At 40.7% G+C, this 513,320-nt stretch overlaps 5 protein-coding genes, 1 non-coding gene and 1 pseudogene across 16 annotated transcripts; 2 read left to right on the plus strand and 5 right to left on the minus strand.

Annotated features, from left to right (window-relative positions):
• Nucleotides 1-16,980: 16,980 nt before the first annotated feature.
• On the minus strand, nucleotides 16,981-42,270 carry HRH4 (histamine receptor H4). 2 transcript variants are annotated; one of them, XM_044243252.1, is made up of 3 exons: nucleotides 41,962-42,270; nucleotides 24,434-24,597; nucleotides 16,981-18,729 (listed from the first exon to the last, which is right to left on the minus strand). In XM_044243252.1, the coding sequence occupies exons 2-3, from the start codon at nucleotides 24,593-24,595 to the stop codon at nucleotides 17,899-17,901; spliced, it is 993 nt and encodes a 330-aa protein (XP_044099187.1). In that variant the 5' UTR covers nucleotides 24,596-24,597; nucleotides 41,962-42,270; the 3' UTR covers nucleotides 16,981-17,898. The 2 variants fall into 2 exon arrangements, with proteins under 2 accessions (XP_044099187.1, XP_044099186.1); XM_044243251.1 differs by lacking the exon at nucleotides 41,962-42,270 and adding an exon at nucleotides 32,109-32,304.
• Nucleotides 42,271-45,923: 3,653 nt separating this feature from the next.
• IMPACT (impact RWD domain protein) lies at nucleotides 45,924-75,106 on the minus strand. 2 transcript variants are annotated; one of them, XM_044243254.1, is made up of 11 exons: nucleotides 74,995-75,106; nucleotides 73,772-73,900; nucleotides 72,528-72,580; nucleotides 70,722-70,784; nucleotides 62,136-62,221; nucleotides 59,095-59,217; nucleotides 56,623-56,675; nucleotides 54,455-54,528; nucleotides 51,268-51,358; nucleotides 49,479-49,613; nucleotides 45,924-48,510 (listed from the first exon to the last, which is right to left on the minus strand). In XM_044243254.1, the coding sequence occupies exons 1-11, from the start codon at nucleotides 75,028-75,030 to the stop codon at nucleotides 48,442-48,444; spliced, it is 912 nt and encodes a 303-aa protein (XP_044099189.1). In that variant the 5' UTR covers nucleotides 75,031-75,106; the 3' UTR covers nucleotides 45,924-48,441. The 2 variants fall into 2 exon arrangements, with proteins under 2 accessions (XP_044099189.1, XP_044099188.1); XM_044243253.1 differs by having other exon boundaries at nucleotides 56,623-56,720; nucleotides 74,995-75,105.
• Nucleotides 75,107-95,149: 20,043 nt separating this feature from the next.
• Nucleotides 95,150-337,294, plus strand: OSBPL1A (oxysterol binding protein like 1A). Of its 5 annotated transcripts, XM_044243255.1 has the most exons (28): nucleotides 95,150-95,255; nucleotides 116,087-116,209; nucleotides 122,055-122,140; nucleotides 123,223-123,297; nucleotides 148,023-148,134; nucleotides 159,740-159,825; nucleotides 160,963-161,107; nucleotides 176,825-176,886; nucleotides 176,989-177,033; nucleotides 178,426-178,499; nucleotides 178,611-178,674; nucleotides 189,267-189,365; nucleotides 190,396-190,518; nucleotides 196,602-196,683; nucleotides 207,478-207,584; nucleotides 239,063-239,225; nucleotides 262,440-262,596; nucleotides 305,308-305,383; nucleotides 320,297-320,431; nucleotides 321,414-321,511; nucleotides 322,241-322,423; nucleotides 326,997-327,104; nucleotides 327,956-328,045; nucleotides 328,282-328,408; nucleotides 330,217-330,333; nucleotides 330,897-331,020; nucleotides 332,257-332,347; nucleotides 336,101-337,294. In XM_044243255.1, exons 2-28 carry the CDS (start codon nucleotides 116,089-116,091, stop codon nucleotides 336,201-336,203), a joined length of 2,853 nt encoding a protein of 950 aa, XP_044099190.1. In that variant the 5' UTR covers nucleotides 95,150-95,255; nucleotides 116,087-116,088; the 3' UTR covers nucleotides 336,204-337,294. The 5 variants fall into 5 exon arrangements, with proteins under 5 accessions (XP_044099190.1, XP_044099191.1, XP_044099192.1 ...); XM_044243256.1 differs by lacking the exon at nucleotides 123,223-123,297 and having other exon boundaries at nucleotides 95,151-95,255; XM_044243257.1 differs by lacking the exons at nucleotides 95,150-95,255; nucleotides 116,087-116,209; nucleotides 122,055-122,140; ... (10 more) ...; nucleotides 196,602-196,683; nucleotides 207,478-207,584 and adding an exon at nucleotides 214,223-214,371.
• Nucleotides 182,721-182,868, plus strand: LOC122903761. The gene has a single exon (XR_006383998.1). It is a non-coding gene; the product is annotated as a U4 spliceosomal RNA (small nuclear RNA).
• A 274-nt stretch (nucleotides 337,295-337,568) lies between the features above and the next one.
• CABYR (calcium binding tyrosine phosphorylation regulated) lies at nucleotides 337,569-356,864 on the minus strand. 5 transcript variants are annotated; one of them, XM_044243264.1, is made up of 6 exons: nucleotides 356,668-356,864; nucleotides 354,073-354,245; nucleotides 353,920-353,973; nucleotides 342,630-342,980; nucleotides 339,060-339,663; nucleotides 337,569-337,657 (listed from the first exon to the last, which is right to left on the minus strand). In XM_044243264.1, the coding sequence occupies exons 2-5, from the start codon at nucleotides 354,218-354,220 to the stop codon at nucleotides 339,065-339,067; spliced, it is 1,152 nt and encodes a 383-aa protein (XP_044099199.1). In that variant the 5' UTR covers nucleotides 354,221-354,245; nucleotides 356,668-356,864; the 3' UTR covers nucleotides 337,569-337,657; nucleotides 339,060-339,064. The 5 variants fall into 5 exon arrangements, with proteins under 5 accessions (XP_044099199.1, XP_044099195.1, XP_044099196.1 ...); XM_044243260.1 differs by having other exon boundaries at nucleotides 341,724-342,980; XM_044243261.1 differs by having other exon boundaries at nucleotides 341,724-342,980; nucleotides 356,619-356,864.
• A 2,906-nt stretch (nucleotides 356,865-359,770) lies between these two features.
• TTC39C (tetratricopeptide repeat domain 39C) lies at nucleotides 359,771-464,208 on the minus strand. The gene is made up of 14 exons (XM_044243266.1): nucleotides 463,949-464,208; nucleotides 420,012-420,060; nucleotides 417,616-417,744; nucleotides 415,253-415,367; nucleotides 405,914-406,268; nucleotides 404,023-404,191; nucleotides 379,402-379,495; nucleotides 376,163-376,270; nucleotides 371,612-371,721; nucleotides 370,459-370,582; nucleotides 365,700-365,797; nucleotides 364,542-364,646; nucleotides 363,206-363,244; nucleotides 359,771-362,166 (listed from the first exon to the last, which is right to left on the minus strand). Exons 1-14 carry the CDS (start codon nucleotides 464,113-464,115, stop codon nucleotides 362,077-362,079), a joined length of 1,752 nt encoding a protein of 583 aa, XP_044099201.1. The 5' UTR covers nucleotides 464,116-464,208; the 3' UTR covers nucleotides 359,771-362,076.
• Nucleotides 464,209-487,700: 23,492 nt separating this feature from the next.
• LOC122901946 lies at nucleotides 487,701-488,894 on the minus strand (annotated as a pseudogene).
• Between the last annotated feature and the right edge of the window lie 24,426 nt (nucleotides 488,895-513,320).

Here is a 513,320-nt window from a genome sequence, read left to right on the forward strand (position 1 = left end):
ACCCTCAGAAGTCTAGGACTGTTATGCACCCCACGGTTGGTCAAGAAGCACTAAGTCGATAAACACTGGAATCCTCTGTTGAGAGAAACACTGGCCTCATTGCAGTGGTCTGGCTCAGACCAACAGATGACGGTGTATAGTCTGATAAAACAGGTACTGTGCAGAGGAGTTGGGGGGCTATGCTGGGCATTGACTTCCCAAAAGGCAAGACTCAGGGGCTGGCTCACATAAGGCTACACAGTACATTTTCCCATTTGTTTCCAGATATACAAACTATTCCCCAACCCCAAACATGCTGCTGTGATGTATGGGTTGACCCAGTCTTTGTCTACCTTATATTTTGGTCCTCAAGCCCTGAGGACTCTGCTTGCTTAGAATTAACATCCTTCCCAGAACACTGTAATTTGCAGATAGAGAAAAAGTACTTCTTACAGATCAACCAAGAGCATTCCATCCTTCCTCCATATGACTCCCACCCCAAAGTATACGAACAATTCAGGAACAGACATAATGGCTGGGAAGTCAAACAAAACCAGATGGTTTTCCAGTCCTGGCTATCTAAATACCATGTCATCTGTGTTACATAATTCTTAGAGAAAGCACGCCGCTTTAATTGTGCGGCACAGATCATGACAGATTGCTCAGTTTTTTGACATCATTTTCTTTGGTGTTTTCTCTGCTCCGAGCGCAGGGAAACTAATTATGTCCAGGTGGGGTCCAGGTGCAGGTATGTGTGCGAACTCCGGAGGGCCTGCTTATATATGAAATGGTTTCGTTGGAATGTTCTAGCTTTGAAAACTTGCTCTCTTGGCCCTTTTTAATACGTGCTCATTTCTCTCTAAATATTCCCCCATCCCCATGCTGACTAATGACTAATTGAGGTTCTACAGGAGTGGAATGGGCTCTGGGAAGGAAGAGAGGCTCCGTTGCAGACTGTGCGCTGCCATGCTTTACGGTGTCTCCGGAAACTTATCTATCTTTACAGCACATGGCCTCGTTCCTGAAATTAGCATCATTATGTACAGTGCTAAGATGACTTAGCCTCACTTCATATTTAGAATAGAAAAATATACTTGTTATGAAGATGTATTTCCTGTTATCAACAGGGACTGGATTTCTGAAGAGGGATAGATGGGAGTCTACAGAGCAAGGCGAACATACCTAATATCACTGAACCGTACACTTGAAGATAGTTAAAATGCTAAATCCTACGTGGTGTATATCTTGTCACAAGGAAAAATAGTAATTGGTACTGTCCATAACTTCAGGAGATGGGCTCAATAACAATGAGAGCAATATGTCTACTTCTGATAAGTGCCATTTAGAGAATCCTTCCATTCTATTGGTTACTTCAGAGACTTATCACCTTACATTGGCATAGAATTGCTCTATGGTGTGCAAAGCACTCCCATATACCCAATCCCACTTGACCTTCCTTGTGTATACAAGACAAGCGGGTTGATCCCCATATTGCGAATGAAGATTGTTGCTGTTACCTTTGCTAAATAACAAATAAGTGGCTTAAGAAGAGCACTCATTTATGCTACTCACCCGTCCATTATGGGCAGTGCGTGGTGGAGATGGCTATCCCTGCTCCACGCACCATCACTTTGAGTGGCTCACTGAGGACTAGAGGAACCAGCCCCAAGGATAGTTCTTTCACATGGCAGGCAAGGTGGGGTTAGCTGTCAGCTGGTGGCTCTGCTGGGGATGTCAGCTCAGGGTTATTCTCCACATGGGTTTCTTCACAAGGTTGCTTGGACTTCCTCGAGCATGATCACTAGGTTTCAAAAATGAGCATCCCAAAAGATGGGAAATGGCAGCTCCCAGTCTCTTAAGACTTGGGTCCAGAAATGGGTACATCTTCACTTGAGCTATACTCTGTTGGTCAGAGTGGTCACAGAGCTCACCCATATTCAAGGGGAGCAGACATGGACCCAACTCCTTGAACGAAAGAACAAAAAAAACCCATTTGTGGCCATCTTTAATCTGCCACAAAATGTCAAGGCTAAGTCTGAATTGGTCATGGTTACTCAGGTAGTAAGTGAGAGTTGACCACTGGGCTTTCTCCACTAAACTATTCTGAATTGGTATGATGGTTATTACACCAAAATCCATCTAAGCCACTTGAAATTTCTTTCCCATGAAGCCAGTGGATAATCATGCTTAAACCACATTTCCTTCTTTAAGTTAGAGTATAGAAGTGAATTCTTAAAAGTTACTTTTTAGGGGTGCCTGGGGGGCTCAATTGGTTGAACATCCAACTCTTGATTTCAGCTCAGGTCATTATCTCAGGGTAGTGAGATCGAGCCCTGAACTGGGCTCCACACTCAGCATGGAGTCTGCTTGTCCCTCTCCCTCTGCTCCTCCCCTTCCTCTGCTCCTCCCTGCAGCGCTCTGTCTCTGTCTTCTCTCTCTCTCTCTCTTTTAAGTAAATAAATAAAATCTTCCCCAAAAAAGTTACTTTGAAAATATAAAATGCTTTGAAACATATCTCTTCCAGGTCTGCATTCTAAGTATTCACATGAAATCCTTAATTTGGTTCCTGCCCATAATTTAAACACTACCTCCCATAATATCTACCACCACCCGAATGCATACAAATGCAGTATCATGAGTCCTGCCTCTAAACACTTTTAATATCAAAAACATCATGCTTATCAAATTACTTTGAGTAGCAAGAGAATTTATTTTATGTCACCTAAAAAACTCAAAGATTAAAAATGTTCTACTGTGGTTGAGATGTCCATTTCATGTTATGAAGTTCCCATTTCAGGGTGAAGCTCTACAGGTGAAATAACAAGCTTGCTTTGAACAATCTTATCTTGCGGCCAAATTGGCTGGAAATAAACTATTCCACCAAGTGGGAGATATTAACCTATGAGTGCTTCATGTTGACAAATGAGGTCGTTAAGCCATGGAGACTTGGGAAAATGTCCTTTTCAATGGAGATATCTGGCTGCCACCACCTTATCCAAGTGATCAAAATCCACATCCTCATCACTAATAGTGGGACAATCTGCCATTAAATGCCTCTCAGCATGACACAGTGGGACCTGCACAGCACCACTTAAAAAATATTCTTGCCAAAAATGTTTAACTCGATGCTCCTCAGCCTCAACACCTGACTTTCAGGACACCTTCCTGAAAACATGCTTCAACTGAACCAGAGATCATAGAAAATGAGTTGAGTAATGATTTAATTTTCCCAACGAAACACAACTGGTACCATTCTATCTGCATGGGTAGAAGTTAATTCTTGACATAAAATGGGTGCCTTAGGACATTACAGCTCAGTTCTCATGGATCTCATGGATCTGCAGTTGCAAAGGATCAACTTAAAGGAGGAAATGATCAGAGAAATCCAGAATATGAGACAATCTACAGAACAACTCACCTGGTCTCTTCAAAAAGAAAATGCCATGAAACATGCTGTTTGTCAATTAAAGGAAACTAATCACCTGTCACAAAAGATGATTTTTGTGTATTTTTTACCTCTATATAGGAGGATCATATATACTCTCCTTGTATCAAGCTGTTATTGCTCAAGATAATGTCCAAGATTCACCCAAGCTACTGCATGATTCAGTATTGCTCTCCTTTTTTACTGCTGTGTCATATTCCTCTGCACAAATACACCAGCATTTATTTATCTGTTTTATTGGTGATGGGCATGCGGGATAGTTCCAGTTTGGAGAAATAATGAGCAAATAATGAGCTGCTTGCACAGGTCTCTCCGTGGCATATTCAATCATTTCTCATGAGTATATACAGAGGAATGGCATTACTGGGTCATAGAGTCAGTACAACCTGAAATTTATTAGATTCTGGCAAACAATTTTCCTAAAATTGTGACTGAACCAATTTACACTCTCAGCCAAAAGCTCTCAGAACTCCAGATCCTCACCCCTTCTGGGATATGGAGTGGAAGAGATATGGATAAGGAAAAGCTGTGAGAAAACTTTCCAGGGTGATAAAAATATCCTATTTGTCAATCTGGCTAGTGCTTACGTAGGAGATTCATCAGGCCTAAAACTGCTCTTAAAAATAAAATCAAGGGGTACCTGGGTGGCTCAGTCATTAAGCATCTGCCTTTGGCTCAGGTCATGATTCCAGGGTCCTGGGATGGAGTCCTGGGATCAAGCCCGCCTCAGGCTCCCTGTTCCTCCCTGCTTTTCCCTCTCCCACTCCCCCTGCTTGTGTTCCCTCTCTCACAGTCTCTCTCTGTCAAATAAATAAATGAAATCTTAAAAAAATAAATAAATGAAAACAAAATCAGTTGTTTAAAAATTCACCAAGGTACACAGTTAAGATCTGTACGCTTTGTACGGAGTTTCTACTTTGAAGAAGGAAGAGAGGCCAAGAGACTAAAAACACTTAACCAAATTTATGAGTGAGTCTTGATTGGTTCCTGGATCAAAACAAAAACCAGTTATAAAAGATCATTTGGAGTCAGCTGGAGAAGTTTTAATACGGACCGAATGTTAAATGTTGTTAGGGAGTCGTTTTCCAGTTTCCTAGGTGTGATCATCACATCATGTAGCTGGATAGGTGGATGTCCTTATTAGGAAATGCAGCTGGACCACTTAGGGATGAAGCATCACAACGTCTGTAACCTAAGTTCAAAGGGTTCAACAAATAGGCCTGTGTGGAGAGGGGTTTAGAATGTATACACCCAGATACAGAGATAAATTAAAGGTAAAACAAATATGGGAGAACTGTTAACAACGGTTGAACTGAGGTAGTGGGTACAAGGGTGTTTTTTCCATTCTTTTCTCAACTTTTCCGTGTAATTTTGAATTTCCATAATAAAAAAATTGTGTTTGGGGGCAGATCTAGAAACCCGAAGCGACCAGCTGACAAAGACAAAGTATCTAAGAAGACCCTAGAATAAAATCAAGGCACCTTGACTCCTAATTCCGTACCATCCAATGCACTGGTGCTTCCTGGTGCCACAAACCGATTGTTTGGATTTGAATACACTTTTTAAATTAATTACTTTCTGCAACGTACCCCCAACTGTCTAAGCAGATAACACAGAGACCCTCCAGATTTATCTTATAAATAAATCCAACTTGCATTCTGTCTGCAAACACACTTCCCTCTGCAAATGTCTCTCTCCTTCCTTCTCCCCTCTCCCTCCCTCTCTCTTTCTTTCTGTCTCTGCCAGTCTCTCCCTCTCTCTCTCTCTCTCTCTGTGCACCTGTCTCAGGTCACACAGCCACTTTCAAAACCTTTCCACAACCACTTTACCCACGTCCAAATTCCCTTCTTCTAATGCAAAGGCTGAGTTGAAAGCTGAGTGGCCCCCGCAGCACACAAAGCCCCCACGATCCCCGTCTCCCCCCAGGGCAGGAGGGGGACACCATAAAATGCAGCATTCTGTTTGAGGTTCACGGGCCCAGCTGCAGGGCTCGGCGGATCTTCTCAGGTGGCTGGGCCGCTTTGAAGGTTTACTTTCAATTAAAAAAAAAAAAAAATAAGAAGAAGAAAAGAAGCCAAATCAGCAGCTGTCAGGGAGGCAAGGAAGATTTATTCAGGGTGGTCAAAGGGGAGTGTGGCCAGCAGTAAAGGCCTGAAGGTAGATGGGAAGGAAATTCAAGCTGGAGAAAGAAATTCCTCCTGGCAAGGTCAGGCCAGCACGGGGCGGGTCCCTCTGGGTAGGAAGGCCAGGAGTCCTACAGTGTGAGGGGGTTCTGTCACCAGGGGGAAGAGGGTCCCGTCTGCAGATGCTCCGAGGGTGGGCTTGGTGAGGAGGAGAGCTCTCCAGGGGAGGGAAACGGATGGGGCCTCGCACGCATAGCTTATTAATCAGATGAAACCAGGCCTGCGGGATCCAAACAGGACTGATTTTAAAATTGCTTCCTGATTCAAAAGCTGGTGTTGCCCACCTCGAAATGTGAGGAGGGGTGAGGAGGCCAGGTCCCCGGGCAGTTTTGCAGGCACAGAGCCTCCATTGAAGTCGGCCTGTGTGTGGACGCCACGCAGCTGTGCCGAGAATGGCGGCGACCGGGGCCTGTGGTTTTTGTCACCTTTCATTTCCTGTCTCTGTTCTTCTATGGCTTTAGACGTCTGACACGCTATTGTGAAAACTAATGTGTGCTTTTCAGATGGAAGGAGCCAAGTCCCCAGTTAACCCTGATCAATGTCCAAGAAACTTCTGGAAGTCAACAGTGAAGCTGCAGACAGGAGTTTGAAGACAATTCTCCTCAGCCCCTCTCCCCATGTTTATCCTCCTTCCCCTTACCACCCAACTTGGATGCAGTGACGATAGAGAAGCTACTGCGGGTTCTGTGCCCTACTCCTTTCCCCCAGAGGTGGTGATTCTCCAATGACACCTGCCCACATTGCACCATGGGTAGCAAAGGTCACCATTGAAGCTGCTGGTGGTACGAGTGGATGTTGCCCAAATATCCCAGACCTCATTAGCCTGTGACTACTTTAAACATACCATATATGTGATTATATCATAATTTTATCATAATATACAGAGAAAAAGAAGTGCTTAATTTTTAGAGAAATTATGACAGATGAAACCTGCACCTGTCTGATTCCTAGACATGGGCCTTTCTGTCCTGTCCTGTCCTTTTTTTTTTTAGTCTAATATAATCTTTTAATTTTTTTATTTTGTTATTAACATATAATGTATTATTAGCCGCAGGGGTACAGGTCTGTGAATCACCAGGTTTACACACTTCACAGCACTCACCATAGCACATACCTTCCCCAATGTCCATAACCCCTGTCCTGTCCTATTTGCTGTCAGCTGCAGTCAACATGAGGCAACCACCATTTTTTTGTTTCCCCATTTCTGGCTCTCCTGTCTCCTTTCCCGCCACATGTGAAGCCTCCTGCCTGAGGAAGGCTCAGTACTGCCAGTGCCCGTCAGGAGAATCCAGTGGTCATACTGAACTCCAAATGATATGGAGGCCGAATTCTCACAACAGTGACAGGTTCCTGGCAGTGTGGAGAAGAGCAGCCTCCTTCCTTGCTCTGCGTCACATTTTGACATCTGGTCTCCGAGGCAGTTCTGTTAGACCAAGAGAATCACAAATTCTCTCTTGGTATTTTTTATCAACTTCTGGATCACCCCTTGCCTGGAAGGAAGTCCTCAAGTAAAATAATTCTATCAACTTCCGGTCCTCATTCCTCACTCCAGAGGAGTTCAACTATAAACCAGGAAGACGAATAAACATTATTATCCACTCCTTTCTTTCTTGCCGTTTTTCTTCCCCCAAAATAAATTTCTTTCTCTTTCCCAAACTGCAAAACAAAACTTCACAGGGTTTTAATAAATGACATGGATCTTGACTGATAGAGATGGAATGAAAGTATAATCTGCAGCAGTAACATCTGAAACTTTCCTTAGTCAAAATTGCATGTAAATCTAAAAAAAAAAAAACAGTCATTACTGCGGGATTCCCCCAATTAAATGGTATGGAAAACTGGGGCCAAGATAAATATTTTAAATGTGGCTTAGACTCATGGAACACAGTGTAGCATTAAATAGAAATTATTTTGTAATTAAAACAATTTTTCTTTTTACCTCCTATTAATACAAGGTTTAGGGGATTGGACATTAACCAGACCTACACTGCAATACCAAATTTTCCAGTAGGTGGTGCTTTCTCAAAAGGAGAAAACAAAGCTGAAAACTTGTTCTTATGAAGATCTTTGAAGTTAGAGGATCATGAGTTCACAGCTGCCTCCAGCTGTTAAAGTTTTGGATATTTTGGCATACCAATCTTCCAATGAGAAATAGATACTTTGGGGGATCACTGAGAAATATAAAGAATAGATGAAAAAGAAATGCTAATAAAATAATGGTTTCAGAAACACGGGCTTAGGCTAGTGTATCTGTAAGGTAAGAAGAGAATTACTGTTTTTCAATGAATTCTGGAGAAGAAAAAATTTTCTAATTTTACTGATAATAATTAACATATATCACTGTACAGACTTAAGGTGTCGAGCATGATGTTTTGATTTATACATATGGTGAAAAATTGCCATGGTAGACTCAGCTAACATCCATCTTTTCATACAGATAGAAGAGAAAGAAAAGAATGAAAGGGAGAAAATGTTCTTTATTAAGAACTCTTAGGATTTATTCTCTTACTCACTTTCCTCTGTATCATACAGCCACGCGGGCTATAGTCATCATATTGTACAATATATTGTAGTACTTACTTATCTTACAACAGAAGCCTGTACATTTTGACCCCCTTCCTCCAATCCCCACTGCCACTCTCCACCTCTGGTAACCACCAATCTGGTCTCTGTGAGTTTGTTGGCTTTTTTGTTTGTTTGTTGTGGGTATTTTTTTGTTTAGATTCCACATAGAAATGAGATAATATAGTATTTGTCTTTCTCTGTCTGACTTATTTCACTTAGCATAATGCCTTCAGCTGAGGTCCATGTCATCACAAATGGTAGGATTTCCTTGGTTTTTTAATGGCTGAGTAATATTCCATTGTACATATATACCACATCTTCATCCATCATCCATCAATGGACACTTGGGTTGTTTCCTTGTCTTAATTATTGTAAATGCTGCGGCTATGAACATGGGAGTACAGATATCCTGTATGACCTTTAGATATATTCCCAGAAGGGGAATTGCTGAATCATATTTAGTTCTATTTTTAATTTTTTGATAATCCTTCATCATGATTTCCACTGTGGCTACACCAACTCTGTCTCACCAATAGTGCACAAGGGTTCCCTTTCTCCCACATCCACGGGGGCATTTGTTATCTCTTGTCTTTTTGATAATGGCCTTTCTAACAGGCGTGATGTGATCTTCCCCCTGTGGTTTTAGTTTGCATTTCCCTAAGGGCTGGTGATGTGAAACATCCTTTCAAGTACTTGTGTTTGGCCTTTCCTGCATCGTCTTTGGAAACAATGTCTATCCAGATCCATTGCCCATTTTTTAAATGGGTTATTTGGGAGGTTTGCTGTTGAGTTATGAGAGTTGTTTATGCGTTTTGGGTATTGACCCCTTATGAGATGCATGGTTTGCAAGTTATTTTTCCCATTCTATGGTTTGTCTTTTCACTTTGTTGATGGTTTCTTTTTGCAGAAGCTCTTTTTGGGAAGAAAGATTTTTTTATAGGAGTTGGAGGTCCTGTCATGCAGTGATTTTTTTAAAAGACAGTAATTTGTAATGTTTTTACAAAAAAGATTAGCAAATGATAGTAATGAAATAGGCACAGAAAAACTTTTCTTTTCTCTTAAGAGATTTTTAAAAGATTCCTTGAAAAAAGATTCCTGGGGCGCCTGGGTGGCTCAGTGGGTTAAGACCTCTCCCTTCAGCTCCGGTCATGATCCCAGGGTCCTGGGATGGAGCCCCACATCAGGCTCCCTGCTCAACAGGTAGTCTGCTCCCCGCCGCCCCACCCCCGCCTGCCTCCCTGCCTACTTGTGATCTCTCCCTGTCAAATAAATAAATAAAATCTTAAAAAAAAAAATTCCTGTTGGAATGTGTGTATCTATGTATGTGTGTGTTGACATATGTGTCTATATATCTTTGTGGCCATGGAGGGGAGTAGATGTGTGTGGGTGTAGAGACGTGTGTGTGGGTTGCTGTGGGTGTGTGGATGTGTGGATGCGGGTGGATGCGGGAGGATGTGTGAGATGAGGGGAATGTGTGGGGGTGGAGGGAGGTGTATGTATGTGCACACTGGTGCCCTTATGTGAGTGCCTTGGGGCAGTCATACCTTCTCACAGGAAGAAAAGGGTCATTGTGCTGTTTTTAACAGAGTTTATATAGCCTTCCCTGATTTTATGAGTTAATTCAATTTAAAATATTGACAAGTGAGATGGCTGTTATCAGATTTCTTTAAATTGTAACACAATTAAATTGTAATATTAGCCGTGTATTTATTCAGTGGCTGCCCAAACGGAACTACTCGGGAGCAAAACTATGTGGAATTACTGCCATCTTGTGGAGAAAACAGGCACTGCTGTTGTGAAGGTCGGGAAAGACCATGAGATATTGTTGGTTCATTTGGATTTGTTTTGTTTTTATTTGCTCTGATGGGGGGTTTTGTTGAGTTTTTTTTTACTTTCACTTCATTGCAGAGCTCTGACTCACTAATGTCCCGTGTGGGAGGAAGAAGCAGAGATCTGATAAGTGGTGAGAGGCCACGTGGCATGGGGTTCATACAGCTGGGCTCAAGGGACAGACTCCCTGAGTTCAAGTTTGGCTTCATCACCTCCTGATTGTACCACTGGGGCAAGTCATCTACTCTCTGTCTTCTTCAGTTTCCTTGTCCATGGAATAAGAATAACAATGGCATCCTTTTACACAGGAGTTCTTTTTTTTTTTTTTTTCCAATTTATTTATTTTCAGAAAAACATTATTCATTATTTTTTCACCACACCCAGTGCTCCATGCAAGCCGTGCCCTCTCTAATACCCACCACCTGGTACCCCAACCTCCCACCCCCCCGCCACTTCAAACCCCTCAGATTGTTTTTCAGAGTCCATAGTCTCTCATGGTTCACCTCCCCTTCCAATTTACCCAAAAGCACATACCCTCCCCAATGTCCATAACCCTACTCCCCTTCTCCCAACCCCCCTCCCCCCTTACACAGGAGTTCTAAGGAAACAGGTGATTAATCCCGCCTGGCATGTAGGTAAGTTTCCACGTTACCATTGTCCACGCAAATCCTATTCTAGCCTTTTCCAGTCACAAGTCTGTCTATGCTGGTCAGGAAGAGGAACTACGTGGTCTTGCCATGGAGGGACTGGGTTGCTTGGAGAGATGCAGTTGAGCAGGCAAGGTCGGCTACGGAAACAGCTGTAGGGGCCCTACTCCCTCCTGCATCCCTACAAACATCCTTGTAAAAGAAACAATTCATCACTGCCCTGTCACTTCACAGCCGCACACATCTGCATGCAGGTCCGTGTTGATTCTAAGCCAGCTGACATGTAACCCTTACAGGCAAGGATGGACTCCACGTAACCTGCCCCCCCGGTCCCCATTACGTGGTACGAACCCCATGGAGCTAATACCTCAAAGCAGCAGACATTTTCCTCAGTCCAGACAACGTGTAGAAGAGTGTGACCTCCACAAGTCCAGGCCATCCTCTTCTGGGTCTCATGAATGCCAGAGAGGGAGGAATACTGAGGAGGAGACCCTGGCGTCCAACCCCATCCCAGGACGACAGCAGCCCCTTGAGAGCTATTCGTAACTCAGTAGTAGTAATGAACTTGAGCCCAGCCTGAGCCACGTGAAGCCAGAGGAACAAAACCCCCAAATAAGCGTTGAACTCAAAACAGTTGTATTCCAGAAACAGAAAACTAGCCAAGACAGAACATCCAACCCATTGCTTAACTGCCGCTTTGACCAGGACCCAGATACTTCCAACTTGGGGGCAAGAGCACGGGAAGGATGGAGGAATCATTTTAAACCATTTGTCTTCCATGTTCTAAGAAGGACCTGATAAAAGCCTCTCTTTTGAGGACCAAGTATATCTTTTATGTCGTTAACGTGACTATGAAAATTTTAGATTTTTTTGAACATCAGAAAAATGTTTCAACAGTTCCCTGAACTTTTCTTACAACTTCCATGGCTCTGCTGACATTGGCCATCTGTCCTCACATGCTGTCTGTTTCCTCCATTAGAACCCTTAGCGTGTTCATCATCGTTATTTTAAATTCCTGATCTGATAATTCCAGCGTCCCTGCCACGTCTGGTTCTGGCGTTTGCTCCGTCTATTCAAATGGTGTTTTCCGCCTTTTGGTGTGCCTCATCATGTTTTCTGACAGCCAGGCAGGAAGTACTCAGTAAAGGGAACGACTGTAAATAAATCTGCCTTGTGATGCGGTAGTGAGGTGTGGGGGGAGGGGACATGTTCTTCAGTCCTGTGATGAGGTCTGGGTCTTTCAGTGAGCCCTGGACTCTGGATTGTGACCTTCACGAGGGCTTCTGGATTTTTTTCCTCCAGTTCAACAGATCAGGATGGCCACAGCCAGTTGGATACTTCCTCCCCCCACCCACCTCCACCCCCGGTCAGTCAGGCTCTGTAACCCCTCAGGAGGGAAACTAACCCGCTCTATCTGGTTAACTTCTTCAGGCTCTGGTTAACGAACAGTTACCTCAACTTTTCCTGCAGGATGTTTCCTTTTATGGTCCTCTCCTTGGGACCTGTGGCAAGAATAGAAAAAGGAATCATGGAAATCCGAAGGAGGGATCAGTTCAGCTTCTGCCACTGATCGTCAGAGTGACGCAGCGCTAACCAGACTGGCTGGTTCCGTTGACAGTCTTCACCCTCCTTCCTCTTCTTTCCTAGTAGAAGTTTATGCCTAGAAAGATATGCCTACAGGCATGAACAAGGAGAAAAAGCATCCTAAAAAGTCACAGACTATTTAGTACAAACCCCATAACCAGTCTTTAGGTCACAGTATCTGACTTAAGATAGAAACTTGAAGAAATTGAAGGAGGCAATTCAGAGCGAGATGTTCACAGCTAAAAACAGCTTGTGGGAACTTACGTTGATGAGCAAGCTATTCCATCCCCACAGTGAAACTTTACCCTCAGGGGTGCATCTACCCTGCTATTGTTTTGTTGTGTTGTTTAAGATGTTGCAAAATCAGTTATCCTTGCTATAAGGTCATTTTGCAATAACTGGGTTTCCCGGGCAGTAGGTGTGGCCTTAAAAAAAAGTCTGTCCAAAAAAAAAAAAAAAACTGTACTGTTATGTAATAATTTTTATGTCTCTGGTTTCAGTTCCCCAAAAAGAATGAGGCATGTAAATATCTACATCTCTCTTGAAATCAACACGGGGGGGAAGGCACTTGCCATGTCCATTAGGTATTGCTGAATACAAATCACTCCCCAAATGCAGTGTCTTGCCATGGCTCAGGAGTCTCCAGATAAGCTGAGTGGTTCTTCTGGTCTGGGCCACGGGAGCCTTCTTTCAGCCAGCCTTGGTTAGCCTGCATTTGCCCATGCATCTCCAATAGGCTCTTGAGTCAGCCGTTGCGGGGCAGGGGGAGGAGCAGCTGCTCTAAGATGAGTTCATCTTAGAGCACAGCTTGATTCTGTCTCTCATCCTTCATTAGTCTACCTGGGTGTGTGCACCTGGCAGCTGAGCAAAGTTCCAAGAACTAGAAGAGATGTGCATGGGCCACTTGAGACCCAGGCTTGACACTGACATGGCATCACTTCCGCTGCCTGTTAGCAGCAGTTTATTGGCCACTCCAAGTCCCTCTGGATGCAAAGAGCTACAACGTCACGTGGCAAAGGGTGAGGCTCCTGGAAGGGATAGAAAATTGTGTCCATTTAGGCAGGCTTGCACAATGTGTAGGGAAGACAACCTAATCTTCACGACATCCCCAATTTTTGAATAGCCCTTGGGGTAGATTTTTATGATTACTACCCTCTTCTTTGGGTGACCATACTTCTCTTCATTTAAGGAAACTCTTTCTCCCTCCCAAGACTACATGGTTTGAATGAGCTGAGCCTACCTCCCTGCCACAGTGATTAGTCTGAAGGCATAACTGACCCAAGAGACAGTACTAGAATCTACTCTCCACTGCAGGGATTCGTCCTAAGTTATCAACACAAGATAACCACTGGCACTCAATATTTTCCCAGATTATTTTTTCTCATTGTTGCTAGGAGAGGCCCTTTCCCTATCTGATCAAAAACATGAGCATTTATTACCCCAGCTTGTGGAGAAGCCACGATATAAAATGAAGTTGACACAGAGTCACTGGACTATCTCCCACCATTGTCTTTCTGCTCTTTGGCAACAGAAACCAGGATGCTCACTTCAGTCCAGGTGATTCAATTGTGTTTCTGGCACTTGTAACCTAAGGTAATCCTTACAGAAAGAGCCCTCCAGAACATAAGACTTCAAACAGAAAAGGCCATGTTCGTACTTTCTGGGGTACTCACTAAACTAGTTTCATGAATCACTCTTCCTTTTTACTTGTAGAACAGGAGTTGCAGTTCCCATGCCTGGGGAGAACCACAGGTAAATGGAGATGATGAAGGAAGGTAAGTAACCTGCCCCACCCCCATGAACTCTGCACCAGCTGGCCCTACCCCTTTGGCCCTCCAAGCCTTAACTGTTGGCCATGAGGCACCAGTCAGAGCTCCAAGCTTTGGTCCTCTGGGATCCCAGATTCTCTTTGATTCTCTCTCATTTCTGTAGTTGCTCATTTAAGTTATTAGGCCCAGACTCCGTCAACATCTGCTTCCTGCTCATTTGGCTTTCCAATACTTACCCACTTCTGTGTATTAAATTCCTTCTCTCTGAAATAATTAGCATGGCTTCTGTTTTCTTGACTCAACCCAGACTGGTAACAAACATTAGAACCAAAAGTTTACTTTGTATGCTAGAGTTTCTTTTTCTGAAATTATAATGTGAAAAATAATTTCTTCGGGGCGCCTGGGTGGCTCAGTGGGTTAAGCCTCTGCCTTCAGCTCAGGTCATGGTCCCAGGGTCCTGGGATCGAGCCCCGCATCGGGCTCTCTGCTCAGCAGGGAGCCTGCTTTCTCCTCTCTCTCTCTGCCTGCCTCTCTGCCTACTTGTGATCTCTCTGTCAAATAAATAAATAAAATCTTAAAAAAAAAAAAGAAAAAGAATTTCTTCAAATGCCAAGATCCTTACTATAAGAAAGTAGTTATCAAGCAGCCACAGAAAGCTCTTCTGTAAAATAGTTTTGATTGTTCTGTTACTTAGATCAAAGCCCTCATGATTCATAAAAAGACTAGACCTGGGGGCTCCTGGGTGGCTCATTTGGTTAAGCGTCTGCTTTCATCTCAGGTCATGATCCTGGGGTCCTGGGATGGAGCCCCACATCAGTCTCCTTGCTCAGCAGAAAGCCTGCTTCTCCCTTTCCCTCTGCTGCTCCCCCTGCTTGTGCTCACTTGCTCTCTCTCACTCTCTCTGCCGAATAAATAATATAAATTTTTTTAAAGTAAAAGACTATCATAAGTGGCATTTATATCCCTAAATCTGTCCTCATTCTACTTGAATCTATTTCTAAATGGGCCACCTGAAGTCAACCCTTAGGAACTGAAATTTTAAGGAATGTTCTGACAATTATACCAGCAGCTTGGGTCTGGATTTAAAATGAGCTAGTAAGTATTTTAAATATTTTTAAACATGCATTTAAAAATGCTAAAATAAAAAAATAAAAACAAAAATACTTAAATATTAAGTATTGAAGTATTTTAAATCAATTGGAAATTAATTATTTTTCATTTAAAATTTAATAAATATTTCTAAGCTAACTCCATTTGTGAGAAGGAGACAATAATTCATCATACTACAATAGGAGCTTTCATTTTAGGGCAAAATTCACCTGAGGAGATTGTGAGAAGTTTAGATATACAAACACTTGTTTCTAAAAAGTGGAATTACATTCTTTTTCGCCCTAGAAACATCTAGACCAAATAATAATTCTGTCTGTTTCTTGGGTATAGAAATTACTTTATTACAGTTTTTTTCTTTTTATGATTAGTACATATTACTTTTCTTATAATGAAAAACGTATTTTAAAATTCCTCCAAGGCAAATTTAAAAGACTTGGATTTTAAAGCGAGGATTTATATTTTGGTTTTAAGGAAAATACCTAATGCATGCCTTTTCCATTACTATCTACTGAGCACCTATGGGGTGCCTAGCATCATGGTAAGAGAACCCCAGAGTAAAATTCCTATCCCAAGGAAACTAAATCAGCAAGGTTCCTAGGCATCTTTACAGTATACTAGTAGCTAACACATGATAGACCCCTAATACACATTTGTTGAATGAATATATGAATGTTCCATCAAAAGTATTTATTTATTCCAACTCTCATTTCACAGAGGATTAGCTTGTTCTATTCATTCATCATAAACGTATCGTACTTTCTCTTCCAAGATACTTATCACTCACCTTTCAACAACTCTGAAATCAGAATGGGACTTCCTAGCAATGTGATTTTTGAAAGTATCATTTCATAGACAGTTTGCAGCATTTTCTTTTATAGTGATAAATAAAATAACAGTATGTTATACACTGATGACATCTTTGAATGAAAAACAATTTTATATTATATTTTATATATTTTAGAAGATACATATGCATATTTAGGCATGTTTCTGCTAGGGTTCAATCAGAAAAAGTTTCCATGGAGCCACACCATTCAATGGACCTTCAAGCCTCCAGTAATCATACAAAATACACAACTACTAATTTATGGATGCCAAAAACAATAGCTAACAAGTAACTTTATAAAAAGTTGCATATTTATGAGGACTTATTTCCTGAATTTTTGAGATTACTATTGAATGTTAAACGTGTATCTCCTATTTTGGACTTAATGCAAGGCATGAGTATATATAAAAATTAGGGGCATATCTAATCATTGATGTACTTGAAGGATTTTCATATTTTAGTGTTTGAATTTTTTTTTTTAAAGATTTTATTTATTTATCAGAGAGAGAGAGGGAGAGAGAGTGAGCACAGGCAGACAGAATGGCAGGCAGAGGCAGAGGGAGAAGCAGGCTCCCTGCTGAGCAAGGAGCCCGATGTGGGACTCGATCCCAGGACGCTGGGATCATGACCTGAGCTGAAGGCAGCTGCTTAACCAACTGAGCCACCCAGGCGTCCCTAGTGTTTGAATTTAACCAAGATTTCAAGGGTCTAAGAAATATGAAAATGATTAAATTGTATAGGAACTCTGAGAAGTGACAAAAGAAACAGGAGTAAAACCTTAGAGGAGAGATGAAATCAACCAAAATCAAAATGAAATGTTATGACAAAGACAGGCAAAGAACACAAGAAGGAGGAGGAGGAGAAGGAAGAGGAGAAGGGGGAGAACAAGGAGAGGAGGAGGAGGAAGAAGAAAAATTAATAATAACAAAAAGAACAAAATGTCACCAGCCTAAGAAAATGTGACTCATCAGTAAGTATGACCTATACTCACTGCATATAAAGGAATCGTTCTGAGCACTGCACACAAGTTAAAGACATCAAATAAAAACAGAAGTATATTTTATTAATAATTATTGACATCCACTAGTCCTGTGAATGTTATACCAGGTACATCAGGTTTAAGCACACAGTCCTTTTGTTAATCTCTTAGCCTTTCCCTTTCTTCCATATTTTCTCACAGAGGTTTTAGCCAACATGAAATTTGGAAGAAAAGGGCAGGAAGGAAAGAAGGAAAGTCATCCTTTCAACCAGATGGTGAGCTTGTCTGTAACTTACTTCTCAGCCTGTGTTTGCTGGGCCTCCCAGATAATGGCACAAAGGACATCTAAGAGCTACAACTACCTACTCTTCCCTCCCCACACTTCCTTCTTTTCTGGGATCAGGAACATAGAGTCTGGAAGTACACATGCCTTCCACTTTTCCATCTGGGCCCACCCTCGCTCCCTGCCTCTCAACTCAAGCCCCAACACACCTGCCCACTGATCATAGCAGAGTTGCCCACCTCCAACAAAAAGGGAATATAGCCCCCTTTTCTATTGCATATCTTAGGTAAAACATCTTCAAAACTTGAGAATTCTTCATCACTATAAAATAAAAAGGGAAATTCACTTAGGCTATAGCAAACCCTGAATGTAGAAAGAAAACAAGAACTCTTAATTTTCACCATCAGTGCTATATCGAGATCTAAAAGACAAAGAGGAGGCAATGAGAAAGAAAGGTACAGTGATTTGTGGCTATGAGTTTACAAAAACATTGTCATCTAAATCTAACTGTACTATTATTCACCAGGATCATTTTCCCTTGACTTCCAGGCTCCAATCTTTTTTTTTTTTTTTTTAAGTTTTCAAGTGTTACAATTTTATGGACTTTCCTAGTAGAGTGGAAAGAGCAAAATGAAAGTCACATCAAATTCATGCAGGTGAGATTAAGACTAAAATTTTTATAAAGGATAAAATTACCTTTAAGAGGACATTGACCGAGTCTGTGATGATATGGACTGCTTTTTCATAGGAAATAGTTTCAAGAAAGCCTTCTGGAAATGCTTATGACACAAGGGATACAGAAAAGGATTGACAAAGGAATTGAGCCATTGAAGCCAAAATGTGATTTCATACCCAACTATGTGAGGACGCTGGTGTAGTGGGTAAATTGAACGAATGATTGTAAACAGTGAATAGGGAGCCCAACAAATGGCAAAAACGCCTAAGAGAATGGACAGTGACTTGGCTAATTTCCTGGCTCTGAGCAGTTCAATATGTTCCCTTTGGTGAGGACAGAGTGAATCAGAATGGGTGAGGGAAGCCATTTTGGAAGCAATTATACTGCTATTCATCTGGGCTCTTAAAGAAAACAAGAGGCTGCTCTTTCTTTCATGTCTTTTCAGAGGAGCAGACGGTGCTGTTTCCTTCGGTTCCGGAAGAGATGTTCTTCGAAACAGTCTACCCGTGAGTGAGGACCCACAGTTACTGGGAGAGACAGGAGAAGTAAGTGTGGGCTGGCTTTGCCATCGACTGAGATTGCTACGTTTCCACAGGCTCCAGTAAATGTACACGTTGAAATAGGCCACGGCAAAGACTGGGACCAGGAATTCAAAGAATGACGAGATGGCGAGGATGTACCATAGGGTAAAGAATCCAGGTTCACAATCCTTCTCCAAGATCCTCAAGCTGGAATTCTTCCAAGACTCTGAAATTAGAATTATTGGCCCATGCACTAAGAAGGCCAGCACCCAGACAGCCACCATCAGAGCCACGATCTTCAAGTTCCCGGTGTGCTGAGCTCTGTAAGATACCTAAAAGACACCAAATAAATTGTTTCAATATAATGAACATGTATTGGTTGCAGAAGGCCTGTCATAGGCCTTCAGGAGTTTCAGGGCTATGCAAGAGGTAGTCAAGCTCCCTGGCCCTGGGTAACATGATATGGGCCAGGAGAGAGGGTTTAGTTCCAGAGGCAAACTTTCTTAGGGACCTTCCAGAGGAAATCTGTAACCCTCAAGATTAAGCCTCTGAAATTCTAGAAAACGTTAAGATCAATATCTAAAATAAAAACGTGATGTTTGGGGCACCTGGGTGGCTCAGTGGATTAAGCTTCTGCCTTTGTCTCAGGTCATGATCTCAGGGTCCTGGGATTGAGCCCCGCATCGGGCTCTCTGCTAAGCAGGGAGCCTGCTTCCCCCTCTATCTCTGCCTGCTGCTCTTTCTACTTGTGATCTCTCTCTCTCTCTCTGTGTCAAATAAATAAAATCTTTTTAAAAGTAACAAATAAAAAAATAAAATATGATGTTTCCAACTCCGTAGACACTAAAGTGAACGGACAAACTACTGAAACTATGTGCCCCCTTTCACAGTGTTTCACAATCTGCCAGCTGGGTCACAAGCAGCATTTTTATTTTAATGAAAGAGAGCACTCAGTGTCAGAATGCCTCACGATTGCGAGGGTCTGTATTGTTTGATGATGCTTTGGTTTGGGGAATGTAGACCTACAGAGAGAGAGAGAAGCATGTGTACCGAACCCCAGTATCAAATGCGTTTCTCCCAGTGGTCACAGTCAAGACTGAAAGCCACTGGCTTTTTTGATTCTAATATTCAGGAAGAATCTACTCTCTAGTTTATCCTCAGACGTCAAGGTGGTGTCAAGGAGAGAGAATTCTTACATCACCCCCAAGAAGGTGACCCCACCCCAAAAAAAGTCTAAACCTACTATAGAGACATAGTGTAATATGACTGAGCATTACCAAATCATTTCCTTCTATAAACATTTCCACTCAGCAAAAATGGTGCCAAAGCTGTGCTGGCCAACCACTTTGAGAGACACGACCAAGGCAAGCACCAAGGTCTTTTTTTAAAAGGTAGAGAATGTTTTAGATCTGCTTGGTCACAAAGACTGACTTCTATAAGGGAAAATGAGATTCTATGAGTAAGGATTGCTCTGTTCTCAGGACCCATGATCTTTGATAGATCTTGATATCTTCAAAAATATCTTCTATAAGAAACCTAGAAGTTTGGGGCACCTGAGTGGCTCAGTCCTTAAGCTTCTGCCTTCAGCTCAGGTCATGATCCCAGGGTCCTGGGATCGAGCCCCACATCAGGCTCCTTGCTCAGCAGGAAGCCTGCTTCTCCCTCTCCCTCTGCTGCTCCCCTGCTTGTGTTCCCTCTCTTGCTGTGTCTCTGTCAATTACATAAATAAAATATTTTTTAAAAAAGGAAGAAATCTAGAAGTTCATCCACCCTACATGAGGGATAAACACACAAACCAAGACTTTTTTTAAGGGGACCTGGGACAGACAACCTTCCTGACTTCTTTTAGATCAGGAAGTATCCTTCCAGCTCCTATGTTCCATATTTCTTTGATTTCCTCACTTAAGGGAAAGGAAATGATTTCCTCATGAAACTGGAACATGCCTCTCTTTCCCCCACTGTTCATGTACTATTTTCTCTGTGAGTTCCTAATCTCGTGCTACAGTGTTTTCTCATTTTTATGAAAAAGGCATAACAGTGCCCAGCATTGTCTGTCTGTGATGGATTGTGCAGGCTGGGAAGGGCTCACACCCAGCTGGCTGGAGGTAAGAGGAAGCAGTCTTTAAAAAAAAAAAAAGTTATTTTTAAAAACTGCAGGGAAGTGGTTTTTTTTTTTTTCCAAATTACTGATATTTCTGAGGCTAAGCTAAAATGCATATGGTGCTGACCACAAGTTCCCAAGTACAATACGCTTTTTTGCCTTCTGCTTCTCATGCCACTAATTAATACATCTCTTGCACTAAATCTAATGATTATGAAGATGGTAACAATACCCAGATGGTCATAAAACTGCATTTAGTTTTTTAATTGCTCTGTTCAGCCTTTGTAATGGTGTGATGCAATATGCTGGAAAGCGATCTCTTTTCTATTATGCATAAGGTCAAATGGGATAATGGACATCTAAGGGAATTGAAAAGATGATGCCCACCTCTTCATCTCTGGGTAGCATTTTTGAAAAAGAGCTCAAACATTGCTTGAATCCAGGCCCCAGCCAGTTGGAGTGGCCTTCCTGACATCAATCAGTGGCCCAGTCCTCCACCCATGACAGAAAATGTTCGTTATTCAGGAGATTGCCTCTTATCCTGCTTCCTTTCCTGCCCCAGTAAGATATCCAAACACTCTGTCAATCAGGTTTCTTTTATAAGGCAGAGTAGCCCCCAGGACTTGCTGAAGTTAATGAGTTGGCATTGCACGGCCATCCCAAGTGCCTGTTGCAGGTTGAATTGTGTCCTCCAAAGAGAGAGGTTGAAGTCGTAAGACCTGGTACCTGTGGGCATGACTTCATTTGCCAACAGGTTCTTTGCAGACATGATCACATTAAGATAAGGTCCTAATTCAATTAGGGTGAGCCCTAATCCGGTATGACTGGTGTCCTTATAAGAAAGACACAGACACACAAGGAGAATACCATTTGTCAATGGATGCAGAGACTAAAGTGACACATCTACAAGCCAACAACCATGAAGGAATGCCAAGGATGGCTGGTAATATTAGAAGCTAAGAGAAAGGCATGTAACAGGCAGGCCTAGAGGCCTCAGAGAGAGCACTGCCCTGCCTCCACCTTGATTTGGGACCTTGGGTCTCCAAACATGAAATGCATTCCAGAGAAGAAGTTTCTGTGGTCTTAAGCCACCTGATGTGCAGTACTTAACTGCAGTAGTCCTAGGAAACTAGCGAGTCCCCAGCAACCATATTTTCCATGGTCTCGATTTTACTCTCAAGCTTCCTTCTTCATCTTCAGGTCAAAAAAAAAAAGAAAGAAAGAAAGCACTCTCTCCACTCACTGCCTTAATTCTGCATACATTTGAATTCCTACTCCTTCCAACTACACTATTCTTCCCCCACCCACTCCTGTTTCAGCCCCACGGAAATCTGCCCCTCCAGAGAATGGGTCTGATAATGGTAATCATGCACTGCCATCTGCATAGGGCCTACCTTTTCCATATTACGGTCAGATTTCCATTTCCCAGGCCCAGCCCATGACTCTGCCTTATCATACGGTCTCCTCCACTTCGAACTACAGCAAGAGCTCAGCTTCGCCACAACCACTTCCTCCGAGCTTCAGCGGTGTTTGAGGGATTCCTGGCTCACACTGCTGCATTTCAACTCTTCACCAGCAGAGGCACAAGAGCTCCCTGAGCGCCCCCTGCAGCCACCATGCACTGGGGTGTGGGGCTCTTGCTGGTCACTTAACTCCATGCTGTGTACTAAGGATCTTGGTTCCAGCCAAGCCAGCCCTCACCAAATTTATAGGCTGTGTGGCCAGGGGGGAATCCTCAGGTCAAGACTAGGAAACAAACCCACTCGTTTTTCTCTGTGGACATCAGTCCTCATGTCTTTGTGACTTCTACACACTTTTCTAACTGTACAAACTGTCCCTTACCTTTGCATCCACCTGAGATAGACCCAAGGGCTCGGATATCCAGCAAAGGGATGTCCTATAAGGAACATCCAGTGAAGACTAAAAAGAAATACTAACCCAGAAAATAAAAGGAAATGCTTCAGCACAAATGGGAAAGGTTATGAATTAGAGCACTCTTTTTCGAACATTTTGACGGACTCGAACTAAGAAATACGTTTTATATTATCACTAAGTTCTCAGACAGAAGTACTCATAAAAAATATATTTATTATGCACAAGATACTCTTTATATTTTATACTCTATTTTTATTCTGTTTATGGTTTTTTTCTGTATTTTTCCACTGGAAAAAAAAAAGTGGTCACAACCCACCGAACTGACTTCATGCCTCAATAATGGGTCACAAGTTGCAATTTGAAAACCATGAGCTTATAGGCATCTGAACTGTTCATCCAAGCTCATCACCGCTCTCTCTGTAGTTTATCTAGTACCAACTGCAGCGGACTCTGGTGTCAATGATGTACCCAAGGCCAAGGGTCTGGATGTCCCAACACATTCATTCTCCCCTTCTTCCTGACAATATGGCAGCTCAGCTAGAAACCACATTTCCCAGGCTTGTTGCAAGGAGATGGGAGACCATGTGACTAAATGTCACCGATAAACTGTGAGTGGAAATGATTGTATGATTCTGCACTACTTGGTTAAAAGAAAATCCCTTGCCCTGGACTTCAGCCTTTTCCCCATCCTTTCTAGATCCTGGAGTGACAGCAACCTAACCTTGAACATGAGGAGAATAACGACCTAGTGCAAGGGTCAGCAAACTACTGTTCATGAAACAAATATGGCCCACCACATGTTTGGATAAATAAATTTTTATTGGAACACAATGAATGAATCATTTTTTTTAACATATTATGTATGGCTGTTTTTGTGTCATAATGGAAGATTTGAGCAGTTGCTATGGAGACCATATGTCCCTTTATAGCAAAAGTTTGCTGAGCCCTGCCCTAGAAGGTTCAGAGTCACCCTGTTAACCTAGGTCCCTGGATGAGTTCCTGAAGCCAAGGCTTTCCTGGAATGTTCTGTGAGAGAAAAATAAATTTCTCTCTTGTTTGAGCCTCATCTTTGTCCCTACCGTTGATCCTTGCCTTGTGCAATATACCCTCCCAACCTTGTCTGCTACAAGCTGCACAGCCCTCCCAAGTCACCATCCTCTCAACACCTCCAACACCACACCTAGTCCACTGTACCAAACCCACCTGTTTCTGGATCCTTCTCCACATGAGCCTATTATGCTCCTCAAAAGTAGAGACTAAGGTTTCATTTCTATATCCTAGCATTTAGCAAAATCCCTTGCACACAGTCATATCCCCCAGAGATGTGGGTCCTGGGACCCAAGAGTGAAGGAGGTTTCCCTTCTAGGCCTCAAAGACTTCAGATTACTGCCCCATATTTCTATACCCCTGACACCCTCTGTCTCTACTTGCATCTGCCTTATTTTTCCCCTTGTTCTATTGCTTATAAAGTTAGCTTGCTTAAGAACTGTCACTAACTTGTTGACGAGCCTATTCCAAATCTTGGATTAGTAAGGATTTTCTTGGCATGGCTCCTACACTGGCACTGGGATTTGACCTCCCAGGCTGGTCCCACTATCTAAACGATAGCTTCTCTGTATACTGTTTTTTTCCTTTGGCCATTCGAGATTGATTTTCTCAAGACATTCAAAAGTCTGGGCATCTTTCTACTCACCCATCAGGAAAATATTCAGGTCTTAGTTTGTGTAAGGAATGGACTTGATAAATCTACTGGGACTCCTACGTCTATCCAATCCACTGTGGACTCAGTATACCGCTTCCAACAACTTTTCTTGGGTTTTCTCTGATGGCCTTCCCATACTAGCAGCACAAAGGGGAGTGAGTGACTTAGCCAAATCACACACAGAAATTGTTCACTAAGGACCAATGAAAACTTAGCGCCAAATAACAGAAGGATTATCAGGCTCCTCTAAGGTTTGCCAACTAAACAAAAAATTACATTTAAAACAATTTCTGCTTGGGGACCCAAAATGTACAAGTATGTCCTCTTCTAAAGAAGGTAAATGAATGTTTGGACTTACAGCATTCGAGACTGACTGGTATCGATCATAGCTGATGAGAACAATGTTATACACAGACGCTGTACACAAAAGGTAGTCAACAATGAGCCAAAAAGTACAGAGTCTACTTCCAAACTCCCAATCAAACAGCGTGTGAGGGATGTACAAAGGAATGGAGATCATACCTGTATAGGGGAAAAAAAAATAAGGTCAAAAAAAAGCGCATATCAATAAATACAGAGAGACATAGGCATACAACGCAATGACATATCTGAATTGACCAAAAGGGGGTTGATTATAATTTAGAAATTCAGGGTGTTTCATTAGCAAAACTCAGGACTGATTTCCTACACATTCTTTAAATACCATTCTTACAATGGCTGTCATTAAGTATCATACGTTTCCTTATTACTTTCCAAATTAGGCTCAGGCCCCTACCTACATTTTCAGCCATATAGAGAACAAGTTATCCTTTTTTTTTTTTCTTTCTTTCTTTTTATTTAAATTCAATTAGCCTACATATAATGTGTCATTATTTTTTCATGTAGGGTTCAATGATTCATTAGTTGCATATGACACCAAGTGCACAACACATCACGTGCCCTCCTTAATACCCATCACCCGGTTACCCCGTCCCCCGACCCTCCTCCCTTCTGCAACCCTCAGTTTGTTTCCCCCAGTCAAGAGTCTCTCATGGTTTGTCTCCCTCTCTGATTACTTCCCATTCAGTTTTCCCTCTCTTTCTCTATGATCCTCTGCACTATTCCTTACACTCCACATATGAGTGAAAACATATGATAATTTTCTTTCCCTGATCGAACAAGTCACCTTTATGTTCATAATCCAACCCAGACAGGATGGGCCAGCCTTCCCCCAAACACAGCCCACAGTTTCACATGTCCTTTGCCAATAGCATTCTTTCTTCCTGGAATGGCCTCCTCTCTTCTACTGAGAAGTCTAATTACTTCCTCCTCATTCTTCTTTCACTTCACAAAAAGGACTTCTCTTTGTCATCTTTCTTGGAACTTCCTCGGCAGAAGTGACCCCTCTGTCATCTGCATGGTGCTGACACTTTGCTCTTCCCTCCCTCTCTCATGTACAAACACTTTCTTTTTTTTTTTTTATTTTTTTTTAATTTCTTTTCAGTGTTCCAGCATTCATTGTTTATGCACCACACCCCGTGCTCCATGCAATCGGTGCCCTCCGTAATACCCACCACCAGGCTCACGCAACCTCCACCCCACGTCCCCTCCAAAACCCTCAGTTTGTTTCTCAGAGTTCACAGTCTCTCATGGTTCGCCTCCCCCTCCGAGTTCCCCCAACTCACTTTTCCTCTCCATCTCCCCATGTCCTCCGTGTTATTCCTTATGCTCCACAAGTAAGTGAAACCATATGATAATTGACTCTCTCTGCTTGATTATTTCACTCAGCATAATCTCTTCCAGTCCTGTCCATGTTGATATAAACGCTGGGTATTCATCCTTTCTGGTGGCTGAGTAATATTCTATTGTATATATGGACCACATCTTCTTTATCCATTCATCCATTGAAATGCATCTTGATTCTCCCACAATTTGGTGATTGTGGCCATTGCTGCTATGAACATTGGGTACAGATGGCCCTTCTTTTCACTAAATCTGTATCTTTGGGGTAAATGCCCAGTAGTACAATTGCAGGGGCATAGGGTAGCTCTATTTTTAATTTCTTAAGGAATTTCCACACTGTTTTCCAAAGTGGCTGCATCATCACTAGCCATCAGGGAGATACAAACACATTCTACTTTGCCTTTCTTTCATCTTTTCACTTGTTTCTCCTGAGGGTTAGAACCAGGTTGCAAGTTGATCTTTGTATTTTTCACAACATTGAGAGTTGACCAGTGGCTCCCACATTTAGCTTAAATAAATTAGTAACAGCTGATATGTATTATGAAGTTACCACATGCCACACACTGTGCTCTGTCTGCTGCATGTATCATCTCATTTAATGTTCATAGACACTGTCTGAGATAGAAACCATGCTGACTTGGGGCACCTGGGTGGCTCAGTGGGTTAAGCCTCTCCCCTCGGCTCAGGGCATGATCTCAGGGTCCTAGGATCGAGCCCCACATGGGGCTCTCTGCTCAGCGGGGAGCCTGCTTCTCCCTCACTCTCTGCCTGCCTCTCTGCCTGCGTGTTATCTATCTCTCTCTCTCTCTCTCTCAAATAAATAAATAAATAATCTTTAAAAAAAAAAAGAAAGAAAGAAAGAAAGAAACCATGCTGACTTAGCCGATGAAGAACCTATAGCTCAAGATGGAGATGTAATTGCCCAAGGTCCACTCAGCTAGTAAGTGGAAGATTGGCTTTATTTTTTTAAGATTTTATTTATTTATTTGACAGAGATCATGACCTGAGCGGAAGGCAGAGGCTTTAACCCACTAAGTTACCCAGGCTTTGAAACCTCGTTGACTTTGAAACCAGGCAGTGTGATTTCGGGACTCCTGACTTGAACCACTACCTTTTACTGAGTGAACAGGTATGCAAATGGTTGGGCTCCTCTAGCTTCGCTCGAGTTTTTCATTGTATTAACTTTTCAGACAGGTGACACTGCTCACTGAGTATGTAACCTATTAAGAGGAAGCTCAGTGAGAATTTTCCTATTTTCTCAGGCACTTGGCAAGATTTCCTGTTTTCCTACGAAAATCAAGTTAGCCTCTCTTGAAGAACAGTAGTAAAAGCAAAAGAAAGGAGAAGGAAACCCTGAATTCTCCCAAAACCAGATGATCCGAGGATATAACCAGTGGGGTGTGGTTTCAGCACCAGTGAACAGGAACACGGAATTGAGTGTTCTCTACCTAAGTTCACATACAGGCATCATCGAGATGGAAGAGTTGTGTGGTCAGTTCTTATATGTAGTTCAAATTGCCTGCTGGTTTCACGTTTGGATTATATTTTTAATGATAACCAAGTTTCCTTATGGGGACTTCCATCTCAAAGAGGCGCCTGTGTGCTTGCGCATGCATGAACACACCTGTGATATAAAATAGGTATAAACAGATAAGATAAAGTACCTGAGATAAATCAAAGTATCTTCAAAACAGAGATGTGTAGCATGTTTTGGCCCAGAGTTGTGGCTTCCATCTGAGATTTCCAACATGAGTGTTACACACACACACACACACACACACACATGCATGCACGCACACACTCATCCCTGGACACATCTCACAGCCTCATTTCCTCCACAGAATGACAAAAGGCTCAAGGCCAGTAGTCATCTGCATTACAGACACCACAGTCTATTTAAACATTAAAGATTGGGGGTGAGTTCAACAATCTTGTCCACACATTTTCTGAATTAGATGAAGGAGGAAGGGTGTGTCTGGGTGTGTTCAAATCTTTAGTGGCTGCTTCACAGAGCAGTTTAAAACAGGCTGTAGTCCTATTCCTTCAATGTGTTTTTTTTCCTCAGGATTTTATTTCTTTATCTGAGGGGTGGGGGGTGGGTCAGCAGATGCCCGGCTGCGCAGGGAACCCCATGCGGGCCCAGGGATGCCAACCTGAGCAGAAGGCACACGTCACCACCACTTCACCAAGTGAGCCACCCAGGCACCCCCACCACCACCACCATTCCTTTGGCTTTACTGGAACTGTAAACTGGCTTTGCTGTCACCTCATGTTCTACATGATGTTTAGCACAAATATCACGCTCAGCTCTTCTGTCTTGCTGAGTGGAAATGTTTGTGGCTTATTCCAAAGGAATTGCAAAAACTGAATCAGAAATATTCTAGGATACACCCACTCTGCAATGTTTCCATAACTTCCACTCTGGAATCAGGCTTCTGGGTCAAACGGACTTGAGAAGTGAAACTAAGAGCTAGTTTCTTGAAAAGAGCAATAGGCCTTGGGCATGACAGAGTAAGGGGGTTGGGAGTGGAGAGTAAAAGAAAACAAACTGTAGTAAGAGAAGGCAGTGAAGAAATAAGAACAAGGAGGTAAAGGAACAGGGGGAGGAGAAAAGACCTGTGGGTCGGGGAGGAGGGAAGCCTGTGAGAACCCAGGCCACTTGCTCACCCCAGCCTATACCCCACCCCTACCCCGTCACCATTCCTGTCTCACTTCCCACTACTCTCTCTGCCCGGCCTCAAATACACCACACATACACCCCTCAGATCGTCGCACTTTCCTCAGCATGAAATGCCCTTCCCTCAGAGAGCTTCTTCTAGTCACTCTGATGTGTCCTGACCAATGAGCCCTACCCCTAACATTTAAATGGCAACCTCCCTCTCCAGCACCCTTTCTTTCCCTCATCCCTGCTGTTTTTCTCACTAGCAATGACTACCCTCTAAAATACTATGTAATTGTATTCACTTGTTTATATTTATCATGTTTCTCCCCACTTCCCCTCTGCCAAGTAGAAATAGAAGCACCATCCCCACCACCTCAAAGAGTGCCTGCTTCAAAACAAACCAATATTGGATGAATGAATAGATGAGAATGGGAAAGCCCAGTTTGCTTGAAAATTATCACCAATCTGGTATTACCCCTTCTTTCCAAAGCCAGCTAAGAAGCTACATCTTCCACAGGAAAATGACAATCAAAAGTTGGAGGGAGCTAAAAGCCCCAGTGAATTCTTTGGGCCAAGAGTGGAATGTGTGGATAATGGTGAATGCATAGAGGGTGTTATGGACTGAATGTTCATGTCCCCCCAAAATTCATATGTTGAAGCTCTACCACCCAGGATGGCTGCACTTGGAGATAGGGCATACAAGGAGATAAAGTTAAATGGGTCATTGGGATGGAGCCCTAGCCCAACAGGATTAGTGTCCTTATAAGAAGAAACACTGGAGAGCTAGCTTGCTCACTCCATACACACTCAGAGGAAAGGCCAGAGGACAACATATGGAGAAGGAAGCCACCTACAAATCAGGAAGAGAGTCCTCACCAGGAACCAAATCTGCTGGCACCTTGATCTGGGACTTCTCAGCCTCCAGAACCATGAGAAAGTCAATTGCTGTTAAGTCATGGTATTTTGTTACGGCAGCCCAAGCTAACATTAGTCATATGATACCAATTTTATAGATATCCATATATATCTTTTTTTCCCTGGAATAGTGTGCAGATGAGATATATTTATATCAATGTAGCTGGTACTGGAATTTTTCCTCAATATATCTTTGCTTCCCAACACTACATTCAGCCTGGGATGTTACTCATGTGCCACAAATTTTTGATTTTTGATTAGAGGCCAGTTCTAAAACCTGTGAGAAGAGGGCATTCATCCCAAAGTCCACATAATACCTAGCACATGCCACGTTCTGGGCCACTGCCACATGCTTCTGGAGCTCGCAATCTCCTGACCAAAAATATGAAGAAATGCTGCCTTGTAACTACAGAGAAACCCTCATGACTTCTGCCCTGGCCCAGCACTACTGTCACAAGCCTACAGGCTCAGAGCCAAAAAGCCCACTTCTGAGCATGGCTAAGGAAAGAGAAGAGCCTCAACACAAAACTCTGAACTTGTTTTAGAAAGTTCTCAGAGGCTGCCCTAATTCTAAGAGCATCGTGGCAAATACTGTTAAGTAAGTTTACGTCTGGATGAAGCTGGCAGGGGGCATGGGAAATGCGAAGGATGAAGTGATTCTGGCTTGTGTCTGATTGCTCTCATCAGCAGCAAAGCCATTTATTTTTCCATCCACATGCCAATGGTGGGGGCCCCCCAGAACCACTGGATAACCACATCTGCAGGGACATTTCTCCAACACCCACCACATCTTCATACTGTGGTGCCCAAATCCAAGTAGGTAGGGCTGTCCTAGTCCTTCCACTGGGCCACAAAAGGAAATGCTCTGTTCTTATCTAATACCATCTTTGTTCAAATTCTTCAGGCCTCAGGCTCTTCCCGTTGGGTAGCGTTGTACCCCATCCCTTCCTACCACCACTCCCTTTGAGTTAGTCAAAACACATAATCGACGGTAAGTGCTAAGTATTATCTAAAAGTTATACAGTTCTGTGAAGAAGGCAAAGAGAGATAAATATATTTAGAGCAGAATATTCTCTCTGTTCGCATAAATAGAGTCATATAGTTATGTCTATTTCTGTGATTGTAGAGAATGATGTAGAAGGATCTACCTCAAGTGGTTAATGTGAGTTACCTGGAGGGTCAGAATTGAGGAGAGGAATGGGGAGATTGTTGCCTTTTTTCAATACTTCTATTTTGGTTCTCCAACTTCATCTCTAACTCAGTCATATCTGTGCTATGACTCCTAAACCCATCTCTCCAGCTAGAAGGTTCCTCCAGAAAGTTTATCAGCACAATACCAGAAGTATCCACTGCCCTCCCAAATGCCCCCATTCCTATTAATTGTGCCATATTTTTCTTGTAGCCAGAAATTAATCTTTATTTCATTTTTCTCTTTCTCCTGCCCAACCCCATCTTTGAGCTCCACCTCCCTCCCCAACTTCCTTTCCACCCTCCCCACAGTAGCTCGGAGCCTTAACATATGACTTGGGCCTAGACTGCTGTAGGAATGTTTTTGAAGCCAAGCTGCCACCTGCTCCAGCTTCTCCCATCTGCTACGTGTCTGCTAATCCCTCTAAGGTGAAGCTTCAAGCCATCAGATCTCTCACCTGCTTTAAAAATCCAGATCTCCCCATTACCTGTTGAGCAACTGCCAGTCCAGACACACTAGTATTCAAGAGTCTTCATTACATAGATTCCAACTACTCCAACTTCATCCCCTACTGATCTCATACAGCCAGCCTGGGGCTCACACTTAGGAAGATGTACACAATGATTTTCCCACCAGCAGGTCTTTGCTGATTCTTGGAATACTCCTTTTCCATCTCTGCTTTTGGAAGTTCTACCCATCCTTTGAAGTTCATTTCAGATGCTGCTACCCACTAACCAAACAGGCCCTCTCCCTTCTCTGAGTTCCCAATAGCACTTGGAAGGTCTCGTGGTTCTCATGTCATACTCTATACTTTTACAGTCACTTGTGAGTTTCTCTAATCCACCCTCCTACATTGAAACCTTAACCAAAGCAAGAGACTAACGTAGTCTTCCATAAATCTCATTATCTATTCATACTTGGGTACTTAACTGTCCTTACACATGATAGGTAATCTACTACCGTATGTGACCTTGGTCTGAGTTGACACCTATCTGCAGAGAAATCAAAAGGGAAGAGGACTAACACTGTTGAGCAACCCTACATTCCAGGCGATAAAGTAAGTATTTTTTGAGTTTTGTTTCACCGTAAAATAAATGAAAGCATTTATGAAGTTATAGACAATGACAAGTTAAATTATACTAGAAACTCCTATAAAGCAATATCATCAACTGACATTTCTACATATATTTATAAACCTAAACATACAAGGAAAATAATTCCAGAAACATGTAACTCTTGGACTAGAGCAATTTTAGAACTATTCTGGACTTATTTTTATTCTGCAAAAAGCAAACTGTTGTCAAATGAAAACTCTCCTACAAACTTGATTCATACATATATACTCTTCCCCTAAAATGCCATATAGCCTCCCCAGAACTTTAATTTTTAAACTTTACGTTTCTAACATCCCCAAATCTATAAAATCCCTTGAAATAACAAAAGCTTATTAAAAAAAAAAGAAGAAGAAGAAGAAAGCTAGTTTTAAGGTTTTAAAAGTAAATTATAATTAGAAAAGATTATCTGAAATAAAGATATGTAACTTACCAACGAAGAAGTCAGCAATGGCCAAGTTAAGGAAGAAGTAATTACTTCGATGTCTAAGCTTTTTGTCCACCACAAAAGCTAGGATAACCACAGCATTTCCTAGCATTATAGCAAAAGCTAGTAAGCCCATTAAAAATGCTAGAGTAACGCGAGTACTTAGTGGTAAAGTAGTTGCATTCATGCCGTTAGAAGTTAGTATCACATTAAATGATAAAGAAGCTCAATAGAAAAAAAATAAAAATAAAAATAAAAAAAAGAAGCTCAATAGAGCAAATTAATGCAGCAAGACAATTCTGACAAGTCTGTTCTCCAATCCAATACCTAATATATATAGTCTCCTACTCACAACAATATTTTTCAAAATCTAATGCTGATCTCACTGTACTTCCTGATTCTTGATAAGGTAATCTTGTGATAACAGTTTCCCTTTAACTGACACTGAAAAAGTCTTTTCCAGAAGAGAATGAAATATTTTCTTGTACAAATCTGAATATGATTTAGCCACCTCCCCTTAACAGAGCAATATTACATACTATGTGTGAAATATAATTGATTCAGTGTATAGGTAAGAAATGGAGCTCCAATGAGATTTCTTTTTCCAGCTGTTAGAGATCTAGTTCAAGATTCCCTTCTGACCACAAAGGAAGACCATGGGCTGAATTCACCATCCCATCTGACACAAACAAAAGAAACTGGACAGAATATATGTCAAGAATGGTTTTCAAGGCACTGGACATCAGGCAGTGAAGGACAGTGATCCCTGAGAAAAGGTGAGAAAACGAGGTCAGCTCTGCAGTTGTCCCCGCTTACAGTCTTCCGTGAGTTTCCAGGCACAGAGCAGAGAGGGGACATCTAGGAGGAGCCCCTACCAGATTGCCTGCAATGGGGAGATGAAGCTGTGAGTCAGGGAGTACCAGACAGGACTCTGCTACAGAACAGCTATGTAATATGTGTATTTTAACTGCACATGAGCCAGAAGTCTTGTGTGTAAGAGGGTGCTTGTGATTGATTTAAAAATGTAGCTGATAAAAATAAAATACACATTATGTCGAGATTTGACTTAAGGTTGATTGGACTATTTTTCATTCATGGCATGCAAATTAATGAAAGTGATCTTTTTTAAAAACTCCAGATGATTTTCCCCGTTTGTCCCTCTCCTTCATCTTTATTCTTCTTCACTTTCACTCATTATTCATTCACTAACAAAAGGCATTAGGAATTTTTACATTCTTCCAGTTACAAAGTCTCTTTCCAAACTAGCCAGTTTTTATGTTTAGTCAACTTTGAAGGCCTTTCTATTAAAAAAGCCGGGCAACACTAGTTTAATATAATTTCTTAATTCCAGTCTCTAAACTGGAGGCTCTAGAGAGCATTCAGTGTGAAAGGGGAAGGAAAGAAAGGCTGATAGGCTAACGGGGTCTGTGGTAGAAGATAAGGTTCAAAAGTAAACAAGATGACAGTAAGCAGGACAGATAAAATTGTGAAGGGGCACTGAGTGAGCTGGCCCAGAAGGCCAAGAGGATTTATCTTATGGACAGAGAATGGTAATCTGGACTATTATTTTGCAACTTCATGTGGGAAGAGAAAGCAATCCAACAGACTTGGAGAGCTTGCCTTGTGGCCTTAGGTTGTGGGGAACTGCCTTCACAGAAGAAGACTGCCAGGTAGGTAACATTTGAGAAAAAGAAGAATGACAAATCATGTTGGGCTACATTTCATTCTCTTTTTTTTCCCATTTATTTATTTATTTATTTGACAGAGGGATCACAGGTAGGCAGAGAGGCAGGCAGAGAGAGGGGGATGCAGGCTCCCTGCTAAGGGGAGAGCCCGATGTGGGGCTCGATCCCAGGACCCTGAGATCCTGACCTGAGCCAAAAGGCAGAGGCTTAACCCACTGAGCCACCCAGGCACCCCTACATTTCATGCTCTTAACTTGTGTGAACAGAGTGGACTAGGTGTGTAGCTCAGAATTCTACTGTAGATACTCTATTTGAATTTATTTAAATTTAATGGTGTCAATTTGCTATAATTTATGTGGCAAGACGCTTCCTTTTCTATCACTCCTGATGTATGTCTAACTATTCTTTTTTACGTATTTATGGTACTTTAAAAATCCAAGTTCTATAAATAAAAATAAATTAAAAAAAAAATACATCATGGGGCACCTGAATGGCTCATTAAGTGACCAATTCTTGGTTTTGGCCCAGGTTATAATCTCGGGGTCATGAGATCAAGCCCTGTGTCAAACCCCACATCGGGTTCCAAGCAGAGTCTGCTTGGGACTCTGTCTCCTTCTCATTCTGCCCCTATCCCCCTGCTTCTTTGCATGCTCTAGCTTTCTCTGTCTCTCTCAAATAAATAAATAAATCTTTAAAAAAATTAAAAAAATAAATCCTGTCAACTGTCTATTATCAGTAGTCTTCATAGGCATTCAGGTAGAAGTTATTCACAAAGATTGTTTTATATCATGGACTTTAACATTCAAAAAGTCATGATTAAGACCTTTTAATCAAGATTGTTAAACATCTAGAGGCTTTTATATATCAATTAGCAATTTGCTATTAATTAACTTAAATAATTTATTTTATTGGACTGTGACCAGTGATTTGGCATTATTTAGATCTTTTAACTTAATCCATTAATTATGCTTATACAATTAAGAACAGAAATAAATATCACCCTGCCTCATCTAGTGACTGTAAAGACATGTACATATAAGGCAACTGAATGATAAATTACAGATTCATCTTGCGAATGTCAAGAGAGACACAGCAAGAATCTTAACCTTACCCATAGGAACTCTGTACCCAGATTCCCAAAATGTTGCATCTCCTTTAACAAACAAGTGGCTAAAACCATCACCATGCAGAGTTTTTCTAGCAGGTCTGCATTTAGGGATGAAGAGGAAGTAGAAGGACCAGGCTCTTTTCTTCCTGAAGCTATTCTGCATTTTCAACGGGGTGGTCTGCTGTTGAGTTTTAAGACTTCTTCATATATTCTAGATACTAGACCCTTATCGTATACAATTTGCAAATATTTACTCCCATTTGTGTGTTGTTTTTACTTTCTAAATAATGTCCTTTGAAACACACAAGTTTTTAATTTTGATGAATTCCAATTTATTATTTTTAATTGCTTATGCTTTTGGTGTCACATATAAGAAATACTATCTAATCCAAAGTCATGAAGATTTACTAGTATGTTTTCTTCTATAAATTTTATAATTTTAGCTCTTACATTTAGGTCTTTGTTACATTTGAGCTTATTTTCTTTCTTTCTTTCTACCTTTCTTTCTTTCTTAAAAAGCAAGACATGTCAAATATACTTCAAAAAAGGTACCCTGAGGAGCGAGAGCTTGATCCAGTGTGGAGAGACAGACCTCTGGATGAGTCTGTCCTGGTTACTATGGTGTTGCTAGCATAGGTGGCCAATGAGTATTTGTTGAATGACAAAATCCCAAAGAATTTTCATGAATGGAGAGCAAGTTCCACTATTTTTGCCTTGACCCAGAAATTCAGCCCATCAACCAGCTTTGCAGGGTTTTGAGTTTAGTATAAGTGTATTCTGGAGGCTTTGAGCTAATTTTCATATATGGTGTGAGGTAAGGGTGCAACTTCATTGTTTTGCATGCGGATATCAAGTTGTCACTACTTGTTGGAAAGGCTACTTTCTACCCATTGAACTGCCTTGGAATCCTTATAGAAAATCCACTGACCATAAATGTATGGGTTTATTTCTTGATTCTCAACTCTAGTTCATTGATCTTTATGTCTGTTCTTAAGCAAGTACCATAGTCTTCTGTATTTTCTATCCAATTTAACAATATTTTTCTATCTTAAATATCATATAAAGTCTATTTCAAGCTTGTGAAATAGAAATTTAAGGTTTAATATATAAAATCATTTAAATTTAAGACATGAAATCATTAGGGAAGCCAATATTAAAAAGAAAACTCACCAGCACTTAGATCAATATGAAATCACATTTTAGCATTCAAATAATGTAGATTCATTTAAGCTCTCATAAAAATTTTATTAAAAAAGCACAATGGCATAGTTGACAGATGACAGAGCTGAATACAGTCTTAAGTGAAGGATTTCATTTAAAATCTGGTCATTATGATTATATTTAAACAAGTTAGATAACATGCAAACATGGTCTTGGATCTTCTGATTCCACATATAAGGAGCTTAGAATTCACTACTCTACTCTACCCTACTAAATAAAAATCTGAACAGACTGAAAAACCAACTCTTCAGAGGGATGGACACAGGGCAAATGGCTGTCCTCAAGATTGGGAAGACAAACAAGCAAATACACAGAATTACGAGTTATCAGAGCAGGAAGTCTGAAAACAGAAAACACTAAGGAACTAGTGCCAGAGTAAGAAAACCTCAACTGTAATTGACAAATTGCTAGAGGACCAGTGCAGACAACTCAGAGTTAAAATTCCAAGGGGTTCCAGTCAGAGGGAGAGCCCCACAATACTGTGAGATTTATTTCCAAGCATTTGACCAACTTCCCAGGGCAAATATCAGGAAAATCCCCTCATACTTCCAGCAAGGGGAGGGGAAAAGGAACCATTTTGAAAAATGCCAGAGCACTCTGTTCTTAATGAGGCTTGCCCTCAGGGGAAACTAATTAAGCAGAGCTTAACCTGTTGGGGTTAGATCAGAGCCTAACAGTTCTAGGGGAACAGAAACACCCAACTCCATCCCACTCTAGCCATCTTGTCCCACCTAAAGGAAGAGAGTAAGAAATATTTGTGCAGTTCACAGTCCAGAGACATGGGCTTACTAAAAGACTGAGATGTAATCATAGGACTATAGAATGCTTCCCATCTCCTGACATCTCATTCCACATCACTGAAGGCATATTCACAGCAGTTCTTTATCCAATACATCATAACTGGTTATCAAGAAAAAAAATTAGAAGACATACCAAAAGGCAAAAAAACACTTGGAGAGATGGAGCAGGCATCAGAACCAAACATGGCAGGGATGCTAGAATTATCAGATGGGGAATTTAAAACAACTATGATGAATATGCTAAGGGTTCTAATGGATAACATAAGCAGCATGCAAGAACAGATGAACAAACACCAACTTGAAAGGATTTATGCTCCTCTGTGTTCATTGCAGCATTATTTACAATATTGAAGATATGGAAAAAACCTGGGTGTCCACCGATGGAGGAATGATAAAGAAAATGTAGTGTATATACATACATATATGTATATGTATATACATACATACAATGGAACATCATTCAGCCATAAAAAGAATGAAATCTTGCCATTTGTGACACCATGGATGGACCTTGAGGGCATTAAGTTAAGTGAAATAAACCAGACACAAAAAGACAAATAGTAAATGGTCTCACACGTATGTGGAATCTAAAAATTAAAACAATAATAACAATAACAACAACAAAGCACATAGATACAGAGAACAGATAGGTGGCTGCCAGAGGTGGAATGAGAGGGGAGTATAGCCAAAATGGATAAAAGGGGTCAAAAGTTACAATCTTCTAGTTATGTAAGTCATGGGGATGTAATGTACAGCATGGTGACTATATTTAATAATATTTGAAAGTTGCTAAGAGAGTGAATCATGAAAGTTGTCACAAGAAAAAAAGTTATGTAATTACTTATGGTAATATATATTAACTAGACTTACTGTAGTGATCATTTTGCAATATGTACAAATCTCAAAGCATTATGTTGTACACCTGAAACTAACATAATGTTATATGTCATTTATACCCCAGTTTAAAAAAAAAAGAAAAAGAAAAAGAGAATGAAAGAAAAGAACAAATGGTCAATATAAACAGAGAGGTGCAAATCCTAAGAAAGAATAACAACAAGAACAAATGCTAGAGATAAAAAACAAAAAACAAAAAACCACTGTAACAAAAATGAAGAATGCCATTGCTGGGCTTATTAGCAAATTGGAAATAACTGAAAAAAAAAGAATGTTTGAGCTCAAGGGCCTGGAAATAGAATCCTGGAAAACCAAAAAGCAAAAAGAACAAAGACTGAAAGAAAAGAATATCCAAGGACTGTGGGATGACTCCAAATGTGTAACATATGCATAATGAGAATACCAGAAGGTGAAGGCACAGAGAAAGGAACAGAAGAAAATTTGAAACATCAATGACTGAGAATTTCCCCAAATGTCAGACACTAAACCATAGATCCGGGAACCTTAGAGAACACCAAGCTGGATAAATACCCAAAAAACTACACCTAGACATATTATCTCAAACTTACAGAAAATGAAAGATAAAGTCCTGATACAATTTCAGAGGAAAAAAAAAAAACACCTTACCCATAAAAGAACAAAGTCAAGAATTACATGAATGCCAACACATGCCAGCAAGATGAGAGTAGAGTGAAATATTGTTTAAGTGCTGAGAGAAAAATCCAGCAACCCAGAATCCAGCATCCTGCAAAGTTGTCCTTCAAACCTGAAGGAGAAATAGACTTCCTCAGAAAAACAAAAGTTAAGGGAATTTTTGGCTACTAGACCCGCCTTGCAAGAAATGTTAAAAGATTTTTAGAGAGAAAGAAAATACTATTGGTCAGAAACTTGGATCTACATAAGCTAAGGAGAACTTTGAAGAAAGAATAAATGAAGGTAAATTCTTTTATTTTTCTAATTCTTAATTGATCTCACAGATAACTGTTTAAAATAACAATGCCAATAATATATTTGGTTATGTATGCTTATGTAGATATCATATATATGCTTATAGATAAATGAAATGAATGACAGCAATGACACAAGGGACAGAAAGGGGGGAATTAGGATTTTTTTTTGCTATTATAGCATATTCACACTACTTATGGTTACATGAAATAGTACAGTGTTATTTTAAAGTGGACTTGCAGTAGCTGTAAATATATATTGTAAACACAGTTTTAAGACTTCACTCAGTTTCAACAATGTGTCATAGATTCCGTCATCAGTAGATAGGTGCCAAACAGTCATATTAGCAAAGCCAAATTTAGTTTTTTCAGTCCATTCTAATAAAAGCCAAAAGGAAATTCAAATCATTAAGAATCAAAATAAACAAAACCCATGCTTTCTCCAGTTATTTTTTTTCATCCTAATTAGAATATGTGACTAATTTGCAAACTCATAAGCCAAATGAAACAAAATTAAAGTAAAAAATAACTTTTAAAAATTGGCATACACCAATGAAGTTCTGTGATATTCCAGTTTGGAAACGATGGCACCCATCTGTCATCCCTATGTTGAGGGATGGCAAACAAGTGTATTTCAGGCAACTCACAAAAGCCTAGGAATAGGAAGACCAAGGAAACCCTCAGAAAATGAAGAAATTTTAACAGATATATTTATGAGAGTAACAGAATATGCATCTGTGCTAGTGGCTCATTCTGTACCCAATCCATCACCAGATTCTAAATTTGCTTCCTAAATGTCTTTCAAATTCATCTACATAGCTTCATCTCCATTGCCATTATCCTAATCCAAACTACCAGTAACTCTTTTTCACTGCAATGGCTTAAGTTATTCCCATTAATCACTCTTGTTCATTTTCAATCTATTTTCTGCCAAGCAGCTAGAGTTCTTCTCCTAAAAGACAAATCTGATTGTGTCATTCTTCTGCTTAAAACACTTCTGTCTTTTCACATTGCTCTTTTTAAGATCTTATCAGGGTCTACAAGATCTTACCTGACTGACTCATTGTCTACTTCTGTTTCATTTCACAAGATTCTTTCTCTAGCCCACTGGCACTCTGGCATCAAGCAAAAGTTCTCAATAAATTTAAAGTAAAATAATGAACTATAAGCAGTAGGTCCTTCCACCAATGCAATTCTAAGTCACTCATTTCAGCTGGGGATTTTTCTTCTCACACTGATCAGACTCATCCAATGCCTTTAGACAACTTCCATCAGTTACTCCCTCTGGAACTTTCTTCCCTTCCTGCCACATCACCTTACAACAGTTAGAACAAAGCCAAGGCTACCCTACATCATATAGGGTCTTGTAAATTTTTTTAATTGTAGCAAAAGACACATAACTTAAGATTTACTAACTAAACCATTTTTTAAGTGTGCCATTCAGTAGTGGTGAGTATACTTACATTGTGAGACAACCAGTCTCCAGAACTCTTCATCTTGCAGTACTGAAGCTCTACCACACCCATTACCAACAATTTTCCATTTTCCTCTCTTCTCAGTCCCTGGTTACCACCATTCTACTTTCTGTCTCTATGAATTCAATGACCCCAAGTACCTCATGTAAGAAGAATTATACGGTATTTGTCCTTTTGTGACTGGCTTATTTCACTTAGCATAATATCCTCAAGGATGATCCATTCTGTAGCAGTTGTCAGTACTGGCTTCCTTTCTAAGGATAAATAATATCCCACTGAATGTATATAACACATTTTGTGTATCTATTCAACTGCTGATGGACACTTGGTTTGATTTTACCTTTTGGCTTTTGTGAATAATTCTGCTATGAACACAGATGTACAAATATATCTTCAAGACCCTGCTTTCAATTCCTTGGGTTATATACCCAAAATTGGAATTGCTGTTATCATATGGTTATTCTCCATTTAATTTTTGGAGGAATCCCCATACTGTTTTCCCTAGTGACTGTACCACTTTACATTCCTACCAGCAGTGCACAAGGGCTGCAATATCTCCACGCTTTGGCCAACAGTTGTTATTTGGGGTTTTTTCATAGTAGCTATCTTAATAGTTATGATGTGATTTCTCATTATGGTTTTGATTTGCATTTCCCTGAAGATTGATGATGTTGGCATTGGTTCATGTGCCATTTGTATATAGTCTATGGATAAATACCTATTCAAGTACTTTGCCCAATTTTATATTGGGTGTTTTGTTTTTTTTGGGGGGTGGGGGTTGAATTTTAGGAGTTCTCTATATTCTGGATATCAACTCCTTTACCAGGTACATGATTTGCAAATATTTTCTCCCATTCCATGGGTTACCTTTTCACTCTGTTGATTGTGTTCTTTGATGCAAAGAAGTAGTCTGATTTATCTTAGTTTTACTTTCCTTGCCTGTGCTTTTGGTGTCAGATTCAGTGATTCCTATTAGTTTTTAAGCATTGTTACTACAGAATCAGACACAGACAAAACAAAAAAATGGAAAATAGTGGGCCTAAAGGAAGAAAAAGTTTCTCCAAAGAGTCAACATTGATGCCTACTTTAACTATACTATTGTCTTAGTTCTCTAAATGTTTCATAAACCTACAGGCATTTTTCTTTAATATATTCTACAGTCTTACCTCAACAAATTGTTCAGTCCTATATCTGTTTTTGACCACTTAAACCTATTTTTCCATTTTAAATCTAAATTACCCCTTTGCTTTAGGCTGTGCTGCTGTACTTGACTCTACAGAGGAGTTTCTTGTTGAAAAGAAAAATGCTTTTGAGACTTCTGATCCACACCCTTCTACACTTCCCACTCACTGAGACCTACAGTTGAACACAAGCTAGCATTCTTCCTTCCTGCATTCCGCTGCTGGTTTCCTGATTCACTCTCCTGTCTGAGCTCCAAAGAGCATCTCCACTTTGATTTGAGATCATCCCATACCCCTGAGCTCTTGGTGAAGACTCCTTGTAATAAAAAACAGATTAACAAAAGAAAAACAAGCAGAAGTTTATTAATGTTTGTGCCTCGTGTATATGTGGGAGATATCCAGGAAAAATAAATAAAACTCCCAAGATGGTCCAAGCTACTACCTTAAATAGCATCTCCAGCTGAAGACAAAAGGTATTGTGGGGTGGAGGTAATCTACGGGAAGATGAGAGGAGGAAATGATTGGTAAGCAAAGGCTGCCTGCCCTACCTTGCAGATAAGACTCTCAAGTGAAAAAGTTGTATCTGGCAATCACTCTCTTGCTGGTGCATGCTTCATTTCTAATGTAGATTTCCATTACCAAAAGGTAACTTTTACTCAGTTTTCGGATCTTCTGCTATGTCTGCAGTTTCTTGAAATAATCAGCTCAAGATAATCCTGAGGCGGAAGAGGCAGATTTCAGGGTGGCATATTCAGCACCAGTATCATTGATTTCAGACTGATCTGATTTCTCTGCTTTTAGAAGAAACATGCCGACCTTCATCTAGCAAGCTCCTGCGATGTGAGAAACTTTAGACTAACAACATTTCACATAGATCTCATTTCATTCCACCCTCCAAAAGCCCTGTGAGGAAGGATTATTAGCCTCATTTTACAGAAGAGAAAAATAAGGCTCAAAGAAGTTAAGTAACTTGTCCAAAATAGCTTCCATGTCCAAAACATGGAACCAAAATTTAAATCCAACTCTGATTTGCAAATCTAATTCTTGTTAATCACACATAGTTGTGGTTTATCTCTTGCCTGTCAAATGACAATAATACAATTTGGTAATGAGTTTCATGTCCTTTATTCAAGGGAAAACAATGCACAGATTAAGGGAGTATAGCGCTCCACAAACAGTAGAGCATTCTTCCCAAGGGATTTTGGGCAAGAGTGAGTTTTAGAAAGCATTAGGAGAGGTGAGTGGAAACAGGGCATGGTTGGCCAGGAACTCAGAGATTCCTGAAAAGGCTACAAGGTCTTACTTTTTAGAGTAGGGTAAGCTAGCTAAAGCTGAGTTGGAGGACTGTGATTTATTTAAGTTGGGTTTCCTCGAGACGCAATTCCCACAAGTGTAGGCTGACCTATGTTTAGATTTATAACACAGGTCGTGATACTAGGGCAGCCCCCATTTCTGGCGGTCCTGATATAGGAATTAACTTTATCATGCCCCTAAACAGTACATATAACTCAAAACCAGGACTAATGGAAAACAAAACAAAACAACACAAAACACTCTTCCCTAGGTTCAGAAACCAAAATCCATCTGTAAGCTTTATAATTTTTGACTTGCCTTTCTTTTTCTACCTGGTCTACACAGGGACGGGGGGGAGGGAGTTGCAAATGATGGTTCACAGACCATAGTTCGAGCTAAGAATGGTTTTTACATGTTGTGATACTTTGATTTATAATTTATTATATATTTGGTCTTTATCCCTCTTTATGGCCTAGAAGACCCAGAACCCTAGGAATTTCCTAAGTGATAAGAGCATCTTTAATATATACAGTATTTGGCTATTTACTGAGAAAGTTCGTCAGGCTTGGTCCTTAGCTAGATTGAGAGTCTTCTATTGCATCTCCCTAACTAAGCAGTCCTTCCATATCAGCCCATGGCTTGATTAGCTCTTAATAAACTTTTCAAAACTGAATGCAGAGAAATTACATAACTTGCTCAAACTAGAGCAAGCTAGCTAGCAAAAAGCAGACACAGGATTCAAACCCGACAGGCTCCAGAGAGCCATCTCAAAGCTGCTATACTCCACTGCCTCCCCAAAGGGATGGCAGAACTTCATCACCTCAAGGTCAACTTAAAATTCTAAGGACTGTCAGAATCCTCAACAATAGACTGTCTTAAGTAAGAGGACAGTTCTCCCCTAAATAGGGAGGGAAAGATAATACTTATCTAATGGCTTTATCAGATGCTTATCACATACTAAGCACCATGGAAGGTATCTCATTGAATACCCATAGTATCCCAGACATGGAGGAATCATAATCCACATTTTTACAAATTAAGAAACTACAAGCAAAAAAAAAAAAAAAAAAAAGATTCAGTTTCCTGATAAATTCACAGAGAATATACCAGCGGGGGCAGTGACCGAGTATTATAATTTACAAACTAGGTACTCTGATATGCAAAATTGTAAACTTAGTTCTCTACATCTGAACCAAGTTGGTAACAAGCCCCAATATTTCCATTCCTGGAAGGGGGGAAATGTGTCATTATATGATTACTCAGTCAGCTCAGGTATAAACTGCAGTAACCAAAGGTATTCATTAGTCATCAGGGGAATGCAGATTAAGCCCACAAAGTGAAACCCCTACACACCACACAGCAGAATTAGATTCAAAGGCAGGTAATACCAAATGTTGATATGCAGCAACTAGAACTTTGTTCACTACACTACAGGTAGGAGTGCAAATTGGTGTAACTGCTTGGAAAGACTAATCTGTCAGTACGAGCAATGTGTGCTGGAGCTCACAAAGCGATTATTGGGTGTTCACGAAGTTTGCCACTGGTAAATTTCACACGAGTGGCTCAGAATTGGGACAGAATGGGAGTATTTACACCACAGGAACTGACACATGTTACTAACCAGCAACCACTCCAGATTCAGTTGTTAAAAATTCACAAGCACACCCTGGGGCAGCGTACTCTAAAGTCAATGTATGCATATCCTGACTCCACAAAGCCACTGCTTTAGAAATGCATACATATGTGGACTAAAAACCATATACAAGAATATCTGTAACAGCACTGAATATAATAGCCTCAGACTGGAGACCCATATATCCATAAACAGAACTGATAAATTGCCGTGTTCATTCGATGGAATATTACGCAGTGGGAAGAATAAAAGTACAGCTACATACAGCAATCCAGAAGAATCTCACAAAATGTTGGAACAAAAGAAGCCTGAGCAAGGACTGTGATTCCACTTATGTGAGAGTCAAAACAGACCCAATTAATCTCTGGTGTCAGAAATCAGGGAGGAAGGTGGTTACTTGGCAAAGGGGGAGAGCAGCTAATGTAGGATAAGACATAAGGGGGGAGGTCTGTGGTACTGGTACTGTCCTTTCTTCCAACTGAAGTGCTGGTTATATAACTGTTTACTTTGTGAAAATTCATCAGTAAGAAGTTTAATTTAAAAAATCAATCACATCTATAATCAGATATCCATGTGCACAAAAATTAACTGCAAATTAAAGCTTATATCTAATTAAAAATTAACTAAAAATGTGTAATAGATCTAAATGAAAAACAAAACAAAACAAAAAAACCTCTTAAACTTTAAAAAGAGGAAGGAGAAAATCTTCATGGCCTGGGGGTAGGTAACTTCTTTAGCCGTAACACCAGAAACATGATTAACAACAAAAAAAAGGTGGATTACATCTCTTCAAAATTAAACACTTTTACTCTTTGAAAAACACTGTCAGGGAATGAATAAAAAGACAAAAAAAGAGAGAGAGAGAGAAATAAAAGACAAGCAACAAAATGCGAGAGGATTATTTGCAAATCACATACCCAATAAAGAACTTGCAGGCAGAATATATTTCTTGGTTTTGATAAACACACTATAGTTACGTTAGATGTTACTAGCAGGGAAAGCAGAGTATTTTTACAACTTCTAGTGAAATCTATAATTATTTCAAAACAAAAAAAAGATCAATTTGAAAAAAGATAGTGGTAGTTTTATTTGCCAGAATCCCTATTTTCCCATATCTCCCATATCCCAAGAATCTTCTAACACAACGCTAATGGCGGTACCTTTTTTGGAGAGCAGTTTGGCCAAACCAATCAAGCTATTAGAATGTATAAATGGGGAGCCTGGATGGCTCAGATGGTTAAGCATCTGCCTCAGGTCCTGATCCTGGGATCCTGGGGTTGAGTCTTGCTCAGTGGGGAGCCTGCTTCTCCCTCTGCATCTCTCTCTGTCTCTCATGATTAAATAAATAAAACCTTAAAAAAAAACAAAACGGAATGTGTAAATGTTTGATCAGAAAATTCCATTTCTAGGAATTTTTCCTAAGAAAATAATCAGAGATAAATACCAAAAAAATCTGCACATGATTTAGTTTTTCAGTTAGTTAAGTGAAAATTTTGAAAAAACTTAAAAATTGGAAACATGAGGGGACTAGTTAGTATATCATGATATACCCAGAAGAGAGAATACAATGTAGCCATAAGAAACTAAGCCATAGAAGAATATTTATTGACATGGGAAAATGTTAACAATATACTTCTATATGAAATATGCAGGATACAAAACAGTATATACAGTTTAATACCATTTTATGGAAAGAAAAATAGCTATATATACAAAATCATGCGTAGGAAAAAAATAGAAGGATGTACATAGCAAATGTTAATAATGGTTATCTCTAGAGAGTAGAATTAGAAGTGATTATACAATTTTTCCAGTAAATTTCACCTGCCCTCCAAACAGTATCTGCTTCATGCTAGTCTTTCTTAGGTGTGATTAGCTTGATATAATTCTTTTCAAATATATCCTGTCTCATGATACATACCTCCAAATCATACTGCTTTTCCCATTTAAAAAGTAGATGCTACTTGCTCTTACATACTGGCATATGGAGAATATTTTTAACTAATACTATATATTATAAAATATGCCATAGCATAGATCTGGCTATAGAAAATTATTGTTTGGAGAATCTGAAAATCCTCTAATAGAGAGAAATTTTAAACAGAGAAAAGATGCTATCATTAGTTGGGGGTCCTTAATGGTTGAATACAAATATAAGTAACTCAGATTTCAGAATTGGAGACTTCGGGATCTCTCCCTACTAGCTAACTGCCTTTGGGCAAAGGATATTAGGTTTTTTAAACAGGAAAATGTGACTAATAATTTTGTAGAAAGAAGCAAAAATAAGGCTTTTTTTTAAATAACGGCAAATGAGATCACAGATATAAGGTCTTCTATCTAAAGACCTAAATAACTGTGAGATGAAACAGCAAGAAAGAAATTCAAATTTGGTGTTTGGAAAAATTAACTCAATTTTTCAGCAGCACCAAATTCTTCCTATTTCACATCTTCTTTCACAGGTCAGACATGCTGTGCTCGCTTCGGCAGCACATACACAGGTCAGACATGCCAAAATTGTAAAGTTAATGTTAATTAATGGATTTCAACTTCTTAACAGGAGCTACTTAATTTTTCGTGGAATCTTAGGTAAGTGTTCTAAATATACCTAGGACATCCTCTGATAACTACTAATCACTGGCAACATTAGACATATTTACAACAAATATGATTTGGATTTTATTTCTGAATCCATCCTAGTATAAAGCCATTTACTAGATTTTTGTTAAAAATACCAAATAAGGATGTTGGGCCTTTCAAAGGCAAGACAGCAAGGGAACAGAAAAAGAATATCTGTCCGCTCTTCTGTGATGCTCTCCATGATGCAAGCACCATTCCAAGTTGCCTCCGAACTTCCGTTCCCTGCCCTTGGAAGAGAATCCCAGACAAATCTGCAATCAATTAATAACTTTCAATAACTGTTTGCAGTCATATCTCAAGGTGGAACAGCTAATAGCTTACTGCTATATCTCAAAGATAACTGTATTGTCTAGATGCGTAGAGGTACAGGGCATAACTCACAGATGAAAGGAGGAACATAAAACACTGATATAAAGGGAGATCTGGTAATAACGAAAAAAAAGAGGGATTTTCTTTTTTCCAGTCAAAACATTTGTTCCTTTTCTCCGCAAAGTCATGGAGTTGAGAAAGATGGCTGGAATGTAGAAGAAATCATGCGTCACACTTACATAACCACCGGACGACGTGCCACCCACACCAGTGTGGCTTTCCCCACCTCTATCCCCTTCTATAAACGCCCCATTAACTGCGGCAGAGCTTGTAGCATCGTCCTAATTCCTCAATGAAGATCATGAGAAAGGTACTTCCAGGATGTTAAAAAAAAAAACAGAAACAGAATAATACACTAACACATTTCAGGGACGGGAGAAAACTACTGACACTCCCTATCTACTGCTTTACATTACAAGAATTAAACAAAAGACGTAGAGGTTAGAAAAGTCACATTTCGAAATTTCACAATCACCAATATGCAACAGAAATGGAAGCATAACACTTATGCAAACAAATCTGGCAGTTGAATTACTACTTCAGCACATAACTACAGATGGATACTCCTGGATTTTTGCTTAATCATTACTCAATGATGAACACTATAAAATGAAAGGTGACTTACTGTGAACCAAAATCACAAGAAGAAACTCTCCAAGATCAATCTGCCATGAGCTCCTATTCCAATAAGCCATAAACAGCAGTCAAAGGCAATATTCATTTAACATAATGAGAATCCCGACGACAAGATACCAGGTATTTATACTCCTCTCGAAACATTTCTTCCCCACCTAACAAAGGCACTTGACAAGCACTGAAATGGACAGTTAATTCAGGTACTGCCCTGGGCAACTGTTACCTTCCTCAATTAGATGAAGTGGCAATTAAGTTCAAATTAATTCTTCTGAATCAGCCTGAAATACACATAAATATATCACAAGACCTCTATTTTTGGCAGATGATATAACCAAAGAAGAAAAGATAGCGCTGGTGTCCACAATGAGCAGTTCAAGATCCTCTCTGCACAATATTCCTTGGTGACTGTGGAATTTGTGAACAGTGATAGGCATATTAACCTGTCGTATAATTTTAGGTATTAATGTTCACTCCTCTTCTTGTCTTTTCTTACTTTTTTGTTCTTTCCCAAAGCCTTAGATGATTCCTCCTAAAAAAGACATAAATATCAATGTAGTATCTCCCCATTTATATGAAGAGACTGGCTTAGGAAACTTTAGTCTAATCATATAGAATATGTATAAGAATGAAAGTATTATTACTTCCATTTGTATCATCTTCCTGTTTTATAGGGCACTTTCACTTGTATTCTATTTTAATATTTCCAAAATAAACAAGGGTAGTCAAGGAAAACACTCACTTATCTAACAGATTTACATTTGAATAATTTGGATGTTATTTAATCCATTGTTCCTTTTCCAAAGGAATGCAACAAACTTAAAATAAACTTCCTTATAAAATACAAAACAAAAAAAATTCAAAGTATAAAGGCAGGCCTTCCAATGCATGCCAGGGGAGAGGGAAAGTGCTCTGACACTAACAGGGAATATCAGAATTTTACACACTGTTAAAGAACATCTAGTTCATTGTAGCATGAGCTACACAACCTCTCCCGGCCTCAATTTTAGAGCGTGAAAATTGGTCTTTAAGGGTTTTATAAAACTCTGTATGAATCTGTGAAATTAAGGCTCTAAGAGATGAAGTGATCTGCCCAAGTTCACACAACTAATAGGCTAGTCACACTGTTCTGAATAGAACCTAAGCCCACAATTTCCTAGTTCAAAGGTTTTTGCAATGCACCACAAACATTCTTTCTTTTCTTTTTTTTTTTTAAAGATTTTATTCATTTATTAGAGAGCGAGAAAGAACATGCATGTGCATGGGAGGGTGTTGGGGCAGAGGGAGAGGGAGAAGCAGACTCCCTGCTGAGCAGGCAGCCTGACATGGGGCTCCATCCCAGGACCCTGGCTGGGATCATGACCTAAGCTGAAGGCAGACGCTTACCAACTGAGCCACGCAGGCATCCTTCAAACATTTTGATTCATTCTTAATTTTTTCTTTTTTTTTTTTCATAGGCAGTGGTCAGAAACTCTCTATATAATCTCAATAACTACTCACCGGTGAATTTGTGTAGTTCCTCTCCACTAGTATGTTTCTGGCACAGTTGTTGATATGTTTAAAGCGATCTGGTCCTAGTAGGATTCCTCCATACCAGCGTGATACTACCACCATGACATTTCTCACATTCAAAATCTGTTATTTTCAAAAGCATAATTAGATCCACACGTAGATACATATGAATTCAAGTTTTAAAGGAGAATGAAATGACCTGCATACAAAATTGCACATAACATTTCCCCATGACTTTAATGGCAAAACCCCGTAAGTGAGCAGAGTGAGATTCCTAACATTCAGGTCACAGAATGTTAGAATAAGAAGGGAATTTAGAAAGCAAACACTGCTCCACAGTGTCCTCGAATTCCAAATTTGGGAGCAACCTGGTAGAGTGAAGGGGAGATCATGTAGGTAGCATTCTAGTTCTTCATGAATTCAACCAGAATAGCTCAGTGTAAGCAGCCTCTTGTCCCTAAGCCAAACAACCACCAAAACCTGCTTCTGAACAAACCACTTGAAGGGTTGCATGAATAATTGCTGGTGCCCACCAGCAAGGTCTTCCTCAATTTGACACCTGTCAATGCTGCTCTTAACTTGAAGCCCACCAATCTATAGGCCTGACCACACAAGGGAGTACCTTCCTATCAAGGGAGTGGCCTTTTTTTTTTTTTTTTAAGATTTTATTTATTAGAGAGAGAGAGCACAAGTAAGCAGAGCAGCAGGCAAAAGGAGAGGGAGAAGCAGACTCCCCGCTAAGGAGAGAGCCTGATGCGGGGCTTGATCCCAGGATGCTGAGATCATAAACTGAGCCAAAGGCAGACACTTAACTGACTGACCACCCAGGTGCCCTGAATGGCCTGTCTAGAAAACAAACCTCCATATACAGTAACAGAAGAAACTTAGCAACTACCTTAAGAAAAAAACCAAATCTATTCTTAAAAATAACAGAGAATCAATGACTACCATAGAGATAAAGAAAGTCCAGCAGCATGAAAGAGAAATGACAAGATAAACTAAACTGGATCAGGAAAAATTTAAGGGAGAGAACATCTTAAAAAAAAAAAAGAAACTCTAGCATACTCAGAAAAATTTTAGAAGATACTGTATCCATACGGTCAAAACACTACACTATAAAAAAAGAAAAATAGAGATGAATTCTTATTTCTTAGTTTTTTTTAATGTTTATTTATTTATAAGTAATCTCTACACCCAACATGGGGCTCAAACCCATGACCCTAAAGTCAAGAGTCACATGCTTTTCTGACTGAGCCAACCAGGCACCCCAAGAAGAAAGAATTCTTAAAACTTAAATACATGACTGCTAAACATTTTTAAAAATTCAATGGAAATCTTGGACGACAGGTAAGAAAATGTCTTAAAACATAAGGTAGTGAGATGGACAACTTAATAAAAAAGCATTCTGGGTCTATCTGGACGGTCAAATAACACCCAACTAACAGGAACTGCACAGAGACAGATGAGAGAAAACAGGAAGGATACTGTTGAGAAACAAAAAGAAGATACTTCTCTAGAGCTGAAGATAATCTTCTATTGTCTATGACTGACAGGGCTTCAAAGCACAGCACTTGTTACTAACGCTGTGCTTTCTGCCCGTTATCAAGCGGTTAAAAGTTTCTCTCAATCGGTATTTAAAAATTAACTACAAATTCACCCAAATAAATTTCACGTTACACAGCCTAACTGATTTACTGATTCCCTTTATGGAGTTCTGTTTCATCGAAAAGTTTTATGGTGCGGAGAACAGTACTAACAGGGTTTAACTTACACTTACCTCCATGAGATGCAGAAGACGCCCACCAGCTGCTGTCTCCCCATCATCTTCACAGTCCTGTAAGAAGGTCTGTTTATCCTCACAATATATTCTAGAAATACATAAAACAGTGTTACACTTTGAAATCCCAAAATACTGCACTAAGAGTTACACCGTCATACTTATTGCAATCAATTTACTTCCAAAAGCAGCATACTTGTCAAAAAAATTCATCTATAAATTAGACATATTTTCACTGATTATTCATTATCTGGTATATTTCATTGTTTGTATCTGGGAAGGCTAGGAATCAAGATGCCTCCTTTAAACGAGAAATGCTGATTATGGGAAAGTGAGTTTACACATCGACACTTCATTTAACCTTGAAGCTATAAGGTTACAGAGAGCAGTTACTGAGAAACATTTACTAAGAACTTATTGTATAGAAGCCTTATACATAGTAGGCACTATGAAATGATACAGAAGAGATAAATAGCTTAGAGATAAATAGCTCCTGTCTTCAAAGAGCCTAAGAGCTAGTGAGACAAAAAGGATATAAAAAAGACAGAGGTGACAAAATCAACATAAATGAACATTTTATACCTTTCTCACATCTTATTCTGGCCATCAAACATTTCTCTAACCTCCCTATTCTAAGAATTATAAGATTTATTCTCTCTGTAACTTTTCCCCTGGTTGGTTATCAGTATCAGAGATAAATCATGGTATTTTTACTTATTTAAATTATCTAGAAAATTCGCGTCTGGAATAATAACGTAGGGCTACACTGCAGCAGAATAAGCATGGTAAGTAAGTGTGAGATATAAAAAGAAAACGGTGCCAGTTAAGATGGAATTCTTAGGCCCCTACGAAATAATACCATCTAGGACAAGGCAAATGCACCAACAATACCTTATCAGCTGTCGCTATAAAAGGCCAGGTACTACCATATCTATATACCTAGGTCAATTACAGCAAACATATTCATTTATTTATTATATATTCATATTTATTATAGCAATCATGTTCATTCATTCACTCGTTCATCCTTCAACCTATCTTTCCATTCATTCACTCAATAAATATTTATTGCCCACCTACTATGACCAGGCTCTGTTATTATTTAGAGTTCCAAGAAAACACAGTACTACTAGACAACATTTTACATGGCAAATATAAAGCAAAAAGGAGTCAGCAGTTGGTTTATATTAGGACTGTAATTATAATATCACACTGTAATTTTATGGAACGAGTGAAGAAAATTGAAGTTATAAGTCATAACTTATGAAGTTATAAACTGTTAGGTTTTTAAAAAATGAAATCCCATGGACATTTTCGCTTTTTTCCTCACATGCCAGAAAGAATGATGCCGTATCCCACAGTTGTGTGTGCCAGCACTAGCGCTAGCAGCCTGAAGAGTGCCCCTTAACTCCAAAGCAGGAACACAGCCCCAGAGCCCCAGAACCAGGAAGTCACCTTAAAAGGATCCTAAAAATTCAAAATACACAACGCAAAGTCCATGTACCAAATAAAGGTACTTTATTTTATTTCCAGTGGGGTCCTTTAAGCCTCCACTTTGTGCCTCTTTACTCTTGGGCGACACACAATTCTGACAAGCTCAGCTTTCATTCCCAAGTGTCACAAAGGAGCGAGCTGGAGGGGCTACTGCACGTAGTCATGCTGAAATTTGTGAGAAGTGATAGCTCACCATCTATTAATATGCAAAACTATAAAAATACTCACAGGAAATTAAAAACCCCACACTGTGGGGACTGAAATAGAATATCCAGCATATTATCTAACTTTTTGATAATTTAAGACCAACATTATGGCCAGCTATTGTTGAAGGTGCAGCCACACAGCTGCGTAGGCATAAACTAGAGAAATGAAATCAGTTTCTCAGACTCAGGTCTACCCCTTAACAACCATGTGATCTTGAAAAAGTAAAGCTTTCTGCAGGGGCAGAGTTGCTAAAATAGTCAGAATTAACTTCTGTAAAGCATTTGGCATATAGTAGGCACTCAATAAACAAATGGCATGAATGAATGAATGGCTATTAATACCTCCACAGCATATTCTAATCACTGAGAGCAATCACATTCTAATCACTCATTTCTATACTGATGACCCTAACCCAGAAAGAAAACATCAAAATTCTGTCCACCAATACTCCAGTAAGTAGGGAATTGTATAACAACTAGTCTTTTCTAAGTTTTGGCACGTAAACTAATGTGACTTAGTAATATTAAAAACTCACCTATCCAAAGTGAAAGATTTTTTTTTTTTAGTTTCCTGAGTTTCAGATAGCCTAGATCTTACCAATATTCTTGATCACATTTTAAATTTGCACTGTCTCTATGTTTATATTCTGATTCTTTTCAGTTCTGAATTCTGTTCTTGTAAGTCTATATTAATCTGCATATTTAGAAATATGCCTTTCCTCTCTTTACTAACATACCAGCAAAGATTTGTATAAAATCTTAGTATTCAAAACTAAAAGGCATATAGTAAAAAGAAGCACACTTGATTCACTGCTAATGGGAGTATAAATTGGTTTAAAAGAAAAAAAAAATTGGCAGTATGTATCAAGCGTTTCAAAAACACTCATATTTTTTGATAATTATACTTCTAAGAATCCATTCTTTCTTCTTTTTAAATTATGTGCCCATTTCATTTCAAAATAGAATCTGAAGTAACAAACCAGAACCTATCTTGAATATCTAAAATGAATAAAAAAGGTGTTCACGGGACTATTTTCCATAACAGCAAAAAATATGAAAAACTGAACAAAAAGTAAATGATTAAATAAATAATGGTATAGAGCCTCAAAGAAATACTACACAGCCATTATAATAATGTTTATAAAGCAATTTTAACAACATGGAAAAATGGTTTTGTTAAGAAAGAAAAAGGATAGTAGGGTAATGCACTGAAAAAAACTTTGCATAGAAGACAGAAAGAAAATGTAACAATATATCATCAAAATATATCAAATTATTATCAGTTACATTTAATGGCAGAAAATGGCTGATTTCCCCTCCAATTCTTTTTTTTCTCTTCTGTAGCTTCCAAATATTCTACATATGATCATTAGCTTTATAAAGGAAAAAAAAAATCCCCCAAAGTAGTTGTTATTTTTAAAAATCATGCATCAGTTTCCCCCATTTTTTACAAATGGAACATTCCTAATATTGTGATGATCACTCACCGGTACGCATAGATGTTGTGGGTGGCACTAGCTATTTTCTTATTCTCATACAATTTGGCAAGAACCATTTTCACCTTAAAAACAGCAGTAATATAAATAAACTACTGTATACTTTTTATTTGGTTTACAAATATATGCTAGAAAAGTATCTTACAGTATATTGATATAAATACTCTTGTACTGAAACAGTGATTTAAAGAATCCACTATGCTCTGAAAAAGCCATTTCCAAAGCTTTCTCCTCATTTTAGAGGCAGAAACTGGTACTCTTAACTGGTATAAAAATTATAGACCTGGTATTTTTTTTTCCTTCAAAACAACAGGCAAAGCTTTACTGGAGCTGATGGAGAGGGGTCAGGCTGGCCTCTAGACCCGGTATGTTTTAGCACCAAATATCAATAAATATTTGAGCACTAACCATGTCATAGGTACTTATATATGAAAATTTTTACCCATGTAAAGAATTTTAAAAGTAAATATGACCATTTTTTAAAAATGAGCTCTGAAAATTTACCGGGTTTAATGTATCCAATGTGACAGATAAAAAATAATGATATGTCCCAAATATAAAACCAAAATGCTCTCTGGGAGTCATCTAAGGTTTATAGAGGCAGTGACACGAGCCAGGTCCTGAAAGATGAGAGCAATCTCTTTTGCATCAAAAGAGAAGAAGGGGTAGGGCAGGAAGAAGCCATTCCATTCAGAGGACACGGTGTGTGCAAATCTATCAGATCTAGCAAATAAAACATAAAGGATGCTCAGTTAGATTGGAATTTCAGGTAAACCACAAATAATTTTATTATTAGTAGTATGTCCTGTACAGTAATGTTTATCTGAAATTCCAATTTAAAGGTATCCTATATTTTATCTGGTAACCCTACCAGGGACAGAAAAGAGAACGGTTCTGGAAGTGACCAATATCTTTATGTAGAAACTGTTTAGAGTATGAATGAGACTAAGGAAGACATTGTTATCACTGATAAAGCTAGGATCCTATACTAAAGGGCCTCATATAATAAGTTCAGGTTTTTCCTTTTAGACAAGGAAATACTCAAAGACTCGGGGTTGGGGATAGTGACATGTGGCCAGACCTTTCAGAAAGGTAATGGGCCAAGAATACAGAAGAAATCCTGGAGGCAGGGAAAACTGAGCTGCAGCTACAGACATCAATTTGAGTCAGAAACTGTGCAGTCTTCTGTTTATCGTTTTTTAGTATTTTAGGTTCTCAGATTCCTGATCAATAAAGTAGAGAATGACATCTAAGATTTATTTAAGCTCTCACAAATTATAATCCAGTAAGTCCAAGTCATTATAATCAGAGAAAGAAAGAGGATCCAGGATGAACAGATTCAGAACAAAATGTCTAATGAGGACCCTAGCAACAAGATTTTGGGCAACAGCCCAGGACAAAATAGAGTTGCTGAGACAAAGAGCCAGAAGCCTGCACCAAAAGCTGTTATCTTGACCACTAGTTAATGCAGAGAAGAATTTCCTCTTCTAGAGACCAGAAGAGAGTGAAAGTGAGGCCTGGTACAAAGAACTATATCCCTGGAGGTCGGGGCTTAGAAAAGCTTACAGTAGAGGAGCTACTAGAGACCAAAGGGAAGAGACTAATGATTAAAACCTATGTTAATTAATGACACTTTTGTTGTTAATTTAACTTTATAGGTTGTTACAGTTTGTGACTGAAAAGTCTCCCATTTGATATCCTTGGGTGGGAGCCAGGTCACCTAAGGTCAGGAGGCAGAAAGGAAAAGGAAAAGGAATTCATGTTAGAAAGACTCTGATCAGCCAGTCTGTCCACTGTCCCCTTCCCTGGGCATCAATGGAACCCACGCGGTTTTGCAGAACTCCCACACAATAGAACAAATAATTCTTTTTAACAAGACATTAAGCATCATAATTTTCCACCCAATGGGTTTTTCTTGTTTGAAAATCCATGATAGGGTTAAGCCCGAATTAGAATTTGGGTACAATTTTGAAAGTGGTGACAAACAGAAACAAATCTTCCATGATTCCCAGTAACTTGGGGGTAGGAAAATGAGCAAAAAATTTTTACCTTACATGAAAACTAAAAGCAATAGCAAAAATAAGGATATTATTGCAAAACCATTACTTGAATTACTTTGGTAAAACAACATCAAAGTGAGCTGGACACAGTAACTTTACCTGTTTGGGACAAACTACTGGAGCCAAGTGCGCCTGAAAAGTACTTCTTCGGTCTGTAATAGGAATGCCATGATCAATCGGAGGTAATTCTTCTATTTCTATAAATTTAAAGAATTGTATTTTATCTTTAAAATTCTCACATTCAAATACTGAAAAATTGACAATGGTATGGGCAGAGGGTGGGGAAGGGAGCTGGGGAAGAGATATAAATTATATGGCAAATCAACCCCTATAACCATTAATAGTTGTCTATTATAATTAAATTATAATTTTAAGCAAAAAGTTTCTAAATAATTATAAATAAGATTAGACTACTTGACTTAAAAATGATTTTCACCTGCCAAGGTCACCCAGAGGTGGGTTAGGACTGAAATCCTGGGCTATTACAGTAGCATAAATTGTTGGAAAACCTAGGACTTTATTTTGCATAGCTGTAATGTAACATCTTTTACTAATAAAGCTGTTCCTACTTCATAGGATTGACTATATCAAGAATATACCAAATTGCTATTGCAGGGAGTATCATGATTTCGAGTTACTCTGCTTCTTAAATAAGTTGAAGAACCACTAATTTAGGGGCACCTGGTTGGCTCAGTGGGTTAAAGTCTCTGCCTTCGGCTCAGGTCATGAGCCCAGGGTCCTGGGATCAAGCCCCACATCGGGCTCTCTGCATGGCAGGGAGCCTGCTTCTCTTCCTCTCTCTCTCTGCCTGCCTCTCTACCTACTGTCTGTCAAATAAATAAATAAAATCTTTAAAAAAAAAAAAAAAAGAACCACTAATCCACTCTTCACTCTATTGAGAAACTTACCATCCTGGCTGCTACATCTGCCTCATTTAGGATCTAAAGTTATTCAGGAAAAAGAACTGAAGTTATTTTCTATTTCTATTCACTGATCTGTTGAATCTTACGTAGTCAGCTTGCCTTACAATTAATGAACTACTTCAACTAACACATGTACAAATATTTCTTCACAGCTTTAAACAGCTTGTCCAACCTCACTACACTGGTTTGTGACAGGACTAGGACAAGAAACCAAGTTTATGCAGGACTTTTGCCTTTCTTCTGAGAGCGTCCTCTTCTTGAACGAACTGTGACCACTGTACTAGAGCAGTACTGAGGAACCAGATACTGCTTATCATGATTATGATTTTTACTCTTTTTATTTTAATACTGGATCCTGTTTCCCAAAAGAAATCTCATGCCAAATCCACAAATACATCAATGAATAAAATGTGAGACTAAAGCAGGAGTGGGAGTCCTGGGTCTTCTCCCCCACTCTTTCTCTTCCTGTGTATCCCCTTGCTAGTGCTGAAATATCATGCAAGAACTTTAAAATCTCATAGTATTATTTAAAAGCTCCTGTGTAGGGGTGCCTGGGTGGCTCACCAGCTGATGTCAGAGTTTTAGGATGGAGTGAGCCCTCTATTGGGCTCCCTGTTTCTCTGCTTGCTCTCTCTCCCTCTGTTTCACGGGGAGTCTACTTCTCCATTCTGCCCCTCCCCCTGCTCATGCTCTCTTTTTCTCAAATAAATAAATAAAATCTTTTTAAAAATAGAAAATTAATTAGTTAAATAAGTAAAACCTACTGTATAATGCATAGGAAACACCTTACCTTCAATGAGAATGAATGTTTCCTCTGATCTATCATGTTTTTGTAAAAGACTTGAGAAAACTGATGCTATTATTCAAAATTTTAAGATACTAAAATGTAAGATACCTTCTGATCACAACATAGAGCTGATTTATCACATCAATCTATTCATAAGCTGACTACTACTAGATTATGGAACAAATTTGCTTAAGCAAAAACTAAAATCTTAAAGGCATTTTATTAGCTTTAATTCAGTGGTTGCACTTTCAATTATTACATTTATATTTGTGAGCACAGACTAAAAATTAACTCTGTGACATCAGGAGACAGCTGAAAATTTCAAAACAGAAATATAAAAACAGGATGTGAATTGAAAACATTAACACAGCTTTTCTTAGTTTCAGTTTCTCCCATCATTAATTCAAAATGCTAGAAAGTCACAAAAAGAAAAAGGGTGGAGGGAAGGAGAAATTTCTTTCTTTCTCAACATTCTGACAGACCCAGCAAACACCAAAATGGCTGGCAGGCAGGAAAAAAATAACTCAATTCTCCACAAATTAGAAACTATTTCTTTTTTTTTTTTTTTTTAAGATTTTATTTATTGACAGAGAGAGATCACAAGTAGGTAGATAGGCAGGCAGAGAGAGAGAGGAGAAAGCAGGCTCCCTGGCAAGGAGAGAGCCCAACGCGGGACTCGATCCCAAGACCCTGAGATCATGACCTGAGCCGAAGGCAGAGGCTTAACCCACTGAGCCACCCAGGCGCCCGAAACTATTTCTTAACATGTTAGAGTTTACTATATTTCTACACCATTTCAAAAACAATACATAATACTGCTATCCGACTCTTTTCTAAAGAAACTAGTTAGTAACATTATACCTGTTTGATTTTCACTGATATCAAAATCCAATGCTTTAGCAGGAGTTTCTGGCTGACATGCTAAAATGAGATCATCTTCACATTCTACATCTTCCTCTTCAGTTTTCTTCTTTACATCAGGGCCTATGTAGATATTATCAGTGAGATATTATCAAGTGAACTCTGAGAGTAAGGAATTCTACTTAAAAACTTGTTGGTCTTGATCTCTAAACACCATTCTTCAATAGAAGGAATCAGGACTTTTATGAGAAGTAGCTGACACCAAGGTTGGAGCAAGGAAAAGAAAAGATGAGCCTGGAATATCTTATGATTGCAGAGAGTTAAAAAAAAAAAAAAAAAGGAGAGATGAGCTTATAAACTTATAAAAAGAATACAAGAGTTTACCTGAAGGAGATACTAAAGGTGAAACCTAAAATAATTTGAGCAACAAAATAATGATAGTATGGAATTTTACCCCATGGAATAAAATAATATACATGCATTCATATTGATATAAATAAGTAATCAAAAAGAGACATCTCTTCCTCACAACATAATTCCAATTCAATGAAGAAGTAAAGAAGAAAATGTGACTCATCATTAGGCAAACACCACAGTAATAAATATTGTTGACAAGACACACTAACAGATACTAAAATTAGTGTGTGAAAGTTTAAGGAGGAATAGGATATTATTAGCATAGTCTCAAAGTATCTCCTTCAAGGTCCTTAGAGGAAAGATGGTAACTGTGATGGTTAATTTTATATGTCAACTTGGCTAGGCCACAGTACCCAGTATTTATTTGCTCAAACACTATTCTAGATGCTTCTATAAAGGTATTTCTTGGATGCAATTCACATTCAAAATCTGTTAACTTTGAGTAAAGCAGACTGCCTCATCCAGTTAAGGTCTTAACAGAAACAGAACTAATCTCCCCAGAGGAAGAGGGAATTCTGCCAGCAGACAGCCAGCCTTCAGACTTGAGCTGCAATATGAGTTCTTCCCTAGGTCTCCAGCCTGCCCAACTACCTTGCAGATTGCCCCCACAATCTCATGAGTCAATTCCTTAAAATAAACCAATCTCTCTCTCCTCTCGTCCTAATTTCTCCCTCCCCCTCTTGCATCCCTCCCTCCCTGTCTTTATGAACACACACACACACACACACACCCTATAGGTTCTCTGGAGAGCCCTGATTAATACCATAACTTTACGGAAACATTTGGCAGATACCACCCTAACCAAAGAATCAAGGTAAACATCACCAATAATAAAGCATATTGATACCATGAGTTCCTCGATATATGCACTGTGAAGGACACAATGTCATTTTGTGGTATTCTTGCCAAAATGCCCAATCTTGCTCCAGCTAAGAGAAAACAATGGACAGACCCAAACTAAGGGACATTCTACAAAATAATCAATATTCTTCACAAGTGTCACGTCATAAGAAGTCATAAAAGTCAAGGAAATACTGATAAACTATTTATAGACCAGAAGAGAGTAAGGAGAAAAAACAGCTAAATGCAATGTAGAATCCTGGACAGCATCCTATAACAGCAGAAAGGACATTAGCAGAAAAATCAGTGAAACCCAAATAAGCTCTTTAGTTTGGTTAATATTATAGCAATGTTAGTATCCTATTCTTGGAAATGATACTGTGGTTATGTAAAATGTTACTAAGGGAAGCAGTGTGAGGGATAGAAAAGAGTCCTTTGTACTATTTCTGCAATTTGTCTCTAAAATAAGTTCAGAATTTTTAAAAATTATAAACAGTTGTATTTAATCTTTTAAAATTTAGTATTTCTATAGTAGAAAGAAACTATGAAATAGTAAATACGTACTGAAGATTAACAGTAAAATCGAAATAAATTACGTGTCAAGTGGGTGCCCTGGAGCGGAAAATTCTCATGAGATACCTTGATCACTAGCTTGCAGCCTTTTTAGTTCTTCAGAACTAAAAAACCTTCCATTTTAGTATGAAGTCTACAAAAACAATTTTGATAAGCAAAATTCTAAACAAAATTTCTAAGCAGTCTAATTATAAATTACACAACAAAAATCAGTAACTCTAAAATTTGGAGAGTGGTTAACCTATATTGTAGATATAGATGGAAAAGAGAAAAATATCCTTTTAAGATCTATAATTTTTAAAATTTCCTGAGAGTTGTGTGATCCCAAACTTTCTGGGAGTCCTAAATTTTTACTGGTATACATTCCATATTTGCAATTATCCTACCCTCTAGAATGGTAGATTGGCCAAAATCAATTCTGTTTTGAGACTACTTTTCCTATCAGTGCCCTAAAATGCTACAAAATCAGAACATGAATCACGAAAGTTAAAGAAAATACTTCAAAATAAACTATCACATGGACAGACCATCTTATCTCTTAGATGTTAATGGAAGCAGTAAAAAATAGTAAAATTTTCTGAAAAAGTATATACTACTATCAACTTTAAGTGTATACTGATTTTGCTAAGAGAGTCCTAAATAATTGGTTTGTTTTTTAAAAATCTCTTTCTCAGATTGAAAACAATTCTATCAGTGGTGACAATGAAATATGAAATAGTTTCACATTGTCATATAAGGATTCAATAAAAGAATAATAGAGCAAATCAAAATCTCAATTTCAAAATATATTTTCAAAGTAAATTTTTATATTCTAAATGTCAGTTCAGTGAATTTTCCCAAGTTCTTTTTCTATGAACACTTCACTCATTTGAAGTTACTATCTAATTGATATACTCCAATAATTCATGAAGAATGTTACACGGTTCACACTACCTTAAAAGCCGAAGAAAGCATAAATTTTAGACCCAAGTTCCTTAACCATAAAATCTACGTCTGTAAGGGTATAAGATGAAACCAAAGAGGCTAAAACCATATAGAAAGAAATAACCATAATTACATAAGTAAATGAACTTTACAGAGAAACTTGTATTTTATCACATAAAAACCATAAAACAGAATAGATTTTCATTAAAAATTTCATTTAGAATATCTAAATGGAGGTTTAGTTACTATTAAGTTAAAAGAGCATTAATAGCATGTTTCAGTCCTACCTGGTTCTGTCATCTGAGATTTTTGTATTAGAACATCTCTTATTTTCTCCACCCACAGGTAAAGAATGCTTTCACCAATATTCTGTCTAAACAAAATTCAGGGGGAAAATTTGTTATTTAAGAAAATTCCTTCTCAAATTCAAGAAAATACAGACATATTTACAATCTAAGAAATTTTATGCAATTTTAAAAAGAGCTTGTAAGAACAGGTTTACTAACATTTGTTGGGTGAGTATTTAATAGAGATTATTCCTATCAATAACATTAAAAATTCCAACTGGCTCCAAAATTAACATTGCTTACTTAAAAACAAGCTGGAGAGTTGTAACCAAAGAAAGAAAAGAAAATTTCTGAACTTGAATTGGATCAAGTAGATAGACGTAAATGTGATTTAGTTTCTGTCAGCAGATATCTACAGCACTGATGTCACTGCTCACTTTTTTAAACTTTTTAAACAATTTTAAACCACTTATCTGGGAAATTTATCACTTGGTATAATTATTTCCACAAAGAAGAATGCAAAGCATTGGAGGAACTGCCTCAGAGAACAAATGTAAAAGACTTAAAAGACGATTAACAATGTTATATTCACTTTTTGTTTTTGACAAAATATTCTGTTGCCCAAATTGATTCATTTGGGTTCCAAATGAATGGAACCTATCTTGGATAAATTAAATCCACCTCAAATGGTCATTGAGAAAAAGAACATGTCGTGGCTCATGTCCATAGAGTCATGTTAAATTATGACAACAGCAATAGAGGTCCCAGGTGTCTACTCTTTAAGGAATGACACTAATTTAGGTAAGTGTCTGTTATGTGTCTTTACACAATCACCATACTACTTCATAACAACACCTTACCTTCTTCCTCTGAAAGTTCCCCTTGAAACCACTATCTCTCTTCATCATGCTACTCATCAGTACCCACCAAAGGAAACTTTCAAAACAAGCATACAGAAGAAAACAATATTGTCCTCAAGTAATTCTGTACCCCCAAATCCTCCTCATCTCACCCGTAACTCCTCAGCACTAAACAATCCCCCATGTGCTATGGTAACCTAAGATTCTTAGAGAGAGGAAAAGTCAGCTGGAAAGGTTGTAAAAAATCTGAAAATTTAGCCAAATTTCTTTTAAACAATTCCCACTTCCATCCTCTCTTCTCAATAAGAGATATAGAGTACACAGACAGAGAAAAGTAAAATGTATTGAGTACATACAAAGCACAAATTTAATTATACGTGTGAACACATTTTATGCTCATGATTATCTAATGAAGCAGGTATTATTTCCCCATTGCACAATTGAGAAAACAGATCTGGAGAGATCAATTAACTTATTTAAGACAATCTTAGAAGCAGTTAAGAAGCCCAGAGCCAGATGTGAATGCAGACTTACTCCAATGCTCAGCTTGCCCACTGCATCTTACTCTCCTATCCAGCAGCTGTGACCTTCGGCAAGCCAGCCACTTGAACTCTGAGTCTGTTTCCTCATCTATAAAATAGAGACTTAGAGTATCTCATGTTACTTTACAGAGGCAGTTTCTTTTCAAGGAAATCTTAATCCACTCAACATAACTTCAAGGGCCTCATCTCCACACCAGCCCTGTGGGTATGGTAGTCAATGAGAAACCTCGGTCCCTCAGCTTGGTGTTTGTGATTGTTATCCTTATAAATTTATGTTTTCATATGTAGTTCTCTCCATTTCCTAACCTCATTCTATTGAATTCTGCCCACCGCCATCACCAAAAATAGTAATACTAGTACCTACTGTTTACCTAGTTCGAGTATCTACTATACAGAAGTGGAACACACTTTGTTATCTCACTTAATCCTCAACCCATCCTTTAAGGCAGGAAAATCACCCCTCTGTGAATATACATTCAAATTCAGATTTATTGTTGGAGGGGTTGTAAAAACACCTTGGAAGAAATTTCACAAGTAATTTGTAAAGTAACTTTTCCAAATAATAAAGAAGACATTAAACCTCAACTGCAAATCTCCTCTCCACTGGCCCATGCCTTCCCGCAGAAGACTGTATAATAGCACTTCTGCCCAACGTCAGTTACTGAATGTTTCGTTCTTCCCTAGCATTTGACAAGACTTACTGAAATCCAGTGGAAGGAAATTGCAGTGGGTATGAAAGTTTCTGAGGAAAATGAAAATTACTTTTTCCCTTGGAATCCCCAAATCTATCACTAATGGTGGTTTTTTTGCTTTGTTTTATTTTACTTGATGTTACTATTATTGCCATATTTGTGTTTTCTCTTATGAGGAGAAACTGTGTTTTCTCTTCGTTCTGAGATTTTAACTATCCACTAGGATTTGGTGGTTTTCAAACTTTTGCCATTGCTGTAATGAAATCTCTCACAAAATCAGAAACAACCTAAAACAGACAAAAGCTGAAAGTCCTTCTTCCTGTGCCTATCTGCCTCTCACCCCACTCCCAACTGGTCCTGGAAGAAGTTTGCTGAAACCTAAGGACACTGGCACAAAATTTTTAAAAAACTCATTACAGAGTGTGATGTTAAGCTTTTATTTATGAAATTAAATTATAGTAAAATAGCTAAATAGAAAGTGTCTGGAACAAAATTTGTGTCAAATTAAATGAAAGATCAACTTGGATTAAAAACTGATTTTCATAGAGCTATTTTGTGAGTAACTATACTTAAATGACTATTACCCAATCCAGAATAATCAAAACAAAGTCAAGCTACTAATGACTCTGCCTTTACTTATGGCTCTGTTTTATCTTTAATTTTCTAATATTTATACTTGTTGATTGAAGGATAAAGCTACTCACTAAAATACATACTAAGTTGTGTGACCTTAGACAAATCATTCAATCTGTCTGAGTTCTCATCATCCCATTTTCAAATGACAATATTGGAAGAGTTGATTCTTTTAATAACAATAAAAACAGGAGTTGCTGTTATATGGTGCTAATGTACATTACACGGATTATTTCATTTAAACCTCACAACATTATTCTATCATCCTCATTTTACAGATGAGAAAACAGATTCAAAGAGGTCATATTATTTCAAAAACTGATTCTGGAAGCCTGACCAAGCCAGCCTTGGCTGGCAAAACTTAGCTTGGCAAAACTAAGCTTGGCCAAACTTAGATTGGTAGAACTTCCTGACTTTAGGCCCTGACTTCCCCTTTCTTAGTACACGTTCTTTAGAAAACGTGTCATCATAAATTCTTTTGTTGCACCTTTGGAATATATGGATGTCTTTTTAGAAGATTCTTGCCAGTTTTACAACCCAAGAATGTCTTTCTCAAGGACCTGGGAACGATCCTTCTGAATTATAATCATCAAGGAAGACAGCATCCCTTCTCCCAGTCTCTGTGGGATTGGAGAAGCCTAACTTCTGATGAGTAACAATTAGCAAACACAGATGGCCTCACAGAGAAACACATTTGCAAACTCAAGAAATAACTTACTGTGCTTATACAGCTCATTGATAAACCTTCCCTCAGTATCCTCATACTAGCCCTTACAAATTCTTCTGTTGGGAATACAAACTGGTGCAGCCACTGTGCAAAACAGTATGGAGGTTCCTCAAAAAACTACAAATAAAACTACCTATAATCCACAAATCACACTACTGGGTATTTACCCAAAGAACATGAGAACATTAATTTGAAAGGATATATGCATCCCTATGTTTATTGCAGCATCATTTACAAAAGCCAAACTATGGAAGTGACAGAATTGTCCATTAGTAGATGAATGGATAAAGGAAATGTGGCTTACATATACAATGGAATATTCAGCTATAAAAAAAAGAATGAAATCTTGCCATTTGCAACAACATGAATGGATCTAGGTAGTATAATGCTAAGCAAAAGAAGCCAGTTAGAGAAACATAAATAACGTATGATTTCACTCATACATGGAATTTAAGAAACAAAATAAATAAACAAGGTGAAAAAAAAGAGAAATCAAAAAAGAGTTTCAAATGCAGAGAACAAACAGATGGTTATTAGAGAGGAGGAGGGTGGAGGGATGGATGAAATAGGTGAGGGGGGTTAAGAGTACACTTCATGAACACTGAGTAATATATGGAACTTTGAATCATTATATTGTACGTCTGAAACTAATAGAACATTTTATGTTAACCACACTGGAATTAAAATTTTAAAAATTCCTCTGGCAAGGGAAAGAAAAGTAAAAATAAACTACTGGAACTACATCAAAACAAAAAGCTTCTGGAGAGCAGAAAAAACAGTCAACAAAACTAAAAGGCAACCTATGGTATGGGAAAAAATATTTGCAAATGACACATCTGATAAAGGGTTAGTATCCAAAATATATAAAGAACTTATAAAACTCGGGGTGCCTGGGTGGCTCAGTTGGTTAAGTAAGCATCTGTCTTCAGCTCAGATCATGATATCAGGGTCCTGGGATCGAGCCTTGCATTTCCGTCTCCACTCCCACTGCTGTGCTGTCTCTCTCTGTCTAATAAATAAATAAAATCTTAAAAAAAAAATGAAAAGAAACATGAAACTCAACATTCCCAAAGTAAATAATCTAACTTAAATATTGGCAGAAGACATGAACAGACATTTCTCCAAAGACATCCAGATGGCCAACAGACACATGAAAAATGCTCAACATCGCTCAGCATCAGGGAAATGCAAATCAAAACTACAATGAGATTATTACCTCACAAGTCAGAATGGCTAAAATCAACAATACAAGAAACAAGTGTTGGTGAGGGTGTGGAGAAAAAGGAAGCCTCCTGCAATGCTGGTGGGAATGCAAACTGATGTAGGCACTGTGGAAAACAGTACAGAGGTTCCTTAAGTAGTTAAAAATAGAACTAACCTATTTACCCAAAAAATACAAAACACGAATTCAGAGGAATATATGCACTCCTATGTTTATAGGAGCATTATTTACAACAGCCAAACTATGGAAGCAGCCCACGTGACCACTGAGAGAAAATGGATAAAGAAAACGTGATAGACAGACAAGTATTCCCCACTTACCCAAAGTCTGTATTACGCCCTTGCACTTTTACAAAAGACCTATGTTAGAAGCTGTTTTCACTAACCAAACGAAACCTGAAGAGGATTTTCACTTTTATGAGAACAGTCATTACTATACCAAGTGCAGGTCTTTCATAGCAGTGAAGTGCTGTAACTTGAACATTCAGAAAGTGAGGGATACTCTTTCCTTTATGCCATTTTGGCATTTGAAAAGGTTTGAAGGAATACTCCACTTTTAGATAGTGGAGAAAATCTGTACTACAAAAAAAAAAAAAAAAGTTAACCCCTTTCCCTTTCTCTTAAACAACAGCAATTATTATGATGTTCTAGGTATTTTAAAATCTGTCATTTACCTTTTCCTTTATTAACATAATTATTTTCATATATTCAAAATATCCATATAATATACATCATTAAAATAAGGTATGATAAGCCAATTAATCTACATGTAATCAATTGACCAAATCCTAGCTTATAGTCTTTGGTTTTTCCTTACCAGACCATTTTTCTCCATCCACCTTCTTGTACCTTCATAAAAAGACCTCCACCATCTCTCTTCTGAGTTACTGACTGCTCTTCCTGCGGTGGCCCTTCCTTCAAAACTCCTCACAGCCCATCTCCTACATGGCCACACAAATCTGATTACATCATGCCCCTGTGTAAAACCCCTAGAGCCTACAAGATAATGCCCAAACTTCTTTCCCAGCTTGTAGATTCTTTCTTCTTGTCCCTACCTAATTTATACAGCTGGCATCTTAAACTATTTGCTAAACTCTGAAGATGCCAGGTTGCTTCACACCCACATGATTTTGCCCATGCAATTCCTTCTACCAGAAAACCTCTCCTCATTCAATTACCTGGCAAATACCATGTGAAGGTCTCCTTCACAATGGAACCCTCCTTTCCAACCTCATCCACATGCCCAGAGATAGTTCGTTGCTAAAACCTCTAAAAAATGCTACTACAGCACTTGGTTCAAACCTCTCAATAATTATGTCATTATAGTGTATTGATACACAATTGTCTTTATTTTTAAATCTCAAACTCCTGACACAGTGTCAGCATATAGGAGATACTCAACAAATTCTTACTGGAAAAACTGTAAGTTTCCTGACTTCTTCCTTTTCCTAAAAGGAAACAAGCCATAGTTCATCTGCTTGACTAGGCAAAAATCAAATGTGGCATATAAAATGATGCTAATATGAAAGTCTCGATAGTATTACAATATTTAAAATATAATGAAACTATAAACGTTAAGAACTATATTCATATATTAACCTCATTTAATTTTCAAAGACCAATAATAATTTTCAATTTGCTGCCCCCTACTGGATTTATGGAGAAAATATTAAAGCTGTCACACAAAACTTTTTTAAAAAGAGTGTTTATTTAGGGCACCTAGGAGGCTCAGTCTGTTAAGTGAGGTCAAGATCTCAGGGTCCAGGGTCGAGTCCTGAATCAGGCTCCCTGCTCATCAGGGAGTCTAATTCTGCCTCTGCCCTTCACACTACTCATGTTCTCTCTCTCAAATAAAATCTTTAAAAATAAATACATAAACACAATAAATAAATATAAGAAGAGTGTTTATCTGTGTGCGAAAATAATGCCATTGGACAGGGGTTATTCAAGTACTTTTAATAAGCAAGACAGTATAAACCATATTCTTCTGTAGAACAAAGTGTAATTTCTGACCTTTCCTAACACTCAAATAGCTCAACTGAACCTGTTACGTAAAATAGTAAGCTTGCTATGTCCTATGGGAAGGTATCTCTTGGTAAAAGGGGGCTTTTCAGATTAAAAAAAAAAAAAAAAAGGCAGATCAGAAACCATTTCTGAGTATATGACGTTGTGCATAAGTAGGAGAAAAATCTAACTGATGAATATGATTAACATGATAGAAACCCAAATAAGGGCAGATTTTCAAGAAAGAGGAACTTCAACACCAGCAAAAGTTTCAGAGGTCAAGTAAGATAAGAACTGAAAAATGACCATAAGATGTATAATTACGACATCACTGGTGAACAAAGTTACAATATATTTACCCTATTCTACTTTAAGGGGGGAGATAAATTGGTAAATAAGCATAAATAAAGGATTAGAGGAAGAAGTGTGTTGGGGGTATAAAAGCTGGAGTGACCATTAAGTTAGAGAAAGTTATCAGAAAACATTTAATTGAAGAAATAAATAATATTTATATGTGTAGGAATCTCTAAATGGGGTCATCCTTTATTGATACATCCAGCTCTTGGTTACCTTTAGAGTCAAGTATGAAACTGGGGACTCAAAGAAGACCACAATTCTTCCAGGAGGGAATAAACAGAATAAATTCCATAAAGACCATATTTTAATTAACTATTTTGGGAGCAAAAGAAACCTGGCTGAGATCCCAGGGGTATAAAGGGGGTACTCTCACTGTAACAAATGGGGTGGGCACTTTGAACATATAAGATAATCTTTACCAGTTCCTGGTAAACTGTTATTTCAGAACATTATTTATTTTACTAAATTAATTTATCTCACTATAATTAATTCAAATCGCAGTCATCTTCTCTTGACTACTGCATTAACCCCCTAACCAATTCCCCACATATCCAATCAGTTCATCACATAAAAAGGGAATGTTTTCAAAATGAGAATATTATCACAGTGTCAGGCCACTTAAAAACCTCTGCTTCCCGTGGGTCTTAGGACAAAGACAACCATCCTTAACATGGTCTACAAGACTGCGCATGACTGCCCCTGTTCACGTCACCTGTTCATTTCCTCACCGTGCTCCCTTCTCTCCCCTCTTCTTCCTACTTTATACTGTCAGGCTTCGTGTCTTTAAATGAGCGAAGCTCCTTGATATAGAGCCTTTGCACATGGTGTCACTTTCACCAGAGTTATCTTCACCTCACTAACCCAGCTCTAAAGTCAAACAAGACATCCCTGACTTCCTCGACTAGGTCAGGTATGTGAAACTCAATTTCAAATTCAATTCAACTCAGTTCAAACTCAATTCAAACTCAGTTTCAAACTCAATTAGTACTGCCTACTTACACCCTTTCTTTTATAGAACTAATCAGGGCTGCAATTTTACATTCATTTTACAATGTTATGAGTAATCTCTCTCCCATCACCAAGTTCTAAATGCCATGAAACAGGGACCATTTCTGTTTTTGCTAACTATGTGTACCTAGGACCCAGTACAGTGCCTGCCATGTAGTATTTGTTGATTGAAAGAGTGAAAAATACAGGGTATCAATAGACTCTCATTCTTACACAAGGTTCTCCTATGACCAGTTTCATTCAACATAGCCTGTGAAAATATCAAAACTTGAGCAGAATCTCTGCATTAACTTTCACAATCTGGTGTTTTTATAGCTATTAGTTATGAATTATTACTATATTTTTGTATCTAAGTAGAAGTCATATCAAATGCCTACATAAAATTATATAAGCAAACTTTCAAGGACTCTCAAAACGCATCTTTTTTGGTAATGGAAAAGTGGTTTAACAAAAAGTTTACGAAGGACTTAACATATTATAGTTCCAACAAAAGCCCACAATAAAATCACAAATAGGATTTGTTTAAATCGCCTGTTACTTACATATATATTTCCTCAAGGCTATTCGATAAATCTGCACGTTCTTGCCCTTTAAGCCAAGGAGCACTAAGATTAAATAAAACACAATGAAGAAGACTATTCAAGGATTATGTTTATATCTCAAACAGAAATTACTGATTAAATTATAAATTATTTAACTTTTAAAAATTATCTGTTGTCACTAAAAATAGATAATTAGTTATATTGTACAAATCTATACAGTTCCAGCATGCTTCCAACATGCTTTCATTGGCATGAACTCATTTTGTCCTTCCGGGAAACATGATGAAGATAACCCCAATATTATTCAATTAAAATATGGTTTAAAAAACAGGTGTGAGTTCATTGGATATTATAAGCTTGTCCAGATTTACAGAAGTGGCAGAATAAGTTCCAGAAACCAAATTTCCAGATTCACAATATTTGCTACACTATCAGGAGTTCCCAATTTTTTCTTAATAGTGTCTCAAGGGGTGCCTGAGTGGCTGAACCAGTTAACCGTCTGCCTTCGGCTCATGTCATGATCCCAGGGTCCTGGGACTGAGTCCTACATTGGGCTCCCTGCTCAGTAGGAAGTCTGCTTCTCCCTCTGCTTGCTGCTCCCCCTGCTTGTGTTCTCTCACTCTCTCATTCTGACAAATAATTAATTTAATAATCTTAAAAAAATATCATCTCAAAAACTTCAACATATACAGTGGCTGCCACATGACTGTAAAAATATATGTATTTTTAAAAGCAATAAAATTTGCTATTAATAATGGTTCTGTAATTTTTTATTTTTATTTTTAAGATTTTATGTATTTATCTGACAGAGAGAGACAAGCAGAGAGGGAACACAAGCAGGGGGAGTGGGAAAGGGAGAAGCAGGCTTCCCACGTAGCAGGGAGCCCGATGTGGGGCTCGATCCCAGAACCCTGGGATCATGACCTGAGCCGAGGGCCGATGCTTAATGACTGAGCAACCCAGGGGCCCTTATTGCTGTTTTAAAACACAAGAAATTATCCCACTGATAGGTAAAGATTTCAATAATTGAGATTTAATGGAATTCTGTTCACACATGTTTATACATCTTAATAGGACAAGTGGCCAAAGCCGATCAAAGATTACTTGCAATCAGTAAGTCATGACTCATTAAGATTAAGCCTGGGCTGCTAAGAAGATGGTTCTTCCAAAACAAGGGGCAGGGAGAAGAACCAAGGGTAATTCCCACAAGGCAAGCAGTCTTAGGCAGAGGCATGCCCAGGAACTGTGGCTAGATCAGCAGAACTGGATTAGGAGAAACTCTAGATTACCAGGCTGTCTGAAGATTTCTCTCCCTATCTCTAAAGTCAATTCAATAGCTATATTATTCCTATGAACCCTGTGATTCTTTCTTATCTTAACCCTGTGATACTAAGTACATGCTGCAATGTGTTTTTATATAGTTTAAATTTTTATTTAAATGCTCTATACCTACCAAGTCCTGAAGGTGTTCTTAATTTCTATACGTATTTTGATAAGAAAGGTATTTTATATAAGCACAATGTACATCATAGAGAAATAATCTTTAAAAAGACAATCTTTTGGGGCGTCTGAGTGGCTCAGTGGGTTAAAGCCTCTGCCTTCGGCTCAGGTCATGATCCCAGGGTCCTGGGATCGAGCCCCGCATCAGGTCTCTGCTCAGCAGGGAGCCTGCCTCCCCCTCTCTCTCTGCCTGCCTCTCTGCCTATTTGTGATCTCTGTCTGTCAAATAAATTTAAAAAATACTAATAATAAAAAAATAAAAAGACAATCTTTTAATAGAAATATAAATGTAAAAATATAGCTTACTTCAATTGATAAACAGGTGGAGCTGTTCCTGGGTACTCATTTGGCAGCATCACCTGTAAAGCAGTTTAAAAACAAATCTGTTTATACTTCATCAAGGCTCAAAAATAACACTTATTAAGCTAGTCACTGGACCAATTTGTTACTTGTCAAACTAAAAAGAAAAAAAAAAAAACCGTTGTTTTGTTCAATCTCAGGAAAGAATGCCCTCCTCATATTTATACCTAGACATTAAATATGTTATTAATGATGTCAACTTTTTAAGAAAGAGCACACTATTTACAGAGAAAGCATAATAGCAATGAAAGTTAGGAAATAAGGATGGGGAGGAAAAAGATGAAAGGAAAAGAAAACAGAAAGTGGGACCTTATACCCTAACCCCAAATGAGTAGAATGGCATTAGAGCATGTTCCTGGTATTCTTCTGAAGAAATACTCCCCCAAATCCTATTAAATACTGTTAAACACATTAAATAGATTAACACTTTATAGAGCCCCATATACATTTGTTCCCAAATCAGTATTATTATAAAAACAGTGACAGAAACTTTTATGTTGAAAGTATATGCAGTCATCACAGAATAAACATTAATACAGAAAGCCACACTCATTTTGTCACTTATTTATCTTAACCACAACTGATTCTCAGTTAATAAAGAAATAAATAACCTACATTATGAAGCCTTTCAAATTACTAACCTATTCTTCTTAAGTGTTAGCCATCTCTCCAGGTTTAGACCCTCTCCTATTAAAAGGACAGGACAATGAAAGGAAATGAAACTCAAGCCTGTCACTGGTACATTAAGAATACTTAATTAGGGGCACCTGGGTGGCTCAGGTAGTTGAGCCACTGCCTTCAGCTTGGGTTGTGGTCCTGGAGTCCTGGAATCAAGTCCCATATGGTATACTTCCCCTGCTCTGCAGGGAGCCTGCTTCTCCCTCTCCCTCTGCCTGCCACTCCCCTGACTTGTGCTCTCTCTCTGTCAGGTGAATAAATAAAATCTTTAAAAAAAAAAAAATACTTAATTAAAATAACTGGGATAGGAAAGATTGAGACTATCAACTGAAGCGTGTCTTGGGAGTGATCAGAGACTTAATTACCCTTATGTTTAGACAATCAACCATTAACAAAAGCCAACAACAAAAAAAGACAATTTAGAAATTGCAATAGTCACTTAGAGGAATACAGTATTAGTCAACTGTGTAGAGTCAATGGAAAATGGCTATAGAGAAGGGGAAAAATAATACCTGCAAGCAAAGTGTCCACTTGGGGTCATCTATATCGTCGCTAATTCTAATACAAAATATTTTGGCACAGTCATCAATGACACACCATTCCTCGCCATAGATAGCTGCCATTGCTTCAATTTCCTCATTCTGAAAGAAGTTGATGGGAAGACAAGTCAATGAATGTACATGCCCTGAAAGCCCGAGTTTTCCTTCCTCCTTTACAAAGTATTCACACCTAACATTATGCAGCCTGGATGAAGGATCCCTGAAAAAAAAAACACTGCCAAAAAGTCTTAGGAGCAGGTCACCGTGTTCTACTCTATCGGTGGTGGCCAGATATTACTGCAACGACTGTTACCAGCCCTGCTACTCCATCACTGTGCTTTGGGCCACCACTGAGCCAATTATATATGGACTGCCATATTCTATAGCAGGACTTACAAGTGGAAAGACATATTCTCTGCTTCACCTCTTCTAGCAGGGAATCCTCACTCCCACTCCCCAGTAGCGTTGCTACATACTAGCCCTAGGTTCCCACTCTGTTATCTTCTTCACTGTTTTTTTTTTGTTTTGGACTGGGGCACAGGACTGGGTAGTTGTTTTGTTGGTTTTTTCCGTAATCAAACCCTAAAAACATTCCAAAAGTCATTCTTTTGGTTTGGGGTCAAAAAATAAAATAAAATAATAGCATCTAAAGGTGAAAATGGAAAACAAAGTATGCAACGCTGTGTCATCTCATTTTGTCCTCACAGCGCAGTAGGAAAAGCTTTAAGAGTCCTACGTGAGCCACGCGCTGGGAAAAGCTTAGTATCAAGACGAGAAGATCTATGGGGCCCTTAAGGAATTCCAGGGTCTGTGTTATCATTGCCCATTTTGCAAAAGCAGAAACCCGGGATAAGTCGCTTGTCCAAGGTGACCCGGCGGCGACAGGGCAGAGAGCAGAACCCGGATTTCTGTTTCCGGCCCGGTGCTGCTCAGTCGCGTGCTGATGGTTGACGATGACACCGTCCGAGGTAGGCCGAGCCTGCCGAAGCCTCAGGAGAGGCCGGCCGGAGGGCGACCGGCGAACAAGCGCAGATAAAATGAAACGCGGTGCAGGAAACCGAGCGCCTGGCGGCCCGGACGGTGCCGGCGGGAACCGGGAGGCGGCCCCGGACAGAGGGCCCCTCAGTGGAGGCGGCCCCGGGCGGCAGGGCGAGGCCGAGCCCAGCCTGGAGGTCGGCGCCCCGCCGGGCCCTCACCTGCCTCTGGTCGCTCCCTGCGTCCCCCTCAGCCATGTGGCCCCGGGAGCGGCCAAGCGGCCACCGCCTGCCCAGGTCCGGAGCGTGGGGGCGGGGCGCTGCGGCGGCGAGCGGAGCCCAGGCTGCGGCGCGGTGCGACCCGGAACCGCAACCGGGCCGGGTCGCGCAGCCGGCATCTGCTTCCGGGTTGCAGGCCAGGTGATGAGGGGCCACCTAGGCACTCGGGGCTCCCCCGCCCTGGTCTTGCGCGGGTACTCAGTCAGCACCACGGCGGCGCCCGGGGAGGGCGTTCCGCGATAGAACCGGCAGGAAGTCTTCAGGGCTGCGTGTGCTGGGAACTCTGGGGCTGGGGGCTTCAGCTCGCCCACTGTGGCCGCGGTATCCCGGAGTCCCCGGGAGACGTTGGGGAGCCGGCTTACCGCCACGTCCTAGGGAGGAGCTCGACCGCAGCCTACAGCCCAGACTCGTGTTTGCGTTTCAAGGCAGGGTTTTTTGTTTTGTTTTGTTTTTTGGGTTTTTAAAAACGTGTTTTAAGGGATTTTGTCAAGTCTGGGCAAGGATGGGTTTGATTTACCAAAAACAAAGCTGGAGAGAACAGGCGGCATTTTGAAAGCATGCGGGAAAACTTACCACTCACTGTTGTGATAGTTTGGGGGTTTGTTTCCGGGTGGGGGGGTTCTTTCTCTTTTTTCTTTTATTTTTTTTTCTTTCCTTTTCTTTTTTAGGGTTCTTGGACATTTTGCCTGAAAGCAACTTTTGTACAAACGAAACGGAGACACATGTCATTGTTTCATTATCCAGAAAATTTGAATGCGTTTGCAGCAGTTACTCTTCACTCAGCCCCCAAACACAGTCCAGTACACTGGTCGTGAATCACGTGGATGCCTTAATCAAGCCGCTTAATCTCCTGCTGCCTCACTTTCTTCACACACACAAGCAGGAACTCAAAGTATTACATCTTGCCTCTCTTTTGTCTTCCTTAACCATGGGCATGTTTTAATTCCCCTATAAAACTTACAGTACCCTGTTGAAATACCTGTGAGGAATTCTGCCCAAATTACTTTGAGGGGATCTTAGTAAGCCTTGTGGATTTATTAATTCAACAGACATGTGTTAGGTTTTCAGATGCATTTGGAGATGCATTTTCAGACATCGTGCATTGCCTTGGAGGAGCTAAGATGTGGAACAGCTAAAGTAAATCAAGATTATAATGAACTGGAATTGTGTCCTGTTATGTTGGCATAAAGAAAGACTGTCCATCCAAATTATACTGGGCTCCTCGTTCCAGAAAATGCTTGAACTGAGTTATAGAAGAATAGGTAACAGTTAGCTAATTGAAGAAGGGGGAGGATAGTTGTTCCAGATGGTGAGAAAAATATTGGCAGAAAAGTTGTGGCCCATTTAAGGAAGCCCCTGCAGTTCATTGCCTCTGACATGAGAGCGGTTAACAACCTCTTGTCACATGGCTTGCATAACACCTTTCTGATTGTCTCCATAAATCTGGGCATAGGCATTCATTTTGGTTCCAAGAGAGGGTTCTCTGTGATGTTAATCACATTTCCTACAGTTACTTGGTTTGGACAGTGTTTTTCTTCATCTTGAGCTAAAACAGTTTCAAGCCCCTCCTTCCAACCAAGTTGGGCCCCAAAGTCCGTGATGGAGCCAGTCTATCGTTGTATTTCTCTACTAGGCAAGGAATTTGCCTGTAAGTGCTAAGGGGTTTGACCACCATGCATCTCCAGGTTGCCTGAAACTCTGCAGTTAGCCTCCTAATACTACCTAGATTGTTAAACAGCTTCCTTCCTTTGCTCTAAACTCTTCCTTTATTGACCTCTTCATATTTCTTACATTTTCTATTGCATAAAATAGTGGTTTTCACAGTTTAAAAAAAAAGCCACAGAATCCTTTCTTCAATGAAAGTTTATGTAAAACAAGTTAGGTTATTATGGCTAAAATAGTGGTGATGAGCCTGAAGTCCCAATTACCCACCAACCCTTCTTCCCTTCCTGTAGCATCTCAAAGACATTAAGCCCAAATTTGAAAATTACACAAATATAACCAAAAACAAGTGCACAATACAGCTTAACCTTCTCAACAAAGCACACTATATCCAGTTTATTACACATAGTACCTCTTTTCCACCAAATATCACAGAAACCCAATTTATTTTAGCTTCTACAGATTACACCCATGATTTTCTACAACAGTTGATCCTTGTACAACACAGTTTGAACTTCAGGGGTCTACTTACATATGGACGTTTTTTGATACAGTATAGTGATGCAATTTTTTTCTTATGATTTTCTTAGTATTTTCTCTAGCTTTATTTGTAAGGATATGATACATAATGCATATACAAAATATATTGATTGACTGTTGATCTTATCAGTAGGGCTTCCAGTCAATAGTAGGCTACTAGTAGTTAGGTTTTGGGGGAGTTAAAAGTTAAACATTGATTTTTGACTGTGCAGGGGCTGTGTCCCTAACCCCCACGTTTAAGGATCAACTGTAATTCCATTTCTTCTTAGCTTGAGCCTTTAATTTTTCTTATGAGCTCAGATTCTGATCAGAAAATATTCTTTCTGCCAAAAGGAACAAAACAAAAACCTCCCTATTTCTCTGAATGTTTAAGCATGTGTCCAATACAGAGAACCCTAAACTTAGATATGCAAAGAGCACTTTGGAAGAGAAGGAAAGAAGTAGTTACTGAAGTTAACAAGTATAGCAGACAACCCACACTATGTACAACACATTGGAAAAAAGCAAAACTTTATTTTGCTTCATGTGAACTTTGAACAGTTGCCTAAGCAGAGGCTGAAAATGGTCTGCAAACAGTAACACAGGCTTGGATACAAGAGGGTCTCTAAGCCAAATTCTTCTGATTTCCACATCAGTTTACCCAAATTTTTGGTTACTAGAAGTCTCCCTCTAGCTCAGTATGTTCAAAACTGAACTCTTTCTCCCTAAACCTCTTCCCCCTCCTGTTTCCCCCAGTTCAGGAATTGGCAACCCCTGCACCCCTGCATTAAAAATTGCCCAAGCATGAGATCTGGTAGACTTGTACTCTCCCTCTCTTTTTCTTCCTTCACACCCAAACATCGAATTCAGATGATCCTGAATCCTATATCCCTTAATGTTCTTTGTATCCTCCTTCCTTGCCTTCCTGACTCCATCTAGACCCTCTTCAAGTTCTCCTCTCATCTGCCACAGTACTCATTGACAATGTTAGAGTCTGATCGTGTCTTTTTCTTCCTCAAAATCCTTTACTTGCTCCCTAAAGCTTTCATGATAATGCTTCAGCAACTTAAAACACAAGGTATGTTCCTGGTGACCTCCCTGTATTCCACTTTTCAACTGAGACGAAGCTAATTTATTTAAGTTTTCTTTGATGAAAGAATTCTATGGCTTAAAAAAAAAATGTGAGAACTGCTGTTTTACACAATAAACACTGTGTATAGAATTAGAATTAAAGAGGTCAGTGACTGGAATGAAGGAAGAGAACAGATGTGTTTAGCAATAAATGGACAGGTATATGGTATTAGGGTGAAAACTGCAGAAGGCTTCAGGTGACCTAGAGGAGATGCATATGACCAGGTCCCACAGGACTCTCAGAAGAGCTGGGGTGACTGGCTGAACCACAGCTCTATGTAGGATTGACTTTATAGTGCAGCAGTTTGGTAGGAGAAATTTGCTTGAAATTTTTTGCTTAAGATTAAGAAACAAATTGTCTGAATCACATAATTGGAAGGGAGAAGAGATGTCATTGAGGTCACAAAGGGTCAAAGCCCTCCCTTGGTACCAAAAATGAATGCATATATAAGTGTAGATATCATGCAAATGATATAGAGATGGTTCTTAGCAGGTTTTGCAAGCAGGGTGACAAGATGAGATTGACAGCTGTGATACTAGAGGCAAGAAGAATGAGTTATGTAAATGAGAAAAAATTTTTTTAAAAACCCTAACCTGGGAGTGTATACATCTGACAACATCAGAGATGGCTGCCACAGTAGGTGAGGAATTCAGCCTGTGAAGGCTTCTTCATAAACATACTTAGATGGTTTGTATAGGGCTCTTACAAACATTCTCTAGGAACTTGCTAGTCAAAGTGAGGTCTGTAGAGCAACAGCATCAAATTTCCCGAGAACTTGTTAGAAGTATAGAAACTTAGGTCCCACCCAGACCTATTGACTCGGCATTTTAGTAAGCTTCCTGGGTAATTTGTATGTACATTACATTTTGAGAATCTTGTGTGGCATCCGGGAGAAAGTGCCTCTTAGATCCTGGAAAGCAGGGAGAGTAATTGACTGAGGGCTCCAGGTACTGTGCTCTGAGATCCATTACTTCATGGGCACTGAGGCTTTGCTTCCCGTGGGCTGCTTTCAGCAAACCACAAACTAGAGTCGCTCAAACTGGCCCATTCTCAGGAGACAAGAGTGGAATCTCCTGTGGAATCTGGGCTCCAGGGTTCCCTCCCAACATCTTGCTGAACTTTCCTAGAATTATTGCCAAATGACTTTCCTCTGTTCTTCCTTCCATGTCCCCATTCACTTAGGGTCAGATGTGTATCCATTTGATGACTCTCTGAGCCTCTTCAGGCTCCCTTTCTATTTTCTCCCACAGGTATTTCTCCCAATAAATTTCCTGCACATTCAACCTCATTTTGGGGTCTGCCTTGCCAGGACCCAGACCAGCACAAGGTGCTTTAGGATACACTGTAACACAGGTGAATTCTGCCAATGTAGAATTGACCTATAGTAATACCTGTTTCTGAGCATTTTTTCTTAGGAAAATACGTCCTTGAAACATTTAAGAAACAAAACACAAACCACCGTGGCACAGTGTTAATAATGAATCTCTCCTTTATTCTCTGTGCTTATCTTATGCTCCCAACTATTGAAAGCCAGTGTGGTGGACTACAGGCCAATAAATGCTGAGGTTGTAGATCCTTTGTGTGCCATTTATTTGTGTTCTGCCAACAGTTTGACCAAATATGGCCAAGAAAAGCAGCAAAGGTCCAAAGGAAGATAAAAAAAGGCTGGATATTAAAATGTAAGTTACATTTTTTTTGTCAGTCAAGTTTTGTCAGTCAAGGAAGCAGAGTCAAGATTGGCAAGCAATGGGGGAAAGGAAGAAATCCTTAAACATAATGTCACCATAAGTAACACTGCAGCCTTGCAAGATTAGCTGGCAGTGGTGCAGTCACCAGGAAACGGTGGTGCCAGGCATTTCTTGACTTCAGGAGATTTGAAGGGAATGCAAGTGTTATGCATAATGTGCAATGCTGGAGTCCATCCATGGCAGAACCGTGCTGGAAGGATCCCGTCGGCACCAATCCAGGCAGCACTCCCATTTCTGAAATAGGAAGCCCCATCTTCTGACAAGGTGTGCAACCACTTCAATGACCCTAGGGCAGTAGCAGCATGTATGTGTATGCCTCAGAAATTAATCCCTCAGTATCAAGTGGTCAAGGGGAGAAGGTGTTGTGTGGTCAATTCAAGTTTATCATCACTGTGCCAAACACACTTCATCTGATAATTTTATGTTAGATTTTTCAGAGCCCGTTATATTTTTCTTTTTCTTTTTTTTTTTAAGATTTTTATGTATTTATTTGACAGAGGGAGACAGGGAGAGAGGGAACACAAGCAGGGGGAGTGGGAGAGGGAGAAGCAGCCTTCCCACTGAACAGGGAGCCCGACACGGGGCTCGATTCCAGGACCCTGGGATCTTGACCTGAGCTGAAGGCAGCTGCTTAACCAACTGAGCCACTGAGGCACCCCTAGCCCTTTATATTCTAACGTGTAATATAAATCTTTGGGAGAGGACAGTAGTAGTCAGCTTTCCACAAAGAATTGGTCTACGGAATCCTTCCTTACCTCTCCCTCCCAACTCCCTAAAATGTTGGAGCAGTAGCATTACTACACCACTCTTTGCTAAGCACTACTCCCATTTGCATATTCCATCCTGGTGATAGCAGTTCAAAGCCACCATTATACCTACTTCTGTTCTGGTATTAGGAAGGACCTCAATTCCTACTTGTCAAATACATTAACTCTAACCTTTTGAATATTTTCTTTTCAAGAAGCCTCTTCTTCTTCTTCTTCTTCTTTTTAAGATTTTATTTATTTGACAGAGAGAGAGAGAGATCACAAGTGGGCAGAGAGGCAGGCAGAGAGAGAGGGGGAAGCAGGCTCCCTGCTGAGCAGAGAGCCTGATGCGGGGCTTGATCCCAGGACCCTGAGATCATGACCTGAGCCAAAGGCAGAGGCTTTAACCCACTGAGCCACCCAGGCGCCCCAAGAAGAACTTCTTAATGAACGTATTTCTAGGAAGGATGGCTACCAGTTCTATTGACTTGTATAGTAAAGCCTTAGGAAGGATTGAGTTATAAGCACAGAGGGTCCCAGAATAGGAGTAAGCCCAGTAAGCCCAAGAAAGCCTTCCTCAGCATTGTGCACGCAGACACTGCCTTAGCGCACGCCATCTCCACGTTCTACTTTCTCGCCTCTTTACGTGACACCTCAGATTTCTTTTCCTCTAAAAGCTTTTCTTGATTAGAAGCAGAAAATGAGAATAGGATTAGCTCCCTCATCCCAAAATCAGTGTTCAAAGGAGATGATGTACTTGAATATTAAAAATGTTTAAAAATGTAAGCGTTCTGTTTTTTCCCTCTGATGGGAATGTTTTTTCCCTAATCTTCAAATGATTATCTATCCCCTTACCTTTTGGTTCTCAATACAACAACTCCATTTCATCAACTATTTCCCTCACCATCCTAACCAAAGAATTGTCACCTCTCCTTCTTGGTAATGCCTATTAGTCAAAGACCATGTGGAACACACAGTAATCTGACAAAGCTGGGCTCTTAGATGCTCCTGCCAGCAAGGAAGCAAGAGATTGCACATTGTGGCAAACATGGGGCATTCTCAGAAAGTCCACAATGGGGCTTGTTAAGGGCTTGGGCTTGCATTCAAGGGAATGGGATTTCTTCTGGGTTGGGGGCTGTTAGGAAAGGGGAGTCATTCTATGATCAGGTATCTTCATGAATTTTATTTTGGAGGCAGGAGGAGCAGAGTGGGGCTGAAGTTGCAGCTTCACTCGTGGTGGCTGGGAGAGGGGCTGTTTGTTCATGTTAGTCCTTTGCCTGGTGTGTTTGGTTTTTGTCTATGCTTAGACATGGTTCTAGAGTAGTCTTGTTGTTGTTGTTGTTGTCTCATTACAAGGACAGAGTGACTTTATCTTATGTCAGTGTGCCATGAAATTTTTACATTCCATGGGAGAACACCACCGTCAGCCTCTGAGTGCCTGACCAGCTCCCACCAGACTGGTGAGCTTTTTCTTTCCCACTATCTTTTGTAATCTTCTTCCCCATATGAGTCAGTGCCCAACGATTATAGAACTTAACATGTTTTTATTGTGTGTGTGACCTATCTTTATATATTTATGTATATATGTAAGCTCTGCGAGGGCATGGCATCCTCTTATCATTCATCACGTGTCTCCAACATCAAAAATAGCCCCCACCCAGCATATGGTCTATACTCAGTAAATATTAGTTGAACGGATGCATAAATTAGGTGCTTGGGGAAAAGGCTCATATGGAAGTGGAGAGAGCGGATCACAAAGGGAGGTGAGATAGTGTGTATGCCTGATGCTTCAGCCATTTCAAGTCCCCTCTGCCACTGGTACCAGCCTAGCACCCCCTCACTGGGAGGCCTGACTTGGGAGGCTGGGGAACTGCTAACTCTAGAATGAACGGCCTTTTGAATACTAACTAAAGAATCCTGCGTGACTGCAAAATGGTCAAATCTGATTCCATCTGTCCAGATGGGTACAAAAGATAGTCTAGTCCTTGCCAGTTTGAATTGTTATTAACTTCAGGAAATGGAACCTAAAGAGACACGGTCTTTCAATCACCTTCATACAGGGGCCCCCATCAAGTATCTTACCAGAACTTTTGTTTTAAAGTCCAGGCCCAAGCTTGCCGTACATATGAAAAGAATGTCAATGAATATAGTCCTTTAAGGCTCTTTAAAATACTGTGATATATTTGGAAATCACTCTAAAGCTTTCAAAGAAAGCATTCCAGGTAAATACTGGGTCTCCAGTATTTACCGCAGTTAAAGCCTTAAAGACTGTTAGTGACCATTTTAAATGGTAGTCTTAAAAATATTCATTGATAGGCGCCTGGCTGGCTCAGTTGTTAAGTGACTGCCTTCGGCTCAGGTCATGATCCCAGGGTGGTGGGATCAAGGCCCACGTCTGGCTCCCTGCTCAGCGGGAAGCCTACTTCCCCCTCTCCCACTCCCTCTACTTGTGTTCTCTCTGTGTCTCTCCTTGCCGAATAAATTTTTAAAAATATATATTCATTGACTCATTTCCCCAAAGCTAGCAAACATTTGTATCTAGGAGACAATAATGATGATTTATGTTTATATCGACTATTTACATATTTTACTACCGCTGTTTGCTTGTTTGTTTTTAATGCCTTCTGATACTTTTTCCTACAGAGTTGCTGAAAACTTACTAGTTTGGTTAAATTCAATAAATATTAAATGTCTATTTTGTGCTGTATACAAAGCACTATGCAATTCGTTTCCAAGAAGGCTAAGAAAGAATTAAGGAAATGATATAACTGTGCCCCTCCACCATGTGTGGCACACTAAATTATCCTAACTGATTTGTGCTGAAGAGATTCAAAATTATTAGCATTAGCCTGGCCATGTTTAGCATATCATGTGAAGTTGATAGATACTTGAGCTGCAATTGGTACATACCTTCTTTATGTACTTTGAAAGGACTCCAGAGCCAGAACGCTTAGGTACAAATACTGACTTTGCCAATGACTTAGCTGAGTGACTTAACTTCTCTTTGCCTCAGTTTCCTTGTTCATAAATGCGCGGATGACAATGATAGTATCTATTTCATAGGAGTATTATGAAAATTAAATGGTCTAATCTATGTAAAGAGCTTAGGGTATTGCCTGGCAAATAGTAAACACTCAAAAACATTATTTGTATTATAAGTTACATTATAATATGTTGCTATCATATCTTATTATATCTTATCATAGAGTTTAAAGAGCTGTGTAATAAACATTTTTAGTAAACATCTCTGCAGTGTTTCATACAGAGAACAGTATGAAGTTTCTTTGTTGTTGTTTTTTTTTTAAAGATTTTAATGTTTTTATTTGACAGAGAGAGAGAGACAGCGAGAGAAGGAACACAAGCAGGAGGAGTGGGAGAGGGAGAAGCAGGCTTCCTGCCGAGCAGAGAGCCTGACATGGGGCTCAATCCCAGGACTCCGGGATCATGACCTGAGCCCAAGGCAGACTCTTAACAACTGAGCCACCCAGGTGCCCCTGAAGTTTCATTCTCCACCTTAGTATTTTTTGCTGCTTGCTGTATGAAAGGTTCATTAAGGTTCCTGGAGATATGAGTATTAGTAAGACTCAGATCTTGCCATTGAGATACTCCCATCTAAAAACTCAACAAAACTCTGCTGTGTGTTTAGTGCAAAACTCTAGACTTCTCACCTACTTTTTCTAAATGTATATGGTATACCAGTTTTTCCTCTCTCCCATATCTTGCCACTTAGATTGGTTGTCTAAAGTGATTCTTACCAGCACTGTGTAGCTCCATTAACCATGATCTTTGTACAATGCCAAGCAAATTTCTCTGTTAACTATGCCTTTATATACCCATGCCCTCTCTCCTTCCCACTGCTGCCATGCTCTCAGTACACAGAGCAGAGTAGAGAAGGGCATAAAACCTCCAGTACCATCCGCTATGCTCTGGAGTTCGTGCATGGACCGTGGTGATATTCACAATGGAAGAAATGTGGGTCTCTGAATGACGGTTCAGAGCAGAGCTCCATGCTGACCACGCCGCACCGAGGCTTCAGAACTGCTTGTTTCCGATGCCAAATAGTGGTCGAGGGCTCAGGGGCATGAAGCACACAGATGACTCCCTAATGTGCCTCCCTCCAGGTTTCCTCTCTCAAATGAGCTTCTGAGCACTTCCTCTTTCTGTAAGACATTTACTTATACTACTTATAACCTGTATAAGTGAATATTTTAGATGTCATCCTAAACTTGGAATTTCACAGCCAAATTCAAAACTTTCCCCAAACTCTCGTTTTCATATATATACACTAGTCCCCGTTATCTGCAGTTTTGTTTTTCACCAATTCATTTACCCGCAGTCAGCTGTACTACAGAAGCCGATGATCCCCCTTCTGACATAGCCTCAGAACGTCAATACTTTAGTAGCCTAATGCTAGGCCAGAGTGCCTACATCAGTCCCCTGACTTCACCACATCACATAGGCATTTTACCATGTTCCATCATCACAAGAAGAATGGTAAGTACAACAAGTAAGGCATTTTGAGAGAGAGAGGCCACATGCGCATAACTTTTATTACAGTGCATTAGAATTATTATTAGATACTGTCATTCATCTCTTCCTGTGCCGAATTTATAAATTAAACTTTATCATGGGTATGCAGGTACAGGAAAAAACATAGTATACATAGGGTTGGGTGCTATCTGTGGTTTCAGGCATCCACTGGGGGTCTTGGAATCTGTGTATCCTTGCACAGATAAGGGGGGACCACTGTACCCTGTCCCTTCAAGTTATTTATTCATGGAGCGGGTCATTTCAAAATATTTGGTGAGCCTGAATCTATGCCATAATCTGGGCCATATAAAGATAGAAAAATAAATAAGACATGCTTTAAGTCTATAGTCTGAAGGAGGTCAACCTGTAAACAGGTAAATGAAAATGTGTCCCGTGTCTGTAGTCAGTTGCTTTCTTGCCTTAACGCCACACAGTAGAGGAATCAAGCCCGTCCTATCCCTCCTCACTTTCTCAGAGGGTTTATTTGAATGATCACCATGGGACAATTTCCTTGCTGCCTCTGTCCTTTCTTTCCTCATTCAAGTCCTGTTTACGCCTATCCACATTCTAGATCTGTTATTATCCCTTAAATGCTACTTTGTTCAGGAATATTTTAAAGTTTTATCTTTTCCTCCTTAATCAAGTCTTAGTTCTTCAGCCTGGCTTTCAGAGACAGTCAGATCAGTCTCTGATCATGCAGTTTATATCACTCTACCCACCTTGTTTGTTCTTTCCTTGGCTCCAAATCCGTGACTGATTGCTCTGGCCTATCCATTCGAGTGCTCAGTCCCTTCTGCACCCTTCTCTTCTCTGCTCTCTGTAAGGTACTGCTGGGGTGTGCCTCATAACTGCCAAGCCCTGCCTCTTGTGATGCCCCCTTCCCTTCTACCCCCGCTGCTCACCCTAGTTCAGGCCCTCTCATCTCACCCCAGACTACGGCAGACGCTTCTGAGATGTCTTCCTGACTCCAGATGCTTCCTCTACCCGTCCACCTTCCTGCAGACAGAACTCTGCCCTCACAGCCTCCCAGGGATCATGTTGGTCCTCTGCTCCAAAGCTTTCCCATCGTCTGCCTTGCCTGTCTCAGTAAGGGCACCTCTGTATGCCAACTTCCTGTGCCAGACACCTGCCACCTGCACTCTTCCTTGTCCTTCCCTGTCCCATGCGGTCAGTTGCCCTGCTCTTCCTGCACTGTCCTCTAAATCTCCCCTCAATCAGCTCATGGCTTCTCTTCTTCATCCTCGAAAGTTCAGGCCACTGTGATCTCTTGACTGGACCACAGCCACAGCCTCCTAGCTGGTATTCTTGCCTCCAACGTCACTTTCTCTCAACCCGTCCTCCACCTCATCACCAGACTTGTCTCTTTCTGTGATAGACATCTAATACTGAGACTCTCCTTTTAGGTTTTGACTCCATAGTTTTTGTCTGTTTGTTTGTTTTTGTTTTGTTTTGTTTTGTTTTTTTAAAGATTTTATTTATTTATTTGACAGACAGAGATCACAAGTAGGCAGAGAGGCAGGCAGAGAGAGAGGAGGAATCAGGCTCTCTGCGGAGCAGAGAACCCAATGTGGGGCTCAATCCCAGGACCCTGGGATCATGACCTGAGCAGAAGGCAGAGGCTTTATCCCACTGAGCCACCCAGGCGCTCCTTGACTCCACGGTTTTGAGGTTGAATCTCAGACTAGTATACCACATAAAGGACCTCGATGATGTGGCTTCCCGTTCCCTCTCCTGTCTCGTCTCTTCATCCTGACTCTGTCCAGCGGCATGGTTAGTGTCTTAGACACAGCCTCACTGAACCACTTTCACTTCCCTTAGTGAGCCACAGCATTGCTTACCTGCAATCCTGATGCTTGTTACTCCTTCTCCGTGGAATGCTCTTTCCTTCTCCCTCCCTCCTACCACACAGTTTTGGACTTTGTCTTCTTCTTTTCTTTTTAAGATTTTATTTATTTATTTGAGGGAGATTGCTCAAATAGACAGAGTGGTAGACAGAGGGAGAGGGAGAAAGCAGGCTCTCTGCTGAGCAGGGAGCCCGATGCAGGGCTCGATCCCAGGACCCTGAGATCATGACCAAAGCTGAAGGCAGCTGCCTAACCAACTGAGCCACCCAGACACCCCTGGACCTTGCTTTCTGGATGACAGCAACTATGCTTTTCTTTATCCTTACATTGCCACAGCTAGTCCAGTGCCTGGCATCTGGTGGGCTCTCTATTCAGAGAAGTTACATGAATTGTTCATGGTCAGACGCCTGGTTAAGTGGCAGAGGGCTAGGATTCAATCGGTTTTCTAATTCTAAATTTTGTATATATTCTGTGTCATTATACCACCTCCCACCTTGGGTAAAACATCTTTAAAGTCCAGTTTATTCATTGATTCAACAAATATTTATTAATTTCCTAATATGTGCTATCCGCTGTGTAAGATAAAAGGAATAAAGTGGTAAACAAGACATTTCCTGCCTTCAGCATACTTCTAGTCTGATGAAAGATATAGCTAAATAAGGGGGCCTCTTGTAGCACAGTGTGATAAATGTCGACAGAGGTGTAAGTACATGGTAAATGAGAAAACTTATAGGAGGGGCACATAATCCAGTCACAGGGAGTCCGGAAAGGTCCTTAGAGAGAAGTGATTTCTAGGCTCAGACTGCATGAAGAGTAAGCCTCAGCAGTATGAGGTAGCTGGGAGAGTTCAAAGCACAAAAAACACATGGGCAAAGGTCTGAAAGCGTCAGACACTGTGTCAACATAGGGAACCGAAAGTTATTCACAATTGCTGAAGTGTAAAATACCACAGTGAGAATGAGACATGAATCAGGACATTGCAGGGTTTTATGATGCTAAGGAGTTCGGACTACACCCCAAAGCCATTGCAAGGCAGAGAGGAATTTCCAAGTAAAAGAATTATTTGATCAGATTAAAATCTGGACATGTCCTTTGACTACAAAGTATACCTTAGGGTTGGGTATGGCAGGGGAGAGGAAAAGTTAGGAAGAAGAGAATGGAGGGAAAGAGACAAAAGTGTGTGCCACTTGAGAAAGAATGAATATTAGGTGTGAGAGCAGGCTTTAGGGCAGGGGGTGGGGGAAGGAGAAATTGCCCTGTTAGTTGTACTGAGTTTGATGAATTGGTGTGTGAATCAGAAGCTCAGGAGTGGTGCTGGGACACCAGTTACAGGTTTGAGCATGAGCATACAGAAGGTTAGTAAGCCATGGGAACACACAACCTCACCCAAGCGGGGTCAGAGGAGAGGGACAGTTTAGGGCAGGACTTGCAACCTTTAAGGGAAAGGCCAAGGATACGAAGTTCAGGGAAACTAAGAAAAGAGAGCATTCTCGGGAGGAAGGAAAGGGTCACTGGTATCAAATGCTGCCAAAGATTGAATAAAGTTAGGCGTAGTAAGAGTCCATTGCGTTTTGCAATCAGGAGGCCTTTGGTGTCCTTGGTGGGAACCTGCTTGGTGGAGTAGTGGGAGCTTAAGCTGGAGTGCAGAGTAGCGGAGAGAGCAAGAGGAAATGGAGAGCATCAGTACAGACCTCTGTCAAGGAGTTTCATTTGAACTGTGAAGGAGGAAAGAGAGAAATGGTACTACTCTCTGGCTGGTGGATTTGCAAAAGACGGTGCAGGCTAGAGATGCCCCCTGCAGCAGGTACACTGCGAGAGCATAGGAAAGTCCAGGAGAAAGGGAATGGATAGAATGAGGTGCTGAGGAGCGGAGAAGGAGGGACCACGAACACAGGTGCAGGCTCTGGCCTTAGACATGTTAGCAGAAAAGGAAATGTAAGAAAGGGGGTAGGTGCAGGTAAGCTTGTTGCCTCAGCAATAAGAAGTCTAGGGGGTTCTTTTTTTTTTTTTAAGAGACTCTTTTTTTTTCCTTTTTAAAGATTTTATTTATTCATTTGACAGATAGAGACCACAAGTAGGCAGAGAGGCAGGCAGAGAGAGAGGGAGGGAAGCAGGCTTCCTGCTGAGCAGAGAGCCCGATGTGGGACTCGATCCCAGGACCCTGAGATCATGACCTGAGCTGAAGGCAGAGGCTTTTAACCCACTGAGCCACACAGGTGCCCCAGTCTAGGGGGTTCTCATCCAATGGCATTTGTTTCTTTGGTAGCACAGGAGATGAAGTCATCCGCTGAGAGTGCTGGGGCACTGGTGGGTAAGGGATGTGAGGAAGGGCAGGACACAAATTCAGCCCTCGCCCCCTTTATTCTCACTCTGTTCTTGCTCACCAGGCCTTCTCCTGCAAGCCCCCTGGCTTCAAGTGGCCTCTGCACAGATGAACACAGGTCGGTAGCTTTAGCCCAAGCCTCACCTCTGAGCTTTCAGCCATCCTCCTGTTGCCTATACTTGAGCATCTCCAAGCTTCCTTCTCTGCCCTGTCCGTCCAGTTTCAGCTCAGAGCTGCCAGTAGATGACAGGAGGCTGTTAGGCAGAGCCAAGAAGTCCATCCATGTTTAATCTCACGCACTTGCAGCATGACCTCCTATGTGCAAGGCCCTATGCTAGTTTGTATGCCACCCCCCAGTTTTTTCAGATGATCTCATCTGCCTAATGGGCCTTTCCGCCATCCATTCCCAGAGTTTTAAATCCTAGCCATTGACTTAACTTCAAAAGCCATCTCTTTGTAAAGCATTCACTGATAGCCCCAGGAGGAAAAAAAACTTTCCTCCTCCTATTCCTCCTTTATCTAAACTTTTCTTACTATTCTTATTCTCCTTCTGATACACCTGCTGATTCACAAGTATTACAGTGTTTTATTTCCATGACTAGGTTCTTAAGTTCTTAAAGTCAAGGCTGTTGTCAGAGGCATCTTTTCTTTCTCAGCCTAGAACACGTATCCATTCACAAAATCATGCTATTTACTAAGGCAACATGTTATTTACTGACTAATGAATGAATGAGTTAATCCATGATGAATGACACATTCTCTGCTCTAGTGAGTCTTTACATGTCATTATCCCAATCTTCTTTCCAAGGGTAATCCTGTGCCACGTCATGGATATTTGTGGGTAATTCATAAATCCGCTTCTAGCCCTAAACTCTTGTCCAAAAGAAGCTGCTGATTTTTCAGTTTCTTGCTGCATCTTTCATATCTACTAAGCAGAATGTGCTCATTTCCTACTTCCTGGTGTTCGCTGTCTAAAGCTCAGGCTGAGTGTCAATGCCACTTCCAAATGTCTTCCCTATTCTAGTCCTTACTGATCTACTCTTCCCAAATCCTCGGGAGTGTTACTGTGGCTTGTCTTTTTTTTCTTAGTTTTCATTGTATACTTTGTCTCCAAAATTATATTGTAAACTTCAGGAGGCCAAGAATTGGTATATAAATGTATCACGTTTATGCTGTACTCCTTCTCCTCCTCCCCCAGCCTCCTTCTGCAATCTGTCTCTTCTCTCCAATTCTCTATTAGTTGAGAAAACACTAGCTACCACTAGAGAGCAGTAGAGAGCAGAGAGAATAAAGGTGGGAGAAAAGGCCATATAATAGAACTTGACTAAGATTTCTCTACTCTTATTTAGCTTCATAGATGTAGAAGTGATTTGCGTCTTTCTAGGCACTAAATTTTAAAAGAAAAGCACAAACTGTGTATCACAATGCCACGACCAGCTGGAACATGAGGACAGGCTGAAGCATCTGGGAATGGAAGCCTGGAAAAGAAAATGAAGGCAGTTCACGCTAGTGTCTTTAAATTTCTAGAAAAATAGCCTGTGAAAGGATAATTAAACCTAAGAGGTGTGAGCAGTGTGGAGACAGCGTTTGCCTCAAGAAGCAATTCTAAGAGTAAGCGTGTTGGGGTGGCCTCCCAGATGCCAGATAGACTTCTAACGGTAATCCTGTTGGTGGGCGCCTGACAATTGTTTGAACTGCACTGGGAAACAGGAATCTGCCGAATTAGGAATTTCCCAGCCTGAGGCTGGGAAAATACCTCTTCAGAATGTGGTTGAGGATGATGTGGCTTTGGGTTAGAGATGTTTGGACTAAATGATTTCTGATGGCTCTTCCAAATCTAAGATCCAGAAGTGTGTGATTTTATCTACACTTCCAATTCAGGCCTAGAGATTGGTCTGTCAAATGCCCGTGCTGGGAGCTTTGTGACTTTAGTAAATGAACCAATACTTCATACTACGACAACTCGTCAAGAGTAGGGCGTTTGGGGGCACCTGGGTGGCTCAGTGGGTTAAGATCTCTGCCTTTGGCTCAGGTCATGATCCCAGGGTCCCGGGATCGAGTCCCACATCGGGCTCTCTGCTCAGCGGGGAGCCTGCTTCCTCCTCTCTCTCTGCCTGCCTCTCTGTCTACCTGTGATCTCTGTCAAGTAAATAAATAAAAATCTTAAAAAAAAAAAAAGAGTAGGGCCTTTGACCTGTATGTAGCAGGTACTGAAAGGCGACTCAGTGGTCTGGCGATAGTGGAGGTTAGTGAGATTCTGGAAAGGAGATGGGTTTTTAGAATGCTCAGAAGATTAGGGGGGCAGTAGAGACCCTAAAAAAAGATGTGGCTATTGAAAAGAAAGGCTGTATTGACAGGGTTGTTTGTTAGAGATTAGAACAAGAGAGAAGAATGCAGGAAAGGCGGGTAGTGGTGACATATGAGGCTCTTTCTGGGTTCAAGGGATAGAGTAGTGCTCAGGTTTCATCAGGTAAAGAGAAGGGTTTGTTGCAGCAAAATAAAAAAGTTAAAAGCAGAAACATCTGTGTTGCTCTGAAAGCTTGATGAAGAAAGGAAGGCAGCCACCACTTAGTCCCCTCTCACCAGGGAGCTTCACCCTTGGCTCCCTACTCCCAGCTTCCCACACTCTCTCCACTTTTGCTTCTACTTCTAATCATTTTTCTACTCTCCTTCTTGCTATCCCATGGTTGGTTTGTTCTCTGTCTTCACTGGACTCTGTGTCTTTCTGCATCTACCCCGGCTAAAGACTGTACTTTGTATACTTCACAGTCAGATAAACCCAGAGAGAATTCCAGATGGTTTAATGCTACTCAGTAGAGAGCTTTTCTGTTGGGCAGAGAGTATCTACCAGATCTTTGGTAAGCCTGCTAGAAAGGTACCATTCAGGAAGGCCCCGACCCTGCGCCTTCCGCTGAGCCAAGATTAGCAGGTTGTGTAAGGAAGTTCTCAAAACGGCTGTGGGTGGGGCAGACTCTCTGAGACTTCTAAGAAGGGGTACTGTAATTGTTAGGCTCACTGGATGAAAAAGCAGGGTGTATTCATGGTGAGTAGAGCTAAGAGTTAAAAGTGGAGCTGGAAATATTTGCCCGAGGAGTCTAATGGGAAAAGCTATGAAGGAGAAGGGCTTGATGGAAAAACAAAAAAGAGACTGAATGGGCATATCTGTGATGGTGGCTGTCTATCAACTATTGCCTCTTTTTCTGGTCCTAGCACTGCACCAGGACGCGTGTGTGTGTGTGTGTGTGTGTGTGTGTGTAGGTGGGGAGATACTTCTTCTATGGAAGGTAATCTTGTGGGATTGTCAGACAAGGTGCCCTGCCCTATAAGCCCAAAGTCAGTCTCTTCTTCTCTTTCTTAATTTTGTCTCTTCTGAGGATAGTATAGGAAAATAAAAATAATCAGAACTTATTCTTACTCCTTGGAAAAGCTATTGACTAGCTTCTCCTGGTCTAATCCCTGGAAATCCAGGCCAGATTTTTCAGGTCTTTCTTTGATACTGCAATCAATTCCCTATTTGCTTCAGTTAGCCAATGTCAGTACTTAGTTGCTTGCAACCAGGAAACTTTTCAAAAAAGAGAAATTTCTCAGCTTTTTGGGTGGGGACCCAGCACAATCAATCATTGGTAGACATTCGGTTGCTTAAGGGGGACAGGCACAGAATTAAATCTAGCTAAAAAAAATTTAATATCTGAAAGTATGCCAGCTCACTTATTTTAGCTGGGTGTAATGGCACAAATGACAAAAAAATTTTTGAGACAGTCAGCTTTCAAGAAAGAAAAACCTCCAATGACCTCATAGCATTTATGGCCTGCAGTTAATAACTACAAAGTGCTTAATATGTAGGTATAGGGTATGGTTCATTTCCCCCAACTCAACAATTTATCCGGATTTTCCTGATGACATCTGACCTACTTTCCAGCATTCCAGGCAGTAATTACCCAAAGCCCTCCCCAAAGTCTCAGTCTATAAAATCTTCCTCTTAATAAGATTTAACAAGCCTTTAGTGTGCTCCTACAGCACTTCAAAGTCACACTGGCACCAGAGGAGTGTTTTTAAAACATACAATGCATAAAGGGCATTCTGGTGCTTTTTGGGCTTAAGATAAAACTGCAGAGACACAAACATCAGGTACCGTGAGCTGCAGGGAATCGAGATGCAGGGAGGAGAACAGTGGTAGAAAGCTGTGGGGTCCTAAGTTTATTAAATCAAGCAAACAAACGAATACCAGGTGGACCTAGTCTGCACCAGGCAATGGGCAATTCTGAAGTGCTTTATGGTCTGAAGACCTGATTAATTTTCCAGTTGGGTTGGGCAATCATGGGAATGGCAAGGCAAAGGCTTAGTTACTCCCAATGCCCCTCTCCATACATCTAGAGCTCCCACTTCTATTCCTATTTACGTGCATTGTGGATAGGGATGACATAGTTACTTTAACGTGCTCCATCTGCAAAAGTAAAATATCTACCTTCTCATAAGCTCAGAAAAGAGTTTGGAGAAAATATTTATTAACTGCTTCTGGAGGTTTTGAGAGGTTCTCTCTCAAAAGACAGTTTGACATGATTGGGGGAAATACAGTAGTTTCTTTGTTGTTCTAGAACAGCACTGACCAATAGGGTAGCTGCTAGCCTTTTGTGACTATTAAAATTGAGCACAATGACCAAGTGGCCTATAAGAGGTTCTCAATACATATTTCCAAAACTGAATTGACAGAAAAACTACGGTTCCTTAGAAATGATACCTATTTATTTTTCATTACAAAAAGTTCATTAAACACATCGGAAAATACAAAAAAAAGCTCAAAAAATTTTCATATGCTCACAATTTCATCTTTTTTAGTTATGCATAATATTTTTAAAGTTGCAATGATACTTCATTTTGTACGCTGTGTAATTATGTTCTCTGGTTAGACCTGTTGTGCAGCTAGTCTAAGGAGGTGCTCTTTCTGAAAGATTATTTGATGGGGAAGGAGGTGAAGGAACTTTTCTAAATCCTCTTTAAGCATCCTTCACTGGTACCCTATCTTATAACAGTTACACCTGAATGGCATTTTAAGACCATCCTTTGATACGTGAAAAGAAGAAGGAGTGTAGCTAATTTGCACTGCCAATTAAGTCCCCACGGGTAAAATCGCAACTAAAGCAGAAAAGAAAAAATACGGGCAGCTGGTGATGTATTTGCAAATTTCCAGAACATTAAACCGAAGAAGCATGTGCTTCGGCCTGGCGGGCTTCCTCTCCCCGCCACAGCGCCCAAGTGTCAGGTACACTTCTGAGTCGTGGTGTGGTGGCAGGAGCACCATGCTTCGGCCCTTACGACGGATGTTGGCGAAGCCTGGAACCCGCGCCTGTGGTCCAGGCTGGAAGGGAGCGGGCGGGGGCGGGGCGTGCCGGGCGGAGGCGGGGCCCAGGGGCGCCAAGCGTACGCCTGGAGGCCCGCACGCCGGTCACGTGCCGCACGGGCCGGGCACCAATTAATGGAGCAACCAGCTCAGAGGGGCGGCGCCATCTCGCGGACCCGCGCTACCTCGCGTAGCCCTGCCTGGCCGCCTCGCGCTCCGCCCAGTTCCCGGCGCTGGGACCCCGCAGACGGTCCTTCCGCAGGGCCTCAAGTCTCCGGTAGTGGTAGCCAGAGCCGGTGCCGGCCGTTTCATCGCCGTGGCCCCCCACCCCGGGACCTCTGGGAGCCCGGGTGACCGCGTAGGTCAGTTTCCGTGGCCGGTTCCTGTGTGAGTGGGTTGTCCCTCCCCCCCCCCCCCGACCCTTTCCCGGCCTGATGCGCGGGGAAGATCTGTCAGCCCCTGGCGGGGGGTGCGCGCGTCGCCGGGGCCGGTCAGAGTCGTGCGGTGGCGATGCTGGGCTCCCAGCCCGAGTTCGGTTTCCCCGCGGCCGCTGGCTCTCCAGCGCTGCAGCGAAGTTAGTTGTTTTAAAAGTCGTAAGATGTTGGCGTTTGTAGCGCTTCCACTCCCCGTGCTGCGACTTCGTGCTGGTGCCACATGCATTCCCTACCCAGTCTTCAGCTGCGTTGCTAGCGCGGTACTTGGATGGGCGCCTCGTAACTTTTTTAGTATCCCACTACCGTGAGGGGACGATTGATTCTCCGTGGAAGTCACGAGCTGCCCATGTGACCGTCTCACAGGGTGCCTCGTGGTTAATTCGACAAGCGTGGAGAACTATCAAAGGGATTCAGAAACAGTATAAAAGATTGCAGCTGCACAGCAGGAACAACGATTCATTTACCCGGGGGCCCTACTGATGGGCAGAAGGCCTTGGGAGAGTCTTTCTGATTTAGTTAATACTCCTTTTTCGTTGTCCAACTCGTTGCTTTATGCAGACTGGGTTGTGAAGTTGAGCTGTTGGCATTGTGCTATTAAGTTAAACAAGGCTGCTCCAATGTAGCAAACTTAGCTATGCTCTTGTGGAGTTGATACCATAATTAGCTTTAACTTCAGTGATGCGTTTTCCCTGACAGCTTCAGCCAGCATTGTCGTTAATGCATTCTGGATAGAGTTCGGAATATCCTCACCTCTTTGCGAAGTTTAGAAGAGAGTTTGTTGACTTACTTTGAGGGCTGGCGATGTTCGCGTACTAACCCCGAGAACAACGAATTTTACGCAGCCAGTATTGGAGGGATAATTTCTGAATCCTCCAGTTGAAATTTTCAAGATCTGTGCGTCGATTACAGGGTGGTTACAAGATCCACCCTCTTCTCATCTCCTAGTTCTACAGGAGGGGGAGAATAAAGGAGAAAGCATTTAGTAACAGTTTTAAAATTTATCCCCTTTTTGTTTTCTCGCTGGCAGTACTGAACATTTGATATTGAAAATAGGAGTTAACTGCCGCCAAGTCGAGTAGATTTATCTGGAGCAGTTGTTTTAACGCTGTGTAGGCTTCTGCCAAGTTCTTTTTATCAGGTGACACTAAACATCTCAGCGGAAATCTTATCAGCAGAAATTTGGGGTGGGTGGCTAATCCTTGTCCCTGAAGGCCTCTCAGTCTTGGAGGTATTATTCAAGCAGGACTTATACCTGTAAATCGGAGCACCTAGAAGTTTTTTTTAACTTCACTCCCTCCACTCTTCCCTTAGGACAGAGGGAAGGACTTGTTTCGAATCAACAAGTAGGAGGGTACAGCGGATTTTTTGTTGTTGTTTTTGTCTTTTTATGGATAACGTGATGCAGTGCCTGTTAAAATTTTCTACTCGTGGTTTTATTTTACAGGTACATCTGTATATTTAATCTTTTCAAGTTGGAACTCCGTAGCTCTTTCTTACCTCTTCACATTACTAAAGCTGAGGTTTTGTGCTTTCTGGGTAATCACTGAGAAAAGTAGTAGAAAGTAGAAATCAGTTTAACAAATAATCTGTGAAGTAGAGAACGAGCTAGCAAGCGCACATGAGAAATTTGAAGTGGTTAGGAACCGTGTCAGTTCTTTCAAGCCAAGTCTGGTGGTAATCAGAACTTTATTCATGACCAGTAAATTCTTCCCAGTTCCTAGAAAGAAGGCAGGTGTGAGCCACTTAGGCACCCAATTATACCAGTCTTGCCAGAATTCATTAATGAAGTGTTAGAAAAGATACCATCAGGTACTCTATACAATTTATATTGATGATCATGGTGTCATATAAGTATCTTATAGGATGCTCTTGATCCCTAGAAATGTTGGATTTTCCCTCACTTATCTGAATTAAGCCACTACAAGGTGGCCAAGTATAAATAGTTCCAAAGCTTTTTCACTGAAGTATAGCTGACATACAGTATTATTAGTTTCAGGTGTACATCCCAGTTATTGCACAGCTGTGTACATTAAGCTATGCTTACCATGATAAATGTAGTTACTCTCGGTCACCATACACAGTTTTAACACTTTTAGTAAGAGGAATTCCCAAGTCACTTGCTTTGAGTTCTTGTATTAGCCAGCAAATAGGAATTTCTGTGTAGTGAAAACTGCCTTTAACTGTCCATTTTCCTATCATGTGACAATGGAAAGTAACCACATGTTTTCACTTTGTGAAAGCTTTTCTTTAAAGAGAAGCTTCTGATGGTGTGGTAGATAACAGGTCAGTATTAGTGTATACCTAATTTGATTAAGTTTGGAAGGTAATTTTCAAATGTGAAATAATCAAAATGGAAAACATTTAAATACCTTTTATCTAAAATTTAAGGAATTTTATTGTTAAAAGCTAACAAGCTCCTTGTTAGAGTGTTTTTACTATTTAGAACTGGATTTATCAAATACGTGGACTTCTCTGCCCTTTGCTCCTATAGATCCAAACTGCTTGAAACAGTAGTTACTAGTTTTCAAAATCTGTCAAGTTCAAATCCAAATCAAGGTTGCATCTAAGAGTTCTTGGTTAATGCAGCACCTAAAATGTATAGCAACCTAAGGTTACTTCAAACAATTTCCAAAGCAGGGCCAATAAGCTTACATAATTTTCACAAATTTAGATTAATACTTACAACCAAATAACGTTAAATACACAGCAAGTAGGATTATTCTTTTACTATGTTTGTAGGGCATCCAGGTCCATGTGAGTACATAACAAATATGAGGAAGAGAAAATAGTGTAAGTATGTCAAATATAAAAGTAATAATCTGGAATAAACATTTTTACATTGTCTTTAATGATTCACAAACTTTAGTGTGACATATTAAAATTTTAGCTACTTCTCTATCATTTCTCCTCCAAAGGAGGTAATGCTGTCTGTCAGGGCCCAAAGGCTTATTGGAAGGAAGTTGTAAAGTTTCTCTGAATAAAAATTTAAGTGACTTTTAATATTTAACTTTATATTTTTATATAAATTTTTATAAATTTTATAAATATAATATATATAAAATATAAATTTTATAAATTTAATATAAATTTATATAAATTGCCATATTTTGGATGTCTCATTTTAGTAAATAACTTCTTTCTTTATTTATTTAGTAAATAGCTTCTTAAAATGAAGGGATTAAGCCATAATTCAGATTTAACTTCCTTAATGCTCACAGGAACCATAACTAGAATCAGTGACCTTTAATTTTCAGAGGCTGAATTGAGTTTTATGAAATGTATAACTTTGACAACATTTCATGCCTTGAATAGAAGTTCTTGATTCTGGATGTGGCTTTATCATCATTCACTTGGCGAGTAACTTTACCTTTGTACTTTTAATTTTTTTCATCTCTAAAAATAGGGTTAGGTTAAGTATAAATCTCTACCAATGTTGAATTTCTAAAACAATGTATTTATGTAACTGTTATTAGAAATTTGTAGGTTTTTTAAGAAAGATTTTATTTATTTGACAGCACACCGGAGGGAGCAACAGAACTACCCTGCTGAGTAGGGTGCCCGACCTGGGGCTCAATCCCAGGGCCCTGGGATCATGACCTGAGCCAAGGGCAGACACTTAACCGACTGAGTCACCGAGGCACCCACAAATTTATAGTTTCAGTTTTGTTTATATGTGTATGTATGTGAGAACTCACTGATTATTTGCTAGGAGTTAGTAAGATTGAGGGCAAAATTTATTTTCTTGTTCTTGCCATGCTTTTACATAGTTACTTCAGTTTTTAATATTTTCCTCACATTAAGAGAATGTGATAGTGGGGGGGGGACCCCACACCTTTGAGTTGCTAACTATTTTGGAATGCAGTGCTAATAACTAAGCACACTACAGATTTTTATGTTAGATTTAGTTTGTAAAATATGTTCATAAATTTAATTTTTCTCATTATTCAAATTCCTAGTATACATTGTTTCAAATATTATTGTAATAATACCAAGCATAAAAGCAGTATATCTGAGAATTTAAAAAATCACAACATGTAGTCAGGCTAAGATCTCAGAGTTGTCAGGGGTATGGAATTTATCCACTATATTGAATGGGCATTCAGTGGCATGGACTGACTATCAAGTATGGAGATCAGTTTAATTAGGAAATTTACAGTGCTTATAAAAAATATAAATTTCCTTTCTACAAAATAATTTAGATGCCTATCTTCCTCAGTGGACCTTGGAGGAGAGGAAACAAGGCAAAATAGTCTGGAGTCTCCCAGTTTTTGAAGCTCCCAATATTTTTTTTTTGTCTAGTTATTTCCTTGAAAACATTCTCTTGGTCATTAAAAATCCTAGTGTATTTTAAAAAGAGAGCTTGGAATTGCATGAATATGAAAAGAGCAGTTGAAAATATCCACTTGTTGATATGCTGTGGCTCAAATCTGTTCTGATCAGTTGCATTAAGAAATCACTTTTTTTTTTTTTAAGATTTTATTTATTTATTTGACAGAGAAATCACAAGTAAGCAGAGAGGCAGGCAGAGAGAGGAGGAAGCAGGCTCGCCATGGAGCAGAGAGCCTGATGCGGGGCTCGATCCCAGGACCCTGGGATCATGACCTGAGCCAAAGGCAGAGGCTTTAATCCACTGAGCCACCCAGGCGCCCCAAGAAATCACCTTTTTTTAAACATCAGAGACAAACCCCTTTTCTGAAATGAGCTCATGATTCCAGAAAATGTTTTTTAAAAAATCTATTCAACATCTGAATTTGGATTTTTTTGTTTTGCTTTTTTTCCCAAAAGTTAACTATTAATCCTAGAAATTGGTTTGAGATGCATCAAATTAAATAGTAATGCTGAGTAATCCTAGAGTGTATTTTTTTTTTTAAGTTCTCTTTTTTTGGTATGATTTTAATTTCCTGTGGCATATAAGTGAAAACTTTGGGCACTGGGGTGGCTCAATTGGTTAAGTCTCAGGCTCTTGGTTTTGGCTCAGGTCAAGATCTCAGGTTTGTGAGATTGAGCCCTGCATTAGGCTCCCTGCTCAGGGGGAAGTCTGCTGCAGATTTTCTCTCCCTCTCCTAGCACCCCCTCCCCCGCCATGTGCACTTGCCCTTTCTCTCTTTCTCCTCTCTCCAATAAATATTTTTTTAAAAATTAATTTTGTTATTAGGTAAAGTTGTACCACTTATATCAAAGGCATGGCCTTTAGGCCTTTCTGTAGGGAGGCAGAATTGCTTTGTTCTCAGAGAAATAAATCTATGTCCATTCATCTGTCCATCTATTTAACGTTTGATTTCCTGCTATGTTCTAGGCATCTTGCTGGGTACTAGGAATACAGGAATATAGTGGGGAATATAAGGGATGTAGGACCCTTATCTTACTCAAGTTTACAGTATAAGGAATTGCAAAGAAATTACATGAATCCTTACAGACTGAAATGTGGCAAATACCGTGAGGGACCTAGTTGAGGTTGGGAATGGAGAGGTCAAGTCAGACCTCCTGAGAAATGTGGATAATAACTGATTTGTATATTCCAATACTTCAGAGTTCCCCTAGTTTAAAGCCTGGTTTTATTCATGAATGAGCCATCAGAGTTCAGGGCAATACCTGGAATGTGGTAGGCCGACAGTTAAGTCCCCTTGTGTGACAGTAGTGACAGGGAAGGCAGTAGTGTCCCTGGTGGTGGTAGGGAAGCTGCAGATTTGTGTGGATGTTATGTTGGACACCTTCCTAGCCCGTGCTGATGACTACCTGCATGCTTGCTGAAGGCACATGGTTTTAGATAGTGGATATTCTAAAATTCCCGTCTACATAGTCAGCCATGGATTCTTCATTATGATTCTTAAATGGATAAGTTGTCATAAAAGTTTCTTTGCCTTGGTTTGGAATGATTTCTTTGCAGCATAGTTGGAAGGAACATAGAGATGATTATATTGGTCTAGTTAGTACTGCTAGCATTTTAGGAAGTTTACTCAGTTTTTAAATTATAGGTATTTTTGGAGTTGTGCAATTTTGACTATTAGAGCTACTGAGAAATTATCTGCTATAAAATGTATTCTGTTTTCTGCTTTAATACTTATAAAATGATTTGTTCATGGAAGTAAGTTTTAAATTTATATGTGATTTTATAAACTTGTTTCCTCGGGGAGATAAAAAGTGTCAGATTCCACCCCCCACCTCTCCTTTCTAAAGTAATAGAGGTTTATGGGAAAAAAAAAAAAACATAGGGGAAATGCATTAGGAATTTATCTTCAAGGATATTACTTAAGTCCTAAGCTTTACAGTCAGCAAACTTCTGGAATTGACTAGGCCTTCTGATAGACTAATTAGTTTTGATGGATGTGAGGTTAAAATTGCTTTATAAATGACAGCATATCTAAGTTGCTTTAAGAATGTTTTTGAATCAGACAGGCACCTCCATTAAAACCCATGGGAGTTAGGCAGAGAACAGCAAGAGATTTACTTTCTTTTTTTCTTTTTTTAAGGTTTTATTTATTTATTTTGACAGAGATCACAAGTAGGCAGAGAGGCAGGCAGAGAGAGAGGAAGGGAAGCAGGCTCCCTGCCAAGCAGAGAGCCCAACGGGGGGCTCCATCCCAGGATCCTGGGATCATGACCTGAGCCACCCAGGTGCCCCTCTTTCTTTTTCTTTTCTTCCTGTTCTGGTGAAATTTAACTGACTTTGTTCCTTTCTTAATTTTCAAATAAAACAATCTGTATTTTATTTACCTCTTATACCCCCCTCCCCCACCATGCTTTCTTATAGTAAGAGTTCTTTCCAACCCTGTAAAGATACCTAAGACTCTTGTTTCTCTTCTGAGGAAATTGGTAGGTGTTGAATAGGAGTTCTTCCTGGGTTACCTAGCCTCCCCCTCGGCCGCCTAGCACCATCTGCCCTGCCAGTTCCCTCTGTGGCATGCTGCTTTCTCTTGGGCTTTTCTTTTCTTTTTTTTTTTTTTTAAAGATTTTATTTATTTGACAGAGAGAGACACAGAGAGAGAGAGAACACAAGCAGAGGAAATGGGAGAGGGAGAAGCAGGCTTCCCGCCGACCAGGGAGCCTGATGTGGGGCTGGATCCCAAGACCCTGGGATCATGACCTGAGCCCAAGCCAGACAGTTAAGGACTGAGCCACCCAGGCACTCTTGGATTTTTCATCCACCAACTTTAGGCCCCTCTAGGAGCTTTTCAATCCCACATCCCTCCTTTCTCCTATATGTCAAGCTTTTCCTGTTTCTGGCTTTTGCCCCACAGCCTATAAACAGGGCCAGGTACCTAATATCCTAAGATTGGAGCTATCACTAGCTCTTCAGAACAGAGTTGCTTTAAAGGAATCTGGTGCCCTCTCTCCTTAATATCCCCCATTCACTCTCCAGTGTCCCCACATCCGTTTTTGCCCCTGTCATTTCCGCTGAAAGTATTCTTGAGTTCACCAGTGACCTGTGATTTGCCAAACCAGCTTGTGTTTTCAGACATTGTCCTGGTGCTTCCTTTAACATTTCACTCCCACCTTCTGACCCCTTTGAAATTCTGTCCTCTCTTGGTTTCAGGCTTCTCACCCTCTTCTCTCCCTTTCTCCAACCTTAGTCCTTCTCTCTGCTAGATCATAGCCACTGGCCTCCTTCCCTTAAATGTTGGTCTTCTCCCTTTGAGGGATCTTCTTTACTCCTCTGACTTTAATCACCACGTTCGTGAGTTCTAGCCAAGAACGGTCTTTAGCTGCTTCTGCTCAAGCTGCTGCCTGGCCCTCTCCCTGTTTCCCACAGAAGCCTCAGACTCCTCATGCCAGGCATGGAATCACAGCTTCACCTGGGACTGTTCTTTCCTTACCCTTGTCCGTGTTGGCAACTTGGTTCACCCTGCTGGTCTTGGTGAACTTTCACTCTTCAAGTTCCAGGTTAAAAGTCCCTTTTTCTGTGATTCCTTCTATAACTGATACAAATGAAAAGCTTTCTCCTGTACAACCACTGCCCCTTGCACACATTACTATTCTTGGCACATGCTGGTAGGATTGTGGGCATGTTTGCCCTGTTTCTGAAGGGCATAGATTGAGTGGGCATCCTTGTGCCTCCAGTGCCTGTAAGCAGCCCGTCTTTGCTAGGCATTGACAACTGCTGTGGTTAATATATTGCAGTGGACTGTTTAAGTGGCTTAGATTTATTTTTATCATTTTTATTTCTTTCATCATGATAGGTATACTCTTTAATCCCCATCCCCTATTTCCCCCATCCCTTTACCCCCTGCCCTCTGGTAACCATCAGGGTGTTCGCTGTAGTTAAAAGACTATTTCTTGGTTTGTCTCTCATTTTTCCTCCCTTTGTTTGCTTTGTTTTTAAAATTCCAAATATGAGTGAGAGCATATGGTATTTGCCTTTCTTTTACTTACTTTCTTTGACTTATAATCTCTAGCTCCATCCATGTTCTTGCGGATAGCAAGATTTCATTTTTTATAGCTGAGTAATATTCCTGTGTGTTTGTGTTTGTGTGTGTGTGTGTGTGTACATCTCCTTTATCAGTGAACACTTGGACTGCTTCCATAGTTTGGCTCTTGTTAATAATGCTGCAATAAACATAAGGATACATGTATGCTTTTGCCAGTCTTTTTGAATTTCTGGTCTAAGTACCCAGTAGTGTGATTCCTGGATTGCAGGGTAGTTCTATTTTTAATTTTCTTTTTTTTTTCAAGGAACCTCCATACTGTCCTTCAAATGCACCAATTTCCATTCCCACCACAGTGCACGAGGGCTACTTTTTCTCCACATCTTCACCAGCACTCGTTTCTTGTGTTGTTGATTTTAGCCATTGTGACAGGTGTAAGCTGATACCTCATTGTAGTTTTGATTTGTATTTCCCTGAGGATGAGTGACATTGAGTGTTTTCTCATGTGTCTGTTGGCCATCTGGATGTCGTCTTTGGAGAAATGTCTGTTCATGTCTTCTGCCCATTTCTTAACTGGATTATTATTTTTTTTTTTGGTGTTGAGTTGTATGAATTCTTCATATATATGTTTATTTTTTTATTCACCACCTCCATTGTGGGCTTAAACTCACAACCCTGAGATTGAGAGTCTCACACTTCTCCAGCTGAGTCAGCCAGCCACCTCTAAGTTACGTATTTTGGATACTAACCTTTTATCAGGTGTGTCACTTTGCAAATATCTTCTCCCATTCAGTAGGTTGTCTTTTAGTTTTGCTGATTGTTTCCTACACTCTGCAGAGCTTTTTATATTGATATTGTCCATGCAGTGTATTTTTTCCTTGTTTCTCTTGCGTCAGGAGACCTATCTAGAAAAATGTTGCTATGGCCAATGTCAGAGAAATTACTGCCTTTACTGTCTTCTAGGATTTGATGGTTTCACACCTCACAGTTAGGTGTTTAATCCATTTTGGGTTTCTTTTTGTGCATGGTATAAGACGGCAGTCCAGTTTCATTCTTTTGCTGTGACTGTCCAGTTGTCCAAACACCATTTGTTGAAGAGACTCTTTTTCCCATTGCATATTCTTGCCTTCTTTGTCAAAGATTAATTGACCACATAGTTGTGGGTTTATTTCTGGGCTCTGTATTGTGTTCTTTTGTTCCATTTGTCTATTTTTATGCCGGTACCACAGTGTTTTGATTTTTAGAGTTTTGTAGTTTATGTTAAAATCTGGGGTTATGATATCTCCAGTTTTGTTCTTTTTCTAGATTGCTTTGACTCCTTGAGGTCTTTTTGGCTCCCTACAAATTAGGATTGTTTGTTATAGTTCTGTGAAAAGTGCTGTTTGTGTTTTGATAGGGATTGCATCAAATGGTAGATTGCTTTGGGTAGTATGGACATTTTAATAGGATTTCTTGTTTCCATCCATGAGCAATAGCAATTCCATCCATGAGGAATAGCTTTCCATTTGTTTTTGTCGTCTTCAGTTTCTTTAATCAGTATTTTATAGCTTCAAGAGTACAGGTCTTTTATCTTCTTGGTTAAGTTCATTACTAGGTATTTTATTTTTGTTGAAATTATAAATGGGATTGTTAATTACACTTTCTGCTACCTCATTATTAGTTTATAGAAATGCAATGAATTCCTATATGATTTTGTATCCTGTGACTACTGAATTCATTAATCAGTTCTGATAGTTTTTTGGTGGAGTCTCTAGAGTTTTCTATATATAGTATCACATCATTTGCAAATAGTGAAAGTTTTACTTCTTCCTTACCAATCTGAATGCCTTTCATTTCTTTTCTCATTGCTGTGGCTAGGACTTCCCAGTACTAAGTTGAATAAAAGTGGTAAGAGTGGATATCCCTGTATTGCTCCTGATTTTAGGAGGAAAAACTCTGTTTTTCATCATTGAGTATGATGTTAGCTGTAGGTTTTTCATATATGGCCTTTATTGTGTTTGGGTGTGTTCCCTGTAAGCCTACTTTACTGAGGATTTTTATGAAGAGTGGGTGCTATACTTTGTCAAATACTTTTTTTGTATGTAGTTAAAGGATAAAAACCATATGATCATTTCTCTGTTGATGTATCACTTTGATTTGTGAATATTGAGCCACCCTTGCATCCCAGGTATAAATCTCACTGGGTCGTGGTGTATGATTTTTTAAAATGTATTGTTGGATTTGGTTTACTAATATATCATTGAGGATTTTTTGCATCTATGTTCCTCAGAGATATTGGGCTATAGTTTTTTGTTTGTTTGTTTGTTTGTTTTGTAGTGTCATTTGGTTTTGGTATCAGGGTAATGCTGGCCTCATGGAATGAATTTGGAAGCTTTCCTTACTCTTATCTTTTGTAATAGTTTGAGAAGAATAGGCATTATTATTCCTTGAAATGCTTGGCAGAATTCTTCTGTGAAGCCATCTGGTCCTGGACTTTTGTTTTTTTTGGGAATTTTTTGGTTGCGGATTCTATTTCATTGCTGATAATCTGTTCAGATTTTCTGTTTCTTGGTTCAGTTTTGGGGGTTATGTGTTTCTAGGAATTTATCCATTTCTTCTGTCCAGTGTGTTGGCATTAATTTTTTATGATATTCTCTTACAGTCTTCTGTATTTCTGTGGTGATTATTTCTCCTCTTTGACTTCCAATTTTCTAGTTCTCCCTCTCTGTCTCTCTTTATGAGTCTCTGGGTAAATGTTTATCAATTGTTGATCGTTTAAAAAAAAAAAAACTAGCTCCTGGTTTCATTGATGTTTTTGCTATCATTTGAAATACTCAAATATCTTTTTCTGCTGTTTTGTATTTTCATACAGTATCTTGGTTTTGTTTTCAGAATATAATTTCATTTTATTTAAATTTTTCCCGATTTTTTTTTTCAACTTGCCTTTTTTTTGGTTTTTTTGGCCTCTTCGGTTCTAGATTCTTCCATGTTTTGGAGGTTGTTTTTTTTTTTTTGTTTTTTTGTTTTTTTGTTTTTTTAAAGATTTTATTTATTTATTTGGCAGACAAATCACAAGTAGGCAGAGAGGCAGGCAGAGAGAGAGAGGAGAAAGCAGGCTCCCTGCTGAGCAGAGAGCCCAATGTGGGGCTCGATCCCAGGACCCTGGGATCATGACCTGAGCCGAAGGCAGAGGCTTTAACCCACTGAGCCACCCAGGTGCCCCTGTTTTGGAGATTTTATTCAGATGTCTTGTCACCCTTACTTACTGGTTTTTAATAGGAACCAGAAAGCTGATTGGAAATTGAGAAAGTAGGGGAACCCTTGACTGGCCAACTCTACTATAAGATTCATCTGGCTCAGCCATTTGTTGGGAGCTGCTGGTGTTGTCTTGAAATATGTTACCTTTCAGAGACTGTAACCACCTTAGTCTTCTCTCAGGGGCTGGAGCCTGGCTTGTCAGCATTAGGAATGCTTAGGGAAGAGTGTTGAAGGTCATGATGTTCACTGTGCCTTGGCTACTTTTTGAAACAATCCTTCAATTGTCTTCCATCCTCCAGTCTGCAGAATATTTCTTTTAGCCTTCCTAGAGGATTTAATTAACTCCTCCCCTATTGATGGATATGGACTTGTTAATACCCTTTTAACTGTTGTAAATCATGCAATCCTTGTGAACATGCTTACAAAATAATCTTCTATAAGTATTTTTATAAGATAAATTCCTAGAAGTAGAGTTTCCCTGGGAGAGTAAATGGCATATGTGTATTTTTTATTTTATAAATTATAAAATATGCACAAGATAATTACCATCTTAGAAATGTCTATGTATACTTCAGTGGTATTAAATACATTAATAGTGTGTCCTACCGTCACCACCATCCAGCTTTAAAATTTTTCTTATAAAATTGAAATTCTATACCCAATAAATAACTCCCCATTCTCCTCTCCCTGAAGTCCCTGGCAACCACCATTCCACTTTCTTTCTCTGATTTTGACTACAGTGCTCTAAGTACCCCATAGAAATGGAATCATACAGTATTTGTCTTTCTGTGACTAGCTTATTTCACTTAGCATAATGTCCTCATAGTTAATCCATGTCTTAGCATATTGCAGAAATTTCTCCCTTTTTAAACACTGAAAAGTATATACCATATTTTGCTTTACCATTCATCTGCCAGTGGACACTTGTGTTGCTTTCATGTTTTAGCTTTTGTGAATAATGCGGCCATGAATATAGCTGTACAAATACTTCAAGACCTCACTTTTAGTTCTTTCAGGTATATATCCAGAAGTGGAATTGCCAGATCATACGGTAATTCTATTTTTAATTTTTTGAGAAATCCCTAATTTTTTTTTACACAGTGGCAGTACCATTTTACATTCCTACCAACCGTGCATAGGATTCTAATTTTTTCACATCCTTGACAATACTTGCTTTCTGCTTTTTTCCATAGTAGCCTTCTTAATGGGTGTGAGGTGATAACCCATTGTAGTTTTAATTTGCATTTTCCTAATGATCAGTGATGTGGACTGTCTTTATTGGTCATTTGCATATTTTCTTTTGTAAAAAGATTTTATTAGAGAGAGGCAGACTTCTGCTGAGTGGTGAGCCCAATCAGGACTTGAGCTGAAGCAGGTGCTTAACCCCAAGCTGAACCATTTGGGGGCCCCAGCTATTTGCGTATTTTCTTTGGAGAAATATCTAAACTTCGTGTTTTTGTCGTTGCTATTGTTGTTTTTTTAAAGATTTTATTTATTTGACAGAGGGAGATCACAGGTAGGCAGAGAGACAGTCAGAGAGAGAGGGGGAAGTAGGCTCCCGGCTGAGCAGAGAGCCTGATGTGGGGCTTGATTGCAGGACCCTGAGATCATGACCCAAGCCTAAGGCAGAGGCCCAACCCCCTGAGCCACCCAGGCACCCCTGTTGTTGTTTTAATTGGGATTTGTTTTTAAAGATTTTAATTTATTTGAGAGAGAGAGAGAGAGAGAAAGAGAGAGAGCGCGAGCACACATGGAAGCATGAGTGAGGGGAGGGGCAGAGGGAGAAGCAGATGCTCTGCTGAGCAGGGAGCCCGTCGTGGGGCTGTATTTTAGGACCCCCAGAGCCCAAGGATCCTGACCTGAGCTGAAAGCAGATGCTTAACCAACTGAGCCAGCCAGGTGCCCCTTGAATTGGGTTTTGAGTTCTAGATGTTCTCTGTATATTTTGGATTTAATCCCTTATCAGTTACATGATTTGCAAGTATTTTCTCCCATCCAAGTACTAACCAGGCCAGACCCTGCTTAGCTTCCAAGATCAGATGAGATCAGGCGCATTCAGGGTGGTATGGCCATAGACTGCAAATATTCTCTAATTTTGTACTTGTCTTCTAACTCTGATAGTGTCTTTTGATGCACAGAATTTTAAAATTTTCATGATGTCCACTTTGTCTATTTTTTCTTTTGTTACTCATGCCCTTGTTCTATCCAAGAAATCATTGCCAAATCCAGTGTCATGAGGTTTTTGCCCTGTGTTTTCCAGAGTTTTGTATTAAGTCTTACATTTAGATCTTTGATCTAGTTTGAGTTAGTTTTTGAATACAATGTTGGGTAAAGGTTCAGCTTTATTCTTTTCCATGTGAATTTTCAGTTTCCCCAGCACCATTTGTTGATGACTGTCCTTTACTCATTGAATTATCTTGACACTCTTATAAAAATTCATTTGAGCATATATACAAGGATTTATTTCTGACTTCCCTGTTCTATTCCATTGTTTTGTATGTCTTCATGCCTGTACCACAATGTTTGATTATGGTAGCTTTGTAATAAGTTTGAAATTGGCAAGTATGAATCCTCCAACATTGTTCTCCTTTTTCAAGATTGTTTTGGCTATTTAGAGTCCCTTGAAATTTCACAGGAGTTTTAGGATGGGTTTTTCTGTTTCTACAAAAAACATTATTGGGATTTCGATAGGCATTGAAAGAATGTCTAGGTTTCTTTCCATAGGACTGACATTTTAATAATGTTGAGTCTTTTAATCTGTGAATATGGGATGTGTTTCCATTTATTTGTGTCTTTCATTTCTCAATATTTTGTAATTTTTATTGTATAAGTATTTCATCTTTTTGGTTAATTCTTTTTGATAGTATTATAAATTGAATTTTGTAATTCCCTTTTCAGATGATTTATTACTAGTGTATAGGAATGCAACTGATTTTTATGTTGATCTTGTATCCTAACATTTTCCTAAATTGGTTATTTCTAAGAGCTTTTTTTGGTTGAATCTTAATGGTTTTTTGTAAATATCCTCAACAAACTGATAATTCTACTGCTTTTTTCCCAATTTGGATGCTTTTTATTTCTTATCTAAATTATCTGCTAGAATGCCCAATATTATGTTGACTAAAACTGGTGAAAGTGGGCATCCTCTCCTTGTACCTAATCTTCAAGGAAAAGCTTTCCATCTTTCATCTTTGAGTATGATGTTTTCTATGGGTTTTTTACAGATGGCTTTTATTACATTAAAATAGTTTCCTTTTATTTGTAGCTCTTTGGATTTTTTTTTTTAAATCATGCAAGGTGTTGAATTTTGTTAAATATGTTATTTGCATCACTTGAGAGGATTATGTATTTTTTTATTCTGTTAATGTAGTGTATTGCATTGATCAATTTTCACATGTTGAACTATCCTTGCATTTCAGGAATAAATCCCACTGGTTCATGGTGTATATTCCTTTAATACACTGCTGAATTCAGTTTTGCTAGTATTTCATTGAGAATTTTTCCATCAGTGTTCATAAGGGATATCAGTCTGTTTTTCTTTTATCTTTGTCTGTCTTTGGTGTGATGGTACCTCATGGATGAGTTACAAAGTATTCTTTCCTCTTTGAATTTTTTAGAAAAAATTGAGAAGGATTAGTATCATTCTCCAGTAAAGCAGTCAAGTTCAGGAAGATTTTCTGTGGGAGATTTTGATTTTTTTTTTTAAGATTTTAATTTTATTTATTTGAGAGAGCGAGTGCAAGTGAGAGCACAAGCAGGGGGAGTGGCAGAGGGAGAGAGAGAGAGAGAGGCGCCTCCTGGGGCAGGGGGACACAACATGGGGCTAGATCCCAGGACCCTGAGATCATGACCTGAGCTGAAGGCTGACTGTTAACCAACTGAGCCACCCAGGCACTGCTTCATCTCTTTACTAGTTGTGTATCTAGTTTACTAGTTGTGTATCAGAGTTCCCATTTCTTCATGATTTAGTCTTGGTAGGTTTTGTGTTTGTAGGAATATGTCTGTTTCATCTAGGTTATCTGATTTGTTGGTGCACAGTTGTTCGCCATACTCTTAAATGCTTTCTATTTTTGTAGGGTTGGTAATAATGTCCTTATTATTTCTGATTTTGGTAATCTGATTCTTCTCTTTTTTCCTTAGTCCAGCTAAATGTTTGTCAGTTTTGTTGATCATTTGGAAGAACCAACATCTGGTTTCATTGAATTTTTTTCTGTTTTTCTATTCTCTATTTTGTTGCTTTCTGCTCTTATCTTTAGTATTTTTTTCTAGCTTTAGGTTTTTTTTTTTTTTTTCTAATGTCTTAATTTGCGAAGTTGGTTGTTTTGAAGCCTTTCTTGTTTTTCTTTTTTTTTTTTTTAAAGGTTTTTATTTATTTATTTATTTGATAGAGAGAGATCACAAGTAGGCAGAAGGCAGGCAGAGAGAGAGGGGGAAGCAGGCTCCCCGCTGAGCAGAGAGCCCCATGTAGGACTCGATCCCAGGACCCTGAGATCATGACCTGAGCTGAAGGCAGAGGCTTAAACCACTGAGCCACCCAGGTGCCCCAACCTTTCTTGTTTTCCAATGTAAGCATTCTTAGCTGTACATTTCCCCTCTTAACATTGCTTTTGCTGTGTCTGATAAGTGTTTTGCGTTTTCATTTTTATTTATCTCTAATGTCTTCCAGTTTCCTTTGTGATTTATTTTTTGATCTGTTGGTTATTTTAAAGTATGTTTCATTTCCACCATGTTGCTAATTTTCCCCTTTTCCTTCAGTAATTCCTAACATCATCCCTGTTGAGACTTAATCTGTGGCCTAACATGTGGTCGGTCCTGGGAAGATACTTGAGAGAAATGTATATGCTCTTATTCTGTAAATGTTTGCTAGATTTGGTTTATTGTGTTAACTCCTCTGTTTCCTTCTGTCTAGTGTGGTCCTATCCATTATTACGAGTGGGGTATTGAAGTTTCCGACTATTACTATTAGTGTTTCTTAAATTGTTTTTGTTTCTTATATTTTGCTCTATCATTGGGTTGTAAGGGCCTATTTAGCCAGAGTGGCCACACCTCAGTTGAACAGCCATTTTGTTTATGCAGTAAACTTATTTACTTATTTAAAAGCAAGTCCAGGAAACCAGTCCCAGGTAACAAAGCCCAAATACAAGAGTGGGTCAGGTCAGGTAGAGATAACAGCTCGAATGCAGGGATGAGTCGGGTCAGGTGGAGACATCCAATCAGTAAAGCATGCATACTGTCTCCCTAGCTACCAAGGAGTGTGGGCCCTGCCTTTTGGGCGCCAATTCTCAACAAGGTGATAGGCTAGTTCAAAAGTCTACTATAAGGTAAATTGTAATTCAGTTGGTCACTTATGTGTGACCTAGCATGACTGTGCAGCTTTCTCTGTGTGTTACAATCTCATTTGCCACCTGTGTGTGGCCAGGCCCAACCATATGGCCTTTGCTCTATGAAAGTTAGTCTGTGAGGCAGGGAGGGGTCGCCCTCTCTGTAAGGGGCGGCCCTGATCAGTCTGTTTGACGGTCAGTTTGATTCTTGATGCTTGGTGAGAAATAAAGCTTTACTTGATCTTAACTTTATATCAGTCTCGCTCCTCTGACCATTGGACCCATTACTGGGGGACCTAACAGGGTGTTTGTAATTACTTTCTTCTTGCTATATTAAATCTTTTATTAATATATAATGTCTGTCTTTGTCTCTTGGAACCTCCTTTGATTTTGAGTTTATTGTGTCTGACATTAATCACTTCTGTTTTGATTACTATTTGCAAGAAGTAGCTCTTTCTATCCTTTAACATTCAGTCCGTTTCTCTCTTTGAAACTAAAGTACATCTCCTATAGACAGCATGTAGTTGGATCATGTGTTTTTATCCATTCTGCCAATCTCTGTCTTTTGGCTGGAGAGTTTAATATGTTTACATTTAAAATAATTACTGATAAGGAGGGACTTCTGTCATTTTGTATTTTCTATATGCCTTATAGCTTTTTTTTTTTGGTCCCTCATTTACTGCATTATTGTCTTCTTTTATGTTTAGCTGTTTTTTTCTTTGTTTTTTTGTACTGAAATGTTTATTTCCTTTTTTGCGTATTTATAGCTATTTCGGGGGAATTACCCAGGGGATTACACTTAACATCCTGAAGTTATAGCACTAATTTGAATTTATATTAGCGTCACTTAAATAATACATGCAAAATTCTTGCTCCTTTATGCTCTGTTCTAACCCTTTTTGGTTACTAAGGTCACAAAACTATATCTTTATATGCTGTATACCCGAAATATAAACTAATAATTCTTTTAAATTGCTAGTCTCTTGAATGACATAGAAAACAAGATTTGGAGTTATAAACTAAAGTTATAATAATACTAGCTTTTAAACCAGTATTTTTTTCTTTAAATGTATTCCCCTTAAATCAGGTAGAAAACAAAAATTACAGCTATAAACCATTATTATAATAATAGTAGGTGTAATTGCACATGTATTTGCCTTTATCAGGTTGTTTATATAACCTTGAGTTATCGTCTAGTGTGCCTTTATTTTACCTTTGCAGGAGTCTCTTGAGCATTTCTTAAAAGGCAGGTCTAGTGGTAATAAACTCTCTAAGCTTTTTTTTTTTCTGGGAATGTCTTAATTTCTCTCTCACTTTTGAAAGGCAGTTTGCCAGATGTAGCATTCTTGGCTGAACATTTTCTTTTCATGGTTTAAATGTATTTGCCCACTGCAGTCTGTCCTCCAAAATTTCCAAGGAGAAATCTGCTGATAATCTTACCCTGCATATGATGACTCAGCTTCTCTCTTCTGTCAGGATTTTCTCTCTTGAAAATTAGATTATATAGTGTGTCTCTTTGAGTTCACCTTACTTGGAGTTCATTGACCTTCTCGGATGTCTTTTATCAAATTTAGCAAGTATTCAGCTATTAGTTTTCCAAATATTTTATCCCTTGTTCTACCTCTTCTAGGACTTCCATGATGCATGTTGATTGTGTTTTGGTGTCCTATAGTTCACTTAAGCTTTGTTTAGATTTTGGTCCCTTTCTGTTCTCAGACTCAAGAATTTCCATTGCCCTATCTTTCAGGTTCACTGAGTCTTCTGCTTGTTCAAATCTGCCTTTGAATCCCTCAAGTGAATTTTTCGTTTGTTGTACTTCTCAGCTCAAGAATTTCTTTGTTTCCTTTTGGGTTTCTAATTTTTTTATTCGTATTTTCATCTTGTTTATAAATTTTTATTTTCTCCATATTTTTCTTTAGATCTTTGAATTCTTTTTGATATCCTTGTCTAGTATATTTGCCATCAGATCTTCTTCAGAGACAGTTTCTATTGATTTGTTTTCCCCTTTGAATGGGCTCTACTTTCCTGTTTCTTGGTATACCGTGTAACTTTTTTCATTGTTGTAAACTGGACCTCTGAATTTAATAATGTAGTAACTCTAGATAGCAAATTCCTCTTCTCCAAGGTTTTCTAATTTGTTGTTGTGTTTTTGGGTTATTGTGGGGTGTCTCTGTGCTGAGGGTTAGCCTGAGTTTTAAACTTAAGGTCTTCTCAGATCTTTGCTGAGCCTTTGGTGGTCATGAGCAGTTATGTTCTAGTTTTCCCCGTATGTGCAGTTGTTTTTGAATGTCCTAGTCAATATTTTTTTAAAGATTTTATTTATAGAGAGAGAGCGAGGGTAAATACATGAGAAGGGGGAAAGGGCTGGGTGGGGGGAGGGAGGAAGAAGCAGACGCCCTGCTGAGCAAGGAACCTGAAGTGGGGCTTGATCCCAGGATGCTGGGAGCATGACCTGAGCAGGAGGCAGATCTGCAACTGACTGAGCCACCTAGGCATCCCTGAATGTCCTTGTCCACAGCGTCTGGCTTTTAAAGGGAAGAAATAGAAATATGAAGGGAGAAAACAAAGAGTGCTGGCCCTTTAAATCCTCTGGAAGTTCCACCCACTGAGGGGCTTGCCGCAAGCTGTGAGAGATGCTGCACCAGCAATGGCTACTTGCCTCTTTGTATCTCTGTGATCAGAAGCAGCAATAATCAGAGCCCAGCTCTCCAGTGTTTGGTGTGTAGGGGTCTTTTTGTTCACTCTGACTCCTGCAACCTGCTCCAGGAACACATGTACCACAGGAGATGGGTAGCTGCTGCCTTGATAAGGGCTGAAAATGACATAAATTAACCACAATTTATCTTCCAAGCTTTCCTTGGTGGTTGTAAGCCTTTAGTAGATCCCAGGGTTCCAGAATAGTTTCATTGGGCAGATTCTGCCAGTGCAATTATTGTCTGGGTGGGGAAACAGAGTCCTGGTGTTTTGTACTCTGCCATCTTAGCAGAATCGTCCACAGCTGTATGTGTATTTTGAAATTTACTTGATATTGACCAATTAGAACCCCCTGTGACATATATGCATTTATATTCATATTAGCACTTTGCTAGAATGCACATTTTCTATCCATGACAGCATTGGGCATGTTTTAATCTTATTCTTTTTTTAATTGAGGTATTATTGACTTGCAGTGTTACATTACTTTAAAGTGTGTAAGCTTTTATTTTTGCTAATCTTGTAGGCAAAAAAAAATTGATTTATTTGCATTTATTTTTAGAAAGCAATTACATTCAGTGAATTGCTGTTCATAATGTCTTGACAAATGCTTTAATTTGGGTTGTAGTCTTCTACATTTGGTTTGAGGCTTGGTAAAATATGAGAGAGAAAAACAAAGGAATGGTAAGTATGGTCATTCCTGGATATTTATAAATTAATTTTTTCTATCCAGGATATTTTGCACAGGTTTTGAATGTGTTAATTTATACTTCAGCCTTAGGATGTTTTTATAGTAATGGCCACATTTTAATTTTATGTCTAGTTTTTGTTGTAATAACTATTTGCAAAATAGGTGTCTATAATACAATGATTTAGCAGCTCATGAGGTCATTTGGAGTTGAGGAAACTGAGGATTTGAGAGATTAAGAAACTTATCTGAATGTCTAGTGCATTTTTTTCTATAGTAGAAAGGGCAAAGGAGTCTCAGGGTCAACTTCTGGCCCTGCAACTGATTCGTTTAGTCAGTTCTTGTGTTTAACTTATTATCTAGAAAATAAACATGATTTTTTCCCCTTTTTCTATTACCAGATAGTATCCAAATGCACATTATGCTATTAGATAATGGCAATATTTTTCAATCTAGAAATGAACAGTGAAGCAGAACAACAGCTTCTCCATCATGCCAGAAATGGCAACGTTGAAGAAGTCAGACAGTTATTAGAAACCATGGAGAGAAAAGAAGTAATTGCTGACATTAATTGCAAAGGTAAGCTTTGAGTGAACTTTTTAGCTTTTTCTTGTGAGTATTCATGACTCTTGTCATTTTTTTTTTAGCACTGTTTTAATCTTGCTAGAAATAAATTCTCATCCCGTATTCTAGAAAGAACCTTCATAAGCGTGTGTAAAAGTTCTCTCATAGTCCTCCCCAAGTCAAAGAAATTGAGATCTAGTCTTAAGGTTTAGGATTCATGACAATTTTATTAATTATAAGTTGCATGCAACAATAGGGTATTATAGTTAAAGCAGCAGGTCTGAGTGTTTACTATACACGCAGAGTCCTGTGCAGTATGTTGTAGGTGGTGTTAGTAGGATCCTTGCCCTCACTGAGACTAGTGTAGTAGATTAACAGATCAGACCAGTCTGTCCTACACAGTATGTACCAGAATATGGAACCCCAGGATGTCATGAGATCCTGGAACTAAAAGAGGTATGAAACTGGAACTAAAAGGATTAAATTCTTAGAGGAAATGTTTCAAAGGCAATCTTTAAGGAGTATATAAAAAGTATAATTTATAAGGACTAACAGGTGAAAATAGAAGAAGTGTTCAAGGGAGAAGATATAGCATGTGCCAAGGTCCTGAGGTGAGAGGCAGTCTAGGTGGCAAAGGCCTGCAGGCAGGAGGGGGTAAGGGATAAAGTTAGATAGATAAGCAGCATCCAAATCTTAATGCATCTTGTGTAGCAAGGTTGTAAATATTGCACTCGGGTGTGCAGAGAAATAGAATTTATTTTCTAAAATGACTGATATTTCACAAGCACCTTCTCATTCTTGTAATATGGAAGACTTAATATTAGTCTTTGGGTACCTCAAGCTCAATTGTTTTTTGATAAATTGTCTTCCAGAGCCTCTTAACTCTTCTTGCCCCATCTCCCCTAAGGGGGCCTTTAAATATAAAGATGAGAGTGCCTGGGTGGCTCAGTGGGTTAAGCCTCTGCTGTCGGCTTGGGTCATGATCTCAGAGTCCTGGGATCAAGTCTTACATCAGGCTCTCTGCTCAGCAGGGAGCCTGCTTCCCTCCACTTCTCTCTCTGCCTGCCTCTCTGCCTACTTGTGATCTTTCTCTGTCAAATAAATAAATACAATCTTAAAAAGAAATAAAAAAATAAATGTAAAGATGAGCCTTGTTTTGTGTCTATAGTCTTTGGTTCCTCAGTGACCGTTTTGTTCCTAATGCTCCTTAAGCTTTGTAGTTGAACTTGGGGACAAAGTCAAACTCATGTCTCTGTCATACAAGTGGTGGTCCTTCGCTTTCACTTTGTGGCTGCCTTGTAGGTGGGTGCTAGGATAGGTGGCTGTTTGGGGATCTTTTCCTGCCATTCCAGATGCTACTTGCTTGTTCTTAGTGTTCTCTCAATTTATCTCCCTCTCCGGGCTCATGAGCAGGAATGCCATGTCTCTGCATTTGTGTCTTTTGCCCAGTCTTCTGTCCCAGATGCATATTTTATTCTGCTGTGTCACATTCTTCTCCTGTCCTAGGGGCACAAACTTTCTGGCTTCACCCATAGTGGGGAACGATTACTATTTTTGCAACAGGGAGGAAACTATGTTCTGAGTTTTCCAGAACATATGAGTTGGTTTTTTGTATGCTAAAGGAATTCTAAAAATCCTTCTGGTCCTTCAACAAAAACCAGTTCTTAATCTTTATCTGGGATGCTATTTTGGAAGCTAAAAACATTCCTGGCATTTGAAAGTCCTAATAACACTTTATTACCTACCTTTCCCACCCTCAACTATGGTTATTTCAGGCTAATTGATGGAAAGTTGTCTATTTGGAAATGTAAAACTATGAAGCAGATGTGAATGCTTATTCAAAATTTCATTGTTACACCTGTCAGACTTTGTCTTAAGGGCAGTTTAAAGGATTTATATGGAGGAATGGCACATCAGTTCCTTGAAGGGAGTGAGTAGGGAGGGGTGGGACGGGGCATGAGTAGTGTTTCCCCATGGGGATTACCTGTGCTAGGCATTTCTAGGATTTCTTTTCTATCTGATTTGTTTTTCCAAACCCTGAGAAATTGAGAAAATGATGAAATGTACTATAATTCTTCAAGAACTAAAGCTTAACAGTCAACAGAGATGTTATTGGTTGGGAGGAATTACCGATGCCAAGTTGAAAGTGAGAGAAGGTAGTCCTGACCTGCAGTTGAAGGTTAAGGCCAGTATTTCTAGGATAGGGGTACAAAACTTTTTAGATATCCATGGTAAGTAGTAAAGAGTACAAAAGATGAAGTATTTTAATGTAGGATTTTGGAAATTCTAATTTCTTGGTCCAGAATCTTACCTATAAACACTATATGTGAGGAGACCAGTTCAGAAGCTGTTACAGTAACTTAAGGAAGACCGTTATGGGTTAACTGGGAGTGGAAGCAATGGGAATGGCAACAAGTAGATATAATTAACATTTTTGAGGTAGAATCAATAGGACTAACTGAATGTGGGGGGTGAAAAAAGAAAAGTGGCAAGAGTGTTGTTTATGTCTGATTTCAGAAACAAGGTAAATAAGGACAATTCATTGTGAAAATAGATGTTGGGGGGGGAGAAGTAGTTTTAGTGTGTACAGCTGACCCTTGAACAACACAGGGTAAAGGGACATCAACCCTCTGCACAGTAAAAAATGCACGTAGAACTTTGACTCCCCAGAAACTTAATTGCTAATAACCTACTTTTGGCCAGAAGCCTCACTGATAATAGTCAATTAACATATGTTTTACATACTATATTCTTATAATAAAGTAAGCTAGAGGAGAGAAAATCATAAGGAAAGTACATTTAAAGGGTTTATCGACTAAAATCTGTATGTCAGTGGACCCTCACAGTTCAGGGGTTAACAGTATATATATATAAAATGACAGGTGAACTCAGCTTTGCCCTTTTTGAGCAACCAAATGGAGGTGTTTAGTAATGAGTTGGAAAGGGAAATAGGGATTTTGAAGTCAGTAGTACATTAACAGTGAAATCAGTGGAAAAGGGCCAGGAGATATCATTATTGGAGATCCCACTAATGAAGGAGTTGTTGGACAGTGGAACTTGCAAAGGATCCTGAGAGAAGTGGCGAAGGAGAGAAGCAGAGAGAAATCCTATTAAGTTTCTATATCCTATAGCAAGGCTGTGGCAGCCTGGAAGGTATGTGGGGCCAAGCTGTCCAGCGCTGTCCAGTGACACAGTGCTGTGGCAGCTGAAAAGTGCCCCTGGGAATCGGTGACAGCGTTTGTGGATTAAAACTCGAGGCCCATTTGAATGACATGGTGGGAGATGAACCTAGTCTGCCACGGGGACTGGAGGGTTGACAGGAATGAAGGGGGTGGATAGAGGAAGTGCAGGCAGAGTGGGAGGAAAGAGTGAGGAGGGCAGAGAATGGGATCAGAGAGGCTTTTGTTGCTCTTGCTTGTAAGACGGAAGAGACCTGAGTGTTAACTTCCTCCTTACTCATAAGTGAAGAGGGAGAGGTGGATGATAAAGGAGAAGAATGCCTGAGAAGGAGGGGGTGGAATCCAGGATACAGGAGCTGGCTTAGTCCTAGACATCAGAAGGGAAGGGTGGAAGAATGCCTGTAGATGGTGGTGTGGTGGTAGATCTGGCGCCAGGAAGCCCTGGGAATTCCACGAAAGCCTTTCTTCTCATTGTGTAGCTGAGAGACTGAGGCCCTTTGTTCAGGGGAGGTGTTTGGGTTAGAGGCTTGAGGAGAACAGGGGCGACTTGAAGTGTGTGTTGTAGAATGTAGGAGAGACACCTGAATAGGGTAGTATAAGAAGGATTGCCAAGCAGGGTCTAGAGCCGAGCTGAAGTGGAGATCCTCAGTTAAGCTGCCATGAGTCCACAGGGTTCTGTTATTTTTCTTTCACCACTGTTCAGCAGCCTGGCTATGTTACAGAAAAATCAAGCTAGTGTGCTTATCAGGCTTTGGGGTTTTTGTAGGCTACTGCAACAGAGTTACAGAGGGGATTGGCAAAGAAGTGTGAGAAATCAAAATGCTCGACTTATTGAAGAAAGTAAAGACGGAGGTGTTTACATACATGAGACATGGTTAAAGAATGAAGGGCTAATTCAGTTGAACAGGGCTGGAGGATACCTGTGTGAACAAGCTGGAAAGTGGGTAGTTTGTGAGCTCAGAGGTGATGATGACATCCAGGCTCTAGCCCTGGGACTGGGCATGGAATATCAAACAGAGGCAAAGTTTGTGGGAAATGAGGGAAGCTAAGAAACCGAGAGACTAGGATACCAAATAAGTAGTAGGCACCCCAAGGACAGTGGCACAGTTTGCATGGGGAAAAAGACTGTTTCCCGGAATTACTTGGTGAGGGCGAGGCGGTGGGAGGTTGGTAGATGGCAGCAAGGTGCTTGAGGTTTAATGCAGAAATTTCAAAAGAGGGGTTGTAGTGTGAGTGGAGTCCTTGACTAGAGACAGCATGTGGTTTTTATGGGGAAGTTCACATGGCTTCTCTTGGGTGAGGACCAGTGGGGGTGTGGGAATTATCTGGGAGGCTCCACCTGAGGGGTAAAGGAGAGTTCTTCTCATCAGGAGGAGCTAGGTTTCAGTTAAGGACAGAAGGTAAAAGAACATTCCAAGAAAAAGACTGTGGTTCTAGAATTTATTGATTCTGAAATTACTTACAAGTTCCAGAGGGCATACATTTTAGAAGAAATAGTTGTGGGTGTTTGGGTAAGTGCCAAACAATCACAGGACACTGTTGGTGGCAGCAGCCCTTCAGGAAGCTGTCAGAGGCTTGTTGCACTGAGCCTGGTGCCTGGGGTTTCTGTTGGCTCAAAATCTGAAATCCAGGAGGTGAGGGCAGCCATTAAACGTCTAGCTCCTCCGGAGGAGTGGCCCCTTTTGGGCAGCCTGCTCCTGGGCTTTGGTAGACCCTCTGGGGTGCTGGGCTTTGCAATTTGAGAGGCTGCATGCTCTTCAGCCTGAAGAGCCTGCTTCGGGATTTTGATAACCTTTTGGAGCCATCTCAGCTCCAGGCTATAGTGCTCTGTTTGTTTTTCTTCTGAATTGAACTGTATAGTACTTTAAAAATATATATATATTTTATTTATTTGACAGAAAGAGATCAGAGGCAGGCAGAGAGAGAGAGGAGGAAGCAGGCTTCCTGCTGAGCAGAGAGCCCGATGTGGGGCTCCATCCCAGGACTCTGGGATCATGACCTGAGCCTAAGGCAGAGGCTTTAACCCACTGAGCCATCCAGGCGCCCCTGTATAGTACGTTTTTGTAGCACTCAGTTATTCTGTACCTCTCCTCAGCAAGGATCCAACATTTTGTTGCTCTCAACTTTGGTTTTTTTTATCTAGTTGGACTCTACCACTCTGGTAACCCAGATCCTCGTTACTTGAGATTTTATCTGGAATCAGAACTCCATCGTCTGTCCCTGTTTGCAGAGCTAACAGCTTTCCAAATGCGGCAGAAAAGATTCCTTAATTCCCTCTTTCCGTCCACCCTCCTGTCATGGCACAGGTGCTTTTCATGAAATACTGTGCTGAGAGAACCAGACCTTTGCTACCTGATGGTGAGACGGTTAGAGGCTCAGAACCCTGGAGCCAGCTGGAGATCATCTACTTTGAATGGGACCATGATCTCTCTCTCCACCCTTCTAAGGATAAGGACATTGAGTTAGGAAGGTGGCATCAGAATTGGGCCTTGTGGATTCTAATTATAATATAGTAATGTTATACTTATTACATTGTTACTGTATCCTTCTCTTGCCTCTCATTCATCAGCAGTGTGATGCGAAGGGGAGATTGACCAGTGTATGGGAGTACCTTGGTAAAGAGAAATTTTATTATAAAATTACTCAAATAACAAAAATGCCTTATATTTTTCCATTTTTAGGAAGAAGTAAGTCTAATTTAGGTTGGACTCCTCTTCATCTGGCATGCTATTTTGGACATAGACAAGTGGTCCAGGATCTGTTAAAGGTATATTTATAGCTTTAATTTTTTTTTTTAAAGATTTTATTTATTTATTTGACAGAGAGAGATCACAAGTAGGCAGAGAGGCAGGCAGAGAGAGAGGAAGGGAAGCAGGCTCCCTGCTGAGCAGAGAGCCCGACTCGGGACTCGATCCCAGGACCCTGAGATCATGACCTGAGCCGAAGGCAGCAGCTTAACACACTGAGCCACCCAGGCGCCCCTATAGCTTTAATTTTTAAATGAATAAAATAAATATTGCTGTTATGGAAATTATGAAAGTCTTAGAAAAGCTGACTAACCATAATGGCTTATTTAACACTAACACAATTTTTCTTTGCTAAGTACATGAATTAGGTTAGTCTGATCAATTAAAATTCTATTTTTTTAATCATTTGATTTTCCTATTGACTTTAAAATTATAAAAGTGCATGTATGAATTAATGCGAAGATACTAGTTTTTAATGTAATAGTGAAAAAATAACCAAACGTCCTAAATAATTAAAAAATGATGCTAGAATCTCTTAATGAGCACCACATGATTTAAGATCTTACATTTTTCAATTCCGTGATAATTTTTCACATTAATATTTTGAAAATTGTGTTTTGTGTCCTAAAATTGGGCTGTATGTTTAAATAGTGGGATCTTTTTCTTTACTGAAAGCTTATTAAATTGGAGAAAATTCAGTATTTCATTCATTTTTTTCAGTGAGGGTTTTTAAAGTAGAGTGAAGGTCTATAGATTTTTGAAGGAAAATAGCTTTTTACTCTTCTAATGTATCAGGTAGACTTTTACCTTTCAGAAAGCCTTACTTTTTATCTATGAATTGAATTGAATTTTAGTAGTGACAACCAATGAATACATTATTTTAATTTTGAAATATTTAATATGTTTTGGGGTGCCTGACTACTTCATTCAGTAGAGCATGCAACTCTTGATCTTGGGGTTGTAAGTTCGAGGTCCATGGGGTATTGAGATGACTTAAAAATAAATTTTTTAAAAAAATATTTAGTATCTTTTAAAGGAGTTTTTTTCACTTTTGTATATTTCTTGACATGTGAAAGATGTCTAAAGTTTTCACGTTTGTCAGGCTGGTGCAGAAGTGAATGTATTGAACGACATGGGAGACACTCCACTTCATCGAGCTGCCTTTACAGGACGAAAGGTGAATATATTCCATGTTCAGTGTTTGCAACTGGAATATTTGTAAGAGTAGTCACCTGTTTTTTATGAGCCTATGAATAGCAACTGGGGGACACAAGAAATACATAAACCAGCACTCTGGGTCAAAAGGCCACAATCTCTTAGAATGAACAATGAGGTCAGGGTACTTCCAGCATCCTGATAGGAGCTCCTTCAGTCCCTGCTCCTGTCCTCTAAGGACGGGGAAACTCCGGATTGTTTCTTTAAAAAAACAAAAACAAAAAACCCACTTCATCGAGGTACAATTTTATGTTGCATAAAACGCATCTATGGTAAATGCACATTTCAGTGATTCTTGGTACATTTACAGAGTTACATAGCTCTGACAATCCAGTTTTAGAACATTTTCATCAGCTTAGAAAGCTTCCTCATGCCTGTTTGTTCATTCCCTGCTGTTCTCCCATGCCTCAGGCTACCACTGATTGGCTTTCTTTCTCTAGGATGTTTGTCTTTTCTAGAAATTTCTTGCAAATGAAATCATACAAACTTCTGTGTCTGGCTTCTTTAATTTAGTGTGATACTGTTGAAGTTTATCCATGCTATAGCATCCATGTATCAGTAATTTTTTCCTTTTTATGATTGGATAACATTCCAGTTTATGGCTGTGTCACATTTTTAAATCTTTTCACTGTTTACTGGAAGGACTCTTTTCCCACTGCGTTGTCTTAGCACCCTTGTTGAAATGAATTAACCATAAATTTCTAAACTTTCTGTTGTGTTCCTTTGATCTGTATTGTTTCATCAGTACTATACTGCCTTTATTACAGTAACTTCATAATTAAGTTTTGATATTGGGTGGTCTGAGTTTTCCAACTGTGATTTAAATTATCCTGGCTATTTGCAGTAAAAAGTTTGTATTTCCAGGGGTGCCTGGTAGCTCAGCTCGTTGTGTCTGACTGTTGGTTTTGGCTCAGATGGTGATCTCAGGGCCATGAGAGCCGGCCCGGCACTGAGCTCTATACTCAGGGTGCAGTCTGCTCGAGATGCTCTCTGCAAACTGCACCCCCCAATAAATATTTTTTTGAAAAGTTTGTATTTTCTATATAAATTTTAGGGTCATGTTAAATTCCACAGAAACACCTGTTAGCATTTTGACTGACATTGTGTTGTCTAGAATCTATAGATCCTTTTTGGAAGAATGGCCACTTTAACAATATTGAGTCTTCCAATCCATGAATATGAAATACCTGTGCCTTTATTTAAATCTTTAATTACTCCTGGCAATGTTTTGATGTTTTCAACATACAGATCTTCTACTCTTGTTAAATGTATTTCTAGGCATTAAATTTTTATTATATTTTGAATGAAATTTTTTTAAAATTTCCTTTTCTGATTTCTTGCTGCAACTATATAGAAAGACAAGTTGATCTTTTGCTGTTGATCTGTATCCTGTGTTCTTGCTGAACTTGTTCATTATTCTAGTAGGTTTTTCTATAACACTGGATTATATCATCTAAAGTAAAGACAAATTTACTTCTTCCTTTCCAATCTGGATTCTTTCCCCCGTTCTTTATTTTACTAGAACCTAGTATACTGCAGAAATTCTTGTTTTTTGATCCTAGGGGAATAGTATTTAGTATCTTACCAATAAGTATGGTGTTTGTGGGTTTCTCTTCGATGTTCTTTATTAGGTTGAGGAAGTGTTATTCTATTTCTAGTTGGTTGAAAGTTTCTATGAATGGATGTCAGATGCTAGTCCCCTGTCTTTTGAGATGATCATCCTTAATCTATTAATATGGTATATTATATTAATTGATTTGGGGATATTAAGCATTCCTGTGTAAATTCCACTTGATATTGGATAATTGTTTTTAGCTGTTTCTGGATTCTGTTTGTTAATGTTTTGTTAACGATTTTTTGGGTCTGTATTCATGAGCGATACTGCTTTATAGTTTTGTTTCCTTGAGTACAAACTCAAGTACAAAAGTTTATTTGACTTTAATAATAGAGTGGTACTGGCCTTATAGAATGAGTTGGAAACTATTCTCCTGTTTTCTGAAGTAGTTTGTGAAGGATTGGTATTATTACTGCTTTAAATCTTTGATAGAATTCACCAGGTAAACCATCTATGCTTGGGCTTTCTGTGGGGGAAGATTTTAAATTATTTAAACAATTTATTTTATGTAGGTCTGTTCTGATTTTCTCTTTCTTCCTGAGTCTACTTTGGTTGTTTTGTCTTTCTGAATATTTTTCCATTTTACCTGCGTTGTCTAATTTCGTGGCATAAAGTTATTAATAATATTCTTCTGTGATCTTCATATCTGTAGAGTTGGTAATGATAGCCCCTATTTTATTTGTTCTGGCCAATTTATGTAATCTTTTTGTCTTGGTTAGTTTGGCTAAAGATTTATCAATTTTGTTGCTCTTTAAGAGCTGATGTATGATTTTATTGATATTCTTTATTTTTCTGTTTATTTCATTAATTGCTGTTCTGATCTTATTTCTCTTCTCTGCTTTTTAATTTTCTGGGTTTTTTTTTTTTTTTCCCTTAAAATGAAGGCTTAGCTTATTGATTTGAGTCCTTTGTTCTTTTATAGTATGGGCATTTAAAGCTAGAAACTTTCGTTTAGCTGTATATACAGTAATACATTTTGACATTTGTGTTTTTTCATTTTAAGATATTTTCTGACATTTTAGGATTTCTTCTTTGACCCGTAGGGAAGTAAGGGGTTATTTAGAAGTGTGTCTGCCACATATTTGGCCAACAATTTTAAGAAATTTTTCCAAATTTCTTTCCATTGTTGTTTTCTTATTTCTCTTATGATCAGATAACATACTTTGAATTATTTATTGAAGAATATGAAATTCTTTTAACACTTATGGGGAGGTGCATGGGTGGTTCAGTCAGTTAAGTGTCTGACTTATGATTTCAGCTCAGGTCTCGATCTCAGGGTGGTGGGTTCAAGCCCTGTGTTGGGCTCCGTGCTGGACATGGAGCCTACTTAAAATAATAAACTTATTAGGAATTAACTTGTGGTATAGCATTTGATATATCGAGGAGAATGTTCTTTTGAGTGCTTGAAAAAGCTGTATATTCTGTTCTATAAATGTCCATTGAGTGAGTTTGTTCAAATCATTTATACTTAACTGACTTTGTTTGTTTTATTAGATATCAAGCATGTGATATTGAAGTCTAGTTATAATTCTGGAATTGTTTAGTTTCAATTTTGTAAGTTTTTGCTTTATGAATCTTGGGACCCTGTTAGGCCCATATCCATTTGTATTGGGGTTATATGGAATATATTACATAGCATGTATCTTCCTCATTTATTAACTTTTTTTGTCATTACAAAATGTTTTTACTTTTAGTAATATTACTTGTTATAAAGTTCATTTTGTTTTGTGATAATATAGCTAGTCTAGCTGTTTTATGGCTACTGGTTGCATTATATATCTTTTATACTTTATTTTCTTAAACACAATTTTAAAAAAGAATGTTTATTTATTTAAGAGAGAAGATGAGAGAGTGAGCATGAGAAGGGGGAGAGTCAGAGGGAGAAACAGATGCCCTTCTGAGGAAGAAGCATGATGTGGGACTTGATCTGGGGACTCTAAGATCATGACCTGAGCTGAAGACAGTCACTTAACCAGCTGAGCCACCCAGGCACCCCTATACATTCATTTTCAACTTCTAGCTTTGAATATAAAGTCTATCTCTTGTGGACAGCATATATTTCAATTGTGTGAAGGTTTTTTTGTTTTAAGTAAAGTTGACACAATGTTACATGAGTTTCAGGTGGACAACACAGTGATTTGACAAGTTTATACCTTACCCTATGTTCACTGCAAGTGAGGCTATCATCTGTCCCATTACATCCCTATAAGAATATCATTGACTGTATTCCTTTATGCTCTTTATATTCCAGTGACTTACTCATTCCATAACTGGAGGCATGTATCTCCTTCTCCACTTCACCCATTTTACCCTTCCCAGTCCCTTCTCTGCTGGTAATCATTAGTTCTCTGTATTTATAGTTTTGATTCTGCTTTTTGTTCATTCATTTTTTATAGACTCCACTTACAAGTGAAGTCATAGCGTATTTGTCTTTCTCAGTCTGACTTATTTCACTTAACATAATACCCTCTATTTCACTTAACATAATGCCCTCTAGGTCCACCCATGTTGTCGCAAATGGAATGATTGCGTCCTTTTTTATGGCTATGTAATTCTCCATGCGCGCGCACGCGTGCTTGTATGTGCATGAGAGACCTCTTCCTTATCCATTCACCTGTTGATGGATGCTTATGTTGCTTTCATGTCTTGACTACTGTGAAGAATGCTGCAGTAAACATAAGGCTACATCTTTTCAAATTAGTGTTTTTATTTTCCCTGGATAAATGCCCAATAGTGGAATTATTGGATCACTTGGTATTCCTATTTTTAATTTTTTGAGCTACCTCCTTAATGTTTTCCACAGTGGCTGTACCAATTTACATTACTACCAACAGTGAGTGCATGGGGCTTCCCTTTTCTCTACATCCTCGCCAACACTTATTTCTTGTCCTCTTTATTTTAGCTATTCTAACGGTTGTGAGAATATACCTTATTGTGACTTCAATTTGCATTTCCCTGATTATGAGTGATATTGAGCATCTTTTCATGTATCTGATGGCCACCTCTTCAATTGTGTGTTTTTATCTAGTCTGACAATTCTGCCTTTTGGTTTAGTGTTTAGTCTGTTCACACCTAATTAGTAATTTGTGATTTACATCTTTGATTTTGTATTTGTTTTCTATAGGTCTCAGGTTTTCTGTTCTTTTGTTCCTTCTTTACTGCCTTCTTTTGTGTTACACAAATATTCTTTAGTGTAAAATTTTAATTTCTCTGGATATTAAAGTTTTAAAGCATATTTATAATAGCAGCTTTGTACTCTTTATCTGCTAAATTTAACATACAGGCCCACTGACAGTCCATTTCTGTTATCTGCAGTTTTATCATTATGGATGTTTTGTTTCTTTGCATGTCTGACAAGTTTTTATTTACAACTGGACATTTTTTATAATGCATTTAGCAACTCAGTTTTGACTCATCTGCTTTCTTTTTTTCTTTTTTTTTTATTAATTTGTCCGGTTTTCATCTATGAAATCTGGAATATGCCAGCCCTGCTGATAGCTCTCCTCTTCTTTAAAAAATTGTTTTAATGTTCTAGCATGGTTTCTGTTAGACTGACTATGTCCCCCTAAAATTCATGAGTTGAAATCCTGTCCTCTCAATGTGATGGTATTAGGAGTTGGGGGTGGGTGAGGGATGGGAATAACGTGCTGTTTCAAGGCTAACGATAGCTGATGAGCTCCCCTGATATCCTAGTTCTGTTGACTATGCCTTTCAATTTGTTGTTTGTCTTTATTGAACACCCAGCACCATGGAATGATTAGTTTTGTTCAGTTTTACACTCCTTTTTCAGAATGACAGTTCTCTGATCTCTTCACAGCACCCTAGACAAAAATTGCTTTACCCCTTTTCCTGATTTTTTTTCCACTTATTTGAATGATTTGAACTATGTGAACTATGTATGATATAGGGTTTATTTGATTACTGACCATAGTTTAATATCCCTAGAGATTATTTTAAAATCCTATAATAAGATTTATGTGCATTTATCGCAAGTCAGTAAATTTATTATATTATTTCACACTTACCATCTGAGATTTAACTGATTGTGTAAATTACCATGAATGAACCTTGTAAGTATGTGCTTAATAAGCATGTTGGATTTAGTGTGTTTTACATCATTACAGTCTATCTACTCATGTTAATACTTGTGAACCAGATACAGAGTCTTGCTAAAGCTAAGAAATATGTATCTTTTATGGTAAAAAATAAAAGTAGTGGGTAAATTGTTATACTTTATGGGATTGCAGAAATGAGCTGCAGATGGCTTAATTTGCCTGATCCTTACACGAACTACTTGCTCTTTCCCTTCATAGCTCTTCCCTACTCATTTTTGTTCTGTGTAGGCAAGTTCTCTGGACCATGGGGGTGAGATGACATTCTTGACCATGCAGCTCAGATGCTGTCTCCATAAATTCTTTCCTGACTTGCTGCAGCTAGAAGAAAGCTATGCTTTTCCAGATTTCCTGAGCATATTACATCATTTTCTTTTATCTTCTGCCTTGTAGTTACTGTCATTCATGTCTTTACTACTAGATTGTGTTAATCTTGCTTTCAAGGAATTAACACATTTCAGTTTTTGTATTTTTGACCAGCATACCACATGTCTTTCTGCCCATCTCTGAATACCTATATCAGACCAGCTCATTTGTCTGTACTTGGTTCTTCACATATTTGTCCGTTTCTGCTGGATTCTTGAACTTCAAGCATGAGACTATGCTAAATTAGGCTTTAGTTTGATTTGAGCATTATCATATGTATCATATTATCTCTTGTATTAGAAAACTTAGCTGAAGCTAAATTGGTACTTCACACAGGAAACTTTAAAAATTTGTGTGTTTAATATTTAAGCATGATTGAATTTTGCAGAAAGTTTAATTTTCTAATTGTGCTCATGAAAAGAATTCAATTATCTTGTTCTGATGTGATCCTTAACATGAATATAATTTAAAATATGGTAGTGAGATTCTGTGATTTAATAACTAGAATGAGTTGAAAAAGGATTTGGTTTGTTAAAGCACTTCACATTCTTGTTCTTTGGAATATAAATCTTCCAAAATTTTGTGAGGGACCTCCAGGCTTTTCTAGGTAATTAGTGACCCCTAGTGTTAGTTAATAAAAATTAACATACCAGAATTTTAAGATCTACTTAGCATTTGTTCTTTTAAGTTTTTCCGTCTTTTATGATCATTATAAATTAGGGATACGATCAGTACAGTAAATAATTGGATTGTGGTACTGACCTTTGTTTTGCCTTACTGTTTTCTAGCAGAACTGAGAATATACTTAAAATGAATACTTCCTATGTTGTGTGCCTCAGAAATTGTGTATTTATCACCTGGCATATAGAAGATACATATAATCCTGAGGTTTATGTAAGCTTATCTATCTTGTTCCTTAAACTACCATCTCTCATGCTGATGTATTAAATGCCTACTCTGTATCAGGCACTCCAAAAATGAGCTGACATGTGTTGTTTCATTTAATAGAAAATGACTACCCTGAAATATAGGCAGAAACATTGCCATTTCTTACAATTCAGGCTTCCCAGGAAGCCAGCTGGGCTGGAGATGAGTGTGCAACAGGTTAATTGCAGTGCTGTGGGATCACACTTGTGGGAAGGCAGGAGGCTAGTAGGAGGGGGTAGAGGCTGAAGTTGAGTTATGGTGCACTCTTGAGGAGATTCCTGAGCCAGCTGGGGGGAGCTCTGCCAGAGAGGTGACCTTCAGAGCTGTCCCAGTTTGAAGTGAGAGAGCTCAACCCCAGTGATGGTCAGTCAGCAGGTACAGGCTGCCCTGGGAAGGGATGTGAGCTTGTGTGAGGCAGCCCTTGTCAGCTGAGGCGATCCCTGGAGTGACTAAAGGTAGTGGCTGCCTCCTGGGCACTCCCGACATCTAGGGTACTAAGTCCTTTATTCTCAGGGTGGGGCTGGACTGTGCAGCACAGCTTCAACCACAGCCCACCCTTTATTTTGTTCACATTTGCTTCTTCATGGGCTTCTGGGTGCAGCCCCTTCAAGTTCCAGTGCACCTCTCCCTCTGGGACAAGCTTAGAGGAGGAAGGATAGTGGGACAGACTATAACCCCTGTTGCTGTAGTTGACCTTTGGGCCACCAATGAATCCTCATCTCCCCTCCTCTACTGTTCGTTCTGTTTATACCCTCCTCTTGGCTAGCACATCCTGTCTTCATGGCTTATCCAGTGCTGTGACTCAGGCCCTCATCACTGGAGATCTGAGAAGGCCATGCTCTTTCTAAGCTTGGGGTTTTTACACTTGTTAATTTATTGTCAAATTGGATGAGGGAATACTGAGAGACACCTAAGTGTACCATTTGCATGCCAGATATGCTCCTCCATGTCTCCCTTGTGTGTAGTCTTACTTTCTTCTGATCGAGTTTAGTCCCCTCTGCTAAAAGGGTAACTCTTCTTGCCTCTCCTTTGATAGGGAGCTGAGTGTTCAGACACCCTTTCTCGTCTCCTGGCTTTTGCATCAGAGCAATATCCTTAGGTGTGGATTACGCTGCTCCAGAACTTGAAGAAGCTGGTCAGGAATTGTGCTTCCCTCTCTGTTTCTGGAAGTGCAAGATGGAATAATTTGTTCTTTACTTTGGAGACAATGTCCTGGCATTACCCAGATCACTGAACCTTTAAAAAGTTACTAACATGGTAACTTTTTTTTTTTACCTGAATTCTTCCTAAGATTTATTTTCTACTCCCTGAAGCATTACGTCTTACCAAGGCTTTCAACATTCTAGTCTCTGCTTACTCATCTGGTCTATTAACATGATGTCATTAGTAAAGTAGACCAGTGTGATGGTCTGCAGGATGGCCAAATGGCACTGTAATGTACTGTACTGTAATGTAGTATACTGTAAATGTACACTTTGTCCATGAGAATACAAACTAGTTTTGATCTTTTTTCCTAATTGGAAAGGAGAATAATTCCTTTGTCAGATTAGTTGATGTGTTCCATGTCCTTAGGTAATATTAACTTGCCCTAGCAAACATAGCTTGTTTTGCAGAGTGATGATCATAAGGGCTGTTTGAATTTATGAAAGTCCATTGTCACCTTCCACATTCTGTCTGGTTTTTGCAGTGTTAGACTGGTGAATTAAATGGAAATATGATAGGGACCATCAGCTCTACACTTTGAGGTTTTCTGTTTGTTTTTAAGGTAGACTCCATGGCCAGTGAGGAGCCCAGTGTAGGGCTTGAGCTCATGACCCTGAGATTAAGGCCTGAGCTGAGATCAGGATTCAGACATTTTAACTAACTGAGCCACCCAGGCATCCCTGCATTTTGAGGTTTTAAAAGATGACACTGTTGGGGCGCCTGGGTGGCTCAGTGGGTTAAGCCGCTGCCTTCGGCTCAGGTCATGATCTCAGGGTCCTGGGATCGAGTCCCGCATCAGGCTCTCTGCTCAGCAGGGAGCCTGTTTCCCTCTCTCTCTCTGCCTGCCTCTCTGCCTACTTGTGATTTCTCTCTGTCAAATAAATAGATAAAATCTTTAAAAAAAAAATGACACTGTTTTCTGCCATTCCAACCCATATGGGATATTAGTTTTGATTTTTTTTCTTGGCCAGGGATGGGAGAGGGCAGTTTTGGCCCTTCCATTTGGCCCTTCCCCTATAGACCAAGGAAGCCACATGAAACTTTACCAACAGCTAAGTGTGTCTATTCCAATTATGTATTCATGGACTAGGGGTGGGTGGTGGGTGACTACTGGATGTGATTGTGGACCCAGTGCATGCACTGTGAGCCAGACCTGGGCCAGGGTTTCATTATCTCGCTCTCATATATGCCCCCTTTCTAAGTGAGGAGCCAGATGACACTTTAGGTCTCTTGGCATCAGTGTCAACTTGAACCTTATACCTAACAATTCCTGAAATGTTTGGATATTCACCTTTCCCCAGTGTAGTTACTTGAGTAAATTGTTATTTGTCCTTTTGGAAATAGTCTAGGGAATTCATGGCTATGTACATTTGGTTTGTTGTTGCAAAATGTTTCCTTCCAGAATCTGATCTTTAATAGTTTTCAGTCCAAAATTGATTCAGGTGCAGAAACTGGACCAGGTGTCATGACTTCTTCAACAACTGTCTTCAGCTTTGGACCATTCATCACTGACTTTTTTTGATGGTATGAATTGAGTTTTCACTTAGATGGTTCCTAGCAGCATAGACAAAACAGTGGCCCCCTATAGATGTCAAAGTGCCAGAAATGCCACTGTAGAGAGTAGAAGGTTTTAAATGAACAGCTTGCTAGATTGGACATAGTAGATAAGATCATACTGGATGATTTTGTGCCTGGCAGGGCCTAGAGGATACATCATTTACCAAAGTGGGAAGAAGTGACTGGTAGAAAAGGCACCCAGCATCACTGAGAACCTTTTTTTTTTTTTTTTAAATTAACATATAATGTGTTATTTGCTTCAGGGACAAGAACCTTACTGAATATTATCCTCAAGTCTACAGCTGCTATTAGGAAATGACATTGCAGACCTGGTTCACTAATGGCAGTGGGATATGCTGGGAACATATGTCGTAGGAGCAGGAAACATTAGAGACCTGGAGGTGGCACCTAAACATCAGAAGCCAGGTGGATGCAATTAGAGTGCTGAGCAGTGAGTTTAGAGGGGCAAGGTCAGAAGGACTGGCCTGCAGAGAGTTCCGGAAATGGCCAACAACATGGCTTTCCTGAGGGCAAATTACATGGGCACATGGTAGCAGATACTACTTTTGTCATTTTTATATGTGTGTGTGTGTGTAGTTTTTTTTTTTTTTTCTTGTTTTTGCTGGGTTGAGAAGCTACCAAATTCTTTAGTAGCTTAATACACATTTGTTAGGCTGACATCATTCCACAGCTACTGGGTGCTCAGTTCTGTTTCTTCTTTTTTCTGTCCCATTTCTCTCCCTCTCTTCACTTTTTCCTCTTAGGTCAATAGAGATTAGCCAAATACTGTCTTCAAGTTTATTGATCTTTTCTGACCAGTGCCCTGATGTCTACTGATACAATTGAAGGCATTCCTTATTTCTGTTACTGTGATTTTTATTTCTAGCATTTTCCTTTGTGTATGTAGTCCCCCTTTTCCACTAGACCTTTTGATGTAATAATCATAGTTATTTTAAGTTTCTTATTTGATCATTTCAACGTCTTGGTCATTTCTGTGTCATTCTGTTGATCACTTTGTCTCTTGATAGCGGATCATTCTGTGTGTGTGTGTGTGTGTGTGTGTCTGATATTTTTTTATGGAATGTTAAAGAGTGTGTATAAGCTAATAGAGACAGAGGTAAATAGTATTTGCTCTAGAAATGGGCCCACCTCTTAGTGTGGGAGGTTGATTCAGTCTAGTCTAGAGTAGATCTAAGCTTGGGTTTTGTTGTTGCCATGGTTACCTTCAATGCACCACTGGCTTCAAATTTCTATTTTGAAATTCAATATTGCCTTTGCGTAAGTTGCAGGCTGATTTTTCTGAAGGTTTTTTGTTTATTTTTGTTTTTGAGGTTCCTTTTGATGTTCACCCTAAGCTTTCGGCCTTCCTAGTGTGCCCTGTGCCTCAGAGAGTGTTTCTCTATATGCTGTTGCATATAATGGACTACTCTTGCTTGTTCTCAGCACTTGCTAATCTTGGGGTAGGAGGAGGGGACAGAGTGAGTTGCATTGTCCTGGTCCAGCCTGCATTTTAGGCCTTGTGTCCCTGCTTAAGGGACAGGGGTTTCTTAGATCGTGTTTCATCAGTGATCCTGCTTCTCCTGTAACAGTAGACCTTCACTGGCATGGATCCTTGATTGTTTCCTGTCCCTCTCCTTGGTTGAAAGGATCTTCACTGTGCCCTCTGGATGAAAGATTTGCTGTCCTTCTCACAGCAGTGTTATTCTTATTAACATAAGGCAGAAAGACTTGCTTGGGGTTTTATGCCTTTTCTGCAGCAGTGGCAGCTCCCTACTCTGGGCCTGCACCACTGAGGTTAAGGCTTTCTCCGGTCACCTGTGTGAACCTCCATCTTACTCTCCACGTTTTTGTTTGTTTGTTTTAAAGATTTTATTTATTTATTTGACAGACAGAGATCACAAGTAGGCAGAGAAGCAGGCAGAGAGAGAGGAAGGGAAGCAGGCACCCTGCTGAGCAGAGAGCCCCATGTGGGGCTCGATCCCAGGACCCTGGGATCATGACCTGAGCCGAAGGCAGCGGCTTTAACCCACTGAGCCACCCAGGCGCCCCTTGTTTTTTGTTTTTAAAGCACCAGGAGGAGTCTGCAGGAGGGTGTGAGTTTCCCTTACATGTGTGCTTCGTAGAGGTTCTATGTTCTCACGCCAGTGTTTCCACCTGTAGCAATTTATTAAAAATTTCAGCTGAATTCTGTTATCTGCTTGTTTGGCAGTCCCTGTCTTATTGCTATACCTACCATAGGTGAGCCAGTGCTTATTTTGGGGCAGTTTCCTTAGATTTTACTAGAGGCATATCTCAAAGATACTGGGGGCTTGTTTCCAGGCAACTTCAATAAAGCAAATATCATAAAACAGTTAAGTCACATGAATTTTTTGGTATCCTAGTGCATATAAAATTTACATTTACACTGTAGTCAATTAAGTTTGCAATAGCATTATATCTAACAAAACAATGTATATACTTTAATTAAAAATACTTTATTGCTAAAAAATGCTAACTGTCACCTGGTCTTTTAGTGAGTCATAATCTTCTGCTGGTGGTGGTTCTTATGTCCATGTTGATGGTGGTTGCTGAAGGTTGGGATGGCTGTGGCAGTTTCTTAAAATACAACAGAATGAATTTTCCCACACAGATGAAGTCTTCCTTTCACGAACCATTTCTCTGTAGGATGTGATGCTGTTTGGTTATGTTTTACCCACAGTAGAATTTCTTTCAAAATTAGAGCTAATCTTCTCAAACGCTGCCATCATCAACTATCATCAACTAAGTTTATGTGCTATTCTAGACCTTTTGTTCTTATTTCAACAATCATTACAGCATCTTCCCCAGGAGTAGGTTCCATCTCAAGAAACCACTCTTTGCTCTTCCATAAGAGGCAACTCTTCATCTCTGAATATTCTACCATGAACTTGCAGCCTTGCACCCACATCTTCAGGCTCCACTTCTAATGCTGCTTCTCTTGCTGTTTCCAGCACATCCACAGTGACTTCCTCCACGGAAGTCTGGAGCCCCTCAGAGTCACCCATGAGGGTTGGAATGAACTTCTTCCAAACTTAAATTACAGTTGTTAGTATTTTGGCTTCTTCTTCTGAATCACAGATGTTCTTAGTGGCATCTAGAATGGTGAATCCTTTCCAGGTTTTCAACTTAACTCTGCTCAGATCCACCAAAGGAATCACTGTAGCAGCTATGGCCTTGTGAGGTGTATTTTTTAAGTCCCAAGACTTGAAAGTTGAAATTACTCCTTGATCCCTGGGCTGAATGGATATTGTATTAGCAGGCATGAAAACAACTTTAATTTCACTGTACATCGTCATCAAACCTCTTGGGCAACCAGGTGCCTTGTCAATGAGCAGTAATATTTTGAAAGGAATCTTTTTTTTTTTTTCCTGAGCAGTGGATCTCAACCGTGGGTTTAAAATATTTAGTCAACCGTTTGTAAACAAACATGGTGTCATCTAGGCTTTGGTGTTCCATTTGTAGAGCACAGGTAGAGCAGATTTAGCATAATTCTTTAGGACCCTAGGATTGTTAGAATGGTCAATGAACATTGGCTTCCACTTAAAGTCCCCAGCTGCAGTAGTCCCTAACATGAGAGGCAGCCTGTCCTTTGAAGCTTTGAAGCCGGGCATTAACTTTTCTTTCTAGCTGTGAAAGTCTAGATGGCATCTTCTTCCAAAATAAGACCATTTCATCTAGATTAGAAATCCGTTGTTCAGTGTAACCACCCTCATTAATGATCTTAGCTGGAGCTTTTGGGTCACTTGAAGCTTCTCTATCAGCATGTGCTGCTTCACCTTGCACTGTGATGCCGTGGAGGCGGCTTCTTGTCTTAAACCTCACCATTCACCATCCACCAGCTTCAGACTTCTCTCCTGCAGCTTCCTCACCTGTCTCAGCCTTCCCAGAACTGAAGGGAGTTTGGATTAGGCTTTGGCTTAAGAGTATCAAGGCTTTGGTTTTGTCTTCTATCCAGATCAGTCAAACTTTCTCCATCCCAGCAATAAGGCTTTTACTTTCTTATCATTGTGTGTTCATTGGAGTAACACTTTTAATTTCTTTCAGGAACTTTCCTTGTTCTCACAACTTTGAGAGAGTTTGGCCCAAGAGCATAGCCTGTCTCAGCTGTGGACCTGCCTTCCTCACTAAATTTAATCATTTCTGACTTTTGATTTAAAGTGAGAGAAGTGTGACTCTTCCTTTCACTTGAATGAACATTTGGAGGCCGTTGTAGAGTTACTAATTGGCATAAGTTCAGTATTGTGTCTCTGGGACTAGGGAGGCCCCTGGAGAGAAAGATGGGGAATGGCTGGTCACTGGAGCAGTCAGAGCACACACAACATTTATTGAGAAGTTTGCTGTCTTCTGTGGGCATGGTGCATGGTGCCCCAAAACTGATCACAGATCATTATAGCAAATAAAAAAATAATGAAAATGTTTGAAATAAGGTGAGAATAAGCAAAATGTAACATAAATAAAAGTAAGCTAATGCTATTTGGAAAAATGGTTCTGATGGACTTGTTGGATGCAGGATTACCATGAACCTTCAATTTGTGTTAAAAAAAAAAAAATCTGCAAAGCCCAATAAAATGTTGATGCCTGTAGTTGGTTGCTATGCCATCTCAGTTTTGTAGGTTCAGGCAAAGTAATCATTTTATAGATTATCTGTTTTTAACTCTTTTTTTTTTTTAATTAGAAGGGTGTGATAGCCTTTCCAGCTTTCTAAATCCACATGGAATGTGCAAGTGCCAGTTAATTTATGAAACAGGCTTTTCTTGTGGCAACATCAGAGACTGGGGTACCTAAGTGTTCAGTTACGTTGATTAACTGCTACTTACATGTAGCAGTTAATGTTTAGCACATCTTAACAATCTTTAAGGGGCACCTGGGTGGCTCAGGTAGTTGAGCATCTGACTCTTGGTTTTGGCTCAGGTCGTGATCTCCTGGTGGTGGGATTGAGCCCTGCTCAGTGCGGCTCAGCCATGGAGTCTGCTTGAGATTCTCTCCCTCTCTGCCCCTCCCACTTGTGCTCATGTGCTCACGATCTCTCAAATCTTTTTTAAAAGGAAAAAAAAAAAAAAAAAAAAACCTTTAAGACTTTACTTTGTGAATTGCTTCTTTAAAAAAAAAAATCTGCATGTGGCTCTGCATTTCTATTCAGTTTTACTTTCTGGAATTCCAGGTGACCAGTTAAAAGAAATTCGTGATTGATTCTCTAATTCTTTTTTTTTTTTTTTAAAGGTTTTATTTATTTGACAGAGCGAGATCACAAGCAGGCAGAGAGGCAGGCAGAGAGAGAGGAGGAAGCAGGCTCCCTGCCGAGCAGAGAGCCCGATGCGGGCCTCGATCTCAGGACCCTGAGATCATGACCTGAGCCGAAGGCAGCAGCTTAACCCACTGAGCCACCCAGGCGCCCAGATTCTCTAATTCTTTTATCTTTTTTTCACCTATGTTCCCTCTTAGGTATTTGAACTTGACCTCCCCATTTTTGGAAAGATCTCTTCAAACCCTCCTTCTAGTGTTTCTATTGAATATTTAATTTGCTGTTAATTTTTTTTTTTTAAAGATTTTATTTAGTTGACAGACGGAGATCACAAGCAGGCAGAGAGGCAGGCAGAGAGAGAGGAGGAAGCAGGCTCCCTGCTGAGCAGAGAGCCCGATGCGGGGCTCGATCCCAGGACCCTGAGATCATGACCTGAGCCGAAGGCAGCGGCTTAACCCACTGAGCCACCCAGGTGCCCCAAGAGTCCTTTATTTTTCTATGAATGTTCCTTTTTGGAAGCCTTCATTTCTTTCTTAACAAGGCAATATATTTTTCCGAGGATCTTATAGTTCTTTTTTTTTTTTTTTTCCAATTTATTTATTTTCAGAAAAACAGTATTCATTATTTTTTCACCACACCCAGTGCTCCATGCAAGCTGTGCCCTCTATAATACCCACCACCTGGTACCCCAACCTCCCACCCCCCCGCCACTTCAAACCCCTCAGATTGTTTTTCAGAGTCCATAGTCTCTCATGGTTCATCTCCCCTTCCAATTATAGTTCTTTTTAAAGTTTTCTTTATTTTTTTTTTTATTTTTTTTTATTTTTTTTAAAGATTTTATTTATTTATTAGACAGAGAGAGAAATCACAAGCAGGCAGAGAGGCAGGCAGAGAGAGAGAAGGGGGAAGCAGGCTCCCTGCTGAGCAGAGAGCCCGATGCGGGACTCGATCCCAGGACTCTGAGATCATGACCTGGGCCGAAGGCAGCGGCTTAACCCACTGAGCCACCCAGGCGCCCAAGTTTTCTTTATTTTTGTCTCAAGTTTTTTTCCTTCTGTCTTGATCTTTGTTCTCTGTGCCAATCAGATCTCAAATCTCGGATTGTAATTGGCTATCAATTCATGTCTAAGAATGACATTTCTCAAAACTTGTAGAGGTTCAGCAAGCATGAGTAGGACTTGCTAAATTGTGGACTTCATTGTAGGGTGAATTTTGTTGAATTTGTGGTGTGTTTTTGTACCTTTTTCATGATTTTTTTATATAAGTGTATGTATATAGCACTTATTTACCTCTGTGCCTCAGATTTTCCGTCTTTAAAAAGAGTGTTATAATAGTACCTACCATATAGGATCTTTGTGAAAATTTAAATGAGTTAATAAAAGTAAAACTTTTGGAACTGTGGTACATAGTAAATGTTAATTAAATATTGGGTATTATGTCTTTAATTTGTTTAGAAATAATTGTTTTTAAAACATCAAATCTAGGAGCACCTGTGTGGCTCAGTGGGTTAAGCCTCTGCCTTCGGCTCAGGTCATGATCTTAGAGTCCTGGGATTAAGCCCCGCATCATCGGGCTCTCTGCACAGCGGGGAGCCTGCTTCCCGCGCGCCACCCCCCCCCCCGCCTGTTTCTCTGCCTACTTGTGATCTCTGTCTGTTGAATAAATAAAGAAAAATCTTTAAAAAGAATTAAAAATTAAAAAAATCAAATCTAGCCTTAAATTTGCTTTAAGTTTATTATGATCTTAGGAAATCAAGTACATTTTTCAGATGTACTTCTGTTGATATTTTTCAGTAAAAATTTGGATTTTGGATGCACCTGGGTGGCTCATTCAGGTAAAATGGCTGTCTTTGGCTTAGGGTTATGATTCTGGGGCCCTGGGATGGAACCCCACGACAGGTTCCCTGCTCAGAACCTGCTTCTCCCACTCCCTTTACCTGCTGCTCTGCCTACTTGTGCTATCTCTCTGTCAAATAAATGAATAAAATCTTCTTTAAAAATTTGGATTTTGGGGACTATTTTTTTATTTGCCTAAGTTTGGGAAATTGTGTTTCCACATGTATGAATATTGGATGATTAAAACTTAACCTTTTAAGTCACTAGTTTTTAAAAAGAAAATAGAATTTTTTTTTTTAATTGAGGTAGAATTGGGGCACCTAGCTGATTTAGTTGATGGAGCATTGTGACTCTTAATCTTGGGGTTGTGAATTTGAGTCCTATGTCGGCTGTGGAGATTACCTAAAATCTTTAAAACAGGTATAATTGATTTGTAACATTAGTTTCAGGTGTACAGCATAAGGACTCAATATCCATATATATTGCAAAATGATCACAGTAAGTATAGTTAACATCTGTTACCATACAGTTAAATTTTTTTCTTTTAAGAAATTTTAAGATCTTTTAGCAACTTTCACATATGCAGTATGGTATTAACTACCGTCACTATGCTGTACATTATATCCCCATGACTTACTTACTTCATAGCTGGAAGTTTGTACCTTCTGATCACTTCCACTCATTTCTCCCATCCCTTACCCCCTGCATTGGGCAACCATCAGTCTTTCTATCTTTGAGTTTGGTTTTTCTTTTTTAGATTCTTATAAGTAAAACCATATAGTATCTGTCTTTTACTGTGACTTACTTAGCATAATGCCGTTGTGGTCCATCCATGTTGCTGCAAATAGCAATACCCCCCCTTTTTATGGCTGAATAATATTCTATTGTATATATATACCACAGTTTCTTTATTCATTCATCCACTGATGGACATTTAGGTTGTTTCCATATCTTGGCTTTTATAAATAATGCTTCAGTGAAGGTAGGTGTGCTGATACCTTTTTGGGTTAGTATTTTGTTTTCTACAGATAAATACTCAGAAGTGCAATTGCCTGATCATATGGTAGTTCTATTTTTAATTATTTGAAGAACATCCATGCTGTTTTCTATCGCTTTACCCATTCACATTCCCACCAGCAGTATACACAAATTTCCTTTTTTCCCACATCCTCACCAACGCTTGTTATTTTGGTAATTGTCATTCTCAGAGGTGTGAGGTGATACCTCATTGTGGTTCTGATTTACATTCACTGATGATTAGTGATGTTAAATATCTTTTTGTTTATGTTGGTCATCTGAATGTCTTCTTTAGGAAAATGTCTATTTAGAGTCTCTGCTCATCTTTTTTTTTTTTCTTTTAATTAATTTTTTTTTTTAAAAAGATCTCTATTTTAGAGTGCCAGCTCAAGTCAGGGGAGGGGCAGAGGGAGAGAATCTCAAGCAAACTTATGCTGAGCTTGGAGTCTGAAGCAGGGCTCAGTCCCACACCCTGAAATCATAACCTGAGCTGAAACCAAGAGTTGGATGCCCAACTGACTGAGCCACCCAGGCACCCCTTCCTGCTCATCTTTTAATTGGATTGTTTGTTTTTCTCCTATTGAGTTCTTGGTAGGAGTTCTTTGTGGATTTTGGATTTTTTAAAATTTTATTTATTTGAAAGAGTGCATGCGTGCATGCAAGCAGGAGTGGGGGGTTGTTGAGGGGGAGGCAGAGGGAGAGAGCGAAGCAGACTCCCTGCTGAACAGGGAGCCCAAGGTAGAACTCGATCCCAGGACTCTGGGATCATGACCCGAGCCAAAGGCAGATGGTTAGCTGACTGAGCCACCCAGGGTCCCCAATATTTTGGATATTAACCCCTTATCAGCTACACAATTTGCAGATATTTTCTTAAGTAGGTTGCCTTTTTGTTTTTTTGATAGTTCCTTTCGCTGGGTAGAAGCATTTCAGTTTTGTTTTGTTTTGTTTTTTTTACTTTTTGTTTTTAATTTTTTGCTTTTGGGGTCAAATCTAAAAAATCATCACCAGGACACATGTTAGGGAGATGACTGGCTTGCTTCTTTCTAGGAGTTTTATGGCTTTTGGGTCTTAGGTTCAAAACTTTAATCCATTTAGAGTTAATTTTTGTGTATGGTGTCATATGGTGGTCCAGTCTCATTCTTTTTCATGTGACTGTCAGCTGTCCAGTTTTCCCAGAACCATTTGAAGAGACTGTCCTTTAGCCATTGTATGTTCATGGCTCCTTTGTTGTAAATTTACCGTACATGCAATGCATATTTTTGATAGCTATATTTTGAAGTTTTTTAACACTTCTCCCTGCTTTCTCTAATACAGTGTATCAACATAGTGGTGGCCCCCTCCCCACTCTCAACCCCCCCCCCAAATATTCTGGTATATTCCTTAGAGTTGTATTAAAATTACAACTCATTGAATTAGTTTTCTTGAACTTCTCCTAAATCCTTAGAGTTCAATGAGCATAATTTATAGAAAGTATTTCTTTTTCTGACTTTGAAATCTGAAGCCTGCATTAAGAGATTGCTTTACAAGAAATAAAATTTTCATGTAGAAATTGTTAAAAGTAGATTAATTGTTTTTAAGAGAGGGAAGGGATGGGAGGGGCAGAGGATAGGAAGAGGGGGAGAGAGAGAGAGAATCCCAAGCAGGCTCCATGCCCAGCACAGAGCCTGATGCAAGACTTGACTTCACAACCCTGAGATCATGACCTGAGCTGAAATCAGGAGTTGGACGCTTAACCAACTGAGCTACCCAGGCTCTTCTGAATGAAGTAGATTAATTTTATAGAGAAAGAAAGCTTTAAAAATCAATGTGCGAATGGTCATAGCATCATTATTCATAATAGCCCAAAGGTGGATGCAACCCAAATGTTCATTCCCTCATGAGTGGATAAAATGCGGTACAGTGGGAGTGTCATTCAGCGGTACGAAGGAACGAGTACTGATACATGCTGAAACCCAAAGGAACCTTGGAAACGTGCTGAGTGAAAGGAGCCAGACACAAAAGTCTGCCACATAATGGATAATCCTACTCATAGAAATATTCAGAATAGGCAAATCCATAGAGACAGAAGATAGATTAGCAGGTTGCCAGAGGTGTAGGGAAAAGAGGATTGGGGAGAGATTAATGGGTAAGATTTCTTTTTGAGGTGACAAAATATTCTGAAGTTAGTTGTTGATGATTGTACACATCACTGTGACTATACTACCAGCCACAGAACTGTGCACTTTAAAAGGGTGAAATTTATGGTATGTGAATTATGTCCTAAAGCTATTACTAAAAAATAATCTTGAGTATGGACATTTTCCAAGTGTTTCGTCTGTTAGATGAGGTATTAAATAGGTTGAGAAATAATATTCCTTAACTTAAATGTGCTATGAGGTACCAGACTTGAATAATCATAATCATTTTTAAGCAACTTTGAGATTTTTCATACACTATACAATTTACCCATCTAAAGTATTCAGTGATTCAGGTATGTTGACAGACTTCTGCAACCATCAACATAATCAATTTTGGAACACCGTCCTCATTCCAAGAAGAAACCACATACTCAGGTAGCTCTCTGTTACCCCTTCTCCTCACCTCCAGGCAATTACTGATCTGTCTTTATGGATTTGCCTATTTTGAACATCTCATACAATACATGGTCTTCTGTGACTGGCTTCTTTGACTTAGTGTAATATTTTCAAGGTTCTTCCATGACACGGGATATATTATTCCTTCATTCTTTTTCTTGACAAATGTGCCATTGTGTGGACATTTGGTCCACTCATCAGTTGATGGACATTTGGGTTGTTTCCAATTTTCAAATATTAGGAATAATGTGGCTCTAAACATTTATGTGTAAGATTTTGTTCAGGTCTCCTTTCTCTTGGGTGTATACCTAGCAGTGGAATTGCTGCATCATACATCATCTCAGCTTGGTATATTGCAGAGCAGTCACTGTTTTCCAAAGTGTTTGCATCATTTTACATTCCCAGTGGCGGCGTATGAAAGTTCCAGTTTCTCTACTTCTTCGACAACATTTGTGATTGTCACCCTTCTTAATTTTAGGCATTGTAATAGTTATCAAATATTATCTCATTTGGTTTTGATGTACATTTCTATAATGCAAATGTTGAGCATCTGTTTTTGTGCTTCTTGGCCTTTCTTTGGAAAAATGTGTTTTGAAGTCCTTTACCCCTTTAAAATACATACATTTTTTATTTTGAAGACTTGTATAGCGTAGCTTCAGGTTCACAGCAAAATTGAGAAGGCAAGAGGTTTCTTACATGTGCCCTGTCCATTAACATGCACAGCCTCCCCCATTATCAGCATCTCCCACCAGAAGGGTCCATTTGTCACAGCTGAGGAACCTGTAATTGACAACACCACGCACACACAGTCCATAGTTCACCTTAGGTTCAATCTTATATGTTCTTTGGGTTGTGACAAATGTCTAACAGAATGCATCTATCATTAGTGCATCTTAGAGTATTTTCTGCTCTGCCTATTCATTGCTCTCCCTAACCCAGTCCCGGCAACTACTGATCTTTTTTTTTTTTTTTTTTTTACTGTCTATAGTTTGCCTTTTCCAGAATGTCATATAGATGGAATCGTATAGTACGTAGCCTTTTCAGATTCTTTGCCCATTTTTACTTAGTTTGGGGAGTTTTGTTGAGTTTTAGGGGTTATTTATATATTCTGGATATACATTTATCAGATATATGACTTGTAAATATTTTCTCCTGTTCTCTGGATTGCCTTTCACTCTCTTGATACACCTTTTTGTGTACAAAGTTTTAAATTTTGATGTAGTATTTTTCAATGTATCTCTTTTTTTTGACTGTGCTTTTGGTATCCTTGCTGAAAAATCTTTGCAGAATCCAATGTCTTGAAGCTTTCCTGCTGCTTTCTTCTGTGATCTTTATTGTTTTAGATCTTACATTTGGGGTTTGGTCCATTTTGCTTTTTTGTATGTGGTATAGGGTACAGATCTGATTTTTTTTTTTTTAAACATATAGATAGCCAGTTTTCCCAGCACCATTTGTTGAAATTTTCCCTTTAGAATGGTCTTGGCACCCTTGCTGAAAATCATTTGACCATATATGTGAGAGTTTATTTCTGGAGACTCTGTTACATTCTGTTGGCCTATATGGCTGTCTTTATGCCATTACCACAGTTTTTATTACTGTAGCTTTGAGGTAAGTTTTGAAATCAGGTAGTGTGAGATCTCCCAACTTATTTTTTTTTCTCCTAATACTGTTTGGCTCTTCAGGCTCTCTTGAGAGTCCATATAAATTATAGGATGGGATTTTCTATTTCTGGAAAAAGCGTCATGCGGATTTGATAGGTATTGCAATGAACCTATAGGTTGTTTTGGGTAGTGCTCACATCTTAAGTCTTACTCTCTGTGAGCAATGGATGTCTTCCCACTGAGGCCATTTTTAATTTCCTTCAGCCATGTTTTATTGTTTCAGTGTACAAGTCTTTTGCCTCCATGGTTGAGTTTATTGCTAAACATTTTATTTCTCTTGTTGCCATTGTAAATGGAATTGTTTTTCTTAGTTTTATTTTCTGATTGTTCATTTTATCTTTGCTTTAAAAAAATTTTTTTAAGATTTTATTTATTCATTTGACAGACAGAGATCATAAGTAGGCAGAGAGAGAGAGGAAGGGAAGCAGACTCCCCACTGAGCAGAGAGCCCGACGTGGGGCCCGATCACAGGACCCCGGGATCATGACCCGAGATGAAGGCAGAGGCTTTAACCCACTGAGCCACCCAGGCGCCCCATCTTTGCCTTTTTCAAAAATTGAGCTTTTTATTGAGTTATAAAAATTCTTTATTCTGGATACAAGTCCCTTATCTGATACATGATTTATAAATATTTTCTTTCATTCTGTGTGTTGTTTTACTTCACTTGGATGAAAACACTTCTCCCAAAAATGCTACCCTAAAGATGAGAGCAAATGCTAAGGTTTTATTAGAATTTGCTTTATTAAAATAGTAGACTTAACCATTCTTCTGTTTTTAAATGTGGTAATATATTTTATAGAATAGCATTCAGCTGTGAATTTTATTATATAGACTATTATATAGATACTATATAACACCCTGGAAAATATGTGATGTTATTAGGTGGAAGGAGGTTTAACATAACCAAATGTCATATGAATAAAATTATGTTTAAAGAAAGCCTCAGGGGTGCCTGGGTTGCTCATTCTTAATTAAGCATTGGACTCTTGGTTTTGGCTCAGATAATGATCTCCTGGGTTGTTAGAGTGAGCCCTGATGTGGGCTCCACACTGAACAGGGAGTCTATCTGAAGGTTCTCTCCCTCTGCCCTGCCCCCCGCTTGTACTTTCTCTTTCCCTTTCTAAAATGAATACATTAAGTCTTATAAAGTCTCTCACTTATGCATAGGAAAGTAATTAGAAAGAAATACATGAAAATGTTTATAGTGGTCATATAATGACTAGGACAATGAGAATTTTGTTTTCTACTTTATTTTTTAGATTGTATTCAGGCGTTCCTTAGTACAAAAAAATTTTTGGAAAACAGGAAATTTTTTACCTAATGTAGGTATGGAACTCATGGGAAACGTAACATGTAATGACACAGGATATCCCTTTCTGTGTATCTGTGCATCATCAACCTGACAGAATAGCACTGTGTTTCATCTTGCCCTTGTGTAGAATGAAAGCAGATGTGTCACCCCCATCCCATCCCTGGGCGCTATACATTCCAGTAACATTAAACATCAGATCTCCAATAATCTCCTGCAAATCTGTGTTCTGCATTTCTACCGCCCTGTTAAGTTGTATAAATGACCTGCATGCCAGTGATACTGGACTTGCATACGTTACCAATTAGCTTGAGATTTCTAAAAGCATTTAACTGCTTAGAGTAAATATGAATGATACAGTTTCTTTGTTGTTGAATATCTACTTGATGAGATCATTTGCTTCATTACAAACTATTCTTTAACCATTCTTTCGGTGGTATATCCTGTCAGACTATATCACATCAGAAGATGATGTTCTATATCTCAAATCAGATTTAAGAAAAAATCTAGGTCTGTTGAGGAAATTATTCTTTTTCCAACAGGCATCATAGGAATAACATTAAACGAATATATTATCTCCTGTTAATTTTAATCATTATAATAACTTATACCTTTAGTTTACCCACATGAATCGATTTGGTAAAACAGATGATTTACTTTAAAAATCAGTTATAGAAGTTGTTTGTGTTAACTGTAGTTTGGCAATTATTTAGGCAATCATCAGTTATTATAGTTAGTTGAATTGTAGTACAGTCAACCCTTGAACAATACGGGTGAGGGTCACTGAGCCCCACACAGTTGAAAATTTACATGGAACTTTGGCTCCCCCAAAACTTAACTACTACTAGCCTACTGTTTACCGATAACATAAATAGTTAACATGCATTTTGCATATTACATGTATTATACACTCTGTCTTTACAACAAAGGAAGCTAGAGAGAAGACAGTGCTACTAAGAAAATCATAGGAGAAAATACATTTACAGTAATGTTCTTATTTAGAAAATGAGCATATAAGTGGAACTGCACTGCTCAAACCTGTGTTGTGCAAGGGTGGGCTATACTGAGCTTACTGTAGTTGGTTATTGTATTCACCTCCTGTACATATAACTGATGTACTTTAGATCACACATTCCTATGGTACTTGTTTCTATTATAGAAGCTTGATAGTAATTAGTAATTTGGAAAAGAGTTATAATACAATAAAGTCCTAGTTTAATAATAGCTAAAACCAGTTTCTCTGTTTTTTTAGGAGTTGGTAATGCTGCTTTTAGAATATAATGCAGATGCTACTGTTGTTAATGGGAGTGGACAGACAGCAAAAGAAGTCACTTATGACAAAGAAATCAGAAACATGCTTGAAGGTAAATATTACTGATCTTAACATAAACAACACTTACTTTAATGATAGGCAAGGTCCAGAAATAGCTTCTGGGATGCCAAAACAGACTACCTCGGCTTATACCCTAAAGATAATGTGGAGTCCTTGATTAGACACAAAAGTATTTTGAGTTTCCTCACAGCCTTAAAACTTAAACAGATTTTTAAAACTTGCCATAATGTTGTATGATCAAAGCTTCAACAAAATTAAAAGTAGAAAATGCGAGAAATGAGCAGTTTGGCTGGTGGGCTGCAGAAGCATCATAATGGAGTGCAGGACAGAGAAGCTGTGAGAGATAGAGCTGTTGGGAGCCATTTGATGCTGGGGAAGACCGTTCTGGCCGGCTCCGTTATCTTGACGCCTGCACTGACGTACAGCAGCCCGTAGTAATTTCTTGATGGATCAGTGTCATTTTTAGAAACTTCAAATATTAAATTGTGTTAAAAAAATATATAAGTCTGCAGTAACTCAGAGCAGTTTCTCTAAGGTAGAATTAAACAAGCTTATTTTGATGCTTACACTGGGAAACTCTCATAGGTTAGGCTATCCTCTGAATGGCCACAGCTTTGCTGTAATTAATTTTGGTAGTATTTCTGTGCTAGAGAAGAGAAGATCTCTTACTTTCTACTTTATAATAGAAAAGACATAGCCTGTGTTTCTTTGCTTTGCAATTCAGAGAAAGGCAAGATAATTTTGTATCTAAAGGGCATTTATTTCTTAATTATTAATATTTTTAACTATGTAAAAACCAGTATCTTTTTACTTCTTTCCAGTTGTACTTGAAAACTAAAATATTCTCTTGTTTTCCTGTTAAAATGATGTCTGCTTGTCAGACATCCTTAGGTCACTTTCTTAACTCACTCTTGGCTTTAAAATAAAACCCTTTTGGGGTGCCTGGGTGGCTCATTGGGTTAAAGCTTCTGCCTTCAGCTCAGGTCATGATCCCAGGGTCCTGGGATTGAGCCCCGCATCGGCTCTCTGCTCAGCGGGGAGCCTGCTTCCCTTCCTCTCTTTCTGCCTGCCTCTGCCTACTTGTGATCTCTGTCTGTCAAATAAATAAGTAAAATCTTAAAAAAAAAAAAAAAAACCCTTTTATTTAAAATGAATAAGCATATCAACATAAAACATCTTCTGTAAGGCTCTGTATTCTATGATTTTTGAGAGATTGCACATATTAGATGTGATCTCTGTCCTTTACTATTTTGTGATCTAAGTGGGGGGATGAGGTCCTGTTCCTGACCAATCCTGTCATTTTATTATTTTTTAAAGTAATATCTGTGCTCAACATGGGGCTCAAACTCACCACCCTGAGAAGAATTGTATGCTCTGCTGACTGAGCCAGCCTGGTGCCCTTGTCCTGTTGTTTTAATTGTGACAAGATGACAACCTGAAACTGAGGTTCTCCTGACAGAGTGGAATGTTAATTTAGCTTGACAAGTTGACATATAGGGAGGCTGATCATAAAGACATGTTCTACTGACTCCCTAAAACCCAAATCCACAAAGGACAAGGGTTTAGTTGACTTACAGACGTTATGATTTGTCAGCTAATAAGGTGCTAGCCTGGGAAATGGAAGTAGAAACTTGATTGATTCCACTCTGATGAGATCACCTTAGCTAGATGTAATTTGTGCATAGCACCTTAAGTGGGTCAGAGTTCAGGGAGTGCATCTAACAGCACTCTAAGACTATATAGGTAGAATAGAAACCACAAGGTGGGTTAATGCATTAGAAACAGGAAATGTCCTAACAAAATCACACTCCAGTATCTGAAGAACTGTTACATTGTAATCTTATCTGTGGCAGAACAGAGCTAGGTTGGCCCATTTGATGGAGTGCCAGGAGTTGATCTTTAGGTCCTGTGTATTGTAATAATGGCTTGGGTTGCATTTCAAGGTGTAGTGAGTTCGTGTGATTGGAGTTACTGGAACAAGGGTAGATGACTACTTGTCAGGCACTAGAGAGGAATACCTTTTCTACATACCATTTGTCTTTCATTTTATTTTGAGAAATTTCTAACCTACAGGAGAGTTTCAAACATAGTACCATGAGCACTTACAAGTCCTTCACTTAAATTCACCAATCATTAACATTTTGCTACATTTGGCTTATCCTTTTATATATTATTTAATGTTATTTATTTACTTTTAATTTTTTGCAGAACTATTTGGGAATAATTTACAGATAGTAATACCTTAGCTCTAACTATTTCAGTAGGTATCTCTTAAGAACAAAGATATCTTACATAATCACAATATAGTGATCAATTTCAGGAAATTTAACATTTTTTAAAAATTTAACATTTTTATAATAGTATAGTTTATATGCAGGTTTTTGTCAATTGCCCAAATAATGTCCTTTGTAGAAGTTTTCCCCCAATCCAGAATCTCTCATTGTGTTGTCACATTACTTTAGTCTCCTTTATCTGGAATAATTCCTTAGCCTTTGCCCTTATAATCTTGACTTTTTTTTTTTAATATTTATTTATATATTTGGCAGAGATCACAAGTAGGCAGGGAGGCAGGCAGAGAGAGAGGGGCAAGCAGGCTCCCCGCCGAGCAGAGAACCCAATGCGGGGCTCGATCCCAGGACTCTGGGATCATGACCTGAGCTGAAGGCAGAGGCTTTAATGCACTGAGCCACCCAGGCGCCCAAGTCTTGACCTTTTTGAAGAGGAAGACAATTGTAGAATTATTTTAGAATGTCTTTTTTTTTTTTCTTTTCATGTAGTTAGATTCAGGATATACATTTTTGCCAGGAATGTTGAGGTAGTATCCTTTACCAATGCATCACATTAGAAGGATATGTGATATCATTTTGTTCTGTTATCAGTTATCTCTGATAACTCAGATAACATTGTCCATGTACTTCTTCCCTTTTGTAAGTAGTATCTGTGGTAAGAAAAATGTAAATTTCCTGTTTCCCAATAATCTTTTTTTTTTTACTAAATCTTTTTTTTTTTTTTAAGATTTTATTTTTTATTTGGCAGACAGAGATCATAGTTAGGCAGAGAGAGGAAAGGAAGCAGGCTCCCTGCTGAGCAGAGAGTCCAATGTGGGGTTCAATCCCAGAACCCGGGGATCATGACCTGAGCTGAAGGCAGAGGCTTAACCCACTGATCCACCCAGGCGCCCCACCAAATAATCTCTTATTCAGTGATTTTTAGCATTAATAATTCTTGCCTTGAACCATTTATTACTATGGAGATTGCAAAATGGTGATTTTCTCTTGTCAGTGAAGTACATTTGCCAGGTTCTTTCTGTATTTCAAATGTATTACTCTATCACTTACCCTGTATGTAAATGCATCTGTATATAAGTGTGTTGTTAGGATGGAGTTACACTTCATGATCTCAGCATCCTTATTAACTATGGATGCAGATTCCAAAGAAAAACAGTTTATTGTCATAGTTAAAATTAAAATTTATAGGACAAATAACACTTTAAGTGGAATATTTCCTTTAAAAACACATAGGTATAAAATAAATGTATACAAGTATATATTATTAATGTACAGCTCATTGTTTTCACACACAGAACACATCAATGTAAATAGCACATGAAGAAACAGAATGTTACCTGCACTCTAGAAGCCTCATTTCCCCAACTGGAATTTTTCCTTTTCATTGACTGGGTCAATAATCTTTCAATGTCCTTAATGAGCACAGGACAAGAACATATGCAAGGTTTTCAACTCCAAATCCCCATTTTCCTTCAGTTATGGACCTATGCAATGTAGAAAGAAATTTTAGGGTTCCTTTCACCTCCTTTCCCTAAAGTCTAGAACCAACATGATTAAGCACTTATTTGATTATTCAGCAAATATTTATTGGCCAAATATGCATTGAGCCAGACACGGGCGTAAATGCCTAGGATATGCAGAAGAGTAAGAACAGTACCTGACTGCAGAAGTCACTGAGGGGATAAATTATAGCTCTTGAGTAGTGCATGAAATAGTAAAGGCAAGTACAGCAGGGATGAGGATGTGGCTTTTCTCAGAGCTCACAGTCTAATAGAGCACCAGTAAGAAAAAACATTGAAGAGTGTAAATTCCAGCAAAAGCAGAAGCCATGGACAGACTATGCAGAGGCTTGGGTGCCTTCCTCTGAGATGGGGAGGGAGTCTGGGTGTGGAAGTAAATAAGTGAGAATAGAAGATAATGGTACGATAAGAATATTAGTCATTTCTTTAAACTAGTTCCAGCTATTGCTGTATTCAAGATAGTATTCATAGTGTTTCCCCAGTCTCTTGGCTCCCCAGCCTCCTTTTTTGTCCATGACCTGACTTAGGCCAGGAAGACCTGAGAAACCTTTTGCACAAGATTTTGTGCACATGTTTGAAATGAGATTCCTGAGCCTTTCTGTGAAATTGTTTCTTTTTTTATAAGCCAGAACAGAATTAAAATCTAGCAAAAAGAGGCCTTATTGCATATTCCAGTCTCTGAAATCAGATTGCCTATTGCTCTTTTTCCCTGCAAGTGTGATTTAAGAAGCAGGTTTAAGAGTAGTAATAAGCACATGGTTTCTGGAACCAGCCTGCACAAGTTCAAATCCCAGCTCCTCTATTTCCAGCAGTGTGACCTTGGCTGAATTCCTTAACTACTTAGTGCCTCAGTTTCTTCATCTAGACAACCAGGATTGAAAGATCCCCCCGGGGCTCCAAGCACCCCGGAATGGACCCCTTCTCAGGAGGAGACCCCCGGACCCAAAAACCGAGCCGAGTCCACTGGTCAGATGCAAACAGCACGAGGTTTATTGAGTAGACACAGGTACCTGCGGGCGGTCAAGTCTTAGGAGGACTCGCGCACCAGCCCTTAGTTCAGGGCCTTTTTATGGGGTTTGGGGAAGCAAAAGCATACGTACAGAAGCGGAAGCATGGTTACAAAGTTTTCATTGGCTGGTTTGAATGTAAAGGCATACTTGGCGCGCGGGAATACCCCTGATTGGTTCGCTCAGCATCCTTCATTTACATAGTGGGAAGTTACTTTCATTGGTCGTTAACAAAAGGGAAACAGACAGTATTGGCTAGATTTCAATCCTTCATTAGCATGTAGACTGACCATCGGCATTGGCCAGACTACAATCCCTTATTAGCATGTAGACTGACCATCGGCATTGGTCAGACTACAATCCCTTATTTGCATGTAGACTGACCTTTCAACATTCCTTGTAGTATCTTATCACTTTTTACAACACGGGAGGAATGTTTAAGGGAGTGGGAGAAGGGGGTGTTGGCTAAGCAAAGAGAAGGGGGAAGGAGGGGGAAAGGGAGGGAGAAAACCCTTTTCATTCCCCCATTTTCTTTTTGGCCCGAGTAAAATCTTTTACTTTACTAGGGGCTAATCTCCCGCTGCCCTATTGCATAATATTGTTGGGTTAATACCATGGTTTGGACAAGCGACAATCTATCCTTTACGAATTGGGTTATTCTGTTAATGATGCATGGCCCGAAGGAGGTTATTAGGGAAGTAAACCAGGGTGAACGATTTCAAACTCCTTTATACCAAGACTGTTGGGATTCAAAGTCTCTTTTACGCTTATTTAGCCTTTTCTTCAATTTGTCTGGAGTTTCTGTTACTACTCCAGTCTGGTCGGCAAAAAAACAGCATTCTTCTCTGAGAGCAGCACAAAGGCCACCCTCTTTTAGGAACAGTAGGTCTAAGTCTCTTCTGTTTTGTAAGGTAACTTCTTTGTTGCAAATCTCAAGGACATTTGCAAACAAAGGGAGACTTCTGCCTTACAAGACTGTGATCTCTGCAATATAAACATTTGTTCTTCTTTCAGGGCAGTTAGGGGTGCCTGTGAAATGTCATACATATTACCAAGGGGAGTGGGTGGAGAGGGGGTGCAAGGCGCCAGCCCCTGCTCCCTCCTCAGCCAGCCTCCTGAACAATTTTGACCCTTAAATCTTTAAGGTGGTTGAAGGTGGAAGGTCTTATCTTCTGTAACTTCTTCCTGCTGAATAGGGGCGTAGAGCTGTCCCTACCTACTCAGGTCAACATTGATCAGTGGAGGAATGTATAGGGGAGTTACGAAAGGCGGAGGCAGCTGAATCCAGTGCTGACAGTGAAGAAGTATCTTTGCGCGTGGTAAGGATCATCTGTTGTGGTGAAATCATTGCCGCGATGGAGTCTCGGCACCAAGTAGAGACAGGTAACTAGGTTTAAAGTTTGACAAATTTTAAGTATTATTTTTGGCATATCTGTTAGTGTAGCCCAGTATTTAATAAGTCGGCCTCTGCCATACATTGGTGGCCTTTGGCTTCTAAGACAAATCTGGACCTGATGTGAAGTCATTACAGTCAGGGACTGTCCCATAGTGAGCTTTGAGGCTCTTTTATGAGGAGGGCTATTCTAGGTTTCGCTAAAGCATCTGTTTGCAATTGCACCTCAACAGAGGTAGCCTCTAGGATAAATATGACTAAGGGATGAAACCAATAAGAAGACCTTTGAGTGGTCCAGCCTTAACAATATCCTGATTACAGAGGATCACTGGCAAGCGAGAAAACTTGTCAAGAGATAAGGGGAGTTCCCCATGCATCATCCAATCCACTCATAAAGAAAGTGGGGTCATCCATTATCTCCATAAGTCCATAGTTAATCCTATGGAGTGCGATAGGCTGGCTTTTAGGCAATTTCATTATCCCAGCCACACACAAGGTGTTAGTTATAAAATTGTAGGGGAATCAATCCCATTTTCCAGTTGTTTAATCATGTGCCGTGGGGTCTGCTAATATCCCCTCAAAATAAGATCGACTAAAGGAGCTATTGTACAACTTCTCTGAAGTTTACCTCAAATTATTTAGCTTAGGTAAACAAACATTTAAAGACAATCAAATCTAGAATTTAACATCCATAAAGGTGTGTTACTAAAACATAATTTTTCTCTCTAAAATAACCCTCATTTACAGAGATAGCCAAATCAGGCCTAATTCACTTGTGAAACAAGTCCAGTTTTAACAGACTTGGCCTAATTATTTACATAAGCTCAGCAAGAACAGTGAGTGTGATCAATAGATCTTCTAGAATCTGCTTTGCTGGGACTTTTTATAAGGAATCTCTAGGTTGAACTTTTAGTAGCCTCTCCAGGCCAGAAGCCAAGCCCTGTACTTGCCATCAGGCATGCCTGCAATACCTGTCGATTTGGGCGAATTCCTCTTCTGAGACTGCACCTACCAAGGAGTGACATTCTTTACTCACCTGGTGAGGCTGCTGGGAACTCTGTAAGCAAGGTATCAGGCCAACAGTCCCAAGGGGCTTTATGGCTCCAGGTTTCATAAAGTCAACCTTAGTTCCTTTAAACTGTCTGGTCATATCTGAGTCTTTTCAAATATGACATCCCAGTCAAAGCCTTGGTAAAATAACCAGTTTCCAATAGTGTCCTGTTACAAGGAGAAGAGATTCTTATTGAACTTATGCAAATGACTGATTGCCATGGAAGAAAGAATACTTAACTGAGACCTTTTGGTTTCAGAGGGTTCAGATAGAGAGAAAAGGTTGAATGCTTTGAGCACTTTTACAAATGAGCACTTTTACATCTCTATAAGTTACAGATAACTAGGAGGAAGTATCCCTAGTCTGGAAGAGCAAACATTAGAGAGAACCAGCAATGTCTAAAGTAAGACAAAACATTAAGAGACACAACACTATAATCTTTTAGTTCATTTAGTTCCATGTTACTAATTCTGGTGAATGCACTTTTAGTTAGTTTTGGAAATTCTTACCCATTTCAGTTTTAGGATTTTCAGGTATATCGAATATCTGTATTTGTCCTGAAAGTCCTTTATATGAATCTCCTTGAAGATAAAACTCATTTTACGAGAGAATTAAAACAATTATAAATGACAAAAACTCGGAATGGATATGGTTAGAGCTGAAGAGACACGGGAGTTTACAATTTAGCTGCAAGGAAATCAGGTTACTTCTGTGAGACATAACATTTCCCTAATTACAATATCAAGCGGTGATCTCTCCAAACGTTAAAACTTTAGGAAGTGCGTAGAATCTCTAGAATAGTTATAGTATTTTCCCAAATGTAACCCAAGGTTTATCATTGGTTCAGTAGTACTTCATGAGCAACTTCGCATACCAAGGAAAAGCCTGAGTTAAAGAGATTTACAACTTAAATCTTGTCAACATTTGCTAAAATCTTATAAAGTTTTGAAGCACATGCCTAAATATAATTAGGGATGTTAAACACCTGATAAAACAAAACATAGGAACTGAGTTTTCTGGGCAGGCAAAGAGGAAACCATTTACATTCTTGTAACAGCAGATCAATTAATCTAAGAAAACACTGTCCTTTTGAACAGAGACAATTTCAGTCGTGTACCAATGTAACTTTAAAACCCATCCATTTCAATCTTAGTCCATTCTTGACCATAGCTAAAATTCCTTTTCTGAAGATTTCCCTTCACAAACCTTCTACAACTTTCCTTTGCATTCAGGTTTTGTCCCAAGCCATTTCCTTCCAAACAACCATCTCATTTAGGACAAAATTTATCTTCCCTTACCTTCAACAAAATGTATTCCCATTCCTTAAATCTTTCTTACATATCTCCTACTTTCCTACATACAGAGTTTCCCTTTATTTCCATCAGTCTTAGTTACACTAAGCAGAACTTTGTATTCTTAGAAACACCTTTAGTTATTAGCCATTTGTGAACTGTTACAACAGAATTCTTCAGGTGGCAAATTTATGAATCAGTTAAGTGGAAAACAAGTTTACCAGCAGATTTAAATACTCTTAGTTTCTTTGCAGTTAAGAAGTCAAAAGCACAAACCTGCATCCAGTAATTAACGACTTAGCCTTTTATCCTGTTTGGTTAAGATATAGATGTCCACAATTCAATTCCGTTTGTCATCCAAGCAAAACTTTAAAACTTTCAGGTTACCAAAGACTTTGAAAGCTACTTCAGCAATTACCCATTAGAACTTTGGGACAGACAATTAACCATCAGTTTAGTCATTTCTTTGCTAACAAATTTTAATAAATAACACAAGCTTATTCTGACACCATTTACTACTGTTAACTTAAAAGACAGGTCTTATCTTAATTAAACCAACAAACTTAACTTAGTTCCAATAGTGATTTACGTTTCACCTGGGCCCACTCCACTTTGAATGTTTACCTGAGACATGCATGGGAAGATCTGGAGTGGGGGTTTTAGGTCCAGGGGGTGCTCTTTTTGCTCCTTGACAGTGGAGAGAGGAGCCATGGTGCATGATCTAGAGGCTAGTCATGCAGGCTGCACGCACGTTGGTGCAGAAACACGATAAGGGGGAAACAGAGGAAAACAAAGTGCTGCTAGGAGGCAGAGAAAGGATTCCCGGTTTTGGAGCTCATAAGCCCCAACAGAGGAGCAGATGCCATGCTTTCCCACCAGCAAGGGGGGAGGGGTTAAGCAGTCCAAGTCGGGCCAGAGAACACAGGGAAACTTCCCCGAAACAAAGAGAGTTTCGGCAGCTGCTCGGGAATATTCCTTATGGTCTCTGTCTCGAGTTAGACCAACCCCAGTTGGTTCCAGTTATAGCCATTAACATGGGAAGTGAGTGAGGGAGAAACCCCCACATCTATTAGGAGAGACTCAGAATCTCTCCAGTGACCTAAAGTGAGACTTAAGGGGGTGGTAAGTGTTTGCCCCATTTTAGAGTCAAAGAAAACACCAAGGACAATAAGTAAGACACACAAAACAGTTAACAAAAAGGACGCTGCGCGATTTCGGTTCAAAACCGAAAGCAAAAACTCAAGCGGAGATCCCGGGGGTCCGGATTCCCCCTCTCCAACCAAGGCCACGTATCTCTCTGATACAGGCTGAGCTCCAAATGCCCCGCTGCCCCGGGGCCCAAATGTCCCGAAGGACCCAAATGTCCCGCCCGGCGGGACTACAAACGCCTCTGGAACGTCTTCCAGGGCTGCGAGGGAGAAGTCCGAGCCCGTCAGCTCCTTCTGGCCCTCGCCAAATACAAATGGATCCGATCGAACCCCAAACCAAACGCATGCGCAAATTCACAAGTAACAGGTTCAGATGCAGCCACAGACACAACGAACAGACACAACGAATAAAGTGCTGGCCAGCTTACCTCCTGACAGTGGGTCGGTGGTCCTTGGGTGGGGGGTCTCGTATCCCGGACGAGCCCCCAAATGAAAGATCCCCCCGGGGCTCCAAGCACCCCGGAATGGACCCCTTCTCAGGAGGAGACCCCCGGACCCAAAAACCGAGCCGAGTCCACTGGTCAGATGCAAACAGCACGAGGTTTATTGAGTAGACACAGGTACCTGCGGGCGGTCAAGTCTTAGGAGGACTCGCGCACCAGCCCTTAGTTCAGGGCCTTTTTATGGGGTTTGGGGAAGCAAAAGCATACGTACAGAAGCGGAAGCATGGTTACAAAGTTTTCATTGGCTGGTTTGAATGTAAAGGCATACTTGGCGCGCGGGAATACCCCTGATTGGTTCGCTCAGCATCCTTCATTTACATAGTGGGAAGTTACTTTCATTGGTCGTTAACAAAAGGGAAACAGACAGTATTGGCTAGATTTCAATCCTTCATTAGCATGTAGACTGACCATCGGCATTGGCCAGACTACAATCCCTTATTAGCATGTAGACTGACCATCGGCATTGGTCAGACTACAATCCCTTATTTGCATGTAGACTGACCTTTCAACATTCCTTGTAGTATCTTATCACTTTTTACAACACGGGAGGAATGTTTAAGGGAGTGGGAGAAGGGGGTGTTGGCTAAGCAAAGAGAAGGGGGAAGGAGGGGGAAAGGGAGGGAGAAAACCCTTTTCAGGATAATAGTAACACCTACTTCATAGCACAGCTATGAGGATTTAATGAATTAATGTATTTTTCCAAATTAAGTTTGAAGTATAGTTGACCTACAATGTTATATTAATTTCAGGTGTACAACATAGTGATTTGATAATTTTATACATTACATAGTGCTCACCATGATAAGTATAGTTATCTGTCACCATGTAAAGTTATTACAATAATGACTCCATTCTGTATGCTATATTTTTTCATCTCTGTGACTTATTTTATAACTGGAAATTATTTTTAAAGTGCTTTGAATAGCACTCGGCATATAGTAAATTCTATAAAATTTGTTAAAATCTTGTATTAAAAAAATCTTATTTGGAAGTATATAAGTATATATAAATCTACCTATTTATATGGTTTGTACGTCTTCCTACCAGTGCTATTTCTTATTGTTACTTTTCACAGATTCTAAGGTTCTGGAAGGTATGAATGCTACTCCCAATTTATCTACCTTTCCAAGGCAGATATGTAATAGTATTTCAGCATGCAAAAGTAAGTCATAATTATTTGTGATGGATATTATAGTAAGATACTTAACACCTCTGAATTGAAAACACAAGTTCGTCTGAACCTGAAGGAAGTTGAACTCTGTTATCTGAAATGTAAGGCAATGAGAATAACAATAAAGTCTTTAACTACATTTGAATTATAATTAAAAACATTGTGACTTTTTCCTCACAAGATCCCTTTACTCATGCATCTTTGTAATGATTTGCTATGGGAATCTAACTAGAAGTCGAGTAACATGTACTTTCCTTTTGCAGCTGTAGAAAGGACTCAACAAAGAAAGCTTGAAGAAGAACTTCTGGCAGCAGCGAGAGAAGGCAGAACAGCAGAACTCATAGCTCTGGTAAAACAGCAATAATAACGTGTATTCTTTACCCTTCAGGAAAATTTTAACTTAATGTTAACTTCATAATTTAGTCAAATTATGGGACCAAACTACTGGAGATTATAATACTAGTACAAGAATACATAATCTAAAAACTCTTGGCATAATTATCGTTTAAGCAGGATATATTGTAATGATTATATTTTTCTCTGAATTTACTTACATCCCCACCCCCTACTGAAAACCTGATGGATTAAGAAACTGACTTTTCAAGGCAAATACGGATAATTGTTTTTCCAGAGTAAGCCAATTTAAAATTGAAAGAATACTGTAAGATCCAAAAAAGGAACAAGTTTCTCTAATTTTGATAAGCAATAATTTCTACCTTTTAGAAAGTAACATACAAAGAAGGGACAATATTTGTGAATATTTATATCATGTTAGAACAGACTGAAAACTTTACCCTTTTTTTTTTTTTTCCTTTTGGAGACCTACTTTCCAGTTTCCATTTCCCACATAGTCTCATTAAATGTGAAACCAAATTTGTTCTAAATTCAAGACTGAAGCATTTCCATTTGCTTTAAAGTTATTTCAGCTCATTTGAAAAGGCCTCTTTGGTTTCCAAGTGAAGTGCCTCAAACATTTTTTTTTTTTAAAGCTTTCTGAAATGAAGACTATATAAAGAGTTTTTAAAGCAGTCAGTTGGGAACAACAAATTCCGTAGAACTTTTTAACATTTACACATTTAACATGATTTTAACTCTTCTGAATGACTGCCTATGGGAGACTGGTTTGTATTTTTGCTGTCCCCAGTGTGAATCAAGACTTGTGAAACAAGACTGGTAGAAGGGAGCAAATCTTAGTGAAATCTTAAGGTTCCGGCGTAGGTGGGGTGGTATTGGTGTAGTGCTTGGTGTCTGTGGTCATGGGAATGTGGTGACTGAGATTTCCTGGCAAACATGGGGAGTGACATGGATTTGCTGGTTCAGTGAGCAAGCAGCCCCCGATTTTCTAGCTTCCTAGAGCTCTGGTGTTCATCAGCTACTATAGTTTGAGGGTCCCCCTGAACGCGCAGTTACACCTTAATGTGTTTTTATGGGAGAGAGTCCATCTTTGATAATGTAATTCTGCTTTGCATTTTTTTTCATTCCTTAGCTCAACAGGCCCAATCCTCCTGATGTTAATTGTTCGGATCAGTTAGGAAATACACCCTTGCATTGTGCAGCTTACCGGGCTCATAAGCAGTGTGCCTTAAAGCTTCTGAAAAGTGGAGCAGACCCAAATCTGAAGAACAAAAATGGTAAGCATGTCAGTAAAAGCCATTGTTGGTCATTTGGAAGCTATAAAAATAAGTCAGGGCCATATAAAATTGCTTTGTTTTAATATCCAGCCTTTGTTAAACTATATGGCCCCTACTTAATTTTGAACTCAAGGCATTCACACAAACGAAAGAAATGAACTTAACTAATTTCCTTCCTAGTTTAAGAGTTAACTATTTAATAATACCTATTCCATAGGAGGCAGTAATGATTAAAATAGATTTCCCCCCTCTCGAGGGAAAGAGAATATAGTTGATTCTCATTATTTAAGATTGTTATGTTCTGCCAAGTTGTTGTGAACAGAGAATTAATACTGAGCCATTGCTCATGGTGCGGGGGTACAGAGTTAGGTTCTTGAAAGCCTCTGGTCGCAACATTTTTATACTGATTAATACATAACTTTGTTTTGTGTGTATTTCTGTTTTAAAACAGCTTGTTTAATATATGTTGTTAATTCAGGAACATAGAGCTTATGCCAACAGTACTGTCACTCGTGCCTGAGCAGAGCTCATCTAATACCATGTCTAATACATATTCTCGTCTAATCCATAATACATAAAACTCGTCTAATACACATTCTCCGTGCAGCACATCATCGCTCTCTTGCTTTTAGGAACATTAGCTAACAATTCAGTGCCGTGTTTGGTGGCCAGTTTCAACAGTGAAACCACCAACAAAAAGCACAAATATTGAAAATGTGGCAATACTAGGTAGACTGTGATAGGGACATTTGTTTACTGCATGAGAGCTGAAACAAGAAGGCAGAATGCCACCTTGTTCTACCTCAGCTAGGGACATGAGGACACTCAAATTTTTCACCACTTGGGACTTGCCTGTAAATGACGAGCAAATTGCATGAATATTGATTTTGGCATTACAGATTTTAGCAATAGATGCATCTGCAAGTATGGAATGTACAGGTAGTGAGTTTCAATTCTACATGCATGACAGTATCCGAGATGAGCTCATATAATCATAAGAGAAGCTACAAAAGGTGTCTTGGATATTCAAAGAGGGAACATTGCATTAGGGGCATTCACTTTTAAGGATGCTTCCCTCTGCCTCCCATCAAACCTGGATTAGGTCTTGACTTGGCAGTGGTCCACCAGGGCCCTCTGTTTACCTCCATCATTGCCAAAATTCTACTCCATGGTAATTGTTGACTTACGTAGCCACATCCCATGAGACTGGATTCCTAAAGGCAGAGCTAATACCTTACTGTCTGGTTTACCTGGGATCTAGAGTAATGTATAGCACATGACAACTTCTACATGTTGCATGTTTGTTGAAGGCTTAAGTAATTAGAAATGACTTCATGAAGGAGTAGGTATTTAATATAGACTGAAGTCCTTGTAGGATTTTTTTTTTTTTAACCCACTGAGCCACCTAGGCACTTAGGATTTTTTTTTTTTTAAAGATTTTATTCATTTATTTGACAGAGAGAGATTACAATTAGGCAGAGAGGCAGGCAGAGAGAGAGAGGAGGAAGCAGGCTCCCTGCTGAGCAGAGAGCCCGATGCGGGACTTGATCCCAGGACCCTGAGATCATGACCTGAGCTGAAGGCAGCGGCTTAACCCACTGAGCCACCCAGGCGGCCGGATTTTTTTTTTAAAAGCCTTCTCTATATACCTGTATCTCTTTTTTTTTTTTTTTCAAAGATTTTATTTATTTATTTGACAGAGAGAAATCACAAGTAGACGGAGAGGCAGGCAGAGAGAGAGAGAGGGAAGCAGGCTCCCTGCTGAGCAGAGAGCCCGATGCGGGACTCGATCCCAGGACCCTGAGATCATGACCTGAGCCGAAGGCAGCGGCTTAACCCACTGAGCCACCCAGGCGCCCCATATACCTGTATCTCTAACAGAAGATCCCACTCATATTTTTTTCTTTTTAAACATAAACAGAATATCATTAAATTTTGGCAAGGGTATTCTAAACAGAGAGAAGATTATGACAAAGGCATGAAGGTAAAAATTCATTTTTAGGTGGCATTTCATTTTGGTACATGGACACATGTAAAGGGGAGCAGTACTAGGTCATCTTACAAATGCAGATTAAGTTTGCATAGTGAAGAGCCTTAAGATGCCAGATCATTTTACCCCTTAATTTGGAAGTTCAGGGGACCAGGATAAAGAAATAGGTGAGCAGTGGAGAGATGAGTTACTTTGAAAAGATTAATGCGGTTATCTACTAGTGTGTAGTATCGAGGATTGGTTGTGGCAGAATCAGGACTCTAGGTAGGGGTCAGTAGGACCTTTGAAGTGGTCTTAGGTGAGAGGTAATTAGGGCTGAACTTTTATTGTCCTCAATGGGAGTAGAAAGGAATAAGAAAATTAATGATAAAATTATCTGCTTTCCTCTCTTCCTTTGTCCTTTTTCCTATAGACTGGCACTAACCAACAGATACATAATGAGAGCCACTTATATAATTTTAAGTTTTCTAGCAGGCGCATTTAAAAAGTAAAAAGCCAATGAAATTAATTTTAATGACCTATTTTATTTAAAACCGCATATCCAAAACCCATTTCAACATGTAATCAGTGAAAAAGAGTGAGATTTTACATCTCCTTTTTGATACTAAGTCTTTGAAATCTGGTGTATATTTTGTACCTAACAGCACATCGCAGTTTGAATTAGCCACATTTCATTAGCTCCATGTGATTAGTGTCCACTCTATTGAACATAAACAGCTCTAGACAGACCCAATAGAGTCTTGGGTTGACCGTGCTGTCCCTACCCTGCGCATGCACTTCTCCTTGCCAGAAACGCCCCTTTCATGCTCATCTGTGTTAAACCCTAGTCTTACTTTAAGAATTAGCTCAAATCGTCTTCCCCAGAAAGGCTTTCCCTGGATCTCTAGGTTAGATACTGGTTTTCCCTGGAATCAAAGAAGAGAAACCAGGGGATAGAGAAGAGGAAACACTCAGGAGATGTGAGGGAAATATCTGCTCCATGGAAGCCAAAGGAAGCACTAAAATGTGGAGTAAAGGGGTCGGGTGTACTTGTCATCCACAACTTAGACTGAAGAAGAGAAACATTTAGACAAGGCTGTGGAATTCAGTGACTGAGTGCCGAGAGGTCCTTTCTGAAAGAGGAGTATCACTGGGTAGTTGAGCAACAGCTAGGTTAAGGGTTAAAGATTGACTAGGCAATGAGGAAGCTAAGGTAGCCCTGCTCATCCACTTCTTTGCAATATTTGAGAACAGAAGGAATGGTTGCATGGCCAAGAGGAAGATTTTTTAGGCAGAGATTTAAGCATGTTTTTAAAGTTAAGGAAGATTAACACAATAGAAAAAGAGCTTGATGATTTAATTGTGACAGTTAGAAAATGTAACTTTAAAAAATGCAATGCTTTGGTAACAGCATAAAAAGAAACATGTTCCAATTGAAGGACATAAAAGTCCTAAAAATGGAGAAGCCTGTGATGTTTTTGGAGGGGAAGAAACTCAACATCAAAAAGCTAACAGTTCTCTCCAAATTAATTCAAAGCAATCCCAGCCAGAATCCTCAAAGGGCTTTCATAAGACTTGACTACCTGACTCTCATTTCTTTAGAAAAGTCCAGGGCAGTGAATTTTAAAATGGAAGAGAAGCGGGGGTGGGGGTAGGGGGGGTTGTCCTTCTGGATAAAAACACTAATTCTGAACCTATTGGAAGTAAAACATTCATTTATTCCACAAATACTTATTGAGGGTTTATGTGCTAGATACTATTCCAGGGACTAGGGAGCTAGAGCAGTGAAAAATCAAAACAATATAAAAACAAATCCCTGTTTTCAGAGAACTTACATTCTAATAGGAGAGAGCCATTAAAAAGAGAACATTATGTCAGATGAGATCAGTGCCTAGGAGAAGGGAAAAAGCAGGGCAGGGGGAATTGGGAGTGTGTTGGGTGTATAGAGGGTTGCTGCTTTGTGAAAGGTGGCAGGAAAAGTTCTGTGAGAATGATAATTAAGACTTGAAGCAGTGTCAGTATGTGGGCAGTGAGGGTGGTCCTAGGCAGCAGACGTGGGGAGTGTATGTGATGTGTGTCACGAAAAGCAAGGAGACCAGTTTGTCCAGAGGACAGTGGTTGAAGGAGGTGGTTAGAGAGGCAGTGGGGACTGGATGCTGAAAGGCTTGTGGGTTATTTTGAGAATCATGGCTCTTACTCTTTGTGAGCTGGGACTGTGTGGGCCCTCCCACATTTTAGAATGTAGCAGTGATGTGACCAGACTTAGGTTGTAAAAAATGGTCACTGATTATTATGAGAATTAATCCTAGGAAGGCAAGGAGGAAAAAGGGAGGCATTTAGGCTACTAGAATAATCAGGTGAGAGAGGATATTGGCTTGGATCAGGATAGTGGTCCTATAAATGTTGTAAGCGGTTGTGTGTGTGTGTGTGTGTGTGTGTGTGTGTGTAAATAACGAAGGCAGAGTGGTCAAGATTTTCTGATGGCTTGGTTATGTGAGGTATGAGAAAAAGACATGAATTGAGGGTGACTTTATTACAGTCTTTCAGTCAAGGACCTGGAAAAAGAGAATTTCTAGTTACGGAGTAGGGTAAGACTGCAGGGAAGTGTAGGCTAGCAGTGGCTGAGAATTAGGAGTTTGGTTTTTAAGGTGTTTAAAATTTGAAATACTATTTTACAATCCAAGTGAGATGTCAGAAATAGAAGTTTGTGCTTAGGTGAGATCTCTGGATGGAGATATAAATTTGGGAATTGTCCACATATGGAGTTAGTAATGGGATGGATAAGATCATTTAGTGAGATCTTGGTATTAGTTCAGGGTAGATGAAGATGAACAGACCAGATAGTTTGGAAATGAAAACCTGTGCATATAGGAACTTGATAGATGACAAAGATGGCATGAAAAGTGGCTGAGGGAAGAACTGAGTAAATTAATGCTGGGACAATTAGCTATCCATGTAGATACACATGTGAGATATATAGATATGTAGGGTGTGTGTGTGTATGTATATATACACATATGTGTGTGTATGTGTGTATATATATATGTATATATACATACATATATATATGAATGATTATGGAGGCCGAGAACGTCCACAGTATGCTGTCTGCAAGCTGGAGAACCAAGAAAGCTGATGGTGTAATTCAGTCTGACGACCAGAGACCAGGAAGGCCAGCAGTGCAAGTCCTCAAGTCCAAAGGCTGGAGAATCAGGAACTCCTATGTCAGAGGGCAGAAAGAGAAGGGTGTCTCAGCTCATGAAATGACAGAATTCATTCTTCCTCTTCTAGGCCCTCAACAGATTGGATGATGCCCACTCACAGTGGTGAAGGCAGACCTTTTTTCACTCCGTTCACTGTTAATCTCATCCAGAAACCCCCTCACAGAAACACCCAAAAATAATGTTTTATCAGCTTTCGGGGCATCATTGTAGCCTGTTTAAATTGACACACACCATCACATAACCTAATTTCAAGACTCTGTAATATGGTATAAAGATAGATATATAGACTTATAGAGCAGGAGCGAGTCTAGACAACAACGTGTTTATAGGGAGAATTGATTTTTGATGAAGGTGTCAGGGCAGTCAGTGGGGAAAGGATTATTCATTTTTTGAATGTTGAGTTTTGTAGTACTTTATACATTTTGGATGCTGACCCTTTATCAGATATGGCATTTGCAAATACCTTCCTTTCTGTAGGTTTAGTTTTGTTGGTTGTTTCCTTCACTGTGCACCTTTTTATTTTGGTGTAGTCCCACTAGTTTATTTTGCTTTTGTTTCCATTGCCTCAGGACACATAATTAGAAGTAAGTTGCTATGGCTGATGTCAAAGAAGTTACTGCCTATGCTGTCTTCTAGAATTTTTATGGTTTCAGGTCTCACTTTTTTTTTTTTTTAAGATTTTGTTTATTTATTTGGTAGAGAGAGATCACAAGTAGGCAGAGAGGCAGGCAGAGAGAGGTGAGGGGAGCAGGCTCCCTGCTGAGCAGAGAGCCTGACGCAGGGCTCGATCCCAGGACCCTGAGATCATGACCTGAGCTGAAGGCAGAGGCTTAACCCACTGAGCCATCCAAGTGCCCCTCAGGTCTCACATTTAAGTCCTTAATCCATTTTGAATTTATTTTTGCATATGGCATAAGAAAGTGGTCCCTTTTCATTCTTTTGCATGTTGCTGTCCAGTTTTCCCAGTACCATTTGTTGAAGAGACATTCTTTTTCTCATTGCATATCCTTTCCTGCTTTGTGGAAGATTAATTGACCATATAATTATGCGTTCATTTCTGGGTTTTCTATTCTGTTCTATTGGTACGTGTCTGGTTTTGTGCCAGTACCATACTGTTTTGATTAATACGTCTTTGTAACTTGAAGTCCAGAACTGTGCCTCCAGCTTTTTATTTTTCCATATTGCTTTGGCTATTCAGGGTTTTTTTGGGGTCCATACAAATTTTAAGACTGTTTGTTCCAGTTCTGTGAAAAATGTTGTTGGTATTTTGACAGAGAATGCATTAAATGTGTAGATTTCTTTGGGTAATATAGACATTTTTAGCAACATTCTTCCAATCCATGAGCGTGGAATGTCTGTTTCTTAGTGTCATCTTCAGTTTCTTTCATCAGTGTTACATAACTTTCAGAGTACAGGTCTTTCACCTCTTTCACTAGGTTTATTCCTAGATACCTTACTGCTTTTGGTGCAATTGTAAATGGAAGTGATTCCTTAATTTCTCTTTCTACTGCTTCATTATTGGTGTATAGAAATGTAACAGATACCTGTATGTTGCTTTTATACCTTACAAATTTACTGCATTTGTTTATCAGTTTTAGCAGTTTTTTTAGTAGAGTCTTTAAGGTTTTCTACATATAGTATCATGTCATCAGCAAATAGTGAAACGTTTGACTTCCTTCACAATTTGGATGCCATTTATTTGTTTTTGTTGTCTGATTGCTGTGGCTGGGGATTCCAGGACTATCTAAGTAAGTGCTGAGAGTGGAAATCCCTGTCTTGTTTCTTGCCATCAAGAAAAGCTCTCAGGGGCGCCTGGGTGGCTCAGTGGGTTAAGCCACTGCCTTCGGCTCAGGTCATGATCTCAGGGTCTGGGATCGGGGCCCGCATCGGGCTCTCTGCTCAGCAGGGAGCCTGCTTCCTCCTCTCTCTCTGCCTGCCTCTCTGCCTGCTTGTGATCTCTCTCTGTCAAATAAATAAATAAAATCTTTAAAAAAAAAAAAAAAAGAAAATCTCTCAGCATTTCCCCATTTAGGATGATATTAGCTGTGTGTTTTTCATATATAGCCTTTCTTATGTTGAGGTATGTTCGCTCTAAACGTACTTTGTTGAGGATTTTTATCATGAATGGATGTTGTATTTTGTCAAATCCATGAATGGATTTGTATTATTAATGTGATATATCATATTGCTTTTGCAAATATTGAACTACCCTTGCAATCCAGGAGTAAATTAATTTGATCATGGTGAATGATTTTTTAATATATTGTAGGATTTTTTTGCTATTATTTTAATGAGCATTTTATTTAAAGATTTTATTTATTTATTTGACAGAGAACACAAGTAGGCAGAGAGGCAGGCAGAGAGAGAGGGAGGAAGCAGGCTCCTTACTGAGCAGAGAGCCCTATGCGGAGCTCGATCCCAGGATCCTGGGATCATGACCCGAGCCCAAGGCAGAGGCTTTAACCCACTGAACCACCCAGGCGCCCCTTTAATGAGCATTTTTATATCTGTGTTCATCAGGGATATTGGCCCTAGGTTCTCTTCTTTAGTGATTTTTTTGGGGTTGTGGTATCAGGGTAACACTGGTCTCATAGAATGAATTTGGAAAATTCCCTTCCTTTTCTGTGTTTTAGAATAACTTGAAAAGAATAGATAGTAACTTTTCTTTAAAGGTTTGGTAGAATTCTCCTGTAAAGCTATCTGGTCCTGAACTTTTTTGCTTTGGGGGAGATTTTTGATTACGGATTCAATTTCTTTGCTGGTTACCTGTCTATTCAAGTTTTCTATTTCTTACTGTTTCAGTTTTGGTAGTTGATATGTTTTTAAGAATTTATCCATTTCTTCTCACTTGTCTAATTTGTTGGCATATAGTTTTTCATAATCTTATAATTGTATTTCTGTGTTGATGTTTATTGTTTCTCTTCTCTCATTTGTATTTTATTCATTTTTATTCTTTTTTCTTTTTGATAAGTCTGGCTAGAGGTTTATCTATTTTATTTTTTTGAAGAGCCAGCTTTTTTTGGTTTTGTGTTATATATATATATATATATATATATATACACACACACACATATATATGTACATATACACACACATATATATGTATATGTACATATATATTTTAGTTTCTATATTATTTATTTTTGCTCTAGTCTTTATTATTTCCTTCTTTCTGCTGGTTTTAGGCTTTGTTGTTCTTTTTCTAGCTCCTTTAGGTGTAAGGCTAGTTGTGTGATTTATTACTTCTTGAGGTAGACCTGTATTGCTATATACCTCCCTTTTAGTACCACTTTTGCCATATCCCAAAGGTTTTGGACTATTGTATTTTCATTTTTATATGTTTCCATGTATTTTTTTTTTAAGATTTTATTTATTTATTTGACAGACAGAAATCACAAGTAGACGGAGAGGCAGGCAGAGAGAGAGAGGGGGAAGCAGGCTCCCTGCTGAGCAGAGAGCCCGATGCTGGCCTCGATCCCACGACCCTGAGATCATGACCTGAGCCGAAGGCAGCAGCTTAACCCACTGAGCCACCCAAGCACCCTGTTTCCATGTATTTTTTATTTCTTCTTTGATTTCCTGGTTGACCCATTCCTTATTTAGTAGCATGTTGTTTAACCTTTATGTATTTGTGGTCTTTCCAGAGACTTTTTTTGAAGGGTAAACTTGTAAATGTAATAGAAGGTGGGTACAGGTACCTGGAAAGGACTTTCCTAGCAGGCTGTATGAACTACAGAGCAATGGGAACACTATGTTACATAATTTAAATTCTATCTACTAATTAGTTAAGAACTAAAGTTATTTTCCTAACTGGGAATTAAGCAAAAGAATCTTGAAAGTGCTATAAAAGAGTCAGAAACCTAAAATTTATGTTAACGGTATGATTCCTAGTGTCTTTACCAACTTTCCAAAGATTTGAATAGTTTTTCTAGGTGGTGGTTTATAATGGTTCTTCCTTCAAAATTTGGATTCCAAAAGCATTCCAATGTAACAAGAATTAATCGTCCCATGTGAATATCAGTCTAAACTAAAGAAATGTCCCTATAAACTTCAAAAATTTGATTGTTGGTGTTTAAATATACTTTCGCTTTATAGTTTATATTAGTAATCAAAGTTGAACATTCTTGTTAAAGTGTTCTTTTTTTTTTTTTTTTAAAGATTTTATTTGTTTATTTGACAGACAGAGATCACAAGTAGACAGAGAGGCAGAGAGAGAGAGAGAGGGAAGCAGGCTTCCTGCCGAGCAGAGAGCCTGATGCGGGACTCGATCCCAGGACCCTGAGATCATGACCCGAGCCGAAGGCAGCGGCTTAACCCACTGAGCCACCCAGGCACCCTAAAGTGTTCTTTATAAAAGTCAAGATGGCACATTCTGAGGAAATACTTTTTTAAGTCATAATGTCTGCATTATAGAAAAAAACAAATTAAAATATAATCTCTGTTTCTTTGGCATATTGTATAACTTTCTCATTTTCACACCTATTTTAGAACATTTTTTTTTTTTAAATTGCAAAACTAATCTTTATGTTCAAAATGAGGAAAATGAAGGCACCCACAAAGCGGAGTCAGCTACAAGCCAAATATCCATAAAGACTTAGCTTTTAGTTGTTAGTTATTATTCTCTGGTAGACCAAACTTTTTTTAAAAGTTTAAAATAATGGGGGTGCCTGGATGGCTCAGCCAGTGGGCATCTGACTCTTGATCTCAGCTTAGGTCTGATCTGAGGATCATGAGTTCAAGCTGGGCAGTGGGCTCCACACTGGGTATGAAGCCTACTTAAAATCTAGTTTTAAAAAAAAAGTTGTTTTTTGTTGTTGTTGTTTTTGTTTTGGTTTTTTTTTTTTTTTTTAGTTTAAACTCAAGAGTATGGGCAAAAGGAAGATCATACATTATTAATGTCAGAATACATAGGTTTCTTACGGTATTACAAAGCAGGCATCAGAAAGGATGGAATCAGGAACCAGGAGCTGTTAGGAATCAAGAAGGCTGCCACTCATTCATTGTATGTGTATCCTTCTCTCACTGCTTGGTCTCTCATTTCTGTCTCTTAGCAGATCAGTTTTCCAGTATGCGTGCTAGTAGGTGACTGCCTGAACTTCATTCAGTAGACCAGGATCTCCTAACCTCAGTTTTAAATTTCAGTGGGAGATAATCCAGTGGCACTCACTGTGTTCAGGGCCTGCCTCTGATACAGTCAGAGGGAGCTCTGGGGCAGGGCCTTATGATGCAAACATGGCTGCTATGTCTCCCCCAGGGGGTGTGGAAAGAGCAGTGCTCAGACAATGGTGAAAGAGTAAGGTTGGCAAATGCCTCAGAAAGTGTCTACTCCTTCTGTTTTATGGCTTGTAAATAGAGTTGACATATTAAACTCCTCGTTTTTATCAAGTATCAACAATTTTTCCATATTGTCTCCAGAAGCCTGGTCTTCGTGGCTCACCATCTGGATAGTATTTCACATGGATATAATTTACCATCCAAAACTCCAATGATATGGACAATGATTATCTGTTTTTCTAAGACTAAATTTTCCCAGTCTTTTCTTTCTTTTTTTAAAAGTGTTTTAGATTTTTATTCAAATTTGTTGATCCTCTTCTTTGACTTCTAGACTTAAATCGAGATTTGGTAAATATTTGATTGTTTTCTCCTAGATTGTCTATAATCATATTCATTCTTTAAGCAAATGCTGAGCCTCTACTATGTGCCAAGAACCATTGTAGGTGCTGGGGATCCAACAGTGAACAAAACCAGACAGCCCCCACACTCTCAGAGCTTAAGTCCTAGTGGGAGGAGATAGACCAAATGTAAATACACATATAATGTCAGGCAGTGAGGTGCAGAAAAATAAAACAGGTTGAAAGGGATAGAGAGTGATGACATGGGGGGTGGGGCTGTTAGTTTGGAAAGCCTGTAAGGGAAGGCCTCTGTGAGCAGCACAGAGCTGAGTTAAGGAGTGAGGCCCGAGGATATCTGGCAGAAGAGGCAAGCAGGTGTAAAAGCTCTGGGATGGGGGAGCACTTGGCATATTTAAAGAAGAAAGCTGTCAGGTTGCCCAGGGGAGGGAAAGTTGGGGGAGAGAGGTAAAGTCAGGAAAATAGCCAGAGGCCCAGCCCTGTTTACAGGGTTTTGAGTAAGAAATGCTATGTGGAAGAGTGTTAGGATGTGAGACTCTCAAATTGCTAATCACTAATCTTTATACCCTTCATTGAGCAATCTTTCCTTTTCCGTTGTTCATGCCTTTGTCCTACTTTTTGAGATTTTATGCTCTTTTGTTTTCTATTCTCTTTCATTGCTTCATCTGTCTCTTCTTTTGCAAGTATCTCATTTTTAATGATTTGTTTTTGTAATGTGTAAAGATCTGATAAGGTTTCTCTTACCCTTCTTTTTTTGAAGATTGTCTTTGACATTCTTACCTGTTTATTCTCCCAGATGACATTTAAAATAATTTCTTTTAGGTTCTTAGTAAACATACCATTGATATGTTATTGAAATTACATTCTGTATAAATTCCTTTGAACACTTTTTATTTAGTGTTCTCATTAAAGGACAAATTTATATCATATAAAAATTTAAATGTTGGATCATTCCTGGTTTTTATTTTGTTGTGTTTGATAAAAGATGTACAATTTTGAATTGATTGGTTATGGTGCTCATTTGGGTAAGGAGTCTTTTTCATTCAGCTCAAAAAGCATTTTATTTAATTCTTACTTGTACCAGGCACTTTAGGCATTGAATCTAGAAATGAAGGCTCAGTACTGGAATTTCAGCTAGTTGGCAGGGGTTCAGAATTTATTTTTGGTGTTAGGGCAGAATTCTGTGAAAGAAATCACATTGTCCTCCTCTTCTTTGCCTAAAGGGATAATTTCTCAAAAGTGCCCTGTAGATAGAATAAAAATAACAGTTGGCAGACCTCTTTATTAGACCTCTTCCTATATGCTAGCTAGGAAACCTAAAATGGCTATTATAAATTTTTTCCCCACTAAGGAAGTAATACATAATTAGTCCAAGTTTTGCCCATCAGCAGTCCTATTAAATCTACCTTGAAAATCTGAAACCCTTAAACTTCTCTCTGTATTTTCTACGGTCTCCAGTTTTTTCTATGATTACCTCTCTAGTCCAAACCACTATTATCTTTTTCCTAGACTATTGATATTGCTTTGTAACTATTTCTCTGCTTTTCTCTTGCCCACATTTACAAGGTATTTTCCACACCATAGCCATGGTGATCTTTTTAAAAATGTTTTTATTATAGAATTTATCAAAGCTTAAAAAATAGAATAGTATAATTAATTGATGGACTCCTCTCTCCCCAGGTATTCTCAAAACTGACCACTCTCCTGTTACTATGTTGTGTATAAATGTTTTAGTATAGGGGCGTCTGGCTGGCTCAGTCAGTTGAGCATGTGACTCTTGATCCTCAGGGTTGTGAGTTCAAGCTCTCGTTGGGTGCAAAGATTACTTAAAAATAAAATCTTTAAAAAATGTATTTCAGGGGACGCCTGGGTGGCTCAGTTGGTTGAGCGGCTGTCTTCGGCTCAGGTCATGATCCCAGCGTCCTGGGATCGAGTCCCACATCAGGCTCCTTGCTTGGCGGGAAGCCTGCTTCTCCCTCTGCCTCTGCCTGCCACTCTGTCTGCCTGTGCTCGCTCTCCCTTCTCTCTCTATGACAAATAAATAAAATCTTTAAAAAAAAATGTATTTCAGTATATTTATAAAAGGGCTCCTTTAGAAAATATAACCATGTGATGGTTGCATAGCTCTGAATATACCGAAAACCACTGAATTAACTGTACACTTTAAATGGGTGAATTATATGGTATGTGAATTATATCTCAACAGAGCTGTTAAAAAGCATTGATACAATAACTTTATCCTGTTAGTAAAAATTTTACAAAATCATCAAGTAGCCAGAGTTCACATTTCCCCTATTATCCTTCTTCTTCTTTTTTTTTAAGATTTTATTTATTATTTATTTGACAGAAGGAGAGAGATCACAAGAAAGCAGAGAGGCAGGCAGAGAGAGAGGGGAAAGCAAGCTCCCTGCTGAGCAGAGAGCCCGATGCAGAGCTCAATCCCAGGACCCTGAGACCATGACCTGAGCTGAAGGCAGAGGCCTTACCCACTGGCCCCTGAGGGCCACCCAGGGGCCCCTCCTATTACCCTTCTTAATACTACGTTTTAACACACTGACAGTTTTAAACAGAAGTCAGAGCCTGTTACTCTTTTTCCTAAAGCTCTTCAGTGGCTCTTCATCATACTTAAAATAACCTAAACCCCTCTGCTGACTCACAACGCTGTGACCTACGAAGCCTTGACACGATGTGGCTTCTGAGGTCTATCTCTCTTGCCTAGTAAATTATTTTCAGTGTTCTGTCTGTTGGAATGCCCTTCCCCTATATTTTCTCAAGACCAAATCCTTCCTTTCAGTTTAAACACCTTTTCCTCAGAAAGGCCTACCCTGATCAGTTGCCCAGTCTCCAGTCTAAAGTGGTATCCTAGTCATTCTCTATCATATCATTCACTTAGGATTGGCATAGCATAATATATTATCTAACATGTAAATTTTAAAAAAGATTTATTTTAGAGAGCTGGATGGGAGGTGGGGAGGGAGAGAGAAAATCTCAAACAGACTCCCCACCGAGCACAGAGTCTGATGCAGGGCTTGATCCCAGGACACTGAGATCATGACTTGGGCCTAAATTAAGAGCTAAATGCTTAAATGATTGAGCCACCCAGGTGCCCTTTTGCTATGTAATTTTTATTAATGTACTATCTTTTTCTATGCCTACCCTGCCCCGCTCCATTTTTTTTTTTTGTCCTGTTCACTGCTGAATCCCCAGTGCCTAAAATATTAATTGGTGCATAGTAGATCCTTGTTAGGAGAAATTCCTACAAAAGACTGCCTAACACCACAGCCGGTGTTTGGTATTTATAAAAAGATTATTTGATCAGCCATCAAAAAGAATGAAATCTTTGCCATTTGCAACATCATAAATGGGACTAGAGTGTATTATACTGAGTGAAATAAGTCAGACAAATATGATATCCTCAGGTGGTATTTAAGAAACAACACAGATGAATATAGGGGAAAGGAAAAGAAGGAAAAATAAAAGATAAAAGCAGAGAGGGAGACAAACTATAAGAGACTCTTAACTATAGAGAACGAACAGGGTTGCCGGAGGGGACGTAGATTGAGGGGTGGGCTACATGGGTGATGGGCATTAAGGAGGGCACTTGTGATGAGCCCTGGGTGTTGTATGTAAGTGATGAATCACTAACTTCTACTCCTAAAACCAATACTACACTGTATGTTAACTAACTTGAATTTAATTTATTTTTAAAAAAGCTTGTTTGATAGAATATGTTACCTTTCTTAAATCAGTTAGCTACATTAATTTGAAAGTACCATTTTCTACTTCCAGGTTCGGAGATGACTATATTTATTTATTTATTTTTTTGAACTAGCTTGCTTCATACAGTGACCTGCTCACTTCAAAACTCAAAAAAGTAACTTTAACAAATTCTGTTTTTTTGTTGTTTGGCAAAACATAGAATGTTGGCATGTATGATATTGCAGAACGTTTCATAATGCCTTACTGGTTTCATTCTCCATTGTCACATTTTGCTTTTGTCCTCAGTTGTGGACTATCATGCTTTTAGCTTGTGAGCTTTCTCTGCTACTTGTTCTCTGGTGAAGCAGTTTAAGAGTGGCTGTGGTAGACCAAATAATGGCCCCCTTAAAGATTAGTTAAGATCTTGAGATAGCGAGATAATCCTGAACTATCCAGGAGGGCCCAGTGTACTCACAATTGTCCTTATGAAGTGGAGGGAGCTCAGAACATTGAGAAAACCTAAAGATGTCAGCAGCGGTTGGAGTGATGGACTTTGAAGATGGAGGGACCACATATTATGAATGTGGAATTTATTAAAGTTTAAAAAATATAATAGTATAATTAATTGATGGACTCCTCTCTCTCCAGGTATTCTCAGAACTGGCCACTCTCCTGTTACTATGTTGTGTATAAATGTTTCAGTAAAGGGACGCCTGGCTGGAATGGCCAAATGGCCTCCAGAAACTAGATAGGGGCAAGGAAATAGATTGTCCCCTAGCCTCCAGAAAGGGTGAATCCTGTCTACACCTTGATTTTTGGCCCCAGCGAAGCGGATTTTGGACCTCTGAGCTCCCCAACTATGAAAGAATTCATTCTTACTGTTTGAAGTCACTGAGTTTGTGGTACTTTGGTGTAGCAGCCATGGGAAACTAATACAATGATTTTAAAGTAAGAAGGCTTGAAGGATCATAGAACCTGTACAGAGTGCTCTGAGGTTACTTTTGCTTGCTGGCTTAATGGTTAGCTACCAAAACGAGGGCCAGAAAGAGTTGAAATGGCAGCTTCAGGTGGGTAACTTGGCAGAAGAAGAAAAAGGTGTGGCCATTGGAATAATTAAAGAATTTTATATGCTATAATAGCATGTTTTATATACAATTAATTTCTTGGTTTCTTTCTTTTCTTATATTTTATACAGATCAGAAACCCCTTGACCTTGCTCAGGGTGCTGAAATGAAACACATTCTTATCAGTAATAAGGTATGTAGTAATGGACTATTTGCATATGATCATTTTTAGAAAAGATTTTGAATTCTTGAAATATGTGGATGGCATTTTTTTATGAAAACATATTCTTAATAGGTTGTCTACAAAGTGTTGAAACGATATGAAGGCCCTCTCTGGAAGGTAGGCTGGGATTATTTTTTTATTTATAAAACCAGAAAGAATTCTCAGGGGGTCCATTTTTGTAAAAAAAAAAAAAAATAAATAATAATAATAATAATAATAAATTTAAAGGGTGCCTGGGTGGCTCAGCTAGTTGGGCATATGCCTTCAGCTTGGATCATGGTCTCAGGATCCCGGGATCAAGTCCTGCATCAGGCTCCATGCTCACTCCATTTCCCTCTGCCTGCTGCTTCCCAGGCTTGTGCTCTCGCGCTCGTGCTCTCAAATAAAATTTTTTTAAAAATTTAAAAATTATTTCTGATATAATCTGTCTTGGATCTGACAACATTGATGATTTTCTGTAGCACTGGACTTCGTTAGGCTTCCACTTACTGTAGCAATTGCTGTCCTTTGTGTTGATGGTCTGATACTTCTAGGTGATAAGCTTATACAGAACAGAGTGGGAGAACAAATTCTTTTCCTTAATCATGGAATTATAATGTTTTTGTTATAAATACTGAACTAGGGAGGACTTAATAGGAATTTAATACTTGAATTGTCACAGAGCACACATATAAAATCTGGTTCTAAGAATATCTTTGCATTTTGAAATTCAGTTATGTTCTAGAATTAACTGTTTTAGAGCATGCATTTTTTTTGCACTTGCAAGCGCTGCCTCTATATATTTATGCACGAGTATGTCTATATGGTATAAAATCAGAATACTCTTTATTCAGCATTTCATTCCAGACTTTGTCTTTGAAGTCCACAACTGAAAATCTTCCTATAAATATTCCTGAACAATATTGTTAGAACCATAGTGTTCATTGTTGATCTTATTAGTATGGCATTTCTTCTATTCCTGTCCCTCTGTTGTGTTACGTTTTCATTAATGCACTGAGTACCTTAGTTCATATCTGATACTTTTTTAAATTAAAAAAAAAATTTTTAAAGATTTTATTTATTTGTAAGAGCACAAGCAGGGGAAAGTAACAGGCAGAGGGAGGAGTGGCAGGTTCCCCGCTGAGCCAGGAGCCCAGTGCAGTGCTTGATCCCAGGACCCTGAGATCATGATATGAGCCAAAGGCAGGCGCTTAACCAACTGAACCACCCAGGCACCCCTGATCGTTTTTTTTTCTTTAATTTTTTTTTGAGAGAGAGAGTGTGTGTGTGAGTGTGGGGAGCCCAGTGCAGGGCTTGATCCCAGGACCCTGAGATCATGACCTGAGCCAAATGCAGACTCTTAACCAACTGAGCCACCCAGATGCCCCCATGTTTGATCATTTTTTAAATGTTCATTAGTACTGTCTAGATGAAAGATTACAATAGAACTGTCATAACTTAATTTTTATCAGTTAGGTATTTGAATCTGGATGAGTCACTTCAGAAAATCATTGCCAATTTTTCCCTTAGAGTTCAAGATTTTTTGGCTGGAGATTATTCTGGGTAGTGTTAGAACATGGAGTCCTTTCGTGGTATAGGAAACAGTAAGTATTATCTTGATACTTATTAAATTTCATTATCTAAATTTTGAAAGATTAAAAGTTTTCACTTAACTCTTTTCCTTTTGTCTTGTTAATTTAAAATGTATTTTGAAGGCCTGATGCAGTCCGTAATATTTATCGCCAGGGATGCAAGCATCTAACTCAAGCAGTATGCACGGTAGGATGACACATGCATCTTTTGCTCAAACCATGAAGTCAGTTTTGCAAGTAAATGCCCAAAATTATTTTTATAAGCTGCCTTGTAAAATCTTGGGGGTAGAAGGCACTTGTATTTTTATTTGAGAACAAGAAAAATTGTGGAAGTTCTTGTTTTAAAAATACAATCAATTTTTATTTCCAAGTATTGTGGGATGGGAGATGAGTTACCTGAAAACACAAAGTGCCTTTAACATTTTGTTTTTGTATGTGTATGTATGTATATTCACACATACATGTGTATATACCTATGTGTGTATGTCCTACATGTATGTGTGTATTTATATCTGGGTAAATTGGAAAATTAAAATGTTAAAAATTAAAGCCTGCTTCAAAATTGGGATTCTTGGGTTCTCTGTGTTCACTGTTTATGTTTTTATCAACCAGGAGAAAAAAGGAGTTTCTCCTCTGTAGAGATTAGTCTAAGACTGGAGCCTAGACATACTTCCTTATTTCCTACTTCAGATCCTTTAGGGTGGTCAATACATCGTGGCAATCCATCTGCTCTTTAGAGCACAGCACCTGGCTTTCCCAGGGCGAACACCCCCCAGAAGACCAGGTGTTCCCCTTGGGGAGTCACAGACAGGGCCCATTCCCAGGAGTGCAGCCGATTTACACAGCCGGCCCCTTCAGAGTCCTTGCACCCTGTGTTCCTTTCACATTGGGCTGGAGATTCAGGGTCCTCCTCTCATCATACCTGTGTCATCTGTTGTTTTCTCTTTCAGGGCAACCCTGGCCATTCTCTTCTGTCCCTGCTGTAGACCCATCTACTTAATACCAAGCTTCTTCCTCAGCTGGGCCCTTTATCTGGTTCTTGGCTGCCTTAGATCAAAAAACAAAGGAGGTGCTCTGCCCACGCTTTTAAAATTTCTTGCTCTTTCACTTCTGTGGGATTGGTCAGCCCTTGCTGTATTATGCCTCACCTTGTGTTATAATTTTTGTTTCTTCTGTACATGTGTGCTTAAAGCCGACCTTTATGAGTCGTGTATAAACACAAGCTGCTGAGCGTCCCCTGTGTGGCTGCTTTAAAGCACTCTGTCTACTTTGTAGTTTCTTAAAGTAGAAGCTGAGGATATTGATTTGAGATCTTTTTTTCTAATAGTGTTTCAACTCTCAGTTTCTTAATTTTTTTCATTGTGCAGTTCAGTGACCTTAAGTACATTTGTATTATTTTGCAGTGTCAGCACCATTGATCTCCAGAACTCTTTGTTTTCCCAAACTAAAACTCAGTACCCTTCAGTCACTAGTTCCGTTTCTTTCTATTCCCGGGCCCCGGCAGCCACCATTCTACTTCCTGTGTCTATGAATTCGACCTTGTTAGGTACTTCATATAAGTAAATACAGACAATGTACGTCCTCCTGTGACTGGCTTATTTTCACTTAGTAGAGTATCCTCAAGATTCATCCGTGTTACAGCACGTGTCAGAATTTCTTTCCTTTTTGAAAAAATTTAGTTGTGGTAAAACACATAACATAAAATTCACTATTTTAACCATTTTTAAGGGTACAGTTCAGTCACTACTGTAGTTCAAGCTACTGAACTGAACTGTGTTTACTTTGTTGTGCAACACATCTCTGGAACTTTTCCTTGCAAAACTGGAACTCTGTCCATTGAGCAACTAACTGCCTATTTCCCCTACCCCCAGTGCCTTGCAGCCATTGTTCTAACTTTTGGTTTCTTTGAGTTTGACTACTTCGATCCTCCTGCTAGTGGAATCATACAGTTTTATGTCTTTCTATGACTGCCTTACTTCACTTAGTCTGATATCCTCAAGAATCATCCATGCTGTAATATGTGACAGGATTTCTTTTTTTTTTTTTCCCCCAAAGGCTAAATAATATTCCATTGTTTGTATAGGCCACATTTATTTATGCATTCATCTGTCAGTGGGCATTTGAATTGCTTCCACCTCTTGGTGATTGTGAATAACGCTGCAGTGAATGTGGATGTGCAAATAATCTCTTCAAGATCCTGCTTTTGGATCTAGACCTAGAAGTGGAGTTGCTGAATGATATGGTAGTTCTATTTTTAACTTTCTGAGGAATTTCCCTGCTGTTCTCCATAGCAGCTGGCCCATTTTATGTTCACACCGACAGTGTGCAAGGGTTCCAATTTCACTTTCTCCACATCCTCATCAGCACTTTGTTCCCCCCCCTTTTTTTTTAATTGAGCATCCTAATGAGTTTGAGGTGGTATCTAATTGCAGTTTGACTTGGGTTTCTGTAATGAATGGATGTTTAGGATCTTCTCATGTGCTTCTTAGGCATCGTATATTGTCTTTGGAGAAATATCTGTTTAAGTCCTTTGCCCATTTTTTAACTGAGCTGTTTGGTTTTTTGGTTGGTGTTGAGTTGTAGAAGTTCTTTGTATATTCTGGATATAAACCAGTATATGGTTTGCAAATATTTTCTCCCATTCTGTGGGTTGTCTTTACACTCTGTTGACAATGCTCTTTGATACATAGAAGTTTTTAATTTTGATAGTCTAATTTATATATTTTTGCTTTTGTCACTTGTGTTTTTGTGTCATGTCCAAGAAACCCATTCCAAGTCCACTGCTTTGAAGCTTTATCCCTATGTTTCCTTTATGGATTTTATAGTTTCAGCTCTGACGTGTAGGGATAGATTTCTCCTGAGGCCTCTTTCCTTGGGTTGCAGATAGCTGCCTTCTTGGCAGCTCTCCTATGGCTTTACTTTGTGTGCAGGCATCCCTGGTTTCTCTTCCTCTTATGAAGGATACCAGTCTTGCTGAATTAGGGCCCCACTCTTGTGACCTCATTTAATCTTAATTTCCTCTTTAAAGGCCCCATTTACAAATAGTCTCATTGAGGGTTGGGGCTTCCACATATGAATTTGTGGAGGACACAGTTCCGTCCATAATAATCACTATAGTCACTCCAATTCTCATACAGGTACTGTTTGCATTGTATATCTTTTTCCATCCTTTTGCTTTCAGCCTATTTATGTGTCTCAATCTAAAATAAGTCTCTCTCTCCTTTTTTTAAAAAAAATCTATTTATTTGAGAGAGAGAAAGCATGAGAGGGGGAAGGTCTGAGAGAAAAACAGACCCCCTGCTGAGCAGGGAACCTGATATGGGACTCGATCCCAGGACTCCAGGATCATGGCCTAAGCTGAAGGCAGTCACTCAACCGACTGAGCCACGCAGGCGTCCTAAAATAAGTCTCTTACTGAGAGCATACACTCGTATCTGGTATTTTTATCCAGTTTGACAATCTCTCCCTTGTGATAGGAATGGTTTTTTTTTTTGTTTTTATTTTATTTTATTTTATTTATTTATTTGTCAGAGAGAGAGAGAAAGAGAGTATGCCAGCCCAGGCAGACAGAGTGGTAGGCAGAGGCAGAGGCAGAAGCAGAGGGAGAAGCAGGCTCCCCGCTGAGCAAGGAGCCTGATGTGGGACTCGAACCCAGGACGCTAGGATCATGACCTGAGCCAAAGGCAGCCGCTTAACCAACTGAGCCACCCAGGTGTCCCAATAGGAATGTTTAATGAGGGATGCCTGGCTGGCTTAGTCAGTAGAGCATGTGACTTTTGATCTAGGGGTTGTGAGTTTGAGCTCCATGCTGGGTATAGGGATTACTTTAAAAAGTAAAATCTTAGAGTGTTTAATGAATTTGTACTTAATGTTGTTATTGATATAGTTGGGTTTCTCTCTGCCATTTTGCTGTTTCTGTATTTGTTTTGTTCTTCATCTTCTACATAAGATATGTATGTCTCATATGCAATTTTCTTTTGTTTGTATTTTACTATATTTTAAAATTATTTCTTAATAGTTGCTCTGGGTATTATAATATGCATCTTAATCCATCAAAAACTACTACTTCATTCCATACTTACTGTGCTTTAATATAGTTCCACTTCCTACCCCTTCCTTTGTCTTTATTATTATTATATATATCATGACTCTACATGTTTGAAAACTCAGTGATACAGTGTTATATCTATTGCTTTGTACAATTTGTATGTTTCTTTTAAAATATTTTTATTGAGCTTTGCCCAGTGGCAGTATCTTAGCCAATGAGGTTTATCTGTGGCACGATTGTTGCTAATTAAAATGTTTTTATTGAACTATAATTCACTTCATATACAGTTCACCCACTTGAAATGATTCAATAATTTTTTTGTATGGTCAGACACTTTTTTTTTTTTTGGTGCATGTATGGGGCCATTTCCTTGCTCTGAGATAGCTCAGTTCCTTCCTTTATCCTCTGTCCTATTATTGTCATATATATTACACCTCAGTATGTTACAAGCTCATCCATACAATTTTACAGTTGTGTGAATTGCTTTAAATTATTTGAGAAAAGAGAAAGTCTGTACTCTATTAGAATTATCTATGCAATTAGCTTCTGGTTTTTTTCCCCCCCTTGTTTGATGTCACTTAATTTTAGTCTAAAGAACTTTTTTTTACTCTTTTTTTAAGGTATACATAATGAATTGTCTGAGTCTTTTTTTAATTTGGGAGTGTATTTTACCTCCATTTTAGAATAATAGTTTTATAAAACAGAGAAATTTTCTTTCAGCACTTTGAATATGTCATCCCCTCTGTCCTTCGTTATTATTTTTTTTCCTTCGTTATTTTTGATGCAAAGTCAGCTGTTAATTTTACTATGCTTCCCCTGTGTTTGAGGAGTCCTTTTTCTCATTACTTTCAATATTTTCTGGTTTTCGGCTGTCAGTAGTTTGACTAAGATGTATCTAGGTATAGATCTCTCTGAATTTATCCTACTTGAGTTTATTGAACGTCTTGAATGTCAAATATTTTCATTGAACTTGGGAAATTTTCAACCATTATTTCTTTAAATATTTTTTCAGCTTTTTTTTCTCTCCTTCTGTGACTTTGTCCATTGGTACATGTGATAATGTCTTGCATTTTTCCCCCTTCCATCTCAGATTATCTTTTTTTCTTTTTTGAAGACTTTATTTATTTGACAGAGAGAGAAGCAGCGAGAGAGGAAACACAAGCAGTGGGAGAGGAAGAGGGAGAAGCAGGCTTCCTGACCAGCTGAGAGCCCAATATGGGGTTTGATCCCAGGACTCTGGGATCATCACCTGAGCGGAAGGCAGAAGCTTAACAGACTGAGCCACCCAGGTGTTCCCCCTCCCCGCTCCCAATCTCAGATTATCTTGAGTGAATTTTTCATTTCAGTTCTTGGAATTTTCAAATTTCCATTTGGTTCTTTTTCATAACTTGCATTTTTTTATTGATATTTTCTATTTGATGAGTTATTGTCATTATGCTTTCTTTTAATTCTTTATGATTTACTTTAGTTTTTGAACATTTTCGTGAGAGCTTTTTAAATGTCTGGCTCATTTGCCAGTTTGTTGCCTGGCCGAATATTTTTAGACTTCATGTTCTGTGATTTTGGCCTCTCCTGATTGTTTGCTACCAAGATTGCTATTGTTTTGAGAAAGCCGTAGAATTGGATTTTTCAGAGCCCTACTCTAAAGTTAGCCCCAGTGTTTAAAGCTTGTCTCATAATGATAGAGTTTGCCACAGAGAAAGGAGGAGGGGGAAATGGAGCGGACTGAGGCTTAAACAGCATCCACTGTTCTTACTGAGAGATTCAATAGATTTTTCTTGAACAAATGGCTTTTCAATATGTTGTATGTCTTCCATCAATTTTCAGTGTTGGGGAATGGTTGTTTTGATTGGAATTGCATTAATTATATAGATTTACTTGTGGAGGGTTGTAACTTTAACGCCATCAAGACCTCTAAGCTATGAACATTATATCTCTCCTTTATTGAAATCTTCTTTAATTTCCTTTTATAATGTCATATAATTTTTAGTTAAATTTGTCCTTATGTGTTTATTTTTTGAAGCTAGCATGATGGGCTTGAAATTCTCATTTTCTATTTTTTGCTGCTATTATATATAAATTTGTTTTGAGTCCTGTGGCCTTAACTAAATTCATTTAATAGTTTTGGTAGCTTTTTTGCAGATTCCTCAGCATCTCCTACATGCGCAATCATGTTGTCTGCAGAAAAACAGACAACATAGATGTTTTTTTCATAGATGCCCGTAATCTGCTTTAGGAAATTATTTTCATTACCTAATTTCCTGAGAGCCCTTATCATGAGAATCTGTTGAATTTTATTAAATACTTTTTGCATATTATTGAAATGATCATAGGCTTTTACTCATTCTATTAATATGATTAATTACACTGATAGGTCGTAGGGTGTTAATAAACTAGTCATAGTGCTGGGATAAATTTGAGTTGGTCATGATATATTATTATTTTACTTTATATATTTATTTTTTAAAGATTTATTTAGTTAGTTATTTGTCAGAGAGAGAGAGAGAGCACAAATAGGCAAAGTGTCAGGCAGAGGCAGAGAGAGAAGCAGGCTCCCCACTGAGCAAGGAGCCTGATGTGGTACTCCATCCCAGGACCCTGGGATCATGACCTGAGCCGAAGGCAGCAGCTTAACTGACTGAGCCACCCAGGTGCCCATGATATATTATTATTTTAGTAAATTGTTAATATTTTGTTAAGAGTTTTTGCTTCTGTGTTCTGATGGATATTGGTTTGTATTTCATGATATATTTTGTGTGGTTTTTGGAATCTGAGAAATATTGGTTTCCTGTAATGAATTAGAAAATATTTCTTTATAGGTTTTTTTGGAAGTTTTTATAAGATTAGGTTTATTTCTTTCCTAAATGCTGATATAATTCATGGGCCAAAAAGTTGGGAGTTTTTGTTGTTGTTTTTTAAGGAAATTATTGTAATTACAAATTTCTTCAGTTGCTAAAGGGCTAGATCAAATTTTCTACTTCTTCTTGGGTTGGTGTTTGTAATTTTTGCCTTTCAAAAAATTTTTCCTTTTTCTTAGGTTATCAAACCTTTTAGTACTAATATTCCCTTATTATGTTTTTAATGTTTGTATGATAGGTAGTGCTGTGCTCTCTTTCATTTTTTTATACTAATAATTTGTCTTTTTTTTCTTCCCTAGATTAACCTGGCTAGCAGTTTATCAATTTTATTGATCTCTCCAAAGAACTAGTTCTTGATTTTTTTTGAAACTTTTTGTTTTCTGTTTTCTTTGATTTTTTTTGTTCTTTTTAAGAAATTTCTCTATGCTTCAGGTTTAATTTGTTTTAATTAATAGTTTTTCAAGGTCAAAGGTTGGATTATTGATTAAGGTCTATTTTCTTTCTTTCTTTCTTTTTTTTTCCAATTTATTTATTTTCAGAAAAACATTATTCATTATTTTTTCGCCACACCCAGTGCTCCATGCAAGCCGTGCCCTCTATAATACCCACCACCTGGTACCCCAACCTCCCACCCCCCCCCGCCACTTCAAACCCCTCAGATTGTTTTTCAGAGTCCATAGTCTCTCATGGTTCACCTCCCCTTCCAATTTACCCAAATTCCCTTCTCCTCTCTAATGCCCCTTGTCCTCCATGCTATTTGTTATGCTCCACAAATAAGTGAAACCATATGATAATTGACTCTCTCTGCTTGACTTATTTCACTCAGCATAATCTCTTCCAGTCCTGTCCATGTTGCTACAAAAGTTGGGTATTCATCCTTTCTGATGGAGTCATAATACTCCATAGTGTATATGGACCACATCTTCCTTATCCATTCATCCGTTGAAGGGCATCTTTGTTCTTTCCATAGTTTGGTGACCGTGGCCATTGCTGCTATAAACATTGGGGTACAGATGGCCCTTCTTTTCACGACATCTGTGTCTTTGGGGTAAATACCCAGGAGTGCAATGGCAGGGTCATAGGGAAGCTCTATTTTTAATTTCTTGAGGAATCTCCACACTCTTCTCCAAAGAGGCTGCACCAATTTGCATTCCCACCAACAGTGTAAGAGGGTTCCCCTTTCTCCACATCCTCTCCAACACATGTTGTTGGAGAGGATGTGGAGAAAGGTCTATTTTCTTTACTAATACAGCCATTTAAAGCTATACTTTTATCTTTGTAACCGTTTTAGTTTCATGCGGCAAATTTTGGTATGTTTTTATTAGTAGTTCAAAATATTGTTTAATTTCTGTTAGAAATTAGTAGAATTTCTATTAAGGGGCACATAGGTGGCACAAAGGCCTCTGCCTTTGGCTCAGGTCATAATCCCAGGGTCCTGGGATTGAGCCCCAGAGTCGGGCTCTCTGCTCAGCAGGGAGCCTGCTTCCTCTTCTCTCTCTGCCTGCCTCTCTGCCTAGTTGTGATCTCTGTCAAATAAATAAATAAAATCTTTAAAAAAAAATTTCTATTCATAGAAATTTTGTCTTTGAACCAATGAATATTTAATTTTCAAGTAATTGGAAGTGTTGTTCTTCTAAGTGATTGGGATGTTTATGATCTGTTTCTGATTTATAATTTAATTTCATTTTGGTCATTGAATGTGTCCTATATGATTTGTCTTTTCAGATGTATTGAGACTTGCTTAATGGCTCTATGAATGGATTATCCCAGTAAATGCATTTAAAAATAATGTGTATTTTGCTACTGCTAGGTTTAGAGTCCTATAAATATCCAGTCATGGTGGTTGATAGTACTGTTCAGATCTGTGTTTTGCTGATTTTTGGCTAATTGTATCAGTTGCTGAGAGGGGTATCAAAATAACCAACTATGCTTGTGGAATTGTTCATTTCTCAGTTGTTGAGCACATACATACCAATGATCTTGTCTTCTGAACAATTGACCCTTTTATTATTATATGGTGGCCCTCTTTATCTCCTGTAGTATATTTACTTTCGAAATCTATTTTGCCCAATATTACATAAGCACTCAGGCCTTATGCTCACTGTTTGCATAGTATCTCTTTTTCTCTCCCATTTCCTTTTGACCTATACATCTTTATTTTCTGTCTGTGTAGATAGTATATATTTGGGTCCCTATTAACCATTCTGAAAATTTTGCCTTTAATTAGACTTCTTTTGAGAATATGGTCCACTTTCTTCTTCATGTATCAGGTAATTTTGGATTGTATCCTTAATATTATGAAATGCTAAGTTCTGGGGATTCTGGGTTCTGTTATTTTTCTCTGTTAAATGTTATTTCCACTGTTTTAGCAGGTCATTTTCTTGACTGGGTTTAGGTTGTAAACTTTTTTGGGTGGCAGCTCTGGTCTGCATTTAGATAGGTTGTATTTAAGAGACTGTTTTGAATCCTTTCTCAGCATCAATTAGACATGTGAACAGGCAGTTTGGGGATCTCTTCTTTTTTTTCCCTTGGAGGATTACTCCCACTTTCTTTAGTATTTCTGCCTCCCTGGCTTTTCCTTATTAATTCTCAAAGACAGACTATAGATTTTTCCATGTGTGCCCATGCTGCTTGTGTCCCCCTGTGGACTGTTATGTCCCAGCTGAAAAACCTTGGTGTGGGAACTTATTTGCATAGTTATTTCCTTTCCTCCAAGAGCATTCCCTATCTGAGTCTGTCAACTTTGGGTCACTCTCCAGTTCCGTCAGGCAGTTGCTTTTTTTTTTTTTTTTTTTTTAATATTTTATTATCCATTTTGAGAGAGAGTTCTAGCATGCATAAACAGGGGAGGGGCAGAGGGACAGAAAGAACCTCAAGTAGACGCCATGCCCAGCACAGAGCTCACTCTCATAACCCCAAGATCACAACCCAAGCTGAAATCAAAAGAGTCAGACACCCAACTGATGCAGCACCCTCAGCACCCACCCCCATCCTGGGCAGTTGCTTTTTATAGTTGTTTTCTGCAAGAAGGAGGGTGGTACTCTTTTAGGGTCTGGAAGTGGAAGTCTATCTTTTTCCATTCCTTTTTTTTTTTTTTTAAGACTTTATTAGAGAGAGAGTGTGTGAGCGAGAGAGCACAAGCAGGGGGAACACCAGAGGACCAGAGGGAGAGGGAGAAGCAGACTCCTCACAGAGCAGGGAGACCAATGTAGGGCTTAATCTCAGGACCCTAAGATTATGATCTGAGCCAAAGGCAGCCACTTAACCAACTGAGCCACCTAGGCACCCCTATCTTTTTCCATTCTTAAATCCCCTCACTTTCCAACATATGTTTCAATGAAACATAATTTTTTATCTTCTTTTCCTTTCCCCCTTCTTTTCCAATTTCATGTGTACTTACTCTTTTACACTCAGTTCAAATATTTTGTACATTCAGCTCAAACAAAAAGTTCAAGAGAATGGTATGAATAAGAAGTTGGGGCTCTTGTATTTAAAGAATTTTATAGCCCAAGTGCATGCTAAGTTATTAAATATAAAGGCTAAAACTACATACCTAATTGACTATTCAATTAGGACTATATTTTGACTATTCAAATAGAAATGAGTAACTATGAATATGAAAGCCAGATGTTATTAAAGATAAGCTGCAATGCATGTGATATCCCCAATGCATCAATTTTTCCTCCAGTTTTTACCATTTGGTATTTTAAATATTGTTCAGTTGGGTATAATTAAGTTATGTTAATACTGTTATGTATTATATATACTATTTTATATATATACATATATATATACACAAACACATACACACATACATATATCCTATTTTATGTGCATGAATGATATTGTCTTACTGTCTTCTTTATATCCAAGGTAAAATCCACTGATAGCTGCCTCTTCTTTATTAAATGCTTTGATGACACTATTCATGGCTTCAGGGTTCCTAAGAATAGTCTTCAACAGTCAAGAGAGGTAATCTTGTGGATTCATTTATCTTTCATAGAACTTAACATTTAAAAACAAAGAATATAAGATCAATTCAATAATATCTAAAATTTTGTTGACTGTACCGTTTTAATGGGGGTGATTATATGAAGCTTGAAATTGGGCTTATGTATTAATTTCTTTATCAACATGTACCTGCAGATATTTTCTGTTCATAATTATCTTTAATAATTTGATTTTGTGAATCATTTTCAGAAAAAAGTCCTGAATGATTATGTAGTCTGCCTCTTAATTTACAGGTGTAGAAACTGAAGCCAGTGAGATTGAAGTGCTCTCTCAAGGTCACGCAGCTTACAAGTGACAAAACTCGGCTTCAGCTTAGGTGTTCAGATTTATTACAATATAGTCTCAGCCTTCCTTTGTGGTAAATTGAACAACAGCAACAGGCAAGCAAATTGGGATTGATGTGACAGAAATTCATAGTGCAGTTTTTTAATGGACACTCCATATTCCTTTAGATCAAAGGAATATTTGTAGAAACTGTCTTGTTTTTTGTAAATTATGTAAGGGGTTAAAAGAATCTAGTTCCAAAGTGGTTAACTTTGGCCCTGCAAAGAACCCTACATGATCTAAAACCTGACTCTCTGACCATATCAGAAAGTGGTAAAATTTGACCTTGAGTAATGCTGTAAGAAATGAGAAGTAACACAGATATTTTTAGGGAAAATATTCTTTTTGTGAAATCACTTGATATTTTAAAAACGTTAGTAAAAGCTAAAGCATCAAGGCAATTGTTGGCTTTCTTATAACTTGATTACAAGTTAGTAAAACTGTATTTCTGGACATATTAGTATACAGTAGCATATCCAACAGTGTGGAAAGTCTATAATTTTAAGTGGAAAAAATTTCCACCCATTACTCAGCTTTTATAATGTGTATCTTTTTGAATCTGTAATATTTTCTCCACGTAATTTTAACTTTCTAAATCATTGGCATATTATCTCTTTTTTGAGTAAAAATGCATTTCACTTTTACTTCAATTTTTGGATTATTTCAGGACTGGCTGGAAGCAATAGAAGATCATTCTGCTTATAGCACTCACTACTGTTCCCAGGACCAGCTGAGTGATGACGAAGAGGAAGATGCAATTTCAGCTGTAGACTTGAAGGAATCCTTAGAGGTAATGGAAAAACCAAACTTGACTTTTATAGCTAACTCTGTCACCAAGAATTTTTTCAAATGTGAGATTTTGAAATTAAGAAATCTGACAGTGGAGGTAATAATGCTCTTTGTCCAGTAATATTTTATGCTATTTATAGTGTCTTTTATGATGATACTGTCAAATGTCTCCGTAGATAATGCTCTAAAGATAGGATCCTATGCCCAAATATCTTTTTCTTTTTTTTTTTAAAGATTTTATTTATTTATTTGAGAGAGAGAGTGTGAGAGAGAGCATGAGCGAGGAGAAGGTCAGAGAGCGAAGCAGACTCCCCATGGAGCTGGGAGCCTGATGTGGGACTCGATCCCGGGACTCCAGGATCACGCCCTGAGCTGAAGGCAGTCGTCCAACCAACTGCGCCACCCAGGCGTCCCCCAAATATCTTTTTCAGTTAAAACGTTTTCATTGCTGTAATCAGATTGTCATTCTGTTTGAAAACTGCTGCCAGTAGGGGGAGCGTGCAGAGTTTGACTTGCTGCCCTTTATGACTTCACTGCATATTTCAGAGTTTAAATAATGCAACCATAGTGATACCTATCCTGGCTGGTAGTTTCATTTAAAACCACTTGTAATCTGTAACTTCATTGATTAGAGGTAAGATAAAGCATCAGTAATAAAAGGACAGGCCTTTATCTGAAGTGACGTCAAAGTCTTAGCCATAGAGAAATACCAGTATGTGTTATTGAAATGAAATAGGTTTTTTGTTTCTTTGTTTTTTGTTTTTAAATCTGGGCATTAGTTTTCTGGCTGTGTCTTTTAAATGGGAATGGGGTTTGGAAGAATTAGAACTACAAAAGGTTGATGGATGATGGAGTTTCAATCTAAATAATTATGTCAGAACATATCAGTTTGCCTACTAAATTTAATCTCTTTTTTTTTTCCTAACTAAATGAAGTGGTTGCAGGATTTGAATGTTTCCATATCAGCAGCTTTAATGAGGTTAAGTTTGCTAATACCTAGGGAGTTTTATTGACTTAAGGACCTGTAAATGTAGAGATTTTGGATCTTTTGATCCCTAATTCTATTTTATGATGGAACATTAAAAAACTTGAGTTCTTCCATGTTTGGTTGAAGACCTTCCAGAATATATTGACATTTGCTTTACCAGTGCTACTTCTGTGTTTTGTTTTTTTTTTTAAGCCTAATGTATACAGTGACAACCATAAATACAATTTTCAGATCTGTGAACTTTGCAAAAATAACATCTACCAGAGCATCTAAATAATATTAAAACTGTTCGGGTAAATAAAGTTTACATATATATGGCCAGAATCATGTTAAACAAGTGAAAAAAAAAAACAAAAAACCCAAAACTGCTAAATATTTCAACTTTTAGTCAGTATTCCCTCCATGAAAAGTAGTCCTTTCCTATTTATCCTCAAAATAAGGTAAGTGATAAAACGTAGAAGGACTTAGAAAGCATACAAATCTTTCCTAGGATTATTATGGTAATTTTAAGACATTTTTAATGGAAGCTACGGGTAAAATAAAAGCATACTTACCCATATATCATTAAAAAAGTTTTTTTTGAAAAAAATGTTTCTTTGGTATAGTTTTCAGTTTTTCATGTTATCAACTTCAACTGTACCTTTTATTTTATTCACTTGAATATCATGCTCTTATGTTAACTTTAAAACCATTAAGTTTTTGCAACTTCTAGATTTTTATAGCACCTGAAGTCAGGGAGAGTTACAGCAGTGTTTAGCACTTTCATGTTTTGTAGGTTATAAACATGTTTCTGTCCAACAGATTTGAATGCTAATTCTGTGAATCTTGACTCTGTCTCAACTCCTGAAATTTGGTCCAAAAATAGGTTGAAATCTGAAATGAGCTGTGAAGTATGTTAAATTGTAGCTTGTGGTAGACTGGCTCCAGAATGCCTTTGATCACTGGATTCTTAAATTGTAAGGATATTCTGGGACCTGTTTGTGGAATGAAACCTATTCTAGATGTTTATAGACTTTCTAAAGGGAATTAGGAACTCTAGGGTTAGAATACTCTAAAACCATCTGAATTGGCATAAAACTAACCTTATTTCCTCAGCATGGTTTTGGACAAGACATTATGGGGGGGGATAGAATATCCACACTGAAAAAGTGGCCAGGTTATATGATGTTTTTGGTCTCATCTTATCTCCACCCAAAACGAGGACCTCCAAAAATTGAAAATGGCTTTTCGCTTATCTCTCTGTCACTGCCCTGAGGTTAGGTCTCCAGAGAGAAAAGTGTAAGAAAAACCATAGAAATATTTACCTTATGGTTGTTTCCTTAATGACAACTTGAAAACATTTCAAATATAAAAATAGGAAGACAAATTCAAGCACAGTGTTGGTGCAGAAATGCTGCCCAATACAATAGCTAGTAGACACATTTGGCTATTCAGACATAGAATTAAAAATTCAGCTCCTTTTAACTGAACACAGTTCAAATGCTCAGTAGTCACATGTGGCTACCACTTTGGACAGTACAGTGTAGAATGCTTCTATCGTTGTAGAGCGTACTATGGGACAAAACTGGGATAGGCTCTTAGATTCCGGGTGGCACAAGGAAAGTGAGGGTTTCATTTGTTGATATCTTGATTCTGTAGGATCTGAAGTCAGTGTTATAAGGATTTAATGAGCAGAAGATGCTAAATTTTAGTCAAATGAGAAAGTGATATCATACTTTCCTGATTTAAAGGTAAATGATGCCTGTTATTAAAATGAATGTACAGGAGGATGAATGTACATCAACATAGGGCTGATAAATATAAGATTGGCACATTCAATACAAGAGTGAGACAGATTTATATATATTGATATATCTAAGATTTATGGTTACGTGAAAAAGGCAAGGTAGAAAATGATGTATCTAATATGCTACTATTTGGGAGAAGAAGCAGGGTCTTACACACACATTTGTGTAGGCTTAGGTCATCCCTGGCATGATGAGAAATTATTAACAGTGGTTTCTTTGAGGCTAGTAAAGGGGGAAAGCAGGGACTCTAGGACTGATATGTGAGAGAGAACTGCCTTTCTTTATATAAATCCTTTCATTTAATTTTTTTAATTTTGTGTAAATATCTACTGCAAAATAGCACATTAGGAAGATTACAGAGCAGGGCCATAATGATCCCCAGGTCCCAAGAAGAATAAATGTGCTACGTATTGACTTAGATTGAGGGGAGATGGATTTGGCTGGAGGTAGGGAGCCTTGGAGGTGAGCCTTGGTGCACCAGTACTCACAATCCTGGCTGTTTTCTGCAAAGAGGAATGTCATCAGAGTTCTATAATATATTCTCTAAAAAGTTTCTGTACAATAAAATGAATGCATTTTATGTCTTCAGTTTGACATGTTCTGACAAATGTATATACCCTTTGTAACCACCACTTCTCTCAAGATAGAGACATTTTCATCATCTCCGAAAGTTCCCTAAGGACCTATTCCCTGGCAATGCACTTAACCTCCATCTCAGGCAACCACTGATCTGCTTTCTATCCTTATAGGTATCACTTTTGCCTGTTCTAGAATTGTGTGGAATTGGAATCATACTGTATGTGCTCATTGGAACCTGTCTTCTTTCATTCACTATGTTGTATCTGTAGTTTGTCCCTTTGAATTGCTTGAGTAGAGGCAGCTTGGTTCTGTTCTTAATTAACCAAATGTGGGTTGTAGCAAATAGCCTGGAATTTATGACCTCTCTCCTACCCCATTCAGTCCTCCTGAGCCCTTGGTAATACATATTTGAGCTGTTTTTCCAGGCCAGGGATAATAAAGTGGTTTAACATCAACTTAAACAAGCAAGAGCCAGTATCTGGGTGGGCAGTAGTAGGAGCAGGAGGCCTGCGCTGGGAACGTGCTCAGCTGCTCACCTGGGTGCCTCCTGCCCTCTGGGCCCCGAGTCTGTGGATGCCACTCTGTTCTTGAAAGTTACCTGTGCCCAGATAACTTTGGTTTAAAATATTGTCCTGCTTGGGCACTAGGTCATTGCTTAAGAGTTGTTTATGTAGAATTTTTAAAAAAATTAAAACCTAAAAACAATGCCTGACATAGGGTGAATGTCTTAGAAGTTAAGAATGGGACACCATGCTGGGCTTTGCAAAGAACTCCTGAACAGTAACCTTTCTAAATAGATTTCTAGGTTTACCTATTATAACCGGTAGCTGTTAAGGGGGAAATTATAGCAAATTGGAGGATGTGAACATATTATTTGTATTAATAACCTCTTTCCATTTGTTTTACCTTCAAAACCACACCAACCTAATTATAAAGCAGAATGTGTAGAGATCAGATCTTCTCCAGCTGACCTAATAGGTACCTTTTATCAAAACAAGTAAATCCTCCATCAGGGAAGCTCTTTTTTGTAATTGTCCATCAGGTAGATATGTTAAGGGAAGAGGAATGGGACTCAGGTATTTGAGGGTGATGTTATGGAGAACGTTCTTGTCTTTATTACCCCAGGAGCCCTAGCCTGTTCATTACAGATTCTCAGACTGGAGATGAAGCAAGTGCTTGCTTTTATGCATCCAGCTCACTTTTACCATAGAAAGGAAAAGAAAAGATGGCAGCATTGACTTGCATGTGGGCAGGAGGATTAACTATGTATAGAGTAGAAATGACAGTTTTCTTTTAATAAATCATAAGTGATACATTTGGTTGCAATGCCTGTTTCAGGTCCTTCAGATCAACCTCTTCTCTGCTTTCAACCTGTATTTGTGGGCTGTGTCCGCAAAAGTGACCCAGGACACCATTTCCCTTTCTTTGGTGCTTTAAATTGTGTAGTGTTAGGTATCTTCCCTCTTAAAAAAAAAAAAGTTATTATATTTTTTATGTTGTTAGAGCTCTCAACACAGAGTAATGTAGATTTTAAAGAGAACATTTCCTGTCACTAATGTGGTACCATGAATAATCCTGCTGTGGTTGAGCTGAGCATCATAAGCACTGAAAATTTTATAAGGCGAAAAAGGAGAAAAGCCTGGTTACCTGTGCCCTTTGTCATGTCGGACTGATTTAGGCGGAGCAAAAATGTTGAGTGATGAGCCAGTTGGGATTAGGAGTACAAAGTGGGGAATTCATAAGGATAAACAGTACTCTGCCTACAACAATGTGATTCTGATATTAGACTCAAGGTTATCAGAATAGACATTTTTCATTGCCATAACCAACTGACTTCACAATGATAATTTTCTTGCTTATTCTTCCTACTTCTTGAAAGTAAAACTAACATCAAAATTACATTGTTAGGGACAACGTGGCTCAGTTGGTTAAGCAGCTGCCTTCGGCTCAGGTCATGATCCCAGGGTCCTGGAATTGAGTCCCACATCGGGGACTCCCTCCTTGCTCGGCAGGGAGCCTGCTTCTCCCTCTGCCTCTGCCTGCCTCTCTGTCTGCCTGTGCTCACTCGCTCTCTCTCCCTCTGTCTCTGACAAATAAATAAATAAAATATTTTTAAAAAATTACATTGTTAATATAATCAATGTGATTACCCAACTTTTCATTTTCGACTTCTAAATCTTGACTAAGATGGGATGGAACTTGTGTCATTAAACACTGGGGATCTAAAATTAAGCTTTGATTTACTAAGAGAATGTCCTTACTGGTCTGCTTATGTGGACTTAGAGGGCTGAACGAAAATCTGCTGTGGTTTCTAAATACTACTACTATCTAGTTTTTTTAAAAAATATATTCTTAAGGAATGCATTTTATAATTCCCTGATGAATTTAATCAAGTCTACCAAAAGGATTAATTGGAAGAAATCTAACTCCTATGGATATGGAATAATGAGTTCTCAGAAACAGTGAGTCCAGTTGTATATTGTGTACATGACAAATGCTGAATGTATTTATAATTTAGAAAGATTTATTTTTTTAAATTTGTATTTGATTAAATGCAATATTCAATTTCTAAGGAAATTTTTTCATGCTTTTCTCTGTTAAGATGGATCTTAATTACTGTGGTATATCAACATATGAACTAAAAGTTTTGAAAGAAACAGTAAAACATATGTACTTTAAAAATCCTTTATTAATAAGTTTTAATTTTTCTTTTTGTTTTTGTTTTCCCAGAAAGCACAGACATGCCAACAGAAACTAGATAGGGAAATTTCTACCTTTCTGAAAATGATTAAGGAGTGTGACATGGCTAAAGGTAAAAAAAAAAAAAAAAAAAAAAAGTTGGGGGTCTAACTACCAAATAACACCTGCTATTTAACACAACCCATTATCCTAGATGTTGATCCTTTGTAGTTTTGTTTGCTATACATGTAGTTAATTTTCAGATTTGAATTCAAAATTATGTTTGTTAAGACTATTTAGCAGTTTTTAAAAAGCTACTTAAAATTTCTACTCATGGGGGAGAGTTGGTTTGTAGATTAATATTTTATTCTTTAACTTTTTCTTTAAAGTTAACATTTTGGGCTTATAAATTCATTTTGCCTGCATAATGAGACTCCTACTTATGAATTCAGAAGACTTGAATTTTAAACTGTCTTGGGTTTGAATTCTTGTTCTGCCACTTACCAGCTGTTACTTTGAACAGTACATGTAACTTCTCTGAGCCTGTTTCCCCATATGTAAATGAAGGGGTTGGTTGTTCTCAGGTCTTAGTCTTTAATGATTCTATGAATGTCTATATGACCTTTAGTGACTAATGGTTAATCTACCTTTCAGTAGTAACTTTTTATTTCTTCAGTCTCCACTGATTATGAATCATCAAGAGTCGACTGTAAATATTCCAAAAATCAAAATAACATATAATACATAATCAAAAATCCAATAAAAAATTATATATCTAGAAAAAAGTATTACTTTGTAAATTAAAAACTGTGTTTCTTAGACTTTAGACTCCTCACCATTGCTTTAGATTTCAGCTATGGTGGGTTTGTAAATAACTTCACTGAAATTTAATTGATTCAGTTGTCCATGAGTTTAACCATCAGTTTTAATCACAAACTAGTTTCCCTCTATGGACTTCTCAGTTTAGTTTATATATGCCCAGGGAATGCAAAGAAAAGCTAATGTTAGAATAAACTGAACACAGGTATTTTATCTCTGTCCAGATGGACCTTGGGCATCCCTTTGTTAGTTCCATAAACATTTATTTGTATTAACAGTGATAGCTTTGAGAAGGATAGCATTAAGTCATTTTGATTATTGTGGGCTGGAATATTATATTACTTAGCACTCTTCATCCTCAGTGAACTTTTTAAATAAGAGCAGCTTCATTAGATATAATTCACAATCTAAAATATATCCATGTGAAGTATACCCTTCAGTGGTTTTTAATATACTTAGAGTTATGCACCTGTGACCATCAAAGAGTTTTTAAAACACCATCTTCAAGAAATATCAAAAGTAAGAAGAGATACTGGGGTGCCAGGGTGGCTCAGTGGGTTAAGCCTCTGCCTTCGGCTCGGGTCATGATCTCAGGGTCCTGGGATCGAGTCCTGCATTGGGCTCTCTGTTCAGCTGAGAGCCCTCTTCCCCCTCTCTCTCTGCCTGTCTTTCTGACTACTTGTGATCTCTGTCTGTCAAATAAATAAATAAAATCTTAAAAAAAAAAGTAAAAAGATACTAATGACATTTAAAAGATGTAGGAAATGTCCAGAGTTAGATGAAATATAAGGATTAATTCCTTTAACATGGAACAAAGAAAGAAATTACATCAGAACTACAACCAAATTAAGTTTTGTTTTTTTTTTTTAAACTTTGAGTGAGATCTCTTCATTCAGATTATCCGTATGACCTGTCACTCATAACGATGGTATGCATCATTTGCATTTTTAGAGATACACACAATATTCAATATTACAAAAGAGCTATTTCAGACAGTGCCCTCTGGAAAACTTTGAGAGGTCTGGTGATGATCTGACAGTGCTATTTCATATATCTACAATGAAATTCAATAGATTTATACACAAACAACTGTAAACATTATTTTCTGCAGGTGTAGATAGATAAATCTGCATATTATATAAATTTTTTTTTTAAGATTTTATTTTATTTATTTGAGAGAGAGAGACAGTGAGAGAGAGCATGAGCGAGGAGAAGGTCAGAGGGAGAAGCAGACTCCCCATGGAGCTGGGAGCCTGATGTGGGACTCGATCCCGGGACTCCAGGATCACGCCCTGAGCCGGAGGCAGTCATTTAACCAACTGCGCCACCCAGGCATCCCAAATCTGCATATTATATAAATAGTAAATGGGGTTAAGATGATTTCATGAGTGGAATTAAAGAGTTGAAGATAACTGTGTTACCTTAATGCCGAGTGATTGTGCAGAGCAATCTTGCAACGTGTGTTTTGTTGCTCATATATAGTAGTTGATAAATACACATCCTGCTCCATACCATGTATACACAGTTTGCCAATAACATCTCAAAATGAAGAACCACAGTGTTCCTGGATAAAATCTAGACCTTGTGGTTATGATTGTTAGTTGTCTTATCTTGTAAGACAAAATTATGTGAACTTGAAGACTCCTCTCTTAGCGTCTTATTCCAACTTCTGCCATACTGGTTTGGCTCTGTGTCCCGTCAAATCCAGGTCACTGCAACAGCCTCCCCTGTGGTCTTCCTGCCTTCTGGGACTCTATGCGTTCCATCCCTAAAGGGAATCCAAGCTTTTTAGGAACTCCTACATCTCAGATTCTGTGAAAATACTGCATTATTCCTTCTAGATTAATTTTAGAATAGTACTTTTTTGATCATAAAATTTTTTCCCATTGGGAAAAGAAAAAGTTTCATGGGTCTTTGAAATTATAGAATAAAATACAGACTGTTTATCTTGTCATTTCAAAACTGTCAGAGCCCAATCACAAACGCATTTTTCAGTTTATTTACACTTATAGATCTTCCTCAACTTAATAATGGGGTTATGTCCTGATAAGCCCATTGTAAATTGAAAATGTTCTAAGTCGAAAATGCATTTAATATATCACCTACAGAACATCATAACTTAGCCTAGCCTACCTTAAACATGCTCTGTACATATCCATTAGCCAACAGTTGGGGAAAATCATCCATTTTTTTTTTTAAAGAATATATGTATGTATGTATGTATGTATTTTGGAGAGCACACAAGCATGTGCTCTCCTGTGAGCACAAGTGTGTGGGGTGGGGAGAGGAACAGAGTGGGAGGGTGAGGGGAAGGGAGAGAATCCCAAGCCGACTCCATGGTGAGCACAGAGCCAGATGTGGGGCTGGATCCCATGACCCTGAGATAAAGACCTGAGGCAGAACCAAGAGTCTGACGCTTAACCAGCTAAGCCACCCAGGTGCCCCCAAAGCCAGTTTTATATTAAAGTGTTAAATGTCATGTAATTTATCAACTCCCATACTGAAAGTGAAAACAGAATGTCAGTACAGAACAGTGGTTTACTCTGGTGATGGTGTGGCTGACTGGAAGCTGTGGTTCCTGCTCCACATCACGAGATGTCATCATACTACATACTGCTGACCTAGACAAAGATCAAAATTCAGAATTTTAAATATGGTCTCTACCAAACTTGTTTTGTGTTCATAGCATCATTCAGTCAAAAAATTCTAAGTCAAACCACTCTAAGTCCGGGACCATCTATATTCATTCTATTTTGGTCCAAAATATCCTCTATTTAAATAGTACTTTATTTCCTTAAACCTAATTTCTGTTTGGATGAATGCCCAAATTTATGCATCTGGCATTGGCAACAAACCTATCCTTCAAGGTTCAGTGAATGCAGTGCTAAAACCTCTACCATTTTATCTTTATCAAGGTCAGGATTACAAACACAAAGAAAATTAACCAAACTAATACAACTTTTTGAAGATTTCCTAAAGGCCAGTAGTCTGTTCTTCCATAAAACCCTAAATTTACCTGTATGTAGTAACCAGTTTTTAGCTGTTATGAATAATGTATTGTACACTTAAATTTGATCACATCACTTTATTACCATAAGATTCTTAGAAGTGGAATTAACAGATGAAAGCATATTAACATATGTGTACCTATTGCTACATTGCTAAATTACTTTCTAAAAAGGCTATACCTTATATGCCAACTTTAATGGATAACACTTTATTGCATGTTACTACATGCAGATGGAGAATCCCTGGCTAAAGAAATTGGAATGATTTCAGTTATTTAAACGAAAAAAAAAAATCTGAAAGGAAAAGCACATTGTTTAACCTACTTAAAACTCTGCTCAAAAATCTCAGCTTTGAGTAACACACTTCCCGCCTCCTTCACTGTTGTCACCGAGGCCCAGACCATCATTGTCTTTCACACAGGGTTGAAACAGCCTCCTAACTGGCCCCTCACATTCCGCCCTTGCTTTTCCAGTCGCTGCCCCAAGAACCCTTCTAAAACACCAGTGTATAATGTTCTTTGCTCAAAACATCTGGTAGATTCCAGGTTATCTCACTAAAAATGAAAAACAAAGTCCTTCTAATGACCCACAAACTCTTCCATTTCTATTTGGCTTCCCTCTTCTCATCTCCTAATTACCCCTGGTTGCTCGTCTTCTAGCCTCACTGGCCTTCTGGCAGCCCCTCGGAGAGGCTGGACTTTTCCCGGCCTCAGCCTGGGCTGAGCTGGCCCGTTGCCTGCAAATCTTTTCTCCAGGATACTCACATCCTCACCTGCCCAGATCTTAACTCAAAGAGAACCTTCTGGCTACGGACTCCAAACTCCATTACTGAGGCTTACTTGCGCTCAGATTTCTGATTGGACTCAGCAAAAGGGAGACCCTGTCAGGGGACTGATGGAGAGGGTGAGAGCAGGCAGGCAGTTTCCTTCCTCCCTCCCTCCACCTGGGCAGCGTGGAGTGGAACAGCCCTTGGCTAAAGCCCCCCCACCTGTGATTCCAGCTTCTGCTGGCCTTAGCAAAACTGTCCTTTGCTTTGCTTCTCTGTTCCAGGGTGGCAACTGTCCTGCATTGCCAGTCTGTTAGTTCACTTATCTCTCCCCTCCACCCCACCTTGTGTGTCCTCTTTTTTACAAGAAGTTTTCAGGTGCCACTTCAGTTTGCCAGCCAGTTCCTGTCAGGACTGGACCTTTACGCCATCCTGTCCAAACTTGCAACTCCCCCCGACACTTGCTATTTCCCTACCTTGCTTTGTTTTTTCTCTGTCATTTACCAAATTTCATTTATATATTTATATATATATAAAATATATATACTTATTAATATATAAATGAAATTTGATATGTATATAATAAATTTATAATATATCAACTACTGTGTATATATATATAATACATATATGTACACATAGTAGTTGATAGTCTGCTATCAGTTAGTCTGATTAGTATTAGTAGTTGATAGTCTGCTATCAGATAGTCTCCTAGTAGTATGTATATATATATATATACATACATACATACACATAGTAGTTGATAGTCTGCTTCTCCTTTTAGCATATAAACTCCATCAAGGCAAGAATTTCTGTTTTATTTGTCAATTGTCTTCAGCACCTTAACAGTGCACGGCACCCATGGGAACTTGACATATACAGTTGATCCTTGAACAACAAGGGTTTGAACTGTATGGGTCCACTTATATGTGCTTTTTTTTTTTTTAATAAATACAGCACAGTATGGTGAATAATTCCTGTTTCTTATGATTTTCTTAACACTTTTTCTCTAGAATATTTGTTATTGTAAGGCTTCCAGTCAACAGTAGGTGCTTGCTTAGTAGTTAAGTTTCAGGGGAATCAAGGATTATGTATGGATTTTGAATTGCAAAGCAGTCGGTGCCCCACCTTCCATGTTGTTCAGGGGTCAACTATGTAAGTTTTGAGTGAATACAATGAATGACCTACTTATCTAGCTTATAAATTTATAACTCCCTTCTTTTGAACTTGGAAATAAGTACTAAATTTGTTTTGTCAAGTCAGTGTATAGATTCTACAAGTCAGCACCGAACCCGCTATGGGTTGGCCTCGCAGCCAGTGGTGGATACAGACAGAGCCTCTCGCCCTTCTGGAGTTCCCCTTGATCACAGTTCTGCTACAGTCTTCTCAGGACTGATGGTTTCTATACTATCTGAAAATAATAGTTGTAGATATTTTAGGTTGTTTGCTTTATTGCACATTATATTTAGCAATAAAAATATTGTTCAAGATCTAACTCAAATCTCAGCTCTTTTCAGACTCTACCCCATTACTCCATCCCATAATGATTATTCCTTTCTCTGAATTATTTAACGTTTTTTAAATGCATGATTTGTTTGCTGTCTACATCTTAAAACATCCTTGATACCTTTTTTTTTTTTAAAGATTTTATTTATTTTATTTGACAGACAGAGATTACAAGTAGGCAGAGAGGCAGGCAGAGAGAGAGAGGAGGAAGCAGGCTCCCTGCTGAGCAAAGAGCCTGATGCGGGGCTCGATCCCAGGACCCTGGGATCATGAACTGAGCCAAAGGCAGAGGCTTTAACCCACTGAGCCACCTAGGCGCCTCTTTGATACTTTTTTTTTTTTAATTTATTTATTTGACAGAGATCACAAGTAGACAGAGAGGCAGGCAGAGAGAGAGAGAGAGGGAAGCAGGCTCCCTGCTGAGCAGAGAGCCCGATGCGGGGCTCGATCCCAGGACCTCGAGATCATGACCTGAGCTGAAGGCAGCGGCTTAACCCACTGAGCCACCCAGGCGCCCCTGATACCTTTTTTCATTTAACTCCTACTATAGCTCATTTAACACATGCCGTTTTGAACTTTATATTCTCCATTGCAGCTAGTGCAGATTATATAGATATAGACAGAATAGTTTAGTAGTAGTAGTTCAGTGGGTGATTGTTCATGCTACTTATTTTAATTTGAACAGCAAAAATTTCTATTCTATAGGGACCTCTTTTTTTTTTTTCAAATTACAGTTTTATGTAAAAGTTTTTAGAAGATTGGTTGATTTTTACATGCAGATATCTTTTTCTCCTGTTTGGAGGAGAGATTACTCATTTTCCTGAGGCATTTATATAATTATGATTAGGTATAAAAGTCTGTTTATTTTTTTTTAAAGATTTTATTTATTTATTTGACAGACAGAGACCACAAGTAGGCAGAGAGGCAGGCAGAGAGAGAGGGGGAAGCAGGCTCCCCACTGAGCAGAGAGCCCAATGCGGGACTCGATCCCAGGACCCTGAGATCATGACCTGAGCCAAAGGCAGAGGCTTAACCCACTGAGCCACCCAGGCGCCCCCTAAAAGTCTGCTTTTAAAATGCATCTTTGGGGATGCCTGGGTGGCTCAGTGGGTTAAGCCTCTGCCTTCGGCTCAGGTCATGATCCCAGGGTTCTGGGATTGAGTTCCACATCGGGCTCTCTTCTTGGTGGGAAGCCTGCTTCTCCCTCTGCATGCCTCTCTGCCTACTTGTGATCTCTCTCTCTCTCTCTCTCTCTCTCTCTGACAAATAAATAAATAAATAAAATCTTAAAAAAAAAAAAAGTCTTTGCATGCAAGTTAGATCATGTCTCTTAGGTACATGGAGGCACTGCTGTTTTTTCAACAACAAAAAAAAAACCCCAAACCGAAGAGAATGGCATTTGAATTTGGCCTTGAACAAAAGAGGTTTTATGTGGAGAAACTTCTGAATATGTATTGGGCACCTGGGTGGCTCAGTGGGTTGAGCCGCTGCCTTCGGCTCGGGTCATGATCTCAGGGTCCTGGGATCGAGCCCCGCATCGGGCTCTCTGCTCAGCGGGGAGCCTGCTTCCTCCTCTCTCTCTCTGCCTGCCTCTCTGCCTGCTTGTAATCTCTCTCTGTCAAATAAATAAATAAATAAATCTTTGAATAGTTATTATTTTCAATATTCAGGGAAGAGGAAGCATCTTAAAAAAAGGTTGGGAGGCAGTAAAGTAAAAGAGTATTTTTAGGAAAACAAGTATTTCCAGGAAAATAGTCTGGCTGAAACTGATTCAGTTTATAGACTGTCTTAAATGTCAGCTAATGAGTGTGGACTGTTTCCGTATTAGAGGAACAATGGAGGTCATCTGTACTAGGTTTAGTTTGCCAAGATAACAGGAAATAAGTATTTCCCCATTAGTTTTTTTTTTTTTAAGATTTTATTTATTTAGTTGACACAGAGATCACAAGGAGGCAGAGAAGCAGGCAGAGAGAGCGGAGGAAGCAGGCTCCCTGCTGAGCAGAGCCCGATGTGATCCCAGGACCCTGAGATCATGACCTGAGCCGAAGGCAGAGGCTTAATCCACTGAGCCACCCAGGCATCCCTCCCCAATAGTTTTAAAACATACCCAATTAAAAATTGTACATGTTATCATGAAAATGAAAGATTGTGAGATTTTTATATATGTCTCTAAGCTTTTTGCATAAGATCTTCTAGCATCTTTCCTGAGTTCAAAAATATTTATAGTACAAAAAATGACATTTTTCTTCAAAATTGTGTCCAATTCTTATAATAGGTCAAATAGGGTTACATACTAGCCTTTTTACATTTGTTCATTACAACTCAGTCTCTAAATACTAAATGGCTAAGATATATTTGCAGTGATTCTCAGTTGGTAACTTTTCTAGGAGCCTTGCGGTTTTATTTTTTTAATAACAATATGCAAACATTCTCATACATGAAGCATGCCCCCTTGAGCTGCCTGGCTCCCGATGCATAGCCCTAGTACTAGAGGGTCAGTTCTCATGCAGACCTCCTGCACAACTTGGTGTGAATTTCAGAATCATTCTTGAAGACCAGACTGTCAGAGAAATTAGGTAACTTTTGACTCTGTTTTGGACAAAGAATTTGACACACTCTCAATAATGGGTTCTTAAAAGTCAATATATGTTTCTTGGAGTATCTTTTAAAAGTTCTAGAATCAGTTTTACTTAAAATCTTGACGTTCATACAAATTTATTTTGACACATAATGTTTTATGCTAATCAACAGTATATAAAGTATTAAATATCTAAGCACAAAATTGTAGGTGGTTGAGCATGTGATGGTATTTAATAAAAGAAATACATCCATGAATGACTGTTTTCCCATATTCTTACCATTTGTGCCATGAAAATTGGAAAATTACTAGATTACCCGGAGCATTTATGGAAGGGAGAGGCTGTGCCTGATTTTTTTGGTACATCCCCTCACTGTACTCAGTCCACAGCTCTGTGTGAGACATCTGTTGAGGTACTATTTAAGTCCTGTGTCATCTGGCATACGGTATTCTTTTCTGCTATTTAGCAACTAAGTAAAGAATAAATCTTCACAATGTGTATCAAAGATTCAAAATGAAAAAGTATGTAAAGTCAAATTTATTTTAGGATATAGTAGTTTTCAATTGTTTGGGTGTTAAGAATAGCTAACATTGGGAAACTGTATTCCATAAAAAGAAAAATATGATAAAATGACATTTGGTATTTATATCCAGATAATAATGAAAGGTTGTTCATACCTTCATTCGCTCTGACCTTTTCCTTTTGTTACCCCCTTAGCCTAATGAGTTTTGAGAAGTAATTTTTCAAAGAAAAGGACTTTTCTTTGCTAGAATCACATTCTTATAGAAATTGTGGAAAATTAGAGAAAAGAATGAAGACTAATAATTACAATGTTATTACCTAGGAATAATGACTAAACAATTTGTTACATGTTCTTCATAGATTTTATTTTCCTTTCCACTTCCCATTTGAAAATGTTTTGTTTCTTGAAGAGACCCACTGTTTTATGGCCTGGTAATTGCAAATTGCTGGCATTTGGATTTGATTGCTTTTGCTTATTGACCATGTTTACCATGTTTTAAGAACCCTGTTCTAAGTGAATCAGGATTATTTAAAAGACAGAGGGTGGTATATATTTGTTTCTCTGCTTTTAAGTTATTTTTAGATGAAAAGCTTTCTTAATATTATTTTTTTTTATTGAAGAGACACATTTAAGGATCTTACTATATAATTAACACGAAGTCCAAAACTATATGAACTAAGAGTATTTCTCCAGCCTTAATGTAGACAGATTATGACATTTTACTTTCTTTTTAGATTTTTTTTTTAAATTTATTTATTTGACAGATAGAGATCACAAGTAGGCAGAGAGGCAGACAGAGAGAGAGAGAGGGAAGCAGGCTCCCCGCTGAGCAGAGAGCCTGATGCGGGACTCGATCCCAGAACCCTGAGATCATGACCTGAGCCGAAGGCAGCGGCTTAATCCACTGAGCCACCCAGTGTGCATTTTGCAGTTTTCTCTTGTTAGCATTCTAGTTTTTGTTTTGGGTGTTGTAGGTTTTTGGGTTTTGTTTTTTGTTTTTTGTTTTTTTTTGTCATGGGCAAGTGGTTTAAGATTTCCTTAGGGAACTGGGGAAGGTGGTGATACTACTATTTCTTTGTTCCCAGTTTATATTCTGAAAGATACCGGACCCCAGAGGGACACATTCGTAAGACTGAAAAGACCTATTCCATGCTAGACATTTATCCAGTGAGCACTAGAGAAAGTTGTGTTAATGCCACCTTTAGATAGGTTAGCCATCATGTCAACAACAGTATTATTTTTAGCTCTTTTTAGCACTTGGCTTTTGAATAAAATTACTTATCTAGTAGAGACTATCATGAAAGGAAATGTTAATGAGCTGCTTTCCTTAAACATTACATTATTCCTATAATTTTTGTTTGTTTTTAGTTGTGACTCTTCTCCTTGCAGGATATAGGCCTTTCTAGGACAAGACTTCATCTTTACTGTACCAGTTTATGCACCCTGCGTACAGTAGGTGCTAATAATACTGCTCAAGGAATATACTGTATGCTTTGTTTAAGGCAGCCAGCTGGAAGGAAACATGAAGTCAGTAGACATAAAAATGTCTGTGGTGCCTGACTGGGTCAGTTGGTAGAGCATGCAACTCTTAATCTTAATCTTAATCTTAATCTTAATCAAGATTAAGTTCAAGCTCCATGGTGGGTATTTTCTTAAAAAAAAAATAGTAATTTAAAAATGCTTGTGGTCTTAAAATCCCACTAATTTTATTTATTTTTATTTATAGACATGCTTCCATCATTTCTTCAGAAAGCTGAAGTTGTCTCTGAAGCTTCTAGAGAAACTTGTGTAGCTTTGAGTGATTGCCTTAATCTCTTCACTAAACAAGAAGGGGTAGGTAGTTTGTAATTTAATTTTTCAATAATTTCGTGTTTTCAATAATTTAGTATTTTCAGTAATTCAATAAATCGCTGCTTTCAAATTGACCAAAAGTAGGAGAAAATAGTCTTAATAAAGAAAATGAAGAGTTGATTTTCACTAAAATTTAGAACTCCTTCATTCTTGATTAAGCCAGATGATTCTGATATAACTTGTATTCAAATCTAATTTACTTATACAGCTGTATTTGTCGACCACAGTTTAAAGTTCTTCTTAGAGTTCTTGTGGCATTTCAACAAGACTGTTGTGAAAATATTTTGGAAACCAAAGGTTTTATATGAAAAATACATATTTTTCTTTAGAAAATAAGAGCTGTTACATTTACCCATGTGAGTTGAGCTCAGTGGATTAAATATCTTATGTTCTTTTCCCCTTGCTCTCTCCCATTCACTTTTCTAAATATTAATAAGAGTGGTAAGTTTATCCATTAATAATTCTTTTTTTGAGGACTGAAAAGTTGTAAAGATGTGTTTTGGTTGTCTGCACTAGGGTTTTTCTTGTTTTAATTTTTTCATGATGTTAAATGCAAGCTAAGCAGCCATAGGCTTTCTCTTCCATTTTTTTAAATTCTCCATATATGTACAGTCTTCAGCTTTTTAGAATAAGACACCAGATTTCTCATTCTGGTTACAATTTATTTGTACCTTTTAATTAGATATTAGGTTTTGGTAAAACAAGATAGATGAAAATGATTTTGTATGTTTCTCTCACATATAAAGATCTAAAATTTTATTTTCTTGTGATTACAGTGGAAGCCCTGTGAATTCAGATAAAAAAAATTTTAAACACCAGCTTTGTTATGTATACCACAAATTCCATATTTTATTTGGAGAAAAAATGTGAGTGATCTGAAATTCATTTAAAACAAATTTACAGAAAGTCTTTCAATAACTATCACAGGAAAACATAATTTTTCATTAAACATTTTAAATGGTTAATTCTTCCAGTACTGTTTGAAAGCATCCCCTCTCAGCATTTCTGTTTTTGGTGATTTCATATTCTAGGTTATTTAAATGAGGCATGATTTAGTGATCTAAATAAATCTAAATAGCATTGTTCAACATTTCTGAAATGAACAAATTGTGGTGTCTAGTAATTCAGGTAATATTTAATACATTATAAAACTAAATCTCATTAATGTCTCTTAATGTGGTACCTGATGGATGTATCAATAATGTCTATGTTTTAGTTATGTATTGTTTCAAGGTAAATTCTAGATTAGAAGCAATTTAATTTCTGGAGAAAAGCCAGCCTATGCTAATTTTTAAACTGTTTGCTTAAAAATATAGTCTAGTTGGGGCGCCTGGGTGGCTCAGTGGGTTAAAGCCTCTGCCTTCAGCTCAGGTCATGATCCCAGGATCCTGGGATCGAGTCCCACATCAGGCTCTCTGCTCAGCGGGGAGCCTGCTTCTCCGTCTCTCTCTGCCTGACTCTGCCTACTTGTGATCTCTGTCAAATAAATAAATAAAATCTTAAAAACAAAAACAAAATATAGTCTAGGTAATTACCTCTTTGAAAACCCAGATGTGCAAGAGTATATTAGCCTCAAGTTTAAACTAATCAGACTTTTAAATCTGTCGTGAGGATTAAATAACATAATATAAGCAAAATACTTAGCATAGATCCTGATACATAGTAAGCCCTTTTGAGTAAAAATGAACAGTTACTATAGGATGCTATCCAATTAACACCTGTGACCCCTTTTCTCTGATGGCGTTTTGGAGCTTTTGTGTCTTTAGCTATTTAACTCATTTTGGGAGGAGGTGGTATTATCTAAAGAAAATTTGAGTGTTTGTGGAATAAGAGTGTGTTCTTTTCATCCTTATTATGTATTATTCAAGTGTCAAAGGGCTACTGAAATTCTCCTAACCTTGGTATTTCCATCTTTCAAATAAAGGAGACCATACTGTAAGTCATTAACAGGCACTGGTCTGAAAGTCTAATGGACCTTTTTAAAATCTCAAGTCTTTTTCCTAACCAACCATGGGCAAGTTTCTGTAAAATGAAAATGTATAAACAGCTCAGTGTCAGATGTGGGGGTCAAATGTATATAGATGAATAAGAACTGTGTGGCACACGGTACTTATTTAGGAAATGGCATTTATTGCTTCAAATTTGCAAAGTAGCTTTAAGATTCTTTTCCAGTAATGCTATAAAATAGCAATTCTGTGAGGTTCTTTGGATTTCTTTCTGGGAAATAGGATTGTAGACAATGGAAAGGGCCTCCAAGTATTTAAAAGACAAATGGCATCATTGAAGGTAGTTTTTCATATGGCTAAGACCTACAGCATAGGAATTTAATAGTGTACTTGAGGGGCACCTGGGTGGCTCAGTGGGTTAAGCCTCTGCCTTCGGCTCAGGTCATGATCCCAGGGTCCTGGGATCGAGTCCCACATCAGGCTCTCTGCTCAGCAGGGAGCCTGCTTCTTCCTCTCTCTCTTTCAGCCTGCCTTTCTGCCTACTTGTGATCTCTGTCTGTCAAATAAATAAAATCTTTAAAAAAAAATAATAGTGTACTTGAGGTCATCACAGCATAACTAGGTATTGTAATGCTTTATTTATCTGGAATCATAAATCGTATTTGGGCTATCTAGAAATTTGTTAAAAGAACAGTCATAAACTTTGAACTCACAGAGACCTGGGTCTAATTCCATGTTCTGCTCCTTAATCTCTCTTTGCCACAGTTTTCATATACAATTACCTTTTCAAAATGGTAATCAACCAAAAAAGAGTGTTTTGAAAAGTATGTATGATCATCTTGGCAAAAAACCTTGTATGCTACCTGGCAGGTAACGAGGATCCAGTAGATCTAAGTAATCCCAGCCCCCGTTGCCACAAAACTATTTTTATTCTAATATTTGTGATGACAGTTCTCTCTCTCTCTCTCTTTTTTTTTTTTTTTTAAAATATTTTATTTGTTTATTTGACACAGAGAAAGATCACAAGTAGGCAGAGAGGCAGTCAGAGAGAGAGGGAAGCAGGCTTCCCGCCAAGCAGAGAGCCCAATACGGGGCTCCATCCCAGGACCCCAAGATCACAACCTGAGCCGAAGGCAGAGGCTTAACCCACTGAGCCACCCAGGCACCCCTGTGATGACAGTTCTTTTAAATGTTATGCATTTACATCTTATACTAAATTTTTAACAATTTTATCTTTTCTTGGGGCCTCAGCATTGTCCTTTTGTCCATGTTGTATGTTCATAATTACTCTGATTCTTAGCACAGAGATGCCGTCAGAGGATAATGTTTATAGAATTCTGTAATTTGACTAAATTGCCCAGTCCTGCTAATGCTCTTGAATTCACTTTTGCTCTTTATGGGTTTTTAAATTTTTTTCTCTTGATTTTTAGCTCAGCTGTGTGCCTGTTTATAACAGTGGAATACTGATCCCTTCTGGTTTACTCCTTTCTCATGTTGTTTATGAAAAAAGAAAACCAGATAACCAGACTTGGTCAAATTCTGTCCACAGTAAGAGCAGGCTGGCTCTGGATGAGAAACATAGGGGTTTACAATGAGGACAGGCCTTAGTGCCTGGATTTGGGGCTTTCTATTTCTGCGGTATGTGAGTATTCTTTGTTTATTTGGGGATGATCTGATATGACCCAGATATTCAAGGTTTCCATAGACCTTAATAAATGGGGTGCATTATGTAGGCATATTTTACTTGTAAATAACACTATGTTGTTGAAAAAAACCTGCAAAATATAAAGCAAGCTGTAAAGCTTGTGATTGATTTACTAAAAGGAAACTTATTAGGTGTTTTATAATATAGGGGAGACATTAGAGAATATGAGTGCCGTAATTTGTATTTAACCTTGTTTGAGAGTTCTATTCAAAAGGCTAATGGGGTGCCTGGCTGGCTCAGTTGGTAGAGCACAGGGCTCTTAATCTCAGGGCCATGAGTTCAAGCCTCATGCTGGGTGTGGAGCCTATTAAAAAAAAACAAAAAACCTCTAAAGGCTAGAAACTGGCTTCATGAATTATTTTTGTTTCTGCAGTTTACCTCACTGTGTTATAAGTGGCTAAAATGTCACACATTAACATCAGTGGTCCCCTTCTTGTTCTGTGTATCATCGAGCTCCCTTTGATATTAATCAAACCAGTTTTTCTGAAGTAGGAACTTGCTTACTTAAAATTAGTGTAAGCTTATTCATAAAATATTTTATGCTTCTATGTTAAATTTCCTTACTGCTCAAGAGCTATAACCCAAAATTATGATTGGGATGATAGTGATGCTAAGTTTGTGGTGTAATGGAGAGATCTGGACCTTAAATTGGACCAACCAAAAGGTATTGCTACTTTGGACCAGCTGCTGGTATCTTTGGAGAGAAACCATGCCCTCCTTTGAGCTTCCAGCTCTGTAATGTCGAGGTCTCTAATATTCATTAGTTTTCTTGGCTGTTCAAAGGCCTTTAGTCATTTTGTCCTTCATTTCATTTCTTTGTCTTTCATTTCTTCCTGGTTATACCTTTTGGGCACTTATCTCTCTGTCATCCCTTCAGTCTCCTCCTCTCCCTCTGCTCTCAGCAAAATTCTTTGTTAAACATACATGGAGGCAGTGACTATATTTGCTGCCAGTTCCATGCCACTTCCAACCCCCAGTCTCTATCTTTTTTCTTTCCTTTCATTGGCATCTGCCTCCTTCTATCCTGCTCGAAAACAGCTTCTCTTTTCTTTTGAATCTTCTACTCCCTTACAGCTTCTGTCTCCCTATATTCCTTTCCAATTCTATTTTGGAAAATGTGATAATTTCTGTTTCTACTTTATTCCTCAACTAGCCCACTGAAACCATTCTTGCCAATAATCTTACTGCTAAATCAGAGGATACCCTTAAATTACCTTGCTTGTCCTGTGATGGATCTGGCATTTGACCACTACTTGCTTTTTGGAGTTCTTCTCAGTGATTTCCATGGTGCCTACCTCTTCTCACCTCTCTTTCCCTTAGCGCAGATCCTCCTCAGTTTTCTTCTGAAGCATCTTTTCTTCTGCCTGTGCCTTGAATGTTGGTGTCCCTGGTTTCTGTGGATGGCCTTTTCACTCAGCATTCTCCTTGGATGATCTTAGCCATTCCTTCAAACAGAAATCCATGATGACTGAAATCGCCACCTTAGATCTCTCCTGAGCTATGAACCAGTATATCCAGCTGCCTTTTAAACATTAGCATATGATTATAGCACAGGCATTTCAAGACCAGTGTGTCTAAAGCTGCATTATCCATTCAACTCAGAGACAGAATTACCACGTATCCGGAACCCAAGCCAAGATCATGGAAGCTGTCCTTAGTTCATCTTTCTTCCTTATTCCCCCACGCTTAATCAAATTCTGTCATTTTTCCTTCCTGTCTCTCAGCTGTCTGTCTCCCTGTCCTCCCTCTCCTCCTACCTAACACTTAGATCCCCCACTGCCACTCTGTGAGGATAAAGCTCTCAGGATTGCTCTGTTGGATGACTGCCACTATTTCCTCATCCCAGGTTCCATCCTTAAGAACTGGCTTACATACCCCTCCTAGTCTAGGGGTCTTTGCTATTGTAGCACTCACCACATTGTATCATTATATATTTACTTGTCTGATTATATATTTACTTAAAGAGCCCCTTAAGTAAACAAGTATATCATAGTTATTTTTGTAGCATCTGTGTCTGGTATAGTACTTGACCTGGAATAGACCTTTAATGTCTGAATGAGTTTGAGGACAGGTTTAATGTTGGAACAAAAAGTACTCCACCCCCACCAGAGCTTGATAGTTAGCTAGAAATTTCATTAGCCTGAACGTCCCACTTAAGTGTAGTATTTAGGAGGTGGGTTTTAATGTCCTTTGAGTCTTCATCTACCCTTCAAGCCCGGCTGGAGTAAGAAACCATCTCTTCCATATAAGTAGCTTTTACAGTAGTAGGATTAATACCATTGTTTTCCTCATTGCTCAAATGGTAGCCTAGAAAATGCATAAAAAATAAATACATGAAAAAAAAAAATAAAGTCCAGTTCAGTCTTTGTTGTGGAATTGGAAACCTCCACTCCTAAGTGTCAGCCTGAGTAAGGGTTAGTTCTCTTGGAGGCGCAAGGGTCCAAAGTGGATTCCTCTGCTTTTCCCTGGGGGAGGGCTGGCCTTTTAGAAGTTGTCAGGGCCCGCGTCGCCAGGAGAGGGCTTGAGCACACAGCCCGCTCTAGGACCTCGCAGGAGCCTCCGCGGGATGCACGCAGAGCACGAGTAGCAGTTTCCTTACTTCCTTCCCGAGAATTGCGGGCCGGCAGTCCGCTCGCTCCTTTGGAGGGGCTGTGTGCTGGCTCTCGAGATCCCGGGCAGGTCTCCACCTGCGCGTCGGAGGAGCGGGCCCCGCGGGAGCGGGGGCGGGAGAGGAGGGACTGGACGACGACCGCCGCCCCGCGGAGCCGCCTGCTGCAGGCCATTCAGCGCGCGGCTTGCACTCTCCCGGGCGAGCCCTGGAGGAGGGCGGCTCTGGCTCTGCGACCGGGGGGCGCTGCACCGACCTCTGGTGGCCCGAGGGCCGGCTCGGAGTCTTGAGCAGTGGGCGGCCAGGCTGCGCCTCTCCTTGACCTCAGTGGAGCCGGGGCGGGCGGAGGAAAGGTGACTTAGGGAGACCTTGCGGTGCCGCCCTGGGTCGCGCCTCCGGGCTGGGCTGGAGGGGAGGCGCAGGAACAGGCCGAGCGCATTTGTGCTGGAGCTGGCAGAGGAGAGCAGGGCGGAGCGCGCCCGCGGGGAACCCCAGATCCGGCCCAGGTGGGTGAGTGTGTGTGCCCGCTGGGGGCTTTGCGAGGTCAGCTTCGGGACTGCAGAGGACATGGGCGGGGGCGGGGGGGGGTGGAGGAAGGGGGAGGGCGGCCAGACGAGATCTAGGGATGTGAGTAGATCCAAGAATAGTTGGACTCCTTAGTGTGGAGCGGAGTGCGGCGGCGGGCGAGTGGGGAGGGGTGCGTGAAGCCGGGGGACCCTTCTCTCCCAGCCTGGCCAGGGTCTTTCTGCCGGTACGGTACTTGCGTCGGGTTCCCACAAGAAGAGCCGCTGAGGGGAAGAGACTGGACAGGTTTTTTTGTTTTGTTTTTGGTTTTTTTTCGGCTAAATATTGGTAGTAGGTCAAGTGGGGCCGGAGTGGGAGGAGTAAGGCAGTGAAAGACGTTATTGTCCTAAATAACCTTCCAAGTTAGTGATTTTTTGCATGTCTCTGCTCTGGCTGACATTGAGATGAACTTACCATCCGCTGTTCCGAGGCCACTAAATTTCCAAGGAAATGCAGGAGTGGATTAAAGAGAGAAAGGGAAATTATACTGGGGCTGGGGAGTGGGGAGGGAGGTAGCTTTGAACTTTGTTTTGATTAAGGATTTTTGATTACTCATAGGCTTTCTTTGTAGCCTAAACCAGTGAGAATCACGTTCCCCAGCACTCAGAGCATGTGGCTAGTTGTTTTGTGTTTTTTTGTTGTGCTGGTTTTTTCTGGATTTGGAGGGTGGGTAGTAGGAAAGCAAAGATGCCAGGGAAGAGCTCAGTACAGCGTTTGAGAGTTATTAAAGCTATTAAAAGTTTCTCAATTTTAATTAGGTTCAAAGACAGAATGAAAGCATTTTGATTTAAAGACATAGGGTATTTTAGCAGGAATCTTTTTCACAAGAGAAAAAAATGCTTGAAATGCGTGTTGGTGGAGGAATGTGTAGGCTAGAATATGGGTATCTAAGTGTAAATTTTCTTCTCAGTTTGAGAACACACCGAAGTTAATCTCTGGTCCAGATAATATTTTATTTCAACCCGGAAGCTGATGACTTTGGTAGGTTAGCTCGGTTTTGATTGAGTAGATATTTAATCTGAACATGATGACCGGGGAGCTTTATCAGCCTTTGTTCTAGTACTACTTTTACTAGACTGGGATCTTAAAGGAATTTTGTTTCACTGTGAATATGATTTCAGGAGTCTAGTCTCCCCTCTTTAGAACCTCTGTAAAGGTTAATTTCAGGGATTTTCTTTAGGGTCAGTGTGACCCACACAATTTCTGTACTCTCGGTTGTACACCTTGCAGAATGAGGGAAAATTTAAAAGTTCATTAGATTTTCCATAATAAAAGCACATGGGTGTAGTACAGGGTAGTATATAAATAAAGCCAAACACATTTAGAATACTGTACATAAAATAATCATATAAAATAATTATGTAATAGCATGCTCTAAGCTATGTGAACAATTTATAACATTTGCCATCTATATTCTTTAAAAAGCTTTTATAAATTTATTTGTATCTTGGCATTCAAATATATAATTGTGTTTATAAGCGCTGTGAGAATTATAAGAATTTTTAATTCCTTTAAAAAATTGAAATTTAGGGACACCTGGGTGGCTCAGTCGGTTAAGCGGATGCCTTCTGCTCAGGTCATGATCCCAGTGTCCTCGCATCAAGTCCCCCATTGGGCTTCTTGCTCAGCAGGGAGCCTGCTTCTCCCTCTGCCTCTGCCTGCCTGTGCTCTCTCTCTGACAAATAAATAAAATCTTTTTTAAAAAATTGAAATTTAGATTTTTTTACTTGGTCCGCATTATTCTACATTATTCCTAAACTTTTAGTTTGTAGTAAAGTCAGGAAATATATTGCAAATTAATCTTGGAAGCAGGAAGGACAGAAGTTAAATGTTTTTAATGTTTTTAAATGTATTTAATAGGAAGTTTATGTAGCATGAAGCTACATAAGGTTTTCATCTTGATAATTTGTGAAGTATTTGAACAAAAATACATGGGGTTGTAATTATTTCAGCAATATGAAAGGGAGAGGGAGTGTGTGTGTGTGTGTGTGTCTTTGTGTGTTATTAGCCTTGTCATGCTTGGTGTGGACCCAGGATCTTTTCCTAGGTCTTTGCATCACAGTAGTACCAAGCCTGTAACCTGCCTGCAATTATATTTGTCTTATATTTCTATTAGAGAATGCAGTGCCTGATTTATATTCTGTCTGACGAATTTCAATTGAGGTATAGCAGATACAATTTTCTTCTCATTTTAATGTAAGAGTGGTAAGGATCTAACCCTTATACATTTTTATAATGGTCCACCATTGATTTGATATCTGTTATTTTATGTCACATTTTTTCCTTAATTCAGTAAGTATTTACAGAGTGTTTACCTTGTCAGATACCTTGCTAAACTGGTCAAGGCTAGATGAATAGAGAAGGGTTTTCTTAAAAGGTTTTATCAAATATCCCTAAAGAGTTTGAATATTATCTTGGGCTGTTAGAATCACTGAAAGATTTTAATCGGGAGACATTTAATCAGATTTGCTCCTTATGAGAAGGATTAGAGGAAAACCTCAAAACATGGTGACCAGGTGCAGGAATTCAAGAGAAAGATAATCAGAGTCTGAACCAAGTTGTTGGCACCCAAAAGGAAAGGAAGATACAGAGCAGACAGACTTCAAAGATAACCTGTTAGGAGCTGATAATAGTTGAATTTAAGGAATGAAGAAGATGGAGTTGTAGATGACCCCCACACTTATGGCATATATACATCATTGGATGGAAGGTGACTGAAGAAGAGAGTAAAGGGAGTGGGGGAAGAATGAGTTCACCTTTGGACATGATGACATCCAAGTAAGGGTGTCCTTATTCATCCAATAAAAATTTATGAATTATTAGTATTGGAAGTCACCTGAATAAGCAGGGAGCTTGAATAAAGAATATCACATATGAGACCTATAGCTTGAAAAAGTTTGAAATCAAAGGATTGAATACTGATATTAAAAGGCAAGTGGGAGCAAAGGAAGCCAGTGGACAGCACTGAGAAGCAGCAGCCAGAGAAGCAGGAAAAGTCCAGAATATTGGAGGCCATCGGGGACAGTCAGGTCAAGAAGTTGAGGTAACAACTGAAATGTGTTCATTATGGTCTTGGATGAAGGAAGCATGACCCAGGAAGAAGCTAGATGGTAATGAGCAGCAGAGTACACTGGAAGAGAGAAAGTAGAAATAATGAAGATAGACTGATTTGGTTTCTATAGATAGTTATAATCTATGAACAATTAGAGTTTTACTCCTTTCTTTCAATTCTTACATCTCATTTATTTTTCATGTTCCTAATGTACTGGCCAGGGCCCTCAGAACAATGCTGAATAGAAGCTGAGATGGGGGAAATCCATCCTTGGTTTTGAAAAAAGACACACTTCTAACGACACATTATTATAAGTGTGATATTTAGTAAATACCATTTATCAGATAAATGTTCTTTTTCATTCTTATATTGTTGAGGGTTTTTTTTTTTTCAATCATGAAAGGGTGCTGCATTTTCTCAAATTCTTTCTGCATTTTGTAAGAGAATCATAGGCTTTTCTTTATGAAGGTAGCGAATTATGTATTTTTTAAATTATATTTTTAGACTTTTTCTAATGATAAGCTATCTTTCTGTACCTGGGATAAACCTTATTTGGTCATTATGTATTATCTTTAACATTCTCCTCGATTTTGGTTTCTTTTGGATTTTAGTATCGTTTATGAATGAGATTGGCTTATAATTTCTTTTTTTTTTTTTTTTTTTTTTGTTCTGTCCTCATCAGGGTTTACTATCCAGGTTATGCTGGCTTCATAAAATGAGTTTGGAAGTATTCTCTCTTTTGCTGTTCCTTGGAAGAGCAAATTAAAATGGTCTGTTCCTCCTTGTAAAAATCATCTTCCTGAGATTTTTTAAAAACTATTAAGTAGACATAGTTATGGTCATAGGACTATTTTAGTTTTCTCTTTCTTTTGGGGTCAATTATGACAAGTTACTTAGTTCCAGAAATTTATTCTTTTCATTTAAGTTAACAAAATTTATTGTTATAAGGTCGTCTTTTATTATCTTCTTTATTTATTTTGGATCTGTAATTAAATATTTTTTTTCCTAATGTTTTCCACTTTATACCCTAATATTTATCTGGATACTTCTAATAAATTTCTCCTTAAAAATCAGTCTCAGTAAGTCTTTGATTGTTTTTCAGAGAACTCTCTTTAGCTATTATTTGTTGCATCTTTTTCTTTTAAATTAATTTTTATGGTTACGTCTATCACTTTTCTTTGAGTTTATTTTTTTCCCTAGTATCTATATATTTATTATCCTCTGTCTCATGGAAGTGGTTATTTTAAAAAATAATGGTCTTTTCCAGATTTCAAGTTGTATGTTTCATAATTCTAGTATTTTATAATTTAGGGACTATATTCCTGCCAGTTTATCTGTTACTTGATTTTATAGACTCTAACAATGTATTTCTTAGACTTCAGCATTCCAGATTGAAGACTGCTAACATATGTAGAGTACTTCCTTTCTAATACTTAAAGCATGTGAAACTTTTGCCCAGGTTTTAACTACTTTCCATTTTTTTTCCTCTTACATGACTCCTTATTTTCATTGGTTGGCAATTCTGTTTCTCTTCCCAACTCGCTTCTCACCTTCTTCGTTTTTCCTTCACCCTCACAACTTCTTTTTTGCCTCTCGACAGTCTGCGTAGTGGAAGAATGATCATCATTCCCTAGCCTTCTCTCTTTTTTCAACTGTCTTTCTAGTTTTCTACCCTCATACTTGGAGGATTTTTTGGTGTTCTGTTCAGCGTATTCCATCTTGCTCTTTCCTTCTCCTCACAGCCTTGGCTCCAGCACCAAAGAAGATAAAGCAAATAATCTGCATCAGATTTTCTTTTGATGCTCCAGGGTTCACGCTTATTTACCACATGATCTTTGTTGTTCCTCACACACGCAGTCTATCCAGCTGCTGCTGCTGAAGTCCGGTCACTTTGGGCAAAAGCCTAGCAAGACAACACAGATGGTGGAATAGGGATCTGCTCTTATTTAGAATCCTGAGGCTCAAATGCCAGTATTAGTGACTCTCTTCTTGCTGTATGACTCTGGGTAGCTTATTCCAAGTCCTCGTGTTCCTCCCCTGTAACACAGAATTACTAACACAGTCCCCTTCCCTCTACTTCAGGAGTTGCTGTGAGACTTAAATAAGGATAAATCCATGAGCTTTATAAGAGACAGTCTTCCCACGCTTTATTTTCAGAAAAATCTTGAAAGGATTTTGTGCTCAATTCAGGAGTAGAGAAGTGGAGCGAAGTGGCTTGTGGCATGGGGTGCTAGATCAAAAAAACCCTGCTGGGAGGCAGTAGGTGTCCAAGGAATGAGAGGAAGCATAGAAGCTGTGCTCAGTGGTTGAGATTCGGGGAGGTGTCTGTCCTCTGGTCAACGGGAACTGGCGATATAGACATGTCGTTACATCTGGTGGCTGGATACTGTCCTTTAGAGACATCATTACCTATTTATTGTTTGCTCTATTCAGGATACTGCCTTTTTGAGCTTATGTGAGAAATCACCCTTCACCTACAATAATGTTTCTACAAAGGAGATTTTGTTGTTGTTAATTAAAAATTAAGTTTGTCAACTCTCCTTAGTAAAATGTGGTACTTGGGGTAGAAATGATTTAGTTTTGAATATTTTCCTCATTTACTTTTGTTGTTGAAGTTTGTGTTATGGATTAGTTGTTAAAAATCCTAGAGTCATGGACTCAATCTTGAATTTTAAAGCATCTAGTCTGCTGATCCTCAAAGATGTCACTGGGGTCTGGAGCAGGTACATAAGATGTATGCTCTCCAGAAGACAGACACAAGTAAAAGTACCTTCTTATTCACTAAGGTACCTTCGTAAAACATCGTTTGAAATGGTGATATAATTGGTCGGTTCACCTTTGTATTACAGATGAGGAGAGTAAGGCCTGGAGAGAGAGACCGCTACTTCCCCAAGTCTACATAGCTAACTAAGTGGGTGGGAGCTGCACTTAGAGCTAAGTCCCGTATTCTGCGTCCAATCTTGTTAGAAAGAACAGCCTCACTGTATCACACCCAGCCTGAATTAGGAAAATTCATGCATTAGAGAAGAGAGTCTACCTTGTTTCAAAGCTGATGTGGCCATCTACTAGCTAATACCTCAATTTGACAAAAGGATACCAGCTTTAGAAATAAGCAGATGGCCAAGAATATTGCAATGTCTTCAGATTTTGCACAGAATAACTGTATTCCAGGCTCTCAGCACGAAGTGCTGTCTTTTTGTGAAAACTGTACTTGATAGAGGTCACATTTTTAGAAAATACTGAATTCATCCATTCCTCTGGATAATCTGTATTTTATCCCTAAAATTAGACTATCAGAATGCTATAGCCTGGGATATACTTTCTTGATTTTTCTGAAAAATAGCCCTTGCTGAGTTGTAAATTGGAATTACAACCTCAATTTCTACTGAGGAGCAGCCCCCCCCCCCAAAAATAGCTTTAATGAAATTATTGATTATTTTGTCCATGAATACTCTTCATCCCCTATACATAACCCTGCCCAAAAAAAAAAAAAAAAAAAAAAAATTAGAGCTAAGGGCAAAGAGGGAGTTTGTTTTCCCTAAAGAACTGATAATTTTTTTTTCCTTGTGGACAATTAAAAGGGCATAATTATATTTCTCTTTCTGTTTTGGCCTTGAGAGAATTCAGAGCCAGATTGGTGGCTTGTCCACGGTATCTGTGTAGGCTCCATCGCTTGGAGGTCCTACACTACGTGCCCTGTCAGTAACTGTATTTTCATAGCCTTCCAAGTTGAAAATCAGTGGATTACAGCATTCTCTTGTGAATTACTTGAATGTGATTGTGCCCCAGAGTCCATTCATGTATGATGATTCTATTTTAGGATTTTTCTGCAAGTAGTAAACACCAAATAAATGGTTGTTACAGTGCTAGAAACAGATTTGTACTTTATACTGTGGTTTTACTTTATGTTGAGATATATGCATTTTGATTTTAATTGACTTTATAATAGATAACTTCAAGGATCTAAGTTAAAGTATATGGCAAATGTTATAATTGGACCCCCCCCTTTTTTTCCCATACTAAGGCAAATCAAACTCTATGTATATTTGACCATTTGAAAAAAAAGGTTTTCCTTCTTATTTTTATTTGTGGTAAAATACAGAGAGCATAAAATTTATCATTGCTATATAAACGCATAGTTCAGAGGCATTAAGTACCTTCTCAGTGTTGTGCAGCCATTGTCCCCATCATCTCCAGAACTCTCTTCATCTTGTAGTTTCCGCTCTTAGTTTCATATAAACTGAAATTCTATACCCATTAAACAATAATTCCTCATTCCCATCTTCCCCCCAGCCCTTGGCAGCCACGATTCAACTTGCTGTCTCCATGATTTTGACTACTTTAGGAACCTCCTGCAGATGGAATTACTCAATATCTGTCGTTTTGTGCCTGGTATTCTTCTCACTTACCATAAAGCCTTCAGGGTTCATCCATGTTGTGTAACAGGTGTCAGATTTGCTTTCTTTTTAATGCTGAGTGATATTCCATTTTGTGTATATTTTCCTTCACCATTTTCCTTCGCATTTTCCTTCACCATTCACCCATCATCGATGTTGCACTTGTGCTGATTCTGCCTTTTATCTGCTGTGAATAATGTAGCTATCAACAGGAGTGTACAGGTACGTTTTGGTGTCTCTACTTTCAGTTCCTGTGATTAGGGACTCAAAAGTGGAATTTCTGGATCATATGATAGTGGTCTTTTTCATTTTTTGAGGACTTGCCATACTGCTGTTCAGAACACAATTTTCAAATTTCTACCAACAGCGCATAAGGATATTACTTGTTCTACAGCCTACCCAATACTTGTTTTCTCTTGCCATTGTTTCCATATGGTAGTCATCCCAATGGGTGTGAAATGTGGAAAAAAATTTTTCAATAAGTAGAGTTAATCACTTTTTGATCCAAAGGTCAACCCCAGGTTTGACAGACTGTCTTTTCCCACATTGTCCCGTAATTGACCTGCAGAGCCATGATTTTCCTTTATTTTTCAAACCATTCAAAAGTTGCCCTTGTTGAAGTGTGGTGGAAGGCACACACCCCTAAGTCTCCCTTGTGTCCCCTTCTTTTTTCCCCTCCAGTTAGTGAAAAAGCAGCCGCACAAAACAAGGATGATTCTTGGTTTCCGTGGACTTAAGACTTGGCTTAGGTCTAAATATCCATATTCCACTTTTATTTTATCTTTCTGTACTTTAGATAGCAAATGTTTCCTTTCCATTATACTTTGAAAGATCATTGCTTAATGGATCTTTTTATCTTGTCTACAGAGTCAGCATAGGAAAATGAAAGTTAAGATGTATTTGAATCACCACAGATATAAAATATGAAACAAGGAAATTGATATACTTAAGAAAAGTCAAGCCTACCTTCGCTTGTCCATAGGAACTAATAAAGTAAAATATCAAAACCAGAAATTGGTTTTTGAATTGAACAGGGAATTTAACATATTCTATAGGGAAATTATTTGATAGTTAGCTATATTTAGGAGGACAAAATTTCTATAAACCTTGAAGTCAAGGGAAAATTTTAAAATAAGATAGAAAATTGGGGGAAATGTAACCACAAAAGTATCTTAGAGGGTCATCAAATTTTCCTCCATTTGTAAGAATCCTCTCTTCAGCTTCCTGCCCAGCTAGACAGTCATTTTACGTGCTCATGACCATTGTCATCAGTGGATAGACAGGCAGTGTACTCCAGTCCTTACGAGCTTGATGCCTGAGTCACACAGACCTGGGTTTGAATACCAGCTCTGTCACTTAATAGTTATGTGATCCTAGACCAATCATGTAATCTCAATAAGCTTGTGTTTCATCATTGTTAATAACACCTACCTCACAGGATTGTGGGAGGGTTATTTGAGTTAGAATGCCAAGTATTTATCATGATTTTGACATATAGTAAACACACCTAGGTGTTAGCTCCTGCTCTTCCAGCTGATGATATGATTATTATACATGAGTTTTCTCTTAGGATCACCCACTCCACTGTAGGAAACCTAAGGATACTAGAAGGTTAAACCTTCCATTAAGGTGTAGCTTTTTTCTATTTTTCTTTTACTTCTTGTCTGTACTTTGCAACACCACAAAAACGTGTTTTCTGTCTCCTGTGACAATACCTCCGTTATTTGGAGCAAGCAGTAAATTCTTTTCTCCCAGGCCAGACATCTCCAAGTTCCTTCAACTGTCAGGCTTTCCAGATCCTTCCTTTTCTTACTCTTCAGCAATCTCTGTGTGTTTCTAAAACTATGTCACCCAGAAACAAAGCTGATATTCCATGTGAAGTTTGGGCACGGAGCATGGCATGCGTTTCTCTATTGGCTTTCTATCCTCCTGGAGGGAAGGAGTCTTGCCCCATGGGAAGGGCCCTGCTGCCCTACCTCTCAGCCTCTCTTGTGCTTAATACCTTCCCCGCACCCACTTGCTTTGTTCTGTGGACTGTGCGCTGGGGTTGGGATGGGGAAGCCTCCTGTCCCACAGACTTGGGAGCCTCTTTCTGCTCAGAATGCCAGAATGTTCCCTTTTCGTCTTCCTGGAACACGTTTCTCCCAGGTTCTTGCGTGGTTCTCTCCCTTACTTTTGTCAGCCTTTAACTCAGTTGGCACCTGATCACTGAGTTCTCTGGTCCGCCTGTCTCCAGGGCTTTCTTTCCCCTTCCCAGCTTCATTTTTGCTTTCAGGGTTTTCTAACACACTAAACAACCCCCCCCCCACCCTGCCCACCCCAGTAGACCATAAGTTCTCTGAGTGCAGGTATTTTTGTCTGTTCTGTTCATTGCCAGTCCTCTGCAGCCTGTAATGCCTGGCATGGTGTAGGTGGTTGGCGAGTATTTGTGGCTTAAAAGCACGACTCTTCTTTGCTTAGAAGTTGTACCATACTGGGAAGTTCATAGTCATGGGTCAATTTTTTTAGATTTTGAAAAGAAGGAAATTTTTTTTTTTACGATGTTATTGTTAGAGCGAAAGCACCAGCCAGGTAAGGAGCAGAGGGAGAGGAAAAAGCAGACTCCTTACTTAGCACGGAGTCAGATGAGATGCAACCCTGAGATCATGACCTGAGCTGAAGGCAGACACTTAACCGACAAGAGTCACCCAGGCACCCCCAGAACAGAAAAAAATTTTAAGTGCTTCACTTGATGGAAAAATAAGCCACATTCATTGTTTTAGGACTTTAGGATTTTCAAATCGTTTTGTTTGCTTTATTAACGTTTTACATATTGATGTGATTTCATCTTAAGTGCTCATAAGATTTTTATGTTCTGTAAAAACCAGTGTAGGTTTTTAAAATAATATCTGTTCTTTAAATCTTAACAGAGCTTCCCGGGTAGAGAGCTTAAGATAAATTATCTTTCCAACTTAGAATGGCCAGACTCCCAAACCAGGTCCTTGGTTTCTTCCATGCGCCCTACAAAGCTTGTTTTCTCTTTGCGCCAGGACTTGAAAACTTGGAAAGCACTGCTTGAAGATATTTAAAATGTTGTCTTCAGATGGAGTTGCAACCCACTGAATTGTGATTCTGTTTTATGTTTTTGTCCTGGGTTGAGAACTATGAAAAGACTTTGTAAAACAATAAAACATCAAAATTCTGTAAAAACAAACTTATGATCTTTCTGGACTTAACAATGTTCCTTCCACATGTACAGAAAGGTATTTCCAGAGACGGAGCTGAAGGCATTAGAAAAAAGAGTTGGACGTCAAGGTTTAGCTGTATAGTGGAATGGTCAGCAGCAGCAGAGAGAGAGCTGCTTGTACTCACAACGATGTGAGGGATTCTGAAAAACATTGTGCTTAGTGAAAGAACCCAGACACAAAAGATTGTATTGTACATGATTCCATTTATTTGAAATCAAGAATAGACCAACCTAAACCATGGTTCTAGGAATCAGAGCAGTGGTTGCTGATGCTGGGGGTGAGGAGAACAGGAGAGTGACTGTAATGGAGCACAGGAGAATTGGGGGTGGGGAGACTAGAAACATTCTGTATCTTTGTAATGGTGCTAGTTACATAGGGGTGCTAGTCACAATTTTAATTGTGAAAATTCATGAACTATACATTTAAAATGGGTTTTGCTGTATATAAATTTTAAAAATTCACTTAAAATAGACTTGGTAGGTGTTACATCTATATATAACTTTTTGTAGTTATTTTCATCAACAGAACTCTCAACTACAGAGGACTTGAAGAACTTTTGAAAATAAGCTTTGTTTAGATTATGATTAAACTTCTGTGCTTTTAAAAATGGTTGTTTATACCTCTTGTGGCCTGTCTCGAAAAAAGAAATTTATTTCGAGGGTACATGAAATATATAAATCTGTGGTGAGTGATTATATAAGAGTAAGCTATTTTTAGGTAGAAGCTTTGCAACCATAATGAGACAGGAGTGTGCTTAACAGAATCTCAGTTGGGATTTTCATACTAGATGCCTCAGAAGGCTATGCATTCTGCACTGTTGGAAAGTACCTTTCAAACCTTTTCTGTTTGAGGGAATGCCAGTTTTTGCAAATTTGATGCAAACATCAATTCTTGAGTAGACCTATTTAAAGATATTTTTCTAATTATAAAGTTATGAGAGATATATGGAAGATACACAGGAGTATACAGAAAGCTATTTTCTGTTAAATACGGAGAGACATATAAAAACCAGAGCCCAGCAAACCACTGGTGGGATTTTGGTATATCTTAGTTTATGCATATTTGCAAACCACAAATACAGGATATGTTACTGTTTTCTATCCTACATTATTTTCAATGGTATCAGAGTGAATATTTTTCTTTTTCAGACATACTCTTTGAAAACATGTCTGCATAAGAAGTGAATTATTTTAACTTCCATTATCAGTATAGTAGTGGTCTTTTTACTATCTATGCCCTTACTCCTACCCAATATTATTGTTTTTACAATTTTATTGAGGTATAACTGATGTACAGTAAACAACATATTTAAAGTGTAACTTAGTTTTGATGTATGTTTCAGTAGTGAAACCATCAACCCAATCAAGATAAAGACTACTTCTGTTACTTCCAGAAGTTTGTTCTTGCCGTTTGTAATAGCTCCCACTTCCCCCCCACCACCACCAATACACAGGCACTGTTGATTGACTTTCTATCACTGGGGTTCAATAAGCATTTTCTGGAATTTTATGTAAATGGAATCATTGGAGGTGTAGGAGGTTTGGCTTCTTTAATTCAGCATAATTATTCTGAGATTCATCCATGTTGTTGCGCGTACCGATAGTTTGTTCCTTTTCATTGCTGAGTAGTTGTCCATTTTGTGGTGTCCCACAACTTTTCCCCCTGTTCGTAGACATATGGTGTTGTTTCCAGATTTTGACTCTTGCAGATAAAGCTATTAGTATTTGTGTACAAGTCTCTTACGGACATAATATTTCATTTCATTTAGGTAAATACGTAGGAATAAGTAGTATGGCCAGGTCATACGGGGAATGAATGTTTGTGGGGCTTTTTATTTATTTTATTTTGTTTTGATTTTTTTAAAAACTTGAAGTAGGATTCATAAAACATAAAAATAACTATTTTGAGGGTATAATACAGTGGCATTTAGTAAGTCACAGTGTTGTGCAACCATTACCTCTGTCTCCTTGCAAAACAGTTTTCATCACTTCAGAAGGGAACCTTGTACCCAAGAAGCCATCACTCCCCATCCCCTAAAATGACTAATCTCTATTTTGTCCCTATGGAGTTCCTGTTTGGAACATTTCACGTAAATGAGTCCTATGATATGTGAACTTTTGATGTCTGGCTTTTCACTTACATATTGTTTTCAGTCTTCATGCACATGGTAGCATGTATCAGTACTTTGTTCCTTTTTATAACTGAAGAGTTTTCCATTGTACGTATATAACACATTTATTCATTTGTTTATGGACATTTGGGTTGTTTCTAGCTTTTGGTTGTTGGGAATAGTGCTGCTTTCAACATTTTTTACAGGTATTTGTTTGAACACCTGTCAGTTCTTTTGGGAATATGCATAGGAACAAATTTCCTGGGTTAGGTGGTGGGTCTAGGTTTAGCTTTCTGAGGAAGCACCAAACTGTTTCCCACAGCATGTGTGCCATTTTGTGTCCCCACCAGCAGTGTACAAGGCTTCATTTTCTCTATAACCTTGTCAACACTTGTTATTTTCCTTTTTAAAATTTTTAAAAGATTTATTTATTTTAAAGAGAGAGCATGAACATGAAGGGGAGAGGAAAACTCAAACAGAGTCCATGCTGAGTGCATGATGGGGGCTGGATCTCATAAAAATAAGATCACGACCTGAGCTGAAACTAAGAGTCAGATGCTCAAGTGACTGTGCCACCTAGGTGCCCCTGTTATTTTCCTTTAAAAAAACAAGTCATTCTAGTGGGTATAAAGTGATATCGGAATATTGTAATGATTTGCATTCCCTAATGACTGAAGGTGTTGAACATCTTTTCATATACTTGTTGGCCATTTGTATGTTTAGAGAAATGTCTGTTCAAGTTGTTTGCGCATTTTTAAATCATGTTGTCATTCTGTTGCTGAGTTATAGGAGTTCCTTATTCAGTCTCGATACAAATCCTTTATTGGATACGTGGTTTACAAATATTTTCTCCCAGACTCCCAGTCTCTTGCTTGCCTTTCTCTTAACATTATCTTTTGAAAAGCAAAAGTTTTGATATTGATGATGTCCAAGTTCCATATATATATGTGTGTGTGTGTATAGCTTTTTGCTACCTATTTAAGAAATCTTTGCCAAGCTCATGGTTGCTAAGACTTTCTCTTGTGTTTTCTTCCAGAAGTGTTCCAATTTTAGCTTTACATTTGGGTCTGTAATCCATTAAGAGTTAGATTTTGTTTTTGTTTTTGTTCTCTTTTTGATATATTGAGAGAAACTAGAGTCCAAAATAAACACATATCCTTATTTGTATCAGAAGACTCAATATTGTTAAGAAGTCTGGTCTTCCCAAATTGATTTATACAGTCAAAGTAGTCCCAGAAAGAATTCCAGCAGGGATTTTGTTTTATTTATTTATTTTGGGGGATAGAAATTGACAAACTGACTCTAAAATTTATATGGAAATGCAAAGGACCTGTAGTAGCCAAATCAATTTTGAAAGAGAACAGAGTTATAGGATTTAGACTACCTGATTTCAACACTTTCTATAGAAAGTTATGGAATTGAGAAAATACGGTACTAATACGGTGTAAAAACATACGAATCGGTGCAACAGATTAGGGAGTCAAGAAATGACTCCACACATATCTGGTTAACTGATTTTTTTTTTTTTTTTTTTTTGAGAGTGAGAGATGGAGCGAGCAGGGAAGGGCAGAGAGAGAGAGAGAGAGAATCTCAAGTAGACTCCTCGCTGAGCGTGGTGTGACATAGGACTCATAGGACCCTGAGATCTCAATCTGAGCTGAAGTCAGGAGTCAGATGCTTCACTGAGTCACCCCGGCGCCCTGCATCCTTAGTTTTATCTTTAATCAGAAGTTCCTTTGCAGTGGCAAAGGATATGATATGATAATGGGTATATTTTCGAGGTTAATATAGTCCATAAATCTTCATAACCAAGCTCTCATAATATGCAGTATTAACACAATATCCTGAAGGTACTGTACCTCCTTCACTTTACCCTTGGCCGTGTAGAACATGGACCATGTGAAGACACAGTCATCAGTCTCTATATATACTGTGTAGGTATATCATATCTGTATATATAAATTTTTTTTTGACAAATATAGAAGACTTTCTAATATTTCATGGGTGCACACACTCCATTTGGAGACTAACCAAAGGCAATAAAGAGCCACTGAAAAGCTTTGAGAAGTATTGCTAGATTTACATTTTTAACATATGAGCAGGATAGGAATGTGAAGTGTCTTTTTCACACTATAATCTCAGACTGTAATTTCTCTGTGGTTTAACCAATCTCTTACTGTACTTTGTATCCCTAGCACTTACTTTGAAAAAGTAGTAGGTGTTCAGTGAAAAGAAATTTCCTTTAGGATTTTACTTATTTGACAGAGCGCAAGCAGGGGGAGTGGCAAGCAGAAGGAGAGGGAGAAGTAGACTTCCCGCAGACCAGGGAGTCCCACGTGGGGCTCCATCCCAGAACCCTGGGATCATGACCCAAGCCAAAGGCTGTCGCTTAACCAACTGAGCCACGCAGGTGGCCCCCAATTTTTTTTTTTTTAACTACTTGGAAATTCTCCTAAGTCAGTTAATTCTTACCCAAGGTTCACATCAGAATGGTCTGTAGTGCTATGGAAAAAAAAAAAACAAACATTATTTGTATTACTGTTAGGGTTAGTGTTAAAGAAATAGGAAACTCCAAATCACCTAATAATTAGCTTAAGTAAGTTAGAGACTCTTTTTCCACCTTAAAGTAGATAGGACAGGGGAAGTCTGGGCCTGTCTGGGCCTGACATAGCAGTTTCAGATGTTAGGTCCTATTCCATACATCAAATTATGGTCAGTAGGAAGGAACAGAGAGAAAAATTGGAGTGTGCCCTTCCCTTTAAGGAAATATGGTGAGTTCCTCACAATGCTTCCATTCTTCGTGGGCGGAACTTAGTCATGTGGCCTGAGCTGCCAGAGAAACTGAGAAATAATCTTTGAGCTGGAGGGCAATAATGTAGCCACGTAACAAATTAGGATTCTCCCAGATGGTAGGAGAAATTAGCAACTTCTGTAATAGTACACAAACCTGTTCATTCTTGAGAGGCTTGATTCAGTAGGTTTAGGCTAAGACTGGGCCTTCTAATTAAAAAAAAAAAAAAAAAGGAAAAAGGAAACAGATCTGGATACACTCTTCATGATGAAGAATCTTGGCTCTAAGCCAGGTTTTGAACAGGACAGATCTACTCTTTCTTGTAATGAGAAATCTTTCTGCTGGAGGGTATGGATTCAGCCAGGTTTCTAATCTGCTTTTTATGACTTTGCCGTTTGACAGTGGTGTAATCACTGACAGGGGTCCAAGTGATGGTTTTAACAAATATTTTGCTATAATCCAGGTCAGTCTGCTTTGCATACCCCGCCCCCATTTTCCTGGTCCACCAAACCTGTAACCATTACCTTCCTGGATAACAGCCGCCCCCTGCCCCCTGACTCCTCGCCTCATCTCGCCAAAGTGAAACCTTCTGCTTCTAGACTTATAGTTTCCATCAACAGTGTTCTTGCCACAGCATGGATTGGAAAACTTACGGAATTTGAAGTTAAAAGATCTTGGTTTCAGTTCTTATTTCTCTGCTAACCTATGACAAGGAGCTTAAACTTGATGATCTTCAGTTTATATATACACACAGCTCCCCGCCCCATATATTCCTCATAGGGTTGTTAGGATTTAATGAACTAATGGTATGTAAAAGTGCCTTTTAAACTGTAAAATGCTATGCGTATACTTTATCAGTAGTAGATATAAAATTAGCCCTGTGTACACAGAATCACAGTTTATACAAATGCTTATGAAATTGTCCTTTTTTTTTCCTAAATAAATTCATACTGAAGTTAAAATAATGAGATTTTTAGGATATTTCTGCTTAGGGTCTTGCACTTAAATTATTTCTTGGTAAACCTTAAAATATAAATACTAGTTGAAGAGATCATATCCAAAAAATTATTTTTTAAAATAAGTCTTTTTAGCCACATATTTATCATTTCTGGTGTTCTTCATTCCTTTGTATAGATGAATATTTCCATCTGGTATCGTTTTTCTTCTGCTTGAAAGGCTTAAATTTTTTTCTCACAGTGTAGGCCTGCAGGTGATGGTTTCTTTCAGATTTTGATGTCTGCACACATCTTCATCTTCAGCCAAAAAAATTATTTTGCATTGCTTCAGGGCCCCTTTACCTCTCTTGTTACTATGTAACTTAATGTTTATTTAAAAATAATTTCAGTGCTTATTTTTAAGCATGTTCCAAGAACCATTCTGAATAGTAGGGAATTCAATTATCAATGGATACTTGATGGAGTTAAAAAGACATGATTAAAAAAATACTTTAAAAAATTTCATAATCTTTATTATAGGCTGATTTAGAATTTTATCATTTTTATACAGCCAGCACCAATTTATTACATTACATTGAAAGTTGTTTAAAGTGTGTTTAATATATACCATTACATGTGTCAGTTTAGCATTCTTTTGTGTACGTGATACATGAAAACTTTTTGAAACTTTTAATACATTATATTATGAAGTAGAATAATATATAGAGGAAATTATGCATTGAAATCTGCATAGTGCTTTTAGGAATATAATCCTGTAACTGCTACTTCTGGAATATAAAATAAACATACTTGTGGAAACTTGAACTTAGTGTAAATGTACCTTATAGAAGTGTTATAATCCTGGTCAAATGATTCAGTTTTGGAATTGGAAAATTTTTATGACTCTTACTTATACCAAATTATTTTAAATGCCAGAACCATTGAGCAAGGCAGAAGAATAAATATGTATTGAATCTACTATTGGTCGTACACTGTGGATGTAAATAGTTCTACATTGTTCTATTGTTTGTATATATTACTAGTCTTACTGATTTTATTTCTTTGGGATATTATTTTTAAATCAGTCTGACAAAAAGTATTAAATATTCTGAGTTTATATTCTTCCAAGTATCGTTATCATCTTGCTCTTATAAACCTCCACATATTTGCCAGATATTTCTTCAGTGCCTGTTTATTGGCCTCTGTCCTACACATAGAAGTAGCCATTTATCCCCCAAATTCCTTCTTGAATTAAATGTCTGAAGATATACTTGGAAATAATTGACTTTAACAGATTATTAGCAGAAACCATAGCAGTTTAACAAGCTCTATTGAGGTCGTTTTACCTAGAGTATGTCACTAAGTCGAAACCAAGTACAGGCCTTCTTCATCTTTCTCAAGGCAGAACCTAAGGGCAGAGAGGCACAGAGCTAATTCCCAATGGGATTTCCTTTTCTCTTGGCTTGAGCTGGGTTGAGGAAGATGGCAATGCCCATAAGAAAGGGACATTTTTTTAGTGGTGCCAAGAGCCAGTGACCGTTGACTGTAAACAACAGGAAAATGAAGAGCTGTCATGTTTTGGGGTGACCAGGTTAGTGAGAATGAGGCTTCGGAAGGCTTGGAAATGATCTCATTTTTAATCTCAAGGCAGACTCTTATATTGTGTATAATGTTAAGAGAATAGAGGCTTCTTACTGCGTCACATGCTGGGATCTGTAAGTTGATGACCTCTTTGTTTCTTATTCTCTGTATTTTGCATATGCATGTTGAGGCAAAAGCAATTAGGAGAAAACTTTATTACCCATACCTACCCATCTAAATCTGTGCACATCTACGCTGCCTTTTCTCTTGAAACTAAGGGTGAACTTTCTGTGCCCTGACAAGGGCCAACTGTACACTTGTGGATTAGATCCCATTTTTAGCAAACTCAAGAACATCATTCTAGCAATTCTCTCCTCTCTCTACTGCATCATTAATTTAAGCCCCCTTTCTATTGCATCTTTGATCAGTACAGAAACATTCTGGTTGTCTTCTGTACAAAAGCCTTCTTGACTCTCCTGTCCCCTTCCAGCAGGTGCTCCAATTGTCTTCTTTCCTTTTAGCAAAACTTCTTGGGAATGGGCCAGACTCTCTTGAGTTTCCTTCTCTCATTTTTCTTGACCCACTCCACTCAGGTCTTTGCCTTCAGCATCCTCTCAACACTCCACTGAAACTACTTGTGTTAAGTTCACCTTTGATATCATCACCAAATCCAGAGGTCCTTTTTTCCTAGTTCCCATATTTTTTTTTTTTTAAAGATTTTATTTATTTATTTGAGAGAGAGACAGTGAGAGAGAGCATGAGCGAGGAGAAGATCAGAGAGCTAAGCAGACTCCCCATGGAGCTGGGAGCCTGATGCGGGACTCGATCCCGGGACTCCGGGATCATGACCTGAGCCGAAGGCAGTTGTCCAACCAACTGAGCCACCCAGGCGTCCCTCCTAGTTCCCATATTATTTTTATCATTGGTGTTTGACATGGTTGATCACTTATTCCTCTTTGAAATACTTCTCAGAGGCTTACAGGACACCACACTCTCCTGGTATTCCTTCTGTCTCTCTTCCTCTCTTTTTTGGTCTCCTTGTGCTGGTTCTTTCACTTCTCCAATCAGAAGAAAATATAAGTCTTTGGTTTTCTTCCTGTTTACACCTCGCTTTCTCCTCAGTGATTCTTTCTACTGTTCCAGCTTGTAATATATTTTGCAGATGACTTTCCAGATTTCTGTCTCCAACCTGGACCTCTTCCGTGGACACCTCATTTGATGTCTACTTGACACCTACACTTGGATGTCTGGTAGCATCTCACACTTAACCTATACGAAATGAAGTTCCAGATTGTCCCTGTTCCTTCTGCAATCTTTCCCATTTTAGGTAACGATGGCTCTATCTTTAGTTGCTTAGGCCAGAACTGTGAAATCATCCTTAATTTTTTTTTTTTTTTGGTATCTCATACATAGGCAGTCTGTCAGCAAATCATTTAGGCCTTCCTACAAAGAGTGTTCAGAATCTTACTACATAGGGGCACCTTCCTTGTTCTTTCACATCTCCTACATGGGCTGTTGCAACAGCCTCTGAAAGGATCTTGTTGATTCTGCTCTTCACCTCCCCCTGGTTCTCCACAAGGTCAGCCAGAGAGATCGTATTCAAATATAAATCAAATGAGGTTAATCCTCTGTACAGACCCCTCCATCAGTTTCCCTTCACTCAGAATCAAAGCCAAAGATTTTAAGGCCATCTGCAAGCTTTATACAGTCCTTCTTCCCCCACCACAAGTGCCTTGCTTATCCTGCCTCCATCTCCATAGTCTCAGATCAAACAGATCTGCTTTGGTCACTGAGGCATAGTTGTTTTTGAGTAAGTATCTTTTTCAAAAGGACTGAAGTAAGACCTTCAGGAACATAGGGAAGTCCTTTTTCTTTCTTTCTTTTTTTAATAATTAAAAAAAATTTTTAATAAGCATATAATGTGTTACTAGCCCCAGGGGTACAGATCTGTGAATCACCAGGTTTACACACTTCACAGCACTCACCATAGCACATACTCTCCCCAATATCCATAACCCCACCACCCTCTCCCAACCTCCCTCCCCCTGGGCCACCCTCAGTTTGTTTTGTGACATTAAGAGTCTCTTATGGTTTGTCTCCCTCCCAATCCCAGCTTGTTTCATTTATTCTTTTCCTACCCCCCAAACCCCCCATGTTGCATCTCCACTTCCTCCTATCAGGGAGATCATATGATAGTTGTCTTTCTCTGATTGACTTATTTCACTAAGCATAATACCCTCTAGTAAGGAAGTCCTTTTTCAAAAGGACTGAAGGAAAGGCCTTCAGGAACATAAGGAAATGCATTACACAGAAAGCATAGAAGGCCATGATGGGATAGTATAGAAGGGCATTAGAATCTGAAAACTTGGAGGTGTAATGTGTGTAAAGATGCTTTGTAAGTCTTTAAAACAAAGTAAATATACCCTGTGGTCGTGAGGATATATATTATTACACTTGATCGTGCCTCAGACAGGGATCAGACCTTAAATTTCCTGGGCCTGGAGATGAGGGTGTGATTCAGCCTGGCTGTGGATTTAGAAGTAACTCTGTCATTCACACAAGGGCTCCATCCTCCTACACCAAAACAGTTAGGTAGCCTTCCAGGAGCAGAAGAACCCTTATCGGCTCTAAAGGACCAGACCCACTGTAACAGCTGTGGCCATAGCAGGGAATCATCTAAAGCACACATCTCTTAAGAAGTTTTGAAGTCAATATAGTGTTGATCCTATAACCACAAAAATAATTGCCAGTGTAATTCCTTACCTGAGAGATGAAACTAGATGTTTTAAATTCAAGGTCTAGAGTATTTCAGTGTTAAGCGAAAACATTCTGTGTTATTGTAGCCATGCACCCAATAATGAATAAGGCTAATGCTATTTAGCTGATGGGAGTGTGGCCAGTTGAAAGAGTTTTATGAGACTGATCAAGACCAGAATCTCACCTAACCTGTAATTGGGTAATTGGACACAATATTCTGTGAATACTCATCACCTACTCCCCACTTAGTAGTGTGTTTTTGCCAGATGTAATTATTGTCTCCGCCTAACTTAACCTCTGTGGAACATGGGGAAATAGCAGGGTACTTTATAGAATGAGAGTAGATAAAATATGTGTGCACTGGCTAGCACGTAACTGTTTTTAAAACTCTTGATTCTTCAGCCGGCATCTGCTCACTGTGTGAAGAACACTTTGGAAGTGTTCATTGTGAATTTCCACCTGCCAGCAAGAAATGGAGTAAAATGTAAGATGACCATGTTGCTGTGGTTTGAGATGATGAGTGGAAAGGCTTTATTTGCATTAACTAAAGTGGTACAGACGTGGAGCATGTATATGTTTATTATTAAGAGAGTGTGATGGTTTGGTCCTTAAATTATTCCTAATAAGTTTGACATTTATGTTCACTTTGTTATATGTTAATTTTAGTTATGGGAAAGTTAGAGGGCTGAGGGTGTAAATTTTTTATTTGAATTTTATATATATATATATTTTTTAGCAGGATATAGACATTGATATATTTTTTTAAAAGGTTTTTATTTATTTATTGGACAGAGAGAGAGATCACAAGTAGGCAGAGAGGCAGGCAGAGAGAGAGGAGGAAGCAGGCTCCTCGCTGAGCAGAGAGCCTGATGCGGGACTCGATCCCAGCACCCTGGGATCATGACCTGAGCCGAAGGCAGAGGCTTAACCCACTGAGCCACCTAGGCGCCCCTATTTGAATTTTATATTTAATTTGAAAAATGTCACCTGTATTCTAGAAATGTTCTAATGTAATTATAAACATATATGTTGGGCATCTGCACTAATGCCAGGTTGTCCCCTGGTGTTGCTGAAATACTGAGATTGCAGAGGATGTGGAATTCCATTATTCCAGGGTTACTGAGTTAGTATGTTCTTAGATGCTTCCCTAAAGCAATGAAGACCTCTTTACTGTAGTTTCTGCGATGTATATACCTACTCTCAGGTACGTCATTGTACCTGATGAAAGAAATTGCTGTTTTGTGTGTAATTTTCGAGGAAGGGCTCTTCAGTGCAGAAGATCCTGTTATGCTCAAAACAAGGACAAGTGCAGTCAGGACAATGAGATAAAAACAAGGTAAGAGCTAGAATAGTGCTGAGAGCTTCTTCTCCTGCTTCTGCTTCCCACCCTTTTCACTCCTCTTAAGAACAAGTGAGAACATATGTCCAAAGTAGCAGAAATGAAGTGGTGCTTATTTTAGATGGATAAAGGGGTAAATTGGATTTTAAATAAGATTTTGTTGAGGGAGCTTGGTATTTGGGGGCCTCACTGATTTATTTTGCCACTATTCTGAAGTCTAGATGAAAGTAGGTATAAAACAGGTATTTGTGAAGTAGAAGGGTTAATTTAGTTGATTCATATATTGAAAGGTTCAGTTTCAACAGTGCATTTGCATTTTGATATTTGAAAAGTTATAAGGATAAAGCTAAAGGGAGCCAGGTGGGCAGGGTTGAAGGAGCTTGGATCCTCCTACAGTGGTATTTCTGGAATCTAGATATTTAACAGTGCTGTAGAGATCTTTTCCATATGAAGAAAGGATAATATTGGACATTATGCTCAATTTTGTAGTCCTTGTTTACAGATAAATTAGTTGTCTTACCCATGAAATGGAGGGAGGACAATTTGGGGTTGTTGTTGTTGTTGTTTTAAGTTGACTCCAGCCATAATAAGAGTACTTCCTCCTCTGGAGATAAATTGTAGATTGTAGGAATATTTACAAGTATTTTGCAATTTCTTAAAAACTGTAATTATAGAAATATTTCTTTTTTCCAGTTTTGCATGCCCTTGTTGATTTACCATTTATTGCTATTCTTATTTCATGATCACAGCTCTAATAATAATCTCATCGCTGTAATGATAAACACTAAGGTGCCTGAGGACTAGAACTATTCCCAAGATGATAAAGGTTTTACTCTGTTTCTTCTGCGAACGTAGCATTTCATTAAAGCTGTATTTTTAAGTTCTGTCCAGGGCTCTCCGTGTTGAACCTTATGTGTGGCTCTCAGCAACTCAGGGCCACAAAGGACTCTGGAGTCAGAACCACAGGGAGGAGAAGGTGCCAGGGAGCGTCAGGAGGTCTGAAAGGGTGAGATTCAACAGAGAGACTAATTCAGAGAGCGGGCTGAGTTCTGTGGCTCCCAGGACCCATCAGAGGTTCCGCCTGGGGGAGGTTGTGGAGTCCCCCTGCCCAGTGCTTTTCAAACTGTTGGAATAGTCCCCACTTTGGATGAAGGGGAGGGAAAGCTGTAGTGCTCCTGGTTGTCCCAGTGTCAGCCAGCACAGCTTTCTGAAACATCTGCTTCCTGTGTTGGGGTTATTTTTGAGAAAGGTTCTGCTTTGCTAAAGTAAAAAAAAAAAAATTAAAAATATGGTTGAAGACTATAGAGAATTCCACTATTATCTAATAATCTAATTTTTAGATGAGGCAGCTAGGGAACATGAAACTTGTGAGATTGCACCGTGGGTAACGGTAGATCTCTTTTCTGGAAGTTGAGGGAGATTCAGAATAGTTTTGATTCCTAGAGTCCTGATATCAAGACAGGTTAACTTCTTCGCAGCAAATCTAGCACCTGCTGTTTTGTAGGAGGGTCAGCTTGCTTAAATTTTGGGAGGTGTTGGTTAACTGCGAAGTTTGAAATGCTCTTGAATTAGGTAGGAGGAATTGATCATTTCATTAAAAGATGAAAAATGAAACCAGTCTTTGCCTTTGTTATAATCTCTTTTTGTTGTTGTTATTATTATGTTATTATTATTATTATGTTATTATTATGTTATTTTGTGTTAAATTATGGTAAAATATGGAACCGTAACCAAAATATGGAATTGAAAAATTAAGTCAAATTGTCAATTGCTTGGCCACTCGTTTCCTTTCATATATCAGCTATTTTGAAAGTAAGCTGGAGGATTATATCTTATGCTTTATTAATTATTATTATTATTATTATATTTAGAGAGAGTGCAAGTGGGATGGGTAGGCAGATGGGGAGAGAGAATCTCGAGCAGATTCCCCACTGAGTGCAAGCCCAGCTCAGGGCTTGATTCCGCCACCGTGAGATCGTGACCTGAGCCAAAATCAAGAGTCCAATGCTTAACCCAACTGAGCCACCCAGGTGGCCCAATCATAACGTACATGTTTTAATACTCAGAATTGTTTTAATTATTTTGTTCGAAAGCTGGCTTAATTTCATGATTAATGATGAGAGAGGGAGTCTCTAGTTTTAAAAAGTTTTATCTGATTTCTGAATCGGCCTCTGCTCTTACACTAGAATCTTGGTCCTTTGAGCCAAATTTGCTAGTCCTAATCTGTTTTCATTAGCTAGAGCTGTTGTAAGAAAAGGCCCCACGGGAAGAAGAGAATTGGCTTAGTAAGTGTGCTCATTCACCTGTGCGTGTATATAGCACGGCTGTTTTCATTTCTGATGTTGCAGTTGAACTGGATGAAAAGCTAATAAATTTTACATCTTTCATGCGTAAGACTGTGGCTCCTGCCACTCTGAAGTCTTTTCATGTTTCTCTCTTCTCTTCTAGGTGAGGAATTTTAAATTGGAACAGGAGCAAGAAAAAAACAAAATTTTGTCAGAAGCACTGGAGACTCTGGCCACCGAGCATCATGAATTAGAGCGGTCTCTGGTTGAAGGCTCCCCACCTCGCAGCATCCTCAGTGAGGACGAGTTCTATGATGCGCTGTCAGGTAACTCTAGCATCTCACCACCTGTGGTGCTGGTGAACTGAAGCCCACCACCTAAATGTCTGCTGAGGGTCGATGTCACCTGCAGCGTCCTGGACCTGGCAGCTGAGACGCAGCACTACCGCTCCCCAAACGGTCTGCCTTCCGTGTGGTGTTATTGAGGCAAGAGCTGGGAGGTCGAGAATGAGTCTGCCGACACTGGTGGCGTATGCTAAGCTGGAGAGGGGGCGCTGCTAAAATTCAACGAATTTGATTTCTTTTTCCTTTATTCAGGGACCATTAAATACCTCCTACTTCTGGGTGCTGTTACGTGTCTCAGGCTGGAGCAGGGGACAGTTCCTGTCATCAGAGAGTACTCTGTATCCTCAGAGGGTTCAGATGAGGGATGTGGTTAGCGTACAGTATGCTGAGTGCCAGAGTAGCGGTGACCCCTCGGTGGGCTGGAGCAGAGAGAAGTGCTTAATTCTGCCTCAGAAATACATGCCAAAAACCTGACAAACTGATGTGCATGAACTCCATTGTCTAAATTGGAATCCTACCTCTGACATTAGCTGGCCGTGTGACCTTGGACAAGTTCTGTGACCTCTCATGTTCTGTGTTGACACGTATTTAAAATGGGGATAAGTATATCCATTTCCACAGGCTGAGTCAGGATTAAATGAGTTCTTGTGTTTAAACTGTGTTTAGGGGGCGCCTGGGTGGCTCAGTGGGTTAAAGCCTCTGCCTTCGGCTCGGGTCACGATCCCAGGGCCCTGAGATCGAGCCCCACGTCGGGCTCTCTGCTCGGCAGGGAGCCTGCTTCCTCTCTCTGACTGCCTCTCTGCCTACTTGTGATCTCCGTCTGTCAAATAAATAAAATCTTAAAAAAATAAAGTAAAATAAAAATAAAATAAACTGTGTTTAGGATGGGGCCTGATGCGTACTAGGTACTCCGAAAATAGATGCATATTGGTAGCTAAATGACTTGGGAGGGGATGGCCCACTAAGCAATTTTGACCTTTGAAGAATTTACTTCAGAGTTTCTGAGGTGGATGTGTGTCAGAGAGTGGCTGGAGATGAGTGAGGCTAACAGCTCTCTTATGTGAGGAAATCAAGTTCTTAAAAGAACAGATGGATGTACGCAATTACCCTTCTTGTTGAACTTGACCATGAAAGCCGGAGATCCTGGTGGATAGGGAGTGAAAGGACCACATTCAAAGTAGGAGAATAAAGGAAGCACCGTGAGAGGTAGTAGAAATGAGAACTAAAGAAGACGGGGTTGAGGAAATTAAAATGGTGATCATCTAAGGGAAAATGATTGTTTGATGGGATTTTGGCAAAGAGATTTGTTATGTGAGATAAACAGAGCAAATAGGACTTTTATTGTGGGAAGTATGATATAATGAAAAGAATGAGAAGTAATTTTAATAGCCAGATTTTGGAATCATTAGAGAAAAGATTATACTGATGATGATGTTGTCTTAGATAAGGCATTAGTGAAAGGAGTGACTCACCGGGGAGAGAAAGTGAAGCTAGGATTTGAAAGCAGTGGGATGAGTGGCAGGGCAAAGGAAGTATTTAACATGAGTGAGAGAAGTGGGAAGGGAGGAGGAATGACATTAGAGGCTACAAACATTTTTTTCACACCTACCCCGTGCCAAGTCCAATAGTGTTATCTTCGGTATTCCTTCCGTTTGGGGCATCCAAAAGGGAAAGTCCCTAGAGGGATCATAGGATTAAATGCAAAGAGGTCTGAATATCCAAGAGCCCAGACACTTCGGCTCATCTTTTATGGGTTTTTTTTTAAAGAGAGAAAAAATTTAATGTTCATTAAGAAAAATTGTTATAAATGACTCAGTATGAAAGTGCATGCAGGGGTGCCTGGGTGGCTCAGGGGCTTAAGCCGCTGTCTTCGGCTCAGGTCATGATCTCAGAGTCCTGGGAGCAAGCTCCACATCAGGCTCCCTGCTCAGTGGGGAGCCTACTCCCCTCTCTCTCTCTGCCTGCCTCTCAACCTCTCTGTGATCTCTCATTCTCTCTGTCAAATAAATAAATAAAATCTTAAAAAAAAAGAAAAAGAAAGAAAGAAAAAAGAACATGCATTACCCAGTGAAGTTTTCTGTTCATCCCTTATCCTAGTTATGTATTCTTCCTTGTAAGTTCTTACTGACAGCCTGATCCATTCTCTTCCAGGCCTTTTTAAAGCAGTCCCCTGCATATGTGTACACGTTCATATGGCTTCGTTTGTTGCGAATCAGGAGTGGAAGTAGCTGATGATCTTTCTGGATCTGCAGTTTCATGTAACAACATAACTTGGAAATCTTTCCCTTCGGTAGTACAACTCTAGCTCATTCTTTTTAAAGGTTGTGTAAAAGTCCGGGATATGATTCACCACTGTTTTCTTGATCATTCTCTTCTTGATAGACATTTAGCAGCTACTGTCATCTTTCTGCTTCTCCTATTTTAGCACCCAAAACACTCTCCCAGATCATCTCCTCTGGGAGGAAGAGATAAAAAGGACTGTAGTCCCCAGGTGAGAACTGGCAAATAACAGCACAGCCCAAGTGCCAATTCAGACTGGTCTGCAGTACTTGTTGCTTTATGGTTTGCTGTGTTGAGGAGTATCATGAGCCTTAGTGCAAGTGTCTAGGTCAATTAGCATGTTCTACTGTGGTTGTAGAAATGAAGGAGAGAGACAGGTGCCATGCCTTTGCTTCTTCCTGCCCTGAATGACTCACCTGAGTTGTGTTGCATTTGCCTGAACAGAGTACTTTCTGTGGCCACTCCTACTATTTCCTACTAGAAATCTTGAAAATCATTTGATGCGTGTATAACTGCATTAAGGTTGAGTCCAGTGCCCTGGGTTCAAGCTGTGGGCTACTGATGACCTAGCCATATATTCACTGAGATCATAAAAGCCATCATTTGGGAACGACTTCATCTCCTTGCTGCAATCTTTGCACATCAACCTCCCCTCCTGCTTCCTTCTTCCTCTCTGTTAAAAAAGAAGAAATGTCCCTCCTCAGTGAAAGCCATCCCCTCTTCATTTGTTCATGTCCCCATCTCCTTGTACCTTCTCAAGAACTGCTGTTTGGTTATTATTTTTTTTACCTTCCCTTTCAATACCACATCATTTTAAATACTAACTTAAAATTCCTGTAGTAGTTTCCTGTTGCTACTATAGCAGATTACCACGAATGTGCTTGAACAGCACAGATTTATTTTCTTACAGTGCTAGAGGTCAGAAGTCCCAAAATCAAGGTCTTGGTTAGAGCTGTGTTTCTTTTGGAGGCTCTGGGGGAGCATCTATTTCCTTGCCTTTTTTAATTTCTAGAGACCACCTGCATCTGTTGACTTGAGGCCCCATCCTCCATCCTCAGAGCTAGCAGTGTGACATCTTCCAGACGCACTCTCTGACTCTGACTCTTCTCTCTCACTTTTTTAAAGCATCTTAGGGATATCAAGGGGCCCACCCAGGGTAAGCTCTCCATCTCAAGGTCCCAGCCACATCTGCAGAGTCTTCTTACCATGTAAGGTAATATAGCCACAGGTTCTGGAGGTTAGAATATGGGCGTGTTTGGGGGACCATTAGTCTGACCACCACAGTCTCCAAATTTATATCTCTAACCCTGACCTCTTGTTAGAGACTTACATACTCAACTATCAGGTGGAAAAACAAATGAGTTTTTTATCTTTCTCTTAGATCTTCTGCCTCCTCCTCCTCCTAGAGTTTGCCTCATTTTAGTAAATGGCATCTCTTTCCTCTTCTAAAGCCAGACACTGACACCTCAGAGTGGTTTGTGACATTGATGTGCCCATCCATGAAACCCAGCCCAAAGCTTGTTCATTCTACCTTAAAATCGTACCTCAAAGCCATGTATGTTCTATTACTATAGGGTTAAAGGTAGGTGCTGGGGCTGGAGGCTGTTGATAAATTATGACTCTACTAATTCCTATATCCTTTGGAAAGTTACTTCGCTTTTCTGTACCTCATTTCTTCATCTGCAAGTGGGTCATGAGCTCGCTGTGATAAACATGTACACTTACAACGGCATCCGGCACACTGAGCTGTCAGCTGTGCCATACCCACTCCCACTCCTTTCCAGCCTCTCAACTACCGTGCTTCCAACCTTGCCCTCCTGAAGTTCACTCTCTGTACACCACCCACAATGACACTTTGTAGATGGCCACCTCATTGCATTCCTCTGCCTAAAATCCTGGGTGGCTTCTCATAGCACTGAGATAAAAATTAGACTCCATAACATGCCTTCAAGGCTCCTGACATCATCCCCATCCTGCCTGTGTCCTCAAATCAGTCTTGTCCCCTTACTCCCTTCACTTAACTGCATTAGCCACCCTAGCCTTCCTCCAGCCCTGCAGCGTGGTAGTGACAGCAGACTACTAGGTGTGGAGTTAAATAAGACCAAGAAAAAGTATGCGAAACTATACTTCATTTAAAGCTTTTTTTTAAAGCTTATTTTTAATTGCTGATTCATAATAAAAGATTAAATCAAGCTAATATTTAAAAGATGTGAAAAGATTTTTAAAGATTCTTTTCTTGAAATATTTGTAAATTATTTTGACTCAATGTTTAATCTTCTTTTTAAAAGTTGCTTTTACAGCTTCTTTTACTTCCTTTAAAATAAGAGGGTAATTTTATTTGTTTAGACTTAAAGGCCATGTGACTTTCTGTTTTCTCTTGGCTACTTTTCTCTTATGTCGCTTTAGGTTTTGCAGATAATCAGGATCAGTGAGAATCTAATAGAGCGGGTGAGACAAGACCTTGATGCAAGCATACAGTATAGACTAATTTTTCCAGTGCGGTGGGATCGCTTGGTCATTTTTACATTATTTTTCAAGTATACTTGGTGACTAAAGATTTCATGAAAAATTCATGAAGCAAATAGATTTCTTATTCACAATTTGGTTGAATTTTGTTGTGTAACATGATTTAAAAGGAGCAACATCTAAGTGTGTGTGTGTGTGTGTGTGTGTGTGTGTATGTTTAAGAAAAGAAGTAAAATGGTTATGTTGAGTGAAATTGCTGATCTTTCTGTAAAGTGACCCCTTCCTGGTACAGGGGCTAAGCCAGTCATGCACACTGAAGCAACAAGATACAAAGAGAAATGAAAGGAAAACTGGTTCTCTGGAGAAAACTGTTCTGCAAGCAAATGAAATATAGAAATAATAGAAGGAACCACTTTAGGGAAGACGAGTGTGGGTCATTGTTCGTATTCCTACCCTTTCCGTTCCAGTTTTTCTGTATTCTACCCTCTGCTCCTACCAGAGCTCTCAAATATCCCTAACTTACCTCCTCCCCGGAGTAGTCTTTGCTGACTCCCCCTGGCAGAATTAATCATTTCTTGTTTTGCGTTCCCTCACTGACACTTCTTCATGGGACTGTACTGGTGGTCTCTGTATGATCATGATTACCCTATCTTCCTAAATTTCTGAGTTCCTCTCTAAATGTTGAATGCAGGTTTTGAATTAATGCCACTGGTATTTCTGTCCTCCCTAAAAATATATTGGTATTCAATACAAGCACAAGAGAATCAGTAGTGCTTGCTGATTTCATACAGTCTGCACGCTGCACTGTGGATTCCATGTAGGAGAGGACGGATGGCAGACAAGGAGTGAGCCGGGGTGAGGTGGTTCTAAGAGAGGAAATTTGTTCTTGAGGAATTTACAATCCAGTTGGGGCTATGAGACCTGCTCACAGAGAGCACGGTGTGGGGGGATGGAAATCGTAGCAAGGGTGGGGACAGTTCAGGGTGCTTGACTTTGTGAATCTCTGATAATCTTCTAAGGAATTATTTTTGAAACATTTGTTACCAGTTAAATAATTTTGTGGCTATTATTGTTTAGAACTGGTATGATGGAACTAGCAGTTTCACCAAAATTCCTGCCTTTTGGATATTATAACTTCAAAATATATTGGTTTTCTTACTGTCTGTTCATTTTCCTTTTTAGAAACATGTTGAGATCAGTTGCTCAAGAAAGGCTTTCTTGCTAGGTTTTCCTCTTAATGCTATTTTGGTCGAAGTGTGCATGAATAATGCATACAATCCAATAGTGTAGACTGGCAAAACAGATAGATGGTTATGTCATGAAATTGAAGCCAGTTTTAGCATTTCTCAGCAGTTCCAAGGGTGGTACTCGTGTCTTTTTAAGTCAAAACTTTGAAAACGGAAAGTGGTAATATAACGATTTTGGTTTCTTCAGGAGGAGAGTAACACAGGACCAGTTATGACCTATGTCAGAGTTTAATCCAGTAAATACTCGAGGTCCTAGTGGAGAACACGTGATACCATCCCCACTGACATCTTCCATCTAGAAGACACGGGATCTGATCACCATGGTCACTGTTGTCTCCTTCTACAGTTTATTTTTGAAGTAGCTGTCCATTTCTTATCTGGCCTTGTTCCTTTTGTCTTTAATGTCGTCTGTCCCTGCCTAGTACCTGGCGTTACCACCTCTCTCTGTATTCCTAGCACTCTCTTCTCTCTTGTTCCCCCCCTCCCCTTTTTCTGGGAATTAGCCATACTGCCTTATTCTTGCCCTTTTTCTCATTATGTAACTTTCTGTGCATTCTATCCTTATCTCTATATCCTTATCACTTTGTTTCCCTTAAGGGTAGAGACCTTGTCATATTAACTTTTGTATTTTCTCTACTGCCCAGTACAAAACATATTAATTAATTGATGTGATAGACAGCAAATTGAGTACCACAGAATATGGCTGTCATTAAACACCTTCCATTTGTAACATGAAGAAACATTCTGGAGAAAATCCGATGAGTGGCAGGGGCTCTTCATCTAGTTTTAGTTTTGTAATATTAAACAACTATCCAGAAGGTTACTTATATTCTCTGCATGTTGTCAGTAAACTTGCTGAGGATAATTTATCTTTTAGGATTTGGCTTGACCTTCTGGGTCCATCTTTGTTTTCTGAAATATTGTTATTGACTAAATTGATGTCTCCATTAAATATTTCCTGTAAGCTGCATGCATTTTGTACTGTCCTTAGCACTGAGAGGATTTCACTAAGCAGACACAACTGTTGAGTGCCTACTGTGTGCCATGTGCTTTGTTAGGCACAGCTATACCAAGATAGCTAAGACCCGGTCCTTCAATCTGGGGGGCTCGCAGTCGGTCCAAGACGGTAGATGAATGCATGGAGAGTCAGTGCAGTGTACAAGGGATCCGCCCCTCAAGCCCACCCTACCTCCTCGCTCTGACACGTGGCCTTCGAGTTTGCCTTTCTCAGGAACTGTGTCAATACCGTCCTCTCTGTTTGGTCTGGGCCACGGTTTGACACTTGTCTCCTGTCTTTGGACCCATTCTCTCAGGAAACCTTAATCCCAGCATTGTTTTGACTGCACCACATCACCTCCATTTTTTAAAAAAGGTTTTATTTATTTATTTATTTTTTTACTTACGTGAGAGAGAGTGAGAGCAAGAGAGCTCATGAGTGGAGAGGGAAGGAGAGGGAGAAGCAGACTCTCCTGCTGAGCAGGGAGCCTGATATGAAGCTGGATCTTAGGACCCGGGGATCATGACCTGAGCTGAAGACAGATGCTTCATCAACTGAGCCACCCAGGTGCCCCACATCATCTCCCATCTTTACACCACCCCTCACTCCACGTGTGACCGCCTGTCCCTCCTTTGAGGCCTAGCTTGCTTGGGGCAACACGGGATCAGTTGCCTGCCTTTCTCTCCTTGTGTTGTACTCAGCTGGCAGAATGCTGCACTATTCCTCTTCCCCCTTCCAGCCCCAGTCCTCAAGGGACTAGGTGAGGCTGGAGACGTATCTAGGGCCACACCAGTGGGTTTAGCTGTATCTTCATGGCTGCTAAAGTCCCTGTTGTGCTCTTTGGCAGCCCAGCAGTTCTACTCCTTGTCTGTAGTCCATTGCTTTCACATTCTGCTTTCATGCTTATTTCAGCAACAACTTCTCATGCCTTCTTCTCCATCCTCTGCCATCTGAAGCCATTGTTTATGTCACCAAGAGACTCATGATTCCACTATTGAAGCCGTCACACACCTGGCTGTGTCCATACGTGTGCGTGTTCTGCCTTCTCTGCTTTGCATTGATGAGTGTTGTGTCCTTAACTGAAACCACCCCCTCCATTTGTGCCTGGGATCCCCCCCACTCCTCACTGGACCTACAGAAGGACATCTGTGCATCTCCTCCTCTTTCCTAGGTAATTATTGTTCCCATCAACTGTCTCATCCTTACAGTGCTAAATCGTATAAGAATACCTCTGGGGCTCCTGGGTGGGTCAGTTGGTGAAGCATCTGCCTTCAGCTCAGGTCATGATTCCAGAGTTCTAGGGTCGAGTCCCATGTCGGACTATCTACTCAGCGGGGAGTCAGCTTCTCCCTTTCCTGCTCTCTGTATCTCTGTCACTATCTGTGCCTCTCTCAAATAAGTGAAATTTAAAAAAAAAAAAATACCTTTGATCCCACATTGCTTTCCATTCTGACCATCTGTCTTGAACACCCTGTTTGCCCATAGTGCTCCGGAGCAGGTCATCACTGCACTGCACCCCGCTAACTGTGCGGTTCTTTCTCGGTTCTTTTCTTTCTTGACCTCTCACCAGCACTTAGAGTTACTGGTTACACCCTCCTTCTTAGAACATTGTCTTTCCTTAACTTCCAAAATAGCACACTTAATTTTCTTTCTTAGTTTCCTTTGCCAGTCGTTTTGCATCCTTCCAACTTCTGGTATTAGAGTGTCGCAGGCGCAGGCAGGTGACCTTTTTTCTGTCCACACTTACCTCTAGGTCCTTTAGACTCCCAGGTGTGGTCTGAGGGTAGGCATCAGCATCACCTGGGAGCTTGTTGGAAATGTAGAACCTAGGGCCTCAGTTCAGACCTAGTGAATAAAAATAATGCATTTTCCCCCCAAATCTGTAGGTGATTCATACGGACATAAAAGCTTGAGCAACATGGCCTTAAGTGGGCTCATGGTAGTCCTGTGCCTTTAAGTATTGTCTGTATTCTGATAAATCCATAAGTTTGTATTTCCAGCCTTTGTCTTCCCCCTGAATTTCAGACTCATGTCTATCTATCTACTTGGCAAATTCACTTTAATGTCTAAGAGAGCTCCTACATGTCTTAAAGTGTCCTGCAGAGAACTCTTGCTTTCTACTCAAAGCCTGCCCCTTTTGCAGTCTACTGCATTTTGGTAGATGGAAGATCTGTCTTTCCAGATGCTTTGGCCAACCTTTGACTTTTGACCTTTGACTCTGGCAACCTTTGACTTCTCCATCATAGTTTTATTTTTGTGCTTCACATCCACCTTCAGTCAATCAATGAATTCTATTAGGTGGACCTTCAGAATACTTCAGGGGCACCTGGGTGGCTTAGTTGGTTAAGCATCTGATTCTTGGTTTTGGCTCAGGGCTGTGGGATTGAGTCTATATCAGGCTCTGCACTGAGCGTAGAACCTGCTTATGATTCACTCTCTCCCTCTCCTTCTGCCCTTCCTGCTCCCCTCCCAGCTTGTACTCTCCCCTTAAAAATGAAATGAAATGAAATAATGAAATGAAATCTGGTCACTTGCCCTGTGAGAATCTTATCACCCAGACCTGCACCCCCACCATCTCTGGCCTGGGTGGTCACAGTGGTTTTCTGACTGCGCTCTCTGCCTGCAGCCTTATCGCCAGAAGTGTTCTTAACCCAGCATTCACAGCGATCATTCTGAAACATGAATCCATTCATGTCCGTTCTCTGCACTGAATCCTCCAATGGCTTTGCTTCTTGGCTGGAATAAAAGCTAAAGCCCAACATGATCTGGCCCTCTGCCACCATTCCGAAGTCTGCCTCTGTACTCCTCGCTTCTGTCCCTCTGACCCCAGTTCTGGTTCTACAGCTTGCCAAGCATGCTCTCCTTTAGGCCTCTTTTTTCTTAGATTCAAGTTAGTTAACATATAGTATAGTATTGGTTTCAGGAGTAGAATTTAGTGATTTTCACTTACACAACACCTGGGACTCATCACAGCAAGTGCTTTTTTTTTTTTTTTTTTTTTTTTTAAAGATTCCATTTATTTATTTGACAGACAGAGATCACAAGTAGGCAGAGAGGCAGGAGAGAGAGAGGAGGAAGCAGGCTCCCTGCTGAGCAGAAAGCCCGACTCGGGGCTTGATTCCAGGACCCTGGGATCATGACCTGAGCTGAAGGCAGAGGCTTTAACCCACTGAGCCACCCAGGGGCCCCACAAGTGCCTTTCTTAATGCCCATCGCCCATCTAACCCATCCCTCTACTCCCCTCCAGCAACCCTCATTTTGTGTTCTATCTTTTAAGAGTCTTTTATGGTTTGCCTCCCTCTCTGCTTTTATCTTATTTTATTTTTCCTTCTCTTACCCCTGTGTTCATCTGTTTTGTTTCTCAAATTCCACATGAGTGAAATCATATGGTACTTGTCTTTCTCCAACGGACTTATTTCGCTTAGCGTAATACTTTCTAGTTCCATCTACATTATTACATATGGCAAGATTTCGTTCTTCTTATGGCTGAGTAATTTTCCATTGTGTATATATGTATGTATATACGTGTGTGTATATATCACATCTTCTTTTTCTATTCATCTGTCAGTGGGCATCCGGGCTCTTTCCATAGTTGGCTGTTGTGGACATTTCTACTATAAACATTGGGTTGCATGTGCCCCTTCGAATCACTCTTTATATCCTTTGGGTAAATATCTAGTAGTACAGTCACTGGGTCGTAGGGTAGCTCCACTTTCAGCTCTTTGAGGAGCCTCTGTACAATTTTCCAGAGTGGCTGCGCCAGTGTGCATTTCCACCAACAGTGTAAGAGGCTTCCTTTTCTCCACATCCTTGCCAACATCTGTCATTTCCCGACTTGTTAATTTTAGCCATTCTGACCAGCATTAGGTGATACCTTATTGTGGTTTCAATTTGTATTTCCCTGAAGCTGAGTTATGTTGAACATTTTTTCATGTGTCTGTTAGCCATTTGTATGTCTTTGGAAAAGTGTCTCCTACCATATCTCTCAATGAATTTCTCAATTTCATGAAAAGTGTATTCATGTCTTCCCATTTCTTAACTGGATTATTTATTTTTTGGGTGTTGAGTATGGTAAGTTCTTTATAGATTCTGGACACTAGCTCTTTATCTGATATGTCATTTGCAAATATTTTCTCCCATTCTGTTGGTTGCCTTTTAGTTTTGTTGTTTCCTTCACTGTGCAGAAGCTTTTTATTTTGATGAGGTCCCAATAGTTCATTTTTGCTTTTGTTTCCCTTGCCTCCAGAGACATGTCTTGTAAGAAGTTGCTGTGGCCTAGGTCAGAGAGGTTGCTGCCTGTTTTCTCCTCTAGGATTTTGTTAGCTTGCTATCTCATATTTAGGTCTTTCATCCATTTCAAATTTATTTTTTGTATGGTGTAAGAAAATGGTCCAGTTTCATTTTTCTGCATATGGGTGTCTAGTTTTCCTAATGTTTGTTGAAGAGACCATCTTTTTTCCATTGGGTATCCTTTCCTGCATTGTTGAAGAGGAGTTGACCATATAGTTCGCATTTCTGGGGTCTCTGTTCTGTTCCATTGATCTGTTGTCTGTTCTTACGCCAGTACCATACTGTCTGGATGATTACGGCTTTGTAGTAGAGCTTGAAGTCCAAAATAGTGGTTCCTTCAGCTTTAGTTTTCTTTCTCAACATTAGTTTGACTATTCAGGGATTTTCTGGTTCCTTACAAATTTTAGGATTGTTTGTTTCTGCTCTGTGAAAAATGCTGATGGTATTTTGATCGGGATTGCAATGAATATGTAGTCTGCTTTGGGTAGCACAGACATTTTTTTTTCTTTCTTTTTTTTTTTTTAATTTATTTTCAGCATAACAGTATTCCTTGTTTTTGTACCATACCCAGTGCTCCATGCAATCCGTGCCCTCTATAATACCCACCACCTGGTACCCCGACCTCCTACCCCCCTTAGCATAGACATTTTAACAATATTTGTTTTTCCAGTCCACGGGCATGGAATATTTTTCCATTTCTTTGTGTCTTCTTCAATTTCTTTCATAAGTGCTCTATAGTTTTCAGCATTCAGATCTTTTACCTTCTTGGTTAGCTTTATTCCTACGTGTCTTACTGTTTTAGGTGCAGTTGTAAATGGGATTTCCTTGATTTTGCTTTCTGCTGCTTCATTACTGATATATAGAAATGCAACATTGTACATTAATTTTATATCCTGCGACTTTGCTGTATTCATGAATCAGTTCTACCAATTTTTTTGGTGGTCTTTTGGGTTTTCTACACAGAGCATCATGTCATCTACGAATAGTGAAAGTTTGACTTCTTCGTTGCCAGTTTAGATGCCTTTTATGTCTTTGTGTTGTCTGATTGCTGTGGCTAGGACTCTCAGTGCCATGTTGAACAGCAATGGTGAGAGTGGACACCTGTGTCATGTTCCTGACCATAGGGGAAAAGCTATCAATTTTTCCCCCATTGATGATGATATTAGCTGTAGGTCTTTTGATTATGGCCTCTGTGATGTTGAGGTATGCTCCTTCTATCCCTACTTTCTTGAGGGTTTTTATCAAGAAAGGATGCTGTATTTTGTCACATGCTTTTTCTGCATCTATGGGGAGGATCCTCTCACATGGTTCTTAGCCTTTCTTTTATTAATTTGGTATATCATACCAGTTGTTTTGTGGATATGGAACCACTTGGAAGCCCAGGAATAAATCCCACTTGATCATGGTGAATAGTCATCCTTTTTTCTTTCTTTTTTTTTTTTTTTTAAGATTTTTATTTTATTTATTTCTTTGTCAGAGAGTGAGAGAGAGAGTATAAGCAGAGTGGCGGCAGAGGCAGAGAGACAAGCAGGCTCCCCACTGAGCAATACTGGACTTGATCCCAGGACCCTGGGGTCAAGACCTGAGCCAAAGCCAGCAGCTTAACTGGTTGAGCCACACAGGTGTCCCAGTGAATAGTCCTTTTTAATGTACTGTTGGATTTGATTAGTATCTTGTTGAGAATTCTTGCATCCATGTTTATCGGGGATATTGGTCTGTAATTCTCCTTTTTAGTGGGGTCTTTGTCTGGTTTTGGAATCAAGGTTAAGGCTGGCCTCATAGAGTGGGTTGGAAGTTATCCTTTTATTTCAATTTTTTTTTGGACAGTTTCAGAAGAATAGGTATTAATTCTTCTTTAAATGTTTAGTAGAATACCCCTGGGAAGCCATCAGGCCCTGGACTCTTCTGGAGAGATTTTTGTTAATTTTTGATAAAATTTCTTTGCTGGCTTTGGGTCAGTTCAAATTTTCTATTTCTTCCTGTTTCAGTTTTGGTAGTTTATATGTTTTTAGGAATTTATTCATTTCTTCCAGATTGCCCAGTTTGTTGGCCTATAGTTGTTCATAATATTCTTTCACAATTGTTTGTATTTCTGCAGTGTTAGTTATGATCTCTCCCCTTTCAGTTTGTGATTTTATTTATTTGGGTCCTTTCTCTTTTCTTTTTGGTAAGTCTGGCTAGGAGTTACCAATTTTGTTTATTTCAAAGAACCAGCTCCTAGTTTCATTGATCTGTTCTACTGTTGTTTTTTTTAAATTTCTATATTACTTATTTCTGCTCTGATCTTAATTATTTCCCTTCTTCTGGTTTTTAGGCTTTATTTGCTGTTCTTTTTGCATCTCCTTTAGGTGTAAGGTTAGGTTATGTATTTGAGATTCTTGAGGAAGGCCTCTATTGCTATGTACTTCCCTCCTGTGACTGCCTTTGCTGTGTCCCAAAGGTTTTAGACTGTCATGTTATCATTTTCATTTGCTTCCATGTATTTTTTAATTTCTCTCTTAATTTCCTGGATAATCCATTCCATTATTTAATGGTATGTTCTTTAACCTCCCTGTATTTGCAGACTTTCCAAATTTTTTCTTATGATTGTCTTCAAGTTTTATAGCATTGTGGTCTGAAAATATGCATTGTATGGTATCAGTCTTTTTGTACTGGTTAGACCTTTGCTTTTCATTATTTCCTCTGCCTGGATACCTATAGTACTTGTTCCCTCACTTCATTCAGAAGGACCTTCAGTGTATCACTTTTTACCCCCTTCCTCTTTTGCCCTTTAAAAAAACAAACAAACAAACAAAAAATGCATTTCATGTAATATTTATTTGTTTCTTGATCTACAATTAGAATGTAGGCTCCCCAGTAAGAGTGGGAATTTGTCTTGTTCACTGATATATTCCCAGCCTCTAGGATAGCACTAAACAAAGAAAGGGGTGCTCGATAAATATTTGTTGAGCAAATTAATGAATACTACCAAATGGTATGTCAGGAGGGTTACAGAAATTCAGAGAGGCTGCTAACTGCTTGAGAAAGTTGGACAAAGCATTACATTTGAGGAGTATTTTTGAAGAGTCAGTAAGGAGTTCTCCAGACAGATATGACAGGGTAGAATAGTCTTTGTGTAAGAGGACAGCACTTGGCAAAGATAAATAGTTTTCAGAAACCTCATGAGATGGTGTGGCCAAAGCAGGGGTGAGTGTTTAAGGGTGCTGAGAAGTAGTGACAAGATGAAGCCAAGAAGGTAATTTAGGACCAGCTGGTAATGAGTCTTATGATAATTTTTTGCTGAAGAATTTGAATTTTAGCATATAAATAGTGGGAAGCCAACAGACATAATTATTCAAGGGTCATTGGATTAGTGTCTTATCAAGATTCATATTTTTAAAAGTGAACATTGTAGAATTCTTATGATTGCATTATACTAAGAATTGGGAATTCAAAGAGAAAAAGACGTGGTCCCTACTCAGAAGTGCACATTCTAGTAGAGTATTTGTGTTATAGGAGTAAAGACTGATGATTCAGGGTTCTGGTATCCTAGATGAGAGATGACAAGTTTTTTTGTTTTTTTTTTTTTAAGATTTTATTTATTTATTTGACAGACAGAGATCACAGGTAGGCAGACAAGCAGGCAGATAGAGAGGAAGGGAAGCAGGCCCCCTGCCGAGCAGAGAGCCCGATGCGGGACTCGATCCCAGGACCCCGAGATCATGACCCGAGCCGAAGGCAGCGGCCCAACCCACTGAGCCACCCAGGCGCCCGAGATGACAAGTTTTAATACAAGCAATTTAAGTGAGAGTGGAAAGATTAAGTTCTCTCCCTTTATTGCTTTAGTGAACACATATCTTTTGACCTTTGCTCAGGGGTCAAGGGCTTCCTTAGGGAAGCATGGTAGACTTTATTGACTTGATCACATTCCCACTTGCAGGCTCCCTGCACCATTTTCCCGTAGTTGAAATTCTGTAGAAGTATTTGGTTTTTGTCAACTCTGTCCATCCACCAGATAGTACATTCCCTGAGGAACTCTGCAGCCTTGGCAGCTACCATTGAGTCTGGCATGTTTTAGGAGTTCAGATATTTGAGTGAATGAAATTTGGGGATATATTTTTAAAGCCAAAATGACTGCACTTGAAGACTAGTTGGTTGCAAAGAATAAGGATATATTTAGCATTCTCCTCTTTTTTGGAACCTTGTTCTGCCCCCTTCTACATTCCTCATCTTTTTGAACAGCATCATCATCTTCCCACTGTGAAAACTACAAATGTGGAAGTCCTCTTTTTCCCTTTGGCTTGCCCCTCCCCCAGTCCTCCCTGACAGTGCCTTAGTTCACCTCCCCCTCCCTTGGGCCCCAGAGAACAGGATGGTACTCATCTAACAGGTTTGGCTGCTTCTAGCCTTTGTCCCCACCAGCTATCACTCAGGTGGCATGTTGTCAGGAGTGGGAGGCTGAAAAGTGCCTTGCCCCCCAACCCCCCGCCTCGCCCCCGTCGAAAGGTTCGCCCTCTAATCCTGGGAACCTGTAACTTTTTTTTTTTTTTTTTGAAAAAGATCTTGGCCAATGTGATTAAGGATTTTGAGATGAGGAGATGATCGAAGATGATCTATCTGGGTGGGACCTGAATGTCAGCAGGATATTTTTGCCGTAGAGTGATGTGGCCATAGGTGCAGAAGTACACACAGACCCCAGAGCTGGAAGACACCAGGAATGTGTTCTCCCCTACTTCCCCCAGAAGGACAGTGGTCCTGCCAACACTGTGCCTTTGGTCCAGTGAAGGTGAGTTTGGATTTCTGGTTTCCAAAATTACGAAGGACTTAAATTTTTGTTGTTTTAAGCTACCAAGTTCATGGCAATTGTTAGAATGGCCAGGGGACACTAATAGATCAGAGCTATCTGTAAAGTCTAAAACTGAGCTCATCACTCCCTAGAAAAACATGCTGATGACTACAGGTTAAGTCCGACCTCTGTGATCTGATTGACTTTAAATCTTCAGCTCTGATGACCCCATCTTTTCCCTCTGGCCACCCTCATCTCTTGCTCTGCTGAGTATTCTTGGACACACACTTGTGCTTTCAGATTTGAGGGCTGTTTGTTATTTCCTTTGTACCTGTTACTCTCTTTTTCTGCCTTAAACTGGTTTTCATCATTGCAGCTCAGATGTCATCTCTGCTTGGAAATATACCCTGATTCCCTTACAAGAGACTTTTTCCACTGTTCCCACAAATGCTTTGTATAAACATATGTTTACTTACTTACTTACTGGACTTCAAATACTTGGAGGGAACCAGTCTTGTCTCCTTAATCTTCCTGCACTAATTTAGCAGCTAGCTCTTTACGTGGTGTGTGGTAGATACTTGGTAAACATTGATTTCTTAAGTTGAAGTAACAAGAAAATATTTGGTTTTATAACTATGGATTATTCTGTAATGAACCTTAGTTCTAGAATTATTTTCTTTGTAGAGTGAATGCATATGTGACCTTCTCAAAAATAATTTTAAGGGTGTCTGCAGGACAAACTGGGACGCTCTGTATTTAATCATCCAGAGTGCATACACATAAGATTCCCAGTAGTTTACACACTGTGGTTTGTGGAATTCTTCATCTTCAATTACATGTGCAGATTTTGCAAGTTGTGGAAAATAGAAGTAGATTTAGTTGCTTGGGGACAAGCCCATACTTTTAAGAAACTCTGTCATAAGCAACACTATACCATTTGCCTGATTTTGACCTTGGACATCTCTCAGGGATGATATGTCTAGAATGTCTCTCACTCTTAAAGCTTGCTGTCAAGATTCTGTTTCAAGCTTATGTCACTTCCTTAGAAAATTATTGTAGTAGCCTCTTGGCAGCCCTTTCTGGATCCATTCTTACTTTTAGTTTATAATTTATTTTAAATGTGGTTGGTTTTTATTTATTTTCTTTGTGTTCTTTATATTTACCATGTTGTTTTTGAGTTTACACGATTGTACCTTAAAGCGAAATTAAAATTTGGCATGAGTATTTTAAGCTTGGGTTACTTTGGACTTTTTTAGAATATTCCCAGTATGTGGGAAGCCAACAATAAAAGTATTAAATTGAATGTGTGTATCTCCTGACCATTTCCTGTTACCTTAAGTAACAGGGGAAAGGTTATTTGGACCTCATCCACGGTTCTTCCACATCTTGGTCCTTTGTACTGTTTGTTCTCAAGCTTGTTTTCAAAGGTCATACCAAAAAAAAAAAAAAAAGTTGATCAGGATAGCATAAGAATTGTTGGCATATTTGCATTGTAAACTTCATGACCTCTTCTCTCTGCCTTTTAATAGTAGGAAAAACTCAAAAAAGAAAGAGTTAATGATCCTCTTAAATCTGAAGTTGTTTTTTTTCAAACTGCTTTATTGAGATATGATTGATACACAAAAATCTGTACATTTTAATGTATAACATGTGATGAGGAATGTTTTAAAGTCATGTTAATAACCCCGGCACAGCTGTTGGTTTCCATACTATTTGAATGCGAAAGAAGAGATTTTCAAGTGAAAGGAGATTGTGTTCAAAATAATTCTGAGTCCTAATGCGGACAGAACTTTCATGGCCTTCGGAAATTTGCCACCTTAAAAGAGACTTTCTATTAACATTGCTGTTTTCCTTGAGAAAATAATCAGGCAGAGTTTCTATATAAATGCTTGCCTGTAGGCCAAGGCATTTATCTTCTAAAATATAGTTTTTGTTCTTCAAAGTTTTATTCTGTCAGTTTTTCTATAAAATGCAATTATCAATTAAGCCACCATCCTTTTATGATGAGGTGGAGAGTAAACAAAGATCCACAAACAAGGCCACTCGAGGTTTTCCCTTTCTCATCATTGCTTGCTTGGCACTGCACCAGCTTCCCTAGTTGCCCATCAGAAGTTCAGTAAATAACATAGGGCTGTTTCATAAATTCTCTTACACGGTTTCTCAGAGGGTGATGAAGTAACCTGAAAATTTGGGGCGTCTTTACTTATTACAGAAGCACATATGGTTGTAAGGGAAAATGCCATGGGAAATAGAATGGGGAAGGGCTGGCTCTGCCTGAAATCGCTCTGTGTGTATCTCTCAGGTACATACTCATTTGCTGCCTTTGGAAATATATCCGTAGGAAAATCAACCTGTCTTGCTTCTGTGCGGTTTTGTTTTTCAGTGGCATTGAGGTGAGAGATAACAGGACCGGAATAGAGTTCTTCGTGCATCTGGCAGGCTAGATCTGTGGCTTGACAGGCTTTTGTGTGTTTATTTGTTTGGGTTTTGTTTCATTTTTGTTTTCATTGTGGCAGTGTATACATAACGTCCAACTTGCCATGTTTCAGTTCAGTGGCATTGAGTACATTCACATTGTTGTGCCACCGTGACCACCCCCCCATCCCCAGAGTTCTCTCATCATCCCAGACTGAAACTGAAACTCCCAGCTCCGTACACAGTGAAGACGGACTCCCTGCCTGCTGCCTTATTTCCCTTTAAAGCACGAGTATGGTGGCCTTATGCTATCATAAGAGAGCCCTGTAAGCACCACAGGGCAGGCATCAAGCACTCCCTCCAAGTCCGTTAGGCTATCCACCAAGACATGACTATATTGCCCGTTAACACTGAATGATAGATAGCTTTGGTTTATTTGGTATTTATATGTCTGGGCAACACTGAAACACCTGAAGTTTTAAGATTGAGATTTAAGATCTCAGATGTGCTTAGATCCCTTCCTGATATATTATTACAAGGAGATTTGAAGATTACTTCTATGGGTAGGCTTTACCTTGCTCAGTAAACCTCCACAGTGGCTGTGACATTTTCGGTATTTAGCTAAACATGTTTGAAGGTAAATATATCTAGAACTATGGGTCTCCTTATGCTATGATGCTCTCCTGAAGACAGGTTAGTGTGACTAATGCTGTGAAAGCAGAGTCTATTAAGAATGACCTCCTTTTGGGGCGCCTGGGTGGCTCAGTGGGTTAAAGCCTCTGCCTTCGGCTCAGGTCATGATCTCAGGGTCCTGGGATCGAGTCCCACATCGGGCTCTCTGCTCAGCAGGGAGCCTGCTTCCCTCTCTCTCTGCCTGCCTCTCCATCTACTTGAGATTTCTCTCTGTCAAATAAATAAATAAAATCTAAAAAAAAAAAAAAAGAATGACCTTCTTTTGCCCTTAAAGTAAATCCAAACTTTGTCACACTCTCAACTATCTGTTGATAGTATTAGAAGTAGTGAGCTTTTGTTGTTAAGCAGCTGGTTAGTTTTTATCTCAAGAGCACCAAAAATCATGTTGATCATGTTTCCTGTTCTACCTGTGAAGTTGGAATGCTGAGGCAAGTCTGTGATTGACACGTAGCATGGATACAGAACCTCCTGGCATGCACTGGGGTCCTGCCTCCTTCCTTGCTTTGATTTATTATTCTCGTCATCCCACTGCTTGCCTTGCTTTTTTATTTATCTTAGATGGTCAGCTTCACAAGCGATTCACAGTTTCATTTCTAAGCAGTCACTCCTACTACCACTCCTCTGTTGTGTCTTCTGCTCCCATCTTCCCAAGGACCTCATTCCTGTCTGTGTTGGGTCATGCTGTTGTTTGCTTGGAACAGGTCCTCTGTTGTCACTCTCTGCCCACCCCCACTCTTATTTTGTCACCTAATGGCTTAATCATCAGTCACAGTCCTTTCTAGATACTTTGTCCTTTGCCCTGTAAAACTGCTGATCCCTGTATGTGGCCTACTGTCCCCATTCAAACTTCTGTTATTGTACCTAGAAAAATGCACTGAACTCAGGTGTTCACAAAACAGTCCACCTCTGCTAGACCCTGGGCAGGGACCAGATCTTACTGTTTTTTGACTCTAGGTGCCTTGCACTTGATAAGGGGAGGGGAGGAATGAATGAAGCAGTGTCAGATACTGTGGATGAGCCAGTAATTCTTTAAGAATTGCAAAATGACCCTTGGACTTTGAGGTAGGCAGGTAATTGGTGACCTTTGGTAGAGCCCTCCAGGGAAAGGGTGGCGATAGCCTGTTTGTAGTGAAGAGGGAAGGTGGTTGGGAGGAATGATTGGGGGAGGGGGGAGGTAGAACAACTGGGAGAAAGAGAGTGGAAGACAGGCCGGCTTGAAGGGGGCAGAGAGGGAGTCAGGTTGTGCCACCAGCCACGGAGGACCCACGGCTGTACCGCCATCTAACCGGGTATCTCTGGGGAGAGCTTGGCGGCCAGTAGTGTGGGTGAAGGTGGTAGGTCTTGAGCTCACGTTCACTAAGTTCAAGTCTTGTTTTAGAAAAAGTCTCTTTGCTTCATAGAAGCTCTTAACTGCTGTATCTCTTGTTTGGTGTTTACCAAATACCTGCTTTTTGTTCATTTCCTTTGTAGGTGAACACAGGTCTTCTCATTGGTAGCTGTTGAATAGCAAACATGTTGTCCTGTGCTTAGTGCCATTTAGTAAATGCCTGAAGTTTGCTCCAGTGCTTTTTGGTTTTCATGATATCTGAATTATGAAGTCCTCGTGCATCTTAAATAATACTAATCAATACAGACAAAAGTGTTTTGTTTGACTCTGCAAATTCTTAATTTTTTTCATATGAAACAAATTTGAAAATGTAGGTGTGAAAAATCCACCTGCAGCTCCAGACCAGTTGTCATCCTTGGTACAGGATTTGCTCGGGCGGCTTCCACTGAACGATGCTCTTCCCTCAACCTGAGCACCCACTTCTTTCTGTGAAGATTTTCCTCAGGCACCACCTCTCCCACATAGTCTTTCCTCATACCCATCTTTGTAGCCCAGAAAATTGACCGATCCCCTTACTTCAGTGTGCCCGAAACAGACTTTTGTGATTTTATTGCTCTCGTCTATATGTACTTCTGGACCAGCCTGTTCTTTCTTTAAAAAAGAGTGAAATTATTTTTTTTGCTCTATATTTTAGAGTTGCAAAATGATATCCTGATATTTAACATTTTGTTAAAAGCATTTTTTTGTTTTACTAAGTTGTTTTTATAAATGCAATTTTAACAACTAATTTCATCTAATGGGCAGCTGTTCTTTGTTATTGGCCATTCAGGTCGTCTTTAATTTTTTTCAATAAAAGATTGTGACTGCCTGTTAAAACTGACAATGAAAAATAAGTCTTTTTAAATTTATCATTAAGTATCTGTTTCTTTGTTATAAAGTATAGGACTGAACAAAGATATATTTTTGGAAATTCCAGTAAAATTATATTTACAGAAAATAAAAATAACCGGCATTGAAAGACTTTCTCCAAGTAACTAAACACCATTCAGTGGGTCCAGAGTTCAGAGTTCAAGATGTGTTGTCCAAGCTGCAGTTGTATTTGTCCAACAGTTGTTCCTGTGGTGTTCCCTTCCTTGCAGTGATTCATCTTATAATATTCCTTCTCACTTTATGGTGATGTGAGAGCGATACAAATTCAGCTAAAAACCATACGTCCAACTTTGAATTTGGATCTTTCCCAGAGCTAGTACCAGGCCAGGGTGGTATGTGAGCCACATAGTCACGAGGGTAAACAACTGATAGGCTGGCAAACATTCTCTACCCAGACAACTGTTTTGTTTTTCAGTACAGCATTCAGTAAATTACATGAGATTTTCAACACTTTATTATAAAATAGGCTTTGTGTCAGGTGATTTTGCTAGTTGTCGGCTAATGTAAGTGAGCACACTTAAGGCTAGGCTAAGCTGAGATGTTGGATAGGTTGGGTGTGTTAAATGCATTTTTGACTTAATATTTTAAACTGATGATGAGTTAATTGGGATATAACCCCATTGTAAGTCAAGGGAGATCTGTAATTAGCCTGATGTGATAAAAATAAGGTTCCTTGATGTTGGCTGAGTTACAGAATGCTGCGGAGGGAAAAGAAAGCACTAACAAATTTGATTTCCTGAATAGGTTAGCAGTAATATAAGCAGATGGCCAATAAATTTGCTTAAGGAAGTTTGCTTGAATGTGTGTAAGAGTGCTTGCCTAGAGCTGAGGACAGTTGAGTATGTATGGTCCTCTGCTTAAGTAGGGGAGTTAGAAGTTCCCTTGAGTTCTATTTTAATAGAAATGTGGGTACAATGTAGAGTTTTGGGGAGGTTGCTGTATTGAGCTGAAATCTATAAAGCATTAAACGAGTCAGAACCTGGGTTCAGATCCTGGTTCATCTGACTCACAAACCATGAGACCACCAGCACACTGGTTAAGCAGTAGTCCTGCCTTGCTGTCACCAAGGTACCCTGCAAGTGCGAAAAGGAGATGACAAATGGGATCATGCCTGGAAACTATAATGTGTTGTATAAAAATAAGTTGTCTTAGTATTCCCAAACAGGCAGATGGCTCTACCCGGAATATATAGCCAATTAGGAACATGGTATTTCTAGCCTAAAAATGCCTGCCTGATAATTGGATTTTATATGGACACTTTGAGCTTTAGCTCTTGAGGATTTAAATAATGTCATAGCAGAAGAAGTATTTTTTGAAGGCTTTTAAAATTACCTTTGCTTTTGTGTCTACGGTATCAGCTGTAATTTAAACTTCCCACAAGTACAACCACTAGAGCTTTTTCTTATACGTGAATTTTAAAATGAATGCTTTGTTGGTAAGTTATGCTTAAGATGCTTTGAGAAGGAACGTAAAAATAGAAATTTGGCGGGGGGAACTACTGAGTATGATTTCTGAAAGAATTGGGTAATCTTTGGAAATCTCTTGTAATGTGTAAAATCTGTTTAACTGTAAGTTTATATAAGCCTATACCTGTTTCATAAACCCACTTCAGCCTTATTGGGTGCAGGTTCTCAGAAATTCCCGAGGAGGTGGTTAACGGATGGATTGTTAAAGGACAAATAGGCTGCTTAAGTTTCAAAGCCTAATGTGTTAGGGGAGATATCCATTGTTACTGCAGCCTCACACCCAAGTTCAGTTCACTGACTATGAACCTGCTCTGCCACAGAGTCCGAGTCCGAGCGGTCCCTGAGTCGACTGGAAGCCATAACGGCGTGCTCCTTGGAAGAGGAAGGAGAGCCCCTGAGCAGCAGAAAACACAGAATGTCAGAAGGAAAAGACTGCGGTGGTGGAGATGCTCTCTCCAATGGCATCAAAAAACACAGGTAGGATGGCCTTTAATGGTTACCATTGCTAACTCTTATAAGATACTTCTGGTTCATGAAAAAAAGCACTTCTCTTTGTTTTTCCCGCCCTGTGTTTATATTGCTATTAGGACTTGATGCATTTAAGAGAAGAGCATCATCTGTACTTGTAGGAACAAAGCATACAACGTGATGTTAGCAACCATGGTTTTGGGGACATAAATCCTCTAGCTGACAATTTAGCTAGGCTCTTCAGAACTGCCTTTTGCCATTGATGCTGGGCTCCTCTTTTCATCATACATGTTTTATGACTCTGCCTCCCCGTGCTATTTTAGTTTCTGGTCATTCGATCCGCTTGTTGGTTTTATTAAGAGTGGACTGTAATATTGCCTGCCTGTTGATACAATTTAGTTACATTTAAACAAAGACTTTTATTAAGCTCCAGGCTTTGTCAAACAGATCCGTTTTACACTGTCTAATAACATTAGTATCTTTTTATTCCCTTGATGATTTCATCCTAGAGATGGTCCCCAAATCCTGAGATGCAGCAGACACCGGAGCTCCCTTGTCTCTGCACGAGTGTGCACATGCAGTGGCTCGAGTGCCTGCTGCTATTTGTAAAATATTGATCAAATTACAGGTTAAGGGTAGATCCTGGTGTAAAAAGCACTTTGGGGGTAAGAACTTATTAACAGTTAATTTCTATGAGATAGTTTTTGTTTGTTTAGTACTTGCAGGTTGTGTAACTCTCACTCCATTTCTGCGCCACGATTCTGGTCCCAGTTGGTCTCAATTGTTCTCCCAGGGAAAAATGTCCATATCACTTCTGATTTATGTGTATTTACCCCTTGCTAACAAAACGGTCTTAGTGTGTGCTTATTTTGAAAACATCAGTGAGTTACAGGTAACGAACTAACTAAAGCCAGAAGGTATCCTCCAAACACACTCACGGATGGAGTATGCCGTTGCACATTATGTGGTGAGCAGTGAGTGAATGTCTTTCCTGATTGCCTTCTGCAGCTTCTGCCCACTCCTTTGGGAGTCCAGGGCTAATAAGTTCTGTGTAGGACATGAAATCCCTAACAAGACTCCTGGCAGGCCTACCAATCAGACGTCCTGATGGTCTGGTGAGAACACAGGTGAAATCTTCTGATGTGAGAAACCTACAAATAGCTTAAATTGTTAAAATAGCAGAAAGAGCCACTGTGCTCAGACGCTCTCCTAGCCAGGGGCGGAAGACAAATTTCTCTAGTGCTCTTCTGGGCTCAGGGGCCCTGGTGTGTGTGTCCTTTCATCCTATCAGTAGTTACTGTGCACTTGACAAATACATTCTACTACATTCATATATTCTGTGCTGCATCTTAATTAGTCAAACCCAGAATGGTAAGATGAGAAGGTTAAGGTGAAATTGTTAAAAAATGAAATCAGGGCAGGTCACTAAGAAAAATTACAAAGGAATGCAGCTGTAGGTAGTGACCTCACCAGAAAAGTTAAAGTGATAAATGAACTGCAATTTATTAGGCTTATAAATGTGATAAAATAGTCTTTAGTTATTTAAAAGTAGGCAGGTTAGGAAATTGTCAGCAATCAGATGTATGGGGAAAACATAACAGCTTCCTATTTTATTTATTTATTTATTTTTAAAGATTTTATTTATTTACTTGACAGAGAGAGATCACAAGTAGGCAGAGAGGCAGGGAGAGAGAGAGGGAAGCAGGCTCCCTGCTGAGCAGAGAGCCTGATGCAGGACTCGATCCCAGGACCCTGAGATCATGACCTGAGCCGAAGGCAGCGGCTTAACCCACTGAGCCACCCAGGCGCCCCAGCTTCCTATTTTAAAAAGTAATTGTTATGTTTTGTTGTTTTTTTGTTTTTGTTTTTTTTGCATGAAGTTCTTTCTGATCAAATAAACAGAGCATATGCTATAAATAATTTAAAAGTTTAATTTCAGAATAGAAAAGTGGAGTATTCAGTGTTATCAAATCCATCTTGCCTGTGCCCTCAATTGTGTTATAAATAATCTGCATTTATAATGGACAGTTATTGTGATGATATGAAGAATAATTTGAATCAGTAGTAATTTTGGTGATGGTTTTAGAAAAGCAGCTAGGGAGGTGCCGGGGCGGCTCAGTCAGTTTAGCATCTGACCCTTGACTTGGGCTTTGGTCATGATCTCAGGCTGGTGAGATTGAGCCCTGAGTTGAGCTCTGTCTTCAGCACAGAGTCTGCTTGTCCCGCTCACTTTTCCATTCCTCTGCTTATGCTCATTTGTCTCTCATTTGTGAGAGGAAAAGAGGGAGGGAGGGAGGGAGAGAGGGAAGGAGACAGTGAACAACGGAGCAAGTGAGCGGGGGCAGGGGATGGTTTGAGTTGCTTTGTGGAAAATTAGCCTACACTATGCTATAGTCAGGTTTTTATTTACAGGGCTTCTTGTCATCTTGGCTGTGTTCCACGGGATCAGTTCTCTCCACTTAGACTAATTTATAACATGTATTCAGAGCTCTAATCTTTTAACTTGTCAACAGTTTGACCCAAGTTGTTATATTTGATCAAAATGTGGATATTTATTTCATCGTGTCTCTGGATATGGTATAAAAGATACAAATGTAGAATAGATTAGAGTGTGAAACAATGGATCCATGTTATGATTCCAAAAATATTATTTACTGTATTAATAGCATTAATAAATAAAAGGAGAAAAACATACCATCATCCTAATAGATAAAAAGCAGGGGCACCTGGGTGGCTCACCTGGTTGAGGGTTGGACTCCTGATTTTGGCTCAGGTCACAATTTCATAGGTCATGAGATTGAGCCCCGTGTTGGGCTCTGTGGTCACCATGGAGTCTGCTTCAGATTCTCCTCCCTCTGCCCCTCCCCCTGCTCGCTCTCTCTAATAAGAAATAAATTAAAAAAATAAAAGTCATTCATGATTAATAAATATCTTAACAAACCACAAATAGAAGAGAACTTCTCTGATCTAGTTAAAAGTTACAAGGAACAATTACTTAATGAGATATTAAGCACAGTAATTATAGTATCAGAAATAAGACGAGGTTGTCTGCTATCATCTTTGCTATTCAGCATTATTCAGAGGCCATAGTCATACATCTTATATACCCAGAGATCTAGAAATAAACAGAACCGTAAGTATCTACAGACAAATTGGTAGAACTGGGAGAGAAGTTTGGCAAAGTTGCTCTTATACAAAATCAGCTTTTTCCACTTCTGTATGCCGTCAACAGACAAACTGCAGCTAAAACTGGGAGGATGCATATTAAGAGTGTCTGTTAAAAAGTCTCTTACCAAAAAAAAAAAAAAAAAGGTCTCTTACCTAGGAATAAATCTTAGCAAAAAATGTAATATTAAAACTGACCGAAAGACCTAAAACTTACTGAAAAGGCAAGTACAGTCTCATAAAGATGATTTTGCCAAGTTGATCTTCAGATTCAATGTAGTATTAATTAAAATCTCAATGTCGTTTTCCTTGGAAGTTGAAACATGGATTCGGAAATATGTATTTAAGTACATAGGGCTTTGAGGAGCCAAGATACTGCTTGAGAACCAGGTTGGGGGAAAGGAAGGCATTTGTTCTACTACATGTCAAAACTGATGGTAAATCTTTAGTGCAGAATTGTCCTGCAGGCAGACTGACCTGTAGAATTGAAGTAAAATGTCCCAAGACCCACCCGTCTAGGCAACCTGGTGTATGGAGTGGAGCTAGCATAGCAGGTCGGCGGGGGTGGGGGGGGTGGAGAATGGATTGTTTGGTACATGGTACTGAGACTGTCATTTAATGGGCACCCTCCAAAAAATCCAAGTAAGGAAACAGATCCTTATTTCATATACACAAATATAAATAAATTCTAGATGAACTAAATGCTTTAATTTGAAAGAACAAAATTTAAAAACTCTCAAAAGGAAATATAAAGTATCCGCAGTTTTGAAATAGGGAAGGATTTCTTAAACAGAAATGTGATAGGGACTAAGTTTGTATCTGATTCTAGTTAATGTACTTGTTATATTGATACATTTACTTGAATAAAGTCTTCTATAGTAAACGTGGCTATGAATCACAAAGGTTTATTTTGCTGAAATGGCAGATTAGGACTGCAGATAATCGCTTTGCTTACCCTTTATTTATCCTTCGTAACTGCTTTAGAATTGAATTATTAGGTCGCCAGATAACAGCTGTCTTCTGTTTAGAAGAAGTCATACAAAGAATATGCTTTAAAGTTGAAGTCAAACCTTAATTTAAAGAGATTGAGAACACAAGCAAAGACAGTAACTTCTGAGACTGAGAAAATGTTTTTAGTGGTACGAAATTATTCAACTTTGAATACATCTAATCACTAGAATAAAACCATCTTGGTTTTGAAATCTCCCTGCAGATACAGGACAGATTATCTGCTTTCAGACTTGATTAGGTCAGGGCACATAGTTAGTAAGAAGTCACCCCCCCTCCTTCCCTGCCCCAGATGTCCTTTGGTGCCCTGCACTGAAGAAAATCCTCCTGTCTGTCAGTAATGTTTGGGGTAACTCCCAATGGTCATGTAGTGATCGGGGTCATATTAGCAGGAGTCCAGGTGCATCTCTGATTTTCAAAAGACCAAAGAATTGTGGAAAAAAGAGCAAGAGCCTACCCAGAATGACTCAGATTTGTGGTAGGGCCTGTGAGGCTGCAGGGACCAGCAGGTTCCAAGGACACAGTGAATCTACACGCTCAGCCTTCACTTTGTCCCAGAGTACTTATTTACTCTGGGAAGCAGAGAGCAGAATTTGGGCCAGGGTAACGCTGAGTGTGTGGGAGGCAGACCTGGCAGTCCTAGAGCTGCAGCTGGCTACTGAGGGGAGGGGAGGGGACAGCGGAGAGGGGGCCCTTGGGATGCATTGGCAGGTTGGATGCCCGCAGCCAAAACACCTCTTCAACAAAAACACGTTTGGGGATTCCTGGACTAATAAGAACTTGACAAATGGGAGCTAGGCACCCAACAAAAAAGGTTCAAATGCAAAAAGCTTGTCTAGGGGTGCCTGGGTGGCTCAGTCTGTTAAGCAGCTGTTTTCAGTTCAGATCATGATCTCAGGGTCCTGGGATCCAGCCTCACATCAGGCTCCCTGCTTAGTGGGAACCCTGCTTCTCCCTCTCCCTTAGCCTGACGCTCTGCCTACTTGTGCTCTCTCTCTCTCAGTCTCTCTGTCAAATAAATAAAATCTTTAAAAAAGAAAAAAAAAATAAAAAAGCTTATCGGGAACTACCAAGTTGTTAGGCCAGGGAGTCACTTGGGGTATATTAGAAAGGAAAAGGCAAAGACCATTAGGGTCTAGATTCATGATAATCACCTTCGTAAAACTTATTCTCCGAAATTACTCTAGGAAAGCTGAGACATCTTTTCACAGATCACCTTTTCAGCCTTAGTTTAAAGAGAAGAGTTGTTTTAAAAGCAGGTGCTGAGGCCCATAGGACCACCCCCTTGTCTTGCCCTGACCCCTAAAACACCTCTTTTGTGCTTGGGGCTCTTTAAAACACTGTTGGCAAAACAAAATCTTTCTAGTTGTAGCATTCTGTAAGCAAATGATAGTGAGATATACTTTTATCTGACTCTAAGGGCTCATTCAGATCTGTTCTAGACCAGTGATTTTTTGTGGGCAGATGAGAGTAGTTTTCTAGGACAGCCCTAATCTGCAGAGCGAGGCCTGAGTGAGCAAAATAACAAATAGCTAATGTTGTGTTGTTTGCCTTGATATGAAGAAGAGTAAAGATTGCGTTTTCTAGCACATAATTGCATTTTAGGAACTATCTTACAGGAGTTTTCAAACCCATATGCAAGTAGAATCATATATAATGAACCCCTCATACCCATCATTCATCTTTGGTATCTATCATGTGCCCCACTTTGTTTTATCTTCATACCCCCCCACCTGTACTTTCAGAAATTATCTTAAAAATTATATCAAATCCGAAATACAGTTTCATCTTTAATTTAGTATGAATCTTTAAAACACTGGGACTCTTATTTTCTAAAACCACAGTACCATTATGATACCAGATCATCATCAAATAGTATTCATTTTTTCCTAATTGTCTCATAAATGCCGCTTAGTAATTAGATCTAAAATGTCATTTACTAATTCAAATCCAGAAGGTCCACATACTGCATTTGGTTTATACGTATCTTCAATCTCTTTAAATCTCTAGACTTCTCCTCTTCCTCATTGTTTTCTTGCCAGTTATTTGCAGAAGAAACGTGGTTGTTTGTCCTGTAGAGTAACCCTCAATTCAGATATTGCTGGTTGCATTCCCATGGTGTCACTTAACGTATTCTTTTACTCCTGAATTGCCTTTAAACAGATGGTTATATAGAGAGGCTCAGCCAGATTTAGGTTTGAACTGTTTGGCACAAAATACTTCATAGGTGTACCTGCTGTTACGTCCATTGGGGAGCACATGCTGTCTGGTTTTCCTTTTTATAACATGAGATTGATGTCCTGGGGTATCAGGCATTGTCAGTCTGACACATCCATGGTAACGTTGTCCAACAGCCTTGAACCTAATGATTTTTAGCAGCCACTATTGGTCAGTGTCAACATCCTTGTTTTATTAGGATCTGTAAAATGGTTGTATTACATTTCTGTCATTCCTTCTACTTAGGTAGGACCATTTTGTAAAGAAAAATCTATTTTTAGAACATGTTGGTTCCCTAACATCCTCCAGAGGTGATACATGAACGTATGCATTGGGCTGCATAAATCTCTTATGGCTATTTTTCCCATCTTTGGTCAAAGAGAGACTCTCTGTGTCCTTCTGACAGGACCCCAGGTAGTTATTTTCTTAGGTATAATTTTATATTTATTTGGTTTTTAAAGATTTTATTTATTTATTTGTCAGAGAGATCACAAGTAGGCAGAGAGGCAGATGGAGAGAGAGGGGGTAGCAGGGTCCCTACTGAGCAGAGAACCCGATGCGGGGCTTGATCCCAGGAGCCTGAGATCATGACCTGAGCTGAAGGCAGAGGCTTAACCCACTGAGCCACCCAGGCGCCCCTTCGTATAATTTTAATACAGTAATTCAGTTGTCTCTGATAGCTGCTTTGCTTTCTGATACAAAGAGATGTTTCAGGCTTATCTGGTATGCTTCCTGCCCCAGATCTAGAGTTGGCTTTTTCTCTAAGGAGCCACATTTCATTTTAGCGGGAAATAATATTTAGCTGTAACAATTCCTGTAGTAAAAATGTTCTGTACTACTGTTTTGGCCACAGTTTTCAGTCCTTTTCAGGAGAGGTGAGCCCCTGCTCCTTGTAAGGAAAAGTGCTTCATGAGTTCATCCCAAGAGATTTCTAGTTAAAATTTTGGATCCTAGGGTTTTCCTTCTAATTCCTTTGATTTTCTTTGCAATATATGGTTCCTAATGACATTTATATAATTACCTATTTTCTTTAATACATTTAGTTTCTCTCTCTCTCTCTCTATCTCACACACACACACACACACACACACCCGTAGAAATATTGTTACCAACAGTGTGGTTGCTGAAAAGAATTTCAGCTTTCTTTGTAGTTCCTTTTAATATATTCCTTCTGGGATGTAAAGTAGTGTTGTGTTTGAAGGCCACATTCTGTGTAGTTAAACTACCTACTTGTTACATAGATAGATTTCATTTGTTTCACATGCTTTCACGTTTTAGAGATTCCCTTTGACTCAGGGGTTTTTTTTTTCAGGTTAAGTGAAATAGTTACATGATTTCAAAGTCAAAAATACAAAACAAGGTATGCTTAAAAAAATCTAGTTTCATTCTTATCCCCACACTGTTGTTTCCCTCCTCCCCCTAAATGTAATCATTATTACAGTCTCCTAGTTTTAATATAAGCAGTGTTAAGATATGTTCATATTCATTTTTTAATTATAAAAGATAAACTGTATAACTTGGCTCTTTTTTTCCACTTAATATATGCTGATTCCAATTCTTTTGGTCTCACATTCCTTGATACTAATCATTTGGGTTACTTGTCTACAACCCTTAAAAATTGCACGTATGTGGGGCGTCTGGGTGGCTCAGTGGGTTAAGCCTCTGCCTTGGGCTCAGGTCATTGATCCCAGGGTCCTGGGATCGAGCCCGATTCGGGCTCTCTGCTCAGCGGGGAGCCTACTTCCTCCTCTCTCTCTCTCTCTCTCTGCCTGCCTCTCTGCCTACTTGTGGTCTCTGTCTGTCAAATAAATAAATAAAATCTTTTTTAGGGACACCTGGGTGGCTCAGTTGGTTGGACGACTGCCTTCGGCTCAGGGCGTGATCCTGGAGTCCCGGGATCGAGTCCCGCATCGGGCTCCCAGCTCCATGGGGAGTCTGCTTCTCCCTCTGACCTTCTCCTCGCTCGTGCTCTCTCTCACTGTCTCTCTCTCTCAAATAAATAAATAAAATCTTTAAAAAAAAAAAAATCTTTTTAAAAAAATTGCATGTATGTGTGCCTATATATCATATTTAGAGAAGAGATTATTCTCCTTAAAATTTTAACTGGCTGGGACGCCTGGGTGGCGCAGTTGGTTGGACGACTGCCTTCGGCTCAGGGCGTGATCCTGGAGTCCCGGGATCGAGTCCCACATCGGGCTCCCAGCTCCATGGGGAGTCTGCTTTGCTCTCTGACCTTCTCCTCGCTCATGCTCTCTCTCACTGTCTCTCTCTCAAATAAATAAATAAAATCTTTAAAAAAAAAAAAATTTTAACTGGTGATACATGCATGTGCTTCAAAGTTCAGAAGTGTAATAGGGCATATTTCACAAATTTTAACTCTCACTTTTTAAACTAGCCATGCTCCCTCCTTTCCCCAAATGCAGTCATTATTACTACAAATCCTATTGTCTCTTCATTCAAATGATAGAAAATGCATACATACAGTTCTTGACCCTGCTTCTATATATATATATAGTTATTCAACAAATCTGTTTTGTTGAATAATTTTCCCTATTCAAGAAACTGAAGTTACTTTTCAAACAAAGTCCTTATTTCTGTGGAGTGTCCATTTCTGCACTGAAGGTTGTTCAGCATCTTTTTGTGTAGTTGAGGTCTTTTTGTATTTCTTTTTCCATGAATTGCTCATATCCTTTTCCCATTTTTCTGTAGGAATGTTAAACTCACCAATTTTCAGTGCTCTATAATATCTTTAGAGAAACTAGATTTTAAATGTTACATGGACTGAAAATATTTTTTTCCAGATTTGCCAACCGGAAAGATAATTCTCAGAATTTTTAATTCTTAACACATAGTGGAAAATACATTTACTCAAAAGCTTTAATAAATGATACTTTAATCCTATTTTTGTTTCTGAATTTTTCACATGAATTTATGTTCTTTGGAAAAAAATATTTAAGTGAATTAGAACAATGTAGTCATTAAGAACTACCTGGGTTTGAATCCCATATCTACCATTTTTCTGACCTAAGCAAGTTATAATTTTTTTTGAAACTCAACTTCTTCATCTGTAAAATGGGTGTGATAATAAGGCCTACCTTATTGGCTATGATAATTAAAACAATAACTTGTGTAAAGCGGCTTTGTCTAATTAAATATCAGGTATGTTCAGGGAGAAAACTGATAAACCTTTGGCAAAAACAGGTAAGTAGAATTGTTTTCTTCCTTTCTTTTAACTTAAAAGGTCTTTGGATGAGTTTCAGAAGTTTAAATTGTCCTTTAAACTGAAATTTGGAGAGCTCCTGGGTGGCTCAGGTTAAAGCCTCTGCCTTTGCCTCAGCTCATGATCCCAGGTTCCTGGAATCGAGCCTGGCATCAGGCTCTCTGCTCAGCGGGGAGCCTGCTTCCTCCTCTCTCTTTGCCTGCCTCTCTGCCTGCCTCTGCCTATTTGTGATCTCGGTCTGTCAAATAAATAAATAAAATCTTTAAAAAAACAAACAAACAGGGGCGCCTGAGTGGCTCAGTGGATTAAGCCGCTGCCTTCGGCTCAGGTCACGATCTCAGGGTCCTGGGATCGAGTCCCACATCGGGCTCTCTGCTCAGTGGGGAGCCTGCTTCCCTCTCTCTCTCTCTGTCTGCCTCTCTGCCTACTTGTGATCTCTATCTGTCAAATAAATAAATAAATAAATCTTTAAAAAAAAAACACAACAACAACAAAAAAAAAACAAACTGAAATTTGGGAAAAAGGTAGCTGAAATGAAAGTGTTGATCTTGGAATCACACTGTTACCTTTAATAAATGTGAAATAAGGAAAATTGCCCCCACATTTAATGTCTTCTGTGGTTGATTTCCATTATATTTTTAAAAGATACAGTTAAATTGAAACATGGCTTTTCTTTCTGTTGTGAGTGGAAAGGTGTGCCTGGCCTCAGCAAAGCTGGTTGTAAACTTAATATTGTCAGAAGTGTAAACAAGAGGTGACTGGAGGCTTAAAGCTCTGTTATTCATTCCTTGGTCCTTGGAGATTACTTTCCCCATACAGAGAGAGGTCTCATTACTTCTCCTTTTGATCCCTAGGCTTTTTGAATCTCCTAGGTAAATATCTAATTTCTATTTCAAGTTTGCTTTATATATACTTAAAACCTCAGATATCAAAGGGAAGAAGTTAAATATTAATAAAACGGACATCTTGCTTGGCATCTTGCTCTATCTGAACATATACCCTCCCGATGAAAACAGGGTTTTGAGTGCCTAGAAAATCTGTCAGGTTAACTTGGTCTTTTAATGCCCTGCCTTTTTCTACTTATTCTGTCCAATTCTTAATTCCAGTGATTCATATGTTGGGCATCCTGACTTCTGATGGCGTGTGGGATTTGGTCTTTACAAATACATTGAGGTATCTCCTTCCTGTTGGAGCTGATGCTAATCTAAATTTTGCCTAAAGGAGAAAACTGCCTCTGGGGACAGACAACTTTTCAGTATTGTTTGCTTTGCTTGTTAGCTTAGGAGGAATATACCTCTTTCAGAAAACACCATATATAATAATAATGATTTCCAAGGTCAATAAAATCAAGAAATGACTTTTTTTTAAAAGATTTTATTTACTTATTTGACAAAGGAATCACAAGTAAGCAGAGAGGCAGGCAGAGAGGGGGAAGCAGGCTCCCTGCTGAGCAGAGAGCCCAACATGGAGCTTGATCCCAGGACCCTGAGATCATGACCTAAGCTGAAGGCAGAGGCTTAACCCAGTGAGTCATCTAGGTGCTCCAAGAAGTGACTGTTTTAAAAGCATAGAGTTCCTTTAACAGTTTGCTGCTTTGTGCCTTTAAATCTTCATAAAAATTTGGTTTTTATACAACTTTTTCTGGGACACCTGGGTGGCTCAGTCCGTTAAGCATCTGCCTTCAGGTCAGGTCATGATCCCAGGGTCCTGAGATTGAGTCCCTCATCGGGCTCCCTGCTCAGTAGGAAGCCTGCTTCTCCTTCTGCCTACCGCTCCCCCCGCTTGCGTGCTCTCTCTCTCTCTCTCTGATAAATAAAATCTTAAAAAAACAAAAACAAAAACAACTCTTTTGAAACCTATTGACTGCATAAAATGTAATATACCCTAATTGTGCAGTATAACCTGCTGTTGAATCGTGTTGTTATAACACCATGTTGAAGCAGGATTTGAAACCTTAGGATGAAATTTCATGTTGTCATTGTAAGTATTCTCAAAGCCAATTCCTTGTTAATGCAGCCGTGACTCCCATTAATGACACATCCTGGTTAACCCGGAAGCGTTGTGCCACTGCATCTGACAAATGTGGAAAATGTAAATAACTCAGCAGGAACATGTACCGTTATGATGGAATAAGATGTGATGTTTGGTACAGCAGGGTACAGCCAGCTTTTAGGAAGAGGTGGGAGAGAGGGAGAACGAGCGCATGACTGCATACCAGTGCTGAAGTAAAATAGAGTCCTTGCTGGACCCTAAGAGCACATTTGAGGCCATTAACTGGTCTCAGCAAAGTGTCTGTAGGCGAGCAGTAGTAGGTAGATAGTAATCGTAGAGTCTTCACAGTGTAGTTTCGCTTCTGTGCTTTGGCATTTTCAGTCCCTTCGTATTCATATTGCCATGAATTCTAGTATGTGAAAGTGTAACATGATCAGAAGGTGACTGAGAACCATCAGCTTAATTAATGTGCTTTCTCTTCCCTTCTGGGTTTCGTTCTGGCTCAGTGACTTAATATAACTATTTGGTTTTAGTAAGCATGTAATCTGTCCGCACCTTAGCTGCTTTCTCTCTAAAAATGACCAGTGCCCTTTAGAAGTACAGTCCGGTAGCAAGATGGCTAGAACCTAGGTCTGTTGGTTTCTGAAGCTGCTGTCTTCCAAACGTATTCGAACCCAGGGCTGTTTACAATATCGTGCATAATATTAATTGCTGCAGTTTACATTTGGATTACAAACTGATGTTTATAATGTACTTTTACAAACTCCATAGCTTCTGATTCTCAAATATCTTTCAGTTAGATGGAGGGCAGGTATTATCATATCCTCAATTCTACAAATGAGGAAGTTGAACCACAGAAGGTTTAACTAACTTCCCCCGATCATTTAGCCAATAAATGATAAGACCTGCATTCAAACCAGGTTTTCTGATTTCAGAGACTTTGTGCTTTTCTTAAAATTTGGGGCCTTTTATATATTTAGAAAAACAAAGATTTATATACCTAGACAAAGGCTTCATATTCTGAAATTTAAGATAATTTGTCCCAGTCTTTAATTCAGTTCTGTTTGTTTCTTTTACTTGATAATTTACTGTGAATTAACAACATAGTTCCGAAGCCTTTATTAAGCATGCATCAGCTGTTGGCTCAGTGCTGGGCAGTATTACAGATTAAAGTGGACATGCAACTAGTTTCTGGGCCTTTATAAGCTTCCACTTGTGTAAACATGAGCCTACCCAAGGAACACACGAAGATGTTGAAAGTTCTGCCAATTTTAAACAGATCTGGTATCTCTTCTTAAACAATCTTAAAGGGGGGAAAATCATTTTACTTTTCTATAATCTCCACTATCCACCAAGTTCCTCCCAAAGTAGATCACTCCAAAGGATGCAGGAATAATTACAGGTATAATGTTTTTATAGAAATTACTTGTTTTTCCTCAGTAATTTAATTATGCATTCTCATGTTGTTGAAAACCAAGCTTTTGGGCTTCAGTATATGACTGATATAATCTATCAGAAAGAACAAGAAAATCTCAGAAGGCCGGGTACACTACTTGGATCTGATTGTACATTTTAGGACACTGTATAGTCTGTCTTAGCAGAAGAAACCTTCTTAGAAAAGAGGAAGAATGCTGTCCTTTGCAGTACAGGTATTTCACTGTGCTCAAAGCAATCAGAAAGGAAACCGAAGGGAAACTAACATACATGTTGGATATCACCGTGGCGGTATTATGTGTCATGGAGTAGGAAGGAACTAGAAATTCAACTCTGCCTAGAAATCCTATCTGTCTTGATGGTAAGCAGTCAGAAGCACCTCAGATCATTTAAAAAGGAAGTTAAATCAGGCTGTTGAACTGGCTAAAGCAGATCACAAATTGTTAACATTCATTCTGAAAGAGTAGGTGTGGTTTATAGGGAAATAAGCCCAAAAGGTCCAGAGCCAAGGAAAGAGGTGGAGCGGTATTGGCACTGCTCTCATTCAGTCCAGCTCTGCTTCTCTTTGTGTCCTCTCTTGTTACCTGTTTTTTGCATAGCCCCCAAACTCTTGTTTCAGGGATCCCGAGCCCTGGTCCTCAGTGTTCGGGTAACATGTAACCGGTTAAATACAGTCTTGGTCCACAGTTGCATTCAGGGATCAACAGTGGCCATCAAGCACTCAGATCTGCTCAAGGGTCTCACCATACCTTGCACTGCCTATCCAGCTGGAGCATATTCAGGTTCCAAGACAGGACATTTCTTAGCATAGAGTCTAAGAAAATTCTTTTTTTTTTTTTTTTTTTTTTTTTTAAAGAAAATTCTGATAGAGTCAGGAAAGTCGTCTTTTCCCTCCCCTGCCAACAAAATTGCTAGCAATAAAACGGCCTCAGATCCTTTCTGGAATGTGTGGGGGGCGGGGTAGGAGTAGAAGATTCTGCTCATCATCTTGATGCCTTTCTGCTCCTTAGCTGCCCACACTGTGAGGCTTAGGTAAGTAAACGCTTGTGTGAGACAGGGAGGAAGATCACTGGCTCCATTCTGTGCCATACACACCATGCATTTCATCAGTTTCCATGTCATTAAAACCACTTCCTTTAGGTCAAAACGGCTTTACCACGATCTACTCACTCGGCTTCGTTTCAGTTACTTCACGTCTATTCTAGCTCCCATAGCATGAAATCTAGTTACTCGTAGAGATAAGGGTGAGCTCCCTGTTCCTAGGTGAAGGTCTGTTTCTCTGTCCCACATTCTTCTCAACTAATGCTGAGCATTATGAAGTAGGCCTAAAGTGAGGGGTCCAGCTTCCCAAAAGGAGATCATCTTTCTAAACCAAAAGACTAGTTTATAGGTACAGTAGTGGCCCTTTTCTGCAGGGGGTACCTTCTAAGACCCCCCGTGGATGCCTGAAACCACAGATAGTACCAAACCCTATGTACATTGTTCTTTCCTATACATACACACCTATGGTAAAGTTTAATTTATAAATTAGGCACAGTAGAAGATGAGCAATAATAAAGTAGAAAATTATAACAGTATACCACGATGAAAGCTATGTGAATGTGTTCTTTGTGTCAGGATATCTTAGAAAACTGTATTCACCCTTCTCACGATGATGTGAGATGATGAAATGCCTACCTGAGAGGTGAGATGAATGACTTAGTCATTGTGACATTAGCATTAGGTTACTGTTGACTTTGTAACAGTCAATCAGAAGGGGGATCTCTGCTTCCAGACCGTGAAGCTGCAGAAAGCAAAACCACAAATAAGGGGGGGGACTGTTATATGTTCTTATCAGTCTGTTTTGGCTTGGAAATGTGATGGTTTTCTAGGCTCTCCTGTTAGTCCAGTAATGGTGGTAAACTAACAGAAGCAGGAAGTACACTTGCTATGTTACTGAACTGGTCAATGAATCCTAAGTTTTAAGAAAGCCAGTATGAAAATAGTTCAAAATTCTGAATATGCAATTTTGACTTAATAAAATCAAAGCATGTAAAACAAATATAACCACCTGACCTCTTTGCTGTGCAGAGCCAGGTTTACCAAGATTTATTATTTATAGATAATTTCTAAATTAAAAGATCAAAAATGAAAAATCTCATTAGAAAAATATACAGCAAAACCAGATAGTAATGTTCAATAATTACATGAAATTATCCCACTAAGCTTAAAATAAACCAAGTTGTTAGATTTTTTTAAAAGATGGGCAGTAACTAGAAAGGCATATGACTAGTCTTAAAGCTCTCCTCTTAGACTTGTACCAACTTGCTTCCAAGACTCTAGGCTAATTTTAGTTGAAGATGTCTCACAGCAGGTTAAATAGACAGCTGTCATCTAACCCCATCACCTTCACGGATGACTCAGCCCTAAGTCACGGCACTGGCTGATAATCGGCTTGAGAATGGCATCCGAGTTATGCAGAGAGAACTTGGAGTTCCTGTGTTGTCTGGATTCAAACCTGGAAGTTGGTAGAAGGTACATTACAGTATCAGTCTTGCGAGAAAAGAATTGTAAGTGATAGAGTCCTTTTTTTTAAGACCTGTCAAAGCTCACTTTTATAAAAATGAAGATAGGTAGATTTGGGGATTTAACTGCCCTGTGTAGGTAAATTTTAGGTATTTTAATTACATTGATTTCAACATATTAGCTTATAGAGTATTTCCTTTACAAGATGCTTTCGAAGACCTTTTTCTCCCCAAAGATCTTAAATCTCCTTCTGTATTACAACTACAGTTTCAACTAATGTTACATGACTAAGGAATAACAGTATTTTTAAGACTGTGGAAATAATTCTTAACAATTTTGGAAGGAAAACCTTATTTTTCCCAATTGTATGACAGTATAATTTTCATAATGATAAGATCATATTGAAGCAATTTAAGCTGAAATTCTTTGAGTTGAATGACCAAAGAAACTAGTTTTACTCCTACAGTTAAATGTTAAGATAATATGAAAAACTGTTTCCATTTTTTTAGACAGGTAAACTATTGTAGATGAATTGTGTTTGGAAATTTTTAGTTTTACCTTATTAAGATAAGATTTAATATTGCTTTCAAATATCTTAATGATTTCCAGTCTCTAAAACTATTTAGATGAAGAAGTGCCAACTTTTAAAGCAGAATCCAGAAAAATGATACTGTTCTTTTGTGTGTGTGTGTGTGTGCGCGCGCGCACGCACGTTTTAAGAGGGAGAGAGAGAAAGGATGGAGGAAAGGGCAGAAGGAGAGGGATAGAGAGAATCTTAAGCAGGATCCATGCCCAGCTCAGAGCCCAACTTGGGGCTTGATCTCACGACCTTGATCATGGCCTGAGCCGAAATGGAGAGTCATATGCTTAACCAACTGAGCCACGCAGTTGCTCCTAGAAAAATCACATTTTGGAACAGAAGTCTCTCAGCTATATATATTCTTGAATATTTTATTGATCCTGCCTCCTATTATCCTTAAAACCAGTCATAGTAGTTGGAATTCAATGAATATTTGTGAAATGAATGTTTGTAGAGTTTTTTTGATTTTTACTTGATAACTTTAAATAAATTATTATTGAAGCATAGTTAACATACAATATTATATCAGTCTTAGGTGGACAACAGGGATTCAGCATTTCTGTGCATTACACAGTACTTACAATGATATGTGTAGTTACCATCACCATACAACATGATTACAGTATGTTGGCTCTATTCCTTATGCTTACTTCTCATCCCTGCAGATGATTTATTTTTTAGCTCGAAGTGTATACCTCTTAATCATCTTCTCCTATTTTGCCCACCCTCCACCTCCTTCTTCTCTGGCAACCACCAGTTGGTTCTCTACATCAATGACTCTGTTTCTGTTTTGTTTGTTCATTTGTTGCAAGTGAAATTAGTATTTCTGACTCCTTTCACTTCGCATAATATGCTTTAGGCCCATCCACATGGTCACAAACAGATCTCATTCTTTTTTATGACTGAGTAATATTCCGTTATATATATATCTGTTATATATATATATATATATATATATATATATATATATACACATACATACCCCATATCTTCTTTTTTTTTTTTAAAGATCTTATTTATTTGATAGAGATCACAAGTAGGCAGAGAAGCAGGCAGAGAGAGGAGGAAGCAGGCTGCCTGCTGAGCAGAGAGCCTGATGCGGGGCTCAATCCCAGAATCCTGGGATCATGACCTGAGCCGAAGGCAGAGGCTTAGCCCACTGAGCCACCCAGGTGCCCCCTGATTTGCATTTTTTTATAAGTGGTGTTGATTTAGTATCTTTTCATGTGTCTGTTAACCATCTGTATGTCTTCTTTGGAAAAGCATTCAGGTCTTCTGCTCACTTTTGTTTGGACCTTTTTTTTAGTGTGGAGTTGTATAAGTTCTTTGTATATTTTGGATATTAACCCCTTACCAGTTATATCATTTGTAAATATCTTCTTACGCAGTAGGTTGCCTTTTCATTTTGTTGATGGTTTCCTTTGTTCTGCAAAAGCTTTTTATTTTAATGTAGTCCCAATAGTTCATTTTTGCTTTTGTTGCCCTAGCCTGAGGGGACCTATCAAAAAAAATATTGCTAAAACTGATGTCTAAGAGTTTATTACCGGTGTTTTCTTCTAGGAGTTTTATGGTTTCCCATCTCACATTTAGGCCTTTAATCCAGTTTGTCTTTGTATGTGGTATAAGGAAGTGGTTGTGTATGTAGCTGTTCGGTTTTCCCAGCACCATTTATTCAGGAGACTTTCTTTTCCCCATTGTATGTTCTGCCTCCTTCATGGTAGATTAATTGACTAAGTAGGCATGGTTTATTTTTTGGCTTTCTTTTTCTGTTCCATTGATTTTGGTCTTTTTATGCCAGTATGATAGTATTTTGATTACTGTAGCGTTTCTGGTATATTTTGAAATCAGGGAGCATGATACCTACCTCTAGCTTTAGTCTTCTTTTTCAATGTTGCTTTGGCTGTTTGGGGTCTTTTGTGGTTACAAGCAAATTTCAGGATTATTTATTCTAGTTCTGTGAAGCATGTCATTGATATTTTAATAGAGATTGCTTTAAATCTGTAGATTGCTTTGGGTATTATAGACATTTTGACAACGTTAAATTTTTTCAGTCTATGAACATGGAGTATATTTCCATTTATTTGTGTCATTGTCAGTTTCCTTCGTCAGTATCTTACATTTTTCAGAGTACAAGTCTTTTACCAAATTGGGTAAATTTATTCCTAGGTATTTTTGTTCTTTTTGATGCAATTATAAATGAAATTGTTTTCTTAATTTCTCTTTCTGCTACTTCATTATTAGTATAGAAATAAGACAGATTTCTGTATATTTTGTACCCTGCAACTTAATTAAATTTATCAGTTCTAATAGTATTTTTTTGATAGAGTTTCTAGGGTTTTCTCTATATAGTATCAGGTCATCTGCAGATAGTGAGAATTTTACTTCTTTAACCAACTGGATGATTTTTTTTTTTTGGTCTGATTGCTGTGGCTAGGACTCGCAGTACAATGAAAGTGGCGAGAGTGGGCATTTATTTTGTTTCTGATCTTAAAGCTTCCAGCTTTTCACCATGGAATATGGTGTTAGCTGTGGGTTTGTCATATATGGCTTTTATCATATTGAGGTGTGATTCCTGTATACCACTTTGCTGAGGGTTTTTATCATAAGTGGATGTTGAATTTTTCAGATGTTCTTCCTGCATCTGTTGAGATAAGCATATGATTTTTACCCTTCTTTTTGTTTATGTAGTATATTACGTTGATTGATTCGTGGATATTGAAACATCCTGCATCCCTGCAATAAATCCCACTTGACCATGGTGTATGACCCTTTTAATGTATTGTTGAATTTGGCTTGCTAATACTTTGTTGAGGATTTTTACATCTTCGTTTATCAGGACTATAAATTTGGACTATAATTTTCTTTTTTTTTTTTTTTTGTAGTGTCTTTTTCTGGTTTTGGTATCAGGGTAATTCTGGCCTCGTAGAACAAACTTGGAAATGTTCCTTCCTCATCCATTTTTTAGAATTGTTTGAGAATATAGGTATTAATTCTTCTTTAAATGTTTTGTAGAATTCACTGTGAATTCATCTGGTCCTGGAATTTTGTTGGGAGTTTGGTTACTAATTCTGTTTTTTACTAGTAATCTGTTTGTTCAGATTTTCTATTTCTGATTCAGTCTTGGAAGTTTCTTCTAGAGTATTCAGTTTCTTGGCTGATAATTGTTCATTATAGTCTCTTCTTACAACCTTTTATATTTCTGTGGTGGTGTAATTTTTCCTCTTTCATTTCTAATTTTATTTGGGGGGACATTCTTTTTTTCTTGATGAGTCTGGCTAAAGATTTACTAATTTTGTTTGTCTTTTCAAAGAACCATCTCTCACTTTCATTGATCTTTTCTCTTTTCCTGGTTTCTATTTCATTTGTTACCACTCTGATGTTCATTATTTTTTTGCTTATGCTAACTTTGGGCTTCGTTCTTCCTATAGTTCCTTTAGGTGTAAGGTTAGATTATTTGATATATTTCTTTCTGAGGTGGACCTTCATCACTATACACTTCCCTCTTAGAACTGCTTATGCTCTATTCCTAGATTTTGGAATGTTGTGTTTCCATTTTTATTTGTCTCAACATAATTTTTTATTTCCTGTTTGATTTCTTTGTTGACCTTTGGTTGTTTAGTGGCATGTTATTTACCCTTCATGCATTTTGTATTTTTTCCAGTTTTTCCTTCTTGTCAGTAATCTCTAGTTTCATTCTGTTACAGTCATGAGACACCTGAGTGGCACAGTCGGTTAAGCAGTCGACTCTTGGTTTCAGCTCAGATGGTGATCTCAGGGTCATGAGATCGAGCCTGCATCAGGCTCAGTGCTGAGCACAGAGTCTGCTTAAGACTCTCTCTCCCTCTGCCCCCCACCCATGCTTTCTCTCTCTCAAATAGGTAAATTCTAATTTAAAAAATCTTCATACTGTTATAGTCACAAAAGATGCTTGGTATGGTTTGTCTTAAATCTGTTGTTTTGTGGCCTAGCATGTGACCTACCTGGAGGGTGTTCCATGTGCACCCAAAAAGAATGTATATTCTGCTATTTGGGGGTAGAATGTTCTCTACGTATCTGTTAAGCCCATATGTCTAATACATCATTAGGCCACTGTGTTCTCTTTGATAAATATATCTATATCTATCTATCTATATATATATGTGTGTGTGTGTGTTTTTGTTTTTGTTTTTTGGTCTGGATAATCTTTCATGATGCCACTGTTACTCATTTTTATTTTGGAAAATGTAATTATTTTTTCATAAAAATGTCAGTATATTGGATATACTGTTATTAAATGAATTAATAAGTAAAAAGTTAGTGCTTTGGGTTTTTTTTTCCTAACATAGTAAAAGTGGTAGTTATAACCCACAATAAAAGAGAACTAACTCTTTGGATCCTCAATTTTTAAAAATTAAATCAATCTTCAGAACAAAAAGTTTGAGTAAGGCTGATATATACCAGTAAATACATTATAGGTTCTTTCTTTTCTTTGTTGAAGTAAAATGTGTATATAGTGAAATTCACAGATCTTAAGTATATAATTTAAAGAGTTTTGGCAAATGCATCTATCCATGTTACTAACACTCTACTCAGGATGTACAACCTTTCCATCACTGCAGAAATTTCCCTCTAACTGCCTTCTGGTCAGTGCTCACCCTTCATAGATCGTCACTGTTCTGATTCCTGTTATTGTAGATCAGTCTTGTCTATTCTTGAAGTGCCTGATAAATGGAGTCATTACAGTACATATTTCCTTTCAGTCTGGCTTTAATCACTCAATATAATGTCATTGAGATTCATCTCTGTTGTCTATATCAGTGTTCATTGCTTTTTTGATTGCTGTGCGGTTGACAATGCCACTATTTGCTTATCTGCACCACTGTGGACAGACATCTGGGGTGTTTCCAGTTTGCAGTTGTTACGAATAAAGCTGCTCTAAATGTTCTTACCTGTGTCTTTTTATGGACATATTTCCATTGTCTTTGTTATGTAGGAGCCAAGTTTTGGGAGCCCTAGGCAGGTGTATGTTTAAGTTTATGAAATGTAACTGGACTGTTTTCCAGAGTCCCTGCACCATTTCACAACACTACATGACACTTAGGAGCTCCGTACACTTGATAAAATTAGTAGTTTTAGGGGCATGACATAGTATTTCACGGCAGCTTTAGTTTAAATTTCCTAATTGATTTTGTGTGCTTGTTCATGTTTATTAGCCATTTTTATATCTTTTGTGAAGTATCAGATTTGCCTAAATTGGATTGTGTGTCTTTGTATTACTGATTTGTAGTAATTCTATTTATATTCTGGATATAATCCTTTATCAAATATATATAGCATGAATATTTTCTCGTTGTTTGAAACTTGCCTTTCCATTTGTTTAAAATGAACAGATGTTTTTAATATCTTACTTGCACTGAAGTTTTTAATTTTAATGAGATCCACTTTGTCATTTTCTCTTTCACCTTAAGGCTTTTTTGTGTCTTTTCTAGGAGTCTTATCTATCCCACGCTTTGCGCCACTACCTTTGGCACACTCTAGTGTCACTGAAGATGTGTGTTGTTCAGGTCAACTTCCTGTCTCTCAAAGTACACAAATAACTTTTTTTTTTTTTTTAATTTTATTTATTTATTTATTTGACAGAGAGAGAGATCACAAGCAGGCAGAGAGGCAGATGGAGAGAGAGGGAGGAAGCAGGCTCCCCGCTGAGCAGAGAGCCCAATGCGGGACTCGATCCCAGGACCCTGAGATCATGACCTGAGCCGAAGGCAGCAGCTTAACCCACTGAGCCACCCAGGCGCCCCACAAATAACTTTTTAAAATCGTTGTAATTATGGAAGAATTATTTTATATTAAAAATGCACTGTGGACAGTTTACTCAACACAGATTCCTAATTAATAGAAAACCAACTGGCATAAAGTTTCTCTCAGCAACATTGACTGAGTATCTTCTGTCTTCTAACTGCAGGTTCAGCAGAGCTTAGAATTTAAAGGTAATTAGAATTTAAGTAGGGGTGCCTGGGTGGCTCAGTCAGTTAAGCATCTACTTTCATCTTAAGTCATGATTTCGGCGTCCTGGGATCAAGACCTGCATCAGGCTCCCTGCTCCGTGGGAAGCCGGCTTCTTCTCCCTCTGCTTGTGCTCTCTCCCTCTCTCTCTCTCAAGTAAATAAAAATCTTTAAAAAATAAAAATAAAAAGGAAAAGGAAAAAGGCTACAGCAACACCCTTCCGTGTTCTCAAGAAGTAAGTGGAGAGGTGAATAAGAGTGTGTGTAGAAATTTATCCTTTCAGATAGAATGAGTTTTACCTCCTCTGGTTCTTTGTCCTAACCAGGAGCTGAAGAGCTAAAGGGTAGAGAGGAGTAGTCCGTTTCCAGAAATGAAACTTGATACCTTTCACATGACTTGTAAGTAAGAATATGTTCACCCAATGAGGAGAATATATTTACCCATGTGATGAGGTTTCTTAGGACATCACTTGCTTTCACCCTTTTTAAAAGAGATTTGTGAACTGTATTCCACATGGACTATGTAAAGATTGTTTCAAGTAAGATTATCCATAGTTTGTGAAAATGAAGTGACTTTTTATTACAGCCATAACTGGCTCCTGTAACATTGTTTTAAAATCTAATCTTTAATCTTATGAGTGTAATTTTATAGTTTATTTGCAGTGGTTTCCTACTTCAGAAAACTTTTTCAATTTGCATGATTAATAAGCATCAATAGTATAATAGAAATTAAAGACTATTAGATTCAAATCCAGGCTTTGTTCATTAGAATTATACCTTTGACCCTTGAACAACATGAGTTTAAACTGTGTGGGTCCATTTATTTGTGAATTTTTTCAGTTAGTACAGTACAGTACTGTAAATGTATTTTCTCTTCCTTATTTTACTCTTATTGACATTTTTTTGTCTAGCTGACTTTATTGTAAGAATATAGTATATAATATAACATACACAATATATGTTAATCAGACAATTTATGTTACCTGTAAGGTTTCTGGTCCAGTAATGGACTATTAGCAGTTAAGTTTTGGGGAGTCAAAAGTTACAAGTACCTGGCGGGGTGGGGGGGGGTCAGCATCCCTAACCCCTGTGTTGTTCAAAGGTCATGGTATTTAAATTGGGACTTGGGGGAGAAAGGATTTGGGTTGGGGGAGAAAAATTCTGGTAGTTGAGAAGAGACATAGTAAGTATATTCTGCAAATAGATGAACAAACAAAAGTTCAAAATAATATATGTATACATACATAGTTTCAGTATTACAATTTAAGATGTATTAAAGTCACTCTGTAATGATTTTCTTAGGTACTTAGTTCATGATTTGATCTTGAATCAAAGCTAAGAATTGGGTGGGGTTTTTTTCTTTCTTTCTTTCTTTTTTATTTTTTTTTTTGCTTTTCTAAATATCCAAATGAATATTCTCCTTATATTTATTATTCCTTCAGAATATTTAACATGAACAAGTATTTACTTGTTAAATAGAAGTGAAAATATGTGTTAAGAAATTTGGTTTTGAAAATGTTTTCTTAAACAGTGACTTAGAGACAAAATTTGTGTTCTTAATACCTTACTTATCCTAAATCTCTCATTTTTTCACTGATTTTCTTTGACCTATTTTTAACTTGAGATGTTAGGGAAAACCATTTATTTTTAAACACTGAGCATGTGGTACATGCAAAATACTCTGTACTGTTAGGGATGCAGAGGAAAGTAAGATATAATCCCTAATCTTGGGGAGATTACACTTCAGTGAGTAGAAGATATGTACACAGATAATGAGATAAATGAAAATAGGGGAAGTAAAGAATTACGATATTTAAGCAGAGTGTGGAACACTAAACTACCTCAGTGTTTTAAATTTAAATGTTAGAGCTGCTTTTAAAATCCCATTGCTGACAGACAGCATGTTTGAGTTCTAGATGGTTTCCCAAGTATGTACCGAGGAGAAACCTGAATGGAGGAGCCATGCTTAAAGTCTTACCCCAGTGATGTATTTGGTGAAAGGAAGTACTTTCTAGCCTGAGGATAGAAATCCATTTATTTTTTTTTTCTAAATGTCCCTCAGCCTGCTGGTATCCTCTCACAAGGGAGACCACTGGCTCAACCAGTCATTATCCTGTGTTTGTAAAAGCCTTACAATGCGGAGGTAACATGTCTGTCAAAACCATCTCACAGTCTGCTTTTCTCTGAGGTGACAACATACTTAGCTATTTCGCTGTGCAAAACTTTATATAGTTATGAATGTTGTTCAATAAACATATTTCTTAGATCTTTTAAAATTGTGATTAGTAAATTATTCATCCAGAAAGTATTAGTAGTTTTATTTTTTTATTTTTATTTTTTAAGATTTTATTTATTTATTTGACAGAGAGAGACACAGCAAGAAAGGAACACAAGCAGGGGAATGGGAGAGAGGGAAGCACGCTTCCCGCTGAGCAGGGAGCCGGATGGAGGGCTCTGTTCCAGGACCCTGGGATCATGACCTGAGCCGAAAACAGGTGCTTAAAAACTGAGCCACCCAGGCGCCCCAGCAGTTTTAAATCTGTAACAACTCAGACGGAAAAGTGAGATGTTTTTTTCCTGAAGTAATATCAGTAATATCAGTATCCAGTCTGTGTTGAGTTTCTATTTGCCAGACACTGGGATAAATGTTCTGCATCACTAGCAAAGTCTCATAGTAAAAAATAATACATATTTTTAAAATTACTGACCCCATCATATAGGTATATAAATGTGTATATGTGTATTATTAGAACAGCTAGTTATATGAAACATTACATTGAGTTTACAAACCACCAATGAATTAACTAAAAGTCTTTTTAAAAACTCTACTGTATACACATTGTCTATTGGAACCTCACCATGATATGAAATTTTATGTCTGTGGATTTACATATATATATTTCTAAACAGAAACACTGAGGCTTGGAATAGGTAGTTATTTGAAGTTTGCCCAAATCAGGTGGTGGCCAGGGCTCTAGGATTCTTGAAGAATCCTAGTTCTTCCTTCTTTAGATGTGTGAGCACAGAGAAGTTATTTACAGAGTGCTTAGTTTATCACATTACCTTGATGATTAAGTGAGGCGATACATGTTAAGTGGTTACCACAGGATCTAAGATGGAGTAAATAGTCACTAAATGTTAGCTGTTAGTTCTCAAGCACTTTGTCTTGATAGAACCAGTTAGAGTTAGCTCAGTGATAATGTGATGTCAGAGCATTTGTGAAATGTTGCTTGTAAAAAAACAAAACAAAACTGACTTTTTCCTTTTCTCCCTGAAGCATATGGATCTATGATCAGAGGTGTTTTTAAACAATAAAAGGTAGAAGGAAGCTAAATAAAAATGCAAACTATAAAGATTCCTGGAAGTGTGAGTGGGGGAAATGTTGGAGAGAACTCATGTGTGCTTGCGAGGGGAACCTGGGTGACTTCACAGGTCCCATTGCAGAAGGCATAGAGGGCACCCAGATCTTACGTCAGGAGTGGTCAACAGTGAACAAGCAAGGACTCACCCTAAATGTCCTGAGCTATTTTTGTGTAAAGATAGAGGTTTGAGATGCACATGTAATTTTTGGTCATTTAAAGAGTTAAAAATTCAGTAAAAACTCTGGAGTGAAGGAAGCCTTCTTAGACCAAAATATAAAAGCTAAAAGCTATTTTCAAAAAACCCATAAAAGACATATTTGTGCAGGTTTTTTTTTTCTTTAACCTGCAAGCAATTTTCTTTGCAGTCTACAGGATAAAAGATTAGTATCTGTTATATACAACAAATTCTTAAAAATTGACAAAAAATTCAGTGGTATAAATGATGTAAATAGGCAATTTACATATGTATAAGCTTAAAGGACTATTAAACATGAAAAGATATTCTGACTCACTACTAGTCAAAGAAGAAAGCAATAATTATGATTTTCTAATAGACCGACAAAGCGTGGGTAAGAACACTTTACTGACACTGATCACTGCTGGTGGAGAGAGTAGGGATAAGTTCTCCCATCGTTTGGTGATAAAATAGAAATTGTTAAACCCTTGCAGAAAGCAGTTGGTAACATTTGGGGAGATGTAAAATAGGTGTTCTTTCTGACCCAGCGAGCTTATCTCTAGTTCTTTGTCCCAGAGAAATGAAAACATCAGATTTAAAAAGAAAGATAATGTATTAAGGTGTTTTTGCTTCATCGTTGGGGCAAAAGAATGAGAACAGAGAACACCTGTCATGCCTGTTAGGAAAATGGCAAAATGTATTTTCCTGTACAGTATTCTTGTTGTGGGTTGTGATTCACTCATTTAAGTTGAATAAATTTCCACAAAATATGGAATGGGAAAAGCACACCATAGACAAATGTGTGTAACTAGTATTCTGGTTTGGAATCTTTCAGTCAGAAATCCCCTTTGTGTGCACACATGCTCTATTTGTGACTATTTGACAAAAGGTGGAAAAGTATAGAAAATTACCTATCAGGTAAGAACAAAATGAGAAAGGACTGCATTAAAAATAAAACCAGCGGGGCATCTGGGTGTCTTAGTTGGTTGAGGTCTGACTCTTGATTTTGGCTTAGGTCATGATCTCAGGGTGGTGAGATCAAGTCCTGTCAGCTCCATTCTCAGGGAGGAGTCTGCTTTGGATTTTCTCTCTCCCTCTGCCCCACCCCAATAGATAATCTTAAAAAAAAAAGAAAAACCAGCATGCACAATATGGTACTGATACAAAGTTACACATGTGCATGTGTGCCTGTGCACAAAGATATTAGAAAGGTACACTTACATCTATCAACTTGGAGGGGTGCCCCTGATATATATTTAGTGAAAAAACATTGTGATCTGTAGGCTACTAGTTCAGGAAAAGAATATACACTTGTATATGCACGTTTCTGCAAACAGAAGAGTATGGAAGGGGGCCCTCCAGGTGGTTATATTGGTATTGGAGGTGGGACAAGATGACTGGTTTGTTCATGCATGGATTATTTCAGTATATAGCGTATTACTTTATAAATTGAAAAATGTACTGTATATTTTTTTCTAATTGTGTTTACTTTTACTTGGTAGGTAAATGCTGGAGATAATCTTTATTGTTGTAGGTTATGCTGGTTTTGATATAGAACTTGAATGTCTGAAAATTTAAGAAGATTATAAAACTTTATGAATTAAAGAATTTACACTCTTTTCCTGCAGTGATTAATAATAGAATGGTGAAGTGTTTTTATCTTGTCCATAGAGAAAATATTGAATGGTAGCTGTTTAAGTTTCAAATATAGATTATGATCTAACACATATAGCTTCCCCAGACTTGGCTTGGCAAATTATACTATAAATGGAATCAGAAGACCAGTGATAGACTTGAAAAAAGTTTCCTTAGTGTAGGTGGTGAGTGAAATATTTATAATACACAGAAAGCTTCTACAAATTGAGAAGATAATTTAGTGGGGAGATGATATCACCAGTGACTAGGAACGTTTTTATCTAAATATGTGTGTACTTGATAAAAATAACAAAGAATTTTTAAAATTCCTGAAGACTGATGAACAGGTAAGAGACTCGAGACGTGGCTGCCGCGAGGCTCCAGTTGCCCCGCATCACGCTATTCTCAGGACGGATCTAGCTGCCGCGTGAGGTGAAGTACAGCCGTGCAGGCAGGGCGTGGGGGTCTGTCGCGGGTTGTGCATGCAAGTGGGCTGTGGAAAGAGTGTGCGCTGTGGCCCTGGTTCGCAGCCCATGATTCTTTTATACTCTCGGTGAAAAAGAGCCCATACTCAAGGAGAACGCTGTTTCAGTAGAGTAGACGTGTGCCCGTGCACAGGCCCTGTGTGGCTCGTGGGGCCTCATGAAAGCAGCAGACTGAAAATCAGGAAACACCTGACATCTTCCAGCCGCAGCTTCATTTTTCCTGCCTTCATTTTATAATCTTTTTCTACCTTTTTCAAAGAGTCTCATAGAGTTGGGACGCCTGGGTGGCTCAGTTGTTCAGCGTCTGCCTTTGGCTCAGGTCATGATCCTGGGTCCTGGGATCGAGGCCTGCATGGAGCTCCCTGCTCGGCGGGGAGTCTGTTCTCCCACAGCCTGCAGCTCCCCTTGCTCATGCGCATGCTCCCCCCCCCCCACCCCCCCCCCCCCCCCCCCCCCGTCTCTGTCTCTGACAAGTAAGTAAACAAAATCTTAAATTTAAAAGAAAAAAGTCTCCGTGAGCAAAGTGTGCCCTGCGTTGACTAGAGTTGTGAGTGGAGCAAGGGCAGGATGCAGTGGGCCTGGTGTCCTGCAGGTAGATCCGCAGGGTGTGTGCGGCTCCCGGGATTTGAGAGGCTCTATCAGGCTGAGCCTCCCATGCAGTTTCTGCCATCTGATACTACCTTGAAGGTTTTGGGGGATAGTGATCTCCTGAACTTGCACAGCTTGCTTGCTTGCTTGCTTTTTGTTTGTTTGTTTGTTTGTTTTTCTCCTGAATAAGGGGAATTCTAGCACAGCATCTGTTAGTCACACTTGGTGAACTAATTTGGTTCTGTCTGGGGTCTGGCCACAGCCCTGGGTAGGGGGAATAATGCCCGGGTGACACACTGAGCCGTTGGCATCACACACATAAAACAACTGTGGTGGGACTTTTCACTCAAAACCACTTATTGTGTTGTTGTGCAGATCGTGGTAATGTCATCTGTATGGTTGAAAATAGAACCAGGACATATCGCTCTCAGTCCCTGGTACAGGGTGTTTTCTCTCTGTGTGAAGAAAAAAAGGAAGCATAGAATTCAGGATATAATGACTCTCAGACAAACTCCAAGGGAAGAGAATAATCGATCTATGGTTTCAGCCTGAAAATTCTGATTGCTACTCTCCTCTCTTCTTACTTCTGCCTGGAGTAATACCTCCTTCATCCAACATCGTAGGAATTTTTTTTTTTTGTCCTGGTGGGGGCAGTGGAATTTTTAAATATAGAAACATCCTTTTCAGTATAAATCATTTAAAAAGTTTTAAATCCACTACCTAATTATTAAAAAAAATTTATTCCCTCTGCTTTAAATAATACTGCAGAATATTTAGCATTTTTTTCATTAGATTATGGACAGTCTCTCATTGATTCAGACTCCTATATTTGAGTGATTTTTAGTTCTTCCCACAGACTTAGAGCAGCACTATCCTTGTGTTTTCAGAAGTAGTCACCTGTGGTTTTTGAGCACTTGAAACAGGGCTAGTGTGACGGAGACACAGAATTTTTAGTCTTAATAAATATAAGTTTAAATTATAAAAAATGAAGCTATTTTTTCATTATCTGCCATTTTACTGTTTTGGTAAGGTTAGGCTTTACCTTAACTGTTGAAAATTGAGCTAAATTGAGATGTGCTCCAAGTGTAAAATACACATTGGATTTTAAAGACTTAAAATAGGAATACATGTAAAGTATCTCAATTTTTTTATGTTCATTACATGTTGACATGCAAATATTTTGGATATGTTGCGCTAATTCCAATATATTTTTATCTCCCCCTCTGATTTCCTCCAACTCACTCCTCCTCTCCCTCTCCCAATGTCTTCCGTGTTATTCCTTATGCTCCACAAGTAAGTGAATCCATATGATAGTTGACTGTCTCTGCTTGACTTATTTCACTCGGCATAATCTCTTCCAGTTCCGTCCATGTTGATATAAAACTTGGGTATTCATCCTTTCTGATGGAGGTATAATACTCCATTATATATATGTACCGTATCTTCTTTATCCATTCTTCAGTTGAAGGGCATCTTGGTTCTTTCCACAGTTTGGCGACTGTGGCCATTGCTGCTATAAACATTGGGGTACAGATGGCCCTCCTTTCACTATCTGTATCTTTGGGATAAATACCAAATGGTGCAATTGCGGGGTCACAGGGTAGCTCTATTTTTAATTTCTTAAGGAATCTCCACACTGTTTTCCAAAGTGGCTGTACCAACTTGCATTCCCACCAACAGTGTAAGAGGGTTCCCCTTTCTCCACATCCTCTCCAACACTTGTTGTTTCCTGTCTTGTTGATTTTGGCCATTCTGACTGGTGTAAGGTGGTATCTCAATGTGGTTTTGATTTGAATCTCCCTGATGGCTAATGATGCTGAACATTTTTTCATGTGTCTGTTAGCCATTTGTACATCTTCTTTGGAGAAGTGTCTGCTCATGTCTTCTGCCCATTTTTTGATGTGATTATCTGTTTTTTATGTGTTTTTTTTGAGGAGTTCTTTATAGATCTTGGGTATCAGCCCTTTGTCTGTAGTGTCTTTTGCGAATATCTCCTCCCATTCCGGGGGTTACCTCTTTGTTTTGTTGACTGTTTCCTTTACTGTGCAGAAGCTTTTGATCTTGATGAAGTCCCAAAAGTTCATTTTCGCTTTTGTTTCCTTTGCCTTTGGAGACATACCTTACATACCTTGAAATAAGTTGCTGTGGCCAATGTCGAAGAGTTTACTGCCTATGTTTTCCTCTAGGATTTTGATAGATTCCTGCTTCACTTTGAGGTCTTTTATCCATTTCGAGTTTATCTTTGTGTATGGTGTGAGAGAATGGTCGAGTTTCATTCTTCTACATGTAGCTGTCCAATTTTCCCAGCACCATTTATTGAAGAGACTGTCTTTTTCCCACTGTATATTTTTTCCTGCTTTGTCGAAGATTATTTGACCATAGAGTTGTGAGTCCGTTTCTGGGCTCTCTACTCTGTTCCACTGGTCTATGTGTCTGTTTTTGTGCCAGTACCATGTTGTTTTGGTAATCACAGCTTTGTAGTAAAGCTTGAAATCAGGCAACGTAATATTCCCAGTTTTTTCTTTTTCAACATTTCCTTAGCAATTTGGGGTCTCTTCTGATTCCATACAAATTTTAGAATTGGTTGTTCCAGCTCTTTGAAAAATGCTGGTGGAATTTTGATCAGGATGGCCATGAGAGACTAGGGACTCCAAGAAACAAACTGAGGGTTTTGGAGGGGAGGGTGGTGGGGTGATGGATGAGCCCGGTGGTGGGTATTGAGGAGGGCACGTATTGCATGGAGCACTGAGTGTAGTGCATAAATAATGAATCTTGGAACACTGAAAAAAAAATTTTAATTTAAATAAATAAAAATACAATATATTTTTAATAATACAATATTGCTGGGATGCCTGGGTGGCTCAGTTGTTTAAGCAACTGCCTTTGGCTCAGGTCATGATCCTGGAGTTCCAGTATTGAATCCCACATTGGGCTCCCTGCTCGTCATGGAGTCTGCTTCTCCCTCTGACCCTCCCCCTTCTCATGCGCGCTCTCTCTCTCTCTCTCTCTCATTCTCGCTCTCTCTCAAATAAATAAATAAAATCTTTTTAAAAAATAATAATACAATATTGCCTATATTTATTCTTCTGTCCATTAGATCTCCATGGCTTATTTACTACTCATTGCAGGTTCGTACCCTTAAGTACCATCACTTTTATCCCCCCAGTCCCTAATAACCACCACTTTACTTTCTTTGTTACAGGTTTAGTGGTTTTAGATTCTGTATATAAGTCGTACCATCCAGTACTTGTCTTTCTCTGACTTATCTCACTTAGTATCAACTATTCAAAGTCCATCTGTGTTGCAAATTAGAAAAATATCTTTTCTTGTGACTATTCCTCCATTGTGTATATGTACCACGTCTTTTTTTTATCCATTTGTCCATTGATGGGCATTTGGGTTGTTTCTGTATGTTGGCTCTTATAAATAAAACTGTAGTAAACATGGGAGTTCATGTATCTTAATCAAAATCCTGTTTTCATTTCCTTTGGGTATATACCCAGAAGTGGAATTGCTAGATGGTATCATAGATCTATTTTTTCTTTTTTGAGGAGCTTCCATGTTTTCCATAGTGGTTGGACCAATGTATGTTCCCGCCAACAATGTATAAGGGTTCTTTTTTCACCACATTCTACCAGCTTCTGTTGTCCTTTGTTTTCTTGATCAAGATAGCCATTCTAACAAGTGTGAGGTGATAGCTCTTTGTGGCTTTGATTTGCATTTCCCTGATGATTAGTGATGTTGATCATCTTTTCATTTGTCTCCTCATTTTGATTTGGAGGAACATCTATTTAGTTCTTCCTATTTTTTAATTGGATTATTTTTTGTTACTTTTTTAAAAAAGATTTTATTTATTTATTTGACAGAGATCACAAGCAGGCAGAGAGGCAGGCAGAGAGAGATAGAGGAGGAAGCAGGCTCCCTGCTGAGCAGAGAGCCCGATGCGGGACTCTCTCCCAGGACCCTGAGATCATGACCTACGTCAAAGGCAGAGGCTTAATCCACTGAGCCACCCAGGCAACCTATTTTTTGTTACTAAGTTGATGAGTTCTTTACATTTTTTTGGACATTATCTCCTTATCTAATATGTAATTTGCAGAATTTTTCCTTTGTAGGTTGTTTATTCTTTCTTTCTTTTTCTTTTTTTTTTTTTTCTGTCCAAAGCTTTTGAATTTGATATTGGTCCCATTTGTTGCTTTTTTCTTTTATTGTTTGTGCTTTTGACATCCCGCCTCCAAAATCATTGTCAAGACCAATACTAATGAGCTTTTTTCCCATATTTTCTTCTAGGAGTTATGGTACCATCTCTTAGGTTGAAGTATTTGATCCATTTCTAGTTGATATATGTGAGTGATGTGAGATTGGTGTCCAGTTGCACTGTTCTGCATGTGTGTGTCCAGTTTTTCTTAGCACCATTTGTTGAAGAGACTCCTTTCTCCATTGAGTATTCTTGGCTTTCCTGTTGAATAGTAGTTGACCTGATATGCTAGGGTTTAACTTTCTATTCTTTCTATTCTGTTCCATTGGTCGATGTATCTATTTTTAGATATGTGGTAGCTGTGGTAGCTGTGTTAATATCAGCTTGAGTTTGTCACATATGGCTTTCTGTTCTTGTTTTGTTTATGATTTTATTTAATTATTTATTTATTTGACAGAGAGCAAAAGCAGGGGGAGTGGCAGTCAGAGAGAGAGGGAGAAGCAGGCCTCCCTGCCAAGCAGTGAGCCTAATGTGGGGCTCAATCTCAGAACTCTGGGATTATGACCTGAGCTGGAGGCAGACACTTAACTGACCGAACCACCCTGGCACCCCAGGATTTCTGTTCTATTCCATTGATCCACGTATCTATTTTTGTGCCACTACCATACTGTTTTTTATTACTATGGCTTTATAGTATAGTTTGAAATTCAGAAGTATGATACCTCCAGCTTTGTTCTTTTTTTCTTAGTATTACCTTGACTATCCAGGATCTTTTATGGTTCCACACAAATTTTAGGATTGTTTCTTCTATTTCTGTGAAGAATGTCTTTGATATTTTGATGTGGATTATGTTGAATCTGTAGACTGCTTTGGGTAGTATGGACATATTAACAGTATTCTCCTTATCTATGAACATGGATGTCTTGCCCTTTGTGACTTTGCTTTCTTTCAGCAAAGTTTTGTAGTTTTCATTGTATGGATTTTTCACATCCTTGGTTAAGGTTTTTAAGTGTTTTATTATTTTTGATACTATTGTGAATAGGATGGTTTTATCTTTTTCAGTTGCTTCACCATTAGTGTAAAGTAGTGTAATTGATTTCTGTCTGTTGATTTTGCATCTTGCCACTTTACTGAAATTGTTGATTAGTTCTGACAGTTTTGTGTGTGTGTATGTGTTTACTGATTCTTTGGTGTTTTCTATACTGATCTTTCTCAGTTTGCAATGGGTTAAATCCTGATAAATCCATCATTAAGTTGAAAATATCGTAAGTCAGGGTGCCTGGGTGGCTCAGGCAGAGCCACTGCCTTCGGCTCAGGTCATGATCTCAGGGTCCTGGGATCGAGTCCTGCATCGGGCTCTCTGCTCAGCAGGGAGTCTGCTTCCCTCTCTCTCTCTCTCTCTCTCTGCCTACTTGTGATCTCTCTCTGTGAAATAAATAAATAAAATCTTTAAAAAATAATCGTAAGTCAAAAATGCATTTAATACACCTAACCTACCCAACATCACAACTTAGCCTAGTCCATTTTTATATTAGCGTACAGTTAGGCAAAACCATCTAATACTAAGTCTGTTTTATAAAAAGTGTTGACTATCTCCTGTAATTTATTGAACCAAATGGTTGAATGGGTGCAGAGTGGTTCTGAGTGTATTGATTGTTTACCCTTGTAGTTGTGTGGCTGACTGGGAGCTGCAGCTGCCACTTCGTGGCATAAAGAGAGAGTATCATACATGTGCTTAGCCAGGAGGGAGATCTAAAACCAAAATTTGAAATGTGCTCTCTACTGAATGCATATCACTTTCACACCATCGTAACGGATGCCTTTTATTTCTTTGCTTCGCTAAATTTCTCCAGCTAGGACTTCCAGTATTGTATTAGATCTGAGTGGTGAGAGTAGGCATCCTTGCCTTGTTCTTGATCTTAGAGGAAACCTTTTCAGTTTCCTTTCCATGAAGTATAATGTTAGTTTTGAGTTTGTCAAATATGCCTTTATTATGTCGAGGTATGTTCCTTCCATACCCAATCTGTTAAGGAGATCATGAAAAGATGAATTTTGTCAAATGCTTTTCCTGCATCTACTGAGATGGTCCTGTGATTTTTTATTTTTCATTTTATTGATGTTATCTTTTACATTTATTAATCTGTGTATGTTGAGCTATATTCACATCCCAGAGATAAATCCCACTTGGACATGGTGTGTAGTCCTTTGATGTGTTCTTCAGTTCAGTTTGCTGATATTTTGTTGAGAGTTTTCACATCTGTATTCATAGGGATATTGGTTGATAGTTTTCCTATGGTGTCCTTATCTGGTTTTAGTATCATAGTAATGCTAGCTTCACAGAACGAGTTTAGAAGTGTTCCTTCCTCCTCGGTATTTCCTGAGGTTGAGGAAGGTTGGTGCTAATTCTTCTTTAAATGTTGGTAGATTATTCAGTGAAACTGTCTGGTCTGGGAGTTTTCTGTGTTGGAAGTTTTTCTAATTACTTGTTCAATTTCTTTCCTCCTTATTGGTCTGTTCAGATTTTCTATTCTTGATTCAGTGTTGATAGGTTATGTGTTCTAGAAATGTATCTGTTTCTTCTATGTTATATAATTTGTTGGCATATAATTGTTCATAGTAGTCTGTTATGATTCAATGTATTTTTATAGTATCAGTTGTAATGTCTTTTTTTGCATTTCTAATTTGGAGGGTTTTTCTTAGTCTAGCTAAAGGTTTGTCGATTTTGTTTATATTTTCGAAGAACCAGATCCTTGTTTCATTTATCCTTTGTATTGTTTTTCTGCTATTTTATTTATTTATAGTTTGGTCCTCATTATTTCCTTCCTTCTGCTAACTTCGGGCTTAATTTTTTCTTTTTCTGGTTCCTTGAGGTGTAAAGTTAGGTTGTTTATTTGAGATCTGATTTCTTAACATAACGCCTTTATTGCCGTTCCTCTCAGAACTGCTATGTTGCCTCCCACAATACTTGATCTGTTGTGTTTTCATCTGATTAGTTTCAAGATAATTTTTTATTTCCTTTTGGTTTCTTTTTTAACCCATTGGTTGTTTAGAAGAATGTTTAGTTTCCACATATTTTTATATCTACTCACTTCCTCTCACTGATTACTATTTCATGCATTGTGATCAGATAAGATACCTAGTGTGACTTCCATCTTCTTGAATTTGCTAAGATTTGTGACTTCCATCTTCTTGAATTTGCTAAGATATATCTATCCTGGAGAATGTTCCAGGTGCACTGTAAAGAATGTGTATTCTGCTGCTGTTGGATAGCAGGTTCTGTAAATGTCTGTTAATTCCATCTGTCCTAAGGTGTGATGTGATTTTATCTTTCTTTGGACAATCTATCCATTGCTCATACTGGGTACTGACTTCCTCTACAGTTGCTATATCATTTTCAGTTTCTTCCTTAAGATCTATTTTTTTTAATGATTTATTTTTGCAAGAGAGAGCAAGCACACACAAGCAGGGAGAGGGGCAGAGGGAAGGGGAGAAGCAGACTCCCTGCCCAGCAAGGAAGCCGGACATAGGACTCAGTCCCAGAACCCTGAAATCATGACCTGAGCTAAAGGCAGACGCTTAACCAACTGAGCCACCCAGGTGTGTCACCCGCAAAAGATCTATTAGGAGTTGTTTAATATATGTTCAGTGCTCCGTTGTCAAGAGTGTATGTATTTATGATTGTAATATCTTCTTGATATATTGACACACCCTTATCATTTATATAATGACCTTCTTTGTACCCTTTTTGGCTTGAAATTTGTGTTGCCCAATACGAGTATGGTTACACCAAACTTTTTTTTCTTTTTTGGCTTGCAGTATTGTCATCCATTCTTTCATGTTGAGCCTATGAATGTCTTTAGAGCTCCTATTAAGCAGCACATAGCTGGCTCTTGTGTGTGTGTGTGTGTGTGTTGTGTGTTTTAAGATTTGTTTTTTCATAAATAAAGAGATATATAATAGAAAAAATATATATTTATAAATAAAGAGATATATAATAGAAAATATATATGATAATATATATTTTATTTATAGATATATAATATACAATAGAGCATGTACACGAGCTGGGACTTGAGGGGTTGCAGGGAGAGGCAGAGAGAGAATCTCAGATCCACCCCCACCCAGCTTAGAGTGCAGAGCTGTTGTGGGGCTTGATCTCAGGACTGGAGATCATTACCTGAGCCAGACCAAGAGCTGGACACTTAACCAAGTGAGCCACCCAATGCCTGGCTCTTGTTTTTTTTAATCCACCCTCCCTGTTACTTAGCCTTTTGATTGGTGAGTTCAGTCCATTTACATTCAAGGTGATTATTGTTATGTGAGGACTAACTACTGCCATTTTATCATGGCCTTTTGGTTATTTTATCTCTCCATTGTTTCTTTTTTCTTGTTTCTACCTTTGTAAATTGGTGGTTTTCCGTAGTGATTTGCTCAGTCCCCCCTTTTTTATGTTTTGTGCCTCTGCTCTAGATTTTCGCTTCATGAGAACCATGAGGTTTACATAAAACATCTCACAAAGTAGTCCTTTTTCTGCTGATAGCACTCAGCAGAAAGGTTTTATCCTTTGCTGTTACAAATTATCTGTTTTTTGGGGGGGGTACCAAATACTTTGAAGGAATGGTACAAATGAAAGAAGTAGATGTTTTGGTACAACAGAAAAGGTAAAGGTAAATTATCTCTTTTTATGCTATGATTTTATTAGCAAGTTATAGTACCTATAGTTACTTTCAGTGCTCTTTTCCTTTATGCTCTAATGCGAGTTTAATATAGTATTCTAAAAAAAAAAAAAAGTTACAGTAAAGGAGTTATAGCATTATTACTTGCCTGGTTAATCAGATGGAATTTTGCATACTTTCGTCTTTTCGTTTCTTTACTTGAAGAGTTCCCTCCAGTACTTCTGTTAAGGCAGGTCTAGTAGTGGTGAACCCCTTTAGCTTTTGTTTGTTAGAGAAAGCCTTTGTTTCTCCTTCATATCTGAAAGATAGCTTTGCCAGGTAGAGTATTCTTAGCTGGCAGTTGTTATCTTTCAGTATTTTGAATATGTCATTCATCTCTCTCCTGGCCTATAGAGTTTCTGCTGAGAAATCTGCTAAATAGCCTACTGGTGGACCTTTGTAGGTTACTGTATATTTTTCCCCCAGGTGGCTTTAAAATTCCCTCTTTATTATTGACTTTTTTTTTTTTTTTTTTAAGATAGATAGATTGATTTGACAGAGAGTGAGTGAGTGCAGACTCGCACAAGCAGGGCAACTTTCTGGCAGGCAGAGGGGGAGGGAGAAGCAGGCTCTCTGTGGAGCAGGGAGCCAGATGCAGGGCTCAATCCCAGGACTTTGGGATCATGACCTGAGCCAAAGTCAGACACCCAACTGATTGAGCCATCCAAGCACCCCTATTACTGACTTTTGACAATGTTAATATAATGTATCTTGGAGAAGGTCCTTTTGAGGACAAAAAGGTGTTCTGTTAGCTTCATGGACTTATATATCCAGTTGCTTCCTCAGGTTTGGGAAGTTCTCACCTATTATTTAAATGCACTCTCTGCTTCCTTCTCTCTCTTCCCTTCTAAGATACCCATTATTCTCTTATTGGCATTTCTGATGGAGTCAGATAGTTCTCATAGGTTATTTTCACTTTTTTAAATTCTTCTGTCTCTTCCACCTGAATCATTTCTATATTTCTGTTCTCAACCTTGCTAATCCTCTCTTCCATATGATCAGCTGCATTTCCAGCACATTCTAATGCATTTTTCATCCCATTTATTGAGTTCTTCAGCTCCAGAATTTATTTCTATTTTAGAATTTCAGTCTCTCTGGTAAAGCACTTAGATTTGTTAATTTGATTCCTGTGATCACCATATTGCCATTTGGAGTTTTCTTTAAGTTCTTTGAATTTCATCATAGCTGCTATTTTAAATTACCAGTTAGATTGTAATATTCCATATCTTTGGGTTCCATTGCTGGAATTATTTTTTATAATACCATATTCTAGTGATTTTTCACGGTGTTTGATGAGACATGCCCCCGCCTCCACATTTGAAGTCGTGAACACTTCTTATTTAGCCAAGGCTTTGTTTACTTTGATTCTAACAGTTCAGCAGGTTGGTAGATGGGGGGGGAGGTGCGGTTTCCTTTTGTTTTCCAGAAGATGGGGCTATAGCACAACTTTTTGATTTTTGTTCCCAGCACTGACTTCCTGCTAAGGGTTGGGAGCATGAAAAAAGCATAGGAGTGGCAAAATGGGGGGAGGTATATACTTAGCACTTGGGGCTTTGGGTGTACCAATGGCCAGGTGGGGGGATCTTCAAGTGGGAAGGGTTCCAGAGGTTTGTGGGCCAGCCTTTTGCCTCTTGCCTCTTGGGGCATAGAGAAGGAGATGCTTTCCTTCAGTTCTCTTTGCCTACTTCCCTTTCCTTCCCTCCCTCCAGCCACTGGGGTCTTTTCTTAGGGAACCTGCTCCCTCCAGCTACAGCGCCTGTTGTCAGGCAGACCACCCCCCACTCGCTACCTCCTCTCCCGGAAAGGTTGTGCTGGCTCACTGCAGGCCCAGCCGCTGCCTTCGCTGCCATCCCTGGCCACCCCTGCCAGCTCCCCCGCCTCTTCCACGGTCTGGTCCACCCACTTTAGGGAACACAGATGGAGGCATTTCTTGGGCATCCTGGTACCAACGCAGTGCAGAGGCGCTTTGTCATTTTTTTCTTGTTGTTGCTTTTCCCCCTTCCGGGGTATGTATGTCCAGTTAGTTGTAAAACAGAGGGAACAGAAGAGGAATGACTCACAGCACCATGATACTGACATCACTCCCAAATAAAATTTATTATGAAAATGAATTTATCTTTTTTAATGTAGCCCTGCAAATTTTAAACTTGTATATAAAGCTTTCATATTTCTGTGGGAGGTTTTTCAACTTTGGCCCCACTAATATTTAAAGCTGATAACTCTTTGTGTGGGCGTTCATCTTGTTCCCTAGAGGATGTTTAGTGACATCCCTGGCCTAGCTCTTCTAAATCAGCTTCCCACCCAGTGCAGGAGTGCCTTTTTGGGCCATGACAGAAGGGGGTCATTCAGCCTCTGTTAGAAACCTTTACCTAATAAGAATCTCTTCTTTATCATTTTTGTATTCTGTATTATAACTGTCAGACAGACTTTTATATCAGCATCCTCTAACTTCCACCAGTGGTTCTAGTCCTCATCGTTTGTGTAGTATAGATTAAACCAAGTTCTTCTTTTTTTTTTTTTTTAAGATTTTATTTATTTGACAAATTTTTTTATTTGACAGAGATCACACGTGGTGGGGGGGCACGGGAGGGCGGGAAGATGCAGGCGCCCTACTGAGCCGAAAGCCTGAGGCGGGACTTGATCCCAGTACCCTGGGAGATAACTACCCTAGTGGAAAGCAGAGGCCTTAACCCACTGAGCCACCCAGGTGCCCAAAACCAAGTTCTTTATGAAAAAGCTAATGCATGCTAACAGGCCTTATACATTCTAGAGTTCATTCAACAATTACTTAAACTCCTCCTTTTTGTTAGGCAACAGGGATAAGCAGTGGATGAAACATGAGTTCTCTGGGAGTGTGCATAACATTTTGGGGGATGCAGTTAATATTCAGGAGTCTACAGTGATATGGCACGTGTTGATCAGTGCTGTGAAGAATACGGAAGCGGTCAAAGGTGCATATGGAAGGCTCTTGTTGGGAGGGTGGGGCGTGGGGCCGCTCTTACTCTTGGCCCTTTCCTCTAAAACCGTAAGACCTCAGTCATGCCTACTGTTTCCCAGACCTCCAGTATCTTTTGTTTCTCTGGAATGCACTTTGCCTTCATCCATTGCTTGTAAGGAATGTTTTCCGGACACCTTTGCCTAGCCGCTGATAATTCTTCCTGAGTGGAAGTGTTAAGGTTCCTTTTAAAAGTGGCACATGGAGCTGAATCCTGGCTCTGGTCAGATCATTGCAGAGTTGTCCTTAGGAATGTTCTAGCTACTGTTCTTTTGGCAGTCTGAGATTGCACCTGCCTTTTTGGCAGCCTCATTGTGCTCTTGACTCAGATTACAGTCAACAACCCTATGGTCTTTTACTGTGCTACAACTTCCACATTGTGTACTTGTCCTGAAGGCCAGTGTTTCTCTTGCTGCCTTTGATCAGCTTATGGCACAGGATGTGATCTGAAGGAGTTTGCTTCTATGTGTTTTACACTAGAAAAATACCTGGGCTTTGTGATGGCCTGTTCCCGCAATCCCTTTTACCTCTGCTTTCTGGTTGTGCTCTAGAATAGATAACATTGCAGATAACCTGACCTCCAGGTGAATGAGGAACTACTGCAGTTTCCTAAAACATCATAATGAGATATGTGGGTAAAATGAATGCGGAATATTCCCAGGTGGGATTCTTGGCTGGAGGTCCTGTAATGATTTCAAAATTGAAAATTAAAAAAAAAAAAAAAAAAAAGCCTTGGATGTCTTTTATCTTCTTGCTTCCAGAATATTTCTTATTCTTCTTGCCTTTAATCAAATAGTAATACATACCTGTACACTCAACGTAACCATTGGTTGGGAGGAATTACAAGCCCTCATTCCATCTTCACAAAGATTTTAGCATCTCTTCCATTTCTGGCTGACTTTTTCATAGCCAAAGGCTAGAAAATATGGTTGACCCCTGAGCACGATACCTCCCAGGGAGTCAAAAACCCATGTGTAATTTTTGACCTCTCAAAAACTTAACTTCCTAACAACCTACTATTGCTGGGAAGCCTTACCGATAACATAAAACCATCAATTAACACATATTTTGTGTGTCATACGTATTATGTATAATATCTTACAATACAGTGAGCTAAAACAAAATGTTATTTAGAAAATCATAAGGAAGAGAAAATACATTTATAGTACTGTGCTGTGTATAAAAACCCACATACAAATGGACTGGTGCAGTTCAAACCCTGTGTTATTCAGGGGCCAAATACACATCTGTAAAACAGCATTGTACATGTGAATGGTACATAATGGCAGGGAATCTGTCCCTTGGTTCCTGTGTTCATGTCACAGGGATTCACAGTCCTGGATTGTGGAGAATGTGATTTAAATACCATCTGTGGCTACTTACCCAGCAGACTGGTTCGATGACAGATCTGCCAAATGAGCAGTATGTGTTTCTAAAAAAGAAAAAGATTAGCAGAAGACTTTTACCCTGGAGGATTTTAAAATATTATTTATTTTAAAATTATATTAACTTCCACAATTCAAATTAATTTAGTTTACAGAATAATTATTCTTTAGAAGGTAATTATTTTGCTTACTATATTCTTTAGTATTCTTAGTTACAGAGGTATGTTTTAAGTGGCAACTACTAAGCCAGCATCCCTTGCCATAAGGTAAGATAACCAGAAAGAATGTACTATCTTAACAGCGTTTCAGAAGGTTGGTCTGGGCACCTCTCCCTGCTCCCCTTGGTAGTGCTGTCATTGTGATTTGTGAAAGTGGGGCGGTTCTGGCCAGCCAGGCCTGACTTCAGGATGCCTGCGCCCCTGACAGGTTCCTAACCAGGCCACAGACCCTTTGCCATGGACATCCACCATCCTTCTCTTTGCCTCCAAACCCATGCAAGGGCTTTGAAAATGCTCCTTCTGTATATGCTAAATTTTGTTCAATGTCAACATCTTTGGGGAAGTACTAATGTATAATGCCAGGCCTAAATTTGGCTTTGGCTTTGGAGTTCATTTGCTTTTTTCCACTTAATTTCTTAAAAACCTTAAACTAAGCCCTGTGATGGCATATTGTTTACATTGTTTAGCAGCTAGAGTAAAATAATATATGAAGTATCAAGATAGGGTAGGTGTGTCGTGAACCCAACGACAGTTATCTTCAGTGTGCCAGCGCACGGAAGGAACACGGACCTCTGAGGGGGTGCACACAGCTGGACACCTAATGGGAGGAGCTGGGATCACCAGGATCAGAATAACACTGAGGACAGGGCCAGTGGATCTGCTGTGACAATTCACAAGGACCAGCATAGCAGAGATCAGGGCTACAACCCCAGACGGACCCCATCTGTCCATAACCAACCACATTTTTACAGCATCTATACCCATGTGCCTGTTATGTTCATATTAATGACAAGAGCTTTTCCTTCCTAGTGCCAATGGCACTAAAATTAACTGTTTATTTTTCTTTTCTTCTTTCAGAACAAGCTTGCCTTCTCCTATGTTTTCCAGAAATGACTTCAGCATCTGGAGCATCCTGAGAAAATGTATTGGAATGGTAAATGAACTCTCAATTTTATAATATAACATCAAGTAGATATAGGTTTCCCTGCATATCCTTTGGAAGGGAATCTTCATGTTGGCATAAATGTGATGTACAACAAAGTTTATGGAAATGTGAGAATCAGAAATTAGAAAAAGTCTTAGGTCTGCCTGACAGAATTTGAACCACTCTTTATGCCATTGCATAAATGGCATTAATGGGAGTTTTCACTCTGAAAAAAAATAAAGAAAATGCTCTTTTCCTGTTGTAATACAACATTTCTATTTCCCTATAAAATTACCCAGAAATTCTCTCAGAGAGCACAGATTCGCCAATGTGTAGAAGTAGTAATTTCATGCACACTTCTTTGCATGAGCTTATTGTTTTGTACTTTGAATTTTAAGTGTGATGTATTAGATACTTGGAGTGTGTCTCTCCTTAGCTGTGCAGGTTGATTTGATTTGGGGGGAGAGCGGCAGATGGCAAAATTTACTATTCCATAAATCCTTAGATTCTCTTTAAAACAGTGGTTCACAGAACCATCCTGACCTCAGTTAGGCCAGAATTCCGAGTAAAATTATCTTAATTCTTCCAGCACGACCTTTGACCAACTAGAATGATAAAAACTTTAAAACAGGCAAGTCCTAAGCTGCTAGAGAATCTACCTGGACATTCCTTTTTGTAATTTTGCAAATTTAATGTGCATTCTGGGAGTCCTCCAAGAATTTTCCCTGCACCAAGAAGTATATTCACTTTGTTTTCATTCTGGTGCTTGAAATCCTTGCAGCTTTTGATGTGCCTGCTTGGGCATTTTTCTAAGGTCCCTGTTCTCTGCATGGGGTCCTCTCATCTGAGGCTTTCCAAATGTGACTTCCAAGGAGCTAATCCCAGAAACATTCATTTTAAACAAGTATTTTCTGATTCTGCTCTGTAGAGAGTAATTCAGCTAAGCTCTACAGCCAGATAATGGGATTTATCCCAGCCTTGCTGCTTCCTGTCTGAGATCCGGGGGAAGCCACCTTACCACTCCTGATCGGGTTTCCTCCTGTGTAAAGTCAGGAGACTCATTTGTACCTACTAGGTGTATTGAGAGATAAATAATATAATTTATGTAAATTATCTAGGAAGTCCCTGGTTTAGCATAATGCTCAATATTATTAGCAGCAGTTAATCCCATTTGAGAATCAGAGCACCTTCCTCTAATCCTATTTTGATTATATTAAGATTCATCAGGACAAACCAAATGTATATATTCTCAAGTAAGATGTTACACATACTACTGTCTTTGGATCTGAAATTTTCCAGGCAAAAAATTAATATTTGTATTCTATAGAGTCATTTTTTCTCAAACCCTTAGTAAACATATTTACCATTATGATTTAGTATACAAATAGGCATATAGGTGTGTGTTTAAAACCAGGTTCACAAAAGGAATGTTCATCATAAAAATAGTCATCATATTTCCCATTACATTAAATTAATGCTGATTCCAGCTCACTGTATTGATTACACAGTCTCTAATGGATGAAACCCTCCCTGTAGAATGGGTGCCACATCTGTCAAAGACTATTTGATCAACAGAATTTGTATGCAAACTTCGGGCGTGGTTGAGTCTTTTTGGACATCGTGGAAAATACAGTTTTCTATATTTGTCTTACTTCAGTCTGTCTGCTGCCATCTCCTGTCTCTCAAGTGTCAGATTTAGTGGTTGAGGTCATGAGTTTGTTCAGGCTAGTGACCAGCATTTGTCTAGTTTATATCTAAAGCAAGCATTCTGTCCAGCTAGAGAATAAGCATTCTTTTAAAAGATAGGACATAATGTTTTGTTGGCTCCTACCTGTCACACTTTGAAAGATACTCCTGTTTCTCTGGAAGAATGGTTTTACTTTTATTTTTTAGGTGTAGAACTACTTGTAAATGAACAGTCTCTGTTGAGTTTATAAGATAACCGTTCTTAGAGGAACATTTATTAATGTGGATTGAAAGGAAATTAGCATTTGGAAATGCTGTTCTTTGGGCACTGTCGTAGGATCCCCCTCTCACAGGCAATAGAAACAATCAAAAGGTGTTAAGTGTTGGCCAACAATAGATTTAAAGTACTGTGTATCTTGAAAGAGAAATGCAGATATCATTGCTAGACTAAATTTTTTTTAAGGTTTTATTTATTTATTTGACAGACAGAGATCACAGGTAGGCAGAGAGGCAGGCAGAGAGAGAGGAGGAAGCAGGCTCCCCACCGAGCAGAGAGCCCATTGTGGGGCTCGATCCCAGGACCCTGGGATCATGACCTGAGACGAAGGCAGTCATGACTCAGTCAGACTGAGCCACCCAGTCGCCCCTAGACTGAATTTTTAAAAAGTAATTTTTCATATTGACTCCTCCAACATCAGCTTCCTTCTATCTTCCAAAAGAAAATAGTCCAAAACTTAAAAAAAATGTAATGTCTGTAGCCTTTATTGCACTGAAGTCAAAATGAAGACTTTTTTTTTTTAATCCTGCATTGCATTTCTGTGATTCTGTTACGCTTAATCCATTCACTTTAGTTCCTTACTCTGTGGGTAAATCTCAGTTACAAAAACCATGCACATTTCTTTCAGCCAGCTCTTCCCCAAAGCTTCACAGTCCCAGTTTCTCAGTTTTATAACAATAAGTCTTAAAAGTAGCGGAGGATATTTGGTGTCAAACCAGAGTGTTTCATGATGTCTATGTAAATTGAGGAGCATACCAGATGAGAGTAGAGAGTGTGAACATCCACAGTTCTACGCTGAACTAGGGTCCAGTCCCAACTTTTTAAAAAAAGAATGCCCCTTATGGTGGTATAGTGTCGTTATTCACAGGACATGGTTTCAGGGCTCCAGGCTGGCTCAGTTGGTGGAGCATGCAACTTTGATCTCGGGTTGTGAGTTCAGGCCCCACTTTGGGTGTAGAGATTATATAAAAATTAAAAACTTTAAAACAAAACAAAAAAATACCTGGCTTTTATGAACTTGTGAGAGATGCTTATCTGTTAGGTATTGTCTAGGTATAATTTGTCTTCATCAGGAAGAAGGTCAGAGTATCTTCTCCAGACCTTTACCATCCTGGACCGCCATGCCCTGTAGCCCCTTCCCCAGCCCAGGTCACTTTGACCCCATCCTCCACTTCCAGAGACGCACACAGTTTGCTTTGCTTCTTTCTGAAAAGAACATAGAGACTTAGATTTCCAAACTAATTGACATCCTTCCTTATTCTTCCAGTCTGTTTTGGGCAGGATTATGTTACCAACTGCTGGATTATACTACATGAAATGAATACTTTACATAACTGATACTCGGTTCCCAGCTCAGAATCAGTTCTGATACTGGTTAGTTTGAAGTCTTACTTCCTTATTCCCATTGTCCTTTTGTTGGAGGGTTCTAATCTCATAATCCTATTGTCTTGTGCTTTCCTTGTTTTCTTCCTCCTCTTCTCTCCCCTTCCTTTAGGGTTCCTCAGTGGGACTCACCCAGAAGTTAGGTCACAGTGTTCACACTTAGTGACTTTTGGAACCAGGGCTGGCACCAGGGTGAGGCAAGTGGGGTATATAGGGCAAAAGTGGAGTAGGGATCTGTGCTCATGGGTTTGCGGGTGCCAACCATGTGTTTGTTAAATGTCCTGGAGTCCTAGAATTTTAATATTTGGATTATTATCAGAGATGAAAAAGTCCTGATGTATTTATAAAAACTGACCTTTAAAAATGTTACATCACTCTTTTAAATATTGTCTAGTAGAATCAAATACCGTAGAGGCTTGAATGCAAGAGCAAGCTATTCCTTAAGAGTTGAAAAGTTTATATTATAGTTCCATTTGCTCCTTTAATTCATATTTCCATTTCATATTTCTTACGGAATATTATTCTTAATTTTTTTATCTTTGAAGGTCTTTTATTGATTACTCTATCATACTTTGCTATCATAAAAGTACATACAAAAATAAAAATTTGATAGCATATATCCCATATTAATAATGAAAGTTTCTCTGCATCAAGTTATTCTTTCAAGTATTAATATATGAGTGATCAAAATAACAGGCATTGCCAAATTTATGAAAATATTAATATAGAAGATAAAATGTTACTCATAAAATGAAATTTTTTCAGTTGGGTTTAGATATCAAAGAATGTCTCCTATTGTTAGATTGTAAGAGGATTTTTGGTAATGATTATTATTTTTTAATAGATTTAAGGATTAAGAAACCTTGCTCATATTAATAGACAGATGGGAGTAGGAGTTTGGTGGTTTTTTTTTTTTTTTTGAGCATCTAGCAATATCCTTCAGTTCTTTGACCCTTTCCCAACTGTGTACCAAAATTCAGATAGCATTGTATTATCAAAGATTTTTTTTTATGATCCGTAAGTTGACAACTCAATTAGGACGTCTTCAGTGTCACTGCAAACAAAAATTTGGAAAACTTTAACTTATGAAACACCTTGTTAGCTTCCTCTGACATCCTAGGTGTCTTGGTCTTTGGGAAATGTAGCCAGAGCAGCTTTCTGAGGGCCCGTAATTCTGCTTCATATAGCTCTTTCCTCTCACTCACATACACTTTGTAACAGTGTGAAGGGGCTGAGAACATGGAAATATTTTTCACTGAAATACCTGTGTCAATATAATAACTTTCATCTTAGCATGAGCTGTAAAGAAGCAGCTTTCCCTCAAAGCCATAGATTCAGCTTGTGAATCTATGGAGCCAGACTGCGCTCGGACACAGCCCAGGTCAGCTGTCAGGAATGTGATGTTATTTTGGGGGTCAGATAAATATGTTAGTATATGTCACTGCGACAGCTGTCCTACTCTTGAATTCTAAATCTAAGATCAATACCGACCTAGATACAATCTGGAGCATTGCCGCAACTGGTGCATTGTTAACACTGCCTTGAGAGACCTGGATCAGAAACAGCAAAGCAGTTAAACAAAACCTGGCATCTTTACCACCTCATTTTGCAATGATCTGAAGTCAGAATACCCCAATATGGGAGAAATGGCTAGAAGGCCCCATTTCTGATGTCAGGTCTTTGTCTTAACTGAAACAGAAAAAAGTCATGGAGCCCAAATTCAGACTAATGGGGCCTCCGTTAAAAGTGGCTTCCCTGACCCCAGTACTGTACTTCTAACCCTCACCTTCGTTTGGCGCCCTGCAGAGTTTTACATTTCAGGGCAAGAATCCTATACTATGATTCAGGGTGGTGGGAGGTGTCCTCCCCCACCCCTCATCGCAGAAGGGTAGTTGGAAAAGGGGAAGTGGAAAAAGAGAAACAGCATGACATCCAGTGCAGACGTCTGCTTGACCCTGCCACCGGTAGGTAAGGGTGCCTATGGAGGCTGAGCAGCTGGAAATGGACTTCCTTTAAGCATGTGGCCCATGTGGCTAAGGGACAGTCTCTGTGACTTCACCTCTAGGGAATACAGCGTGAAGACAGAGATCATTTCCAGCTTCAGCCAGTGCGTCTGTCGTCCTTCCACATTCCTGCATAGTGGCTGTCCATCCAAGTCTGCAAAGACTCAGCTACTAGACAGGAAGAATGGGAAAGGAATATCTTTCTGTTTGTCTTTCTCCTCATAGCTTTCCTCATAGCTTTTCTTTGTTTTTACCATTGGTTTGCACCAAGGTCCACAGAGTGTGGTTCAGTTCATACACTAAGACACATCCGTTTCCTGCCTCATAGTTCCTTCATTTCTGGCTGTGTTATCTTCCACTCGTTCCCCTGTTGCGTTCCCATTGGCCTGGTCTGTGAGAGTTGAGGAACAGTGCTGTAAGCAGCAGTGGAAGGTATGAGGGCAGCAGGCTTTTTCCAGACCACTCATCCAGATAGTCCCAAGGGAACTCTCTTGTGGGTTCTTCGTGTGACTGCTTTGGGCTAATCGGTGGTATTCAGACAGCAAGAACCTCTCATGCAAGATAGCCTAGTAGATGGTAGGCATCTTAAGGAGGGAGGGGACTGAGCAGCAGCAGATGTGAAAGAGACCTTTGACCCTCCAAGGTGAATTTTTGTACCCCTTGTAGCTATAGGAGGTCTGTGGGGGGGTGGTGTGAAGGAAAGATCCAGTGCCAGCTTCGTCTTGCAGAAGGCACATCCAAGGAACAGAGCTAGGACTGCAGCTAGCACTTGACCATCACTGAAGAGTCTAGAAACCCACTTAATGCTCGGGTCACACTCCTGGGTGAGGACTCTGCCTGCAAGCTGGCCACTTGGGCAAATGAGGAGATAGATTTAGCCTAAGACCTAAATTAAGTTTCTCTGGGTAACCCAGGTCTTAAATATTTGCACATTTGGTTGTTACAGTGTTAGACTTTATGTACGTATAATGTTTTCCATTTTAGTTGGAATCAAACTTGGCCTTGCCTTCAGGTTGTTTAAGTAGTGCTTACGTGATGAAGCCTCCTTCTCTCTCCTTCTTTTTTTTTTTTTTTTTTTTTTTTTAATTCTCAGTTTGTCAGCTGATGAGAAATTGCAATTAAGAGTTTCTTCAGTTTCATCATTGGTTGCTATTAATTTGCATGGATAAATTTAAACTTTGTTTTTAGCTGGGTCACAGGGTGGAACTGCCTGGCATAAATATTTAATTTTTCCAGCTCACTGATGCTCCCAGTGATAAAAGTAGTCTAGCTAATGTTTCTTCCTGAAACTTGACCCTCATATTGTGTGTTGTTTCTTTTCCTATTGTTGGAATCTACACAGTACTAATTAGTTGTATACAGTATTGAGAGGGTCCAATACCAGACTATTATATGGGAAGTAAAAATTTCCAAGACAGAACAAAATATAGTTTGCGTCACTTGAATTTTTTATTACATATCTAGGGAACTGTAGATTTTAACAATTAAAATTAATGTAAGGTTACCTTAAAATAATTTTACTAGTAGAACCAATAAAGTTATATGTCCATTGCTATATTTTAAAATAGCTTTTTATACTCTTCTGAGGGGGTGAGGGTATTATCTTGGACTGGATTTATGTGTATATGTTCTCCAGGGTCTTTTTCTTTCCTTCGTACTCCTCTGTTAGTTGGGCCCAGATGTTGGCCCTTTTTGGTTCCTTAAATGCATACATTCTGAGTTATTAAAAGAAGTAGGAAGAAGGTGCTGAAGTCATTCTGGATTGCAACACTGGATTTAAAGAAGTTTATTTAAGAATTTTAGGAGTTTTTCAAATGATTGAAAATAATCCACCCATTGAATTGATGATAAACCATGTCCCTTGTGCCTCAGTCTCCGGTCTGTAGCTCGCCTTCTCTCATTTGCTCGCTAATTCCTGTGAAGTCCGGCCAGCTGTGTTGAGCAGCCAGCGGCCAGCAGGCCCTTGCCCATCCCATCCTTGCCTGGGTATTTTCCCTGGGAGGATATATGTGAAGAGATGCAGCGCACCTAGTGTTGCTTTCGAGATGACAGATTAAGCCCCTAGGCCAGGATTCTCATCTGATCTTCTGTAACGTGGCACAGGCAAACATGCTGTCGCCTCGAACACATCTGCCTCAGGGAGTATTTTGTCCTTCTAACGCTGTTTGGGGTTTAAAAAAACATGCAGAATCCAGCTTAGCAATAAAGTTGTAACTTCCTGTAATGAAGTCTCATCCTGCTGTTGTACATGATAGAGTGAAACGTAGAGCGCATGAACAGCACCGTGTGGGTCACACACTCGTCGAAGGAGAGGGCTCGAGTCGTCCCCCTGGTGAACCCTGTCTTCTTGGTGACTGGATGGAGCAGCAGCCAGCAGAACCTTCCCACAGGACTGCAGCCGTCCGTCCTGGCTGGAGCTCCGGGAGGTGTCCTCTCCTTCACTCCCTCCCCCTCGAAAACCAGGACTCAGAAGACAGGATGCACCTGGGTGGCTCAGTCCGTTAAGCCTCTGACTCTTGATTTCGGCTCAGGTCGTGATCTCAGGGTCGTGAGATCGAGCCCTGTGTGGGACTCTGCTCTGGTCATGGAGTCAGCTTAAGAGTCTCTCCCTTTCCTTCTGTCCTTCCCCCTGCTCACGTGCACTATTTCTAAAATAAATAAAATCTTTAAAAAAACAAAACAAAACAAAACTTGGAAGCCATACTGCCTTCTGAGTAGCTTTTCTACAGCTCAGTGTCCCAGGTGACAGGGCGAAGTATCCTACTCTTTGTGGCCCCCTTGCCCCTATGCATCTTGGAGGAGGACCCGGCGTCCTCACATGTGTTCTTAATGATAATAGCTAACGTTTATTGCTCACTTACTGTACACCTGCTGCTCTTCTAAGTGTCGTATATGAATTAACCTTTACAAACCCTGTGAGGCACACAATGAAGTGCCTATCTGGGGAGAGGTGAGGGACTTAATCGGGGTGACACAAGCATGAGGTAGCAAGGGGCCTTTGTTCTCAGAGCACATTCATAAAATGTACCATTTTAACCATTTCTGAGCATTCTGAGTGGAGTTCGTGCCTTCACTCTGTTGTGCAGCTGTCCCCACCAACCAGCCAGCCTTTCCAGAAGGGACACTTCATACCAGTGTCACCTGTAGCTCCCCCGCCCCCCCGCAGCCACCATGCTGCTTTCTGTTCAGGACTCACTCTTCAAACCGCTTTTGTGTCACCACTTAGGACTGGACTAACCTGAGCAGATTTTGTTGCTCTTTTTCCCTTCTGCTGCTTAGATCTCGTTTCTCTCTTGTGCATTTTATAACTAGCAGGTCAGCGTGTGTGTTGTAAGGCGGTCCCAGTTGCCACAGCGCAAGCTTGTTCGCCTCCTTTTGCCAGGCTGAAAGTATTAGACTTTGAAATAAATCTGCTTGACTGCTGATTAAAAGAGCAATGTGTGTCCATTGTAGGAAACTTAGAGAACACAGAAAAGCGTAAAGAAGTAATTCAGATCCCCTGTACTGCCTACTCCTCAAGGTAACAGCTGTTAACTAGTTGGTGCTGTGACCCTCTGGCATTTGTTTCTAGGTCTATAAAACCTACTGGTGAACATGTTGCTTTGTAACCTCCCTTTTCTCACATTTTGCCATGTGAACTGTTGTGCATCATTAAAAAGAGAGTTTGACTTCAAGGAGCTTGTATCCCAGTGAAGGAGTCAGGAAAGCCTATAGCACATTGTGATAAACGCCTAGGCATGCGGTCGGTGTTGGCCAACAATAGGGGACTGCAGAGCAGCGTGTGGGGTAGGGGCTTCGGCAGGGCGTGGCGTCTGAGGCACTCTCCTCCCCCCAGGAACTGTATTACTGCAGAGTTAGCAAGACGAGCAGACACAGCAGCAGGAAGTCTCCCACGCGATCAAGGGCTAAATGGTGAGATCTACGGTCTGGTCCTCCGGGAGCTGGGGGAAGCGAGAAATCAATGAGCCCTAGAACGGTTGAAGGGGAGAGACTTGGGCTGGGCCTTGAAATACTGGTAGGATGTACGAGAGTTGAGGGATGAGAGCAGGGCATTCCAGGTTGGGGTTGGCCCTGCCAGGTCTTTGAACCCAGTGCCTAAAACTGTGTCTGGCACCTGGTAGACGCTAAATAAGATTCAAAGATCTGCTGAAAAAAATTAATTTCTAATGCATATTCTGTACTGTAAGTTTGCTGGAGAAGAGATTTTCTTTGAGGGGTAGCTGACAAAATTGCAAGATATTGGAAGTATACATCAAGGTGATTGGATATGGTATACATTGTGAAAGGATCCCCTTGAGTTAATTAACACGTGAGTCACCTCGGTACTTTTTTTCCTGTGAGAACATATAAATTCTCTACTCTTACCAAATTTTGTTTATGCAAAACAGGGTTAATCAACTATAGTTGCTATGTTATATATTAGACCTTCAGATCTTAGTCATCTTATAACTGTAAGATTGTACTGTTTTACCAACCTTTCCCGATACTTCCTACCCACACCTCCCTACTGTGTTTCTGGGGTTTGCCCTTTTTCATATTTTTATTTTGTTTTTGTTGTTTTGTTTTCCACATATCAGTGATATTATGGAGTTATTGGTCTTTCTGTCTGACTTATTTCACTTAGCATACCTCCAGGTTCATCTGTGTTATCACAAATGGCAAGATTGTCTTTTGTAAGGCCAAATAATATTCCTGTGTGTGTGTGTGATTTTCTTGACCACAGTAATCACATTTTCTCGATCCATTTATCTTTTGCTGGACACTTCAGTTGTTTCCATATTTGCTATTATAAATACTGCTCTAATGAGCATGGGGGTGCAGATGTCTTCATTTCTTTGGGTAAATATCCAGAAGTGGAATTGCTGGGTCATATGGCAGTTCTATTTTTAAGTTCTTGAACCTCCACTCTGCTTTCCATAGTGTCTGTACCACTTTACACTCCCACCAGTAGTGCATAAGAGATCCCTTTTCTCTGCATCATTGCCAGCCATTCATCTCTTTTATAAACGTAAAACAGATGTCATGTGGCGTGTCACTGTAGTTTTGATTTGCATTTCCCTGATGAGTAGTCATATTGGGAACCTTTCTTGTATCTGTGGACCATTTGAACGTCATCTTTTTTCTATTGAGTTGGAAGATTATATATACATACACATACATATATATATATATCTTGGATACTACCCTCTTATCAGGTACATGATTTATAAATATTTTCTCCCATTCTGTAGGTTGCCATTTCATGTTGGTGATGATTTTCTTTGCTGTGCAGAAGTTTTTCCATTTGATACAGTCCCAGTTTTTCGTTTTTGCTTTTGTTACTTTTGCTTTTGGTGTCAGATTAAAAAAAAAAAATCATGAGACCCATGACAAGTTTACCCCTTATATTTTCATCTAGTTTTATAGTGTCAGTTCTTATGTTAAAGTCTTCAATCCATTTTGAGCTGACTCTTCTGAAGGGTGTAGGATAGTCATTTAGTGTCATTCTTTTGCCTGTGGCTGTCCAGTTTTCCTAGCATCATGTATTGAGGAAATTATTCTCCGTTGTATATTCTTGGCTCCTTTGTCAAAAATGAATCCATATATGTGTGGATTTATTTCTGGGCTCTTTGTTGTATTCTGTTTACCTAGGAAGCGAGATGTTAGCTATGGGCTTGTTGTAAACGGCCTTTATTATGTTGAGGTGTAGTCCCTCTCTACCCACTTGGTTGAGAGTTTTTATCATGAAAGGATATGGAATTTTGTCACATGCAGTGTTGGCATCTATTGAGATGATCATATGATCTTAATCATTGATTTTGTTAATATGGTGTATCACATTAATTTTTGGTGTTGAACCATCCTGCATCCCAGGAATAAATCCCACATGATCATGCTATATGATCCTTTTAATGTACTTTTGCATTTGGTTTGCTAATATTTTGTTGAAGTCTTTTGCATCTCATAAGAGATACTGCTCTACAATTTTCTTTTGATTGAGGTGTCCTTCTCTGGTTTTGGTATTGGGATAATGCTGCCTTCATGAAATGTGTTTGGAAGTGTTTCCTCAGTTTTTTTAAAAAGAGTTTGAGAAGTACAGTCTGGCAGGATTTACCAGTGAAGTCATGGGGTCCTGGATTTTTGTTTGTTGGCAGGCTTTTGGTTACTGCTTCAATGTCCTTACGGATAATTTGTTCAGATTTTCTCTTAATTTGTGATTCAGTCTTCATAGATTACATATTTCTAGGAATTTATCAATTTCTTTTATTTTTATTTTTATTTTTTTTAAAGATTTTTATTTATGTATTTGACAGAGAGAAATCACAAGTAGATGGAGAGGCAGGCAGAGAGAGAGAGGGAAGCAGGCTCCCTGCTGAGCAGAGAGCCCAATGTGGGACTCGATCCCAGGACCCTGAGATCATGACCTGAGCCGAAGGCAGCGGCTTAACCCACTGAGCCACCCAGGCGCCCCGAATTTATCAATTTCTTTTCAGTTTTCTCATTTGTGTTGCATGTAATTGCTCATAGTAGTTTTTTATTTTTCCGTGTGGGGGGGGTTCACAGATTGATTGATTGATTGATTGATTGATTTTAGGAAAGAGCACAAGTAGAGGGGAGTTGCAGAGGAAGAAGGAGAGAGAGAATCTCAAGCAGACTCCAGACTAAGTGTGGAGCCCAGAGCGGGGCCCAGTCTCAGGACCCTGAAATCATAACCTGAGCCGAAATCAAGAGTTAGATGCTTAACTGACTGAGCCACCCAGGCATCCTTCCATGTATTTTTTTTTTTTAATTGAACTGTAGCTGATACACAGTGTCGCATTGGTTTTAGGTGCACAACATAATGATCCAGCAAGTCTATATTATGCTATGCTCACCGCAAATGTAGCTATGATCTCTCATGGTGCTATTAGATTGATATATTGCCTTTGTTGTACCTTTTACCCTCATGACTTACCCATTCTATAACTGGAAGCCTCTGTCTCCCACTCTCCTTCACCCGTTTTGCCTATATGATCCTCTGTATTTTTATGGTATCAGTTGTAATGTCTCTCCATTTATAATTTTGAGTCTTTTCTCTTTTTTCTTGATGAGTCTAGTTAAAGGTTTGTCTACTTATCTTTTCAAAAGAACCAGCTCTTAGTTTCATTGATCCTTTCTATTATCTTTTTAGTCTCTATTTCATTCATTTCCCTTCTGATCTTTGTTATGTCCTTTCTTCCAGTAACTTTGGGCTTAGTTTGTCTTTTTCTAGTTCCTTGAAGTATAAGGTTAGGCTTTTTATGTGAGATCTTTCTTGTTTCTTAATGTAGGCATTTATTGCTATGAAATTCCCTCTCAGAATTGCTTCTGCTGCATCCCACAAGTTTTGGCATATTGTATTTCCATTTTCATTGGTCTCACTCAAGATATTTATTGATTTTTTTCCCTTTTAATTCTTCTTTGACCCATTTGTTCTGTAATGTGTTTTATATCTCACGTATTTGTATATTTTTCCATTGTATTTGTCTTCCATTCCATTTGTATATTTTTCCATATATTTTTCCATTTTCTTGTTCATTTCTTTTCTTTTTTTTTTTTTTTTTTTAAGATTTTACTTATTTATTTGTCAGAGCACAAACAGGGGAAACAGCAGGCAGAGGGAGAAGCAGGCTTCCTGCTGAGCAAGTAGCCTGATGCTGGGTTCAATCCCACGACCCCAGGATCATGACCTGCTTAACCGACTGAGTCACCCAGATGTCCCTCTTATAGTTCATCTCTAATATCATACTCTTTTGATGAGAAACGTTGCTTGATGTCATCTGAATCTTCTTAAATTTACTGAGACTTATTTTGTGCCTAGTGTATAATCTGTTCTGGAGAATGTTCCATGAGCCTTTGAAAAGAATGTATATTTTGCTACTATCCAGTGAAATGAATGTTCTGTGTATGTCTCTGGGATCTGTCTAGTTTAACATAGTATTTAAGTCCATTGTTTCCCTTTTGATTGTCTATCTGGATGGTCTGTCCATTGTTAAAATGTAGATATTGATGTTCCCTACTTTTATTGTATCTCTGTGTCAAGTACATAGCAGTGCATCCCACACTGTTGATCTGCTTTGTCTCTGGGGGAAGGAGCATTTTCATGTTTTTATTTCCTTCTTGTTAAATTTTATACCTAGAGTTACCTGTTCCTCTATTAGTGTTTTGTTTTGTCTTGTTTTATTAAAGCAAATAACCAGGGAAGGTATTTTTTCAGAGAAGGAAGAGAGCCTGAGCCATTGCAATAAGATAAACTCTGGTAGTCCCAGTTTTCCGACCTGGGTACAACCGTGCAGTTCTGGAGTTAAGATCTCAAAGTACACATATTGCAGCCTTCTTTTCTTGATCTCTTTCTAGATTCTTATTCTTCCTGGTCTCCCCAGAAATAGAAACCTGCTATTTAATCAGATTGAGCTGCTACATGTCTGTCTATTCTGCAGTATTTTATGGTAATGAATAAGCTTCTGCACTCCAGTTGTATTTTTGTGAAGGTGACATTATTTTTAATGGTGCGGGTCAGTAAGAATGTGGGTGTTGAGGGGTTAAAAAGTCAGAGGTAAGACAGGTGGCATTCAAGCCTATGGAATGGTCACATGATCCACATAGGTTTCCAGACTTTTTATGAAAGACCTGATTTCCAAACAAAAGATAAATAATGGTAGGTGGAATGTTGGGACGATCAGCAGAGTATTCTAGAGAATACCAAGACAAATTTGTTACCTAGTGATTTTTTTTTTAAAGATTTTATTTATTTATTTGTCAGCACACACAAGCAGGCAGAGAGGCAGGCAGAGGCAGAGAAGCAGGCTCCCTTGTGAGCAAGGAGCCCGATGTGGGACTCAGTCCCAGGACCCCACGGTCATGACCTGAGCCAAAGACAGTGGCTTAACCCACTGAGTCACTCAGGCATCCCTCTAGAATTCTTTAAAGACCTAATGTTGCAGCTGTTTACTGGCAGGATGGAGTAAACAGAGTTGAACATCCAAGTCAGAGACACACCCCCACCCCAGTCATTACATTATATTTGGAAGTCTGTTGTCATTGTGTCATTTTAGCAGATAGAATTTAAAACCTGTTCTATAAAATGCATTTTAGCCTTCTAGAACCGAGTCCACAAAGTATAGTAGATCTGAGTGCTCAGAAAACCTCACTGTTGTTCAAAAACAGTCTGAAATTTCTTTTGGAAAATTAGCACAAAAATGGCATATCACCAATCATTAGCTCACTGTGAAGATCTTTGTTTTTTGTGTCCACTTCACCTTTCTATCCCATTTCCTAATTCTGTCTAAGGCAGATTTATTACTACTCATCATCTAATGCTCACCAGATTGTGGGCTCCTCGAAGTCAAGGAGAGTGTTTGGGTAGTCTATGTGTTTTCCTTCCATGCCTGGAACAATATACTCCATATTGTTGGGTGCTCTGGAAAGATTTGTGAAATTGAATGGATAGTAGTTAAATGCCATGGGCTACTGTTTTCTGTTACTTCCTTCCCAGGAACATGTTAGGTAAATATGGCAGCAGGTAAGTTTGCCAAGTCTATGGGACATCACTGTTTCCATTTTCTTGTGAAATAGGAACTGTCCAAGATCACCATGCCAGTGATATTTAATGAGCCTCTGAGCTTCCTGCAGCGACTCACCGAATACATGGAGCATACATACCTCATCCACAAGGCCAGTTCATTCTCCGATTCTGTGGAAAGGATGCAGGTATGTGTCAAACACGCACTGAAAGGGCGTGAGATAAGAGACTTCTCTGCTACCTCCACCCCCAAAAACACAAACAGAATTTGTGTTCAATCCAGTGGGAGTTTGGGAAATGTGCTTCCCAGAGAGTGTTTGAAGTGTCCTCTGCGTTCCCTCCCCTGCCATCCTCCAGCCAGAGTGCCACCACAGTGGAAAGACCAGTGACAATTGCAAGAGAAGCAGAAGGTGGTCCATTACCAAATCTGGATGTTAGTGAGCTGAGTCTCCATTTTAGAAAATAGTATGGTGTTGGGGGAAATAGCTTAATTTTTCTTTTTTCAGATGTTCTTAGACTGTTTTCCAAAAAGGAACACACACACACACACACACACACACACACACACACACACAAATACAGATATGTGCTTATGTATGTAAGAAATATACACACTGTCACAGGTTAAATCAAAAGACAACAAGGAATTGCACTTCTTAATTTTGTTTTTGGTACAAGATGCTTCCGTGGTGTGTGTGGATGGGTCAGGTACATGTGGAACAGAATAGACACACTCTTCTTCTTCAGGCAATGCCATGGCATTCTAAAGGGAATCTTCTTGTTCTTTCTATCAGTCAGCTTTTCCCAGCCTTATGAGACTTGATACCAATGTTCAGTTATGTCTCATTTTTCCTATCCTAAAAATGTTGTACTTTTTAGAAATTTTAAGAGAATTAAAAGTGATTTGGGGTTTGAGGGTTTTTTAAAAGTTCTTGGGAAAATTTGTGGCACCCTTAGGGTGTTATAAAAACCATATGGCCCAGAATGACTAGTAATTCTCGTTTTGAATGCCCACACTGGCATATTAAGTTGCTAGAGCTGTATTAAAAATCCAAACAGCTAAGCTCCTCAAAATAATTTTGTAAATTACACTCTTCAGCAAAATTTCCGGTCCTAAAAGAATGGGGAGCAAGCTAGGCTATTTATAACTCCTGATGCTCTGTTCCACAGTGTGTAGCAGCATTTGCCGTGTCCGCTGTTGCTTCTCAGTGGGAGCGCACGGGAAAGCCTTTCAACCCGCTGCTGGGAGAGACCTATGAATTAGTTCGGTAAAGATCTTTCACTTTTTGAGATGGGTTTTGTATGATTTATATAGCTTTTGAAATGAACAGGGAAAAAATGTATATATTTTTAACATTACCAGCATTTTGCATTACTGGAGCAAGTTAATAGTTTTGATGTTTGTTCTGTTTTATAGACTATGTAAAATGGACACATATATGAAATGCACCATTACGACAAGGATTTCGGGATTTCTGATCATGTGGGATTAGTGATTCTTTTCTCCTTCTGTAGATCATAAAATATGATTGGAGTTTTTTTAATACCCATTTAATATATATTAACAAATTTAGACTGTTGGCATAAAGGCAATGAATGCATCTACAGGTATAATTCTCTGTGCCTGCTGTATGCCTACTGTAGCCTGCTTCTTTACCCACAATTAGGGAATCCATTTGGCTTTAGCTTTGCTGAATCCTTTTCATCTCTGCATAAGTCTTGATATCATTTGTATTGTAGCTGTTTGAAAGGGCAGGGACACATTAGATTCCCCTTTCTAAATATCAATGGAATAAGTTTTAAATTTGCATGGCTTATATTGTCAATTCTTGCAGGTTGCCCAAATTCATGTACCTATTCTTTGATATGTTCAAGTAGCTAGAACCTGTTTAAAACTATAATACCTTTTGACTGAATTGACAGTAATGTACACATTGCATGGCAAGAGTTAATTATAATGCTGCTGCTTCTTTTTATTTTTTTTTTTTTATCTTAAGAGATGACCTTGGTTTCAGACTCATCTCCGAGCAGGTCAGCCATCACCCACCCATTAGTGCTTTTCATGCTGAAGGATTAAACAATGATTTCATCTTTCATGGCTCAATCTACCCCAAACTGAAGTTCTGGGGCAAGAGTGTGGAAGCAGAACCCAAAGGAACCATCACTTTGGAGCTCCTTGAGTGAGTTGAAATCTAGCCATTAAACTCTTTTCATGTATGCCTACTCGTAAATATATATACCTGCACACAGACTTAACAGTGTTGCTCTAAAGCTGGAGAAAAACAGCTTTTATACAGCGTAAACTGTCCACCTTTCCGTAAAAGAATTAGGAAGCGCTGCAGTAGCCATTGTTTATCAATTTAGGAATGTATGAAAAATTGAGCTTGATGTTTGTTTGACTATGGTATTTGTGTCTATTTTAAGTGAGAATGGAGTCAGTTACTCCATGATAGGTCTTAAGAGGCACTTTCTTTAGATCAAGGCAATGTTTTCTTTAACGTCTTTCAAAATGAATTCACTTTCAGAATTATTGAAATAATAATTGGCCCATCTTAGACATTAGGTAAATTTGAAAGTCCTCCTCTTTTGCAGTAGGAAAAAAAAAAGATTAGCATGGAATATCTTTCCATTTATTTACATCTTCTTCAATTTCTTTCACTAATGTCTTACAGTTTTCAGTGTACAGGTCTTTCACTTCCTCAGCTACATTTATTCCTAGGTATTTTATTCTTTTTGATGCAATTATAAATGGGATTGTTTTCTTAATTCCATGCTCATGGATTACAAGAGTTAATGCTATTGGTATATCCATACTATCCAATCTACAGTTTCAGTGTAATTCCTATCAAAATTTTAATGATGGGTGCGCCTGGGTAGCTACTCAGTGGGTTAAGCCTCTGCCTTCGGCTCAGGTCATAATCTCAGGGTCCTGGGATCGAGCCCCGCATGGGGCATGAGCAGAGAGCCTGCTTCCCCCTCTCTCTCTGCCTGCCTCTCTGCCTGCTTGTGATCTCTGTCAAATAAATTAAAAAAAATTTTTTTTTAATTCCAGTGATGTTTTTCACAGAAACAGAACAAACAATTTTAAAATTTGTATGGAACCACAAAAGATACTGAAAAGCCAAAGCAATCTTGAGAATGAACACAGCTGGAGGCATTACACTTCTTGATTTCAAACTATACCACAAAGCTCTGGTAACGAAAGTATTGGCATAAAAAACAAACACATGAGATGGATGGAGCAGAACAGAAATCCCAGAAACAAACCCATGCCTATATGGCCAGTTTATGAAAAAGGAGGAAAACAAAAGTCTCTTCTAATGGTGCTGGACAGCTAGCCACATGCAAAAGAATGAAATTGGACCACTCTCTTATACCACACACAAGTTAGCTCAAAATGGATTGAAGATTTGAATATACAACTATAAATTTCCTAGAAGAAAATATAGGTGATGAGGTCCTTGACATAGGTGTTGGTGAAGATTTTTTAAGTCTAACACCAAAAGACAAAGCAAAACAGCATGGGGGAAAGAAAAGGAAAAAAAAATATGAGAGTACGTCAAACCAGAAAGCTTCTGCACAACAAAGGAAACCCATCAACAAAATGAAAACAACCTGCAGAATGGGAGAAAAATTTTGCAAATCTGTATCTGATAAGGGGCTAACATCCAAAATATATAAAGTACTCCTCCAACTCAATGGCAGAAAAGTTAACAGTCCAATTTAAAATGGGCAGAAGATATGAATAGACATTGTTCCAAAGAAGACATACAGTTTTCCATCAGGTACATGAAAAAGTGCTCAGCATCACTGATCCTCAGGGAAATGCAAATCAAAACCACAACGAGATACCACCTTACCCTATCAGAATGACTATTATCAAAAAGCCTAGAGGGGCACCTGGGTGGCTCAGTGGGTTAAGCCTCTGCCTTCGGCTCAGGTCATGATCTCAGAGTCCTGGGATCGAGCCCCGCATCGGGCTTTCTGCTCAGCAGGGAGCCTGCTTCCTCCTCTCTCTCTGCCTGCCTCTCTGCCTGCTTGTGATCTCTCTCTGTCAAATAAATAAATAAAATCTTAAAAAAAAAAAAAAAAAAAAGCCTAGAAATAACAAGTATTGGTGAGGAGAAAAGGAACCATTCATGGCACTGTTGGTGGAATACAAACTGGTGCAGCCTCTATGGAAAACAGTGTGTGGAGGTTCCTCAAGGAATTAAAAATAGAACTGCCACACTATCCAGCAATTCTGTTTCTGGATATTTACCCAAAGAAAATGGAAACGCTAACTTGAATAGACATATACCACCCCTCCATGTTCCCTGCAGCATTATTTACGATAGCTAGCATTTGGAAACGGCCTAAGTGTCCATCCATGGATGAATAAAGAACATGTGGTGTATATATACAGTGGAATATTATTCAGCCATAAAAACAAATGTCTTGCCATTTGCCACAATATGGATGGACTTTGAGGGACATTATGCTAAGTGAAATAAGAGAAAGACAAATACCACATGAGCTGTCTTACATGTGGAAATAAGTAAATAATAAAAAGTAAAAATTAAAAAACAAAACAACCTCACAGATAAAGAAAACAAATCGGTGGTTACCAGGAGTAGGAAGGAGGAGATGGAAGAAATGAGTGAATTGTTGTTTTTTATTTAAGTAAATTGAATTAAATTTTTAAAGAAAAAAATTAGATTTAAATTCAAAGGCAGTTCCTGTTCTAGTTAAAATGGAGTGAGCACTGTGTAGTCCTGTGGATTGCAGCCATCCAGAAGACAGAGAGCACCTATCTGAGGACTCTGAAGACTAAAGAATGACAGATTGATTGGGGAGAGATACTGACATTTGCATCAAAGACTTTAAAGCAGCTCTTATAACTATGCTTCCGGAGTTGCTCCATGAAGATGAAAACTCTTAAAATGAATAGAAAGACATTCCAGCAAAGAAATTGAAGTATTTTTGGAAACCTTAATACTGGAAAGTACAGTAACGTACAAAAACTGGGATAGGCTCAGTAGCAGAGTGAAGATTGATAAATTACGTAGAGGCTCTGTTTACTGAACACTACACAAATGAAATAGAACAGTCAGAACAGTTTTGAAAAGGAAGAACAGAGCTGATGGACTCCCACTTCCCATTTCTAAGACTTAACTCTAAAAACCAAGAGATCAAGAAAGTGTGGTAATGGCAAAAGGATAGACACATACATCACTGGAACAGAGGAAGAGAGTCCAGAAATTACTCTGTAGACGTACGGTCACTTGATTTGTAACAGAGGTGCAAACACAATTCAGTGAAGGAGAGTCCTTCCTACAAATGGTATGGGAACAATTGGACAGGGACATCTTAAAAATGAACCTTAATTTCTGTCTCACACCTTATACAAAAATGAACTCAAAATCGTAGACTAAAATAAAATGTACAGCTTTGTAAAGCTTTCGGAAGAAAACATAGAAAATCTTTCTGGCTTTGGATTAGACAGTGACATCTTACAGATAAATGCCAAAACACAATCTAGAAAAGACAAATTTGATAAATTAGATTTTATCAAAATGAAAGCTTTTGCTCTGTGAAAGACACTCTTCAGAGAATGAAGAAGGAAGCTGTATGTGGGTAAACATTATTTGCAATTCATATATCCAACAAGGACTTGTAGCCAGAATATATAAAAAATTATCAAAATTTAGCAATTAAAAAATGGAACAATTCAATAAGAAACTGGGCAAATGATGCAGATACTTCACCAAAAGATATAGAGATGGCAAATAAACACATGAGATGATCTCAATAGCATTAGTCATTAGAGAAATGCAAAATTGTAATCTCAGCGAGATACCAAACACACCTATTAGAATGGCTAAAATCAAAAATCAAAATAATTTGTAAAACTGATAATACCAACTGCTGACAAGGATGCACCATAACTAGAAATGTTATTGGCGGGAATATAAAATAGTAGAGTCACTCTGGAGAGCAGTATGGCAGTTTCTCACAAAGTTAACTGTAGGTTTACCATACAACTCAGCAGGCCCACCCAGGTGTTTATCTAGAGGAATGAAAGTTTACATTTTCACAAACACTTGTCCACAAATGTTTATAGCAGTAGTATTTAAAATCACCAAAAAGTGGAGGTTCCTCAAAAAATTAAAAATAGAACTACTATATGATCCAGAAATTGCACTACTGGGTATTTACCCAAAGAAAACAAAAGTACTAATTCAAAACACGGTCTGAGCTTTCACTGAGTTCCAATCACTGATCACATATCACCGTGGCATATATAGTAATAAAGAAAACTTTGATGTACTGCAAGGATTACCACAATAAGATACAGAGACACGAAGTAAGCAAGTGCTGTGGGAAGAGCAGTGCCAGTAGACTTGCTGGATGCGGGGCTGCCACAGACCTTCAATTTGTATATTTAAAAAAAAAAAAAAAAAAAAAGGCAGTATCTGCAAAATACAATGAAACCAGATAGACTGGTATATACATAGTTCATTTGTAATTGGTGAAAGTGTGGGCTTTTCTCTTAAGCTTCTGATCCTTTTAAGAAATAACAAGAAAAGTCAGACAATAGCCTATTTTATTGTGAGTTAGCATCAATAGAGGTTTCGAAGTCTTAGAGCTTAGGGATGTCCAGCCTTTTGATTTGTTATCCTGAGTAATGGCATTTGAGACAAATGCACTTTTAAAACAAAATAATGTTTCTCTCTTTTTTTTTCCCCTGGGTTTTTGGTTTTTGTTTTCCAGACACGGGGAAGCATACACATGGACAAATCCTACATGCTGTGTGCATAACATCATTGTGGGTAAACTCTGGATTGAGCAGTATGGCAATGTGGAAATCACAAACCACAAGTAAGATGCATTAGGGTTCTTATCTATCCCTTCAACTGTCACCAACCCATGCCAGTGGACTTCATTTTTTTTTTTTTTTTGAAAGCCCTAGTAAAGCTCTATGATAATTTAAGAACCAGGCAGTGGGGCTTTTGGGCAAATAGAAGCTCATTGGTGTAATGAGTGGAGTTCACTAAAGTTTCTGATTAGGGAAGACTGGATGAACTCTTGAGTTTTCACAGATGAGACTATAATTTCTTCCTCAGCTCATTGTGTTTATAATACTTGGTTTGTATTATTCACAGAGGGGCATGAGGTGGGAAGAACAGGAGAGTTAAAAAGAGCTGGGTTCAAACCCTACTTTGCGCCCTTGGGCGTCTTACTCGTCTCGGGCTGCACTAACAGATCACGATGGACTGGGCGGCTTAAACAGTAGAAATTTCTTTCTCCCAGTTCTGGAGGCTAAGAAGTCCAGGGGCAGGGTGCTGCTGGCAGCCTTGATGTCGGGTGGAGGCTGTCTCCCTCGTTTGCAGCAGCCGTCTCTTCATCTCCTCACATGGCGCAGTAGTCTCACTTAACGAGGACTCCATCCTCGTGACTGAATTACCTCCAGGTACCATCGCGTTGAGAGTGAGGGCTTCAGCACACAGATCTGTTCCACGGCAGCATTGCTTCCCTTGTCTCTTGCTCTTCATGAGCCTTGCTCACCTTTTCTTGATGGTGAGTCCAGCACTAACTGAGGATCAGTCACGATAACCTCTGTGTGGGGCCTGGCGTGCAGAGTAGCTGCTCTAGAAAGGTCACCTTCCGCATGCTTCTCTGCCACTGCTTCCGTGGTGAATGGTCAGCTGAGCTTAGTGTCTTCTTCACAGGACTGGAGACAAGTGTGTGTTGAATTTTAAGCCATGCGGCCTTTTTGGTAAGGAATTACACAAAGTCGAAGGCTACATTCAAGATAAAAGGTAAAGTTTCCATTTTAAACGTTGAGTAGTTAGTATAGGTGTCCTCTGCTAAATAAAATGTCAATATTAAAATCTGCCATAACCTAAGAAACAAGCATTTCAGTGAGTTGAAAATTTTTTCTTCTAAGGAAATGTGTTTCTTTAAAGAATCTGATTCATAAGCATCTTCATAGTAAGATTCGATTACAGCAAAACACTGGTTTAATTGTTGGCTGAATGTCAATTTCTCTTGACAGCAAAAAGAAGCTCTGTGCCCTCTATGGGAAATGGACCGAATGTTTATACAGTGTTGACCCGGCCACTTTTGATGCCTACAAAAAAAATGATAAGAAAAATACCGAAGAGAAGAAAAACAGCAAACAGGTGAACACCCTGTTAAGGCAGTGTGGAAAGAATCACTGGGCTCTTGAATTTGTACTAATGCTTTTAGAGGTGGACTGTTAAAGGTCATAGTTTAAACTTTTTTTTTTAAACTTGTTGCTAATGCACATAATTTTTCTGCCTGCATCATCTTTATTTAATTGAGATATAGTTGCATTGCAGCCTTGAATCTTTGTAACAGACAGCCCTGGTAGGACTGTTTGCCATTACCGTCCACAGAGCTGGGCGCCTGCCACTTCCGTAGCTGTGTGCAGGGGCTTGGTTGATTGGAGTCACATCATGTTGGGAAATGGGTGTTCACCTTGGACAAATGATCTCTTCCTTTGTGTTTACCTGCCTTAGAAGCTGAGATCAGTTGAGTGTTTAAAACTGCCTCCCAAATTGTTTCCTACATTTTCACACCTGTTAGCTGTTTTGTTGTGTGCTCGCGCTCTCTCGTGTCTACACCACCGAACTGAAGCCCAGCACAGTGCGGGGGTCATCACTGGGGCAACCTCCGTGAGACTGTTGGCTCTGCACTTGTGAGGCTCATGGCCACCTGCCGCAGGCCCTAGGGAGCCTCGTACTGAGCGCACCGCTGTCCCTCTGCCCTGTGCAGGGGAGTGGTGGGGCGGGGCAGGGGCTCCTGTTGGGACAGGAGGTATCTGTGGGCTGGTTACTCCCCAGGAGTTGGCACTGTGGTTAAGAACACAAACTGTTGGAAGGAATCCTCTCCACCATCGATGGGGGAGAGTCTCAGGTTTCCTACCTTCACTCTGACACCTTCAGTGCCTTCATTTGTAAAATGGGGTTCATAATAGGACATAGTATGTGAAACGAGTTGACTGTTGTAAGGGGCATGGGGTACTCTGCTCAGAGTGAAGCTCCTCCGGCCCAGCCGCCTGGCCTCCCGGCTCCCCTGAGAAGCCGGCTGGTCTTTAAAAATAGGCATATTTATGAGGGGCTTCCTTTGTAAATCAAGTGAACCAGGGTCCTGAAGCAAAGGAAAGTTTTATTAAAACTCCTGCAAACACGCTGCTCTGCCCGGTTCTGGCTCCTTCCCCGCATCCCTCCGCACGCAGGGCTGCTCTTCCCCCAACACCCCTCGCCCGCCTGCTTTCCCTTCCGGGGGCAGGTGCACCGACCCTGCCCTGTAGCGAGGACAGAACGGACGGGCCCCGAGAAGGACACGTGCCAGGGTGCTGGGAGCCTGACACAAGCTCCTGACAGCCACACCGGCCAGTGCAAGGCCACCCTGGCAATGACAGCCTCACCCACACACGTGGTGTCCGTCCCCTTACAGAGTTGGCGAAGTCCCAGGAAAAGTCCCTCTTGTCCTGTCATCCTGGTCAGTCTTTGTAGACAAGTGGCCTTTCCCCTGAGAGAGAGAGAGCCTCCCCCCTCATTCACTCCTTGTCCAGGCCCCTTGTCTGTGTGCACAGAGCTGCTGTTGGCTCCCGAGGTGCCTGTGTGCATTCGGATGCTGCGGCAGGCTTGTCGCCGTGGCGCTGTTGCCTCCCTGCCGTGGTTCTGTAAACCGTATGTTCACTGAAGCAGCTCACCCAGTGGTTCCACATTTGCTGACCCTACTGGTTTTGTGTCATTGCTACATGTAGTTCACTGCCCAGTTAACATTCCACTGAGTTATTATGTCTTTAAGAAAAAAAAAAAAAGCTTTAAAAACACAAAGACCCTGTAGTAAAGAGCGGTGATGACCATCGGCAGCAGCGCGGTCTCGGGGGCTGCTGCGCAGCTTGCGTGTGGGTCCTTCCTCAGCTGCTGTAATAGAGTCGGTCTGTCGGCTCTTGTAGGTGAGCACTTCTGAGGAGTCGGACGAGATGCCGATGCCAGATTCTGAAAGCGTGTTTGTGATCCCTGGCAGTGTTCTCCTGTGGCGAATAGCCCCTCGGCCTCCCAATTCTGCCCAGGTGAGACCGCGCTCCGCGAAGGGAAGCCCCCTGCACTCTGTCCCTGGCTCTCTGTCCCCGCGGCTGTGCCTCTGCGGGCTCCGGCGCGCCTGGTCCCTTGTTCCCAAGAGTCCGTGCCCCGCGCTGGCCGTCCCTGCTGGCATCTGTCGGGGTGCGACTCTGGGAGGCTTCTTCGGGAATAACTGAGGAGTAAGACTGGCTGTCAGCACACACGGGGTGATGCAGACACTTGAGGCTTGAGCCCCCCAGATCCAGCAAGGACGGATTTTAATGACGTACAAAAAGAATTGTTGCTTTTGCTTATAGTTCTACTTCAGGTTGACCGGGATAGAGGATACTTATCTGTGTGGCCTGCTCTGAGATCTCTCTGAGACGAACACTCATGGGTGGTTCAGACCTCACTGAGAACATTAGCTGGGTGGTCCGAGAAGGCTGGTGGTTGTCCCCACAAGACGGAGGGAGGTCATTGTCAAGTCCTGCTGTCTTCAGGGGTTCTCAGGCTGCTGCCAGACATCCTCCAGTGCCTTGCTACATGTTAATTCAGACATTTTGCTGCCTTTCAGATGTATAATTTTACTAGCTTTGCAATGGTTTTGAATGAAGTAGACAAGGACATGGAGGGCGTGATTCCGAAGACAGACTGCAGGTTGCGGCCTGACATCAGAGCCATGGAGAACGGAGAGATAGGTAATGTGAGCGGTCATGGTGAAGCCTCCCTTGGAGGGAAAGGAGTTTCATGAGTGTTTGCATCTTGTGGTACAAGTATTTGTCGTGTCTCTCTGGGAGATCGTTTTAATTAAAATTCCATCTAAATTCGTAGCTTACATTTAGATTCATTATTTCAGTGATCCTCCCTGACAATTTAATATACTCCATATGGCCAGAGACAGATCTTAAGTGTCAGAGGGGAATTTGAGAAAAGAATAGCGTCATTATCAACTTGAAACTGTATACTAATTAGTTCACTGTATTATTTCAGAACTTAAGTACTACCTTGTGAGCCTCAAAGAAGAGCGTGGCCTTGGTTAATTACGACATTTTTAGCTGGTGTTACATTTCTTCTAATTCAGTGGTTCTCAAAAGGGAAGCCGTTCTTACCCCCAGGGGACATGTGGCCGTGTCTGGAGAGTCTCATGGCTGGGGAACTGCTGCCACATCTGGTGGTCGGAGCCGGGATGCTGCCAGACGTCCTCCAGCGCCTGGGACGGCCTCACAGAGAACCCAGTGGCATGAGGTGTGGGGACACTGAGGTCGAGAGTCCCTGTCTCAGTACCTTGGTGCTCCCTTTGAGTGATCAGGATCAGTGAGACAGTGCGCCAGGATTTTGAAAAACTGTTTGAATTTCTTATGACGGAACATGAAGGAGCTCTGTGAGGTCTCACCAAGGATTAAGAAAAATTTCACATTTATTCAGTTTTTCCACCCAATTTTTCACTGAAGCTTTGTAACATAATTCTTTTGGCCTTAAGAATAAGCAGGGTTGGGGCACCTGGGTGGCTCAGTGGATTAAGCCTCTGCCTTCAGCTCAGGTCTTGATCTCAGGGTCCTGGGATCAAGCCCCGCATCGGGCTCTCTGCTCATCAGGGAGCCTGCTTCCCCCTCTCCCTCTGCCTGCCCCTCTGCCTACTTATGATCTGTCAAATAAATAAATAAATCTTCAAAAAAAAAAAAAAAGAATAATCAGGTTCTTTGGTAAATACAGAGTTTGTTCAGGGTGAGACTGTAGAAGGTGACGACTAGGTCTTGAGTGCCAGCTCTGCCTCTTCCTACCTTGGGTCCGTGTTAAAATTTTAGCGTAATGTTGGTTTTCTAATAAAACAGAGCTCATGTGAATGCATGTGGGTGACGCTTATCTGTAGCATTACTGAGCCCGGCAGTCTCGACCTATAGGATGACTGGTTTCCACCCATGTTTGTACCTTAGATCAAGCTAGTGAAGAAAAAAAACGACTGGAGGAAAAGCAAAGAGCAGCCCGCAAGAACAGGTCCAAGTCGGAGGAGGACTGGAAAACGAGGTGCGTGCGGCTCTGCAGGGCGGGGCAGGCGTGGGGCTGCAGCGCATTCCCAGGCCTGGAGTGAACAGCTGGTTCCCCGGGTACTCAAGCTGCAAGACTTGCATGTGTGACAAAGGAAAAGGGCTATTCGGAAATTAAGGTTTAAATATTCCCACACGATTATTGTAGGTAAGTGGTTTAAGCAAACCATCTGCCTTCCATGTCTGGTGAAGTCCTGTCTTTTTCTTGTTGTAAGAGGGAAAGGAAAGTAAAATCCAGAATGACACATTTGGGCATGAAAATAGGTTCAGAGCCATTTGCTACTATGTGTATCCGTTGCCATTACTCTTCCAAACACAGGGGATTTGACATGCACCTGAAATAGAGTTGTATAAAGTAACATCTTGGATTCTATTCAGAAATAGAAAGTGGGCCACAAAATTTCTTAGTTTTGGAAACTTTGTTTTTTTAAGAGTCAGGAGTTGCATAGTGACTTTATTGAGTAATAGAATCACTTGTAAACAGGAATAGGATAAAAATATTTTCTAAATTTATATCACATAGTAGAAACCATTGTAATTCAAAGTCATTAAATAAAAATTGTAGAGGCTATAGGGACATACTTTTGCAAGCATTCAGACATTATTTGATAGCCCTTTTGCATCTTAGGAAAACATAATCGCAATTGGAAATGACCTTGGATTTCATCTAATCTTGTGGTTTTGGGGCTTGGTTAGTGTTAAAAATCTCTTTTGCCAGTGAGCGCATGAAGAATCTGCAAATACAGAACTCATGGGGGCAGAGCTGCTGTGGTGGGGCTGGGGGGTGGTCAGGACACGGCCGGCCCTCCCCTTCTCCCACTCTGTATGGACCCCGGCTCCCTAGACCTCTGTGGAATACTGTTTGAAAGTGGTCTGGAAATCCCTTCGTGTTCAGAGAAAAACAAATGCTGATGTATTTCATTTTGCGGATCTGCTTGAGGACACACAGCTAGTGAGCCCAAGCCCTGTGACTGGAGCCTCCACCGCCATCAGTCCTTCAGGCAAAGCTACACGCTCCCCTCCGATCCCCTTGGAAAGATTGGATTCATTTTATCATTATTTCTCATTGCCTTTGCAGAAGCCCACTTTTGTACCATGTTTCTAATTATTAGCTCCTGTATTTTTCTGGTCACATTTTCAGGTGTACAAAGTAAGTGCAAAGTCTACTAAGAATTTTTACTGTCAGAGTCTTAGCGTTCGGAGAGCAGTGGGCTCCGGACTGCGGTGTGGCAGCCTGAAAGCCAGACCAGGTGCCGCCCGGAGTCACCAGCTCAGGCCTCTCCTCCACCGGCGCTCCTTTGTGCCCGTGTGAATATACGTGGTTTTGAAATGATCCTACTGGCTCTTTGTCAAAAGCATCTGCTTTGAGCTCTTTTGTAAGGAGAGTTCCCGTTCTCTGACTGGGTTCTTCTCAGGGTTGATGACGTGTTGAGTGGCGTGGTTCAGCTGCAGGTGAGGCAGGGCGGTTTGTGTAGGAACGTTTTCTGCTCGTTAGAGCTAACTGGCCTTCAGAGAAATCAGACCCACAGACCTGTTAGAATCTGTCCTAAATTCCTCCACACTCGGAGCTGGTACTCCGCTATCAGAGGAGGCACCCGAAGAGAGTACAGGCTCCAGACTTTTTCAGGCTGTAATGACAGTCCCTGCATCTGAAAATGGCTGCTTATAATCCTGACCTGTTTTCCTAGAGGGCTCCTCACCCGGTCAGGTACCCGGAGGGAGTGGAGGCGCGCGGGGGTGGGGGGAGGCGGGGGACGTGTTGAGGCAGGAATGTTGGCGGTGTGTCTCCCCGACAGTCTGAGCAACGCGCAGAATTCACACTTGATAGTCTGCTGTTGCACTGACGCGGGCCCACAGACTCTGGAGACCCAAGATCCTGAATAAAAGGTGGTAGCAGGGAAATCTTATGCTCCTTTTCCTGTTACTGGTGATTGTCTCAAATGTGAGTTTAGAAAGACAAATCACCTGGACTTTTTGTGTATTTGGGAGGTGTAGGATGATAACAGTAGAGGTTTCCAGACACCAGTGCTCAGCATTAGGAGAACTAGCAGTTGAAGGAAACTCTGGTCCTGTGCATCAGACCATCGGCTCTGCGGTGCTCCCCTTTAGTGCGGTGTTTGGACTCCCTCCAGAGAGAGGCTGCGGTTGCAGACATGGTCTTTAGAGAACTTTGTCTACGCCGTGGCACATGACCTGAGACTTGGTTCATTTCTTAATTATTTTTTATTACCTTGAGTTTGATGTGTCTGCTTTTCTGAAACGCTTGACTTTGCTAACCTTAACTACAAAAGTGCTGTTACTGCTTGGACTTTGGGGACTGAAAGGAGTATAACCATATACTTGATATTATTAGACAGAATTTTGACTTTGATCAAATAATTTTTAAAATTTTTTTCATTTTATTAGTTTTTAAAGATTTTATTTGACAGAGAAATCACAAGTAGGCAGACAGGAGGCAGGCAGAGGGAGGTGGGGGGAGCAGGCTCCCCGCTGAGCAGAGCCCCCCCCAATGCGGGGCTCGATCCTAGGACCCTGAGATCAAGATCTGAGCCGAAGGCAGAGGCTTAACCCATTGAGCCACCCAGGCGCCCCCCCAAGTAATGGTTTTTAAATATATTTTCAGTCTGGTTAACCAGATCTTATATATCCTGATCATTTAAAGTAGACTTAAATTTTCAAATTGGGACAAGGTCCCAAAAGCTAAATAGAGAATTTAGATATTAATATTCTAGGAAATGTGGTCTAATGGGCATTTATCATGTGATCCTTCAAGGAATCTGCCTGATCTGAAGCTTTTTTTTCCCTCTAAGAGCGTTTTGTGCTGCTGTAGGGATAATAGGAGCATTGGGGAATTACCAAACACATCTAAACTCATTTTAATAGTTAAATTGCTTCTTACATTTTCTTTTTTTTAGAAAGACCTGTGAAACTTTTTCAGTGTTACTCTAAAAACAAAATCATACTTAGAATATGACATAAATTTAATTGCGAACCTTTTTGAGCAAATAATTTTACATTTCCCTAGCCTGAAGGGAGCTGTGACTGTGGGAACTAGGTGGTATTTCAAAGGGCAAGGAAATGATTAAAGCAGCTCTATGCAGGATTAAAGACCAATCGGGATGTTAACCGAGAGGTGAGACCTAAGAAGCTGTATTACATGAGGAAAATGGAGACCCAGGAAGATTAGGAGTAATTTCAGTGGATTCGGTGTAGCACAGTATATTTAAAAATCATGGAGTTTAAAATCAAATTTAAGTTTGATACCAGTTATTAGCTTGCACAAGTTATTTAGCTTCTCTGACATTCCACTCCCTCTTTGAGTTTAAGGGCATTAACTCTGAATCCCGTACTATAGGTATATTGTAGAGGTTCATTTCCTTATCCTAATTCCTTCCCCCCAAAATGCCTTCAGGTGGAAGATAAGGGATGGGGCTAGAGGACCATCAGACCAATAGATTTGTTCTTACACCCCTACTAGACAGAAGGTTCTACTTCTGCTGAGTACTCTACCAAATGCTATGGAAAAATCCGTAGACCTTTTGTGTGATGTCACTACATCTTTTGGAATATTACTCTACCTAGGTGCTCTCTAAAAATGGCAGGACTTCTTTAAAAGTCTCTTTGCAAATCTCTAACTCAAGAGTGAGGGGAAACGCTGCAGGCGCTAGTGTAGTGGCAGGAGCCCTGTGGTTTCGGTTCCCACCCGTCAATCTTGTCCTTTCTCTTTAAACAGGTGGTTCCATCAAGGTCCTAACCCCTACAATGGAGCACAGGACTGGCTTTACTCGGGCAGCTACTGGGACAGAAACTACTTCAATTTGCCTGACATTTATTAAAGTGCAGACAAGTCAGGGCATTTGGCTAATCTACAAATAAGTCTTAAACCTATGTTTTTAAATTCCTTGGTTTCTACTCATCTTTTAAGAAAACAAAAAATCCGCTCATGAGATAACTTGCGTTTCACCCAACAAATGTAGGGCATAAGGTGATATTGGTGATGAAAGTCAGGAAAAATGGGTAATTTTGCTATCCAAATAGACTTACTGATTTGAAATACTGTTTTATAGAGGTAAGAGAAACAGTGTGGAGAATAATGCTTTTTATGGTTGTTGTTGCCATATTTATGGAAGGTTTATACCCAACTGTAACTTCAGCTTTATGGAATTATATAGTAATCCCAAATCAAGTTATTTTGAATATTTTTATGCCGTCATGCTTGAATGTTTTAGATGTAACTTTGAAATGTTTAGAATTCTTCTATACAATGTTTATGTGCTCAAATGCAGAGAAGGTTATGTCATTTTGTAAAGATTATGTTTAAAAGATGGCTTTTCTTCATACTAATCCTCTCCAGTTTCCCCCTTCCCACATCAGAAAAGAAAAAGTACCTGAATATTCAGAACAGGTGTTCCTGATTTGAACTGGAAAAGGTTATTTCACTTATTTCTCTAAATTTACTTTTATAATTTTCTGTAATCTGGGTCCTTAGAATTAAAAGGTGTTTGAATTGAAAATTTGTATAAAATCTAGCAATACACAAAAATGCCCTAGAAATAGATTCTAATCATCTCATTACATAATGACAAACCTTTTTAAATGCTTCGACTTTGTGGCAAATGCCACCAGAGACATTAAGTTGCACTCATGTATTATAAGTACCAAACTATATAAAAGGAGGTCTTGTGCATTTCAAGTTTGCAAGGCACCCATGTACTTAAAATATGTATGGAGACCTACTGTACAGTAGTTTTGCCCCTTTAATTGGGGTACATTAATCTTAGGTATTTATCCACCCAACCCCAGACTGAGGTCTTGCTCCAAGGGGCTTTAGGTAGCTGCCAGTAAATTATTTTAATTGCTGTCTTGAAGTTAACAAGTGTTATAATGAAATAATCTACCTGATGCTAAATAAAGGCTTTAGAATGTTCCCAGAAAGCGTGGTTTCTTACTCTGATCCGCAGTCCCAGAGTGTCCTTACCAAGCCGGTCCTGTGCCGCCCTCTGCGGGGCCTGGAGCCAGCCCAGCAGCTTGCACACTCTGTAGTCCTGGTGGTCTGGGGCGGCAAGGTGGGGGGAGGGGGGAGACGGGCCTAGAAAGCCCCGTAGCTCTGCTAGTAGAGTGGAGTTGTTTTCAAGGCTCCACAAAAAGATTTAAGGTCTTTTGTAATCGATTGTCCTAAGTTACAAAATAAGAGCGCAGGGTTTTATGCTTGCTGGAAGTTTATTGACAAAGTACGCTCGGTGGCAGACTCCACCTTGAACGTTGGCTCAAACGGCATCGTATGCAGCATCTGTTAGGAATGTAAACAGTGAGTTGTTTAATCACCAAACCGAACATGTACAATGAGTGGCATGACAGAAATGTGAGGTCTACCCTCCCCTTACTAAAGTCTTATCTAATCATGTAGCGGTCTGTAATTTGCACTGCTATAGCCCAGCAGTTCATGCTAAAAACAGCCATTCTGACTATTCCACTGAAAGTCTACAAAGGGGATGAATGAGAAGGGCACATAGACCTAAGATTTGATAACAGAGTAATCTCCTGAAATACTGTCACTGTGGTACTTGAACCTGCCTGTGAAGGAAATCTAGCTTTTGCCTGTGGGGTATTCAGCATGAAATTCCCAGTGAAGTATCAACTCTTTGGTGTATGGCTTTGACCTTGCATTGTATTATCTTATCTCCCTGCTTCCTCTAGTGACCTCCTCCTGCCCTCTAGGTTTGTCATTCTTCTGACTTCCTGTTGAGCTGTCAACCCAGTGTCTGTCTTACGGATCCGGGGCCCTGAATCATGAGGTCCTCTTAGGTGCCGTCCCCAGCTCCTCCCCAACAGTTTTATTTTGGCCTCCTTGGTATGTCCGAGTCTGCTCTTTCCTGCCCTAGCCCTGGTCTTTAGGCTCTCTGCAAGGCTGGTTCCTTCTTGGGCCTCAGGGGTCAGATGACATCCGGGCATGAACACCCTAATAAAGGAGGGTCATTGTTGCCCTTACTGTGCTTCACATGGTATCATGAGTTCTCTGTCTGTTCCCACATTGAGGGGGTAGGTCTAGGCCAGGCTCTGCCCACACACAGGGAAGGTGGGACAAGCATGGGACAGAAGGTACTAGTGGAATGAAGAACTTAAAGATGATTTGTGAGTAAATGGTCTGATCCAGTTCATGTCAGTTGTTTAGGTCCTTCAGCTATTTTCCAGCCTGCCCAGTCTGTAAATCTTCACTCTCCAAGGGAACAAGCCTCCTACAGTGACAAGGTGCTCCACCGCATCTCTGACCTGTCACCCCTCTCTCCAGTTGGCCCTAGTGCTTGCATCTGGCCCCTGCCCTGACCCACCCCTTCACCTGCCAGTTATACAAAATTCCTACCTAATATCTTTTTTCTTGTAAAGCCATCCCTTTTTAGCATCTTCCATGGGGCTAGCTGAAGAACCAGGTATTCAAAGGTGATTGAGTGGATTGGTTCAGGTCTTGGGCCCTGAGTCCTCTATGTGAGTCATCATGGGGCAGCGCACCTACTCTGCATTTCTTAGTAATCTGGGGTAATGAACTTGGGAGATAATAACCACATCGCATTTGAGTATGCCCCAACTCTTTGCATATCTCAATTCAATTTCTGTAAATACCTCTATCTCCAGGTCAACAAATCAAAGTACTAGTGTGTTAAGGCCCACATATTTTGGTAGGAAGAGTCACCTACCAGTTTTAGGTTTCTGCTCTGCGAACATGGGCAGTAGTCACGGTTATTTCTCCAGCAATACCGTAACTTCCAAAGGGAGTACGTTTGTCACCAGATCCTGAACCTTTTTTGGCTACATCTTCTACTGGGAATGCAACAGAAAGAAAAACTGGGCTTTGTGGCCTGGGGACATCTTGTCCACTTGGAGGAGGACTACCATTCTGGGGATTTGGGGTATGTTTCTGGAATTTCTGATCTGCAGGAACAGCAATGGGTACTTGGACTGCAGCATATCTCTTCAAGGCATCTGACTGAGAAACAACAGCATGTCCAGGAAGAGGTTTCCAGTCCTGAGCTTCCTGAACATTCGAGCCTACTAAAATAAAAGGTGGGGCACTGGTCTTCTTGCTGTCGTCCATCATCACGTAAGTTGGAGAAGTAACTTTCGGTGGCTGCTGCAGAAACTGTGGATCCTTAGGATTGGATAAATAGAGGGTTGCTTGGGGGAAAGGCCCAGGTGCAGGTGGCGGTGATGGGCGACTTTGCTGATTCATATCAGTTAGACAATAAAGGGTCCACATGTTAGAGTATGGTGGTGGTTGTCCTGCTTCGCTTGCTGCTATGGCTAAAAAAAAAAAAAAAAAATTTGCAGGTATTAAAGGTCGGTCTCTGTATCCGGCACTATGCACAGAAATGTCTTTGTAAATTTTCTTTACATATAAACAAACAGCTCTCATAGTAACATGTGCCATAAAGCATGCTATAGAGAGGGCTAAATCATGTTTGGTAATGTGAAAGACGTGAGGCTCTCTACCACTGGAAAGGGAGAACAGGGTCGTGCTAGCAGGTGGCAGGGGCACTCGAGTTGTGGCTGAAGCTGCGAGCTCATCCGAAGCTGCCGGTCCCAGAGTCACCAGCTTGAGAAATGGCCACCACAGCACCTGCACCCAGGGCGTGGAGCGTCCACACTTGGGGCTTTACCAAAAGAATCGGTTGAAGTGTGTGTGAAGCCAGTGACAAAGCGTTAATGCATCTGCATAGTGAGTTTTTCTTTACTAAAGAAGTCTACGGGGCCTCCTCTTTGGTCACATTATCACTTATCTCTGGCCCTTGACAGGCCCCATAATCTCACATTAATTGGTCACCACACTCAGGACATCACAGAGTCTAGGACTCAGAACCCCAGAGAGCACCCCCTTTAGGCAAGGCTTGAAATCATAGGTGCTAGGTGGCAGGAAAAGGTGTGTTGGTCCCAGAAGGGCTCTTTAAGGGGAAATAAAGACGTCTGGGAGTGCCATCCATCTGCTTAATACCACAGCATCTATGGCGGCAAGTTTAACGGGCCTAATGAAGACTGTACGGTCTTGGAGAACTAAGTCCTAGAAGATGGGATGGAGGTGAAACTTCTTCCTGAGGGAGAGGTGGCGTCGGACCCAAATTGTACTGCGTTCCCTGTTTGAACACGGGGCCTCATATCCCTGGTACAGCTTTTCTTCCCCAGAAAAGAACAGAACACTATGCACATGATTAAGCTGGTGAGTTTTCAGTGGCTTCAGATGCGGTCAATGGATCCTTCTTCAAGCCAGTTAGAAAACACGTACAAGCTAGCCTTCCATTTGCAGTCTCCACCTGGTGCTTTAGAAAAAGGGCAAGGCACTGGGGAGCCGGACTTGGGGTGTCACTGCTGCTCCCGCCACAAGGGTTGTGCCCGTCCTGCATGCTAGCTCCCGATGCTGCCCTCAGCCTTTTCAGTGGTGCAGATCCCCGTCATACTGCCAGACAGAATTTGATCCCAGAACACCTGCTTTGGTAACACTTGACCTTTCCAGCTCTGGGAAAAGTCAGTGTGGAAGAGGACTTCTGCAGAAGGGAGTGGGGAAGTCAGCTCCATCTAGCCTTCAAGGGGCGGAGGCGGGAGAGGGCAGACCCAAGTCCATAGTTAGACGGAGGGAGAGATCAAGCCATGTCTGTGTCACAGGCAAGCCCAGGTGACGGCCAGCAGCGCAGCTCGCGGTGGGGATTTTCACACATGTTGGGGGAGCTGAGGGAGGAGACCAGTCCTCTTAGCGGCTCAAGCGGATGGCCAGCCTCTCTGCTGCTGCCGCCTCTGCACTCGCCCATGGGACAGAAGTGTGGCTGAGCCGTCCTGTCCGTCCAGCTCTGGAGCTGCCCCCATGGCTGCAGGAGCCCCCTGGCAGAGAGGCAGGGTCCCGCAGGCTCCCCGCACCCTCTTGCAGAGCCCCCCAACTGCAGGGCGAAAGCAGGGGCGACACACCACCATGTCTCTCACGGGCCACAGGCCACACCTTGGACGGCGTTGTGTGGTTGGAGTTTACACTCACAAGTGAGCAACTGCAGACCAACAGCCCCCGGCCGACATCTGCAACAGCAGATCCAGATCCCAGATTTTGTGCCTGACTCGGGTTTTTCACTCCGTGGGCCATGTCCAAAAGTGCTCGGTGACCCAACTCGGAGGTCAGGCTGGGGGATGTCACTTTAAAATCACTCATCTCGTAAGAGTAAAATCTCAAGTACAACAAAGCCTTACGGAGTTTTGCCATCTAAAACCTATTGAAAATCGAGCCTTTTGACCAACCTGGAGGGAGCCCACGTCCGTGGTTACCTGCAATACAGAGGTCACCTGAAAATATAATCGGTAATGTTGTAAGTACCTGATTTTCTTACCTGGCTCCGTCAAACCTTGTTCAAGTGCTGCTTCCCGCTGTGGTTCGGGGTCTGGCTCAGTAAGACCTTCTGGAGGAGGAGGGGGGGCACCACCCGCTGCCCTTCCCTGCGCAGCCGAGAGCACTGCTGTGGCAGCTTCCCCAGAGAGCATTAGTTTGACCTCCATCTCCTGGGCTGCAGAGTTTCCCCAGGACTCTTGCCCAGGGTTGTCAGGGACTAGGGCAGTGAACTCCATTGCAACGCTCAGAGGTTTTTCAGAGCCTACTGCTTGGGTGGAGCCCTCCGCCTCTGGGAGCTGTGCAGGCTGACCTTCCAAAGAGGTGTCAGGGAGCAGAACTGTTGCTTCTGCCTCCATATGGACTGAGGAACTATCCTCCTCCAGCTGTTTTACGGAACGCACAGCTGTCTCAGACATGCCCGTGGCAAGGGCTACAGGTACGGGACTAAGTGGTGGCTCATGTTCTTTAAGAGAAGCAACGCGATCAGTAAAAGGGATAACTATGTGTTCTGGTATTTGCTCCACGTAAGCGACTCCTTCAATCACAGGCTCATTGTTATAGATAGATGATATGTGAACGAAGGAGGTGACCTCAATATCAGCCTGCAAAGGGACCTCGGGAGCTTGGTCGTAAGCAGGAGGGTCTTGTTCATCCTGCAAGGGGAAGGAGGAAGCCGCTGCTGGTTCAGCTTCATCGTCTTTAGGTTTAGAACCCAAATCTACACGGACAGCTGTTTGGCTCAGAACCTGAAGGACTGACCCCTCTGCAGAACACGCAGCAGGAGTGGCCGCCCCAGCATCTTCGACAGCCTCTGAGCTCAGCGCCTCGTCGGAAAACACAGGCATACTCGTGGCCACGTCCACCATTAACACGTCAGACTGATCAGAATGAACAGATGCAACTTTACCTAACATCTGAGCAGCAAACTGAGCTGGGTCTGCTGGGATGTAAGCGAACTCTGGTGACACAGCTGCAGGAGGTGGTGATGACGGTGGGGTCGTCATCTTCGGGGTAGACAGTTTCGAAGTGGAACCACGAGCTGCTTCAGGTGTCTCCTCGGGCTCCTGGGGCACCTCCGAGTGAACTGATGGGAACTGAGTGGTTTTGTTCATAAACAGTGGTCCAGTGATATTGTCCTCTTCTGTGTCCGTGGATTTCTCCATCCGTGTAGGTTCTTGGGAAACTATAGATGTTCCTTCCTTTTCTTTCATACATTCTGCTTTCTTCTCTTGTGTCATTCCTTCTGACCACTTCTCTACTAAAAAAGCCACATGGGTTAATAAGCAGATGTCCCTCCCCACCCCGATTTTAAAGTAGTAACAGGTTGAACACTCGGCTGTCAATACACACACAAGCACGGAGGAGTTTTGCTCAGTTTCCCAGCATCTGTCATTTAGAATGGGTGCGTAAACTTCCCTGTCCTTGCCCGCTCAGAAGACACCTCAGTTCGTCTCCAAAATCAGTAACTCTGTAGCACAGTGACAAAACAAGAAGGCAGGTACCACCTTCAGCTGGTCAGCGCAACTGCCTAGAACTAAGGAAGCTAGAAACCTCCCTGGGTAAAGCCCCTAATCCAAACTCATACACAAAACCCAAGTGTTCTGGGGGGTGTAGGGGGTGAGGGCAGGGGGTCCCACCTGACCAGTAAGTCATCTAATCTTCAGCTGACATAATGGGTTCTTAATGAAACAAATACTGTCATGTCAATAAAGGCAGTCCTCAACGTAAGAAAACTGGTATTATATAGAATTTAACAGTGAATGGGACAATGGGGCCTATAAAATATTTTGACATTAGGAAACATCTAGTCTAACCTAAAAATGGTAGCACTTGCTGGTGAGGTGTGATAACGCAGCAGCTAAAGTCGAACTGACCCAGAGAGGCAGAAAGAGAACTCTGGATCAATCAGTGGCTGCAGCGACTCCTCAGGCATGAGGGCATTCCCCTGGCTTGGGAGGTCGAGACAGCTAATGACCTAGAAGAGCTCCTAGGTTAGGGGAACCCTTTCCTCTGCTCAGCACCTTCCTGTCCCCCACACCCCTTCCTTACCGCACGCTTTCACAGCTGCTTGTTCTACTGAGGGTTTTCGCTTGGGGAAGCATTTCCCTCATATCATAATGAAATTGGCAGGAAAGGCAGAAAGTGGGTGTGTTTCAGCTTTGTTCTTACTCCTTGCACACTGTCTGTATTCCTCGGCTGTGACCTTCTTGGGCTCTCATTGCATATCAGGGCCTCACAAGCCTCTTCATATCGGCTGGGCCCAAGCCCACGGCCCCCGGCAGCACCCCACTTCTGATATCCCCTCAGCGTCTATTCTCCTGCCAGCTTTTCCCTGCTAAGCCTCAAGCCATCCTCCACACACAGGCAGCTCAAGAGTTGGCCAGCAACCCAAAGGAAATGGATTTGCAGACTTTGGGGGGATCCTTCCCTGCAAACACCCCCTCTCTGATACTTTGTTGCCCAAATCCCAGCCATAGTAGTAGCCCCAAACTCTGCTGCTCCATTTTCTCTTTCCAGACACACTTCCACTCTGTGCTTGGCTTCGCTCTCCTGGTGTAAGAAATTGGAAAATGTGGGACGCCTGGGTGGCGCAGTTGGTTAAATGACTGCCTCTGGCTCAGGGCGTGATCCTGGAGTCCCGGGATCGAGTCCCACATCAGGCTCCCAGCTCCATGGGGAGTCTGCTTCTCCCTCTGACCTTCTCCTCGCTCATGCTCTCTCTCACTGTCTCTCTCTCTCAAATAAATAAAATAAAATCTTAAGAAAAAAAAAAAATTAAAAAAAAAAAAAAAAAAAGAAATTGGAAAATGCTGCTAGGGTGATGAGGGGGCTCACTTTCTGTGAATCTCATCTCCCAGGGATCCAGGCACTGGACTTTGTTTTATAGAATTGCTCCAGCTTTTATGATGGTTGAGGATAGGAGGCTAAGTGTGCCAGCAGCCCCTCCGTCATGGCTGAAGCTGAAATCTCTCTCCCTCCACTGACTTTCACCTAGCTCAGTGTCTGGCAATGGGCAGGAATTTAAAGATTTGTTAAATAAAATAACGAACTGGACTTTACAGATAGGTGGGATTTGAAAGGTACACGGCAGCTCCTGGAGAAGGAAGTAGCATAAACCAAAAATCAGGCAGTAACAGGCTGTCTGGTGCGTGGAGAGGGAGATGATGGCAAAGGTAGGAGGGATTCAGATCGCAGAAAGCTTTCTTTGCACGGCCTGGTCTTGGAAAGGGATCAAAATTTACACACTATGACAGACATGTCAGAAAGCATGTCTACTTTCTCTATTTGCATTAAAATGCTTGTTTCCAAATGGTAAAATGTACCTGATCTAGGTTAAAAATATTAACATATTAAAAATACTTAGTCTCTTTTGGCTAATTAAGTCAGCCTTTTAGGGGTACTTAGCAAAGGTTCTGCCACTTCTAAAGAAGGAAACAAAATGCTGGAGTAAGCGCTGGTTCTGATCCATGTTGCTCTTTGCCAACTCTTGGTGGCCTTGAGGAGAGCCACCACTCCTACTGCTTGGGCCCTGCATGTTAGTCCCGGACTTGGCCGTATTCGCTGAAGGATTTCCACTTTGTGGGAAATGTGGCTTGTTATTTCCTGGGAGATCCCTTTCCTAATTTAATTTGTTCCTCTTTAGCATCGGAGGCCCAGCTGCCAGTTTTTATTTAGCCCCAGCGTGAACATTACGTGCTGCAGCTCTCTGCTGGCGTGGCGAGTAACTTCGCTATGTCCCAGCCCGATCCCCTGCTAGTCAGCACTCGGGGACCACTGGGACACAGCTGGACAACTACCAGCCAGATGCGGGCCCTGGGACACCAGACATCTTACCTCTGGCCCAGCCGAGACAGACCCTCCATGATTTTTAATCTACAGCTTCAAATTTATTCTTCCAGTAATTACGGACTGAACGTCTGAGCATGACGATTACAGTGTGGCTGCTGAACGGAGCACGGGTTATATTAGACGCAGGGTCACGCTCACCATGCAGCCGCTCTGAGAAGCACCCGGGAAAGCAAAGCACAAGCCTTATGTTCGGATTTTAGAGAATTCCAGCCAGAGATTCTCCCCCATCTTCCTTACAACGACTTCCAGTCTCAGCTAGCACTTCATGTCCACTGCCCACGCCCCGGACCACGGTCCCACGCCAGGAAGGACTTCCTGTTTCCCGACCCTTCGCAGCAGGAAAGGAGCTTATATCCTATGGCATCTATAAAATAAAGACTCGATTCTGGTATCTTGGGCTCTTAAAAGTCAGCTCTGCAAATTCCAAGAAAATCTTCCCTCAATGAAAACAGGCTCCTGAAAAACTCCCAAGTGTTTCTTACTATGAACTTTGGAAACTCACTACTGAGTAAAATGGCTTCCAAACTGTATTCGCCTTTTCCCCTAAAGCAAATGAACGCGTCAATGGGTAGAGAGGAACAGAGCGAAGAAGAACAATGGGAGGCTATCTGAAATCAATGTACACTAGCTTAATGTTTTTCAGAAGTATCCCTGTGACACTGAAGGGTTTGGATTCTGTGAACAACAGGGCGCTGTCAACGTTCCTGGACAGCAGAAAGCTACAGTTAGCTGCTCAGGTCCAAGATGTTCTTCCTGCCCATACTGACTCTTGTGTCCTAGTGTCCCTGACCCCCTTGTCCTCATTTTCCTGGTCTGCTATATCTGCTTCCTCTCTTACTCCTAATCCTGTATTTCTGTTCTAGGCTGCCAATCTGACCCCAACTCTTGACAATACCATCGACTGGGTCATGATTTATTGTTCTTCTTTAGTATGGACTGTTCCCCAATTGATTAATCTTACCACAATGGAAAAGCATAAAACATCCCAGTCCCCCTCCCAGTATCACAACCAGATAATCATTTGAACGTTTTTTAAACTTAATGAAATTCTTACCTGTGTACAAATCACCACCCTGTCTAGGCAAATATGAGACTTCAAGAAATACAAAGGATCATTCTGGCACAGTACATCCCCGCTTAGGGAATCAGTGTAGCCTTACATAAAAAAAATGCCCAGGAAAGTGCAGAGTAGCACCAGAGCTTCACAAAATTTAGTATAGATTGTTCTGAAATTGATACATTTCTCATTTATTTAATAAGAGAGAATGGCCACAAGTATGTGTAACCAACTGTGAAAATAATGTATAAAAATAGAATTTGGCATAAGAATTAAACTAAAAACATTATGAATATTTAATATGAATAAATAAGACATTTAATGGTATGCATAGCTGCTATGGTGCTGCATAGAAATTGAAATTGGGCCCAATGATCAGCAGCAGTGCATGATTATAATTACTATTTTACGGCCAAACCAAGAATGTCCAGGATCAGTAAGAAAAGTGAATGGGTTGGGGCGCCTGGCTGGCTCAGTGGGTTAAGTGTCTGCCTTCAGCCTGGGTCATGTTCCCAGGGCCCTGAGATAGAGCCCCACATCAGGCTCCCTCTCCCCACTTGTGCTCTCTCCCACTATCTCTGTCACTATCTGTCTCTCTCAAAGAAACAAAATCTTAACTTTTTTTTTTAACAGGTTAACTCAGCTGGGCTAGGCTTTCTTGATTCTTCCAAAGAGTTAGCTATTTCCTGCCTTTGTTGGGAGCAGAAGAGGGCTGATACTAAAAACTAGACTCAGTAAAGCTGAAGGGGATGGAAGGTGATGGTGTTGAGATTTCATTTGCCACTCCACATAGGGAAACCACTGCCCTTTTCTCACTGAGTGGTGAAAAAGTGAGAACTAGCACAATCTGGCCTCAGGTTCTACACAAGAAAGTGACCACAGAGGAAGTGGAAGAGGAAATACTATGGGGAAAGGGAACTGAAGTCCCTCTCCACTTTCAGTTCAAGAATTTAAAGTTTTTCCAGAGGGATCAGAGAATGTTATTTACTATGGAAAGAGTATGAGTTACACTGCTAGGAAGATCTAAGTTTCGATCCTAACCTGGCAATTAATTTTTAGAAGCTTACAAGTTTTTTAATCATGCCCATGCATCAGATTTCTACGTAAAATTGTAATGATGTTAACTTATAAAGTTGCCTTGATTGACAAAATATATGTAAGGACCTAGGACAAAATATCTCACTTCCTTTTACTTCCCAAATACACCTTTTTCCCCCGCTACAGACTGAAGCTTTGTGGCAGCCCTATGTCAATCTAGGATGACTGGCTGTTCCTCCATCTTTCTCCCTCCCCTGGAACCTCCCTAATTCCCAGAAACAACAATATTGAAATTAGGCCAAAGAATAACCCTATAATGGCCTCTAAGTGTTCAAGTAAAAGGAAGAGAGAGCCACATGTCTTGCATATTAAATCAAAAGCTAGAAATGATTAAGCTTAGTGAGGAAGGCATTTGAAAATTGAGACAGGCCAAAAGCGAGGCCTCTTATGCCAACCAGTTAGACAAGTTGTGAATGCAAAGGAAAAGTTCTTAAAGGAAAACTGAAAGTGAACACACAAATGATAAGCAAAACAGCCTTACTACTGAGATGGAGAAGGTCTGAGTGGTCTGGATAGGCCAAACCAGCCACAACGTTCCCTTAAGCCAAAGCCTAGTCCAGAGCCAGGTCTGGACTCTCTTCAGTTCTGGGAAGGCTGAGACAGGTGAGGAAGCTGCAGGAGAGAAGTCTGAAGCTGGTGGATGGCGGATGGTGAGGTTTAAGGCAAGAAGCCGCCTCCACAGCATCACAGTGCAAGGTGAAGCAGCAAGTGCGGATGGAGAAGCTGCAGCAAGTGACCCAGAAGCTCTAAGATCATCAACAAAGGTGACTACACTAAACAATAGATTTTCAATGTAGGTGAAACATTCTTACAGTAAAAGATGATATCTAGGACTTTGATGGCTAGACAGGAAAAGGCAATGCCTGGCTTCAAGGCTTCAAAGCTTCAAAGCACAGGCTGACTGTCTTGTTAGGTTACTGCAGTTGGGGACTTCAACTTGAAGCCAAAGCTAGGGCCCAATCCTAGGGCCCAGAAGAATTATGCTAAATCTGCTCTGCCTGTGCTCTAGAAATGAACAATAAAGCCTAGATGACATCATGTCTGTTTATACCACGGTTTACTGAAGAGTTTAAGCCCACTGTTGAGATTTGTTTTTCAGAAAAAAAAGATTCCTTTCAAAATAGTACAGCTCACTGACAATGCACCTGGTGACCCGGGAGCTCTGATGGAGATGTACAACAAATGTGTTCTTCATGCCCGCTAATACATCAGCTCTGCAGTCCATGAACCAAGAAGTCATTTCAGCTTTCAAGTCTCATTATTTAAGAAATACCTTTCATGGGGCGCCTGGGTGGCTCAGTGGGTTAAGCCACTGCCTTCGGCTCAGGTCATGATCTCAGGGTCCTGGGATCGAGTCCCGCATCGGGCTCTCTGCTCAGCAGGGAGCCTGCTTCCCTCTCTCTCTCTCTCTCTGCCTGCCTCTCAGTCTACTTGTGATTTCTCTCTGTCAAATAAATAAATAAAATCTTTAAAAAAAAAAAAAAAGAAATACCTTTCATAAGGCTATCATTGTAAAAGATAAGGATTCCTTGGATGGATCTGGGTGAAGACAGATTAAAACCTTCTGGAAAGGATTCACCATTCTAGATGCCATTAAAAACATTTATGATTCATAGGATGAGGTCAAAATACCACATTATGAGGAGTCTGGAAGAAGTTGACTTCAACCCCCATGGGTGACTTGGAGGGGTTCCAGACTTCCGTAGATGAAGTCGCTGAAGATGTGGCTGCATGGCTGCAAGTTCAAGATCAAACTTGAATGGATGAGGAGTTGCTTCTGATGGATAAGCAAGGAAAGTCCTTTCCTGAGATGGAATCTACAATCCTGGTGAAGATGCTGTGACGATTGTTGAAAAGACAACAGATATACGGTATTCTATAAACTTAGTTGATGAAGCAGCAGCAGGGTTGAGATTGACTCTAATTTTGAAAAAAGTTCTAGGCATAAATGCTATCAAACAGTATCACTTGCCACAGAGAAATCGTTCATGAAAGGAAGCATCATTCAGTGCAGCAAACTTCACTCAAGACTTACTTTAAGAAACTGCCACAGCCACCCCAACCTTCAGAAACCACCACCCTGATCAGTCAGCGGCCACCAACATCAAGGCATCTCTCTGGAAGCTCAGATGGTAGTTAGCATTTTTTAGCAATAAAGTATTTTTTTAATTAAGATATGTACATTGGTTTCTTTTTTAGACGTGTTATTGCACACTTGACTATAGTATAAACATAACTTCTATAGGCACTGGAAAACTAAAAGAGTTCATTTAACTGGCGTTATTGCAATATTCGCTTTATGGTGATCTGGACCTGAACCCACAGTATCTCCAAGGTATGCCTGTACTTGCTAATTCCATTCCTCTTTCCCTTCTTTTCCTACCTGTGACGTAGTAAGTGGTAGAACTTAAGAGAAAAATCTTTTGCCTTAAAAGATCACCTGAGTTTCTAAAATTCCCTCAGTTAGGGGCACCTGGGTGGCTCAGTGGGTTAAGCCTCTGCCTTCGGCTCAGGTCATGATCCCAGGGTCCTGGGATTGAGCCCCACATTGGGCTCTCTGCCCAGCAGGGAATCTGCTTCCTCCTCTCTCTGCCTACTTGTGATCTTTGTCTGTCAAATAAATAAAAATCTTTTTTTAAAAAATCCCCTCAGTTAATGATTCAGTACTATTTAATGAAGAAACTTCCCTGAGAAGGCTGAAAAATAGGGGCACTTTCACTGATTCACATGGTAGTGAGATCTGTTTCATCCAACTTCAGAAAAACAAGAGGATCCACAGAAGTATTCTGCAACATGAACTGCTTTGGAAATAGGTATATGCCACAAGGGATCCCGGACAGAGCCAGGGACCATCCTAAAGGTCCGAGGCTCTGGAAAATGGTGGAAGCGATGAGAGAACAGAGAAGTAAGAAGAATTTGCTCTCATGTCTAGTTCTTTTCCTCCTCCCTCTTCCATTACCTGAGTTTACATGAGTTTTTAAAGGCACAGGGGAGAGGGGTAAACACTACTGGTTCTATAAAGAACCCTGCCAAATATGGGCTTCCTTCCGAGAAAAATCCAGGATGAAGTGTTCAAATAAAACAAATGATATGTGCAGGGAGGTACTGTGGATATAAAACAAATGTCTTTCATGCTCATGTCTAATACCTGGGAGTTAAATGGGGACAAATGCACCAGGGATGAATGTGAGACTCTGTGCCACCTTACCAAATGCTAATACCTGATGCTCTCATGCTGGAGAGACTAAAAGACCAGAATGAGGGTCAACTGACATAGTCCTCAAAGAATGGTCCATGTACCCATATTACAAATCATGGAAAGCCACAATCCCTGGTACCAGCAGAGCATGTAGGATCTTACAGGCACCACCGTCCATACCTGGCACCGGGATCCACATAAGGGAAGTGTATTTAAAGGAAAAGATGTGGGGCGCGTGGGTGGCTCAGTGGATTAAAGCCTCTGCCTTCGGCTCAGGTCATGATCTCAGGGTCCTGGGATTGAGCCCTGCTTTGGGCTCTCTGCTCAGCAGGGAGCCTGCTTCCTTCCTCTCTCTCTCTGCCTGCCTCTCTGCCTGCTTGTGATCTCTTGTCTGTCAAATGAATAAATAAAAAAAAATCTTAAAAAAAAAAAAAAAGGAAAAGATGCCACTTGTTCTATTCACATTTTCCTTGTAGAGAACCAAACCACCATGCAGCAAATTTGCTTGGCACTCCCACAGGAATAGCAGTTGAGGAATTAAACCAGTTGGAAGATAGTAGGAGGATGTCACTCGGGAGGAAATGCCCTACCAAATGGAAACCTTAAGATGTATATCCGTAGATAGTCCCTCTTTAGCCCAGAGTGTTGCTTTCCTGGATGCAGATGGAATCGTGCAGGATCTATGATACGACCTAAGTTAATGGATGCTTTGCCAATATGAAATCAGTTGATAGGACAATAAAAGTCAGATAAATGAGCCAAACTGGTTTTAGATAGTAACAAAGAGCTCTATGTTTTCTAGTCATACCTTCATGTTAACCTTCTCATCTTCCTGGTAAACTAGAACACACAATGTTCATTTTATTCTACTACCCAAGAGCAATCTGTCTCTAGAGCCATACAGTGAGCTCACTTTTAGGATTATTTGCATGTTATGTAAATTGCCTTGGTATCTGTAGTTACTGGAGGAGAAAAGCATTTATTTCCCTCTTCTTACCTCTACAGGAAGTATAGCTATCCCATCAGCCCAGTCTGTTAATTAAACTAGTCCACATTAGTTTAGTTCATTTGCTAAACTGAATGGTGGGTAAGTTTCTCAGTAAACAAATCTGTCTCAAAAGCAACCAGTTAATTACCTCCCCTCATAAAGATTCACCAACTTTACCATCCTTCTCAAACATAGGAAGCCTGCTTACTCCTAAGGCTCTCAAACATAGCTCCTGGTGTAGAGGGCATGAGTACAAGCATGCCATTACCTTGACTTCTTGAGAAAACAGCCTGATAGGGAAGGGGAGAATGGTCCGTGTTCTAGCACTTGTCTGAATCCTGCTGGTGGCAAGCAAAGCCCAGACCTGCATCCCATGGTAAGCTGAGATGCCATCAGGACCCTGCAGGGAAGCGGTGAGACTCGAGAGCAAATATTCCAGAACCACAGCGCTTCACTCTCCTGCCCCTTCACAAATGCTGATTCTTTGCTGGTTTTAGTCTTGTTCTGTTGGGGGTATATCTTTCACTGCAGATCCAAATCCTCGATTTTTACATTTTCCTAGGTTCTACTCCTGACTTCTCCCTAGCTTGACTAGGTTATGTATTGGCATCACCAAACTGGCAGAGTATAAAAGTAGCTCAGCCTCACCTGATCCTACCTTTTCTTTACAGTCATTCCAAAATACTGGCTAGCAAATGCAGCAAAAATTATTTCCTCATTTCCCTCACTGACCACAAGTCTTTGTTTTCCCCACAAAATTCTGCCAAAAGCTGCTTCTTACCATTCTTTTTTTCCCCTTTCTCTGCCTGTCCTTGGGATGACCGATTTATCCCCTTTGGCTTTGATCCTCCCACCATGTAAACTTTGCCTCTTTTTTTTTTAAATTTCCGTTTCTTTTTTTTTTTTTTTTTTAAGATTTTATTTATTTACATACAGACAGAGATCACAAGCAGGCAGAGAGGTAGGCAGAGAAAGAGGAGGAAGCAGGCTCCTTGCTGAGCCCAATGCGGGGCTGGATCCCAGGACCTGAGCGGAAGGCAGAGGCTTTAACCCACTGAGCCACCCAGGCGGCCCCGCCTTTCTCTTTTTTCGTTGCTCTTCTCTCAGTGCAATTTCATGCTGTCATGTCTACATAGGCATTTACACATACACACATAAAACACAACTTCTCTTCTAAGCAGAGGGATCGCCCTAAGCCACAGAGATGGCTGGAGAAGACACTTTCTAGGAAAAACTTCTCTTTACTATCTAGAGACTCTTAGAACAGAAAAGGTGGTCAGTAACACCTAATTGATCCCCTGCCCTCCAACTGGACTGCAGGTAACCTATTACAAAGAGGAAAAAAGAAAAAAGGATGTTTCTTTGTTTAATAAAATCTTCCAAGAAGAATGTTTATACAACTTTCCTATATAGTATATCTCATTATCATTTAGTCTTTATTACTACAACATCCAATTTTCTTCAAAGTTCAATGTACTTCCTTTAAGATGGGGGCATTGAAAAGGGTATCGGGGCACCCTGGTGGCTCAGTGGGTTAAAGCCTCTGCCTTCGGCTCAGGTCATGATCTCAGGGTCCTGGGATCGAGCCCCTGCAGCAGGCTCTCTGCTCCACAGGGAGCCTGCTTCCCTCTCTCTCTGCCTGCCTCTCTGCCTACTTGTGATCTCTGTCAAATAAATTAAAAAAAAAAAAAAAATCTTTGAAAAAAAAAAGAAAGAAAAGGGTTTCACTCATAGCTTATCCACACTGAGGTCTCATTGTACCAAATGGTTTGAAGGTTGAGTCTTTCCTATTTTTGTCTTTTAAAGATTTAAAATCCTCCAGACTTATCTCCAGATTTTTAAAAAATGGATCAAATAATTAAACAATGACATGGATGGTTTATTTTTCAAAACATCAGAGTGATTAAACAAAAAATATTTATGGGCACCATTCTTAAACATATGGTGATAATGATGCAATAATTTATAACTAGGATTAGTCAACTGTTACCACTTGTGTTACTTACCTTTAATCTGATGAAATTGTTTAACAAGATCTTTTATATCCAGAGAAGTATTCCCTGAAGGAATAAATACAGGAAATTAGATACATAAAATGCCCAATTTAAAATGCCTTCCTTTTCAAAGCAACATGTATATAATCTAAAGGAGTAACAAACCTTCTCTAAACACAATAAGTTCTTTAAAATAAACTGCTGCGAACTGGGTGATGTTTGGTGGATTGGTTTTGAGAACGGCTCTGCTGACTCCTTCAAGCAGAGTCTTGAGGCCATAAGGTACGACAAGTCTGGGCTTTGAAGAAATCATTTTGGCAGGATGTCTGTAATATCAACTATAATGAAGAAAAACAAAGTCTTACAGTATACATTTTTACTGAAATATTCATGAGATAACTGTAGTTTCTAAGAATAAACCTATCTCCTATTGAAATTGTTAGCTTGAGTTTAATCTCTAGGCATTTATTCTAACAAAAATGAGCTAATTACACACACACACACACACAGTAGATTATGTGCAGATGAGTGATATGGTACTATTAAGGAAACCCATGAGAAAAGCCCTGCCAAGAACTCTAGGATCATACTAAAAACAAAGAAGGAAAAATCAAGCAACCAAACAAAACTTGTTCCTGTAAAATTCAGTAAATATTTTGTACAGAATTTCCAGAAAGATAAATTAAGGTCATATGTCTATGTATAAACAAGATCCTTCAAAACTACATAGGGGGCACTGGCTTTTCTGTGCCTTCATCAAATAGAATTGTAGAATAGGACTTTTCTACAAGAAAATCTCTTTTGCCTCCTTTTTCTAAATCTACCCCTGGACACAGCAATCAGCTTTCAATATACAATTTTTAGCTTTAAATTTAATTTTGCCTTAACACTAATCAGAATAGGAATAAGTTACTTGTGGTATCATACCACCCACCGCCATATGCCTCTCTTTCTCATATCCTTCCTTAACCTCTGCCCTTGTTTTCCCCTCATTCCCCCTCCTCCAGCCTTTCTGGATTTTAAGTGGTACCAAGGGTATTGCATAGTCTAACCTGCAATGCTCAAGAGTTGCAGAGGTTGCCATTCTAAACTGTGTCAGTGTGTGTGTGTGTGTGTGTGTCTTGTTTCATTGTAGAAAATGATTTAAGGTTTATAAAAGAACAAAATTATTTAAGGAAATGAGTTCAGTGGTAAGGGCAAATTATGGTAGAAAAGATATGATGAAGCTACAGGTAAGGTTATATCCCAAGACAAGCCATAGGCCCTACACTTTCACAGAGATGGAGTGTCAGATCAGCCCTTGAGCTACCCAACAGACATTACAAAATAGGAAACAGATGGTTAAATGATCTGTCTTTCCTGAGATAAAAAACCAAAATCAGCCTGGGAGAATCACAGGTACTGTGAACACTGAGACCCAGGAGAAATTTCTCCTATGGGTCCTTATAAAGGGGAGAATACTGTGAGATAATGAATCATGTCAACAACATCCCTACAATAAAGAGTAATGAGTTTCATGGGGCTAAGCTGCACAGTTACAGCAATTATACAAGGAGCCAACCTCTAATAAAAACTAATGTGTCATAGCAAAATGCTGAATATTTAAAAGCGCATTTTGTCTTCTCAAAGGTCAAGGGAGAAAATGACTCTCTATTGGCCAAAGCAAACCCTTTGAGGATATCATTAAGTGTACTGAATCCTTTAATGAAAACCTACTCTTAGAGTAAGTCACCAGGACCTTTACAAAATTAACCCATCTTTTAAAAAAACTACTGGTGCAGCTTTGGCAAGCCCACATGCTAAACGTCAAGGGCCATAGGCAGGAATTTTATGTATGATCCATGTATATGCTTATATTCTATTTGTGTGTACGTGTGTGTGTATGATTTTTTCAAGTACACCCTTGGCACTCCAGTGAGGGTAGGTAAGTCGTGTTTGGAAACGTGGCTTACTAACAGCCGTGGTGGAGCTTCCGAAACACCCTTCCTGCAGGCAGTGAGCAGCTGATGTCACTAACCGTGGAGAAAATGGCCGTACAGTGATCCTACTGGTTCTCAGTGCAGGTGCTAGCCGCGCCCCCACCCACACCAGACTCTGGGACCTGGGATGCCGCCGAGCATCCTACAACACAGTCCCATGCAAAAAACCTTCCTGAGCAACTTGAGAAATACTGACTGGGAAAGGAAGCAAGCTTACATCAACGGGTACTCACACACACCTACACTGAAGGACGCTGAACAGTGACCGCCTAACTGTTCCCACAACTCTCCTTTAAAAAAATGTTTGTCAAATACCAGTTTTAGGACCCCGACCCCCATGCTGAACCATGAGCTCCCAGTTTACCCATCCCCCCAGGGCTAACGCCTGAGCAGGAGGCAGAGGACAAGTGAGTGGGGGCTTCGGGGCCACTGGAAACGTTCAACAGGACACATCACTCATTCCCTCAGGACCTACGCCAGGGTCTGGGCTCGGTTTGCCGTTGGATTTGTTTGGTGACAAGGGCACCGAAATGGAGAGCGGGTCCGGGTTCCGTGTCCACTAGCTCTGGAGGTGCAGGTGGCAGACTCTCCGCCCAGATCCGGCCCCTCCGCCACACTCGCCGGTTGGGCTGCCCTTCCCCACCGGGCTCCCCTTCCGGAGGCCCTCCGCCTTCCCCCACACTGGAAGAACTGTCCACCGAGCCCACTGCGCAGGCGCCCCGAGAGCCTAACTGCCTCCTGGCCACACGGTGGGGGGGCCTTTTCTCCAGATTCGCCCCACCTTCTCCTTTCCGGCTGTACTCTAAAGAGCTTCCTCGTTGCCCCCTTGCCGGCGGCTCCTGTAGGAGCCCGAGCTCCCTGCGGAGCTTTTATATCCCTGATGACGTCAGGCCATGCGTCACAAAGCCCCTCCCTCCCTCCGAGGGCTCCAGCGCCCAGGGAAGGAGGCGGAGCCTGAGTGCTCCCAACCAATGGGGCGCCGAAGGGGAGCCGAAGGGAACAAAGGCTGCAACTCCGCGAGCCTAGCCGGGGAGTCGCCTCGCGTTTTCTGACAGAATTCGAACGGGCGTGAGGAAACTGGCGTTTTCAAACGGCCAGGAGTCCGTCAGGGCGACGGCCTCTTCGCTTTTGGTCACACAATATAAAAAAAGAGTTGTTGTATTAGGAAAGAGAAATAGATTTATGGCAGTTCTCGCCGTCACCACCGCGCCTCTCTACACCACTCCCCCACCTCACCTGTTAACTCTCCTCAGTCACCTTTCCGAAGACTAATTTTAGTCACGTTATACAAAACAAACACTACTATAAAGAGAACGAATAATTTCCCGCAACACAGTACTCTCCCTCTTGAGACAATCCCCTGTGGAGAGACCTTGGCATTTAACCCTTAAGATTCCAGTTTCCCTTAATTACAGTTTTGCAATACCCGGGGCACAACGCATCCTCCCACAACCACCAGCGGCAGTTCAGACCCAGGACAGGGAAGGCTGCGTCCTTCCAAAAACCTGTTCTCTCACCATTCTGGCTCACAGGTTTGTACCGAGCCTTAACCTCCATCATAACCATGAAGACCAAGGCTTCATTGTAATCCATTTTCATATATTTAAAAAACAAGAACCGCTGGAAATCAACCATGAAATAATATCTTCAGGGCATCCGATAAAACTTTTTTTTTTTTTTTTTTAAAAACTCAAACAGTTAAGGCTTCCAGAGCTCTTTAAAATAAAAAAGGTCATGCTGAGGCTCTGGTCTATACCTATGCTGCACGGAGCACTTCCTACGGATATTAATTCACCCATATAATTATTACTGAATGCCCCTTATGTGGCAGGCTCCCTCTTCTCATGAAGATTATATTTTAAAAGAAGAAAAGTTAATTTTAGACTTCGAGTGTGATGGCAGGTCTGCAGATGGTACATTTTTTTGGTCCATCACTACCCTCCAGCCCCACTTTGGTAGAGAAAAGTGAAATGAAGCTGCCATGATTTCTGATGGTTCACAATATATTTAACCATCAAAGATAGAAAATGACCTACTAAAACCCCCTCAGTACAAACCCCATTTGTGGTGTCTTCGGGAATTAAGAGACATTTATGCTTATGTAGCCGGACCTTGACAGGCCATCCTGGACACACAGGTGTTAGGTACTGTGCAGAATATCTGAGACTCACGTCAAGCCCTTACTCTTTCCACGGTTCTTCAATAACTGTTTTGTCCAAGTCCCTCTGAAATGCAAAATTTTACAGTGAAAACATTTAACCAAAAATTTTCAAACCACCATTTGCTGCTTTGATTTCTAGAACTAATGATTTCATCTGGTTTTCCAATCTTCTTGTCTTCCCATCCTGTCACTAAGGATCTAAAGGCAAAATGCAAATCTTTGTTTTCCATTGCTCCCTGCTCCCCACCCTTACTTTACAGAAGCTCAAGGTTCTTGGTGGGGCCTCTGCATAATTCCAATCTCATTTAGTCCATTTTTACCTGACTACATCCTTCTTTAAATCTCAGCTGGCAGGAAGCCTGGGTGGCTCATGGCTCAGATGGTTAAGCATCTGCCTTCAACTCGGGTCATCATTTCCAGTTCCTGGGATCCAGCCCCACCTCCGGTTCCCAGCTCAGCAGGGTGTCTGCTTCTTCCTTTCCTCCTTTCCCCCGTTTGTGCTCTCTCAAATGAATAAATAATATCTTGGGGGGGGGGGAAACAACTCAGTTCAGGAATATCCTACTTTAGAAAGCCAGTTAGTTAGAAGCATTTCTTCAGTGGCCCCATGATAATACACTCTATGAACACAGTCTTGTTATAGAATTCTGTTTGTGTTGGTTTCCTCTCTCAGCTTTACAAAACACTTAATGAAAGGTAACATAGGGCAGTGTTTCTCTAATTTACGCCACCTGAATTAGATCATTTTTAGGAGCTTGCTAAAAATGCCTTCCTAAGCCTTACCTAGCACCTACAGAATCAGATTCTCAAAAGACGGTTAATGTATAAAACTAGAATTTGTAAACCACTGGCCTGTGTTTGGAGAAAGTGAGCTCACCCAGGTTATAATATTCCCCAGCAACTAGGAGCTACAACTCAAACCCCTTACTAGTTTTCACAAGAAAGCCAAGTACAATGAGCACTGAGTGATGTACACTTCACTGAAGAAGGGGCACATCTTCTGTGGACCAACTTCCCATTCTCCTGCACCCACCCCACCCCCTGCTGTCCTTTTCCTAGCTTCTAAGTCTCCTTCCTCTACTAGGTGTCTTAGGATGATCTGAGCTTAACCATTTTTTTTTCCTACAAAATATACCACCAACAGGATTCTTAAGAACTAAAGAAATACCAAACAATACATCATGACTGTGAATATGTATCTTCATAGCTGCAAAGCCATATTTGTATACTTGCCACCACCGTTTGCTTAAGGAAGCAATCGACTAAGTTATACAGCAAAGAAATACACACGTGTGTGTATTTCAGAAATCAGATAGGCACTGTCCTTTTAGTTGGCAGAAGTTTAAAAGTGCAAATTCCATAAATATTCGACTTGTACTATACGCAACAATAAATTCCTACTTTTCTGTGACATCTGAAATACTTCTTCACTTGGTCATATACTTCGCTATCGTGTGCTAAAATCAAAAGATATCTAACCTAATTTAAAAAAATCTTAAATATTTTAACCACAAAGGTACATATATTACATTATTAGACCATGCCTCCAAAGTGTGTCAGATCATAAATGTGTTCAGAGTACATAAATATACATTAGAGATGTCTTTCACCATCGGCAAAATCTAATACAAAAATACATTTGACACTCATAAATTAGAAGATCTGTAGAAGAGAATGGGGAAGGAGTGCGTGATGCCAACAAACCACACACAGATGCAAACCGTTCAGGTTATATGATTATTTTCTTCATCCACGAGGGGTAAAGAGCAGTTTACACCAAGCTAAGTTTCCAGGCAGATCACAGTTCACAGGTTGGATAATTCATGGCACGCAGGCCAGAAAAAGGTCATGAATTACTCAGCTCAAAAGTGTACTCAGATTTCCGTCAATCTAATGGTACCATACGCCTGCACTGTGGTTTGGTTATTTTGGAGACTTGAGAATCATCCTCTACCCCATCTCCATACTCTACCACCCTGCTAACATGCATAAACTACAGGGGCTGTCCTGTACCAAATGCAGGATCAGTTTATAATCAAACCCACTCTCTATTAAAGGGACATGGTAAAGTTGTCTATTCAGTGAACTGGTTATTTGAAATCCTGCAATCTTTGGAGAGATACAAACAAATTTTTACAGCAATTAGGATAGGAATCACTTTTTATTTTAAAGTACAGGGCTTTATGTAATCTTTGAGTAGTAAATAATAGTTCAAACAATATTTGAACTGAAAATTCAACTAAGTACGAACTGAACCAAGAACTTCTTGATTCAGAATGCCCTACAATCATAACTGGGAAGTTTGCCTCATATGCTATAGCCTAAGAGAACAGAATGGCCAAGAGCCATATTTTACCAATTCATAACCTTCTTCCCTTAAGCCTTGATGAGATTAGGTATCCAATACTTTTAACACCAATTTTTCTCTTCAAGAAGCATCTATTTGGCTTCTGGATTGACTCATTCACTGAATGTAAGATAGCAATCTTTTCTCTCTGGCTAGTGTCAAAAATCCATGCAGGATTCACACCAGAAAGAAAGTCAATGTGAATAAACATTTTGGAAGTAAGGAATCATGAATATAGTTTAGTCAAAGTCAGTGAGGATTAATTCAAGGAAATTATCATTCCCTCAAAACCAGATTAAGTAGATTAAAGCTGTCAACATTCTAGCTGCTCCTCCTATGTTTTATTTGGAAAAGAAATATTAAAGTATTAAGATCACAGGAGAACATGCTTCAGCTAAAAGGATATGTAAATGACACCCCAAGATGATACTCTATAACTCAATATAAAGTTTTAAAGGTCTAACCTTAAGCCTGAACCATGTTAGTCACACAACTATGGCAGAAATTCTTAAGTGGCTGAGGTATTTTGACTCTTCCAAACCACAGGTGTGCAGTACTGGATAAAGAGGTAAATTAAATGACAATAAAAAATTAGCGATGAAGGATTAAAAATTAACTCTGGACTCCTTATACAGAATAACCTGAGCTGAAGAGAAAAGGATTAAACCCTGGCAACAGACAGCCCAGCAAATCCTTCACCAGCAAACATTCTGAGGCAAAAAAACCCTACGTTCACTCAAGAATAACCTTTTCGAGAAATTTGTTAAAAGACTTCCAAAAGCTGGTAATTGGGCAATTTATCACAAAGAAAAGGAAACTCCTAAAATGTAGGTATTATTTATCTAGCCTATAGACTAGGCTTTCTAATACACTAGCAAAATAGTTCTACTTTTGGTTGTAAAAACTATTAGGCCTACCTGGTTGGCTTTCAAAGGAAAAAAAAGTGTTCATTACTCTGAAACATTTTGTAGACAATCTAAAGAAAAGCATTTTTTGATGACACGTCAGCTGAAGACCATTTGTGTTTTAATAAGGAAACAAAATTCTGGGTTCTTAACATTTTTTGAACAAAAATATTCTATCTGCGATCAGGAGATCCGCGTTCTAGTCATCGCTCCGCTGCTAACAGGAATCATCGAATGGGACAAGTCAATTCGCCTTTTTGTGCCTGAGTTTCATTGTCTAGACAATGGGGATAAGAAAATCTGTGCTGTGCTACTCACAGGTTAGAGGATAAAGTAAAACACTAGAAAGCACTTTTATTTTTTTTTTCAAAACACAATATAAACGCTATGTCATAATACTGTTGATAATTTTACAGGTACCTCCTAGCGTACCCAGTCAGATGTGTGCTTAAGGTAGGCGTTCCTAGAAGATCACAGGTTGAGTATTTAGTCTGATTTTATTTTAAAAATAAATCACAAAACTAAAATGTATGAACAAGGTCACTTAGCCCTCTCCCCAGGTGGTTAGTCATAATTACTAGGATCATCATTATCATTACTTCTTAGCTATATGTTTAAAAGAGGAGATCTTGAATATGTCAGCCTAACTAGGAAAGTGTGTCCCTGGCACAGGTGGTTTTCAGAAGAAAAGCCGGTCTTCGGAAGAGCTGTGTCCTCTTGCTTTTATTTTAAAGTGCAGAACCTGGTGGGGAGGGACAGAACAGGAACCCCATGTCGTCACTGAGGCACCAATTCCCTCAGAGAGGCCAGAGCAGCATGGATGCGGACATGCAATCTGTTTTCAAAGTCGTAGCCAGAGAAATCCTCCTGTAGGACCAAAGAAAGAGGTTTATGGACTCTCTTAGCTAAGCTTTCTGAAATACTGCAGACCACATGGCTTGGTGCATCCCAACGTAAAACCCCTAAAACTCCTACCAACGGCTTCCCATCCAGTCAACTTTGTTATTCCCTGGAGCCTCAAACTTTGGGATCATGTTTAACATCCAGTGGAATGTCATTAATGCCGTGTCTGGAAATTTTTCTTCATATTATCCCTGAAACGATAGTCTTAAATCGTGCTCAATCAAGTTGCTGTTAGAAATTCTTCACTCAAAAAAAAAAAAAAAAAAAGAAATTCTTCACTCAAGCCTGTAGTTATGAAAATGAAAGCCATTTTCCCACTCAAACAAGGAGTGTGTTTATAAAGCAGGATGGGCAATCTCATGAGTTTTTTAGGAGACCGGTAAATTTCACTTAAAAATCAAGTGATCATGGGGCACCTGGGTGGCTCAGTCGGTTGGGTATCTGACTACTGGTTTTGGCCCAGGTCATGATATCAGGGTTGTGAGATCAGGTTCTGCTCTGAGCTTCACATTCAGCAAGAAATCTGCTCTAAATTCTCTCTCCCTCCTCTCCTTCCGCCCCTTCCCTCCCACTCTCTCTCCCATGCTCTTGCACTCTCTCTCCAAAATAAATCTTTTTTTTTTTTAAAGGTTTTATTTATTTATTTGACAGAGAGAGATCACAAGTAGGCAGAGAGGCAGGCAGAGAGAGAGAGAGGAGGAAGCAGGCTCCCCGGGGAGAAGAGAGCCCGATGTGGGGCTCGATCCCAGGACCCTGGGATCATGACCCAAGCTGAAGGCAGAGGCTTTAACCCACTGAGCCACCCAAGCGCCCCTAGAATAAATAAATCTTAAAAGAAAAAAAAAATGTCAAGTGATCATTCAATCAATTAGTTATTACTTTTACTTTCCAGAAATACCCACCAGAACAATCATCTAACAACGCTTCTTGAATTCAGACTCAAGACGACATAATAGAGGGCAAGAAGTGCCTTGGAAAGAGGTAGTAGGTATAGTATTTTTACCTTTGCTTGAAGAAGTAGAGTTCTGCCTCTTGCTACGGTCTATGAATGTAAGAAAAACATTATCTCTTAATATCTACACTGATACATACTCAAGCAGAAAATGCTGTAAGAGGACAGGTTAATTAAAACAATTCTCGGTAGACACAGAGGTGAATCAGCTGCTCATTCAAGTTTAACGACTCCATTTTTCTTTAATGATTCTTATAAATTCTCATCAAGGCACTGTTAAGTAATTATGCATAATCCTCACTATTCTCTATAAGAGAGAACAACTTAGGAAAATTATTATAGCTTAAGATCTTACTGAATAACCTACAATTGATGACAATTAAAAAGTTTACTTGGCCTCAGTAAGTCAGATCTCCTTTTGAAGGCATCAACTTTAGTTTTCAAGAAACAGACCAGCCTTGTCATATTTTAAGTATGTATCTTAAGGCTACCTTAAGAGTACAAATTTTCTTAAAACAAAGAATATAGTGTTGGGTTTTTCCTACCAGAAGTCACCACACACATTTTTTCTATTTTAGTAAAATGAGAATTTCAAATAAAAAGACTTCCAATCAAAAGTCTATCTTTGGTGAGCTAGGGTACCTGTTTAAGGGTTAGGCTAGAATCATGTTTCTATTGATGTAGCTCAACTTTTATGAAGTCCCTATATTTGAAAGTGGAATTGAACTTAATCAAAATTAGAATTTTATAAAGCTAGTATTATGTAACTGAACTTCTAAAAGAAAGTATCAAGCAAATCCAGTAGCTTTTTTTCTTTTTTTAACAAAACTGACCCAATGTACTTAAATACGCAAAGTAAATGTCAACATAAATTTATAGGATATTCTAAAAATTTTTGAAGCAATCATCACATCATTCTCATCAATCTCACCATAATCTCTATTAACTTGGCATGGCAGGTATTTTTTATCCTGTTTTAATTATTAGGAGGAAGGTATGAGGTTAACCAGGATCCCACACGAGTTAAACAGAGTACTGGAACCAAAGTGCAATTCGAAGTTCTTCTGCATAAACCACACCACATCATGTCATTCCATCCTAAAAAAGGCAATGACTTTCCCCTCAAATGAGTTTGGCTCTAAAAAGTTACATTTATACGTTTAATTCCAAAAAAAAAAAAAAAGTTACTTCGCTCAACACAGTAAGACAGGATTAGTAGCTTCTTGGATTCATCCTACATGAAATCAAGGAAAAACAAACCCAAAACAACCCCGCTGTTGTCAATCAATGGACTTGAAATGAAGGGCGGATGCTTTGTGCCTACTCAGTTGCACATTTTTGGTGGGGAGCTGAGGAACATCACTTAAGCAACTACGTAAGATCTTACCTCTGGTTTGTCTAACAGAAGACAGCCAAGTTCATAGCAGGCATATGGCTGAACGTATAAGTTATTCTGACGACACAACTCATCTTTAACAGCTCGCTGGAAGAACTGAAAGTAATACAAGTAGTATCAGAATTAACTCCTTTCTCTAAAGTTTCATCACATCTTCAGGAGGCAGAAAGGGGGATTTCTCTTATTTCTGTACTCTAGACCAGATTTTCTTTTTTCTTTGCATCCTTATTTCTTCCCATCCTTCCTCATCCGTCTCTCAGAAGTCCCCTCCTCACTTACACCTCCAAAGCTCTGCCACCCAGCAGTCAGCCCAATTTGCATTGCTTGTTTTTCCAGCTGATACACTAGCCTCTGCTGATGGAGCTGCAAAAACATTTTTATCTGCATCTTCAAGTCTGTACATATCATTTTAGTACGGAAAACAGAAAGCCCGTAAGCCAAGAACCATCCCTTAGTATGTGTCTTGCTGATACCTTAAGCATGTGATCCAAAACAGGCCATTTAGAGCCGTATAATAACTATGATGACCCCACAGTACAAAATTTAAAAATTTAAGACAAGGGCATCAACTCCCTAGGATTTAAAAGTCGAAGGCCTCTACTACTGCACATAAACTCTTTCAAAAGGTAATCAAAAGAACACTGGGGTAAACTTCAAAATAGCCAACCACACAAAAACCTCAGAAAAATCCTTCCAACTATATTTGAAAATAATGAATTGCTCTTTTCCATATACCATGTACCCCGAAAAACAAGCACGCTTCTAGACCTCACCTCCAGAGCTGCATCCGTCATCTGCCGTTGCAGAGACAAGAAAGGTGAACATGGGGGCACACCTGATCATTTTTTTATATCTCTAACTGTGAAGCTTCATTCTGTCCCTTTAAAACTGTCTGCATCCTCATTTCCTTCTCCTCTGAGGCTGTCCTCTTAATACGAAGCTAGTGGCAGAAAAGAAGCCTGTCTGTAAAGAAGTATTCTAAGAATCTGGAGTTACATTAAGAACGAGGTTGCACCGTCAACCTGTGGCATCTGCAATGACCTGAATCAGTGTGGTGGATAAAGCTCCGGCTGCAGTGGGAGGTCTGGCTCTGCTGAATACATTTCTCATTTTGCTTTTTCCTAAGCGACAGCAGCATTAATGGTTTACCTGAACAGCATCTTCTGAGTTTCCTAGACATTTGTGTATGGCACCAAGAAGCAAATACTTTAATCCGATGACAGATGAATCATCCACCGCGTGGCAAGCTTAAAGAGAAGTGAAAACAGCAAGAAGCAGCATATACGGTCTCTTAATCTCTTAAATACCACCAAGAGTTAAGTGTTTCATTGTTCAGTGACTCCGGCACAGTTCATAATCCCACCCACTGGCGCTCAGAAGGCTCCTGTTCCTCATCTGGTTGTGAATATCCTTATTCAAGGAAAAGCAAAGATATCAAACGTCACAGCAACAGGAAGATTCGACATTACCTCCTGTTGTTACTAAGAAGAAGAAACCAATCTGGAAAGTTTATGTACTATGTGATTCCAACTATATGACATTCTGGAAAAAGCAAAATTACGGAGGCAATACAAAAGATCAGAGGTCTGGGTGGGGGTGGGGAGGAACAGATGGAGGACAGAAGGTTTTTAGAGCAGTGAAACTATTTGGTATGATACTACCTATAAGAGTGGATACATGTCATTACACATGTGTCAAAACACATGGAATGTACCAAACAAAGAATGGCCCCAATAGAAAAACTACACCTAATGACGTGTTAGTTTGGCTCACCCGCTGTAACCGCTGTAACGGATCCAGCGACTGGGTGGGGGATGCTGGGAGCCGGGGAGACTGAGCCAGGGGGCAGGAAGGGGTGTGACAGATGGAAACTGCATTTTTCTGCTCAGTTTTGCTCTGAACCTAAAACTACTCTAAAAAATACTTCAAAACACCTCCATATTAATGTCCTAAGCCATACAGTGGGCACCTGCACTGGCCACAGAGGGGGGCTCAGACGTGATCCCCCACTTCAAGAAGCTTGCAACTCCTGGGCAGGACATGCACACATGGGGGAAGAGGTTCAGAGAGTTTTCCAAGAATGTGAGAAACACAGTGGAGCCAACAGAGCAGGAAAGGAAGTGGTTGTTTCTATGGACCACCAGAGACCCTGAGATTTGGTAAGGTTTTATAGACACATACATATACATATGTACAAATATGTATCCGCACAATCATATGTATGTGTGTGTGCAGATGCATGTATATTTATATACACACAAAATGTTCAAAGTTCCAGAACAAGTAATTGAAAGAGTTTGGCAGAGTAGCAACAAGGTAACTGTGAATAACAGACTCTGAACCTGCAGAAGCAGGAGTTGTCTCAAAAAACTAGGCTGGGAACACCTCCACATAAAAAAAAGACCTTGGGGGCGCCTGGACGGTGCAGTTAGTTAAGTGTCTGAATCTTGGTCTCAGCTCAGGTCACAACATCAGGCTCAAGGGATTGGAGACCCATGTCTGGCTCTGTGCTCAGCACAGAACCCACTTAAGATTCTCTCTCCCTCTGCCCCAACCCCCTCTAAACAAAACTTTAAAAAAAGGTTTTAAGGCAACAGTGTCAAGGAAACGGGAACACAGGTGATGTGCTCATTCAATATTTACTGAAAATCTACTATGTGCTAGGCAGTTCTAGGTGCTTGGAATACAGCAGTGACAAACTAGAAGCAATACCTGCCCTTAAAAAACTAACATTTCGTGGAAAAGCTAGATGATACAAAGGACAAACAAACAAATAAACAAAACATATGTTGAAGAAGTGTCAGTGCTAAGGTAAAAAATTAAGTCAGGAAGGTGTATGGAGGTATGCATGTGTGTCAGAAAGGTACCAATTTAAGCCTCAATGTAAAGGTGATATTTGAGTAAAGACCTGAAGGAAATGAGTGAAGGAGCCATGTGGATATTTAGAAGAACATTTGCAGGTAGAAAGAAGAGAAAGTTCAAAGTCACCAGGGTCGGCATGTGCCTGGTGTGTTCAAGAGCACTAAGAAGTATGACTAGAGCCTGGTAAGCAAGGGGGGCGGGCAGTGAGAGGCAATAGGGTGGGGGAAGAGGGGCGGCTGGTGGACAGATCACAGAACACTGGAGGCCTTGGACATTTACTGAATGGACTTGGACATTTACCTTAAATAAGATGAAACCACAGAGGATTCTGAGCTCCAAAATGACATGGGACTTTGTTTAATAGGATCACTCTGGGTGCTGTGCTGAGGACATACAGAAACATCTTTACAATGCAAAGGAAGAATACAGTGCATAAGGGAGGGTGGGTGGGGGAAGGTCTATGTGTGAAACCGCAATACAAGGATGTAAAAGTCCAACCACATGTGCTGTGGGGAGGGAGCTGCAAACGGGAACTTGGGAGAAGCTGAATGCACAAAGCTGGGGAGGAGCATTTAATTAATCATGGACTACCAGTTTTTTCTGGAACTCACTATTTCTCTATAAAGATCTGCTCTGTACTCTACACAGCTGAAGAGATTTGGATCATTACTGCTTAACACTGGGGAATGACAGAAGCTAATTAATCGATCTCAAAACTGCACTAATCTTTAACAAAGATGCTAAAGAATTAAATCGCATTTACTCAAGAGCCTCCCTTTCCCCAGGACCACATCTTTGCTATTTATTTTGATACCTGGAAAGGGGTCCCAAGAACAATTCGTCACATTAAGTGATAATCGTTCTTGTGCCTGCTGATTACAGCCTATTTTATAGCTGCATTTGTGTCTGAATTCTCTCTACAGGATCTTGTATTTATGCATTTCAAAGAACACTTAAAATTCTGTATTGTTCCTTTGAATTAGACATTCGTAGATATTCTAGACTTGCGTCACAACAAGGGATGGGTTTAAAATTATGCATATCCTTTTGCAATGGACATAGCAGAACTTATGCGAACCCAAGAAAATTTTCTTTCAAATAATCCCCCTTGGGAGGGCTACACACATACTCTAATTACAGGGCCTCTGCACACAACTTATTTTGGAGTTGTATTGCTTTGATCTCTGGAATATCAACACTGACAAAAGCTTTTTTACTTTTGAAGGGGGACTTTTTTTTTTTTTTTTTTGGAAATAAGCAAAAGGTGCCTGCAAGGAAGTCTGATGATAAAAGTATGTGATACAATGGATAATTCTATATTTGATCCAAAAGTGTGATTATACAGAAATCTGACAAATTTCCTTCAATGACTAACAAACTAGTTTTGAGTAAGTCCAAATATCAGTATTAAGCCTCTTTTGGAAAAGGGCAGCATGTGTGTGAATAAGGATAAATTTCTATAAAACCATCCTTCTGGATGTATGCGTTATTTTGACATAACGGTCTCATTGTGCAATTGTGCTTCTAGCTACGGGACGTAAATCTCACCATGCTCCCAGGAGATGAAGCTGTAGGAAAGCTCCTCACTGAGCTGTCCTCAGACCAGGGGCAGGGAGGGACACCTGTCCAGATGGGAGCTGGCCATGTCACCGAGCTCTATCTGAGCACTAGTCTCTTCATGCATAAAATGGCTCTGATGATACTGTCTTTCCTACTTACGTAGAAAGCAGGATAGAGCAAACTAAACAATTTGCCAGGTTAGACAGCATCCAATGTCTGCCATTAAGTCCTTAAAAAATGCTATGATATTTCTTTAATCACCAATAAAGCTTTATTTTATTTAAAGATGTCATTTATTCTTCCTGTGAACTTTTCCTAGCTGCTATAATAAAAATGACTTTATGAAGACACTGCCATAACGTATGGTCCTATGGTTTTCTTTTCTTTTCTTTTTCAGATTTTATTTATTTGGGAGAGAGACAGAAAGAGAGAGAGAGAGAGAGAGAGAGAGAGAGCGCTAGCTAGCATGGGTGGGGGGAGGGGCACAGGGAGAAGGAGACTCCCAACTGAGGGCAGAGCCTAACTCCGGGCTCGATACCAGGACCCAGACAGCGATCAGGACCTGAGCTGAAGTCAGACACTTAACCAACTGAGACACCCGAGTGCCTTGGTCCTTTTTTTTTTTTTTTTTTAAATACATGAATGAAAAAATCTAGGCTTCTAGTTACATTCCTAGGTATTTATATTACAGAGAAATGAGCATGGGATGTCTGCAGAAAAGACAAGTACACTTATGTTGTCTACTTAGTGTAGCAGCTTTGCTCAGGATAGCTCAAAACCCAGAAACAAATCAAATGTTCATTACTCGGAGAAAGAATAAACACACAGAGGTACAGATGGAGCCGGAGGACAGAGGGCCACTCAGAGAGTCAAAGGCATGGACCATGGACACCGGCGGCAACACACATCACTCCCACGGAGCCTACGCTGGACAACGGAAGCCAAGCAATAAAAAGTACACACGGTCTGAACTTACATGAAGTTCAAGGATGGGCAAAACTAATCTGTGGAGGGACAAGTCAGAACTGTGGCTGCCTTCAAGGGGGAGGGGCACCCAAGAAAGTGCCCACGGGAAATTACAAGGCTGGTGGAAACGTTCTGGATCTTCACCGTGGTGCTGGTGGAGGACAGCATGTACATATCTGCCAAAACTCAATGAACCTTACACTCAGTATCTGTGCATGTTAATACACGTGAATCAAACCTATATGAAACAAAGGGCTATTGTTGGGGGAAAAAAACTGTATGCTTTCAGCAACCCCCAGGGGCACAGAATCAGCGACGCCTGGAGTCTGCGTGCCTCCCCGCACGCTGCTAACAATGCAAACGTGTCCGCACACTACTGCACTGCCCACACCTATCACCTAAGCCACCCACCGTCCTTCATCACTACACCACCCCTCCAAGAAAGACAGATCTGTACTCTCTGAATCAGGTAATGTTAATGAGACACTGAAGGAACCAGGTACATCGCTTTGTTTTTTACCTTGACTCATTCTCTGCAGGTTGGGGAGGGAGCAGTTGGGAAGGGCTTTCCACAGGTACAACACTTCGATGGAGGCCAGCACGCACAGCGCTTTGGTCGGAGCCTGCTTCCGAAATCTCTCTGCCTGCAAACAGAAGGATCAGGCTAAGTTTGTGCCAACAAATTTAAATAAAAACATATACTTTGGAGATAGCCAAAAATGCATGGTTCGTGTTTGACGTGGACAACCTCCTCCAACAAAGCTAAAAATGAGAACATCTTTCTCTCTCTCTCTCAAAAATTTGTTTGCTTTCTAATTTTTAATAGATTGGTAGATCTGCCTCTCAGTCATTCTTCAACTCAATCCACTATCAGGATCCGGGATGCACTCAGAAAACATTGGGAGCGAACTAGATTCATTTCAGCTTAAATCAAAGGAATTTGTAAAAGCTGAGTGACAATAATGGATGGGTTTACATGGAAAATGTAACACTAGATGCCTTTTAGTTTTGGTTTTACTGACTTTTTAATTTTCTCCTTAGTCCCAGTAGTCTCAGGGGCATTCCACATTACAATCTAGTTTGTGTTCAAACTAAGTCATTAATGTTCATTCATTAGAAACAAACTAAAATCATGCAAAATTCAGGATATGACAAGTTGTCATGTAACGTACAGTAATTTGGCTAACTTTGATTCTTTAAAGGTGTAGACAGAATAAATTAGGAACTTTATCCCTACAATGCTGGGCCCTTTCTGCTGGTAAATCTGAAGCCTATTTCTGTTGTTTATTAGGTCAAAATGTGATGTGCTCACTAGATTGACAACCAATAGTCTAGATCTCTTGCCTAGATTCTGCCCATTTCTATTCTAAAATCACTTAACTCTTTAGACGATGCTTTCCCTCTCCAGATAGGCCCATTCGCTCTGCATGGTCTGTAACGCCTCTACCCATTCAAACAAATAACTCCTTTAATTACATGCAGCAAAACAAGCACCTGCCACTCAGAGGAGAAGAGGGACCACGGGATTATATTTTCTCCCCGGTGGTGAAGCCCATTCTACATGGCCAGTCAGTCACCGGCTGGGATTAGGATTTCCTCAAATTCGCCTGAGGTGGTGTCAGTTACGGATGCTCATTGTAAACACCACACTGGACCCAGAGACTCCAACATACCTTTTTCACTGAGAACTGTTCAATCTGGTTGTTTTTCCTTTTGAAGAGTTTCTGAACTTCTCTGAAGACTATCTGTGCCCCATCCACGTCACCGGTAGCTCCCTGACAAACTGTAAGAAACCAATATTGTACTCCTTAAGTGTCAGGGGTGGGGGGAGATATCATGGAAAGACACCTAGGTTGATGGTACCTGGAAAATGTTACCAAAGCAAAAATGGGAGCACATATTTTTAAAGACTCTTACACAAAGGCCTATGCCATCCTGTTGACTGTCACGTCATTGATTCAACAACTATTTCCCACCTAACTGGGTTCCCCGAGCTTTGTGGGGACATAAAGGAAGACCAGTCTTAATCCTCTTGTTGGGTGCTAGTCTCGGATGAGATATAATTCCTAGCTATTGTCACAGTATACAGTCTAGCTAGAGCCCACATGCTCAGAAAGTGGAATAAAAGAGAATTTAAGGAAGAAAGAACAGGATCATGAAGAGGATCCTGTAAGAGGATCATGAAGCTTCCTCATGGAAGGAGGCTACCCCTATGCCTGGAAAGAAAGTCATGAAATTAGTCTTACACGTGTTCATTGGCCACCTACCACCTATAAGCCACCAGCAAGAACGTAAAGAAGAAACACATGCTTAACCCAGAAAGAGATGTAAATTTCAGCTGGAGAAATAAGATCCTCACATAGTCCCAGAGTTACAATGTATATGGTGAGAAGAGCCTCAAGAGAAGAAAAACCAAAGTGCTTTGGGCAAAGTTCAGGAAGAGAAGGGATCATTTCTCTTTGGAATGATCAGGAAAACTTTTGAGGAGCCAGGAGTCAGGCTGAGCCTTGGAGGAGGATAAAACTCTGATAGTCTGTACACAATTTTCACCCATCCCAATCCCCTGGCAAAGACTTAATCACATTTCCTTCGCTTCATCTTTGAAGGTGAAACTTTACCAGCTTCTCAATTCCAATGGCACTGAATCCATTTTCAATTTTCTCTTAGATGTTGTCTTTGGCACATATTGTTTTTCAATCCCCAGCTAGAGGACCTGGTTTCTCCTCCTCTATTTGAGTGCTCCTAAAAGTAGGTGGTCCTCTATTCACAGTTTAGGGCTTGGCCAAGCAGAGCACAGGGCCATTGCATGTCAGAGAATGGACAGCTTTTGGCCAGGCCAAAGCAGCAAAAGCACTGAGACTCACAGAAGGCTGCGGGAGTCAAGGTGATGGGAGAAGCAGAAGATTTTCTACTGGGAGTAGAAGGGATTAGGCTGAATGTTTGGTTCCCTTCCACCCACTTTAAATCTGGAGGTGTCTTTGGGTCTAAAAAGAGTCTCTTGAAGACAGCATTTGATGGTTTTTTTTTTCCCCCCATTCTAATACACTGTGTCTTTTGATTGGGGGCAGTTAGCCCATTTATGTTCAGGGTAACTATTGAAAGATATGAATTTAGTGCCACTGCATTGCTTGTAAGGTAACTATTACTGTATATTGTCTCTGCTCCTTTCTGGTCTATGTTACTTTTAGGCTCTTTCTTTGCTTAGAGGACCCCTTTCAATATTTCCTATAGGGCTCATCTGTGTTCATAAATTCTTTTATTTTTTGTTTGTCCTAGAAGATTTTTATCTCTCCTTCTATTTTCAGTGGCAGCCTAGCTGGATATAGTATTCTTGGCTGCCTATTTTTCTTGTTTAGTGCTCTGAATATATCATGCCAGTCCTTTCTGGCCTGCTAGGTCTATGTGGGTAAGTCTGCTGCCAATCTAATATGTCTACTGTTATAGGTTATAGACCTCTTATCCTGAACTGCTTTAAGGATTTTCTCTTTGTCTCTGAGACTTTAAGTTCTACTATTAGATGATGGGGTGTGGATCTATTTTTATTGATTTCAAGGGGGTTCTCTGTGTCTCCTGGATTTTGATGCCTGTTCCCTTCCCCAGATTAGGGAGGTTCTCCGCTATAATTTGTTCCAATATACCTTCTATGCTTCTTAATCTCTTCCTTCTTCTTGGATCCCAATGATTCTATAACTGTCTTATGATATCACTTATCTCTTATCTCTTAAATTCTCCACTCATGATCCAGTAGTTGCTTATGTCTCTTTTTTTTTTCCAGCTTCTTTATTCTCCATTATTTGGTCTTCTAGATCACTAATTCTCTCTTCTGCCTCATTTGTCCTAGCAGTTAGAGCCTCCATTTTTTATTGTACCTCATTAACAGCCTTTTTGGTTTCCACTTGGTTATATTTTAGTTATTTCTCCAGAAACAATTTTCTAGTATCTTCTATGCTTCTTTCAAGCCCAGCTAGTATTTTTACAATCATCATTCTGAATTCTAATTCTGACATCTTACTAATGTCTGTATTGATTAGGTCCCTGGCAGTAGGTACTGCCTTTTAATTTTTTTTTTTTTTGACGTGAGTTTTTCTGTTTTGTCATTTTGTCCAAAGAAGAGATGAATGAGAGAACAAAATGCTAAAAGGGTAACAATGACCCCCCCCCAAAAATATACACTAAACAAATCAGAAGAGACCTTCCAGAAAGTGGTTCTTTTCTGTTCATAGAATTGCTGCTATTCTTTTCTTCAATCTCCTGTTGAGTCTGTAGGTGTTCAGAATGATTTGATAGTATCTAGCTGAATTCCTGAGACCAGATGAAATTTAGGTCTCCTACTCCTCCACCATCTTGCTCCTCTCTCACAGCATTTCAAAACCAGAAGGAAATGCGATGATTGCTTTGCCAAACCTATCAGGCTATAGATCAGAGAATGTAAAATTCCAAGATAGTTAAAAGACTTGCCTAATCCCAGCCCATAATAAGCCACTGAAAAAGAGTAATGCCTGTTTTAACTATGCCTGAGGTGCTCCTCAGATCATTCATAACATTTCTACAGTGTCACAGAATTTAAACAAGAGACAGACAGCAGTCATGGCTGTGCAACAAGGTTGCTGTACATGATGCCACTGAACTGAATGCTTCAACATGGGTAAAATGGTAGATTTTATGTTATGTATGTTTTACAACTGAACTATACCAGAAACAAAGCCCCTGGTGGCAGCATTTCTGGTCCAAGTGCCCCTCCTCTCTAGCTCAGCCTGTCGATATGTATCTGTCCTTCAGGGCCAGCTCCAATGGTAGCTTGCAGGACAGAAGTGATCTGCCCCTTTCCTGGGAACTCCTGACAGAACTTACCATCTGCATAAAACCCCTTTGCAAAAACAGAGATGAGGCGTTCATGCTTTACCAGCTCCTACAAGCGGTTATAATCCTGGCATTTCCAGTATTTGGAGAGTAAATGCTCCCATACACAGCCACACTGTACATTTATTTCTTTGTGTTCTATGCTCAATGAAGATTAAAAAAGAAACAGCTCCCCACAACTGACTCTGAGTCCGTAACACATTAACAACTGATGGCTGGGTTGTTGTGAAGACCTCCGCTTTTCAGTTTACCCACTCCTCAACGTGCCGGGCACACCTCGGAGGCCACTCTGTAGATGGCTGCCACTGTCCTCTGAGAGGCCTGTGAGTCCCATACAATAACTCTTACGGCGTGAGACACAGTATCCTAACTAGTATACTGAAAATAATCCCATTCAAACATCAGCGACAGAGCTATACAAAAAGGTATGCACGACAGGGACTGCAGTAAAGAGTGTGGGTGTAAAGGGATTTCATACTTGGTCCTAGTGAGCTCCACTTTCTAAACCTCCAGGACGTGCATACTGGCCACTATTAATTCTCTTACTTTAAAGAGATCAGTTAAGGGACTGGAATGACAGTCCAAATCCAAACAGAGAAATAGAGATACCTAAAAATTTAAAATTATGTTTGGATTAGTCTTGCACTTCAAGCAAAAGAATCACTTAAATGGCTGGTTAAGGCGAGGTCAGCATTAGAGACAGAAAACGCACTGGGTTTCTTGGGATCCCACCTCGCCACAGGGCTTTATGTCCCGCAGGGCACAGACAACCCTGCGTCCACTAGGTGGCAGCATATCTTTAGCTCCTGATGGGAGGACAAAAAAGTCCATGCCAGCTCATTCAGCTCAGCAATGACAGGTGTTCTGCTTAACAATGGGCAGTGTTCAAAAACCTCTTGCTCTGCAAAATCAAACTGTAAACAAGCTTAATAGGTAAAACACATTTGGAGCAGAAGACTCAAAATCTGCACAACTTTGTAACCAGGGCACATACACTCCAAGCAGAAATACTAGCCCAATTTAAAAGACATGTTCAATTCTCTCAAAACTGTTTAAATTCTTAAAGACTAAAAACCATATTGTAGAAAGCAAAGGAGAAGAGTAAGGGTCAGCTGAGGCTGCTGAGGACAGAATGTACAGAAACCATCATCATAATGAGCATTTGCAGGACAGAGCCGGCGGCCAACACAGCCCAGAGGGGGAGCTGGTGTGCAAGCCTGCAGGGTCCCGCTGAGTCAGTGAACACCGTAGCATGCGGTAGTACCACACATGAGCATTCTGGGGAAAAGTGAGGAAAAGAACGCCATGTCCTCCCGCCCGCCAGTGCGTGTGGGAGTCAGAACTCACCGAAGTGGGCTACTCACCCGCAGTTAAGTAGGCATAATAGCACTGGGACCACCTGGATTCGTTTTTCAGCCTCTCAAAGGAATCAAATGCATCCTTGAAGTTCAGCTCGATCATGCTGCACCAACCTAGGAAAGAAATATTTTTAGTGGGGGACCCTCAAGTCGTGACTTATACCCCATCCTTAAGCCAGAAATCTGACCCTGCTGATGACCACTGTCTGGGTGTTGCATGTGCACCACCCCTGAAAACCTAAAGATGATCTTTTGTCCCTTAAATATTTTCAGTGTGACCTTTTTTCCCCTTTTTTTAATACAAATTTTTTTATAAACATATAACGTATTATTAGCCCTATACAGGTCTGTGAATTGCCAGGTTTACGTACTTCACAACACTCACCATAACACATACCTCCCCAATGTCCATAACCCCACCCCCCTCTCCCAACCCCCCTCTCCCCAGCAACCTCAGTGTGATGTTTTGAGTAAGACAAGGCACTTGTGATTTCACAGCCCATGAAGCTGTTTAGAAGCAGCAGAGTGAGGGGGCGCCTCGGGGGGCAGTCGGTTGATCATTCGACTCTTGGTTTCGGCTCAGGTGGTGATCTCAGGGTTGGGACAGGGAGCCCCACCTTGGCCTCTTCTTAAGAATCTCTCTCCCTCTGCCCTCCGGCCTACAGATAAATAATTTTTTTTTTTTTTTTTTTTAAGATTTTACCTATTTGAGTGAGAGGGAGAGAGATAATGAGAGAGCACAAGCAGGGAGGAAAGGGAGAAGCAGGGTCCTGGCTCAGCAAGAGCCCCATCTGCGCTCGATCCCAGGACCCTGGTTTCATGACCTGAGCCAAAGGCAGCTGCTTAACCAACTGAGCCACCCAGGTGCCCCCCCACCCACTTTTTAAAGCAATACAGAGGGACATAAAGATTTCTATGAAAATACTCTGATTTGTATCCTGCACTCCAGTTTGGTTGTGAGATGAATTTGAAGCCCATCAGTACTTCCCCAAGAGCAGCCCCAGACACAGAAAAAGCAGCAGTAAAGTGACTACCTCAAAAAGGCTTCAAGCACTCATGGCTCCTTAATGATTACTATTAATTCTCAAATCCTTGTGGGAAGTGGAGCTAAGCCAGTCAGAAATTAAGTACTTGCCCACCTTCCTTCTGCAGGTTGGCAGCAGGGCTGAGAAAGATCCCCGTCCTTCCCGGATCACAACACGAGACAGGCATTCTGGTCAGAAGCGGCGGCCACGGAAGCACGAGGAATTCTACCCTCGTTTTTAGAAATGTACCTCCTGCTGCCTGAGCCCAGCACCTGTTATAATTCTAATTCTACTAGGGGCTTCCTAAGTTGGCAGATGGCATCCTCATTTTACCAAGGAGAAAATCTAAGGCATGGAGAGGCTGATGACTTGGTCAAGGCCACAGAGCTAGTGAGAGGAAAGGATAAGGAGTGAAGGCCATTGCTCTCTCCTGTCCACAGCATCCCCTCCATAATCAATTCTGGTATCTTGTGTCATCTCGGATCTGTCTTTGAAGTACAAGGATGACAGGGATCCACACTTCTAGAAAATCCAGTGTCAGATTCTATGGGATAGGATAGCAAGTCGACATAGTTTCCAGTAAAAATTGGGGCAAATCATGTCCATCCTAGATGATGGGAGTTAAATGCAAAGTAGGCTTGGAAGGAGCACTGAGTGTGAATAAGAAGCCTGTGTTACAATTGTGCCACTTCTTCTTGGGTTAACCTTCCTAAGCCCTTGGGGTTACACTTTAATGATCTCCAAGCCTCCTTCAGGTCTAACCCTCCATTCTGCCACAGACCTTGAAACGGTGCACTAAGATGGGCCATCCTAATCACTTTGTAATACGTGGACTTATCAAATCATTATGTCATACAACTTAGAGTAATACATTATATGTCAATTATATCTCAATAAAAGTGGAAGGGAAAAAAAGGCAGCAGTATCTTAAGACCAAAAATGGCCACAAAATCTAGTTGTTAATTCAAGGTCTTTGAAATACATCCCATCCTACCTTATGGCTACTAGCCAGAGCTCCAGCAGGGTAGAGGACATAAAAATATATTTTGCATTGGATTATACTTCAGCTCCTTTCTCTAAACCATAAGAGGTACTTAAAACACAGTACTATTTTACTGGGAAGTTCCCAATCTTTTAGTGTGTATTTTTCTTTAAAAAGATTTAAAATTATCCAAGACAACCACTAAGTCCACAGCAGATAAACAAGTGGCAAGCATCATATGGTCTGGACCTGGTGCTAAATGCCCCCTGCGCATTCCCCATTTCTTCGTCCCCTCTCTGCAGAGGACCTTGGAGTTCGTATTTTCCCTGTTGATCCCTCATGACCTCATCACTTCTCCTGGCCTCTTGATGTGACCTTGTCATACTGGGCCGAAGCCCTAACCACATGAGCCCTTTATTACATTGTGTCATTGTTGTTTCAACTGTTGTGCTAATTCTCTTGAGCCCCACAGAGCAACTGCTACAGAAATGATTATGAAATTGCTAAACAGCAGGATAGGAAAATTTTAGTGCATCAGCAAAAAACTCATAGTAACAACTCTGGCACAGGAGGGAGAAAGCAGGAAGCAAAGAAATATTTCCATGTCTGCTTAGAAATTTGCCCGCAGGGGGAGAGAAGCAGAAGGCAGGCACTCACACATGCAGGGAAGGCTGATGCCCGCCTAAATCTAACCCTCGCGACCACTGAGGGCAGGCACCACAGCACGCAAGGCAACCATGAGGCTTCCATAACTCTTCCCAGGTCTCCGAGCTAGTCAGAAGAAGGGCTAGGATTGGGGCTCCCATGCCCAACTCTCTCCCAGACCCTATTTTTCATTCCCAGGTTAAAAAAAAAAAAAAAATTCCCATGGGTGCGAGGGAAGGAAACATAGTTTAGATTCTAATTGTGCAGTCAGATAAGTAGTTACAAAAGAGTTTCAGTCCATTCTTTTAACATGACCTAATATCCTAAAATCAGAATGTTATAAAGAATAAATTCTAGAGCAGCAAGGACAGTCCCTGAGATAAGTATCATCGCTTGTGCTACGGTAACAAGGTCTGATTCTCACGAAAGGCAGCAAGCATTTTACAAAGACCCAAACCGAAGAGCATGAAAAAGGCAGACCTGCCCAAGAGGCATTAAGATCCGCCACCAGAAGCTAGCCATCCAGCCGGACACAAGTGGAATGCATTCATGCCATGGCATGACAAGAAGCTGGACAGACAGCTCATATTTACCTATTTCATACAGACAGACGTGTTGGATTTCTCTCTGATCTATCGCGAGCTCCAAAGCGGTATGGAAAGAAGTCAAGGCACTGTTGATTTGACACTGAAGAGAAAAATGAAAAGAGTTACTGGCTAAAATCTGTCATTAACATTACAATCATCTTCGTTCCAAAGCATCTTCTTCCTTAATAGTTATTTTAAACAGGTTAAACAGCACAGAAGAGAATGACCTCAAAATTTCTGGAACATTCCAATTTGCTTGTGAGCTGTGAGATGAACCTTGGCACAGAGTCCTTCTTTTGCTCTGGCAGGAAACTCCCCCTCCTGTGTATACAACAGGCAGACCTTGGAGATAACCACAGGTTCGGTTCCACACCACAACAAGCGAATATGCGATAAAGAGAGTTGGAGGAATGTTCTAGTTTCCCAGTGCATGCTAAAGTTACTCTTATACTATCCTGCAGTCCATTAAGGTGCAACAGCATTGTGTCTAAAGAACAATGCACACGACTTAATTTAAAAAATACTTTGTTGCTTAAAAACTGCTAACCATCTTCTGAGCTTCTGGCAAGTTGTAATCACAGATCACCATTCACAGATAGAACAATAACCAAAAGAGTTTGAAATACTGTGAAAATAACCAAACTGTGATACAGAGGCATGAAGTGAGCAAATGCTGTTGGAAAAATGGGTTGCCACAAACCTTCAATTCATTTAAAAACAAAACAAAACAGGGGCGCCTGGGTGGCTCAGTGGGTTAAGCCGCTGCCTTCGGCTCGGGTCATGATCTCAGGGTTCTGGGATCGAGTCCCGCATTGGGCTCTCTGCTCGGCGGGGAGCCTGCTTCCCCCTCTCTCTCTCTCTGCCTGCCTCTCCATCTACTTGTGATTTCTCTCTGTCAAATAAATAAATAAAATCTTTAAAAACAAAACAAAACAAAACAAAACAAAAAAACCCTGGTATCTGCAAAGTGCAATAAAGTGTAGCCTAATGAGACGGGGTGTGTCTGGACCCAGCCCAGGCCAGACAGACCCCGTCATTCTTGAGTGACTGCCTGAAGGCTTCTTTAGGCCTGCCCTGAGCACACTGTCCCCGCTGGGGCCCACGGACCCTGTCATACAAGTCCCTAGTGCGGTTCCGTGTCCGACTACTGCTGGACCTCTCATCTCCTCCACTGACACTCTGTTCTGACTTTTGCATTTATTTAACCCAATGGACTCTCCAATGACTGTTCTCACTCCTGAGTAAATACATTTAGTGTTTCTTTCCACTAAAGACCCTCTCAAAGCTTGCCAACCTCATGCAGAATGCCTGATAGGAGCACCTAAAAAGCATCAAACTCAATCCTAAATACAGCACTTAATCCTACATACAGTGATGACTGGTGTTAATAAATATAAATCCTAAATGCGCTAAAAATTTGGTACAGCCTGAGCTCAGTGATATGTGCCCTGGGCCATACTCTGCCCCACAGGTGCCACTCGGCTCCCTCTGCTGCGCATCCAGCCCTCCCCGGGCTTCCTGATGTTCCCCCGTCCGCTGCTTCTTGGCTCCCCCTTTCCAGTTCCCCTTCTGCCTCTCCTCCTCCAGACAGCCAAACAGGGGCAGAAAGGATCACAGAAGAAAGGCCACCTCATTCCTTGGCTCCTTCGGTGATGCATGGTCACTGTGCGACGCTTCTTGGACACCACGGGCCACACAGATGAGTCAGGGAGGTCCTTAGGACATCCTGTGACTCAGCAGCACCATAAGCCAAATGACTCATCGGCCAAGGCCTTGGCTCCATCAATAACTTCATGCCCCATAGTAATGCCTCACTTTGCCAGGATGGTTCCAACTGCAGCGTTCAATCCCTGGTTCCCCATCCACGAAGCCTAAGAGAGGACACACATCCCCACACCAGCAATTCCTGGTCTCGAGGAGGTTAACATCCAGTTGGAGGGACCGTCTCAGGAGACATTCACACTGAGCTATGAGCACACAGCCCACAACCACCAAGGTCCCATAGAGATGTTAAAAAAAACTTTTTTTATTTAAAAATCAACTTTGTATGCAGTGTGTGTGTGTGTGTGTGTGTGCGCACAGGTGTGTTACAGAGTAAGCTAGCGGGACACTCATCAAGCCCACTCCTAACTTTTTTCTTTCTGGACCAACCATTCTCTCCCTGCTTCATACGCGCACTCGGTTTAGCACACTGGCAAGAAACCACAGTGCTGCAGGTTCTGCTTTGCATGTGTCTCCCCAGTTTGCTAAGCTCCTGACACTGAACCGTCGCACATAGGGTATTTCCAGAGGAATCACTACCACCAAGGCATGTCCCGCTGCGGCGCCCTGCTTGACAACGCAATGCCACACAACGCTGTAGAAGACCAACGACTTGGGAACATTAATTAATGGGCAACTACTAAGTGCCTGGGATCGTATTGGCTGAAGCCACAAAGACAAATCACAACAAAGCTTTAAAAGCAAGTTCAGAGAAAAAACAAACCGAGCAATATTTCAATCAACACTGTTTCTCCTAGCCCTTTCAAAAAAAAAAAAAAAAAGTCTGAGATTAGCATGTAGGAGTTCGATTTTCGGATGGAGAAACCAGAGTTCAAAGAGGTAAAGTGGCATGGTTAAGGTCAACAAGACAGCGATAGGGTAGTACTCCCCCGGCTGATTGCTTGCAGAGTATGTGTTCTTCAGGTAGAGCGCATACAGGCATGGATTAATGGGGTGGACCCTCAATGCAATCCCAAGTGTCCTGATAACAGGCAGGCAGAGAGAGCGACGGGTGTGGGGGTGGGGGGTGCTAATAGGGGTGCTTTGACTACTATAAATGATAATAACCACAACATAACAGAGAAAGAATTATCATCCTCAATCTGATACCGGGTTCACAGAGTCATTTTTTGAGGAAATACACGTATGCTGAGCTGAAGAGAACACAGAAACCAGGCTAGAATGAAACAGCAATGAAGCCAAGAATCTGAGATCAGGTACCATCTAGGCGTGTCCCATGAATTCGGCTTGGATGCTCCATATCACAGAAACTACCTGACGTCTCAGCTTCCTCACTGGTAAAATGAGGAGATAATGCTGGCCAGCACTACCTGCTTCCAGAGAAAGCCGTGCAGAACAAAGGCACAAGTCTTTGCCAAATTAAATGGAGCCTATCTGTTGCCAAATTAAAACCAGCACCACATACAACTATTGCTTCATCTCCCCAGAGATATGACGTGTTTTTCCAGTTATTGAGGATGCCTTTCTTGATACCTGTATTCCTTTCTTTTTTTCTTTTTAAAGATTCCTTTTTAAAGATTTTTATTTATTTATTTGACAGACAGAGATCACAAGTAGGCAGAGGCAAGCAGAGAGAGAGAGGGAAGCAGGCTCCCCGCCAAGCAGAGAGCCAGATGCGGGGCTCGATCCCAGGACTCTGAGATCAGGACCTGAGCTTAACCCACTGAGCCACCCAGGTGTCCTCCTGTATTCCTTTCTTGATAGCATTTTATACTTGTGTGGCAACTGTCCATGGGCTTTTTTTCCTCCATTTGACTCTGCGTGAATGCTGCCGGTGTGTAGGGAAACTTGGCATTTTTTTGAGTCAATTTTGCATATGTCACCTTATACTCATGAACTCTCATGACTTTTTTTTAAAGCTTTTTCTCTTGGAGAAATATTGGGAGAGATATTCAAATCATATGCAAATAATGATGGTGTCGTCTCTTCCTATAGAAGGGACCCCTCTGATTGGTGAGAACCACTGCTACAGATACTATTAGCAAGCAAGCTCGCCTCCTTGCTTTATTCCCGTCTTCACTGGGGCTGTTGCGCCATTAAATATAGTTTGTGGGACATTTTCAGCAGATGCCATCGTTACCAAACAAATTCCCTTTCTATTTCTAATTTGCTAATAGTTTGTTTGGTTTTCGAAGTGGATTTCATTAAATGCCATCTGGGCACCTAGTGATAGGACTATGTGGTTTTAACAATTACTTCCTTCATGCAGGTTATAACGGGAAGACATTTTCTGAGGCTGAACCATGCTTGCTTTTGAATAAGTCCTACTAAGGTCATAATGGGGCATTTAAAAAATACATTGCTGGATTTGACTTGATAATATTTATTTAGAGTTTCTGTATTCAGAATGAAGTTGACCTATAGTTTTCTGATCAGTGTTCTCCTCTAGTTTAGGTATCAGGATAATGTCGGAATTTGCAGACTTGTAGGAAACATCTTCGTATTTTCTATGTTCTGGAATTACATAAACAACTAGTTCACTATAAAGTCATACCTTTCAACTGAATAATTCATTCATTTAAAATGTTTAAAATATGGGGGCACCTGGGTGGTTTAGCTGGCTAAGTGTCCAACTCTTGGTTTCAGCTCAGATCATGATCTCAGAGAGAGGAGACGGAGCCCCACATCGAGCTCTGAGCTCAGCAGGGAGTCTGCTTGTCCCTCTTGCCTTTCCTGCCCCCATACCCCATTCATGCTCTCTCTCAAATAAATAAATCATTAAAATGTTCAAAATACCATAATTTGAATTTTTTCTTTTAGTGGACATACAACATGACAAAGAATATTAAACATTAGTCAATAGTACCAGATTTCCTTGCCAACTTCATAACCAACACAGTTTTGGAACTTGGGAAATTATTTGTTTCATTTATAAATCTCAGGAGATGTTGAGATAAATGATTTAGGGCACACAAAATGCTCTTAGGGAAGGTATATTGTCCATAAAATTAGACGTATGCTACCTGTTAATAGTGCCGGGAGATAAATCACAATATTGTCTTCAACATTTAGAAAGATTTGCAAAAGGTAGCAATTAAGTTTCTATTTTATTTAGACCACTGAAAGAAATTCTAGATTCTTCCTTGCAGACATAATTAAGAGCTGTTTGGGTTAAGATTCTACCACAAATATCTAAGTGTGTATTCTTGCCTAACCCAAACACGAACAGACCTGAAGAGATGGGACATCTAAGGGACCACAAATCATATTTTCCAATTTTAAAATTGTAAAGTATTTCTACAACAGTATATTTTTAAAGCCCTTTAGAAAGTGAGTATAAAGACACAAGAAGTCTGAATAATTTTCAGCACAGTAAGCCTGGAGTTACTAATGTGACATCCTGTTCCACAGAAGACCTCCACTAGCTATACCAAGCTATACCAGCTACCGAGCAGAAGATTCCCTCTCTAGAACTGAAGAAATGGGAAATGGAAATGGAAACAAAGCCAAGTCCTTTTGGGGGCCTGACACAGACTCTAGTGCCAAAAGGACATCAAGTTCCAGACTTCCCTGAATCTCTAAAGCAAGATTCCATTTCCAGGCAGTTTCCTCTGGTGCCCCCTCCGAATCGCATTTAGCATCAAAGGGCAGCTCTAGCTCACACATAGGGGTCTCGGCTCAGAGCTAGTCTACTGGCATTCAAACAATGTCGCCATCACCCCGTTCTGCAGCGTTCCACACCAGGGAGTAGATCACTGCTGCCGTAGCAAATCAAAGAACATGACAGTCCCCGTGGGCGTAAGCTGCGAGGAGAGGGTAATGCCCACACAAAACACTCTAATATTCACTGGAGAATTTCCAGCTCGGTGAGTACAGATGTTTGTAAGACATTGGCACATTGTTTCGAGAGGTTTAAGCAACCAAGTAAGCAGAGTTTTAGATTTGGGCTGAATTCCTGAGGTGAGTCAAGAATGTAGGTGCTCCGCAACAAGACAGCCTATGTTTGTGTGTGTTAGGGCACTAAAGGGCCTCGAGGTCTCTAATATTCATGAGGCACCTGGGTACTAAACACACAGGAAACTAAATATGCAAAAAGCACAAAGTTTTCAGAACACTAAATATGCATGAAAAGTTAATACCTTAATTTGGCCTTAATTTGACCATCCACTGGGAGCACCCATTCTGGCACCATGCGTCCTCTACCCAAGAAACACTAATAAAACCCTGAGGGTCCACTGTTTTAGCTGTGGTCAGTGAAGTACGATGTAACACACTGTGTACCCCAACACCTGGGTAGCATGGCTTTTCCCCCTGCCACTGCACACTATCCTAAGAGCATTAACCTTTTCCCCTTGCTTCTTGCTGTGTTTTACACGGATTTAGTAAACCGTGTGATTCAAGCCTATTTTAAGTTAGCACGGGAATCTTCCCATTTTGAGACCTCTGGGGGACCTTGCTGGGCTCTGTACTCAGAGACTGCCGGGGTATCAGGGGCGTCTATGTGAAAAGAAAGGAAAACCTGAAATGCCCATAAGGAGACACTAGTTGACACTGACAGCTGTTTGGGGCTGACTTATGCCCCCACCCCCAAATTCGTATGTTGAGGTCCCAATCCCTAGTATCTCAGAATGTAACTGTATTTAGAGGTAAGTTCTCTAAGGCGGTAATTACATTAAAATGAGGTCTTTAAGGCAGGCCCTAATCCACTATAACTGGCAGGCTTAGAAAAGAAGGGGACATGGGCATGTGTACACACACACACACACACACACACACACACACACACACACGAAGACCACATGAAAGCAGAGGGAGCAGGCGGCTATCTACAAGCCGAGGAGAGATGGCTCAGGAGAAAAAAAAAAAATCAACTGGCTGACACCTTGGTCAGATTTTTAACCTCAGAACTATAAGAAAACTAATTTCTGTACCTGCTCTGTGGTTCCTTGTTAGGGCAGCCCAAGGAGACTAACACATCACATGTCAGACGTATCCTTTTCTTGGGGAGCCATTGTCCTATGTGATGGGAAGGGGACAGGTCCTGTCTCTCTGGAAAAGCTTTCTGGTCCTAGCAAGGGCAGGAGTACCTGACCTAAACAGATCACAGTACCTCCTCCTCCCTCCCACTCAGAATCTGCTCCTGGAGTTTTTTCAGAGGAGGTGAATGTGGGCAGGTTTGGTCTCTGTCTGCATGCGTGCGTGCGTGTGTTGTGTGTGTGTCTTCCAACGCGTGTGCATGCATTTATGAGCCATCTAAGTTATTCCCTATACGAACTGTGTAGTTTGTGTAAATACTGGACCAGTCATCCCAAAGCTTTTATCAATATACATATGTACCAACAGTTTAGAAGAGGGCTATTTCCCTAAACCTTTTCCCAACAGGGAATATTTTCAGTATCTGCCAATTATTTTTCCCCTTGCTTTAATCTGTATCTCACAGATTCTATTATGAAGGCCACATAGTAATGACCATTTGTGTATCTTTTGGCTTGTCTATTTTTAGATGTTGTGGCTATTCTTCTTTTTGTATGTTTATCCTTTTTCTATGTTCCAAGTTTGTAAGAGTTCTTACTATGTTAAGGATGCTAATTATAGCTTTATTCTTCATTTTTTAAAAACTTTATGAGCTAATTCTAGCTTTATTCTTCATTTTTTCAACTTTGTTTATAATATTTTGTAATATAGAAGTTCATTTTTATGTCCCTTCTCCTAATATTTTGATCCATGTATGATCAATTCTATCAGTCTTTTCCTTACTGTTTTGGTTTCAGAGTTCTGTTTACACAGTCCTTGGTGGAGGAGAATGGAGCTTTTAATACCACTGCACACATGGAATCTATGAATTATGCAGAATAAGGGGAACTTTTCAAAATGCCATAGATGAGGCTGCTTTCATTTTGACAAAAATCCAGGGGTTATAGAAATACAACTATCATCCCAGCACAACCAAGAGAAGCACAGGGCAAGAGGCCAGAGTATGCACTCAAGATTCACATGCACACACACACACACACACACACTCTGAGTCCTGCCATCTGGGATTCCAGCACTGGTCAAGGCATTTGAAATACACAGTGACCCAGACAAAGTCTCTACCTCATGGAGCCTGCATCTCATTCTGATGGGGAGAGACAGACAATGGGCCAACAAGAAACGTACTTTTCTTTCTGTGTGTCCAGTGAACAGGAGTGTCTGGGCAGAAATGAGGAGGGGTGGTGAAGGAGACAGGGAGACCAGCGGCAGGCATGAGGCCAACGTGTCCAATACTAGAGTCATGAAAGATCTCCCCCAGGAGGGGGCGAACAAAGTCATAGGAGGTGAAGAAGTGGCTCTCTCCGCTTCTGACCGTCCTTCCCAGTCCTCTCCACCCACAGTGACCACCGGCTCATCTGGCACTTTTTTTTTAAATCACCTTTCATGCGTTCAGTGTTGCTATTCATAGTTAGATTATAACTTTCTTTTGGGGCAGGGGCTCTTGCTAGCCCTCTCGGCATCCCCCAGAAGGCCTTTTTTACAACAGAGGCAACGAATCTCCGATTATGCCCAAGAAATGGAATATGGCAGATCTATTTTCAGCACTTCCACATGGACAGCAATCCCCCTTGAGAAAGGAGTTATGTAACCTACGTAACCAAATCCAGTGCTAATGAATGGTAGAACTGAATATCGCACCGGTGACGACATTTCCTCGGTGTCTCAACAATTACACACAAGATGTCAACAAAATCTGCGACGGAAAGTGCTTTATACTGGGTCTACGGCCCAGACGCAATTCTGTCTGAAGAGGAAAAGCCCTGACCAAGCGCCGTGTGCTTAGCGCTATGTCGCAGCCACATGACGTTATTGAAGGCTGGCGTGGGAGGCACTGTCCTCTTTGTACACGCAAGGACACAGCCTCAGAGGGCTCGGACAGTCCGGAAGTGGAAGCGCCCATTCTGAGCTGAGCCCGATGCTTTTTCAGCCATGCCATGCTGCCTTTTAAAAGAACAGGAAATTTGTGGGAAAAACAGCAGTAAATGTAAAAGAAATGTGTTTAATGATACTATCAAAGAACCAAAATTAACAGTGCAGAAGACAATGTAAAGAATTAACTCAGGAAAGCAAAGACCGTGGAAATATAGATATCCTAATCTACAAAAAGTCACACTATTCGGAAGGCAGCAATTCAAGATAAACAGACACACCTGAGTACAGGTGGAGAAGATCCACTATGCAAAGACACTGGCATGAGAGACAGAGGAGCTGCAACCAGGAAAGCAACTTTGAGAAGTTTTCCTACACTGAATGGCACTCTCTGTAAAGGATGGCAAATGGGCAAGCTCCTATGTTTTTCCCCCAAAGAGGAACTGAAGACAAGCTGTAGAAAGTGGAGGCAAACCTAGGTAGTTCTTTCTGAAGATTAAAGAACCAGATTTTTTTTTTTTATGACAGCTTTGTTGAGAGGTACTTCACATCCCAAAAGACTCATCCTTTTAAAACATACAATTAAGTGGCTTTTAGATTTGAAAGCTGGGGGGAAAAAAAAAACAAAACCTTAAAAATGATGTGGTCTCGTGTTTCTCAAAGAGTATTCTACAGAACCGTTGAAGTCTCACAGGCTACCATGTAAAAATGAGTTTTCCTGGTCAAACGAGTTGGGCAAACACAGACGGCATACCTGCATATGCCAGCTCTCTCTCAGCGACAAAGCAGAGTCTCCAAGCAGGCTGGGCATATCCGGATTTGCCTGACATAAACCTCTTTTCATGGAGCACATCTAAACTAGCCCATCAAATCTAGGTTCCAGGGCAGATGCTTTGGAAAAACCCTAGTTTTCCAGGAGAAGAAACAGACCCAGAGAAGGCTGACTGGCTTAACGGAGGTCTTATAGCACTTTCAAGCAGTCCCGTCTGTGAGCAACCATTGGGAAGAAGACCATGTCTTTACTGTTCATGACAGAGCCAAGCCCTCTGCAGACTTACTTTCTACACGGCAAACCCTGAAGCCCCAAGCAATAGGACAGCAGACTCCCAGGGCTGACACCGTGGAGAAACGAAGACCATCACCACCCAACAAATCAGGGCACGGATTCAAGAACTCCATGTACCCACGTGTTTCAGAGCCCAGAGTTATAAAGAAAAACAGGAAAGCTCAAGATGATGTTATGAGAAAATACAAGATTTCCCACAAGAGCTCTGCACATAGGGTAGGTAAAAGGGAGAAATGCTGTCTCCTAAAACCAGACTCGGTCACCCCTCAAGGAGTTCACGGTCTTCTCCTCAGCAGCGAGAGTGAGGAGCAAAGGACTGGGACACTGTATGAATACGTGGGCTCACGGTCAATATAGGCAATAAACAAGTGAAACATTAAACTCCTCTGCTTCAATCTGGCATTAAAGAAAAACCTATTAAAAAACGGGTAAGCAGAAATGAAAACAAGAACAATCCGCACCACCCGGAAAGGCAGAGGCAAACAATTAAATGTGAACGAGGAACTCCTCTGAGAGAAAGGAGATCTGGGTTGAGAAACAAAATCAAATGACCCCTTGTTTCCCTAGTGACGCCTGTTCTACCCACCTCTCTCCATCAAATGGTCCAGCCCCGCTGAGCCTGGATCTCCCCGTATGCTGCCTCTTCTTGGATCTGGCCTTGAAGTTAGGCTAGTCCCGCAAGCTCTTACCTCCACCTTCAAACTCCCACAGAGGCTTCAGTAGCCTGGCAAACACTCCCACTTCTGTGTTGTCCTTCCCAGCTGTGAGGGCGGCACCTTGGGTAAGTGACACCTGGCCTGACCTTCCAGGTGGCCTGTGTGCATGTTGCTCAGAGCCTGGCTACGTCTTCATCAGCCTGTGGCCTGCCCGCCATGCAGCACGGCTCTCCACAGCGCGAGCCCTGCCCCTGTCCCCACAGCCCTGCCCCTGTCCCCACAGCCCTGCGGCCTTCACAGCACTCCCTCACACCCCCACAGCCAACGAAGACTAGCACTCACTCAGAGCTCCGTGAGCAGCAGCACAGGCTTCCCAGATGACCATCGCCCTGGAATTTTTTTTTTTTTTTTTAAAGATTGTATCAATCTATTTGTCAGACAAAGAGAGGGCACAAGCAGGAGAGCAGCAGGTGGAGGCAGAGGGAGAAGCAGGCTCTCCGTGAGCAGGGAGCCTGAGGCGGGGCTCCATCCCAGGATCCCGGGACTGTGACCTCAGCCAAAGGCTGATGCTTCACAGGACTGAGCCCCCCAGGCGCCCCACCACCTCACTGAATCTTAACAGCAAAACTATGCCCTAGGTTCCCTTGGGCTGGGGGGCACTGTCGGGCAGACAATGAGGGTCACACAGAGACTCAAACAAAAGTACCAGACAGCAGGCCTCAACACACAATTTACATAATAAATGAGATGAATCGTAACAACAAAAGACACGGGGCAATGAACATTTTAGAGAACTAAACCTTCAGGCAGGACCCAGGGAAACACTTCACCTGTTTCGACTGGTTCATTATAAAGGATACACATTAACAGCCAGAGGAAGAGGTAGGTGGTACAGAGGACGAGGTCCCAAAGGGTCCAGAACACAGAAACTTCTGTCCCTTGGGAGTTTGAGATGTGCCAACCTCCCAGCAGATGGATGAATTAACCCATCTGGAAGCTCTCGGAACCCTGTCATTTAGGATTTTAATGAAGGATCCACTAGTTAGGCTTGGCTGATTAAATCACTGCTCTGGGTGACTAATTCAGTCTCCAGCTCCCCCGCATCCCAGGAGGCTGGTGGTAAGAAGTGCTACGGAAAGTTCCAGCCCTCTGGTCACACCACACAGACCCTGTCCTGCAGCCACCGAGGAGCTACCGGTCAACTCATTAACAGAAACTCGGGGTACAGTTCAGAAGAGCTTGTTAGGAATAACACAGTCTTCTATCACCTCTCACTTAAAAAGTTCCAGGATTGGGGCGCCTGGGTGGCTCAGTGGTTAAATCCTCTGCCTTCGGCTCAGGTCATGATCTCAGGGTCCTGGGATCGAGCCCCACATGGGGCTCTCTGCTCGGCGGGGAGCCTGCTTCCTCCTCTCTCTCTCTGCCTGCCTCTCTGCCTACTTGTGATCTCTGCCTGTCAAATAAATAAATAAAATATTTAAAAAAAAAAAAAAAAGTTCCAGGATTTTAGGGCTCTGTGCCAGGAACTAGGGACAAAGACCAAATACAATTCTTACGATAGCACCATATTACGGCCCTCAAGCCCTCTCAAGTAAAACAATATGCAAGTATAATCCCTACCTACATAAGAACATTAATATTTCACTCTTAAGAGACATATAAGGTTTTTTTTTAATTTTATGTATTTGAGAGAGAGAATGAGAGAGAGTGAGCGAGCATGGGGTGGTAGGGGGGAGGAGGGTGGGTCAGAAGGAGAAGCAGACTCCCTGCTGAGAGGAAGCCCCCCCACCCCCGCCACCATGCGGTACTCTGATCCCTGGACTCCAGAATCATGACATGAGTCAAAGACCATCACTTAACCAACTGAGCTACCCAGGTGCCCAGAGAGGTATAAAGTTTTAGAAAATGAATTCTAAAACAAGCCAAATTAAGGAAAGCTAGAAATAAAATGGAAGTAAAAAATAAAGTGATAAAAAAAAAAAATCACATCCAAAAGCCAGTGTAATCTCAAAGCCCAATCACAAAATAAACACAAATTTATAGAATACCACAAAATAACACAAAAAATACCACAAATAAAAGGTAACACAACATTTTTACATATCTATTAGTAGTACTGGCATTTTTTTTTAAAGTAGGCTCCACACCCAGTATGGAGCCCAACCCAAAGCTTGAACTCACAACCCTGAGATCAAGACCTGAGCTGAGATCAAGAATTGGACACTGAAGTGACTAAGCCCCCTGGGGACCCCCGTATTGGCATACTTTTTAAAATATATATATATTTTTTTGTTTTGTTTTGTTTTTGTTTTTTAAAGATTTTCTTTATTTTTATTTGAGAAAGAGTGTGAGAGAGAGCATGAGAGGGGAGAAGATAGAGGGAGATAGAGGGAGAAGCAGACTCCCCATGGAGCTGGGAGTCTGTCGTGGGACTTGATCCCAGGATGCCGAGATCATGACCTGAGCTGAAGACAGTTGCTTAACCAACTGAGCCACCCAGGCGCCCCATTATTGGCATACTTTTAAAAGTAGTAAGTGGAAATTAAACAAGTACAATAGAAAACTAAAATGCATGTAATGTTTTATGTTAAAACATTATTGAAAAAATAATAAATAAAAACACTAAATCATTATTTTTTTAAAGATTTATTTATTTTTTGCGGGGAGAGGAAGAGAGAGCAAGAGAAACCACCAGCAGACTCCCCACTGAGCGCAGAGAGTGATGCAGAGCTCGGTCTCATGACTCTGAGATCATAAGCTGAGCCAAAACAAGAGTCAAATACTTAACAAACTGAGCTACCCAAGCGCCCCACTATTATTAAGGTAATAGTGATAATGTTGTTCAAAACATGATAAAATCATAATTACCAAAGTTAAGGAACATTCATTTAAAAACATCTATAAAAGGTGGAATATAAAGGCATCTCAAAAACAGACTCCAACTGTATCTTTTCTGACCACAACATCATGAAACTAGAAATCAATCAGAAGAATAAATCTGGAAAGAGCACAAATACATGGAGGTTAAATAACATATATTCCCAAGCAATGAATGGGTCCACCAAGAAATCAAGATTTACATGAAAACAAATGAAAATGAAATCACAACAGTCCAAAATCTCTGGGATGCAGCAAAAATGTTCTAAGAGAGAAGTTATTAAGCAATGCAGGCCCACCTCAAGAAGCAAGAAAGATCTCAAACAACCTAACCTGACACCTCAAGGAGCTAGAAAAAGAACTTAAACTCAGCAGAAGAAAGGAAATAATAAAGATTAAATACGAAGAAATGACACAGAAACTAAAAAAAACTGTAGAACAGATGGATAAAACCAGGAGCTGGTTCTTTGGGAAGATGAAGAAAAGTGATAATCCTCTACCCACACTCATAAAAAACAAACAAAGGCAAAATCACTAATGAAAGAGAAAAATAACAACCACCACCACGGAAATACAAACAATTCTAAAAGAGTATCATGAAAATCTATATGCCAACAAATTGGACAACAGAAAAGAAATGGATAAATTATTAGAAACATACAACCTACTAAACTAAAGCAGAAAGAAAACAGAAAATCTGAACAGACCAATCACTAGCAATGAAATGAACTGGTAATGAAAAAACTCTCAATACACAAAAGTCCAAGATCAGATGCTTACAAGGGAATTCTATCAAACATTTAAGAAGCAGTAATAGCTATTCTTCTCAAATTATTCCAAAAAATACAAGAGGAAAGAAAACCTCCAAATTCACTCTATGAGGCTAGTATTATCTAGACACCAAATCTAGATGAAGACTCCCCAAAAAAGAGAATTACATACCAATACCTCTCATGACTACAAACGTCAAGATCCTCAACAAAATACTAGCAAACAGAATCCAACAATATGTTAAAAAAAGATCATACACCACAAAGAAGTGGGATATATTCCCAAGATGCAAGGGTGGTCCAATATTTGCAAAACTATCAACATGATATATCGCATCAGTAAGACAAAGAATGAAAACCATATGATCATTTCAACAGATGGGAAAAAAGCAGTGACAAAGTATAACATCCATTCATGATAAGATCCTCTACAAAGTAGGTCTAGAGGGAGCATGTCTCAACTTAATAAAAGCCTTACATGAAAAGCCCACAACCAAAATTGTGCTCAGTTGTGAAAAACAGAGCCTAAGGTAAGGACCAAGACAAAGATGTCCATTCTCCCCACTTTTATTCAACACAGTCTTCGAGGTCCTAACCACGGCAATCATTAACAAAGAGAAATAAAAGGCATCCAAATTAGCAAGAAAAAAGTAAAACTCTACCTGCAGATGACATGATACTATATGTAGAAAACCCTAAAGATTCCACCAAAAAACTACTAGAATTGATAAATGCATTTGGTAAAGTTGCAGGGTACAAAAATCAAGGTACAGAAATCCGTTGCGTTACCATCCACCAATAAAGAAGCCACAGAGAATGAAATTAAGAAAACAACTGCACTTACAATTGCATCAAATACAGTAAAATACCTAGGAATAACCTTAACCAAATAAACTTAACCAAAGACCAGTGTCTTAACTTGGAAAGAAATTCAAGATGATACAAAGAAATGGAAAGACATTCCATGCTCATGGGCTGGAAGAGTAAATCTTATTAAAATGTCTATACTGGGACGCCTGGGTGGCTCAGTTGGTTGGACGACTGCCTTCGGCTCAGGGCGTGATCCTGGAGTCCCGGGATCGAGTCCCACATCAGGCTCCCAGCTCCATGGGGAGTCTGCTTCGCTCTCTGACTTTCTCCTCGCTCATGCTCTCTCTCACTGTCTCTCTCTCTCTCTCAAATAAATAAATAAATAATCTTTAAAAAAAAAAAAAATAAAATGTCTATACTATCCAAAGCAATCTACATATTTAATGCAATGCCTATCAAAATATCAACAGTATTTTTCACAGAACTAGAACAAATAATCCTAAAATTTGTATGGAACCACAAAAGACCTCAAATAGCAAAAGTAATCTTGAAAAAAAAAAAAACTGAAGATATTATAATTCCGGATTTCAAGTTATATTATAAAGCAGTAGTAATAAAAACAGCACGGTATTGGCATAAAAACAAACACACAGAGTGATGGGATAGAACAGAAAACCCAGAAAGAGACTCATAGTTACATGCCCAATTATTCTTTGGCCAAGCAGAAAAGAATATGCAATGGGAAAAAGACCATTTCCTCTTCAACAAATGGTGTTGGGAAAACAGGACAGCCACATCTGAAAGAACGAAACTAGACCCCTGTCTTTCACCATACACACAAACAAACTCAGAACGGATTAGCGACCTAAATGTGAGACCTGAAACCAAAAAATCCTTGAAGGGAGCACAGACAGTAATTTCTCTGACATTGCCATTGCAGCACTTTTCTAGACAGGTCTCCTGAGACAAGGGAAATAAAGAAATAAACTCCTGAAACATCAAAATACGGTGCCTGGGTGGCTCAGTAGGTTAAGCACCTGCCCTTGGCTCAGGTCATGATCCCAGGGGCCTGGGACTGAGCCTCACATCAGGACCCTCCCTCAGCAGGGAGTAGGCTTCCCTCTGCTCCTCCCCCTGCTCAGATTCCCTTGACAAACAAAATCTTTTTAAAAAACCCACCAAAATAAAAAGTAAGCAACAGTCTACTATCTGCCTCTACCGATTTGCCTGTTCTGGAGACTTCCTATCAATGGAATCATACAATATATGCTCTTTTATGGTTGGCTTTTTTCACTTAACATGCTTTCTAGGTTTCACCCACGTGGTAGCATGTATCAGGACTTCGTTTCTTTATGTTGCTGAATGTAATTATCCATTGTATGGACGCATATTTTTTTTATCCATTCATTGACTGGTGGATATTTGAGTTGTTTCCAGTCTTTGCTCTATGAGTAGTAATATGGACATATGTTTTCATTTCTCTTGGGTGTATTCCTAGGAATGGGATTTCTGGGTCATATGGTAAGTCCATGTTTACCATCTGGAAGAACTGCCAAACTTTTCCATAGTGGCTGTGCCATTTTACATCCCTACCAGCAATGAATGAGGTTTCCAATAACACCACATGCTCGTCTGCATGGGCTACAGGCAGATATGAAATGGCATCTCACTCGGTTTTGATTTGCATTTCTTCATAATGATTTTTGATGCGGAGCGTCTTTTCATGTGCTTAATGGTCATCTGCATATTTTCTCCTGACAGATATCTCTTCAGAGCCTTTGCCTATTTTTTTAGTTGGGATATTTGTCTCTTAGTTGAGTTGTTAAGGGTTCTTTACATATTCTGGATAAAGTCCCTTGTCCTATCTATAATGCACAAATATTTTTTTTCCCATTCTATGGGCTACTCACTTTCTTGATATTCTTTGTAGCAACAAAGTGTTTAATTTTGACATAGTTCAATTTACTGGTCTTTATTTTGTTGTGCCTTTCACATCATATCTAAGAAGCCATTGCCTAACCCCAGAGTTGAATGGTTTTAGCTCTTAGATTTAGGTCTAGGATCCATCTGCATCCATTCTTCCGTACAGGGTGACGTAAGGGTTCAACTGCATTTATTTGCATGTGGGTCTTTAGTTGTCCCAGAACTCTGTGTTGAAAAGACTCTTCTCTGCCTATCGATTTACCCTTGTCAAAAGTTAGCTGATTCATGAATGTAGTTTATTTTCTTGACTCTTACTAACTATAGGTCTATTCTTACACCATACCACATGGTCTTGATACGTTGTACTAAATTTTGAGATTAAGAAATAGGAATCTTCAACATTGTTTTCCTTTTCAAGATTGTTTTGGCTGTTCCTGGTTGCTTAGGTTTAGAATTAGTTGATCAACTTTGCCAAAAAAAAAAAAAAAAAGGCAAGCTGTGATTTTGAGAGGGATAGTATTCAATCTGGTAACTCAAGGGAGTCCTGTCACCTTTACAATACTGAGTCTTCTGATACAAGAACACGAGATGTCTTATCAGTAATATTTTAAGAATTGAGTTTAAACTGCTTTCATTTGCCTCCTTATGGAAATAAAAAGAAAACCATGCAGCAGTACAGGCTGCTGAGACCATGTACAAAATAATGAACGATTATACTCCAGCCCAATATTTCTTGAGTATAATCTCTTACCAGGTAGCAGGAGCTACAGAACGGTTCCTACTCTTTGATTCTAATAATGACACCACTGGAGCTATACCCAAGAAAATAACTAAAAAAAAAAAAAAAAAAAAGCTAGCTATCGAAGTACTTACTATCATAGTGAAATACTGGGAAATAATACAGAAGCAATAATCAAATATCCCAACAATTTCCCAACAAGGACATATCAAATTATTAACAGAATTCTAAATGGTCTGCATACCGGTTACTTTAAAAAAAAAAAAAAAAAAAACTAGTTTAAAACAGATCTGTAAATGAAACTGCATAAAGTCTCACGTGTGTATTAAAGATCACAAATAATTTGAAAACAGCTTCCTTATATCACTGGATTATTTTTACGAAGTTGCTTAACAACTTAAACTATTATACACGTGTTTTAAAAAGGAGATGCCTCGCTTGTCACCTGTAGCATGCAGGAGGGAAGATGCTATGACAACCCACTTATTACTTCTTGTGACTCAGCATTCATGCTGCTGACCCGCAAAATCCGTTTAGCAATACGGTTATCAAGGACACCTAACAATAGATTGTGCTTTTAGTCCCTACTCTTAGGACTAGGGCTAATGTAGGCAAAGGAAAGCTCATCCTCTTATGCGTATTTAGTGAGCTCAGGGATAAAATTCATTAATTTTCTACTTGCTTTTCAGCCCAACAGCCTGTAATGATAGAGTTGAAAGAACAGCATATGTATTTAACCTATTAGCAATTTGGTTTACTATCCTTTTCTCATTTCAGTGAACAGAGTTATTGAACCACATGATACAGATTTATCTATTTATTTATTTATTTATTTGCCAGATGGAGATCACAAGTAGGCAGAGAGGCAGGCAGAGAGAGAGGCGGAAGCAGGCTCCCTGCTGAGCAGAGAGCCCGATGCTGGGCTCCATCCCAGGACCCTGAGATCACCACCTGAGCCAAAGCAAAAGCAGAGGCTTTAACCCACTGAGCCCACCGAGGCGCCCCGATACAGATTTATCTTGCTGGAAAATGGAGACAAGTATATACCCCCACCCTTCTCTCCTACACCAGCTTGAACCAATCCCTTGGTCTGTGTTCTTCTAAGAATAAATGGCAACTCTATTTTTCGGCTCCTGAGGTAATACAGAGAACCCACGTAGGATGGAGGAAGAGAAGACTACAATTAACAGAACTTCAGGGAATTATTTCTCTTCCTGCATTGCCTTTTTCCTGATCCTATAAATAACAGCATGACATCATGCTGGCCAGGCCCGCTGTTCAAATACAAGAGGCAGGCTTGCTCGGCGACAGATGCAAAGAAATGAAAGAAACACTGCTAAGGAACAGCTCCGATCCTGTCACATGCCCCAGAGATGAGCGAGCGCTCGGACCCAGGCCCTCCGCGGTGGGTGGCACCTCTGGGTGGGCCCCTGCGGGCCTCCTGTCTCTTTCCTCTAGCTGATAAATTAATCACCAAAGGGGTCAAGCTCCGCTTTTCTGTCCCTGTCACAATCATGAATGGATGGGCTAAAAAGCAACACAGACCTCCCACTGACTCTGGGGAGCACCACTGAAAAATGTCACTTCATCTTAATAAAAGTATGGGAAGAAAGCACTACAGTCCATTTTTTAAAAGGGGACTCAGCTGAAGTCACCTGAAATATTGGGCAGGAGAAAGGTCCACAGACAGGACGCACGCTGGCGCAGATGTGCGCGAGCCTTTCCCATAGAACTTCGTAGCCTGCTGACGCAGAGGAACCCCGACCCTCTAAGAAGGAGAGGGGACGGCAGGTTGATGTGAATACAGTGGAGGGAAGGTCAACCATCAAAGAGCCCTGAAGGGCTCTGTTCTGGGAAAGAAGCCACATCCTATCACGGGCCCTTCTCAGAAAGAAGGGGAGGAGGACAAGTACAAAACAGGGGAGCAGACTACAGTGACAAGGCTGTATTTCTCAGAACAAACAGAGCAGCTTCAAATAAGATAGGGGAGATGATCAGGACGGACACACACACACAAACACGAAAGGTAGGGCTCATCATAACTTCTTCAGCACAGCCTCTATGAGGCCTTGCACAAACTTCCTTCTGTCCTCACGAAGCAGTACTGTGATTGTAAAGGTCTGAGAGACCGTTACAGTCAAGGGCCTCGCAGGCTGAATGGTTGGGGGAGAGGAAGAGGGTGGGTACTGGGGCTCACGTCCACTTGTTTGGGCGCTCATCGCCATAAAGAGAGACTTCATCTCAATCCAGTCACTTTTTACCTCATTTATTCAATTCACTTCTTCAGAGTCAGACCTGTCCAGCCAACATGTCAGCATTTAACTATCTGGTTCTGGACCTTCCTTAGGAAGACAATTTGTTAATTCAATTGTGAAGACAGTTTTGCATCTCCTTCAAAACTGGTCTCAGAAACAGGCGTAGGTGCTTGATAACCAACTTTTTCTTCACAAAGATATGACATCAGTCCCACTGATCAGTGGATTTCTCACAGATAGACAGACTCATCTATTCAACCAAGAAATATACACTGGGAGCCAGTCTTGTGCAAGCCCCAGACTGCTGTTCCCCAAATCCAAGCCCAATGTTTTAAAATGCTAGCATTCACGGTCAAATAGTAGAAATTCCAGCTTAGAAGACAGTTTCAAAATGAGAATTCTCAAAATGCTCGAATAACAACCTCCGTTGTTAGAATGTTTATCACTTTCATTCATTCAGATATTAAAAATTAGTTTCATTACTAGTCATGATATAGTGTATATATGAAAATGTATACCTGTAAAATCAAATACATATATATATATATTTTACATACTAAGTAGATGGTTAAAACTGAAGCGGAGGGAAGTTGTGCAAATCTATTGTTTAAGGGAAAAAGGGGGACTAGAAAAAAAATAAAGACAAGCAATTAAAATGTAGACTTGTCTCAATACTTTTTAAATAACCAAGAAAGGGGCGCCTGGGTGGCTCAGTGGGTTAAAGCCTGCCTTCGGCTCAGGTCATGATCCCAGGGTCCTGGGATCGAGCCCCGCATCGGGCTCTCTGCTCAGCAGGGAGCCTGCTTCCTCCTCTCTCTCTCTCTCTGCCTGCCTCTCTGCCTACTTGTGATCTCTGTCAAATAAACAAATAAAATCTTTAAAAAATAAATAAGTAAATAACCAAGAAAAACACTGATTCATTACTTGTAGCATAATGGACTTATCATTACCATAGGTTTACTGAAAAGTACAAAAATTTGAAACTAGAGCTATAAATTCACATTTTAAAATTGAGATTACTATACAACATCCAGGACTAACTTCAGGGAAAAGCAAATACAGGTGCCATTTGGTACCGGTAGCCCTTCTCCATACATGCCCTGACTTTGCCAACTATGGGCCCAGCTTTACTGATGACTTTCCACAGCAAAACAATTTTTGTTCCTCTTAAAAAGGAGAAAAGAAAAAAATCTGGCAAACCTACTTCCTCGGCTTAGGCACTCAGTAAGCGTAATACCCATCACACACTAGGCTCTGCTTAGCCCATGCTAAGTACCACAGGAACCCATCTGTGCCTCCCAGCAGAAATGACAAGTCACACAGAGAAGTCCGCAGAGACTGGACAATAGTGAGAACACAGGAGCAGGGAGAAGGCTGGAGGGGGGAGCACACAGCCATGCCATGGGAAGGAGCAAAGGCGGCAGAGAGAAGATTCCTTCCACGGTCTGGTTGAGCTTCCCGCTTCCAAAGCCCCAAAGAGCACAAGGGCACCCCATTCTGACACACACCACGTACCACCAAAGGCGTCGACCTCCACCGCTAGGTCAAGTTAGGCCATAACAGCAGGAAATCAGGAAACCACAACAGCAAGGGTTATCAAGGGTCAGGACGGGGTGGCTGTGTCGAAGACAGCCCCCCCCAACACCCCCCAGAGGCACTCCAAATTGTCCTGGGTGCATGTAAACAGTGGTTCATGAAATTAAAAAGAGCAGGCAAGTGCACAGGATTTGAAAATAATGTGTGCAGAAAATGGAAACTAACCAGCACGGACTGAGCTCGTCACCCTGTGTGACAGCAAGCTTATACAAAAGCAGCTGTTCAAATTATCTTGTGGATTGACTCACTGAACAAACTGTGTGTCCCATGAAGCATCTGCCAGAGTTAAGGCCTGCAGACATGTTCTGTCAGCGTAAGATCTCGGGGGTCCTCTCTCTAGCCTAAATGCTTACTGAACATTAAAAAAGAAAATTAAAAAAGAGAAAAAAAAATTCTCTGCAAGCAGATGTGTCAGGAGAGCGGGTGTTTTTCAGCATCCAGGTCTGGGGCTTTACAGGCCTTCCGGAAGCGATAAAACCCCTCCGGGCTGTCCCTCCCCTACAAAGCCTTCCCCACCCCACCCCCACCTCTGACAGCTTCCTCGGGGTCACCAGGGAAGATAAATGAAATGCTGGTGTCTGGGCACTGTGAGGGTGATACCAGTAATATTCCAAGCTATCCCCAAATCCTTTCCTCTTCTGGGCCTTTGGGAAGAACCAAACAGAAACAATCGGCACTTTCCTTGGCCCTGAGGCTACAGCTCACTCATCAGCAACAGAAACAGATCTTTTAGTGGTTTTTTTTTTCCTTTTGGAAAACCAAGCATTGGTTCGGCAAGCAAGCTGCTTCACGGTGAAGTAGTCCTAACATCCACCACCCACACTCAGATCACACTATTCCCCCACTGGAAGAGCCCCGAATGCCTGCCAAGAACTGTGTCATGTCAGCTACGCACCTCTCCAAACTGCCTCTAGAAGGGTCTGATGGCTGTGGCTTCCTCTTCTCTAGGAGCATCCCCGTGAATACTCACAGGAATGAACCGTGGCACAGACTAAAACCAACCTTAATTAAGTGTTTGAGATTGGGGGGGGGGGATCATCAGGTTAGCTAAAAGTGAAGCTCTTTTGTTTTAAAATAAAAAATGTACTAAAATGGCTGGCTTACTTTTACATTTCTATCAAACAGCTTTGAAATGCAAGTTAGGGCATTCACTGATCTGGGGGAGTAACCAGAGAATTCTAAATAATGCCCAGTGCTAAGATGCCTTATTGCTGTGCTGCACACAATTATAAATTCTGGCTCTCACCCCAGGTGGCAAATCTGTTCAACACTGAACCTAGTCTCTTCATGTTCAGAGTTATGCAAAATATATAATGCCTGCCCTTTAAGAAATGGGCATTTAATGGGGCATTTAATGTTGACTGAATTGGTTAAGCGGCCAACTCCTGGTTTCCACTCAGGTCATGATCTCAGGGTCATGAGTTCGAGCCCCACATCAGGCTCCATGCTCAGCGGGGAATCAGTTTAAGATTCTCTCTTTCCCTCTGCCCCTCCCCCCCTCATTCTCATTCTCTCTCTCTCTCTCTCTCTCAAAATAAATAAATCTTTAAAAAGAATAGGACATTTAAGAAAACACTGACCCTGTAACTCAACTTCCATGAAAAAATGGTCACTGAAGTGAGAAGGCTTAGTCAGCTTAAAATGCTTTTAGACAGTGCAATTCTGTCCTGCACAAAGCCAAGGGAGCAGAGAAACTTTAGTAAACTAAACTTCCTTCCCTTTGTGGAAGACCATAACCCTTAGAGACCGGGCTGCACAGGAAACTGATTGGAACTATGTTTCTAAGACTAAGGGGGAAAATGGGAGACACAGAATGCAAGGCTCACAAGCCTGACTCCAAAGAAAAACTGTTTCAAGATAATGAGGAAAAAACCAGTTCAGACATAAGTGTAAATAATTCAGATCCTGGTGAGCTTTTTGTACTATGTTTCAATTATAAATCACCAGTAGAGTCTCTAAAATAAAACTTCCACATGTAAAGGTGAGAAGTCCTCGGCTTTAAGGAGGCACTTCATGAGAGAAAGGAATTATTTGCGAAATAATATACACTCTGTTGCCCACAACAACAACAATAATAAATTAATGAACAAATCATCCCTGTGCTTGCAAAAGCTTTCCTGGGCAAAAATCTTCAGAGGCACCCATGGCGGTTCCTGGGGCCTGACTTCTAGAATCAACTGTGCTACAGGGCACCCAGTTAACTGGGCAACTGAGGTCACAGAAACCTTGCTATGATTCCCTCCAAGCTGCTGGTGCACCTGGCATAATGACCACCTGCTTCCATGGTATGATTTTTTTTCATATAAATACTTTTGTCTTCAAATCCTCATGCTCCCAAGCAAGCAGACACACATACATACACACACATACACACACACACAAAGAAAAAAGAGATATAAAGGAGAAGCAGAGACCCTCCAAAGACCAGGTGTGTTCTGCTTCTAGAAGGAGACAGCCTGGCCTCGTTCACTGCACGAGCCTGGGAAGTTCCTTGAAACCCTCCTCGATCCCTTTTTTTCTTTTCTTTTCTTTTTTTTTTTTTTAAGATTTTATTTATTTGACAGACAGAGATCACAAGTAGGCAGAAAGGCAGGCAGAGAGAGAGAGGAGGAAGCAGGCTCCCTGCTGAGCAGAGAGCTCAATGTGGGGCTCAATCACAGGATCCCAAAACCATGACCTGAGCTGAAGGCAGAGGCTTTAACCCATTGAGCCACCCAGGCGACCCTGGATCACATTTTCTATGAAATGCAGATGACATTTTGTATCTATGTCCTAGGTTTGCTCTGGAGATTAAATGGGAGATCACGAATAAAGCGCCTGGCAGAGGACCGGCCCAAAGGAAGCCCATGAAAAGGCAACAAAAGCTACTACTGTTTCAAAGCTGATGGCGTCCTTGACATTTCACCCAATAACTTGTGCATAAATCAGTCGTTAACCAAGACGAAAATTTAGAAACAGATTATCAGTAACCCCAGCAAAAAAAAAAAAAAAAAGGATCATATCTTGTGTCCTTCACGGAAGACATGTGCTATGCTCCTGTGTCTTCGGCTGAGAGCACACCAATCTCGTCTCATTACCCAGGAGAGCGTTCACCCGTGCCCCGCCCACGTCTTCCCAACAGAAGGTAACTGCCTAACATCCTGGGTTCCTGGAAGAGGCTTTTGTAGCAACAATGCAGCGAAAAGCACAAGAACGAAACGGTTCCTTGGCCCAGTGACATTTAGGCTCTTTCTGATAGGAGCCCCCGGGGGAGCGTTACAGAGCCACTCCACAGAAGGCTTTATGTAAAAACCGGAGGAAGGCACCGTACCTCTAATCGTTGTATGCGTCCCTTGAAAAACATGAAGAGGGAGGAATTTGGATAAGCAGCTTCTTTTTTGAGAAGAATTTCCTTGGCTTCATCCAGGCCTGCTTTGTTATCACTGCCATCCAAGGCAAAAAACGGGCGGACTACGGTATGATACCAGAGCAGTGCCAAGCTAAAGAAGAGGGAGAGAAACATTGAGCAAGACTTTTCGTATAGTGGTTCCACTTTTTAAAAACTTCAGAACACTGTCCTTCCACAAGGCTTACTGCGCCGTCTTTGAAGAAGTAAATTCAGAGCGTCTTTCCCCGTATTAATTTTATCAATATTTGGAAAACTGAAACTCTGGCACAGCATATATATAGATCAGCACACTCCCATCAGGTGAGAGGAGAATAGGATAAAAGCATTTAGCTCGTCCGAGGCTTCCAGATGGCTCTTGAAGGTATGGACTGACGTAAATCTCTGAATTCTCCAATTCACTCATCAATGCACCAGTCAGAAACAGTAACTGGTTATCATGAATTTACTGTCCCCTCAGAATAAAAGCATTACTTTTTTGCAAAAGAAAATGCTGTTTTCTCCTGTGTTCACAAAGTTAGAGTGTAAGCCTCAGAATCCAAATTTAAATATGGGAAACACAAACATAAATTCTATTCGAATGGCTTAAAATAATTGAGAGAACCAGAAAAAAGGCTCTTTCTCTGACCTTTGAGGATGCTCAATTTAAAAAAACAATTATTTAAAAGTCCCTTACTTCAAACTCATCCTTTCAAGAAAAATACCATGTTAAATAAACACGGTAAATAAAATAGATTCATTAGAATCTGCTTTAATGAACAGACAAAAATCTTGGACCAACACATGAAATATTTTTCTGTAAATGTACACTTCTAGCGTTGTTTATAAAATTGGTTTTTTTCTGGAGATCAGACTTATTCACATCACTAATTCATTTCTTTCCAGTACTAAGATATAAAAAAGCAAATTATCACGTTACGAAAATGTTAAACCAAATTAATGAAATACCACTGTTTATGCAATTTAATGACTTTGGGGAGGCACATTTTCGAAATGAAAATTTAATGATATTTTTATAGCTACCAACTGACTAAGAGTGAATATCCAAATTCCTCAACACTGATAGGAGTTGAAACAGAGCTCACTAAAGTTCTCTGTGGCACCAACATTTTTTGAAAAAACTGATAAGTTGTGTAATGTCAATGGACATTTAGTGTCTGGTGAAATTACTCAAATAGCACATGGTAGATATTTACCAGACTGGGGAAAAAAAAAAAAAAGACACTTTTTAACTGATGGAGGAATGGGTGAATCCTTGTTCTGGATAGTTATACCAGCTTCTCCACATTCCTGTGTAAATAAATCTCATTTTGGTTTACTCAACAGGACTCAATTTAGTTGACCAGCACAAAAATATCCAAGCCACATAGGAGAGACTAATGAACCAACCAGGATCAAAGAAAATTACCCAGTATCAAGGTTCTCCATAAGGATAAAAATTTCAGACTCACTGAAATTCTTATTCCTTAAAAATTCAAAAATCAGGATCATGAATCTCAGTGACTGTGATAAAGGTCACAAAAACGCCTAATCAAATCATTGGAGGTTGAAAATAGGCAATCATTTTACCTGTTTAAAATAATACAAGACTCGGGAGAGTCAAGAACAATGTTTGCTCTCTAACATCCGCTCCAAAGTCAGCTTACAAATAACCACCAGAAATGCAGTTCTTGGCGTTGCATTAAAAGACATAAGGCATGGCATCATGTCAACCAACCAAGCTATTTACCTGCAGTTTCCTTTAAAGGCTTTGATTGTCGTTTACTTACTTTCAACACTATATTATCTACCAAAGCATTGCAATACAGCTACTCACGTAGCTAAAGGGGCCTTCATGTCCTTACTTTCGCTTGCATACATCAGTGAAGAAAGCCCTTGCAGGCGGTCTCCAGGAAAACCCAGCAGGTTGATGATTTTGAGCAGGTTGGGGGGCACCATGGATATGCAAAGGTGAAAAAGGCCATATCCAAAGCTAACAGCACCTTTCAGTCTGTTTAGAGACTCCTCAGACACCCCTTCAGCCACAATGTGATTATCATTTGCAGCGTCAGAAGTCAAAGGCTCTTCAGTTAGCTTCTTCTGATACAGTTCCTGAAGGGCATTGATGTCCAGATAGCATTTATTGTAAATCTTCCAGGCTTTCCTAAGGATCCACCCACCTTTTATATAGGCTACAGAGAAGGGAAGAAAGCAGGAGAAAAACAAGCATTCAAAATAATTTTACTGTAATGATAAGGGACACTGAAGAACGACCTGAAATTCGAGCAAAAATTTAAAAAACAAAAACAAGAAAAATGACCATCATCTCCCATTGCACCTTGTTTTCTGCGGACTACACTGGGTGACCATTCAGCAAGAACCACGTATCTTTTTTGCTCACCGTTCTACCAAGTCCCTCGCATGTGAGCTGGGACGTAGTAGATGACACTCGCTGCAAGGCTCAGTGCGTGACTGCCAGCACGCAAGCATCACGTGAACCTGACTTTTGTTCCACACGCTCCATGAAACACGGACCTCCACCGCGTTCTGAACTACCACGGCAACTTTGCCGATAAACCCCTTTCAGAACTCCTCAGGTTTGTCTACCCTGTGTCTCATTCCTCCGGAAGTTTTAAGTCTAATTCACTGCTGAAAGTACACCTGAGCATCAAGCATGGCAACTTGCCAAAAAAAATAAAACAAACCAACAAAAAGGATGAATCTGTACTTACTGGGTGAACAAATGGGCAGTTCATTAAGGTATAAGTCATTGCTGTTCAATGCAGTAATGCAAACCATCCCCCATTCATCTGTGTCTAATGTCTACGGCATGGCTTCAGCTCGCCTTACTAGGATGCCAATATTTGGTCTATGAGGATGACGCTCAGCCCCTGCCCTGGCCTACATGCAGAAAGATCCAGGGAAGGCAGGTGGCAGAAAGAAGCTACGCCACACCAGAGGTGAGAAGATGTTATTTATGAAGCTGCTTCCATTATTTCCTGTCAGACCCATTTTGAACATGGTCCTCATCTCTGAAAGATTTCACAGAGACAACATGGGATTTGCCCAGTTCCAGGGCCCACTAGCCCCTCTCACACAAGCCCACAGCTCCTGCCTCACCCTCTTCTCCTGTGAACACTTACACATCTTCTGATGGGAGAGGGAAGGGGGAGCTGACTTATCTGTGCTTATCTGAGTGTATCACCACCATACTTCTCAGTGAAGGTCTTCTATAAGGGATTTTCTGCAGAAAAGAGCTGATACACTCAGCCCGGTTACCAATATGGCACCAGTCATCTGACCCCAATGCACCAATGGAAAACAAGATGAGCTGTCCTGGGCTTCTGGGCCCTTTAGAACAGTGGAAAAAGTAGTTCGTAAGAAGTTATTTTTAAACTACAGAGGGGCGCCTGGGTGGCTCAGTGGGTTAAAGCCTCTGCCTTCGGCTCAGGTCATGATCCCAGGGTCCTGGGATCGAGCCCCATGTCGGGCTCTCTGCTCTGTGGGGAGCCTGCTTCCTCCTCTCTCTCTCTACCTGCCTCTCTGCCTACTTGTGATCTGTCTGTCAAATAAATAAATAAAATCTTTAAAAAAAAAAAAAAACTACAGAAAATATGTAACATAAAATCTGATTTTAAAAAGTCTAATCCAAAAGTGATCTAAGAACACATGGTCTATACAGAAAAGAGCCATCAGAGCAGGCCTACTGCTAGCCTTTGAAAGGCCCACTTACAAGATTGGCCCATGGCTGGGGCTGTGAACTTGGACTTGGGAGGGTTTCCAGCACTCTCAGAAAGGATAGGAGTGGCTCACTGTGCCTGCAACCCTGCTTACAGAAGTAGTGTGTTTTAGGTTGAACACCTGCTTTCCCCCTGGGGGCCTGGAATTTGGGTACATGCAAGATAGGGTGTATCTACGCACGGTCAGCCCCCAACAAAAGTCTGGGTGCTGGGTCCCTAACAAGCTTCCCAACTGATAACAAACCTCACTGGCCAGAGAATTAAGCATATCCTATGCAACTCCACTGGGAGAAAATTTGGGGTCACTTGTGCCTGGGTCTTCCTGGACTTCATCCCATGTACTGTTTCCCTTTGGTCATTTTGCTTTGTATCTTTTGCTGTAACAACTCACAGCCATGAGTTTATATACTGAGCCCTCCTCAGAAATCACTGCATCTGAGGGTCTTAAGGACCCCTGATCCATGGAATCAAACTAATATTTTACTTCACTGTATCAATTTCTTGACAAATGATAACCACATCTCCTATGGGATGACCATTCAAAACACAACCAACCCATAAGTTCCAAGTTCTAGATTGTTAACATCCTGTAGACTAAGTCCACTTAAAAGAATAGTTACTGTAAGAGAGGATGAACAAACAAAACAAAAGCTTTATTTTTAAGGAAACTATTTTTATAACTTTATAGTTATAAAAGTAATACACATTTGAAGCAACTCATTTAGTTCAATTTAGAAAAAAAAAATTTTTTTTAACCAACTGAGCCACCCAAGCACTCCAATGTAATAAAAATACTTACTGAACAAATATTACATTTCAGGCACAGTTCTAGGAGAATCAAAGGGAAGTAAGATACAGATCCCGCCTATCAGAGGCACAATGACTCTTCCCTTCTAAATGGAAGTACTGCAAGAAAATGAAAGTTCGGAGAAAACCCTGAAACCTACAGACTAACAAAGCACTCTGGTTGATCTTGTACACCCACAAACAGGATACTCAGGACCCCAAAAGCCCAAGGTTGAATGGAAAAACAAAAAAAGAAAAAAGCAACACAAAACCAACTGGGATCTAATAAAAAGGAAAACACGGACTACAGATTGAAAAAATGAAAAAACAAAAATGTGCAAAACCCTAAAACTGTTCATTAACTATTGCGTTCCTATTATGTGCCTAGCACCTTGCCTGGCAACCGAGGGATACAAAAGAACCAGAAGACATAATCTTAGCCCTTCGAATGCCTACAATAAAACTGAAAAATAGAACAATTGAAAAAAAAGTGCATAACATAAGGCTATATATAGCTCTATGTGCTTGTTTATGTGCCCCACTGGGGTCATATGGAGAAAAATGAAAACAAATCATGTTGAGATGATGGGTGAGTTGTTCCTTACTTCCTTTTGTCACTAAATTTTTCTATGTAATAAATATATAAATGAATTACTGCAGAATAAGTATTGCAGGATTTCAGTAGAAAACTTCACTCCTTCCTCCCCCAAAGCCTAACTGGAAATCTTAAGAAAAATGGTTAATTCCATTTTCTCCTGCATTTCTGGGCTGCTGCGGCTTCATTCAGGAAGCAGAGCTTCCATCCAGGGAAAGGTAGCATTCCAGGAGCGAGGAACACGAGTGTGGGAGTCTGAAGGAGCAGGTGGGCAAGTCATTCAGAGCCAGAGTCAAACAGGGGACAAAGAGACCAAAGGGGACAGGGATGGTGTGCTTGGGTTACGGGGGCACCCTGATGTCCCACTAAGGGCCTGCACAGAAGCAGCAGGCTACTTCTAGGACTGGGGGTGAGGAGACCACCTGTGTTAGGAAAACGCACTGTAGTAATCCAGATCTCAGGTGAAGAGTCATAGCAAAGGATGGTAGGAATGGAAACAAATGTGAAAATCCTTCAGTGTCAACTGCACAGACTCGGTCAACAACAACAAGAAATGACAATGGTAAAAACCCTGTTTTTATAAAACAAAACGTAATTCAACAGGTCTTTCGTTTCCTACCTAAGACAGGAGGTTAGGCATCCATGTTTAAAAGCATATATTAAAATATATAGTAACAAGTTTTAATGCCTTCAGAACCCAAAGTTGTGACCAAGTCTAAGACTAGAATCTGTGCAAGACAAAGTTAATGAGAAAGAAGTAGAGGCAGATTTTGTCTTTGCTACTCTCTGAGCTCATGGCAGAGAAACAGCTTCCCTAGGCCCCTCACCCTACTTCCCTACTTCCAAATGCAGGAACCAAAACATGTGGGCACAGCCAGGCCTGGTCTAGAGAACAAAGGCCCAGTGAGGAGCCCACACGCTCCACGGAGACTGCAATGCAGTTCCCGCTGGAGGGACCCCCAGCCGCCCTGAAGCTATAGCAGTGCAGCTGATGAGCACACACTTTCCCAAAAGGCAGAGAAACCGTATTGAAGAGCCCCACATCCTGCACAGCCCTCCCTATGGCTTCTCCAAAAGGTCAAATAGAAATCATTCAACGACTGCTCTAGGTGCCTCTGAAGGGAAAACACACACAGCAAAAAACCACAGACCATTTGCCTTCCCCTATTCGGACCAGCCTTGGTCAGCTGGGTGTAGGGGGAGAGGAAAGTTGGTCCCCATTAAGGGCAGGGTGGCGTGGGGGCGGCGGGAGGCAAGCAGTGGGAGTCCTTCCCAGGAAAGGGCAAGAATTGTCTAGAAAGTGAAAATACCAAGTCCTACTAATGGATGTTGGGATTCATCTTAGAGATTTTTCAGCATGGGATCGTATCTGGTGGGACCCCCTACCACGGCATTCTGTCGGTTCACTTCTACATGAGGCTGTTTAACCCTCCAATGAAAGATTAGTTCAGGCTTACCTTTTTTGTAACCCACGGAACAGACTTTGGGAGAAAAATGGTTTTGTTTTCACTTCCAAAATACTTCTAAAAGACTCACTTTTCCAAGCTCAACTCTTCTTGGGGTTCAGCGGTGCGCCGCTTCTTCCTGAATGGCATCACCCTTCTTTCGTCCCTTCAGTTCACACATGACACCCCCACCGTGTACGAGGGAATAGCACAGCGGGTGCCAAGGACATAGAGGGGGAAAAGGGACTTCCGTTCTTATCACCGGGCTCAGGATCTTGCTCGATGTGCCCTAGGCTGTTTCCCAGCTGCTCACGCCCTGTGCGCCTGATCTGTGACTGACTTGCACATCTGGTGGGTAGAGTATCCCCTGAATTAGAACAGACACGCTCCTCTCTCCCCTACCAAGCCAGATGTCCCCTCAGGGCAAGAGCTGCATCTCACTCCTCTCTAGAGCCCTGGCACCCATCACCCCACAGTGCGGGGGGCAAAGCAGGGGCTCCGTAAGCGTGGGAAAAAAAGCAGGCAGACATCGCTGCTGCCCTCAAGGTTTCAGTCAAATACTGTGGACAGACACGTGCCCCAAATTCTGTACTGCTTTGTCACGAACTCTCTGAATGGGCACAGAAGTCACGTAGGAGAGCAAAGGGCAGATGACGAAGTGAGGAAAGAAGGCTGGAAGGAAGCTAGCCTGGGACATCCCTGGAGAGGCAAGAGAACCATAAAGGGCTGAGGGCCTTCCACACTGAGAGGGCAGCACGCACAAAGGCAGGGGGCAGCAGAGGGTGTTCAGGGAAGCACCAGGAGCTCAGCTTAGCCAGCTGCTGAGAAGGCAAGCAGGCGGGTGGGGAGAGCAGGCAGGTTAGTACAGGCCACCTGAGGAAGGAATTCAAACTTCCCCTGCAGGAGATGTAGAAGAGCCAAGTGTTTAAAGCACAAGTCTTACGAGTTTTAGGAAGATGGCTCCCACGGCAACACAGAGAATGGGGTCTGGAGAAGCAGGGGACTCAACAGTAGGCTGCCCCCGTGCCAGGGGCTAGGGCCATAGGATACGAGTGAGCACAGCTGGTTTCTGGGCCTCTCGGAGGGCGGAGGCCCATGGAACCAGGCTAAGGTGACGGGAAAACGGTGAGGACACTAGGAATTCAGGTATGAAATAGGACACCCAGGGCTCAGGCCCGGGTTCTGTCCTCACTAACAAGGTCTCTCAACTCAGCCTCATGGAAGTCACGCAGCCTCAACTGCCTCACCTGTGAAAGAAAGCAAACTTAGCTGAGGAAAATTTATCAAGCCTCTGTTATGCCAAGAATACAGAGGTGAGTACAACATAGGGCCTATCCTCAAGTCTAAAAGGAAGGAAAGGGGGTGCCTGGGTGGCTCGGTGGGTTAAGCCGCTGCCCTTGGCTCAGGTCATGATGTCAGGGTCCTAGGATCGAGGCCCTCGGCGGGCTCTCTGCTCAGCAGGGAGCCTGCTTCCTCCTCTCTCTCTGCCTGCCTCTCTGCCTACTTGTGATCTCTCTCTGTCAAAAAAATAAATAAAAATCTTTAAAATAAATAAATAAATAAAAGGAAGGAAAGGAAACAAAATAAGGTGGCAAGTGCCATAAAACAGGTTTTAAAAATAGCTTCTTTGTGTTATGAAAGTAATGAGTATCTGCTCATTGGGGGGGGGGGGACAGAAAAGCAGCCCTGGATAACAGAATCCATTAAAAAGGTATTTATAAAGGAGTATATAAAATGAAGAGAGATGATGGGATAATCCATTACAAAGAAGTTCAAACGGGAGAAAACACAAGAGTTCTTTTAAAGTATGAAGCATTTAAAAATTCACAGATTCATCCCTACTTGGAGCTCAGATGAGTGTGTGCACACACCCCGCCCCCACTCCAGCACCACCCACTCGAGGTGGGGGAGGGGCACTATAACAAACATCTCCAAGAAGGCAGTTTTTCTGCAAGAAAATTATCCATCAAAAAAGTTTTCTAAAAGGAGTGCCTGGGTGGCTCAGTGAGTTAAAGCCTCTGCCTTCAGCTCAGATCATGATCTCAGAGTCCTGGGATCAAGCCAGGCCTCAGGCTCCCTGCTCAGGGGGGAGCTTACTTCTCCCTCTCCTTTTGCTCCTTGGCTCATGCTCTCTCTCAAATGAATATATAAAAGCTTTAAAAAAAAAAAAATAGATTCCAACAAAGTAAGTTTTTTATAGTTTAATAACCCTGTGGGCTTCTAAAAGGCTATTGAAGAACATTTTTGATTGTTTGTTTGAAACAAACAAGGAGATATTCATAAAACAAATGACCACTGTGCCCATTTATGTCTGTCAGAATTTCATTTCAATATCAATATCTGTTCAATAAATTATATGGCTTTAGGAAAAACAAAGAGCACTGTTCAAAATCTGTGATAAATGGGATTAAATAATTGATTAATATCAACCTACTAGGAGAATGGGAAAAGGCAAAGAAGGCAATTTATGAAAGAAATACAGTTTATTAATAAAATATAAAAATACATTGACCTAATAACCAGAAAAGAAAAAAAAAAAAAAGGCAAAGCAAAGAACACCTAAATGTCCAAAAGTAATTGGTTAAATAAATCATGATACATTCATATGAAAAACTACTGTTACTATTTAATAGTTTGAAACTGAGTAACAGGGAAATATGTAAACGTGTAAAATACAATCTAAGGGAAATATGTAAAATACAATCTAAGAGGGAAAAGTTGGGTACAAAGCACTATAGATTCCATTTTATAAAAGAAGTATGGAGAAACACAGAACATTAAAGAGTGATTTTTCCAAGTGGTAAGACAAGACATGACTTGCTTTCTTTTTCACCCTTCTCTATTTTCCAAGTTTTCTGTAACAATGCTCAGTAATTTTTAACCAGGATAATGATTTTAGAAATAAACAGCACGAATCGATGTCTCGGTTTCATGAGGGCACGGAGCATCGCCTGTGCTGCTCATGTAGCACAGGGTTTAGCAGCACATCATACGTATTCGTTCATTATTTGTCAAACAGACCCATGAATGAGCCAATAAACGATATATTAACTTTTGGAAATTTTATACACTTCCAGACTAACAAAAGAGTTATAAGATTAACACAAAGAATTCCCAGATGCCCTTTACCCCGATTCCCCAAACATTATACTACACTGGATTTATCCTTCTCTCTAGACAGGTATTTTCTCCTACTGGCTAAAATTAGCTCCTCTAAAAAGTCCTTCTTGAGTGTCAGAAAAAAGGAAGTACAAGATCACAGAAAATGCCAGAGCTCCTATCTTGACCTGAGAAGTCGAACAGCTCTGCTGCTTTTAATATAGACATGAACGGAGGGCTTCAAGTGGGGGATTTTGTACTGATGTATCCTAGAAATTTCACATGAGCTATGAGCCTTCAACCATGTAAGTATCAGGCAAGTCCCAAGAGGAGGATTAGAGAGAAAAACATAGAACAGCAGAACCAAAGCAAAAGGCCAACACATTTTAAAAGGATAAATTCTACCTAGTCCAAATCTTGGAGGTCAAAATAAAAGTTAAGTTCCATTTCTGACTTGAGCCAAACAGAAAAAAAGCATCCTCAAGAAGGAGCCGGAGGGAAGAGACAGGAGAAGGGGGAGGAAAAATTGGTGACTGGCAGTCGAGAGAGAATAGTGTACATTACAACTCAGCTGCAACAGACCCTGCTTCATTTAAGGTTTGGAAGGAAATGCTTTTGTGGTTGTGAGTTTTAGCTTATTTCCTTTCGGAATTTTCATTTTTTTCCAAGTAAATCCTATCTGCCAAAGCAGCAAATTTCTCCTGGCAGGATCAGACCGATACTCACATAAGCTGAAGACTTGGTGTCTGTGTTAGAGCCTTCCAGAAGCTGTCAAAGACTCAATTTGAGTCTATAGCTCTCAAGATATCAAAGCTACAGAATCCTGGAAAACAATGGTCTTGGGACAAACTAAGACATTCGTGCATAGCCCTTACTCGAGGTTGTTCAAATGTAGGTCATTCAAGTATTTTAGTACCCACTCAGGCCCTCAATTAACAACTTTCTGAAAATTTTAACTTAAACCAGTTATATTTCACTTTAAAGATTATTCACAACTTGATTCTCATGAAAAGCAAGATCTATCTGGCACCAGCAATTTCTCTAACTATGACAGAATTATCTTGAGACAAGAGGATGAAACACTGACTTCAAGTCTAAAACCACTCCCCTAAACACACATTAGGAATTCATGGTTTCAAATTTCTTAGGTAAAACTCAGTATCATGCCCCAAAGATGTGCCACATATTTGCAAAGGCTAAAATAAAGGCACTGTAATAATGGGGCAGGGAGGCAGGGGGTAGGATTACTTCTTGTGTCCACTGAATTTTTAAAGCCATTAAAAATAATGCTTTGGAGATGCCTGGGTGGCTCAGTCATAACGCATCCGCCTCCACCTCAGGTCACAATCCCAGCTGCTGGGACAGAGCTCCGCATTGGGCTCCCTGTTCAGCAGGAGACCTGTTTCTCCCTCTCCCACTCACCCTGCTGGTGTTCCCTCTTTTGTGGTCCCTGTCAAACAAATAAAATCTTAAAAAAAATAGTTAAAAAAAATAATAATGCTTTGACATACCTGACAATTCTTGTTTCACAAACGAGAGCACAGCCAGATACACCTGACAGTCGGCAATGATTATTTGCCTCTGAAGCCGATCAACCATAGAGGGGGCAGATTTTCGGACGTCAACCTGTTGGGTGGAAAGAAAGTACATGCTGATGAATCACACACAAGAACAGGACTCCATCCAAATCCCCGTTACTTTACTATGCAAAATAATTTCACATAGGAACTGTGAAGCAGGGCATGGAAAGCCAAGACCAGATTTATACCATATTCCCATGAGATCTGGCTCTGCTTCATTAATCATACGATGAAGAACATTGTAACAAAAACAAAAAGCACTGCAACTCAAAGACAAATATTCTAAGTAAGAACAATGAAGTTGGTGGACACCAGGAAAGTCAACACAAAAGTTCAGAGGTTTACCTTCTTTGAAACGAGTTCTTACTTATCCAAAATAAAAAACACTAAAAGTAGAAAACATATTCCCCAAAACAGGTAACTCAAAAAGCCACTCTGCAGTCATCTACCTTCGTTCATGTAGGACGAACAGGGCAGGTCATAACTTCAGTGCACACAACTGAGATGTGAGGGTCGAAAACTGATTACATTTTAGTTAAGGAGAAAATAGGTTTGAATGAACCACAAACTGAACTCAGAATTTAGGCTATACCTCTAAGATGACTACCTCTATGAAAGAAGCAAAACATAAAACAACAAAAACCCCAGACTTTTTTATAAAATGTTGGTCCTTTGTTGGTAAGTGAAAAATATTGGTAAGTGAAAAAAAACTTATCCCCAAATAGAATACTGCATTCTTAATGCAAAGTGAACCTGAACAAGATACGCCAAATACTTTTCACTGGCTTTCACAGTAATAGAAGAAATGCTAGGATCTTTACAAATACGACAATAGCATATATAGTAGACACAAAAGAATGAACTGTTTTCCTTTTTTCTACATTAGCATCATCTATTCTGGTCACTGTTGTTGCAAGTGTAGTCCTAGAACTCATCACTTTGCTTAGGCAAATGTTAGTCTATTGACGCTCCCCGTTCTTTGTAATAACATCTACTGTGTGGGGTTGTCGGAAGGGCTAATGAGGTATTGTATGTGAAAATGCTTTTTTCAATTGCAAAGACCCATTATCAATGTTAATCCCTAACATATGTGGTTAGGCATGGAATTAGAATCAGAAGACACACATATAAATAACTTAGAGTCTAATGAGCGAACGCTGACCTCGTTACCATGTAACGTAGTAAGTGCTCGGAAGGGTCGAGTACAGAGTACTACAGGGACAAGCAGGAAACCTGCTCAACATGGCTCTGGGGCTCAGGCAAGAGTCCTTAGAGAAAATGATCTAGGAAGAACTCAAGGAGGAGGAACCAGGTCCAGAGGGAGGAGAATAGTCTAGGCAGAGGGAAAGGAAATGCCACGTCAGTCACAGTAAGGAGTTTTGCAAGGAGCAATGGAATGCTAACGGTGGGGGAAGGACACCGAAAACGAAGCCAGCAACTGACTATTTACATTTTAGAGACTGTATTACGGGGAATGAATTCAAGGCCTGTGAGGTTTGTTGCCGGCAAATGGGGATGGTGGCTGACCTAAGGACATGGCAGGGGTGGAGAGAGACGCGGATGAACTCCGGAGGCACTTTAGAAAGAGAGCAACAGGACTCGGTCACTGATCAGATGCGGGGTTTGCAGAAGGAGCCAGCAAGGAAAGCTCTGGTCCTTCTGCGGCATCAGGAGACAGTACTCTCGCCCATCAGAGGCTTCCTTGTGGTGGACCCCATCCCCAAGAGCAGAGGTGAAGCAACCTGGACATGAACGAAGATGGGCAGCTTTGGAGGACTATAACCCAAAGATGGGTTTGTCAGTTCAACAGGTAACACAGGGGAGACCCCTGGGCCCTCCAGAAACACCAGGGGGTAAAGAGGATGCCTCCCCAAAGACCAGACTGCCGCACTGAAAGGTGAAAGCGAAATCAGAAAAAGTGAATTACAGTGTTGTTGCTGTTATTAGGGGAAAAATTATTAGGTAAATAGCTGAATTTTTCAATAATGCCAAAATGCAACATACTTGAATTCTACATTCGCACAAAAGCCTCACTACAAACGCTCTAAGCATGTGGTCCATTATGGAAGAAGATAATCTTAAAATAGCAAAAGAATTAATGCACTGAATGGCTTTAAAGACTGACACGGCAGGTGGAGGTGGGTCCTATTGTTCAAAAAATATATATTTTACATAATCAAAAGCTGTAAGAAGCACATAGTGCTTTCAGTCATATCCAAAATTTCGGAAACCAAGTAAAGGAGCAATGCCGGACGTCAGCAGCACCCCGTTCACAGCCTAAGGACAGAACTTACATTTTTCTTAATTTTATTCTTGATGGTTTCAATTACTCCAGCCTCCTCGCTTTCACAGAGCTTCTCTGTTGTCTTTAAGTCATCACATGCCAACTGCATTTTTTCCTCCTCAAATGTCATCATGGCGTTCTTCCAAAAAAGAAATATGGAAAGAATGAATGAATGAGTCATTCTCTGGAAATTGAGGCGATTTAATACAACAAAATCCCAAAAGAGGACCGCCCCCCAAAATTCAAATTATATTTGTTGCAAATAAAAGAATTAGAATGTTACAGCCTACCTCAATCATTTCCAAGAACTATAATCTCAATATGAAATAATATACCTCTATCACACCTACATGAAAAAATATATGGTAGTAAACATTCTCACAGTTACCGTTCTAGGATCTGTTTCATTGTTACTGAACACAGTAACCAAAGCCCTGTGTAATTTCTGATCGGTCCACTTCGTTCAGTTTTTATCGACGTCTCACTGAAAAGTTCATTCTCCCCACACATAGACCCCACACATTACCCCGTTAAGACATGCTAACGAAATGTCAGCGACTAGGTTTGCCTTAAAAAGCGTCAGTCTTTTCAGGGACAGCAATTCAAATGGGTTCCTTTACTTGGAACTCGTATTACACTGTCCATAGTGAAAAATTTCACTGGCAGCCTGGTGGGTTTTTCCAGGCCACATCTGACAGGGGAGGGCAATCCTTTCTCTGCTGAAAACCTGCTACTTTCACCAGTGACACAGAGGTTTCTGATGTTATGAATGGGCTATAGGAGCAGAGACCAGACACTTGGTTCTTGGAAGGACCTAATGAGCTCATCGCAGCTAGCACTCTACCATGCCCTACCCATTCAGTGAGCCCTCTCCCTCCTTGGGGTTCTAGGCCTTTTTGGTAGGACTCCAGTATCCTATCCCCTTATAGTGAAACCAGACCACAGCCACATTTGCCCAAGCCCCCTGCCACACTTTCTTTCCAATCAGACCCCAGACCTGCTACAACCTCTCTTCCCCACCTTCCTCCTCCCAGCCAAGCCTTTGGCTGCACCCTGCCTTTGTAGTGAGGTGGGTCCTCATGTGATTCCCAGGGTACCACTGTCCTTAAAGTCAGATGCTATGTCTTACTGTAAATGTCAAGCCTTAAAAGTTTGTGTTGCATTCCCTGGCAAGAGGAGGAAATAAACAGCCTGAATGGAAACCCATGTTACCAGAAACTGGCCTGATGCCTGCAGTGGGGCACCAAGAACAGGCACTGGACACACCAGTCTGCAGAGATCTTCCTAGATCTGAAATTATTTTAATGCTTTCTCTATTTTACTTCACTCAGTTTCTACACATACTGATTATAAATATGTATACACACATATACATGTGCTATTATACCATTCTATGATAGTTTCTTTTTTTTAAGATTTTATTTATTTATTTATTTGACAGAGAGAGAAAGAGAGATCGATCACAAGCAGGCAGAGACAGTCAGGCAGAGAGAGAGAGGGGGGAAGCAGGTGCCCTGCTGAGCAGAGAGCCCGATGCGGGGCTCGATTCCAGGACCCTGAGATCAGGACCTGAGCCGAAGGCAGCGGCTTACTCCACTGAGCCACCCAGGCACCCCCAATAGTTTCTTTTTAAATTATGTATTTGAAAGTGGTTTGTGTTATAGTATACATATTTCTGGGAAAAAAGCACCCAACTTTCTACATTGCCAAGTTTTCTTCAAAGACCTAACTGCAACCTATTCCTTCAATTCCTAAATACTAATATTTAAAAATGTAATAGTAACTAATAAGGTTGAACTCTGCTAATTTAACTTGCTTCCCAGTCCACATTTATTCAATATAATTTTAAAGCAAGCCTTTAGTATCCAAAGTCTGACCTTTTTTGTTTTTTAATCCCTAATGCAATTTTTTGGAAGGGTCTTTGCAATTTTATTTTTATTTAAAAAAATTTTTTTATTGGGAAAAACAGAATACTCTGGAAGGTATAAGCATTTAATTTTTTTAAATAAAGGGAAAGAGAGTATCTCACAGATGCTGGCTAATAGGCAAAACTTTATCAGACTTCTAAATGCTAAAAAGATCTGTATCTATAGGGGCACCTGGATGGCTCAGTCACAGTTAAGCATCTGACTCTTGACTTCGACACAGGTCATGATCTCAGGGTCGTGAAACTGAGCCCCTTACCAGGCTCTGCATTCAGTGGGGTCTGCCTGGGATTCTCTCTCTCCCTCTCCCTCTGCCCTGCACCCCCCACCCTGTGCATATGCCTGCTCTCTAAAATAAATTAAATAAATCTTTAAAAAATTAAAAAAATAAAAGATCTGTTATCTATACAGCTAGTAACTTTAAGACATACTTTATATACTTGTTTCCTTCATGCCAATAGCTCTTCCCATACCAACTTACCAAAAAACTGACGAAGCTGGCTCCAAAACTCATTAACGGGCTATGATTTCTGTTAAGAAAACAAAATAAAATTATTTTTAATGTATACTTTTATAAATATTTGATATATTAGGATTACTATATATTCCTAATAATTGGACCGATAAGCAAAGTCTTAAAGCTGATTCAATTATCCTAAGAAAGGGGCTCCTGGGTGGCTCAGTCAGTTAAGTGCCTGACTACTGATTTCAGTTCAGGTCATGAGCTCAGGGTTGTGAGATCAAATCCCATGCCAGGCTCCACGCTGGGAGTGGAACCTGCTTGAGGCTCTCTCCCTACCCCCCTACCCCTACCCTCGTCTCACCCCACTTGACTCAATTAAAAAAAAAAAAATTATCCTAAGAAAAAGTTGGAGGCAAGGAGGTTCACGGATCTGTCTGCTAAAATAGAACTGCCTGATTCTTCAAAGCAAGGCAAACAAGAAAATCAAATTATAACAGAGACTGCTTTAGTAAACCAACCTGACATCTGCAAACATGTGGCCAACGAAGATGATCAATATTCATTTTAAAAAATGCAAAACATGGGGCACCTGGGTGGCTCACTGGGTTAAAGCCTCTGCCTTCAGCTGAGGTCATGATCCCAGGGTCCTGGGATCAAGCCCCGCATAGGGTTCTCTGCTCAGCAGGGAGCCTGCTTCCTCCTCTCTCTCTGCCTGCCTCTCTGCCTACTTGTGATCTCTCTGTCAAATAAATAAATAAATAAAATCTTTTAAAAGAATGCAAAACATGTTTGAAACTTTACACACATAAAATATTTTTAAAATAGATCAAAGGTTTTTTGTTGTTGTTGTTGTTTTTTAAACCATGGAGCCAACCTTGAAAGTTCACTCATTCCATCAGAACTTTAAGAATGCCTCCCTAGGGTAACACTCTTGGGCCCTCTCCCTCCTCAGGAGCTTTGTATTATCACTCTGTTACCGCTCAATAAACCTTGCTTTGCTGCCCACCAAAAAAAGAAGAAGAACGCCTCCTTCGAGTCAGACACTCCACCACTGTAATAGTCATACAATTACATATGTAAGCCAAAGAGAAACTAAATCAAACTAATAATAATTCAACGAATAAAGGAGTATAAACTGTCCACTTCAAATCACAACCAGTGCAAAATCCAAATGTCTGTACATTTCACCAGAAGAGAAAACAAGTGGTAACTGCCTTCTTGAAGTAAAATAACTTTGCTGATTTTTTTAATTATGTAAGATAACATATGGTCATTCTAAAAAAAGGAGAGAACAATGCATTTAGTTAATCCCCTACAGGAAATTTAGTTTGTGTCCAAAGAGAATGTGTGTTTGGGGGTGGGGGGTGGGGAGCATGAGCACGGGTGTGTGTGTGTGTATATACGTACACACATATAGCCAATGCGTGTATCAGATGAACGTCTTGTACCTATGTATTTTCAGGCAAGTCCAATATATTCTTGGGATATATTGCTAGAGATAGCTTTACTGAGTCAAACAGTATGTATACCTATTTTCCTCTTCTGCGGGGAGTGAGTGAGGAAGCAAGGAGAGGGAGGAAGGTAGGAGAAAGAGGAAGGGCAGCAAGGAACCCAATTTATTTGGAATATCTAGGTTCTGCTACAATTCCCCCCCCTCTATTTAGTACTCACTCAAATTCTACAATGAACAACAATTTGTCTACCCCCACCTAAGAGGATCCTAAACCAACAAGAAAAATTGTAGGAAGGTCAACTCATTTGTGAAGAATCCCCCACCAGCCTTCACATCCCTAAACCCACTAAACCCAGCTCGAGCAGCACATCTGGAGCCCGGTGCCACACCTGCCACCCCTCCACCACGAGGCAGAGCAGATGGCAATTCTCCCAGCCCGTGGCTCTGCGTGGACATACCATTACAGGCTCCCAACCTAATTTGGTTTGCTTATGAGCGTCCCCTCTAAAATATTATTTTCTGCCTCTTAGCCCTTATCATGCCTTACACACAAAAGGCTTCCAACAAATGCGAACCAGTGAAGGAATGGAAGGCAGAGACCCCTGCCTTTCAGGAACAAACACGTCTCAATCATGGGCTCCAGTGCCTCCCCTTTCCTTGCCAACACGTTAGCCACCTTGATGCCGGAAAGATGAAAGCTCCTTGCTCTGGACTAAAATTAGGTTTCTGAGAGCCAAGGCTATTAATTATTCATGGTACGCTAGCCTGGTCCTCAGTACTTCACATACCATCGCAGGGGGAAAGCCAGCCCCATGGGAGTGCTCTTCCCTCCCTGATGCAAAGTTTCCACAAACCTCGCAGCATCTAGGACATCAGACCTTGTACCCAGCACAATAAGCAGACCACTAAACACGCACAACCCCCCCCCCCACAGGCTGCACAAGACCTGTCGTTTTAGGACTTTAACAAGGTTCACTTGACTTTTTAAGCTCCATTAATTTACCTCATCTTGGTCACTTTGGCCCAGAGATGTGTTTCTACATAAAACTCACTCACTCGGGGATTTGGAAATGTTCCCTAGGAGTACAAGTCTCATTACTTTAAAACTAGAGCTAAGGAAGCAGAGAAGAGGCTCCTCGCTCACCACAATATGCTCACACTGGGAACCAATTAACAACGACCCAAACTCAAAGGGAGTGCGGATATTATGTAAAGACTGAGTATAAAGATAAGCATTAGAACCAGAACACAAACCTTCCTAAATACTAGGAAATCTACAAGAACAGAGGTGAGGACAAGTGAAACAGACCACCTGGTAAAAACCCCCCTTATTTAAAAGAAGGGAGGCTATAAGTATAAAAACATATACATATTTGCTAATACTGAAAAACAATGGTGTGGAATAACCTATAATTTTAAAAAAATGGATACCTACAAGGTGAGAGAAGGAACAGGGAAGAAGAAACAAGGATAGAAACAAGGCTTCTCTATAGTGTAAACATTGAAACCATGTAAATACTGCATATCATAACATTATAATAACACAACCCCTAAAAAGTAAAATTAATGCAAATCCAGTTGGTAAAATAACCACACAGAATTATTCCAAGTGATGTTAGAACACAATAGTCTAACAGTGCACTTTGAAATACCCTTAAAAACAGACCTCAGAAGATGGCAAAAAAAAAAAAAAATTGTTTTCAATAATCATATCCTCACCAGTCAACTTGGTATTGTCCTTCTAAGGCTGCTGGGGCTGTAGTCTGTGATAAAGTAACATGGAGGTATGTCGGTGTTTGTTGGGACTCAGGGCTTCGTGCACAGGAAAAAGAATGAAGTTAATTAAAAATCTTATAGCCTAGACTAAGAACTCATCTTTAAAAAATACTTATTTTCTGTCTACTGAAGAAGCCTAGAAATAACACCACCAGTAGCACTGAGAATGCTTAGTACCTTCTCTAAATACATTCAGAAAAAGAGCCCGTGGCTCTTTGAAGAAATGACATATTCCAGGGCAGGGATAAGAAATGTTCAGGAAGAGCCTGGAATAGCTTATTATAGCAGAAAGCAAGGAAACTTAAAAGCTATAGAAGCATCTTGAAGAGGTTCCCACTATGCAAACATGGGACAATTTAATTCCTAATGAAGGTAAAAACAGCAATGGATTGAAACATCAAATATGAATAAATGGTAAGTCCATAATGGTACTTTTAATTAAAAACAAAACAACAAAACCCCTCTGGTTGTTTATGGAAGATCCTAAGGAACGAACTCATTGTTTTGGAAAGGGATTTAAAAGAAGAGAACAGGGGCTCCTGGGTGGCTCAGTGGGTTAAGCCTCTGCCTTCAGCTCAGGTCATGATCTCTGGATCCTGGGATCAAGCCCCATGTCGGGCTCTTGGCTCAGCCGGGAGCCTGCTTCTCCCTCCCTCTCTGCCTGCTGCTCTGCCTACTTGTGATCTCTCTCTGTCAAATTAAATAAATAAAATCTTTTTTTTAAAAAAAAAAAAAAAGAAGAGAACAAACAAGCATGTACCCTGTTTTTTCTCTAGGGACTCAGACTAATGAATTAGCTGGGTGGGAGGGCAGTCTTTTTACAAAAATATCCTGGGATAATAAATGAAAAGCAAAAGATACAATCAGTGTTTCATTTTGCAGCTCCTAATGAAGTAATGGACCTGGGCAATGACTGTAGAGACAAGGGAACATATTAAACAGCACCATGCTGATAGGATCAGCAATAGCCAAGCTGTGGAAAACTCTACAGGACAAAAATCCTAGTTTCCTCAATGACAATAAAAAAGTACTTAAGGAGAGGGAAGAAATGGAAAGGGACTCTCCAAAATAAAAGGTATAGAATACAATTAAAGACAGAGACACATCAAATAAACACACACACACACCCCAATTCGAATAGGAAACGAAAATCAAAATAGCATCAAGCCACTAAGAATCTAAGGATAAAACTAACAGAGATGTATAATACTGCCACACTGAAAACTCAAAACATTACTTAAAAATAATAATAATAATAAAGACCTAAACCAGGGTTGTTGTTGTTGTTGTTGTTGTTGTTGTTTGGTAAATCTTTTTTTTTTTAAGATTTATTTATTTGACAGAGAGAGGTCCCAGGTAGGCAGAGAGGCGGGGGGGGGGGCGGGGGGGGAGTGCGGGGAGCGCGAGGAAGCAGGCTCCCCGCTGAGCAGAGAACCCGATGCAGGGCTCAATGCCAGGACCCTGGGATCACGACCTTTGCCAAAGACAGAGGCTTAACCCACTGAGCCACCCAGGCACCCTAATTAGGGTTTCTTAACATTTTGGGTCAGGTAATTTTTTCTTGTGGGGGCTGTCCTAGGAGTTGTAGGATGTTGGGTGGGATCCCTATTCTTGGTCTACAAGATGCCAGTAACACACAGCCACTCTTCCACCATAAATGTGACAATAAGAATGTCTCCAGACTTTGCCAAACGTCCTGGGAACAAATCGACCCTGCTTGAGAAACACTAATCTCAATACAGAGATATACGGTTCATATGGGTTGGAATTCAACATTGCTACAATGTTAATTTCTCTTAAACTGAACTATAACTTCAATGCAAGCTAAAGCAAAATCCCTGGTGTGTGTTTATGCTGTGTACATGTGTCTTGTACCTGCTGTGTGTGTGTATTAAAAAGTTGAATCTAAAAATCTACATGGAAAAGAAAAATACTTGCAATGGCCAAACCAAATTTGAAGAACAACGATAAAGCTGAAGACCTAATATCAAAACTTAATTAAAATTAAGAATTGCATTCACTCAGAGATTAAAAAAGAAAAGTCACAGAGTAGGAGAAGACAATTAAATATATTTATCCAACAAAAAGCTCATCTTCAGAATATATAAAGAATTCCCACGAATCAGTAAAAAAACACAACACCACTAAAAACAGCAAAAGTCTTTACTAGGCCCTTCACAAAAGAGGATATCTTAAAGTCAATAAGCATATTAGAAAGTGCCGAAGAGCACTGGTTATCAGGGAAATACAAATTAAATTCACAATGAGATTCTACCATGCTCTCATCAGACTGGCCATACTTGCAAGGACTAACACTACCAAGTGTTAATGAGAATGTGGAGCAACTGGAACTCTCATACACCGTTTAGCAGTATCTACTAAAGCTAAAACACATGCCTACCTGTGATCTAGTAACTTCGCTGCTCGATATATGTATCATATACATATGTATATATACACATATACACACATGTATATATGTGTACATATAAATGCATATATGTACACATGTATGTACGTGTGTACACACACACCCCAGAACTGAATTATTACTATGCCCGCAAAAGATATGTATGGCATGGTACCCGAATGTTTATAGCAGCAATGTCCACAGTAGCCAAACTATGGAAAGAACCTAGAGTCCATCAACAGATGAATGGATTAAGAAGATGTGGTATACACAATGGAATACTATGCAGCCATCAAAAGAAATGAAATCTTGCCATTTGCGACAACGTGGATGGAACTAGAGTGTATCATGCTTAGTGAAATAAGTCAAGTGGAGAAAGACAACTATCATATGATCTCCCTGATATAAGGAAGTGGTGATGCAACATGGGGGCTTAATGGGGTAGGAGAAGAATAAATGAAACAAGATGGGACTGGGAGGGAGACAAACCATAAGTGAGTCTTAATTTCACAAAACAAACTGAGGGTTGCTAGGGGGAGAGGGGTTGGGAAAAGGGGGATGGGATTATGGACATTGGGGAGGGTATGTGCTTTGGTGAGTGCTGTTATGTGTGTAAACCGGGCAATTCACAGACCTGTACCCCCGGGGATAAAAATATATTATACGTTTATAAAAAATAAAAAAATAAATAAATAAAAATAATTTTAAAAAATAATAGAAATTTTTAAAAAAGATATGTATGGCATGGTAATAGTACTATTCACAGTAGGCTCAAAGTGGAACAAATAATTGCAGTATATTCATTCAATGAAACAGAATAGTTCCCAGCTAACAAACTCCTGCTAAATATAATAACATGAATCAATTTCATAGATAATGTTGAGTGAAAAAAGCCAGACACAAGATTATAGGATTCCATTGATATGAAGTTCAAAACTACTGTTCCGCCCTCTGTCATCAGAGGGCGGAATTACTCACTGAGGAGGAGCTCAAGGGAAGATGCTCCTGGAATGGTGGAAACATCCTAGAACTTTATCTGGGCTTAAGTAGTTATACTGCGGTGTTTATCCACATATACATTCTTCACTATATGTAAGTTTTTCCTTATGAAAAAGAAAAAAATTAAAGAGAAAAAAATTCAGATAAATAATCACTGAATGCATTTGATTAGATCAATGAATTATTAATTTATTAAGTATGGCTACATTTTCAAAACAATTTTTTAGAGAGGTTTGCAAAAATATTTACAGATGAAATGATGACTGGGACTTGCCTCGAATACAAATTGAGGTAAGAGTATTAAAAGTGAGCAGAAGTACAGATAAAACATGATTGGCCATGACTTAATGCCTAAGGCTAGCTGACCAAAACATGGCAATTAATGATTTTTATGTACTTAAGAAGATATAGGATATTTTCAAAACAAAAAGTTAAAAAGAAAAAAAAAAAAGTTAAAAAGCAAACACAAATCAAAAATTCTCTGCAAAAGAGGTCTTTTGGAAATTTTTTTTTTTTTTAAGATTTTATGTATTTGAGAAAGAGAAAGAGAGAGGATGAGCTGGGAGCAGAAAGAGAGGGAGAAGCAGGCTCCCCACGGAGTAGGGAGCCCCAATCTGGGACTTGATCCTAGCACCCTGGGATCATGACCTGAGCCTAAGGCAGATACTTAACCTACTGAGCCACCCCGGTGCCCCTGGAATCCTTTTTGATGAGAAGTCTTATTATGGTCATTGCCATTGTTTTCTTTTTGAAAATGGACCACCAGTAGAAATAAAACGGCTCTAGATTTTTCTCTCTGTATATGGAGTCTCCCAAAGGCAGAAACCCTGTTGCAAATACCGAGGAGCAACTGATGATCTTTTCCTCAATTCATCAACACTGCCAAAGTTTAAAACACATTTTTCTAGGATATTAAAACCCGGGATAATGAAAACTCCTGAAATACAGCAGAAGATAATATATGCACTTGATTTTCAAAGGAGCATTTTTTCCTTTAATAAATGGGCATAATTATTATCAGTCAGGCCCTAACAGAATATGCTTTTTCAAATGGGATTTTAACCTAACACAATGGCAAGTGGCTGGAATTTTTTAAACTTCTGATATTTGTGAAAATGTTCTGTATTTATATGATGTTGAGTTCTTAGAAGGATTCCCCAAAAGGACTTTTCTCCCCTTCATATGTGCAGGGAGATTGGACTTTGTGCATTAACAAGTTGATCCAGGGCCACGTGAAGCTAATCAGCCATGGCAATCAACCTCACCTTTGGCGGTAGCCCCGAGATCCCAGATTGAGGATCAAAGAAATAATCATAAATTCACTCCGTGCTGCTCTTTAAGGGGGCTATGCCTTTTCTGTGACCCAGGCTGCTCATGGGACCCATGATGTTTTTAAAAATCACAGGTCCTTAGGGTGCCTGGCTGGCACAGTTGGTTAAGTCTGACTCTTGATTTTAGCTCAGGTCAGGAGATCAGGCCCCCTGCCGGGCTCCACGCTGGGTGTGGAGCCTGCTTAAGATTCTCTCTCCCTCTGCCTCTGCCCTTCCTCCCTCTTCTTCCCCACCCCTTAAAAAAAAAATCAGCAGTTCCAGAGCATGATAGGAGCAAGTAAGGTACTGAATGCTTGCATAGATGTCACTGTCCTTGCCTTCAGAAACAAAACTTTTGCTAACACGACAAGTGATATCCTGTGCTCTGTCTCGTGTCTCTATGTGCTCTAAATGGGACAAAACTGTCAGTACTGTCAGTACTTCATTTTTCTCTGAAAGTAAACAGTGCCAACAGAAGAAAAAAGCTAAGTGCAGGAAGCCACTCACTGTAGCATTATCTGGGACAGAGAAAACCTAAAAAACTGTCCACATGGGGGAAAGCTTCATGACACTGGATCTGGAAATGATTTCTTGGATAGGACACCAAAGGCACAGGCAGCAAAAGTAAAAATAAATAAATAAATAAAAATAAAAAATAAAAACTGGACTGTATCAAAATAAAACCTGTCCATCAAAGACATGATTTACAGTGAAAAGGCAACTGCAACCCACAGAATGGGAGAAAATATTTGCAAATTATCTGGTAAGGGGTTAATATCCAGACTATGTAAGTAACTCCTATGACTCAATAACAATCAAAGATAACCTAATTAAAAGACATTTCTCCAAAGAAGATATACAAACAGCCAAAAAGCACATGAAAAGATGCTCAATATCACTGATCCCTGGGGAAATGCAAATCAGAACCATGATGAAATGCCACCTTACATCCATTTGGATGGCTGTGATGAGAGGAAGGAAAGAACATGGAAGTGTTAATGAGAATGTGGACAAATGGGAACACTTGGGCACTGCAGGAGGGGATGTAAAATTGTGCAGCCTTGTGGAAAACAGCAGAGCAGTTCCTTAAAACATCAGACATGAAATTTTCCACCCCTGCGTATATGCCCCAAAGCACTGAAATCAGGAACTCCAACAGATGACTGTATGCCCATGTTCCAGCACCGTTACTCAGAAGAGCCACTAAGGAAGATGAATGGATAAATAAAATGCACACAAAATCAGGTATACATGTATAATGGAATATTATTCAGCCTTAAAAAGGAAACTGACTCATGCTGCAACGTAGATGAGTCATGAGGACGTTACGCTACATGAAACAGGGCAGTCTCAAGAAAGTACTGCACAAGTCCACGTACACGAGGTACCCTTAGGAATCCAGTTCAGAGAGACAGGAAGTAGGATGGTGGTTGCCAGTGGCTGGGGGTAGGGAGGAATGAGAAGCTGCTTAGTGGGCACAGAGTTTCAGTTTTGCAAGAGGAGGTCTGGCAATGGTTCGAACCACAATGTCAATGTATTTAACTAAATGGCATCCTTAAAAGTGGTTCAAATGGAAAATACCATGTTATGTATATTTTATCGCAATCAAAAAATTTCCGAAAATGGACAGAAAGCCTGCAAGAGAGTAACCTAGAATAACCTAGAAAAATGCCTGTGACAGAATATAATGTAAAAACAAAAGTTCTGTGTTCACTATGTTCCAATACGTACAGACAATTAAAAGAAAATGAAAATACTTGTTGTGGGGGAGGGCAGTAAGATTAATGGTGATTTGAGTCAATGTTAAGTGTATGAATGTGGGATGATAAACAGTCACGACAAAGGCTGCACTAATCATCTGTTTCAATAACGGCATCGTAGACACACTCCCTACATTTAGACACCTTTTAGAGAGGGAAAAAAAATGCATCACTTAAGTCAATTTACTTGTTCTAAATACTGCGTGATTCAGTTGTTGCTTTGATACAATTTCTCAACAGAACAGAGCATCCAGCCAACCAAACAGAATAATGGGGCGATTCAAGAGCAAAACAGACAAAGTTGCGTGGGAGTGAGCTATTCACTCAATGGCAAGCCTGGGCCCAGCTGTGGCCCAGCATACTGTGAGCGTGGGACAAGGGGACAAAGGGTCGCCAATGGAGAGAGATCCTTACAGGAGGTGATGCCCCGAAACGGTCTGATGGTTTTCCAAAAATGAATGCAAATGATTTGGAGATTGCTTTTCATAGTGTCTATGTAAGTAATGTAAATAAGATTTTTAAATGCATCCCCTTCAAAATATTTAAAAAAAAAAAAAAAAAGGAAGCCAGCCAATAAGCCAACTAGAGACACAGAGTTCTTGCTTTTTGAACTAATTATCTTATTGAAAAATTTTCTCCATTTTTCACAGGAAAATCTTCCCTCTATCATGCTGACTTCTCCTACCCTGCCAAGAAAAAAAAATAAGAAACTCCTTATTACAAAGCCTTCTAGCAAAAGGAGAGTTAAAGACTGAAGTATGCCAAAGTCAGTACAAAATAGGTAAAGGCTGGGGCTGTCTAAATCTCACAGGACACCGGCCACCTGCATGTAGACCTGCTAACTTGTCCTCGAGGATCCTGGCCTATTCCCTCAATTTCACCGTCCTGTGTTTCAAGTCCTCGAGTACATGGTGTTAACGAACAATAGAGATTTAATGGACTCTTCCGCAATGCACTACGTCTTCCAAATAGACTGAACTTCCTTTTCGACACCACTCTGCAATGGGAAGCCACTACGGTGGGCTGGTTGAAGAGCTCCATCTTGATCTGAAGACAGCAGAACGATAGAGAAAGGAACGCCTGCCCTACCAGAGCCAAAGAGAGGGACTGTTTTTATCACTCGCCAGCTAAAGAGACGAGAAGATTCATCTAGGCGTCTACTATGCAAGGGACCAAGAACAGCAATGTTTCCAGCCCTTGTTCTTGTGGCATTTTCTCAACAAATGGGCTTGCATGACAGCGCCTGCCCCCTGTGCAGGAAGACCAAAGGTGCCTCCATAGTGATGAGGGAAAGGCTCCAGCCCATGGGTCTAGCAAGAAAAGTGCCCTCTTCCCTCAGATGGCAGCCGTGGAAAATAAAGGTGACAAAGTTCATTTGAAAGGTTTTTCTTGACGTGATTTGTAATAGTTATTAAGAACATTCCTCAAAACCGGAAAACTCTAATTGATTCTGAAAGTATCTTAGTTACGAAGTCCTACAAAGGCTCCCTTCATGTAGGACACAGAGCATCCCTAGAGGTCCCCCGTACGAATGGACAGCATTGGTACAAAGCTCCCTTTTGAAGCCTGTTACAAATCAGATTATAATATAAATTAATTCTCAGGTACCAGCCTGTTAAGCATCCAACTCTGGATTTTGGCTCAGGTCATGATCTCGGGGTTGTGAGACTGAGCCCCATGTCGGGCACCATGCTGGATATGCAGCCTGCCTGGGATTCCCTCTCTCTCTCTGCCCTTCCCCTTCACCCCTGCCCCTGCCCCCCAGGTTCATGCTTGCTCTCTTAAAAAAATAAAAAAGGAATAGCAGTGGATCTATCCCATTCACGGTTCATTCTCCAGGTCCATGCCCCCCGCTGCTCCACATGTCCTAAGTCTCCAGGAGAAATTTCCAATTTTAAAGCACCTTCCTGCAGTGTGTGGCCAACTCTGAGCCTGTTCAGTGAAGGGTTGAACTGTCAATCCTATCCAAGTCAAACAAGTATGAGAGTGATGAACAAATCAGGCCCAGCCACAAACTATACAATTTACTATCAAAGTCAAATAATAGATGGCTTTCCACATCACTCCTTTCAATTCTCCAACAATTTAGATTGAGAACCATAAATTTTATTTTCAAAAAACGAAAGCATGTTTTTAAAAAGCAGGATATTTACATACACCTGGGTGGCTCAGTCTTAAGCAACTGCCTTCAGCTCAGGTCATGATCCCAGGGTCCTGGGATCGAGTCCTGTATTGGGCTCCCTGCTCAGCAGGGAGACTGCTTCTCCCTCTCCCTTTGCCCCTCCCCCTGCTTGTGTTCTCTCTCTGACCAATAAAATCTTTTTAAAAAGCAGGATATTTGGGGCACCTGGGTGGCTCCATGGGTTAAAGCCTCTGCCATTGGCTGAGGTCATGATCCCAGGGTCCTGGGATCGAGTCCCCCATCGGGCTCTCTGCTCAGCGGGGAGCCTGCTTCCTCCTTGCTCTCTGCCTACTTGTGATCTCCATCTGTCAAATAAATAAATAAAATCTTTAAAAAAAAAAACAAAGTATTTAATTATAAAATCACATAGCCATTATCTTAACCAGATAATGTTCTGCAGTTTAAAACAAAGTAAATGAGAAGTGATGTCTTCTCTACATTAGGCTGAAAGAAGAACTCTTAACAAATCTACTTTTGTTTTGTTCATCCACTCAGAATATACTCACTGCACACCAAGTATACAGTAGGCACTGTGCTATGCAGTGAAGAAACAAAGATGAATGAGACCATGCGAGCTCTTTACGGAAGCTAATAAGTCCAGTCCGGCTGCTGGAAACATTCCAGTAATAATAAAAGGTGCTGCAAAGTGGGCAGATGGTTGCTACTTTCACACAAAGTCATCCTGCATCACCCCATTTTTTGTGGATGAACAAGGCTCCCTCTAATACCATATGTGAGGAAATCCATAAGCAGCTACTTGCCATCTTTGATTCCCTCTTTTCTCGTGCTTTTTAAAAGGACATATTAATAAACCTCCAATCACCCTTTTCCATTATCTCTATATTTTAAAATCTCTGCAGAGAAATATTTGGTATTTGCCCCACTACTTGTTTTCATAAATATAAGTCCCGAGAGCAGACATACCATCTCTGCCCTGTGTCCCTGTCCTGACCGCACAGGACAGAACCTGGCGTCTGAACAGGCCCCCGACATAGATCTGTTAGCAAACCAACCATCTCCCGCAGAATCCACGCTTCACGGCATTTCCTCTAACGGACCTGCCTCCACAGGTGCCACAACATTACAGGATATAAGGCTGTCCTCAACCTGAGCCCAGAAAAACTGCTTTTGCTCACAAAAAATAAAGGTGCTTGCTTCCTCTATCAGAAAGGAGCAGTAGGGGAATTTCATGAAAAGGCTCTATTCTTACTTTTCAAGCACAGTTCAAAGCATGATCCTTGGGGAACTTTCTATCTGAAGGACAGCAGGTGTCTAGAAACCCTGATCATCAGTCACTTCGTTTATGACACAGTGTCTGGAACAGGTCCAGTCTTCTGTTCAGACCTCTGCTATGGGGGAACCACTCTTCTTGGGGCGAAGGGAGCCTGAAGCACACCACCAGCTGGCCACTCCACTTATGATGCCACTCCACTTATGATGAGGGACACCTCCAGGCCCCGGGATTGCTGGTCCCCAGGGAGCAGCCGCTCCTGTGTTTGCAGCAATTTCAACACTCATGGCCCCTTGGAGCATCTTTCCATTTGCTGTTAGAGGAAGCAGCCTTGCCTCTTGTCAGAGAAAGACTTTGTACGTGGCCAGTGGGTACCACGGATTCACGAAAGATTCTACTGTAAGTGGTGAAGCCATCAGCTGCGGCAAGCACGGGGGCATCTAGGGGGCAGGGGGATACGCCACTGGGGGAGTGGGGGTGGGGGGAGGCGACGCTGCAGCACAGAGACCCAAGCAGGGGTCTTGGGCATTCCCTACACCTTGACCTAGTTAATTATCTACGAGCATATAATTAATAAGACACTGTACCCGGCACTGGAAAAAAGTAACCAGGCCCTGGATCCTCCCATCCTATGGACCACTGCTCTGATGGATGCCTTTCCGGACAGACGTTCATGAAGGATACATCTCCTGCTTAGGTCAAGATGCCCTTCAAAGCCACTGCGGTGTTTTAAAAGATAAAGAGCTTCTGTAAGTGCACAGCAAAATCAGAATTGCACTTTCCAGGCTTGTCTCTGGCATCCCTGCAAAGGAAAAGCTAGCAGCAGAACTCTGAACTTGGGGAGGAGGGTGATTTAGGGAACCACCCCCAAGGAAAAATGGTGAGCGGGGCAGAGGACACAGAGGTTTCAGCTGGGCTGGAGGCTGGGGAGCCTGAGGCCGGACTGCTGAGAGCCACCTCTCAGAGCCCCAAATGGTGGCCCAGCACCCAGCAGGCAAGGCCCATGAGATGAGAGGAAGAAAGCCTGCAAAAGGGGGAAAAAAAAAAAACCAACAAAGCTGAATAAGAGCCAGAAACACCAGTCTGGCCCTGAGTCCCCATCTTTTAATTTCCAAATGCTTTCCTGAGTTAGAATTAATATGATAGACTACTTAGGAAGCTGATATTTAGAAAATAAAAAGAAAGTTTGTCTTGCTACATGCAAAACAACAAAACTGGGCTGCTTTGTTATACAGTACACAAAAATAAACTCAAAATGGACTCAAGACCTAAATGTAAGACCTGAAACCATTAAACTCCTAGAAGAAAATATAGGCAGTAATCTCTAGACCTTTGCAATATTTTTCTGGCTCAGTCGCCTCAGGCAATGAAAACAAAAGCAAAAATAAACAACTGGAACTACACCAAAATAAGAAATGAAAACCATGGGCAAACAAAAAGGCCACCTACTGAAGGGGAGAAGATACTTGCAAAGGCTACATCCCATAAGAGGTGAATAGCAAAAATATAAGAACTCCTACAACTCAACACCAAAAAAATAAATAATAATCCAAAAAAAAAAAAAAAAATGGACAGAGCCTCTGGATATTTTTCAAAGAGCACAAAGGGCCAAGAGAGACACATGAAAAAATGCTCAACATAACTAATCATCGGGGAAACGCAAATCAAAACCACAGTGAGATCTCACCACACACCAGTCAGAATGGCTAATAGCAAAAAGAAAACAAGTGTCAGCAGTGGAGAAATGGGAACCCCTGTGCACTGCTGGTGGGAACGTAAATTGGTGCAGCCACAGTGGAAAACAGTATGGCGGTTCCCCAAAAAATTAAAAAGAGAAATACCATGCAATCCAGTAACTCCACTTCTTGGTATTTATCCAGATAAAGCAAAAGCACCAATTCAAGCACCACACATGCTCTCCTATGTTTACTGCAGCACTACTGACAATAGCCCAGCTATGGAAGCAACTAATCTGAGTGCCCACGGATAGGTGAGTGAATAAGGAAGATGTGGCATGTGCGTGCGCGCACACACAAACATATATACACATGGAATATGACTCAGCTATAAAAAAGAATGAGATCTTGCCATGTGCAAGATGAATCCAGAAAGCATTACACTAAGTGAGATAAATCAGACAGAAAAAAAAATACCATATGATTTCACTCATATGTGGAATCTGAAAAACAAAACAAATGGACAAACAGAACAAATTCTCAAATACAGAGAACAAACTGGTGGTCGCCAGCGGGGAGGGGAGTGGAGGCGTAAGTGAAGGGGAGTAAGAGGAAAATATTAACAATTCTAACATAAGCCACAGGAATAAAAAGTACAGCACAGGAAATACAGCCAACAATATTGTCTGGTGACAGGTGATTTATCATTTATCATGGTGAGCACTTCAAAAATATATATATATAGTTGTTGAATCACTACATTCTCCACCTGAAATATAATACTGAACATCAAATATACTTCAACAAAAGCATTTTGTCTTGAGACAAGACAGGGGAAATACAAAAGGTTCCCATTTGATTTCCTTTTCCATTATTACTTAATCCTGTAAAATTTCCAAGTCAAAATGCAAACAGTGAGAAGGGAAGATCATGTTCTCTTGTTGTGGGCTTTGGCACACGGGGTTCCCCTGCATGAGTCACTGACCTTCTACCTCTGTCTTCACCGAGCAACTGCTCATCCTCCAGGCTTTGGTCCAAAAAGTACTGGTTTGCAGACCTCCCTTCCTGGTCCCTCCCATCAGGCTGGAGCCTTCCAGCTCTGGGCGCGTGCTGCTGCTTGGCCTTCGCCTACTGCTGCTTTTCCCTCCTGAATGGTACCCAGCCCAGAGGAGGGCATCCAGAATGCCCTAGAGGCATACATGAATGAATGAATGAGAGAGAGAATGAATGGGTGGCAGGACAAAGGAGCAACTAAAAGGTGGCAGAGAGAGTGGCTGTGTGACAGGGGAGATTACTTCTTTTTATGTTGTAAAGCTGTTCTACTGAATGAAGAAATTAAGTAGTGCCTACCATAGAGCAGGTAAAAGATGAATATTTACTGAACGAAGTTAACAAATCATGAATTAGTCTAGATAAAGAAAAAACCTTTTCCATGCCTAAGAAGTTACTTCTAAAAACAGCATTAACTGTTGCATAGTTTCAGGAGTCTACAAAATGCTTGAAGTAATTTGCTTATTGTTAACTCTCCTTAAAAAAAAATCATTCTACAAGTGTATTTCTTGAAATGTTCACCTGTAGGATTCTGAAAATTGTTTATGGTGGCATTATAAAGGCATGGTTTTTATTGAACTTCAGAATTTTCATTTTTATTTTTATTATTTATTTATTAACATATAATGTATTATTTGCTTCAGGGGTACAGGTCTGTGAATCACCAGTCGTACACAATTTGCAGCACCCACCATAACACATACCCTCCCCAGTGTCCATCACCCAGCCACCCTTTCCCTCCCCCTGGCAACCCTCAGTTAGTTTCCTGACATTAAGAGTTTCTTATGGTTTGTCTCTCTCTCTGGTTTCATCTTGTTGCATTGTTCCCTCCCTTCCTTTATGATCTTGTGTCTTTTTTCTCAAATTCCTCATATCAGCGAGATCACATGAGACAATGTGATAATTGTCTCTCTCCGATTGACTTACTTTGCTTAGCAAAATACCCTTTAGTTCCATCCACGTTGTTGCAAATGGCAAGATTTCAGCAGGCTGGTTTTTTTTTTAATATATGACTACATAATAGTCCATTGTGTGTATGTGTATGTGTGTGCATACACATGTGTGTATATATATATGCACACACATACACACATATATATCACATCTTCTTTATTAAAGGCAGCTTCTTAAACTAGGACTCCTTTTATTACATAATCATAAAATTTTCCCTTGAGTTGGCAAACATCTTGAGAACTACATAATTATGGATTGAAATGTTCATTTTATAACTATTTTAAATTTTTAATAATTTAAAATTTAATTACTTGTAGAATATATTCTTCATGAAAAAGCATAAGAGAAAATAACAAATCTATTTTCCCCTGACATACTTACAGTCAGTCCCAGACTAAAAAGAATTTCCTGCATTTGAAAGTCCACTTAAGAAAAAAATTAACTCAAAATGGCAATCACGGATATTTCCCATGTAAATGGTCTCTTAAGAGATACTGTTCTGATTTTTTTTAATGAACACAATTACAACGCACCAAAAGGAAGCAGCAGCTACTCAAAGTTTCACTAAAACTAACTTCTTTTCTGGAAAAACAGAGGTAGGAAAAAAGTTACCTGTTTCAACAAAAACTTTACATTTAATTCAAATTCTATCACATCATTCTTTTTAAAATAAGTAATTCAAATCAGAATGGTCAAGACCTTCAATTTCCCACTCCTATCAGTATGACTGCCTACAGACTATATGCCCCTTGCATAAATGAAGAAGGGCAGCAAATAGAAACACATCTATTTCATGAACTCAGAAACAGGTAACTCAACTGAATTTAACAAAAGCTAGTCACAAAAGTTCTTAAATGCTTAGGCAACTATCAAGTGTCTGAGAGTTTATCAAGTATTTCAAAATCACATGATAGAACATATTTGGGAAAGCAGACATAGCAAGCTCACGAACTTCTTTGTCTCACACAAATTATCAAACTATAAAGCTGCATTCATATCTATTCCAGTAGAGACATTATCAGATCACAAAACCACAGATAGATGTCACAGATCAAATCTATGTACAAGAGATTCTGTTCAATGGAATGAAATTTTTTTTCTGCCAGATTAAAGTTGCTGTGAGGATACCTGGGAAAGCTACAGTGCAGATAAAAACAAGCAGGCAATGTATCCAATAAACATGGCTAAATGAATAAGCTCCTGTTCTACCGTTTCTTTGCCTTCCTTTAGTGGTCCTGTCTGCAATACAGAGCTATTATATTTTACAACGATCTGTTATGATTCCAAATATTAACACCAGGAGATATTTCCTTCTTCAGCTGTTTTCTTAAGTACCAAATATTTCCTTTAAGTCCAGTATTGGAACTATTATGGAAATAGCTAGTGACACCCCCGCTCCAGATTTTCTGAAGAAATGCAGTGTATAAAATATTGATCAATTGCTTTTCTAAGAATATGGGTCTTATTACCAAAAAAAAGGTATCAAATCAAGCTGCATATAAGCAAGAGTTCATTTGGTTTTGCTGCTGTTGTGATAACACAGGCTTTCCTCTGCACCATCTGTCTTCCTGCTACAAAAAGAAATAACGAAGCAGGGGGAATTACTGTAAGTCAAAGAAGGATACAGATGCCATGATTTCTGAGAAGAAAAAAGGGTATCACATACATACTGAAGTTGAATATTAAGAACTCAAAAACTCATAAAAACTCACAATTTAAGAAAGGAATTCTGAGCTCAACACATTTTAAACTGTGAAATTTATTAAGCTAAAGCTATGAGTGTTATGCTAAAATTCTGTCATTTAGAAGCTAACATTGAAACAGCTAAATATTTCAGTAACAAATAGCCACTAAATTTTGAGACACAAAATTCAAACTATTTAAAATTAAAACACATTCAAATGGATTTTTCCTGAAGTAGTATGGTGCACATGTTACTTTGCTCACAGGCATTCAAACACGCAACATTACAGTGGCTGATGGGAACGAAAACTGGTGCAAACCTTTCAGAAAGTTCTCCATCTTTCAAGAAAATTAAAAATAGCTCTGAGAGTCTACTCTATGAAAAATGAAATGCAGAAAAGTAATTTTACATAAAGGTGTCTGCTGTAGTATTATATATAGTATTGTCATTACCAAGACCCACTGACTCCTGAACTCAGGAATGATCTCCTGAACTCAAGACTGCTCTCCTGAACTCAGGAAACTCCTAGAAGTTTCTGCATAACTGTCCATTTCACCTTTTAGAAACTAAGGAATTGCTGGACAGGAAAAGAAACATTTGAGGACAGAAAGCTCCTCAGGGTTACTTCAGCTTCACTATAATGTTAAAATCCACTCTGACTATTCATCCTGAGCCCCCCCAACCCTGAACCCTGCTTACCCCTGGGTTAGACCATGTGGTCTCCTTATTTGTGCAAATAGAGATGACTTTGTGAGGGAACATGACCTGGTGTTTGTACCTCTAGTCTTTGTAGCTCACCAAGGGGAGTATCCACCTTGGTCTGCCCCCACCTTGGTCTGCTAACAGAATCAAGAAATAAGAATACTGGAATGTTGACCAATAAAAAATGTTAGACAAAATTACAATATCTCCACCTAACAAAATATCATTTTATGCACCCCCCCCAAGTCATAACCAAAATGCTCACTCCGGTGTGCACGAGAAAAGCATGGACTTCAGAAAATGGCCCATTAAAAATGTGAATTTGATCAAGGACTGGCAGTGTGACAACAAGCAGGATATATGAACTTTTAGCCTATGCTTCATTATTTAAAATTCTGATACGCCTTACATGGGCATAATAAGTAAGTATTTAAAACGCCTCGTTTGACACTTGGCACACAGTAACAGCAATAAACCAGAGACTCTGTCATGACAGGTGAAAAAACAGAATTCCAAGGAGTGTGCACTAATGAACTGTGTAAAAACATTCACAAAAACCCTACAATGTTATCTGTGAGTAATGGGAACTAAAGTGATTTTTCTTGTTCCTACTTTTCTTTCTTGTCTAAATTTTCAGTAAATAAGCATGAATATCCTCTGCAATCTAAAAATTTTAATTTAATCAACATATGGCATGGTTTTAAAATGTGCACATAAAAGTAATCTAAAATTCCATTATTTAGTTAATATCCATCCATGTACATTTTCAAAACATTACAAGTATCTTCTGACCACATGTATGTGCCAAGCACATGAGGCTGATGGTCCAGAGTGGAAAGACTGAGCACAGATATGGATTTATCACTAAATCATTGGTTCTAGAACTGATCCTATAATTACTTTTTTTTTTTAAAGATTTTATTTATTTATTTGACAGACAGAGATCACAAGCAGGCAGAGAGATAGGCAGAGAAAGAGGAGCAAGCAGGCTCCCCGCTGAGCAGAGCCCCGCACAGAGAGCCCGATGCGGGGCTTGATCCCAGGACCCTGGGATCATGACCCGAGCCTAAGGCAGAGGCTTTAACCCACTGAGCCACCCAGGTGCCCCTGATCCTATAAGTACTTTTTAAATGGTATTCTTGGCAATTATTACACACTTGGAGAAAAACAAAACTTATCACAAAAATTTAAGTCACTTTTTTTTTTTTTAAGTCACAATTAGACTGTATTGGAGCAGTGTTTTTTCCCATGCATTCGAATGCCCCCTTTAAAATGCAGACTCTCATTCGGGTGTTCTGGGGTGAGGCCTAAGATGCTGCTACCTTGTAACAGGTGGCCGCTAAATGATACCAATGCTGTTGGGTCCATAACATTTTTTTTGTAGAAAAGTCATAGGGACATGGTGAGGACTTCTGTTTCAAGAAAGTGCTAAGTTGTTAATGCTGGCAGAGAGTTTTGCTAATTAGTATACCCTATATTCTAATGTAAGCCTTTTGGAAAGGAAAATTTGAAGACATTGCCAATATTTTTCTACCTGAAATAATAAAAAACCTTTTATTTATTAAGGCCAGCTTTGCGGAGCCAAATTTAGGATCCCATGCCCCAAAGTATTTCTGTCTTGCTACTACAATCACTAGCACCGCATCCTCTCAGAGGTGTCTGGAAGCAGAGGGTCCCGTCTTTTCCTTTTCTTCCCTGTTTCCATCACATCAGCCTCCACCTGGGGCCTCATCTCTCATGTCTGGCCTCCCCCAGACTCCAGTCCGCACCAAAATGCCAGGAAAGCAGTGCTGCCCGGGAGACTCTTCCACGAGCCGTCTGTCCTTGACCAGTGCCTCTTCCCACCGCACAGGACAAACCATTGCCAAGACCGGCTGTTCATACACCACCACCCATCGGGCCCTCCCTGGCTTTAGTTCCCATTTATTCTTCCAAGGGGCCCTGCTCCGGCTCTGCCGGTCTGCAAGGCCTTAACCACTCCACACCGCCGATCTCCTTCTCTCAGACCCTGCATGATCTCCTCACCCCTCTTCACACCCCCAATTCAAATCCTGAAAAAAATACGACTTCCTCCAGGAAGCCTCTCTGGGAGGTGTACCCACACTGTGACCAAGGCCAAAACCAGGTTCTTGACTTCGCACCACGGAACTGACAAGACGGGTTATTAGACTCATACACAGACATACTGAACTACCCTTCCGTCAACCTCTTATACAGGACAGGAGTCTCACCCCATAGGTCAAAGGGGATAGGTAAAATACCCACAGGTAAAAAAAAAAAAAATCCCACAGCCGGAGATCAAAGACTTTTGGCCAGAAGTGACGCCGTCCTGACCTAGGAGATGCTGAAACGTAGAGGCTGGGGCAACACAAGCCTGGGGAGGGGGTTCTGGAAGGTGCTGTGCAGGGACTCAGAGGCTTCTTCAACCCTGAGCCTGCGGTGATCCCCCTAAAGCCTGACATTTCACATGCTCCCCACTCCTCAAGAGGCACCCCGCAACTCCCCTTGCACCTTGCTCAGGGATTTCTGTGGGTCTGAGAGTGACAGGGTGCTGGGTCACAACTCCGTCAGCTCTGAGTAGGAGACGGAGAGCAGCAAACGTGGAAGTGCTGAGTGTGGCACCGCATGGGATGCCCCTACATGCCTGGCTTCGTGATGAGTAGCCAACGGTCCAAAGTGGTGGACCAGCAGCTGTCCGGGACGCATGCAGAGTCCCTGGCCTCCCCACTACAAACCCCGCCTTGGTCCCCATGTCTCCCGCTCAGTCCACGCTCAGAAAGCTCTGGGGTTTCTCCACCCTCGTGTTTTCCAGTGTTTTGACGAAGTGCTCTAATAATAACTTGTTTCTCTAAATATCCAGGGCTACGGTGGACAGGAGGGGGGTAGGAAGAAAAAACTAGTGTCACCCAGTAGTTTCTGACTTCACTCTTTTCCAACATACATGGCTCCCATTTCATTTTCAAGCTAGCTCTTTCTGTAAGTTGTATTTCCCACTCCTCTCGGTTTGCTTCATCAACGTCTATCTCTCCTACATACAAGTTGTAGAACCCCAGCTAGACTCTTAAATTTCTTGCAGACACCATGCCTCATTTCATCCACAGAATTTATTATCTCACTGACATACTGGCCCGCCGGCGCTGCACACAGGAACCTTCGAGAGGCTTGGTACCTGCTTGCCAGGTTGCTCACAGGAGCTCCCCCAATGCCCTGGTGCACGGGGGAATGCTCGATACATGACTGGCTAAATGAGAAATCCCCGAGACCCTACATGTCATTAGGCATGCTCCTCATTTACACCACATCCGTATAAAAAGTATTTTTGCTTTTTCAATCTTTTTTAGGTCTTAAAATCAAAATGATACTCTATATGGGAAAGGAGAGGCAGTTAAAGAGAAATCTGTAAGCCCCTATAAAGCTCCCAGGAGAGAGATCTGGCAATCCACAGTAACACTGCTCCCTTCCATCAAACAATTCCACCTCTAGACATATTATATGTTTTTGCATGGGTAGGGCATGTGCAAAGATGTTCACTAATGCACTGTTAAGGACCCTAAGGAAATGGAACTCACCCAAGTAGTTACTGGGAATCAATCAGTACATCATCTGTATCTATGATGAAACGCTAGGTGGAACAGTTGAAATGATTACACTGAACTTACATAGCTATATTAACATGGGTCGACTCCCAAAATTTAAAAATTGGGTGAAAAATGCAAAGAATACTCATGACGGACATTTAAAAACACAAACCTGTACATTGTTCATGGAGAGAAAAGTGTAATAAGTGTGTAAATGTGGATAGCAGAGACCCATGACAACCTGAGGACAGTCGAATTGTCTCTGGGGAGGGAAAGAGGGAAACCAGAATTAGGCTTGAACACAGAGGGGATCCTGACTGTATCGGTCATGTTTCCTCTCTCTAAAATCTGAAGTGAATACAGCAAATATTAATACTGGTGAACTCTGAGTATGAAGGACATCGACATTTTTACAGTACACTGTACTTTTTCCTATGTTTAAAACACTCAGTGATTTAAAGAGAGAAAGTGGTATCACATTTTCACTAAAATTATTAAAAGGTTTAATTTCCCTCCCTGCTGTAATAACTAAAGCAAAGCAGGGAAACAGAAGAGGGGAAAAGTCACTAACACATTTCACAATTACTAGCTATTCCTAACCTAGTAACAACCAAGGCCAAACTCTCGTTGGACTGTGCATCAGAGAACTCGTCGCACCTACATTTGCTTGGTCTCTTTTGAGCTGGCAAAAGCACTCCTGCGTCTTCTTCCTCGCTGTTCCACTCTACTAAGCCGCTAGCTGGATGCTTTCTATACTGCTCAGCCATTACTAGAGCCCCATCACACACAGGCTCTCAGCAAAGTGGAGCGGAGCGCTCTCCAAAGCCAACAGCGTTCTTTTCCCTGCTAGCTAATCAATGCTAATCCCGTCATCCAGGGAAATAACCGAGTTTTTGCTATAATGGACTACAGTGCAGGCTGTTTTAGAAGCTACAATTAGCCGTGCTTTTAGCCCTGCCAGAAAGTAGGTGGGCTAATTTTGCAGCAATGATCATTTTAACGGATGGTCTTAAGAATCAAAGAAGTCATCAATTATGAAATGACAGCTATAAATCGAAATTTCCTTTTCCAAAAGAATTACTTCTGCTCTTCCCTCTCTGGGTAATTTGACAGTCCCTCAGCTCTCCCCCATTTTTTCTTGAACTCCATTCACTGCATTTCACTACTATATTTAATGAGAATTCCACTAACATCAGTTTTGCATAGCGCTTCCTACAACCTACATTTCCTTTGTAACAGCTCTAAACAATCAGAAATTTAGAATGTAGCCCAGAAAAATATGGTACTACTATTTCAAATTGCTGTCTAGAATTGTTTTATACACATGCATACCCACAAAATACACAACACAGCAGAAACTCCACCAATCTCCAGATTAACCAACATCAGAGGCACAAACACAGATGTCCCCCCACCTACTGAACACTCAAGCTAGGGGGCTCTCTCGTCCATGCCTACTGAGATTCGCTGGGGGACTGTTTCTAAACACGTTTGTACCTACTGATTTTATTACTGCAGTGATATAATTCATTGCTGATCACGTAAATACATGAAATAAGGGCACAAAAGAAGTATGACATGGATGAAAAATAATTCGATGTTTTGAAAAGACTGATGAAGGCAGAGGACTATAAAGGTTCCTCTTGGTCTAATGAGCGTGAGGTAACAACTAAGGAGTGTCCACCCAGATCCCTGGGGCTTCAATGTCTGGCTCTACTTCTAACCCCCCGGATACTGAAAATCACAGGAATGCATTTGAGGTGTGGTTTCGGCAAGAAAGCCAATTTGAAAACCCATAGCCAATGCACAAAGGAAAGGCCCTGACCTTACACTGAAAGTCAGAACAAATGGTTTACTCCATTTTTCTGGAGTTTTTCCATTTTTTATAATCCCAAATTACAGAATCAGTAGTAGCCCAATCACAGTGGATAAGAGGCCACCCCTACAGTCAACTAGCTACCTCAAGTCCTTTTCCAATATTCAATACCAAACACACTGCTTTCCTAAGAAAACATTTGGCGTAACATTTCCCAATTTATAACAGTTTCTTTACCAATCTGGCATATTACTTAATCCTTCCAATGTGTTCCTCTTTCTCTATTCCTACTCTCTCAATGGCAGCACCATGTAGCTAATGACCCCAAACATTCTCAATGGTCTCAACAACCAAAAATTAAACCAAAGCCAGATGGTCCCATTGACTGTACCTCCTAAAACCTCTCACCTGTATTATCACAGTCTGGAGAGCCCCCACATGGTCTACAACGACGACTCCTACCTCACTTGTTTTCTGACCTCCAGATTTAGTGCATGCCCCAGAATTAGTTTTCTAAAACAAAATCCTGTCACTCTTCTGCTCAAAAACTATCAATGGCTCCCTATTGCCCAAGAGGCAGGGCTAAAATTCAATGGTTCCACCTACTTGACTGGCATCAGTTTCCAACACTGCTTTTAATATACGTCTCTATGTGTGGCTAGGGAGCAGCCCACCCTGGGGTATGAAGCATGCTGAGTCAGAGGCTACTCCTCATCTGAGGGTCCCAGGCTACTTCCCTCCTTATCCTCAAGGCACCTCCCCTGACACTTCCCTAATTCCAGGGCCCTGGGTTCAAATTCTACCCGGCCAAGTGAGTGGACTTAAAAAACGATCCGCCTCTGAGTGGCTCGTGGGTTCAAGCCTCTGCCTTCGGCTCAGGTCATGATCCCATGGTCCTGGAATCAAGTGCCCCCCCCTTCCCCCACATCAGGCTCCTAGCTCAGCAGGGAGCCTGCTTCTCCCTCTGCCTGCTCTGCCTGCCTCTCCCACATCCTTGTGCTGACAAATAAATAAGTAAAATCTTCAAAAAAGAAAAAAAAAAGACTAAACAACACATTCAACATAATACCAGAAGGCAACCAAAATAGGGATAAGTGAAATTATCCTTAGTCACATATAACACGATCATACGTGTAGAAAATCCCCAAAATACCACAAAAATGTTAGAATAAAATTCTGCAAAGTATCAGGATACTGAATCAACACATAAAAGTCAGTTGCATATCTATATATTAACAACGAACAATCTGAAAAGGAAATTACAAAAATAATTCCACTTGCCATGGCATCAGAAAGAATAAAATATTTAGGAATAAAGTTAACCAAGGAGGTTAGGACTTCCATACTAAAACCTACAAAACATCCTAAAAACTGAAGACAACCAGGTAATGGAAAGGCATCCTTCATCATGAATTATATTGCTGAGATGTCAGTACCACCCAAAGCTATCTACAGATTGCATGCAATCTCCATTAAAATCCCAATGATGTTTTTCAAACAGAAAATTTCACCTTAAAATTCACAAGGGGGGCACCTGGTTGGCTCTGTAGGTTAAAGCCTCTGCCTTCAGCTCAGGTAATAATCTCAGGGTCCTGGGATCGAGCCCCACATCGGGCTCTCTGCTCAGCAATGAGCCTGCTTCTCACTGCCCCCACCCCCGCCTGCCTCTCTGCCTACTTGTGATCTGTCTGTTAAATAAATAAAATATTTTTTTTTAAAAATTTCACAAAAAAAAGTCAGTGGATCCTGAATAGCCAAAATGATCTGGAAAAAGAATAAAGCTGGAGGTCTCATACTGCTGATTCCAAAACTTACTACAAAGCTACAATAATCAAAACAACATGGTACTGGCACAATGATAGACCTATAGACTGCTGGAATAAAACACACCAGAAATAAATCCTCCTATATATGGTCGAGTGATTTTCAATAAGCATGACAAAACCATTCAATCAGAAACGAGTCTTTTCAAGAATCAATACTGGGAAAAACTAGATAGTTACATGCAAAAAAAAAACGGAAAAAAAAAAAAAAGTAGTTGAATGGCTTACCTTACACCATACATAAAAATTAACTCAAATTGGATATAAGTTTAAGAGCTAAAACTATAAAACTCTTAGGGAAGAAAAACACTGGGAGAAAGCTACATATCATTAGATTTGGCAAGGATTTCTAGCATGTAAATAGCAAACGCAAAGATGATTAAACAAAAAATAAACCAACTATGTCAAAATTAAACATTCCTCCATCAAAAGCCACTATCAACAGAGTGAAAAGGCAACTGGAACCCACTGATTAGGAGAAAATGTTTGCAAATCATAGCTGGTAAGGATTAATATCCAGAATATACAAAGAATTCCTATAATTCAACAAAAAAACCAAACAGCTGGATTAAAAAATGGACAAAGGACTTGAACAGATATTTCACCAAAGAAGATGTACAAGTGACCAACAAACACTTGAAAAGAAGCTCAAGATCAGAATCATTAGGGAAATGCAAATTAAAACTACAAAATGAGATACTACCTTACACCCATTAAGATGGCTATTACCAAAAAAAGAACAAGTGTTGGCAAAGATGCAGAGAACTTAGAGTCCTTGTGCACTGTTGGTGGGGATGTGAAATGGTACAGCCACTATGAAAAACAGCACGGCCGTTTCTAGAAAGAGAATTATCGTATGATTCAGAAATTCTACTTCTGAGTATACACCCAAAAGAACAAATCAGGACCTCAAACCCATGTCTGCATGTCCATATTTTAGCAGCATTATTCACGATAAAGGTAGAGGCAGCCCAAGTGTCCATCAATAGATGGATACACAAAATGTGGTACATACCTAGGCCATACATATATATAAAATGTAGTACACACATACAGTGGAATTTTTTTTTTTAAGATTTTATTTATTTACCTAATAGGGTACACAAGCAGGGGGAGCAGCAGGCAGAGGGAGAAGCAGGCCCCCTGCTGAGCAAGAAGCACGATGCAAGACTCAATCCCAGGACCCTAGGATCATGACCTGAGCCAGAGGCAGACGCTTAACGGCTGAGCCACCCACGCAAACCCATACAATGGAATATTATTCAACCTTAAAGAGTAAGGAAATCCGGATGCATGCTACAACATGGAGGATCCTTGAGGATATTACGCTAAGTGAAATAAGCCAGTCACAAAACAATAAATACTGTATGATTCCGTTTACACAAGGTACCTTCAGCTCAGGTCATGACCCCCGGGGTCCTGGGATAGGCCTGCATCGGGTTCCCTGCTGAGCTTCCCCCTCTCCCTCTGTCCCTCCCCACGGCTCCTGCTCTATCTCAAATAAACAAAATCTTAATTTAAAAACAAAACAAAACAAAACAACCAGAAAGAATGCCTTCACTGGGCGCCCATGGCTGCACGTGTCCTCTCTTGAAAGGAGTCAGGGACATTCTCACATTAGCTCTTCCTTCTAGAGCTCCATTTATGTTTGATCCACATTTCAACTCCAACTTCATCACGTTTTGCTACTCTTGCATCTTTGTTGGGCAATTCCCTCTTCTGGTTATCCATTTTAGTAAAATGTCATGTGGGTTTTATCACTAGGAGATGAAAAGTCCACACGAGGACCTATTCTTCGGTAATTGTGGGAACCGAGGATCACAGGCAGACTCTGAAAGAAGTGACGTGGTCGCTGATCATGACGTGTGTCTGTCACACCTGTGACGACCGGCGGGCTGTGGAGATCAGCAGCTTATAATACCGTCACTCAGTTCTAACACAGACCCAAACGAAATCTGAACCCTGTTCCTTGGTCTTCTTTAACTCAACTCTGGTAACTGAAACCCATGCATATCAGAACCAAACAAAGCGAATGCTATTTCTGTATAATTACAAACCGAGAGAAGAAGACCAGAGGAAAGGAAGAGGATTCTTAGAGAACCTTGGAGAATCTGAAAGACGACTACGGTGGCTAAAGATCAAAGAGGAAGTAAAGAGCGCCACACTCAAGAGAAGGCTCTACAAGGATACCACTGGCCAAAGCACCAATACGCTAAACAAAGGTTAATATGGATTCTAAAGCTTAAGACCAAAACCACTGTCAATTTAAAGCTACTTTACTTTTCCATTTAGATAAAGTGTCCTACGAAAAAAGGAGCTAGGAGTCGACTTTGCAGCATGAGCTTACTTCGCTTTGTACAGCTATAGCCTATAAGGAACACAACAAAATATTTTAAAATATAAGAAAATAAAACCTCAGTCTGTAGATGGTTAAGGCACAAACCATGCAGAGCCAAGCCACACCAGAGCTCCTGTCAGAGGTTCTGGTCCTAACCTTGAGCAGGGGTAGGCTGTAGTAGTTTCCTGGGGCTGCTGTAACAAGTCACCACAAACCCGGTGGCTTAAAATGATAGAAATTTCTCTCTCCCAGTTTTGGAGGCCAGAAGCCTGAACTCAGGTTCACTGGGTTGAATTGAGTTACAGGCAAGGCTGCACCCTACAGCCCCCCAAGGCTTTAGGGGAGAATCCATTCCCTGACTACTCCAGCTTCTGATGACTGCTACCTCCCTGGGCTTAGGGTGGCCACCAACTCCAATCTTAAGACCAGCATCTCCAAATTTTTCTCCCCACTCCCGTTTTCATACTGCCTTCTGCGTGAAAAATCTCCCCTTGCCTCCCTCTTGCAAGGATATGCATGAGTGTATCAATGTCATCTGATGAACCGGAGATCCACCTGGACGGTCTTCCCATCTTTTTTTTTTTTTTTTTTTTAAAGATTTTATTTATTTATTTGACAGAGAGAGATCACAAGTAGGCAGAGAGGCAGGCAGAGAGAGAGAGGAGGAAGCAGGCTCCCTGCTGAGCAGAGAGCCTGATGCGGGACTCGATCCCAGGACCCTGAGATCATGACCTGATCTCTTAAGCAGCGGCTTAACCCACTGAGCCACCCAGGCGCCCTGGTCTTCCCATCTTAAGCTTTAACTTCTCACACCTGCAAAGACTTCCTCTTGGAGGCTGCTAGATTAGGTAACACTCTGAGGTTCTAGGGACTCAGACATGGGTAGTCTTTTTACTTTTTCTTTAATTTAAATTCAATTAATTAACATATAATGTATTACTGGTTTCAGAGGTAGAGGGCAGCGACTCCTCAATCTTATATAATACCCAGGGCTCATTACATCACGCACCCTCCTTAATCAGACCTACGTATTCTTTGGGGGAATATTTTTCAGCCAACCACAGAGGCAACATAGTTAAACTCACACTTGAAAAGATCACCATGGTGGGGGTGGAGGAGGAACAGGGGATATAATGAAGATAGCTGGGCTACTGCAGTGATCCGAGCCAGAGGTGGCTTGGATGAAGAGAAGTGAATGGAAAGAGATACTCAGACATGAAGGTGAGTAAGAGGGAGGCGTCACGAGGGCCTCCTAGACTTCTGGCGTGCATGAGCTTCTTCCAAGTGCTGCCGTGCACTGAGCCTGGGAGCACCAGTAGGCCGAACATGTAGGGGACCATCAAGCTTAAGAAGGGACGTGCAAGGCGCTGGGTAATGCTACAGACAGTAACAAGAAAGTTTCTTTTGGAGGAAGCGAGGGAAATAGCATACTCTGGTGAGGGGACCAGATCTTCCACTCAATCTTTTTAACTTGGGCTCTGTGAGCCTTTATGTGGTCACATACAAAAGGATAACCCTACTAGTTATCCTCAGGGCCTTGGAGAGAATTGGGATGAAGAAAGAAAGGCGCATGACTCAGTGCACAGTAACAGGAAGCACTGATCACGCACTTGATTACCACTGGCTGATTACCACCTGATTATCATTCTCTGTTGCTCTCCGCCTGCACGGCGGTAATGCAAAGACCAAGACTTGTATGATTGCAAGACTGTCATACATCTAACTTTATTCTGATTCCTCTCTAGCTTTGCTAATTCATAGTCACTTATTGTTCAAGGTCTGATGCTCATTTAGGGTTACTGATACATTCTGAAAATAATTCTTCAGGCTAAATAAAGTCAACTTTTTTTAGTTTTCCTAATTTTGTCATTAATGTGTATCGAATATCTTCCTAACTCATTAGCATTGGTTCCTGCTCTATCTTATCAAACAATTCAACCTTGTCCATGCTATACCAATAGAGATCACCCAGACACATTTTATCAATTACCAAAAAAGCCTTCCCAACCAATCCGGCATCAGGGGTTATTCTTAAAGTAACAAAATTGTTTTATTTTCTCATCTTTAAGTTATAATACGGTCCCTTTATTATATGTGGCAATAATCCACAAACTGCATGAATACTTCAATTGAAGATTAAACACACTCAGCTGTTTTTACGAGCAATTCAAACACTATTTTACGTAATCAAATTTTAAAATCTTTTTATTTTATTTTATTTATTTATTTGACAGAGATCACAAGTAGGCAGAGAAGCAGGCAGAGAGAGAGGAGGAAGCAGGCTCCCCCCTGAGCAGAGAACCTGACGCGGGGCTCGATCCCAGGACCCTGGGACCATGACCTGAGCCGAAGGCAGAGGCTTTAACCCACTGAGCCACCCAGGTGCCCCGTAATCAGAAATTTAGATTTCTCTATTAAGAGACATTTCAAAGTCAAACTAGAGACTTACTCTTCATAATAAAGTTCTAGTAAACTAGTTCTTATTAAACAACTCTGAACTTATATAAAAATGTGGGCCGCTCACCAAGGCAACTATATCTTCCTTCAGTTTTTAGTAGAGCCATTGGTCAAGAAAACTTCATTAGTCTTTTCTTCATCATTTCTAAGCATCCTTAACTATAAATTTAGGCTTGCACAGAAAGCTCTCTGATGAGGTCTGGTTTTATTTTACTCAGATAAAACTCAACATTCTTCTATGAAGAGAGAAAAGCTCACAGTTTTCAAGTTAGACTCAACTACTCTCTCTTATCAGCCAAGCCCAGATCTGAGATGCCAACACAAGGGCTACGGAGAAACACACAAACCATTCTCTCATTTCTTGCCCTTTTTATAATAGCAATGTCACCAGAACAAGAATCTCTAAGAATTCCAACACGACAGGTCTTGACAGTTGCCTAAACGACTTTAGACAGCCATTTCCCCTCTCCCATGGCCCTTTCTTTTTTTCTATGCTACTTCAAGAGGAATAATTTCTAGCTCAATGTGTAATTTTGATAATTCAAAGTAATGAGTGTCTTGTCAATCATCAGTCCGAAAGCCATTTAGATCTAGGTGGTTGACAGCTGAAGCGAATGGCGTTCCAAATAGAAACAAAACTTTCCTGGGCAATTAAACTGACAGACCTTGCTATAATGTGGAGGGGAAAGGCAGAAACCCAATTACTCCAACAGCTGCAAAAAAAGCAGCCCCATTCTTGCCTTGAACAGTTCAGGAGTCACAAGTATGCAGGTGACTTCAACCTGTTTCTTATAGACATAAAGAGGGCGAGCAAAATTTACAAGATGCAAAGGTAAAGTCCTTTCTTGCAACAAAGATCAATGGCAATACATAACTTGAGATTTTGCAATTCAGTGTTTAGCATGGGGGGTGGGGAGCACTTGAAGGTTTGACAGTGACTCATTATACCAGGAACAATCCTAAAGAGGTCATGAAGCATGATCTTCATTTAATCCAATTGTTTCTCAAAACCCAAATCTCTGTCATTTAGCAAATTCAGCTTGGATTCGGATACAAAACATCATTTTCCCTCATTTCCTGTCCTGTTAGGATAGCACCACAATTTTTACTTGTGATAAAGGGAAAATGATCCAGACGTTTACAAAATCTATTAATCTGGTGACGGTTACTTTACGGGATGAAAATCCCCACGGAGTCCAAACCTGGGGGGCTGCTGCAGAGGAAGCAAGAAAGCACAATGTCAAGGCAAAAGGCCTCTATCAACATGGCGAGATGGCCAGAGCAGGAAAGGCAGATCGTGCCGTGAACTGTCAGAGCTCAGAGACACGCCTCACGGTCAGACTCCAGGTCTCCCCGAGCCGCACCCATCGAGGAACAGGATGGGGCGATCGAGCACGTAGGGACAAGCTCAAATGACATGTATTATGGGATGCAGCCGACATCGCAGTGGAGGATGGGATCCGGGAGAACGCTCCATCTGTGTATCGAGGCACCTTATCTACGTGGCACACCACTAAATGGTACGTGTGTTTCCTACTCGCTGCTTCTAAGTACAATGGAACAGAAAGCCATCATGAAGCACTCTGCCCTACTTCCTCCCCCTTGAGAAGAATCACTTCTGTGGTCTCCCTGGCCATGAAACTTCGGGGTAACTGCACCCTGACTTGTGGGGATTTGGCCCTTCTGTGTGTGTGTGACCTACTAGCAAAAAGCTTGTTCACTTCCTAGGAAGGATGTGAACCACAGACCAGTTTAGACCTGGAGATTAAACGTTAGGAAGACCTGGGTGGGGACGGAGCAGACAGAGTAGAGCTCTGAAATAGAGTTACCTAAGGCTGGAAAGGCACAGGTCCTGTAAGCTGGCCCCACTGTAAAGGGGTTCCTGGGGTTCTGCAAGCCCACATGGAGAGAGGCAGAAAAACCAGCACTAGGATCCCTTCCTAGATCTCTCTGGGCCCTAGAAACAGGTGTGTGTGTACACACGAGTGGAAAAGTGGTGGGTAAGAGCAGTCACCCCAAGGGCCCAGCACTGGAGGAATCCCACCCCTGGGCTCTGCCCTGGCACCCATGGTCACAGAAGCAATGGAGGCCCTGCCTTCTCCACCACGCTCCTCCAGCGGCAGCCATACTGGCCGGGGCAGCCCCTCTTCGGCTGTCAGCGGAGAGACCTCACCCCTGCACTGCTCCCTGCAGCCCCAGGATGCCAGTAGCAGAGCCCAAACCTCATCTCAAGTCTCAGCTGCTGCAGCTCAGCGCCTCTCCACGGAGGGGTTTTGGGAATCCATGGGGCCATCTGGGGCTGCGGCAAGGACAGCAGCGCAAGGGGCGGTGGACGTGAGGCAGCTGGAAATGTGGGAGAGGCCCGCACAGGGTGCCATGTCCCGCACAACCCCTGAACCTACTTCCATGGGCACAAGAAGTACAAAGTCACGTGGCACGGTTTAGATAGGAGATTCGGTCACAATTTTAGAGAATTATGTCACCAGCAGAAGCACCACGTGTGGCCCTGGGGCTGCCAGCCGGCGACAGCTACCCCAGCCTGAGTGTGTGGCTACCACGGGCCACAATAGAGCAGGGATGCTGAGCCCTCCTGTAAGTGTCCTGAAAGCCGAGCAGTTCTCAAGAGCCAGGAAATCCTGGATTCCAAATATTTTTGTCAATATATTTCATTTTTCCCATCCTATATTAAGAATCTGTCATACAGATGCCTGGGTGGCTCAGGGGGTTAAAGCCTCTGCCTTCAGCTCAGGTCATGATCCCAGGGTTCTGGGGTCGAGCCCCGCATCGGGCTCTCTGCTCAGCAAGGAGCCTGCTTCCCCCGCTCTCTCTCTGCCTGCCTCTGCCTACTTGTGATCTCTGTCCAATAAATAAATAAAATCTTTAAAAAAAAAAAAAATCTGTCACACGCTGAGATTTATCACAAAGACTACATAAATGATGTGGGGTTTTATCCTTATTTTTCCATCCTACTCCAATACAGTCCTTAGGGGAAGCCCATCACCCCCACCCCAACTTCCCTGTAAGCTTTTTAAATTCATCCTCTAATCCCGGACTTCTGTTAAAGGTCTTGGTCTTCAAAGTGCGTGACTTGGCGAGGGATTTAAAGACGGGAGACCTATTTTCTAAGACACATTGTCAGCACACATCCCATGTCCTAATGCAGGAAACTAATTATTCAGATGCTACCCTGACACAGGCCGCCCGGCTCATCGCAAAACTGTCACCCTTCCTCATTTGCTCGACTTCAACAGTGTTTGGCCTTGGCGTATTATCCCAGCTTCAATTACGGGATTTCCCCCACTTTCTCTTAACATATACAGAGAAGTCTGGTCTATTACTTCTTTGATTTCAAATTTTACCTGCTCTCTCATTTTTCTTTTTTTGTTTTTTGTTTAAGATTTGAATTTATTTATTATTTGACAGAGAAAGAGAGTGAGAGGAAACATAAGCAGGGGGAATGGGAGAGAGAGAAGCGGGCTTCCCACGGAGCAGGGAGCCCAATGCGGGGCTCGATCCCAGGACCTGGGATCATGACCTGAGCCAAAGGCAGATGCTTAACAACTGAGCCACCCAGGCCCCCTCTCATTTTTCTACCATGGAATGGCTTCTGAACTTTTCTTAAATCCAAATGTATTCATCACAAACAGGTGCCAGCAACTCCATCATCTGATGAAGGCATAGTGAGCATTTTGAAACATATGTAGTTTATGCTTTTTTTACTTCTCCTTTATAATATGGACCTTTAGACATTGGGTGAACAGGTCACCTGTCAATTTTATTTTAGGGTCATAGGAGGAGAATTATAACACAGTTCTTATAAAAAGGAGGCATTAGATCTGATACAGTGGAGAGCCCCTGCTCTAGAACGTTTCCCTTCCCAGCCGCCAGGTTCTTCCAAAGACAGTTCTTCCTGAAATTCAGGACAGGGATTTTGGGGTAGGGAAGCTGGAGTTCTGCCTTCTCATGCCATAGAGGCAAGTAACACCAAAACACGGCATGCCACCACCACCCAGGGGTAGCCCAGAGCCTTGCAGGCGACTGATAAAACACCACAAAGACTGGCTAGTTAGGCTAGGCCACCTCTCAAGCACACACGACACTGAGCAGGGGACAGAGCATGCCAAGGACCATGATCCCCAGAGCTGCCACTGCTTGGCCGAGCACAGCTGACACCTGAGGTCACTTCAGAATCAGCAGACTTCATCAGAGCCCTCCGCATTCCCTTTGATTGTCCCTGCCAGGACAAGTGTGTGCTCAGTGGCAGCTCTGCTCCCCACTGCGCCCACACTCAGCACTGGGCAGCCCGGATGCACCGAAGGCAAGAGGCTGGAAGGCCAGACAGGTGTTCTGTGACCTGGTTCTGAGATGCAGAGCGTGAACTCAGGGGGCATGCTGGAGCACCTCCATGGGGTCAAGGCACACCAGGGCAGGAGCGAGGATGAATAATCAAGTTTTTCGAGCTCCTAAAGGGCACTGCCCCGGGCTATACTTGCTGACTGGCAAATAAAGGGGTGCTGATATGCCCCTAAGACCCCTTGGACCTCACGTTACTCCAGCGACCTCTGAAAGGCCAGGAACCTCAGATCGAGATGTGCACCGATCTCTACAATCTCAGCTCGCGCATAAGGACAGGCGACCGTGGAAACACTGTGCAGACTTCACCAGTGCTGGAGAAAAGGACAGATAGAGCCTGCAGGGCCACGGAGGTCTCCTACCACCTTGGATCACTCAGAACAAGTCAGCTTATACAAAATACCCCAGCATGATGGTGGGGAAGGGACAAAGGAGTCGGGGAATCAGACACGTCAGACATCCTGTGCCAAGCGGGGACCCTTATCCTATAGAAGACTCAGAGCCACAAAGTGCCAAAAGCTCTGGGAGTCTCATTCTCTGGAGACAGACTCCCCGGTGGGCTTGAGGGTGTGGTCTGCATATTGCTGTCCTCCCACCCTCAAAATGGCTTTAGCAGCACACAGGCCAACCGCTCATATCGTAGAAGTTACAGAAGAACGACGGTATCGTGTAGTGGAGAAACACACACAGACTCTGGAGTCTGATGGTCTTGGGTCGCACCCCGCAATTCCATTTCCCCGTGTGACCTTGGACAAGTCGTTCAACATAACTGTGCCTCCCCCCAACCCGTGAGAGGGAGATAACAAGAGCACCCTGTCACAGAGCTGCAGCAGGATAAAATAAAGATTCCCGCCGGCACGTGGCCAGGCATCCGGTAAGCACCAACTACTATTTACCACGAAGGGCTTATTTGGAGGTGTATTAGGAAAAGTCAGCTACCCAAGCCAGTGATTTCACAGCTATTACAGCTGTGGACAAGACTAAGTGAAAAAGTGACTGTTTCTGAGGTAGACTGAAAGATAGTTAAATAAGCAATAGCACCTTGAAGGACCTGCTTCTACCTTAGGTGTCCCACACATGGCAGACGCTGTGTAGGGGTTTTCTCTGTAATAACGGATCGCCTTCCTGTAAGACAGGAGTAACTACCTGTTATATATATATATTTCTTGTGTTCTGAAATCCTCGAGCAAGAAGGAGATAGAGAAAGCAACCCCAGCTGAGGAAAAGGACTAAGACAGCAAACCATCAACCACCTTTACACACAAAACAAACAAAAAGACCCTATTTCAATCTCCAAATCAGATGCCAGGAAGTCAGGACTTTCTCTTCTGTGGCAGCAAATTTATGGGTAGTTTTATACAAAAATGTGTTTTTGTAACTATGTATGGTGAGGGATGTCAACTAGACTCAGTGTGGTGATTATTTCACAATAGATACAAATCATTTATGTTGCACACCTGAAACTAACATCTATGTCAATTACATTAAAAAAAAGGGGGGGGGCCTGGGTGGCTCAGTGGGTTAAAGCCTCTGCCTTCGGCTCAGGTCATGGTCTCAGGGTCCTGGGATCAAGCCCCACATCGGGCTCTCTGCTCAGCGGGGAGCCTGCTTCCCCCATTCTCTCTCTCTCTCTGCCTGTCTCTCTGCCTACTTGTGATCTCTGTCAAATAAATAAATAAAATCTTAAAAACAAACAAAAAAACACCATTCAGGCAAAGTCACTCAAAAACCAGGATGCATCTCTCCCATAATAAAAAGGCTTTCAGTGGTGACTATGTACCCAGTTTTTTTTTTTGCCCACAAAGGCAATTCAATCCCAAATTGGATCTATGTACTGGCTGCAGAGCACACTAAGAATTCGGGAAACAGAGTCAGTGGTGGAAAAGGTATAAGGCAGATTTGGATCCCCACCGCCCCCACCCAACCACAGCCCTGGCACGAGGCAATTTTGAAATAACAGGAAAATTCTTTGCTACACAGCCGTCTACTTTCTGTATGTCCTTTATACTTCCCAACCCCTTCTCAGCGTTAGCCTTTTGAAAGTCCCACTGTTTTTGCTGGGGAAGGACAGTGACCATGGCAAGGAGCCCAGGGTACAGAAAATGGGCCTACAAGAGCCTGAGCAAAAAGGCCTACGCCTCTGAAATATGATGATGTGTTTGGGGATCTCCAAGTGGTTTCGTGTAACTAGAACAGGAAGTGTTCTATGCTTCAGTATTCATGCTCTCTTCCTTTATGCCTTCTTACCTTCACCCAAACTTCATTTCACTCAGTACAAGTCCTCTAACTAGGGTAGGGACGAATCTCCCGGATCTACCTGTTAATGCAGCACACAGGACCCAGAGCACACAGATTCTTCTAAGTGTTCATATCTTTAACTTTTTGGGCTTGTGGGTGGGTGCGCGCGCACGCACACACACACACACCCTGCAGTATACATACTCATTTTTCCTGTTAATTTCCTATACATAAACTCTCTAATTAGTCTACAGGCAGTTGCATTTTTAAAAGGATCCCAATTAAAGAAAATGAATCTTTAATGAATATTTAATCAGGACTTTTCCAGAAGCGCAATGATTAGGGGGGAGAAAAATATGAGCTTTTTTTTTTTTTAAACACACACAGCCCTAAGTTGAGAAGGATGCAAAAAGGCAACAGAGGAGCTTCCTGTCTTTCCTGCCAGTTCCCTTACATCATTTCTGCTTTTTATTGCTTCTCCTTTTCTTCCATTTCTGCACCGGTGGACTCTCCAGAAACTCCAGCAGCAAGACAAACATGCTGCTATGTAGGAAGAGCCAGACATGCAGAAAAGACAGGCGGCCTACAAGCTCTTCCCATCCTCTAAAGCACCTGCCACAGCTTTGGGCAAAGAGGCTCAGGGTACCTATCGGTCCAGGTCTCTTACATAGGCCTTTTGAGTTTTTCCAGCCAGAACTCTGGTTTGTATCAGGGGTCAATGATTTTTTTTCTGCAAAGGACCAGAGTAAATATTTTAGGCTCTGTAGGCTACATGGTCTGTCACAGCTATTCATTACTGTTGCTGTATTGCATAACAGCCACAGAAAAGACAAAATCAAGTGACTGTGTCCCAATAAAACTTTATTTACAAGAACAGCCGGCCAGATCTGGCCCGGAGGCCACCGCCTGCAATCCCTGGATTATACAGAGCCAGCTCTATGACAACACCGGCTCTGTAATCGACATGCTCACAAATGAGACGCAGGTCATAAGGCTTTGTCATATAAGCATTAATTGTGTTAAAGGATTTAGGATCCATACTTTCATTTTAGTCTATGTGCTGCCGAAGCGAGCACCATACTTTCATTTTAAACAAACATATTACCAACCATGAATTTTTCTTGCCTTTTGTTTTTAATATATTTTGGCCATCTTTATAATTTAAAATGTTAAAGAAAAACATAACCCATAGAATACCAACTATTTACCAATTCTATAGCATATCTATATTTATTTATGGATATTTATCCTCAATGAACATGCTTTAGAGCCACTACAGGCTTCCTGTTTAAGCGGACAGTGATTTTTTAATAGGACTTTTTAATAACACCTACAGCCAGAAATTGGTGGTAGTGTTGGCAGGGGAAGAACGGCCTGTGTTTTAAGGTCAGAAAGAACACCAGGAGTTAAAGCAGGAGGAGATGATGGCAGCACCAGGGAGAGGAGGGAGATAAACGTCCAGCCTGGGAAAGAAGGACGACATATTTCAGTTTGGCCAGGAGCTCCCGAGGTCTCCGGTCTTCCAGCTCAATGTGCTTCCCCAACCAGCGATCCGAGACAATGCCAAGTGCGGAACCAGCCATCCAACAGGACAATGTAATCACACCGACTGGTTTGCAGCGTTCACCCATTTCACAGCTCCATGTGGGTTTTCCACGGTTTCCTGGACTTCACTTCCACCTGCCACAAACTCCTCCCAACTCCTCCCCTATCGTGATGCCCAGGCAGCATTTCCTCCACAAAAGTTTCCTTCCTGTTGAGCTAGTCCTCCTGCTCTCCACTCCCACAGGTCACAGTGGGACCCAGGAAACATCTCCTGTTCCCCACACCCCTGTCAATTGTACCTACACCACAGCACCTGAAATCCAGGGCATATTCCTTGTGCACATAATGATCCCCTATTTTATCGTGTGTTGGAGTACCTAAAGCTCTGAGTCTCTGTCACACTCGTGGAACATCATTTGGGGACCGGGGACAGAGGGGGAGTGAGCGCTGCTGCTTTAGATCACTAAGCCCAAAGACCAACAACAGGAATTTGATTTCAGGTAGTATCATGAAGGTACCAAGTTGTGACCTTCAGCTCAAAGCAGAAAGGCCCCACGGTAGCATGCATCCGTCTCAACCTCTGCGAAGACATCCCCAAATGCATGATGGGGTCTCAGTACCAACAATAGGGCACCTTGTTACATTATTACTGCAGTACACAATAGAAGTGACAGTTACATTCTGAAATCCCAACTAAGGAGCCTCTTACAGCTCAAAAGAAAGACTCTGCTGTGCATATATTTCTAATTCCTATATGTCAGGTATCTAAAAGACACAATCCAGGCTTTTCATTAATCCAGAATGTCCTTCATAATAGGTTTCCATAAAGTAACCATTTCTCCTCATTCCATAGCTGTTGATGAAACTTTTATCATGCTAGTAAGGCAGCATGAGAAAATGACCTTCTTGCTTTAATACAAATGTTACTGTTACACGAGATGCAAAATAGGTTTCTACTGTTAAACCAGGAGGATAAGCTTCTGGAAGGTTTACTCCTAGGGAAAGGATGGTCTTTTGTGACAAAAGAATCCTAAAAAAGGAGAAAACCGAACAGCTTTCTCTTCTGTAAACAGAGCAGAGAAGTGTTCCTAGAATACTTATAATAAAGTCACTAACTTTTCCAGCAAGCCATTCAACTCTGGAACACAAGACACTTTTCCCAGTACAGAACAGGATCTAAATCTTTCATACGCTCTATGTGAGGTTTTCCCAGTACAGAACAGGATCTAAATCTTTCATACGCTCTATGTGAGGTTAACCTTAAATATTAAAGCTACCTGCACACAGGATGTTTCTCTCCTCTGCTCAAACTATGCCATCAAGAAGCAAGCACAATAGTGGGGAAGGCATCAGGTATACAGCTAGCTAGCATTTACTGAGGTTTTACGTCGTGCCAGCTACCACGGAGTCTTTCTTTTAACCCTAACAACCACATTAAGATCTACACAACTCCCATCTTATAAGCAAGGAAGCAAATTTTGAGTAACCAAAGTCAGCAGCCACAAAAAGTAGCAAAACTACGATTATAAGCCTGGTTACAGGATCCTGGTCCACAGCCACACCTCTACACAACCATGTCTGCCAAAATATGGATCAGCAGCACACTTGGGAGGTGGCAAGAATGCCAGGCCGTCCCACATCACAAACAAATTAGATGGATCAAGGGAGAGCTCATGGCATAATGCTACCACTTCTCCCCCTTAAGAAAGCCTGAATTACTGGTAAATAAGGTCAGAAGGCAAATCCTAAAATACAGTGATCCTTGAACAGTGTGGGGGTCAGAGGCACCAACCATATGCAACTTTTGACTCCCCAAAAACTTAACTGCTAGTGGCCAACTGTTGACCAGAAGCCTTACCGAAAATACTTTATTGTATTACATACTATATTCCTATAATAAAGTAAAGTAGAGGAAAATTTGTTAAGAAAATCACAAGGAAGAGAAGCCTGGATTGCTCAATCAGTTAAGCATCTGCCTTCGGCTCAGTTCACGATCCCAGCGTCCTGGAATCAAGCCCCACATCGAGCTCTTTGCTCAGTGGGGAACCTACTTCTTTGCCTGCTGTTCACCCTGTTTGTGCTCTCCCTGTCTGACAAATAAATTCTTTAAAAAAAAAAAAAAAATCACAAGGAAGCAAAAATACATTTACAGTACTATTAAAAAAATCCACATGAAAGTAAATCCATGCTGTTCAAACCCATGTTGGTCAAGGGTCAACTGTATAATAATTTTAGTGAGACAAGCAGAATGAGATAATGAAAACAGTCCTGACTTAGAACCGCTAGACTTGTGTCCTGGTCCATACTAAACACAAAGACTCAAGCCCCTCCTGATAAAATTGTATAATACAGCTCACCCTTTTGTTGTCATCAGAACAGTGAGAATAAAAGTCATAATATGCCAGCACTGTGCCAGGCAGAAAACGGATACTACAATAGTTTATTTCATTTTTTATTTTCAAAACACAAGTAGGGGCACCTGGGAGGGGAGCTCAGCCGGTTGAGTGGCAAACTCTTGATTTTAGCTCAGGCTGTGATCTCAGGGTCGTGGAACTTGGGTGCCCTGGCTCAGTGGGGAGTCTGCTTCTCTCCTTCTCCCTCTACCCTTCCCCCTGCCTGTCCGTTCTCTCTAAAATAAAATGAATCTTTAAAACACATACACACTTAGATCGCTCCTGTCTATACTATAAATCCTCCCTGGACACCTTCCCCTCCTCTACCCTCAACATACTCACCCACAGAGAAACTCCTTTTAGGTACATCTGTTTCTGTGAGAACATCGTTCTATCGCTCATAATCTGCCCACTTTTAACAGCACATACGATTGCCTATTTAACAGTATTTTTGCCTTATTTCAGGCTTTCAATATACAGAAATCACAAGGTACTATTTAAGTACATGAAAGCAGTTTAGAAAAAAATGTTAAAACAAGTAATATAGCAATTCAAAAGCAAGAAGTATTGAAATAGACAAGCACTGTATTTTGATCAGCAACTAAAGAGTATATTTGACTCAGGCTTTCTCCAGTCTTCTCTCATACAACACAAACTGGTAATCTAAAATAATAATAATGGGGCGCCTAGGTGGCTTCGTGGGTTAAAGCCTCTGCCTTCCGCTCAGGTCATGATCCCAGGGTCCTGGAGTGGAGCCCGGCATCTGGCTCTCTGCACAGCAAGAAGCCTGCTTCCTCCTCTCTCTCTCTGCCTGCCTCTCTGCCTACTTGTGATCTGTCAAATAAATAGATAAATAAAATTTTTCATAAATAAATTAATAATAATAATAATTAGCACTGTACCAAACACTCATGTCTGCTTTTCTTCATGAGGTACATTCTCAGACTGAAATCCGCTTGGTAGCCTTTAAAAACAAAGTAGACTGAGTAAAGCTAAGATGTTTCCACTTTCAGTTTTTGTGATTTTTTTTTAACAAAAAAACTGATTTAAGAGTAAACTGGCTATAGTGAAGAGTTCATAGTTCGGAGATACTGTTTTGCCACTGAAAAGCGAAAGCTCCAACCACAGAACCGGCAATCTTTGAAGTCGGAGTAAGTCAGGCGTCTCTACCTCCCCCCATCCCTCTCATTTCCTTACAGACTGTGGCTCTTGATCACAGATGCACAACGGTCCCTTCATTCCTACCAAACCACCCAGGTCTGAAAAAGTGTGAAGCATGTGTCCCTTAGCCACCTACAGGGAAGTTGCTAATCAACACCCTGGAGACGCCTCACCACTGGAAGGACAAATCACAAACTCCGTTTCCTAAACCAGAAAGCAGATGCTTCTGGTCCCCAGTGAAACTGAAGGCTCCTCCCACTCACAGAAGAACGTTAACCAGGTTTCAGTTCTTTCGATTCATTTTTTTAAAAAGACGCATTTCTTAAAAAGCAATTAACTGAGCACACGTGTCTTTCCTTCCCCCCTTACATATATTTACGGTCCCTCCATTTTCTTCAAGTTAGAGAGGTCCATGTACGTCCACTCGCTCGAAAGGCATTAGGAACTCATTTGGAGGACTGAGTTCTAGAAGACAGGCCGAGAGAGAGGTGAGCAAGCCAAGTTCGGCTGAGTTTTCTTTTTCATTCCCGCACTACCAGGCGATTACGCATGTGTTTCCAAACAAGAAAAGCGTTTGGAATGCACAACGATGCAAAGTAATGCGAGGCACAAGAAACGGGCACGATGCAGCTGGTGTGCTCCGTGTCACAAAGGCTGCTTGGGCACAGCACTGCGAGTCTGAGGCTTCCAGCTGCCTCCTATCGCATCCGGTCCCAGGTCCCCAAAACCAACGGGCTCCGGACCGGTGAGAGGGAAGCGGACAAGCACTGGGCGCCCCTCTCGGGGGGCGAAAAAGTGAGGGGAGACCGCGGGGAGGACGGGTAGCGGGTCCCGCGGAGCCAAAGGACAACGGCACGGGGCTGGAAGGGGGCGATGTGACAAAGGCGCAGAAACGCCGGCTGCAGCGCAGGCCGAGGGAGGCGACCTGGGCACCGGGGCCAGGGATCGGGGACCGACGGGAGGGGGAGGAGGCTGCTGGGGCCCGCGGCAGACTGCGGCGCGTGAGCCGGCCCAGAGGGGCGCGTGGCCGGGGCGGGGGTGGGGGGGAGCAGGGCGCGTCGGTCACCTGTATTGTTTGAAAAGCTGGTCCGACTCCCTGAAGCCGTTGTTGAGCAGCATGTTGATGCCAGCCAGGGCCAGCTCCGCGTCCTGCAGGGGCGCCGCCGCGGCCGCCGCGGCCGCCGCTTCTCCGTCGTCCTGCCGCCGCGGCCGCTGCTGCTCCGAGCCCGCCATGGGCGCGCGAGGCTGTGCGCAGGGCCGAGGCGAGGTGGGGCGGCAGCTGCTGCGGCCCCCGCGCGCCCGGAGCCCGGCTCTACCTGCCCGGAGCAGCGCGCTGCCGAGCCGGGCGGGGGAGGGGCTGGGCGGGCCGGGGCGGGCCGGGCGGGGGGTGCGGGGGGAGGAGCCGGGCGGGCTGCAGCGCGGCGGGGGACGTGAGCGCCCAGGCCGCCACCTCCCGCCGCGGCGGGGATTACTCAGCAGCCGCCCGCCCGCCTGCTTCTCCCGCTCCCTCCGAGACGCCCCCCTCGCGCGGGCACCCAAGTGGAATCCGTTTCCGGGTGTCTCTCACCCCGCCGAGCCGGGGCCCGAGCGGCCGCCGCCCCTGCTGCCTGCAGCCCCCGCGCGCCACCCCAGTCCCTCCCGGCCCGGGTCCCCACCCCGCCGCCCTGGGCCGGCGCGCCGAGCCTGCTCGGACAGGACACTCGCGAGGCACCGAGGCCCGGACTCTGGACTCTTTCCTCCGAAAGAGCCGAGCCCGGGGGTCAGCGGAGAAACAGGCGGGCTTGAAAGGGGGACAGAGAACGCCGCCCGGGGCGCAGCGAGAGCGCGCGGCTGGAGACCACCTGGCCGCACGATACCCTGGCAGGCAACGCCTGAAACCCAGAGCCGCCTGAGCCCGCGACCCCGAACTTTATCCCGACCTTGGGGCCCACCCCCCGAGCCCAAGATAGCCAATCCCCGAGGAGGTGGGAGGAGGGGGCGGGGCCCGAGGGCACCTGCGGGACAGCTGCGGGAGCCCAGCGCGGAGGAATTGGATCGGGGAGAATCCGGGATCCTGGTACGCACCTTTCCGGCCGCCACCAACATTTTTGCCCCATGGGGCAAGAGGACAAATGGAGGCAAAAGTGACATACACCTAAATATTTAAAGTTTATTAATTAAGCTCTTCAAGTGTTTTCTTTTATTACCCTGACAATTACACTTTCATGCCAATGAAACAGGACATAAGTATAAAGATATGGTTTATTATATGACCGAGTATAAGGAAAATGTCAAAGAGGACCGAACTCAGTCATTGTTGCATATGTCTGACTGTTCTAATGATGGGCTGGTAATGTCTGCGTGGGTAACACTATAGAGACAATTCACAAGTGATTTTTATGTTTTTCCATAAATTTATATTTTTCACCTTTATTTTAGCAAAATCACTAAATCCGTTGTGACAATCAAGACTAATGTCAGATCAGACCACCTTTCTTAAGTCACTGTCGTTCTTAGAGTGTGTGGGTTTTTTTAATTTTTAATTTTTAATTTTTTATAAACATATATTTTTATCCTCAGGGGTACAGGTCTGTGAATCACCAGGTTTACACACTTCACAGCACTTAGAGTGTGTTTTTTTAATTTCAGTTTGGAGAAATGCTCAGCTGAAGCACTTAGAACTGAAACTGTTTTTAAAAATTAAAAAGCTGTTTTGGATTAGAGATTCACCCGTTCACATACAGCATTATAACGAGGTCCATATGATAAATTGGCACAGAAAATACTTCAAAAATAATTTTATTTCATCATACAAGTTGCTATCACTCATTGTGTGATTTGTGCCATCCCTTACAAGAATATCTAAACCCATGTATTATTTCCAACATTCATATATTTAAGAGTAATGTGAATTGCTGTCATTCCTTAGCTGTCATTTGTCAGAACACCATGCTAATTCTCGAGTACATCTGGAGCCACAAATTAGAACATCAAAAGAAGCAAGAAAAGGGGTGATTCTCACCTCTCAGAAACAATACCACATGAATCACTGCATTCATGTGATCTGAGAGGATCTGAGAGGTTTGCCAGGTTTTTTATCCAAGTACTCTTGGATGTAAAATAGTGTTAGATTCAAACATACTAATAATAAATAAAGATTCCAGTATCAGCAGTGCCACAGATCTACATGGCATTCATATGCTATAACCTTTGTTTTTCAGATATTGAGCAAGAGGTAAGCTGCATTGCCTTCAGGTCTGAACAATGTTCATCGTGAGAATGGATGTTCAGTGTTCTAAATTCCCTGAAGCCAGCCCCAAGTGCCAGATCCTGAGTGACAGAGGTGTCCTTGTGTTCTTTAACAAATTTATGTGTCTGTGTCTTTCTCTTAGGTACTGTACTGGCCATGGGACTCTTGCCAGAAAGTGTTCCCTGGTCACACATTGCCAGTGCTGACAACACTCCCAGTATATAAGCTTTCTGAACTTTGGATCTGTGGAACCATCTACCCATAATCCTGAAACAATCTAGTCAATAAGGGAGAGAAGCCAAGAGGGCAATACCAAACCTAGCACAGAGCCTGTACCTCACCTCCCCCCACACACCTGGAGAAGGCAGCCAAGCCCAGTTCTCCACGTCTCTGACAAGGGGAGTCAAGGAATTGATGGCCCCGTGGGCATTAACAAGTTGGATCTGGGACCCTGCAGCTCAGAATGGGGGGTGGGGTGGGGAGAGATAAGCAAAATCAAAGCAATCTGTCTCAGAAACCTAGCACAAATGCTTACACAGACTTAGTGAAATTTAGCTGTTGAGCAATTGGGGCAAGATCCAGTGCACTTGCCCAGCACCCCATAATAGGCGATATGGATAGAGGCTGACTCTGCCATGTAATTTACACCAGATATGTGCCAAATTGGATCTAGCCAAATGCCACGATTAGATTAGCAGCAGCATCTTGAATGGACATTTTCAAATACTTGCTCTGCAACGAGGGATTCAAAGAGGATTCAAAAACGGGACTCACAACCCAGAAGCGAGGCAATACATGACCCAGTAATTAGACCTGTGACAGCTGTAGTTGGCATTGACACCTCCCCAAGTTTCACCTGGTAGACAGGGAATGAAGGCTGCCGGTGTTTTCTTCACTAGATAAACAACGGCAGATAATGATGGCTGTTTAAGAGGTCATGGTATATATTACTTACAAAAGGAAGGAAAAATCTAGATTACGAACACATTAGGGTGCCATACACCTGAAATGGTGAGATTCTCAGCACCATTTCGTAGCACTAAGGCACTCTTCAGTGTACTTGGCCACAGGTTAATAGGATTTACCCAGTGTTCCCTTTGGCAGGAGGAAGGAGCAAAGAAGAAGGAAGGAAAGGGAGAGGAAAAGAAAAGCTCTCAAATGCAGGGAAAAAATGATTTCCTTTCTACATACCTCTTGTGGTATGTATCAGTATTTTGTGGTTCCTCATGAGATTTCATTGTGAAAATGAAACGCCAAGTCTAAATATTTATGAAAAGTTTTAGGTGTGTCTTATTTTTTACATGGTAGATTTTTTCTAAGTTAAGACATCTTGGTTACAAATAACAAAAAACAAACAAAAACAAACAAACAAACAAATCTGATCCAAATGGCCCAGAAAAGCAAATGTATTAGTTCACCAAGGGGACTTCCCCAAAGGAAGCTGGGCCAGGGCTGCAAAACTGTGAGCTGGATCCAGTTTCTCCAACTTTCCATCCCAGGGTTCTGCCACTTTTGTGCTTGGTTGGTCTATTCTTAGGCCCTTCTGTTCTGGTACCCAAACAGCTAGAAGTTTCCTGGGGCTACCTGCTTGCTTTTTCACATCCAGTAGCAAGGCATTACATTTTCAACACTTAATCCCAAATCCCCTAATTGAATCTCATTGGCTTTCAGGTGGGGTTTTTTTGGTTTGTTTTTGTTTTGTTTTTTTTTTTTTTTAATTTGAGAGAGACAGAGCAGGGGGTCGGGCCAGAGAGGAAGGGAGAGAAGCAGACTCCCAGCTGAGCACGGAGCCCAGTAAGGCGCGCCATTCCTGGACTCTGAGATCATGACCTAAGCTAAAATCAAGACAAGGCTCTACCCGAGAGAGCCACCCACGTGCCCCCAGGTGCTCATACTTGAACCAATCAATCTGGTTAGAAGGAGGGGGTTCACTATGACTGCATTAAGCCAATCAGAGCCTGGTCCCGGATCTGGGAAGTTCTGGGAAACTGGCTGGGAAATTCTAGGTCCGCTAAGAAAAGGAAGGTAGGAAATGGATGTCAGAGGGACAGCAAGCAACATTTCCTACTCTTGTCTTCCTAAACATGTTTTGAGGGTTTGGAATGGCTTTTTAAATGCATTTAGAGAATATGCTACCTTAAGAAATCTTGTTTTATGTGCTTAGGTCATATTAACATTTTTTAGGAATGCTGGTAACCATGCCTTGATGTATCTTTCTGGAAACCGGCACCATCCGTTGAAATAAATATAGGTTCCCAGAATGTCTGGAACTCTAAAATGGGGGAGGGCCGGGAAATTAATGTCACTGCATTTTCATGGTATGCTAGCATTGCTATCAAACTCAGCCCTGTCACTCTACTGAAGGTGAGGGAAGATTGAGTTAACAGCTTTTATTTAGAAGGCACATCAGGGCAAGGGTTGGCATGTAAAACTGTAGAGCAGGCTCCTTCCTTTTCTATTCACAGGTGGGCCTCGGACTGACCTCTGAGGAGAGGAGCACGTGGTGGGCCGAAGGGAATCCAGCTGGCTGTTTCTCCAGCAGGTGGATGCCTCCAACAGGATAGACCACAGTGGGGACCACGAAGCAGGAGCTATATCCCCTTTAAGACTGGATGCCTTCTTGTCTGCTTTTCCCCAAACCGAATACCCAATGGACATAATATAGGTTTGAGCAGGTGTTTATTAGAGTTGAGATCATTGCTCTGCTGCTGTAGAGATCAGGGGCACAGCCCAGGAAGGCATCGTATCCTTCCTCTAGCGGCTCAGCTCCCCGGGGTAGCTCAGACAGGGAGGCCTCCTGCCCAAGTCGGGACTGCAAGGTGTTTGAGTGGGAGTTCAGCTCCTCTCTCTGTCTTCACAGAGTTTTTCTCTTTCCCTCTCTTTCTCCCTTCCCATTCCTTTATGTTTCCTTCTGCATCCCCTGCCTTTAACCTGCCTCCTTGTTTTTCACCGACAGTTGCTGCTCCCTGGGTCTATTGCCCTCCCAGCTCCTTGCAGAAATAATCAAGTCTCCCTCTCCCTTAGTACCTTTTCATGATTTGCACACTTTACAGCCTCTGGTCCACGTCTGTGACTTCTCTGTCCACTGATGGCTACTCCATAAAGGAAGAAGTAATCTCTGCTTTCAAGGTCTTGGGTTAGCTGAGTCCCTGGAGTGGGAAGCAAATGTACTCTGGGCCTGTGGAGGAGGGCAAGGAAAGGTATCAAAAAGAGGTTTCATTTAGTACACTGGTGGACTTTCTCCTGCCATATCTGAAACCAAACTTACTGGAGAGCCTGAGTGGCTCAGTGGGTTAAACATCTGTCTTTGGCTCAGGTCATGATCCCAGAATCCTGGGACCAAGCCCTGCATTGGTATCCCTGCTCAATGGGGATTCTGCTTCCCCCTCTCCTTGTGCCCCTCTCCCTGTTCACAAGTACTCTCCTTCAAATAAATAGAATCTTTAAAAAGAAATCAAAATTAACTTACCACTATGATTAATTTCAATCTGGAATTTCCATTTTTATTTTTTAAAAATTATTTCCTTCTATCCATGTAACTTTACCTTATTGTTAACAATCCTGGCCTTATTATGCTAAGATGTTATTACACCTTTCCCACATTAACTAATAACAAATGTCATATCCCAGTTCTTCTAACCACCAGGCTTCTCCCTGATTGAAGGAGAAAGGAAGAGATACCTTTCTGTTCACCTAACCACATATGTAAGTCTATTTTGGGTGGAAGCAGCAGCCTTGACATTTGCTTCTCGGAGTGGATCTGTTTCCAGATCTTAAAGTGTAGTCAGACTCCTAGGGACTGTCTAGGGCACGTAATAGGTGCTCAACACCTGTTTGTTAGCTATGAACGGAATGAGTTGGAAGTACAGGGGGAAGGAGATTGTGCCAGGAGTCTAAGTCAGAGATTATAATTCTGGTTCTGCAAAACCATTAACTTTGTGATCTAGGGCAATTGTACTTTACCTCTTCTAGGCTTAGTTCTCCCATCTGTAATATGAAGACAATCAGTACCTTTGAGGCAAGTAAATGAAATAGTGGATAGTGAATAGTGCACGCTGTAATGGCAAGATACTATCTGCATCCATACAATTAGTGTTCTAATATAAATTAAAGCCAATTGATCCTTCTGTTTATATATTTACTTGTCAACGGTATTATCTTGAAATATCCAGCTACAAAAAAGTCTGTGCAAGTAACCAGAGGCATCACATGGAGATGATTAAACCATTTCTACTGTAAAAAAATAAATTTTTGCTGTTATTAATGCAACCTGAGGAGGACATGCAGATTTTCTTCTGAATGTATAAAACATAGGAAGTAAAAATATCCAGGTTTTAGGGCACCTGGGTGGCTCAGGTGGGTTAGGCCTCTGCCTTCAGCTCAGGTCATGATCTCAGGGACCTGGGATCGAGTCCCGCATCAGACTTTCTGCTCAGCAGGGAGCCTGCTTCCCCCTCTCTCTCTGCCTGCCACTCTGCCTACTTGTGATCTCTCTCTCTCTGTCAAATAAATAAATAAAATCTTTTAAAAAAAGAAAAGAAAAGAAAAGAAAAATATCCAGGTTTTAGACTTCTTCATTTGGATCTGAATTATCTCTGTTGAATAATCCATTAATATGTTTCTGACATGCCCTGAAGGGTTGGACAAGGAAATCAATATTTGGCATGAAGTTTTAAAAAATCCGTCTTCTGTGTCCTGTGTATATCACATGTTTTGCAGTCAGTTCTTACCTTTGCAAGGAGAGATGCATGGTTAATATAAAATAATGCCTTATTTATAAGTCACATGGGTTGTGCTCTGGGGTTTCAATAGCAATCCAGATGTTCCAATCCATAACTAAGCACCACTGAATTCACCACATTATCTTTAGGAACTAGTTGAAGAAAATGTTTTCTAGCAGTACAGGTAATCCGTACAAGTACTGTCTGTGCAAATTTCTGGACATCAGGGAGCTGAGTGCCCCGAATCTCTGTTTTCTCAAAGGGCGCTCACTGAGTGTTCCCACTGGGCCAGAACACGGGTGAGTGCTGGCCAACACTGAGACATACATACTAGCCTTCTCATTATAGAAGATGAGGCAGGAAGCCTGATACACATTGACAGCCCAGTACGGTAAGTACCCTTGTAGACCTTGGTACAAAGTTTGTCAGAATCCATTTAATTCCAGGCTTTACTCCTTAAATGAGCACAAAAGATGTGCACTTCCTAAACTGATGGATGCTGATTTTTCTGTTAATTTGTTGACTTTTGTTGACTCTTTACATCTTTAGAATTAGCATATGGACCACACCAGAACAGCTGTCTCACTCATTTATAGCCTGTTCCTGGCCTTTAAGTCCCAAATAGTGTTAGCCAGTTTCAGTTCCCCCATTAGTCATCAAGGGGAGCTAATCACCACTTTTGATCCCTTTCACATCTATTTTCAAAAGAAGATCCATCACAACTGCAGATATTTTAAAAAATGGAAATAAAATTTTGAAGACAATTCCAGAAAAGGAATTCAAAAAGATGAAAAAAAAAATAATACCTTAAAAAAGAAGGTATTTGTAGTCTCCCAAGGTAAGTAAAGGGAGATATGTGTGCTACACTGTATAATACTGTATAGTTTGTTTAAAAGATTCTATTAAAAGAGCTGCTTCCCTAACACACATACACACACACACACGCACACAATTCATGCGTGTGCAAAACTCATCTTGAAAACGTTCTAAAATTATATAGTGGTGATGATTCCACAACTTTGTAAATACACTAAAAACCACTGTACACTGTACACTGTAAACGGTGAATTTTTCAGTATGTAAGTCATAATAAAGCTGTTAATATAAAATTTTTAAAAATCATTCTAAACCACAGAGTGCAAGACAGAGGGAGAAGGGAGTTCATGGTTTGCTTCCTTTATTTCACATACCTGAGGCAGAAAAACATAGTTAATGATGAAAAATAAACCCTCATCTTGAAGAGTCCCCATAAATCAGAAATGGCCGTCGGTTGCCATCAATACATGTCTCCTACTAGATTAAGACTTTACATATGTTGTGCTATTTAATTCTCCAAGTAAGCCTGTGAGGTGGGCTTTATTCCAAGTTTACAGATGTGAACATAAATATGAAGAAGCTGGATAATTTTCCCAACACCAGGCAGCCAGTGAGGGTTGAAGTGAGGACTGACTGTAGGCCTCATTGTATGTAGTGAGTAAGTCCTAGTTGTTAAAGTAAAACCTAGTATTTTCCGGAGGCCTGACTGAGAGAGCACAGACACACATGCCTTTATGAATTTTATGTGATCATCATTATCTCTTCCTAAAAGTAAGAAAGAATATCACTTCCCTTTAGAAGGTATTTTGAAGACAGGTAGACATGTGATCTCATATATGATCTGAGTCCTTGAAACTGGGGTGGGGTCCTGGATCTACATTTTCCTCTGAACCCCAGGCAGGTCGAATTTCAGCAAACCTCATTCAGCCCCATGAAAAAGAGCTGTCAAGATGGAAACTCCTAGAAAGCAGAGTGCCTATGGCTCATGTCTGTATACCTGGCCTGATTTCTTAGCCTCGGTGTATGTTACAGAAATAGTTCATCAATAAATGAGTTGAAAGTATAACCTAGTATGTGATTTCAATGGTAAATCATTTTTAAATTGTTGAATATGAACAGTCATATTATTAAACTGAGGATTAAGGTGTTTATTTAGGCCTCTAAATAGAAGGGATTTTACATAACATCTTAAAAAACTGTGTGCATTCCACTGGCTAGTGATTTATACATCCGGAGTTGAAAGCGACACGGTACAGAGGGTAACCAGTCGGAAGAAGACAGGCCCCCATTAAGGAGGGAAGAGGATGTGGACACTAAGAGATCACTTAAAGCCTAACTCTTGACGTTTATTTTTAAATGTGGTTGTAAGACTCAGAACATTCAGCTGTGTCATGGCTAAAAATACACATTTCTTCACTTCTCTTCACCCTCTTCACCCTGCCATCTTCCCGGAGACAGAAACAGTGAAAACAAGGAGATCTGGGAGACAGCAAAGAGAAAATGAGAACACAGATTACATCCCCAGATAGGGAAACGCAGGCCCAGACACCACAGGGACTGGTTTCGTTATTTCCAAAACCAGACCAAAAAAGACACTAGTTTTCTGGGCTCAGGAGCAGCCTGACTTCCCTTACCTCTCTGAAAAGGAAATGACCTCTGGTGGGCAACCCCTCACTTCTGCCTAAGAGCAATGGTACTGTTTCTGCACCCCCCCCTCCACCATACTTGCCTAGGAAGCTAACGTTGCTGTGTATAAAAACAAACGAACAAAAAACCACTTTCATTCCTCTACACCTAAGATAGCAGTTCTATTGTTTTCCTTTGTTCAATTAAGTAATTGAAGCGAATTTTAGAATTATTTGTCTGTATAGAATGTGTCATACTGAAACAGTAGGAGAAGCAAGAGGGACATAACTCCTTCCTATAAAGCCATTCATCAGAGGCAGGGGTTAAAAGTTTCCATACACTGAGAGACAAATCCTTCCTTCTGGGAAAGCGATCAAACGAGAGATAACAGTCATCAGGGAGTCATGCTTGCCTGGGCAAAATTAGAAGTAACAATTTAAAGCCTGCTTGTACCAGTCTTTCTATTTTCCAGAAGCCCTAAAAGCACGTCGACCATGGAGAAAGGCATCCTGTGATTGTCTTGTGTCCACTGAAGAGTAAGGATCACAGGATAATGACCGTGGGACTGAATGATGCTTGGCCGTTCCCAGCCCCTCACCCTTTGGAAAAGTGCCTTTAGAAGCCCAGCACACTGCCCCTTCGGAGAATGACATTCCTCTTTCTTGCTGGCTCCTTTGTATACAAGCTATCTCTAATAAACACTGCCTGCTTTCTTTCTTTCAAGTTCAGTGCTCATGTCTATGAGATTGAGACTCAGGAACCTGGTCTTCGGGATCTAGGAACAATACAAATGGTCACGGGTACACTAGTGGTTCACTCCAAGAATGACACATTACATAATTCACAGGTTAACCTTGTTGTTGTTTTCCAGGATGACTTAATTATCAGATATATCAGAAAGACTATAATATTTTACCTATATATAACAAGGTCCAGTTCAGTTCAATGATTTTTTTTTTTCAAGGACTGCCACATGCTGGCCACTGTAAGCTGGATACTGAGGAAGACAAGACTGAAGAAAGTACAACCCCTGAATCTGAGACCCTTCTAATCTAGTGGATGACACAGACACACCAACAGATACTCTAACATTAAATGGTCGTAAGATAGAGATATATGTTGTGTGCTATGGGAGCACAGAGAGGGGGCAATACAGTCCCCCTGGGCCTTCCTGGATGGTTTCCTGGAAGGGTTATGATAATGAACCGAATCTGGAAAAAGGGAGGTAGGAAATACATCCCTCGTAAAGGGACCAGCATGTGTACTGGCATGAACATCTGAAACAGCTGAAATCTGCAAACACTGCAGTTGTGCTAGAGTGTAGGAAGTGTCAAGGGCTGAGGCTGGGAAAGTGGGTTGGAGTCAGGGCACAAGAACTTTCCATGCCTTGCGAAGGAGTGCACAGGCAATGAGGAGCTGGTAAGGAATTTAGGCATGAGAATGACACGGTCCCATTTGTGGGTAGATAGAAGGCTCACCTGATTTCATACGAAGGGTTAATTTAATGTGAATTTAATTTAGTGTGATCTAATGTGAATTTAATGTGAAGAAGACTAGAGACTTATGAGAGCCAATTGCAGAGAACCAGAGAACTTGTCACTCCCTAGTGTGTGAAACTGTGAATTCTGTCAAACAGGCTTGAATGGAAGAGGGGCAGCCCGAGATTGGATCTCCAGTATTTGAGGGCTTGATACACGTGTTTGCTTGCAGACACCAGGACTCTACACCTCCTTACGGGTTGGCGTTTTTCTCTCCTGCAGTGAGATTGCAGGTAACAGGGACAATTCTTCATTCAGTAGGACTGTCCTCTACATTGCAAGAGTCTAGCATTCCTGCTTCCCAGGAATCTCCCAACATTATAATGACCCAACATTATAATGACCCAGAAATCCTCAAATGTTAAAAAGAGAAAGAAAGAAAATGTCCCGGGACTGGTACTACTCTCCACTTTGAGCCATCACTCTAGGTTTTTGAGCCATTCAAGGTCTTTGTTGGCCAGATTTCCATTTTCTTTAACACCCTTGGCCCTTATACCTCTAAATGACTGCTGGTCTACTCGATTTCTTTGGCTCTATGAACTAGTAACTAACAAAAAAGATCTTCTCAAGCAGTAGTCTCTGAATCTAGATCCCACTCCCTGCTTGTGGTTTTTTTCTATGAGCATTGGTCTCCATGCTCACTCACTCCCACAGGAAGTGAGACCTACTCTCTTCAGCTTCCTCATGCCCATTGTCAAGGATGATTCTGATTGGTGTTGCTTGAGTCACATAGCAATTCCTGGCGCAATTGTGTGAAGATAGGACACTCTGATTGGCCAGCACAGGTCATACACGGAGGCAGCAGAGGGGTAGGACACCCCTATCAGTCCCACCGGGCACACACGGAATGGGGAAGAAGTTCTTTCCAAAGAAACAAATGTCAGCATAAACTCGTGTCTACCTCAGAGGATGACTAAACAACAAAATATAATTACGGGACACCTCACCCTAATGATGTTCCATTTTGTGGTAAAGAAAATTTTTTTTAAAAATCCAAACCTCTTTCTACCTCTCCCAAACATTTTTGTGGGTTTGGAAAAGGATCTGTTTGCTTGGAATCCAAGAGTACATTAAGGGCAAAAATTTATTCAGTGTTTCTTTAGGACACTGGTTATATAACTGACTTGAAGATCTCCAGGGTATGTTGGTGATGCTGGGGACAGAGCTGTGAAGAAATGCATTGACTATTAGAAAATGATAGTAGAACAGGGCTGCGGGAAAAGGCAGGAACATCAAAGGAATGTCAAGGGACCAAGTTCATTGGCCTGCCGGAAAAGCACCAGTCACATAAGGACAGAGAGACAGAATGAACATAGACCAGGAGAGATGATGAAACTCCATGGATACAGATGAGAAAGGTTGGTTTATCTAAGGAAGACCAAGAGGCTGAATATCTAGGGCCAAGGAAGAGGATCATCAATTGGTTCTCGAAGATATTTCTCTAGGTCCTTGACCAAGGGCACCATCCAGTGGCCTGAGGTCCTTGGTTTCTGTCTGAACCCCAGCTAGGAGGCTGGCAAGAACTCTGCTTCTTCAGAAATACGATATCTAATCAATAAATTAGTAAAAGTAGAGTAGAGATGACCAGCAAACAAAAAGAGTACCATCAGTTGAGGCTGGTAGAGGAACTTCTTAACTAGGAGGCCAGGGATATTGAGGGCCATGGAGAAGATACCAAGCCTGGTTTAACGTGTTCTGTGTTAGCCAAGACCATAGAGTGAAGGCAGAGCAACCATGGCAAGGTTTAAGCTCCAAATTTTCTGTTTTTGGATGAGTTCTAGAGTTGCAGAATCTCAAAATTGGATGAAACACAGAAGTCACCGCATAAGAAACCTCAATTCCTAATCAAATCTGGGTAGCTCTGTTGGCCTTGGTCCAGCTGCTCATTCTCTTTGAGCTTTAGTTTTTTTCACTAAACAATACAGGTATTGAGAAGGTCCCTGTTTACCTGAGAGTTGTACTCTGATAACCAGGTGATGGGATCCACTATAAAATTAGTAGGGCCCTGTGCAAAATGAAAACGTGGGGTTCCTCCTTAAAAACTATTAAGACTTTTAAGATGGCGAAAGCAGACCATTAAACGGAGTGCCAGGTGCTTCTGAGAGCAGAGCGCTGCATGACGGTACAGGTCTCCTGCCATGAAGTCAGCCCTGCCACTAGGACGATGAGCATCAAAGCATTTAGCAATCTACAAAGAGTTCAACAGACCCCTGAGGGTTTTCCTCTTCCCTTGGCTCTCCAGCATTATATTAGTTCGCTAGGGCTGCCATCAAAAAAGAACCACAAACTGGGTAGCTTACAGAACTGAAATTTACTATCTCATGGTTCTAGAAGCCAGAGTCCACACTCAAGGTGCCAGCAGGGCTGGTTCCTCTCGAGGACCATGTTTGGTCTATAAGACCCACTCTTCGGTCCCTTAAAGCTCTTACTTGCATACCCAATAAATTCCTTTCTGGCTTAAGAAAAGCAGAGTACGTTCCCGTGGCTTGCAACCAAGAACAGTAACTGATACTCAAATGTTACATTAGAATTGGAAAGGATTTTTGTATTGGACTGCAGTTCTTTGTCTCTCCAGACTGGCTAGGCACCATCTGCCTCTTGGGCCCTGGCATCTTGTTCATGAGGAGCCCTAGCATCCCACGGTGGCCTTATCTCTGCCACCCTCCGCAGACACAGCCTCCCCAGCGTGAGGGCCAAGTGTTACAGCACAGAAGCCATAGCAGCTTGGCTCTCCTGGTACTACTGAGGAGACCTGCAGGGGCACTGGTTCTTCCCAGCGCTCCCATGAAGCACCTTGCCACCTTGATGGGGGCATAGAAGATGGCTGCCATACAACTGCCTGGAGGAACCAGGTGACAACCCAGAACTGAGGGGTGGCTGAATCCCTGTGGGACCAGCTCTGAACAAAAAATGAGTCAAGAGATGGAAGGAACTGGCAGGTAAGTTCTTCTCCCTTCCTCCCTGATGACTGATGATTCCAACCTGTGGTGGTTCCATTTGGCTTCCCCATGGAGTCCCGCTGCCTCAGCACTGGGTGTGGTTTTTGTGGTCCTTGGCCATCGTTGTCACTCATCACCCTGCACTTGCTCCCATTCTCTCCGTAACACCCTTCCCCTCATTCTTTTGCTCCCAGATAGAGTCTTCCATACAACCCAAGCTTTGCCTCAGACTATTTTCTATGGAGCTTGTTTTCCTCTCCAAAGTCAAGGAGCCTTGGAGAAAGCCTTGGGTATAGATCCCCGGAAGGAATAAGAGGAACCCAGTTCATCACAGCCACCGGTCTGTTTGTCAACTTACCTGAGGCTCAAAGACATGAGATGGCAGACAACCAGGAATTACGAACAATGAAAGCAGGCATATTATGAAACACTGATTATGTCAAAGCTGCTCAGAGAACTGAGGCAATCGTCAGAGAGGTTTCAGAACGTCAGCTGGAGCACAGAAGAGCTCCCACCTGGACCAGTCTTATAAAGGTAGGGGTGTCAATGGAGGCCAGGACACCAAGTGTATATTTAAAGGGCACAGCTTGGGGCGCCTGCATGGCTCCGTTGTTTAAGTGTCTGCCTTTGGCTCAGGTCATTGTCCCAAGGTCCTGGGATTGAGCCCCGCATCAGGCTCCGTGCCCAGTGAAGAGTACTTCTCCATCTTCCCCTTTCCTTACTCATGTTCTCTCCAGCTCTCTTTCATGTATGCTCTCTCTCCCAAATAAATAGATAAAATCTTAAAAAGTAATATGAAAAAAATAAAGGGCATGGCTTCTCTGCCCTTGATTACAGGCTCCCGAACAGCAGGATGGAAATAACTTTTAACCCTGTAAGAGTTAGACCACGACTTCAGGGCTCCCAAGGGCTGCACTCTCTCCAGCAGCATGACTTCACAGTTCTGGTTACAGTATCACTCCGGAGAATTAGAAAGACGCTCAGCATGGCATCGATGTCTGTTGCACAAATGGTGACCAGTTAGGCTAACCAGGGCCATGTAAATATAGTCATATATTCTTTTTTTAAAGTGAGGTTCAGATGCCTGGGTGGCTCAGTCGTTAAGCTTCTGCCTTCAGGAACATCCTTTGATGTTCCTGCCTTTTCCCGCAGCCCTGTTCTACTATCATTTTCTAATAGTCAATCAGGTCATGATCCCAGGATCCTGGGATTGAGCCCTGCATTGGACTCTCTGCTCATCGAGGAGCCTGCTTCCCACCCCACCCCCTGCCCCGCCTATTTGTGCTCTCTCTGTATCTCTCTGTCCAATAAATAAATAAAAACTTAAAAAAAAAAATTAAAGTGAGGTTCAAGTAGGTCTGCTAAAACAAACAAAAAATGGGAGTTTGGGTCATCCAAGAACAAAAATAAAGGGAAATTCCAGAAAGAAAAATAGTTCAGTCATCTCCTACCTTTATAACCTTGGGCAAAGAACCAGACCTCCCTGAGCCTCAGCTTCCTCTTCAACAAGATGGAGAACATAATAACCCCTTTCTATGTTGTTATAAGAATTAAGGGAGGTTGGGTGCAGGAGAAACCTAGAGCATGATTAGTGCTCCATAAATATTAGTTATTATTATCATTATAGATTATTATTCATGATTGCTTCTCAGCAGAGAGGTATGATAAGCGAGAATGACTTTTGGAAGACCAGTTTGCAAATAGGCAAGCACTCTGTCCTAGCTCTCTTTGTCCCCCCGCAAATTTTTTAAAGATTGATTTATGTATTTTATTTATTTATTTGACAGAGAGAGCGATCACAAGTAGGCAGAGAGGCAGGCAGAGAGAGGGGGGGAAGCAGGCTCCCTGCCAAGCAGAGAGCCCGATGCCGGGCTCATTCCTGCAACCCTGGGATCATGACCTGAACCACAGGCAGAGGCTTAACCCACTGAGCCACCCAGACGCCCCTATTTATTTATGTGAAAGAGAGAAAACATGCACATGCAAGTGTTGGGGGGAGGTATAAAGGGAGAGAGAGAATCTCAAGCGGACTCCCCACTCAGCAGGGAGCCTGACACGGGGCTCAATCTCATGACCCTGAGATCATGATCTGAGCTAAAAGCAAGAGTCAGCTACTTAACCGACTGAGCCACCCAGGAGCCCCTGTTTCCTACTTTCTGAAGGAGCACACAAGTTCTCTGCCCTCAAAGTGGCTCAAAGACATTTCTCTTGAGATGGTTTTCTTGATAGAAGGACATCCACAAGGCACCTGGATGGCTTAGTCAGTTAAGCATCGGCCTTCGGCTCAGGTCATGATCTCAGGGTCCTGCGATCGAGTCCCACGTCAGGCTCCCTGCTCAGCAGTGAGGTAGGACTCTGGTCCACATTTCCAGAATTAACCTGTGGAGTTCTCAGATGCTCTCTCAGCTCTGAGATGAGTATATGCAAACAACCTGAGCTCCCACAAAATGTTTCCAGTTCCCTTGCCTTGAACTGTAGGCACGTTTAATTAGCTAGTCCTGCCCCACCCCCAGACCTATTTTAATGTTAGCACTGGTGCAACAGTTCAAGTTTAGAGTACACCTACATAGAGAGGTTATGACAAGGCAGTGCATACCAAACTTAGCTGCATATGAGTAGCATATGGGGAATCTTTTAAATTTATTTATTTTATAGAGAAAGAAAGAGCACATGCATGTGAGCTAGGCGTGAGGGTGAGGGAACAGAGGGAGCCAAAGAGGGAGAAGCAGATTTCTCACTGGACATGGATCCCAAGGACTCAGGGCTCCAAGCCACAACCCTGAGATCATGATGTGAGCTGAAATCAAGAACTGTATGCCTAACCAACTGAGCCACCCAGGTGCCCCTGGGGAAACTTTTAAATGCCACCTCTCTCACGCTCAAATCTGATTAGAAAATGAACAAAGGACATGAAGAGACATTTCACTGAGGAGGATATACAGATGGCAAATAAGCACATGACATCACTAGCCATGAAGCGAATGAAAATTAAACCACCATGAGGTATCACCATATACCCATCAGAATGGCTAAAATAAAACAGTGATAATCCCAAATGCTGACACATAGGTACGGGAACTAGATCTCTTATACATTACTGGTGGGAATGTGAACAGGTACAGCTAATTTGGAAAATAATTTGGCATATACACTTTAACATATGACCTAGCAATTACACTCATAACATTTACTCTGGAGAAACGGAAACTCATGCTCACACAAATACATTTTATACAAACGTTCATGGTAGCTTTGTTTTTATTTGAGCATAGTTGACATACAATGTTACATTAGTTTCAGATGAACAACAGTGATTCAACAAGCTCATACATTATGCTGTGTTCACCACAAGTATAGCTGCCATCTGTCACCATACATCCCTATTATGATATCACTGAGTATATTTCTTATGCTGTGCCTTTTCCTCCTGTGAATCTCCCACTCCCCTTCGCTCATTTTGCCTATCCTCCTCCCCTCCTCTGTCCGACAACCACAAGTTGGTTCTCTGTATTTGTAGGTCTGATTCTGCTTTTTGTTTATTTAGGTTTTTGTGGGGGTTTTTAGATTCCACATATGAGTGAAATAATATGGTATTTGTCTTTCTTCTTCTGACTTGTTTCACTTAGCATAGTATCTTCTAGGTCCATTCATATTTTCATAAGTGGTGTGATCTCATCCCTTTTTGTGGCCAAATAATATTTTATACACACACACACACACACATACACATCCCACATCTTCCTTATCCATTCACCTATTGATGGACACTTAGGTTGCTTCCATATTTTGGTTGTTGTAAATAATGCTGCAATAAACATAGGGGTGCATATATCTTTTCAAATTAGTATTTTCATTTTCTGGGCATAAATACCCAGTAGGAGAATTTTTGGGACACATGGTAGTTCTATTTCTAATTTTTTGAGGAACCTCTGTTCTCTTTCACAATGGCTGCACCAATTTACATTCCTATCAATAGTGCAGAAGGGTTCCATTTTCCCTATGTCATTGTCAGCCCTTGTTATTTCTTTTCTTTTTTAGGTATAGGTTTTTATTTTTATTATTATTTTTAAAGATTTTGTTTATTTATTTGACAGACAGAGATCACAAGTAGGCAGAGAGGCAGGCAGAGAGAGAGTGGGAAGCAGACTCCCTGCTGAGCAGAGAGCCCAATGCAGGGCTTGATCCCCAGACTCTGGGATCATGACCTGAACCGAAGGCAGAGGCTTTAACCCACTGAGCCACACAGGTGCCCCTTATTTTTATTATTTTTAAGATTTTATTTATTTATTTGAAAGAGAGCAAGAGAGATCACAGAAGGGAGAGGGAGAAGGAGAACCAGACTCGCCACTGAGTGGAGAGCACAAAGCAGGGCCCGATCCCAGGACCACGAGATCATGATCTGAGCTGAAGGCAGATGCTTAACCAAATGAGCCACCCAGGTGGCCCAGGACATGTTATTTCTTTTCTTTATTTATTTTAGCCATTCTGACAAGTGTGAGGTGATGACTCACAGTGGTTTTGATTTGTATTTCCCTGATGGTGAATGATGGTGAGCAGCGTTAGTGTGTCTATTGGCTGTCTGGATGTCTTCTCTGGAAAAATATCTATGCAGGTCCTCTCCCCATTTTTTTAAATCAGTTTAGTTGTTTAGTGTTGGGTTGATGAGTTCTTTATATATTTTGAGTATTAACCCTTTATTGGCTTTATCATTTTCAAATACTTTCTCCCATTCAGTAGGTGGCCTTTTTGTTTTGTTGATGGTTTCCTTAGCTGTGCAGAAGCTTTTTATTTTAACATAGTTCCAACAGCTTATTTTTGCTTTGGTTTCCCTTTCCTGACAGCTTTCTTTGTGATAGCCCCAAACTATAAACAATCCAAATGTCCCATAATGGGTGCAATAAACAAACTGTGGTACGTCCACACCATGGGATGCTATTTAGGAATAAAGGCAAGAACTACTGAGACACACAATGACTTGGATGGGTCTCAAGAACATTAGGCTGAGTGAAAAAACCAACCTCAAAAGGCTACACACTGTATCATTCCATTAATATACATGTCCTGAAATGACAAAATTAAAAAGTGTTGGAATAGGGTAGTGTTTGTTGGAATAGGAGGGAGACGGGGATAGGTAATAGTATAAAGGTGTGAGTACAAGGGTGATCTTTTTGGTGATGACACAGTTCTGTATCTTAAGTCCAGTGATGGTTGCAGGAATCTACAGGTGTAAGAGAATGGCACAGAATAGGCACACACGTTGTACCAGTGCTGATTTCCTGAATTTGATATCATAACTACACTTATGTATGATGTAATCATTAAGGAAACGTCTTCACAACTTCCTGTGAATCTATAATTATGTAAAAAGAAAAAGTCCTGATACTCAGCATGCCCTCCCGCCCCCCCATCAACAAAATCACCATCTTAAGGCGGGGAGCCATCTTCAGATCAGCATGTTTCAAAGCTGTCAGGCGATGGCTGAGTGTAGTTGAAGTAAAGGTCTACTGTAATTGGCGTTTCATAGCTTCTACAGCCACTAGATTTTCTGCTGCGCGCCATACTCAGTAAAACAGTCCTCCAACACACAGCCAGGCTCTGAGTGCCAACATGGGTTGCATAGTGATAAGGCTTTTTGAAAGACTTGAACCTAGGGTAGCTGATAATATTCCCTGAGGAAGGGTCACCTGGTGGCTCAGTGGGATAAAGCCTCTGTCTTTGGCTCAGGTCATGATCTCAGGGTCCTTGGATCAAGCCCTGCATCGGGTTCTCTGCTCAGAAGGGAGCCTTCTTTTCCCTCTCTCTCTGCTTGCCTCTCTGCCTACTTGTGATCTCTCTCTCTCTCTGTCAAATAATAAATAAAACATATATATATATATATATATATATATATATATATATATATATATATATTCCCTGAGGAATCTGCATGTGGGGATGAGCTCCAGCAATGGGGAACTCTGTTCCTCCAGATTTCTGGACAAATGCAAAATGCTCTCTTAGATTTCCATTTTGAAGGTCGTGACAGAGTCGCCAAGTGTTTTTAAAACATCTGCCTGCCGACCACACTGGCGGGCTCTGAGATGCAGGCTGGTTTCCTCCCGCGACTACAGTGGATTTCATCTCCATAATTGTCTTCTCTATCATCTTACTGTAAACAAATGAAAGTCATTGCACCAAATAAAGTGATGGTTTTTTTGAGGGGAGGCATGTTTATATATTTTTCTTTTTAGATCTTTGGTTGAAACATCGAAGGTCTGATCATAAAAGTAATAGAACAGCTTTTGCACTTATCATTTACCCCATTTTTAGCTTTCACTGATTTCTTGTTATTTTATTGCTATAGTTTCAAATTGTCTCAGACCCTCCTGTCCCTGATGCTTCTAAATGCTTCCCAAAATGAATTTCTCCAGCTGCATCTCAGATATGAAAGCTTTGTTAATTGTAACAGTTCATTTATGATTAATATGAAGCTTTCTGGTTGATTGTTGGTGATGTCCTTGAACTCCCTAAACGTCCAATGCCAAATGGTATCCTTTCCCACTGTGTTTCTCGATATAATTAAACTGCTGTATCATTTTAAAAAGATGGATATTTGGTTTATAATATGCATAGTATCTTTGAATAATTACCCAGAATGGTATTGCTAATTGTGACCTTACTGAAATATTTATGAAAAGAGAACCTTGATCTGCTATTTCACTCATAGTAGTTCAAAGACGGTGAAAGATGAGAGTCCAAACCTCACAGCCAGAGGCTACATTTTGCTCTTTATACAAGCTTCAACTGATACTCACAGTGACTTTTTGGGTCATTTTTACATGTTCTCAACCAAGTAAATATAAGAACTATAAATGGGGGTCTACTAAATTATTTGATATCAAAAAGAGGCCACTAACGTTATAATAGTTGTTACAAATGCCATGGGCATTTACTGATCTAGTATGTATCTTGTCTGTGTAGACACGGTAGTAGACCTTTTCTGCTAACCTGACGTTAACACATGTCTTTTCACCTAACTCTCTGTGGAGACCATGGAAATGCTTTAACAAGAAATACATGCTCGGGTGCCTGGGTGACTCAGTGGGTTAAGCCGCTGCCATTGGCTCAGGTCATGATCTCAGGGTCCTGGGATCGAGTCCCGCATCAGGCTCTCTGCTCAACAGGGAGCCTGCTTCCCTCTCTCTCTCTCTCTCTGCCTGCCTCTCTGCCTACTTGTGATCTCCCTCTGTCAAATAAATAAATAAAATCTTTAAAAAAAAAAAAAAGAAATACATGCTCGCCAGTATTGGTTCAAATATTAGCAGAGATTTTAAGAATGACATTGAGGAAGTCTTATCATATTTTCTGAAGTCCACTCTGAAAGCATTTTTCCCCCACCATACGTCTTGTCTATTTCATAGCGAAAGGCCTTTTATTGCGTTGTCAAGGGCAGCAGTGTTGCAACATCAAAGCTGAATTGACCGGTGTGGTGAGATGCATGATCAAAACATAAAACAACAGAAGGGATTCTTCTCACCACTCTTGCAGCTCCATGAAGCCACTTTCTACAAAAGAGACTTGGGATTTTTAGGAGCGAGACAGTTCTTCCCAGTGACAGTAAGTGTAGCCGGGGGACTTCCTAGGTGTTCATAAGGGACCAGAGAAGAACCCAGAAATAAATTCCAAATTCTGCCACTCTGGGAACAATTTTTTTCTTTTCTTCCTCAGCTTTGCTCAGAACCCACTTAGGGGACTGTGGTCCCCCTGATTTGTAGGAGACATTAAAAAGACAGATGCATCCTGGGCAGTCTTTTCTGTCCTGAGTCCCCAGGAGCACAGCCTGTCTGCTGGAAGTGGCCAGCGACAGGCTGGCCCCTGTGTCCGTGCAGCAGGCTGGCCTACCTGCCCATTACTCAGTGGGTACGTTGAGGGAGATGCGGGCCATGCTTGTCAAACTGGTTGATGCACTCTGAGCACAGAAATGTCAAGTGCATGTTCATTACTGCTAATTTGAAAACACACAAAAGCACGATTAAGGGGGCAGTAGAGCAATGCCTTTCCTGTTTCTGGAGAGAACTGAAATTACAGCCGGGCAGCACTGTAAGCTTTCTCTGCCACCTTGTATACACACCTCTTTTTTGTTTATTACTATGTGTAATGACATATTTATTCTTTGATCTACACTTTCCCCATAGCCTTCCCGAAGGCAGAGACAATATGTCTGTTTTGTCTGCCATTATACACACCCAGGACAGTGTAGGAACTCAGCAACTGTTTCATGAACAGATGACCATAGTAGTACTTCATTTGTGAGAAAGAACTTCCAAATACAGGCCCCTGCATTCATCCCCACCTCCCCTTATTCAATCATGTTAATTGGACACTCAACATAACGTCCACATTGTTTATGTTGAATTCTTGGGCCCCACGTGGGGGATTGCTGTAGTGGCCTAATGATGTTTTATGTAAAGCGTGATGGCCATGAAAACTTGCACATTAAAAGGACAAGGACGTTAGTTGGCTGATAATCTTTTCCATTTCTTTGTCTGTTGGAAGATCTGTCCTTCTCTCACGCTGTAGAGCCATATTCTGGGTCCAAATGATAAAGACTTCTTAGAAAGAGTTCACTGCTTCCTGTAATTTATTCTAATGCTTAACAGTCTTAAAGATGACACTTCACTGTTGACACATAACAGATGTTAAATAAATAATATTGTTTTTGTGAACTGAACTCGGCAGTAAAAATGAAAATTGCAGCTACTGAATATTTAGTGTGAGCTACAGCAGTTCTCTTTAATCTCTGGTTTTAGTTCAGCTATGTTTGCATGAGTTAAATTGCCTTCCTTCTTGTACCCGAGAGCTACGTGTGGCTTTTCCACCAGAGGCATGCATTTTCCCGCCATTTTGATTTTGCCCTGCTCAGCATTTCAAGGTAGATGGCTCCAGGTATACATCAGATCTCCAGCCCCTGGCTGCACCATTGTACGGGGTAGGGTTTACTAAGTCATTCCTTGTTTTCTTCTGTGTGTTTGAAAGAAATACATGCTCTCGCCAACAGCAGTGCTTCACAGAAATCACCTCTTAAATATAACTTATTGGAAAAATCACATTTTAACAGTTCCTTGGTTAGTAAATTTTTAGACCCACATAAGTATAGGCACGAAGTAGTATTGCTACACACACTTCCTATGAGCCAGGGGCTAGAACTACAGCTATTATTATGATTAAAGCACTTGCTCATCTCTTGGCTTACCTCCAGAAGTGAAGGTGATGTCGCTTCCTCTGCAGAGAATTATATAGAAGTCGTCTTGTTCAAGGTCAAGGGCTAGAAGGTAGAGTATTATTTGTGAATAATTTTTAGCTTAGTCTTTAAAAAAAAATCTTGATTTAGCTATAACTAACATATATTGCACATTAAAAATGAACTATTTGAAAAGTTTTGACATAGGTATAAACCAGCAAAACCATCACCACCAGTCCAGATAGTGAACACATCAATCACCCCCAAACGTTTCTTCCTTTGTCATCCCTGCCCCCAACCCCTCCAGGCCCCAAACACTCCTTAGATAACCACTTATCTGTTTTCTATCATTATAAATTAGTTTGAATTTTCCAGAATTCCATGTAGATGCAATTTTATAGTATGTAGTTTTTGGCTTTTTTCACTCAGCATAACCGTGTTGTGATTTACCCAAGTCAGCATAAATTAATAGTTCATTCCTGTTTGTTGCTGAGTAGCATTCCACTGCACAAAGATAGCGCTGTTACTTTATTTGTGGATAGAAATTTGGGTTCTTTCTAGTTTCTCTCTTACAAATAAAGTCATGATGAGCATTCATGCACATAGATATGTCCATAGACACATATTCCCTCTCCTCTTGATGAAACACCTAGAAACAAATGGCTGGATTATAGGCTAGGTATATGTTTAAGGTTTTTTTTTTTTCCTTCAGCAAGGGCTTTATTTGTCAGAAGGGCATTATGCTTGACCTCCAAATTTGGCTGACAATTTACTGATGAGATTCATGACCTTTGGGTTGCTCTGATATTTTGACATATTCGCTGGGTTCTGGGCCACATCCTGGAAGGCCACCATAACTTCTGGATCCTGCATGGCTGCAAGAACTTCTGGATCACTAAGAATTTCATTGAGCCCAGGCATTCCTGCCATTCCAGGCATCCCCCCTGCCATTCCAGGCACCTCCAGGAAAATTACCAGGCATTCCCCCAGGAAAGCCACCTGGGAAAGAGCCATACTGAGCTCCTGATTGTCGTCTGGCTTCTTCCTCCCTCTGGGCTCTCTTCCCGAGCCTTCTTAACCCTTTCTATTCTTTCTTTGATCTCTCGCTCTTCACGTTTTCGCTCATATTTTCTCCGATGTTCAGCAATTTTCTGGGCCCTCGGTTGAACTTCTTTCAGCATCGCACCAGCATCTTCATCATAATCCAGTTTGCAAGCAAGGGCAAGATCATGCGCTGCTTCTTCCCAATGGCCCAGAAGTCTATGTGCTTTCCCGTGCCACTTATAAGGCTGAGCTGAATCAGGATTTATTTCAATAGCTCTGTCACAGTCTCGAATGGCAGCATTTGGCTTCTGTAATTTGATGAAGACACTGGCTCTCTTGGCATACAGAATGGCCAAGTGAGGATTTAGTTTGATGGCATCTGTGAACAAGTCAATGGCTTTCTGTAGTACACCATCATTTAGGGCATCAATGGCAGCCACTTTTTTATCATTTGCCTGATCCATCATTTCCTCGGTTATCTCTGCATTTTCATCTCCCATTTCTTGAGGGGCATCGGTATCTTGTTCAATCACACCTTCATTGTCAATTTCTAGATCACTCCCTTCACTTGATGGTTCATCTGTCTTTATGTTTTCCTCCGCCTTCTTACTATCTGGTTTTTCTTCCTTGATACTGTCTTCTGATTTAGATTTATGAGTGGCAGGTGGTATTTTACCCCCCATACTCTCCACCCACTCCCGCAGGAAACGCATTTCCTCAGTGTGCAGAACGCTCGGATCCTGCTTACACATTTTCACGAAAGCCTGAAGCTCGCTCACTTTGCGGGGGTCCATGGTCCAGAGGCAGTGGCAGGCGGCAGGCGCGGCTGGGGTTGCGACCCGATTCCAGGCGCGGGTACTAGCTCAGCGTGATCGTGTAGAAGGGCTATATGTTTAAGTTTTAAAGGATTTGTCAGTTGTCTTCCGAAGGGTCTGTACCATTTTCCTTTCCCAACAGCAGTATACAAGAGCCCTGGTTCTCCCACATGTTCGTCTATACTCAGAATCGTTAATTTTTTAATTTTAGTCATTCCAATGGGTCTGTAGTGGTTTCTCACTGTGGTTTTAATTTGTATTTCCCTAATGGACAATGATGTTGAATGCCTTTTCATGTACTTGTTATCAATCTATTTTCTTTGGTGAAGTGTCTGTCAAAATCTTTTGCCCAAAGTTTCTGTTGAGTCATTCATTTCCTTATAATATAGTTTTAGGAGGTTTTTTTAAAATATATTCTGGATACAATTCATTTATCAGGCATATGATTTGCAAGTATTTTCACCCAGGTTGTAGTCTTTTTGTTTTTTTGGAAGACCAGAAGTTTTTCATTTTGATGAAATCTAACTTAACAATATGTTATTTGGGGGGCTGTATTGTTAGTGTTGCTTCTATGAAATCTTTGTATAACCAAGGTCAAAAGGTTTTTTTCTTATGTTTTCTTATAGAAGTTGTATAATTGTAGCGTTCACATTTAGATCTATAACCCATTTTGAGTTAATTTTTGTATATTATGCACAGATATGAATCAAAGTCCTTTTTTTTCTTTACATATGGATAGCTAATTGTTCTAGCCCCATTTGCTGAAAAGACTATCCTTTCTCCACTAACTGCCTTTGTGCTTTTGCAAAAATCTGTTGCCCAGGTTTTTATTTCTAGTTCTGGACTCTCTATTTTCTTCCATTTCACCGTTTATCTATCTTTACCTCCATACCACCTCTTTTGACTACTGTGCCTTTAAAATAAGTCTTGAAATCGGGTCACATTAGTCCTACAACTTTCCAAGTTTTTTTTTCAAAATTGTTTAGACAGTCCTAAGTCCCTTGCATTTTGGAATCAGCTGGCCAATTTCTATAAAACTCAGCCTTCTGGTATTTCAGCTAACAGTGAGTTGAATCTTTAGATCAACTTGGGGAGAATGAAATCTTAATAATACTGATTCTTCCAACCCACAAAGATGCTATATCTCTTCATTTATTTATTATATATATGATATGTACATTATATATATTATCAATATGTATATCTATTATATATATTATTACTATAATTCTTATAAACAATGTTTTATAGTTATCAATGTAAAAAATTTTCACATCTTATGTCAGATATATCTCGAACTATTTCATATATTTGATATACTGTAAATGGTATTTTTTTTAAATCTCAATTTCCAATTGTTTGTTGCTAATAGAAATACAGTTGATTTTTTAAATTTATTTTATATCCCATGACATTAGTAAACTCATTTATTAGTTCAAGCAATATTGATTGTAATATTCTTCTAATTTCTACCTTAGGTTTTATTATCAGGGTAATTCTTGCCTCACCAAGTGATCTTTCAGTACATTTAGAGATACTGTTGCGTTGTCTTCTCACTTGCATTGTTTCTAGCAAAAAAAATGTGCTGCATCCGTGTTTGTTCCTCTGTGTTTTTTTTCCCCCATTGGCTACTTCTAAGATTTCTCTTTCTATCTTTATTATCAAACTTAAATTTTTTTATTATTATCAAACATTTTAATTTTTTTAAGATTTATTTATTTATTTTCAAGAAAGTGAGCAGGGTGGAAGGGCAGAGAGAGAGGGAGATAAGCAGACTTACTGCTTAGTGAGGAGCCCAACACTGGTCTCAGTCCCAGGACCCTGAGCTTATGACCTGAGCTGAAACCAAGAGTTGGACGCTTAACTGACTGAGCCATGCAGGAGCCCCTCTGAGCAATTTATGAGGTGCCTTGATGTTGCCTTACTTATGTTTCTTGAATTTGGAGTTCACTGATCTTTTTTTTTTTTTTTTTAAAGATTTTATTTTTTTATTTGACAGATAGAGATCACAAGTAGGCTGAGAGGCAGGCACAGAGAGAGGAAGGGAAGCAGGCTCCCTGCTGAGCAGAGAGCCTGATGCAGGGCTCGGTCCCAGGACCCTGGGATCATGACCTGAGCCAAAGGCAGAGGCTTTAACCCACTGAGCCACCCAGATGCCCCTGGAGTTCACTGATCTTATTGGATTTATGGTTTTATAGTTGTACCCAATTTGGAAATGTTTGAGTCATTATTTCTTCAAACTTTTTTCTCTATACTTCTATCTTTGTCCTCTTTCAAGGACTACAATTACACATATATTGGCCCAGCTGAAATTGTTTCATAGCTCACAGATGCTCTGTTTGTTAAAGAAATTCTCCCTTCTTTGTTTCATTTTGAATAGCTTCTATTTCTATGTCTTCAAGGTCACTAATCTTTCCATATACAGTATCTAATTTGCCATTAGAAAGAGGAGGAGGGACAGTAAAATATCCTCCAGAATGACAAGGCACTTTGAGACCAACAAATGACAGTTGATAGCATTTACACAGAGTTTTATTCAGGTTAACTTACTGATGGGGAGGATCTCATGAACAACAGTTCAAGTGTCATACAGCTCTTCCCCCATAAAGTCCAGATCTTACCCACAGATTTTATAGAGCAATCATAGTTATCTAATGTGACATCATCTATAGAACAGACAGGGGGCACCTGGGTGGCTCAGTTGTTGAGCATCTGCCTTTGGTTCAGGTCCTAGGGTTGAGTCCTGTACCAGGCTCCTTGCTCAGCTGGAAGCCTGCTTCTCCCTCTCCCACTCCCTCTACTTGTGCTCTCTCTTTGTCAAATAAATAAAAATAAAATATTAAAAAAATATATTATATATATATAAAATATATATATTATTAAAATATATATATACATATATGTGTATATGTGTGTGTGTGTGTGTGTGTGTGTGTAGCAGATGGACAATCAGAACAAGGCTTCCTGCATTATGGTCAGGGCATATATTAACTTACAAGAGACTGGGAACATGTAGTCCCCAAGGGAAATTCCTGCACAGACAGGAACAGGATGAAAGGCTAAAGATAGAGTCTGTTTTGTCAGCACTCCTACAACCATTAATATTATTAATTGTACTTAACATCTCACACAATATAGTTTTCATCTCTAGATGTTTGATATGGAGATTTTTAAAGTTTTTTTTAAAGATTAAAAAAATTTTTTTTTTGACAGAGAGAGAGTGAGGAAACACAGTGGTAGCAGTAGAGGGAGAGGGGGAAGCAGAATCCCCGTTGAGCAGGGAGCCCAATGCAGGGCTCAATCCCAGGACCCGAAAATTATGACCTAAGTCATTGACGCTTAACCAACTGAGCCACCCAGGTGTCCTGATACAGATCTTTTTTTTTTTTTTTTTAAGATTTATTTATTTATTTGGAGAGAGAGAGAGCAAGCTCAGGGTGGGGAAGGGCAGATGGAGAGAGAGAGAGAACCTCAGGCAGACTCTGTGGTGAGCATAGAGCCCAATGTGAGGCTTGATCTCACAACACTGAGACCACGACCTGATATGAAACCAAGAGCCAGATGCCTAACCGACTGCCCCACCCAGGTGTCCCAAGAGAGAATCTTTCAAGCAGACTCCCTGCTGAATGAGGAGCCTGATGCAGGACTCAATCCCTCACTGTAAGATCATGACCTGCACCCAAACCAAGAGTTGGTTGCTCCACCAATTGAGCCATCCAGGGCCCCAGATTTAGACCTTTTTTTGATATCTTCCATGTATCTACTTTAATTTTTTGAACATACAGAATACTGTTACAACTATTTTTTTTTAAGTTTTTAAAATTTATTTTTCTTAGTAATCTCTCTAGCCAACATGGGGCTCGAACTCACAAACCTGATATCTGGAGTCACATGCTCTTCTGACTGAGCCAGCCAGGAACCCCCTGCTATAACTATTTTAATATCATTGTCTGCTAACTCTAACACTGATGTCAGTTCTGAGTTAGTTCGATGCACTGATTTTTTTCCTTATCATGAGTCACACTTTCCTGCTTCTTGCATGTCTGAGACAAACAAAATTTGTGAAACAAAGTGAGAAGTAATTTGACATCAGGCAACCAAGAATTATGGTCTCAGAAGGACAGGAAACAAATGAGGTGAGCATAGGATTTTTTTTTTAGTAATTTTTTTTCTGGATTCCAGACATTGTGGGTTTTATCTTCTTGGGCTCTGGATATTTTTGTATTTCTATAAATACTGTTCTGGAATGCAAAGAAGTTACTCAAAAATAAATTGATCTTTTTAGGTCTTGCTTTTAAGAACCATTAGGTGGGTCTGGAGGAATGCTCAGTCCAGGGTTAAATAATTATTCCTCACAATTCAGCCAAAGTCTTTTGTACTTTACCAGTGGCCTGAGAGCCATAAGGTTTGCTTTCTGGTTGATGGGGACAGAGGCTATTCCTGGGCCTTTATGAGCACTGAGCACTGTTACTTCTCATCCCTTAAAGAGTTTTTTCCCTGGCCCCCGCTAGTCATCTCACTTGCATATACTAACCAGTATTTAGCTGAATACTTGAGAGGGTTCCTCTTCAGATCACTGGAGTTTTTCCTCCCTGCACAGGCATCTCTTCTTCGGGACTTTGTTCTGTGAACTCAAGGCACGTTGGTCTCGCCTGACTCAGTTTCACCTCTTCAACTCACAGAACCTGCTGTTGTCTACCTGGGATTCCCATCACTGTGCTGTGGCCTGGAAACCCTCTTAAGGTAATCCTGGGCTCACCTCATTTGTTTCCTGTCCCTCCAAGACCATAATTCTTGGTTGCCTAATGTCGAATTGCTCCTCACTTTGTTTCACAAATTTCATGCATCTCAGTGACAGTAAATCTGGTCCTGGTGGCTCCATTTGGGTCAGAAACGAGTCTTAAAATGTTCTGAGTCTCTGAACTTTAAGCCTAAATGGCTAGTTTTATCTTGGCCTTTCAAGTGCAATTGCCCTAAACTCATCATGTGACATGGTATTTGGACTTACCGCTTGACTGTGCTTCTTAGAAAAGTTTGGATTGCTGTGATGGTGTTTATTACGAATGCTGTTCCAAACAGAGTTGGGCAAGAGTCATGTTAATTGGCAGAATAGCTATTTCAGATAATAGCAAAATGTTAACATTGTTTTTAAACAGTTATCCTTTTTAGTAAGTTTTCCTTGAGCCCCCACTCTAAGCTGGGCATTCTGCCAGACTGAAGATACAGTAATGAATAAACATGACCCCACCTGCAAGGAACTGATGCTCTATGGAGGGAGCTGATGGGTAACCTGGCAGAGTGGTCCCCAAGTGCAAGGGCCCTGTGCTGAGAGAAGGCATAGCACCTTTGGAAGAGAGTGACTGGTCCTTCATAGTTCACACTTTAGGAGAGAAACATACTCTTGCCAAAAAATATCTTCAAATGTGAGTCACATGGTGGCAGGATTTGATGATGATCTTAACAACAGCTAATGTTTACTGTTTTGACATAATGTGTCAGTCACCACTTCATGAGTTTTTTCATTTAATCATCAAAACGACTCCATGAGGGGTAAGGACTGTATCATCCCCTTTTTAATAGATGAGGAAACTGAGACAGAGCAGTTAAGTAATAAGGCCAAGGTCACACTCATTGATTTGCTCTGGTCAAAGGGCAAACTCACTTAAACTCATCCTTTGACCACATATCCAGTAACCCTCCGGCACACTCTGCAGCAGCAGACCGTTCCTTTTGAAGAGTCAGACACATAATATATAGGGTACAAACCAAGTAATCTATACCTGAAAACTTAGCCCACAATCTTTTTCTTCCTAGAACACCTTCCGGAAAAAGGTCAATTCTCAGATGTTTCTATTTTTATTCCAGTTTCCTTTTCTCTGTGTTAAAGCAAAGGTTACCCTTCACTTTCACTGAGTAGTTAGTCCTCTGATTTTTCTCTAGCTATGTTACTGGAATAATCACTGGCATCTGTTCCCCGCCTCAGAATTTTCCTTTAGAATCTTGGATCTGCTCTGAAAAATACTAAATTTTAGAGAATCGGGAATTTTACAAACCTCAAGAATTTTATTAAGTGTTTGCATTTCACTTGGAGAGTGCAGTTTGTTTCAAAAGACTTGTAATTTCATTATTAATGCACAATGTTTTATTGAGTGATTACTATGTGCCTGGCAGCAATGGAGAAGTGCACAACATAAAAAAATAAAGCATTTCCATATGGAGCTTACGTTTGTGTGTGGGGGGGTGGAGGCATACAAACCACAAAAAATTAAAATATAGTAGGTAAAATGAAAAGTAGAAAAAACAGAACCATCAAATGCAGCGTGTATAGCACCTTCTTATATGCCTATAGTTCTTTCATTGTAACCAACAGCCATACATTAATTTGGACTTCTTCTGATCTCATATCTAGTTTAGGTGATCCAAATGACAATGTTTGAGAAATCTGCTTCTGGTAAAGTTCTCTATTTGATTTACCTAAACATTTACCTTTATATTCTTATTTACCTTATAATGTTTTGTCAAAAACATTTTATAGAGCCTTTTTTGCTAAGTTCCCACCATCAGTGTAAAATACGGTGTTTGCTTTACAAATATATAATTGAAGACGAATTGCCCATAGATCACTGCAATGCCGGGATACTTTTGTTTATATCCAATGGGTCACTTGAATAGCAATTTTCAAGTCGCAATTCAGTTGAGGGTGGTCAGACCCTTTGAGGATGTTCCCTTCTTGAAGATTAAGATCAAGACTAAGAAAGGGTCATAAATATGAATGTATTTAACTATCCACTTTGGCTATGCAAAGACTAAGTCTTCTTGGTTAAAGGAATCAGCTACTTGAAATAGTCATCTAAAGAAATTTGGTACGAATTCCTCTGATATTTGTACTGTTTCAAAAAATGACATAAAACGACAACAACAAAGTATTCACTGCTGGGCAGAGGAAGGAACCCAAACGTGAAGTTAGTGGTTGGTGGAATTTGTCTTTGATATTCTCCATATCAGTCTCTCTGGCCATGCCCAGAGCCCGCCGTCTGCCCCCATGGCATGAAGGGGCATCTGTGTTATGGCTGCAGGGGAGAGGAGAAGGTATAATTCTATCCCTTGCCCATCTGTGACTGATACCCAAGAAGCCCACTTACTGAATCTCTGCTATGTAGGGACTGAGATTTCAAGCAATAACAAGAATATTAATAGATAGTTCTCACACTGTACGTGGTAGGTCCCAGCTGAAGTACTTTACGAATGTTAATCCTTTCAATGATCACTACACCCTATGAGGTAGGTACCGTTATCTCCATTTTACAGAAGTGGAAACTGAGGCAGAGTTAGCGACTAAGTGGAAGAGTTTGGAGTTTTACTCAGGCAGTCTGGCTACGGAGTCCTACCCTCACTGGGCTATATTGTCCTTCAGACCAAAGGGCTAATGAGACACCATTGCTGCCTTGGAGGCGGACCCGTCCCGCAGGGAAGATTTGCGCACTTACTCATATGTTCCTTCCTTTAGTCCATGTTTGTGATGTCTCTGCTCTACATCGAGAGCTATGCTAGTTGGGAGCTTGGCATACCCCTTGTCCCTTTTGATCTCACAAGCATACAACCTACTGTAAAATGCGGCACATGCAAGATGGAGAAATCACAGAGTATTATGGGAGCCCCAACTGGAAGCCGCTGACACCGTCATTGCAGGATAGGGACAGCTTGCAAGAAGGTGAACTTCATTTCTAAGGATGGATTTTACATCTCCTGTTTAAAATATAACTCCTAGGTGTGGTGAAAAAAAAAAAATAATGAATACTGTTTTTCTGAAAATAAATAAATTGGAAAAAAAAAATATAACTCCTAGGAGAACTAAAGTCTGGAATTGGATCGTTTCACAACTGTTTGGATGAATTCTTTCCTGATGCACAGAGGGTGAAGACAATAAGTGAGCGGTGGGTGAGAAAGGAATATTTCTGCCTTTGGCAGCTGGGGCCAGGGACAGGGGTCCCCCTGCATGGAGGGGGAGAGGCAGAAACTTCTGAAAGGGACTTCTCTTGCTTCTCAATTTCCCATTTCTTTCTTTTTTTTTTTTTTTTAAAGATTGTATTTATTTATTTGACAGAGAGAAATCACAAGTAGGCAGAGAGGTAAGCAGAGAGAGAGGAAGGGAAGCAGGCCCTCCGCCGAGCAGAGAGCCGGATGTGGGACTCGATCCCAGGACCCTGAGAGCATGACCTGAGCCAAAGGCAGCGGCTTAACCCACTGAGCCACCCAGGCGCCCCTCAATTTCCCATTTCTAACTCCTTCTCCAGATCCAATGCTCATCTGCCCTGTGAATGGCTGGAGTTCCAGAGTCTTTATTCTTGGTCAGATTCTCAGTTCCTGAATGAGAAACTCACTCCTGTAAATCCGTATTTGTTTGTTTAAAAGTAATCTGTTCTGCAGATGTGATCATCCCTTTGAAATCAGAGTTCTTTTTCAGAGTTCTAACTATAAAAAGGTAGAAGTTACTGAAGACACCATCTGTATTTAACTCCAAGCTGTCCATGGGTTGGGGACTTAGGCTGCCTGGAATATTCTTTCTTTCTAAGGAGGAAGACACTGACATGGGGAGTCACCTGCTTGCATAACACATGTGGTCTGTCTCTTACAGGAAAGCATAGGAAACACAGTTCTCTCTCCTGTGAAAAGAGAGCATGTGGCTTGTTATATGGAGCTTACATTTTTTATATCCCAGAAGGGCTAAAAGTAGACTTTTAAAACATCAGAATATTTTATATAAAATTAGGTAGTTAATAAGTAGGAAGAAAAGAATACTAAATATTATATATAATATATTATAAGCTATATTATATATATTCTATATTATATATAGAATATTAAATATTATAATTAATACCCTTACAAATAAAGGGTAAGGGATGACAGGCAGGGTGCAGTTTTGGGTGGTGTAGACAGGTGGTATAGACAGGAGAGAACTTTCTGAGGCGGGTGGCACCGAAGCAGAGCCCTGCGTGAGGTAGGAGAGCCCAGCCATCGCCAAGATGGGAGAGTGGAAGGCTGGGTCAGGCCAGGTCCAGGGTGGAGCCCCACTTGGTGTGGGCCCAGGACCAGAGTAAGGCTGGTCTGTGTCGCTTTGCCTGAGGACAGAAACCACCTTCTCAGAGAGCTACCACCTTAGTCAGTTGCCATCCCTTCCTTTTCTGTTCATCACCACTCTGGGGTCTGCAGGCAGACATCAGGGCCTGGAGGCCAGTTGCTGGGACACAGGTCAGGCTGATTTGGAGAGGGAAATGTTGCCATTGCAACCCAACCTGACTCACGAAAGGTGGCCACAGTCCTGGACCCTGGGCGGGTTCCGAAACACAATGAAGAGATGGGAGGGCAATGAAGAGAAGCTGTACATATTTCACAATTTTTCCAGATTCATATTTCACAATTTTTCCAGATTCAGGAGCAGAGCTTCCCTCCCTGCCTCCCTTCTCCCTCCCTCTGTCCACCTCTCTCCTTCCCTGCCTTTCCCTTAGGGACCCAAGCTTATGTAAGTCCTAACTCTTTCTTATAACACGGTCTCACCACTGGTCTATGCAGTGTCTTGGCACAGAGCATTTTAAAGCCTGGGGATTTCCCTGCTCCTCGCCTGGAGGACCTTGAGTCCATTCAGCTGGAGGCCCTCGGTTATCTGAAGCCGAGGGCAAGCTTTGCAGCAGCGCCTGGTGACTGTGGATGGGGGGGCAGATGCAGAGACAGATTCCAGGCATTGGATTCCATGCAGACCCTAAGCCTCCTTTGGACAACCTGTGGTTTTAGAGCCCATGCTCTCTGCAGACATGCTGTATTGAGCAGGGAGAGGAGGGGTCGGGTGCTGCAGTGAGGAAGCCTGGACCGCATCAAGGGCTCCCCTTGGGCAACTTTATCCATCACTGATGTAGAGCAGCAGTTGGCCAGAGAGCGAGCCCCGCAGATAGCTGCCCACCAGATCAACTCCAAGAGTTTCAGGTCACAGAGGCATTAGGGCTGAGCCCAGCTAGCTGCTGCCGGCCTGCTATTTATAGACCTCCCTCTGATACTATAGATACATAGACACGAGAGGATTTCGGTGCTGGAGCTAGGTTTCCTATCACTTACGGCTTCCAGCAGCCCTTTGCTATTAATCCTGCTGGAGACATGACCTGCCCTTTTTCAGTCTTTAGGAGAACAACAAGTAGTTATTAGAAAAGAAACATCAAGGTACTAGGGGCTCAGTTATACAGCCAAACTCTTGGTGCTGCCTGCCAGTAGACTGGCCACAATCTCTCTCCCAATCCATGCTGCCTTGTGAATTACACACAGCTCCCTCAGAGAGTTAGAATACCATTCAAGATGCACTAACATACTCTTGAGGATTTGAAAATGGAAAGAAGGTGAGTAATTAGACAAGTGCGTATTGTATAGACATACTTAGTAGGACCTGCAAAGCTCCCTGTGGGGAGATTTTGATGATAGTAAGTGTTGTTTTTTTTTTTTTAGAGAGACAGAGAGCACTCATGAATGGCTTTGAGGGTTGAGGGAGGGGCAAGGGTGGGGAAAGAGAGAATCCTAAGTAGGCTCCAGTGCGGAGCCTCACGTGGGGCTCGATCCTACAACCCTGAGATCACGACCTGAGCTGAAATCGAGAGTCAGATGCTTAACCGACTGAGCCATCCAGGTGCCCTCATAGTGTTTTTTATAATATAGATGATATTACAGGGGTGATGTAGGTAATATTATTTCCTTACCGATATCAATTTAATAAATGTAGTGGTACTAACACTGATTAGTATCAGTAATACCAAAACAGGTAGTGATAATAGGCAATAAAAATACAGGTAATATTATTTCCTTAACAGTATCAATTCCATCACCAGGCAATGCAGACTAAGACATTTTCAAAAAGATCTTAGTTCATTAAGATAGCTGAGCTCTATTTCATTTTAACAATGTTTAAGGTATTAAATTTCTTCCAAATAGCATAAATCATGGTGACCACATTAAGAAATAGTCAATAAAATACATAATTAAAAAATGATCACATAATCTTGAATTACCAGAAGCCAAGAACATGTAAATTATTCATTTGAGAAAGGTACAGGTTTATTACAACTTACAAATTTGCCTAGAAGCCTGCAGTTTCAAGAATTTAACTGCCCTTGAATCCATTCCAGAGTCATTGAAGACTAAGTATATGGGTGCAGTGGGATGGAGAATACGAGAAATATGAAGGTTAGTAAAGAGGATATCCATTATCTTCATTTGGGTGTCCCATAAACAATTCTGGAGACAAGGACTTGGCTATTTGGGATTATCCTGGGAAGTAAGAGTTAGGGAGTGGAGAGACACAAGGAAGAAGGGAAAAAACCAGTATAAGTGCTCATTATTAAGGGGATAAAGTGTATTTTTTATCAGCTGGAGTTTGTGGTTAGCTATTAACACAACACAACGTAGCACAGTTCAGCTGCATTATCTGACAGTTTTGCAGAGCAGAAGTCCAACGGAGGTCTCGGTGGGCTAAGATCAAGGTCTTGGCAAGGCTGTATTCCTTCCTGGAGGCTCTAGGGAATGATTCTTTTCCCTTCCTTTTCATTTCTAGAAGCTGCTGTCATTCCTTGGCTTGTGGCCCTTTTCCCCATCTTCAAAGCTAACAACATCTCATCTCGCCTGACTCTTCTCTGTCATCAAGGCTCATTTTGGGCACAGCCAGGAAAAATTCTCTGCTTTCGAGGACCCATGGGATTAGACTGGGTCCACCAGGGTTATCCAGGACGCTCTCCTCAACTCTAGGTCCTCCACTTAATCCTATCTGCAAATTCAGGAAAGGCAACATTCCCAGTTTAAGCATGGACATCTTTGGGGTCATTATGCTGCTTCCAGCCTCAACAGGGGGCAATTGGCCCTAGGCAGGGTGGGGGTAGAGGGGGTGGGGAGGGGAGGGCTCTCTTCCACTGGTACTCGGAGGAGCATGCAGAAGGCCAGACCAGGACCAGTCCACCTGAAGTCAAGGCTGGAGAATTAATCTACCGGCTCCTGCGCCCCATCAGCTGAGGCCTTCACTTGGGGGTAACTTACTACACCTCTAGCTGCCCCCGGATGGTACAATTGGGTTCTGGTGTGCTGGGGCACAGAAGTCCTGGAGACCAGTGAGGAGAGCTGGCAAGGAAGGGTCTCCCACAGCTGCTCTGAAAACAGAGGTTGCCGAGAGGATGTGAATGGGACAGTGGGCAACGGCTACATCTAGGGAATAATGGCCCTGGTGGCCTAAGCCTCACTTGGGTTTGCAACTTGGATACTGGAGCCCAAACCAAGCCCCATCACTCACTGTGAAGCCCTCACAGGTGTTAACCTTTCCCCTTAAGCCCTGGTTCTTCCTGTCTGTCAGAAGGGAGATCACTAAGGACCACAAGGAGCAGTGATGGGTATTAAATGCACTAACAGATGCAAAACAGCTGATGTGTGGTGACAAGTCATACACACGGTAGCAGGAATTTTCACTCATCTACCCAAAGACACATATGTTGGTTGCCAGGCACCAGGGGTGCATCTGTGAACGAGACTGGCAAGGTCCCTGCCCTCAGGCAGCTTCCCTTCCCTATTACTCGACAATAGATGAGTAAATAAATAAATATGCAGGGCCTTCCGGATGACAGCTGCTGCAGTGGAGGACATGAATAGGGGGACAGTATAGAAAGTAAAGAATAAGGATGAAACTGACAACAGAAACTTTCAGCCGTCCAATAATCATTTGTTAGCAAAGAGTCTGAAAACTCCTTTTTCATGGGAAGACGAGGCCTGGAGCTATAAAGCCTTTTACAACCAGTTAATTGTTAAGGGGAAAGGCTTGCAATATTAGTAGGATACTGGACTTGGAAATCTTGAGACTATAATCCTAATCCATGTTGGGGTAAATGCCCCATTGTATCTGATTGACTTGTCATGTATTTGGTTGTCATGAAAATGTCTTGGTCAGTCTATAAGAATTATGTTGGAGACATCAGGACTTTAAAGTGTAATATACGATCTCCTTTAGAATGAAGCCATCAATCCTAAAGCGACATAGTAATTGATTGGCATAGAAAATTACAGTTTATAATTCCTTAGGGACATGAATTCTTCTTTTTAATCTTGGTTTTTTGATTTTGCGGGGTTGGGGGGTAAGAAAGTATCAAGACTGCAGCTGTCTCCCTTCTGGCCTGATTGAAATAAAAGACTTTAACATGTTTATTGTAATAAGGAGCTCTAAGATTTATTTCTGAAAAGAGAATTCTCTTGATGAGTTTATCTGTGTGGTGTGTTACCAACAATCACTCAGACCACAATGGGCAGAATAATTTGTAAGAGGCCAGAGCTGATACAGGATGATACAGGATGCGCAGTGAGGAGGGTATCCTAGTAGCCCAGGAGAAAGAAAGCCTGACAGCCTGATGTGAGGGCACAGTGAAGACACAAACATGCGGACAGATCTGAGGTGTGTGTGGGAGGAGGAACCAAAACGGCGCTGAAGGGACCCAGGATGAGTCATAGGGTTTTGGCTTGAGCCCTGAGATAGACAGTGATACTATTTACTGAAATTGGGACATTCGGGAGACGAATCGTTTTGGGTGAATAAGCAGTATTTAGATTCAGGCATATTTCAGCTCAGGGTGCCTAGTGTGTTATCCAAGGGGGACTATGAAGTTGGAGGAACATAAGCCTGGGGTTCTGTGCAGAAGACAGCCTGTGCCCAGAGAAGGGATCTCAGGTGAGGGTCCAGAGGCAGTCCAGGATTTGCAAAAGTAACACCACCCCCATTTACAGGTAGGGAGTAATCTGTTAGTCAAAAGAATAATGCCCATGGATTTTTCCGGCTCAATCCTCTTTTGGAAGCCCCGCAGATCCGAGATGTGGTTGAGGCGTATAGCCTATGGGAGAAACTGCAGCTCCATCCTTCCCGAAAGACCCTCTGCAGTTACTTAGGGACACATAACGGAAGCTCATGCTGGCAGTGAGGACCCAGTGTCCACCGAGGACAGCAAAGCCCTATTAACTGTGTGACTCAGACCGTTGAATCTAGCTCTATCTTGGGTGACTAAGACTCCTTTGAACAGCACGCCTTTGAAAGCAGATGTGGTGCTTGGCAGATGTTTCAGTAGTTGGATGTTGGAGTGCTCTGTGCCTTTTCTATTCACACGCAGAAGTCTCTTGGAGCAAGAGAGGAGGAGCGGGAGGAGGGCTGTGCTGAAGCCCGGGAGCTCAGCCCTGCGCTAGCTGCTTTTCCTAAACGTGGGACTGGGCGGAGATCAGCTCCAGCAAATGGAGAGCCCTGTGTGTGTCTGCCCAGAACAGTGAGGCGGGAAACAGGATGAATAAAGTTATCTTGGGGATTAATTCCTACTTTCAGCCGAAGTCTTTGGCTTAATGATCTGTTCTAAGTATGCTAATTTGGACAACTGGCCCTAGGTAGCTAACTTGACCCTGAAGTTAAAAGCTTCATCGGGCATGGAAAAGCACTTCCGGAGGAAGTAAGAAGGCCACCCCCCAGAGGGAAGGAGCATGGTTTAGTCTCACGCTCTCAGCCTTTTCTAGCCCACTTTTTTTTTTTTTTTAAAGATTTTATTTATTTATTTGACAGAGAGAGACCACAGTAGCCAGAGAGGCAGGCAGAGAGAGAGAGGGAAGCAGGCTCCCTGCTGAGCAGAGAGCCGGATGCGGGACTCGATCCCAGGACCCTGAGATCATGACCTGAGCCGAAGGCAGCGGCTTAACCCACTGAGCCACCCAGGCGCCCCTCTAGCCCACTCTTGATGCATGTGCAAGTCATGGCCCCCAGATATTCTGCCACTTTCCTTCCCTGTCACCGCCATGCCATTGAAACTCATCAGGAAATGGAAGGCCGCGCGGGGGGGGGGGGGGGGGGGGGCGTCTAGGAAGGTTACTGGGTTAGACTAGTGGTCCTTCATGTCCTGGAAGGCCTTCTTTTGTCTTTTGTCTTCTTTTGTCTAATAAATAGGATGGGATGTTTCCCCTCCTATGTTTCAGCTTTCATGATTCAGGTTAGTGCAGGGGTGACCCCAGGTGTGTGTATGAAAATGTAGGTCTTATTATTTTTCAGGTATGATGAGATCAGATCAGAAGACAACGGCCTTTGAAAGCTTAGCTTGGGGAGAGGATGATTTGAATAATTTCAATGGACTTGGGGGCCATAGGGCTTCTTCCTAGCTATCTGGTACCTGACCCAGTGAGCTAATGGTCCTGAGCTTGAGAGCCACAGGGTAGGTGCTGGAGTATGGGCTTTGGATTGGGATGGGGGGTTATGTAGGGCATGTGCCCACAGGGGATTCTTTGTGCGAATTAGCTAACCCTGGGAGATGCTGCCCCACCAGCATGAGCAAGCCTGCCCTCCCCCCCAGCCCCCGCCCCCCATGCTGGAGCATCCGAAGCACGGGGTTAATACAATGTGAATCACTGTCCTGTAAGGACTGACCTGCTTCTGATCTTTGACAGGGCCGAGCTGGAGCTGCAGAGCACCTTGGGGTAACCTTGGCGCTTAATCCCAGAGTCTCAGTTTCCTCCTGTGCTGAACAGGAGGGTAACCTTGGCGCTTAATCCCAGAGTCTCAGTTTCCTCCTGTGCTGAACAGAGGAGTAATACCTGACTCTTAAGTTAGCTGTTGAGATTAAAGGAGATTGTGTAGTCAGGAGGTTAGCACAGTGTCTGGTACTTGCCGTGTGCTCAATAAATGGTACATGTGCTTTTTGTTTTTTAATTAACAGCCAGATCCTGAGCTCTGGTCAGAAGCCTGACTTGTTCTGGTTAGAGAAACTCTCGGGCTGCTGTGTTCTTGCAACATCGGATTCTCCTTGTTGGAAAGCAGTTCGTATCAGGACCCACGGGATTCTTTTCTCTTTTCAATTATTTTAAATGCCCTAAGAGCTGCTTTGCGCGTAGGTGATGGTGTCACTTTGATAGATTCTAGGCTGAACTGAATCCACTTACCTGGGGAAACGTTGGGCCCAGGAGAGGAAGTGGTTCCCTTAATTTTCACCCAATAGTCGAATAGCCAAGCCGTTTCTGGGAGTCTTCCACTGATTGATTAACGGATCAATTTCCCATTAACCTTTAGTAATAGAACACGTGATGCTATTGAGAACGGGGTTTGGGAATCTTCACATTTTAGTTTATCTCCCACTTGTGCCATTTCTTTCTTTCCTTCCTTCAGAGAATATTTATTATGCCTGAGGCACAGGGAGGAAGCAATTTACATAAAAGAATTTAATGGGAGGAAGGAGGGCATAGGAAGCTCAGGGCACAGCACATTTTCTTGCGATGTAACGAGGTTTGCTTTTAGATTTCTTTCCATTTTTGTGCGTGCGTAAATGAAATTACTAAAAGAAGATGAAGTCTGAGGCCAGCAAATGCCTGCCCTGGACAGTAATTAGTTACCTCTGCTTTAAATTTCCCTTTCCTTTGACATGAAGGCTTAATCCAGCTTCTAATTATTCTGCCGTGTCTTCAGACCAAATGATGTTAGCTCTCGGATTTGTGGAACAACTGACAGTGCAAAACAATGTGGATAACAGAATGTGAAAAACCCCCTTATGGGCCGACTCTCCTCAGCCTTCATCTTTGCTGCAGCTCCAGCTCGTCGTGGTCAAAGATCAGAAGTAGGTCAGGACCAGAATCGGAGGGATGATCTTTTAAAAAAAAGGCTACTGTCTTTCCAAACCTAGTCCCTGCTGCCTCTCTTGATGTCGCCCACAGCTTGGTCTTGCCAGTTTTTGTCCTCCTCTGGGACCCAGGGCCAGCATGGAGCAGGAGGATAGCCATGCTTGGAATCAGAACACCTGGCTTCCACTCTCCACAAATTGCTTCAGCTTCCTGATTCGGAGCTGCTCAGTCTGTCAGATGGGGCTGGTGGCCCCCACCATTAGTCTGGGCTATCCCTCACTTTCTCGGAGCCTCCTCTGGGGCTGCCGTGGCATCCCTCGGTGTGTCGAGCACAAAAAAATTATGAGGCACATGTACACTCTTCTGTACCGGGCAGAGCTTTGACTCCGTGTGAGTCTTTTTTTATTTTTTATTTTTTTAAGGATTTTATTTATTTATTTGATGAGAGAGAGAGAGAAAGGCGAGCGCATAAACAGGGGGAGCGGCAGGCAGAGGGAGAGAGAGAAGCAGGCTTCCTACTCAGGAGTCCAACAAGGGGCTCGATCTGAGGACCCTGGGATCATTACTGAAGGCAGACACTTAACTGAGTCACCCAGGTGTTCCCCATGTGAACCTTAAGGAGTCTTTTGCCCTCTTTGTCTTAGGGCTAAGGGTGGGCCAGCTGATTTCTTTTTCCTTTTTTTTTTTTTTTTTTTTTTTGCCAGGTTAGAAAACCTGCCCAAGGTTATAGCACCCAGCTCTATCAGAGCTTGGTCTCTAGCCCATCTGCTGAGTCCAAAACGCACACTCTTTCCTCTTCGTTTTCATTTTCTACCGAGGGCATGAAATCCCAAGGGACCCACTTTAGGGGTTGAGAGATTAGAGAGAGCTCAATAACGAAACAAACAAACAGCAGCAAAAACAAAACAAAACTGCCCAGCTAACACCGGAGAAAGTTCTCGAAGGGCTCTCGGCTTCCATCTCCTTCCGTGTAGGTGATCATGGCGGGTGGTGCCTACCCACCACCATGGCTTCCAGAGCTCGAACCCCTATAACTCTACTCTCTGGGCCCTCGCTGAAGACTAACCTCCTGTGGCCAAGAGGGACAGGTGGAGTCACACATATTTAAAGGAGTTCTTCAACCTCAAGACTTGGTAGAAATTCAAAAGATTTGATTGAAAAGGATGTTGCAAAACGAAAGCTATGTTAAGCTGTAACAAAATGAAGGCCGCAGTGAAGGAAACGTGTATAGAACAAAGTTCAAAAGGGTTTGAGTGGCCACCTCATAAAATTCCACTTGTTCCTCACCAAGCGACTGGAAAGGACTCTTCCCTAAACATGGCTGACATCAGGGGATCTGGATCCCGGCTGTACAGTAGAATCACTCGGGCGGCTTTAAAAATGACTTAATGTCTCTCCTCATGCAAGGTCAGATCTCTGGGGATGTCTGGGGTACAGACAGACATCTGTATTGAAAAGAACTGCCCAGAGGCTTCTGCTGCACAGGGCAGACTGGGAAACCCCTGGACCAGAAAAGCCAACCAGGCTGGGAATGGAAGAGAGTGAAGAACTCTTGGCACCCAGAAAATTGAAACTAAAAATTGAAGGAAAAAAAAAAAAAGATCTGAAGCTTTATTCTTTATTTTTCTACTCATCTAAGTATTAGTTATGTGAGTCAGTCCCACCAAAAGCCTACTGAAAAACATATCCCCCAAGAAACCCCAAGTTCTCCTCAGTAACCGCTGTGAGCTGGTCCTCATCCCACCCACAATGCTCTTGACATTTTGTCTCTTGTCCTCAAGCCTCCTTCCCCAGACCACCTTATTGCTTACTTCTCTGGGAAAATAGAAGCTTCCTAAGTTCCCCATGGGCGCTGCCCCCTCCCCGCTACCCTCACCTCCTCTCCTCCAGGCTCACGGGAAGAGCACTCCCTCCTCTATTCTCAAGGCCTTACCTCTTGAGCAGCATCAAATATCCTCCCTCTGCCCTTCCCCTTTAAGTTCTTATAAACTGACTTGTTGCCAGCACACTAAACACTCTATTCTGCCTTCTTAAATACAAACAAAACAAAGCAATCCACGTTCCGTTCCCCCCCCCCCCCCCGCCCCAGCCCTGCCAAGTTCTTTCTCCTTTTCATCACAATCGAGCTACCTGAAAGAGTAGTTTCCATGAGCTGCCGATACTTCCTCACCTCTCCTTCACCCTTCTTGGGTCTTCCAGACCCTGACTTTTGGCCCTGTCACTTCACTGAAATTTGCCTCACCCGCTGGGTCTTTCTTGTGCTGTCCAATGTCTTGCAGCACCTAGCCCCAGGACTTGGTTCCGCGCCACTCCCAATACCCTCTCTTGACCTGTCCCTGCCTCCTCTGTGGTCACACTCTGCCCACACAAGCTCTCCAGGAATCTATCAAGTCCCTGAAGCCATGCTCACTCTCTTCTCTGTGCCTTAGCAATGCTCTTCCCTCTGCCTGTAATGTCTGTGCCTACCTTTTTTTTATTTTTTGCTCCTGGATTACACACAACTTAGCTTAGATGGCTCCCCATTCTCTTTTGACAGGAGGAGTTATTTCCTGGTTGAGACGAGAGGGGAACAATGGCTTCTGCCGGTGGGCAGCGCCATGGGCTGATACTTCCTGTGTGACACTGATAGTTGTCCCCAGCTCTGGCAGCTCAGAAGGTTGATTTTCATCATTCTACTATAAAACTACACTAGACCCTTCTTTAAATGCAGATTCTCGATTAGAAGAGTACCTGGTTTGGAGGCTAGTAATAGGATTATTTTCTAGGTAAACCTACGTATTTGTAGAATCATGATGGAATGAAATGTGGAGTCCTATGTAATGCAAGTACGTTTTCTATAATTCTGTATTTCCCATATTCCCATATTTGATTAGGAGAATCAACTGCTGTATTTATTAAAGATAAATTTTTAATAAATAATTTTTAATAAATAATTACTAATTGTAATAAATAATTAATAAATAGATTTCTGGGTCCCACTCCTACCTTGGGACTCAGAATCTCCAGGGCAGGGGCTCTCTTATTCATGAGTCCTCAAATGACTCATTATCTCCCAGGACATAGGTTTGTGACTTATGGATAGCAAGGCCAATTACCCACCCATTACCTATTGAAAATGCAAGAAAGACCTTGCAGGCAGAACTGGAAAAAGTGGGACATTTGAGCAACATCTGAGATCAAGGCAAAACTAAATGTCCCTCATGCATGGGCTCTTGCACGGGTACCCCTCACTCCTGCCAGGATTGGGCTTCTCCAAATGTGTTACCATTTTACACAAGGCATGTAGGTGAGCGGGGAGGGGAGTGTTTGTGTGTCCCAGCAATCTTTTTCGGTCTCAGCGTTTTGGTGTCATTGCAACAACTGTGGTTCGAGTTTTAGAACATCTGGTTCTCTGGGCTCTTTACACTCCCAGAGAGCACAGCCAAAAAACACAGAGTATGGTCAGAAGTCTGGACAAGATCTATGGGACACGTGGATGGCTCAGTTGGTTAAGCGTCTGCCTTTGGCTCAGGTCATGATCCCAGGGTTCTGGAATCGAGCCCCACATGGGGCTCCCTGCTCAGCAGAGAGCCTGCTTCTCCTTCTCCCTCGGTTTCTCCCCCGACTTGTGCTCTCTCACAGTCTGTCAAATAAATAAAATCTTCAAAAAAGAAAACTTAGGACAAGATCTACTCTTTCAGAGGGCATCTAAAGTTTGGGGTCCCCTGAAGCCAAGCCTGAGCAAGGGTTTGAGTACGAGTAGTTTATTTGGGAGGTGACAGAAACACAAGTAACTGGAAAGGGAGGAAAGGAAGACACAGAAGGGAAGGCAGCCAATGAAGTGAGCTCTCCAAGCTGGTTTCCACCATGGGTGGAAAGAATTTTGCTGGAGAAACTAAGGGGACCAGTATAAAACCAGTATAGAACATGTGCTTCCAGCAGGGATTGGTAAAAGACACCAAGTCCCAAGAGTCATTGATAAGGGACACATCTGGGGCATTAATCCCACATAGCTGACTTCTGCAATCAAACAAAGGCCTCAAAGAAATGGGGGTGCTGACATTTGGAAGTCAGGGCGGCCAGCCCTCAGGGGTGAGAGTGAAGGGACATGAGCTGGCAATAGGCTGCCTCTACTACAAAAGTTTTTTCATTCCCCTGAAATAGACCTTGCTTGTGTACATAGCACACATAGTAAACACAGGGGGATGCTGACTTCCTCCAACGTCTCCCCAAAATGGCAAATCAGCAAAAGGGATAAACATAAGCCACAAGTAGAATAGGAAACTTCCTTATTAGGTTTCTGGCTTTCATACTTTTGGACATTTGAATTCCTTTCCTAGAAAAAACTAAAGGCATAAGGAAGCATCAGCTTCTAATACGTGCGTTCCCGGTTTTACATTAATAGTAGGTAACACCCACGACGACTTGCTGCATCAGCTCATTGAAGTCTCTGAGAAGTCTTGTGAAGGGATATAATTTTTTGTCCCTCAAACTTCTAGAATATTCTACACCATCTGACAGAAAGCTTGCATGCCTGAAACGCCATTGAAATAACAGGCCCAAGAGGGCAAAGAGTGCTCAGATTCAAATGACTTCCAAGAGCAAAGGTTTATCCTGAAGGTAGGGACTGGCTTTCCCGAGGGGCTTCCCTCTAATTGTGGGAAAGTGGGAAGAGACGGGTTATGGGGACCAGTAGAGTAGGAGATAAACCCCATTGGGATCTGGACTTGACAGAAGCTGTCAAGCTATTTCAGCAGCAGCTGGACATTTTGGTGCAGGAAGCAAATAGAAATCCCACAGCACCTCCGCCCGTGAGAGAACCCCCGCACTGAGGACATTGCAAAAACATGACATTAAGGATTGTATTCTCTGATGATGGCACTGTAGTTGAATGCCAGACAGGCTCACTTATTTTTCAGGGCACAGACCACTTCTGAGAAAGCTTATTTCCTACAGGAATAATAAGTACCTACTGAAATTTGTCTTTTGAATGGATAGCATGCCAAGCTACACCACTGGATACCCAGCTCTATTAGATTTGTCAGGGAACGCACATTCCTTGGGTGTGAAATGATTAACATTACTGATTAATTAGCAAAAGCCTTTTGAGCAGGGCATGGTTTAATCAGTAAGCATACGCTGTGCTGTGTGTGTTGGTGATAAGCAAAATGCTGTAGAAAGTTCCAGGCCTTTGCCTTCTGAAATTCTCAATTCTCATTTTGTCAAGGATTCTGTGTAGAGTAAAATAAACCACACATTCAAAATTTATGGGGACTAAAACCTTCTGGCAGTGGAAAGGTACACTTCACATTCTGAGGTCACAGAAGTCTTTACGAACCAAGGAGAAAACCCAATTTTCAGTAAATAGTATTCAAAGTCTCAGGACCCTGCCCTCTGGGAGAATAATTGTTCCTTACCCCAAGGATGATTAACAGAGATAGTCCAATTTTGTCTCCGCTTTTCACGCTCAGGCATGCAGACATTATGCTAGCATTTCAATGCTGAGGAATTAAGTTATATTGTCTGGTCAATTAAGGAACTGGAAACAGGACACCTCTGTCGCCCACCCCTGGTGTTATTACTGTGCTATTATTACCATTATTAGTCATGTTGAGTGAAAAGAACTTACGTCTTGGATTTCTCCATTGTGGGGTGGGGGAGGGCAGAGTAAAGAGCAGAATGGGAGCTTGAACACTAGACATTTTGCCCCAGTGAAATCTTTAAGTCTCAATCACAAAGAAAGCAAACTTACAAGATGGAGGAGGAGGGAGCGGCCGGCGGGACCTGTGGGTGAAGCCGGGCGGTTGCCCGGAGAGCAGAGTACATTCTCCAGGTTGTTGGGTGAGGGCCTTCCTCCTTCCTGGAAGCAGGTCCCAGGCGCAGCGCTGGTTTGGAGCTCTCCGATGGCAACACGTTCTGCAAACCTGACTCTCTGTGCCTTGGCACTACTTCTTAGGGGCAAATAATAGAACTGCCTTGTTTTTAAGGCTTCAGGTGTTTTGCAGAATTACCCATCAGAGACTTCAGCTGACTGTGCTTGCCAGGTGCTGGGATTTGGGCTCAGAGGAGTGTGAGCAGGGTGTCTGTCTGTGAGCTGGTGTGCTCAGCTGCTCCCTGTCTGTCTTGAAGACCAGGGGCGGATGCTGGTAACTTTATATTTAGTGGCATCAGACCCTCAGGCCAGTTCAAAAAGATTTGAATGTAAGTGGACATATAACCTTTGAGGAACCAATATGGCAATAGTTAGCTACAAACATAAAAACGTTTATGGACCCTTTTACCAGGACCCTTTGACCTGGTAGATACCCTTTGATACTTCTAAGAAAATAAAGAAATGAATTTATCTTCCATGACCTAGCCATTCTTGTGTTGCTTATAATAACAAAAAGTTGAAATGACCCAGTTGTCTAAGTGACTGGAAGTTCGTTAAATGCATTATGATAAATTCATTTGATGGCATGGTCTATAGTCAAAGACCTGGGAAAATTCACCATATAGTTTTGAAAATATATAAAAATATCTGTGGTATAATTGCAATTTTGTAAGGAAATCCATGCGCATTTAAAAAGAATGCAGACATAGTACTAAAGACCTACAGATTTCTAAGTGAGGAGCGATGGGTGATTATTATGCTTTTCTGCATATTCTGATTTTTCTATAGCGAACTATATAGATGCCAGTTGTATTCAATTACAATCACGCTATTTACAAATGGAAGTTCTCTGGGGTAAGTGAGACCACCTCTCACCTGGGTGGAAGGAAATGTCAGCGTGTTCTGCCCAGAGCTATTGCCCTCTGACAAAAACTCAACAACTGTTCTACTGAGAAGTGAGTTCAGGAGGTACCCTGGGGGATGGGGGGGGTGTTGGGGGGTTTGGGGTGGGGAAGGTTGCTGAAGGAAGCAGCCCATGAAGGCACAACCCTGGTTCATAGTCCCATGATGGCCCCAGAGTGACTGCTGTCCAGGTTGCTGGGCAGTGCTGTTGGTCTTCCCCCAGTTGGCTTCCTCACAGTCCAGTTTTCTCACCCTCCCCCGCACTCCTGGACCAAAAGGAAACCAACTGTGGACCTGTCTCAAACTGCTCCCAGCCAGCCACCGGCAAGCCCACGGTCCCTCTGGGGCTTCCCACCGCAAGATCAGCCCAACCCGTGAGGGACTTTGAGTCAGGAAGAAGACAACAGGGACAATATTTGTATGGCACTTTACAGTTTACAAATAATTTCCACGATGCTTCTGTGGAGGAGCTGTAGACATTCCTTTCAGAGAACATACATGGGCAGTCTGAGAAGAGGGACGCCAAGGGCTTTCTGTTTCCTTAACTGTAATTCCATCTGTGACACTCTCGGCTGCCTTCCGGTGACTGGGGGGACACTTGGATAAGGCGGGGGGACAGCTGTTCTTCAAGCTACTACCAAAGGGAAGGAAGATCGGTGGTGTCGGTGAATTCGTTGTCCCTTTATAATGAATCTAGAAGTGCTAATGAATAATCACTAATAAATCACTTAGGTTAACACCAGGAAGCTGGGCGAGAGAACCACGCGTTTAATGGAGCTGGTGCCAAGGCAGGTAAAATGGAGGCTCTTCATGCAGACTCAGTGTCTGGGTGGTGATCGCCATTTTCACTGGAAAATTAAGTGTTTTCAAAAAACACCCAACTTAAGTTCATGCAGTTCAACGTGAGTCAGCACAGCATCCCAAATGCCCACCAGTCAGCCTCTGTTGAATGCCCTCTGTGATGGAGAACTTGCTACTTCTCCAGGAGAATATTCCACGGTTGTACAGCTATGGTTGTTAGAAAACATGCCCACAGGCCTGCAGTGTGAGGGTCATCAAAGAGTACTGGGTTGAAGGGAGTGTGGCTCCGTTTCA

The sequence above is a fragment of the Neovison vison genome, chromosome 3, assembly GCF_020171115.1.
Source record: "Neovison vison isolate M4711 chromosome 3, ASM_NN_V1, whole genome shotgun sequence".
NCBI lineage: Eukaryota > Metazoa > Chordata > Mammalia > Carnivora > Mustelidae > Neogale > Neogale vison.

What these genes read in the sequence shown, in the direction of transcription:
- HRH4 (XM_044243251.1), bottom strand. Translation starts at nt 32,289, where the DNA reads ATGAATGCAACTACTTTACCACTAAGTACTCGCGTTACTCTAGCATTT. An exon ending in CATTGCTGACTTCTTCGTTG is followed by an intron (nt 24,598 to 32,108) that starts GTAAGTTACATA and finishes TCCCCTATACAG; the next exon opens with GTATGATCTCCATTCCTTTG. An exon ending in ACCAGTCAGTCTCGAATGCT is followed by an intron (nt 18,730 to 24,433) that starts GTAAGTCCAAAC and finishes GGTGTCTTTTAG; the next exon opens with GTATCTTACAGAGCTCAGCA.
- IMPACT (XM_044243253.1), bottom strand. Translation starts at nt 75,030, where the DNA reads ATGGCTGAGGGGGACGCAGGGAGCGACCAGAGGCAG. An exon ending in AGTGGACACTTTGCTTGCAG is followed by an intron (nt 72,581 to 73,771) that starts GTATTATTTTTC and finishes ACTGCTTTACAG; the next exon opens with GTGATGCTGCCAAATGAGTA. An exon ending in ATCTCAGATGACAGAACCAG is followed by an intron (nt 59,218 to 62,135) that starts GTAGGACTGAAA and finishes ATATCTACATAG; the next exon opens with GCCCTGATGTAAAGAAGAAA.
- OSBPL1A (XM_044243255.1), top strand. Translation starts at nt 116,089, where the DNA reads ATGAACAGTGAAGCAGAACAACAGCTTCTCCATCATGCCAGAAATGGC. An exon ending in TGGTCCAGGATCTGTTAAAG is followed by an intron (nt 122,141 to 123,222) that starts GTATATTTATAG and finishes CACGTTTGTCAG; the next exon opens with GCTGGTGCAGAAGTGAATGT. An exon ending in ATCACTTTGGAGCTCCTTGA is followed by an intron (nt 322,424 to 326,996) that starts GTGAGTTGAAAT and finishes TTTGTTTTCCAG; the next exon opens with ACACGGGGAAGCATACACAT.
- CABYR (XM_044243260.1), bottom strand. Translation starts at nt 354,220, where the DNA reads ATGATTTCTTCAAAGCCCAGACTTGTCGTACCTTATGGCCTCAAGACT. An exon ending in ACAATTTCATCAGATTAAAG is followed by an intron (nt 342,981 to 353,919) that starts GTAAGTAACACA and finishes TGGCTTTTTTAG; the next exon opens with TAGAGAAGTGGTCAGAAGGA. An exon ending in ACAAGGTTTGACGGAGCCAG is followed by an intron (nt 339,664 to 341,723) that starts GTAAGAAAATCA and finishes TTTTTTTTTTAG; the next exon opens with CCATAGCAGCAAGCGAAGCA.
- TTC39C (XM_044243266.1), bottom strand. Translation starts at nt 464,115, where the DNA reads ATGGCGGGCTCGGAGCAGCAGCGGCCGCGGCGGCAGGACGACGGAGAA. An exon ending in CGTCTGTCTGTATGAAATAG is followed by an intron (nt 376,271 to 379,401) that starts GTAAATATGAGC and finishes TTTCTTTCCTAG; the next exon opens with GTTGGTGCAGCATGATCGAG. An exon ending in CTCTACTTCTTCAAGCAAAG is followed by an intron (nt 362,167 to 363,205) that starts GTAAAAATACTA and finishes TTGGTCCTACAG; the next exon opens with GAGGATTTCTCTGGCTACGA.